The following is a 576,716-nucleotide window of genomic DNA, read 5'->3' on the forward strand; positions in this document are numbered from 1 at the left end:
CGCCGAGTGCTGCGCGGCGCGGAATCGATGACCGTGATTTGCACGAACGTCTGCGCGAAAAAAATATAATTAGATTGATTTACGCGAGAAAATTCCCCGTTTATATACATCTTCCTGAGTGTGGGAAGAATATTATGGTTTGAGACTTTTAAATACGTCTGTGAATATATTAGGAATCCTTTAAGTATACTTGTATTTGCTGATTTCACGTGGTAAATAAATTAATAGATGATTAAGTTGAGAAATGGATTTAGACACATGAAAACTAATTCCGTCACAACTTGAATTGGACACACACAGGTCGTTCCAAACTGTGTACAAAAATTAAAATTTGCTTAATAAAAAGCTTAAAAGTTGTTAATTAATAGCGTAATTAAGTAGTGTTCAATATTCATAAGTGTTCTAATTCAAAGCCGTGTTGTATTCCAATACAGCTCACACAGCAAACGGAATTCGAACACGTAGATGACGGCATTACGTATCAGTAGAATTTGAAGTGCGGACGGAATACGCCTCTTCACGTGCCGAATATTGCCACACACAGTGATGGAATATAGGGATTTGGTAGGTTTGCATTCTAAAGGCTTTTAAATAAATATGGCAACATTTTGTGACGTTTTGTTGTTGCTGACATGTAGTGCGGTGTTTTGAGAGTCACATAAAGCAAACAGAACTTGAGTAACGCATACGGTTATTTTATTATAGTTTTTCATTTCTCGATGCATCCTTAATGTGACCGAATATACCGCGTTTACCCTAATCAGAGCAAGTAAAAGTGAGTTAGAGAGTCAAAGATGTAAACAAACAATTTTGGCAAACTAAAATATTTAAACACTAATGAACAGGAACCATGAAATAATATTTTTACTTTATTCTATAATTTTTTATTGTAGCTCTGTGTATATTATAGGGAAATTAATCCTTTCTTATCTGTAACCCATGGTGCAGAGGGTGGATGCAGTGTCGCCAATATATGGGTTTTTAAGCCCTAAGTGTTGCCTGGTAATTTTAAGATGCATCGCCAGGTAATTTTAAGATGCGTCGCCGGGTAATTTTTAATGAAAAGCCATTTACGCTGAGTAATGGAAAACTATTTACAAGCCACAAACTTATTTACAAGGTTGCATGCATGTGTTACCCCAAATAACTAATTTTACCCTAAAAACAGTCCAATTGTACAGCAAGTGTCAACTGAACATGGGATAATGCAGTCTGACCGCTCTAATGTGACCGCAACTACATAATCGTGAACTTGATATTTACATTTTTTTGACAGGAACTCATCGCAACTGATTTCCGGACATGCTTCACTGCATACTGATCAATGCAACATACCGGAAACCTTACTTTTTTTAAATAGTTGGCCAAAGACTGACAAATATATTAAATGAAAGAATTTCAATCTAAATGTGTCGGCAAGATCTTCTGAAGGCATAAATTTCGCTACTGAAGCGTCGCCAAAGATCTTGCAATATTCATTCACTCTCTGCATAGTGGTCTGTAACTAGATTTTTTTTAACTGAACCAAATTCCAAAATACACAACTTTGTAAGTGCAAGATTTCCAATTCAATGAAGAAAAAGTGGTTTGGAATTATAGACCTAATATTTTAGAAAAAGGTAGGATTATTCTAAGTCTGCTTGTATTCCTCCTGAGCTCCTCTTCAGATAGGAATTATATATCCAATTTTTTCATAAAATTTAATATGAATTATCCTAAGGTGCCCTGGTGCAGAGAGTTAGTGAATATTTGAAGATCTAGCTGTACCTTAGCAGCACATAGTCTGGCCAAGATATGGTAGTTTTGCTAACATGTTTAAATATATACCTCTTTATCTGTACCGTAAACTGGGGTAACTTTGACCACTTTTTTTTCAAAATGATGCAATTTTTTTACTAGATAAGTTAAACTTAAATTGAAACATGCAAAATACAGGTCTATACTCTAGCTTTACTCACCATAAATTGCTGGCTCCTGCCTCTCATAGTTTTGATGTAATTTAAAAAAAAGTGATGGTCTTTGTTACTGCAGCTCTTGGGTTTTTTTTGACCGGGTGGTAAAATCAATTTTATTTTTTAGTAAAATAACTCCAAATAACTCCATGCATTGTAGTAGAACTCTTCTAGTTACATATGCAAAAGAAAATTTTAGGAAAGTGTCATAGTTTGCAAATGGGGGGCGCTGCCCCCAAATGGGCAAAATGTGACCATCTAATGGCAGCCATGACGGGGTAACATTGACCGGTTTGGAAATTAAGTTAAAATTACCATATATAAGACTCTGTAGAGTCTGAAACATGAAGAAAAAAACATTAATAGGTGTATCAAACATAAAATATGTTGTATAGATACCTATGGTAATTTTAACTTAATTTCCAAGCCGGTCAATGTTCCCCGTCAGGGCTGCCATTAGGTGGTCAAAGTTACCCCATTGGGGGGCGGCGCCCCCCATTTGCAAACTATGACACTTTTCTAAAATTTGTCTTTTGCATATGTAACTAGAAGAGTTCTACTACAATGCATCAAAACCTGGAGTTATTTTACCAAAAAATAAGAAAATTGGAGGGGGTACTCCGACAGGCTTTAAATAATAGCTCTTTTTCGTGGGTCACATTTTTAATTTTTTAACCTATTAGATATGCAAACTTTTCAAATCTTTCTATTGTGTTACGTAGCCTCAGTATTAGGCCTTTGATGGCCATTGACAAAATTTTTCTATGTTGAATCGTTTTTGAGTTTTGGGGGTGTTTGTTAAAAAAACAAAAAGTGGTCAAAGTTACCCCGTCGGTCAAAGTAACCCCAATTTACGGTATATTTTGCAAGAAATATTGATGATTTAGGTATCTCTGATTCTCTGGCAACAAATCCTAAATAATAGTCAAAATTTGGGTACCAAAACCCTGATCATGTTCATGGCTAAGTCCTGCAGTACTTCCTTGATTATCTCTCTTTAGCTTGGCATTCATTAGTTTTTGTAGGAAGTCTTCAAATTCATCCTCTGTGAAATGCACGAGATCCCTTAAGTTTGTAATCCTTCATTATTCATAGTTAGTTCCTATTTTTCAGGTACATATGGGACAGTTTTCAAGGCAAAGAATCGGGAAACCCAAGAAATTGTGGCTTTGAAAAGAGTACGCCTGAACACAGATGATACTGTAAGTTTACAATTAATATTTTTCTTATTGAATAGTTGAGTTTATTTCTATACCTCAAAAACTTGTCACATTTGTTTGTTATTAACCAGCAGATTTGTCTGGTAGTGCGTGGGTTTGATAATTCCTACAACTTTGCAATACCAATCCTATCATTCCTGTAATCCCTAATCCTTTCAAAAACAATAAAGCTTATATATGTATTTTAACTGAATAAAGACCCCTCCAAACACAAATTTTACTATAAAGACAGGACTTCCAATCATCTTTCATTTCAAAATATGGAAAAAACTGTTCATGTTTTTTTAACTTAATTTATATGTAGCAACTTAGAAAATCTATTTTCAAATTTTGATTTAATCCTTTCTTCCTTTTCCTCCAATCTTTTCCTATTCTCCCTCACAGATTGAAATTTCATATTCTGCTAATATCCCATCATAATTAGTACTATTGTGGATATGCACGTGAAAACTGTCTACATATTTGTGATAACTAGCTTGAAAAACACACAAAATTTGACAAATGTGTACATTTATGTCGTCTCTAAATATATACGTAGTATTAAATACAATTGGTTCTAGATATGTTTATAAAAAATTCCTATCTTAAAGCACATTTTTTATTAATAAACTGGCTCTTGTGAATTATGACTCTTTCTCCAGGTGGGTAGTAGTATTCAGTATAGAATTCAAAGTTAAAACCTGATATTTCTGCATCACCTTCATCATTTGTTAAAAATATCGGATCTGAAGCACTAGAAATCTCTCCCCGACTACTACTACTACAACTACTTGTTAAAAATATATGAAAATTTAGAACCTTGTGATCTATTTTCTTGAGTCACTCTAAATTGTTTTCATTACAGAATCTAATTTTTGATTGCTAAATAAATCTTTGAGATAATTATTTTGATTTTTTCAGCTGAGTTAAATATAATGCCTTAGCTTTAGCACCTGAATGCAATCCAGAAATCACTAGTCTCAAATTCAGTGACAATGGAAGTACCTATACTGCAACTTATCAGTGTGAAATTCAATTGCTAAATCAAACTCGTATTACCTCAGAATTAAAAATGTTCACATAATTTTCCAGGGCATCCCTGCCTCAGCATTAAGAGAAATTGGCTTCCTGAAAGAGCTTCATCACAAGAATATCATCTGCCTGATGGATGTCCTCTTGAATCCTAATGATCACCGTCTCACTCTGATCTTTGAGCATTGTGACCAGGACCTCAAGAAATACTTTGACTGTCTAAATGGGGAAATAGATCCTGATATTGTCAAGAGCTTTATGTGAGTTTTACGATTTCACTAGAAATGGTTTTGAATATTTTCGAGCCTAATTTTGAAATAGTTACTTTGATTCTCAATAGCTTATTTGTGGCTAAAAATGAATCTATATGACCCTTTAGGTTTCAACTGCTTCGTGGTCTTGACTTCTGCCACAGCCGCAACATCCTCCACAGAGACTTGAAACCTCAGAATCTCCTCATCAACAAAGTAATTTCTTGACTTATGTATTCTGTTGCCCATATTGCTTGGTATCTCTATGTTTATCATAAATAAGAGATCTTTGTCAAAAAACATTGCTGGATGTTAGAATTTCATTCCTACATTCCAGAATAACGAGCTGAAGTTAGCTGATTTTGGGCTGGCCCGTGCATTTGGCATCCCTGTGCGCTGCTACTCTTCAGAAATGGTCACGCTCTGGTACAGACCTCCAGATGTTCTATTTGGAGCCAATCTTTATAACACAAGCATTGACATGTGGAGTGCTGGCTGCATATTTGCTGAGCTCGCCAATGCTGGTGGGCTAGAGTTCCACTAATATTGAAAGTATGGACAAAATGAAAATAATTGAGTTATTAGAAGTGTGTTATGAAATTTCCTAATAATGATAATTTTGCATTGGTTCAAGGGTTATAAGGGTGAAATTTTATTATAACTTATGGACATTTTTAAAATGAACATTGATTACAAGTGTTCTGTTCTTCCTCTCATGTGAATAAATTGTCTCAAACGAATTCATTCATATCAATTTGGTGCGTTTCTATTTGTACTTCATGCAACCCTATGAGATCATGAATGCCAATTCTACTAATGTTAAAATTAGTGCTTCATCGATAGTTTTCTTTAACACTGTCCCATGTCTTCAGGCCGACCACTCTTTCCTGGTAATGATGAAGACGATCAACTGAAGCGAATATTTAAGCTGCTGGGGACACCCACGCCAGAGACGTGGCCAGGCATGAGCAGCCTACCCGACTACCGCCCCATGCCCCACTACCCCGTCACCATCAGCTTCAGTCAACTCTGTCCCAAGCTCAACGCTAAGGGCAGAGACGTACTACAGGTATACATCTGAGGTTACATGTGAGAAAATGACGTGCTGTGATGGTGGAAATTCTGATTGAGGGAGATGAGAATAATAGAGTGGGGTTATGAGTGAACAAGCAAAGAATGCATTGCTAAATTTGCTATCATCGTGGGTTTGTTTGTGGGAGCAACTTTGGATGTGATTAAGAGTGTAATGAGGTATTTGGAGATTTTGTGGAGCCTGAGAGAGACAAAGGAAACCGAGTTGATTAGGCCGAATGTTTGTACTGTTGTTCCGTTTTTTATGATGCTTATCGATGTTTATTATAGAACATATTTTAGTGTCTTAGGATATTGGTATGAATACATTTTTAAGCGAAATATTTTAGATTCCTTGGGAGACGGCAATTGCAGAATTTTTATTAAATGCAATTGTATTGCATAGGTGACCGTCCTAAAGGTCTGACAAGAGGTTGGCACGCCTCTCAGTTCCAATTCAAATACTGGCTTTATTTTTTTACGAGATACTAGTATTGCACCCTGAATTTAAAGCTTGCTTCTTGTCACATAACATTCTCTGTTTAATATCATATTTCCATTGCTTGGCAGCGACTCCTGGTGTGCTGTCCAGACCTGCGCATAAGCGCTGACGACGCCATGTGCTTCCCCTACTTTGCCGACGTGCCTGCCAGCGTTCGCAGTGCGGCGTAGCGACGCTAAATATTCTAGTTCACCTCAACACTGTTATTTATTCATACTCATGTCTTTATGTTATGCTCTTATTACGAAAATAGTAATTCGTGAGTTTACTATCTGTAATTTCGTAATTATAATGGCATGGCTGATTGCTCCATGAAACGAGTTCCTAATTTGTTCGTACTTTTAAATAGTTTCGAAAGTTCATCTAAGTTTATAAACTATTTCCAAGTACTTATGTCGGCTGTCAATGTTCTAAGAGCACTCTAGTTGCCATCAGTCTGAAGATGAAGAGCTTGTTGCCACTTGTCCTAAAACATCCATTAAAATATTTCCACGAAATTCTGATACTTGTTTCTTAAGTTTGTGTTAAAATTTCTGTTATAACACAGAAATAAGTTCGTTTTGAATTAATGGAAATTTCTAGTGGTTATTTATGACCATTTGTTTAATGCTATTCATAACATTTCAAATAAGGACTTGGAAGTGTACCTGATTATTGATAATTGTTTTGAAATTTTAAGCTAATAATTACCTGTACATTTTTTTTATCCTTGATGCCAAAGTACGTAATTACAGTGGTATTTTAATACCCTTGTTGACATGGCTAACAAAAAAGCTTCGTTGCTGCAGGGGTGAGAAGTTGGTTCTCATAGGGTGTCTGGACAAGCCCTCAGGTCCCCAGTCCTGGACACTAGATTCTTCATTCGTTATAGACCCTTCATTTGTTAAAATAATATTTTAGCTTTAAAAGTTTTTCATGGCCATGTTGAGCTTACGGTCGTACCTTCACTTAAAAAGTTTATTTGATTTTTACTGCGCTAGGTAGTTTGTGAAAAATATTTGTTAAATTAAAAAAAAGTTTGATAGTTTATTTTATTGGTGCGTATTAATTTTGAAAATGAATCAAAGTAGCAACGGATGAGTTAAGCTTGACTAAATTTTTATTTTATTCGTTACAAATTTGTATCGATTAAATGTGCCTGCATAAAACAACTGTTGTTATTTTTGTATCGAAACTACTTGATTAGCAACTTCCGACATCAAATGTTGAAGGTTGAAGGTAATTGTTTACAATTTATTCCTTCTTGAAAAGTGCTCCCACCGAAACTTATTTATATTATTTAGCAATCCCAAAATTTCTTATTTATTTACCTGAAAATTAAGATAAGTTATTTGTCAAAATGGGCTCAACTTGACGGCAATGCTCTTAACTGCTCAGCATTAAGACTGCTCTTCATGAACAAGAATCATCGGTGATTTTAATTACTTGTTGGTCACGACTCGCAGTCAGAAACGATGCAGCGGTACGAGAAGCTCGAAAAAATCGGCGAAGGTGAGAAGATAAACCTGTGTTATGAATGTCGTGCAGCAAAAATGGTTTTGCATGCCTTATTTTTCATGAATATGTTACTCAGGATAATTTCTAAAAAAAACAGTTTCCTAAGGAATATTAATTACAAGAATTTATATTTTTATGCTAGCACAACCATGTCATCACACTACGTCGCGGGCAGGTGCGCTTCCCTGATAACAAGAGTACATTGCGGTCCAAGCTTCAATCTCGGCCGATTGGCTTGAGTAAAAATTCCACACGAGCTGAGGTGGCACAACTGCTCTTTCTAGCGAAGGCAGAGTTATTTTTTTGCATTAGCCGGCCTACGAATTCTAACGTGCCTACGACGACCCGATACGCTCTCTGCCCATTAATTGTGATTATTTGATATCTGTAGTATTCCTGGGCAGACGAGATGCTGGCCGATCAAACACGGTGTTGCCCGTTTTGCAAAGTCGACCGAACCCACAACATGCCGTGAAAGCGACAATAAAAGCTATATCTGAGCGTACTAATGATACCGTAGGAACTAACGTGTCGAGGACGTCGTGTTCGGTGTCAGACGTGTTCGGTCAATCGTAGCTCTCCTGAGCAGTTGCATGAAACGTGCAAGTCACCACTAGGCAGCGATATGCCTTCGATTTCAAATGGCTTGCGTGTTCGTTTACAAAATATTGCAAAACAATTTCTTTATACAAAATTTTGTTGATAATATGACTATATTGTTGAGTTTCGATAATTATATATTTTTGCTTGCTGTGTCCGGGTGGTGTAAAATTCATTCTTGCCGTCTTGCGTAGGCTAACAGTGTTGGGCTATTCTACTCCCTGCTTCTTTTTGACCTTGTTCGATGAATGTGTTGTTTCTTAGGGCTAACTTGAGCAGCTGTGCTTGTGATTGAGAGTGTGAAGAGATATTTTGATATCCTGTGGAGGCGAGAGAGAGGAGGATAAAACAGTAGTGGAATTTTGTAGACTGGAGAAGGGACCGCGAGGCGAAGATCATGCATCCTGAGTTTGTAATGTTATTTCTCTATTTTTATAGGATGGGTTTCGATTTATAACTGAATAGAGTTTGTCTTTTTCGAATATTGTTGAAAAATTTTTAATTTAAAATATATTAGATGCCTAGGAAGTCACGAATTTTTATTTATGGATCTAGAATAAATGAATATGCCACCGTCCAGTACTGCTCTAACGACCTTAATAGAGGTCGGCGCGCGCCTATTTCCGATTACAACTCTTACACCGAATGGAACTCTTATCGGTAACGTTGTCATTATTATATGTACCGCAGCTTTTAGAACAGATTACCCATCATTATCTAGAATTGGGTGCTGAATCCTCACTCAATCTTCTCGGAACACATCTCACGCGTCAGTAGATAGTCTCTACATTTACCCATGTACCTAATGGTGTTTAATTTTATGTTCGAATAGCAATCAAATTTATTTCCATACTTATACAATCTTCTAAAGTTTACAGAATAGTGCCAAGAGTTTAAATTTAAAACCAACTGATGCGAGAGCCTGTAAAGCTCGTGTAAATACGAATTGCGAATAAGCATCGACACAATCTGTCAAGACAAAACTTCCCTCCACAAAACCACTCGACAGCAACGAAAAACTTGTTCCTGAATCACTAGGCTCCAAGCCATAAAAACGTGCGTGACTCGTATTAAGTGGCGGACGATAAAAAAAGTCAGCAGAAAGGTGTGAGGCTGAGGCCGACGGCACTAAGCATGAAGAAGGTTGACCCACGAGGATTTCCGTCTTTCAGTTCAGCAGCTTTCTTATTATGTCACTGAGATCCAGAAACGTAAACAATCCCGTCATTCCCATGATTGATTGGTTGACTTGTTTGAACGCATTTCGGTGATTGGTTAATGCCTGTGACGTTACTATGATCAGTGACGTCACAGGCGAACAACAACTACATCCGCAAAAATGAGCTTCTCATGGTTCTACCTTATACTAGTTCAACCATGGACTGAACCAACCCAACTTTCTATACTTCTTAGTTCTATGTGCCGTCATCCTAGTGGATGTCCTCCCGGAGGTACACTTCATTCTGTTCACGGACTTGGAGGCTAATTCAGGCCTGAAAATGCTATTAATGTCTCATCGTCGTGTAAATTCTAAGAAGAATGATGTGGCTAGAACAGCCACGAAAAACAATGTACATTATCTGGGGACCCGGGCATGTGGAGATACGTGGAAACGGACGAGGCGGCGGCAGACGAATAAATCAGGTGCATAGACTACTACTGCATCAGCGATCCAAGTGTCTGTAGTCTATGACACGAGCAGTGTTGAAGCGTGGGGAAAGCAATTTGAAATTCATTGCACTTGGAGTACAAGGACTAAAGTTCGTCACCGTCACACCCGCGGTCCTGGCACAGGAGAGTTTCACTGCTGACTGGATAATCCGCATTAGTCTCGACCACAGGAATCTGGCGTAGTAAGTTTCTGTGCTCTAGTGGGACGATAAACTGGTCACCTGATCACTGTTGCATGTCATCGTGTGATGCCTTGCCTGCAGAGAAGCCTAAATAAACTTTTTCCCGAATTAATCCTCGTTCCAATCCTAATCTATAAAATTTTTGGCTCAGATTATTTTTTCGCCCTTCAGTCTCATGTTACACAATAACATCATTGCACTGCAAATAAATCCGAATCAACGCGAATCGACTACCGTACAAAAAGCAGGAAAAGACTGTCCTACTCTGCCTTGGAAAATAGCCTCGTTGGAAATTCGTGTAAGCGGACCAATCTCAATTCGACGACACTCCAAAGAGCCGATGATTTCGTGACTACTTTTCTTAATATGAAAACTTCAAAACTGATTAAAGGATCGTCAGATCATTAATTCTAGTTTATTGCTTTCGTGAGAGAGTTTAATCCAATATTTTTCTGTTGTGTTTAAATACATAGATAGAGAAACATTGGAATGTTAATATTTTTGAAGCCAAGTTCACTCCTAACGCAGTCCTGATGCCCGGCAGGCACGTATGGCACGGTTTTCAAGGCCAAGGACCGCGACACGCAGGCTATCGTGGCGCTCAAACGCGTCCGTCTCGACGACGATGACGAGGTCAGTGTAGAGGAAGAATTCACATATGATGATGAAACTAGTCTTGGAAAATAGTTTTTCTTCTTTACAAATGTGTACATGAGTAATACAAATACCGGTAGTATTTATATTACTCATACATATGACATATGGGGCATCTGAAAAGATGCCCCAAGACATATGAAAGGGCATCTGTGCGTTCCATTGTAGATATCTCAGTATTTCTCTTGACTGTAATATATATAAATGACAATGATGGTGTGAATTCATAAGTTGATTGTATTCTAAATTTAGTGTGGTGCTGCATACGTTCACTCAGGGCGTTCCGTCGTCGGCGCTGCGGGAGATCTGTCTGCTGAAGGAGCTGCACCACAAGAACATCGTGCGGCTCATCGACGTGCTACACTCTGACCGCAAGCTCACCCTCGTGTTCGAACACTGCGACCAGGACCTCAAGAAATACTTCGACTGCCTCAATGGCGAGATCGATCCCGACGTTGTCAAGAGCTTCATGTGCGATCATCTGTATTTAGATTTAATTGTGAATATTAATGTGATATTGTTGTTCGTAGTGTGGTATTGAATATTATTCATTTTCGTAAGCATTTAATAACATTTTCTCTTTGAAGGATTAGTGAAAAAATGTTTGCACTTGCGTTTCTTCTATTAATGTGCCTCGATCAGGTTCCAGTTACTACGTGGGCTGGACTTCTGCCACAACAAAAACATCCTCCACAGAGACCTCAAACCTCAAAATCTGCTCATCAACAAAGTGAGTACCTCTAAAAGGAATTGTTAATCTAACTTTGTGGTTTTAATGACGTTATAACTTTTATTATTATTGCCTTGTGGACCTCTTCAACCCAATCGAATGTTTTTAGCAAACATCGAAGAATTTTTATAAATTTGCCGTTATTTTCAGCATCTAAATAAACCTTTGATTCAAATCACGTGTTGAGGCTTGCTTTAGAGTTTTATGATATAAAATTTATTACTCACATTGTGATCTAACTACTCATGAGCTTCTTAGTTTTCCCTTTGAATTGCGATTTGAAGTTCTTCGTTTCTCATGTACAGCAAAGTAGTTCACTCGCACTGACCATTTCTAAATGGATGAACCATATAAGGTTGACCCACGCTTCGAGAAATTTTGACATCGTACTGCACATCTCCGATGTGACATCGAAAGTATCAAAAACGTAAACAAATGACGTGAGTGTCGCCAAACACGCGTTAGAAGTGTCTGTTTTGAACTAATTAAAAAAATTTCCTTTTCAAATTTCGTAAAAATTCTCCCATAGTTGCAACAAGCCTTGTTCATATCCATAATAGCAAAATAAACTATTTCTGTCGTACGGGAAATAAATAAGTGGAAAATAAAATCTCCGGGGGCTGACCGATCAACTTAATTAGTGCTTTGATAATGGCTGCCATTTCTCTGATCATCCGTATGATGATGTAAAAATGGAAAGCGTCTTAAAACTAATTCCGTTTTTGTCGGGTGAATGGATTTTGCATCTCTTTGATTGATATTATTCACAGTTTTTACCCTTTGGATGCAACTTCTCTTTATTAACCCTCTACCGCCTGACACGAGTAACAAGAGCAATATTGTCATACAAGCCTACCCAAAAAAGATACGTTGGGGAAAGTAAACCAGCATTAGAGTGAAAACTTGAAACGGCAAAAATCACAGAGATGCAAGAATACAAGCTCGCCAAGAACGTGATATTTAGAGGGGTAGTTCACTTTTTATGACGTTCAGCCTAATGGCCGCCATTAACTTATTTAACAACCGTTAAAAAGCAGTTCACTCGGTTGGTTTATTTTCCATTTATTTCATTAACCGCACGTAATAATTGCATTTTGATACTGTCAATGTGTTTAGCAATACTAGATGATATTGTGAAGACTTTTCCAGAGGATTCGAGGAGGTCAGTTGTTCATAAAGTTAGTTCAAAGAAGCCACTCTTGAATATAGTTAGTGAGCAATATTTACGTTATGAGGTGCGTATGGCGTCACCTGCGGAACAATACTACACGACATCCGCAAGGCTAATCATTTCTGAGCTCTATGCAACAATAGAAACTGTATTCCCATGAGAAATGGGATGATAACAATCACTCTTTTTATTCTAAGAACGGAGAGTTGAAGTTGGCCGACTTCGGTTTAGCTCGCGCGTTTGGCATCCCAGTGCGGTGCTACTCTGCCGAGGTTGTCACGCTGTGGTACCGACCTCCTGATGTCCTCTTCGGAGCCAAGCTCTACAACACGAGCATCGACATGTGGAGCGCTGGCTGCATATTTGCTGAGCTCGCCAATGCTGGTATGATAATCCGGACACAAGAGACCAGGGGCCATACTTTCAAAACTCGCTAAGTTAACGCAAGTATTTACACTCTATTTTCTTGTCTATGATTGGTGGATTTTGCTTGAAAGGCCGTCAATGATTGGTTAATGAACTTACGATCTCTTAATTTTTTTGAAAGTATGGCCCCTGAAGCCTAAGCAACGTCAATTTTTAAAACCATTTCATTGCGTGGATATTAACTTTTTCTTCATAATTTTTATGGAGCTGATTTGTCGTTTGACTTTTATGCTTTCTCATAATAATGAGCCTTGTCTTACAATTTTATAATACAAACGTAGATTGAAATAATTTTTTCAAAGGTGCTTTGCATGGAATGGAAGTGATTCAAATTTACTTAATATTATAATACAAAACATAGCTTTCCGAGAAATCAGAAGTTGAGAATGGGTTTAAAAATTCTGAGCAGTTAGAAGCTGGATGCGGCTTTGCTGATATAATTTGAGGGACTGCATACCTTGAGAACGAGATTTTGTAGGCGCGTCGAGGCATGGAAACATTCTATTCGGTATGAAACGGGCCAGTCTAGTATTGAAGTAAGTCAAGGACGATTGCGGTCGAGTCAAGGACGGTTGAGTACATTGGCAGAATTTCAGCACTTGGAGTATGTAAGGCGATGCCGCCATGAATCTACAGCGCCTGGGGAATGTTGTTGAAGAAGGCACCTTTTGGTGGCAGCAATCAACTCGGTGCCACTACCTTGTTCGGTTGAGTGACGTGTAGCGACTAATTAGATGTAGTGAACAGGAGCAGCGAAGTTTGCTTTAGTGACAGTAAAATCAAGTTCAGACCAGTACCGAAGAGCAACAAATATTCTTTTAATGCTGGAAACCAAGCCAATGCCAAATCCATACCACATTCAAGGGCTACATCACAGATAAACGTGTTATGGTGAATAGGAAGATAGAAAGATGTTAAGAATCAAATATTGAACTTAGAATTTATTCGGATGTCTTTTTTCTATGCTAGTAAATTTGTTCATGTTAGGATGCGAACTTGTTTCCCCAGTACCTATAGTTTTATTACATTGTAAGATAAGAGATACATTTAAAGAAATGTTTCATTACAACGCTCTCTTTGTACTATTCTTGCCCTGGCCTGAGCATAGGAGTCGCTTGGGAAAGAATCAAATGCTGCCAGTAAGAAATAACGAACACTAGCAATAAAATAAAACTTTTAATTTTGAAAATTTTCATAGGCAATAAAATAAAACTTTTAACTTTTAAAATTTTCATAGGAATTTGTAAGACAACTATGCGTCATAATGATATTTGCATACTTGTTATTCTAGGCCGCCCCTTGCTGCCTGGTGGTGATGTGGACGATCAGCTGAAGCGAATATTCAAGCTGCTGGGGACACCAACGGAGGAGACTTGGCCAGGCATGAGCAGCCTGCCTGACTACCGCCCTCTGCCCCACTACCCCGTCACCATCAGCCTAAGTCAGCTCTGTCCCAAGCTCAACGCTAAGGGCAGAGACGTTCTGCAGGTATGAGCATCTTGAGGCCTAAGAAAAGTGACGTCCATCGGTACTTAATTTGTAAAATAAATTTACTCTTTACCCCTATTGTGAACTCGAGTGCAGCAACAATTCTTTATTGGAAATTTTAGTTTTGAATAATTATCAGGTACAAATTCAATTTTGGTTTTATTTCCATTAATAAAATCTGTTCACAAAAGACCTTACTTCGGAAATAAGTTGATTGTTTGGTAACATTTTGACTGTGTGCAGCGTTTGCTGGTGTGCAACCCGATGCAGCGCATGAACGCCGCCGACGCCATGAATCATCCATACTTCGACGACCTACCGTCCTGCGTCAGGAGTTGAGACAAACTCACCACTTATTTATTCTTTCCTATGCCTTAAAATATTTTTATGATGTTTTTATATTGGTCTATTACTTGTTCATGACACAATTAGAGAATCGAACGCCGTCTTGGGCTTGAACGTATCTATCAAAACATTATTTTATGGTAAACCTATTTCGTGGATTTGACGGTTCTATAATCTTGGAACAGCAACATTTATGAGGTGTCATCTGCAACATATTTTTTTCAAATGATATAGATTGAACTTTTCTAACGAAATTTGCTAAACATTGATGCATATTTTTCAGCAAAAAAAAAAAAAAACCAGCTCCACTCATGGAAAAGCCTTTGTGATGCAAAAAAACAATTGAATTAAAGATGAAATTAAGTACCTACTTTTCATGGCTGATAATGAAACTGGGGAAAAAAGGTCCATTTCGTATCATTTGATTTTCAATAAGTTGCAATACATCGAAAGATAGTTCAGTTTTTTCTAAAAGAAAACGGTAATTAGTATTGATGATTCGTGCACCTAATGCTTCAATGATAAATATTGTCTTTATTTTTTGTTAATAACTTATACCATTTCCAATCGGTCTCTGAGACAGTAAATTTGCAAATCCTGGAAGAACTCAAGAATTGCATAATATGGGATGGTCCAAAATGGGTCCCGAATTTTGCATCATAACAACAACAATCGATTGCCAAAGATATTTGATCTCTTTTATTTATTTACTTATCTAGTCTCTAAGGTTAAGATTTCACTATGGTTAAGGATCGATCTCTTATTTATTTAAGTATCTAGTCACTAAGGCTAAGGTTTTCACATCCAATGATAAATCTGACATACTCTTGCATTGTGTCCTCAGATTTTTAAGTAAAGAGTCAACGTTAATTAGGCCCGAGTTTAATTTACAGTCAACTCACCTCTTAAAGTATCGAATATTAGTCTAATCTCGATTCATTTTGCACTAAAACCTATGAGTAGACGACGCAGCATTTTTTTCGGTGAATCAGTCATGTACGAATGAAAAATTTCAGTCGAGAATAATTACAATCAAACTTGATATCAATTGTTCCTTGGATTGGAATACGATCTTTATCAAAAGAACAGTTATTCATACTTGGAGTACAAGTGTTCCAAAATTTTAATAACTCGCGGTTTTTCTTCTCATTCAATCCGTAGGAATATTTTGTTGAGAGTCTAAAGACATTGAAGATAAAATGATATAATCTAAAATTATCAAGTATGAACTGGCTGCAGACGTTGGCATGGAAACTATTTACGTCGCGGACTATTGAGCAGTTAATTCGGCATTTTGTTATTTAGAACAAATATAAGTTTTCTACTGAAAAAAAATTGAAAATTATTCCCTGGAATAAATTGATTACGGATGATAGTGAACTAAATGAAGTCCTGTTTTGTTCACAACTATCACAGTGCCACCTGGTGAATTGACGTGGCATTCTCGCAAGTAAACAAACTTCATTCTTCAATAAACGGATTATGCTCCGGAATTGATATTTAGTTCATAATCAATATGAGGAATGCTCTACACTTGCTAGCGTTTTTTTCATTATTTGTTTTATCCACCAGAGGAGATGAGCACACTCATACAGTAAGTTAGATCGAGAATACTTTGATAACTAATTTTAATTTTGCTTGTTACCTACTCGAATCAACAGTCACATGTTAGATTAGTCATAGATCTATTTAATCTTTTACCAGTAAGTACATTACTAATGATTACTTCATTCATGTTATCAAAGTAAATTTGATATTGTTGAGAAATTTTAGAGCATAGAAATAGAATAGAAAAATCTTATATTTTATTTTTATGATTTTGTACTGTTTTGATGAGGTGAAGCTGCTCTGCTCTGGCTCCCGCTCATTTCATGGTTATGGTATGTAGTAATTAGTATCATGTATGAACAGGCCAAATTGTAAAATTAATCAAAAGTCCATGACTCTATTCAACTTTGCACATTCATATTACCCTCAATCAGGATTAGAATTTTCCTTCTTAGTAATGGAATCTCATGCCCTGATTCCTGCCACTGTGCAGAGAGTGGATGAATATTGCAAGATCTTTGGCAACGCTTATCAGGATGGAATTCTAATTTCAAAGGTTCATATATCATTTTGATCCACCAAGACCACTTTTTCTATCCAACATCATTATTTGAGGCAAAAAATGAACTTCTTAAAGGCTTAAAACACGTACAGTACCTTGCTCAGTTTCTATAAAGTACCTAATCACTTGGAAGTTGTAAACCTGCACCATTCACTCAACAATTAAAATTAGACTTATAAAAAAGTATTAGTTAGTTGAAAATTTGTCTCTTAAGTTGACCGCAATGGACTAAACTTCATTAAGGAATTATAACTACGCTGCAAAGCAGAGTATTCCATCATGCACACTAAACATGCAATTCAGAGTTCAGACGAGCAAAACTACATATCACGTTGGCTAATGTGATACTGAATTAAATAGGTACCGTAAAATGGGGTTACTTTGACCGGCGGGGTAACTTTGACCACTTTTCGTTTTTTAACAAAAACCCTCAAAACTTCAATACGATTCGACATAGAAAAATTTTGTCAATGGCCATCAAAGGCCTAATACTGAGGCTACGTAACACAATAGAAAGATTTAAAAAGTTTGCATATCTAATAGGTTAAAAAATTAAAAATGTGACCCACGAAAAAGAGCTATTATTTAAAGCCTGTCGGAGTACCCTATCCAATTTTTTTATTTTTTGGTAAAATAACTCCAGTTTTTGATGCATTGTAGTAGAACTCTTCTAGTTACATATGCAAAAGACAAATTTTAGAAAAGTGTCATAGTTTGCAAATGGGGGGCGCCACCCCCCAATGGGGTAACTTTGACCACCTAATGGCAGCCGTGACGGGGTAACATTGACCGGCTTGGAAATTAAGTTAAAATTACCATAGGTACCTTTATAACATATTTTATGTTTGATACACCTATTAATGTTTTTTTCTTCATGTTTCAGACTCTACAGAGTCTTATATATGGTAATTTTAACTTAATTTCCAAACCGGTCAATGTTACCCCATCACGGCTGCCATTAGATGGTCACATTTTGCCCATTTGGGGGCAGCGCTCCCCATTTGCAAACTATGATACTTTCCTAAAATTTTTCTTTTGCATATGTAACTAGAAGAGTTCTACTACAATGCATGGAGTTATTTGGAGTTATTTTACCAAAAAATAAAATTGAATTTACCACCCGGTCAAAGAAACCCCAAGAGCTGGGGTAACATAGACCATCACTTTTTTTTAAATTACATTAAAACTATGAGAGGCAGGAGCCAGCAATTTATGGTGAGTAAAGCTTTTGAAAAGAATGTCGATAATATCACAATCAAAAATATGCACAAGGTCACAATCGAATCTATAATTTGCAAGCGAATATCACGCAGCAATTAGTTCATCACCACTAAATGCGGCGCCTCATGCAGTCATGCTGCACGCTAGCGTGCCTAGCGAGCGGAAGTAGAGCTAGGCGGATGGTTCTCCAATAGTTAAATTCGCGCGACGCGACACAAAAATTGTTACAAACGAGTGCCGTAACTTTGTAATTAACGAGAATAATGATCTATAAATACAGATTTAAATGAAAGAAATCATTGTCCATATTGGTGAAAAAAGATCATTCGGCATATATATGAATTTTATTTACGCAATAATTAGAGCATACACATATATGCAGTTTGCTGCGATCAGTGATGGCCTGTCCATCAGGTCAGTCTACGTCGAAGTGATGGCCAGTCCATCAGGTTAGTCTACATCGATGTGATGGCCTGTCCATCAGGTCAGTCTACATTATTCCTATGATGCTCATTTTTACCGGTTGAAGCTGTAGAATTAAAAAATTAAATTAAAAAAATAAATACAATTAAATTTCACTTAATCACATTTTATTATTTAATACACTAGATGGTAAATGCTGTAGAATAAAATTCTATTAGAAAAATATTGAATTAAAAATCTGATTATATTTTTTAAATTAAAAATTAATTTTTATTAAATTAAATTGTATTATTAATGCACTATATGGTACGTGCTGTATGTGTTATATAATGAAATAGTTTCCTATGTTAAACAACAAAAATTTTTGAAAAGACACAAAATGTTCAAAAACTGGGGATGGCAGACAAAATCATTCAGAATTTGAAGTGAATTTATTAAGATAAATTCAACATAATAGGGCAAAAAATGGAAAAAATTCAAATCTGGAACGTATAAATGGGTTTTTATAATTAAAAAAACTTTCAATCATTTAAATCTAATAATGGAATGTGAATCAAATCTATTTATTGTGAAATCAAACTAGACACAACCAAAACATTACTGTGTGTGACACCGTCTTGTAATACGTAAACGTAGAAACATACGCAATGGAAGAGTAGCAGTTTATCTCATAATTTCGTGTGAAATCGAAAACTTTGTTGGTGTTGTCCAATCGTGAGAATTTTTTACGAAGCTGGATGTGTTTTTTTTTATTTTAGAACGTATTTATTGCAGAAATGTATCCGCTAGCCTACAGATAAACGACTAGTTAACTTGATTAGTCGTTGGCAACACGGGATTGGATTTCAAACCACGCGCGATTTCGGAAGCACGGCAGTTTCTAATGAGCTCAGTTTATAAATTTTCATTGCAGTGGAAGGTGGTGTAATGCGGCAGTAGGGTTGGTATTTCGATACATTTTCTTATATTGACATGAGAATATATTACCTATGCAGAATTCCACACTGCGATGCTTCAGTAGCAAAATTTACGCCTTCAGAAGATCTTGCCGACACATTTAGATTGAAATTCTTGCATTTAATATATTTGTCAGTCTTTGGCCAACTATTTAAAAAAATAAGGTTTCCGGTATGTTGGATGGATCAGGATGCAGTGAAGCTTGTCTGGAAATCAGTTGCGATGAGTTCCCGCAGAATGGAATTCTAAAATTTACAGTTCATATATTATTCCCGATACACCTAGACCAGTTTTTCGATACAACATTATTTGAGGCAAAAACATTAACTTCTTATAGGCTTAAACATGTATAGGTAAAGGTATGCAAAGTTTCTATAAAGTAATCACTTGGAAATGTTGCGTGCCTGCAGCTTTCACTCAACAATTAAAATTATATAAAGTACTAGTTCGTTAAAGATTTGTCTCTTAATATGACAGCAAAGAACTAAACTTCATAAAGTAATTAGCTACAATTACCGTGACTACAATGTAAAGCAGACTTTTCCATGATGCACACACTAAACACGCAATTCATGGGAGCGAGACTACATAGAACAACGAAAGCCGGCCTCCGGCATGCAGATGACAAAAACGAATGACGATCGCGGCAGCGGCAGCACGATGCATAATGTTCATATGCTCAATGCAAGAGAATGATTAATTATGATATTTCTGATAGAGGTTTGAAATATTTTTGGAAGCCTAAAACTTGAAAAAATTATTGCAGTGGTATCGAGAGTCAAAGCCGTCAACCGATCATTGGATGGCCGCAAATATGTAGCATCGTTCTACCTAGTAGGCTATTGTGGTCAATAGAACCTAAATAAACTCTGTTTATCGAAAGGACAAAAAGCTTATATCAAGCTTACGTGGTAGTAACGGAGTCCAACTAATCATTCGTGATTCGTATACTTAGTGCAAGAGAATGAATAATTATGTTGTTTCTGATCAAACGAACAAAAACTTTTTCTGTTTCTGATCAAACAAATGAAAACTTCTGATCAAACGATCAAAAACTTCTGATCAAATGAACACAAACAAACTTTTTGAAGATAATTCTGAAATCGTAACGTCTATTGAATTATAATACGGATCATTAATTTTAGCATCGTATTTCCAAAAATCAAGTATTGCATTTCTTTTAATTGAAAAACATCCTTTTACATCGAAAACAACAAATTTTTTCTTACAGCTCCTAACGAATGACTAATGAATGTTCCTCATATTGACGAATGACAATCTCCCTCTGTCACTCATTTAGCTAAAAATTTTAAATTGAACAATTTTGTCATTTCAAAGACTCCATTGATTACAGAACTTGAGTTTTTGCAAGTGTATTCAAGAAAAGTTTCTGAAATTAGTGAAATAGTAGGAACATTTCCATTGTCATTCTGAAATAGAAGCGTCATTTACGTTCTTATATATAAACAGGATTAATAAAATACCTATCACATCCATCCAATGTCATTCAATTTGTGAACGACAGTTTTACTTTCATTCCTATGATGCTCATTTTTACCTGATGGCAGACAAAATCATTCAGAATTTGAAGTGAATTTATTAAGATAAATTCAACATAATAGGGCAAAAATGGAAAAAATTCAAATCTGGAACGTATAAATGGGTTTTTATAATTTAAAAAAAACTTTCGATCATTTAAATCTCAGAATGGAATGTGAATCAAATCTATTTATTGTGAAATCAAACAAGACACAAACGAAACAAATGCGTGTGTGATGGCGTCCTGTTGTACGTAAACATAGGAAGTATGCTGTGAATGTACGCAGTGAAAAAGTAGAAGTTTATCTCATAATTTTGTGTGAAATCAAAAACTTTGTTGGTCTTGTCCAATCGTGAGAATTTTTTACAAATGTGGATGTGTTTTTTTTTATTTTAGAACGTATTCATTGCAAAAATTTGTCTGCTACCCTACAGATAGACAACTAGTTAACTTGATTGAGGCGTTGCCAACACAGGATTGGATGCCAAACCACGCGCGATTTCGGAAGTGCGGCAGTTTCTAATGGGCTCAGTTTATCAATTTTCATTGCAGTGGAAGGTGGTGTAATGCGGTGGTAGCCTGGTATCCTGGTAGGGTTGGTTTTTCGATACGTTTTCTTATATTGACATGAGAATATATTACCTATACAGAATTCCACACTGAGTTCCCGCCAAAAAAAATGTAAACATCAAGTTTATGATTACATAGTTGCAGTCACATTAGAGCGGTCAGACTGCATTATCACATGTTCAGTTGACACTTGCTGTACAATCAGGCTGTTTTTAGGGTAAAATTAGTTATTTGGGGTAACACATGCATGCAACCTTGTAAATAAGTTCGTGGCGTGTAAACAGGGTTGGCAATGATTAAATCAAAATGATTAAATCATGTGATTAAATCACTTGATTTTTTTATAAAAAAATCATGATTTTTTTTATTTTTTCGATTTTTTTTGATTTTTTTATTTTTTCATATAATTGAATATATTGAGTGGCAGTCTTTAATTTATATTGAGGTATTGTTATTCATGGTTTAGTATAAATGTACTATGAATGACAAATTGGTATATAAACTTGCCTTTAGTGTGTATTAGGTTCCAAGAAATTGAATGTTTTTGGTACAGAGGCATCAAGTGTGCAATACATTGTATGTAGCTAGCAGCTTAGGTAATTCTTACAAGGCAATAAGAAGTCTTTACCTATTTGACTATTTGTTATATATTGATTACAATATACTATTTAAATGTGTTAGCTAGCTTATACAGGGTGGGGCAGAACTGATTGAACAGTTTTGAGCCAAAATAAAAGTGTAATGGAGGTACATAAAGAAGAAAGTTTCTTTTCCTCAAGATTAGCATAATATACCATTTAAAATACTTATGTTTTGAAAACAATATCAGGAAGATGGAGTTTGTTAGCTGCATCACACTGTTGGAGTTGTTCTTGGAAGTTTTCTACAGCACGTTCACACATATGGCGATGTATGGCCATAACCTCTGCTGCAATAATCCGTTCCCTTAGCTGTGGTAGGGTGTGAGGGCGACTTTTGAACACCCTTTCTTTTAGATGTCCCCAAAGAAAGAAATCGCAAATGCTCAAATCGGGTGACCTCGCAGGCCACTGTAAATTGCCCCTCAGAGTCTGGGAACATGCATTTCAAAACATTGAGTGACATTCGGGCTGTGTGAGCTGTAGCCCCATCCCGCTGAAACCAAACGTCTCCCAAAGCTTCATTTTCAACAATGTTTTCCATAATGGGCTGCAATAAATTTTGCAACATTGCAGCATAGCAATCGGAATTCACTGTTACGGTTACTCCCTCCTCCAAGAACGACTCCAACAGTGTGTTGCAGCTAACGGCCCTCCTCTTCCTGATATTGTTTTCAAAACATAAGTACGGTATTCTAAATGGTATGTTATGCTAACCTCTAGGATAATAAACTTTCTTCTTTATGCACCTCCATTACTCTTTTATTTTACCTCAAAACTGCTCAATTGGCTCTGCCCCACCCTGTATATTGAGAGGTTGAGATTGTATTGACCTTTTAGGCAATTAGAAAGATTTTCCACCCTAATATAAGTATTCTAATTAAAATATTTAATTTTAATCTTTAAGTTTGTGAATTTAAAACTAGAAACAAAAAAATTACAATCATAAGACTATTTATAAAATAATTAAATGCAGTGAATGGATATAAAATATTTGAATTGTGCACATGTTTATTTCAAAGTGTTAGCTTTCTCAGAGGGTAGAGTCTGGTAGATTTATAGGACATAAAACTAGTAGATCTATTGATAGTGCTGTGCACTGTGCTATCAGCTACCTATCTGTTATGTGACTCTTCAGTGTTTAGAAGATCTGCATTCCTGAAGTGTTTTTGTATATTGAAAACAGTTAAATGGTCAATATTTAGCTCATTACCTTGCTCCATACAAACTTTCCAAAGCTAATGAATAGACCTAGGTATCATTTATCAATAATCATTTACCCAAAAATCCTTAAGTGGTAAACACGACCTTGGCCTGTTGGCCTTTATTGAAGGCAATAAGTGCCCTTTTTAGCCATCCATTATGATCCATATGCTGTTATTGTTGATAGGCTAATTGCAACATAAAAAATTACACTTCAAAAAGACAAAAAAGCTGAAAAAATCAAAAAAATCAAATAAATCAAATAAATCATGAAAAAATAAAAAAAATCATTGATTTTTGATTTTTTTGATTTTAAAAAAAAATCAAAAAAATCGCCAACCCTGCGTGTAAATAGTTTTTCATTACTTAGCGTAAATGGCTTTTCATTAAAAATTACCTGGCGATGCATCTTAAAATTACCCGGGAACGCTTAGGGCTTACAAACCCGTATTTTGGCAATGCTGCATCCACCCTCTGCACCCTGGGATTCCTGAACTTGATTGAGCACTTTGGTCAAAAATTAGATTGGAGGTAATTCATTCAGCAAGAATTTCTTGTGTCCAAAAATGACAGGAAAGCTCCAGACCAGTCAGGGCTGCAATAATCCTATTTTTTCTAGAATTTTGTGGCTCTACTACTATCAAATGGGGTAATAAGGGACAGGCACATCGGGCAGGGTAAATGGGATTATCAGGACAGGCGTCCCACATTTTGTAGAAGTGTTGTAGCAGCTAAACTAATCAAAATATTGTAAAACTAAAAATAGTGGTATAAAGTTAAAAATTTTTAACTATCTAGGGTAAACACACCATATTCTGACACAGTGACACTGTGGGTTGAGTAATTCCAACACCTCTCAACTTTTTCCTTTATATTAAGCTTGGTCTTAGTTCTATGCATGCATAGATGGTTGAAATAGTGATGTCATACTATTGCACACAAGATTTCTGCAAAACACTAGGTCTAGCAGGAAAATGTAAGAGCCGTAGAGCGAAAGTCCTAGTCAGCTAGTGAGAACATCAAAACACATATGAAAGTTGATAGTTGACCTTGCTTTACTAAATAGTGATAAACTTTTTGTGTAGAAAGAATATTATGGTTTGAGACTTTTAAATAGTCTATGAATATATTAGGAATCCTTTAAGTATACCTACTTATATTTGCTGATTTTAAGTGGTAAATAAATTAATAGACGATTGATTTAAGAGATGGTTTTAGACACATAAAAACTATGTCATAATTCCGACACATGGTGTAGGAATTATGACACACAGGATGTTGTATTTCGACACAGGGTGTCGGAATTACGATTTTGAAGCGCTGTCAGAATTAGTCTCGCAACATGCCGCATTTAGTCACACACAGTGTTGGAATTCAGCGATTTTGTAGATTTGAATTCTAAAGGCTTTTAAATAAGTATGGCAACATTTTGTGGCGTTTCATCATTGCTGGCACATAGTATGGTGTTTTTAGAGTGACGTAAACCAATCAGAACTTGAGTTGCGCATACGGTGATCTATTTATGGCCATTTATTTCTTGCTACGTCCTTAAGGTGTTGGAATTTGGTGTGTTTACCCTATGTAGCATAAAACAAGGTAAGAAATCCTTCATTTACTACCTCTAAAAAATCCATGAAAAAAAGTAAAAAGTGTGATTTTTGAAAGTACCTCTGCTAAGGTCTGTAGCAAAAAATATTTGCTGTATTAAAAAATTTTACTTACATAAAAGTTGCACACAGCCCACAGGTGTTAGCTTAAAAATATGATTGACAGAATTTGTATACGGTATCTCATTAAAAAAATGGTGGCAATTTCTGCATGATGGGGCAATAAGGGACACCCCCCAGGGTAATAATGGACACCCCTAAAAATGCATTTACATTAGAACCTCAGCTAGCAAGGGTTCCAGTTAACCAAAAAATCAATAACCAACAAAAAAATTTTTGATTCCATTTATCTTGCTCAGTGAAAAAAATTTCATTTAACAAAGAATTAATTTGCATCATTGGTCATCACAAAATTGTTCATAGAATGTCATAGATAGAATTGTGCACCAGGCAACATAGAATGAAAAGGAATTAACCTAAATTATGATTTATTTCTCAAAAAAATATGGTTGTCATTAAAATATTCCTTTCTGTTTCAGGTATGTTTTTACATTTTTTTTTTTTTTTTGGTTATAGTGAATTCACTTGACCCAATGAAAATGGTGTTAAATTAAAAGCTGTCCTGTAAGCTTACAGATACAGATGAAATGATACATGGCTGCTGATATGAAGCTTGCAGTGGATAAGGTCGTTGTAAATGCTCAATTGACAATGGCATGTCCATGGGTACAGTAATATGACATCAATAATACATCAATGAATGGATTTGATAATATCATATCAATCAAGGAAAAACAAGTAAAAAACACAGAAAACGTCATTTATTCTACATCTACATCATCTACAAAGGAAGTGGAGGACTTCAGAGTACTGTTAGTAATGGATGAGTACACTTTGCATGCTTCAAACGTTTTAAAATTGAGTTTTATTTGAAGTGTCCCGGATTACCACGTTTCCAGGGGTAATTTGTGATGCTTTTATTTTGTGTCTGGCACCTTACAAATAATATATAGAATTTTTTGGAGATGTCATTTGATAGCCTTCACAAAGAGCTTTAAAATGAGCCTAAACTTGTTCATGAAATGTACCAGCATCATGGTAAGAAATTATTAATGAAAAATGCTCAAAACCATCCCTTATAACCCTGTTTGATGGTACTTAAGGTCCAGCATGGGAGGATGGCAGCCTGGAGCTTCTTTTGACTCAACAGTCAAGGCAAGGTTTTACTCTGAACATGCAAACAAGAAAAAGAAACACCACCCCCTATGGGCAGGACTATGAAGAAGAATAGGGATAGTCTGGTAAAGAGGAAAAAGTAGCATGCTTCATATTAGGCAGTGGCTGCCTAAATGATACTAGACTGTCTTAAATCTATTGAGACCGCATTGAGTGCTTTTTCTCCATTACAAGCAACACGTTTTTGTTGGAGAATTAGTTTTAATCTAGGTTGTTAATTTCACATGTGGTAGTTGCACTTAGTCTACTCATGGTTAGAAATATTACCTGGACCACCTGGACCATAATAAGATTGTCAAATCACATAGAGCATATTGTTGAGACTAAAAATGGGGCTACTGCTTCAACAATTCAATCCTGAATGATAACTTGAATATGGGCCTCCTCAAAGCAAGTTCTTTTAATCGACTTAATCACTAACCCAACATTGAGTTTGGTTAGTAAGCTAGTAAGGTTAGTACATGGAGGGGCATAAAAAATGGAATCAATCACAAAATAATGATCAATCTATCAACACTGCTTGGATTGCTATCTGGCATTCATTTTGATTGGTATCTACCACCTTTATTATGGAAAACTCTCCAAGCCACTAATGGATTTCTGGAGCCATGAATTTATGAACTTTTGACCTGTGAGTTAAAATTATATTGAAAGTATGCCTTCAAGAACTTCTGTATTTGAAAAAGTAGCAAAAGCATCAAGTTCTATTGCTTTTTCAGAGTCTTTGTGTCACCCTTGCAATGGGCAGCAATTCATCAAATTATTTATTGGTTTACTGTACATGAAGGGTTTCAAAAGTTCCTATAGGTATATGTTAAAATTGTTGAATACATAAAAAATATGTATATGATTATGTACTCTAGTCTGCCAAAAAAAGTTTTTTTTTTTTGCTCAAAAAAATGAAAATTAGTGTACCTATTTAGTTCACATCTGTCATCTTTTCTCAATTTAAGTAAGAAATAGGTACTGTAGATAAGAAATAAGAATAGATGCAAGTATTTACTAATACCTGGTTAATCCTGTGTGGCAGGGGAACCTAGCATTTTCAGTGAAAGTTTTTGAGAGACTTATGAGAAAAGGCAATTTTTAGTTACATAGGCACAATGCTTATGCATGACCAGAATAAATTGTGTAACAGGTTTCTTTTCTGTGCACCTTTTATATGAACGGTAAGCAAGTATTAGCCTAGGGATGGTTTGGTTGTAGCGTGATCCAAGGATATAGAGGAACAGTGTAAACAATTATAGAATATACTTTAGGATTATAGTGTGGCTTACAGTTTAGGATAATCAAGTTTATAAGTTGCAGCTTTAACATTGATGTCTTTGGCATCTAGTTGAAGGATGGATATGCCTGGAGTATAACATCGACTCTGACGTTAATTTAGGGTTACTGTCCTGATTGATATGGACAGGAGTAAGGGCTTACACACGACTGTTCTCGGCCCAAGACTGAGGTTTCTGCGTACGAGCAGAGCTCATATAGCTTCGCCATTTGACATCGCCAAGAGCATGACTTGATAAACAGGGAAGGCTACCACAAGGAAATGTTTATGAACATGTTGCAGTGAAGGAGATTATCTTTGAACAAGCAAGACATCAATGAGGAAATATCCAGGGACAAATGGTATCAACATTGTCACCTTGCTATTGCTTGAAAATTAACCTGTCACAAGAGTCAATGATTCTGAACATGGCTGAAATACACATTCTAAAGTGAATGTCAACATTATGTTTCGGCCTTTTAGCACATTATTATTGTAGCTTGAAGACTTTAAATTCCACTACATAGCTGAATAAATTGAATAAAATAATTGAAATTCAGTAAATTTACTAAATATTTGAATGTATAAATTGTATATTATTGTCTTTGTTTATAATCAATTTTCATATTTTTGGAAAGAGTTGAAGAGTTGAAACCTATCATTTAAAAAATTTTGAACATGAAAGAATTTGATTGATTTATGGCATATATTTTAATAATTGTTCAAAGCCAATTACATTGAATCTTGTACATTTCAGTATACAGAGCTGGAAGAAGTTGTTCTTTGGATGAACACAGTTGGGCCATACCACAATCGTCAAGAGACGTATGCCTACTTCTCCTTGCCATTCTGTGTTGGCCCTAAGGAAGAAATCAGCCACTACCATGAAACTCTGGGGGAAGCTCTTCAGGGAGTCGAGCTTGAATTCTCAGGACTTGACATTGATTTCAAAGGTAAGTAACTGGCTTATTTACGTAACTCACATGATTGTAAATACAAGTTTATACATACCTTCAATAAGCATGAAGGTATGGTGATGTTGCATAATTTTATATATCTGCCTTTGATAAAATTGATCATGCTACCTACTAAAAATCTTTTGTTCCTACTTGTTTTATATTTTCCAGGGATTAGAATTTGTTGCCAATTTGGCAGTGGTAATTATTCTCTCTCATCTGTTCACTCATATTTCTCAGCATCTCAGCAGCATTGTTACAGATGCAATTTGTCTTTGCTAGCCTAATTCTCTACTTCTGATCAATTTACATTCCTATGAGTGCAAGTGTCAAGTAACCTACCTAAGATACCATTATTGACTTGCAAGCTGCAATAAATCCTATTTTCAGCTCAGAAAACATTTAAAAATTCCTCTGCACCCATCTATTGCATAGAAAGTAGAGCAGCAATGATATTTATTTCCATTTCAGGGGACATATCCAAAACTGAATACTGTGAAATTGATCTCAATGAGGAGAGACTGCACACTTTCATCTATGCTGTCAAGAACCATTACTGGTACCAGATGTACATTGATGATCTGCCCATCTGGGGTAAGTGGTCTCACCAATGAGTGACAAGACATTTTTTTGTGCAGCATTAGAATAAGTACTTCTTGTAAAACTTTACATTTTGTTAGGAGAAATGCTGCACTGGTTTTGTGAAGATTGTAATTACTTACTCAGGCCTTGTCATATTTTAGCTTATAATTGGGAACACTGGCAAAAGGATATTGATGAGTTAACATGTAAAAAGGTATTGGTTTCAAAGAAAGAATAAAGGAGCTTAAAGAAAATACTGACAAATGAAGCTTTAATGAAACAAGAAATTACTGCGTTTAGCAAGTATCAACGTACATGAGAGGGTGATGATTTCTTCCACATTGTTTGCAAACCTTAGATAAGGGTGCAACTTTTGTCCCATGAGTGTGAACTTATCACATGGTAGCTTAGGCTCCTGTGTTTAAAGCTTTCTTTGAGTTAGTTTGCTCTTTAAAGATGAATTAAATAGTATTACAGTAGCTTCTTAAAATCAAGAAATTTGACAAGAATACAACTCACAAGAAAACACAGTAAGGTGCAAATAGTATGTACTTGTGGTTATAGCTAAATTCCAGAAACAACAGATCAAGAAAAACTTTTTCCCATAAGTAACCTGTAGTAATTATTATATGCTAAGAATTTGACAAAGATTGCAAAAATCACCTGCAGCCAAGATGATATGCAAATTATTCAATGAAAGGCTAATTCTAAGGGATTATGGTAGTTGAGATTCTCTTGGATAGCTGTGGTGAATATTCAGGTGAGAAAAATTATGTTCAAGATTCCTGATAAATTGTAATTTGATGCCATTTGAAGCATTTTACAAATCAACCCGTTCATGAGCTTGTCACTCATAAATGCTTATTAAAATTGATGGTGTAGTGCAATGCCCACCACCAATCATCTGCCTATTATATCATACTTAATGCCAACCCTTGCCCTACTCTGGAATTGGTATATGAGCATTTGCAGAGAAGTAGTGGTACGTATCCCACACATCAATGACCAACCCACTTATTTATGTGACAGAAGAATCAATAAAATGTTTCAAATAATTTTGACATTACTTCAACATAGGTTATTTTTATATCCAAATCTATTGTGTGCTTGAAGTCTGTTGCTGGAATTATATAAGAGTTATATGCACCCATATCCACAATAGTTTTCTTATCACGATACTGCTGGACCTGAAATTGTATTCTAAGTTAGGGTAGAGTAAAGCATTTCACAATGGAAGGAGGAGGGTTGGATCGGATATCATTATTTTAATTTTGAATCGGCATCTCTATTAAATTTGGAATTCCGATAAATTATTGTTTCAAAACAGAGTCAAAGGGGGAGTTTCATGTGAAATGCGGGTTTTAATAGATCATCTTTTCAAAATCAATCCCTTAATTTGCTAATTTTGTGAAAGGGATTTGTGTTTGCAGGATGGTTTCAATTCTCTGGGATTATGGTAATGAAAATTAATTCAACAAAATTTTTCTGAATTCCCTTTCTATTTCATATTAGGGAATAATAAAAGAAATAAAAAAATTTTTAAAAACCACGTTTTCTTAATGAACAAAAAAGAAAAACATTTACTCTTACATAGCATTTAAGTTATGTAAAACATTATGTAATGTTATGTAAGAGTAAATATTTTTCTTTTTTGTCTGTTAAGAAAATGTGGTTTTTAAAAATTTTTTATTTGTTTTATTTCATTATTTTTAGTTTTGTAAAAACCAGAAAAACTTGTTTTTTAAAAATGGTTTTTTATATTTATTTATTTTCCACTTTTTAGTTTAGCAATTTTAGCAATTCAAATCAATTTCCAGGGTTGGCAAGTCTGAATGTTCGAGAAAAAAACTCAATTCTGTAAAAAAAAAATTTTAAATTATTATTTCTGATGAACAAATCTTGAATTGTTAGGCAGCATAAGCATGCATACCAAATTTCAAGTTTTTAGGATCTTCAAAAGTGCTCTAAATTAAGGTTTGAATTTTTGATGACAGACAGACACGAAATGAAGCTAAGAAAAAAGTGGTAATAAAAACAGTGTGATTCTCTTTGGTTGTTTCAATAGTTCTATCTTCAATTGAACTCTTTAAGTTTTACAACTTTTAGTTGGATTTGGGATCACAAGATTAATTATGACATATTTCAGAATGTTGGGATCTAGCTTGATGTTTTTGGGATGAAGTTATTTGAGATTACATGATTTACATAGCTGGAATTTTCCATGCCAGGCAATGCCAGGTTCAGCTGCTAGTTCTCTAGTTATTGAAAATAGGATTTATCACCATTCGCACTTGCTCACCATAAACGATAACTGGTAGTGGTAGAACTTCCTGGTACAAGCACTAAATAATGAATTTATTATGTACTCGTAAAGCGATAACTTCTCACTAAGAAGAGATAATCCAACTCAAACATTTGAAAAGCACACTCAACTTGATAAATCCACATTGACCAAGAATCGTATGATATATTTCTGACACCAAGCTTATCAGGTATACCTTCAAACACTCAAATATATAAAATAAAGATGAAGCCAGTTCATCTATCACAATACAATGTAGAATATTGCCTGTGTGTGTCACAAATTCAAGGTTATTTTTCTATCTGTTTATTTATATATGTATGAAATGAATAGGTACACTCAATATTTTTACTACCGTATGTATAATTATTTTATCATGTTTAACTTTTCTAACTGTATTACCTACTTGTGATCAATTATTAGTATGGCTTGAAATTCTACTAAAATCATCATAATTGTTGATCTCCTTCAATGTTTAAAAAAAAAGATGCAAATTTCATCTTCAGGAAGCTTTCAAGCTTTGAAATTAAAAATGTCAGAAATGTCTTTTAAAGATTTTTATTTAAATTACAGGAATTGTTGGTGAGATCGGTGAAGGCCAGGAGAACTTCTACTTGTGGACTCACAAGAAGTTTGACATTGGTTACAATGGCAATAGAATCGTAGATGTCAACCTCACATCAGAAGCTAAGGCTGAACTCAAAGCAGGAACTAAGATCAAATTTACTTATGAAGTCAACTGGAAACCCTCAACTGTCAGCTTCGAGGACAGATTCAACAAATATCTTGACCCTAACTTCTTTCAGCACAGGGTAAGAACTGATACTATTTTAGTGATGGTTTTCGTTACCAAGTTCGTATTTAAGCCTTTCAAATTTCATTTTTTCCTACGTCTGACTAAGGAATTTAAAATATCTAAATGAATTTCCGTGCATCTGAACTACTGTTGAAAATATGCTATGCATTAAATTAGAAAAAAGGGTTAATGTAGGCTAATGTCCTCATCTTATGGACAAGCGTTACTTTTGCTGTAATCAAGTTGTGAACAGAAGTCTGTTCAAATATGCTATCTATGTAATTTCCACAGATTCACTGGTTCAGCATCTTCAACTCCTTCATGATGGTCATATTCCTTGTTGGTCTGGTCTTCATGATTCTAATGCGCACTTTGCGCAAAGATTATGCCCGCTATTCCAAAGATGAAGAAATGGATGACATGGTCAGTAGTTTGTCTCATATCTGTCTAATTGATTCTGATTAATATGCGAAGGAAATGCTCTATTTTGAAATACTGTGCCGACTCATTACGCCTTGTGATTTGCAGTGCATTATTTCTATCTGAATGAAACATAACTTAACTGTTTGACATGTGGTTCAATTTAAAATATGATTTCCCGTTGAAATATTGGCCTGTTTTTCTCATTAATAGGAACGTGACCTCGGCGACGAATACGGCTGGAAGCAAATACATGGCGACGTGTTCAGAAGCCCCGCCCACCCCCTGCTCTTCTCCGCCCTCATAGGCACCGGCCACCAGCTGTTCGTGGTCGCCCTCTTGGTCATCGGACTCGCCATCGTAGGAGAGCTCTACACAGAGTCAGTCAATAAATGCTATAGTTTAGTTTAATCTCCTTCCATTGACATTAATCAGACGATAGTCTTCATCAATCGAATACATGATAACTACTATGCTAATACAAAAACTGAAATATAATGGAATGGATGACTTGTATTTACTTCTCATGTTGCCGTTTTATTTCTCAGTCAAAATATTCATTTCATATTATTCTTGTTTTGAAACTACTCGCTCAATTTTTGGGAAAAATTTTACCTGCAACATTGGTATAAAACAGGCCAATTATTTCATAAAGTTTCATCATGAAAATTCTGTGTTGCTTCCTTCGATAAGGCGCGGTTCCATGGTCAGCATTGGCATCTTCATCTACGCTGCAACTAGTCCTCTCAACGGCTACTTTGGTGGCTCTCTTTATGCCAGAATGGGCGGTAAGTGATCATGGGTTAAATTAATCTCATGTGCTGCATATGGCCGCGGTAAAGACCATGGGACAAATTGGATTCTAAATTCAAAATCAGAGTTAGAAATTTTTCAATTAGAAAGACATTTTTTATTTTTTTATTTTAAGTCTCTGTATAAATATTTTCATATCACTAAAGAAAAGAATGATTTCCTTAAAATCCTGCTGATTTCTGCTGCCTAGTGACTTGTACTTTTCCCATCCTGAAGATGGAATCGCTAAACTTAATAAGTTAGGTTATCTATTTGTAAAGTGGTTAGAAATATTCATTATTCCAACTTTAGAGCAAAGATTTATTCATCCTGAAAATAACTGAGAGCATTTTTGCGAGAAGGTCGCCGATGGATCAGGCAGATGTTGGTGTCAGCGTTCCTACTGCCGGGGCTCGTGTGCACTACGGCCTTCTTTATCAACTTCATCGCTCTGTACTACCACGCTTCACGCGCCATTTCCTTCACAATCATGGTGCGCAAGTCATTTTTACAATCTAGAATATTGAATTTATTGTTCAGAGTTCTCTGAGGGTTTACTTTACTTCTACGAAGTGTATGCTTTCCATAGAATTACTTTTTATGATGATCTTGAAATATTTTCCACAAAATTTAAATGAGAAAATCCAAAACAATTCATAGAAGAATCAGTGCTCATATTCTTGTACAACTTTGTGAATATGAATGATTGAAAGTACCAGGATTCGATCAGTACCCCTTATTTGATGCGCAAAATGGCTCCATTATTTCCCCATAGCCTCTATCCAGGTAATTTTTGTTTCAGTTGTCAGTTTTATCGCTGTGCACGTTCGTGATCTTGCCGCTGACGCTGGTTGGCACGGTGTTGGGCCGGAACTTGGCAGGCCAGCCGAACTCGCCGTGCCGTGTGAACGCCGTGCCGCGCCCCATCCCTGAAAAGAAGTGGTTCATGGAACCCTGGGTCATAGTGCCCCTAGGAGGCGTCCTACCATTTGGCTCCATCTTCATAGAAATGTTCGTAGTTAGTTACTTAGGAACGCCCGTTGTTAAGTACTGGAAATATATCAATTACATTCGTTTGGTAATATCTCTTTTTAATGCAACTTGGATAGTTTTTGTGCTCTAAGTATTCTAGATGAACTCTTACTAAGTCGTCACTAAGCAATCATTTAAGTATCAGCTGCAGTTGGGTACCCTCTTAGAATAATGAACTTATTAGTGTTTTCGTTTTCAGCAAACTGCAGTTCATCTTGATTTTGAAGAAGACAAGTCAAAAATAAATACGCTCACTGTTTAGTAAATAACATCTTTCTTCGTCAATTAATGTATCTGCAATTAGAGCTAGTAACCTGCTTAACTATGAGCTGTACTAAACCATTTTTTTCTTCCATTTTACGGGAATTCGAAAATGTTTAGAAACTTTGTATCACTTAGAACCATGTAGGAAAATTTTGTAACTCGAGTAATCGATCGATTTTTCAGGTACTTTATCTTCACGTCATTTTGGGCATACAAGATATATTACGTGTACGGCTTCATGCTGCTGGTGGTGCTGCTGCTACTGGTGGTCGTTGTGTGCGTGACCATCGTGGCCGCGTACTTCCTGCTCAATGCTGAGGACTATCGCTGGCAGTGGACGTCCTTCTTGGCCGCCGCCTCCACTGCAGGATACGTCTACCTCTACGCCACTTACTACTTTTTCTTCAAGACCAAGTAGGAACTTCTATTAGCAACCGATCTATATTAATTTCCGCATTGTTGGCTGCATTTTTATCCCTGCAGAAATTTAGAAATAATTTAGCTAAATCAAGTCCTCAAATGAGCTGTGTTTTGTTTCTTGTTAACTCAACCTTAATATTCTGATTATTTAATTGCACCTTCGTACATCATTCACTGCGCGGCTTTGTTTTCTGTAGGTACTAAAAAACTAATTTGTTTTATGATTTTTAAAGATGCTGTGATTGAGATAAGGGGTCAACATTCTGATCATTTTCCTGTTGCAGCATCTAGTCAGGGACTTTCAAGGGATTTATTTCCTAGGACTTCTATCGTTGACTCGCTAAGAAACGAATGAATGAAAAAGCCCTCGACAATAATTGTTAATTATACCCATCAGTGCGATAAGTATTATAACTTAGCTTTTTTGCAACAATGTGATGTTGAAAGCTCAGCTTTTTAAGTTACTATAGAATAGTTCATAAAGTATGAATATAATTCCTGGTACAATTAATCTCATCAACTGCAATTTTACTAGTTTACAATAACTAAGGAAAAAGTATTAAATTATAATCAAGATTATATTAAACTCTTGGTATGAATTGCTGCGACGTCAGATTACAATGTGGTCATGCTTGTGCAGGATGTACGGCCTCTTCCAGACGTCCTTCTACTTCGGGTACATGGCGCTGTTCAGTGCAGCGTTGGGGCTGCTGTGCGGCACCGTGGGCTACGTCGGTTCCAAACACTTCGTCAACAGAATCTACTCTACAGTGAAAATTGATTAAAAACTTTGATGCATTTCTAGTATACTACCAGTTGCAATCGATTGGTGTCTCCTGGTAGAGCTGTCATTTTCCAAGTATTTTCCGATGTGTGTCTTGCTAGGGAATTTGGTCGTAATGAATTTTATGCTTGATCGAGTCCGTTTGGCACCAAAAGTGGCTAGTCCTTTTTATCTCTTCTAGTTGTGAATTTATTGTGGAAAATAGTTACTTTTCCAGCCAAAATTCAGTGTGGTCATGTTGTTTATTAACTCTTCACTTTATTTCTGTTCGCAAATCTAAGCAAAACGTATCTTAGTGTTATCCTACTGATCTGTGAATTTGTTTAACTTGGTTGTTGGAGGAGAGCAAATGCCGTTCTCCTTTACCTTGGTTTTAAATAGCGCTTAGTTCATAACTAGACTCGATGTTTGGTTGAAAGAGGTTTTCTTATACTGTCTGCACATTAAATTCTGACCAGGAAAGTTCAATAATGCCGTCAGAATTGTTGAAAGTTGCTGGCACTCGTTACAAGGAAACAGCATGTCTAACATGTTTGAATATCCAGTTTTATTAAGCCGGGAGCAGTGTTTCATTACTAGATTAAGTAAATACCTTCGCCGTCTTGGATTTGCTTCCAGGCTGGATAATGTTGGTGTGCGTTCAGTGCATCGAGTGTGAAATCGCTGAATAATCTATCCAATATTCTTCGAAGTTGTTGGTGATGAAGTTCATGTTACGAGGTGTACAGCCCAGTACGCTGCAGAGTACTAGAATTTTGAATTGCAACTTCGAAGCTAAACACGTCAGAACTACCATGTATTTTTACCGTTATTTTCAGCATTTATGAATGCCTTCTTTAAAACCAACCGTACAGCTTTCAAATCGTATTGCACCGGTATGTGTTTTTTTTACTAGTGCAGAACTTTCTCTACGGCTTCACAATCTACTGACAGGATCCAGTTGGCTGTACAGTTTTCTTTGAACTTGTTCGGCGGTGGATCTAATGATACAGCTTTGCATCGTCGTCGAGATACTTTATTCTTTCTTTATGCTTTGATTTGATTCAATTTAGGGAAGATTACCATGCATTGTTTCTTCCTGCAAGTCAAACTTTGGTATAGTCTGCTGCATTTGTGATACTTTATTCAGATCGAATGCTTATTTAGCGAGAAATTGTGTTTCTATGTGTCCTTTGGACATCAGTGTACGTGTAAATATTTGTTCACTATTATGATGGGTATTATTTTCGTTATGTTCATTATGTGTAGCCATAATGGAAATCAGTTGGAAGATTCCGAGAAGCATGTGTGTTATTTAAACTTCTATTACCAGGTAACGTGATCTTCAGTTTCCGCTACCAGTATTCCTGTATTTTCACGCTTTTTTGGTCCTTTAGCTTACACCTGTTTTTATACGAAAATATTCTGGTGAATTCTTATAGAATTGTACTTTTATGAAGCTATTAGCAGTTTTTTTGTGTCGTGCACGAGTGCTGCTATTCAATCTGGTGAACGCAGCTTATGTGACGGATTCGCCGTTAACGTTCCTGGAATTGTGATGGCACAATGCCCACAAGTTTCTGCTGTTATTAAAACATTTGAATTCAGCGTTGATTTTACTTCAGAAAGATTTTAAAAGCCTAGTAGACTTAAATTTCAGTTTTAATTATTCTAGAGTGAACAATTTTTTTTGAGCTTAGAATTTCCTTCTGTCCATAAATTCGGGCACAAGTGATTGTGTTGTGAATAAATTGATTGACCAAGAACTGCCGTGCTGTCTGATTTAATATTTATGTGCTTACATTAAGTTTAAAATAGTTTCTTCTGATTGCAAGATTTGTAGAGGCCGTAGTTACGTCGCATAAGCATTCTTATCGAGTGATGGTTACTTAACATGATATGAAACAAATAAGATATCAAGTACCTCTCGTACCGTTTTTCTTGGTTATCAGCGTACAATAGCACTCGGTATTACATGATTTCTATTAAATATTTTACCCGACACGACCTCCATGGCCCACATCAATTTTAATCCATTTAATTGGGATATTTTGACTTGAGCGGTATTAGAATTTGTGACACGCTGAACCAATTTATTGGGTAAGAGCGTTAGACTTGTGGAAACGGTAAATCTCAAGAGGGTAAAAAGATCATGGCGCAGGAACAGCCGTGAGTATACTTTGTTTACAATCGTGAGTCAAACATTTTATTGAGGCGGTAAATTGTCTTTATACTTTAGTACATCAATCACTACTAACTTGATTATATAATTAAAATAACTAAAATGATCATAGAATGAACATCAACGGTCGATAAATAGAAAGCGCTGTTCATAAGCAATCTTTTAACTAAAGATTTTCAGACTATTATGCGATTCTTTAAATTTCAAATTGACCAAAAATTTAAAACCGCAAAAAATGTCAAGTCGCTATTTTTCAACAATAAGGTGGATTTTCTTCCTTTCTAAAAATTTCTTCAAACCATATCTACAGGGATTCTGATTTATAATATCGCTCTCGTGAACGAACTGTCTGAAATTTTTTCGGTAGCTACGAGCGTATCAACGATACGATTTCAATATTTCATGAAATATCATGAGATTTGCTAGCCTTACATTTTAAACGTTCAACCATTATCAAGGGTTGCTCAACATCGTCATCAAGTTCTTAATGTATATATTCTACTGACATATGCCTGACGACAGTAAAAGCAAAAAAAAAAAAAAATTCGCTTACGAGATGCTGCGACGCAACGGGTTTCATTCATGGTGGATCCTGCAGTGCCCGTGGCTGATCATTTCTTGGTAGTTAACTTTCTGTTGTAGCGACGCCATTTTTTCCCTGCAAGGAAAGGCGCACCCTTCACAAGTTATACTATGTTCATACGACATGAAAAGTTCCTTCTCTCGCCATGCACTAAAGAGCTGGTCACACTGATCAAAACGAGGTCTTTCAACTTGGTAGTTAGCGCCCATGAAAGAATGATTCACGTTATGCTGCCAGTAATTGATTACTTGATGAATTCAATAGTTCATTTTGATTTTGTTTGGTCATAAGAAGTTTCACTCAAGGGTTCCAGTAACCTCGTGCGGCTCGAAATCGCGTTCTGTAGTCCCTTGTCGTAGTCAAGACTTTCACTTCTGCTAAAATTCCAAGTTTTCAAATAAAAAGGAACTTGTAGGTGACCGGTTGCACCTTGCCTGACGACTAAAATCTGGAACTCACTGTTTTCAATCAATACCTGCTTGAATATATTGTAAATAATTTGAATATTTGTTTCAACACAGGACTCGCACACATACTTCAGTGTGTTGAAGACCCCATGTACGCGACTTGACGCTATAGTGTCAAGACATCTCGAACAATGAGAATATAGGGCGACATGACGCAATATTTAACTTTACATGGTTATGTTAATTCAAATATCATGCTTAATACTGGTAAAAAGAAAAACGCATTTGACTATGTCGAGCACAAAGATAAGTATATTTGGGATGTCGGAGACCGCTTACTTACAAACGAAAAATCAGAACAATATTAGGAACGCACACCGCTAGCGAACAGTTCGGTTCAACTCGTCTTGCTACTTAGCTGAACTGCTGGAAACAGCCATACAATTAGCAGTAGATAAGAACAGTCACAGATGTAGATTAATTAAATTCAAGATATGCCAAAAAATTTGCCACTAGAAGCTTAGTTCAACTCTGCTCAACTCTTATCATAGTTGAGAGCATTCCTCGAGCTTCTAAGAAGCCGACAAATTGATGCCCAGACAACGGCTTACTTTTAAAGAAGTTATTGCAAAATCAGTAGGGTAAACAACTCGTTAAAATTCTCTCACTGCAATGCCAGAACATAAATTGCATTAAGAAGTAAATTGACTACATTCTAACAATAGCGTTGGAGAATCTTAGGTAATTTACTACTGAATATCCCATAATGACGTTACTTGGCAAAATATTATTTCAGAGTAACTAAGTTGTTGTTTACAGAGGCTACTCTTCACAAACCGAATATCGCAGGGTGTGAATTAGTTCTGTTCGAACTCTAATTCCACAATCTTCGGATTGTAATCAACGGCTTTGTGAAATTTGTGTCGGAGAAAGGCTCGTACCACCACGTCGCGTGTGTCTAAGACATAATCCAACACACGAGTCGACAAGAACAATACTTTCACGAAACGTCGTCATACTTTGAGAGCATGCCTATTCAGAAGATCTTAACACGATTATTAAAGAAGTCAAGCACCATTGCGAAACATCAAGTTGATGCACTCGAACCAGCTATGATTTCATGCATTTTAGAAATCATTAAGAATTAATTACCGGGATGGAAACTTCCGGGAACTGACTTCTAATCTATTGCAAAGAAACAAAAAAAAAATCCGAATTTGAGTAAATCAACACGTCAACGTTTTGAACTAATGAGGAATTTTCTCCTTTTAATTTAGCTAGTCAATCAACTTCAGTCTCTGAAGAGATTTTCTTAATTTTATTACACATCTAAATAAAAAAAAATAATTAGGTAGTAAACATCGGCAATTTCACGACACCGCCAATCTTTACAATTGCCGCTTCCATGCACTTAATCAGTTAGCTTTTTTTAACGAACATTCTCAATGGTATGGCAATAATATAATGGGAAATTCGAATGGCACAATGAATGGCCCAAATTCTAGAATATTTGTTGTAGATCTGAAATGCGACGTGCTGTATTTTTGAAGGTCTTAAGGGAAACAGATCAACAAAAAAAGCCAACACAGTTCACCTATCTGTGACACTACAATCCAAGAACAATTACTTTATAAGCAAACAGAGAAAACCAAATAGAAGAAGCAGTACCAAAAGTCAAACAACAATATAGACTCTGGAGCAAACCAGTAAAATAAAATAATTTTTTCACAATGACCCAGGTACAGCATATAAAATAAAGAAGTTTCTTGATACATACTTCAAAGATAGACTTAATTCAAGCATCATGGTTAACCTTGAACGTGAAATTAGAACTTTGCCATACACAGCAAGAGAAAAAGGAACATACACCACATCTTCTCTCAAATCCGTACTTAGCTGAAGATACAATTAATTCAACAACTTATTTCTAAAATTGAATAATACCCCAACAAAACATGTAGAAAAGGGTTACCATTCAGAAAAAAAAACAGTTCGTCAATAAACTTAGTAAGCATCAGATAAAAGCCAGACGTTAAACATTTATCGTCCAATGCACAATCAAGCACTAGAGATAAACAAGCAAGCCAGTGGCTATACTTCAGCAATTAGTTGTAGCAGCATCTACACCTACAAATTTTCAGTTACTTCTAAAGAGCTAGTGTGCCTTACCCCTCTCAATGACCCCTTTCAGAGGAGGTCCTCGATATTCCGCCTGGTCGCACCAAAAATCACTTGGAGAGGGTATGGGAGTCAGCCAGGTCTTACTCTCATCTAGATCACTTAAGAAATCCATAGTAGTGACATCCACTTCTCTAAAATAATGGCAATCACGCTCAAAACCCAAACGCCTGTCTTCGCCATATGGCGGTGATAAAATATCTAAAAAGGCAGCAGGCCCATCTACAGATACAATTTCATGAAGATTTTCTCTGTCTGGGCTGAGAGAGATAGGAGGGTGGAGATATGTGCGTTCTACAGGAGCATGCTTAAGAGCACAGTGCAGGTTGCGGGGGCCAGCCTCGCTGAGCAGTGTGTAGCTCTGCACCTTGATGCGGCCGTGCACCACCTGATTAATGTCAAAATAATTAATAGCAATTCTACCTCACAGGAGCTTAAATTATTAAGCATATTTAAGCTTAATATAAATATTAATCATAATATTTCTGTACTTGAAGTTGGGGTAGACAATTGAATTTGTACTTCAACTGTATGTTGAATAATTGTAATAATTGTAATTGTAAGTTGAACTAGGGATAGACATGAACCAGCAATAAAAATCAAGATGATTAAATTTCTTCTCCAATGTCCAAACTCACTAAACAGCAATGACAAAACATCAAAGCTCAACTAAATATAAATGTATATTCTATAGTATATACATATATATTCCTATCAATTGCATAGATAAGAATATGTGAAAACACCCTTTCAGATACCATAAAGTTTTCATTTAAAAAAGTGAACAAATTACAAATGCTTTTTAAACAATTATTTATATACTGCAAGCATTAAAATCCGTCAGATTTTTCCCCTTAACAGCACATTTCTTTGAAGAAAATTACAGCACAAGTATATTATCTATTCACTTTCTATACACCTGCATTAACCTTTAGTAATCCCTGCATGCCAGGATGATCATGCATGGGCATTCTGACGCCTCTACGTAAAATGAAGACACAAATGTTGACGTCAGAATCTTCATAGAGCTGCATGTAAATTACTGGGGCGCGCCCGTCAGCTCGGAAGCACCCTCTGTTGCTCTGCAATACAAATATCAATTATTGGAGGCAAGTAACAGAAGAAATATAGAATTTCAGAGACCATAATTGTTTCATGGATAGGTCCAAGAAGTATGACCCTGAATATGAACAAATTTTTAACATAAATTATTTGCTTTAAAATCAACTTTACAACCTGAAAAGTTATCTAATATTCATAAAAAAAGCTTGAAAGTCATAAACAAATAGGAATTAACTTTCAGTTTTGGGAATAGTTACTAAGGATTTTAGATATAGTGGACTGTAGAGTGAATGAGTGCTCTTGGCCACAATATGAGCCCATCTTCTTCATGTTCAAAAACAAAGGAATTTCAAATTTTACCAATTCCACCTTGTCAACTGTTTACCATTTTTCAACACTTTTAGTGTAAAAACATTCTATATGGTTTTTTTCTCATATGCCTACATATTTTTTCATTCAGATCATTTTTTGTTCATCCAAATTGTTATATAAAAACCTCTTAAGTCAAAACCTAAAAATCAAGGAAATGGTGTTTTCTGTTTTTTTATCTCATTTTGTAGGAAGAAATATTTCCAATCAAAAGCAAAAAATCCCAAGGCTCTAGCTTTCATGGTTTTTTGTGAGGTCAGTTAGAACTTTAATAAAAAGAACATTTTGAAACCATTGTTTATAAGGATTTTTTTAATTAAATACGGCATTTATAGATCATTATTTGCATTATTTGAACTGCTTTTTAGATTACTATGTAGGCATGTGCACAAACCACATGCATATCACAACAAAGCTACCAAAATGGTGGACAGTCAGTTTTGCTTCAGAGCGTGGGAGGCATATAGTTTACAAGTCCCACGAACTGGTAATTTAATTTGATTGATGTGTGTTTGGAAATGAATAAAAAAAACATCAATTATGACAACACCATCTTGTTTTTCAAGAAATTTCTATCATCCACTTGCTTGGATTGGGATTTGCAAAGGTGCAAAGGGTACCACTTAGTGGTTAGTGCTAAAAATAAACCTTGAACATGTACCAGGCCATTAAGGGAGCATCTACCTTAAAAATCAAAATTTTCGGCTTTTCTGGTTTTTAAGCTCATCTTAAAGCTTACTTTCTGCCACATTGAACGGTGCTAGAACCATCTCTGTACATTGATTTATGCGTACAGGACAGATCCCAAAAGGGGGGAGGGTGGTGGGGTCAGTTCACAAAAGTCTATGGGGATAATTACAGCCAAGCCATATAAAATGGCTTTCACTGGACCTGCAGCTCAGTTATCACTCAGCCATCATGCGGAAAGGTGGTGATGTAGTTGTCCTATGCACTGCTGACTGACTTTGAAGTGAGAACGCTTACTTCCGGTATCTAAGCTACGTTGCATGCCTTTACATAGCGCACCGCGGTTTTTCGCCTCTACTGAAAAGTTTGAAAACATGAAAACCTCACTCACAGCAAACCTATCTCCTCCTAGAGTTTTGAAGCTACATCAATGAGACATATATCGTTTGATTTGCAAAGAAAAGATCTACAAACTGGTAGTAGGCTTTTTACCAAGTTTGTTATAGTTTGGATTCTATTTTGCAAAAAGGGGGGGTAAGTGGAGGTAAAATAGAAAATTTCAAAAAATTTTGGACAAAATGCTCCCACACCCACAAAAATGAGAAATGCAAAAAACCTCCATGACCAGTTTGTAGATATGGTCTTTATGCATCGAATGATATGTGTCTCGATGTTGTAGCTTGAAAATCCTAGGAGGAGATAGGTTTTCTAAAGTTCCCCCTTTTGACCATTTTTCAAGAATTTCACATTTTCTTTCAATTTTTTGAAAAATTGACATGAATAAAACTGGAGTTTTTTAGGGTTTACACATTTGTACCAAATTTCAAATTGATCCCTCTATAAATTACCAAGATAAAATTTAGGGTAGATGCTCCCCTTAAGGGATCAGTTTTATATTGGTTTTTGTTAAGAATTTATCGGTTCAAATTTGGTGCATCTGATGGTGTTATTGGCATGTCTATGCCTGCATTAGTCCATTCACTAAGTTGATTTTAGTATGCAACAATTGGTTGAAAATTCCGTGATGTATACACAATTGACCAATTGTTCTGCAACTTTTGAGCGGACAATTATCCCACCTTGCCAATAAATTGCATCAATTTGAAGGTCTAAATCTCACGCATCCAATGGTGTGAGCCGCATGTCTATTTGTGAGTTAGTTTGTTCACAAGTTTGATTTGATGATCGCAATCTCTATCTGTACACCTTTTCAGTTTATCAAGACCATAGCCAGCGACTCTAGAAGCCTTTTTTTTGGATTTGTGCATGGTTTGACTTGTATATGGGAAGGAGTGGGGAAAAATGTGGAAGAATTGAAAAATGTGCCTAAGAAAAAAAATGAGGAAAATCTAAAATCAAACTTCATGAGCCGCTAGATAACCAATCATTTTATAAATAGAATGAAATGTGTCTCAATATTGTAACCGTAATTTGCAAAAGTTATAACATTTTCAAAGTACCCCCTTTTTTAAATTTATCAATTTCATGTTTTCTTCAAAAAAATGTTTTTATTATTATGTTTGATGTATATGTGTGAAATTTCAAGAAGATTCATAGATAAATGTAGAAGTTTTTCTAGAACCAAGCCTTTCCTCTTAACATGCTCTTATAGTAATGCCTGCTAATGTGCTACACTACAGTCTATGCCAACATGCTACCTAATGTACTAAGCTACAATTTTTAACCCATTCATGGTCTGGTTACTATATATGGTCACTTGAAATTGCCTCACAAAGAGACTCACCACAGCTTCCTGTTTGTTTTTGAGGCAAATTTTGACTTGGACAATGAAATCAACACTCTTTCTGCTTTTTAGCGCATTTTCTCATTTGTGGAATAAATGCACTATTGTGCTCACCATGTCCATCTGTCTGTCTGTCTGTCTGTCCGTCCATGACCTCAAATTTTCTTCGATGAGAAAATGCGCTCTCTGTCACTCACTGCAGTGAGTACCTAGTTATATTATTTTTAAAAGGTGGAAGTATCAATAGATATTCAATTATTTAAGGTACTAACTTGATTGAATTGAACGAAATTAAATTTTTATGTTTTAAATTTTTTCATCTGCATGAATACATTTTCATTATAAAGAGAATATTTCTTCTAGTGACTGCATTTAATAAATTATTTGAGTGTGATTTACACCTCCAATATGCATATTTTTTCAATTTACATACAAATAAGTATTTTGTATAATACTTCTTGCTTTCTGAAACTAGTTTATGAAATTTTAATTTCTGGATATTTCATTGCTTGTCACTATAGGGCTAACTAGTAATTATGCACTAGTAATCATCACCTAATTCATTGAAGTTCAATTTTGAAGTTCTGAATAACTTCATAATCAGCACGTTTTTCAGGTATAAAGATGCTCTTCCTTTTTTATGCATTTGTCCCTAGTATAGAGATATAGCTGTGCGCAGTGTGCATCAGCGCATGTTGGTATGGCATCTCGCAATTTTTACACTATGCTGTTGGAGCATAATGGCAGAAGTTTTAGAACGGGAACATTACTTGCGCATCCTCCGCATTCAGCTGTGCATGTCCATGCCAAGCAGGGCAATGTTCTGGTGTCCAATAGTGATTTTAGAGTTCTAGCTTACACAACCAGTGTTGCTGACCTACAGATTTTAGAATCCCTGTACATTTTCAAACAGAAACCTAGTTTAAATGCAGCCTTAAGCTCCTATCCCCTCGAAAATGGTAAATAGATAGGCCTGTCACCTTACGACTTATGAGTATTTGTTTTTACTTCGTCAATTTATGTTTTTATCTCTAATGTGAATCTAGTTTTCTAATTGATTCTGCTTTTCTTATGGGTTTTGAACTTTTGAACTGACAATGGAGCTGGACTCTTAAAACGTTTTCATTCTTAAGAAATGGTTTATATTCTGGCCGTTTTCTTTGCTTTTAAATTTCTGCTATGCATCAAGATTTGCCCTATTATGTCGACATTGTCTTAACACGTTGACTCCGATTGCTTGGATGCCAAACTTCCATAGCAGACGGTGACAAATTTCATTTCTCAAGTTAGTTTGACGCTGGCCGTTGCAGTGAAAGGAGGTGTGTAGCTCTATATGCATTAGACCGAATATGTTGGTGAGAGAAAACACATGGGACATACGAGTACCACAACGTACTACAGTCAGAAAAATCTTTGTGACAAACAAAGTGGGACACTATTGTACCATGGCTTTGTGGTATAGTCTAGAAAATAGAGAAACATGAAAATGTCTAGAAGTTGATGCAAATCATCAAATGATAAAGGAAATCTGACTGGTATTCCATAATTTTATTAATTTTAATTATTTTCGCTCACTTTATGTGATAAACTGGGATTTGAGGCCGTGACAGAATGCCGTATTTGCTTCACTTCTGTGCTATTAAAAATACGCGCATTTGAGATTTGTTATGCTTTTTCATTGACCCTATGCTTTCTATTACCGGAAAAAAATAATGTAACTAACTTTTTAACTTGTATGTTAAAATCTATTTTGAAATAATGTGCTTAAATAATTAAAATGGTACACATATGTACCACTCTGTACTGGAGCAATATACCTTGTGGTACAGATATGTACCACTTTGGAGTCAACGTGTTCATAACTTCAAATTCTGAATGTCTCGTGTCTTTCAGAAATTATTCGTACCGTCAATTGGGGTAATAAGGGACGGGCGGGGTAATAAGGGACAGTCCTCCAACATTTTGTAGAAATGTTGTAGCAGCTAAACTAATCAAAATATTGCAAAACTGAAAATAGAGGCATTAAGTTCAACATTTTTACTGTCTAGGCAGCATAAAGCAAGTTGAGAAATCATACATTTATTACCTCTAAAAAATCCCTGAAAAAAAGTGTGAAAAGTGAGATTTTTGAAAAGTATCTCTGCTAAGGTCTGTAGCAGAAAAAATATCTGTAGTGTTGAAAAATTTTACTTACATAAAAGTTGCACACAGGTGTTGGCTTAAAAACGTGATTGACAGAATTTGCATATCTCATTCCAAGAAAAAATGGCGGCCATTTCCGCAAAACGGGTTAATAAGGGACACACCCCCCGGGGAATAAGGGACACCCCTAAAATTGCATTTACAGTAGAACCTTGGTTAGCAAAAGCTCCAGTTAATGAAAAAATCGATTAACAACAAAGAATTTTGATTACATTTACCTCGCTCAGTGAAAAAAATTTCACTTAACAAAAAATTACTGCATCAGTCATCACAAAATTGTGCATAGAACGTCATAGATAGAAATGTCACTGGGCAACAAAGAATGAAAAGAAATTAACCTACAAAACAATGATTTATTTCTACCCAGAATATGATGGTTGTCACTAAAATATTCCTTCTTTTTTGCAGGAATATTTTTTACAATTTTTTTTGTTGAAGTGAAATCACTTGACTCGATTAAAATTGTGCAAAATTACAAGCCATCCTGTAAGCTTACAGATACAGAAGAAATGCTACATGGCTGCTGATATGAAGCTTGCAGTGGGCAAGGTCATTGTCAATGGTCACAATGCTCAATGGCATGTCCATGGATACAGTAATATCACATTAGTAATACAGTAATGAATGTATAAGGTTATATTGTCAAAATGTACAAGGTTATATGTCAAATAAAGAAAAACCTATTAAAATCCACAGAAAATGTCATTTATTCTACATTTACATCTACAAAGGAAGAGGAGGACTTCAGAGTACTGTTAGTAATGGATGAGTACACTCTGCAGCCTGCATGCTTCAAAAATTTTAGAATTGAGTTTTATTTCAAGTGTCCCTTATTACCTCGTTTCCAGATTAATTCAGGAGCTTTTTATATTGCCTCTAGCACCTTACAAATAGCACATGGAATTTTTTCAGAGCTGCCATATGATAGCCTTCACAATTTTTTGTCACAAAGACCTTTAAAATGGGCCCAAACTCATTTATGAAATGTTTCATGGTGAGAAGTTATTAACATGAAATGCTCAAAAACGTCCCTTATTACATACCCCATTTGACGGTAGTTTAGAAGGGGCAACTATTGCATTATATAAATCATCAAGCGCTTAGACCTGTACCACAAGGTTAATCCTGTTAAATAATTCAATTTAATAAAATTTCATTTTCAATTAAAATTTTTAAATAAAATTTTTAATTACACATTTTTTATATATGGTAAACGCACCATATTCCGACATCATGGGTAATTCTGATACTTCAACTTTTTCCTTTATATTAAGCTTTGTCTTAGTTCCACGCATGCGTAGATGGTTGAAATAGTGACATCATACTATTGCGCGCAAGATTTCTGCAAAACACTTGGTCTGGTGGGAAAATGTTAAGATCCTCAGCGCGAAGTCCACATCACCCAGTGAGAACATTGAAAAATGTGTCAAAGTTGATAGTTGACCTTGCTCTACCAAATAGTGATAAACTGTTTGTGTAGAAAGAATATTATGGTTTGAGACTTTTAAACAAGTCTGTGAATATATTAATAATCCTTTAAGTATACTTGTATTTGCTGATTTCAAGTGGTAAGTAAATAAATCAATATTTGATTGAGTTAAGAGAAGGTTTTAGGCGTTTAAAAACTAATTCCAATACAGCTTGGAATTAGACACACACAGCTCATTCCAAGCTGTATCGTATTCCGATACAGCTCACACATGGAGTTGAAATTACAAATTACGGTTTTGAAGCATTGTCAGAAATTGAAATTAGTCTCACAATATGCCTAATTTAGTCACACACAGCGTCGAAATTCAGCAATTTTGTAGATTTGAATTCTAAAGGTTTCTAAATAAATATGGCAACAGTTTGTAACATTTCATCGTTGCTGGCCCGTGGTACGTAGTTTGGTATTTTGAAAGTGACGTAAACCAATCAGAACTTGAGTTGCGCATATGGTGATCTCTTTATAGCCTTTCATTTCTTGCTATGTCCTTAACCCATTAATGCCGAGCGGTTCCATTTGGAACCAGCGGAAAAAAATGGATTCATAATAAAATTGTATGGTCAAATCAATATACTAGTGGATGCATAGGTTTGATACACATCTTGTCCATGTTCTGGCAATGTTTGGTTCTGCTGCTCCGACTACTACCTGCTCAGTTATCATTAAAAGATTGTAAGTAACGGGTGTCAGACAGGAGGGCTTGACATCATTGCAGAGAAAGGTAAGTAGTTCGTTCTAAGAATATATTACTTATAAGTTAGATGCAGAATTTTATTGATAAAGAGAGTACTTTTAATTCTGTATATGGTATTACGTGATATAATGTTTCTAAAGTCTTTTAGATCACAAAATATTTTGTCTTGTTCCAAATGGAACCGCTTGGCAGTAGTGTAAACATTCCGGTCATCTAGCTTTCCCAGTAATTTTTTTGTGATATAGTTACGCATTGTATTTCAAAAACTTGTTTGTACTTAGAAATTATTTATTTAGATCTTAGATCTAAGTTTTTCTGTTATTTATTAGTAAATCATTATCTTTAGAGCTGTTAGGAATATATATCCTGAAAGTTAAAATATTTGGAAGTAGGTACGTTGAACACTATACGATTGTTCATCCCGAGTCACTTTTTTTCTAATTGTATTTTGGCAAATCATCACATGAAATAATTGAGATTTCGAGAGAAGAATAACACGAAGATCAAATATTTGCTACTGAACCTTTCACAGAAGCAGCAACAAACAAAACCTACTGAGATTCAGATAACTCAGATGACGCAGCCACCAGCAATTCTGCTTGCCTATGGAGAATAGTCATTGCAGCAACAGTAATCACCAAATGTGAAAACAATGACTTTCGATAGGGAAGAAAGTCAACTGTGGTCATATACTACGACATATACGTGGCTAGCCCGTGAGATTTAGTTATAAACTTTGGGCAGCAGATAAATCAAATGATATATTTCTGCAATTGAAGCTAATCAGAGGATCTAATAGAAAAAGAAACTTATTCATGGGCTGGAACATGGATTGGTCTCATAAACATGATACAATTGGTCCCAAGCCAACATATTATATGTGATATCTATTCTGGTTTCATTTGGCTTCTCAAAAAACATTTGAAAAAAAGAATGGCTAGTGCAATAAATTTTCAAAAAGATCGGTTAGGAAATGCAATAATGCAGGAGACCCTAAATAAAACAATCAGGGTCTATAGTGCATCCTTCTACTTCGATCCTTGATGAAGTGCAATACAACAATCAACAACATTGGCCAGCAAAGAGACATCAGAAGCACTGCAAATGCAGTGCTTTGTAAACAATGTTAACAACGCACCCACAAACATTCGTAAAATGGGAAACCTTCCTATTCATTTTGAATGAATGGAAGCATTCTATGCTAAAAATTGAATTGTATCCTGCCATGATTGATTTATCATCAGTATTGTCCATTATGAATAAGTATTATCCATTATGAATAACCTTGCTTGATTTACTATCGGAAAAAGTGTTGTTTGAAGAAACGTTATGTTAATGCCGAGCGGTTCCATGTGGAACCAGGAATCAAGCTATAATTTTTCACATACAACGAAAAAAAAATATATGAACATATTTTTTGTTTATTACCATCACAAATGATATTCTCACAAGGAACCAAAAAAAAATTCAGTAAATAATTCTCGTCATTAATGGGTTAAAGTGTCACTGTGTCAGAATATGGTGTGTTTACCCTATACCTAATTTAATTCTACAGCATGTACCATGTTGTGTTTTAAATAGGGTAAACACGGTATATTCCGACATCGTGGGTAATTCCGTCACCTCTCTAGTTTTTTCTTTATATTAAGCTTTGTTTTAGTTCCATGCGTTCATTGATGGTTGAAATGGTGATGTCATACATTTGCGCATCAAACTACTGCCAAAACACTAGGTCTTGGCCATCTAGCGGGAAAATATTGAGATCCAAAGACAGACAATGCACACTACCCAGTGAGATCATCGAAAAATGTGTCAAATTTGACAGTTGACCTTGCTCTACCAAATAGTGAACAACTGTTTGTATTATTGTATAGGAAGAATATTATGGTTTGAGACTTTAAAATACGTCTGTGAATATATTAGGAATCCTTCAAGTATACTTGTATTCGCTGATTTCAAGTGGTAAATAAATTAATAGATGATTAAGTTGAGAAATGGATTTAGACACATGAAAACTAATTCCGTCACAACTTGAATTGGACACACACAGATCGTTTCAAGCTGTGTACAAAAATTAAAATTTGCTTAATTAAAAGCTTAATAGTTGTTAATTAAAAGCATAATTAAGTAGTGTTCAATATTCATTAGTGTTCTAATTCAAAGCCCTGTTGTATTCCAATACAGCTCACACAGCAAACGAAATTCAAACACGTGGATGACGGCATTACGTACCTAGTGACAAACCACAGATTTTTTAGAATCGGTTCATTTTTAATTTCCTCATTTACTCAAGAATTGAACCAATTTCTTATGTATGATAATGCTGGTATCTAGGATACTTTACTGGTCTACTTATAGGACTCAAAAATGAACTTGAGAAGTTGAGAGAGAGTCTAAAAAACTCTCTGCATTGCCACTATGATTATGTATCAGTAGAATTTGAAGTGCGGACGGAATACGCCTCACCACGTGCCAAATATAGCCACACACAGTGACGGAATATGGGGATTTGGTAGGTTTGCAGTCTAAAGGCTTTTGAATAAATATGGCAACATTTTGTGACGTTTTGTTGTTGCTGACTCGTAGTGCAGTGTTTTGAGAGTCACATAAAGCAAACGGAACTTGAGTAACGCATACGGTTATTTTTTTATAGTTTTTCATTTCTCGATGCATCCTTAATGTGAAGGAATATACCGCGTTTACCCTAATTAAATAAAATTTAGTAAAACTTAATTTAATTTATATATTCAAATTAGCCTAATTGAAATCTTCCACACAAAGTAGGTATTGCAACCTTCATTCTTGATTCATTCAAGTGTAACGTAACTTTAATCCACCTGCTTTTAGCTATTCTTTCTATCTTGACCAAAATTTTTGGAATGAAAGAATAGTGGAGGTGGACCAAAAATAAAACATGAACCCTAATTTTTAGAATTTCATCCTGCTTCCATTTCATTCAGAAATGGCATTTTCTCTAATTTTCCAGTTGGGCTCAGGATCAGATCATCAGAATGCAAGGCTCCAAAATTGACAATTTGACATACAGAAGAACAGAACAGAAAAAAGTTATTGTTCAGATATAAATGTTTGCTTCTGCAAAATAAATCAACTAGTAGCTTCTAAAATTCATATGCAGCTTTGAAAATTGAAATTTTCAACACCTAGATGGGGCTTGAAAGAATGTTTCAGCAGTTTGGATCAACTACCTATCTCAGTATCTGACATGTCTCTAAGCAAATTACAGTTCAGTTCTACTGAAGAGCAGCCAAGTCAAAAATTGCTAAATTTTGCAACTTATTCAGACTTGTTTCTCAACATCAAATCTAACGCATTAGTTACATAACAATTCTTACATTTTGTGAATGATCATCCTGCAGTAGGGCAGGATCAATGGCCAAATCTGCAGAGGTCACGGTCGAAACTAATTCTTCCAATTGCTTTATGCATGATCTTTTCATTTGAAGAGAAGTTGAAGAATCCCTATTGAAAGCTTGAACTGCCAAACGCCCAATTTTTTGAATCAGGGAAGCCATTATCTTCAAAATGAAAACTATTTCGTCCGTGAACTGCCAAATTTATTTATCATAGCCAGCAAACGTGACAAGGCTGGCTGGCTGATCACGTACGAGACTAAAAACCAATTCTAGCTCTGAGGAGGTAAGAAACTTCGGTGACCACACTCGGCCAATCTTTAATTAAATTGTTTGTCGTAGCTAAGTGAAAGTAGATTCCCATAGAGTGACATTTCCTCTGTGCACGTGTAGGTCAACCCTATACTAATATTATTCAACGATAAGCAAATTTATTGACTATATATATATATATGAATTACTTGAAGTCGAAGATTTACTTTTGAGGAAATGTGGACACATTTCTGTACGTTTACTATGAAAAGTGATACAAATATTTACTGTGGGTTGAAATGTACTTGACTTGCGTAACTTGAGATAGAAGTCCAAATTTATTACTTTCGAATTAAATAATGCGAATCGGAAATACAACTAGGACTTTAAAATCGACCACTGCAATTAGTGTTTATCACTTATCCTGCCGTTAAACTTGTAATTCACTCTAACAACGCACTATAGAATGAAATACAGCGCCTGATGAGTAGGTTCATTGCAGATTTGAAAAAGCGTTTACGTATTGACCGGCTAATGATTTTTAAAGCTATCTCACATAAGACGCAGGTGCAAGATGCACGAGAGGCCCAGTGTTTACAGTTCTAAAGCACCTGGAATGGAGCAACGAGTTTCGGTTTCGATCCCAGCTTCCTGCCAGTTTTGGTCAAAATCGGCGTGGTTGCCGTTCGCTTATACACTGTGGATACTGGAGCAGTGTGGTGAGAGTTCGAGACCCGTATCAAGCTGTGAAAAGTTTCGCGTTTAGACGCAATTATCGACGTTCACAATCGGCGATAGGCATAATTTATGGCCTAACCTTCTACGCTAACACCACTATTAGTATTATGCGTTTCCTTCTTGGTTCTAAATTCAACAACAATAATGGCTTGAATTTTCAACATTGGTAGAACAGCGTTGACAGGCAACTAACTGACTAAATTCCATTGATTACTAATCAATTCATCCGCGAGTTAACAAAGGATAAAAAAAAGATACATTGATGCAGAATTTATTGGCAGAAGTATCAAGTTCTGATAACGTTACGAACGTTTTTAAATGCCAGTGACTGTTTACGAACACTGTAAAGTCTTTAAACTATGGGATGCAGCTCTGTATTTAATTTCAGTTGAATCCCAATTACCTCCTAAAAAATTTAATTCAAGAAATGATCCATGACTAATTTGCCGACCTCTTCAGAACGTACCGCCAGTGTTTGACAAGACGCTGAAATGGAAGCGTGAAATAGGGACAACTCTATGTACACATATCAGCATAACAGTGAGGTGCCACTATTTTAAAATTTGTACTGGAACCTCAGGTGTTGCAGAGATTTGATTCAAGCTGATGAATTGATGAGTAGTTTATTCCATGCATTGCTCGAATTAAGACGGCGATGCAGAAGAGGGAGGGCAAAATAATTGGTCGAATTTCGGAAGCAGAAAACTTGCAAATTCAAAAAAATGTTAAAACAGATATGGAATCTAATTTTAAACTAAATGATTCGTGTTGGATAATATCCAACATAAAACCAAATTGAAAGTAATTATCAGACAGAAAAATCTTTGACGTTTACAATTTGGTGGTTGGAATTCGCATATGATGAGGCTATCTACTCCTTCATACACAGTCTTAAATATCATGAAGTATGTTTGCTTTTAAACAGTTAAACCCTTAATCATGAACATTTTCCGGAATGTGAGCTCCATGCGCTCGTTGGTAATCAAAGGCTCCTTTGGAATCTGAAACAAATAAAATATAATCGTAAGAAACTCGGATTTACTATCACTTTGATACAAATTCCATTAATATATTTGAGAATGAATGATAACGAGCTAATGTATGCAGAATTTTAAGGTCACATTCAACTCGGGCTAAGATGACCATTTGAATGGCAGTGACGAAATTTACATGCAATAGTACAAAGAACAGCGCTAACATTAATCAACAAATAGTTCCTCATTCAATCGGCTGTCTATGGAACGATATACTTTTCATGGCGAGTAGACTAGTCGCATGTGCCCTATGCAAAATCCAGCACAAATTGGTTAGTTTACGTAAATTGGATCAAAGTTAAAGTGAAATTCGTCTTTGTAAATCATGCATTTTGCGACTCTTTAGATATTAAATTGAGCTTTTTATAATAGCTGTAATTATTGTAGGATGAGAGTTCCATCGTATCTTTGTCAACGTATCTTTGAACGAGTATCAAGGAAACCAAGTTCATCACCTGCTGTAGCCAGTCGTCTTGAGTGGCGCCCTCCATGAGAAGCAACGAGCCAGAGAAGAGAGGGAAACGCAGGAAGCCTCGGCCGTCTTTGCGCTGCATCTCAAACAGACGCGTTTCACCTGAGCAGTAGAAATAATAGTTATGTGCGTAGAATGGTTGTCACTTGTCAAACACATGCAGCGCAATAATAACAAATTATCTATTTGAAAAATTTGTCAATATCAACACGCGCGGGAATTTTCCTCGCGAATAGCCTGATGCGCGCACACTTCTTTCTCATTTTATCAAAATGTGATCTCACCGAGAGACACTATAGCAACGACAGGGCGCTCTCGGAGCGCAGGATGATCATGGGAGTTCCAGGTGCTGCGGTCATTGCCGTTACGGTAGAGACTGATGTAGCAGCTGTTGTACTGGCACGAAGTGTACTGCATGAGGCGGTGCAGCAGGTCAACAATCTCGGGGCGCCACGAGTCGTTCTTATAAAGAGTCATACCGCGATAACTGTAGTCGCACGGACCAACCCAGGACAGAAGGTGAGGAACGTTCACGCCTTCTCCGTCAATTATCATTCGCCGTTGATGCCACTTGGTATTCTTACGAAGAACCTCAAACATTTTCTGAAATAAAATTATCAGTTTGATTTACCTATTAATAGTTTGGGATAGTTCAAAATAAAAACAGTGTAGTTCAAAATAGAAACGGCATTTTTATGACAAACGCCCGATTGATCGAACTGTGGACTTGAATGAATCCTACCTTCACAGTCATTAGAAAAAATATTTAAATACTTCCGTGAGCTATAACTATCGCTTGGTATAAAGAGAATAACTTTTCTCGTACAGATAAAGGAATGAAATAATATACTACACATAATTTTACAACAACAACAACACCAACTATACCTGACTACCCTCGACTGTCATATATGAGGGCCAGTAGCGTATAACGGAATTGCCGGCAGCCGTGGAAGAGAGTCGAAGCTCTCCGCCTTCCTTAATAAGCCACTCTGGTACGTTCACGCAAGGGTTTTGGTCGGGTAGGCTGAGGTGACGAGGGATGTCACCCATGCGGTTCTCTGCATAACGTCCAAAATTTAGTCAGTCAAATTAATCAAGTTGTTTCAGCAGATAAATGAGATTCCATGCTCAATTTCTTAAATGATTTTCTTTCAAAAGTCAATTTAAACTCTCGTAGAACGAGCACAAAGACAATATCGATGTTTTCTATAGTATAACCATAATCAATAAGTACTAACCTGGTATTTGTGGCTGAGTGTAGGGATTCCGTCCCTCGAAATCCATGGCCCCATTTTGTCGCGGGTCTTGCATATCTCCAGGGCCTCTCATCGACCCATGCATGCCATTGACCCCACTGGGACCATTCATTGGCCTGCCGTCACCAGGGCCCCGCAAGACATTGCTGAGGCCGCCTATCTTCGAGAAAGGCAAAGGAGGATCTCCATACGCTCCAAAGGTTGCTCTGTGACTGGGAGGGGCTGAGGGGCCAGGCTGGTCGGTGTAGTGAGGGTCGAACTGCGTCAGGTTGCCGTGAGGCCGCGACTCGGGACCATCACAACGCGCCTGCTTAGCGTCAGGACTGCCGCACTCACTAACACAAAAATCGTTGCTGGTCAGGCAAAATAGAATGGAAAAGTACCAATTGTTATCGCTAAACTAATGCGTATTTTTTCCATTTAACGGCGCAGTTCAAAGCAAAAAAAAAATACAAATTCAAACTCCTGGAAAAATATACAATAGGTAGTGGCAATGAATAATTAAATAGACAATGAATAGACGTTCTAAAATGGTCGAATTATGCTCTTGTTCAGCAGAATAAAAAATGTCTTGTTCAGCAGCTTAGGAGTAGCGATGTGATCGGTGCTCCTTACCTTGGGTCACCGGGAAAAGGGCGTTTGAAGCCTCCCATCATTGCACCGACATCGGGGCCACTGCAATAAGACAATGTGTCAGGTTAAATTTGATTGAATGACATATTAACGATGATGTATGAACTCGGAAGACCTATTAAAAGCTTAGCGTTTTTTCTCGCAACTCAATCTGGAAGATACTACGCACTTGATTGGTAAAAATTTTCGGTTCGACTCATATTTCCTTTAGCACGCCCATATCAGACATTATTGAGTGCCGTATCCCATTTAGCGGGCGTCAAATTGCCTGGCTAAGAAGTAGCAGCTATTGGCTCATTACATACAAATATATAGATCAGGATATTGGTTGTCGGCAGCGGTTCGCTGCAGACCATTTTGGGAAGGTCAAGCTAAAATACTAAATAAACTACTCAGTTACACAGCCACTTGCCCAGGGTTGACGGCGGGATGTGAAGAGAACCCAGGGAAGGGCGGCGGCGCGAGGGGAGGAGGATGGTTGGGTGCCATATGGGGAGGAGGGAGCAGTGGTCGCCCATCCATTCCAGACTGAATAGGAAACACAAACATAACACAAAATGACATTTTTCATTAGCAGCGTGCAAAACATTTCGCAGTAATTAGACTTAATTTTAATTACCATTTCAGACTCGGCTTTATCAACACAAGGAAGCCAATTCTTTTAAATTTATCCCAACTCGGTTCTCAAATGAAAATAATATCACTCAAGGATGGCGCTGCACAATTACAATAACCGTCTCACTGGGCGTCGATTTGAGAGAAGATAATTTTATGAACAATACTCACGGCGCCAGGACGAATGCCTGATCGCAGAAGGTCGTCGTACTGGACGTTTTTCATGTTCTCCACCTGCTTCGCCAGCTCCCGCTCATCGCGTGGTCTGCAAACGTCAATCAAATAAGTTGCCGTGTACCGTCTTGTACCGCATATATGCAGCGATAAAAAACGCCTTCATAGCAGGAAAAAATGTTGTTCTTTACGTTTATAAAAACATCGTTAAATCAGAAAGCTCCTAGTGTCGGGAATGTATGAAAATTTTTGCCGGAGTTGTGACAATTTTAATTATCAGCATGCTGAAGAAACAGTTACGTTTACTTCAAGACTAAAACGAAACGAAAACAGAATAGTAATTATGTCAACCAATCAACCTGAGAGCTTTTCAATTCGAAGGTCAAAGATAGTAGCCTCTAATAATGCCGATAATTTTTACTTCCTTAACTTCAGCTAAGATTTGGGATCGACTAAATGGAAGATCAACGAGTTAATAGCACCCATGATCCATCATAGTTACAAATCGTATTTCAAACAAAATATAAACCAACTTTTGAAATTCACGTCAAAATAGAGCAACACAGAAGTTATACCAATGTTATCAACGATCTCTCGTAATCTGTTTTACGCAATCTAGATAAGGTAATAATAATAAATAACTCACTTGTTGGCTTGGTCGACCTGATCAGACCAGGGCGGGACTTCAGAGAAGGAGTCGTGCATGCGGTGCCCGTCAGGCTGCTGGTTGCTCATGTCTTGTGCTGACGCCAGAGACTTGTTGTGGTCAACCTCACCGTAGCCGTAGCCCTCCATTGACGCATACGTGACGACGCCTGTGTGACATGTGATACGTGATGACGCCTGTGTGTATGTGATACGTGATGACGCCTGCGTGACATGTGATACGTGATGACGCCTGTGTGACATGTGATACGTGATGACGCCTGCGTGACATGTAATACGTGATGACGCCTGCGTGATATGTGATATGGAGTCATGAAATGCTGGTCCATAAATCACGTCAGTTTCTGAAGCCATTGCAATGACAAACACAGAACCACATAGCGACTAATGCCCCGCTGCAAATACTCGGTGACTTCCAGGCCAGTTTCCCATTGACTGCAGCAAAGCCTAAATAACGCAATTGGGGAAACTAAATTAAATTACTTGGCTACATGGCAAGGGTGAGTGAGACGTACGTTAAATGCTGTGAAAGTCTCTGGTTTGTATTGCTCACCATCCGCAGAGAAGCAGGGCAAGGGAAAATGCTGCTGTGGACCAGCGGGCGATGACGTTGGGAACTTTGGAGGAGGATTAATAACTGAAACTAAGGCGGCCGCAGCATTTGCCCTCTTTTCTTCTTCCTTCTTGGCTTCTTCTGCAGAGTGGAAAAAATCGGTAAACAATATATTAAGAGTCATTGATAGGAGGAAACCAAGATAATATATTTTTATCAACATAACAAAAAAAAATAAACAAGCAGCCAAGTTTCAGTCCTTGTTAACTTTCTTGACGGAGGCTATGCATTTTATAGGAACCGCTAATGGAGAAGTGGTTTATCGTTTCATATTCGTTTGCTGTTCCATACCTTTAACTGTTTTCTTCATGTCGTCGGCTTCTTTTTTCTTTCTTTGAGCTTCGTCTCTTTCTTCCTTCTCCTTCATATCTTTGATGCTTTGCTCTAGCAGCTGCTCATGCTTCTTAAGTTCTGCACGAGCTTCCACAAGCCTGTAAAACATCAGTCAGTGAGACACACACCCTAGCTAGAGTAATAAGTGCAATGCGACACAGGGTGAATTAGGCTTTCTATGGGAAACATATTCATGCATTCCATTCAATGGAGCTTCCACACAGCTATCTTCGTATAAATGATACAATTCAAATATCACACGTGAGACTTATGTATAATGTTTGCTTCATTTGATCGAAAATCTTCATAAAATCAATTAAAAAACACCGTAATGATAGCACATCAGTTTGGAGTTCATTTCCATAGTTGTTATACAGGTAGTGACGTTGATCATGAAGATATGTGACAAATACCGTAGCAGAAAATTAATAAATAGCAAGAATTTAAAAAATATTGATATTTTTAAATAATTAAATTACTCAAAAAGTTCATCAAAGCGTTTATTATCATTATTTATTGTAGAACTCACTGGCGATTTTCCCAACTTCATGAGCCAAGAAAACTAAACGATCCATTAAAACTAAAATAAAAAAGATCAACATCAATACATTCCATGCATACAAAGTTCGTTGATTAAGTAATCACATCCAATATCTTCAAGAAAGGACAAAAATTGGCTTAGTGAAAGTTGCTGATGCTTATTGATGTATGTTGAGTAGTAGTAGTAGGGAGAGGTTTCTAGCGCTTCAGATCAGGTAGTCTATTTCGCGCCGAAGGTCCGATATTCGTATTGCAGGGTCAGGCTTCTTCATTGGTTTCAGGCTCGTGGCCTGATCCATCTGGTCTAGGGTGTATGCTTTTCTATTTCCAAGGCGCGGGTTCTATCCGTCTTCTGCTATTTCATCTCAACCAGTAACATGATGACACGAGTATGGTGTTTAGTCAGGGGTATGGGTCTCTTCAGACCTATGTCATGGTGCCGTGCTAGATATCCGGTAGCAGGTTACACTCGATTATATATCGTCTGAGATTGTCAGTCCCAAAGATGCTTCGAGGAACTTCTCTTAGCATCCTGGACAGNTCGGCCATGATTGCATCTGAGACCGCACAGCCTCGGGTCTCATCGAGACACGCAAGCCCCCCCCCCCACGACAAGGGCGAGATGGCACGGGGGGGTGATGTATGTTGAATGCAGCTCTCAGCAACAGTGATGAATTAATGAGAAACTCACTCTTTGATAGTGCCGTGTTCGCGGAGGAAAGCAATCTTCTTCTTAGCAAACCAGCACTTGTCAGAGAGCGGCAGATCCTTGGCCTGGAGAGCCAGCATGACGGCAGCGAGAACGCCGCGCGAGTCCATCGGATGCCGTTCATAACACATGTCGAATACGTGCTGATACAGGTACACGTTACCGCGGTCCTTTCTGTTGGTACGAGACATATTAATTGTAAATAGAGTGTTAATACAGGTACACGTTCCCGCGGTCCTTCCTGTTGGTACGAGACATATTAATTGTAAATAGAGTAAACCATCTGCCGTTCATAACACATGTCGAATACGTGCTGATACAGATACACGTTACCGCGGTCCTTCCTGTTGGTACGAGACATTAATTGTAAATAGAGTGAAGTGCATCTGCCTTTCATAACACATGTCGAACACGTGCTGATACAGGTACACGTTCCCGCGGTCCTTCCTGTTGGTACGAGACATATTAATTGTAAATAGAGTAAAGTATCTGCCGTTCATAACAAATGTCGATCACGTACTGAATGCTGCAACATGTGCTCGTTACCCCGGTCTTTTTTGTTGTTAAGAGTGTAAGAAACTATTTGGATCTTAACTAAACATCAAACTGGAAAATTAGGAGCAGAAAATGCAATGTAAATGGAAGGATCATGCAAGCGAGGAACTAAAAAGTTCCACCTCTGCTCATTATGAGACTAAAAGACTAAGAATTCCGTTTCCAGACCAACTTTTGGCCAAAATATAAATCATAGGTACATTCTTATAGTATACATTCAATAAGTCTTAATACATAAATTATTTTGATTTAAATAATCTATGAGATCACTAGAGAAGCCGGAAACAAGTTGATATTATTTCAATGAAAAACGATACATATTGCAATAGTTGTTGAACAGTTTGCTATGTTTGGTAAATCCGTCAAAAAATCTCTCATTAAAACTGTAACGGCAAAAACACTAGCTTAGTTCAGTTTAGGAGAAATGTTGACATTTTAATGTCTCATGTCTGCTAGCTTACAACAGTAAAAAATTAAGATCTATCAGCATAAAAAAAGATTCCTGGAACACATGAAGAGCGATCGGTAATTATGACATTAAAAATTTATAAACCTAACACACGAACTTTTTTTGCACCACTACTCGAATTATTTTTATTTAAAGGGTATCTTACATTTGATGCAGTCCCTAGGCGCATATTGATAAATAACAATTCTAGGTACCAAACCTTAAGAAACAAGCACTCACTTGAGAGCCTTGCGTAGCAGAGCAAGTGCTGCGTCAAAATTGTCTCGCACCTGCACAACAGGAAAAATAATCACTAAACTGATTATGATCCTCGTCTTGTGGAATTATATTCAATAACAAAAAATAATACTGGGACCTTCCAATAATATTCAGTGCACGAGCGTCGATCACATGACTAATGTAGAGCTTACCGCACTTAACTCGATCATGGCTTAAAAACTTTATTTAAGGCAATAAATTATAATGTAGAAGCTAGCTTACCTTGTAGAAGAATCTTGCGCATTTGATTAATAACATTCAACGCACGACCGTCGATCACATGACTAATGTAGAGCTTTATTTTTTATAACTTTATTTGTATTATAACTTTATTTATATTATAACTTTATTTATATTATAACTTTATTTATGGAAATAAATTATAATGTAGATGCTAGCCTACCTTGTAGAGAAATCTTGCGTATTTGATTAATAACATTCAATACACGCGCGTCAATTAGATGACTAATGTAGAGCTTTATTTTTTATAACTTTATTTATATTATAACTTTATTTATATTATAACTTTATGGAAATAAATTATAATGTAGCCGCTAGCCTACCTTGTAGAGAAATCTTGCGTATTTGATGGCCAGGAAGGAGCGTTCTCTGGGCGCGACGACGGCGTTCATCGCGTCTTTGTAAGTCTGCTCGACGAGCACCTCGTTGTCAGCCCGGTGCTCCAGCTCTGCCTGCGCCACTCTGCACACACAACTCTACACATCAGATAAAACTTACCTCGTAAACTATAGAAGAATAACATTTTCCTGTTCTAAATGACAGGTTAATCCAGAAGCTTGGTAGATAACTTAGTCTCTCTGATGCAGTCAAATGTAATTTTGCTACAACTAACGAAATAAAAAATACCAATCATAAAATGTGTAGAGGTGCCTATTTTACGCAATTGTGCTACGTGCAATTCACTAATCTTACACATAATGTATCCGAGAAGACTGATCCAGATAAATGCCAAAATCACGTTTTTAAGAGCGAGGAAGTTTGATGAAGTAACAAGCCGAATTGAAGTAGCACTTTTCTGTCTAGTATATTTGTAGCCGTGTAAAGATCGCATGGTTATATATATTCATGAATCATGACCTCAACATACTTCAAAGACCCAAGGCCCACAGGGATCTAAAAGTGCCGATTTATTTAATCTTTCATAATTTTTTTAATATTATTGCTTTTAAAACTCCTGTTGAAGGAACATGTAACAAAAACCTTTTAATACTTGAATTAAATATGAAAAATCTCAATGAATTCACGATAGATTCCATAATTCCAAAAAACTATTCCCAGATCATTTTAGATTGACTAGACAAATAATACGAAATTACTATCCGAAATTTCACCCAGAGCAAGTCAGAAATTGAACACTACAATAAATTTATCAAGCATTGCTGCTCATCTCATAACACGTCAATCATAAAGCTTAAAATTCCTCAATGAATGCATTTATTGATAATGAAGACCAGTCACCGGACACAGTGCAGTAGAGACAGCTGACCTGGCAGTGAGCAGCGTAGGGTGCTTGGCGACCACGGTGCTCAGCAGCTCGCGCGCCGTGCTCACGTTGTCTGAACAAAACAAGTGCGCATCAGGCGTCGGGACACATGCATGGTTGGTGACTCTCTAAACCATTATGCATATTTTGATAAGAGTTTTTTAGACAGGAGAGGTAATACGTAGGGGAACATGCATGACTGTTGACGTTCGTCATAATAAATCTTTTGATGAATATAGTTTTTAGTGTGACTTAAGCTATCAACGGAAATGCAAAACAAGAGAGCTCTTTACAGATTACTGTATACGATACATCGATGAACCAAACACATCAATATTGTAACTTCAAGCTGTGAACCAAATATGCATGAAAGAAGAAAATAAAATGACACTCTCCCATAAATTTTTAGCGACGATTACTCCATTAGTCACATTACCAAACGCCATTACTAAAACATTTTCGACCTTAAAGCGAGGAATCAATTCCGAAAACGAAACCAATTGCATATGAGAAGTAATACATCACGATTCTCTGTATCTTGGCACATCATGCAGATAAGAAAACGGGGGACAAATTTTTCTGTTAACATAGGTAAGCAATTCAGGTATCTTCTATCTGCTGATAAAACTTTACCAACAACAAAAACATTATCAACGATTTATCAACAAAACATCGTTGATAGAACATGTACATAATCTCAAGACAAGTAAATGGTAACATCAAGAGTTAGTGCGAATCTCACCTGAGCAGCGGTTACGGGTCACATTTTACACGCAAAAGCCCAAAAACTTGAGCGCCCTTACGCGCACAGCAAACAATAATCATATATAAAGAGAGAGAACACCTGTCTGTAGAAATCTCTTACGAGATAGAAGTAAATTTTGCATACAAATATTTTCACTGCACTACAATATTTTACAAGAAATAAACTTCTGCTCAGACTTGTCATCAGTCTCCGCTTAATGAATAAATATTAACAATACATTTCTAACGCCACTCAAGTCTTTAATTTTCGATATCACTGCCTGCTAAGTTAACAACATATCAACAAAAAACAGTTAACATAACAAAAATAATTATGAGTCCATTTTCCCGAATAGCTTTTCTTTGAGGCACAAGTTTCAAGTTACAGAAAGACATCTTTGAGATATGCTAAACACGTTCAATACTTGGCAGCCTAAACCAAAAAAGCCTGCGCCTCTATACTCGAATAGGTAACATAACAGAAATCAATCTCTGAGGAGATTCCGTTCACAATTAGATCAGAATAAGTCATAGACAATGTACCATTAGGGTAATTACATCAGTTATATACATTATCACAACAAACATATAGCAAAGCACGTTCCGCGAACCTAGGTTCTAAAGATTGAGAAGAGAATCAAAGTACAAATTGAGAAATTGTAACCTCAATGAGAACAAGAACTCATCGGGCATGTTCAATTATCTGACACGTAGAACTAGTCAGGTTTATTGCATTTTAGTCTAAATAATTCTTAATCAACAGGTAACTCTAGTACACTCAGAATTATTCCGACATTCACTACCCCGGGAACTCCCATCGACCTTCCATTAATCATAATTAGAGCGTGAAATCAATGTGAGCTTTCATAAGTATATATACAAAATAACTTATTTCTTCCTGATGAAATACGTGAAATTGAAGAATTTGAATAAGGCTGACCATGGCACTGGGAATTGCGTAAACATTTCCGAGTTAGATAGTAGTCCCAGTTAATGCAATATTCGACAAAATGTTTCAAAGCCTCTAAAAAGATGCGTGACATAAAATATTCTCACTAACAACGAATCGTACTCAATTTTAAGCAACACCCAATAGTCAAAGAGCAGGTAAATTAGAATGAAGAAGACGATTCATACATCGACACAAGCCTTACCTTGGAGCTCCTCAAATTGCGCCCATTGCATGGCAATGAGAGGCTTGTTGGGACAATGTATCCATGAAGCTCTTCTGTAGATTTGACGTACATCTTCCCAGTCGGCTTGCTCATAGACCCATTGTCTAGTAAGGGTGGGGCACCTAAGCACACGACCCACCAAGCCCACACCTTCACATACGTAACCAACAACGTCTTCATAAGTCCAACAACTGCGACCAGTATTAATGAAAGCCCTATCTGTAATATGCTGAGAATTAGGCACAGAATTCATCTCGTTTAGGTAAACAACATCATCCTCCTCCTCATCTACAGGCTCACTTTTGATCTGGTCTTTACTGATGATAGCAGCATCACCTGCTACAGCCTTAGAACTAGCGTCTCTACTCAATACTTGAGTGTCTTCAGGAGTTTTATTAGCAGCACTGGATTGTTCGGAGCTATCAACACCACTGTCTTTGTTACCACTAACACCATCACTGTTGTTATTATCACTCTTAGCATCTAAAATAGCACTAGTGTTCTCCCTGCCTGTAGCAGACGTCTCGCTATCAGTAGCTGCGTCAGGGCCAGCAGCGCCAGGGGCAGCAGCAGTGGCAGTCTCACCACCACTGCTGCTGCCACCTTCCTTGTCAGCGCTCTCGGCCACACCGTCAGCTTCATCATCAACATTATCAGTTTTGACATCAGAGTTCTGGTCCTTTACAAACACTCCTGCCTTAACATTAGCCACATGCTGCTCCATGTAGCGCGCGTACCTGCACCAAAACTCTTCATACTGAGCGCATGCCACTAAGCAACGTTCAAACAATACGATCACTCGAAAAGCATCGCCTTCTTTTATCTCAAGGTCTAAATATTCATTCCAGTTCTTCAACTGGCGACGATCTAAAGCTTTGATGTGGAAATATGGCCGCTTTATCTGCAAGCAAACGAAAATTATAAATAAACAAATATAGACGTTTCAATTTACATTTACCAAGAAATAGGAATGACTCAAACCAAGATGACTTCTAAAACAATTATGTGAGCTTAAATCAAGCAATGTCAGATATCTTGTATTTAGAACACTTTAAATGTCCGCATCAAGAAGGCATGTTGGCTTCCATCAAAAGATTTATTTTTCAAATCCAGAGCAAATGCTGCCACGGCGCAGGATCTCTAAAAATCTTTCCAGGGGATGTGTGTTAACTGAATATTACAGAAAATTAAAGCACTCAGGTAGGCTAAGAGTATCATATGTACAATGACAAGGTGGGGTTGTTCCTAATGATGTGCATATGCCTCACCCGCTCCTCAAACTTCCAGCGCCTGTTGACAGCCTTCTCGTTGGCCTCGTGTACAGGCACCAGACTAGCCACGAGCTTCTCCTTGATAGCAGCCGACAACTTGTCTTCTGGCTGTTGTGTCTGCACATACTAACATCTCTAAATGAAGAAAACAAAATTCCACGTACATGTTAGTTGTGTTATTAATATTACTGATATATCAAGAATTTTGTATAATATAAAGTAGCAATTTCTTTACAATTAAATCAGGAATAAAAGAATAGGTGACAATGAAGCATCAGCAATGACATAATAATCTACTAGATTGAACAGAAATATTTCACTTAAGCGTGTCAAGGAACCTTCTTAGGCGCATTGGGAGGAAGCAGAGGACCAGGCGTGTACTTGAGGTTAAGTTGTTTGCAGCAAGCTTTTCTCGCTGCCTCATACTCTTCAGGCGGCAGCAGCGAGCGTGGGTGATAATCTCGCACCAGCTCCAGGAACCTGGGAACAAGATTTTACATAACTTGGGATACAATCCTAATAGACTTGTATCTAACTAGGATTAGTTATAATAAATGTGTATCTAACCAGGATTAGTTATAATAAACGTGTATCTAACCAGGATTAGTTATAATGAACTAGTATCTAACCAGGATTAGTTATTCCAAATACTAAAAAGCAATTTGAGGGGGTTTGACTCCACATGTTTGCCTTGCTAGGTGTAGTTTAATGCCAGTTAAAGCGACGCAAATTTTTTTCCAGAAATCATTCATTTTTAAATGTTACTTCAATGAACTTGTTGTTGAAAGAACACATGATCTGAAGTGACGTACATTGAACTGCTTGATAACAGCGTACAGCCATAGCACTCAAGATAAACAATACAAATATGGAGTGTTCATATTTCAGTGTTCATGACTGGGACAACTGATGGTATGTGGTGAAATGAGTATGAAAAGAATGGGTGTGAAGAAATTTGTTGTAATGCTGGGTACATTATATTCCAAGAATATAATAGTATATATATTATAATATGCAGTTTGATTGAAGATCAGAGAATGCTTTTTATTAATAATCTTCTTATTTGTTTTTTCAATGAGTCAAACAAAATTTTCAACGAGTCTCTGGTCTTCAATAAAACTTGCATAAAAGAAAAGCTTCTGCTGAACTACACCAATATTATAAATAGCGCACTACCTGTCCCAGTGTTTGTTGTACTGCTTGGTGGGAGTGCTGAGGAGCTTCTTGTAGACTTGCACAAGTTTGATGAAGTTCTCCTGCTGCGTGTAGTACTGGATGCAATAGTCCCATACCTCAACACTGCGGTACGAGGCTCCCACGCACTCCATGCAGTCTTCTATTGCTCTGAACACAAAAGCTTATTACTTTACAATTGCAGAGATGCAAAAAATTCATTGAGATAAAAGAGAAATCAATAAAAAATTTTGTGAAAAATAAATTATACAATATAATTTTAAAACATTTCCATAGGAGAGAAATACAGAGGACCATACGAGAAATACAGACAACCAAAAAATAAATGAAATTTATTTCTGTATTCGAGTTGATTACAAATTTTTAATTGATATATGCACATTTAATACATCTCATTAAAGCAATCAGGGAGAGTCTAACTCAGACTGTGTGATCCATCCTGTCAATATCAAAGATATGAAAGAGATAAGAGCACTGACTGTGTGATCCATCCTGTCAAGTGTCAACATCAAAGATATGAGAGATAAGAGCACTGACTGTGTGATCCACCCTGTCAATATCAAAGATATGAGAGAGATAAGAGCACTGACTGTGTGATCCACCCTGTCAATATCAAAGATATGAGAGAGATAAGAGCACTGACTGTGTGATCCACCCTATCAATATCAAAGATATGAGAGAGATAAGAGCACTGACTGTGTGATCCACCCTGTCAATATCAAAGATATGAGAGAGATAAGAGCACTGACTGTGTGATCCACCCTATCAATATCAAAGATATGAGAGAGATAAGAGCACTGACTGTGTGACGACGGATTTGTCGAGGTCGTTCTCGCTGGCATATTTCTGAAGAGCTTGCAAGGCGGCGGTCCAGAGCTCCGTGCACACGGGGATACAGCGAGCGCCTTCAAGCAGCAAACCAAGACTCCTGGAATATGACACAACTTATCAATTTATCATCAAGTTTGTCAGGAAGAAAAAGTAAAATAGAGGGTGAATCAATTGTAGGTCACTATAAGCAACAATTCATACAAGGATCTGAATTCTCTATCATAGTAACTACAGTAACAATTTAATCACAGCTATAGTGCATGATTGTGAATAATTTTACTAAAGCTTATTTATATGAGCTGTAATTGTGTGCACAAGAAGTATTTGCAAGTAAGTTAAAGAGACATTAGAAGATACAGACCGTTCTGGGCTGCCATGCTTAAGTTCCATGTCGCTGATTTTGCGCCAGTAAGCAAAGCAATATGGGTACAGGGGCAGGAACCCATCTAAAGCTGCTCGCGCTGCATCAATGTTATCCTGGAAGCAAAAATAAAGCAATATATTACTACTTTGAACTAAAAATCTGGCAGGACAAGCCAATCAAAAATACATTCATGTAATGTGTGTTTTTGATCAGTATTTACTCGATATTCATTTATTCTATCATTTTCCCAGAGTATATTTCTGCTAAAATATATTAACTAGAAGTTAATGCGATGCAACTAGAATATAGAAAGAAATAAAACATCTCAATTTCTAGTTAACCTTAACAGATATTATCAAAGATAAATTAGAATTTTATCCCAAAGTTAAATCTTATAAATGAAGGTCAAGGAGTCTCACCATGGCTTCTACATGACTAAGGAGGTAAGTCCAGCCATTAAAATCGTAGGGGTTGTCCTGTACAAACTGCCAGTACTGATGCAGCGTCTCCCAGGCAGCCTGAACCTCTGCCTCCTTACGCTGCTTGGCAGCAAACCTGTCCTCGGAGCTCGAGGCTCGGATCGCGTCTTTCTTGCTGTTGAAGGCGTTTGCGATACCAACCACCTGCAGGTATCAGTTGCTACGTTAGGCTTACATTTTATAATTGTAAAAATTAACACAAATTAATATTAATCCTCTATTGAGTTCTTGAATAAGCGCAAAAGGCTTCAGCCTACCTAAATGGCCATTAAAATGTCATACATAAATTAATTTCCATTAAAATAGTGTATTAAGTTAATGGTAAATACTGATGTATTTTTAGAGCAAAGTAGAAACTCGAAAAAGATGGATGTAAATGTTTTACGACACCAATTAATCACTCATAAATATTCAATGCAGCCATAAAGCTATAGAAACCATTTTGTGTTCTTCATTGACTCGAAGTTACCAAAAACGAAAGTTTGAACTCACTGCAGTAGCTGTGAGCTGCTCATGGGAAGACTCGTCCGAGGTAGCCGAGCACGTCGTGGCAGTAGTAGAAACAGTAGAGGTGCTAGCGTTGCCTGAACTAGCGCCAGCAGTTGCTGTTATTGGAGCTGCTGCATTGGAAGTCTCAATAGCAGAAGCAGCCACAGCAGAGGCCTGGGCAATTTCACTCGCTGCTGAAAGCATTCCTTGCTGTGACTCGAGAAATTGTTCAGCAGAACGTTGTTGCTGATAAATTTGCTGCTGGGAAACATTTGGTGCAGGGCCTGAAACTGTGCCAAAGCTCCAGTCACCGGAAGTCCGAGGACCACAACCTGCATTCATTTGCTGATTGCCCATGAAGTTTGGTGGTCCATTGGGACGGAAGGGAAATCCCCCCATTCCAGGGTGCTGGCCAAACTGAGGCATGGGTCCACTCAGGCCTTGTGGTGGACCCATCATGCCAACAGGAGGACCGTTCATGACCATCGGGGAACCCATCATACCTCCAGGGCTATTCATACCTTGGAATCCAGGTAGTCGACCACTGCCAACAAAACCATTTGGGCCTCCACCACCTCCCATGCCTTGTGGGGCTCTAGGCCCACCCATCCCATGAGGGCCTCCCAAGACACGGAGACCTCCTGGGCCACCCATGCCTTGAGGACCACAATGATTACCCATGCCTTGAGGACCACCAGGACCACACATGCCTTGTGGACCACCAGGGCCTCCAGGACCACCCATGCCTTGATGACCTCCGGGGCCACCCATGCCTTGACGGCCTCCAGGACCACCCATGCCTTGAGGGCCTCCAGGGCCGCCCATGCCTTGAGGGCCTCCAGGACCACCCATGCCCTGAGGTCCTCCAGGGCCGCCCATGCCTTGAGGGCCTCCAGGGCCACCCATGCCTTGAGGTCCTCCATGGCCACCCATCATTTGTGGTGGCCCACACATATTCATATGAGGTCCTCCCATAGAGTTTGGTGGTCCACCCATCCCCATATGAGGTCCTCCGATGCTGCTGTTAGGTGGCCCACCACAAGACATGGGAGGAAAAAAGTTGTTTGTCATGTTGTTGTCCTTTACAAATGAAGAATTCAAGTTGGGAATTGGCTTCATTAGGCCACCCCGGCCACGCCAACCCTGCCATGCCTGCCGTCCCCTGTTGCCTCTGCCAGACATCTCAAAGTAGCTTTGAGATCTTAGTAGTTGATTGAAAATCCTGAAATGTTCAGGAAAAATAAATTTCAGATTTGTTGAAACACCTTGCATACATACATAGACAGCTACATTTATTAAATATTAAGCAGCATAAATATGTTCAGCTATTTCTAGTTCCTGTTAACATAAGTTATTGCTCTCATTCAATTTAATATATAAATGCCATTATTTGCAGAAGAAAAAATTTAAAATGAAAGATACTTGCCAAGTAAGGTCATGTTCCAGAGAGCAGCACTTCAATGCAACTCCACAATGGAGCACCAACAGCTTATCTACTGCCTCCTACTACTGCAGTCAGCTTAAAAATGTTCTTCCCAACTGAAAAATAAATCACAGCATTAAATAGGTACATGTTTGAGAAAATCAAGTGTTTATGATCTATGAAGCAATAGTTTCAGATGTCATGTATACACAAAAAAGGAATTTTTCTTATTCAATATACTATTTATAATTATTCTATTCTTGAATATTTTTCACATAGGAAAGATAAAGATATATTTTTTTGCAAAGGAAAGAATGTAAATATAAAAGAACAAACTTTGAGTGGTTACATCTGATAACCAACAGATTACTTCAATTACACAGTAATTATAAGTAAAGAAGTGTTTAAAAATGAGCAAATGAGTACATACATTTATAATAAAAAAAATTAGAATTATACTGAAATTATGTATAAACAAGATTGAGTTAACTAACCTTATATTTAAAATAAAAATTGAAAGGCAATAACTTTGCCTAATTCTATGCATTAAGAATTTGCTTAGAGGATGTTTGTAAACCAATCAAGCTTTTCCTAACAACGTAAATTTATATTTATTCAAGGATAAAAAAGATTAGTAATTGTTCCTATAACTATCACTTGCAACTACTCTGAAAGAAATGTTCTACCTGACATATATATGATCTGGGAAGAAAAATTTTATTAAGGGTTAACAACACAGAATGAAGATAGTATACAAAGATTTAATTGTAAGTGATAGTGTACTTAAGATAGTGTACACTTGATTCAAAAAATGTTCCTTATCAAATCATGGATTTCTATGATACCGTAACAGTATCATGATAGCTCCAAAGATTTTTTAGATGTTTAGAAAAGAATGCAGAAATGGCTATGCTCACACTAACATTATCTCTATTGTGAAATAGAAGTAGGCAAACTCTTTAATTAATACAAACATTTTTCACATTAAAGCCCATATTAAAATGTCAACAACAAGAAAATGGAATATCTTTCAAACTTTGATATGAAAGATCCCTCAAATCCAAACCAAGCAATTGGCAAATAAAAATGAGCAAGCTAACAAAATTTGGCACTGGTTGATAAAAAAAAATTCATAAAAAACAGAAAAAAGGGGGTACTTTAAAGGGGGTACTTTATCTCCACCTACAAATATTGTGCTACAACATTGAGACACTTATCATTCAATTTGTAAAGACAACACTTCTAAAGAATCCAGTGTTTCCAATGTTACTGATGTAGGTAGTGGATGTACAATGAATTTCTTATTTTATTTTCAAATATTAACCAAATTAATTTTTCAATTTTTTTAATACATATATAAACATTTTTTTTTTTATTATTTATTCTGTCAATTGATTCATGCATTGCCTCCAACTTCACACAAGTGTGCAAAATTTCGGATCAATTGGAGAGATAAAAGTGTGTCAATATCAATTATAAGATTTGTTGCTGACAAAATTAATTTCTCAGTTTTTCAATATTGAAATTTTTTTTTAATTTTTAAAATCATTTATTCTGTCAATTGATTCATGCATTGTCTCCAACTTTATGCAAGTGTGCCAAATTTCAGATCGATTGGACATGTATTAGTGTGTCAAATATTGATTATAAGATTTGTAGCAGACAGACAGACAAACAAACAACAAGAAGTAACACTTCTCAGTTGTGGGGTAATTTTTTTTATTTTCCCCCCTCCGCCCTTTTTTACAAAATAAAATCCAAACTATATTGAAGTCAAAAAAACGTACAAACATAATTTTGTAGAGCTTTAATTTACAAATTGAACCATGTATCTCTCATTGCTGTAGCTTGAAAATTATAGGAGGAGATGGATTCCTAAGATGAAAATTGCAACTTTTCAGGAGAGCCAATACACCAGTGACTGGCGGCACGCTCGCTATGTAAAGGCATATAATGTAGCTTGGATACCAAAGGTAAGCATTATTTCACTCTTAAGTCACTCAGCAATGCAGAGAACGACTGCATGCACACCTTCCAGCATGACAGCTTGTGGCTGACTGAGCTGTGAGGCCACAGACTGCATATTTATAAACCCTGGACGGAATTATTCTCATAGGGTTTTGTTAAGGGGCTCCACCACCCCCACCCTTTGTGATCGGTCATGACAGCCTAACTCAACGTACAGAGATGGTTTTGGTACTGTTGGATAGGTCAGAATGTCAGCTTTAAGATGAGACTAAAAACCGGAAAAGCCAAAATCGTTGATTTTGGACAAGACGCCCCCCTTAAGTGAAGCAAAATGTTGGTTTTGCTGGTCAACTGTTTTAGGATAAAATTAGAGATTAGGGGTAATACATGCACGGACTTTGTTGATATGTTCACGGCTTGTTAATGGTTCTTCATGACCGAGATATGACAGTCACGGCTCGAAGAAATGGAATCCTGGCTGGCAAATCCATAAAACCTTGGCTCAAAAAATTCAGGCGTGGCTTGCCAAGTATATATAATTCATGCCTGTGCTGTGCATAGTGCAATTCTATAGGTTATACAGGGTGTCCCAAAAAAACGACTCAACTTTGAATGGCTGTGACTCAAAAAGTAAGTAATAGAGTTAAAAAAATTTAAAAGGTCAGAATTTGTTCCCTATGTTTTTCTCCATCTCTCTACCAAAAATCAGACAGATCGCTGTAGCCATAAGCGTTTGATAGAACTTTCAGTGACATGTGCTAAAATTGTGTTGCGCAAAGTTTTAGTACGATCATTTTGCATAATCATTACGTTGTCATGACAAGTTTTCTTTTCACGGTTTTATTTTTAGCGCATTTTCTCATTTATGAAAAAACGCATTATTGTACCTACTTGACATGTCTGTCTGTCCGTCCGTCCTTCTGCTGTCTGTCTGTCCGTCCGTGACTTCATGTTTTCGTCAATGAGAAAATGCGCTCTCTCAGTACTCACTGCAGAGAGTACTGAGTTCCATTTTTTGTATCTTTGGTGAGACAAAAACATGGCAATCTTTGGTTTTGAAATTCTCTCTCACCAAAGATTGCCATGATTGTCTCTCACCAAAGATTGCCATGATTGTGTCTCACTAAAGATTGCCATGATTGTCTCTCACCAAAGATTGCCATGATTGTCTCTCACCAAAGATTGCCATGATTGTGTCTCACCAAAGATTGCCATGATTGTCTCACCAAAGATTGCCATGATTGTGTCTCACCAAAGATTGTCATAATTGTGTCACCAAAGATTGTCATGATTGTGTCTCACCAAAGATTGTCATGATTGCCTCTCACCAAAGATCTCATGATTGCCTCTCACAAAGATTGCCATGTTTTTGTCTCACCAAAGATACAAAAAATGGAACTCAGTACTCACTGCAGTGAGTGACAGAGCGCGCAATTTCTCGTCGACGAAAACACGAAGTCAGGGACGGACAGACAGACAGATGGACGGACGGACAGATGGACATGGCAAGCACAATAGTGCATTTTTTTCATAAATGAGAAAGTGCGCTAAAAATAAAACAGTGAAAAGAAAACATGTCAAGACAACATAATGATTATTCAAAATGATCTTACTAAAATTTTGCGCAAGCACAATTTTAGCACATGTCACTGAAAGTTCTATCAAATGCTTATGGCTACATCGATCTGTCTGATTTTTGGTGGAGAGATGGAGAAAAACATAGGGAACAAATCCTGACCTTTCAAAATTTTCTAACTCTATTACTTTTCGAGTTACAGCCATTCAAAGTTGAGTATCGTTTTTTTGGGACACCCTGTATGAAAGAACCTTGTCTTATGGCATTTTGAACTGATCACTGCTTCTTTAGGGACATACTACCACACCACACAACACACTAGCTAGCACCTTCCCAAACAAAAGCTGGTTTAACACTGAATGAAGGGGCAGGGTCAGTCCTGTCAGCTGCTAGCTGCAGCAGCTGTTATGTTTGAATTTTTGAATGCTCAATTTAAAATCCAAAGCCCTGGTTTCAAGTCCTGAGGAGCCTAAATTTTCAATACCGTAAAATGGGGTTACTTTGACCGGCGGGGTAACTTTGACCACTTTTTGTTTTTTAACAAAAACCCCCAAAACTCAAAAACGATTTGACATAGAAAAATTTTGTCATTGGCCATCAAAGGCCTAATACTGAGGCTACGTAACACAATAGAAAGATTTAAAAAGTTTGCATATCTAATAGGTTAAAAAATTAATAATGTGACCCACGAAAAAGAGCTTTAACACAATAGAAAGATTTAAAAAGTTTGCATATCTAATAGGTTAAAAAATTAGTAATGTGACCCACGAAAAAGAGCTATTATTTAAAGCCTGTCGGAGTACCCGCTCCAATTTTTTTATTTTTTTGGTAAAATAACTCTAGGTTTTGATGCATTGTAGTAGAACTCTTCTAGTTACATATGCAAAATACAAATTTTAGGAAAGTGTCATAGTTTGCAAATGGGGGGCGCCACCCCCCAATGGGGGAACTTTGACCACCTGATGGCAGCCGTGACGGGGTAACATTGACTGGCTTGGAAATCAAGTTAAAATTACCATAGTTACCTATATAACATTATTTTATGTTTGATACACCTAATAATGTTTTTTTTTGTTTGTTTCAGACTCTGCAGAGTCTTATATATGGTAATTTTAACTTAATTTCCAAATCAGTCTATGTTACCCCATCACAGCTGCCATTAGGTGGTCACATTTCGCCAATTGCGCGGAGGCGCCCCCCATTTGCAAACTTTGACACTTTCCTAAAATCTGTCTTTTGCATATGTAACTAGAAGAGTTCTACTACAATGCACCACAACCTGGAGTTATTCGGAGTTACTTTACCCAAAAATAAAATTGATTTTACCACCCGGTCAAAGAAACCCCAAGAGCTGGGGTAACAAAGACCATCACTTTTTTTGAAATTACATCAAAACTATGAGAGGCAGGAGCCCGCAATTTATGGTGAGTAAAGCTAGAGTATTGACCTGTATTTTGCACGTTTCAATTTAAGTTTAACTTATCTAGTAAAAAAATGGCATCATTTTAAAAAAAAGTGGTCAAAGTTACCCCATTTTATGGTATGTCATATTAAAAATTCATGTTTCTGCATGAATTTTAATGCTGCTAACATTAAGAAACTTCAAATTATCTCTCCTGCAAGAAATACTTGGTTAAAAAATGTTAATTTCAATAAAACAGAAAACAGACTCAATCCAAAACCTGGGGTCCCAAAACCTAGATTGCATGATCACTCAGTAACTACAAGTGACATTCATTTCTATACTAAAATTTATCTAGCCAGTATTTCTTGCATGAGAGATACTTTGAAGTTTCTCAATGTTAACAGCGTTAAAATCCATACAGAAACGTAAATTTTTAATAGGTTTTGGCTGAAATTTACGCTCCTAAGGACTTGAAACCTGTCTTTTGATTTCAAATAAAAAATTCTCAACAAATCGCGCTGCTGCAACAGCTGGCTGCAGGATTAGAATTTTTCTGCTGGTTTCTGAAATCTCACGGCTTCAATGTGACAATTTGTGCATTTGTGCACAGATTGTGGCCGCAAAATTTGTGGAATCTTGCGGCCCGATTGTGCATTTTTGTTAACAATTATATAAGAGGTAATTCTTCTAGCAGAAATCTCCCGGTTCCAGAAATGGCGGGAAACCTCTAGTGGCAGCCCTAAGGTTAGAAGTTTTCCATGCTTGGCTGGCTGCTGATTGCAAGGGATGCCAATATGTATTTAATGCAGTGAAGTCTTCAGTGGATACAAAAGTACCTTGAATTATTGATTGCTAACTTCATGCATTAGGTGAATGTTCATAATTCAAATTCATCATAGAAGTTGTATCTGCATATTTCCATGTCTAATTAAAATTGCCCACAAAATGTTCTAATGACAATTGCTTTAGGAAACATGTGGTGGGTGAAAGAAAGAAAAAGATAAGAAGAAAGAAAAAGATAATATAAAAAGTAATTAGCAATATAGAATGAATTATATTTGTTGATATTCAATAATAAGTATCAATTATTTAATTTTACCAAATTAAACAAGCTGTCAAGCATATTTCAAGTCTAGAATAGCCTTCATACAGATGGCAGCAATGCAGCATCAGCAGCCAAGAGCAAATGAACTACTTTATATTTATAGTTTAGTATGTTAGACTAATAAGATAATAATATTCTATTCTGTTTAGGCACAGTCTTTAAAGTGTTCCAGCAACATATTTTCTATTACTAATTATTCAAATTTATTTATTTGTGGTGCAGTAAGATGTGGATTGTGTGACGTCAGTCACAATTCACGTCACAGCCAATGTATCACGTCATTCGCGAGTGCATGTGTGACGTCACTGCCAGGCGCCAGGTGCTCTGCCTGAGCGGCCCGATGGCCCAGCCAGCAGAAGGTAAACAAGGCATCAATATGAAAGCGGTCTTGCATTGTGGGGGATTGTGAAATGTGATTAACATTTTTGATTGTAATATTGTAATATATACTTCCAATTGTGACTGTGAATATTTTTTATTGTGATATTGACACTTGACAGTATTGACAACATTTCAAGTTTTGAACATCATAAGTTATGAGGTAAAAGAGAAACCAAGGAGTAAACTCAGGAGCTAGAAAGATGGCAGACTGGCTGAAAAACTGATGATCGTGAAAGTAAGTCATTGTAATTTTTTACATCATTGATATCATTTTGGAACCAACATAAGTAACTAAGGAATTTCCCAGTTCAAATCTTTACTGATTTAGGTATCTATATCAATTTAAAAACTCCACATATTTCTAGAGCCTAGAGGACTATGGGGTTGGACCATTGTGCTTACTGCTTAGACCATTCACGGCAGGCTGGAATTCTAAAATTCGTGGTTCACATAAAAAAGCGTTCTGCCTTAAAAAAACGTTCCAGGCAACTAGAAACAGGTTTGCAGGCAATCAGAAATCGGCTTCAGTTATGGTAGCTATGATCGTATGAACGTCAAGTCAGGCAACACAGAGAAGGTCCCATGCAAGATTGTTAATTGCACGCGTCACTCACAGATGAGCAAGAGGGATGGACCTACAGAAGGTAGTACTATTTACTCCCAACATAATAGTTTCAAATTAAATATAAAAAAACATTTATGGCACCTATTTGTTACCTCAGCTTTCAAATTGAGGAGAAACTCATCAGCAGTTGGAGAAACTTCTCGAAGAAAAGGCAATGCACAACAAACAGCATGACACTTCACAGTTGACTGACTAGAATAGACTTAATAGTCAATAGAGTACTCGAAAGTCAAAAATTTAGCATTCAAACCTTTAGATTCTGTGAACCTTGTGATTTCTTAATTATTAAATCTTTAGAAGGCTCACAATATATCACATAAAATTTTCACTCAATTATCACCTCGAAGTTCGGGAGCTTTATCTGCAGTAATGTTCTGTAGTTACCTCACACACCGATTGTGTAATGAGAACTAACCACTAACCATCATTAGATTCCCGCCACTGTTGCACACGATTGATTCTGCATCATGTATAATATTTACGAAGGTGATTAAACCATTCCAATTTCTGTTGAATGTCAGTTACTGATAAATTTTTAATATAGAAGAATTTGTATCTTTCATTTTTTCACATGACTATATTGATGTCAGTTTCACATTGGTTGCCGGTGCAGTTGGTATCCCTGCTACCTTCTTTGTTTACGTTTTTCATTTGGCTGATTGCAACGAAAGGAGATTGTATGTCTCAGCTGATTGCATTGGTGGTCAGTTTTGTATTTGTGGATTGAATCATAGGCAGTTTTTCATGTATTTGTGAGTGTACATAGTGAAGATGTTATTCTTTGCGATTTTTATCAATAATGACATAACTACACTATTGTATTACGCTTTTGAAATAAGAATTGTAGCATTATGCATCAAGTTAGCATCATTGCATTAACATTGTGTGCATTTGAGGCGGTCCCTTCTAGCTTTCTGTCGCTATTTGGATTCCAGTGGCTGTGACGTTGCACACATTCTAGCGATGATTGGATCCCTGTGACAGTACATTGGACGCGTTCAAGCATTGATTGGATTCTTGTGACTGTTACATTGGATGCGTACACGCATTCAAGCATTAATTGGATTCTTGTTACTGTGATGATGAAAGCGCTGTTTTTTTTAGTGAAACCGCTGTGGCATCTTGCAGAGACCCACTGTACAGAGAGTGGATGAATATTGCAAGATCTTTAACGACGCTTCAGTAGCAAAATTTACGCCTTCAGAAGATCTTGCCGACCCATTTAGATTGAAATTCTTGCATTTGATATATTTGTCAGTCTTTGGCCAACTATATAAAAAAGTAAGGTTTCCGGTATGTTGGATGGATCAAGATGCAGTGAAGCTTGTCCAGAAATCAGTTGTGATGAGTTCCCACCCATGGTCAGGAAGATGTGCCAGGTGCGCGGGAATTTATTTTGTCATTTTAACGACCTGCGCGGTGCGTCGTACTATGCTGGTAAAAAAATGCGCCGTGCGCCGTACTTTAGAAAGCTAAAATAGTTCTACTATTTTAGTCGACAATATACTCGAGTATATTGACTACGAGAGTCGAACTGACAATAATAAAATGTAAGACATGTCCGGCTTACTTCTGACTCTTCCGCTTGTCCGCCTTGTCGGATACGGAACGTACGGTAATCGTAAACTGCGGCTATTATACATACGAAAGGTAAACAGACGGTGTTCAGTGTTGCCATATGACTTTGGAGAAAATTTCTTCTAAAATAAAGTTCTAGATTTCTCATTCACCAAATTTCCGTATCAAGAAAAATCATATATTATTGAAAGGTAATTAAAGGCATACTGTACTGAGTAGTGTGAGTATTACGTCTGTTTCTCCACAAACTGCTTGTGCGCGGCAGCGTGACGTAGAATTGATGGCCAGGATTGCGCGAACACGTGCGCGAAGCGAATCAATTTTCATTACATTGCGCCAACTGTGCACAGCAATAGCTTAAAAAAAGTGAAAATGCGCGGGAAAATTCACCGAAAACATACATCATCCTGAGTGTGGGTTCCCGCCAAAAAATGTAAACATCAAGTTTACGATTATGTAGTTGCGGACTTGCGGTCACATTAGAGCGGTCAGACTGCATTATCACATGTTCAGTTGACAACTTGACACTTGCTGTACAATCAGACTGTTTTTAGGGTAAAATTAGTTATTTGGGGTAACATGTGCATGCAACCTTGTAAATAAGTTTGACAGTTTGTGGCTTGTAAATAGTTTTTCATTACTCAGCGTAAATGGCTTTTCATTAAAAATTACCTGGCAATGCATCTTAAAATTACCCGGCAATGCTTAGGGCTAAAAAACCCATATATTGGCAATGCTGCATCCACCTTCTGCAGTCTGCACTTTGACAGTGTGGAAATCCAGAGGGGTAATATATTAACTGGTAAACATAGCAAATCAGAAAGCAGGACCCAAAAATCTGGAACATCCAGCACACTTCCACTTTCAGCCCATCTTCATCACTGATGAGTCTCTGCAAGATGCCACAGCTGTTTCATTGAAAAAAAGTGCTTGCATCATCACAGTAACAAGAATCCAATCAACGCTTGAACGCGTCCAACGTAACAGTCACAAGAATCCAATCAACGCTTGAACGCATCCAACGTACTGTCACAGGGATCCAATCATTGCTAGAACATGTGCAACATCACAGCCACTGGAATCCAATCAGCGATAGAAAGCTAGAAGGGACCGCCTCAAATGCACACAATGTTAACACACTGATGCTAACTTAATGCGTAATGCTACAATTCTTATTTCAAGAGCATAATACAATAGTGTAGTTATGTCATTAATGATGGAAATCACAAAGAATAACATCTTCACTATGTACACTTACTCACAAATACATGAAAAACTGCCTATGATTCAATCCACAAATACAAAATTGACCACCGATGCAAGCAGCTGAGACATACAATCTCCTTTCGTTGCAATCAGCCAAACAAAAAAACGTAAACAAAGAAGGTAGCAGGGATACCAACCGCACTGGCAACCAATGTGAAACCGACATCAATATGGTCATGTGAAAAAATGAAAGATACGAATTCTTCTACATTAAAAATTTATCAGTAACTGACATTCAACAGAAATCAGAATGGTTTAATAATCTTCATAAATATTATACATGCATGCAGAATCAATCGTGTGCAACAGTGGCGGGAATGTAATGATGGTTAGTGTAGTGGTTAGTTCTCATTAAGCAATCGGTGGGCCACTGTGCAGAGAGTGGATGAATATTGCAATTTCTTTGGCGACGCTTCAGTAGCCAAATTTTCGCCTTCAGAAGATCTTGCTGACACATTTAGATTGAAATTCTTGCATTTAATATATTTCTCAGTCTTCGGCCAACTATTTAGAAAAAAAGTAAGGTTTCCGGTACGTTGGATGGATTACGGTGCAGCGAAGCTTGTCCGGAAATCAGTTGCGATGAGTTCCCGCAAAAAATGTAAACAACATTTTTTTTGATTGCGTAGTTTCGGTCACATTAGAGCAGTCAGACTGCTATATTTATTTATTACATGTTCAGTTGACACTTGCTGTACAATCGGACTGTTTTTAGGGGAAAATTAGTTATTTGGGGTAACACGTGCAAGCAACCTTGCAAATAAGTTTGTGGCTTGTACCTAAATAGTTCATCATTACTCAGCGTAAATGGCTTTTCATTAAAAATTACCCGGCGACGCATCTTTAAAATGGCCGGCAACGCTTTGGGCTTAAAAATCCATATATTGGCGATGCTGCATCCACCCTCTGCATAGTGGTCGGTGGGTAAAGTAACTACAGAACATTACTGCAGATAAAGCTCCCGAACTTCAAGACGATAATTGAGTGAAAACTTTACTTGATATATTGTGAGCCTTCTAAAGTACCGGTATTAATAATGAAGAAATCACAAGGTTTACAGAATCTAAAGGTTTGAATGCTAAATTTTTTACTTTCGAGTTCTACTAGTACTAGTAGTTGAGTACTACTTGAAAGTAGTACTCAAGGTACTACTTTCAAGTACTACTAGAATAGACTATTGAGTCTATTCTAGTCAGTCAACTGTGAAGTGTCATGTTGTTTGTTGTGCATTGCCTTTTCTTCGAGAAGTTTCTCCAACTGCCGATGAGTTTCTCCTCAATTTGAAAGCTGAGGTAATGAATAGGTGCCATAAATGTTTTTTTTATACTTAATTTGAAACTATTATGTTGGGAGTAAATAGTATTTCCTTCTGTAGATCCATCCCTCTTGCTCATCTGTGAGTGACGCGCATGGTGCAATTACATATCAATTTTAAATTACCTTGGTAATTTGAGTTTTGGGAACGCCGAACTTAAATTAGAGGAGTGGCGGCTCGCTGTTCGCAGCCCCCGCGCGCACGGCAGACAACCTTCCACGCTGACAGTCTAGATAACACTGCCTGGCTCACAGCAGTCGTTGTGCAAGCGGTTTTTCAATACAAAATAGTCTTAGAGTGCTAAAAAAGTCCTAACTTACTCACTAGTCGTCATTTTATGAGCATAGTAACTTTACTAACTTAGTAAATAATATTTATTCGTAAATCGTAATCATTCCTGAATAGTTGCATGATGCATCCAGTAATCTACTTTCATATCTCCTGTAAATGGCTCCAATCTCCATCGCGTAAGTCTCGTAGCAGTTCTCCCTTTCTTGGCTTAAGTTAGCTATAACTGTTGACTGATTTCTGCTTTCAGCGCACCATTCTGAAAAAAAATTAGATTAGGATCAGTTTGTTAATGAAAAACCTAGAAACCGAGTGGGAAGCAAAAAACCTGGATCTAGGTTTTTTCTGCTTCGGAGCGCCACTGCCTGCGGAGTGCCTGCTGGAGTCTGCTGGGGCTAAATGCCCAAGGATTTGCTAAAAAACCACCATGGTGACGCGTGCAATTAAAAATCTTGCATGGGACCTTCTCTGTGTTGCCTGACTTGACGTTCATATGATCATAGCTACCGCAACCAAAGCCTATTTCTGATGGCCTGCAAACCTGTTTCTAGTTGCATGGAACATTTTTTTAAGGCAGAACGCTTTTTTTTATGTGAACCACAAATTTTAGAATTCCAGCCTGCACCCTGCCCCTGGGCATAGACTCATCAGTGTCAGGACTCAGGATCAGTATGGAATTCTGTATAGGTAATATATTCTCATGTCCATATATGAAAACGTATCGAAAAACCAACCCTACGTTTCCTACCAGCTACCACCGCGTTGGACCACCTTCCACTGCAATGAAAATAGATCAACTGGAGCTCATTAGAAACAGTCCCGCTTCCGAAATCGCGCTGAAGAGGAGCATATTGCTCCTCTTGCTTAATCTTAGATTATTAGGTTCTTACTCTTCATTCCTGGCACTTTGGTGTATTTCTTACTTTAGGTTATGCTTCCTAATATGGTTTGCTCTTTCCATTTAATTTAGGGCTTTTGTGACTGTTATTATTAATGAATGTTTCCTTCCCTTGTATTTGTTTCAGGTGTTGTTTTCCATCAATAATTCACTAGTTAGAGCATGCAACTTTATGCAATGTCTGACAAGTTCAAGTGCTTCTGCCTTATCCTCATGTTTAAAGTGTAGCATGCACTATTAAAAGTCTTGGTTAAGCTTAGTAAGCATACCACTAATCACGCTTTGTTATCCTTGTCTGCAACTTATTGCTTGCCTCACCCGCACCCATTGCCTGAAGCTCATTTGAACTGGAAGTCATTGTCAACCCATTCCTGCTTGCTGAGCAACGTAGCTGCTCCCTAAGGGTGAGTTGCTAAGAATTGATCAACTCAAGAATAATAATATACCTTTCCTTTTCAAACTCATGCACTTAATTTACTGCAATAAAGCTTGCTTATTACTTTTTACCTGTTTAATGTCACCTTGTTCCTGTTTTGAATTGCTTTATTCACTTACCTGATTGCTTTTACATTGAATTTGATTTATTACAACTATTAGATCTTGTATCAAGTGTCTGCCTTGCCATACTGTGCTTGCTTTTCTTGTCTTGCCATGTTGCTTGGACATTTGTTCTGTGTTGTTGCTGATTTATGCGTTATTGCTTGTTTTAATCCAAACCAAAATACTCCTGATTTGAGGAACACATTCCCTTTAACTGCCATTAAAGACCATAGACTCTAGTCCCGTTATTTTGTTAACTTGGTAGGAGCAGTCGGTGTGGGACCCAGCTGGCACGCTGTTGAGAAGACCTGGAACCCAGACTTGCCTCGTCCTGACCTTCCTGTCCTGAGTCTTCTCATCTTCCAAACTGCAGCTCCTTGAAGATCACCTTGCTGAAGCTCATTGTTTAAATGTCAACCTAGGATTTGTTATCATTACTTAACTAAATGAGTCCTGCATATTAGTCCTGTTCATGAGCAAGTCTTTAACTATTTCATGATTTCATGTGGATATACTGGTTTTAAACCAATATTTGCGAGTTACTCGGGATATATGCTCTGATGTCGACTGTTTTAAGTACAGTGGGGCTTAGACTTTCAGACCACCAATGACTTAGTTAACCAGTTGTGCGCCCAACAAGTGATGTGATTGTAGTGATTTAATTATTGGCAGATAGTGTTAGTAGATGACTCATTCAAATGTGTGCCCATTATTAGCACCCGTCACCTTCAATTCCGGTATTGCAGACTAGGATTAGATATTAATATTGGTGCTTGTTTCTGTATTTTGCTAGCCAGTGACCATATTCAACCAAGGCTCCATTTTCATATGCTTGTTTAGCCAGATACTTTCTTACAGTTAGTTAGCAAACTTATTAATAGACTAATCTTGTGACCAAGTCGAATAAGAGCCTTAATCATTATTATTTAGCCAATGTAACCCTTGTGTCTTATTCTGTTGCCAATGTCTAGGTTTCATTAACTCACTTGGAGGCATAGTGAGTGTCCTGACAGTCCTTGCCTCTCTTGAGGTTCCTGGTTCCTGCTACTCAGTACGTTTCACCTGTGGTCAGTAACCTTCTGTGGAACCCTTCTACCAGACCGGTGAGTACCTGGGGTGTTGTTGTGAGGGGGAGTGCTTGGGTGTGCCTGTGGTGTCTATGAGAGTGATGCAACTACACTGCCTTAGTACTATACATCAGGGTGATCCGTGGACCAGGTAAAGAGTGCTCTTACTGTGCTAGTCTACTGTTGAGAAATCACCACAATTTATTAATGCTCTCCTTTCCAGGACCCTTTTTTTGTCTCCATGCCAACCAAGACTTCTAGGCTATTGCATATCGTACTGTAATTTTGATTCCCTTGTGTCACAGGTTAGGATGTTCTGTTGGACCATATTGTAAAATTCGGCTCTTGAACGTAATACTGCAGTCACCTCTCCGGGGTTTTCCTCTGGAGGGTGGTTGCCTAGCTTATCCTGTGAATGATATTTGGTGCCCTAGGAATTATCCTGTAACAATGTCTCTTGGTTTTGTTCTTAGTTTAAGTATAGTGTTGTTTGGGAATTACCTGTTTCATTGTCCCAAATTTGTTCTCAGGGTTGGAGGTAGGCTTAGCTAGGTATTGTATCTTAGGGTGATTGAGCTAATCTTCACATAGCTTTTGTGAACCCCTGTTGACCGGACCGCAACAACGGTACTTCCAAACATCCTAGTAAGTTGAAATTTGGCATGCATGTTTATGCTGCCTAACAATTCAAGATTTGGTCATCAGAAATGATAATTAAAAAATTGTTGTATATGAGAACGGAAATGACGCTTTTATTTCAGAATGATAATGGAAATTTTCCTACTATTTCAGAAACTTTTCTTGCGTACACTTGCAAAAACTAAAGTTCTGTAATCAATGGAGTCTTTGAAATGACAAAATCGATCAATTTAAAGTTTTTAGCTATATGAGTGAGATTGTCATTTGTCAATATGAGGAGCATTCATTAGTCATTCGTGAGGAGCTGTAACAAAAATTCATTGTTTTTGATGTAAAAGAATGTTTTTCAATGAAAAGAAATGCAATACTTGATTTTTGGAAATACGATGCTAAAATTAATGATCCGTATTAGAATTCAATAGATGTTACCATTTCAGAATTATCTTCAAAAAGTTTGTTTTTGTTTGTTTGATCAGAAGTTTTTGTTTGTTTGATCAGAAACAGAAAAATTTTTTGTTTGTTTGATCAGAAACAACATAATTATACATTCTCTTGCACTAAGTATACGAATTATTAGTCAGACTCGGTTACTGTTGCGAGCGAGCCGTTCATGTCATATGCTCTTTCGGGCAGTTAACTCGTATGGAGTAAAGAAGATGGATGGGGGTCTTCACTTTACTTGTAAACGTGTAAGCTGAAAACAAATTACCTATGAGACACTGATACAAAACCACTATGGAAATTACCTATGAAACACTAATACAAAATATCTATACACAAGAACCAGAAACAATGTTAACATGCTTTTACAATGAATGCTATTGTGTAGAAAACAATAAAGAAAGATTTTTAGTTACTATAGGTTACCTAGACTTACATAGTTTGTATAGGAGTACCGTGTAGTAAGTACCAGGTCACAAGTATGATTAACTTACGGCCTAACAGGTTCAACAAAAGATTGCATTGGCTACTTATTCTTTGTATGGGCAGAGACAGAGAAACGGGCGTATGAATGACGCCACAGTTACCGTCCGCATTGATCATCCCGCTAGATTATGCACTGGGAGCAGGATGCGGGAAAAAAGCTAGGTATTTAATTCAGTTGCACATTAGCCCACATGATATGTAGTTCTGCTCATCTGAACTCTGACTTGCATGTTTAGTGGGCATGATGGAAAACTTAATGGAATGATGGAAAACTTAAGTTATAATTACCTAATGAAGTTTAGTTCATTGCAGTCAACTTAAGAGACAAATTTTCAACTTACTAATACTTTTATAAGTCTAATTTTAATTGTTGAGTGAAAGGTGCAGGCACACAACTTCCAAGTGATTAGGTACTCTATAGAAACTGAGCAAGTTAGCGTACGTGATTTAAGCCTTTAAGAAGTTAATTTTTTGCCTCAAATAATGATGTTGGGTAGAAAAAGTGGTCTTGGTGGATCAAAATAATATATTAACCTTCGAAATTAGAATTCCATCTTGAAGAGTGGGCTTCTGACATGTGATATCTGAGTTTTGACTGGCACCGGCCCAAGTTAGGAATTTAAATAATTTTATTTTAGATCAAAGACACATAGTAACCTAAATTCTAATTTTCAATTTAATGTCTAAAAAATAATAAGAAGTTGGATTGATTTTTTAAATTTATATATAACAGTGCTGTGTTAAACAGTGTGTTGTTGAGTGTGTGTTGCAGCTAACGTCCCCCATCTTCCAGATATTGTTTTCAAAACATAAGTATTCTAAATGGCATGTTATGCTAACCTCTAGGAAAATAAACTTTTTCTACATGTACCTCCATTACTCTTTTATTTAACCTCAAAACTGCTCAATCGGTTCTGCCCCACTCTGTATATTGAGAGGTTTAGATTGTATTGACCTTTTAGGCAATTAGAAAGATTTTCCACCCTAATACAAGTATGGTATTCTAATTAAAATATTTAATTTCAATCTTTAAATATGGGAATTTAATACTAGGAACAAAACAATTACAATTATAAGACTATATATAAAATAATTAAATGCAGTGAACGGATATATAATATTTGAATTGTGCACATGTTTATTTCAAACAGTGTTAGACTTTCTCATAACTAAAGTCTCGTTTCACGTCATATGAGGTTTCTTTGGTTATCGTTCAGTTTATGTTTAGTATTGGTTTAGTGGTCTGAATTAAATGGGAACAGTGCAGTCAGTCACTCAGTCACTACTAGTTGGTGTGTATAGAGGGTAGAGTCTGGTAGATTTTATAGGACATGAAACTAGTAGATCTATTGATAGTGCTGCGCACTGTGCAATCAGCTATCTGTTATGTGACTCTTCAATGTTTAGAAGATCTGCATTCCTGAAGTGTTTGTGTATATTGAAGCCAGTTAAATGGTCAATATTTAGCTCATTACCTTGCTCCATTCAAACTACAAAGCTAATGAATAGACTTATCAATAATTGTTTACCCAAAAATCCCTAAGTGGTAAACGCCACCTTGGCCTGTTGGCCATTATTGAAGGTAATAAGTGCCATTTTTAGCCATCCATTATGATCCATATACTGTTATTGTTAGTAGACTAATTGCAACATAAAAAATAACACTTCAAAGAGACATAAAAGCTGAAAAAAATCAAATAATTGAAAAAAATCGTGAAAAAATTAAAAAATCATTTATTTTTTATTTATTTATTTTTTTTAAATAAAAAAAATCATTCTGAACTTCAGTGTGATTCATTGGCCTTTTGCTGCTTTGCAGAACACTGTGGCACACAGGATTGCAGTAAGTGATATTTTGTTGACTGTAGTATAAGTTAATACTGGCCGTAGTACTTACTAGCAGCAGCCGGCCATAGCAGCAGCAGCTGGCTGTAATACTTATTACAGGAAGGCAGTCAAGAACCGTGCCTCTGGCAACTGTACAAGGTAGCTGCGACCGGCAGCCAGGGCTGAGCAAGGAGTCAAAACGTTTAGGGCAGTACATGGTTTGACAACAAGCTCTTGACTCCTGACTCCTGTGTTGTGATATTTGCTTGCAAATTATAGATTCGATTGTGAGTGGCGTTGTGCATATTTTTGATTGTGATATTATTGACATTCTTTTCAATGGTGGTATGAACCATAAAGCTTGAAAGGGATGGAACTCATGCAGTGAACGGAGCCTGGGTCCTGAAAGATGACTCGCAGACTCAGCAACTGATCAGTACTGAGTAATTGTCATTTTTTCAATCATTGATGGAATTTGGCAACTGATGGAAGTCATTAAGCAATTTTACAGTTCAAATCTTATTTTATTATTAAAATAAATTTCGAAACTCCACTGGGAGAGACTTAGCTTGGTTTAGACCGAGCTGGGTTTAGACCGAGCTGGGTTTAGACCGAGCTGGGTTTAGACCATTGCAAGATGCCAATTGCCGGAGTGCTCGACCAAGAGGCAGAGCGCCATAAGTACCTCCCTTCCTAGAATTTCACTATGTTGGACACTAATTTTGATTCACAAAGTAAATTAAAAATGAAGAATAGATCAGTAAAATATTTTGCATACCATCAAACAGGGTAATAAGCTACAGGCAGGGTATATCAGGACAGTTGTCCCACATTTTGTAGAAATGTTGTAGGGTAAATGCACCATATTCCGACACTGTGGGTAATTCTGACACCCCTCAACTTTTTCCATATTATTAACCCTTTACGCCCTGAATTTCTGGGACAAAAATTGTAAAATTCACTTTTTCGGTTTTAAGTCTCACTTTGAAGCTGACATTCTGACCTATCCAATGGTACCAAAATCATCTCTGTACGTTGATTTATGCCTTGACAACAGTTCGTGAAAGTGTCAGGGGTGGGGGAGTTCTTTCACATTTAATATAGGCAAAAATTACTGGTTGGGCACATAAATATGCAACCTGAAGACGCTGATCTTTAGTTACCCGGCTGCTGTCATGTGGGATGGTGCTCATGCAGTCGTTCCCACTATCCTTGACTGAATTTCGGCTCCAGTCTTGCATCCATGTCACCTTGAATGCCTATTTTGATGCGCTCGGGACTTTGTCGCGCTCTACTGAACATTCACACTTATTGTCACTGCAAACCTATTTCCTCCCAGAGTTTTTAAGCTACAGCAATGAGTAATAAACCGTTCGATTTGCAAATAAAAGATCTAGAGATTGGTCGAAGCTTTTTTTTCAATTTCGTTAAAGTTTTGAAAATATTTTGAAAAAAGGGGAGGGGAAATTCGAAAGTGTGGGGGGAGAAATAATTTTTTTTTTAAATGCCCACCCCACCCACAGAAATTAGAATTTTGAAAAACAGCAAGGACCAATCGATAGATATGGTCCTTACGCATCAAATGATATGCGTCTCAATGTTGTAGCTTGAAAATCATAGGAGGAGATAGATTTCTACTGTACCCCTTTTTTGGCGGTTTTCTAAGGATTTCACGTTTTCTTTCACTTTTTTCGAAAAATTCCTACGAACAAAAAGTCTTGGATTTATCTTTTACATATGTGTACCAAGTTTCAAAGTTATCTGTTAGTAAATAACCAAAATAGAATTTCCATAAGAAATTGGACATTGCCATTGGAAATTGGAAATTATATTTCGGTTATGTACTGACAGATAACTTTGAAACTTGGTACACCTATGTAAAAAAGAAATCTAAGACTTTTTTTTCATGTAAAATTTTCAAAAAAATGACAGAAAATGTAAAATTGTTGGAAAAGGTAGCTAGTCCCTGGTGTAACGAATTCGTCACGCCAGGGCGTAAAGGGTTAAGCTTGGTCTTACTGCTTTACTAAATAGTGATGAACTGTTTGTGTAGAAAGAATATTATGGTTTGAGACTTTCAATTAAGTCTGTTAATATATTAGAATCCTTTAAGTATATAGTCAAATGGGGTAAGACAGGATCGCAGCCTTCATGGGGTAAGAAAGGACCAGCCCATGGTGTGCATTCTAATTGCACTAAATTTAATTTGACAAAAGAATATGTTAGAGCAATCATTGCCTGTCATTTCAGTGTTTGTTTCAACCCTCTTCTGCAAATATTGAATTTCTGGCTAATTTACAAAGAAAACCTATGTGAAGAAGGGTCACAAAATAGTTAACCCTGATTAGGAAATAAGCTCTGTCTAATGACAAAAAATTTTTTGGCCAGGTTTGTGGATGTAGGCAGGTAACCTCAAGTAATAAGCAACCTTTGAGACATACTAGGCATTCCTACCTGCTACCATCACTGCCTGACATGTATTCTAAAATGGGGTAAAAAAGGACTGGACATGGGGTAAGATGGGACCACTAAATGATCCTGTTTTACCCCACAAACAGTCCTATCTTACACCACATATGGTCCAGTCTTACCCCACAAATGGTCCTCTATTACCCTACAGTATATCAAAAATAGTTTTTAAATGAATATATTATTATGCAGTAACTGGAGTATTTTGGTCAAAATTTTTATCTTTTGCTCACTCTCACCAAATTTCTTTGAAAATTTCAATCTCGAATAAGGCATTATTGCTAAAATACTGGAGTTTCTTGCAACTTTCTTGGACTTCTTATTATTGCTAGCAAAAGTAAAGTATAAAATGATAATTAACTATGCCAGCTATGTAATATCATCCATATTTTTTGCTCATAAGACTAAATGGATCATATGGCTGCATTTAATGTCAACAAAGTTTTCTCGTGACAAAACCTCCAATGTGACTGATATTGGAGTTGACTTCCCACAACAAAGAACAGTAACAAGTGGTTGTTTAATCAAATAATGTGTTTCTAGTTGGATAATAGTGAATAGCAGAATTGTACTTTTATTAGAAACCTTGTAACATAAGAATTACCAGTTGGTCCTGTCTTACCCCAGCCTGGTCCCATCTTACCCCAATGGGGTAAGATGGGACCAGCTCACTTTTTTTAATCTGTACAGAAAACTATGTTAGATGCAAAACGTCTGAGTTGTAGCTTAGAAGCCCATTGCATAAATGCACCTTGTGATAGGTTTAGGGTTTTTTAGTTATTCATGGTATAGATGCTACAGGCTTGTTAGTGATTTCGGTCCTGTCTTACCCCATCTGACTATACTTGTATTTGCTGATTTTAAGTGGTAAATAAATTAATAGAGGATTGATTTAAGAGATGGGTTCAGACACATAAAAACGAATTCTGATACAGGGTGTCGGAATTACAACACACAGGATGTCGTATTCCGACACAGGGTGTTAGAATTACGAATTATGATTTTGAAGCGCTGTCAGAATTAGTCTTACAATACGCCGCATTTAGTCACACACAGTGTGAGAATTCAGCGATTTTGTAGATTTGAATTCTAAAGGCTTTTAAATAAATATGGCAACAGTTTGTGACGTTTCATCATTGCTGGCACATAGTGTTGTGTTTTGAGAGTGATGTAAACCAATCAGAACTTGAGTTGCACATACAGTGATCTATTTATAGCCATTTATTTCTTGCTACATCCTTAAGGTGTCAGAATATGGTGTGTTTACCCTAGCAGCTAAACTAATCAAAATATTGCAAAACTAAAAATAGTGGCATAAAGTTCAACATTTTTACCATCTATGTAGCACAAAGCAAATTAGGAAATCACACATTTACTACCTTTAAAAAATCCCTGAGAAAAAGTGTGAAAAGTGCAATTTTGGAAAAGTACCTCTGCTAAGGTTTGTAGCAAAAAAATATTTGTCCTATTAAAAATTTTAATTACGTAAAAGTTGCACACAGGTGTTGGCTTAAAAAGGTGATTGACGGAATTTGCTTATCTAATTGAAAAAAAATGGCAGCCATTTTTGCCAGACTTGGAAATAAGGGACACTCCTAAAAATGCATTTTCAGTAGAACCTCAATGAGCAAATGCTCAAGTTAACAAAAAATCAATTGACAACAAAATTTTTTTATTAAATTTACCTCACTCAGTGAAAGAAATTTCACTTGACAAAAAATAATGCATCATCAGTCATCACAAAATTGTGCATAGAATGCCATAGATAGAATTGTGCACTGGGCAACAGAGAATGAAAAATAATTAATCTAAACTATGATTTATTTCTCCAAAAGATATGATGCTTCTCACTAAAATATTATTTTCTGTTTCAGGTATCTTTATTATGATATTTTTTGTTTCTAGTGAATTCACTCAACACAATTAAAATGGAGTGAAATTACAAGACTTTCTGTAAACTTACAGATACAGAAGAAATGCTATATGGCTGCTGATATGAAGCTTGCAGTGGACATGGTCGTTGTAAAAGCTCAATTGCATGCTCATGGATACAATAATATTGCATCAATAATACGGTAATGAATGGATATGGTAATTTCATGTCAGTAAAGGAAAAATATGTAAAAATCACAGAATGTGTCATTCATTCTACATCTATGGTACATCATCTACAGAGGAAGAGGAGAACTTCATAGTACTGTTAGTTATGGATAAGTACAATTTGCATACTCCAAACATGTTAAAATTAAGTTTTATTTCAAGGTTCCCAGATTACCCCCATTTCCAGGGGTAATTTAGGACGCTTTTATTTTGCGTCTGGCACCTTATGAATAGCATATGGAATTTTTTGGCGATGCCATACGATAGCCTTCGCAAAGAGCTTTAAAATGAGCTCAAACATGTTTATGAAATGTTTCATGGTAAGAAGTTATCAACAACAAATACTCAAAACCATCCCTTATTACTTCATTTGATGGTATATATGCATGTAAAAATCAAGGAAGGTTCTTTTTGGTTGCATGCATGTAAATAGTTGTAAAACACATGTCAGTTTACAGTTAGTATACGTAGTTCACTGCTGCAAGTAATTCACTACTATATTAAAAGAAGACTTTTCTGCGATTGCATTAAAAAGCTGATATAATATTTGTTTCCAGCTCTTTCAGATCGACAACGAGAAATTGCTCAGGTGCTGGGCAGTCTTGAAAACTTGGACTTTGAACAGCCAGTGGAGTTCATTCCTGATGACCGAGAACTGCAGGCACAGCCCACAGTACGCAGGTTCATCATGGTCAGTTATATATATCATTTATGTTCACAGGTTTACAGCAAATTTTGCAGTTCAAAGTATATACCGTATAATTGTTGGAAGTGCCATATTTGATAATGAGGTGTTTTATTTATTTTTTTATTTGCAAAAGACTTGAGGTATTCTACTTTGGTGCACTTTTATAATTTTATGAACAAAACTGTCATTCCCTATGAACATAGTTTTGATAATACTTTTTTATTGATTGTGCATTTTGGTAGTTGATTTATGGTACATATCATAAGTAAATCATTTATTTATGGTACAAATCATAAGTAAATTTCCCCCTCCCCCAAAAAATTATTAATTTTAACTTAAATTTGCCTTGAAAAATGTTCTAACATGAATGAATTTATATTGTTTTATCCAATTTTTTTTGCAGAGGCCACTATCAATTCTAAATATTGAGCGTCATGATCGTGAGCTTAACCAGCTTATTGTTTCTGACAACATCAAGACTAACAATAACAAGACTAATAACGGTCCTGAATTTAACAATGGAATCAAAGTCCAAAAGTCAGCATTAATTTTGGACACAAGCAGTCATGGCATGTCCAAGGCATCCATGTTCCCAGTGCTTAAGCTCTTCAAGTTGAGGCCCATAGAACCTGTTGAAAATGTGACTGCAACTCTACCTGCTCTGAAAAAAATACCTAATGATGAAAATAGTGAAAAAACACAAATAAAATACAACAAAAGAAATAGAAAAATGAGTCACAAAAATAAATTCCAATCTGGTAGTTATACAGAAACTTTTATACAGGAAAACCCTTTGAACTTGCACAGAAATGATTTGCAAGCAGGTAATTTCATTATATCCTCCCCATTAAAAAATTCATATTCTGCCAATGCAAAAAGAAAAAAAATTTCCAACTATGCTGATTCTAATTTCATCGATTTAACTTCCAATGGCAAGGAATTAATACTAAGCAAGCAAAAACTTCCTTTAAATTTTTTAATACCGTTTGGTCATTTGGCCACAGAATCCATTCTGCAATCAAGTCAAATGAATTTGAAAAATCCAAATTATCAAGAAAGTATATTGGTTGATGATGTTGAAACTTCTAATGCAAACAAATTGTTTCCAAGCCAAAAAGTGGTTGCAATCAAATCTCCAACCTCTCATCTATCTAAAAAAATCAACAGTGAAAAATCAAGTCATAAGGAGTCTATTTCTAACCTCAGCTTTTCTTCAAGTCTTGCCATTGCTGAAGAAAAAAGTGCCATAATGGTTTCAAATCAAGAATCTCTGCCTAAAGTGCTTCTTGATAAATTAGGTACCTCAAGCATTGATGAAAGAAGAAACTTGGTTAAAATTATAATTTTTGGAACTGGTCCACTAAGTCGATACTTGTGGACTCAGTTACTCAAAGGATTTTTAGAAGAAGACATGACAACACCTGGAGTATTCCTGGGGAAAAAGACTGTTGGAGACTGGCTCTTCACTTACAAAGAAGGTGTGAATTCTCAAGTTACAGAAATTATAAAATTAGGACTGTAACTTCCAAATAAACATGTGCTCATATTTTCTATTGTTATATTCAAAAAGTTTTGAGCAATTATAAGCATTTATCATTATTTATTATTTAAAACTTTCCTTTGGTTATGGTTAGGGGTTTCGCGTTTTGCCTTGTGCATAAATTAGCCTTTTAACATGTTGACTTTCATTTTCAGGTGAGGGTTTGTCAGGCAATGGAACTGCGCTGTCCAATGGCTTATTGCCTGCATTTACATGTCGGGCGCTGGTATTGGTAGTCAGTGGTGAAGATGCTGGCTCAACAGCGCTTGCATGGCTCAACCTGCTCTCCAGGAGGAAAAATTTTCCAAATATTTTGCTCATACTTCAAGGCTCAAAAGTTAGTATATATTTGTTCTAGTATTCCAGTAGTTCTTTTTGCTTTGCTATATCTTTTTTTCATAAGTTGTTTACAAGTTCCTTCTGGAAGTTTTTAAAGAATATAAAATATCAGTACCTACATCATTTCTGTAGCTTTTTAAGCATCATAATTTCTATTTAATTATTTTGATGTGCAGAGTTGCAACAACTCTTGGGTCAAAAAGTATGTGGATTCTGGCTTGGTGCAGGCTGTATTCCTCACATTTGATGACCTCATCATAGATAATTTACGCTACTTTCAGTGGCCTCTTGGCCAGAGCATGTAAGTTATTGGAAGGACTTCTGTGAATTATCTATTAATTATTTATTTCAATAAGAATGTGAATTTTCTTTCTAATTCTAAAAAATGCTATAGCTTATATTATATAATGTCTGAAAATATCTCCAAGCTACCCAGCTTGCAATATAAACCCTATGAATATGTTACAGCCATAGAATTTGTTATGTACCTCCTAAACCTAAAGCATACCGGTATTATATTTTTATCCGTTTCATTTGACTAGGTTAACACAATGACCAATATTTGGACTGCTAGAAAATTCATATATTGTGGAAAATTGTTATAGTACTTTGTTCTGAGCATGTCAAAATTGCAATTTGAGATATCTTTTATTATGAGGATTAGATCAAAATGACATATTGTAACAAACAATCACGATGTAGTTGTGAGAACAGGCACTGATATGTATTTCAGTAAGTAGAGTGCATTTTGTTGCTGTGTATACACTTTACAGACAAAGCTTCAAATGCAGTAGTATCAATGCATGTAGATAAAATTTACTAGTGTTTCCAGTGATATGTACAACTAATACAAGATATATGTCGTTAAGTTTCATGAGTTACATGATTAATATTTCAATTCTTGCATAGCCCGTGAAATTGAAGTAAAATTGTGAAATGCATCCTTGTATTGTATTTGAACTTATTTGTGTTCAGACCTGTACCTCAAAATTAGTCCTAATCTGTATTTGGAGCGTAAGGCATTTATCACTTTATTGCTTTTTTATTACGAAATGATGCCATCAAATTTCGGGTGTGAATTTTGAATATATTACAACAATTTCTAGCTTTTTCTGGTTGAGGCTTTCTACAGGATCTCCAATTGCCTAGCTATTATGGTGAATATCCTCACGCTTGTTATCATTATTACAATATCCCGTCATCCGAAGACTATGAAACACTGCTTGCAACAACGCAGGCTCATGTACTAGAAGTCATACCAGTCATATTTGAGGATACCCCTATATGGCGCATCCCAATCAACACATTCTGCCCGGACCAAAACTACCCACTGAAGCAAAGCTCACACTCAACCGAGATGAGAAACCTCTTTCTCCACCATGCATCCACAGAGCATGCAAACTCTACACATATCTACACCGACGGCTCTAAGACGAACGGCGCAGTGGGATGTGCGGCTGTGGCCGGCGTGGCGGCGATGTCAAAACGACTCAGTTCAAGCTCGTCAATTTTCACCGCTGAGCTCGTCGGTGTCAGCTGCGCCCTTAGCCTCATAGACCAACTGCCCGGAGACGATTTTACAATATTTGTGGACTCCATGAGTGTGGTACAGGCTTTGAGAGCTTACAATAGCAGGCACCCCATTGTCTCGGAGATCCTAACCGGGCTGGTGCGCCTGGCGGAGGCTGGGAGAGCGGTGAGCGTCTGCTGGGTGCCCGGACACGTGGGGGTGCGAGGCAACGAGAGGGCGGATGAGGCGGCGGTAAACGCCGCCTCTTCGGACCAGGCGATCTACAGCGAGCAGGTCCCTTGCCGAGACCACTACCCTATCATCAAGGCAATCATCCGCCATATTTGGCAGGAACAGTGGCTGAACGTGAGAGAGAACAAACTCAGAACAATCAAGGATTGTGTACGAGCGTGGAGTTCATCATACCAGAAATCCCGGAAGTTGGAGGTAGCGATGTGCAGACTAAGGATCGGCCACACGCGCCTCACTCACAGCTACCTGATCGAACGCCGTCCGATGCCGTATTGCAATGATTGTTTGGTACCCCTGACGGTCTTGCACGTTATGGCGGAATGCCCGAGCCACAGTGATACTCGGCAAAACTACTACCCCAACACCACTGCTCTCAGCCCAAATGAAATGCTGTCCAGGATGCTAAGAGAAGTTCCTCGAAGCATCTTTGGGACTGACAATCTCAGACGATATATAATCGAGTGTAACCTGCTACCGGATATCTAGCACGGCACCATGACATAAGTCTGAAGAGACCCATACCCCTGACTAAACACCATACTCGTGTCATCATGTTACTGGTTGAGATGAAATAGCAGAAGACGGATAGAACCTGCGCCTTGGAAATAGAAAAGCATGTACCCTAGACCAGATGGATCAGGCCACGAGCCTGAAACCAACGAAGAAGCCTGACCCTGCAATACGAATATAGGACCTTCGGCGCGAAATAGACTACCTGATCTGAAGCGCTAGAAACCTCTCCCTACTACTACTACTACTTATCATTATTAATATCATTAATACGCTTGTTTTATCACCCATGGGCCAGGGCATATAACATAATAATCATTTCGGCAGATCTACCAATCTGCCTCATCACAATGATCCTGGGCAACGCAAGTATCGCTGCAGCTTGTGGACGAGTCACTCGTCATCCACCGGCCAGCTGCTTACGCTCATCCGTCCCTTCGTCAAACGCGGTGTTTGCTCACTCACACTCGTCGAGGATGTGTGAGTCAAAAGTGGTGTTTGTTCACGCACGACGAGGATGTGTGTTGTGTGATACTACTTCCCCATGTTTCCATTGAACATTGCCTCCCCATGTTCCCATTGAACATCACCTTCCTATGTTTTGAACATTGCCTTCCAAGGTCCTCATTGAATATCTTCGAAATTCACATTATAGTATTATAATAGTACTCTTGGATACCCTCTCGTTAGCTCATTTAGTTTAGATTGCTCACATTAGATGTTTTTAACTCAACAGCCAACAATTCTCATTTAGTGGTCTGTTATTATGCATTTATATTTATTTCCTGTATTAACTTTATCTAATTAAATTGGGTTATGTACGTGAATATTAAACCTCTACCACCTGACATGAGTAACCAGAGCAATATTGTCACAAGCCTACTTCCTAAAAAGAATATGTTCTAGTGAGTGCAAAATGACTTGCACTGATTGTTGCCGCCACGTACGACAACTTTAAAGTGCTCTCTGTTGCATACCAACGTCCTCAGGTTGCTACACTCGATAGTTTACTTTACATATAATTGCATGTTCCCGGAGAGTGACGAGGGTTATGAACATTTTTTTGTTTTTGTTTTGATCGTTAATTAATTTCCATATTCCCATATTTTTAGCTTTAACTTCCTTGTTTACACGCTCAAGTAATCCATCATTTTTCCATACACGTTATCTTTATTATGTGTTCAATATTACTAGTCGATGTTTTGGCAGGTTGAACGCTACCACCAAGTCTCTTTACTTGGATTCCCTGCGGTCCGCTGACCTGGTCATATGCCCCGTCGGAGACAATGCCGAGACGTCCGTGATCTACGACGCTGTTGCTGCCGGGGCGTTGCCTGTGTTGCTGAACTCGCCTCCTGACGGTGGTGGAGGTTGCGACTCGTTCACATTTAGGCTCCTGAAGGAAGCGGAGGCTCCCTTCATTTGGCTCTACTCATGGTTTGACTTACAAGATGTCCTCGAACGCGAAAAGACGTACGTCATTGTTCATAAATGAATAAAAATTTGCAAAAGTTTTTCTAGAGTTTTTTATTTTTTTATTGGTGCCAATAAAAAAACTGGCAACAATATGATATTTAATTTTGCTGAGCAAACTACACACAATCTACTTCCTTAAGTTTATAAGTCTTATAAGTTTTTATTATAAGTTTACAAATTTGTGAACAAATTTAAATCATTATATACATTAATTATGACTGAAACCACATTAATAAAATGACATGTTTCAGACTAAGTGAGGGGGCCAAAGATCGTCGCCGGCGCTCCATGCTGCGTTGGTACGACCACTTCCAGCAGGTCCTTGCAAAGAGATTCATTCAGGTGCTGCATCGGAGTCTGCTGAACATTTCTGAACCTAATTAATTAACATTTAACTTCATGAATTGTGCCACTATTCATGAGTTTAAAACTATAGTAAAAACAAAGCAAAATTGCTCGACGTGAAGTCCTTAACATGCTTTATGATTATATAGAAGTGGAGCATACAATCTCCCCTTTCTCATATTAAAGAAATATATATATCTTCACCCTCATTTTCAGTTCAAATTTCTTCGCCTTTAACAAAAAGAAAAATGATTAATCCGATCATAAAATGTTTCATTGTATTTTAGTCAATTTTTTCTTGAAAGATTTGTTGTTTTCCTACTTGATTTTGGTATTTTATCGCATTGAACTGAATTTAACTTCTTGCATTTGTTTGCATGTTGCTCAAATGATACTAAAATTTAAATCATAGAATAAACTCAACGTCCTGAATTGAGAGAACATGTTATCCTCTTCTAATTTCTTAGTCATCACCTGAATATCTTCCCACTTGGAGTAGGACTCTCTGTTGCAACCTAACTACCATCAAATTTTAATATTCGCTGGGTCAAGCATTAGGTTTATTTAGAGAATTAGAGACTTCTTCGATTTTATTTTTGTTGTATATTCAGATCGATGTTAACAAGAATTGTCACAGTCTGCCTCAATAAAGTTGAGGTGTTCGTGAATATGTAATTCATGTTCTGTTATTGCTTTATAATGCTAACATTTCTGATAAAGTGCAGTTCCTATTAGCCAAGTCCGGCATTACATATATCACTAGTTCATTTTATCGAATAAGTCTTGACGGGTTTTGAGAAACAATTGTAATTGAGAAGGAACTTGCGGGATTTTATTGGTAAAGAACGTGAAAATTTAAGCTTTGCCTTCATTGTTTAAAATGATGTATTCAAACACTATGTAAGGATTGGTTTGTGTGATGGTACCTGCATTTGCTCTTTTAGTGATTTTTTTTTCTGATTAAATAACTGATTTCATATTAAGATTCTCATAGAATTGGCGAATCATAGACTCAAGCCCTCGTGAGTTAATGTGAGCAAATCTAACCAAAGGTAAACAGCGGCTTTACCCCCTGGGCTCTCAAAATAACAGTGTGAGTTGAAGTACAAATCAGGTGCATTTTAACAAGGCGATAGTTACTTAATGAATCCTACATATTAGTCAGATGCATTCACTGAGAATGATTTCTGATCAATCAACTTGGGTTATAATTTTCAGTATCAGATTTTAAACATTTTCACTTCGATTTTCTTTTATCATGAACATTCTCCTCAATCGGTTTTGGGTGGTTTCTCCATTATTGAAGTAATTTCTTTTCAAACATTATCAGTATTTCTTTTCGTTGCTTTGAAATTTTTTCCGATTTCTTTATTGTGAAAAATTTAAGTGGAATTCACTTCTAAAGGTATTCCTTCCATTCCTTCCTTCTTGTAGTTTTATAACATAATGAATTTTTTTTAAATCCATATTCTAGATTGACATTTTTCATATCTTTTTCATAGTGCTATTGACCAAATTCTCAAATTTATTAAAAGTTCCACTCAAAATGTTAAGTTATAGCGTCTGCCTTGCTTTTAAAGAATTTATATTTTTCAGCCTCTTCTGCTCGGTAAATGAATATAAACTTAAGTATATTCTTTTCACTAGCGGCCTTAATCGTGATTTTATTAAAAGAATACCGCGTGCGAAAGTGACGATTTAAAATAAGAAATCACTATCAGGCCTATTTTGTGCCATCGTTTGTCTATTTACCTCCCCATGTATTTACCGTGCCTTGTTTAAATTGGTGGGTGTAGGGGCGGCTGTGCTCAATCGTGCTAGCCCCTGCGCTACTCATATCTCAAAATGAGTGACACCGCATGAATGACTTTTCAAAGGAGGTTAAGTAAGCCGAAATGGTTAATTGTTCCTTGACTATTCTTACCAGGTTCGTTGTTCCTAAACCATCCTCATCGAGCTCGTAGTATTTTACTGTAGGTTTTGCTCTCTAAATCGTGCGAGTAAAGACAAACAACATTAGCTATTATTGGTTGTGTACCTATTGTATCTTAATAGTTGCTCAGAGATGTTAACGTATCATCTTCCTTGCTATATTCTGTGCCCTGAACCTCTGACACTTCATCGTGATGACTTTTTTTAAATCAGAAATTGATAACACTCTAATATAGCAGTGTGCTACCCTTAGTAAGCTTTACTTGCATTTGACCATTATAGCCTTCATCACAAGAGGAAATAATTTATTGTTGTTTCCGCCATGTGACGTATGACTCGTAACACAGCGTCTTATAAGCATCGGCTGATTTAACATGAAATGACCAAAGTAAGTGTAAGAAATCTCTCATTGTTCTGATGTGTGATACGAATCAGACATTGATTGCTTACTTCTATTGACCAATTCATTGTTCTGAACGCAGGACAAAATTGAATCAGGATGCTGGTGTTGTATTAGTGATGTCTGTTGTTAGTTACGTGTATTACCGTAAGTTTATAATGCAATTTGATGAACGCTTTTATCGCAACTTACTGATCTCATCCTTATCTAGTAAAGAATCCACGTATCAGTTCTTGAGTTGTTATCGCTATCAAGTTGTACATGTTATTCTTTATGCCTTGATACGTTATAAGCTTTGACGTGAAGCAAATGATCGTTGTTTGTATAATTATAATAAATGCAATCGATCTGGATCTTACGTGTAGGTTTAAGATCCCACCGATTGATAAAATTGAGATGATCATAGACTGTCAAGTGATTTAAAAATGCATTTATTAAATGATAAATTTATAAAAGTTCTGCTTACTGCTTAACGGGCCTCGCTGGCCATCGTATTATGTTCTAGATATTCCAGTTGTTTTTTACTGATAATGAATTCATCCATATTTTTTTGACATTTATATATGTACCAGAGTTTTTATCTCATTTTATTTTGGAATGCATTACTGAAATTACTTCATTGATTTATTTATAATTACTACGAGCAGTTTGAGTTTCTAAGATGTATTTAATATCGCAGCGTGCTTGCCTAGTTGAGTGTAGTTATAAGCATGTCGCTTACTCGTGCATTTACAACTAGGATAAGATTACCCACCGTGTGGTCGTGTTCAAATGCTAGTCAAAGTGTAACTGCTGTGAATCTTAGTTGGTAGTTCAGGCTTTAGTGCCCTCTTAGTATTTAAACAATTATATGTAGAGTAGTGATGCGTGTACTCATTCATGTTTCAAATGATGTCACCTAGTGTTCTGTCTAAAGTTGCTCTTGAACATCAATCATTTTCGCCCAGCGTGCAAGGCAAATGGTGGAAGGTCTACTTGCAGTTGTATCGACTTCATTTGCCAATTACTGATTGCGGGGAAATTTTTGAACAATCTACAACTGAAATCTGCACTTGAACTTTGAAAATTTCCGGTCTAATGAGCGGTTGAATACCTCTCGAGTGTTCAAATAGGTGGAAAAACGAGTTTTTTCAACAACCACTTTTATTAAGAATTTTCATAGTCATACGCTGCTCATATACTACAATGTATGATAGAGGAAACTCGAGCGCCAACGACGCTCGCGTCTCATAAATATACCATTTCTTATACGAGTCATTTGCTGCCGTTATAATGTATGCAATTTGATTATATAATATCCACTCCCAGTATTTGCTAGATTCCACTTTGTCCTCATTGTTGCTTGAATGCGTCTGTCAAGTAAACGCATGAATTTATTTGTTTATCTTTTATGGAAATGATTAATCATTCGTTGCACTAACAAAGTAAGATCCACTACTCTTTTTTCATCAATTACTGTTGCCGACGATCTCTGGCATGAACACATTTGTTCATAATCAATTCTCTCCTATGTAAACTCTGCAATTATATTAAAGGCAATTACAACACGATTCCTGTAAAGTGAAATACAGAATTCTGGCGAATTTACTTCTCAGATCTACAAGTTACAATTGTTCGAAATTGAGCTAATAGTATGATCTCAAGCATTTTTCGGCGGGTTCATTAAAATACTCAAGCTTGTATATTTTACGATTTGAACGTCAACTGAACTGAATTGGAAATTGTGTGGTTTTATCACGTGATCTTCTCTTTATATTGGACATATTTAGCTTTTTTTTAATTAACATACAAACTGAATTTTCTGCAATTTGATTCCTTCGAGCATTCTAATTTTAAATAGCGAATAACAATTTTTGTACTGAAATTGAACAATTTCGTCTATTGCGTGTAGCAACGGTGACAGTCCCTGTAATGGAGTACGATGATGTCCAGTCAATTGCAAGCACAGCCATGGCACGCGGACTGCATTTTAATCCAAATACTGCAATGTAAAGTACGATGTATTGAAATAAAATTGCTGAATGTATTCTAAAATTGACAATGCAATCAACATGACGTTCAAAGTTCCCATCTTAATTTATGTATGGTTGGCCTGACATTCACATTTTAATTTATGTACGGTTTACTTGACTTTCAACATTCCAGCTGCACAGATACATGTGACCATGTTTAAATTATATCGAATATTTCATAAATTTCAGTTTCGAACCTTTCGAAATTTTGTTGTACATGCTGCTGCTCTGTCAGACAGAATCTATTCACGCGTATTGAAAGAATTTTAGACCGAAAATTAGGAAACGAAATTCAACTAAGTGCTCCAAGTTGTTCTGCACTTCCATGACCGATGATCATTAATTGAAAAAGATCAATTCGATTTTTGATCCATCAGCCTAGATGCAAATTTCAAGTCAACATTTAAACGAATTATATAAAATTTAATAAATGAATTGATCAACCAATGTTCGTATGATTTTAAAGCATAGGGAAGGCACACAATAGTTCGAGTAGTTCCAAGTGGTGTGAAGGTCATCGAATTGCGAATCTGTTGCCTGTACAGATGCAGTATCCAGCCTTCGCTGACATGTTTAACTTGGTTGAAAAATGAATCATGGAATTTGTTAGATTCGAAATCACAGAAAATTTCTGTGCAAAGGAACGAACTGCAACCAATATATTAGACGAGTCATTAATAACTAACTGATCCGAACAAAAGAAAATTACATTGAGGACCTTAAAAGTTCAAGTTTTGATTTTACAAGTCTAAATGAAAAAAAAAAATGATCTCAAAATTGTTGTCCTACATGGTAATGAAATGGATGCATAATTACAGAACTCATTCACTTAACGTTCCTCATCACCCGAATGCATGCCTGACATGCGAACGCTTCATGAATGCATTAAAGTCAATTACGCGCCTGAAAACGACAATGAAGTACCGTGGATGCATTTGATCAATAATTCTGTACAAAAAGTCTTAAAATCTCACCTAAAAAAGTAGTGATATGGGTTAGTAATGCATAGACCTCAGTTTCAGTATTCAGCAGAAGCGGGTCAGTTCTTGACGCGCTTCAACTTAAGTTAAATAATAACTAATCTTTTGAACTTCATTGAAAGAATCAGACCCGCGAATAAAAAAATAAGTGGAATGCTTCTTTATGATGAAACTCATAAGTAACAGCAGACGATATGACACGTGTGGGGAGAGAAGATCCGTTAAGACTGTTCAGATAAATCTACATAAAATTTTGTACGTAAGGCAGACGAGGTAATTTTTCTGGTAAAACCTGGAAATAAGTATTTCAACGACTACAGATAAACAAGTTTCTCTCAACATGTTTCCAGCTAGCGCATGGGATTCTTTCAGCATTAAACGAGTCTCAGAACAGATGGCGTGGGAGTACAATCTTGTTCCTGTTCTACGTGCAGCAGCGGTACCCGCAACTGAAGCAAGTAAGCCAGCATCGCAAACACCACGACTGCAACTTCGTCTTTCAACTTAGGAAGCTCCGTGCAAAAGCGGCAGATTTGAAAGTGTAGGAGAGCAGATGGGAGTAAGCAGATAACAGATGGAGTACGCGAGAGAGCTTAACGCTCAACAGGGAAATATCCTGTAGTCGACTACGAAGCTTTGCATCGAAGAAAGCTGGAGTGCGGCATGCATGCTCTTTGGTATTTTAAGTTTAAGGAATGCAAGACAGCATTAGAAGTAATAGTAGGTAGGTATAGAAGAAATAGTATATAGTACAGTTGGCTGTATATGAGGCGCTAAGAGTACAACGACGTATATAACTTCATCTCCTACAAAAGTTTAAATCATTACGTACGGTCAGTCATTTTTGGACAAACAAATCTTACACTCGTAAACATTGTTCAAGAAAATCATGATCGTCTTAGAAAGTCAGGAGGAGCTGAGAATACATACATCAGTTAATATTAATATACAAGAGACAATCATACGAGGACGCGCCTATACTTCCTTATCTTACGCATCCGTGTCTTGCACTTACTTTAGTGCATGGATGGTTCAAATTGTTTATATCTGCTATTATATAAATTATAGAGCATTCTTCGTCGCCACCAAACACCCACTGTAAACTTTATATCGACGAGCCATCACTTGTTATGGCAGCCAAATCGTATCAATACTCAATCGCATCGATGATGTGCAGTTTTAATAAAGCGGTAGAAATTTACCATCCGTCGCACTGGTCACACGGTTCAGAAACTTCACTTATTCTAAAAAAACGCGCTTCCACTTGACGTACGTAGCTTTCCAATTCTTAAATGAGAAAAAATGGCCTCAAAATTTAAATTTGAGTGGAGATTCAAGTCTTTTATCAATATTTTCACCATCACAAAACAAGAAAATGGTCATATAACAAAAGATAGATAATCACGAGCATTAATTACAAACTATTCACACTATCAGGGTTTTGATTCCAGTGTACAATACTGCCAAGTCGCTGCATTTGTGGACAACACCAATCGACTAGAGGGACCTCGCGGACTTTTTTCATAAGTCCAGAAGAATATTTTTGCAACGATAATTGATTGAGGTTATCAAATTTCATTCAAGGCTTGCTTTTGAACTTTTTGTTGAAAAAATTCATGACTAGGCAAGAGGAGTTTATTTTCTGTGCTTTATATTTAAGGGAATCATGGTCTAATTCACTTCCCAGCAATTCACAAGGACTCATTTTTCATTCATTTTCACTGGTTTCATTGAGGCGTTTTGCAAGTTTCCTGACAAGATGACGAGCCTCAATATGCGGAGCTCGATAAAAAAATACGCGTGGCGCAGAATATTTTCATTTGGAAAAGTAAGCAGAAATTTCCTAAAGACTTGCGAGTCTTGCGTTAGATGTACTGCGGCGTCTCCTGTCCAGTCAATAATCGGAATATGGAAGTTGGCATCGTCTTCATGCGGATCTGTAGGAGTAGAAAAATATTTGTTGTATTAGATATTAGCAAGCATTAGTCAAAATATTAATTGTTAACACACATCGAGTCCGCTGGCGATATCAGAATATGACAGCTAAAATTTTTAAATGAACAAGGAAACTAGTATGATATCAAGGCTTTCCATAAAAAAGTAATAACCTACTTTTACATATGATATTGTGCGATGTTCAATTTTAAACCAAACAAAACTCACCTCCCCAACTGAAGTGGCTAGGAGATTGACTATCTTCTCATGGGGCACGGCCACCACAGACTGCGAGTTGATGTCGATAATTCTGTGCCCAACCCGCACCCCGCCCCGCTCAGCGATCCCTCCGCGCAGCAGCGAACAGATCTGAAAAGCAGCAAAGTCTGTAGGCAGTCCAGGCGCATGCGCGACGCTATATCACTCAGAAAAAAGGACGAGTCTAACTGTTCGAATAGTGAGATACTTTGTTCGCGTTTCATTGATACGTCCTTTTTCCGGGCCAAACTGGGTCTGAATGACTCGCACAAGAGAATTGCTATTTTGACGGTCTCGTTTATTTTCTTGAATACATTCAAGAAACATACCTAGTTCGATGACGAACTTATCTTAACCTCTCAGTACTTGGCGTTGGAACTGAAATTTTGAGATATAACAACATTTTAAGTCGTGTTTGTCTTATCGGTGTAAGTGTAGATTTTTCTCCGATTTTTTTATGATTTCCACTCTTGCAATCCAAATATTTTCAATTCGTTCTAGTATTAGTGGTAACGAATTTTTTTATTCTCAGACAACACACAGTAATCTCAGTTTTCTGTAAGTGGAAGATCAAATGAAATACAATTCGATGTACTGGCAGAGAACTCTTAGTTAGCATACGAGTAAAATTTTTTAACTAGACAGATTCACATTTCTACATTATTATCTTCATCTCGCTCCAAACAGCACTCGAACAACCAATTATATCTATCAATAAATTTTAAATCAATACACAAGAATTAATATTCAATAGTACCAGTCAATTATTTGAAATTGTTACCATATTAACGTATTCGCTTCGACGATGCGCGTTACGCGCTTCTAAAATAGCGGGCACTCACGACTCCATTCTGCACGCTGAAGCCGAGCTGGTATTTCGTGTCCGGTCTTCTGATTTTAACTTCAACAACAGGAGGGCAGGGAACAACCGTCAGCTTCACTGCTGTGTTGTACTTGGTATTCTGCACGGCGAACACATTTACTCAAGGGTATAAAGTATAAAAAGAAACGGATGTAAAAATAAACGGGTGTAGAAGTAAACGGTTGTAAAAAGAAACAGGTATAAAAAAGTAAAGTAAGTGAATTTTTTTCCTAACCAAGAATGTAGTGTAGATAACTTTGGTTTTAGTTTAATTTTTATCTCTACAGACTATTTTCAAATTAAAACTGTATCTTATATTCAAAAGAATGTAGTGACTATTACTTACGCCTGCCAACTTTTGAACGGTTGATGTTCAAACATTTGACCATCTCTCAATGCACTAACCTTGATGTAATTCTGACACGTTGAGAGCGGCAGACCGACGAGCGACACTCCGTTGATGGCGATGATTTGATCGCCAACACTAACCTTGATGTAATTCTGACACGTTGAGAGCGGCAGGCCAACGAGCGACACGCCGTTGATGGCGATGATTTGATCGCCAATGTTGAGTTGGCCACATTTGGCAGCCGCACCGTAAGGGGAGAGGTTGGCTATGACGACCGTAGGTACCATAGAGCCCCAGCCTGACTCCACCACCACCACGCCTAGTATTTCACTCTTCATCTTTGGTACCACCACCTAGCACAAATTATCACATGGATATTTGATTGAGAGTAATTGTTATTATTTACCTAGATTAATTGAAGCAACCGAATAACTTAAGTTAAAAAAATAGTAATGAGTGTGGAAATTTAGAGGGAAATATTTAAATTCGCGTCGGAAAATTCACGTTTACAATGATACCGTATACTACTGTAGAGGTGATGAAAAATAGTTGCAGATGTTCCTCTGAAAACGAATTATTCAAGTTAGTATACATGAATTTTCAGACGACACAACTTACTCAACCAAGTTCATATTTTGGATAGGTATTTAGTTAAACATGACAACTTGCTAGAGGTAATTTAATTGAAACGTATCATATTTTCAGGATTGTTGATGGCAAGATGAATACAAACCGTGAAACTATATCAATTTGAACATGGATGAGCGTGATTTAATAATAACCTCTTTTTGCAGTTCCTTCTTGGCAAACATTTGAAGCTCGTCGCCGAATATTTCCTGGGAATTCAACACTTCTTGGTAATCCATTTCTTTAACAAAACTGTGATCTTCGATTCCATTTGCCTTGAGGAACTCCAGGTAAGCGACCTGGAAGGCCTGACCGATGCTCTGTGCGATGAACTGAGCCTGCAATACACAAGCAAACAATTTAGAACATTCAAATTTCTTAGAAATTCATATTTTCTTTTTTAATTTCTTCAGAAATTCGGGGTTAATAATTTCGCGCTATGTCAGCACATATTCATATCTGAAATTAAAAATTTTTAGTTTTAGGTGAGAAAATATTGCGTCGTGCCGTAACTTTCTGTTTCGTGTTCAAGATCGCAATAGAAAGAGTATATAAAGAATCAGTATAAAATTTTGTTGAAGTCAATCAGAATTGAGAATGACATCAATACAACATCTTATGCATACCGTACGTAATAATTTTTAATATATAAATAACATGGTTATTCCCAATGAACAAATAAAATCTTTATCCATAGCCGTCAGTGAAGAATTTATTTCGGAAATATCACGAGGCGATTGAAAGATTCATCAGTTTTTGTTACTCTTGCAATGAGATGAAATTGGGTGCGAACGAACCGTTATTAACTTTACATCGTTGCTTTATTTATCATCAGGCAGTTACGTGGCCACTAGTTGGCCACTTGACCATCTAATAGTTGCCACGCACTACTGGTACTAGAAGCAGCCTTCAGTAATTCTTTACACGAGGCCAGTAGCACGGTAATTAGTGGCGGTTAGTGTAGGCCGGTTATAGTGAGCGGCGCTACTGGCCCCGTGTACAGGGTCTATCGTTATATAAAAAATATAACTCAGTACTCACTGCAGTGAGTGACAGAGAGCTCGTTTTCTCGTCGACGAAAACGTGAAGTCACGGACGGACAAACAGACAGACGGACGGACGAATATGTCGAGCACAGTAGCGCCTTTTTTTTCCATAAATGAGAAAATGCGCTAAAAACTGAGGAGATGTTCTCCGATAAAATACTAATCAGATATTAAAAGGGCATAAAAATCCTCTGTAATTTCGAACACATAAATCACTAAGTATTGTTAATAATAAACCCCTCTGAGAACGTAAAATACCTCGTCGCTCTCGAAGACATGGCAGATCATCTTGGGCTGCTTCTGCAGAGAGTTGGTGTCGTCGGTGGGCAGCATGCGGCGGCGCGCCATCAGCACCACCAGGTCACCGATGTCCGCGATGTACGATATTGTTCTGAGAGCGTGATCCATCATGATCTCCTGCGAACAATTATCATTAATTGGATTATTTCAACTTGATCAATTTACCTTTGGCCAGAAGTACTTCGTTGTTGTTTAAATTTGATCCATTTATAATTAGCCAGTATTTATAATTAGCCACTTATAATTAGCCAGAATAACAATAATTGATTTTCCTAAGCGAAGGAATAACAAATAATTTTATGAATACAATGATTTGGCAATGATACAATGATTTTTCTATTTTTTCTTTGCATGCACATTATACTTACGCCATAGAAGTAACATATTAAGATAAAAATAATCGAGTGAAAAAATACACTCACTTTAAGGTCGGTGTTGAGAACCATAATTTTTTCGGTCGAAATGAAGAGATCAACTTCTGTGTTGGGCTGATTTTCACCATCGGGCGCCTGCACACACATGATTGCCGAAATTTTATTCATTAATTCGTTATTGCACAAACATAGTGGGCTTAAAAATGTTGGTAATTTCACTAATAAGTTCGAATAAAATGAGAAAAATGCGAAAAGAAATAGTTTCATCTGCCAGTTAAATTTTCAAAACATAAAGCAGTGTCTCTAATTTGCCAAATTCACATTTCTAGGAAGCTTTGTGGAAATGGAAAAAGTGATTCATTTTAAAGCAAGTGTAATGATTTGAAGTCATAGTCACAAAAAATTAGATCAAACTTGGTGGGAATATAACAGCAAAGAAGGTGATATAGTCACACAAAACAGGTGACACTTGATGGTAACAGAGCGACAATGGAGGATAATGTAGTCACACAAAACAGGTGACACTAGATGGTAACAGAGCGACAATGGAGGATAATGTAGTCACACAAAACAGGTGACACTAGATGGCAACAGAGCGACAATGGAGGATAATGTAGTCACACAAAACAGGTGACACTTGGTGGCAACAGAGCGACAATGGAGGATAATGTAGTCACACAAAACAGGTGACACTTGGTGGTAACAGAGCGACAAGGGGGGGCAGTGTAAATGGACAAGACAGTTGTTTTTGCTATATAGTCAAACGTGGATTTAAAAACTGAAAAGTGCATTATGTTTTCAAAGTCTTATGAATGCTGTTTTCTATTTGTATCCTCTGTGATGAAGATAGTTTATATTTTTAATGTAAGCAATAAAAGAAAACAATTATAAGGCGACATCGATTTTTTTTGTGATGGGTGTACGTGAAGCATTAGTCATTTAAATCGACAATACATTTGACACTCGTAAAAAATAACAAACTCTCAACACTGCATGACATCACTTAGTTACAGAAGAAAAAAAAACGAAAAAGAAGTTTTTCCCTGATTTTACCGCCATAGTCTGCCATAAGCTGATGTGTCTTAAAAAAATATAAATCGTAAACGCTATCTAACCGGAAAAAAATGTTAAACAGAGAAGAAACTTTGATTGGAACGTAAACATCAGTTACCGGTACTACTTCATATTATATATTACTTAGGTAAAATAAAATACGTTGTGCACTTAACGAGTTTCGACAAAAAATACTTCCGTCCCATTTTTTCCGCCCAAGAGAAACATACAGCGTGTAAATATTACATGGCTTGATTATATGTATGCGTATACGCTGTGCAAATGCCCATCACAGAGTTGAAATTTATGCCATCGATTTGGAAAAGATTTAAATGGCGTTTGATTTGTGATATCGAAACATCATAGTTAAGAGACAGCGAAGTATCCTTTTGCGCTGTTTTTATAAATTGTATGCTTTTCGCAGAGCATACTCATCTACGTAATACTCTAAACTTATTTTTCTGTTGTAAATTTAATTTGGTGCTTTTCCTGAAGCCAACGGGGTAACCACTTTTCTTATTTAAAAAAGGGAAATAATTTATAAAATAAGGAAATAACATTCACTTACCAAAGCCTTTATCCACCGATGGAATGCAAGAAAAAGTCGATATATTAGCCAATGTTCTCTCGTAGTGAACAAGAATTCACGATGATGAGAATTACAGTTACACAAAAAAACACTAAATGTAGATGACAGCGTAACAACGGAATAGCATAACCTCTCCTTATCAAGAACTACGAAACAAATAGACCACAAAATATGAATCAGTGCCATCATGACTGTTCTATGAACATCTAATGTCGTAGTACTTTAAGGGTGGCGGTAGCCATGCAATTTAGATTATTCAGTAAGAAGATAAACAAGGGCCAATCAGTGGGAAAACTGCATACAAGAAAAGGAAAAAATCTTAAATAAATATATAAACGCTATTTCGACTTCCGAATAGAGGACTATCAAAAGCGACCATCTTACACTTGTACCGAAAATTTGTGCAAGCTTAGCTAAGGTGTGCAAAAACAAGACAAAGTGCATCGAAAAAGTATTTGAACATTTTATCAACACACCTTTAGCTTCGACACAGCTTCCGTGACCATTTCCTTCCTAGGACGCTTGCCCGGATTAGCCGAGGCAGTCGTGGTGATGTTCTTACTACCCACCGACACATCGCAACGTTCTTCGGAAACCTCCACGGAACCAACAAGACGTAAGTGGAAGACCGTTCCTGTCGCCCCTATACCCCCCACACCATCTACAATCCACGCCACGTTCCCCACTGAGCCCTGGCGAATATTGGAACCTCGGGTCCGAGACTCCGGAGGGCGCACTTCATTGTCAGTTTTTTTCCCCACGTCGTTTCGAGAGTAAGAAACATCAGTCGCACTGTCATCATCTTTGTCGGTTTCGCAGTTGTCGCCAAGGTCACGGACGTTCTTAGTATCTTTGTTATTGCAATTGTCATCTTGTTCGCTAAAGTCGTTGTCATCAGAGCTTATATCAGTGTTAGGCGAATGTTGCAAAGCTTCAGAAGGACGCACTCCATTCCGACCGACAGAAGCGATGGCATCAGCTAGGTTTCCGTTTTCAGCATCTTCTGCCATGGCACGGCCAACATTAGCAGTAGTTCCATTGTCTTTACGGTCCTCTTCTTCTTCCTCCTCTTCCTCTTCAATGATATCATCGTCGAACTCTTGGAGTTTACGGTCCATGCCGTCATTGGAATCTTCCTCGTAGAGCATCACTCCATCTTCGTCGGGTTGAGGTTCAGTGAGCATTTGTAACTCATCCTGAGTTCCCGATCTCTCTTTCAAGTTTTTAATTTTCTTATCGGGTAAGAAATGTAAGAGATGTTTATGAAGTTTACTATTCGCTGCTGCATTTCTTTCCTCGATGAAATCAAGAAGCTGTCCATGAATATCCAATTTGTTCCGAGATGGTGAAATAGGCTCTTCAAGAACTCCAGGAGGTAAGGGAGACTTCAGAGGAGCCGATTTAACGCCCAGCAAATTAGCTTTGCCATCACAAGGAACCGTGATTACAGAAGTTCCTGCTATCCCGCCAGTGGATATTTTTGCTTGAGTTTTCCATAAGTGAGTAGTTTTAAAACGAGAATCGAGCATATATGGGTCAGCGTCGTAGACAAGAGGTTGTTTCGGAGACCTACGATACTCGCGAGGAATTGAAATGGATTTCTTTGAAGGAGAAGAACTGACCCTCGGCAATGCAGAGATGACCATGCTCTTGTTCTTAAATTCTTGAAGCTTTGAGAAGCGTTCGTGTAGTGTTTGCTTCTCTTCGCCTGGTAGAAGCTCTTCCTGAATACGTAAAATTTCTGGAATGTTGCGATTTTGAGGGTACTGCGATTTTGGCTTGTAAGTCGCTGAAGTATATTTAGGTGGATTGTATTGTTCGACAGGCTCTTGATGTTCCATCACATCATTTTCTGTTTTTTCCTCATTCTCTTCGTCAATCACTTCGTCTCTATCGTCATCGATATCATTTATATCATTTAACCCGTCGCGTAGCTCATTCGACGAGTTGGTAGTACAGTTTTCCTTGTCTTGATCCTCAGAGTTTCGAGTATCTCCGGCAGGGTCATCTTGCGGTAAATTAATGTTTGTTTCGTTTGGCTCAGCCTGCAGGATGCATGATTCAGACTCAAATGGTTCGCAAATAATTGCAGAAACTTCGCCGGACGGAAACATACCAACGCCTGATAATTCACGGATAGTAGTAGCAGTTCTGTCAGAAGATGCGTTTCTTGGGAGTAACGAAGGGGTTGTTTTAACTGTTGAGGACTCTGAGTCACTCTTGCGCATCGTCATATTTTCATCCGGATCTTCTGCCTCCTGACAAAACAATGTTATGTTTTGGTTGGTTCTGAAGCAACGAAATATTGAACAACAAAGATTGAAAGATCAACTATGTCCATAACTAACAGTTTTCATGACCTAATCATTAACCGTTAGTGGATTCTAAGATTATTTCCTTCAGAAAAAAAGAAACAAAAGAAAAAGCTAGACTGAAAATTTTCAAGGCTATCACAGTAACCGCTAGAAACTCATAAAATTCGAAGTAGAAAGAGATGAGAAGGGAAAATGATGCAGTTCACGACGAAAAGAGGTAGTATTTTTTTGTGGAACCGTCGATTTTCTTGGCAGAGAATATTAGAAAATGTATGTTGAGAGTAATTAGGAAAGGGGAGAAAGGTATTATCTTTTAGAAGACCTGTCAATTATTAGAGAAACATGGGGTGGGAGGGTAGAGTTGGAAAAATGTCTTTGGCGATGATTAGAAAAGATAGCGCGGACACTCATGCAACATATCAGCCATGAACACGAACAGGTACGAATTATAATCATTTCATGTCCATATGAACGACAGAGAGCTAACACAAAAAGAAAAAGATTGCGGGAGCAACGCAAGCATTATTTCTTGAAACAGCGTTGCTGGATTAAATGAGAAACGAATAAATCAGTTTCGGGGAGCAAATTCAGCGAGGAAAGGCAAGAAAGAAATCATGGAAGAGAAAGACTTCGTTCAGGCTACAAAATAAAGAGAACTTATTGACTACAAGATATGAATGAGAACGACCATGATAAAAAAGAAGGCAATTGCTATAATAGTAATAATAATAATAATGAAATTTATAACAAATATAACCAACCAAAACACAGAGCATTGGTCAAGTAAGCATGAAGGCAGCGTTCAACGGCGCACGCACTTGGTCTCAGGTGCCCCATCACCAAATTATTCAGTGAATTAACGCGCGTTAATTAGAGTCTTGATTAGCAAGCATGTCTTGCATCAAGACTGATCAGGCCACGTAACTCACCTCGGTTTGTAGTCTTCGATGTTACGAGAGTCGGTCGCAAGTTGGACGGGCATGCACATAAAATTGAAAGAAAAATGTTCGCAAAATGAAGAATACAATCCGAGAAAAAATGGCGAATAAATTCTTGTGGAAGAATATGAGGGTATAGTTGAACTCAAGAAATTTACTACTTACACTCACAGTTAAACACAAATTTATTTGAGGGTGATAAACAAGAGAAAATTTGACATGGAAAAACTTTCACTACGAAGGCAAAACAGACATAAAATAAGACAAATTATAACTAAAAGCATTAACTAAGCAAAATAATTCGATAAAAAATTCAAAATTGATAAGAAATGAACACATAGCAAGTGAGTACTAAAAAAGGATACGGCATAAATCGCTGAGAAATAACAGAGGTAAGGCTGAGTAAAAACAGTGGTAATAAATAACAAAACGATAGCAAAATGCGGACTGGTGAATATCATTGAGCAACAATTTACGGGAGTACAAAACTGATGGCACTTTAAAGGTAATGTCGAACTACGATTCTACATTCTACAACAGGAAGATATAAAAGAAATTAACGAGGCACGTGGAGGATCACCAAGAATCCAAATCAATGTTGCTGTTTCTGGTTTGAACGCAGGCTGAACTGCTTAGTTTGCATACATGAAATACTAACTTTCAGGTATGCATACGAGGCTTTCTTAGGTGAGTAACACATAACATAAAGATTAGAGCGGTTATTGAGCACGCTAAAGAGATTGAGAAAACAACTAAAGTCGAAAAATTTTACAACTAAGATGAATCTTCTTTATTATAATGGAATTTCCGCAGTAGGGCAGGACGCTATCACTCACTTTGGTGAAAATATCGAGACTCAGAACTCTCCATAACAAATTAAGAAAGTTTTTCCTCCAAACAATGATTCTTGTCCATTTTCAGCTGGTCTTACAGACGAAACATTAGGAGCTACCAAAGTGATGAACGCGGGAATTTAGTTCCTGGACCGTTAAAAACACATTTTTGAACAGGACGATGCATGCGTTCGAGTAGATAGACAGGCCACTTGATTGAATTGATTGAGGATCACTCTTCCAAAGCCAAGACTAGAAGATCATTCGAGTTTGCCGAGTGAATCAATGTACTTGATTTCTTTGAACTGATTAAAGAGTCCAGCTGAACTCGAAAAAAAGTCTCAACTCTTTAGCTTGATCGCCACCAAGCTAACTTCAGCGTGACAGTCAAAAGTGCAAATGTGAAAGTGCTAATCGCGCATTTTCTCGTTGGGTTATTAAATTAGTTTTAAACAAGTTTATGAGCAAAACCAACATCATTCTATATGCATTTAAGACGCCAATTCTTAATTTTTTCAAGCAACTCTTTAGAGATTTTCCATGCTAAATTTGCTGAAAATTGTGGAAAAAAACTTGTTTTAGAAGCATTTTAAAGCAGTCAATGCAAGTAGCAAGCACTATGAATAATCATGCACGTGCGTAAGCTAGTGAAAGTGATAGGAGGATGGAAGAAGAGAATAGAGGGAAGGAGAAACACAGTCAAGGAGAGAAGAAATTAACTGTGAACTATTTTAATCGTAAACTATCGCTCGGGATTTAGAGGAATTATCGAAGACGCCCTGGCTCTTAATTCCAGGAGCATTAAACAGTGCGCCGCCACCTCATTCATCATCATCCTAAAGCTATATATGAAATGATTTAAGTAATTCTTCGTGGATGTAAAATTTTCAAAATCTCATAATATAAGGGAAGCTAAAAATTTTATAGGAGAGATAATTCCGCTACAAAGCGCGTAAGATCCAAAAGATTATTAATGCCGCGGTGCTGAAACAAAGCTTTAGAGCTAATGAGAAGCACGTGTAGGAACAGCACGGTAGTGAGAAAATTATATTAATAAGTTTTTCAACGAGAATATTTGAACGATAATAGAGCTTAACTTAGTTGGGAAAATTTGCCACTTTTGAATTAACAGCCCATAAAATGAAAATATTTGTGTGCAGATGAATTGAGAATTGAAGGAAATTGAATAATAATAATAATAATCATTAGTTTCTAAGTGTTAGGATGGCGGCGCATGAGAGAATTTTCACAGCACACATAAAAAGTGCAGAAATTTGCAATTATTTCAATTAGTGAAGGTGTTATATAACTGAAAAAAACATTAACTCATAATTCTAGACTACTGATTAGTGTCGGTGTGAATAACTTTTAGAAATTGCCGGGTTAACGGCTATTGTGCATTAATAAACGAAACAACGTCTCCGTATTGATGGCATAGATAAAGAATCGCAAGTTAAAGTGATCAATACTAATTTGGTATTCTACACGTGCCACTTCTAAAGTATTGCGTAAACTAATCTATATCAACGACCAAAGATTTAAAAATAAATACGAACTTGTAATGAACATAAACTTGCAGTAACTGTACAATTAATATAGCGACTATTCAAAATATAACAGCACTTATGTTTAAGTTATTCTTAGCAACTCTCAAAAGTTTTGAATAGTTTTTAAATTGATAGCAATTGTGCTTTGGAATGTTATTCGAAGTAAAAATCAATCGATTCGGAGCTCATAAGTATAAAGTATTTGTAACAATTATACCAGATCCCACTCAGCAAACGAAATATTCTAAGAAAAATATTCCACCTTATCAGGCAAGGAAATTGAAGAAAATACGTCTCTACAGTAAATTAAATCTATTTCGCTCAGACTCCTGTAATTAGTTTTCTTGGAAACTTTTCACATTGCGATTCAATCAATTTGAATCTTCGTCAGGAATATTTCATTATAACCGATTATAATTAAAATTATAACTGACGTAATCTAATATTCGTGCATAACCATTAATGCACTAATTCTTCGCAAAAACTTGAAGCGATGCCAACATATTCCTATGGACAACTTCACTGACCACCGTAATCTCCGATCCGTAAACATGGCACGCATGGACACAATTTCCTTACCCAAACATTTTCAACATATGTGTATCAGCCTAGAACAGCTTCCACCATCAACACAACATCACGCTAAAAAATAATGCGTTTCAGAACTTGAATTCATTCTGAGACTTGGTTACGAATAGATGCTATATATGCCGCCATTCAACAGCCTTTGTCACCTATATATTGTCTACACAATTCCATTCAACAAGATGTCAATTTAAGAGGTCTTTGTCAAGATGATCTTACCATAATACTAAATAAACATTCTAATTTAACTATGAATGAAAATAACATGTTATTGCTCACGCTTAAGCCTTTTATTTGTAACATTTCGTTCACGTAGAAAGATTTTATAACTCCATCTTCCATTCACAAGTCCTCCACACAGCGTCTCGCGTACGAGTTCCTCAATGTGTGTATCTCGCGTAGACACATACAAGTTCGTCATTCAAGTCTCTCACCTACAAGTTTCTCATTCAAGTCTCTCACATACCAGTTCGTCATTCAAGTCTCTCACAAACAAGTCCCCAAGATGCAATAGTAACCCCCACAAGTGCGCCGTGCTCACCTTGATCCTGGTGACGGCCTCCTCAGCCTGCATCATGCGTGTAGTCTTGGTGGGTTGCCCCTCCGACACTAGCTGCGTACTGCCCAAGTACCGCGCCCGGAACAGCACGCCCTCGATCAGCACTGCAGGTTCGTGCACCACAACTGCAACAACCAAAACAAGCTGAAATTTCGTCCACGGTGATGCCAAGAATTGCGACAGCCTCAATAATGTGAGTTTTTGAGAGGCAGTGATGATGATAATTGCGACACGTGACTGCGTAACTGTAAGAATAACTGGGACCTTAGCAATTTCCGATACATGCCAATGAGGTATATATTTTGAATTACAATGATAATAAGAAGTGAAACAAGAAGTTTGACGAACAATTGCAACCTAATGCTAATCATATAGCGTCATCAAACTGAATTTCGTGAGTGATCCTAGTTCCGTTTTTGATGCGTATATTAGTAAGAAGTTTCTGATACATCATCGATAGTTTCTATGGTATGCAAAGTTCGATTACTTGTTGCAGAATGAATAATGTGCTGCAACGTCCTGAGCAACTGTAACAACATAAAGAGTTTAAACAACGTCATTAATTTCGGTTGCTAAACAACGCATACTATTTGTGTTGAGTGCCATAAAAATTTCCCACAGCTGCATCAATATCAGTGATTCTATTTTTGCTACAAGAACAAAAGAAAACTTGAGCCGCTACGACATTATGAAAGTCGCACGGCAATATTCGAATTTTTTATATATTATCTGTACATTGAAGCGAGTTGAATATTTTCATTTTCATCCTTTCACGTTGAAATAAACACAAAGTTTCAAATGCAATTTTACCGCAAATTTCTTTAATTTTTAAGGCTTTAAAAATATTCTACTGGCACAAATATCAAAGAGAAGTACTGAACAGGAAATATTTAGGTAGGCTTCGCGATTTTAAAGAAATGAGGCCAGTGAGAAAGATGATATTTATACGCGAAATTGTCAATCAAACAAAACTGAGTTCAACGGACAGAAATTGTATAATATTAATTTATGAAGATTTAATTAAGTATCATTCATTTAGTAGAATGGTACAAGAAGTACAAGGAAAATAACTCTAGACATATCATTGAGGAGCAATAGCGAAGAGAGGAATTTCGCGAAACTATTCGTCAAGAGGAGGCAATAAATTAAGAGACGATGTGTCGTTGTCAGCTTGACAGGCCAACTAATCCTGCCAAGAGACCATAACTCTAGTGGAACACATCATTCTCCCTCCAGCGAGCGGGCCCAAGCTAGTCCCATACATTACTAAAACCTTAAGTTTTAGAATGCCAATAACAGTGCGGAATTACTAAAAAAGGATACTAATCATTCATTATTTCGCCACATTAATACTTCTCAAGCCTCAATATTATCCAGAGTCTATAAGTAAAAAAATAACATCACAGTTTGAATATTAGGGCATAGGGGGACCTGCTAAAATAATGACGAGCGGACGACGAATGTAAGCGACATGCACTAATTCATATAAATTATACGTTTCAAATTAAGCAATGATGGGGAACTGCAAGCACGGCCATGTTTATAGAGATTGTTTAAACACATATTAACAATCTAAACGTGTCATTTGACTAAAATAGAAAAGTTGTGACAGCAGCTAATAATGTACAGGAAAGAAAATGAAATAACAGAAAAACGAATTCGGTCTTAGGTAAATTTTTAAAAGACAAATATTTAAGACAATCACTGTAGCGGCACATTTAAATGCAGAAGAGGAAAGTAGGGAACCTAGAATACATCAGCTGATTTTATTCTCTTACGCACACTATAATGGCACAGACGCAACCGAACTGAATTCTTGAAAGAACCTCAACATGCGTAGCAGTAAGCAATAGAAACTTGATAACAACGATACATTCAGTACAATGACGGGAAAAATAGCATACAAGTTAAATGAACACTTAGCACATCCTATTTCTTACATCACAATCAAACGCTAGCCAACACCATAAGACGTTATTTATATGTCGCTGCGATGAAGCCGCAGCACAGCTCAAAAGAATCACACACATATGTATATTTTTTGTCTCTTAGGTCGGTCAAATTTGAAATATAATATTACTGATAAGATCTGTCAACTGAGAGAGCTCATTTTATTGATCAGCTTTATCAACTTTGGAAACACATATTTTTGAAGTAGCTCAACAATAACGGTATGAGACTAGTTTTTCCACATCCCAAATGCATATGAAAACATAGTGATTGACTCGTGTTTAGGCTTGATTTAGAAATCATAAATAAAAAGTTTGTTTGCGTGATGTTTACAATTGTGACTCATATTAGCATTGCATTCTGCTTTGAAATTAAACTCACGGTCAAATAAAACTAATTAAAGAACTTAATGAGTTCGAGGTTCGTAAAATTTTGACGATTAATTCATCTATAGGTTTCGGGGGGGGTGCGTAGAATTTTTTCAAGTAAATTGATAAAGAAACAACAAAGCAGAGTTTACGATTACTGAAACATAACCCAGCAAACGATGTCACGTTGAATCAACGTTTAAAAAACGTACTAAGCGACGTTGAAATAACGTTGAATATTAGTCCAGAATGAAAAGTGAATCAACGTAATTTTTACAGCACCGACATTTCTACGTTGTTTCAACGCTGAAATCGCGTTGAATTCTAACGTTAAAACCGCATTTATAAAATGTTTCGTCAGGCTTTCACGTTCTATCGTGTATGTCACTTTATACGAGCACCGTACTACATTAAGCTGCATTTACGATATATAAAAATACTATTTGCTACCAATATATTAAATTAACTTTACTTCTCCCTTGAATAAATCAAATCAACCTTAGCTGAATTGGAACCCCGGACCTCTGGCTCACGTGCTTCGCCTTTGCCCACCAGATCACGGTGCACCTTGCATCGTAAGCGAGATTAAGAGCTATTTATTGACCCAATTTTCTACATCATAACTTATTAAAGTAACTTCTGTGCCTAACTTATATAGATATAATTAATTTCTTTTAATATTCATAGAAGGAACAATTGAAGATGTGGAATGTTTAAAATAACCAACACATACCGTCACCACCTGCCTGCAGCTAGGTAGCGTGCGCAGGGTACAATATTTATTGTACATATAGTAGCAAATAGTATTTATATATTTAATAAATGCAGCTCATTGTAATACGGTGCTCATATATTGCAGCATTCATGATAGAACGTGTAAACCTGATGAAACCTTTTATAAATGCGTTTTTAGCGTCAGAATTAAACGCGATTTCAACGTTGAAACAACGTCGAAATGTAGGAGGTTGAAAAAATGACGTTGTTTCACTTTTCATTCTTGACTAATATTCAACGTTATTACAACGTCGCGAAGTATGTTGTTTCAACGTTGATTCAACCTGACATCGCCTGCTGGGAAGTTTCAAGACTTTCCTTGTTCTAGAGCAATGATACAAATACTTCAACACCTCAATAAAAAGTAACCAGTTCAATTATCGAATTAAAGTCGATTAATTGGATTCAGAAATAGAATGCCAATATTTTTTCGACTTCAATGCTTGAAGGGGAAAAAATACTTAACCACAACAATGCACAGACTGGCAAAGCGATGTCACATTTCAGGATACAGGATTATAGGTAGGGCCACGGATATTACTTAATGCCAATTGTGGGGGAAACAAGAATGTCGAGGACGCGAGACAAAATACTTGATAAACTTGTTAACAAGAGACATTCTCAACAAGAAGATTGTAGAAGAACTTACCGCAGCACGAAGAGAAGAAGAAGGTGACCAGTGCAAGAACGGATTGAGGCAAAAGAAATCGAGCGTTAAACGCACCATTTGTGATTTGGGTAATAAAAAATATCGAATTTTCTATACAAATATTAAAAATACTTGTAAATGGCGTGAGAATAAAAAGTCTCAGACGAGGATATGATCGTGGTGATGACATATTTGCCGAGATAAGAAGTCATGTGAAAAGGCAATTTCATTCATTAAAAGTGATAGAAGTGAGTGGAACGCAATGATGCAGGTGAGGAAATTCTAATCCATTAACAAGAGAATGTTAGTGGGAACGCTTGGCGCAATCCAGGCCATTATAAGGACATAATTCGGACAGAAAACTTCCGCATTCTTCTATTCATCAATGTACATATAAAAAAATTTCAAACCGTTACGTGAACTAAGTTCAGAATTCTCCCTTTGCTGATGAGCAGTACAATTTTACTCGAATTTACAGGCGAAATTTCAAGTTAAAAACAGCAACATAAGAACATCTCCACAATTGAGAAAATATTAAGAGCTTATCGCTTAACATCAAGAATCACAGTTATTTAATAATAATTTACATTACTGTGTGTGAACCGCATAATCAATAATAATGAGGAGTTCATAACTCTGAGCTTTTCATGCAAAATCCACTAATAACAGACGAGAAGTCGGCCACTAAATGCACTTAAGCCGTTACGTGTAATTATGAGAGATTTGATAGTACGAATCCAGAGAAATATTCGAAAGCGCGTGATGTCAAAAAAATAAGAGCAGAGCACGAGGCATGAACAAGCCACCGTAGAGTGCAGAGCGTAAACGTGTGTTGGTGGAGGCCAAGAGCTCACAGGTGTTCCGAGTCTTTAGAGAAGAAACAACGTACGCATGTGCTGTATAGTGCGCAGCAGCTAAGAAGAACAAACTGTGAATTTCGATTTAAGCGAGTCTCTTTTAAAAAATTATGAGTTATTAGGTAGCACATCAGCTTTATATCCAGTATGAATAGTCAAGTGTTCATAATTTTTTTATTGATTAACGGCTTTATGGATCCAGATCAATGACCGGTCGGTTATACATAGCTTGAGGAATCGCAAAACTGCACATAGCAGAAGTGCACGTTAGCAACGTTTTCTAGCCTCTCTCCTAATTAGGATTAACATTTTGCCTTTTAATTTTACGATGGATGATAAGTTTTAGTGTTTAATTTAGAGACGAAAAAGCAATTTTCGGGTTCCATATCTAATTGTCATTTTAAATTAAAGATGCTGCTGCTTGTATGGAGCTTTTGGAGTTGAATGTGTTTTTACATTTACCGGTGCAAAACACGTGAAATAATTGAACTGGTGAAAAATGAAGGTAAATTCTTAGAAGCGTTATGTACATAATACTCATCGTACCTTCTTTGGAGCGTCCTTTCTTCTTCGCCGCTTCTTTTTCCTGGAAAATAAGAGTATATATTTAAAGGTTAAAAATTTACACACATAGTCAAATATAATTTTATAAGCGAAACAGATTTCATCAAACTCATCTTTAATGTGACACAAAGCCGCTTTAAAATAGAATATAATATTCTGTAAAATATGTGATGTCGAAGAACGCTGATGGAAAAAAATGTACTTCATATGCACCTCAACAAAACACTGCTTCAAAACATTCTGCGTCACTAAATACAATAATATAACAATCAATTTAGGAAACTGATCAATTCTATTAAGCATCACCGCATGCATCGTAACACGATGAATCTTTGACAGTACAAAAGTTCAATCACATTTAAAAGGGGATCAGCAGATTTTTATAATTCCCTCGGATGGAACATATACGTTGAATGTGACGTAAAGCGCTAACAAGCATCACAAACGAAGCACGGGTCATGGGGTAACTCAATAGAACGATATACATGCTCGCAACTAAGATTTTTTTCATATCCGAAATTGGTAAATTAAAATTCTTTAACTTAGATCAAAGAAATCTTGGATCTTTGAACTAGAACGATTCTACTCATGCAAGGCTCTAGGACAATCACACTAACAATTAGTACACTCAAATTTCATAGAAATTTTACCTTAACGCTCAACTTCGTAACATGAGCAAAATATCTCAAATTTGGAGCATAATAAACTACCTGTAATAATTCAAATTCAAATGGGTGGCAAAATTGAACAAAATTCCTTATAGGAATGCGGCGGGTCATCCTATTACGAGAGCAGGTCATGCGTGTGATGCTGGAGACGCAGGTTATATCAGGGATGCGTAGGCCACATAAATAATTTCGCATCAGGAATAATTGCTAAATATAATGTACGCAGCTCGTAACACAAAGCGCGAGTCACTATCAGGGGCAAAGAAAGAGGACGCTGACATTCATGAGCATGCCAGGAAAATTCCTGATATCACATCACATTTCAATGAGGGCATTGCGAGATGCATCTCATAGCAGAGGACGCTGGTTTTAATAGGTTGGAACAGGGCAGGACAAATGAGCAATGGTCAAAATTAATTGAAAACGGTAATAACAAATGAGGCAAGGTTATAAAGAATGGGCACGGTTTATAACCAATGCGAGCAGATAATAACAAATGGAAGGTCACAACAAATGGGAGGTTATAGCAAGCATGCCGGAGGTGATCACAATGAAGGCACCTCGCACCTTCTTGGCTTTGGTTTTGCCATTGACTGTGACTTCAGGCGAGGTGGCGCTAGGGGAAGACCCGTCCTGAGACTCCCCCTGCCCTAAAGGCGGCGTGGAATTTTCATCTTGAGACCCGCACGGGCCAGTGGGAGTAGATGTGCTGTCGTCTCTAGACCCACACTGGTTGATGGGTGTGGAGGGCGCCGTGCTGGGTGACTCTCCACGGCCGGAGCCACGCACTTGGCGGGGGCTCTTGCTGCTCTGGCTGCTGCCGTCGCTGTTGTCGCTCTCGTCGCGGTCGACGATACCTGCTCCGTTTTCTGCAGTCAGGCTACCGAGACTCGTGATTCCATTGGTGTTCGTGAGGTTGCTTACGTTCATCAAATTGCTGGTATTCGTGAGGTCACTGATGTTGGTGAGGGCACTGACGTTCGTCAAGTTACTGGCATTCGTGAGGCCACTGATGTTAGTAAGGCCACTGACGTTTGTGATTCCACTAACATTCGTGAGACTGCCGTTGTTGTTGCTGATTGTGCTACTACTGCTGCTACTACTGCTGTTCATGAGCTGCACGGATGCATTGGATGCAACCGAAGCAGCAGCTGCAGCATGGCTGTTGCTGCCATCAGCAACAATGGAGGGTGAGCAAGGCGGAGCCATGTTGCTGACACTGCTGTTGCTGCTGCTCGAGCTGTTGATGTTACTGAGGTTGCAGCTATTGGTTGGAGTACTGATATTGCAGCTGTTTGTGGTACTACTGTTGCTGATGACGCTGTTATTGGAAGAAGAGTTGATGATGTTGGCCAAGTTTCCACTACGAGGCAAAATACAGCGAGGCTTCGATCGTCGCCAGGCCTGTCAAGCAAGAAATTGTACGCAATCATTCCTACGTATCGATGCAGCCATTCCAGTTTCTTAATTTCTCGTTTCACAACTTTAATGATCGAAAAATTACAAAAATTCAACACTAAAATTTCCTGTGTTGCCGCCAGTCTGCCAAAGCATATGTGTCTTAAAAGTATTCAAAGTACTTTTCGTTCGAGACAGGCAGCTGGAAATTTCAAATAGTGCTTCCCAAAGTTGATGTTTAAAGTAAATATTGAAATGGCAAGACGGACTTTCGTTTTATACGAACAGTTCGAATGAAAATAAAAGGCCGTCGAGAGGTAACCGGTGACTTTTTAGAAAAATTTCATGAACAAAACGCTATTTAAAGCCAAGAAATTAACGAGTTTGTACAATGTGTTACAGAATGTAGATGTATTTATTTACCATGCGCAACAGCATATTATAAATGGTACTGGAATAGAATGACGATTGTTGAAAAATAAGTGAAAAAAGCGAATGGGCGAATTTTGAAGAGTGAAACTGGAACAATAAACAATAATAATTTTCGTTTTCTAAACACCGCAATGTCAGAACAATACGTTATTATGAGGCACAAGAACATCATTTCAACTACAAGGGTAACATTTCTGAAATGAAGCAGGAGTCATCGGTTTCAACGTTGCTTTTAAAGAGGCAAATTAGAATTGAAAATACAACAGAAATGAAACCAAAGAATAAAAATACAACAGCGAAGCGACTATTATAGGACAAAAATATTTTTTTTCAATATTATAGATGGGGAAATTTCGAGCTTCAACGTAATATAATCAAAAGAGCATCCGCAGCGCCGTGACTTCTTTCTTTGAAGCTAAAATGTCAAACTTAAATGATCATACATATTCTTCCGCCGAGTTTCTTTGTGATTGAAGGACTTTTGGAGGATTAAAAGCCCTACAGTGCATCTGAAAGTTCACCTAATTTTACTGTAGCTCATCTGGCAATGACATGAGCAAGGTTTCATGCATTGGCATGAAAATGGTTTGATGACGAAGAAATAGGAATGCAAGTATTAAAAATATAAATAGAGAAAATATGAATCTAATTCGACCAATTATTCAGATCACGCACGCAAGTATGAACAGAAACAAATAGTCTCAAGAGAACATGCGGGCTGTTGTGTGTCTCGTCGTAAGCTGATGGCGTCTTGGATAACTCATGCCCGCAGCTCCCTCCGTACGTGATACGCGCGTCTCTTGTCATGAATGAGGAACTAACAACATGTTTAAAATAACATAATGAATATCATTTCGCAAGTACAATAAATGTTTGTTCAACAGCACTCTTATTTACATATTGATAATTACACTTTCATCCCTCAATAAGAAAGTTTTACAGAAGATTAGCACACGTCCACACACACGGGAGGGGCGGTAATTAAGAATTATTATGATCAATAAGTCAAGAAGCTTCAGAATGCATCCATATAAAAAAGTTTTGATCGCAAGCAACTGAATAATTTTTTTATCGTGATCGACATTTGACATTTGTTTTAGGTTATAAACGGAGGGATATTCACTGATTCCTATATATTATTGATGGCGCACACGATACCTCACGTTAAAGAAAAAGCCCGAGGATATTTTCAGCAGTGAATTAATTAATATGACTCACCACAGACGGCATGATAGCACAAAGTTCAGTTAGTGTTGCAGACAACAAATGCTGTCTTCTTTTTTACTTGGATGTAAACAATTATTTCGTTCTTATCTCCCAGGTAAATAAAGATAATGATAAGGTTCATGTTTCACTCAGAGACCAAGTTAAGAGTTTTTGCTCGTAGCACTCAAGTGTTCTGAGCAGTGAACATCGATAAGGAAGAGTACGATCAAAAACACCGAGATATCGGTTTTATCTGCGATATCTTGTTTAATAATTAAGCCTTTATCGGGGCTGAATATCATCGACATCTGTTTGTATATGAGAAACGCATGGAATATTTTTAAGCTCATGCTTGAGTCTAATTCATCGTGTAAGGGACCAAAATTTAACACTTCCAAATTTCATTCACTTCATTCCAATACCGTACGTTCTAAAAACGCAACTAATCGACTGATCGATCCACTTAAAAGTCACGTCAATTCCGATCAACATCTGCGTTTCGGCGGTAAAATTTTAGTCTACTTGCGAAGCAGGAATTCCACACACGAAGAACTGATCCAAAACGAGCGTAGTGCTCGTGAGGAGCAGCAGCACGAGCACGCTTAGGAACACTGTCACGAACATGGCGAGCGGCGCGTGAGCACCCGCACCAACATGCAAGTGGCAACTGCCTTGTCACTGTTGTCAGTGCCGCTCACAATCCAGAGTTACTTAGGCAAGTGTGTTCAATTTCTTTAGATGAAAACTTTTTATTTGAGACAAACTCAAATTTAAAAGGATTTAAAAGGAAAATGCCAGAATTAAGATAAGACATGAGATACGCATACCAAACGTGGAAGAATATATTCTTATGTACATAGTGGAATTAATAGGAGAACTTATTGTGGAAAGTTATTTTAATTTATTAAATAGGAACTCACAATGCGTCCCTTAAGAGACTGGAAAAGATGGCTCAACAATATCTCTTGGTATAATCTGTACAATACACAGTAATTTCATGAGTAACACACAAATGCCAAAAAATTTCTGAATAGATGGCAGCAGCGTCACAGCTGTTGACGCAGCTGGCTTCAGCCTGGCCCAAGTGAGATCTGTTCGCTCGTACGTTTGGTGCACGTATTTTGTGAACAGGTGTTACAGTGTACGTGCGACTTGCGAGTATTAATTGTATCAACACAAATTGTATGTTCGCATGTGTTTCGAGTGCGAGGAAATATGTTCCTGCAAGGCTTTAATACACGCGCGATCTATAATCCCAACTCGCCATCCCCTATCACGCACTGAGCACAGCCGATCTTCGAGTTATATACTCTTCATTTGCTGCTCATAAACACACTAATAATAATGCGTCCCCTCACCGCAATAATTAAGGCAATGGTTAATTCGGGCTGGAATTTTATAAAAAGCCAGATAAGTTCAAGTCCCTATTCCACATTTATTACAATCTTTTCTTGTGTCTTACCATAGAACTATTAAATAGGCAACAGTTTTTCAGCACCTGATGTAGCAGGCCTTATTGGTTGATTGCAATTAACATGAATGAACGATGTCGGATACTATAATGCTGGAATGTCGTACTAGTAAATACCGTTGAAACGGTAAGAATTTCTAAAAGCAAATGATCTTTAAAAGCAAAGATGATCTCTGAAAGGCGCACTACGATATTTCAACAGTCATCTCATTTGGGAATAAGCAAAAAGATAATTAATGTATATAATTAAGATTATCATCTGGCATTGTCATAAGAAGTCAAACGGATGAATTCTCACAACGTCAAAACTTATGGCAGGAGCTGTAAGTCCAGAAAAAAATCAAACAAATTAGATTCTTTAATATGACTGTAGCATTAGGTGACATTGAACACTAAACTTGTTAGCGAACGATGCTCTTCTAGTGTTAAGACAAAATCATGAAAAATATAAATACAAAACCTTGACAAAAATTCACGAATAGGAATAGAAATTTGGGTTAGAAACATAGGAGTGAGCGGGGCAGGCAAGGCGTACTGGTCAAAATTCTCAGACAGTTTGCGTCCCTTCAAAGACTTCAAAGCTGGAACACGGACAGCCCGGACCCTCACACGCTGCAACCATTTTTCTATAGCTTTTCTGGGTTCAAATATTGATACGCAACGAAAGTTTCCTTTTTTACCAAACTAAATTTAAACTTGCTTTCGAATATCAGTGAGAGAACACTGTAATTTAAAAGTTATATTTATATGCATGGGCACATCATGAGAATCACAGACGCGTCTCTAACAAGACGGTGAAAAGGGATATTTTGACGGACAAAGTGCTAAATAAATCTATTGTAAATCGCGAGTGTAATTTAGTCCAGCTAACATTTAGTATAATGCTAGTGTTTTATATCTGTGCGATCTAATATATGATATCTGTGTGTCTGAATTAAGGTGTTGGAGAAGGAGAATTTTTGTATGTTAAAAACGTTTTGAAATTACATTTGTTCTGAAAATGTAGTGTTATTTTTCCTATTACATACTGTCAGCCTAATCTTAGGCTTCTGCAATAATTTTCGAGTTATTCAAGAAAATATTGAAAAGAAAGGGGTGTACGAATAATTTCGTATTTCGTCGCTTACATTCAACCTAATTCTTAATAAATACATTTAGACATGGAGTCATGAAAAACTTTGATGTTAAATTTTAGCGATGATAAAATTAAGTTTATTTTATTTCCGATACAGTTATAAAGTAAAGAGTTACCTCTAATCAGCCACTGTCATCTCATAAAAACAAAATAAATATGACACTAAATGCAAAAGAAGATATGTGTATCATAGCACGGGCAAATGATATGGGGGAAAATGCTTCAACACACACGCATCCGAGGTTGTGAAAAGAAACCCCTAAAATGAAGCTACTTTCTCTCCTTATTACCTAGCAAGATGCGAGGCTAATTAGACAAGTACGGGTTAAAGTGAGATACGCACACCGCCGCAGATACGCTCCCCATTACATAATCAGCGTACACTGAGCTAAGCAAAGTAAAAACTTGATAAAAGCACACGAACTTAGACCTTTGTTGTTCAACATCTAAGCTCTGCAAATGAGATAAGTTTTGCTACGAGCAACGATAATAATGAGAAGGATGTGCCATAAGTTTACTGTTATTTGCCATTTATGGGGAATGAATAAAAACACAGGTGCCTAAATAGCGGTCAGAAGATCGAATAATCTATGGAAAAGGTGTACTATTCGAGTCTAATGCAGGAATAATATTGATAAAGTGAATGCCTAAAATCAACACAAAGACACACTACGCCCCTTTTTTCTGCAGGAATACAAAAGCTAAAAAGAACGGTACCACCACGAAGCATTCCAAGACAATATAAGAATAAATATTAACGAAACTAGTGCGTAATTTTGTTGAAGCGGTATCAGCATCAGGCGATCGCTCCACTTGTTCACAGACATCGATAAATTAAAATAATATCATTGAGTAGTACCAAACGCAATCGTACAACCATTTATGAAAGAGGTAGAATAGAAACCAATGCTTAAGAGTCAACGCGAAGGGGTTTAGGTTTCATTTGTCTATTTATAATGTGAAGAAAGCGAATAAAAATTCGGAAGAAATATGCATGAAAGGAAGAGTGAGCTTCGGTCTACAGCAAAAGGTGACGTGACGTGCTAGCCAGACGCTGGCTGAACAAGAAGATGAGGCGAGGCTTCATTGCTATTCATGGAGAAGCGGGAGGCTGAGGCGCACATTTCTTTGTAAACGTTCGGGACAAGCGGACTGTAGAAGCAGGCACAAATATTGCCTCTGAATATCGTATTACAAGAGGAGCGGAGGAAACGTACCACTCACGCTCCAGGTTTTATTACCAGAAGCGTCCATGAATATTCATAAATCGAACCATGTGCAAATTTTGTGGATAATAAAATACTGAACAAATTATTGGGTTTCATGCCTTTAAAAAGCACGCTTTAAAAATACCATTCGGAAAGCTAGCGGCAATTTTTTCACGGATTATTAACTAAGCATTGCTTAATCATTTTTTATGTAAATATGACGCCCACAAACATGAATATGAAAAACCTGTGAAGTTATTTATTTATCAAGTAGAAATCATGCATTTTAAAGAAATTTACTTTCTTTGTTAATTCGTTTATCGAAGTCCCGAATTCGATGAATGTAGAAAGCGCAATTAAAACTTGGTGTGCGCTTATTGGAGGCAAAACAATTCTCGGTTACAATTCCGAAACGGCAATTCAAACTTGCCAGTTGCACCCAATGGAGCAATTCCGGCTTGGGGGATTAAGTTAGCAGAAGTAGCGTGTATATTGAGCCATGAATGGATTAGGCTAATGAGTTACTCAAGCAAGATTCACACAGACACGTGACTTTATACTAATGCTATGCGTCACAGATAATCACATTGACAAAAAATGGCGTAAGTTGATAAAGGGGAAATGTCGTAAGAAAAAATTCGCAGATATTATTTACGTGAAAATATGCGGCATTCGTGACACACAGAACAAGTTTGAAGGTAATAGCCCAACAAATGTACGGTAAGAGCACAATAAATGTACAAGTATATATACATCTCGGATAGGACCAGGCACAGACCTCTCAAGTCTGTTTGAATTGCTCGTTTGAAGTCCAGAGTACGAAGCTACAAGATTGCCAGCCTGAGTATGTTGCTTGATTAGGAACCAGCAACTCAAACAAGCTACTTGCACCTGAAACTACGGTAGACTAACAATATAACAGAATTCAACTATTATTTACTGGTAAAATCTATAACCACGCGTTGTGTTACAATATTATTCAATTGTTAATATCAAATAGCTTCATTATTGAGAATAACTAACTGAAACGTGATTGCACAACACCGTTAGTCGTCGTAAAATGATTTGCTAGCGCTCCAGCTATCAAACTATTTAGTACCGGAGGTCAACAGATAACATCGCCAGCGAGGCTGAAGGTCTAAATAATCTCTAATATCAAATTAATCATCACCCACAAGGGGCGGAAGATCTCAATAATTGTCCAGCTCGCAGAAGCTGGCTCGAAAGAAGCAGCGTTAGCATCTCAAAGAAACGAAGTGACGAAGGGGCAGGTGAAAAGCAACAGAAACGAAGACACTTGAACAAGAGGTCGCTTACACGAGGCGTCGGCCGCCCGCACGAGAGAGACAGAAAAGGGAAATGTAAGGAATCCTACCTGCATAATAACTCAATGTAAGGAATCCTACCTACATAATAACTTAACCCCACAACTGAGGCCTGCAGTCAGACACCGCGAGCTCAGCGGTGGGGCGCTCAGGAACAATCCCCCTAGGAGCGCGAAATCCCATAGGACTTCTGACGAGCACAGACACGCGTCAGAAGTCCTACCTGAAGGACAACACCGTTAGCATAATGAAGAACAGGTCCTTACGTAACAGTTCATGAATTCAAAAATGAAAAGAAAATTGATTTACACTCTACAATGAATGATTTAAAAATCATATTTGGAATAAATCGTCATTCAACTACAATGAACACATTTATAAGCAGTGACAGGTAATAATACAAGGATTTTATGAGCAAAAAAGCCCGAATTAAATCCATGATGTCTTTATGAAAACGTTTCAGAGACCAGCTCTATTTGCAGTTCAACAAATATAAATTTTCTAGAACACAAGTACAAGCGACATAGCAAATGAAAATATACGCGAAAGATATTAAAATTTATGTAAGGAGAAACTGACAACGGGACACAGTTTTTAGTATCTTTCGTGTATATTTAGATTTTCACTGCTGATTGTACTTTTATTCTATAAATGTTTTGGAACTGATGATGGGGCTCGTATCCGAAACGTTTTCAGTGAATAAAAATATCATGAATTTTTAGCGTTTTTGTTGTGTTAAAATTCTCGATGAACTTTACGATTTAAGCAAACTAATGATATAAGTATACTGGTAAAGTTATTGTTGCTTCTGGAGAAATATTTACTTAAAAAAATCTTGTCATGTGACGCACAGGAACTTGAAGAGCAATTGACGAAAATTTTAGTGGATTTTGGCAAGAGAAAAAAACCACACGACGTGCGCGTCTGGAGAGTCCATCAAAACTTGGGCATAAAAGAAAATCTTTAGCGAGCGAACACGGCCCCAGACGCATGTATTTGTGCAGCGTTCACAGATGAACTGGACTCTTTGTCAGGGATATGATCAGACCTGAAGACTTGGAACGGCCATTATATTCTCAGCGAACACGGCACTGAAGCAGCAACATGAGGCAGGTTTGAACATCAATACGTTTAATGCGTCACCTTCATTTGGTTATTTCCTCTGGTATAGTTCAGCGGCTTAACGTCGCATACGGATAGTAATTTATCAATGAAAATAATAAACAATGTTTCAAATTACATGCAATGATTGCGTCGCAGTTTCACACGACGCACGGCCGACTTCACTGGAGAAGATTTAATCCTACTAATTGGGAACAAATCTAATTTGCATTGAATTCTTCAATCGTGAAAGGCAATCGTCTGTGAAAGAGATCACAATTCCGCAGAGATGTACTCCTTTTTTAAAATGTACTTTATCGCCAATACCTGGCATTGCTGACATAAATCGTGTGTAAAAATGCGAAGCAGCCGCGGCACGTAATTACAAACTCGAATAATTATACAAATTTACAAGGAACTAGAAAACAATTTGCAAGCAAGGGCGAACTGTGAAATTATTAGAATGGCTGAGCCAACCGGTCTTCAGATCTTTAACCACACAGGGAGATGTTTAATACAATAATATAACTACACACAGACTTGCATAATTAATAACGTCGCGGTATAACTATGCCCTGACGCGAGAGAAGCGAACACATGCGATACTTCAGTGAAGTTCAAGCCACGGTAATGGACCAAGTTTGGTCGTTTCAAGAACCTAACATGAACGTTATCAAGCTGACAATTAAGTCTATAGCAATACGATACTAGCGCACGAGTAGAATCAAACTATGGAACTGTTAAAATGCAGTACGAGCTGTAAATACGTAATCTTGAATATTAAATTACTCCTATCACCAATTCTATAACTAAGTTTATAATGGAATATAAAGTGAGTAAGACTACAAACACCATTCATAATATACAATAAATCTGAATGAAGCTTGAACCTATAAATCCTGAAGTACAAGTTTAGAGTATGACTTGTCGGCGTCCAACCTTTAGGTCATGTGGGTCATAATTATTGTACCCTCCAATGAGCGGCTTGTTTTCGAGATAAAAAATCTATTTACGCCGAGTTTCGACGCAACGAAGAACAACATGATGCAGTTAGAGTTTCGAGAGTGCTTTCTGTAACTTCTCGAGGCTCAGTTCTACAAGCAAATACGTAAAGTGTAACTAAAATCCGTTAGAAATAGTTTTTACAATTAAAGAGTTATATAAAACATCGTGCTTTTGGTCAACCTTAGCAAAAGTACAATCAGCGGTGACAGATAGTATTAATGGAATGCCACTAGATTTCCATATCCAGATAATAAACTTGCGCGAGTACGTCAAGCGCATACCGGGAATTTTGCAAGCTATCGTCATCTTTCCTTTGTCCGTCGGCTCATGCAAAGCAGTAGAAAATTCGTCCTGGACTACGAGCTGCAGGATGCGATTCCTCACAAGGAAAATTTTCGGAAGTGCCACGGCAATGTTGGGAGAATTGAGCGAGTGCTTTTCTTTACCTCCTCACGGCCGATTTCGCATTTTCTACAGAGGTAGCGTGGCGTGCGGCGGAAAAATAAGTTCAACTTCACTTCAAATCATATTTTGTCGAGAAAAATATTCTAAATTGTGTCATAGGAAATAATTTCAAGATTCATATTATCATGAAATACAAAGACGGAGAAGACAGAGTTAGAAGATGCCATGAGTACCCTCGAGAAGACGGCTAGAAAGACGATACACCACTTATAGTCTACGACTGAAACTTGGCTGCGAGAAGTTCTTAGCAAACCTGCTGCTGAGTCTATAGTGGAATGGCTTCTCAGAGTTTGTTGGGAGCGTAGCTGTCCAGAGTTTACTGTTGACCGGCAACTCGGGGTTTGTTTAGAACAGAATGCCCGGATATCTTGAGACCAGGTTACCCAGATTTTGATCAGGAAGATATACTCAGAGTTTATTTTGGCACAAATCTGACTGGCGAGAGACGTGTTTGACCAAATATTTAAATTATAATTAACCACACGCATTTCAATTCGGTAATTTTTGCGTGATTCCTCATAGTGGTTCTTCACTGACAGAATGTTTGTTTCCACTCTTATAATTTTCCTCGATATTTGCTGCTGGCAAGTTATGTACCTACTTTAATTTAGACGTTTTATTTGTATCAAAATCCCAACAGACGTCAATATTCGGTTAAAACCAGCAAAGATTTTACGACCATTCATTTGACGGTCGACAAGCTCCATCGAAAGAAATGAACAAAATAAATATTTGAAGTGAATTCTTGTTTCTATCAGAAGCGTACAAACTCAATCATGTCAACAACAAATACTTCCTTCAAACTCTGATGGCAGAATATATTTCAGGGAAAAATCCCTTTCCCAGATTCTTCTCTTGAAATTAAACTGTCCACGGGCGAAACGGGTTGGAAATGTCAACAGAAAATCTTTTTCCTACGAATTGCATATACCGAGGAAATCATGAAGAACAATTCATGAGAAATTCGTTCCGGGCTGTCAAGAGAACTGGCAATCTTACTAATGTAAAAAAACCGTGATGGACGATTTGTTTGACATCGATTTTGAGTCTATATAGAATGAGTCATTTGAACTGATAATCCGAAGAATGATCAATTCTGTCGTGTGACAATTCTTTCATCACTATATTAAAAAAATCATTTCATCCGACAATGATTCCAATAGGCAACCGTGTCAATCTAATTGCCAAACAGAACTATCTATGCACCACATTTTGTTAACGGAATAAAAAGATATAATATAGCTTCAGCGTTATTGTACTGATCTCACCCAATCTCCAATATCCTTAACATTATGTCGAAGATCAATCTTGTTCGAGACAACCTTGTTGTCAAAAAGTTGCTGGATAGACTCACTTCAACAGTAAATTCTGTTAACAGTTGTTGCCGTCAAGCGGCGCTCATGTCAAGAGGCGCTCTCGATCATTAGAATTTATCACGAGCAATGATGCAGACTAAGCTAGGCTCGTTGCGCTCCCCAGAGGCCTTCATAGGAGTTTTTCGTGGTGCGGCATATTAGGCAGAATTGAAATATCGTGAAGCTAGGATTATAGCGTAGGACGCCGCCGCTCACTACTGCATTTACACATGATATTGGTCGGATTATTATTTAGAGTGAAATACATTGCCACATTAAGTCAAGTAAGAAGCGCATTTCAAATAATATGGCCATTTAAATGCTTCGAGGACACGGTACAAAATGTTTTTTTTTTTAGAAAATCAGAATGATTGTGTACATAATCCTTAACGTGTTACATAAATACAGTTCATATTTAAATTTGGACAATGCAAAGGGAAATCGATATTTTGCATTGGGTAAATTTCAGCTCCCACGTACGGTACTATACTTAAAACAGAAGAAAATCCACGGTAATGTTAACTAACATTTTGTTAACGGAATAAAAAGACATAAAATGACTTCAGCGTTACCCCAATTCCCAATTTCCAATATCATTCACCTGCAATAAATTGAAATGAGCGATAAATTAATTATAACCATAGCCAAATTGCTACATTTGGATTAATCTTACGGTATTACTATACTTGAAAAATATTCCGTTTTAATGTGAACGTTAAATAGAGATCAGGAGTTGTAAACTATGGTTGTAATACATCATCAGGTTTTAATCGTTCACCTTCTGTAATTGTGTAACTTATCATGAAATGCTCACCTTGTCAGGTGCACCGTAGCCATGGTCCTCAGCTCGCTGCTGGCCCAGCAGTCGGTCTGTTTCCTGGTCCGTGTCGCCATCGTCTGCACGCCACAACAAAAATTATTATCCTTTTGATACTCAAAGCTGGCGAACGAAAATATGCATCAAGGAAATAGAAATGATCAGTACAGTTAATGAAGGCCTACTTTTTATATCATCGATATCATTAACAGTCTCAATATCACTAGGATCAACAATACGAGTTATCGACCCCGCTCGTGCCGAGGGTAGAAAGCGCAAATTGTTATTCTAACAACAAGATGAATTTATAATTTATAGTGGTCCATGATAACATAAGAAATTATATCTGCATTAGCTTGTCGCAATAAATTTCTCCAGTGCATGAAAATTAGTAAATTGTGTAATTATATGATAGGTTCAGAATAGTAGTCTTAGAACGCTTGTCACATATGCCTTGCAATGAACTATAACTCCATAATAAAAAATATGGACCCGCTTGCATCCAGACAAGTCTAAACTCATCAGCTAGAACGGCGACCCGAGCGTCGCTGACATCAGGAGTTCTGCATGAGCAAATCCTGAATTGCTGACGCAGCTAAACTCGGTGATTTGTGAGCTAACAGACAACCTGAGATGCGGATACACACGAGCCGGTGCAGGAGACCACAGGGGCCATACTTTCAAAACTCGCTAAGTGAACGTAAGCACCTATATACGATCTATTTTTTGTCTATGACTGGTGGATTTTGCTTGAAAGGCCGTCAATAATTGGCGGATGAACTTAAGATCTCTTAACTTTTTTTGAAAGTATAGGGAAGTATGGTATAATATTGGCCAAGACACAAGGATAACATTTCGATACTGAATACAATTGGGTGCTGGGAATATATCAGTACTAGCGGCGCAAGAGAAGGTACTCTTAATAAATATTTATTTACAGCCATACATGCAGATTATAGGAAATTGCAAGAGACGAAGCAATTATAGGAAATGTAGCGCAGGAAGAAAAATGGTTCACTTGTGCGTAGCGGGAAAATTAGCAGCAGAATTTCTGATCAAAGATTAATCATAAAATCAAATCATGTTAAATACATAATGAAGAAAATTTAACATGCGCAATGTAGCCGCAATTAATAGAAATACAGCTGAGTTCTACACAGGCGAAAAAGTTAACTAAAAATGGGCAGCATTCATTTGAAAATTTCCATCGATGAGCCCTGACACATAATATTTAACGACGTCATTCGTTCGACACGCGAAGTGTGGGAAGGTCCAAAACAAACATCATTAGCAGGACATGCCCAGCTTTTATTATCGCGCTTGTCCAATAATTTCCCAACCAATTAGCGAGTTGCCTACGCAGTAATTAAAACGCTCGCGGCAATTCCCTGGATAAGGCGATAATTTGGGTGAATTTCACGACACGCATTGCGTGGTCCCAAAGAATTACTGGAAGTCGGTGGGTCAGATTACCCGAGTCGCTTAGACGGTGACGAGGAAACACTGTAACAGAAGAATGAGCTGTCGAGCCAAACAGAATCATGTCAATAAAGTCAAATTCAAAGAGCCACGTGCTCTTTTCTGATGAGATGTTTATTTCACTGCATGCAAATGAAAAATAAGTTACGTGAAGAACATATTATAGGAATATATAGCATCCGGCTATATCCTGCAATACAAATATACATATAGAACAAAATTAAATCTTTCGGCGCCGTGCCAGGAGAGGAAAGACTATCGTTCATTGGGTTTAACATCTCAAAAGTTAGCAATAAAAATGCTTTTTGAAACGAGTATGGTAAAGAAAGTACAGATTTCAAAGACATCAGATTGATTTAAAACTGGGGACAAGATGTGATAAATGTTGTACTTAATACCAGGAATAAAATATTTTCAAGGATACATAACTTAAAGATTTATAATGTCACCATCATCTTGGTAACACGTGTTCTGCGTTGATAACTGATATTTCAGGAAACTAATTTTGAAGCAACATATGCTTTTTCCAGATTACAGCGGCTGTCACAGCATTTCCATTAGAATCGCCACAACCTTGTGGCTACACTTTAATCACAGCCACATTAAGGAATGCAACATAATTCCACAATTCACTTTAATAATTAGACGAGTAATCATTAGACTTGTACTTTGTGATCAACCAGTGGCGATTTAATAAAGCTTCGTGTCATAGGAGTACAGGAGCATGCTGCTGCCCCAATACCGCTCAATAGAACAAAGCTATGGCACAAGACACTAATTTTTTTTATATTAAAATTCATACTAAATAATTCATATTCAATTAAATTATTCTAAAAATGCGGCTTTTAGCCATACTGACTAGTATATTCGATGCGCTTCCCTGCCACAAGATAGCCTACGCCGCTGTTTGACAGACAAAAATCTTGCCGAAGACAGCGTTAACTTCGCTAACTTGAGATGCAGCAAAAAGTCGGCGCAAGTTCGGTGGCGGCGGATCAAAAGTTTGCGGCAGTAACGTCACTTTTATTCTAGCCACAATGCACAGCTGGAATGGGTTTCTTGTGAGTCTATGAAACTGCGTGTGGTAATGGTGTGTGGACTTAGGAAACTGCCTGTGGTAATGGTGTGTGGACTTATGAAACTGCGTGTGGTAATGGTGTGTGGACTTAAGAAACTGCGTGTGATGCGGGGTGTAAAGTTGAGGTGAGTTTGAGCAGTTAGTGTGTGGGTTTTCCTGATATAGTCGTTAGTCTTGATCCACGTAATTAGGTTCAATTCTTTAACTACAGAAAAACAATTTTTGCACAAGCCTGAGTAAAAAAATACCAGAGTCTGCAGTATTAAAAAGTAAGCAAAACTTGAAACAACAACTGGGGAGGAAATGTCCGAAGGCGCCCTGAGAAAATAACCGCAGGAGACCTGAAGGACTACAAGATTTTCCACAAGAATTATTTCGCCTCAAAAGGAGGCCGTTCAAAAGACAAAAATCTTATTAGTTTTGTTTTCGTAGCAAGAAGTTAGAGCGCTCGGCCATCATAAAAGGAAGAGAAAATTTCTATATAAGTACACCTGTCCACCTCAAGTTGCTGGACGAATATTCGAAGTTAATTTACGTAAATAAATTTAGAAGTATCCTCAAATTTTCTTTAAATGCGTGTACTAAAAAGCTCTGGATGACCTGGAATAATATTTATTAACCGCCTTAAGAAAATAGCCACAAGGCAACTTAGAGGAAATAAAACTTTCTAAAACCCACGCATAATCACATAATTACGTCTGAACGGCGTCCAGAAATAAGGCGTTTTTAGACGCTATACCTACACCTCAATCTTAGCTAAGAGGACATTAGTGTGTAGGAGCCTTAGTCCCGGACCGAGCGCTGCCTGCTAATTTTTTAACAAGATCGAAGCGTCTTCAAAGCAGCCGCGCTGCGCCATGCCATAAAGAATGACGCGCAAAACTTCCCGTGATTAAAATGCGCTCGAGCGCGAGCGCTTGGCTTTAATCTCTCGCTAACTTATTTCTCGGAGGCGCGTCTTTGTTTTGCAGCGAATAGTGAAAACAAACTTTTCATCATATCAAGTTGAAAGGAGAATATGAAATAAGGTTATTACCATGGGAAGAACGGTTGTTTGGAGGCGAGCAGGCATAATTCTCTGTTCTTTCTCATCTAATGAATGGACATTGAAAGCTATAACATGAAGAAATGCATTCTTTTTCTATTATCCAATTTCATGAAAATGATGAGGGTTTTGAGCAATTGGAGAGTCAAGCACACTGCAAGAAATCCCACAATGATCAACAGCTCGAACCAGGACGACAATTTATGCAGATTGATTGAATTAATTGAGGCCCTACAGCGCACACGGCTGAAAGAACCTTAGACTCGGAATATCAATGACTTGAATCAACCTTTGAGCTGCTTTTTTATTTGCATTCAACATTTTCAAATATATAATTCGACATATTTTATCTGTACAGACGAATTTATTAAATTGATACACTTTCATAGGTTTAATTATTCATGATAGTTATAATATTTTCAACGGTTCAAGCTATGAAGACGTCGTCTTAGAATGAACACAATGCGAACAAGCAAAAAACAACATTACGGTAGTAGATCATTATTGATTTGAGATCATGGACATGAAGAAGCAAAGGCTTGTTTAAAATTATGTAACAAATGATTTATTGCATACAAATGAAAGAAGGCTTATGGATAGGGGGGCAAATTATACGCAATTAAGGAACCTCGATGCTCCCAATGCTCAGGGATCCCCTTGCTTTGCGTTACAAGGGAAAGGGGATATGGGGATTCTAAAATTAACGGTTGGTGACTATGCTAGTGCGACGGGAGGAGAAACACATTGATGCAATTCAAGCACTCAGAAAAAGTAGTGGGTCGCATTATCCTAATAGTAACATACTTTCCTATACGCAGCACGAACAGAGAGCGGAAGTAGAACTGACTCACTTTTTGCCCAGCCAAACTGGGTGAGGATGACCCATACAAAAGCAAAATATGAATCGATAATTACACATTATCCAAATAGACAACCCTGACAGGAACGTGTAGAGGAAATAAATAACAATTACCGTGACTAGCCGTAGTAAAATTAGGCTGGTTTGTTGCCACAAGCTGGCCTCACGAATTGAATGAATTCGCTCACGTTAGCAAGTCACTGAACAATCTTAATGAGAGATAGTAAAATTATTGAGCGAGTTTCACCACAACGTTACGCGATTGTTGAGTTTCACTATAATGATAGGCGTGCACTGTTTAGGTAAAAATATCTACCGCAGTGCTAGAGTAGTTTCCACGTAGTTATCTTAATAATAGTCGGCAATGAATGGCATAAATATCAAATAATATTTTCTATCAACGTTATGAGACTGTTCTTTATTGCTATGCAAGATTAATCGATAATAAATCGCTTAAAAGTGTAAATGGACTTTTACTTGATCATTTTATTTAACAACAATCATTTGATTTCAGCTACCAATATCTACTTCTAGAATGAATAATCTTTCCAAAATTCTTACATTGATATAACTAAATATTTTATACATCGACTTGCAACTATCACTATTGATGTTCATATAATTTTCCGTTCTATTGGTTACAAGTCATTCACTAATTATGATGCATAGTAACACTACAAAGAAAAATATTTTTTCCATATTCTAGTCCCTAGTAAATTGTTGAAAGATTTTGATTTTCACTTCCAATAAAATTGTTTTTCATTTTTAATGAAACATGTCAATAATATAAACAATTGTTGCGATATAAGCTCATACGTTAGGAGTGGAGACTGAAGTGGGCAATATGGATGACCGGATAATTGGACCCGCTGGGGCCCAGCTTGTACCGGGGAAACGGCCGTTGTAGGTTACGGGGGAACGGCCTCACACGTCGGTAATAACCATCGGGAACCGGGGCGAATCTCCGACCGAACGATCAGCGGCCATCGATAATTCGTTTGTTATAATCAATAATGTTTATAACCACAAAACAGAAGCAAAATTAGGTTCCCTTAAACCAAGAATTTTTGTTCAACAAGTCTTTCCGGCCACAAATTCAATCACGGATATGAATACTTAGCACAACTCAATATTGACTACTAATATATATTGAAATTTAATAATTTTTAAAACAAAGCAATTTCTTACTTTGAAATTGAAATAGTTGCATCTTCAATCTGATGTTACATATTCACGTTCATTCGCATCCCCAGTAAATGATTCATGGATCAATATCAGGCCGTCACTCGATTTGAGCAATCGACATCAATATTCTCAAAAGTTTCATGCAGCATTTTTAATAACTTAAAAATATCAAGACCATTCGACGCCTAAAATTCCTGCAATAACGAAACTCACTCTATGCGTTCGTTCGCCAAGATCAGTAAAAACTCTAGAGCCCATGAAATTTCAATTAGAGTCCAGCTGGGAATAAAAGGTCCGGGCGATAGTGAAAACAAAACGTGCCGATTCAATTTAAAGTTGAATCCTCTGAGCCCTGGTGAGATATTTGATCAGATGGCCCATGGCGCAGTCAACGGCGCTCTCGCTCCAATGAAAGGCCCGCTGAGCCGCGCTCACCTAACAATACTAATGGACTGCACGCCTCTTGTCGAGGCCCATTCACAATTCAGCAACAATTTTAAAATTACTTATCGAAAATGTCCGTGAAAATCAATATTTATTATATACAGTGTAGTCCGTTGGAATAAAAAAAAAGGAATTTGTTTTATTGTTTCGTGAATGAATAATTGTACCTAAAAATAAAGTACTTTATACAAGAAATTGTGAATGATCAGGGTTGAATCTGGTATTTTAGTGTACAATGATGATCTTAAATCGCAATAACCCTTCTTTGCGCGACAAAATTATCATTACAGCTGTGGATACGAGCACAATTCAAAAGAAAAAAATATTACAAACCAACATTAGAGTTACTTTGCTTCATACAAGATGGAAATATTACGAATCTTATATAACGAAGCTCCCTGCTGTCTCTCCAAATATTATATCCAATAACAGCGTTGTCGCGGACGTAGTACGAGCGTGTGAGGTTATAGACGTCAGCGCCCCGGTGTTAATGGGACGCTGAGAGCCGCACCACTTGGATCGAGTGCCTGATGCCCTAAAAGGAGGGGTGAGAGGAGCGACACTACAGCGGCACGGCGCAGATATGCTCTTATGGAGTGTACGGGGCCATTGTTCGGCATCGGGCGGCACTTGCACGTCCAAATAACATGGCTTCGGCAGATATAAGCGGTGATGGAAGCAATCGAACGGAAATAATGTCAAGAGAACATGTGAGTGCCGCTCCGAGGTGCATGCATGTGGAATCGAGGTGGATGTGTGCAGCATCGAGGAGGTTCGTGCAGCATCGAGGAGGTTCGTGCAGAATCGAGGAGGTTCGTGCAGCACCGAGGAGGTTCGTGCACGAATAGCATCGAGGATGTTCGTGCAGAATCCAGGAGGTTCGTGCAAAATCGAGGAGGTTCGTGCAGCACCGAGGAGGTTCGTGCAGCATCGAGGAGGTTCGTGCAGCATCAAGCCTCGTGAGGCACACGACAGCCGGCGTGAAAGGTCTGGGAGCGATGCATGTAACTGGGTCTCTAACAGAAAATATAACAAAGAGGTCTTAAGCATGTCCCTTAAATGAATTATACGTGACCCATGTATTAGAGACATGACACATGAAATAGGATACGTGCTTCATAAAAGAAGATGTGTGCATTATACAGCGCGGCGTTTTCGACAACAACAGATGTCTCACCCACCAAAACAATGAGCATAGGCGTCTGTGGTATCCCTCTACTAGGGCGTAAATTTACCATGTGGCAACACTGTGAAAAGATCGAACTCGTTAATGCTGAAGATGGATATTCTTGAGATAGAAATTTGACTTGCGGACAAGAAGCTTAATATTCGCGCGGTGAAGGTTAGCCACGCTAAAATATTGACAGCAATCACAGCGAAAGTGGGAGAAAAGCCCCCGAATGGAGAACAGCAACGCATCAGGTTTGACTACAGCCACAGCAGGGCTGGCCAATGACAGCAAGTTTGGACGGCAGTCATCTAAATAATGCAGGAGCTATCGCAGACGAGACCGCTCGTCCATGTTTACCATTTAGTCTGGTCTGTGCAGACCAGAAACAAAGGTGCGATGAGGTCGCCAGTCTATGCAGACCATGCAGTTGCCCAGTGCTCTATAGCTGTAACGTGAGATGCCATTCACTGTGAGCTGGCAGTGGCAGCGGACGTGGCGAGAATTGAGACATACAAGGCACTGTGAGCTGGCAGTGGCAGCAGAAGTGCCGAGAATTGAGACATGCAAGGCACTGTGAGCTGACACTGGCAGCAGAAGTGCCGAGAATTGAGACATGCAAGGCACTGTGAGCTGACACTGGCAGCAGAAGTGCCGAGAATTGAGACATACAATTAAGACACTGTGAACTGGCAGTGGCAGCGGACGTGGCTAGAATTGAGACATGCAAGGCACTCTTCGCTGGCAGTTTCCGCAGACGTTATTGGCGAAGTAATGTGTCACGTCATCACTGGTGACATCATGCAGCTCAGTTGGGCCGGGTAAGTCCTACACGAAAGCATTGAGTTTAGAAGTGGGATGAAGTATTTGAGGACAAAATCAAACATACCCGGGCAGAAGCAAAGTTCCGCGACGACGCGAGCAAATTTACCAAGTCGGCATGGAGTCCAGGCAAACACCGAACACCACAAAGCAAGAAACAATTTGACCAAGAAGCTGGTACAAAAGAATCGAAAGCCGTTTTAAATGCCAAATATTGGGGCAGATGGGAGTGCCCGAAGACAGGAGACTGCGCATGGGGGCAGAAGCAAGTACACGAGAGCAAGAGCAAGTCTACGAAAGCGGAAAGAATAAGAAGGCATGAGAACGGAATTCAGTCCACGAGGTCGGGGCAGCAATGGTCGCTGCAGGAATGGGCCTATACGAGCGAGTCAAGCGAGATCAAACCCTACAAATTCAAATTGGATATCGATTTCAGGCGACCATGTCAAAGAAAATATCCGCCAGTTCGGCGACAGCAAAGAAATCAAAAGCTGAGCGCTGGCCTCGCATCAGGTTTGCAGAGTAAGTGAGTTATGAGAGGCGAGGAGGATGATAACTTTATACTTGGCCGCAATGATTGGCAGTCAACAGATAACGTGGCTAATGATGTGGTAATTAGACTGATGGCACATAATGAAACTAGTTACACAAAGAGTCAATAATGATTTTAGCTATCAGGAACAATTTTCACGTCAAGAGCATTGAATCATTCGCCGTTAAATTATAATTTTGCTAGAGTTTTCGGTGGGGAGGAAGAAGCAGAGGAGGGCGAGCGTCCTGTAGTGCAGGCGACCAGCAAGCACAGCAGGACTGCGCTCAAGCCTCATCCATTATCCACGATTTGGCGGCTCAGGGGTGAGAGGAGTGGGTGAGGGGAGTGGGTGAGGGGAGCGAGTGAGGGGAGTGGGTGAGGGGAGTGGGTGAGGGGAGTGGGTGAGGGGAGTGGGTGAGGGGAGTGGGTGAGGGGAGTGGGGGAGGGGAGTGGGTGAGGGGAGTGGGTGAGGGGAGTGGGTGAGGGGAGTGGGTGAGGGGAGTATGTGAGGGGAGTGGGTGAGGGGAGTGGGTGAGTGGATGGTCGCGACGAGAGCCTAAGGGCAGTAAGCGAGGGGCCTTAAGAGTCCTCTCAACGGAGCAGCCAAGGCAGGTGCCCTGACAACCAGCAGACCTCTGCACAATGTGAGCTCGCTTGTTGGTGCGGCCGGCATCTTCTGGTGCCGTATTCATTTAAGTCTTAAACAAATCTGCTAAAATTATCGAAGGAAAAAAGTAACAAAAAGCAGATTTTCAAACATGATTTGTACGCTAAATTTCATTTGACAGGCGTTGATGGCGAACAAAGTTTGTTCTCACGCTTCGCTTACTCATTAAGCTAACAATTGAATAACACGGGAAAAAGTTTGGAAAAAATCTTCATCGAAAATAGTCTCAACAATGAGTAGCCATGAAAAGCTAGAAGCGCGAATTCGATTTTTGTTACGTTATGGCGGGACAAAATTTATATTCGTGAGAATCGTGTCGACCCATAAACTTCACGAAATGGTTAGGAGCAAGTAAGGCGAGATTCGTGAACATACTGAAACTAAGATCAGAATCTGGCAGATGCTTTTAACGCATAGGAACCTGCCTTGTCATAAAACGGATATCGAAACGCAGTCAGTAGTCAGCTGTAAAAAAATTCGGTTAATCAATAAAATATTTTTCGCTTCCTATTTAGTGAAAAAATATGTAACGTAATTTCTCCCGCGCTCGTACGTCATCTAGGCAATTTTGTACGTCCTCTAGGCAATTTTGTACGTCATCTAGGCAATTTTGTACGTCAAGGAGGCTAACGCGCCATGATAGTATGGCGGCATATTAGCCAGCAAAAATCTTAGACTCACGAAAAAATGAAGACTTACATATCAGCAAAATACAAACACCTACTCCAGTATGAAATGAGGCAAGAAAAAGTCACCACGAGTAAATACAGATGTTACAAAGGAAGAATCAGGACGGTGGACCTAATGAGCGTTGAAAACTCAAGATTATTTTGTACTCTAGCATGAATATAATTGTGTCGATATGATAAATTTAATCTTAAATTAATATTAAAAGGCAAATAAAAATATATCTAAAATAAATCTTAGTTATCATATTTTAACATTACAATTTATTTATAAAGTTTCCACAGATGAATGTTTAAATCGAAATTTGACAAGATCAACGAAATACAGCAGCTACGGCGAGCATCAAGACTACAGATGTATGTGGCACGATTCAACAGCAAGCCAGCAAGATGAATATCCCGCGCCACGGATACGGCCAAGATACGTAGATAAGCATACGTATCTACAAATGAATGGCCGTCAGAGCTGTGCTCCCCATAAAGGGCTTTGTGCCGAGCTATTGGTTCCCGCTATTCTGGACCAAACAATGCAGGCTGTTCAGGTAATACTAATATTGCTTCGGCGTTGAGCACTCATAGAGGAATGTTTTCCTCCTCTCACCGCTCCAATTCCCTGTTTCCTGTTCTCGAACGAAAGTAGGCAGAAAAAAAACTGAATCGTTGAAACAAAGACTTAATTTTAATAACCAAAAGTGTTTAGAAAAACTGTTTTCAAATATATTTGCTCAAGCCTCTGAAAATTTTTGTTCACTGCCATCGAAGGCTTGCGCATCGATCTCAATATCTAGGTGATCTGCAGGGCGTCTGCCCTGATAATTAAGTTATAGTCTCTCTCAATGATGGTAGCCCGATATCTAGGTTATTGAATAACCAATGACAAACGCAAATGATGATATTTCGGGGAGTCTTGTTCCCCCACTTCAAAATTTCCCGTAAAAGTTCACCTGGAAGTACCTTTTAAAACCGGAAAAAATATCAAAACTTTAATTTTAACAAACAATAACTGAACGCACGGCCGGACTTATTTTAATAAATGATGCGAGTGGAGTGGTAGTTTTAATCATTGAAAGCTTGGCGCTCGTAAATAAGATTGGGCGGTGGGAAGTGTAAGGCGGTCAGGAATGGCAGCTAAAGCGACGCCTGCGATAAATCGTGCAAGCGTCCGAGAGAAAATTTTCCTTAATTTCGATTTATTGAAGTCGGGCTTTGCACGCGGCAGCGGCCAACAAATCACGGCTGAAAATATGGCTTCGACAGCCCCTCAAGCAATGTCACAACGGACCACGTGTTTCAAGAGGAGTCATGTGCACTATAAATAAAATTAAGATTATCGCATAAGCAGTGCTTTTAATAAATAATATGGGAAATATAGATAATAATTAGAATCGGTCATTTAAATTCTGGGTAAAAAGAAGTCCCAGAATTGAATTTTAAAATTCTTTATCCTAATTAGATTAAGAAGAACTCGACTGAACATCGTCGACACGAGGCGTGGGCCACGTCAAACTATACGGCCGCCTCACAAGTAAGCCAAAGAGTATCACTATTGTATCATGTCATGCGTAGCCCGACGGATTTTTCACGTCAACAAATATTTAAGATGGCTTAATATAACAGACATGTACCAAAACATAAAGACAATAGACGCAAGTCTACGCTGGCAGTCATAAAGAGTGGACACGAACTGCTTTGAACGACTGGGGGCTCCATTATTGAGGCTAATAAGATCCGTGCCGGAGAATTACTTGAACGCTGTGTTATAGAAAATCGTGCGAATTTTTTTTTTTCACAGCGCACTCTCGGTAAGAAGGATCAGGAATGTTTAATGGTAAGATGATATTCTATGTCACGCTCCGGAGTAAATAGTTACAAGTGGATGAAATAAATTTACTAAGTGGTTTCTAATTTTTAATTCACAATACCGTTTAGATAAAAATGCACTGTTCCAGACATTTTTATAACTTATTGTCCAATTTTGTAATTTTTAGGAAGAACATAAGAACGGAGACCAGAACTACAAATCATCATCAACGTTTTGTACATACTGGCAAAGCAAAAGGTTCCTGAAGACAGAAGCTAGTTTCATCAGTGTGGTCAATGGTAGTATAGTCAGGAGGAGTACCTTTTGAAATGCTGTCCTTAAATATTAAAATAAATATAAAAGGCTAAGACTTATTTCCTGTGATTATAAGGAAAGTGTACACTATATTGTACTCAAGATATTGACTATTGGATGTATTAAACGACCTATTTTCTGCGCTGGCATGTATCAATGGTCTAAGTATATTGTCAACAATATAGGAGAATCTACATGGAGGGTTTATAGTCCAGGAAAAATAAGGTTTGACCCGGAACAAATTGCAAAAGAAATGATTTTTTCACCAATGCTCCAGAAGGGCAATAGAAACAACATACTAAAAATCCTCTAAAATGCAAGTAGTGGAAGGGTGTCAAATTTAAGATTTAAAAAAATGGCCGCCGAATGGCAATATAAGCCTAATAACACATTTTTAAAATATGACCGACAGTTATTTTTGTGACTGTATGTATGTTTTCATGAAGGGGGTATTCACTAATAATAACTAAATTTCATCCAAGGTGGTAGCAATCTAGTATTTGCAAAAACAGCCACCCATAAAGCGAAAAATTGTGATTATATAGCCATGTGGAATAATGCCTATAGTATATACGGACATGCACCCGGAGTGTGTGTGTGATGCAGGGTGAGTGTGTGTGTCTATATCATAAATGGTGTGTTAATTGTAGTAAGAAGTGTAAGTTTTAGAACATGACCAGCAAGAGAGGGTGGCGCAGTGGTTAAAGTTCAGACTACCAGGATTGGCGCAGAGAGGCGCGGGTTCGTTCCCAGCTCTGTGCACCAGTTTCTGGTCAGAATCGGCGAGGAGGCCGGGTGGTTAAAGCACAGCAGAATTGTAGCAGTGAGTTGCGAGTGCGAGACCGCAAAATGCTGTGAATGTTCCGCGATGTTAAGAATCGGCGACAGGCGTATGGCCTAATAAACGCTGAAACCACTATTATTATTATTAAGAGAGCAGCCCTATGAACAGACTTCAAGACAGGACACACCATATCGAGGTATTTTGTGATTATTACATGCTTATAGTCACTGTTACAGAATGTCTAGCTTGTACATAAGCTTGGTAGAGGGTGATCACATTATGTCTTACAGGTAGCACCAAGATACAGGGTACAGTTTGTGGCTGGAGAGATTGCACTAGTCTTTCTGTACAAGGGTGCTACCGGAGAGTCTCTGGACAAACTTCGATTCAATAACTTTCACAGAAAAGTTGTAGTTAGCAAAGCATTTGTATACCCCCAGGTGCTTCCACCTACATCAGCAGCTGCCCAGTTTCATAGTTTGAGGACATTTTGCCAAGTGCAAGAGTGGCTGGGCAACAGAATGAAACCTGATGAGTGGGGATGGGAAGTGAGAAATGGACAATGCATGCCTGTTCTCACAGATCGAGAAGTTGCCCCATCTAAGCTACTAGAAATGGTAAGATGCAATTGTTCAACAGATTGTTTAACAAGGAGATGTGCCTGTTGGAAACGGGATATGGAATGTTCACCCGCATGTGACCAGTGCCATGGTGTGTGCAGTAACACAAGTCAAGTATTTGACAGTGATTCTGACTCTTCCGATGAGTGACCTCAAGACAGTAATGGTGGTGGCATAACGGCGATACATAGGATAGGAGTGTTCAGCAGCATGTAGCCAATGCTGATACTCCTAATGGGTGACGTCATTCTATGTTGATATATTGTATAGAATAATCACAGTAGGTAACATGGGGCAGCGGCCCCCCCTTTTTTAAACTAAATTTTTGATGAAATTTTAATTGATACGAGGTGGTTCTTTGTTATGTTTAAAGGTAACTAATGAGAAATGTATGATGTGAATTAGACGCCGATAGAGTTATTCAATTTTTAATGAAACACTTTTATGAAAAGTGTCAAAATGGGCTCATTGCCCCACCCCTGGGGCAATGGGCCCATGGGCTTTGGGCAAGGTTCCCACCCTTTGTCCCTACCCCACAATTGCCTATTTTTCGTTTAAAAATGATAATACAACACTTTACAGTTAGAAATAAGAAAAATGTAATGAAAAATATGACATTCACTCATTTATTAACAACTTAAAAAATCATATCCTTAACTTGAAAAAAATATACTCGTGGCTTAAAAAATCTATCACTGACGTGAAGAAAAATATTTCATTGACATTAAAATGTACATATCCTTGACTGGAAAAATATACTCTTGCTATAAAAAATTCATCCTTGACATGAAAAAATGTATCGTTGACTAGAAAAAATATATTTAGTTGATCAGAAAAAACTTCGTTCCAGCTTCGTCCATAATCCAGATATTATGTGCAGAGAATTCGTACTAAATCGTGATTTCAGCCAACACCATAAAAACTCATCAACACATCAAAACTCATCATTGTAGTTGGCTGAAATCAACTTTTGGCAAGGCAAGAGTCAAAAACTCGATAAGGGGTCAAATACGCGCATAACTAGAAACTAGAACCTGTTTCCTAGAAGCAGCAAGTCAAAAAATCATGCAATATGAAGTGTAATTTGTAATTCAAAAAGCTAGTTATAGTTTAGAAAAGATCATTGAGACAATCTTATGATGTATAACACAAGACTTCACAGAGGTGTATTGAGCCCACCATTGGCGCTTTGCCCCGTGACACGCGTGGGCCCGTTGCCCCACTAGGTATCATTTCCATTTATATCGTGTCAACATTTTATTTTATAAGCTAATAGTCTAAACTTGAACTCAAAATTATCCCTATAAATATTACTTCAAAATATAATTCACAGTAATTTCAAAAGCTTCATCTACAGTAAGCGAAAACAGTTTTATTTAGCAGCAAAAAAAAATTATCTGGGCTAAAACAGTTATTCACAAATAACTTAAGAACGCAAACTCTTAGCAAAACATAAATCCGTACACTTTATCACAGTGAAACTGTAGATCGGCGGTAGAGAACACGGACCAATATCTGCCATACTTAGCGAGAAACCCGCTATGGGCCGGTAACCGCAGTGGTCCGTTTGCCCCACGTACTAGTTCTATAGCTTAAGCGTCATAACTAGTTTTTTAGTATAACTTCTTAATTATCACAGTATAATAATTTCTCATTTTTATTTTATGTCCAAAATAAGTAAAAAAATTGTGCAAGCTGAAATAAAAAAGGTTTTTCTATCCCGTTCATCATTCATACTGTATGTCTGATATTTTATCTTTTTGTCTACACAGCTGACGCTCTCTTATTTCATCTTAGAAATAGTTGACCATCATAATTAATGATTTTCTGAGCATAATGACTTCTTCCCTACTTATTTTACATCAGACAAACACATTTATGCCAAATTTTATCAGTAGAAGAAGAAAAAAAGAAACGCTGAGAATTCATCGGACTTTAAAAAGCATAAAATTATCGATAAAATGGTATTTTTATTACAAAATATTGCAATATTTCTTAGTTTATATAATTTAGCTCCTAATATAGATATAATTTCATTTATTAGCCTAAAAAAATTGGCTTTTGGCAGCAAAACTGTTCCAGTCTGCTAATTCAAACCGCTGCATATCAACATATACTTTACTTTGGCGGCCATTTTGAAAATCACTGATTTGAAGCCTTTCCACCAATTATATTTTAGAGGATTTTTTATATGTATTTTCTGAGGCCTTTCTGCATGTTATAGTGATGGAGAAAATTCTTTTGCAATTTCTTCTAGGTTGACCCCCTTTTTTCACTAGGTTTCCTGGACTATTATTGTAGATGCTCAGTTCCCTAGATATGGAATGTTTTTCAGATTTATGGACGTTGGTTTAAGAATGCCATCTTATTAGCTGGATATGCAGAGACATCTTAATAATAAATATTTTCGCAATATTTTACGTAAGAAACATAGCACTACCCCCAACTAAATGTATGATGCTTCAAAGCCCCAAGAATACAAGCGAAGCATCGTACTCAACAACTCTCATTCTCTAAACACTATCTAGTGAAGTAGCCTCTAAAAACGCTTTTCTAAATAGTTACATAAAAATTATAATAAAAAAGAAGAAATTTATGAAAGCGCTCTCTGCGAATTGTGATTTAGAAGCACGACTCAAAAATCTATCAGGACCGTGCGTGTGTATGAAATCAGCCTCAGGGCAGTCAAGCATGCAGTTCGTCTGGGCGTAAGAGCAATCAGAAGTGAATGACTAATTAACATAAGTTGTGTAAAGATGAATCCTTGGCAGGGTTCCTCGTTATGACGGAGAATTCAACGTGTTATGTACCAAATATTCTACCTAATTAGAGGTTAAAATTAACATTTAGGCTGAGACTAATTTATCTTTACCATCTAACTATACACACATTCCGTTTACTATCAAGAGTTGTCGCCTCCGATATAATTACAAAGTCTCTTTCGAGCAACACTGACTGAGACACTGTAGGTAGAAATTTTGATCGTTGCATACATATATTTTTTAACGGAGACATCGTCTACAGAATGAATTTATTCATCACAAACACGCTGGATTGAACCGAGAATTAAAACCTGCTTCATTCCTGTCAGATTTGCACCTGAAATCGTCTGGGACATGCGGGAGTGACCAGTGTCGTCGTTTGGTCCAGTATAAGTAACTAAGACAAGTTTGCGAATGCAACTTAAACATCTACAGTATATCTGAGCTAACGTCTACAAGGACAATGTCAAATTTTACGGATGCGTTTACCACAACAAATTACACGACTTTTTCTACCACGACAGCTTACATCTACCACTGCTATAATTTTATTATATTCTTCTAAAACGACAACTTCCGAGTCGACAGTTGGGTTCACGTCTACCACAGAAACCTCTCAGTCTATTGCCAAATACAGCTGTTGTAGTAAGCAGCAGCAACTCCTAAGTATTTCTTAAAACTCTTGATGTCACCAGTGGCTAGTAAGTAGACGGAAAGTCATACCTTCATACCGGCTTGTGTCGTCAGAAATTTTCTATCTTTCGGCCAATATTTCATTTTCTAGCAGCATTAATTCTCTTCAAGTCGAAAAAAATGTGGAATCGTGAAGGAGTTTGGGTAAAAAGTCACTTGATTATTTAGGCTGAGGAGTAGATTGTATAGCCAATGTTTCAGCATCATTCACTTTGACCGAAAAATCTTATAAACATATGAGAACGAAATATATGGCCGATTTTGTTTGCCTCCAATGCTTCAATAAGCGACGAGTTCATTTGGGATCGAAAGAAGCTACATGAATAGAGCGTGTAACAAAATAAACTTCACATCATCATGCAATATCGTTCGATCAGGACGTAGGGGTGAGCAGTGTTAATTATCACAGACGCGACTTAGATGGCACACGACGGCATTAAAGGGAGGATCGAGGGATGCAACAACCGAGCTGTCTGTGACGAACGGATCGCTGTTCGTCTGCCGAATACCAAAACTGGCAGAATTCCGTATAATCCAACTATTATAATCAGACAAAACTTGGGAATTTGGAATAAAAATACCATGAATGAAATGGAAACATGATTAATAGGCAATTAATGAGCGACTGCCCCAAGTTAAAGTGGCGCCAGTATGCGTTACATAACCTTATATGAACAAGGCGCCTGCAGTCGATTAGTATTTCTAATACAAGATAAGCTTGCGTCATAGATTTTTGCCGAAGATTTTTCCATTCACTTGCAGCATAAAAGCAAAAAATCAGTTGATGAACAATAGTTCAAATCAAGATCACATGTCGCATAGGGACGAGGAAATGTTTACGAAGCACCTAAGGACACCACCGAGCCTTAGGAGAAGATTCGGGACCAAATGGTATTCTCCAGAGACAAGCCAACTACTAATCCGGACGCGACAACAACAACATCAGAACTATCGCCAGCACCAGAACACAGAGAGCAGAGACATGGATGACAGGAACTGTTTCTGAAATTCCGAAATATTTCAGAGCAGCTTTAATGAAAGGAGCTGGGCGTTGGGAGTGAAGACACGTCTCGCTCATGCCCATTTTGCACGAGAGCCTAATTTGGAGCGAGAAATGTGTTTATCAAGGCTAGAAGTGTGCATAATCACAGGTGTTAGAGGAAAGAAAAGCAAGGAGCTCTGTAGGTTTAGGTATCTCAACTTCACTAATGAGATCTGCAGAAGTTAGTAGCTGTGTTAGCAGGTAAGATTGAAGTTGCAGAGGCAGAAGCATGCAACTGTATTTCCGCCGTGTCAACAATGTTTTGAAATGCTGCAAATCTGAAGTATTTGATGCGAATTGAGGAAAAAAACGCGAAATATTTACAGTCATGCAGACAGATCGTAGAGTTTGAATTTCGGTAAGTGAACAACTTCACGATGTTTACTTGTTGAAATCTAGATCAATTCGAACGTTCAATTCTTCAATTGAATTGAATTGAAAACTAGTTGAATAACGAGTTCAATTTTATGCAACTGAATTCGTCAAAAACTTGGGATTAGAGTGTCAGATATAAAATTAATCATAACAGTAGAGATGAGCGGACGATTTTCAGTTATGATAATTGTGTGAATAAAATTGAGAATACATTCATTAATTTATTTAGAAGAAGGCCAATATTCCGGCACGAATTTCTAGTTGTTCTTGGTTTTATGTTGAATTTCAAGTGTGTGAATACTTTGTCAGCATGCGTATAGACCGTTCACCCAATCTATCAATATCGACACAGCGAGTTTGAATTTTTCTCCTTCCATTTTCTCAACAAGGATTCAGCAACGGCTATTATCGATTGTAACGTCAACAGCTATAGTCAGAGAGATGTGCACGCAAGTCTCAGGAGATATATGCACAGGCAATTTATTGCTTGCTTGCTTCCCATATTTAAAATAAAGAAAACTCTTATGCAAGTATTGCCTAGCTCTAATCGTAATTGTCAATATTGTATAATGTGCAATAAATGTTGCAACTCTATAGAATGAACGGATAAAAGAAATTTATTTGGAGGCACCTATACGATGAGTTGAAATTGTATGCGCTGCACTCATAGTTCGAATGGGTTGCAGACGATCGAAAGTTCTTACATTCCCACAGAGCTCCAACACCAACATATATTCATTCGTGCATGCTGAGTCGTGTACATATTTTTTCTTTCGTGTTTTAGTTTCTATCTGTAAGATAATATATAATACAACTAACTTCCAAAATATATCTGGGCGACCATGCCGGAGATTTACGGTGTCAGCGTTTCCTTTGTTTAACAAAGTTTCTACCCGAATAAAAAGATCATAATAAACATATAATAGTGTGGTACACATTCTCTTATAAAACAAAAGTCCATCAAAATTATGACGGTTTTGACAAATTTCAATTCTTAAGCAAACTACCAATAATTTTCAGCTAACGCCGCATTGTTGATCATTTGTAGAATTTAATGAATATTAATATTTTCTTTGATAATGTTACCATTTTCATATGCGTTACATCTATTGAAAATCAACTGTGGAAATATTAATAGCAGAATAATGAACTAAATTAATCAGTTGTCAACAATATTTACTATAGCACAACTACACGCTACTACACGCTCCTGTGTATTATTGCTGTAACAGTATGCGGGGCACGGCTATACTTAAATTAGGACTGCGTACCTGGATAACATGGGTCGTTGGCAGAAGCTAGACGCTGATGGGTGGCATTTTCATATGAATAGTTTTTATCAAGTTCATTTCCTACACCTGTAGATGACGAGTCACCCAATCTTTCTACAATCACATCATTTAAATCACCACAATATTCACTTTTCGAAAACTTTAGATCACTTTTCACAGAGCGTTTACTTCTTTTCTTGGGTCTATCAGATTTCTTTGTTACTAGCTTCTCTTCTTTCGAGGTTAAAATTCCGTGACACGACTCGGAATTCTGTGCTGAAGTAGGTTTCAGATGCTCCCGAGAACTTGCAGATACTCCGTTTGACGCATCTGGAAGACCACAATGAATACTTCTGTCTGGAAGCACACAGGAAAACCCTGGACAGTCTTGAGCAAGCGGAACCGGAGTTGTGTCAACATTCTCCGATGGTCTCAAACTCTCGTGCAAGTCTGACAATTCGCTGGAGTTTCCGCAAGTAATGGATTGTGCAGAAGATTCGGAGAGCATTTCGAGGGAAAGAAGATTCATTTCAGAGCAAGATTTATCTTCAGTTTTTCTTCTGTCCAAGTCATCGCAGTCGTCCGCGCTAAGCGTCGCGTTTGCACTGATGAGAGTTAGGCGGCCTAAAATTTCATTTTCATTGCGGTCAAGCTTCCTCGGCTTATCCTGTACTTCGTTGACTATCAGCTCGAATTGATTCATAACACCATTAACATTGGCACAATTTTTTGCTTCGCTGGAATCGTCCAGCAGGGTGCTTGTGTCAAATGATCCTTCTGGGGTGAAGTGAACGCTTGTGGCCACGGGAGCAACATTGCAGTTAGAGGCAAATTTGGGGCCGTATGCTTGCCTCAACGGAAAGTTCTTATTTGAGCAACTATTTTCCATTGATCTATTAGCATTACAGGAATAATTGGAGGTTTGGCGACTCCTCCGCCAGTTATTGCGTCGAATTTCAGACCGAAGAGTAGAAGGTTCCTTGTCGAGAGACAGTCGCCGACAAGGTTGGTTGTGCTCGTTTTGGTGCGGCTCAGGGAAGATAATTTCGCTATTAGACACGATTTGGTTGCGACGATTAGTTTTCCTGTGCCTGCTGATGACGAGGGTTTTGGTCCCTGCTGATGCCGGGTCCTTGATGAGGTTCAGCTCAGCCAGTCGCTGAACCAGAATACCACTCATGCTCAACTTGGTGTCCTTTAAAGACCTTACTGAGAGAACATTTCCTTGTTATACCAACAACCTTATAGGAAGAGACCTTTTACATAGACAATCACATACTTATCTATAAACTCTCTAGCTTTCCAGACGCTGAACTATAACCTGATATTTTATCAACATTTTTCATTTTATTTGTAAACAAAACTTGGTTTCAATTTGCACGTGCACTCGACGTTCAAAATGTGGCCCATGTTAATGATGTTATCAATGCTGTCCCGGACCGCTAGGCCATAAATTAAGTCTACAGCGCGATATGGAAAATACTGCGACTACAAAAACGCGACTGAAACATCTTAAGATTTTTAATTTCATTCAACGGAAAGTTAATAGAGTTTTCACCATCAAGACTCATTTTCAAGATCACAAAAGGCTTTAAATTTTTCGTAAACATAAATATTTCGTGGATTTAATACCAGCATCAATTTCCGCAAAACTTAATCTGTGAATGGAACAATGACACTGATACACAACAGTTGAATTATTAATGTAGGACACGGTATTGCCGGGAACATTCAACTCAAGATAATGAATTACGATGCATAGATAATCTTATTTCTTTCCCCCAAAAGCCTTCTTCTAATTATTTTATACTCATAGTTAATATTTTATTTAAAGTAAGAATGGAATGATCGCCTAATCCCCTTAAGTAAGCTGATTTTCAATTTACACTGCATTAAAAAACATCAATACAAAGCAAAATAATTACGAACTTTTACTGTCCGAATAGATCATCTCGAGTGAAATAATCAGTCGGGTAGTACGTATAACTGTTCCAGACAAAATTATCAGGAACCCAGCAGACGAAGGGAAGGATGAAATGATTTTAAATGTGGAACATCGTAAGAAATTAGAACGTTGGTTTCTATAAACAAGTATCCCACAGCCAGATAATTCAAGGCGTTGTTATTTCATCTACAAGTTTACCACTTTAGACAGTAAATAACCAACATAAAAAAGTGAATACCTTGTCTATGAAATTTCCACACTCATTTAGGAAGCCACAAGTATCGGTGCAAGATACACCGAGAGACTTCATGCTACGAACGTTTCCAGACATAATTAGTGTGCACAATTACAACTTCATAAAGGTAACAAAATGAGTCGGCCAAAAAATGCCAGAGGGAAGCAAGGGCAATCATAAATTACTTGCAATTAAGAGTCGATGTACGAGGTGGAAATGATGAGGACACTTTTATCAAGTGCTTGTAAAAATGTAAATAGAGTAGATAAATTCAGTAACAAAGTAGACAATACAAGTAGGCGAGAATAAAAAATAGATTTTAGCAAAAGATAATGTGACTACAATATGAGTCATCAGGCATTCTAGATTTTCCCATCAAGCGAGAATGAGAAGATAGACAATTCAAGAGTGAGAGCTGGAGAGCGCGCGAGAGGTGAAGGAGGCATTGAGTAAAAAACTCGTCTCAGTTCGTCGTGCTCCAAACCTCGCTGTCGAGCCTTGAGTCATCGTCTGGTGGGACAATATACGAGACGGCATCTCGTGCGAATGCTTCGATGGTGTCTCAGGCTGCAATAGTTCAGTAGCAAAAGAAAAATATTAAAGGTTTAAGTTGCCTAATCCGTTATACTTTTAATTCCTGTGATGAGCGTGAATTGAAATTATTGATTATTTTAAGCTCATTCAAATACAGAAGTGAGTATTAACTTACTTAACTTGACCTAATTATAGGTTGATGAAATGCACGACATTGTGCTCATTGATGTCACTTCAATTACGAGATGAGCACTTTTAACACAATATTTCTTCCTTTCTTTATGATAAACAGCAAAATTTTACTGTTGGTGGGCCATGAATGAGCAAATACGTTCCCTATCACGATAATGATTTACGAAAATGTTACACGATGAGTTATGGTAGGAGCATAGAGTTGAGGGAAGCCTGAAACTGAGATGCAAGGTGATGAATTTAATCACCATCATTATCACGAGCAGGTAATGGCTGTCAATGGCGGAGTGATGAACGCAGCACAACCGATTGTTCTAACAACGAACATGAGTGACACAAGCAGCTGACGGTGGAGCAACCAAATCCATGACAACGTCTAAGTGTCTGGGTGGACAACCACAAAATTCAGTGAAAATTGCCAATTTTGAGCAGAAACCATAGCTAAAAACAACACAACAAGCGTCAAAACATAAGAAAATTTTCAAATGACAGTTAATCGCTCAAGTGGATTAATACTTTTAGGGACAACAACATTTTATTTAATTCTCTCAACATTTTATTTAATAATTGTCTAAAAAGTATTAATTACAAATAAAAAGATGACTAGTGGAAACCTGATGGCGGAAATAACTGCTAAACAATGGGGATAATTTGCGTTCTGTGACCAACGACCGGAGAGGCGAAGTTATAACGAGTCATAAGCAAACTCGCATAATTCATCTTACTAACAAGCATAAACTTTGATTACAATAAATTATGCAAGTTATATAATGGAGAATTAATGCTTTTCCAATGGTTACTACTTCCAATGGTTATGCGATCCTACTTCAACAGCTGTTATTTTTCAAATGGTTTGGAATTTGAGGATCCATATCAAGACCGTTCAATTAAATGAATTTTTAAAGCTTAAATAAATTAATGTTTATTGCAAATATAAAACGAGGAATTCACTGTTCCTTTAACAGCAGCTATTTAGTTAAAGGCAAAAACTTGAACTCATCTCAGTTTGGAACAACTTTACGATGCAAGCCCTTCAGCGATACAACTATGATACGAGGCGTGGCCAGAATCCAGCCACAGCTTCATTTGGGAACGCAATTCTCTGCAGCCGCTCCCATAACTCCGGCCGAGCCCGGCAACCTTCCATGGGTGCAGAATCACCCAAGAGATGCGAATTTCACGGAAATTTCACACGACCAAATTCACCACATGATTGTTGCACAACAATGAAAGTGAAAAAAAAACAAGTTCTCAACTTGCAGCTTCTGGCGTGCTTACGATAAAAAATATAAATATCCGATGCAAGGAATTTTCAAGAAGAAATTAATTAATTCAGGAATGATCAATTTTTTCAAAATCAGATTTCACTTGACCGTGAACCTCAAGGTAACAACGGGATATTAGTTGCTGCCTTGCATACCATACATTCTATCCATACAGCTGTCCTACACAGCAATACATACATTCCACACAGCACTGTGTGGTTTGGCTCTTTCGGTGTCCGCCACTCCTGTAATCGGAAGACTGTCAAGGTCACGACTGGTGCGAATGCACAACAGCGCCAGGGTGAGACTTTTTGTCCGGCACCTCGTAACGTTTGAATTCTTGCTTACATCGTACTAAAAATAAAAAAAGGCGGCAAAAAATCAATGTAAGAAAAGCTTACATACTCAATATCGACAGTAATATACGAGATCGTCTCGTAACCGATATATAGTAATTAATGTCAGTCCACCCTACTTGTCTACAGCAGTCATTACCTATAGGAGTCTCAGATACAGCAGTCATTGCCTATAGGACGCTCAGATACAGCAGTCATTACCTATAGGAGTCTCGTGAAGATACCGCAACCCAATTCAAGTCGCCTCATATTTATTGTTTTATCTGCCCATGATGTATTGCGTAAAATGTATGAATAGACTGTTCATGATCACCGTCGACTTCTATCTTTTGATCATCCGGCGTATAACATCTCTCAACAAAATTAACTGAAATATTAAAATAAAACACACTTGAAACCAAAAAAAATGTACGTCTCTCGTGAAAAGTCTAAAATGAACATTGATCCGAAATGAATCAAAAATTCGTTATGTTATCTTTATAAAGTGCGAACATTTTAAGGATCCGCAATCACAACAGCAGTAAAAAAAAGTATTAATAAAAATAAATGAGAGTAGACACAGGGCAATAGTTGACCGTCGCTATGGAGCAGCGAGGATGAAGCAAACAGTCAGCGACGTAGTGCACTGAGAGGGGCGTTAACCAACCGTCTATATATTGGCTCTCTCTATATAACTATTACAATGGTAATAATTTCAGATTTTGTCCCTAAAGAAGATTAGGGGCTAAAAACACTGCACCTGAACAAAAGCATAACAACAAATATGAAGCAACATGGAATAACACCAGGTCCAGTGGTCCACAAAAAACGCCACAATACAAATAACTATTTTACCGGAAAACATTAATATTGATTGACACGATCACTTGGAAAAACTTCATAAAGTGGTATTCCTTTCCACACTTCACAGAATTTTCCAACAGGAGCAAGAAAAGTCCGAGTGACATAAACAAAAGAAGTGTTGCGTGCGCAGCAAAGGCATGCGCGCGACACCGAGCACAGCACGGGAATGACGACGAACAGGCAGCGGACGAGGCTCGGTCGGTCCAAGGCACATAAGGTTAGGTTACCTTGCCCAGTGAAATGACCGCACACCTGGTCTTGTGTTACGGCCAGCTGCTGCGTGTGCTTGTGTTTGAGTGTGTGTGTTTGTATGTGTGTGCTTGTTTGGTGTGTGTGCTTTCGAATATTCGAGTCTTACTGTGAAATGCGGGCAGTGTTCATCTTGTGGTGTGGGCCTAATATATATTTCATCCTCAAGCGCAATATTTTAGCCTGAGCGCAACCTCGGACATGGGGCAATGGTCGCAAGCACGTATACGGACGGGTGCACCGAAACAATTTTAATTCGATATATGCGCTTAAATTGGCTTGTTTATGACAGTTTAGAGTTAGCATAAATTTAAAGTTTCGAGGTCGGCTTGAGTTTTAGTCGTTGGCTTTATGTACCGAATGATTAATTGACCTGAATTACATATAATGGTTGCTTCATTCTAATTATCAGTGGCAATAATAAGTATATTCGTAAATAATTTCTTTCTCTAATCAGCACGAGCAGGTGTTGAAGACGATACAAAATGTAAACAATAACCGTACATAAGTTCAAGCTTAAATTTACAATGAGAACTTCCGAATTTCTGATGAAAATTTTTATAGGAAAATGATTCCTTTTAAATTTCAATTTAACTTTATTGACGTCAATACGATTAATTTCAGTTCAAGCGACTAGTTTTACTTGGGTTCATACATCATTCTATAAATGCTCATGATGAAAATGAAGAAATCCTTCTCAAATTCAGAATTGAAGTTCCGGAGAACATTTTGGGGCGGCAAAAAACACGGCTCAGCGAGTGCCGTGAAGTTCCTCTTCTCCCGCGCTAAAATGAACCAACAAAACGCACTCATCACGCCACGCTCAGTGTTTACTCTCCCCACATTCTGCCCTCCAAATACAATCTAGACCAACATTCTAGAGAGTTCATCCAAGTTTTGAGCATTACCAATCTTCAAATAATACAAGTACTCACTTAATTGCGTAGATTCTTAGGATTAAACCACGGAAACTGAACAAATATATTAAATTTTTCAATACCACAATTTTCATTAAAAAATAATAAACCAACACCACCGAATAAATGTCATTCTGAACGGAAATAACCTCCCAAATGATATAAATTTGTACTGGCTAGCTTTCGTACGCACTCAATTCAATATTGCGACATTCTAAATAATTCTTATTCATCATATGTAGATCCAGACACCTGATAAAAAATGAATATACATGTTTCGGAAACAAAGCGCTAGAAACAGGCGAGGCCTGGAAAGACGTTTCACAAAATTTTCGCTCAATTGCCGCGACTCTCTAAAGAACACCCAGGAACATAAGATGAATTACTGGACTTGTGACTGCAACATTAGCTTTAGATTCGAAGCTTACTTACACGATGTTGCCTAACCTCTGTGTCGTGAATACATTTGCATTTGACTCGAGGTTTAGTTTCGCGAGGTCTTACCAAACCTTTGTTTTATTCTTCGTCTGTCAGCCGTTGAGTAGACAACTGAGCTAAGATCGTTAACGAATTATGGTGAGCTTCTTAGTTATCGTGTTCATAGATTTGACTATCTATAAATGTCCATTTTACTACTTTGAAATGTTCGTATCTATAAACATTGGTGTAAAATTGATACCTATATTGGGAAACTATGTGAGAATAAAAATAGATTTTAAAGAGAAAATGACTACAGTGAATGACTAAGAAGCCTTGTTCATCTGGAAATAAAAAAAAGAAAGGATCCCTTTGATGTACGAACATTCAATTATTCCTTGATCAGGTAAAAATTGCGCTTTGAAGCCTCAAATTTCCGCAACAACTGGTATTTGAAATTCTTAGCCAAAGTAAAAAAACTACTAGTTTCCTTCTACCGCAGTTGAGGAAGACAATGTGGCATTGCGTTCTAGTGAACCATCAATTTAGAGACCCTCTTTCTCTAGCCCATTCCTCTTCCTACCTCCCTTAACTGAAAAATTGTCAACACCATTGTCGACATTTTTCTCGAAGACTGAAGGCTTCGTCTCAGGTGACAAAAGATCCTCCCTGAAAAATATGCCACTCGGTGAGTGATTTACTGAGGAGCTCCAGACTTTGGGCATTGCAGAAGACCGATTAATTCAGCTGCTTCATGACACCTTTTGGCGAATACTCAAGTCGGTTTTATTAAGGTATGAACACTGGCATCTCCTGCATGAAGGCTCGAGCGACCACTTACACGACTTTTCTGAAGGTTCCAGTAATCGCTTACATAGGCTGTACGAAGGTTCAAGTAACCGCCTACAACTGTTTTATGAAGGTTCAAGCAATTACTTAATTACTTGTATCGGGTCTATGAAGGTTCAACCGATCACTTACATCAGTTGCGTGAAAGTTCAAACATTTACATCGCCCGTATGAAGGTTAGAGCGACAATTACAACGGTTTTATGCCTGTGCAAGTAATTAATGCTATCGGTTTTATGAAGGTTCAAGCGAGTTTACACGCAGATCTATTGTTCGGCTGCGTAAAATGTTCCTTAATGTCTCCTGTTTTAACTGTAAAGCTCGAAGATTCAGCGTTCGCACGACTCAATACATCAAGATTTAGCTCACAAGACGCTCACACTCCCAGCTAACGCTCAAGGATCCCATGGATTAAGCATTGCGCAATCAAGGAGAGAAGCGGTAACCCGGGATATCTTGCGTGAGGTTTACGGAGCCTCTGAGCGCTTATGTTATCGAGATGAAGATCTCGGGAGGCGCGAGTTTTAGCGCGTGATCGAGCTGGGCTGCAATCCTCGAACTATTTGAGCTGACATGCATAAACGGGGAAATCACAATCCATCAGTGGCAGTTGATCCGTTCATTAATTAATTTGTTTAGCAGGTTTTACCACTAATAATTTTCAGACAAGCTAATCACACATTTATTTTACATGCGTCAAATGTAACAAAAAAATCAGATGAACAGAATATTGAATGAATATTAATTAAAGTTTCGAGAAAGGCAATTCAAAAACACAGCAAGATAATTAGGAAGAAGTGGAAAGTAATTGGGAAGCAGATCAAGATAATTAGAAAGCAGAACAAGATAATTATTAAGCAGTGCAAGATAATTAGGAAGAAAAGTAAGACAATAAGGGAGCAAAGCAAGATAATTAGGAAGCAGAGCAAGACAATTATGAAGCAGAACATAACAATCATATAAGCAGTAAGGATGAGGAGGCCGGAGGTTCGTTTAGCGCATTACCGCCCCATTCCGGGGGAGTTCATTAGAAGCTGCCTCATAGAGCAGGCAGGAGGGCAGTTACGGCACACGCTGTGTCGCATGTAAGGGTATGGCTGTTGCAGTTGTAACTGCCGCAGTTACAGTTTATGCTGTCGAAGTTACAGTTTATGCTGTCGAAGTTACAGTTTAGGCTGGCGCAGTTACAGTTGAGGCTGGCGAAGTTACAGTTAAGGCTGTTGCAATTACGTTTCAGGCTGAGACAACAAAAGCTATAGCTTAATTACTCAGCTAAACTATTATCTAAAACAGTTACTGTAGAGATAAATTACTTTAAAGTTTACTTAAAACATTATTTGCTGACCTTATGTTATATTTTCAAGTGTTCCTATAATGCATCCCTGCGGCCGTCTCGGGGAAAAGGAAAATATGTGTAGGCAGAAATGAGTGTTCGGTCTTTAGAGAAAGGCAGCCAAAGTGCCACATGATTCTATTTATCTACTTTAGTGTCATGACAACAGAAGAGTGTTAATGCTGGTTAAAAGTTCTTAGGAAAAGAATGAAGTGAATGTCTCTACGTGAAGGTTCAGCGAGTTTAAAAGCGACGCAATATCGAATCTTGTTACGTGCCGGTAAATTGAGCGTCTTATATGATCGAGGAAATTATTACCATAAAATTGATTATGAATGTATTATGTAAGTATTTTCACATGCATAAATAATGAAGAAGCAAATTTCATTATGAGCTCCACTCACAATACCAATAATGAATGGACAAAATTCACTAAATATACAGATGTGATGCGGCTACAACGGAACTTGTTAGTAAACTTAACGTAAATAAAAAAATCGTCCATGACAGGACGAAGAAAAGCAACATGTCCCTTAATTAAGAACTTCGACATTAAGAAATTTTGACGTCGCGAAAAACTCTGTATTCACTCCATTGCGCCCGCTGGTCGGTCCTAATTATTTGAGCTCAACGAGGAAAGCCGGACAAAAATATTCGGACCCGAGAAGTTCGAGAGGAAAGTGGGTCCGGAGATCATGAGGAATTGCGGTTCTCAACGCGGTACCACCAGCACACGTTTTTGTTTGTAGAACCGTAGTTTGGGGCTCAGACGGAGGTTCTAAAAACTTGTGACACAAATGCGGGGTTTTTCAACTTGGCACATAAGTGCGGGTTCCGCTAACTTGGAACACAAACGTGCGTTTTGTTAACTTGTGATATAAATGAGCGGTTCATAAACTAGGGACATTAAATGTGCGTTTTATTGACGAAAAACTATTGCCCAGCATTTCGGCGAGTGCTTCGTACCACTGAAACAGGAGTTCCAATATGCACGCAAGCGAAAATTGTGATAGTCGTATGTTAGTCTTGTCAAAAACAATACTCGACGGCACACATGCACTCACGTACTGTATAAAAATTGTACTTCCAACAAAGCCAGAGTAACATAGCTGATACCAAGCGACAACTTTTATAATACCCACTGCATGATAGGCCATCTGAATGTCGAGTGATACTGACTAATTTAGCTGTAAGCAATGCTTAAATGCTTTATTACCTTCAATAGAAAAGTTCATGAGGAGGCTTGCATCAAACTCAAACGGTGCGAGCTGTCTTTCGTAAGTAACGCGCTTGTCTAAACCAAGATGCCCTGAGCTGCGCATACGTTTGCATAACGATTAATAATTATGAGAAACTAAAATATGCTGCACAAACCGTGTAAACAAAACTGCCTGAAAACGGCGCACGATCTCTGGGGATGAAATAAATACGCTTCCAAGCTAATCAGTTTTATGATGGTTATCAGCTTTTTGTCTTAACTCGACAAAATAAATACGTTTATCGAAAATTAAACACGGCGTGACGAATTCATCACTAGTGTACTAACTTTCTGCGATACTATGGAGCAACGCCGCAATGTACACCGTGGGGGAAGGCGAGGTCAAATGGGCAGCAATACAAGAGAAAAGCCCACCATCAGAGCCCCAACTTAATCAAAAGCAGCTCTGAATTAATGGAGGTAGCAATACAGCCAAGCCGTTAACCATTACTTGGTCTGATAAGCCGGAACGGCGGCACTCACAGCCGTTAAGAGGCCCCCGTTATCGGGCTCGTTCATCATGCCGATGTGGAGAGGCTGCGGCTGCAGTATGGCCTTCGTGCTTCACCGCGATACGAAGTGAGGGCAACCAACCAATCAACGCCCACAGCCCATAAGAACCCACGCTCACGTTTATATGAACCAAGTACCGAACTTGATATTTAACATTTCTTGGAGTTTATATTATCCTTGACGTAAAAAGAATAAAATATTCACAATAAAGCCAGCGAACGAAACAGCAAACAAACAAAATTGAAATTGACATGCATCGAGTCAGGTAGTCGAGAGTTACTTTACGAAAGTTTGATATTAAACCAGTGCAGAGCTTCGAGTCTGCCGGATGCATCAATATTTATTTTGTCTAATTTCCACAGAAAAATTGTTCATCGAAATTATAATGAAATGAAAAATATTAACAATTTGTTTTAAATTTTCACTTAATCTTTGGTTAATTGGTTTGGTAAATCTCCGTTGAGCCATGTGATTCACATTGCAGTTCATACAGCGTCATAAAATGTAAACACGATGAAGCAGTTAAACACATACCGAGAGATTGTACTGCTTCTGAACCAAACAAACGGAGACAAATTCTACAATTTGCAGAGACGGACTACCCCATCAATCTCTGACCTACGCACTTATCATGCAGAATCGTCGGTGTGTTTGCGTCAGACCCGCCGAGACTCAAAACCCATGCAGTGACTCTAGACCCGCTGAGTCAAAAGGCAGCCACCGCAAGGTCGGCCGAGACCCAAAGCCCATGCAGTGACTTAAGACCCGTTGAGCTGGATCGGAATCACCACAAGATCGGACGAGACCCAAAGTCCATGCAGTGACTCTAGCCCCGCTGAGTCAGAAGGCGGTTTGGTCAGATTCAGAAGGCGGTTCTATATAGCCCCGCTTGGCGGCAAGACCCGGCAAGAATCAAAGCCCGCGCAACGACTCTAGACCCGCTGAGTCGGAAGGCAGCCACTGCAAGACCCGCCGAGACCCAAAGCCCATGCAGTGACTAGACCCGCTGAGTCGGAAGGCAGCCACCGCAAGACCCGCCGAGACCCAAAGCCCATGCAGTGACTCTAGACCCGCTGAGTCGGAAGGCAGTCACCGCCAGACCCGCCGAGACCCAAAGCCCATGCAGTGACTAGACCTGCTGAATCGGAACGCAGCCACCGCCGCAAGACCCGCCGAGACCCAAAGCCTAGTAATCTGAAACCAGCCTTGTCCCAGGGCCCAAAGGGAGCTATAGCACAGGAGGCCTGAGATTCTCCGAAACAGCATGCCAAGGCCCGTAATGACCAATAACACAAAAAAAGACATTAAAGCGGTTAAAGCAAATTGGTCTGCCTGTGACAATGGCATTAAAAGAAGTAGTTTGTGCATTAAAACGCTCGCGGGAAGCCTGGCGGCACTTACATGAGCACTTATACTGGCTTCGCTCTACGATTAAGTCGGGGTTTGCACAGAAGTTCCGCGGAAGCACCGGCATTACGAGTACTCGGTTGGGCACAGGGAGAATGTAATCTAATTGTTTAATCGCAAGTTTATACACAAATAAGAATGTTATACTTAATGAAGAATGTAATACACAATGAAGAATGTCATACCGATGAAGACTCTGAAGACCAACTTGATGTCACTATCAGTGACAACTCCATTGACAGTAGTAGTTCACTGATTGATAAAGCATAGCTTACTTCGTTGACTTTAGTAGTTGTAGGCAGGTTAAAAGTGGATTATTATAGTAGTTTTTTTTCATTTTTGCTCGGAATAAATTACTTGAAACTTGAAATAATTTAAATAACTTAAACTTGACTTACTTACTTAAACTTGGAATAATTTAAATAACTAACATGCTTATACGACAGCTAATAATAAAAGAAGTGGCTTGGACGACTTGTTTAACACAAAAGGTTGTACGACAGTCTGCACAGAAGCCATGCACTGACCATTACGAGGCACGTCACAGCGACCGACGAAGCGCCGTCTGCACAACTATTGCTCGTAACAGCGTCGTGAAACTCGCTGTGGGACTTGCGCAGCCCTCGACTTGCACCACACTACCCCCGAGACACGCCAAGAAACCGTCAGCAGTAACCTGGAACTTTTCGGAAACCCATGGCAATCGTGTCAGGGGCCAGTAACGATCCAGGACCTATACTCTCAAAAAAAGTCAAGAGATCGTAAGTTCGTCAGCCAATCATTGACGGCCTTTCGAGCAAAATCCACCAATCATATACAAGAAAATAGAGCGTAATTACTTACGTTCACTTAGCGAGATTTGAAAGTATGGCCCCTGAAGCTTGCAACAATGCTGCCTTTCATATGGAACTTTCCATGAGTGGTAATAATGTTGCCAAGGAACAAGAAATTGTAGTAAACGACACGCTGCACCATACCTGCATGTGTATCACACATCTGCACACCACCATCAAATTTATCACTCAACACTCCTACGCGTCACTACCATATCCATGCCTCTCCATACCTTCGCCTGTACCCTATTCCCTTCCATGCCTTCTCACAAGAGCGCCTCGCCTGGCCATGAAGAGGCCATAAAGGCGCAGAAGGCAGCCGCCATCGGAGCTTTTACGAGGCTCGGGCCTGAGCGACGTCTTCGAATCTTCGCGTGGCACGCGCGTTGCAACGCCATCTATATTTATACGTGGCAGGTAGGCCAATATGACAGCCAAGTTTCCCGCTTTTATAATACGCACACAACAATTTATGAAACGAGGAAGACTTAGAAATCTTTTAACGTATGTTATGAATCTTGATTGATTAAATGAATAACGTGATTCATAACTGTCAGTCGGTCGACGTATTTCTCAGAGATTAAAACAACCGCGTGAAAATTTGATTATTTAATGCGAATTTCTATCATCGCAAATTACGCAGAACATTCTTTATCACGCCAGTCGAAGGTTTCCGTCTGTCTTCATGATAGAAAACCTCGCATCGCAACCGAAAGCGCGATTTTTTTCGCACAGATCTCGAAGAATACATATGAAAGATGCCTAGGAAATCACAAAAATTGAGAAAAGAACAAAATGTTTTCGATGCCTCATCGTCGGCCGGCACGCAAGTCGTTCTCGTAGTGTAGTGCAACGTTCCTCCGGCAGATACGATCTTTATGATTAATTATGAAGAAACGACAGATAAATTTCATTTTCATGCCCATAAAATCCCTTTTTCAACATAGAAAAGCTTTGCAATTTATTCATACGACCAGCCGCCGAGAATATCACGTCGATGCGAACAGGTAATGTTACATAATGACAAATAAAAATATTTATTAATCTTCTTTTAGGCATTGTGAAGAATGCAAAAATATCAGTGTTCACTGTTTACTCTCGAATAATTAATATACATGTCTATTAGACGACTGTTTATGACCGGACTATGATTTTCGAAAAATTGGTTAAACATTCTCAAGAAGAAGTGGAAAATTTGTGCATTTAAACAGCAACGAATGCTTTTGTAAACGCATATAGTTGAAATATTTATATCATAGAAAAACTTATACCAATTATGGTTGAATAAAAACACTTTGCGCTTGAAAAGCTGGAAACCATGGCAACGAAACTAGAGTTCAGTTCAGGAAGCTCTTACATAATTGAAAGCAGACCTGAACTCAGGGTGGAGAGCCCCGCTATTTTCGTTCTGACAGCCATGAGGGATGTGAGAGAAAAAATTACGGCAGTACAAAGAAAGAGAAGGAATGAAGAGAGAAGCTCGTTCCTACGTCCCACTTGGGCGCTCAACTTGAAGTCACTAATGATTCCATGAAAAGATTTACGAAATTATTTGAAAAATAATTGCCAGAAACGACTGCCTCTCGAAGCTTCTCATTAAAAGAGGCGCCACTAATTGTGCACAAATCCTGCCCCCTACGCCACTAGTCGAATTTAATTTTTCTTAATATTAGTGATGGATGAATCGATCAATGGAGAAAGTAATGAACGTGATATATTTATACTCCCACTTTTCCAGACTTTTCTAATATGATATCAATTAGATTTGTACAATTTCTGGTAATAAAATAACAAAAGTGATTTTAAATAGGCAGGCCACTATCACAAAATTACCAGGCACAATTTCTAGGTCATGATTGCTAAAAAATCGTCATTAATAAGATAAAATATAATTTTGACTAGATATAGCTATCTGTTCGCATTGCATCCTAACACGTTCAGAATAAACGAATATTGTCGCTCAAATAATTTACAAAACTGCATTCATAATTAAAGATGAGATTGCTCGATCGACGCCAAGTTTGCTTTATGGAATTCAGGAACAGCAAATGGAAATGTTATATAGAGGCAGAAAAGCAAACCCAGGTTAAGGTGATCATAAGAAAAGTCGGTCATCATAGTTATAGTAAACTGGTTTATATTCAATCAAGCTTGAATAAAGGATTGATGTCAGCAGAATAATATCAATGTACTGGTTTAGTATAGTGATATAGTATGCTGGTGTACAGTATACTGGTTTTCGTAACAGATCCGCCCCGTATCAACACGATGTTAGTATTTAATTATTCAACATATTGGTATTACAACTTCGGTTTTCATCACACCTTGAACAATAATTTTATTAAAAATATGTTGTACCTACATTTCTCTACATAAGTATTAGATCGTACGGCGTTTAGTTTTTTCTCAGAAATACAGTATGTCAAATATTATTTGTATTCACGTCAAGAACGTCACAGCGTTTAAAATATGCATGAGACGTCCGTCATAAGCAGAAAATATCCATTTCTGATTTAAATTCTGCGAATAAAATCATTTTTGACACGTTCCACAAACTGGCAGAAGAGATACAATCCCGGTCTATTTACATATAGAAATAAAAATGCATTTGTTGAGAGCAAAACCTGAATGGAAATAGAAAGTGGTGTCATATATATTATACTATGTAAAAAACAACAAGCGAAACCAAAAAATAAAACTTAGGCTTTGAAAATAAAAAAACGAATATTGCTAATCTAGGAGATCGAGATATAAGGGCTGAGTGCATGGTGACCCAATAATTGAATAGATTCATTCCCTTCCAGTACAGGAAAGTATTCTTGCATTCACTATCTTGTTGAGTATAAGATTGGTAATTGCTTTCCAAGAATTACAACAGAGATTGTGAGATCGATGGATTTTAAATCTCAGTTTTACTTTACAAATACGTGGACCTGAGTGATAACTGACAGAAAATATCATTTTCATCTTTGTGCATGTAGTCTTTGTCGAATATGCGGAATTTCGGAATTTATGGACCTAAATTTCTTGATCTAATCAATAAGCATTATAAAGCATCGCTATTATAAGAGAACATCGTTATTATGAGATCACCATCCTTTATACCTCCTCCTGGACTCCAACGCGATTATCCCGTTCAAGGAAACACAACCTAAGCAAAGCCAAAAACCACAATTCTAAAATACCGTAGTACGTACAAGAAGATTTGTCGACGCAACTCAAAAATTGCAAGCATATTTCACGATCAAGAAGCCCAGCCGACGAAGAAGCTCATTGGCAGATCTCCAGACCCCAGATGGTCTGAGAACAGCCGTCGTGGGCTTGCAGGAAGTCATTAATCATTCGAGCTCGCCTAGACCCAGCAGAGAGATTTGCCAAATTAATGAGAGCGCAAACAGTTCATTCAACCAATTCAACAGTCGGAATGAGGTAGGCTGCTCGAACCCACGCGAATGAGATCGCATACGCAAGCGAGCGCAAATCAACTTCAAAGTAAAACTTGCATAAAATTTAGAAGTGTCAGCCACATTACTACAGAGGACGACACTGACTGGAATTTCAATTTGAAATGCGTGTTTTGCAGATTTTAGTCATGAACGTGGTTTTCGTCATCAACTTTATACTTGTTGCTATATTGCATAATATAGTTATTAGTGTTTGTAACATTTAATACAATGTTTAGGTATCAGGCTTTAATTGTGAAGCTGCATGATTTCAATAAACTTTTACGTCTTTTGCATACTTTTGGTAAAGTTTTTGGAAAAAATCAGTTTTATCCTCAATGGCATTTGTTCGAAGTTCTCATCTTCTGTCGCTTATATAAAGGTAGTTCATGCTACTGTTGATGTGGGAAATATTAACAGATATACATAATCAACAATTTCGTTTCGAAAACCCGAAAAAGGTTATATATAATACTGATTACTCGGTAATGAAGACACAAGGATAACCAGTATTGGCAAGAACATCGACTTTTGAACCACCAATAATGAGAGATCCATTGACGCCGATATTGGCAAGAACATCAGCAATACTAATGATATCGTTTCCAATATATGGAGGCTTCGTCTCTACTCAGCTGCATCGTCAATACTCGTCTTAGCGTTTGCCAATACGTAGAAGAGGCCAGAACTGGTAGAACTACGCGAGCATTGCCAGACAGGCAACAGAACGCTGCCATTTTAACGAAGTGCAAAAATTAGAAGATGAGTATCGGTATCGCGGAGAACAAAGGCGCTGTCTCGACGCTTCCGGCTATTTTAGAGGAGTAGGGGAAAATTTTTTATAGGAAAAAAATTCTTTTCCGCGAATAGGATACCAGCTTCCAAAGAAGCAAAGATTTTAGAACTGTGAGAGACGTTCATGTTAGAACAATAATTAATCCGTAGGATGACAATAAATTATTAGTAAAAATTTAGCTTCTGCAATATCTGCGTCGAGTACAACGTTAGCTGCTGAATTCATATTGCAGCTGCGGATCAATAGTTGTTAATGACGACGAGTTAGTAATTTATATGCTTTGCAACCAGCAGAAGATATGAATAGGTCGATGAAATTTTAATGCGATATTGGTGGAAGAACTGCCCAGTAAAAGGTAAACACGAAGACGAGGAAGCGTCCAATGCTGTTATACCTCTTATATACACATGAAATATAGCGAACAATGGATCGTACTAGGTGAACTATTCATTACGAAGTATGCTATTGGACTACAAGCCATGAAAGTCCGAAATGCTGGAGTTAAGCATCAGGAACACGAGTGTTGAAAGACGTCAAAATGAACTCGGATGTTAAAACAATAAACCAGGGACGCGAGGTTGGAAGACTGCAACGCGCAAACGGATGTTGAAACAATGTATTTGGAACACGCGTGTTGAAGACTGCAAACGGATGTTGTCGAGAAGAACGGCGCTCGTTCGCTCGCTCCTTGCACAGAAAATAAGTCGAGGTGTGAGCTCTCCCCATGGAGCGCATAAAGCTCCGGCAATCTCAATTAAGAATGGCGGACTAAGAGGATTTCACTGTAATGCATTCCGAGGAAGCTCATGCATCTGAGATGACCGTGGTATTTATCACCAATGGATTATACCGCTCATACACTATGAATTATATCAGTCATTATTCACGTACACTAATGAACGTAGAAATAAGACAAATTGTCTTACTATCTGTGAAATCAACAGACCATTAACAGATAAGAAAAACGATTTATAAAAATTCTCAAAATTTAAAAGTGTCATCGATATACGTGTATGCAAAAAGTAAAAACTAACTTTCCCTTTATTTGAATAATAATGCGGAATCTTGAATTGTTGGCATAAATACATTAACTCCATTTTTAGTTTTGAAAAAGGACTTCTACGCATAACTGCATTATTTTTTTTACCACATCGATTAATTATTCAGCAATACTTACAATTTCTCCAAAATAATTTCGACATTTTATAGGCATGTAATTCAGTATATTTCATATTTTGAGTGAATCACAGGTCACCGAGGCAGAAACCCGCTCATCTTGAATTGTTTGTATAGACTATAGAAGCATCGCCTTAGAGTTAAAACGACACCACTTACATTAATGCCACCATCATTAAAATGAAAACAATCACAATATCAGAAAGAAAGCAATCCACACTCTCATTAAAATAACTTTATCAAATCGCCTTTTACATCTCAAGTTTTCTGCGGCATCCTCAAATTTTGTTCTATGGACTCGTATGTCCAAGGTGTAGGTTGCGGTCGGCGAGTGGCCGCGTGATAAAGTGTGCAGCTTCACCCTGGGCGCCACACTGTAGCGTGCGGCGGGCAATATTTCGCCGGGTCTTCTGGAGCTCAGTAGCCTCGCTTCATGATAGAAAACCACAATAATACTGATCATCGTAGCTATGAGATGGAACGTCAGCCGCGTGTTATATAGAGAACCAAATGGTGGAATTTAAATAATAAAGAAATGTGCACAATGTAGTGCAACTGATAAGCCTTCAACGGAGGAAAGTTCATTTCATTATAATTACCTAATGCAAGAGATCAATTGTTCTATAATTCGATACTTTCAAGAATAAAATGATTCTACGAAGAAAACGCTCTACAAATTCTCTCATGCAGCTCTCACAGGATTGAGAAATATGCCTATAATATTGCGTCCGATGAGCTTAATTGAGTGAAGACGGACTTTCCTACTTATCACTTTTCGCTTAGAGACAGGATGGTTAACTTCGTCGTGTTACTTGATTGAAGTTAAATATTTCAAAGTCTAAATCCAGACTGCCTTCAACGTCGCGTGCTATCAAGAATTTCTCTGAATATGCAATTACACGGAAATGAAGAATGGCAGACTTATTATTTCAGTATGCAAATGCTAGTTCTCAAGCACGCACTCAAACCGACAGAAGATTAAAATGTTTTTACAGATAAAAGAATGAATTTGCAACATTAACTTAACATTAACAGTTCATGGAACTTTATTTATGAGTTGCAAAAATCTTGCTACATAGCAGCACGGATCTTTACCGTTAATGTGAATATTGTCGGTAGGTTCTAATTATTTCCGAGATGTTCATTTAATTGACGCTGTCTTAGCGATAAATGTTGGAAAGTATAGTGTTTTGACGCTGTCCCAGCGATAAGATATAGAAATTTAAAGTTTATTGACGGTGTCGTAACGAAAGTATTTTGGAAAGTATAGTGTTTTGACGCTGTCCCAGCGATAAAATATCAAAATTTTTAGCTTATTGATGCTGTCTCAACCGAAAAATATCGGAATGTATAGTTTATTAACACTGTCCCAGCCTTATAATATCGAAATGTATAGTTTACTAACGCTGTGCTAGAGTTAAAAAAAATCGAACTGTATACTTTATTAATGCTATCTCAGCAAAAACGTAAAGTTTATTAACGCTGCCCAGCGTTAAAATATCGGAACGTATTGTTTATAAACGCTGTCCTTGCGTTAAAATATCGAAACGTTTAGTTTATTTATGATGTCCCAGCAAAAAATATCGGAACGTATAGTTTATTAAAGCTGTCCTTGCGTTAAAATATCGAAACGTTTAGTTTATTTATGATTTCTCAGCAAAAAATATCGAAACGTTTAGTTTATTGACGCTGTCCCAAGCGGAAAATGCGGGAACGTTACGCACGTCGTCGAACGACGATGACGTGACTTGCGTAATCCTAAACACGAACGCAAATGAGGCGCGCAGTAAATGGAACAGCCAGGGCGAGTCATCTCGACTATTTCATTAAGGAGCGCTGGAGGCGCAGAATAAGGACTCTGGAATGCAGTGAGGAGACGCCGCCTATATTTCATCGCGTATTATGGTAGGTTGGCAGTGGACACTTTGAGCTCATATGGATCTGGAGCGCATCCACGTAAAAGTACATGATATTAACACTGCATGGTCATACAGCGTAATTTTTACAATGTTACAATCGTAATTAGTGTAATTACACTTGAACCTATATGCAGTACGACATGGTATAAAATTAAGCGGATCCCTGATTATACTTGCGTGTGTATGGACGATGCGATCCATGATGCAAAAATATATTTTACAAAATTGATTGGAGTCAGACAATGGCGGCAGCTGTACAGCAAACAAATTAATAAAGGGTCATACAATGTAAAATGCACACAACATAACGTATTATTCAGCCGCTGCATAACAGTAAACCAAATATTTTCATGATGCAGTAGGGTAAAAAATTGCTGTGTCTGGAGGGACAAAGCCACTTTTGTGCACGCAGTTCCATGCACAAAATGAAACAATTTGCATAAGGTATGCGGACGCTGCTGTAAACCCAGTCCCTTGGGCAAAAATAAATAGAAGCCCTGTGATAAAGCTTGCTTTTTTGTGAGAATGACAACTCATGCGTAATTTCACGCGGAAATAACACAGCAACCGCCAATGCGTTGGTTAGCCTATGAGGAAGCCGCAATGCGACTCAGAATGTTTACTATGAAATTATTGAATCCGAGACAAAATGTTCAACCGAGTCAACCGACTGAGTCCTCTTTAGAAATATCCTGCCTTGCTGAAGGAGAATGCAGCCTCGCCACTCGTAGCGACATTGCACATTTCCAGCAGCCACTCTCGAGGGAGTCCCATAAACCCTGTTTCTCGTGACAAACTTCAGGTAACAACAGAAGCGATGGCGAATGCGGCGAGACTTTTTCTAAACACAGAGAGGGGAATAGAGAGGGAATTGTGGCAGGAAATAGTGAGGGAACACAAACTAGGAACAGAGAGAGGAATAGTGGGCGGAATTGTGGCATGAAATAGTGAGGGAACACACACTATAAGAACAGAGGGAGGAATAGTGGGCGGAATTGTGGCATGAAGTAGTAATTAAGGGAACACACACTAAACACAAATATAGGAATAGTTGGTGTATATTATATAGGATGAATTGCAGAGTTGTGTTGCTCCTCTCACGTAACTCTGAACCAAGCATGCAACGCCATGAACGAGTGACGCCAGACTTACTGAGAACCCCTCGTCTTGACGACCAAACATGGCAGCCCAGCATGATAAAGCGATTGAAATCATACATGAATCAATACTGGGATTACTGCATTTCCCATAGAATTGCGATCATTAACATGGAACGTTTATACCATTGGGAATTTCTATGTTTTAAAATAATGGTTTACAATGCGGAAATGGACACCGAAATCGTTGCGGAGAAAAATGCCTCAATAAACGCATGCCCCAATGAACGAGGAATGAGTTGAAAATACATTTAGAATCGAAGACAAACGAAGAGGTAACAAAAAACGCTAATATTGTACACTAACACCCAAACACAACAAAGTCCATGTAGCGACCATTACACTACGCCAATTTTGCGAGTAAAAAAACTCACGAATCTAGCCCAGTCAATACGGCTTGCTGAATGTATGACAGAGAAAATTCTGGGCATACTAAAGAGATCGCGTCCTACAGCCTTCAGGGAAATCACAAAAAAACGAGACAGGAACAATCGGCCGCCGCGATCTCCCTGAAGGGAAAAAGTTTCAGGCACCGCACGAGTTAGAGAAAACCAATTTCGTAGCAGTTGGCCTTATTGTATTTGTAGGAGCTGGCGAGACACGGGGAGTTGCTTCCTTTTCATCACAGACTGGATTACTGTTCAACGGTAATTTTCTGTTCTCTGTGTCACTCCGAATATTTACAATCCTGTATTTGACTGTTTCACTTGAAATTCCGTGAATCTGCGTCACTAGAGATTATTTCTCGAGTATTTAATTCCATTCTTAATTAGTTATCTAAATTATATCCAGGAATTATAAACCACTTTTAGAGCGTAGCATAACAGAAACAAAATACAAGCATATTCGATTGACAAAATGTTTATCTACAACAGCTCATCTAGCTTCTTCGTTCGTCGACATTTAAAACAGAGAATGAAATGAAACTCGCAAGTCGTTAATTTATAGCATTGTTATTTGTTAATTCTTTCGAAGAAGCTAGTGAAAATTCGAGAACACAAAGATAAATGCTCCATCGTAATCATATAGAGGCACGAATGTCGATAACGCGAGCGATTAAATGTGAACTCGAGACGAGCTGAGACAATCCAATCACCAAGCGCTCTAGAGCGCAAACTGGACCCTTGACGGGGAAAGGTTTGACGAATTTTGGGTGGATGAGTTAAATGAAATTTTTGGAAGATGAGCTGGCAAGTTCAGTGGGAGAATGAATGAATTTTTGGGGAAGATTTGGCAAATTCAGTAGGAGAATGAATGAATTTTTGGGGAAGAGTTGGCAAGTTCATTGGGATAATGAATGAATTTTGTAATAAAACCGCCAAGAAGTAGCAAAAGAAATCGTGCCAAACAAACTAATTTAAAATGATAAAAAATAAAAAGAGGAAAAAATATTGTGACAGAATTGGAGCACGACGCTACCGTAGCTTTTGAGCCGAAAACTAACACCACGAAGGAAACAAATGCCAAGAGAAGTTCTAAGAAAGGATCCTGAAGAGCAGCCATAAAGTCATCTGAAAAATACAAAAATATGAAAAAGTAGCGTCAATACCTGACATTATGTTGACGTTCGGAACACGAAATGTAGCGCTCTTGCATGACATGAGCAGGAAATATGGGGTTCTATAGCGCTGCTTATAAAATTTCAATATCTTTTCTCGAGTAAACAAGAAGGCAAACATGTTGACGCATGCCCCAATAACAGGCTTAGATACGAGCGTCTCTCGGGCTATCGAAAAAAGCTTGTCGAAGCCAGCGCAATATTCGAGAAGATTTGCAGTCGCAATAATCGACGCAAGATCAGCAGTTCAAAGGCGCGTCTTCGCATCAAGATCAGTGGTTAAGAGCCGTATTTTATAGATAAAACGTTTAAAGCGATGCATGTTCATACAGAAAATATTTTATGCAAGCACTATTGGCATGATGATGGCGTAATTTTACCGAAATATCAGCCGCATAATAAATATTTTTAATAAGAAATAAATGTTAAATAAAATCTTCCCAAGGATCATATTTCCAGAACAAATGGTTGTCTATATATCTGTAGTTTTAAGCACAATTCGGACAAAACAGCCGCGTCTGTAATATGCACCTTGGGCAATATTTAGATTGCATACACGAACGTACATCGGGCATGAGAAAAACACTGGAAAAGCTTGAGAGAACATGAACATATGGAAGAACATAACAGCTAGCCGGCATTGTGGACTGTATTGCCGATAAAACTATTGCCTTTCGTGACGTGTATCTGTGAGCGGTCTAGAGACGGCGGTAGATCACCGGAATACACGTCGTGACGACACACGCTGAGTTAAATAATTTACTATCTTCTTTACACTTTAAGGTAAGATCATCATGGCTGTAACAGGACTTTTAAGGTGGACTACCATATTTGAACAGGAATTATTATTGAATGCCACTTTCATTCATCAAGACATAATGAATTGTGACATGAAAAAAACTCAACACTTGAAAAACGAAAAAGCAAATAACTCTGTATTTGGGTCACTGAGCCCACCGACAGCGAAAAAAGAGGCAGAGATACTCTCGCAGAAGCGGCATTTTATCACCTCTGTACGAGGGACGTAAAATTAATGGCGGCTTCTCGACGAGCCTCTTGCGTGAGCAGCCCTCGGTCTGGGCTCGCCTCTGGAGCTGGTCTCTCTAATTGAGCAGTGCTACCAGAGGAGTGAACTTCGGGCACTTAAGGTACTTCCTTGCGGCAATTCTGAACTTCTTTTCCTTACCTTTGTTGCATTTCTGAACGACTCCCGTCCCTGTATTTTTTATGATAATATACATGAAACCGTTAAATATTCAATTTTGTTTTTGAAGATCTGTTTTTTTGTCACATGCACCAAAACTGGACTATAACCTCAATCTGTTTAAGATTTTATTTCAAGAGAATTTGAAACTTGAGAGCGTCCACTAGATGGGCATTTTTTTTAATTTGTTTCCAAGTAATCCTTTCAATCATACGAGTACAAACGCAATATAGAGTTTAGATAAAACTTATACAAATGAGGTCAATTAATAAAAACTAGCGACACTCGCATCAGGCTTATTGCACAAGTCATCTTCAACCACAATATTAACTTGCAAGTTCGGTTGAAGAATAACAAAATTCTATAGGGAAGTAGTGGGAGAGGGGGAGATCGACTGGAGTGTGTGGGAGATCGACTTCATTCTCCGACTGCATAAAATTAATCAGGAAAAAAATTAATAAACTTTCAACAAAATAAGGTGTCGTTTAACTTTCTGATTAATAAAACGGAGAATTACACTACTACCCTAAAAAAATTTAGAGTCGCCCCAGCTTCTGGTAATCCAAATCAGAAGCTGCTGCGTCTGTAAATTTTTACTGGGTATAGTCTGGGAGTTCCATTGTGGAAAATGATATTTGGTCATAACCTTGAGGCTCCATCCACTCAAATGTAGAGGTTTCTCATCATGAACAAAATAACAGGACAGGATTTAGAGATTTTGGTGAAAAGAAAAAACATTTTGCGAGATCAAAACAGGGTTTAACCTTCGTTATCGCAAAAACGCAACTAAGAAGAAAGTTATTTTCAGTGAGAACAATGAGAAATTTTGAGGAATTTTAGGTTACCAAAAATAATTTATACGAGTACCTTGCGCATCAGTGAAAAATACCTTAGTTCATTCATCAGAAACTTTGAGGCATTGGAAGCGTTCAACAGTGAAAACTTATTTATATATATACAGTCGTAAACATGGCAAGGATTGGCCATCCGGCAATTGCAGTATCCTGAATTGTGCCTTAAATTATTTAAGGTACGCAATGAAGCTCTAACATGGTTATGAGTAAATATCAAATTACTGGTGTCGGGTTGGCAGGACCAGGAATTTGTTCGTGCAGCAGCAGATGCAGAGTAAAAAAAGCTTCTAACCTGGATACGGCAGGTTAGAGCAGCACGGTGAAGCAAGCGCACATTACCATGCAAATTGGAATAAGTTGGGGACTCTGGCTGCCACTCTTATCGTGCCTCGTGAAATTAGGATTCCATTTATATTGAGCGAATGAGAGCCCAACTTGCTGATGTAAAGAAGAAGAAGTGCGAAAGATACGAGTTGTTCTCTGCGATGGAAGAATAAGAGCTTAAGATAAGCTTTACATCATGAAGAATGAGAAGCAAATGCTAATACGAAATATCGCATGCACGGACGGCGTTTTACGCAATTTTGAGGAAGTGAGGACAGAACAATATAGTTGTTTCGTGTGAAAAATTCATGTTAGCTCCCAATGACAAGAGCTGTTTGCGGAAGGTGGAGGAAAATCTCTTATAGGCTGACGCTCTTCAGTCTTCACTGTAGCAGGAAAAAGTCTGTCAATAACCATTGTTTTCACCCAGAGCTGCATTGAGATTTTTCCAAGACCGGAGGAATCGCCTTAAGATGGAGGAAATTTAAAAAAATGGCCTTTTTAATAAACTACAGCTGGAGGGAGCGGAATAATTCAGTATCAATGAGCGGAATAATTTAGTGCAGAAGGATGAAGATCTGTCAAAAATTCGAAGTCGAAGTTCTTCCTGCCTTCTGAAGAGCACTCAAACTCGTTCCTTGGCAGTGAATAATTGAATAGTTCCGGGATAGAAGACCTATGAAAATATGATATAATTAGGAAAAAACGAAGGATTGTGAATAAAATAATAAAGAAATTATGAAGTGGTGAAATGTGAATGATGCAACAGTGAATGTCATAAAACTGGAAAGCCTAACGAAGCAATTGGACATGACAACATAGGTTAAATTCAGAAGCGACATTATCGCGAAGAAGAGCGGAAAGGCTCTTCACAAAGACTGCAGCAGGTATACACGCTACCGTTAAATTAAGGAAGACTGTCGAAGTCAGGATGAAATATGAGGAAATTGTGAGAAGCCGCGCTTCATTTTGAGGGAAATGAGGCGCAGTGAATGGGACGCCAGTGAAATTATGTCGGCATTTATGGCACGGACGCTAATTCAGGGGAACTTTTATTGTGCCTAAGGAAAGTGCTAATAAAAGCGAAACAATCGGCAGAGCAATAAAGAGGATCCAAGCCCCAATACCTAAGGCTGGAACATGGGAAAACCCAGGCAGTTTTAGAGTAATTAGTAGCGATATTGAATAATCAATAATTAGTAGTGATGATGAATAGGAAAACTATTTTCCTTAACTTTGATTGTTTACACCAATAATTATGTCCTCTAGACGTCAATCAGGTTTGATGGTGATATGTATATTGCTGCTAAAGTTTACAATTTTTCTTCCCAAAACTTTTAACGGCTGAATTTTAAAGACTGAACTTTCATATAAGTTGATCATATGTTCAATAATAAATTTTCGCAATCGCTCATTTGAAGGCATATGAAAAAGCAACCAAAATTCCGGCGCTGATCTGATCATATTTTTGCAGCCCGATTCAGACAGAAAAACATGGAGACTGCGATCCCGATCAATGCAATCAGTTTAAATTGAAGCTCGCGGTCTTCATTGAGCTCTGAAACAAAGGAAAGCGGCTTAATGCCCGGCGACAATACAGCCTTCCAGTCCATACAACAAACGCAATGAGGCACAACTGGCGAGGAAAAAACTGCACCAACGACAGAGACACACGACGTCTCACGGCTACAGCTGACGAATGACAGAGACACACGGCGTCTCACGGCTACAGTTGATGAATGACAGAGACACACGGCGTCTCACGGCTACAACGAATGACAGAGACACACGGCGTCTCACGGCTCCAGCTGACGTATTACAGAGACACACGGCGTCTCACGGCTCCAGTTGACGTATGACAGAGACACACGGCGTCTCACGGCTACAGCTGACATATGACAGAGACACACGGCGTCTCACGGCTACAACTGACGTATGACAGAGACATATGGCGTCTCACGGTTCCAGCTGACGTATGACAGAGACACACGGCGTCTCACGGCTACAGCTGACATATGACAGAGACACACGGCGTCTCACGGCTACAGCTGGCATATGAGAGAGACACACGGCGTCTCACGGCTGCAGCTGACGTATGACAGAGACACACGGTGTCTCACGGCTACAGCTGACGTATGACAGAGACACACGGTGTCTCACGGCTACAGCTGACGTATGGCAGAGACACACGGCGTCTCACGGCTACAGCTGACGTATGACAGAGACACACGGCGTCTCACGGCTAAAGCTGACGTATGACAGAGACACACGGCGTCTCACGGCTGCAGTTGTCCATGTTGACGGCAAGATGCAGTGAGAACAATCTTAACCGTCCTCACTTAATACAGAAATAATCGTATTTTCAAAGCAGACGTAGACTTTTAGCTACAATAGAATATGCAGGCACGATGTGAATTTCATAACCCATTTTATACCTACAATGAACCTCGAAAATGGGGCAAATTTTACCAAGACAGACATTCTTAAATGTTTTTTCGTAAACATAATGAAACACCTGCAGTTGGTTACACAAAACCTGGCGAGATATTATCGAGACTTTTGAGACATCTCCTTTCTTTGAGAGATCACCGTAACACCGCTATATGACGTATTTCCTCGGCTAGGTTTTATAAGCCGTCAATCAATGGAGGGAGCGAGTCCAGCTCCCGTTCAAGCTATACAATTTTAGTGTAACTGCTCCGGCACTTACTGCCGTGCTGGTATTGTATTGCAAACCTTGACGATCTGATCTTTACTGATAAACTGTTGCCAATAATTATCTTGGTGTATTTTAGTGTTCTCGTTTCACCTAAACACATTATTTAGGACTATACAATCTCAACTCTGCCCATCAGTTTTATACTTTGATGCGGTTAATATAACTAGGGAAAATGATGATTGCCGACACATGCATGGATAAACAATTGCATCTGAAATAGAAAATAGCTTCAACAACTCAATTTATCTCTAATACAAAACATAGCCAATTCGAGCATGCTGGAGGTATTTAAATGCTATGTAACAAAATGTATTTAAATTAATCCGAGAAAAGATACTCAAATGCGTGGAATAAAATCCGTAGAGTTTACAACTTTCGACCACCAATACGCACCTGGCAATAACGCTAGAGATTCGGTCCCTATTTGGGTACTTCGACATCAAACGGGATCATAAGAAAAGTTCATCCAAATCCACTTAGATGAGATGCTTGAAAGAAAATTCCAGGCAAAATGAACATAACACTTTGATTTTTATTAGGGAAGCCAAGAAAAAGTTTTCTCATTTCCCGTGCGTCCAACTAAACTTCTAAAGCCAGACCCAATACCAAGCAATGGGGAACAGAATCGAGGTAATGTGGCATGAGCACAGTGAACATCCAAGATGGCGGATTATTGAGCTCACAACAATATCGTTAAAACGGAACAATATATGACAGGTGTCGCTCTCTCGCTATATTATCCCAACACACACGACTTACTGCAAGCTGAGGGAACGTTCTATTATACGCAAATAACTTTAAAATACTGCAGGTTGCTTCCCATGCATAGCATTGCGCAAGCCTGGGTTATCAGCAATTTTTCTCGAACGCTGACGGTCGGAAACTTGCTGATAATTCCTAATAGGGTTGCATCCTCTGCAATAGTTGAAGGAAACAGGTCAACTGAGGAGATAAATTCAGGGTAACGCGCTCTTCACAGCAGCTGTAGGCTGGGCTGCGTCGGCAGAACCACATTCAAATGCATGGAATTTGGACAGGAGAACACGCGTCGCTTTAGCGGGGAAAGACAACGCAGGCGGCAGCTGCGAAATTTCAGCTAGCGAGATATGACAAGGTTGGAGGGATCGTTTGCCTGTACATAGGCCGCTGAGTCTTCAAAATAAACGGACTAGTCCATGCAAAAAGGTTTATATTTTAGAGTTCAACGTCTGGCAATGTCATCAGTTAGTAAGTAAAAAAATCGAGGAAGTTTTTAAGGGGACCGACTACCCTCCGGAAAAACTTCTACAGTTATTATCCGATCATCATGAAACTTCACATTCATACGTAAAATGTAAAAATAAGAACATTTTGCTTGTATGAATTTTTCGAAAAAATTGATAGAAAACGTGAAATTCATAGAAAACGGACAAAAAATCTCCTCCTACAAATATCATCCTACAACATCGAGACACGTATCATTCGGTTCGTAAGGACCATACCTAAAAATTTGATGATCACTTTTCTCATTTTCCCCTTAGTTTTTTTTTATGCGCATTTTATCCCATTTTTCTCATTTTCCCCCCTCCCCCCCTTCTCCCCCATATAAAAAACGAACCAAACAGAAATTCAAAAAAATGATCATCAAATTTCTAGGTAATTTCCTTACGAATCGAATGGTGTATGTCTCATTGCTGTAGCTTGAAAACTGTAGGAGGAGATAGGTTTTCCGTGACAATAAGTTAAAAGCTCAGAATGTCAGCTTTAAGATGAGACTAAGCACGTAACTGCAGCACAACTCAAGTAGAAACTATATTCAAAGATTTCAGCAGCTAATTACTTTATATCTAATTAGTTAAAGAACTCTCCCACCCGCTTCCCTTTAAAGAGACGTCATGAACGTAAATATTGGCGTACAGCGATGGCAGTGGTACCATTGGAAAGAGCAGAATTCCAGCTGTCAGATGAGCACAAAAACCGGAAAACGCCAAAATTGAAAATTTTAGGGTAGTCGGTCCCCTTAAATGTTTGATTTTGACAGCGCTACCAATAAAAAAAATTTTTAGAAGTCATACTGAAGATAGGCCGATATTATACAATTTTTTCTTCCTATTTGTCTCACTAACTAATAGCATCACTCTCTAGGAGTGGTGAAACAAATATTTTATGTGTTTAAAAATATAAATCTATTCTAAATGACAGTCTCCATTATTCTAAAGTCTCCAAAATGACTTTAAGAGAACATTTTGTCTTCTACAAGTCCATTACAATGGCAGGTTTCTGGCGAGAAAATTTTCTGGAAAACTACTGTATTGCGTGAACAAAACAGAGAAATAAAGAATCAAGAAAACTAAACTGAATTAAAAGCAAGAAAATAACGCAATAAACATGGTCGGCTCAGCACTTCAGGCGCACAGAACAAACCTGAGTTTCAAGAGAAGACGTAAGCAGGGAGCCCACAACACACATTTTAACACACTCAAAGAAATAAGCGAGACTTTCTACAAATATCGCTTCATTTTTTGTTCCTATAGATGTCAACTTGATCTAATTTGGTCTGGAAAAAGTGCGTTTCAGTGCTCCGTTCAGTGTTGTTCACTAGTGCAGTTTGTAGGAAAGTGTGTCACTATTTGAACAATCTGACTCTTTCATATCAGTGAGTGCTGGAGAGGTTGGATCTACAAGCCATTACCCAGATTACGAAGCCGCAACTGCAGCGCCGACGGTCAATAAACACACGCGCGTTCCTGCAAGGCTCGAGTCTCGGGAACATCGAACATCAGGCGCAGCTGAGGCTTCAGCTTCTGGCTAATTAACGGACTTCGCTCGTTACCCCATACCAAAAAATAACACCACACTTGGTAACTAACATCATCACAAATTTGGCAATCATCAAAAATGACACGACCAGAAATTGCTGACAGCAATTTACTGAGAGAACAATGTCCAAGATTTCAGTTAATAATTAATTGAATTCGGTGCGTTACACGAAGATTCATAAGCATAAATAGACATGTACAGTATAGCTGGACAAGAAGTTAGTACCAGGTTTATATGTTAGTACAGTATTTCAGAAGCAATAAGTTAAAACAGTATTTCAGAAGTAAAATATGGCAACTAAAATGCAGCTATAATTTCAATGCCAGAACGAGGGAAGCATAAGTCGCTGAGCACCTTATTGTAATGCGAGAGTAAGCGGGCTATAGAAGCTCGCTCGGTGATCGTAAAATACAGAGGCATCGCCTACTTCACGGCGCTCGAGCCCCAACGCATTCCTGAGTTTCCGTTGCAAACAACAAAATGCCGACTGAAAATGAGCTATAAATAATGGGATAAATTATTGAAACGGCTTTTTCAAAGCACCAAGCTGGATGCGAGCCGAGCAGATGACTTTTGATAGCAAGGAATAAAGCGTGAGTAGAATACATTGGAATTGCTCACTTGTGTTGCGAAGTGGCTAGCATTGTTTAGGTGAGACATTTTACAGCTTCAGAGATATATCAAGTCGCGCGATCGAAGGAAACACCAATGTATACTTTTGTTGCAGACAGACTTGAATTATTGTGCACTGTTACATCACTAAAGCTGGCTTTTGACTGTAAATGAGCAAGAGGTATGAGCTCTTCGTAGGCAGTTTAACAATATAAATAAAGATAAAAGTATATACGAGTAAAAAATTAAAAAGCAATCGAGCGGATATTTTTGTACTCTATACATGAATGCATGCATTTAATGAGTCATTGGATTGAACTAACGACAGAGCTGTAGACTGTACTTAATAATACGTATAGAATCGCAACATTAATAAAAGCGAACAATTGATTATTAACAGAAAAAAGCAATCGAACAGCACCACGGAGCAGATGTGCTCCAGCCAATACTTCGCTTTGCTGCCCAATCACACACTGGCCGAGAATAACTCGTTGCGTCTATAGACGAAAAGCGGCCACTTCACGAACAATTTTTGCCCCAAACAACAAAACAACAGGCAAGACTCGGTAACAGATATAGCGGCCTTACAACTGCTGCTGAATTTTTATTCCTTTTTTTCTTAAGTTTTATTTTCGGCTAGCCGCCCTAGGTCCACTTCAATGATGAGCTTTCTTATTTCAAACGCATTCACGTCCACAAAACTCACCGCGTTCAGAACATTCAAATTTTAGTATGTAAGTAATTTTCTGCCAGTCCTTATTATGCCCCTCATGTCAAATTTTATGCATATTATGCTAGGCCTCTATCTCATTTGTTTCTTCAAGAATTTTTTATTTAGGCTGAGATAAAGAGGCTAAGCCGGCAGCTGGAGGGCGCTAAAAATAGCCACGTTAGTTGCAACAACACATCTCGCGGATGCTGTAGCTTTATTTGCTTTATACACTCGGGAAGATCAACTGCTGCGTTGCCAGTATATAAGAATTGATCAAAGTTATCAGGCTTGAAGCGAGCAATTCCCACGGCACTGACATCTTAAATCTATCTTTTAACTTCGGGCTTGAAAACTCGCGACTCGAGAGGCGAGTTTAATGCTGCGGATAAATTTCAAGGCTTCAAGTATGAACGCCTTTATTAGGGAACTTGAGAGTGCGTAGATCATCCTATTCGGTTTAAATTTCACCATAAGATACTCAATTTATAGAGATAAAAGTTGGATTAACTTCCCGGAGAGTTAAAAAGTCATTCACATTCGTATTTTGCTTTTAATTCCAGCAGGATAATTTCAACTGTTCAATCATCGATAGCCTTAAAGATAATGTTTTTCAAAGGGTTCCCATAATTAGTCCGCGTTGGCTTCGGAAACTTCAGTGGAAGCCTGGAATGCGGGTAAAGTCAACAACAAAATTTATATGATGCTCGCTCAACTCGCGCAATTTAACTGCAGACACAAAAACAAATACTTGAGTTTCTTACAAATTTTGCAGGACAAGGTCACTAGGATGAGATGGTTAATGCAAATCACTCGCCAGCTTATATTTGGTCGTAAATTTTAAGCCTGAGCTGTCATAAGGTTATTAGGAGGACAGTTAATGAAGCGCAAACTTTGGCAGCTATGAACTTCGCGCTTCTAATAAATTAGAGATGCCGCTGAGAAATTCATGCGCCTAAAATTGAAGGAATGGAAGAAGTAGAACAAACTGGCGAATGCGAGCAGAGAAAAATGGAACAATATACAGATCCGTGCAAACAGCGGAAGTCAGAGCCACGTGCGAACTTGGAGACTTGCAGGATATATTACCTACTAGATACAGGAGTGAAAAATTTCTTTTTACAGTAGAATTAATAAGTTGCGTAAACGCTGGTGGTAACCACAAATGCTCGATATACATACACCGATCAGATGATTACACGTTAAATGATATCTATGAAATAAATTACTATTTTACATGTAATGTATTTAGAGCTCGTAATGCTATAAAAATGATCAAAGCTGCGTTGATCAAAAATAAAGGAGTCTTTCTCGATAAGGAGATCGTTAATGAGAATCGGCGGAAATCGCATTAGTCACTCAACGGAAGAGCTCAGCGACTCAGACTCAGGAGACGGAGTGAAGTCCGCAGAAAGCAAGAGGGAAAAAGGAAGGAAGAACAACAGAGAGACGAAGTTTACGTGCGAAGAATAACGAAAAAATATAACTCAGTACACACTGCAGTGAGTGACAGAGAGCGCATTTTCTCGACGACGGACAGACAGACGGACGGACATGACGAGCACAATAGCGCCTTTTTTCCATAAATGAGAAAATGCGCTAAAAAGCGAGGGGTGATAGATAATAGGGCACCTGGCATACAAAAGCTTGCAGCGCATTAGCTCCCAGAATTGATGCAATGTTAACGAGGGGAGGAGCGCTCGCTACGCATGCATTAACGTTAGAGTCGCCAGTCTCGTGTGAACAGGCAACTGTGCTGGAACGGGTGTTGGCATAGCAACACGTCGACCCGGCGGAAAATACGCGCAGAACGGCACGAAACGTGAAATTTTGGACGATTGATAAAACATTCTACGTAGTTATTATGCATTTTCGAAAAGTTTGTTTGTTTGAAGCCTGGCTGGTGCTGTTAATGTATACAGGCTCTATATTAAAGTGCATATATCCACGATACCTACCGCGTCAGGAGGTGTTTTCTGGGACAAAAATTCCATCAGGGGTAGTTTAATTGTAAAATTTTGGACAGAATGGTAAGAGTTAGGTTAAAAAGTTGAAACAATTTTTTAAAAATGATTTAAAGTGACATTTCAGGGAATAATATTTTTCTTATTTCAAATCGGGAGTTAAATGTAAGTTTTATGTTAAATTTTGGTTAGAAAAGGTCTTCCACTAATTACCACTGATTCAGTTTTATCAGTTTAAAAATTTGTAACGGGAAAAGGATAACGGAGTTCACAAGCTCCAAAATTATCTATGCCGAGCAGCGATCGAGTAAAGCTGCTAGTTAATGAATAATTTAGGATCAAACGACTGAAGACGACGCATTTATTAACTCGAAAATTGAAGAGTCGATTACTGATGCCATAGCTCATTAAAATAACGAAGAAATGAACGCTGCAGATCAAATTGAATTTCTTAACAACAACTTACCAAGCGCAAAACTAATTCAACCTGAATATCCACCACGAAAACATGTGTAACTACTTACATGTCTAAATTAACGCGACTGAGAGTCTAATATATCAGATGAACGTAACATGTGTAACCACTTTCATGTCTCAATTAACGCTACTGAGAGTCTAATTTATCAGATGAACGTAACATGTATAACTACTTACAAGTCTCAATTAACGCTACTGAGAGTCTAATACATCAGATGAACGTAACATGTATAACTACTTACAAGTCTCAATTAACGCTACTTAGAGTCTAATATATCAGATGAACGTAATCAAGTAATTACGCGACATTTTCAAGCACCAGTTCAGCATATCAACGACGTGAGAGCAATACACAGACACCTATCTGTGGGTGACGCAAAACTGTCGCGACGACGAGCGTTGCTTCGAACGCAGAATTAATTTCCCTCATGCACAAGAAGAAGCTGAGGCTCAAAATATCGCCTCAAATGACGGCAATAGATGGAATTAATCTACCGGTTAACGCGATCATCAGCTACCAGCGATCGACGGGCAGAAGACACCAGCACTCAAACGTGCAGGACTGCGGAAATGATACGACTATCCAGACAATATTCATGGCAAGAAGAAAATGATGAAAAGTATTTTACTTTATTAATACACTAGTTTGGGGCTCGAGAAAACTATAGGTTTGGACATGAGGATAAAAATTACAAATTTACAGTTTTAATCCAGTATGAGAATGTCATTGAATATGCTCATCATTCATAATAATATCGGTGAGTAGGCCTACAATTCAATGAGATTACCTAAACACTGGAAGTACTATTTATAATAAAGAATCGATGACACTCGTATTAATTTCAGGAAATCGGCCTGGAAGAAGCCCTCTCAAGACTCCGCCTATATCATTGACGTTCTCAATTCAGCCACTCTTTCCCGATCCTCGACATGAAAAACACGCACAACATCGCGCCAGTTAGTGATTTTCTGAGAACTTCTCTAATCTGATCAGCCGACTAACGATCTCAAAGCCAGACGAGTGGAGGATATTTTGAGGACGCACGACTCCGTCCTGAGCTCCACGGCGCCATTCCTGGGCCTCATCACACAGAGAAATGATTGAGACTTTGTCCCTACAGCGATGCACTTTTTGACCTGGTGTGGGTCATCCAGACTCAGTTTAGACGGCTATAAAGAGCGTATCAGTGCGACGAGCAGGAATTGTATCCCTATTCGGACAATGTGACTCAAAAATTTTCAAGTGTACACTGTACAGGCACGCACAACTGCTTATGTCGCCGCTGATGTAAACGACCAGATTCTCACGAAAGTGTATACTGCCATTCATATTCCTTCATACGTTTAGTCACCTACGAGATGAGTAGTTTAAGATACAGTAAATGTGTAGAGCAAAACATTTAGAATGATCCAAAAGTTTCTTCAATTTGTTCACTTATGAAACATCAACACATGATATTAATCCAAGAACATTAGTGCGTATACAGGATACGTGTCAGAGAAAAAGATGTTTGAACATTGACATTTTACTGGTCAGCGGCGAAATAAATATTCAGAAAAAATGAGTTCGAAGATATAGAACCGTAGTAGAATTCGAAAAGAAAAAAAAATCAATAATAAGTTAGGCATAAATTTTAGCCTAGAGACAATACTTAAATAACAAAGCTAAATAAAAATGAGTGATTAATATCAATAATAATTAGGAAAAATAAGTACTTAAAATATTTGTTAGTTTTCACTAATATCAATATATAAGTAATATAAAATCTCAAATAATGAAATTGTAACTAACTATTATTATTATTATAATTATGATACAAAAGCAACAAACCGCTGTAACAATTTACACCTGGATAAGTTCTCCTGATCCCAACCAGTCTAATCACATTCTTTGATTAAAAAATGTTGAACTTTCCGGAATCCATAACGGGATGGAAAATGTGGTTGTTGCCCCAAATAATAAGAGGTCTCGTCGACATGTTGGAGCGAGGAGTCCATTATTATTAACATCCTTAAATACCACTTCTTTGCTAATTCCTTGACCGTTACTGATGTAGGCTCATAGAAAATTCAATATAATTCCTTTCAATCCGGCAATCTGTCTCCTTTCAAAGAAACAATATGATTAATTAAAAAAACACACATAGGCTTTGCCTTAAATGTTATTTGAAATCAAGAGTGATGCATCAGCAAGGATAGTACGAAGCAGGTTCAACATAAGTAAATATAATGGAGCGGCTTAAAACCATCGCATTTAATTTAAAATAACAAGTGATTTGATTCGTGACGTCAAAAGTAATTCAGTCAGAATAGCTCTTTGAGTTAACAATACAAATCATACAGAAACAGACAACTAAAAAATAACGTTCATCAGAGTCATGATACCTGAAGAGTCATATAACAGGAGATAAGCGAGAACAAATTAAGAGAGGGGACATGACGGCTCTCACATTCATTGGTCGGTGTCACAAGCACACAAACTAAAATGGGAGGAAAAACGGCATGCAGGCGATATTAATATTGTGGCTCGAGGGCACGTCAAGAACAATTACTCTTGACGGCTGATCGGCCGGCCAAGATTCGTCCATAGTCTAGTGTAGTGTAGAAGACAAGCACTCTTGGGATGAGAAGTAAAGTGAGCAGAGTAATTACATCGAAGCATCTCCTGGCTAGACAGGCTCCATACGCCCACCGAATGATAAATTGGGATCCACGAAAACGCGCTCGCCCCAAGAATTGAACAAAACAATCGAAAAGCGCAAACTTTGGCTGAATTACTCAGTTTTCAAGAGGAAGATAGATTGTAAAACAACTTCAAAATTTAGTAATGCTTATGAAATAGATAAGGCAAGTTAACTATTTTTTTTTGGTTTCTAAAAATAATGAGACATTCTAAGCCACTTAGGCGATTAGGAATACGAAAAAAATTCTTCATGATGATGTTATTCGATAATGAACCTGCCCATTGTTCGTAGTTACTGGAACAAATTTCGTTCATGAACGTCATCCAAACCTATTAGCGCATTTTCTCATTTATGGAAAAAAGCCCTATTGTGCTCGTTATATCCGTCCGTCCGTCTGTCCGTGACTTCACGTTTTCGTCGACGAGAATATGCGCTCTCTGTCACTCACTGCAGTGAGTACTGAGTTATATTATTGTTTTACAGGGACCGTTACATATTCATTTACTGTTGCATTTGCTGTTGCACAGCGAATACCAGGCAGTTTTCATTCATTGAATAGCCAGTGTCAGTTTTTTCTCGTAAATGCAGGAGTTAGTGTACAACGCTTAGCGCATTTTTCGCACACCGCAAAGAGACGAGAATTTTTCCGTCGCCGAGATTCTCAACGGAGGCAAAAGTCGGTGGCTGTGTTGGCACAAGCGGCTTTCACGGAGATGCGATTCGGATGTTCGGGTTTGACTTTCTTAAGCCGGGGATTGAGTAAGAGTTCTTATCAGAAAGTTTCGAGTCCCCAACCTCATTCCCTCGCTTCCCCACCATAATTGGGAATAAGAGGAGTCTTGTCCAAACCCCAGTCCCACATACATACATATATATCCCACCGGAAAATATATCGAGTATCAGTGAAAATAATACAATGCCATGAGATTGTATCGGTAATACTGTTTGCATATACATAAAAAACTATTAGCAAATAGATTATTACAATGTTATATAACAGATCATTGCAAAATATTGACAGACCATTGCAAAGTTGCAAAAATAAAAAAATTTATTTTTAAAGATCAGTAGCATGCAGCTTCCTTCATTCAAAAAAAAATGGTGCGATATCATTTCAAATGAACAATCAAAATATATCAAATCGTTCGTGCAAGACGGATCATCCGATTCCAGTAAACATTCAGAAACTGAATCACGCTCGGAAAAAAAGTTTTCATGAAGTTAGATTATTGTTGCGTTGAGTCGCCAACATTCAAGTCTGGTCAACGCTTCAGTCTTGCTGAGGAAATATAGTATCATAGAGAAGCCTCGCCTCACAGCCGCACAAATTGCAACAATGAGCGCCAAAGGGGCTTCTTCCAAACGCACTTCTGTTCACCTAAACAAATAAAAGGAGTAAAGGAAAGGTTCGAGTCACTCCTTAAGCTAAGGTCTACGCTGTGTTTCACTTCAGAAGATTGGGAGACGTCGGAAGATTCTCCTTTACTCCAGATGACGAGTTGAGAAAGAATTTATACTTTATACTGAAAGAAGTCCTGTTACTCCAGATGATCAGTTTAGAAGTGCCTTCTCCCGAGAGAAGTCCTGTTACTCCAGATGATCAGTTTAGAAGTGCCTTCTCCCGAGAGAAGTCCTGTTACTCCAGATGATAAGGTACAGCCTCGTCCCCCCACGATGAGGTGGGCAAAAGTTTGGACGTGACGACCCTTTGATGGATGGAAGCCTCATCCCATCGACCATGAATTCTGGCCGCTCTGCAAGATATGCGACGTCCCAAAAACCGGCAATAAACCATTGCGAGGAGCGGACCGCACGACAGTGAAAAGCGGGAGGTATTGAAATATCACGTTCTTAATAAAGTTGTAAGAAAGACTGAAGATTTTATCGTATTAATTCATTGGAAATGTTCAGAGGCCACCTAAATCTCCAAATTGTTCTGTTGCTCAATTCTGAAATGTACTATACAGCTTTGTGGCCAAACTTATAATTAAATTAGCTCTAATTTGTCCAAACAAAATCTTAAGAAATAATTTTCCAAAATTTATTAACGGATACTTTGTACTGGATTTTTAGACGAATTCAATCTACGAACGGTAGATGTGAAAGTCTTTTTGCATTCAAGATTTTAATTTTAGACAAGATGCAGTACAAGGAAGAAGGCACTTCAACTCACAGTAAAGCGTACACAAAAACATTAACAACAATTACAGCGGAAACGTAAAAATAAAAAACATTACAATTGATAGAACTCAGAGTAAAATTTGAAGTTATCGAAGCCACCCCGAGCTAAAAGTGACCGCGTAGAACCTTCTTCAACTTTCTTTTCATTTTTTATCCTTCCATAGAAACAATGCGTTTCCGGAATCAGAAATGATCGGTTTTATCATCGGGACGTAAGTTTAAGTAAACAAATTAGAAACTAAATAGAGCGGTAATTTTCTCATTCCTTTTAACATGTTGGCAATTATCTTCTGGAAAAACAACATAAATAATAAAACATTAATTTATTCTTCACAATATTAAACGACGAACTAGAATATGATATTTAATACTACAAGTACATTAATTTAAAAAATAATCAATCGATATTGATACACTGGCGCCATTACAAAGAAAATAAAGAGCGATTGCAGATCAGATTAGGTGGCTCCGGCGAGGCGGCGACCAGCGGCAAGAGGCAATGAAGCGATAAGACTCGGGGCCAAAAAATGGGAGAAGTTTTCGAGAAAGCCAGGCGTATTTATTAGCCGCCAAATTAATTCACATATCCTGAGAGATGGCGGCCTTCACAGCAATCACAAAGATACTCAGTCGAAATATCAAATATTGCGTCGGAGTTACTTCAACAGAGGAAACGATCGATTTTCAGGAGTTCGATGATGAATGGCCGTCTACTGACGATGTACTCATCGATCTCTGCATGAACAAGTCAAGGGGGATTGATAACTGCGCTCGCTGGGATGAGTTCGCTCAGAAGACAAGACGCGCGCAGAGAGCGGACACACCCTCACGTGATCACGCCTGCAGCAGCACTGAGGGTCACTGCGGACTGAACTTCGTTCTGCCCCAGAATGCGGCACAGTCTTTTGCCTGGGGCCGTACTATTAAAACTAGCTTAAGTACACGTAGCGACCTAAATACACATAGCGGCCGATTACACGTCTGTGACGACTAGGTATGGCTTGTGCGCAAAATTGCGGAACCTCAAAGCCCTGACAGAGCCAAAAAGTCAATGAAGCGCTAGCAATAATTGCAGCTAATCAACCAACAAAGTAATGTGCAAAGCATCGACAAATATCTTGATAATTCGAAGAAGTTTTCACTAAGATGACATAGACATAATGAACTTGCTCTGTCCTGAGCCACCATAAACAGACACGAGGCAGCTGACATTGGCACGAGGCAGCTGGCATTGGCATGAGGCAGCTGGCATTGGCACGAGGCAGCTGACATTGGCATGAGGCAGCTGGCATTGGCACGAGGCAGCTGGCATTGGCACGAGGCAGCTGGCATTAGCACGAGGCAGCTGACATTGACATGAGGCAGCTGGCATTAGCACGAGGCAGCTGACATTGACATGAGGCAGCTGACATTGGCACGAGGCAGCTGACATTGGCATGAGGCAGCTTACATTGACATGAGGCAGCTGGCATTAGCACAAGGCAGCTGACATTGGCATGAGGCAGCTGGAAAACAGGCATTTCTAAAGCTAAATGTGTTGGAATAAAGCAGTAATCAAGATCTCCCCCCAACACCGATCAGTTTAGAAGTGCCTTCTCCCGAGAGAAGTCCTGTTACTCCAGACGATCAGTTAGTAATTAGTAAGTTAGTAAATCATTAGTCTCCAAAGGAACACAAAAACCAGTCTTGGGACTTACCCTTCATTCCTCATGAGAGAAAAACATGAGTATGATTTGTGGGGTTCAGTTCAGAGCGCCTGCAGCGCACGAGAATGACGACTGCCTTCTCGAACGTACATAACAACAACCGGAAGGGTTCGTGAGGCCCAGTAATTTTAGGAACAATACAGGAGGTCGGAGGGGAAAATTATGCAAATAGTCGAGAGCGGAATGGACAGTCAACGTCAACACAGAGCGATGAAGCAGCGAGCTTCTCCTGTCAACACTCGAGCCTCAAGGAAAACATCATTCCGTATTCTTAAATCAAGCGCGGAGTTCTACATGAAAATGATGGTTAAAATTATGATGAAAATGATAGTTAAAAATGAAATTAAAGATGAAAATAATAGTTAAAAGTATGAGACTTTAAATTGTTTGTGCGTTCCTGCGAGGCTGCGAGTCGAGGTCACACCAATTGTTTATAGTAAAGCGGTGTCAGCGTTGATTAGGCCATTAAAATCGTCGCCGATTCTCAACATAGCAGAACTTCCACAGCTTATTGCAATCTTGAACACGTATTTCGCTGCTACAATTTTGCTGAGCTTAACCATCGGTCATGCAGACCAGAACCATGCCGATTCTGACCAGAAATTGTCGCAGGTAGCTGGGTTCGAACCCACAACTCTCTGCTACAATCTCGGTACTCAGAACTGTGAACACTGGGCCACCCTGAATAGTGAATAATAATGAAAGTGTAAGCCTTGCTTTTCTGGTATGTATGAAAATAGTTTAGAATAGTCGGTAATCAACGGATAATATAAATTTCAAATTATGTGACTCAGTCCGCAAAGAAAATTGTTGCCTCTTTTTTCTCTTCAAGTGTTGAATGAAGACATAAAATATTATTCTCAACAATCTTTATGCACCCTATTTATACCAAATTATTTTCATATCTTAGTCAAGATAAAAAGAATTTTCAGATATGAAAAACAAGAACATAAAAATTACAGGTATATGGAACAATGCCACGTCACAAGGCGCTACAAAAATTTTAGTATGACCTCCTCAGTTCAGTAACACGCAATCGCAAAGGTTATCAAAAGAGTTGTTGGAGTCCTCCTTAAATACTGTAGTTTTCTTCGCAGATTCGTAGAAAGCGCTAAGACTTGAAGGCTAACTTTTCTTATAACAATATTGAATTGGGTACCAGTGCGTACTACACGATTTCTTTTCATGAAGGAACCGAATCTGCCTATATTGGCAACTTTTCAAAATTGCAGAATATAGTTTTGATGCTTATTAGAGAACATAAAAATTTTAATCAACGATTTATTCCTGCAATGCACAAGTATCACAGCTAAAGCCACCGTCAACAGTTCAGCATTTTCTTCCATTTTAATATAGTTCCGTCCATGTCATGAATTCAGACTAAGAAATATCATGTAGAAGAAACGTCGTTTGTACAAGGAATGTGTTGCCTAATTTTAATTAGGCAACACATAATTTTAATTAGAAATCTCCGTACAACTATTTCAAAATTACGCTGCAAGTTCCGAAATCTTATCTTTAGAACCATTAGAACCAAATTTTAAATTCAAGCTTTACTAACTCAAGAATGCGATTTCACTCAATTTTAGCCGCTAAACGGAATTTTTCATGAATTTCCACACGAATATATCTTGCATGAGAATCACTTAATCGAGTATAATTGGGACCGGTTTTCATATATTATTCTACGTTTTACAATAGGTTTCAAAATATGAGGAAAATCTGCACGGCAAATAGACTGACATGCAGAATTTAATAATATACTATTTATATCTGGATTTATACAAGCAGTAATTTCTTATTTTTATGTCCAAAAACACATCATTCCGCATTCTTGAACCGAGCGCGGAGTTCTAGATGAAAATAATATTTAAAAGTACGAGACTTTAAATTGTTTGTGCGTTCCTGCGAGGCTGCGAGTCGAGGTCGCACCAATTGTATATAGTAAAGCGGTGTCACCGTTGATTAGGCCTTAAACCCGTCGCCGATTCTTAACATAGCAAAACCGTCACAGCTTATTGCGATCTCGAACAAGTAGTTCCCTGCTACAATTTTGATGTGCAAAATTGTAGTGCCTCCTAACCGATTCTGATCCCCTTGCCGATACGGTATTGATATTCAAACAAGTGTTTCGCCAGACTAACAACCCCTCATCTAAAAACTATTGCGCCCTTGGCGACAGAATGTGTGGAAATGTAGGTTAGATTCTCGCACCATAATTCCTAATTATAGGTACTAATTATAGCTAAGAGCGCCCAAACAAATTAACCATCACTGGTCAAATCCACTAAGTCCTCATTGTCTCTAAAACAAACTCCGCAGTTTTCATTAACAGCCGAAAGTTAATCGAGTTACAATTAAAAACCAAAAACTTACCTCAATTTCTTGCCGCTTTGAGGCGATGCGATTTCTAATGTTGAAAATGCGATAGGTACTTGCAAATTTTCGTCCATGTTTTCAATTCCAGTTGCGCGTTTAATGCAGGGTCTTTCAATTCATTATATATGATTTTAATGACGTATTCGCATAGAATGAAGAAGAAAAATATACGTCACTGGCTACACGAGAGAGCATTTCCAGATGGTCAGCAAGAAATAAGCTCGCAATGAAACCTTACCAAACAGCATCACTCACTCATGTTATCTCAATTCCAACAGCATCACTCATTCAATCTACGAAATTTCATTAATGTGAACTGGAGTCATTAAAATTTTTCAATTGCTTTCGTGTATATTGATTAAACTGATAAATCCATTATTACTTCATAAGACAAAATTTTATTGAGATGAACTGTATTGATAAACTGTGGGGATCACAAGAAGATTAAAGAGCACTCAAAGACACTTGAGCCTCCTAAATTTTGACATAAACAGCAACTTGACAATAAAGAAATTATTTTAATCAAATGTGAAGTGGTAATCATATTTATAAACTCATTAACACAACACGGATGATAAACAAAAGCCCATGATAATGATATTAAACGGTAAAGCAGGAAGTTTCAGAAGCGAATTAAAATATTAAAACGGTAAAATCAGGCTATTTCAGTCGAGGAGTACGAAAATAAAGTAACATCCCTTGAAATTACTGCATAAACGTTTTAAATTTCTATAGGACACTATATGACTTTGTGTTTATGCAATCATTTAATTAAGAGGCGTAAAATGTAAGCAGTAAAACGTTCACATTTTATAAACACAAGGAAAGTAAAAAGTAAAAAAAAGTATTTTGAAACGAAGACAACGTAAAATTGTAGTCATCTAGTAACTTGAGAGAAACTTAGTCCTCTGGAATTGCAAGCGCTGATCCCAACACTCAGAAAAAGCACCGCTAAAACTCTCAGTGATCAGAAGGTCGCTACAACAACCTAAGATGGAGTCATTTGGAGGCGCTATTTCAGCAGCGACGACGATATTTTTCTCCTACAAAATGAGAGGGTAGAGCGATCTCATTCGCCCGATTTTCGACATAAATTGAATCTAAATCCAATGGGCAAACGTCAATGGATCTAAAATGAGCCGTAGAGGCAGAAGCACTATCAGGAATGATCCCTTGATATAAGTAGGAGGCCCGAAAATGTCTCCTACATAACACAGACTCTTGCCATCGAACGCCACATAAAACCGAGGATATGACAGCACGCATTCTTACGGCCTCAACGATGAGCCAATCCCCTCAGAAAAGAAAGTCGGTGCCAATATTATAGACCGCAAAGTGGATTGCGGGGCCAGTGAAGAGATATTCATATTGAATAGTACACGTATTAATATTAGATTTCATATCGAAATTACTATTGGTGAACGCCATACTCGATTTTGAATCTTAATAAAAAACTCAGCATAACTTACAATAATAACAAATATTACAACCAATAACTTACAGTACGCTATGAATATACTATTCGCTGTGTTGTAACTGAAAAAATTTCGTGTATACTTACCAACAGGAATGCACAGGATACTCAGAGGTCATACCTGAAAGTAAAGATAAACCCGTAAATACGGTATAGCAGGTAACCAAAAATACGGAGTTCATAAATTTAAACCAATCCTATAATATTAAAAGTTCCTAACACCGCTTCTGTGCGCCTTTCCTCTCTGAATGAAATAGATTCTACTCCTGGTCTATTTGCAAGCTTGCCGAGAAAAAAATGTTGAAAGCCACTTACAGTTGAATATCCAGCGGCATCAACAATCTCTAAACAAGAAGAGCAAGAAGTAGTCGCGAATACTTACCTGATTTCTTGGACGGAGAAACATTTGAACTAGGAAAAAGCCCACCGACGTGTCGTTCAGCGAGTTCCAGGAGAGACGGCGTGGAAGGGGTTGTGGAGTCCGAGCTTGGAGACGCTATCGGGGCCGTTGACACTTCAGACATGGAAGATGTGCTACTTGTGCTGTTTGTGGCGGTGCGAAACGCAGGACAGTTTTTGATAGATGCCTTCTCATTTTTGACAAATAGTTCTGAGGAATTTTTGGAATGATCTGCAACACCCATATCATAGGGAACTTGCTTTATAGTTCCGGCAGTTGTAGGATAAACGAATTCGTAAGGTAATTTCCACCGATCCATAACCTGCTTACTCAGCACGATGTAATCGCCTCTTGTGTGAACGAATGTTTCATAGTGGCACAATGATGCCGCAGAACTTGTGTTGTCGGGCGTAGTTTTTAAATCATTTTTACCAGGTATACCTTGATAAGGTAACACGAATGATTTGTCAGTAAGCGTGGCAATGTCTCTAGAAGAATTAGTAAGTCGACATCCACCACGCAGCCCAGATGGTATTTTGTTAGTTGCTCTCAAAGAAGATGTTCTAGATATAGCAGGCTGAGGAGAAGTGTTTAGAGGAAGAGACCCACCAGTGTCATGAGAATTCTGGTCATGATCATCCGACGGCGGACATTGCAACGGGTTCAATCTAGATCTTTTGGTTTTGGATCTTTGGTGAGTACTGTGAAGGCATGGATCTCCGTTCTCCAATTTTTTGCTGCTTTGGTAAGAAGAACCTTCAAGAAATTTAATGAGGATATCGATTTCACGTTTTGATAATTTGTTTATTGACGCTTGAAGGCTTTCCCTTCGTTTCCTTTTCATTTCCTCGACATCTTCTAACCTTTGTGAGGTTGACAGCCGTGTCTGCCTGCGTGAAGTGGGATATTCATTTCCAGCATCGGTGAGGCCAGTTTTGTCTGAATCGGAATGATTTGTAGAAGAGTTTGGAACCACAGCTGACAAATTTTTGGATGAGCTTCGACACGACTTCTGGTCACTGCTATCAGTAGAGCGAAATCGTAGTGACGAACGACCGGGTAAGCTACCGGTCGAAAATTCACCTCTAAAAGGATCGCGGTTCAACCCGTCATGTGGGGCACACTCTGCAGCGGTTATTTTTGTACTACGCAAAATCTCGTTCAAAAGCATTTGCGCTTCTGAAGCAAAACTTACATTATTCAAGCTCTGTGAATGACCATGAGCATACGGTTGACTTTCTCGATGAAATGACGAACTTGCTTTTAGTCCTAGAGCATAAGAGCGGGCCTTGAATTCATCTTTCTGGTCAGGAGTGGACGCCGACTGTAGCTGTCTTACAGTTCTATTACACGGTGAGTTTAATGAACGTAAACTACCTGAAATATTTCGGCTACAATGAATAGACTGTCTATCGTATTGGTACAAATTAACCGAAGTGTGTGGTTTTGGTCGGTCGTTAACATTACTTGGTGACGAATACATCGATTTTATATGAAGTTCACTCAGAATGGCATGAGGGATTATTGATCCTGTCGACACGGAAGGCGTCGATCCAGCGGTCATGCTACTTGATTCTGACAAAGGAGACAAGGGAGGAACAGATCCTATGGGAGATGTGATATCATTCAAGATTGGAGACGGTAGTTCTTCCAGGCAAAACTGATTTATTTTTTTGCCTTCAGTTTCGACGTTCTCTTCGCTGGTTACTAAATTAGAGTCCGGTGGTCTGGAAATTCCATTATTTTTATGTCCAAAAGAAGTCCGCCGGTAGGACAAGTAACGTGACTTCGAATTTATTGTTGCGTAACGTACACTACTTTCAGGACTTGAATTGTTTTTCCGTTCCGTGCAACATGACACTCCAGCTACACTAACTTCTTCACCAAAACCACCAGTGTCGTCCGAGTCTCTGGTCCGGAAACTAGATGACCTGATAAGAGACGATACAACTTTATCGCGTAAAGTAGAGAGCTTTTCTTTCATTTTTCTGGCAGGAGAGGATACGGGCGTGATGGGCGAGGCAGGGACTGAATCACAAATTGTAATTTCGTTGCTGCCGGGGGAATTGGGACGAGAAACCTGCACGACATCGCCGTTGTGTGGTTCTTGAGAACTATGGCCAGACAGAGGGATTTCCGGGAATTCTTGATGACTTCTGGAAATTAAAGTGACTGGTGTCACCGTCGGTGATCCGTCTTGAAGACGGTGAACCAACACAGGTGACGACGCAATAGGCGAGGCTAATTTTCTCTTCGAGTTGGGAGAGTGGATAGGAGAAATAGATGTCGTAAAGCTCCGATGCGAGTGATGAAGTCTGATGAAATTCTGGCGATCCGTGCTCAAAATTGGAGCTTGATCGGGAGCATCGAGTAGGACAGCACGAATAGGTTTTCTTTTCAACTCTGGTTTATTTTTATCAAGTTGTGTGTCAGGACACGTGCATCTGGGCGGCGTACGGAATTGTGCGACTGCTGGAGATGGGCAGGTGCACTTCGGATGATCCACAGACGTCGCTGGCAAGTAAGACAAGTGCGGGGAAGAGTTGGACGACCTCTGGCTGGAGTGAGCGGTTCTTCGTAGAGGCATGGGGGAGGGAGGCTGAGAGTCGGCCGGAGAAGGAGGGAGAGAAGAAATCGGCGAAGGGCAAGTACATTTCGGATGTCTGGGAGAGGGTCCCGTCAAGTGAGTTATGGGTACTGGATTTGGCAGCGTCGGGAGGTGAGGAGGTGGTGGTACGGGACACGTACATCTTGGATGTCTGGGATAAGGCGGAGGAGTTTCACCACGTAGAAAAGCTGCATAGAGTTGTTGATAGTACGCACTCGAAGGCTTATAGCCTTCACAAGGGTCCCCTTCTTCGATGCTCTGCACTCCACCCGCCACCATACTCACTCGATGAGTCCGTTCGCTTCATCACATTCTACTTGTGAGTGTCACTGAATAGAAACTAACGAAACCTGTACACCATCGGTTCAATCACCGCACATGCACATATTTATGTTCAATTTTTTGCAGGATGAAATAATCAACGAATAATTAAGAAACCTTAAAGAATACTAGCCATGTGCGTCAACTAGCTCGTCATAACGTAGAATAAAGTAACTCATCCCCTAAATATTACCATAATGCCTGAAAAAAAACGCCACTGCAGTTCTCAATTTCAAATTTGCAATTCATTCTACATATCCATGTACTTCTTGGTTCACAGCGTAATAATCTCTGAGGCAGGCGAGATTATTTTCCTCTTTTAGGTCAAAAAATTTTGCAGTTTGAGGATTAAATGGTGTAAAATTAACGCCAGCACCGTTAAATAAAAAAAGGACGATGCTCCACCTAGAACCAATCTGAGGTAACAACAAAAAGCTTATATTCATTTCAGTTCAATGACACTTCACTTCGAATCTCGTTAAAAATTTGTAATATAAATCTTCGTTGAGCAAATTTGGCGTCCAAAGACATAAGTTGCAGGAATAATCTCAGGCCGATCACAGATTAAAGCTGCAGCACTAAAATAAAATTTCTATGAAATGCAAATTGGTTTGGCGAAATCATTCATAGATTTAAATTTAAAAAATTAAAAAGGTTTAGCTGTTCAAGTTTTGTTCAGAATTGAACAAAATTGATATGGCTACATGGTAGACAAGGGTATTTGTAAAGAATATTCCCACGCCAAAATGGTGTTAAATGACCACATTTTCACACATTCTTGAGACTAAAGAAAATACGTTCAAAGCAATCCTCAAACATCAAAGCTAAATAACTAAAACAAAATTCAAACGAAAATTACATATTTTGACGCTTATAGAAGACTCTACAGAATATAATTAAATAAGATTCTGGTGGAAATGAAATTTTATATTGAGAAGCTGGCCGAGTTAAGATGCACTGAACACAATGGCTGGCTGGTGTCGAGGGCAAAGCTGGCTCAGCAGATTTGGTTCGTGGAGGCTTGGACCTCGCTTAGATAAGGCCTGATAGGACAGATTTTCCAACTTCACAGTGGGGCCTCGGAATTTACAGGACCGACGTCCACGATAGCGTCTAATAATAGAGGTTTTCAGGGGACCGAGACTCAAAAATATCCTTCATAGAACGGGCTTCAACAGCCACCATTTCCGTTAGTAATTTGATAGTGCCCTTCAACATCTAAGAGGGAGTGACATCTTTCAACGTGGAAACTCAAAAGGTGCTTTAAACATAAGGGATAAAAGGGTGCCCATAAACTGCATTGTCTCAATTGCGCTCAATAATATCAAGAGTAACAAATAGTCGCAACAGGGCACATAGACTTCATAACTTGAAGACGTCTTGCAACATAAGGAGCATGATGGTGCTCTTCAACTCCATGGACTAATGGGCCTCATAACATAAGGAGCATGATGAAAGTCTTCAGCTCCATGGACTAATAATGCCTCATAACATGAGGAGCATGATGGCACTCTTCAGCTCCATGGACTAATGGTGCCTCATAACATAAGGAGCATGATGAGAGTCTTCAGCTCCATGGACTAATGGTGCCTCATAACATAAGAAACATGATGGCTCTCTTCAGCTCCATGGACTAATGGTGCCTCATAACATAAGAAACATGATGGCACTCTTCAGCTCCATGGACTAATGGTGCCTCATAACATGAGAAACATGATGGCACTCTTCAGCTCCATGGACTAATGGTGCCTCATAACACAAGGAGCACGATAGTGCTATTCAACTGCAGGTACTATGAAGTGTACTCCAGAGATCGAGGCTCAAATAACGGCACATCCTGAATAATTTAACTAAACTGACTTTGCACGCTGAAGGAAGAACACAATGTCGCATAAACTCAAGTCTTCAGGTAAGTAAGTAACGGAATTATTGATCTTTTTAACGAGTTGGCATTATGTATATTTAAGAGTGGCGTTACCGTCGCTTTTAAATAATTCATAGTGTTAACAGTGAAGAATTTATATACTTTATTAAGCTAACAAATAATGCAGCAACATCAAAAAAAGGTTTTCCTGAACATCGAGAAGCGATAATCTAACGAGATCGCGAGGTTCTTCCCTGCGCCTGCTATTTGCCTTTAATGACGTCATCATCTCAGACGAAGACGTCAATAAAAACACCAGCTGATGCCCTACGCTAAATCTCGCGCGGTCTGCTGTGAATTGCTAATATAGTGCGGACGGCTGAAAGCTCTCACAGCCGGTATAATAATGGTAAAAATACCGTTTTTTTTGTGCAGGGCAGCGAATAAAACGTGAGCAGTCATAATATTAGGAGTTGGGTAAAACGGCGGCAGCGATATATGTAGCTCTAAAAAACTCAACGAATACTTTAATTTCAAGCTCTCGAGTCAATCCTCTAATGGATACCAGAGAGTAATTAATAACGGGTAATGAATTTAGTTTGAACGGTTGTTAGGATAAAATCCTATTTACAGTGAAGATTCCAGATGAAATACTGTGTTATCAATCGTGGGCTCCAAAGCAGACATTGTTATCGTTCGGTCAATGACGACAGTGTTAGCGCTGAACATGAAGCGTTTTCCTGGATTGCTGATTAAAGACCACTTGCATTGTAACACAGCAAGTTCCAGTGAATAAAGCACGAACGAAATAACTGCAGCAGATGAAGGATGCGACATGAAGCAATAACAGCAGTCAGTCTGTGCAACGTAAGTCAAATTACGAAGCAGGGTTAAAAATACACAAGAAATAACGATGGGCGACGCATCATTATCGTAATCTCTTCTAAGCAGGATAATATAACGAGCAGATCATCAGAGCCTCACAGTCAATTATTGATCAGGTATCGGAATCTACTCATGGGCAGACGACCAAACTTCTTAGATCGATCCGTTGTTCTCAATAGGGCAGGCAATGCAGAGGCCCAGCATGTATATAGAGCGTTCATGATCGCTAATAAATGTTAATAGAACTCAAAAATGAAGCCTTTGACTTGGCCTCAAGAGTCACACTTAACTTTATCGGCAGCAGGCAATCCGGTTGGACTTTGATTTTTGCTGAGCTGGTATAGTACTAAATCTTAATAAGAAGTTTCAGGCGCATTATCATTTAAGTGCATAAAATTCGCCCTTAGTCGATATGGTATTCTATAATGTTTCGATGACCAAATTTTCATGCGCATCTTCTTTGACAGCACTACCACCATCAAAACGCCATCAAATCCTGCAGCCATGGCCAACGTAGATGTAATATCATCTTTCCATTGCAAACCATGAACAACTCACAAAACTAATATTCGATCCCTTTTTTGCGCAACCTCAACCAGGATTCCTGCGGATGCCATTAGACCAAATAGGGCTTCTGGACCCAATACAGAGCCGGCAATGACGCTCCAGCAAGACTGGAAATAACCTTGGGCTCATCTCCTCGGCGAAGCAAGTGCATGAAATTGCATTAAAAACTGCACAGCTTAAATTATTACCACTATATAAATTGCCAATGTTCTCAGGCATTAAAAAATCATACTGACTGATATTAGTTTTTTTCAATTTATACCAGTCGTATCTTGAATACGAAATAAAACAGAGAATAATGCAAGCAATGTCAGAACAATACATACGACTCCTTAATTGGTTCAGTCACGGCAGAGTGGCCGTTTTTGTGGCTTCATTTGAACTAAATACACGAAATTTTTAGTTCATAACGGCAGCAAGAGCAAACAAGAGCTAGTTAGACCCGATCTCAGGCGGCACTGTATTTACGAGAAAAGCCAGAAAAATACAATCCCTCGCTAATGAAGAACACACATCGTGATGGATTCTACACATCCTTTTGTGTTGTTTTGGTTGGGGTATTTGTTGAATTAAATTCCGCAGAGCATTTACATCCACGGAGCAAATACTGCCCGAAATTATTCGCAAACCCATTCAAATTCATCAATATATATGTAGTATCAAAAATTCTTATTAGTTTATTTATTATGAATAGCATAGACGCAAGACAATTCTAATTCTTATACATGGGTCAATTAATAATCAGTTATCAATCATCCTAAATACCTTAAAAATGAATGATTTCATCTAAATTCTTCATTTTAATTAAAATAAACAGGGATGAGATTTGATATTTGCAGCCTGTTACTCAATCCCTGTCTCGACACTAGCTCACGAGGCGCCAGATGGCTTCGGTGGCTATAGCGGCAGCTGGCACAATCTAACACACAGCGATTGAACACAATAAACAATTGCAGCTGCCGCCGACAGCTGGTACAAGCGGCGCCAAGCTGGCAGCTGCCGCTGACAGCTGGTACAAGCGGCGCCAAGCTGGCTGCTGCCGCCGACAGCTGGTACAAGCGGCGCCAAGCTGGCAGCGAGGAAAGCGATGGCAGGAAGTATCATGGAGAAACATGATGGAGAAGGCGAGTAAACAATGGTTAGATTGCAGTAGAAAAATGGGCTAAATTAACTAAAAAACTAACAAGCATAAATTTAATAAAACCAATAGTATCAGCAAAAAGATAATGCGAAAAGAAGGGCAAGAGAGAACAAGAACTTGGTAAAATAAACAAGAAAGAATTACACGAAGAAGGCGATTGGCCAGGCATGAGGCTAACTGAGACAGGAAGAGGGTAAATGAGGGAGGGGTCGGCGGTCTAGACCAACGATGGCAATAAATATAAACAAGCACGGCGCTCAGTACACGCACTACAGCGGCGGGGCATCCAGCCAACATTCACTGCGCTCACACCATCACCTCCATTGAGGGGACTATTGAAGAAATGTTCTGTTTAAACCCACATCAGTTCTGTATAAACCCTCATGAGTTCTGTATAAACCCTCATGAGTTCTGTATAAACCCTCATCAGTTCTGTATAAACCCACATCAGTTCTGTATAAACCCACATCAGTTCTGTATAAACCCAACCCAAACATTCTTCTAACAACGTCGATTGAGTTAAAGAGCTAAGGTCGAAACAAATAGTAGAACATTCTGATGAATTTAAAATAACAGAATTTAGTGGAGAAACCAGTCTAAACATTGTCAAAAAGGAATTATAATAAATAAAGATTGATAAGTGTGCTTACAAAAAATAACATTTCAAATACTCATCGAATGCTCTGTGATATCAAATGCTCTGTGATATCAATTATATTCACTAAAGACAGTCAAACAAGGTGGAAAGAGCTACATGAAATAATGAACTAAACCTAAGGGGTTCTACATAAATTCTTACCCAAGTTAATTTCAAGAGTTGCAATCGTAACAGAAAAATTCAAACACTAACACTAAACACTCATTCGTTGTTCGTTTCCCAAAACTTTCAAATATATTTGAAAAGTTTCTACTGAAGACAAAACAGAAATAGCAATACCTGTCAATAATAAGCAGTTACAGCTGCAAGTGCAAGGTATTCAGCTGCGGTGCGATAATTAATTCAAACTGTGAATTAAGCGTCGATGTTTCTGCCATTGCAACAAGGAATTTAAAGCTTTTACCACTGCACTATTTTCTCTATTGCTATTAGGTGTTAGGGATCTCTCATGGTATTAGGAATCAGCTTGAATACATTCAACTGGAATATAAATATATAATTAATAAATATTGGACTTGAGCCAATTGCTTCAGGTATAAGTTATTCATTGCAGTTTCTCGATTGCAATGTTTATTTAAAACAGAAGCTAACGCAGAAGCTATCGTACAAACTTCATGCAGAACACAGAGAGACTTTCACGACTTACGTGCATTTTTTACTGATAATTTAGGAACAACGTTGGCGTAGAATGAACTCAAATTTTTTTCCTTCAGTTAAGCAGTAATATGACACCGCAATTTCGGGCCAAAAAATTTATGGTTGCAATAGTTGCAGGAACCATCAGACGATTAAAATTTCCCCCCGAGTTCACTAATTCAACAATTAATACCATCAGATATAAAAAATATTCACCCAAGACCAATAATTTTCTAAATGCAACAACCGTACTGTAACAACCGATACTCAGGTGTGCACCAGTGCACAGATGCGCACGACTATCAATATCATCGCAAAATTAGCGACGGAATGAAAGCGTCGCTCGTACGTCCAGAGGTATGAGTAATGGTGCTGGGGCTCGCAATTAACACAGGTCCCAGTGCAGCAACAACCCTCGCGGGGCCGGGACACGACGTTCCATCACGCTGAGCAGCTGCAATTATTTCATCCTCTATTTGATCAACGCAAGACTGACATGCATTACCAGTAACCGGGAACCGTACTATAAAAAAAAGAAACGAGCTCGTTACTTTTTCAGCCAATCAATGAGGCTTTTCAAGCTAATCCCCTAATCACAGACGAGAAATCGGCCACTACGTGTACTTAGGCCGCTATAAGTAATCTAATATGCACGCTATGATAGTTAAGCCCATGGTCTGGATCTCATCCAATACATCACTCGCAAATGGTAAAGAGATTAACCAATAAAACATTCGTAGTCTGTAACTCAAACAATTTTGTTTACTCGTTATTCTAAAAATTAAAATTTTCCAGAAAACAAAGACTAGCTTTTATGAAATTTATTCGCCTTCAATATTTGTGCTCATTCATTCGTGAAAACAAATATTAAACGGACGTACGTATGCAAATTATTAAACGCACAAATATTAAACGCACACATTGCGTTTTTGCAAAAATATTCAAGGAATATCCGATAGGATTTAATCAATTTCGCAAGTAATAATAGACGGCCCTTGAGTGTACATAGCGATAGGATATTAAATTTCAATTTAAAGCTTTGGCTTATGTCGAGAGCGACTCTCATCATTCAAGTTTTAAATGATTTTCTTTTCGATGGCATCAAAAACACGATAAATTTTTTCAATTATTTATGATAAAGCGCGTTACCCTCCGTAATTTTAACCAATACACGTATTTATATATTTACATACACAGGACCTATACATTAAATTATTTATTTACAGGTAAAACCCCTAAAGTAATGAACCATACATGCACTACTCTACTGCAAACAAAATAAATTCCGCGTTTTACTAATTCAATCCCAATATTTAAGCTATAGACGTCACACCTTTTTATAATCAAGCATAAACTGTTACGATTATCGAACATGAATCACGATATATGCACGATGATATGGCAAGCTGATCATAATATCAGTATGCCTGACATAAATATTTGTAATAAACTTCAAGTTACTGGACTTTAATCGCAAGTTAACAAGATAATTGTACATGTATTAGCAATCATACTCTCTACTCGCGCGTAAAAAGGATAACGGCGACACGGAAGTAACGGACGCTCATAAAGCACGTGTGTCTGCAGGCACACAAACGGCCCAAACTTCAAACGCGGCGACAAGTCATTCAAACAACGCAAGTCGATCAAGCTTCCTTATGGTGACCGAAGTTTAGGACTGGGCTGGGTATCACCAGACCACATGGCACCCTTAAGACTGCTCTTCAGACCGCAACCTAAAAGTCTTTACGAAGTTAAGACCAGCGAACTTCTTTGCTTGTAATAACGAGCAATGTTCTGAACTCCATGAAGATCGTGCAGCTGCTTCTGATCAACATCGTCCAGCAGAACATTAGCCAAGACTCCTACAAATGAGGTCCTTGCGGGCCAGGCGTGGGGAAAATTGCATACTTTGTAATTTTTGTAATCGCATGCTCTGCTCTGATTCATAAAAGTTATTTAAGAAATAAATATAATCAGACGATAATCAGAACACCATGGCAAACTGAAGAAAATTAACGTAATGTTCGAGTCAAGTTTGTCGAGCTCATGCGACGATTTATTACAATCGCGGATGTAAACTCGACAAAGTTTTCATAGCTCGTCGCTCGGTGTGACGGAGTAGAGCAGGAGTCGTCGTTTCTTCTGGTCGTTAACAGGAGTAAGAAAAAGCGTTTTGAGTGCAATGTATTCAAGACATCAATGGTAACACCAAGAGGCTGACACGTTCATCAGTCATGAACCTGTAAGGATATAAGACAGCAAGCAGCTACTGCATCCTATGTGTTGCATTACAACGAATCGCATTTTTCATTTGAAGAGATGAAAAGCTTTGCGTGTTGAAACCGCCACGAGAATGTATTTACTTTTATGAATGTGATGCGTAGAGTTTATGCTTCATGTCACTTGTCGAGAAAGTGAATGCAATACGAATAACACGTTTGAGATGAATTGGCGAGATCGAGCATAGGATTTTATAACCATAAGAAATTATATAATAGAATGGTCAAACAATAATTGTTATTCATCAGGGTGTATGCGTGAATAGACAAAACGTCTGGTCGCAGAGATAAACCATAAGCATGCATTTCAGATCTTCGATAAAGCTGAAACCAGATTCAAAACTTTCACTAAAGAATCAGATAAATACAAGACTTTCAAATATAATTACGAATGTCATCACAAATAGTTACTAGTATGTTATGAATGCTACTAGTACTGTTATCACTTCAGAAATAGAAAACCATTAAATATTTTTCAACAAAACAAATGTCAGATGAAATTAACGTAAAAAGACCATGAATTCTCTCAGGAAGCGCAATAAACAAAACTCAATTGTGGCAATAACATTGTTCACGATAGCATAAATGAAGAAATTTGATGACACGCACGGCTTTAAGTCAAATATGCGTTAAGCACAGCAATACAAAAATGTCTGCTGGGCTCATGGATGAAAGTTCTGAGCGACAGGTTTCGGATCGTACAATACAACACTCAATCTCTGGTGAGAAGTGATGGTGGAAAGTGATGCTGAGAAGTGATGGTGTTGTTTTCCGTGTCTTTCGTTGCCTGTTTATTGTTAACAAATTTAACAGTCTGGGAGTTCATAATCTGATAGTTCATCAAAAACTTTAACCAAATATCTACCGCGAGCAGTTTAAAAATCATTATTATGTCTCTCTTGTAACGATTCAACATTCGTACTATGAACGAGCATTTTTACTTTCATTAAATGAACAACGGATTAAAAAAAAAATTATTCGTGACAATTTCTTCGTCGAGTTACATGACAACAAGAATTTAATTTAACCGTATGTTTTGAGAGCACTTCGGACGATGTTATTGGCGATTTTTCGTAAGTAAATAACGGAGTTGCTGAATAATAAAAATCGCACATGGTTACATTGCAGACCGCAAAAACGAAGCATTTTCATAATGCATTTATCTAATATAGTCTCCTTAGTCCTCGGCCATGTCCACCAGAATACTTTGGGCTAGTTATTAGGTTCATTCTTAAAGCTGTGCGCGCTTAACAAAGAAATATCACTATAGTTATTTTAGTAGAGATGATACTACATAAAAAGGTAAAAATTTTCGTTTTGACTTGATAAGTTGGTAATTCAGACGATATGTAAAGATGTCTGATCAAGATAAATCTTAGATAAAATTAAGAATTATCTAATTGTAAAAAAATTTTCAACTATATTCATATGTGAAAGGTAAATTCTGCATTGGAATGAATATTGCTCGAGGTGAAGTCATGACTCCGCCAAAGAACTGATCACTTATTAAAAATAGGTTCTCAATATTTCTGTTATTAGTTTCGCAAGCGTAAGCTCACAATGAAGCCGCTATATCAATTTTGCATCACAGCAAATTACCGGAGCTCTGACCCCACCTCCACTCAATCCTGATACTCGCCTAATGACGTATAGGCTGAGTACCCCACGACAGCGGGATCAGTCGAGCGAATAAAGCAAGTCGAGACAGGGAATCATTCACCGAGGCATTTTCAGTCCAAAGCTGCGATTGGCTGTAGAATTTTTAGTTCATTGTGGGAAGAATCACACTGATAGAGTGGCAGTGACGTTATCAATAGGAATATTTCTATCGTGTTATATCACTTTGAATGAATATAAATGTATTTATGCCCGAGGTTAGACATGTATGAATCAGATTCCTTTTTCCATATGAACGGTAATTTATGTGGGAAAGAAAATGTTAAAATCTGAAATGAGAGAAATTTCTAACCTTGAAATAAAGAATTCTATTCGGTTCATATGAATTCTGAATAAGAGGCAAGAGCAAAACAGTCAAGGTAGAGAACAAATCGTGATACAGAATATAAACATGAGACCAGGACTAAGTCGGACCGCAAACAAGCTGTCGTATTGACAGAAGCCTGACAATATCGGCACACCGGGTGCATCTCAGCAAATACGGGAACCCAACTGAAAACCGTGCCTTGTCTTCAATGGTAGCTAAAGACCAGTGATTGGTCGACGACAGTTGATCAACAATAATTAGCAGTGAAGAACATTGTTACTGGGATGCATCGCGCGAGCCTTCATCATCTGCAGAAACTTGTTACCTTCACGTTAGAGGGAATTTTTCATGTATCAAGTCTATATATAAAAGCGTTAATTGATCATTTCTGCAGCATCATGATTATCTAACATGTTCATGAGGATTAAAGAGACAAATTATTAAAAGGAGATTATTATATGGAATGGCGAGCATAACAAGGAGCTCAAAAATTTTGGGACTCGAACATGAGGCTAACAACTTTTGTTCGTGAGACAAGAAGCAAATGAGTGACCTGAATGCCAAGACTTCGAAGAAACATTTCAAATTGACATTTGAAAGAAAATTTTGAAAGAATACGTTTCTGAGACAAGTGCAATCAAGCGAGCAAAAAGAATGACAGAGAACAAATATTGACAAGAAACGAAACCCATTGTTAGATACGAGCAGTGTGATGAGGTCGATCTCGAGAAGCTCTAGGAAAAGAAAACATGGCTGTGTTGAGTAATCTGCCCCCTGAACCAGCCTTAATTGCGGCTTAGCTTTCTCCCAAACTTAATCCGAGCGTCGTTTTCTCTTCAACATGACGATCAATGACGAGGAATTTTACTGGCGGGATAAAATTGCTGAATGATTACAGGGACAGGGAAGAATTGGATGGCTTAGCTGCAATTGTCATGCTTCGGGGCGTTTGATCTCAGCATAAAGTGAAACACAATGAGCTGCGTTGATTGCGCGCAGTCAAGAGCTACATATTTTCCCCGATTTCCAGACTGGAAAAACTTAGATAACTGTGCAATTTCAGATTGAATTTCGCTAATCAGTGTAGTTTCCTTCACTATTAGTTACCCGAACAGTGAAAAACACAAAAGGAAATCAAACGTACAATTGGAAAGATATAGACCAGTAAAATTACTAAGCAAATACGTAAGTAAATAAAAGTTGCCATTTAAAAATTCAACACAGGAGGTTTTTCAGAAAGAAAACGGATATCATCGATGTCGGGTGCTCGAAATCGAAAAATAGCCGGTACTTCCTGGTAAACCAACAGTCGGGCTGCACATGACGACATAAGCATAAAAATTACTAGATTGCCTAGAAAAATGACTAGATTGAGACATACATACAGTATATATATTAGGTTTTTCGAGAAGTTATTGCGTTCTCTACTTAAAATGTTAATACAAAAAAAAACGCCACTGTCAAGGAAAACAAAATACTAGGCATAGCCAAGTCACGAGCGCAGGCAAGATATCAAGATTGATGGTGGGAGTCACGGCATGGGTGCCCATAAACTAATTCTGGCTACAATAAAACCCTAACAAGGTGAGTCCCAATTACCTGCTCTGCCCTTTAGGTGAGATGAAAGCATCTCATTCTCAGGAGCTGCTGCACGGATATTCAGCGCTATTAGGTAACGAGCTTAAGCAAAGGGTAAAGTATGTAGAGTACGATACGGATTTTGAGTGAGTTAAGTAATGAGTTTCATCAGCATATTCAGAAACGATAAAGTTACGGGATGGCTAATCTATTAGATGAAGATAATTTTAGCCAATAAGGAGTAATTATGACGACAAGGAACATTAATCATAACGGCAAACTTGTTGAGTGCATTCTACGCATCAAGTTTAATCTTCATTACATGAAAATAATCACTTCTTACCGCTCTCACTAAGATTAACTCCCATGAAAACAAACAACTAAATTGTTATGAAAAATCTCATCTAGTGCTCAGCGACTCAGTAAAGTTTTTCTTCTATTACATAAGACAGACAAATAAACGAGAAGGAAATAGAGTCCTGACAGAGGCAGGAGGCAGCATCTTGTGGAAGAAATGCTGGCCGTCTGGAATTTCCGGGATAGCAAGTTAATCTACTAGAGCTGGACCCCCAAGTTATCATCTTGCAGACATACCGTCGAGTCCTTCATTCTTACACCTCTATAGTGAGCGACGTTCAATCATTGAATTGTTTTCATTAAGTTGAAGGTTAAATCGTTCATTAACACAACGTACAATTAAGCAGTAGCTCGGCCATGATATTAATTTGAATTAAAATCAGAAAATTCTCATTATTTGCAAAGGTAGGTGATGGAATTCCGGATGCGCGAATACCTCGATCAGGACTATCTCGTGTAATTTCTTTTGTCACGCATAGGTAACTTTTAAATAACGGGCCAAGAAGCACAACTACATATAAGAAATTGAACGGCTCGACCAGAAACGAGAAGGGCCAAACCTAAATCGTTTATTTAACGTATCTTCTTGTGGCTCGTCATAGTTTAACCGTCGGCGATGATACCGAGAAAGCGTTCACAAGAATTTCTTCATATCATATATTCAAGATTATAGCAGCATCAATGGAAGACTCATGTGACAATAAACGTAAAAAACGTCAACATATATCAAAATATTATTTTCAGTGTAAAAAGCTTGGAAATAAGTAATTACAGACATACTAAATGTTTTCTAGAAGCCTCGCGTTTAAAACAGTAATTGATTTCCTATGGGATACGCAGAAAATGTTTCTTTGTAAGCAGCGGCGAGGCACAGAGCCATTAATTTACCAGTCAAGGGCAAGGCGCCATCAGGGAAAAAGATGCACGCTGCAAATTACCATAGAAATTGAGGGCAAGTTTGTCGCGAGATTCGCTCTTCAAGGAACAGTCGCGTTAGAAGCAGTCCACGAAGTTTCTGCGTCCGAGTCCACCAGTCTCAGAGGTGGTGAGTACATAAAAGGACTTTTGCCATAACGACGCAGAACGAGAAAGATATGCCATAAATTGCAAGCATTGCTGATATAATTTAAAAGTTTTAAAATGTCAGGAGAATATTTGAGAACAACTATCCCGTCTCCAAGAGAGGGTGGAAATTTTATCAAATTACATCAAATTCTCAAACAGACTATGGACTAGATACTCTAACAAGAGACTCTCAGACAAACTAGACAAACTATTTCACAGAACACGTAGTCTCTGAAAATTTCAATATATCTGCGTCAGAAGACTCCAATATTAACTTTGTTTTGTACTAAAAGCTCATCAACCGTTCTAGCGTTGGAACAGAAGAGCGTCGTGTAAGATTACTTTATTATCTAATGGTAAGATCAGGAAACAGGCAAAGCTTAGTGTCCAACTTCCGACAGTATAAGACGGTCGTTGGTGAAGGCGAAACATGAGGAAGCTGAGATACTCAAATTCTGGGAGTGAACCCCGTAGACTACAGCGAGACTGCATTAGGCAGACAGCAGGAGCTGCGCTCTGACCTCCACAACTCGAACACATAAACTACGTATAAATTCCCCATCTAAACGTAAACGTATAAATTCCCCATACACAGAGTCCTTTCAAGGAACTATTGATAAATAGGTTACATGAAATTCAGGCAAGAAGTGTTACACTGATAACTGTCATAAGCATAAATACGTATAATAAAAAAAAACGACTGTGATTGTGGTGAGAAATTCACCTTGCACGAAATTGTTAAATATTTTTATCCCACCAATTTTCATGCCACCTGTCGTCTGGACAATACATACAGTTTTGTAATTACAGTATTTCATGAAAGCAGAAATTCAGCGAAACAAACTTCTACTAGTGATAGCCAATTAATCAACGATCGACAACAATTATACAAACGAGTTGACATTGTTTGCAAAATTTCATGATTACGTTTCATTAAGATTCCAATACTTCAATAATGGTTGACGATAAACTAAGAGTTTGAAAGATCCTTATGGCTCAGAATAATCTGGTCATGAAGCAGCGTGGTCATCAAACAAAGCAACAAACAAAAAAAGTCCACTGGAACATCTTGGCACAGCAAAGTAACCAAAAATGCAACGGACAACAGCAAGAACAAGATCGACATGGAGACATGGGCAAAAACGCGGCTTGGCAGGAAGCATCAGCATCGCTGCCAGAGATCCATACTGAAGAGGTCAGCTGCTGATGCTCAGACTCTTGCGCTCCTACTCTTGTATGTGATGCCAGCTACAAAATTTCAATCCCTGCAAAGAATTCAGGGTTTCTGTTACCGCATATTTTATATCATTTATCATGTATTATTAGTCACGCACAGTCAACTTAGTCATCGTCGCTGCTTAAGCACATCTTGTTCTTACCGTTATACTTACTGTTTCTCATTTTCTTTAATACGTCTTGCTAAGAATGGTTTTATGAAAGGTTCACATTTATATTTAATATTTATTACATATATATTAATATTGTATTGTATAATAATATTGTTTATTATTACAATATTAAAAACAAATATCACTCTAGAACTTGTTCAGATCACCGTAGCTGATCTTACGCACATGATGGCTGCTGCTCATGCTCTTATCACGGCTGCTGCTCCTGGTTTTGTTACAGCTGCTGCTGTGGCCCCCAGCCTTGGCCGAGCAGGAATCAAAATCTGGGCCGACGCCCCGGAAGAAACTAACGCTCCTCAGCCTCCAGTGCCGGGGAGGCCGGGCAACTTGCCGAGCCTTGATGTGGCCCAGGGAAACATTACTGCGCATGATGAAAACGACAGTCCAAATGCATGTGCATGTAAGATGACACACCAACATGCGTGACGTCAACGATATTCAGTGAATGGTGGGACGGGCAGCACGACGCTTGCAATTGTACGCATTCTCGCACAAAATTCAAGACAGTTTCGGCCGAGACAAGAAAGGTGTCAGTGCTTAGTATCAAATATTAATGATTATTTCTTGCCATTCAGCATGATTAATTATTTATTCACTTCGGATGATTATACATGTAAACATGCATGGCACGAATTTAGGATGGAGAACAAATAGGTTGATTGCTGCACCCCACGGTCACACAAACCATTTTGAATGCTGCATGCGATGTAGATACTTTAATAAAATAAGAAATGAATAACTTTTATGAGAGTGAGCAAGCACCTGGCAATGCAGGAAGAAAGTGATAAGAGAAACGCTAGTCAAAGGAACATGTAACTGTAAACGTGACAAGAGGCTCTTACCAACACAAGATAGCATCAACAGAGCAAGTGAAGGTCTCCAGGACAAGCGTTTGTCAGTGGGGCAAGTGTTTATCAACAGGACGAGCATTCATCAACAGGGCAAGTGGCTGTCAACGGAGCAAGTGGCTGTCAACAGGACAAGCAGCCACCAGGGCAAATGGCTGTCAACATGACAAGCAGCACCACCAGGGCAAGTGGCTGTCAACAGGACAAGCAGCCAACAGGGCAAGTGGCTGTCAACAGGACAAGCAGCCAACAGGCCAAGCGGCTGTCAACAGGACAAGCAGCCAACAGGACAAGCAGCCAACAGGACAAGTAGCCAACAGGACAAGTGGCTGTCAACAGGACAAGCAGCCAACAGGGCAAGCGGCAGTCAACAGTACAAGCAGCCAACAGGGCAAGGGGCTGTCAACATGACAAGCAGCCAACAGGGCAAGCGGCTGTCAACGGGACAAGCAGCGAACAGGGCAAGCGGCTGTCAACAGGGCAAGCATCCAACAGGACAAGGGGCTGTCAACATGACAAGCAGCCAACAGAGCAAGCGGCTGTCAACAGGACAAGCAGCCAACAGGGCAAATGGTTGTCAACATGACAAGCAGCCAACAGGGCAAAGGGCTGTCAACAGGGCAGGCAGTCAACAGGGCAAGTGGCTGTCAACAAGACAAGCAGCCAACAGGGCAAGTGGCTGTCAACAGGGCAAGCAGCATCAACATGGCAGGATGGAGCAGCACAAGAAGCGACCCGGGATGTAAGCGGCTGCGAGGCCCACAATAGCAGGAGCAATAAAGCACGCCAGTCGCTCGTTATTCAAGTGGTCGCTTCATTTGCAGCCGTAATTGGGCCTCAAGCAGCGCGCTCCACATTCTTGGTAGGATGTCTTCCTTGCGCGCACTAGCAGACCCTAACGGCCCATGGCAGCTGAGCAGGAAATCTCAAGCCATTAATTGAATAAAATTGATAATCGAATCAGCGGGCATCGATAACATTGTTTTACAGTAGCCAAATATCTATTTTAAACGTTTGCATGGCCGGCAATCGACAGAGAATTGCGTATTTTTATCGCCTCGTTTGTGGAAATATTTTATGCGAAACGAGTACCATTTTTTTAATCAATGGAGTGCAGAAGCAGAAGCAAAATACTAGATATTGGAGCGTAGTATCGTGGCTTAGTAAGTTCATATAAACAGGTCCTCAGGTGAGTGTGACTCACCAATGTGAGATGGCGATTTCAAACGTTCACGGTCGCAACTATTGTGAAAATCAAAAATAATAGGTTTTCAATGATCGCTCTACACCGAAAATTTGAAGAAATAAAGATGGTGCATGACCTAAAATCGCTCATGCACTGATATCTAATTCACATTCACATGATTTATTTGCAACAGCTGATCAACATATCCCATCACACGAGTCACAATCGGCAGGAGTGATTTCACGTGTCAGTCGTTATGGAACCAAGCTTGCCATAGAGTATTTGCGCTGAATTTCCGACGTTAGGCATTTTTTTGCGACAAAATACGTTTTTTAAGGTGAAAAAGTCGGCTTTTTTTAGTCTTCTGGGACGGTAGATAGATGGGCAGCACTCGGTGAGATGTATTTTGCAATCTCTTAACAGATTTTTTGGCCTGGGAAGAGAGCAGGTGTGTAGCCTATAATGTTACAGAACGCGACGCTCACTAAATTTACAATGAACTCGGCTAACGCAATGAATATCATTAAGAATCTTTCGAAATTATCATTTGATTTATACTAGATTTGTAACATAGTAGACATCAATTGCTCCACTGAAGCGAAGCTTCATCGAACAACCCTATGAAAGAAATTGACTGGGAAATAAATTTTCAGAGAAACATACACTGTTAGAAAAAACGGTGAAAAAACGGTCCCACCGGCATCCTAGTGGCCGGTCGCCCCGTGAAAATAAACTGTTTCGCCGTTTTTATCAGATGTTTTACGGATTTCTGGTGTTAAATTGGAATAAAAACGGTGAAACGGTGTTTCTTTTCACGTGCCGACCGGCCACTGAAACGCCGGTATTACCGTTAACGGTCATTTTTCTAACAGTGTAATAACTAACCTTGGAGAATAGTAAAGAGCGGGCACAAAGAACTTCCGATGTATAAGGGTGAGAAAAAATTATGAATAAAAAGAGGGAGAGAGCAGAAACTAATGTACAAAAATATTTGAGCGAGAAAAATATCAAATGAGCGTGTTTTGCATCACTTGATTACCAGTGGCACCAGATAAGTCCGCAACGAGCGGTCCACGAGGAAATTGCAGCCTGGAACATCACTCCCACATTCGCAGATTAGCCAAGTTTTTATCTAACGATCAAAGTTAGATAGAGGAAGGGAAGTGCGACATGTTTTTTCTCATCCCCTCCCGACTTTGCGCATGGGGTTCCAGAAAGAAAAGTCAATCAAGGGGTGTTTTAAACCCATTTTTTTCCACCAGCCTCCGCGAACTTCGGCTAGCAAGATCTGGAAGATATGCGAAAAAGATGTGATCGCAACATTTAAATTTAAATACTAATATACCGCTAATACTAATACCGTAATATAATATTTAATGCAAATGAAGTAAATGAAAACGTTTACTAAGCAACACATCAGTCATTAAAATGAGCACTACTCCATCACATGAATAAATAATGAGGTTTTGCAACCACATCCTCTGTTTTAAGAACAGTGACAAGGTTTCTACTCAATTAAATTGTGCTTGCAAATGCTTTCACTGAATCGTGCATTTTTACAAGATACTTTGCAAGTCAGAAAAGCAATTCTTGCTTCATTATTACGGTAGATCTGATCACATTCTCGATGTTCTCAGACATTACTTATTAAATATAACTTATGATTTTCACTTAAATTCAAACATTCTCGTGGAAAATTATTTCCAGAAGCAATTTGTCCCTGAAAATGTTCCGTTATAACTATTTTATTAAAGCATGCATCGAGTGAATTGTAGAAAAATAATTGTTGAAATTAATTTCTGTTCATTTATTCATTATATGATATCGACATTAGTTTAGAACAGCGGGTAGGATTTAATAAAGTACAGCGGAAGTTTACCGCATAAAAATTCAACATAACCATAAGTCGCTGCAAAATCGTGCCTCAGAATTCGACGGAATCACGGAAGTCAACGTGCCCCCCATTTGTACACTCGTGCTAATGTGATTGTCAAGTGTACGGATTTCTTCCGCGAACACAGATGATTTGAGACACAGCAAAAGGCGAGGTGTTAGAGAACCATGAAATGGATGGAAACCTATGGAATGCAACGAAGCCAGCATTGCTCTCGACAATGGTTAGACGGAACGGCAACGCTTGGTAACGCAGCATATTACCCCACAGAAAAGCTACAATGTAGTTGGTAAGTTGCCAGCGACTGTGCAGTCTGAACCTTCGATCGCGGGACCAAACAATAGCTTGGGCAATGTCATTGCAGAACCTGTCGTCAGTTAAGTAACTGAAATTTTTTACAATGTTCAGTCAGGTCACACAGTTCAGTCAGATCACACTGCTCATTCAAGTTGCACTGCTCAGTCAGGTTGCACTGCTCAGTCGGGTCGCACTGCTCAGTCAGGTTGCACTGCTCAGTCGGGTCGCACTGCTCAGTCAGATCGCACTGCTCAGTGAGGTAATACCTCTCAGTCAGGCTACACTGCTCATTCAGGTCGCACTGCTCATTCAGGTCACACTGCTCAGTGAGGTCACACCTCTTAGCTAGGCCCCACTGCTCAGTGAGGTCACACCTCTTAGCTAGGCCCCACTGCTCAGTGAGGTCACACCTCTCAGTCAGGCTACACTGCTCATTCAGGTCGCACTGCTCATTCAGGTCACACTGCTCAGTGAGGTCACACCTCTTAGCTAGGCCCCACTGCTCAGTGAGGTCACACCTCTTAGCTAGGCCCCACTGCTCAGTGAGGTCACACCTCTCAGTCAGGCCCCACTGCTCAGTGAGGTCACACCTCTCAGTCAGGCCCCACTGCTCAGTGAGGTCACTGTCTCATTGCTATGCCGTGGCAGTGAACAGTTCGCTAGGGCAGAGATCAAGGATGCGGACGGAGCAGCAACGTGCGCTGCCAGTCCGGAATTCCAGAAGCAAAACATGTCCACCAAAAATAAATTCCCGATTGCTCCAAGCAAATAGCAAATTTAAAGGCGCGGACCAAGTCATGCTGGTTTTTGCCTGGAATTCTAATAAAACTACAAGAATTCCAGGTATAAAAAAATCTCTCACTGAAAGAGAACTCAATTTAGAATTTGAAGGAGAAAAATTTTACAAGTGCAGGTCAAAAACTCACGGGTTTAGGAAGAGAAAAATGTATTCGATTTAAAGTTGAGCTGAAGCTGAAGAGCATAATGCAAGAGCGCTCAACATTGAAGAATATCGTCTTGTATTGAGGGCTCGAGTTAACCCAGTCTACGTTCAGCTATTTCACGACATTAAAAATATAAATTAGGATAATAGTATTTTGATGGTAGATATAATATGTGGAGGTAGTATTTATCTATCATCTTTCAATGCTTTAAAATATAAGATAATCGAACAAAATTTAGATATAATGTGGAGCATGCTAAACGAGAAAATAAGACAAGCGTAGTTCCCAGGATTTGAATAGATTAAAACGGACGTAACAGGACGCCACGCATGCCCCTGCATCGGATGGTAAGAAGTCAGTGGGGAAATGGCGGAATTTCCTAAGCCAGATTAACCTTACTAAATAAGTCAAGAACAGGCTTGAGCGGTAGCACTGCTGCAGAAATATAATTCATGTCTTTACTGTTACTTCAAGAAAAGTGATGTGATTGCATGAGACGGTATGTTTATCAACTGCAACTTTTATTTGCTGAACAAAGCTAACGAGAACTGCCGTCAAAGAAGTCGAGTGAATAGTTATTGAAAATTACATTCAAAAATATTTTTCATTCGAGATGGATAAATTATGAAAATATTTTTTCTTATAACTTCAATTTTTTAGTACTAAAATGCAGAAACTTTCTGAACTTTTAGTGAATTATGTGCAGTTAAGAAAATGTACGGTACTGAAATTAACAACTCAACGGATCGCAATGGCATTCACAGAGATGCCTTGCGAAGTTCCAAAATAAAACTTTGCTTCATTCATAAAAAGTGAGAGCGCAACAAGCAAGATGTTGATCACTTGCGTCCCCAACGACTAACTCTCTTGTGGGAAAAGTTTACATTATAATAAACAGAAATTATTTAAATAATTCACCACTGCATGACAATGGCGGGAAAGCGAAAGACGCTGTGTCACTCCACAACGAGCGTTGACCTTTTCATCACAACCGCTGATCTCGGCATGCAAACCAGCAAGCCCCAACAACGCTGGGGGATAATAGGCGGCTTTCAAGGGGTGCTTCCCGATGCATTCAATGCTTTTCTAAAGGACAGCAAAGACTAATCAAGCTCATGCAAATGAGCCCAGCCAGCAAGCGAGAATGAATATGCAGTAGCGCCGAACAATTTCTATGATGTGCGTCATTTAAAGAACTCAAACCGCAGGCGAAATACCCTTTACTTTTTTGACGAGTGACGCGACCTTTTCGTACGCTGTCGTCGAGGAGCGCTTACCAATCCACAAAGAAAAGTTTTTTGCAATAAATTAATTTAGAACCAGCATGCGACATTGAAAAACATGAAAGGAATAAATTAGTGGAAAATTCAATTGAAAAGTTGTACTAAATATTCGGGAAAAATAATTCAAATGATGCCTTGACTGTTGGTTCTCGAAAACATGAGTTATTATGTAACAAAATAATATTATTTCATTTAGGCTTTTTGGGAATCATACACACCTAACATTGATTAAATAATCCGCCAAACAGCGAAAAACAGAAATAGAGCTTTGTGTGAAATTCAAGACCAAGACTTACAAGTAAGAGTAAGTGAGCTCTCGGCTCTTAGATCTTCTATGGAATTTAGAACTTGCGAACAAGGTGTAGGAAATCTCTCCGTCACGGCTGACTAATTCTAGCCGCAACGAACAACAAGCGCAGAATTTAATCTGCTTCGAGAGGCAAGAAACGTTCACGCGCCAGCGACCTTCTATAGGCGGGAGTGACTTGGGCTCGCAACGCGGCCGTCTCAAGTTTCAGGCACAAGAAACTGCTAATTTTTATTAATCGACTTCATACTCCTGCGAGAACGATTCAAAACCGTTAGCGCATGCAAAATTTGGCACGCAAATAACAGGAGTTAGAAACGCTAAGTAAAGTACTTTATAAGAAAGATGTGGGTACGTTTGGCTCCCTAAAAAAGCAGTTCATTAGGATAGTCCTTACGGAAGGCAGGAGTGCGTTATATAAGAGATAAGAGTATGCTAAGTTCATGTTGTTTTCCATAGGCAGAACAACAGTACGTTCATTCCCTATATCACAGCTTGCAGCTCATCCATGAGCTCAATGGAGGAACTGAAAATATTCTTCTTGACTATAGTTTTTTCCTCCATTCTTGACTATATATGCAGATTGCACCTCAAGACCGGTTTGTTTACATTATTTGCATGACTTTCACATGAACACATTTTAAGTTGAATTCATTTATTATTTTTGTTGATCTAGCAGCGAGCGCAGACATTTTTTTTGTGAGAAAACAAGTCGTCACGAGCACAGGTTCTGGCAGGAGCAAATCAAGCATCCTGCCCCACACGCTTCCCAATGGCAAACACTTGATCGAATTGAGCGGACCTGAAGCCAAATACTGCACCACCCCATGGAGGTAGCGAATAATACAGAAGATTACAGTTAGCATAAAGACGAGCGACAAGTTAGGAATAAGAGAAACCACACAGCTGCGACAATCCGTGGTTGCGGGGACACTTGTTGTGCTTGTGCTATCGTGAATCTCAAGTAAATGTGTGCTATTGAAAATTAGGGATATTATATATTATTGCGAGATAAATAGTTAAGAGAAGAGGAAGAGCCTAGAAGTACACAGGTGCAAATGCAAAAGCATGAAGATTATAATACTTCATCTTCATTTCAGTACCTATACAAATTCAGTATGGTTGTATAGCAATGAAGAGGCATGCGCGGTGGCTGAATTTGTCACCTAAATTTTCATGGAATGAAGATGGTTTCAGTTCTGCGGAAATTCTATAAACGGTTGCCAGAGAGAAGGTAATCATAACTGTAAGAGAAGGAAGTGAACTTTTATAAATTTGTAGTACAAAGAATTCAAATAAATTATTTTTAATTAAAAAATTTCAAAAGACTTAACATTGAAAACCAACTGTGAAGAACTGAACCGAACAATAGAATAGACGTTCTAGCCCAGGCAAACACTCGATGGGATTGGGCCTTTTCTGAAGGAGCTGCGGTCTTTACTGAAGAAAAAGCTGCGGCCTTTACTGTGAAGAACTGCGGTCTTTACTGAAAGAGGAGCTACGGCCTTTACTGAAGATCGAGCTGCAGCCTTTAGAGAAGAAATCGTGAAATTAATCTTTCAAATCTGATTGCTAAACAACACAGAGTTGAGACGGGTATCCTTTGCTTTCAAAATAATGTATCTCAACTTCAGTGCAGGGTAATTTGAGGAACATTGTTTTTAATGGAATAGCTGCAGCTCAGGAATGTTGCGAGGTCCAAATTAAAAGGAACAGCGGTAACGGCTTCAGCTCGGTAGTTTTGTCGGGGAGTAAAATGTAGATTCTGTGTACCTAGGAATCTCAAAGAAAATATAGACGTCTGTCGCATAATAACAGTTCAATGTAACACCATTTGTTTACGAATACAAAGGTTGAATATTTATTTGTAAAGTGAATGCTGATGCAATAACCGTTTATGGAAACTGATATATAAACACTAGATTAAAAGTCTCAGTTGCCTAAAATTGTATGTGATACCAAATAGAATGTTTCCCGCAGAACTGCATCATAGATCTAATATAGCAACGATAAAAGTTGTATGTTTTGTTCGTTTTTATAATTTTCTACAATTAGGCTGCAACTTGGCCATCCATATTTAAAATTATGCTGATCTTTATCTTAGGGATAGCTCATGCAAAATGTACATTGAAATGCATGAAACCTTGCATCATATGGAACAAAACATAAAATAGCAAGATACAAACTTAGTAATATAAGCTCTGCAAGATCGAGCCGTAATTCTATCTGAAGTGTTAGTCTTTTAAACGATTTCATATTTCATGTATAAATTTATTGGAATGTTTCAACTTAATTCTAGATTGAATTAAAACGTTCCTTCATTAGCCAAAAACTCCCTGCTTCCTTTTCTTCTCTGACGCATGTAATTCACGTTCGGATCCTTCCCAGTTTGCTTTGAGCCTATTCGAAGACTTGAAACATTGTTGTATCACGAGTGATAGCTTAGAGAACGTTGACGCCGTAACTACACACAATTAATTGAAATGTTAAGAATCGGGCACAATATCTAGAAGCAATACGTCGGATTTCAGTACGAATGTTCTTCACAACATTTAGTTTACCAAGATAAAGAATAAAATACGTATTCAATACGGAGACGATAATTCATTATTTCATGTAGCTCTAAAGTTTGACGTTTCATACTTTTTAATATTCTAGCATCAGCTACAGTAAAAACTCAACCAGAAATGCTTGTAGTGTTATTTTGGTTAAAATGCATCGCATGCATGCTCGCCTGTTGGAGAATTTTTCTGAAAGCTCCGTTTTGGGAAGGAGTTTCTAAAACTAAGAGACTCTATTGACAGTTGCCCGCGAAGCAGAAAAAGACGAATCAAGGGTTGAATTCATGCAGTAACGAGAATGCGAGTAAATTTTTCAATAAAAACTAGTCTTCCATGAGATAGAACGTTTTAAAATCTAGCGGTCTATTTTAGTTAAGCTATGTCTGATTTTTTATGGATAAATACAATGTAACATAAACAAGATTGTTAACTACGAGTAGTTTGAATTATGTAAAGTACGCTTCTCGGAAAATACCTATTTGGCAAATAAACTTCTCTGGATCTGATTCAAAGGCTTGCCTTAGAAGCTGAGGTCGATTCAGGCATTTAAATAAGAAAAGAGATGATACATTTTTATTTACTCTCGCTAATGTAGTGAATAAAAATACTGCGAATAAATTTGCCATGATGATAACACTCGGGCGAGATATCCGAATCTTGAATGGTGAAATGAAATGACTACTTTTCCGAAAACATGATCTAGGTACAGCGTTATTTCCTATGCTTTAGCGAGGTAAGTTTGGTAGAGCAGGAGAGAACACAGATTTCTTTCGAAGTACCGTACCAAAAGATTAAAAATTCAAAAAGTAGTAAAGAAATACAGATAAATTCAAAAGCTTTTGAGCTAAATAATTCGAAGAGTACGAAGAAAAAACCCCAGAGGGGAAGAAAGCCCTGAGAGTTCTTTTCGAAAGGTCCCATATGATGGGGTAAGAAAATGCCACCTTTGCTTGCCTTTCATTAAAGGCGAAGAAAAATCTCATCTTCAACTTTTATGGGGGACGGACGATAAAAGCGTCCATGAGAGGCCCTTCAAGGGCTCCCCTCAAACTTGCTTAATTCAATTCGAACAAAGAAAGCAACTGCAGGGCAGCGAGCTGATAGCGATCCAACAAATGCCCAATACTCCAAGTTTGCCCTCTGCCACAAAAATGTGATGGGAAACATACGGCCAGGAATACCGGCATCAAAAATACACGTATCAGATTAGAGTCCGCCGTACGTAGCCAAAATGTCGAAGATGTCAGCGGTTCTAACTATATAACAAGATATTATAATCCGTAGAGCCAATCAGCATTAGCTTAAATTCAGTTGGGCCTCAATAATGAAAATAATAAAAAATTTAGAAATTACGAATAAAATCAAAATTTTATAATCTGTTAACCATGTTAATAATTTTCAGCATTAAATTCGCAGCTAACATTATGAATTGAAGAAAGTAGAGAAAGAAATTGGACAAGCATGCCGGCCACGACTGGCCGACCAACTGAGCAGATTTGTGGTCGCCAAGAGTTGGTCAATGATTCAGATCAAATGAATGAATACCAAATAAACAATATCTTCACTACAAATGAGTTGAATTTTCGTACAGTTTGCTTTCTGTTGAATGAAAAGACAATTTTATTCTATTTCTGATATTTTTTCCTTTATTCTTTCAGTTATTTCGTCGTTTATTTACTTCTACTGATTTTGAGAGCATTTTTATAGTTTTCTACTTTCCGTGATCTTCTCATTAATTGGGGTTACTACTATAAATTTCTCAGAATGGGCTTCATCTATACGCGTCATACAGATAACATGTATTGTTTAAAAACCTATTTGAACACCCAGAAAACTGGTTACTGAATATAATAATCCATCTTCACAACTAAAACTTTCAAATGGCCTATCCATCACAATAACAATTCCGCGGTTATTAACTAAAAATGAGAAAAGCATGAATAAAAACCTCAATTGAGAAAATCAAATAACAGCACTTCGGGACTCAGTTCTATGAGACATTGAGTAAACTTCAGCTCAATTGTAAGTTTATTCTGGACAAAGCCGACGTAACAACTATATATAGCAGCTTAATTCCAACATATGTTTCAACCGAGTGTTATGTCTGAATCAAATATATGATTAGCATCAACGAGTCGAGGCTCACTTCACCATCTCTACCTCTATAACTGGACTTTCAAGAGCTCTCAGAGACGGAATGAAGCTTTCCAGAAAACCAATATGTGAAATGAAGACTCGCATGCAAGAAATAAAGGCACAATTTGGTCAAGGTTTGGACGCTCAAGCACACGACAGGTCGACATGACCTGCCAGAAATGCAGAGATCGGCCATCAGAGAGCACGGCAGGAATATAGCCCTTATGCAATCAAAGTTTAAATTCAAACCGTCTAACTGGCGGCAAACCATAGGGCTTTAAGAAACTACTGATTGCTCAAATATATATAGTATCCAATGAGGAAGCAGAGGGTGTGCAATATAAAAGCCAATGTTTTATTAAAAACGGTTTATATAGTTACCTGTCTTTCAGGGACTGATCGATGGTCACCGCATTGAGTCCAGTAATAGTTTCCAACAAGATTATGGAGTAATTAGCGAACACTTGGAGTAAGTATAGACTTCGGCATATAAAACAGCTAACTTCAGTGAAGCTTCTACCTACATATGTATCTCCGAACAACGAGCAAAATTTACCTACGTTTGACCTAGCTCGCAAGCCGGTATTTTCTTTCAGAAATACATCACGGTCAGAAACCGCAATCCCGTTCACATAAGCGACCACGCAGCAATTTATCGCCGTCAAACAAAAACAAAGCCTCTGCTGTCATATATTGGAGAGTGTCGACGGCACTCCAAGCGCCGGATCCTCAAAAATAATTGCGACATCGCAAATCCATCAACCAATCCCATCTTAAATTTGAAACTAAGCTCTTCTAATGCAGTCAGAATTCCGGGTTCGTAAGGAAATAAAGTGGCAGTCTTATGACATTTGATCGACGCAATAATTCATTTGAATGCCGTTCTGAGAGTTGCGTGCAGCGTCATTGCCTGACGACACCCGACGAGCGCATGCTATACTCTTCGTCCAGCACGCCATCGTCACGCCGGGGCACGCAACCCATCACCTCTAGTGAACCTAATGCACAAGTTTCACAATACACTCAATGGCTTGTGGCCGGAACATGTAATCGATTGGTTGTTTTCAGGCAAGTTATTGAAATTCAATTGAATTCAGTTACATAATCGCCATCCAATCCACATTCATCCCAAACTCAACCCCAAATTCATTCAACACAACTAATTATGCGTATAGGGCATTTTTCGTCACCATCATCTGACCAAGTACCAATTTAGATGTCTGGCTGCGCTCTGAGTAGGTAGAATTTTTACTGTGCTGCGTGTAGTCTATCAGACAACTTTTTAATGGTGTGTCTCGTACCTGACTGCACTGACTGCAAATGGTTGCCAAGTACGAGCATAATTTTCTCAGTCAAACACCAAATCACAATAACTGAATCTGTATGACTTACAGATTCAAAATTTCAAGGTTCGGTTCACTTAATAACAAAAGTTTAGGGAACCTTCGACCCTTAATATTATCTTCAATAATGTTGGAGTCAATTCAATAAATAAAAACGAGGTAACATTTGTGGTCATTAAATAGTAAAATAACAAATTTAAATTATTATTACGATACCTTACAGCACATATGCCGTACTTGAAAAGCATCTTGATTAATTTGTTTCTTGCCCTCCTATATTAGCTGCCATGGTCAAAGGAGGGCACTTGTGAGTTGAACATAACAAACATGGCATAGATGAATGCACTGCCGCAAATATAACCCAATTCTGTAGGTTGGTGAGTTATTGTCACATATAAGACCAAATATTTTGGAGATACGAATGCAATAAGACTAAATAATCACTGAATGTACATGCGTGGCAGAATAATTTTACCTGGGCTACTTTGTTCAGTATTATTTGGGAACCAGTTCTTGGGGCTCGTAAATTTCAGCATTAATCTAACCACTTGCCGACAGCTTTATACACCTTCATATGACCATCTTTACTAATGAATCATTAAATGCTTTGTGTCACGCGCTCGCGGAGCACGAGTCTGGTGAGGGCGCCATCAGAACTATTGATGACTGACCCTGTTAACTGATAACATTTTTGTACCAATATTCGCGGCTGTGGTGGTGAATCTGTATTAAAGGTTTAGGTTACGAATCTGTAACACTGCTAAGAGTTAGTACCGAATAAATTATTTTCTGCCCGACTCATTTGTGTTGTCGAAATTTATAGGAATTTATGCCATTTATGTTACTAATATTTTGATTAGAAAAATTATATAAAATTCATCATTTCTCAACGTCAATTTGTATACAGACTAGGCTTGTTTTCTCTACTAGAGCCACCTGTATTCATAAGAAACGTTTCACTAAATTCATCTGAACAATAAGTTTGTATCGAAGTCGGGAGTTTAATAGTCACATAATCAGTTTTTCGAGTCGTTTTGGGGCTAGTGAAAACCAATTTGTTGAAAGTGTAGTGCCTTAATGCATTTTTGAAGCTTTAAAAACAAATAAATTTCCATGATAAAAATTGTGATTCATTCTTTAAACATTCGAATCTTTCATTTGCGGTTGCCGTTACAAAACAGTGGGGCACCTGTTCTGCACGCCAATATTTACGCATTTCTGTCGTTTGATTTTCATATCGTGTACTTTTTGCACAACCGTGCAAATTCATTTCTATAACCGTAACAAGTAGGACTTAAGTCAAGACTTAACTTTTCGGAGCACGTTAAATTGGACGATTCAAAGTATCAGACGTCAATTCAATTGATTGAATCACAAATTATCAAATTGAGTGTTATTGGCTCTGATTGTGCGGTATTTCATTGCTGTACCTTCGAAGATCACTTCTAATGATCTTCATTGTCTATATTCGATTCTTATGTCTATCTCTTAAATACTAAAGCAGGAAAACCTTCTCCTCTTCTTACTATTTATTCCATTCAACTTCCCACCCATTAAACTTATTTCCACTAATTAAATTTCCTCTAATTATTCACTCTAGTCAACTAAAGTGTTCATCCCACTGCGCATTAAAATAACCTCAGGTGATTATTTTCCTGTACAAATAATTTTTGGTAATTTCATGATTAACATACTTAATTTACCGCATATTGACCGATGAATAATTCAATTTATTTTTTCTACATTATCCATTTATCGCGCTTAAACTTATAGACCGGCTTGACTTCAATTGCTTCTACGCCACGCATAGGTCACCCTGTGCTTTTCAAAACCCAACCCAAGACCTTCATCCTATTTTTGGACCTTATCTTGAGGATTCAATCGGCAAACTGCATATTGTGTGAAAGCGACAGAAAATTAACTTCAATGAGATACAGAAAAGAAAGTAACGTAATAGATCAGACTTAGAAGGAAACTTGAAATAGAATGTTGAAAGGTGCCAACTTATTGTTGCGATGCTCTCCGATAACTATGCAACAATTGATAATGAATTCCAGCAAGCGTTCAATAGCAACTCTTCTCGCAAGAAGCACCAAATACCCGGAAGCTAAGGTCAACGTGTGAGCAGTCACAGCAGAAGTGAAGGATCATATAAGCCTGTCACTTACAAGTGTCCTGCATGCTGGCAACGAGACGAGAGTTTTCTATTGCGATCTAATTTCTGCAAGTAATCCTACACGCAGCACAAATTCCTTGGTAGTGATCGTTGTCAGATAAATAGAAAAACAGAACAAGAGCCAGAGAGAAGAGATGGAAGATCCATTGACGTTTCGAGTAGCAGTCGATGTTTTGTCTTGTTGGTTGCGATTGCGCCTGAGGCTGCTGTTAAAAGTGGCGAAAACGCCAAAAATTGTTAGAAGTTCATCAATGGTTAATTCTGCTGATTATAATGGTACTTCAAGACGGATAGAAATAAATTATTATCGATTAATGCTAAGCGTCAAAATTAATCTTAAAAATCACGCGCTATAATACAACTTTCACTAATATCGAATATACACAAGTGATCTTCTGAAACCCACAACTCGAAGTCGGGTCCAAACTACAGAAGTGTCTTAGTCTCGACAAGTGATAAATGAAGACCTCGAAGAAGTGGAAGACTCCACAACTAAACAAGAGGTCAGATTGGTCTCAGAAAAGACACGAGGTTATAGGGTCGGTGCCTGCCGTCAATACCGGCTTGAATTGCCAGCTCAATGAAACGGATCAATGAGACACTCCAATACAGACACGTTCTGAAGAGCGTGCCTGCATCACGGTACAAGACATTAAAAACTTCGTAAGTGTTCATACAGGTTAATTTCGTCTTCAAAATCTTATTCATTCATTTATAATACGTGTTATTGAGTTCGGGAAGTTACTCTGAAGCAAAGAAAAAGGCCAACACCACTTCATTTTTGTGATCTACCAACTCATCGAAGCATCGAAGAAAGTTTTAAAATTATGTAAAAAATATTCTGGTGCAATTATCGGGATTTTCATTTCGATTAATCTTCATGGATAGTTGATATGCACAGATATTCAATTTGTATGTACCAGCATAGCATAAACTTCAGGTTCAGAGTATACAACCCACAGTTCTTCAAATCATTGATTAAAATTATGGCCTCGAAACAAGGAGCGTGCGATGTTCATGACAAGCTGAACTGTCCAAGTTGCCTAATATGATACTTTACAATTTTTATCGCGGAAAAAATTCCGTCACTTGAATGCAGGAAAATTCATTGATATGGTTATGTTGCGTTGTAGCAATTTCCTTTATTTCTTCATAATATTTTCGATCCTGAACTCTTTTCATCACTCATAAAACGAATGGGTATTATTTTTCACATATTGACACTCGTTCATTCATTGTCACCCACAGCACGAGCAGAGAGCGGACGTAGCACTGATACGCTCTTCCTCTGGGTTAAACTGGGTCAGGATGACCCACACATGGGCATAACGTGCATCTTTATTTTAACAAGTCTCACTCATTTCTATGAGTGAATACTACCAGAACTTGCTTCTACACAATAATTAGTTCGTGTACATTTTAATAAACCCCAACCAGCACTTGAGACCGACTCTCTATTTTATCACACTCGGTGTCGGTGCTGCTCTTCTCACGCCTGACAAATCAATTATTATTTGCATTCCAGAGCACAGAGTGGCAGTCTCAGCGGAAGGTAAATCATCCTGGAATCTGCAAATGAATTTTAATGAGAACTCAGTCGTGGATCCGGGCTGCATCGCACCATAGCAGTTAGGGTAATGATAATTGAAATGTAAATGATGTAATTGAATTGAAATGATAGGTAAATCATTAACAATTATGATTCAGGAGCAAAAAAACTGACATTCAGTTGACAGAACGACTGGCGGATTTCACAGGAGAAACCTTTATATATTTATATGACGCAGCGACCACAAAACAACCAAGACTATACGTCAGCACACGTGTTCCGTGTAGGGGAAAATACACGAGTTCCGTGTAGGGAAAAATACCCGTGTTCCGTGTAGCATTGTGCACCACACCCTGGAGTGTTGCAAGAACCACATCGGAAGCAACTCGGGCGCGAACAAAGGTGTTGCCCACGCAGCGGGGGCGCCGGCTTATCAGAGTAATGCTGCGGCCCAGCAGCCGTCACCCGCGATACAAAATAACATCCGCTGAAGGATACGGGTAGGTGTAGTGGTGAGGTAGGTTAATTGGTCTTGTGATGGTGAAGGTAAATGTGGCGCTGACGTGATACAGTGGCGCAGTGCGATGGTGAGTGAGTTCATAGAGAATGGAAGCACTTATGCAGAGGCGCGGTGATGAAAAGTCGAAGTGGTCCGATTGTGAGGTGATGCAAGGAAGATGCAGTGCGGGACCCAAAATAGTCCAGTAAATATTCAGTTCTCCCTACGTTCACGCGCTCGATATGGAAGCAGAAGCAAACAATGGACAAGATAAGCTTGTCAATTGGTCACGCGACAGCCAAGGAATGAGAACAAATCTAACACGAGATCTGACTGTCAGGCGAGGCCTCTGGGCTCATCTGCAGGCTTTACATGTTCTTTATCGGGTAAAGGTTAACTAGTTGCTGTCATATTAACTCAATCTGACCTATAAATGATCAAAACCTCACAGTATTAAATCAATACCAGTACTGATTTTTCAAACATTGCCATTATTTACAACATTATGATAACATTCCCACGATTCAAGGAACATCACAGCGATTTGAACAATCTCTTGTCTGGCTTTTAAGGAGGCAATAATAAATTTGTTATTAAATATAAAAGATGACTGTAGCCATCAAGGCATCAACGCATTGTGTCAAAGAAGCGGCCATTAGTCGTGGTAGCGCCAGGGGATTTTTCCAAGCAGGCAATTATTTACGCGTCCCTCGTACATCTCCTTTCAGCGTCTGAAAATATGGCCCGAATTAAGTTGATCCCTCTTGCTAAGAGAATACATGAAAACAGTAAACCAAGATCAAACACGCGGATAAAATTGAAAAATGCTGAAAATTTAACACGTGCTGTAACCTTAAATGGCGGCCTCGTGGAATTCTATCAACCGAGTTTATAAATCATCAAAAGTGTAACTGGGGAGATGACTGGGGCTATAATTCCTTCCAATCATAAATATAGTAATTATAAAATCTTTTAACTCTGAAACAACTATAAAGGTAACTTATGATGAGATAACCATGATGCAATGCGTTCATTCTATAACTCAAACGCCGCGTGCCGAGTCCCGCCGACTTATAATGCAGAATTTCATCCATGAACTCGAAGTGTGAGTGGCGCCTCAAGTAGCAAAAAAGTCAGCAAATGAAATCAAGACTTATTGTTGAACAATTAATTATGAATAAAGGCGCTTCCTTCTCCACGTGGTTTTATTAACATCAATATCAATTCAAACAGATGTATACGTTGATCTATAAGTTATGCATTCTGCAAAATCATATCAGCCAATAGCCATGATTACTCTAATGTTCCACTTCATTAACTCAAGCCTTCCCAGAGTGTTGACTCTAATTCAACCAGCTATTCGCAGCGGGCGTTCAATTAAGAAATTTTCTGTTCATGTAATGATTGGAGGTAAATACAGTCGGTAAAATTTACAACAAATTTGTGAATATCCTCATTCTTTGGACCCGCACATTCTATACGTACCAAAAGACAAACAGGTGATAAATTATAACTTAGATTGAAAAATAAAACTGATTAAAAGTAGAAAAGTTAAGTTTATTGAATATCTGCGTTTTTTAATCCACGCACTGAAAGAACAGAGCTTAAAAGAATCACGAGTTTCATCCATGTAATTTATGAAATGATAGCTGATCTCGGAATTACTTTTCAAATTCATTTTCAAGGAGAAAACAGAGGCTTATCAGCTCAAAGCTCTCTCTGCCTCAATAATTGATTAGTTAAGTTTTAAGTTTGAATTAACTCATTCAAAGAAGATTTTTGAATCACCATCATTAGGTCAATTTTTCACATGCGTAATATGCATGTATGATATTAATTTTTTTTAATTAGATCAAAAGAATAAATGTCATTCTTAACATTCATCGATTCCTTTCTTCCCTTAATCCTTCCATACTGGACATAATCAGTAACATGAACTAATACTTTGCAGTCATTTCTATCAAGTAATTATCTCAAGAATGATTTTTTTTTCATTTAATCTACTTTACCCCAAAGATAAGAGGAAACATAAATGAGCAAATGACACAAATGATATTCGTGGCTGCAGTATTGAGGACTCGTGCCTTCAGACTAAGCATTCCCCATTGAGTTTGGCCGTCAACGGCACATAAAACCTTGGCATTTAACAAGAAAGTCCAAACTTAAGTCTTTAATCAAGTCGAGACGCAAAGTCCGTAGTTTGCGAGCGACTTTTGAACGCTGCCAGTGACGCCAGAGTCTTCATGGTTCATGCGGCAAGCATGGACTATGCTTTGTGGATCATGTGTAAATGTGTTATTTGTATGCGAATATTTCTATGAGCATATTTTTACTTGTATAACTATGTGTTCAGACATTTGTTTGGAATTAATATTACTGATACACACATGAAGTATATTCAAAATAACTAAAAAATAGTGGGCTCAAATTTCTGACTTAACTGAGCGAAAGAAGAAATGAATGAATAATTCATTGAACGAACGTCCCACCAAGAAACAGAAACTTTTTCTCTTTAATTGTTACGAATGTTCTCAGCTACCATTTTTATCGATATTCAATGTTTCATACAGAGGCATTCTTTACTCTGATCGTAAATGATAGTGGCAGCGTAAAAATGATTAAAACATTTACTTTATATAATTCACTTCATGAAGTGGCGGTCTTGGAATGATGGTTATTAATAAATCAGATAATTGTTGCTAGAGAGTATATCGTCAACCCAGTGTATATTAGCCAAAGCCAATAAATGAGCCACTTTCTTCAATATGTCTTCATCTCGTCATCAAATTTTCACGTAGAAAATCCATTTAGATTTTCAGAGACGCGGCAACTGTAAATCCTGGATCATTCAACCGTAAAAAAAATTAGGTCAAGAGAAAAATAGTTTCAACTTCCTCGCTTAAGACGAATTATTTTTGCGAATAAATAATTATTTGTAAATATTAGTAAATAATTGCAATCATAATCAATTGGTTATAGTAAAAAATAAAATGCAAATATTACCGGCATCTCAATCAAAAATTCTTCTAAAAAATCTTGGGATTATCAAGCGCAATAATTAGTGTGATCGCCTACGACGGCTTAAAAAGCTGACTGTGCAAAAAATTTCTGAGTCTGGACCGGATTCATTTAAAAGAGAAACAGGAGCAGGAGAAATAACGGGTATATTTGCTGGCAGGTAATTAGAAGTTCATTAATGGCACAGACAGGGCAGGCTGGAGCGAGGCCTGATCTGCTGCTCGTATAATACTCACGCCTCGCCATAACTCCTGCAGTGAAATAGCCTGCATACAGTCACGTCTTTCATACGCTTAAGGAAATTAGTGAGACTTTGTATAAATAGCAATGCACTTTGTGTGCTTGTGTGAGTCATCATGTTATACTTTGGCTTGGAGAAAAGGCGTATCAGTGCTATGTCTGCTCTCTGCTCGTGTTGTGGGTACGAACATGAGTCACTATTTGGACAATATGACCCAGACATTTTTTTATATCGTCTAGCAAAAGTCAACATAATTATTAAAGATGCTTTATTCGCATCGAACATACTTTAAATCAATGAAAATTTGTATTCCAGCGAGAATTGAATTCATACTTTAATTTTTACTTTTGAATGAAGAATCAACTGTGACGCTAACATTTAAAAAACTATAGGTACCGCCAATCGATTACCCGATAGCGAACGAACATCTAAAAGCCACAGCGTGAGGTGATCAACATTCATTATAAGAAATTCCATTCGTAGAACTGATAATTATGGCTACATACGTGTGGATCAAATCGCATTAAACTAAATAAAATGAATTGTCATCCAAATCATAGTTGGCTCCATTAGATGCAGATAAAAAGGAGGAAAATTAAGCAGAGTGACATTTCCCGTACAATAAGAAATGTCTCAGAATAAGAGGAGTTTCTGACCGAGTCGAAGAAAAGATCTTTGTCTGGGCCTAGCCTCCGGAAAATTCGTCTAATTGCGAGCTAAGTTCTTTTGTCGAATGCTGAGTCTAGCGTTGGCTCTAAATCAACAACCATGATACAATTAACACTTGAGCAAACAAGCTTCCCAACCTGGAAGTCACCCGGCCTGCAGCGAACGTTCAAGATCTCATATTATCCAGTAGTGGTGAGTAATAATATTTTTAAAATTAAAAAGAAAAGGTCAATATCATTCCAAGCAGTCATGCACAGATAGCCGCGTTGTCATCTTCGTTAGTAAACATAATTATTTATGAAATCAGGATGATTTCAATGCCCAGAATATTAAACCTGCCACAAAGAAGTCATCGCGTGATGCCCGCGGTAGAAATACTTCATGAGCAGCACTCCACATGATTCTCTTGTACACCATAGACGAATTCATATCAATGCGACTTTCAAACACGCGTAATATTGAATGCAAACTCAACTCGGTATCCTACATTATTCAGCGTGCAAGCACGCAACATCACAAGAACTGCCAATAATCCAAGCTTGAATAACTACTAAAAAAATCATGAAGCAAAATACAAAAAATAAAAATCATTACAATAAAAAAGGTTTTGCTAAAACAGATAGATAGCAAAAATAAAAAAAAAATCCCTGAACTAATAAAATTCTACGGTAGAGAGAAGAAAAGTAAAAATCGGGCCAAATCAGTCCAATACTGATCCGAGTGTGGAAGAAAGGAACATGGAGTGGAACATTCCGACACTAAGTAAACTGTCGAATGTGACAAAGCGAGTCGTTACGACGCTTAAGACTTCCTTACGAGTTTTCTTATGTCTTAGGTAAGCACGCAAAGCTATAGTCCGGACGCGGTTTGAAGAAAAACACGCTCGTAAGCACGCAAAAGTTCGGCCCGATGTCTCTAACTAGAATATATGAAGCGAAGTGTGGCCAGAAAAAGTGTGGCGCGCAACGTTCAGACTTAAAATACATTCCTTTGTTGGAACTTCAATAATCAGAAAACATTTCGTGGCCGTGAAAGTGGTTACGGCCCAATAATTCGCTAGTGATTTTACAGCATTCAAAGTTGCAGGTGCGGTACCAGTGGCCGCTGAGTGCCGGAGGGTCAGTAGCTCTTACTCCATCTTGGATTTTTTTCCTAGTTTGGATTATGTGAAAGGGAAATTCGATTTATAACAAGATTGTACCTTTGAGCAAGAGGGAAATGTGTTTTACATTGCAGGTAATTTACTTGTTTTGTATCACGATAATGGCATTGGTGAAGACATTCTCAGCATGGCACGGCCAATATATTGAAAGAAATGGTCTTTGTTTATCTGACGGTTTTATTAGATTTTCCTGAGTCATTGAGACAATTAAGCCAGGTCCGCTGATTGGCAAATAGTCTGCTTCTAGAGAGCGAGCTGGAAAGATTCAATGTTTTGATGTTGAGTCAAACGATCAAACATGGCAAGCATGTCAAGGGAAGATAATAAATTAGCGACTGCAAAAATATGAATGAAATGACCGGTTCACAATCATGCATAAGAAAGTTTTCAAGTAAACTTGCGTAGCAAGAAAAAATTGTCATGCAATAACTCATTGAAGCGATCGATCGGTAAGTCAAATCGTATTATGTTCGACGAAAGTTTGCCAATGTAGGCTCAAACATCCCACGGAAATGAATTGAATTGCAACGAAACGGAAATAGAGATTCGGCTATAGATGTCCGGTGAGAATTCATCTATCAAATTCATTAGCAATTCATTTCCACAGGCGCGAAGATCGAATTTCAACATGAAATTCTATTTATTGCACTGCAGAGGAAAATTTCTTGGAGCTGCATTCATCACGGAATTTTAGCAAATATTGTTAAATTTAACAACACTGTCATTCTTCAGTGTAAAAATCGGTAGAAAAATGCTTAGAATAAGTCAAATAATTCAACGAGGTGTGGAAAAAAAACAGGGAAATACCTTGCCATGCTAGCCACGAAACCCGCAATTTTTAAGAGTGGTACCTGGTCGGTTACAAACCACCGTCCCCGTCCCATGGTGCCGGGTAAGCGTCCACTCTAACATGGGACGACTTCTGCACACACCATGGCTATAAGGCTTCAACAATAAGTTCGAATTAATGCCAGCCACAGCAACCCTTTATAGTGCAGACCTCGACATGAGGTTAATTCTCAATTGGAAATATATTTTTATATAGATGAATAGATGAGATAAGACAAAAATTAAATTTCACGTACCAAATTTCCAAATCAATTGAGTTTCGTATTAAATCAAAACACGTTTTCAGTAGCGTGATTGTATTTTAATAAGAAAATACCGACGACCAATATAGATTGTGATAAACACTTAATCAGCCGGAATTGTGAGAACAAAAATATTGCGTGCACAGCGCTCTAGTAGGCTTAATGTGATTTATTGAAGAAAACGCGATTACGGCTCTTAACAGAAAAAAGTATTATGTGACTAGCGCACAAACTGGTCAAATATTATAGAAGGCTAAATATTAAAAATATTTTTCATAAGAAAAAGTGAATATTGGGCGTTCACCTGTCCATTGTCCAGCATTTCTAGAATGGAGCATAAGGAATTGAAAACGTAATAAAAGCGCTTCAATGAATCCATCAAACGAAACCGAATTAATACGAAACAGCAGGAAACAAGAGCCTTTAATTTGGCGTCCTGCACAAGAGGCAAATGGCAGCCGCGACATCCGTCGATGGCGGCAGGAATTAGCGGCTAATTCCTATTCAAAGCTTCCTGTCACTCACCGCTCACATTTTCGCGACCATCGAGCCTGTGTGAAAGAAAATCCTTGATGGATGGCCCTCAGCCACGCTTAGCGCCGCACGAACCTGGCAACCATCGACCGAAATGCACAGGCAATACGACATCAACCATAAAAATACCACCAACGCGATGAACAGTTGCAGTGGCAGCCATAAAAACCGGCGAAGGCATGAGGGGCAGTTGCGATGTCAGTCATAAAGATCCAAGTAATGCAGCGGCCAGTTGCAGTGGCAGTGGTAAAAATTTTCAGCAACACGACGAACAGTTACAATGACAGAACTAAAATCAAAATTCAGTAACATTATAATCCCAATTAATCCCATTATAATCCCAATTAATCCCATAGAACCAGCGCAGATTCTGATTGTATGTGTGGCCCCATGATTATTATACAACGTTGATTTACAGCAATAGAACGCATCTATGATGATCGGCACGATAATGACCGTTCACTGAAAGGCTAACGCAGATATTCGACATATAATCACGTGCAACTATTCGTGCATGTGAAGTGCGTTAGCATAGTTATTGAATTTAACTTTAATAAAATAAAACAAATTCAGATAAATACTCTAGGGATTATTTTATCGTATAAAACCAAAATATTTTGAAAGCGCATTTTCGAAGCAGAATTGGTGCTGGAATGAATCCCGTCAATTGTTTCCACAGTCGCCTTCTGCCCGGACAACCTTTATTGGCAGACAGCCGCTGCCAACAAGACATCATCTAACAAATAAAGAGGAAAGACGATAAATAAATCAAGCGACCATTTGAACTTGACAAAGATTGGGAATGATTGGAAGAACCACAAAAAAATCATTTCTTCGGAAGATAGGAAAAAACGTAGGAAAAGAATTCGCAAATAAAATGGCAAGTTGATTGGGTGGCCACATTGGGTTATTTGCGAGTCAATTTGGCGAGCTTGGCGATGACGACATAACGTACAAAAAAAAAATAGCGGCCAGAGTCAACGGTGCTTCCAGCGACGCAATACAAACTGTACGAAAAGACGCAGTCAAAATTCTGTACACCACGACGCAATAATAATTGTGCTTAAAGCGACGCAATACAAACTGTACGAAAAGACGCAGTCAAAATTCTGTACACCACGACGCAATAATAATTGTGCGTGAAGCGCCGTAATACAAGCAGTACGTAAAGTCGCAGTCAAAATTCTGTACACCACGACACAATAATAATTGTGCAATGCAAACTGTACACAAAGAGGCAGTAGAAACTCTGAATACTACGACGCAATGGAAATCTTCTGTGCAGTGATGTCAAAGAAATTGTGAATGCAACTAATAGTGTTGACAAGACGCTGTAGAAATAGTAACCGCAATGACGCAGTATAAATTGTGTGTGCCACGACCCAACAGAAACCGTGTAAGGAGTTTGATGCTAAAGTCATCGTAAATATCTTATTATAAAAACTCTAGAATCAAGGCTAAAAAAAGTAAATTTCAATTTTCAGGAACGTTAACAGCGACTGAGAAGGCAATTTGAGATTACGAAGGTAAAGAAGACCCCCGTAGCACAGAGAGCCGCTTTGAAGAAGCCTGCCTGAGGGAATCCTCTAAAAGTTCCAAGGGATTATTCCAGCTTTATAAACACTGCTAATATATTCAACGGCACAATAAACTCCAGGCAAAATAATGCCGGGCCAACGGTACGAAAATCCTCTCGACTCCAAGTGCGGCAATTCTGCTGTGACAATCGCGTCACAGAAGTCGACAATCGTGACGTGGCAATAGAACTCGAGTGCATTGTTCTTGGAAGTGTTCAGCAGGAGTTGACAATATTGCTGTGTCAAGTGATTTTGGGCCTGGTGACCTAGAGGCGGTCTGAGTCAGGCAGGTGTTACAGTCACATTGCTACTGCAATAGGATTGTAAAACTCACACAATATTATGGCAATTACAGTTCATGTCTACAATATTGTTCTCGCAGTTGAAAATTTGTAGTCGATTATATTGTTATAACAAAATCTTCTGTTAACATTTTTCATGTTAAAATTGTGAAGATTATAATTTTATTGTTATAATCATGCAGTTTACCTTGACAACATTATTGTTCGAACCATCAAGGACATGCGGCTTCGGTTGACGCGACAGCAGAGGTTATCTTGGTGAAGTTTTCGAGAAGGAAATTCATTAAGCGTTACGTGAGCATTGTGATCAACAATCATCAATAAAAATTATCATCGAGGTTCCACAGATTATTCAAGACTATTAATCATCGAAACCATTCCACAGATTAATTAATCAATTATGTGCAGATTTTCAAAACTAATATGTGTAAAGCTATGGTAGCCACAACAAGCTACTTGGTAACATCACAGAGGCCGTTACAAAGGAGCGCGCTACATGAAGTGCTGATAAGACGATCGAGTGGCAGCGCGACGTCGGACGGACTGCAATCGCGCGCGTCTGCATGGAAACGCTTTTGTAGCCTGCATATGGAGTATATACATCGATATACATACATTAATATTAGATGCCAGAATTGTAGTATTAGATAACAGAATTAACTTGTTGAAAAACACGCGATTAATGACTAGAAAATTGTCCTGATTCATCAAATATAATGCAAGATGCATGAATTAATTCTAACATTTTATTTTTATTGTAATAAACAATTGGAGAATAATTCTGCCTTCGCGTCCATTAGACATAGAATTCATTCTGACAATCCAATTAAATCCAGACAACCGATTGAAATACAGTAGTTTGTGATACAGATTTTATGTCTGTGATTAGCGGAATTTCATTCATATTATATAAATTTACTATCACTTATTTCGAAGACAAAACGAAACACGAAAGAGAAGATTGTGAAAATGAACAAGATATAGCAGGTTAACAGAACAATGTTGTTTGAGTATTCCATCACATCCGGTGTACCTGCAAAATGGTATCATCTTCAACACGAAATGCAATCGGCACTCAAGTCAGATCTTGGCTTCAAATTATTTCCGGACACTGGAATTATTGTGAACTAGAACTGAACAGATGACAAACTTTGTCTAAAGTTCTAAAATGGGTTCTTTACTATAATGTAATGCTAGCTCCTTGAACGCGTACATCAATTCGAGGTCACAATTAACCAAGAAAGAAGGTTCCACGAAGACTGGTCTTTAGTTAATATTTCCCCGAAAACACATTTATGAAAAAACTGTGAATTAGCGTAACATTTCGGCATATTTAAAACAATAAATAAAGCGCTATTGCACAACAAACTTCAAGGAAGAAAATAAAAAATATAGCTCAGTACTCACTGCAGTGAGTGACCGAGAGCGCATTTTCTCGTCGACGAAAACGTGAAGTCACGGACGGACGGACAGACAGACGGACATGACGAGCACAAGAGGACATTTTTTCTATAAATGAGAAAATGCACTAAAAATAGAACAGCTTCCTGCTCTTAGAATTAAACCTCAAATCACATATAGCGCGAGCCACCGCGCGACAGCTCAGGAGTCGCAATAATTCTGATGACACGGACAGGTGTGAGGCTACAAGCCTACAACCAAATGTAGGAAGCGCTGTTGCCTGAGTGAGACTAACGGTCTTCTGTGACGGTCGCTGAGTTCAGCTGGTCAATGGCAAAAATATTCAGGGAAAATAATTCATTTTCTATTTCTGATTTAACGGACGGGGAGGAACGCATATGACTCCAAAAAGTTATACAGGCCATATTTTAGTTTACTCAGTAATTCTATTTTAATCAAATGCTGTGAATCAAACTGTCCATTCAAGAGTCACACAAATGAGTAGGCTTTTACACTCTATTCGCACATAATAGTGGACATGGGACAACTGGAGGCAACGGGCACAAATGAGGGTAAGAGGCACAATTAAATGAGGGCAGGAGGCATAAATGAGGGTAAGAGGCACAAATGAGGGTAAGAGGCACAAATGAGGGTAAGAGGCACAAATGAGGGCAGGAGGCATAAACGGGGAACATGAGAGGACGCGACTGAGGCAAGTTGGCACAAATGAGGGCAACATTACAGTAATGGCCGCGGTCTCAGAGCTCTGGCACCACAAACACAGCTGGTCTCTTCATCTCTGACATCACTGCCAGTGCACTGCATCACTGCCAGTGCACTGCATCACTGCCAGTGCACTGCATCACTGCCAGTGCACTGCATCACTGCCAGTGCACTGCATCCCTGCCAGTGCACTGCATCACTGCCAGTGCACTGCATCACGTTTGTGTTTACATTGCAGAAAGGTGTCCGCTGGGTACTACGACGAACACCACACATTTTCATTCTTGTGTACACTGAAATAACAAAATAAAGTCTTGGAAAAGCTCACTTAAGCCGGTTATATGCCCAACTATACGCACTCGCCCTATTGATACGCAAATGAATTCGTCTTAGTAAAGAGAGCAAAAATTTAAGCTCTCCATTGAAGGGCATGAGTGCCGAAAAATATTGCTCTTATGAATACGTTAACAGCAAAAATATCGAAGAGTTTTACCATGACCTGCTGAACATAATAAAAATGGAGCCCATTATTTAGAACACGGTTCAAAATTCGCGTAATTGGCACTGAAAAAAAACAGCTCAGTTCGCTAAATAATTTGCACGATTTTTGCCCCAATAGAAATAAAATATATTTTTTCTTTCCTATTCATGTTCAAGTACAACATTTAGCTAAGTAAAACATTGCTCTGCTAATATTGCTCTTGTTAAGCCGGTTAAACATTTATTAATGCCTATTGTAACCTGGCCAAACATTCATTAATGCCTATTGTAACCTGGCTAAACATCTATAGACCCTGTTAACCTGGATAAACATCTAAAGACCCTGTTAACCTGGATAAACATCTATAGACCCTGTTAACCTGGATAAACATCTATAGACCCTGTTAACCTGAATAAACATCTATAGACCCTGTTAACCTGAATAAACATCTACTGACCCTGATAACCTGGCCAAACATCTAGCACGGTTACCATGGTTACAGGTCGCCATTAACATGACAAGCAATAAATCTGGAGGATCCCACGGACTATCGAGCATCCCACTCTCTATATATATATATATAGTGGGTAATTTATTTGTCTTCCGAGCGGTATTTTTCGATTCAATGGATCGTTAAGCTGGAGTACCTCTCATAAGTTTATCCATATATATTTATTACCGAAAATTGTATCGATTCTGACGCTTCGAACTGGATTTATTCTCGCCCTCACATAATGCATGTCACACGCTCGTCCAGTGATCAGTAGAGAAGTCGATACCCAATTACCCAGCAGGTCGACGAGACTATCAATGGATCAAATAAATGAAAGTGAAACTAAGGCGTCTTGATTGTGATTTTTAATTTTTGTACATCTGCATGGGCCTGGTCGTTACAAATACTGAGTCAATGGTTTACCAATTTTGAGGCTATCGTGCACGTTCGAACGCAGTGCAGGCTTCAAAAGTTCGCTGAAAACAACGCAAGTACGCAAGCTTTCGCAGCCGCGGAACGTGGCCATCAGCCAATGGAATATTACGAGTTGCAGATCGTTTTTCCGAATCGACGGTTAAAGCAACTCGTCTGAATCAGGCTGAAATGAACGAGGCAGTTACGCTCATATGCGTTCTTCAATGCTGAAATATATGACGGTAATGGCCCAGTAGAAAACCTAAGGCTACCTATAGCCATTACGCGTCTTTTTGCCTACGAATAACCAATGTTAAACATGGACGATCACGCTGAGCTGATGGCTGGTAAATGTAAGGAAGGAGAGCCTGGCATATACTTGAGGGTGCAAAATATAGGCACATGCATGAGGCTGTACCAGGTGGTGTTCACTTTGCACAAGCGGGACTTTTATAATAAGTTATAAAGAAGCCAAGAGCTCAAACAATGTCGGAAACTCGAGACTTTGAATCGAATTCATTAGAGGGATTAATATAGGAATGTCATTATTTCATACTGTGGTAGGTATCAGAAAAAATTGGTCATTATGACTTAATTTGGAACCGCGATCCACTGCACCGATTGCAGACGGTAGGCAAGTTGCCTTCTGCGCTCAAAAAGATTTAATACAAATAGATAATCTAAAAAATGGCGGATTAATTTTTTAGAAAAATTATTCATAATCAGTCACTCGCTACAGCGGTAATCGAAAGTTTGGTAATAAAAACGCGGTATTGAAAAAATCTCCAAATAACCCACACGGTGACTTAGAGAGCCACTTCACATTCAATCAATTCAAAACTTCGGCTAATGTTCCCTGCGTTGGTCTTCCTTCATTCACTTCTTACTCCTGAAATTATTTGTGTTGTGAATAACAAACAAGATCCTAGCAAACGGACAAGCTCCGTTATAATACAATGCGTAGAGGGTGAGCGTACATCGTATATCCTGTAGCAGGTTTATTTTATAGGCCTAAGTAATTTATTGCACATTTTTATAGGCAAATAACATTGAATGAATCATCCTGTCATACCTATTAGTGCGTGAAATAAAATGCTGAATTTTAAGGACAAACATCCATTACTTGCTTAAATATAGAGTCAGCATTGTTAAAATACCAAACAATTGCTTTGCAGCAAAAGCTTATAATAGAGAGACTACGACTTAGGTGCGTTTGAGTGGAAGTGCTCAGAAAACCTTGCGGAAGGCCAAACATTAAGCTACTCTATTGACGACATTCATGGTAAATCAGGAATGAGCAAATATTAAATTGGTTAAACTCTATCGACAATCCTGCGTCCCCAGAGACGACCAGCCAGAGGCTATGGAGCGGGCAATCGTCTTAGGAGATCAATTTCCATGGATATTGTAAAGCAGCATTAATCTTTAGTTAAAAATTAAATTCTTATACTTACATATGCCGATCATTCATACTATTTATTTAGCATAGCCAATTACCACTCGTTAAGATAACATGAAAATTCAGCAAACGACTGTATTTAAATAATACTAAGGCCACCAAACAATAATATTTCTTTTCCAGAGGAGCAGTGTAGCTATAGCCCGTGCTTTGGAGCGGTAGCATTAGCGAGAATTTCTCCAATAGTTGGGCCGTATTTCGTGGGAGTTGAGGTAGGTCCGTTCACATAAGCTTTGTTATGTTAAGTGCACAGCGCGACTCACGATGTTGCTTCTGTGCACTGGTCTGCTTACCCTCTTACAAATGATATCCTATATGGGTTGGAAAAAATAAGGGAATCATATAACATTTTGAGATCATAATTTTTTGTTATAAATAAAAACTAGATACATTGTTTATTATTGCAGCTAATTGATATTTCATGCTTTTATGGATATTTTTCTAATTTTTTTTTTGTGTCTATAGCCATAGAAAAGTGGCAGCCCTCTTCGGCTTTCAAAGAGGCCAAATCTTTGATGCTCGTTTGGCAGGTGATATGCGTGACAGAAAATTAGCAATTTCTATGAATCAATATCTCGAAGAATTGAGGCTCATTTGTGGCAAAAGGTGGACCAAAAACGTACTAAACTGTATTTTGTGGATTTTAAGACGCTTTTCCTATTCTGTCCAACTCCTGCATATGAGTGGAGGATATTTGTGACCTATTAAGGCAAACAATGATGCCCCTAATGGTGCAGAATTCATGACCGTGACAGTCGCCCGCTTTATACAATCGAATATTATGATACGAGCACGCTACTCATGAACAATTAATTCTTTCACTAAAGCCCGTCTGTGTGCAATCATATAACAATTTATGGCCTACTCTTCATGCCCAAGGCCGTCGACGATGCGCCTATAATGTTCGCCAGGAAAGCATGGCGGGAACGCCAATGTTCTGCAGATATTGCGCGCAGTGCGCGTGCCGCGGGAACTTTATTGCGTCGCGCGCAATGGTTTCTTTTAACTCAGAAATTTCCCGCAGCGAGCGCCATTCCCATAAGCTCAACCGATTTATGGAGGCAGGCAAGAAACTGAAAACAAGCCATTCTATGCGCCAGCAATTTAAGCCCAGTAATACACATAAGATATAATAATACATAGAGGCAAACAACAATGTGGTACCTGCAAGGTGATGCTGCTGAGTTCAAATTTTAAAAGCCGCCTTAGCAGCTACATATAGTTAATCAGAAGGGAGGTATTTAATTAAGTAATCAGATGGGATGTATTTAACATATTTAACCACAAGTAACTTAATAAGAAAGTGCGCTTGACTAAGAGAACGAAATATAACTAAGGGTTCCACACGCGGTGAATGCATCAGAGTTTAGCTGCTGAAGTTCATTGCAATATCCTAGATCACAACGGAGCTAATCAATCCGTTGTGATACATTTGGGATTAAAAACTAAGTGAAGAGTAAACGTAGAATTTGAAAGGGACAGCACTAAATAAAGACATCGAATAATTGCATCGAGAATGCAAGTAAATGAACGAAATTAAACATTTAAGACGTTTCAAACATTAAAAATTCATTATTTATTGTATTCATTCATTTATGTATTTGCATTAAACATAACATGAGGGATACACGGTCAGTTCCGTGACACACATATTCAAGAATTGCAAAATATTATTAGCGAGTTGCAAGCAAACTCCAGCAAAGAGAGTTGCAAGCTTGATGCGCCAACAGCATGTTAATGATAACTAAATATTGTGCAGATAACTTCTTTCACGGTTACCTAATTAAGTGTTGGAAATGAATAAACAGCATAAATGAGTTTACATCAACAAAATTGTTTTTTTTTTAGTTAAAAATTTTATATTAAGTAACCCTTTGTGAAGAATATTCGGCCCATTAAATAAAAAAAAAAGACAAAAAACTAGACATTGAAAAAAAATGCAGGCAGAATTCACGCCCGCGCTGGTTCTGTTCCTACCAACACGGCCTTTGCCGTCGATAGGTAACGTCAATACTTCAACTTGAAAAATTACCGCCTGAAGTTTGAAGTCGAGCAGCCTTGCAATGTTGAAACCAAAAAGCCTGGTTCGCAAAGTTTTCGCTCATAAACAACAGCGAGCATCAGCAACCAATAGTAGGGAAGGATACATTGGTCTCGAGGCAGCAACAGCAATGACCGTGATGGATATGGATGTGCACATGCGAATTTCGGACAGCTTCTCTGCCTCGTGATCAATGCTGCAGCGTGGTGATCCCGTGGGGGCTAGAGTGGTATTAACGCAATTGTTTGATCTCGCCTCGACGTCAAATTCCTGATCTCAGAGTTACTGCTCTGCGCATTCCGACCACTAACTATTGGGTTCAAGACCATCAAACCGCCTCTGCCTCGAGTGCTTTAATTACATTCATTGTGACTCTAATGAATGTGAAAATATTGCTCAAGTTGAAGCTTTTGGAATACCCATATTCATGTGTAACCACGATACCAAAAAATATGAATGATTCACCAACTGGAATCGATAAGAATAAAATTACAGCACAGAAAAAACATAAGCACTGTGTTTGGCAACACATTATATAAACTGCCAAGGCCAGCACAGGGAGTACTGAGCGGAAAAGGATCGGTATGTTTCTCAGTAAAAGCATATATACTGAATATAGAAATTTTTGCCATTCAAAGGGAAGCCAATGTAAGGGGCTGCTCGGCAATGCCTCTCTGAAAAGGTTGCTGAAAACGGCCGAAAATTTTTCAGCAGTGTCGCGCGGCGCGAGCGTTCTCGCTGTACAACGATGACACGTCGCATTATTATCACTGCCAATAAATTTTAGTTATTGTAGGTACATTTGCAGCGTCGGCAATGCAGTTTTCAGGTAAATTTATAGCATGCTCCTGTAGAAAGAGTATTGAAATCAGCTACGACTCGGCATGAACCTATAACTCTTGCCTCGCCGCTTAACTATATTAGATGGAAAGCAACGTATGCATAAAGTACAAAAAAACCTGGCTCATGTTAGTTAAATGGTCGTGCTATTGTAATATGGTGAGTTGTGCTTGGACCACAGGCGTCATCGTTGCACTCGCGTGCAAGAAGAAAGTAACTTTTTTAATGAACAGAACAACAAAACTGGGATACGTTTTGTCAAAACTGGAAGAATTCCGATACGTTTTGTATCATTCTGACGAATTGATAATTTCGTCGCATCGAAAACGATATCAATAATCACGTCGCATTGATAACGATATTAATAATCACGTCGCATTGATAACGATATCAATAATCACGTCGCATTGATAACGATATCAATAATCACGTTGCATTGATAACGATATCAATAATCACGTCGCATTGATAACGATACCCACGATGCTCCAGCCATGCTCGGGTCAGACATGCGCACACCCAAACAAACTAACGATGGACCGATGAAGAAAAAACTTCAGTGATCCGCTTGCTTCTCCCTTCAAGTTCACAGGAATTATGCGGATCTTTGAGATCCCCAAACACAGAGAAATCCGCGTGCTTTCAAGGCGTATATGAACAGCTCAGCTGCGTGGGGCGAGACAAGAATTCAATATTTTTTAATGACTATAATTATTTAATTCAAAATTTTTTAGTGAAATACGGAATGCATGGAGATAATTCCCAGGAAAAGGACCATGACCTCATATTTATTATATATTGAAGCCTTATGAGTATCAAGTCTATCGTTTACGTAATGATCGAATTAATGGGCCTATTTTATTGCATATCGACGTAAATAAAGACTCAGCTTTAACGTACTATGATTATGAGCCTTTCTGGTTTCAGTGACCAATGATAATTGTGGCAAAATAGATATAATTTCGCCCAAAATACTGAGCAAAAAATTTAGTCTTATTTTGTGACTAACGAAACAAAGCTTCAATGAAACCAGATTTTAATCATTTCACATGCAATAAAATTTAGCTAACGGTTATTAGAAAAAAGCCTGATGCAATTATACTGAAGCGGAGCGCATCTGGTTACTGGAGGCAACGAGCATTTTGACTCTATAGCAAAATAAAGTGCATTGCCATCCCATGATGGAGTACAGCAACGCGTACAAACAGGAATATTTCGTTGTGTTGAGCACCAATAAAGTGGTTGAAAAAACAGCTCAGAATTAATCCTGCTGCAGTAAGTAACAACAGGTTTAAATCAGCAAGGTTTTTATTTTTGGATGGTTATACAGGAGCACAAGATGACATAAGAAAGCCGTACCTAGTTTGTAACTTATATTAAGAAAGGGAACGTCTACCCTGATGCTAACCTTCAATACGATATATGCTTTTAAGGACTAAATATCATTGAAACGCTTATGATGGTCATGAGTGTTGTTAAAACCTGTTCTCAAGAAAATCATATCACAAGACAAATTGCGCAGTCGCAACAAACTGCCAGAAGAATTAAAAAAACACGTTTTCCCTACTAAAATAGCCACTGGAAACACCTTGCATTTAGTATTAACCAGCCTATTTATGCGAGAGTATGCATTTGTTCACACGGATCGAGTGAAACAACTGCAATAGGTTCAGAATAAAATTATTTCCTTCACAACCCGCAAGATGGAGCGGCGACTAAGACCACATACACAGGGCAAGGAACTGCTGGTTGTTCTTACAAGATTAGGGCAGCAGACAGAGAGCAGAAGCGGCCAGACTCCTGCTTGAGTTGACTGGCGGCAGCAATAAGGCTTTACAGGGACGGCGCAGTGCGATTCCTCTAGCTTTCTCGCCTTGGATGATGGCCCAGCATTAGAATCGCTGGCCCTGGCTTAACGGATTCGTGTTGCAATGTTGCATGAAGCTAGTATACGCCGTACTACTCATGCCACAGCTGCACTGCTTGCATCGAGACTGCAGATAATTCAGACACGGTGATATGCCCACCAGCAACCTTATATTCTCGCCTGTTGCTCTGGTATTACCGTACTCCGGTTAACAAACAGGGGTCGGGTAATACCGGCCATGTGTGTCATGGTTACACTAACACCATGCATCTCTTACTACCAGCAAGAGGGCGTTCTGTAGCACCAGGTGCTGGTATCTTGAAACACCAGCAACTGAGCTCGACTAACACCTGCACGGTAAGCCAATGGCACCGAAACGTTTGGCGTTATTCCAGCATGATGAACCTTTTACACCAGCACGGTGAACTTGCTGTAAAAGTACGGTAAGTAACATTCACCAGCACGGTAGTCCTGTTGTTTGAGTTTAATTACATAGGTCCCATGATTATATAAACTCCTCCCGCTGCCCGGGAAGTCTAAGCGCTTTTGATAGAAGCCCAGCAAAAATGACGGAAACTAAAATTCCTGGAGACAGGGGAAGAAATTCTCTCCCTTCCTTAGGTTTCCACTTTCGTCTCTCCGTAGAAAGTTTTAGAGTCTGCACGACGAACTTGGAATCAAAATGCGTCCGCAAAATGGCCAGTTTCTGCAAAATGGCACATCATACGTCAAACGCCCGGCCAATCATCCCACGAGAAATGCTCTGCCATTCTGCGTAATTGAGAATGAATTTTGAATGAAGCTTCCAAAAACAGAAAAAAATGAGAGAGGACCACATCAAGGAAGCACTCTAAATCACCGACTTTTTCCTCCTGAATTTAGCACGGAATATTATAACAATCTCCAACTATAAAATAGGCAGACGCGGGATATGGGAAAATATTTGACATTATAACGACTCTTTCACGGGACTCGACCGCAACAGAAAACAATCTAAACAAACTTCGTGGGAAATGGTACCTCGACCCGGCGTTGAAAAATGGTAAAAAATAGTACAAATAAGATTAATTTCGTGGCAAACAGATGGTCGAGTCGATCACGCGTAGACCCTGAACTGTGATTCCCTAAAGCCAGCGCGAGTGAAGTCAGTGAACTCGCATAACGATGCAGGCGGAAGTGCCAACAAAGAAGGAGTGGCACGCAGGAAAAGAGTCGCGGCTCGACCCAATTTGTTGACACGGGCAGCAGCCAGAGACACAATGGACGTATAGTCTCAAGAAGTTACACAAGAAGTTCTTCAATGACGCCTGCGAAGAACAGTATGCAACTGTGCAGCCGAAGGCTTTATCCCCTATTATTCAAGAAATCGTAGGCAAGTTTGTTAGAGAATCTCTAATAAGTTTGGCTAAACCAAACAGGAAATCGGATGAATAGTCCTGTAACTAAGCCAAACAATGGGCGTTGAGAAGCAAACTTTAAAGACTTCGGATTGATACTTAAATTTGTTTCACTAGGCGTATTCATGCATTATTGGTCCCCGCATGACATATCGTATTAGGCCTCTGTAGAATCCATCAAATTCACATGCATGACGAATTAATTATTTTCTGTAAGTAAAAATCTGTGTACGAGTTTTCAATAGAATTTATTAAGTGAAAACATTTAAACGTAATGGCAGTGAGATCATCTGGTCTTCGAAGTCATCATTTTCGCTCGTGTGAGATTTTGAAGCATGAAACTTAATTTTGATGTGTTGTCAGAACGTCGTTATTTGAGATTAAAACGCATTGTGACATCATGAGATGAACAGACACAGAAGACCATTTCTGAAGGTGTATTCCTAAAATCTTTTTAAATATTTCAACGTTCTAGGTACACGGGCATAATTTGACAAAGAAATAGAAGGTAGGGACGAAATCACTTCAACTGCGGCCTGAATTGGGATGATTTCAGCCATGATACTGCCAAAGCAATGGAGATGGGCGCGTAAAATTGCTGCCAAACAGAGTCCAATCAGAGCCGTCACCAAAACAAAGCCTTTGTTGCTACACAGCACAACGCTTACCTCGGTCTCATTTAGCTCAGATCAGCTCGATAAATCACAGACACATGATATTATTTAAATCATCATTGATCGCTAGACTAACACTGCAATGTAGTTCTAAATGTGTTGTACGTCAGTTTACGCCAAATAAAGTGGTCTGATGTGCAAAATCGATCGGGTTAAAAGGTCAGAATGAATCATCAGTTAGGACAAGTACAGTGCTATTTATTTGACAAATGCTCCCCATGGTGAACGTATTTTTCTTTAAGATCAGTGATCCTAAAACGGTCGTAATGATGAAAATATAAAAAGCCAGCAATAGCATGAAGTTTCACAATTTTTAGTCAGAAAGCATCGTGTTCAGAAAAATTCGTCATGAATTGAGAACGAGTCAGTTTAACGTTCAATCTTCTTGACCACCTCTTAACGCACAAAGATGCGTATATATGTACATAACATAAGTGATGAATAATATCAAGCCCTCCACATTCATTATTCATGCACAAGCCAACGTGCACACCAGCACGCATGAAAGCAACACTCATGCACATTCATCATTCATGCGACATAATATTTTACTCGCAACTGAACATGACATACATCGCTCACAGTGCGCGTGATTTCGGGCCTTCTGCACGGAGCACCGTGAGTGAACGCGCTGTTCCGTGTGCTCCCTAACCAGTGTGTTCCCCACGCAGATGTTTATAATTTCCTTTCAAATGAGCCAAGTGGTAAAGAATTCAGTAAAAAATTCTATAGATTGATGATTTATTCTCATTAAAAAATGACGTCACGTGTCGATCTCAGGTTTGATTATCAACGCGTTACTCAGCCTCTGAGCAGCATGCCAGGGGATCGTGACTTGTCAGGAGACGCTCGAGACTTGACATGAGACGCTCGTGACTTGACATGAGGCGCCCGTGACTTGACATGAGGCGCTCGAGACTTGACATGAGACGCTCGTGACTTGACATGAGACGCTCGTGACGTGACACGAGGCGCCGGTAACTTGGCATAAGGCGCCGGTGACTTGACATGAGACGCTCGTGACTTGACATGAGGCGCTCGTGACTTGACATGAGGCGTTCGTGACTTGACACGAGGCGCTCGTGACTTGACATGAGAAGCTCGTGACTTGACATGAGGCGCTCGTGACTTGACATGAGGCGCTCGTGACGTGGCATGAGACGCTCGTGACTTGACATGAGACGCTCGTGACTTGACATGAGACGCTCGTGACTTGACAAGAGGCGCTCGTGACTTGACAAGAGGCGCTCATGACTTGACATGATATGTTCGTGACTTGACATGAGGCGCTCATGACTTGACATGAGAAGCTCGTGACTTGACATGAGAAGCTCGTGACTTGACATGAGGCGCTCGTGACTTGACATGAGACGTTCGTGACTTGACATGAGGCGCTCGTGACTTGACATGAGACGCTCGTGACTTGACATGAGACGCCAGTGACTTGGCATGAGACGCTCGGGACTTGACATGAGACGTTCGTGAGTTGACATGAGGCGCTCGTGACTTGACAAGAGGCGCTCATGACTTGACACGAGACGCTCGTGACTTGACATGAGAAGCTCGTGACTTGACATGAGAAGCTCGTGACTTGACATGAGGCGCCAGTGACTTGGCATGAGACGCTCGGGACTTGACATGAGACGTTCGTGACTTGACATGGGGCGCTCGTGACTTGACATGAGACGTTCGTGACTTGACATGAGACGCCGGTGACTTGGCGTGAGACGCTCGTGACTTGACATGAGGCGCTCGTGACTTGACATGAGACGTTCGTGACTTGACATGAGGCGCTCGTGACTTGACATGAGACGTTCGTGACTTGACATGAGACGCCGGTGACTTGGCATGAGGCGCCAGTGAATTGACAAGAGGCGCTCGTGACTTGACATGAGACACTCGTGACTTGACATGTATGTACCTATTTATCTCTTCCGTCGTACATACATAATTCACGGAACATGAACATAAATGTGGCTGGAGTAGAATTTTTGGGTCCTTCAGTTTGAAGCAATCGCGATCTGAGGCGAAAGAACTCTCCGAATTTTTCTTGCATGACTTAATGCAAAAAGACATGCGGGGTATATTGACAAATCGGATCCTAAATAAAATAGTGACTTCAGCGAGCTAACAAACGTTGTGCATCATGTGAATGAACGTTGATCGAAGCATTGGTTTAATAGAGTTGCGTTAAAAACTTAAAATTCATTGCGGTGTAATATATGGAGAGCTGCTTAATTATTTTGAGAACAAAATAACGAGGGGGTGATTTGCGAGCACGTGTTCATAATGATACACACTCAATTTGAAATGTCACAATAAATTAGAAACTAAGAGCTCACAAGTGCATTGTCAAACCTTTTAATGCAAATTAAGTCCGGGCTTCAAGGTAAAAATTTCAGAAAGGCGCATGGAAATTCTTCTGCATCTTATATAGTTAAAAACAACAAATTGGTACTATTGAAAGAATTCCTGGAATGCAAAATTGTCATGTCTGAAAAGATAAATTTTAAAATTTGGAAACCTGTTGCACCGACACTTGTTAGAAGTTAGTATAGTATAGAAAGGACACTTTCGTCAAAGTTCTGCACAATCACGCTAACTTGCAGCGCTCGAAGAGATAACAAGATTATTTACCAGGAAACCATCACCAGGCGCTGAGGGAAGTTAGATTCTCCCGTAGGCCTCTTCCGCGAACAGCGCCAGCTAAACGTATTCAGAATTTTTCGAATGTTTTGAGAAGCGGAGGCTCACTTTAGATTCTTGCTTAAGAAGTTGGCGCATAAGGCATGAGGTGGTCGTGATACGGGGACCTAGGCCAGCACATCGACGACCTGCCTCGGTCACGCCGCAACGAAGACTGGCGTAAAGCTCCCGTATACTACGTTATAACGGCGGTAGACCCACTGCCCTGACGCCGCGCTATTAAAAAAGTCATGACAAAATTTCTTACTACTAAAAATTGTAGAAAAATAATCAAATATGAGACGAATGCTTAACTTGTCACCAAATCACTGACAGCTGTTCAAGATAATTCCACCAATTAGAGACAAGGAATCGGTCGCCAAGTGTTATAATCAAGTTTCGATAGTACAGACCCTGAGCGCCAGCTCAAAACAAAATTGCGATGTAAACCGATTTCAATTCATCATACATGTATAGTTAAAATTTATTCAACAATTCAACACAGAGGAAAACGACAGTACCTTTACCTCACTGGGATTCAATTGATATTTTTAAGAGGTTCAATTGGAAAAATTTCTTCAAGCCAGAGGAGAATAAAATGTCAATCTAGCGCGATGTATATGTAATCAACCGTAATTTGGGGTCGGTATCAGAAACGGCTTCGGAATATAGACTATAACCGCCTGTTGGTGATTCTCGGCAATAAGGAGTGCTTTCATCAAAAATTGTCATTCTAATCTTGGCATTTACACATACGACAGAATTCAAATAACAATACATGAATAATTCCGAGCAATTCAGTGTGATTATAATTTCGCTATTCGATCACAACACTATTGAATAACTTCAGGGTATGAATAAAATTGGAAATTCTTTTTATTCATCAGCTAATGTACCAAAATTTCTTTACTTTTCAGTATATTTCATCTACCTACTTGCGTTAATTCTCGTTACTATAGGCCTTTTGATGCAATATAATTGATACCAGGTTCTTACGTTTAGAGTGGGTGCATTCCACAGCGATAGCACAATCAACTCATTAAGTGGTCAATAATAACGGAATTAGGAGGATTTTTCAAACCTTTCGTTGGCGACCGACAACCTAAAATCTGTTAACATCATCGTAGGGAACCTTAAAGTAAACACGCACAATGCGAGTCCCAGACAATATCCTCAGTATTGGCCTGCCGGGTGGAGAAAGTGTGAACAATATCTGGACAAAATTGTGCAGGCTGGCAGTGATGTTTTGTTGCGTTCAGATTGCGTGGCAATTACGAATGAGTCGTTCTGAACTATGAGCCAGTCGGCGTTGAAGCATCAATTGGCAACGCAGGACTCTGGCAAAAAATAGTGCCGTAAACCAGAGATAGAGACGCTCAGCTAGAGACGCCCATCTAGAGAAAGAGACGCTAAGCTAGAGAAAGAGGCACCCATCTAGAGAAAGAGGCGCCCATCTAGAGAAATAGACGCCCATTAGCAGCGTTGCTGTCAGGCTCGCCAATTTGTGACTTAATTGCCCCTACCTCTTGCGCCATCTCAGCAGCTCTGCTTTCTACTGCTTTCCAACTCTCCAGACATGAACTCTTCAACGCTTCAGCCATGACAGCTTTAAGTTGTTCAACTAGTTTGTAAGCCCTTCCAGGCACTTGATCGGCGCAATTTATTCTACAATTTCAATCTTCGAGTGTGCGACTGTATGCTGACAAGCGGGCTATAGATGCTTAGATGCTTTTACAAACCAATAGGACTTGAAGAAAAGCTGCACAGTTTTCCAGCCATCAAACTTCGAGGTTCTCAAAAGCATCTGAATGAACTTCAGAAGGTTCGAGTTGCAGGCAATTAAACTTGTTACCGTTTGCTATATTTCAACCTACCATTCAGCTTTTTCAGCCTTCACGGCTCTCAACGCCCTTCCCGTGGCAAAGCGCTTGTCTACCGTAACTTAAAATTCTTAACAAAAAAAATCCTAAGCAGAAGTTCACGGAAGCCGCGAATCGTCTACGAGATTTCAACACAAGGAATAATGTAATTGAGCAACTTCGTTCGGAAAAATTCCCCCAATAGGATGTAGGGAAAGTTCGCTCTATAAAAGACCGTCTGAAAAATGTACGAAAAGATCGACGAAAAACAAAGAGAATTCGACGCTCGAAGTGGACAGAAAAAAGCGCACCGAGTCCAAAGGCAGGGTCGACTTGGGGGTGCGACGAGGGGCGTGTCAATATAAGTAATTTTTTTGCTAATTGAATACTTTTGTGTTTGGCGTGAATAGCTGAAATATTTGGTCTACAATGCTGGGTAAAATCAACTCACTTAAAATACTTCAAAATTATGTACATATATCATAATGGAAGACTATCATAAATTAATTTGATCATGCTAACTGTGATCGGCAAGGCCGTATTTACGATACCAAACCCGGAATATTTCAAGAAAAAAATTAATTAATAAAAAGAATTCGAGAAACTAAATGAATTGCAATAAACTTTTTCCAAGACATCAACTCGAGTTCCCTATACAGCTGTTTCGGGAGGCAAAAGCTTTGAACAATTTCTTTTATATTCCAAATAACGTTACGATATCTGTGAGAATGAATCAAATTCGAGGCATCCCTCAACAAGAAGTTGGTAGAAATTGAGTTGAATAACCAACGATTTCATAAATCCTAATGTTGTTTATGACGACGCCCAAGATGAGAAGGGGTAGCATCATACCGAATAATTTAACGATTGAGAGTCACTCGCACTCGCAGCAGTGAAAATTTCTTACGATACTGAGCGAAGTGAACGCGTACTTTCTCTATTCAGCTATGTCTAGGAAAAATGAACAAACTGTAACTCACGCTGAATGATTTCATGCGTGTCGCAATGCATATGGAAAATATAATAGTTCCTAAAGTCGGTACGATTACAACGTAGTAAAATTAGGCAGTCCGACAAGGGGTAAGAACACTGATCGGAGCAAAACTCTGAAGCTCCTCAGGGTGGTTACTACAAAATTTCGTGATCTGTTTTCGTGTTTAATGTAAAAATAGATGAATATTTATTTATTGCAATTTATTTTCTACATATAATCAACTATCGAACTCCGAATACGAGCCAGCTAAATATAATGGATGCATTGTCAAGTCATTACGTGCCACAGCTGGTCAAAATTGAGGATTTTTTTATGGCATCTTAATTGACGGAATTGACGGACAGCTCAAGCGCGAAGACAACGCAGTCACACCACAACGACAGTGACATCACGCTCACAAGATCACAAAAATCAGGAGGGTGTGGAAAGCAGCAGTTAATTGAAGTGACAGGCAGCCAGATGCCGTCCTTCATAATTAAGATAACTCAAGCACGTCTTGAAGCCTCGAGACCGGCGCCCGCGCCACGGGAAGGTGTGGACAAGGTCGTCTTGCGTGTCACGTAATGACGTGTAATTGACGACACGAAGACTGAACCTTAAATGACAGGAAGACGCGAGCTGTAACGCAGTGATGCTCCTAATGTAGCCTTCAACAGCGCCTCCAATATAATTAATTATGTAGATGCCATCGTGTAACACAGTAATTCATTCAGACATGCAGCATTGCCTCTACAGTGCGCAGTAGAATATTCAGCAAAACAGTATTGTTACTTTCAACGCAAGTAAAAATTCAAACACGCAGCACCGACAAGGACAAAATGTTGTACAGTAAGCCACTGTAACCAAAAACAGTGTAATTATGCATGAAGGGTAACGTGTTACGGTAACGTTAGCGGTATATAGTAGGTATCGTTCTCACTCTCTCTTCTAGCAATTGATGTACATGATCAACATCAAATATTTGATCAAACTAAACAACATTCACCAAAAATATCTACAGTAATCGAGGTAACAATTGAAGATAATAACAGATATTACTTATAATTACAATTTGTGCATAGTGTAAATTATCGCACGATATTTCAAATCAAATTGATAAAATGCTTGAATACACGAGTTAACACACTTGAATAATCAAGATAAAAAATTTTAAAATAAAACTAAAATAAGCACTGAATTTTTAGCAATCATTTTAATCCAGATATATTAACAGCTGGAAATTATTCCATTAATATACTAAAGAAATCCAGAAATTGAGACAATTTAACAATTGTCGTTAGATTCGTATGAACTTCATGTAAATCCAGTTATGTCCTCGCAAAAATCGAATTAATGCGATGAAATAAAATTTCCGGGTAGCTTATTGTAGAGGTAACGTTATAAAGAGGAACTTTTCTAAGAGGAAAGTTGAAAAATGATTCAAAGAGCCAAATTTATTAACCGGGATATGATAAATGAGCTACATTAGGTACAACCTGATAGCATCGTTGAAGCTCCGAGTATGAACATCTTCAAAAGCAGACTAGACGAAGCTATGCAGGAGCATATGTTCAGTCTTAAAATGCCTAGCAAATTATGGACCAGGCAATAAGTCCAGACGAAGCTATGCAGGAGCATATGTTCAGTCTTAAAATGCCTAGCAAATTACGGAGCAGGCAATAAGTCCAGCAGCTATCTCAATCAATCGTCAGCTATGGAAATATGGAAAGATCGGGTTCCAAAGGCCGGATCCCTTGTGAATCAAGTCACGAAAAGTTCAAGAATCGGCAACAGGCCATGGGCCTATGTCTTCAACGCCGACACTTCTATTCTATTCTATTCTAAAACTCTCTAGAGAGGTAAAAAGAGCAGCTACTCACCTTATAGCCTCGGCCATATCGCACCCGTGCCAGGCTAACAGCTTCTTACCTGCGCAAGACACGCACAAATGAGAGGCTCGCTACACACACGTCTGAGACTCGTGAACTTATGAGTATAGTGTGGAAACTTATGAATATAGCGTAGAAACACGTGAGTATGGCATGGGAACATGTGAGTATATGCATGCATTACGTGGGCATGAATTTTGTTCGATGCCAGACTGAAAATTACATAAATTTCAACGGCAGAAATATTAAGAGTGGCACACAAATGAGAGGCTCGCTACACACGTCAGAGACTCGTGAGGCACACTTGCCGATCTGACTGTCTCGGACAGTCTGAGGCAAGAGTTCAGTCAGAATAAGACAGGATACGTGTTACGGACAGTCAGAAGTAAAATTAGGAGTCAGTCCAGTCAGTACGAAACTGAATACTAGTTATTGACAGTCAGATGCAAAATTGGCAGTCAAGTCAGTATGAGACGGACTACTAGTCACGGACAGTCAGAAGCCAGAGTTCAGTCTAGTCAGAATGAGACTGAATACTAATCATTGGCAGTCAGATGCAAAATTAGCAGTCAGTCCTGTCAGCTTGAGCAGACTAAGTCAAGGGAAGTCAAACACAAAAGTAGCAGTTATAGTAAGACAGCAACAGACAGTCGAGTAGAAAAGTAATATTCAGTACACTCATCACGAGTCAGCCAAAATCTTCAACTCTACTTATCCATAAAATAAAGGCTAGAAACGTACACATAAATAGCACGATTTATTGCATGTAGAAAATAACAAACTATAAAAATAGCGGTTAAACGGTTTACCCTGATCGCAACTAGTACAACTTCCACCACACACATAGAAATGTCTTCAACCGGCCAAGACTCCCTTAGCCGAACTATCGCACAAACAAAACGCCCCAATTTCATTAACCAAAAAGTAGCGTTTATTCAACTAAAAACAATAAACCTACAACGCGGTACAGCTATTTTTACACACGAAGCTTCGCATAATTAAAGCCGCAACAAAAACTGCAGCCACAGTACGCAGAACCACGACGCAAGGCGTCGCAGTCTAACGAGCTTCAAAGGAGAAGAGATAAAATTTTGGCAGTATTAGCATAATGCGCAGGTCTGTGAGGGAGGGACATGAGGGTCTAAATCAGCGTGCCCCTATTAGTCTCTGAAGGATTTATCGAATGGAATATTATATTACTTAGTCTCCAAATAAGAGTAAATTTGAGTATTTTCATGGCATTTATATAATTAAGGGCCTTAATACGGGTATTTTCTTTTTGTTGATTTATACTAAATTTTTGAAGGCAATGTGCTTACATATATTTAAACGGATGAAATGCATGGTTTGAAATTTTGATATACACGATTTTCAGAGGAACCTAATCAAAAAGCAACTATGAGGCCGATGTAAGGCACACAGCGCTTGATGACAGCAAACAAACTCGCTTAAGTTGCCGCGTCGAGCGCGTGTGGCCGTGACGCCACGAGGCCAATGTTTGCCCTTTTATGAAGAGGCGCGCGACATCAAAGCCTGGCAAGTTTGAGGGCTTCAGTACCTCATGATGAACAGGTCAAGGCAACAGACGTGCTCAGAAAGCAGCCAATATTGTGTTGTTATCGCAGCCAGATGAAGGGGGCTTATTAATATGCATGGTAGCTTGGGGTGCACATGGCTTCCTAATGAAATGCTATCAATCACGCGGGACTTGTGATCCATTACATGCTTAGCGCTACAAGCAAGAGGCTTCCATCACCTCACACAACGCAATCAATAGCAGCAGGAGGTGCCAGTATCAATGTATTAATTAGAGAACGTAATTGATGAGGTCAGAATTAACCTCAATGCTGGGACCCCATTTACTTCCACAGATAACACGCTTCCTATTACTACTACTACTACTCTTTAACAATAATCAGTTTAAACTTAGGCGCCGTTAGACTGAGTAGACCTCACGATGACGAAAGCAAAATTAAAGCTTGAATAGCTCATTGAAGAAACTATGGAAACGAAAATGTTCCATGCTTTCTGGCCGTCTGATCACTGATAAAACGAAATAAAATCTTAAATAATACAATAAATACTACACATTGATGATAAACATGAATAGAATTATTATACCAACTTATTTTTTCGTTAAATAAAGAGCAGAAGAATGAATACGAAGAAAGTTAAAAATTTAAAAGCATAAAAGCTTTCATCTTGAACGGAAATATATTATGCCACACAAACACAAAATCAATCTCTTCGTGGAATAAACACGAACAGGGAAATAGTTTTGGGCAACAAAATTTTTCACGGTACGTAACAAAAGAATTTAACAATTGGAAGCGGAAAAGGCTAAACGGAACGCAAGAAATTATTAAAACCAATGAAAAAAGATCAAAGAAATCATTGCAATTTCAAATCCGAAAATTAGAGACACGACAGATCCGAAGAAAGAATAAAAGGAGGGTTTGGTAGCCAGCTAAGATCAAGTGATTGATGGAATAGCTCACATTAGACAAAGGATTGATTGACGCGATTGATGATCGTGAGCTAACTTATCGTAACGGGGATGGGAATTTCGGGGGAAGCTTCAAGAGCTTCCGGCCAAAAAAGACATGAAGAAAATACAACGAACTTTTGTGTGATGAAACAAAACTTTCTGATGTGAAATGAAGGGAAGACCCGAAACGAATCTGTGAAACATTTTATGAACATTCATTAAGAGAGGAAAAATTGAAGAGGTTCGAAGAAAAATAAGTAAGATAACGATGCCGACTGTTGGAAAATAGCATTCAATACACGTGATGCTTACACGTGACTTGCGTCTATTCATCGGCCACAACAAAGACGACCAAGTGAACGAGAACAAAATAATTCTAAAAAAGTGAGCGAGGAGGCGGTGTCGGGAAGACAATCTATTGCGACGCGCAAGATTGCCTCTATAACTCAATACCCGCGCCCTGAAGTGATTGCCGACAACAGCGAGTGTGTGAGGGCACAAGTCTGGGTGTGGCGGTGTGTAGACGAGCCATGAGAAGGGTGTGTGGGCATGAGAAGGGTGTGTGGGCATGAGAAGGGTGTGTGGGCATGAGAAGGGTGTGTGGGCATGAGAAGGGTGTGTGGGCATGAGAAGGGTGTGTGAGCATGAGAAGGGTGTGTGGACCCTTCTCTGTGTGTGGATGAGAAGGGTGTGTATGAATATAGTGCACTTTATCTATGTGTAATGCAAAGCTGGGCGTGGTTACACTATAGACTGTTTAGAGGAGTGCTGAATGTGCACTGTACAGGCAAGGCTGCAGTGCCTCCACCGCACGATGATGTGCACTGAAGACACAAAGGCTGCACCGATGATGTGATGTGATCTATCAAGCAATTGAGCAGAGACGCGCACAATATACAGAGCAGAATATACGTCGCACGTCTGACGCTATATAATAAACCTGGAGCGCTGGCCTGCGAAGTAAAAGCAAGCTGTGCTAAAGAAGAGGCTCAAAAGTAAGCTTGCGTAAGCCCTCTCTAAAACTAACGATTTATATTCAAATTAATGCATTCATTTCGCTGCAGAAGCAGAGAAAAAAGTACCAACGCCAATGAACTAGAAGGGACTCTTATTTATAAAAGTACATGATGAGAAAAAACGACACCATTCACGATAAGGAAGGTTAAAAAAACTTGATGGTTCGTCACTCTTGATGGTCGTCACAAATCACGACAAGATCATCATCAAGTATCTTTGTTCATATAAAAGTGAATGAAAATATGGCACTTTTCAACTAATTACGCAGTTGTATATTCAAGGCAACCGAAATCAGCGCCGTCTGATGGAACACAGACCGGCATACAACTACACACTGAATAAGGGAAGCAGCCACACATCTTTGATCCACACCCGAGGTTTGTGTTCGATTCTATTGAATCAAGGCGTCCATTAAACTCGGCAGCACATCAAATGGATTACGAATTACTTCACTCATTTGATTTGTAAATCAATTGCCTTCACGTCGGGCGGTTCGCCTGTCCATATCGCAGTCAGACTCCGTACGGCAAGTAATAAAATACCATTGCAGATATTCACCATACCAATATTGAAATATTTCGTAAGTGATGGAGAATTTGTTCACTTTGTTTCACTCGTCCAACAATCATATATTCGGGTGTTAAAAACAATTGAAAATTGTTTCTATTGCCATCAGCAGAAACCATTTCACATAATTCAATCATCCAGCTAGAAATGAAATAAAAAGAAAAATTGAACTCCAGGAACCATGCAGAGATCTAAGATGATCATTGACATAAAATACTTCGAAACTCTCAATTCCTACGATATTTAAAAATAAAACGTGTCATGACGGCCGAAAATTTTGCAAACCTAAAAAATTAGCTAACAAAATCAAAAGACTGGCGAGCCTACGTGCTTTGTCTCCAGGCCGAGCGACTGTCGTGTCTGCAGACGAGATCGTCTCATTAAAATCTCGGGCAAAACTCTGGACACAAAAGATCCAGTCTAAATCCTGCCAGCAGATAGGATCCTGGCGAGCACAATAGCAGTGCACTTAGTACCGGCAGCCTGGCAGCATTCATACACTTCAGCGAGGCAAATCTAGGATCCATCCACTAAAATATCGTCATTGTTCTTCAGAAGCACGTGTGTTAGCTTTTACCTCGTCTTTGTTCTTCAGAAGCACGTGTGTTAGCTCTTACCTCGTCTTTGTTCTTCAGAAGCACGTGTGTTAGCTCTTACCTCGTCTTTGTTCTTCAGAAGCACGTGTGTTAGCTCTTACCTCGTCTTTGTTCTTCAGAAGCACGTGTGTTAGCTCTTACCTCGTCTTTGTTCTTCAGAAGCACGTGTGTAAGCTCTTACCTCGTCTTTGTTCTTCAGAAGCACGTGCGCGAGCTCTTACGTCTTTGTTCTTCAGAAGCACGTGCGTAAGCTCTTACCATTGCTTACCATGGCACAAGAATTTAGTCGGAGCAGATATGCGTACATAATTGTTCGTTTCGTAATTCGTTTTAGTTCATAAGAAAAAATCGTGAACATCAGTTCAAGATTACGGGTGTAATCTTCGAAAGCCGTATATATTGTTCCCGAACATTGTGATCCAGGAAATATTGGCGCTAATATATAGTCTCAGGGTACCACCAGAAACGAGTCGCGATGCGAATGCATACTATAAAATAGCCTAGCATGAGTCGGAAAACTAAATTTAGTCAATCGAGTACCAAATTTGATCGTGAGACATCACATACCTCATAATCTCAACAGTTTTGCCTCATTTCACTTTGTTTGATAATAATCAGAGAATTAAGTAATTGTATTGTTCAAAGTGAATAATGGGAGCAGGATTTCGGAGTATGGTAAATCATTGATAAATATCACGTGTTAAGCAGGAAACTTTATGACTGAGTTTACTTGCACGCTCTTTTTATTCATCCAACGATTGCAACAGCCATTTGCATCAACTAATGAATGCATTAAATTTTCCTCTCATATCATTCTTTGCTTGTGACGAAATAAAAATTTTGCTTTTGCTCGTAGCCATCATGATAAATGAAACGAGACGAAACTCTAGAAGCTGTGACTTGGAATGCGAAAGAATAAGCCTGCGGAAATATAGCTGCTGATTTACGTGCTTCCCGAGTCTTAGGGAGTCACCTATAAGGCTGAAGACATGACATTCTAATATTTTAGAATGTCAGGTTGTAAACTGGTTATTTTCAAGCCCATCTTAAGGATCCTGGATGCCAGGGTTTCAGGAGTGAGCAAACAAAGTCGCAAATCATTCGGAGCTCACGAACCAATAGTGTCCAAGCATTTGAATGAATTTTTCATTCATTTCCGTTCATCTGCCTTGGCTTTTTGTTAGTTTTAGTATAATTTTCCTGTATTAAAAAAAATCTCAAGCATTTCAAATTGTATTTTACATGAATAGTAAAATAAAAACGACTCGGAACAGAAATTTACATGAGCACACGTGCACTAAGTTTGCCTGGTAGAAAATGTCCCCAAATTGGAATTCCAAACAATGAAGTTCAAGCGACAGCTTCTCTCAACTTCCACGCTGCATGATAGTGAGAGGAACACGCCGAGCAGGTATTGCGGCTACGGCTGTCTGGTAGATTACGTTACGGCAGCGCATGGTAATGAAGACTGACACACAGCATACACAACACACAACGCTACACACGCAACAGTGCACACACAGCGCTGCTACAAACACAGCACTGCACACAGCTCACACAACACTGCACACACAGCACTGAAGGCACAGCGCTGCTCCAAACACAGCACTGCACACAACACTGAAGACACAGCGCTGCTCCAAACACAGCACTGCACACAGCTCACACAACACTGCACACACAGCACTGAAGGCACAGCGTTGCTCCAAACACAGCACTGCACACAGCTCACACAACACACTCAGCCCCGCACAGACTGCACAGCACACACAACACTGCACACCCAGTACTGTACACACAGCGCTGCCCCAAACACTGCACTGCACACAGCTCACACAATACTGCCTAACAACACAGACACTCAGCCGTGCGCAGACTGCACAGCACACACAGCACTGCACACACAGCACTGCACACACAGCACTGCACACACAGCACTGCACATCACTTCAGAGCACACAATGAGATGGGAAGACATAGCAAAACTATCATCCATTCCGCACCAGGTTCAGCAACACTAATCACGCACGATTTACATTCACCATCAAAATTCACGAGCGTTTACAAGCACTATTCATCCCTGCCATCATTCAGCCTCTCCATCGAGCACCATAATTCATTGTCAGCCTCAGCAGCTCCTCTGAGGCGGGGCGAGGCAGCCCCAAGAGAACGCCACTAATGGGACAACACAACCTCCCGCCTCCCCAGCCTCCGCCTCACTGCCTGCCACGCATCAAATTATTGCGCCTCACAGGCCGTGTGTTCGACCTGCCACGGTAACTACGCCACGACCTGGCCACGGTAACTACGCCACAACCTGCCACGGTAACTACGCCACGACCTGGCCACGGTAACTACGACGACCTGGCCACGGTAACTACCACGATCTGGCCACGGTAACTACCACGATCAGCCACGGTAACTACCACAACCTGGTCACGGTATCTACGCCAAGACCTGGCCACGGTATCTACGCCAAGACCTGGCCACGGTAACTACCACGACATGGCCACGGCAACTACCACGACCTGGCCACGATAACTACCACGACCTGGCCACGGTAACTACCACGACCTGGTCACGGTAACTACCACAACCTGGCCACGGTAACTACGCCAAGGCCTGGCCACGGTAACTAACAAGACCTGGCCACGGTAACTACCACGACCTGCCACGGTAACTACCACGACCTGCCACGGTAACTACCACGACCTGGCCACGGTAACTACCACGACCTGCCACGGTAACTACGCCACGACCTGGCCACGGTAACTACCACGACCTGGCCACGGTAACTACCACGACCTGGCCACGGTAACTGCGCCACGACCTGGCCACGGTAACTACCACGACCTAGCCACGCAACCACGGTAACAACACGGTACCTACAGTTGCTGCACGGTAATTATAAAATTGCTGCACGGTAGAGACAGTAGCTAGGTGTACGCACGGTAAGAAAGCACGGTAAGAGACACGGTAACGCACGGTAAGAAAGGCAACCGCGCGGTACCTGCGCCACCGCCACACGACGTCGTTGCCACCAACGCGCGTCGGCCATGACAGTTCGGTGCAGGATTCGCGATGCATCATTAAACCCTTGCAACTATCAACAAATTTTACTTCAGATCCATTAACCGCATTAAATAAATTTTACTTCAGATCAATTAACCGCATTAAATAAATTTTACTTCAGATCAATTAACCGCATTAAATAAATTTTACCTTAGATCAATTAACCGCGTTATAAAAATTGTACTTTAGATTAAATAACCGCGTTGAATAAATTTTACTTGAGATAAAATAACCACGTTAAATAAATTTTACTTAAGATTGATTAACCGCGTTAAATAAATTTTACCTTAGATCAATTAATAGCTTTAAATAAATTTTACTTTATATTAAATAACCACGCTAAATAACTTTCTCTTTAAATAAATCACGTAAATAAATTTTACTTTAGATTAATTAACCGCGTTGAATAAATTTTACTTGAGATTAAATAACCGCGTTAAATAAATGTTACTTTAGATTAATTAACCGCGTTGAATAAATTTTACTTGAGATTAAATAACCGCGTTAAATAAATGTTACTTTAGATTAATTAACCGCGTTAAATAAATTTTACTTTCGAATAATTAACTGCGTTAAATAAATCCCACTTTATATTAATTAACCGCGTTAATTCACCACTTGAAAACTGCAATCATCCATTTACTCGTATTTTCCACTTGCAGCTCCACGCCAGAAGCTCACTCATTCTTTGTAAGAAAATAATTCCTCACTTCACCCAGAAAAATATGCGAGTCTTATCTTCACAATAGTAACAGACTTTCTACGCCATTTTTGCCAGGCAAAACTGTGTCAGGTTGACCCACAGAAAGGCCAAAAGTGCATCGTGGTTTGGACAAGTCTCAGTCATATCTCTCAGTACATCCATAGTCAGGCTACAGCTAACGATAGTTAGGGGCACTTAATACAACTCCCAGAGATACACGCTAATAATAATAATAATAATTGAATTACACAATAATAATACATTTGTCAATAGTCAATCAACAAATTTATTACGGCCACGGTTATTTTATTAATAATCAAATTATTAATTAATATCAAAAATGATGATTGAAATGTACTAGAGTATATAAAATGCAAAACTTATAAATGTACTAAAGTACGTACTACAGCCCGACGCAAAAGGTTAGCCCCATCCCTTTAAAACATCATAAGACAACGAGTTTTGCCAGTTTCAACGTGCAAATGGTGACAAACGAATCGTCTTGGTCTCAGTAATCTATAGCAGGTGAAATTTGGTGAAAAAGTTAATTACTGGCGGAAAAATCAAGCGGTCTGTTTTTTGCACTGACGCAAAAGGCTAGCCCCACTTTGCAAGTTTGGCGCTCTTGCGGACAGGACGCAGCGTATAGACTCGCTGCAAAGGGTGCGTTCACAGCGTAGTAGTTGTGCACGGATCTTATGCTCACCTAGGCAAGAAATGGACGCAGGAAAGCCTCTAACTGAGTTTCAGAAAGGTGCCATTCAAGCCCTGATGGCGCTGCCTGAGGGCGAGCGTCCTAGCCAGCGTCAAATGGAGGCACAAGTGGGGTGTAGCCGCAAAGCCATCTTCAACTATCTCAAGGACCCCGTGAACTACGGAAAGCGGCACACCAAAGGCCGCCCAAAGAAGGTGTCGGCCCGTGACACGCGTCGCCTCTTCCGAGTTGCGGCGCCCGGCGACTTGACCGCGCCCAAACTAGTCCAAAAGTTGGAGCTCAATGTCTCCAAGTCTACCGTCTCTCGCACCCTCGCGTCCTCCGGAATCTTCCAATACGTGAAGATGAACAAGGCCCCCCAATTGACCGATGCTCACAAGCATGCAAGGGTCGCCTGGGGCACAAAGCATGCAAGTACTAGTGATGACACCTGGGCCAAAACCATCTTCTCTGATGAGAAGAAATGGAATTTGGATGGCCTAGATGGTCTGAAGTACTACTGGCATTGCCGCAGGAATGATCCAAAGGCAGCTTTTAGCCGCCAAAATGGCGGGGGCAGTGTAATGGTGTGGGGAGCCTTTCATGCAAACGGGACGAGCGAGCTCGTCTTCCTCAAAGGCAACCAGTGCTGTCTCTTATACACATCTAGATTAAAGCACGACCAGACCTTTGGTTGTTATACTCTCCTGCAGGCGCAGGCAATAAATCTTCTCTTCAAGGTAACCACTGTCTCTTATACACATCTAGATGTGTATAAGAGACAGGCACTAAAGAGACGCACTAAAGAGACGCACTAAAGAGATGCACTAAAGAGACGTACTAAAGAGACGCACTAAAGAGACGTACTAAAGAGACGCACTAAAGAGACGTACGTACCTTCATCGTGCCGCTGGTCGGGCCGGGCTGGCCCGTTCTCGACGTGGTTGCACGTCCCGCCCGAGGACGACGTCGGGGACAGCGGCACGGGCCCGTCGCTGGGGGACCCCAGGACCGGCCCGTCACTTCTCCTCGAGGCTCTGACGCAAATACTAATTATTGACAACATATTACGAAAAAATACAAATTCTCCATAAATCGTAAAAATAAATGAAATGAAACAGCAAGAATTTTTGCTTCCTTTGAATTTTGCATGAAAAACGTACGGTAACATATGACGGTGATAGGCAGCTTATTACTAGGTAGGTGATAGGAATATTTGGGAAGGCTATCAATACATTAATTAACACAATAATCTCGATTCGAGAACACATTCAAGCCATCAAAGAGACACATAATTGTAGAATACAGCTGAATCCTAATTGGGCAAATTATAATTAGATAGCTTCAAAGCCAATGATATGAAACTAGAAATAGAACTATTCATGTACATGTCGTGCCGAAATCGCGGAATTGCCGATTCTATGGAATTGGTAATTCTGCGATTTCGGCACGACATATACATGCATACGAACTATTAACACACATAGTAATTTATGCCTGAATTAGTCGTCACTCACATAGCATCTTGTCATGGAAATCTACGGACAATACACCCAACATTTAATTTACTACCCCCTTGTGTGCTTTGTGTAATCTCTGAATATCCTGTGTACTCTGTGAGATCTGTGTACCCCCCTATGTACTATGTGTAATCTGTGTACATCCTGTGTACTCTGTGTGATCTGTGTACCCCCCCGTGTACTATATGTAATCTGTGTACATCCTGTGTACTCTGTGAGATCTGTGTACTATGTGTAATCAGTGTACATACTGTGTACTCTGTGTGATCTGTGTACCCCCTGTGTACTATGTGTAATCTGTGTACATCCTGTGTACTCTGTGAGATCTGTGTACCCCCCCGTGTACTATGTGTAATCTGTGTACATCCTGTGTACTCTTTGAGATCTGTACACCCCTCTGTACTATGTGTAATCTGTGTACTCTGTGAGATCTGTGTACCCCCTGTGTGCTTTGTGTAATCTGTGTACATCCTGTGTACTCTTTGAGATCTGTATACCCCTGTGTACTCTGCTGTTTAATTTGTTTCTATTAATTTTTCCTAAAGGCAAATCTCCCCAAGAAATCGTGGATAAAACTGAAAACTTGACTCATTTATATGTAACATTGCTCTCAACACCAGAGATATGAGTGTGACTTTTTCCATAAATCGGTGATTTTTGACCTTGAGTGGATAAGAAGTAATGTAATTTTAATGTTAATTAATGTAGTAATGGTAATTTTAATCAGGTATAATAACGCAGTAATATTAATTTTAATCAGGTATAATAACGCAGTAATATTAATTTTAATCAGGTATTATAGCGCAGTAATGCTAATTTTGATCAGGTATTATAACGCAGTAATGCTAATTTTGATCAGGTATTATAACGCAGTAATGTTAATTTTGATCAGGTATTATAACGCAGTAATGTTAATTTTGATCAGGTATTATAGCGCAGTAATGTTAATTTAAATAATGTATTATGACGGAGTAAGAAGAGAAATGCAAGAGGGTGACAAAGTTTTCCAACAAAAGGCTGTACTGATAACCATATCATATGGCCATATGCCCATATCTTATATGGCCAAACATTATTGTGCACAAGTCAACTGCAAATACGAATGCATAAAATGTATATCAATAATGACAATAGTGTTTGAGTTTCTTTCAATTCACAATGCATTTTGAAATAATAATTAGACCAGTCATTAATATGGTAATGATATCTAACTGTTCAGAATTACCTTAACTGAAGTTAATTTTGTCAATAATGAGAGTTATGAAGACCATCAACTTGATTTACAGAACAGGCTGCTAAATGAAAATTAATGTGAAGTGAGTGCCGATCGAAATTTTACTGTTTGTGGAACCACTCGAAAATTTTTCATTTATAAATGAACAAATTGAATCTACATAGCATCCCAATAAGCGCGTGCGGCGCACAACATGCTAGCGTTCTGCCCTCGGGCCGCACACTCACAAAGATGAATGTGTCACATTGCCCAAATAGTGACACATTTACACACATTGGTGCCGCAGCCGTAATACTGTTAATTTTTCGGGTCCAACTGAGTCAGGATAATATACACAAGGGCAAACAGTGCATCGTTGTTTGAACAACGTCTCCCTCATTTCTCTGACTGAGGTTTGCCCAGCTCTGAAGTAAGGTTTAGTCATTAATCGGAAGGTTGGCAGTCAACAGATGAATAGAAAACACAGGTATCTTGTGATCTGTAACTGCCCTGTTGTGAGTGGGGAAAATGTAAAATTCGTAAAAAATGTACAAAAGTGAAAAAAAATATAAGAAGCAGCGGAGTTAGGCTTGATAGAAGGCAGGCAGCGTAAGCAGACGTAATTTCGAAGCACAACACCCGCGGGAGCGAGACAACAACATTCCAGGTAAGAGCAGCACAGGAGCTGCTCCCTGCACCAACACACTGAAGTTCCCCAGACGCCGACGCTGCCAATACTTCGACGAGCTGCGCAGGCAGCTTACTCTGTGCAGGCCGCTTACTCTGTGCAGGCCGCTTACTCTGTGCAGGCAGCTTACTCTGTGCAGGCCGCTTACTCTGTGCAGGCAGCTTACTCTGTGCAGGCCGCTTACTCTGTGCAGGCCGCTTACTCTGTGCAGGCCGCTTACTCTGTACAGGCCGCTTACTCTGTGCAGGCCGCTTACTCTGTGCAGGCCGCTTACTCTGTGCAGGCCGCTTACTCTGTACAGGCCGCTTACTCTGTACAGGCCGCTTACTCTGCGCAGGCCGCTTACTCTGTACAGGCCGCTTACTCTGTGCAGGCCGCTTAATCTGTACAGGCCGCTTACTCTGAGCAGGCTGCTTCAAGTCTGGGCACCCAGAAGACAAGTTCTACACACCTGGGCACACAGAAGACAAGTTCTACACACCTGGGCACCCAGACGACAAGTTCTACACACCTGGGCACCCAGACGACAAGTTCTTCACACCTGGGCACCCAGGAGACAAGTTCTACGCACCTGGGCACCCAGACGGGCGTGTCAGGGCCGACGTTGTTGCGGTCCGCGGCAGACTTGAGGGGCAGGTTCTTGGTCCGGCGGATGGCTTGCTTTATGTCCGCGATGGCCGCAGCTACGCTTTCTCTTTTGTGGCCTGCGCTTTCATTGACTACCAATGAGAAAAATTATTCATAAATAAACCATTCTTCAACAGTCAGACAATACTGTCAATTAAACACTTTTGTCAAGATAACTCTCCACACATTGACTCAAGTTAATCATTTTGAGTCGAGCGATCATACACAAAAATGTCATGAATCAATTATTTAGCTAATAGCACGACTGAGTATCAATTGTTTTATGAAGCGTAGTTCCAAAACAAAGCATGGAACTGCCCTGCAGAGCAAGAGGCTCTACAGACCTGCAGTGCAGGAGGAAGGGTCCTGCCCTGACGCAGGAGGAGCAGAAGAGCTGGGCAGGCCAGAGGGGGGCAGGCCGGGGCTGGTGATGGGCCCCAGGGAGCTCAGCAGCAGCGCCCCGTCGCACGCTGAACACCGAACACGTTTAGTACATGTCTGGCTATTATAAAACAAATATTGTCTTCCTAGTATTATTTGTCTATTATTCAACAAATTGCATGTGTTGTTCAGCATTAATGTATCACCATAGTATTTACATAATTTTATCATGCTACACTTGTTTCAGATACTGTCAGCTTAATCAGTGCAACTACTAATAATAATAGGTCACAGGAACTAAGGAGGATAGTGATGCAGCAAACGAGAAGCTGTACTGGAGCACCTCACTGACTGGTAACTTCCAGGAAATTTTTTTTCATTTAATGTAGTAGCAACTAGGAAGATTAAGTGTAGGTTTAGGTAGCTGAAATTAGGGAATAGAATAGGATTTGCGAGCACTTCGGAGTTGGTGACATTGAATGCATTGGTGACGACCTCGTCTTTATTGTGACGTCTTACCGCAAGCACCATTGAATTTATGAATGAAAATGACTCCTGTTAATTAGTTCGGCCCAACATATTGCAGTAGCTAGCAAAAGGGGTGTATCGTCACACTTTGCATAAACAGCTCAAATCATGGGTCACCACAACCATTTACCCCGAATCTTGTCTAACAAAATTAACCAATTACCCCTGAATAAAACCTATTCATTTACTCACAATCTTATTTCGAATATTACCCATCGTAACACTTTGCATAAACAGCTTAAATCATAGGTTTCCGATATTTTGTTAGACAAGATTCGGGGTAAATGGTTGTGGTGACCCATGATTTGAGCTGTTTATGCAAAGTGTGACGATACACCCCTTTTGCTAGCTACTTATTGCCTTTGGGTCGTTTATAGCTTGCTCCAAAGCTTGCCGGAAGGCCCTCAAGCCAGTATTCAATTCCGTCGGTCACGATATGAAAACTCAGATCCCTATATTGCATTAAACGTTTCACCATACGACCGTCCACTGGCCTCTTACTAACCACAATCTTCTTGAGGTTCGGCCGACCTTTTATTTATTACCCTAGCCTTAATTTAAACCGTCACTAAAAGGCATTACGCCACTACTTGATACAACCTACAGCAATATTTTAGAAGGCATTAAAATAATTAGGATTATAATCATATTCTGTGCATATTGTTTACAATTCAAATGTCAGACTCAAAAGATTGATCTAACAGTTTTATTACTCATCACTTTCAGTATAGTTCTGATTCTTGTACGTCTTACACTGCATGTACTTGCTGCCTACTTCGTTTGTGTGCATGCCATAAAATATTACCCGTGTACATTTCTGTGCCGTTCGAATTTAGAAAAATTTGACATATTTGTTTACTCACTGATATCAGAAGCTCATTGCGTTGATTTAGTTATACTGTCCGTTTTACATTTCGGCTCTAAATTTGAACGTCGCCCTGAGATCGTTGGAACTTCGGATAACTTTCCGCGGATTCAATATTGATATAATAATGAAATTATTTCCTTACAATAAAATTATTAGGAAATAGTTTGATTTGCGTTATGTCATTACAAACTTCCACCTGATAAGTAACTGCCCACAAGTAACTGATAAGTATACCTGTTTCATCCAACTTACGCTTCATCCAATCAAGTCGAACCAATTGAAGCGAACATTAAATAACACAGCGGCAAAAGTGACCAATTCGTCACATTTCAGTTTCTTCATATTCAAATGCTATTATAATTAGGCTACTATTTTTTCATATTGCCAGGTATTAGTGAAAAATTTTATATTGAACACTAACGGGCCAACGAACGACTAGTCTAGCTATGACTGGCCAGATCAAAATATGCAGTCAGCGAGTTTCTTCTACACAGATTCTCTTGCTCTGTACATGTGCATGAGTTCCTCTGATAACATCAATATTGCCTATGAATTGTACATTTGATTATCACTATCAATTAACCTCATATCAGGTCATCTCAGAAGCCATCAGATTTCCCGCAGAATTATAATATTATATATTATATTAGCTCATTATTCCCGCAGCCATCAGATTTCCCGCGATTATTGGGTAGAATATCGGCCTAATAATCGCCATCATAACATCACTATTCAATAATGTAATGATGTATATGATGATTCTTACTCGGCGTGTAGTGCGGACTGTGCAGTACACTGCTCTTGTGCTGCGGTAATGTGCCGTTCTCAAGGATAGCACCGCCCCCTCGGTGGGGGTGGGGGGCGGGGGGCGGGGGAGGTTCTCCCATCTTATCATCTGCACGTTAGAAATTCCTTAAAACCATGATATATTTTGAACATAGAAAGGAAATCACTAATATTCGGTTAATTTGTTCTATTTGTCTAGTGAAAAGCTTTATCCTGTAGGACGCAGGATGCATTTGACAAACTCTTATTGATAGTTCATCCTGCATTATAAAGAAGAACTATACGAGCATCTACTGTCAACAAAACATTAATTTAGTGTATAACTAAGAAATAAATAGACATAAATGCTTAAAAAATACCGTATTTAATATAAACATTTATTAACTCGAATAGCAAACATGTGAGTCATAATAGCAGACAAAATTCAAGATAAAAATGGCTAACACGTTTTGCTAAATATATGTATTTAAACGTTCAAAGTCGCGCTGAGTGGCAGGCAACCATCAGCAAATAAAGAAATTAAAATTTTAATTTAACATGAAACCTGAACTCTGGAAACTATAGATATCATAAAAGAAATTAAATACTTTGTACTACAACACGATGCAAAATATTTCACTCGTGCAAAAACGACGAATTCGATCAATTTTTACAAAGAAGAGTGGTTTGAAATTCTACGTACGTAAAAATTAGGTGGTACCAAATAAGGTGTGTGGTACAAAATAAGGTGTGTGGTACAAAATAAGGTGTGTGGTACAAAATAAGGTGTGTGGTACAAAATAAGGTGTGTGGTACAAAATAAGGTGTGTGGTACAAAATAAGGTGTGTGGTACAAAATAAGGTGTGAGGTACAAAATAAGACGTGTGGTACAAAATAAGGTGTGTGGTACAAAATAAGGTGTGAGGTACAAAATAAGACGTGTGGTACAAAATAAGGTGTGTGGTACAAATCAGGTAAATTGTACAGAATAGAGCACGAGGAGCGAAGTGACATTTCGTACCACTGATGCACAGAGCTAAGTCTAGTCACTTAGATATTAAAAAATTGGAAATGTGATTTCGTTGCAATAAAATAAGGGTACTGACAAATAAGCTGGCATTTTGGGACACAAAAAAACTATTTAGAAGACCATATTCTACTACAAACTAGCACAAAAGATTACATAAGTACATGCAGCACAAAATAGATGTTCTAATCTCAGTGGAATTCAAAATTCAACACAGATTTATTTATAGTTAGTAACGAAAGAGTATACAGCTTTCTTAAATGGAATAGTGATAAATGGAATAGTGATAACCTGACAGGCATAAGACGCCATGAATCTTGCAGCTCACGCCAGCTGAGCATGAAAAACACACGAACAAGGAACATTTGAAACTTATGAGAATTAATGGTAAACTACAACAAAGATTTCATGCCAAACAGTAATACGAACAGGCAAGGAAAACTACAGTCATATGAACACAATATTGTGAAGGAAACATGTTTAGATGCAATCCCAAATAAATTCCGGTTAGACGCTAATAAAGTAATAAAGATGGCATTAGTGCCATCTTTATTACCAGTAACTCCAGTAGACCAATTAAAATTCCTGGCGTGGCTTGGTCTTAAAAAGCCAGTCTATTTAACAAGTTGAAATGCAGCTAAATACGGCGGAGTGAACCACCCGGGAAGTATCTTCAAAAAATACGTAATGGTTTATTATCTGTCGAGAATTGCGAGATAAAAGCACTTCTCTTCAAGTCATGAGCAAGCTGAAAAATCTTTCGTCTCATCGATGGGTGATTTAATTAAAGTAAAATAAGGAAAACCTAATCTGGAAGTTCTGAAATTATTGAGGATGGAAAAAAGGACAAAGCTGAACTAGGAATACGAAATTTAATTCAAAGCTACACAAAGACACACAAATAATCTGACTTTAATTGAAAAATAGCGATACCATGAGCGAAACGTGCCGTCTACAACGTAAGAGGTTCTCTACCCTGGTACTGGTGGTGATAATTTCCACCGCAAAAATAACCACTACCTCATACTCAAAATTCAAGACAAAATACGAGGAGATCTCCTCACTGAGGGGGTCGAGGAGCTGCAGGTCGAGGGTAGAGCTGACAGGGCCCGCGGGCAGGTCCCCATGTCGCGAGGACCCGGCGACATACGAAGGGTCGGGTTTACGCAGGGCGATCTCGCGCTCGATCTCCGTGATCTGCTTCTTCATGAGGTTCAGCGTGGACGAGGACAGCGATGTCGCAGCCGAGCCGTTGGCTGACATCATGGGGTTGAGGTATGGCGGTGAGGGCAGCATATCGAAATGGCCTGCCGACCCGTAGCCACTTGTCGCAGGCACGTGGCTGTTGCTGCTGAACATCCGGGCGTTCGTACCGGGAATGTGCGAAAAGCTTCCAGTGATGAGACTATTTATACCTGAGGCGTAGGGAATGCCACCGGATGAGTAGGAAATGCCACTAGAGGTGTGGAAATTGCCACCGGATGTATAGGTATTACCAGCGATCACATGGGAACTCGCGTCTGGGGACTGGAAGTTGTTGGCAAAGCTATGGCCAGGCGTTGGGCGAGTCTGATGGTCAGGCTTGGGACGAGCCTGATGGTCAGACATGGAATGTGCCTGATGGTCAGACATTGGACGTATCTGATGGTCAGGCATGGGACGAGCCTGATGGTCAGACATGGGACGAGTCTGATGGTCAGATATGGAATGTGACTGATGGTCAGACATTGGACGAGTCTGATGGTCAGTCATGGGCCGCGTCTGATGGTCCGATATGGGACGTGTCTGACGGTCAAGCATGGGGCGCGTCTGATGGTCCGCCATGGGACGAGTCTGATGGTCAGGCATTGTCCGGGTCTCGTAGTAGGGATGTGGTGCACCTCTCGTGTAGAAGTTAGGACGAGTCGAGGGTATATGAGGCGAGGACCCGAGGGACTGCGACAAAGGGTACGCTGCGTGAGGGGAGCTGCCACACGACAGCGATCCGTTAGCGTACGACACGGGAGCGATCAGCGGCGAGCTTGTGGCGATGGGTGAAGCTGTCATAGCAACGCTCGTCGTGTCCATGTCGTAAGTAACGCTGGAGTTGGCAGATGCTTCTGATGAAACGTTACCAGACGTCCTCATTTGGTACTCACGCTCCTGACTTGAAGGGGCGTTATTGGATGCAGGCGCATCAACGTTGTGCTCGTGACTTAGTTTTTCACCAGGAGACGAGGGAGGAAGCTCTCCTCTGCAGAGCTTGTCTTCGAACGAACGCATTCTCTGTTGCTGAGCCAACATCTTCTGCTGCTGCTGCTCCTCCAGATGCTGCTGCATCGCACAACTCGGTAGGGGCGCTTCCTCCTGACATGTCTGCTCGTGCTGAAGCATCTGCTCCTTGAGGACCTGCTGCAGTTCCTGGCGCTTCTGCTGCATCTGCTCTTGATGATGGAGGACGAAGCCGTCTCTGGACTGAGGCTTGTCACTCTTCCTGTACCAATCGTCGTCTGCCATAGATTCTTCCTCAGGGGTGTTGCCGTTCTCGTCGTGCTTCTGAGGCTCGTGCATTTGTTCTGAACTAAACTGTGAAGCTTGTGTTACCTCAACTTGAGAGGAGGCGAACTGATGCGGCTGCGCTACTTCAGCATGCGTGGGTTGCAGCGTTACCTCTTCCTCGCGCGCGTCGCTCCAGCCGAGAGATTGTTTGTGTTGTGAGGTACGTCCCGACAGAGACGTGAACCCTGATGATTTTTCAGTCCCATCTTTTCGAGGCAACATCTGATTGGGCCCCATGACTTCTTGTAAGTTTTTTTGTTGCATTTGTTGTTCAAGGTGAGAAAAATCATCGGCTCTTGGTGCCAAGGTGGAAATATCAGACTCACTTCGTAGTACATCACAGGATGACTTATCCAACACAGGCGACCGATTGCTGCCAACTTGTTCATTATGTGGCGCCCAAACAGACTTTGTCTTCTGCTCAGAATCACCAATAGTCTGAACAGACAAGCCTGAATACGCGGCCTCGTCTATTTGCTTGTCATTGGTGGTGAACTCGTCGCCAGGTGCCGGCAGTTTAGACTTTGGCGCAACAGATTCATTGACGTCGCACGTCTCGCTGGAAAGAATTGAATTCTGCTGCTTGTGCTGTGGCTGCTCTTCTTGTTGCAGCTGCTGGTGTGTACGCAATTGTTGTTGTTGCAGCAATTTTTGCTGCTGTTGCTGGTGCTGATGTAACTTCAGCTGCTGTTGTTGTAGCTTAAGCTGCTGCTGCTGCTGCTTTTTCTCCAACTCCTTCTGTTTGATGTGCTTGTTATGCAGCTCTAGCTGTGCCTGTTTTTCAATGAGGCGCATCTGTTTGTAGTGCAGCTTACCTTCTGCCTCGACCTGCTGCATGATCTGCTTCTGCTCCCTGAGCTTCTCGTTCATCTGCTGCTGTTCGAAGGTGAGACTCTCTTCGGCTTGAGGTGTGGGGGGCACACCCACGGGTTCCTCCATGAGCTGCGTGGGAGGCTGCTGGTAGAGCTGCGGGTGCATAGCGTAGTGGTAGTGCGGGTGAACGTGTGCTGGCATCGACGGGGGAGCAATGGTCGCAAGGTGCTCACCCATCTCACTTTCGTCACCTGAAATACGAGCAAATCGTCATTTTCTCCCAGCAGAAAAAAAACATTGATACGTTATAAATACGTTGATAAAAGTACAGAATAGCGTGAGGGAAAAAATGAATGAAATATACAATCAAGAATACGATTTTAACAAATAATTCCTATAAAATTACTTAACTTGCCGACATCAACTCCAAAATATTTGTCTACTCGACGGCGCTAAAACACTCTGGCGGCAAGGAAATGCACGCTCCTTCTTCACACTTGGACCGACAAATGAAAGTTGTTGAGTTAAGCCAGGGCATATCTAGATAAAAGAAAACGCTGCGAGATACGTAGCTCTCAGTTCTGAACGTATATTATGTCGCGGCATAGTATGAATATTGCGTCACCTGTTCAAGTGCACTGGCGTTCTAGTGGCCGGTCGCCCCGTGAAAATAAACTGTTTCGCCGTTTTTATCAGATGTTTTGCGGATTTCTAGTGTTAAATTGAAATAAAAACGGCGACATGGCGTTTCTTTTCACGTGCCGACCAGCTACTGAAACGCCGGTAATACCGTTAACGGTCATTTTTCTAACAGTGTGGTAATAATTCTTTCACGCTAACAAAATCCTCGAGAAATTGATTGTTTGCGATTTCATTTAAAAAATTCATTTATTCCAATTTAAAATTAATGAATATTTCGTTTGATGTTGGCTGCCCTAAGATTAAGCACTGAGCATGTGTTTGATATTGACAATATTGCTCATTAAATGCGCATGTATGATATGCATTATACACAATAATAGCACATCGTGGCTTCTTATGCACACTATTAACAACAGCATTCAAGCCCCACGTTTTCATGCAAGCCTAGGCCTATGCCACGGACGCGAGAAATTACGTAAAACAGCGCGACACCCGTGGCGAATTTACAACAAAATTTACGACTTTGTGCAGGGAATAAATTTCTTTAAAATGCAACAAAAAGCATAGAGCGCATGGCCGAGTTGGGTGCGAAGGCCATTAATACGTCGGTGTTATAAGCTAAATTTCTCTCACCGTCCAGCCAGCAAAGCCAGGAGCTTAAGACAATCTTAATCAGCAACACCAGCGCAACAAATTACTTCTCAGTGCAGGAGCACAGCACCAAATTACTTCTCAGTACAAGAGTACAACACAAAGTTACTTCTCAGTGCAGGAGCACAGCACCAAATTACTTCTCAGTGCAAGAGNAGTTCGAGGCCAGCAGACCAAGTTAGACCTCCAGTTCGAGGCCAGCAGACCAAGTTAGACCTCCAGTTCGAGGCCAGCAGACCAAGTTAGACCTCCAGTTCGAGGCCAGCAGACCAAGTTAGACCTCCAGTTCGAGGCCAGCAGACCAAGTTAGACCTCCAGTTCGAGGCCAGCAGACCAAGTTAGACCTCCAGTTCGAGGCCAGCAGACCAAGTTAGACCTCCAGTTCGAGGCCAGCAGACCAAGTTAGACCTCCAGTTCGAGGCCAGCAGACCAAGTTAGACCTCCAGTTCGAGGCCAGCAGACCAAGTTAGACCTCCAGTTCGAGGCCAGCAGACCAAGTTAGACCTCCAGTTCGAGGCCAGCAGACCAAGTTAGACCTCCAGTTCGAGGCCAGCAGACCAAGTTAGACCTCCAGTTCGAGGCCAGCAGACCAAGTTAGACCTCCAGTTCGAGGCCAGCAGACCAAGTTAGACCTCCAGTTCGAGGCCAGCAGACCAAGTTAGACCTCCAGTTCGAGGCCAGCAGACCAAGTTAGACCTCCAGTTCGAGGCCAGCAGACCAAGTTAGACCTCCAGTTCGAGGCCAGCAGACCAAGTTAGACCTCCAGTTCGAGGCCAGCAGACCAAGTTAGACCTCCAGTTCGAGGCCAGCAGACCAAGTTAGACCTCCAGTTCGAGGCTAGCAGACCAAGTTAGATAAGTTCGCTCACATCAAACACTTGCTCACATCCAGGGCATCCAACCTCAAACGAATTATCCGCAAACTTTCAATTGAAATGATAACTTTAGTCGAAAAAATTAAATCGCAAACAATCAAAGGAAAGTTGGTTCAGTTCGCTCGGGCTTTCAGTTAGCGCGGCACAGAAAAATATTATTTACAAGGCTTCGATCCCTTTGATGCAATAAAAGATTAAGAAGAACCTCGGCAGGCAGAACTGCAAGTACTTCATGGAATGCCTGTGTAGTAGAGCCGTGAGTAAAATATCACTAGACAATTAATAAAAGTCAATTATATATTGAGTCGTACCAGATCTTCATTGTTATATATTGAGTTTTATTTGGAATGCTCAGGTTATGACGGACAGCATTTGCAAGAGTTAATAGAAATGTACACCATGTTTGCGAACTCAGTGAGCAAATTAGAAACTCCATTCTTCACACGAGACAGAATTTCAATAGAAATTCACAGTAAATGTACTACTATGCACAATAAATAAGGGAGCAGATAAAAATTCGTGGCCCGCAACGAATATGGCCAGTTCCTGGCAATGAGAACGTAATGTAAATTGGTTACCAAATCTGATATCAGACAAGAAAGCCTGAGAGTATTGTTGAAAAGGTCGTGAAATGAAAATACATGTAACTTCCACCGAAATGAACCTCGAAGCTCAGCTCAATTACTATATCAAGGAAAAACCAACAGAATCCTAACCGTAATTGCACAAGATCTTGAATTTGATACTAAGAATACCAGACACAAAATTGCCACAAACACTGAGAAGATGGTCAGCAAATTGCAGTTGTAACAGAATATTGAAGGAGAACAACCTAATCAAGGGAACTAATAAGGAACGTGTCGCTGGATCGAGTGTCAGGACAACATAGCGTGGTGATGGTTTAGTTGGAAGCATCGCTAAGACAAGAGATCGGATGGTCGTTATTACTGATGTGTTGACATACGTTCTAGACCAGCCAATTGTAAACAGAGATGATCTTGTTTAGAAATGGCCATTTGAATTAACTTAAAATCAGAGAATAAGAGCAGAGTTATCAATAAAATGCAGAGTTTTCATGGTTCAATAATGAAATAAATCGTTATATATTGTTTAAAAAATCGCCCTGCCTGCCCATTAATTTTTTGGGCCCAAAATGATGCAAAAAGGTAACAAAATATTCAGCTCATATTTCACTTTCGCCGCCTCTCGAGCACAACTGTAGTGATATCAGCCAGTGAAAATTCGCCTCCAAGCTCTCATATTTCAAGGGCCTAAGGGACAAAAAAGGATCAGACATGTACGATGGAAATCGGACTAGACCGAATATTGGACTTTATTGGACGAATTTCAGTCGCATTTGAAACGCCTGTTGGTATTAACTAAATTTATTAAATAGAAGCAGATTAAAATATAGATCATATCACGGATCGAGACACAAAACGACATATAGAATTGTTGTGGTGTCCATAGTCTGTATTACAGCTTATCACTTTCAAAGACTAAAGATTGTTCAAATAACAAAAATCAATTGTAAGCAGAGTTGGCGATTTTTTTTATTTTTTTTTAAATCAAAAAAATCAAAAATCGATGATTTTTTTTATTTTTTCATGATTTTTTTTATTTATTTGATTTTTTTGATTTTTTCAGCTTTTTTGTATTTTTGAGGAGTTATTTTTTATGTTGCAATTAGCCTACTAACAATAACAGTACATGGATCATAATGGATGGCTAATAAGGGCACTTATTGCCTTCAGTAATGGCCAACAGGCCAAGGTGGTGTTCACCACTTAGGGATTTTTGGGTAAACAATTATTGAAAAGTCTATTCATTAGCTTTGTAAAGTTTGTATGGAGCAAGGTAATGAGCTAAATATTGACCATTTAACTGGCTTCAAAAAGTTTATTTTCCTAGAGGTTATCATAACATACCATTTAGAATACTTATGTTTTGAAAACAATATCTGGAAGATGGGGCTGTTAGCTGCAACACACTGTTGGAGTTGTTCTCAGAGGAGGGAGTAACCGTAACAGTGAATTCCAATCGCTATGCGGCAAAATTTCTTACAGCCCATGATGGAAAACATTGTTGAAAATGAAGCATTGAGAGATGTGTGGTTCCAGCAGGATGGGGCTACAGCTCACACAGCTCGAATAACACTCAATGTTTTGAATCGCATGTTTCCCGTAGGTCTGGTGTCTCTGAGGGGTGATTTACAGTGGCCTGTAAGGTCACCTGATTTGAACATTTGCGATTACTTTCTTTGGGGACATCTAAAAGAAAGGGGTTCAGAAGTTGCCCTCACACCCTACCACAGCAAAGGGAACAGATTATTGTAGCAGAGGTTATGGCCATACCTCGCCATATGTGTAAACGTGCTGTAGGAAACTTCCGAGAACAACTCCAACAGTGTGATGCAGCTAACAAACCCCATCTTCCTGATATTGTTTTCAAAACATAAGTATTTTGAATGGTATGCTATGCTAATAATGAGAAAAATAAACTTTCTTCTTTATGTACCTCCATTACTCTTTTATTTTGCCTCAAAACTGTTCAATCAGTTCTGCTCCACCCTGTATAAGCTAGCTAACACATTTAAATTGTATATTGTTATCAATATATAACAAATAGTCAAATAGGTAAAGACTACTTATAGCCTTATAAGAATTAGCTAACCTGCTAGCTACGTACAATGTATTGCACTCTTGATGCCTCTGTACCAAAAACATTCCATTTATTGAAACCTAATACACACTAAAGGCAACAAGTTTATATACAATTTGTCATTCATAGTACATTTATACTAAAGCATGAATAACAATACCTCAATATAAATTAAAGACTGCCTCTCAATATTTTTATATATATGAAAAAATCAAAAAATCAAAAAAAAATCGAAAAAATAAAAAAAATCATGATTTTTTTATAAAAAATCAAGTGATTAAATCACATGATTTAATCATTTTGATTTAATCATTGCCAACCCTGATTGTAAGACTAACGTTGCGAGATTTGATTCGTTATCGGACGTTTCTATTGATCCTTTTTGCATATTCTTGTTGGAAAAGAGTTACACATTTTTAACTAAACAGAAACAATCTAAGAAATGTGTAATGTGACCACAGAATGTGGTCACAAGCTTCAATACAAATTAAATGAACAATAATAGCTGCAGGTACGAGCAGCGGTACTGACCAGAGGAGAGGCCGTCCTCTAGTACTGGCATGGCTGAGCCGTGGCCACCGCGTGAAGACGAGCGCGCCGACTCCTCGCCCTCGCCGCCGCTGAACTCGGAGCTCTCCACCTCTCCGCTGTCGCACGACGTCGAGTCCGGCGACAGCGTGAAGTTCCTCGAACTCTGAGGACGCCCGTCACGGGGCAGGGATGTTAGTGGGGTGAAGGGGAGGAGAGTGAGGGGATGAGAGGTGATGCGAGGAAGGAGGTAGCGATTGAGGGTAGGGGATCACGCGGGGATAGACGATTGAGGATGGGAGCAAGAGGAAATGAGGTGAGTCTGTTGGTGCTGAGGATACGGAAGTGGTGGGTAGGTCAGCTCGGTGAAGAGGAAAATGGTGTTCGAGTCATGGGGTTGAAAATGAGGTGACGAAAGGGGTTCAGAACAAAGTGGGAGGAATGAAGGAAGGGTTAAACGATCAAGATGGTGGATGGGAGAAAGGTGAGTGTAAAAACCGTGGATGGACGATGGTGTACGAAAGTCAACACAGTGGACGGAGGAAGGGTGAGTGAGTCAGGGCAGTGGGTAAGGGAAAAATTAGAGGCAGCACAGCGGATGGAGGAATAATGAGTGAGGCCGCACAGTGAATGGATGAAGGGTGAGAAGTGAACACGACAGGGTGAGTTAGTAGAAGAGGGAGTGTCGGCTGTAAGTGTGCTAGAATGAGTAGGTAAAAGTTACGATAACTATGTCAGATAAATAACTGAATTTATACGTCGATATATGTGACATACAAATCATTTGGGTGCAATTAATAAGATCGGTAATATCTGCATGCTAACTTGAGGAGGCTAAAAAAATTCTAAACGTTACAATATCACGTATAAACATGACCGCTAGATATCAGAGACATCAGAAAGTCTCACACGTCACAAGACTCTAAACTATTTCTATTAAGAGATGTTTAGTATGCATGAGAATAGATGCAAAGGATACAACTAATAACACTTGATTATATTTCAGTCATTCTTTGGAAAATTATTGCACAAGCATTGGAACTTCTAAAATAAAATTAAATAATTTAAGACATTTCTTCACTTAATATTAAACAAAGATTTCATAGACGGATTGTACAATGTGCATGATCTTGACAAGGTGGACAATCTCGCTGTTAAATTGACATTGAGGCTCAGGCTTGAGAACCAACTTCGTATCAGGCAAAAATACCCTACGGCACCTAAGTAAAAATTGTTTTGTTTTTATAGCTTTTTATTTTAGTTATAAATAGTGAAAAAAATTCAGAACATTATGAACACATTCAATACTGTCAAAGTATCGAGGCTGAACGATGAAGTACAAGAGATGATTCTTCGGATATTCTTGATTGATAATTATTAATCATTATAATAGTGCCGGTATATTATAATATTATAGTGATATTATAATATCAATTACGGTCGATTATAATTGTCCGTAACGCAATTGGCCGCAAAATGTTCTAGAGGGCACTTTGCCAAATTAAAAATGATGATTTTTACGAAACAACAATTATATTGTGGCACGGGCCCGACGAGTTTACGTAAAGAATAATAGAAACATATAAACTCACATCTATGCTAATTTTCTATCGTAAAAAATACAGAAAATTGTTAATGTTAAATAAACTCACCTTTAAGGAACTTTACCTAACTCAACTATGCTATCAATGGTAATTAACATGAGAATTTCACCCTCAAAAAATCTGACATACGGTGATCAAAGCTCCTCTGAAGTTGCTTAGTCTGCATCGTTGAGAACTTGGTTTTAAAACGCCGTATTTCTTAAAATCTTGTAAGACTAGAAACTTTGATGAAACAAAACAACAGTACGCAGAATGAGCAACAATTGCTGGAACATGGTTCACCGTTAACACTAGAAAATGCGTAAATTTTTAGTACAAGACCAAAAACAAATTACGAAAAATGTGAGGTAAAGGACTAAAATAAAAACAGTTCTAGTCTAGACCAAAGACTTAAACTAGAGATGTACACGACACATTACAAAAAACAAATGCAGAGGAAAATGGGATTGAATCCGTTTCAAATTAGTCAAATTTCCGTCAATAGGAGAAAATATCTTAAAAATCGTTACCTCGCAGTATTCATCGAAGATTGCTCCACACAGAGAATCGATAACACGTGTTTTAACATGCAAAGAATTAAAGATTAATAAGAAATAAATTGTTTACGAAAGTTGGAGTGCAGGGCAAGAATTATTCTGACAGAAAAATAACTAAGGCAAACAAGGAGATTCAAGTTTAGAGACCAGAGCTCATATATATAGGCAGCCAAGCTCTAGCGCCCACACAAATTTTCATGAGAATATGGATAATAAAGAGTTCTTGCAGCCCTCGTGCGTGCCAATAAAGGCTTGCAGCCGTTAGTTGAAATAATATTATTAGAATCTCGCGGAACACTAAAATAAGCAAATAAATAAGACGCACGTGCAATAAAAACTTGATTTGTAGCCACAGCTAATATAATAATAATCTTGCAGACCACTAAAAGAAGCCATACAAGTAATAAGACATGGCAGCCACTACAGAAATCAGAGTAATAAGATATAAAGAACTTGGAGTGTTAATTAAGCTCAAGCAAACCTATAGGAGAAGTTATTGTCGGCACGACTGGAGTGATCAATTAGCAAGTCCTTATAGAAACCGACGCCAAGGATCTTTTAGTCTTACATAACAAACGTGTTCATCAAGCAACCTTCCAATTAGACTTCCATGTCAAGGGCCAATAAAATTAACCGTTCCAAATTATAACTAGTGATAAAAAGTAACTTGATCCAAATGACGTTTGAATCTAGCACGGTCATTTGAATTCTAATTAAACTATAAATTACACATGTCGAGCTGTTGACGTTGCGTGGCTCATGATCAAATGATTTTATAATTCAGACTATTTTCAAATCGTAACACTCGTAACACTCAAATCGTAATTAATCGAGTAATTTGATAGGCTCAAAATAGTAGCTAAAATGTGGATAATTAAAATAAAAAACCTTTATGTTGTTTTAGTCTCAACGTTGAGGTATTCATAAGGATGAACAACAGGTATTCCATAAGTATGAACGCTCTCAAAAAGGTAGGATGTATCCTGGTAACGATAGTTACGTGTGTCGCAAGTACAGTGAGATTAACTTTAGCTGTTTCGAGAAATAATATCTCAGAGAGCTGGACAGATCGATATTTACTGACGGAGAATTAGTGAAGTTATTTAAAAACCAGAATTTTTTTTAAATACAAGAATATGGTACTTCGTTTTTCGTTCATAAAAATGTGAATTTCTTCGGTCGGTAAGCAAAAGAATGTAGGAGCTACAACATTCAGAATACTTACTACTTTTATGCTTTGACATAAATAGCCGCTAATCATAAAAAATTTTTACTGGAATATCGAATAGATCAAATATTTTAAATTTTTGAGTTAAGATTAATGAATTTTCATTATTAAACATAGAAAAACGCAAAACTCTGCTAAAATATCAAAACTTTTTCAGGGAAATCAATTTTGGCGCAGGAAATCAGGATGGCACAGGAGTTTTAAGGAGAGCCGGTACAGGCAAATGTTACCGACGTCGCCAGGCTGACCGAGCGAGTATCGGAGACGGGCATGCACTCGGCAACAGTGTCGCGTTGCGTGTAATAGAGAGGCCCATTTGCAGCCGTCCAAAAATCCCTCAGAGTAACAATTAAGAGCCGACACACGCAAGGAAAAGTTGTAGTCGGTAGAGACAGATGAAAGCCACAGCCATTTGAAAGCGAGAAAAAGACACTCCTGTGTGAACTCAATGCGGCCAAATGACTTCAACCAACTCCGGCAATTGTGACCAGGTGTAGGCTCTCTCGCGATCCTTGTGAATTTCGCACGAGTAATTGACATTAAAGTGAGGCCGAACTTCGCAAGTAACTTCGAAAAAAGAAAAAAAAATAAATGGAATTCTGGTGAATTCTATCCACCACGATTAAATAAAACAAGCATGCACGTTATTTTGAAGGGATACTTAGGTGATCACATGCTATACCGGAGTCAAAAATATATAACTCACCTGATTCGCTTTTGATAATACAAAACACAGTAGAAAATAATTCACACACAAGAAACAATGACTGATGCCAATGATTTAACGGCCAGATAAAAACATTTTCTAACCCGTTACTCCCCTTGAAGTAATTTAATAATCGTCATTTTTATTTTGATGTTCGTTGCGGAATATTGATTTGAGCTGGGAAGTAAAGGGCTAAAAACAACTAGGAGAGACTGATCTAACACTGAAACAATTCAGAGAACAACACCTAGATGCAACAGGAATGAAATATCATAGCCCAACAGGCAAGCCCATTCACAAAGAATACTATTTCAAAAATTTGAATTTTGAAGGACCAATAGCCAACAGCTAGTCGATGTCGAAAGTTCCCAACCGACAACTGCTATGAAGAAAAGTCTGCTGACATGTGTAGTGGCTTTCACACTAGTCTCTTGCCTTGCAACAACATACTAACACGATACTATCTAATGATTATTAAATCCACAATGCGATAATTTTTTAAACGAACCGGAGGAATACACGTGTTTAAAGGATTTTTTTAGAGGGAAGTTTATCACTTAAAGCGAAGGTCAGAGTTCACCAAAGCATGACAGACGGCAACTTTTTGGTTATGAACTGCAAGTATTCGTCACTGAAAATTCTGAGAATAAACTGCGTTCCGCCTTGAATAGCGGCGGCGAACCCCAGAATCGCTTGGTTAGGTTTCACCATATAGGAACGGATGTCTACAAGGTATAGAATGTGGAAAGTTCTTTCAGTATCGTTCTGATAAATCATATCAATCAAAAGTTTCACCAGGTTCTAGTTAAAGATACAAGACTCTACAGAGACTAGGGAGAGAAGGATGACGGATGCAGGCCTGAATAATGAAGAGGATGCACCACCATTTACCTGGTGCCCTGCTTCAGAAAGGAAAGCTTCCAAAGTTCCAGCGAGTTTCTCTTTCTGAGAGTTGGCTTTATCTACGGACGGGTCTTGCGGCCCGTCGTTCTGGTCAGGGCGATCATCTAAGAATGACTCGGGAGGCACAGACAAATCAGTGGTACATTCCAGTAAACTCGATAGAGGAACTAAATCATCAGACAATGAGAAATCGATTGGAAGGTCCAGGAGGTTATCAACCATTGGTAAATCGGGAGCAGCGGTACATTCAACGTCGGATTCATCGTCGTCTCTCTTCAGTGAAATTCTCAATTCTGCCTCTAAGTCAACAAGTTCTTCTTGTTCATCTTTTTCACTAGCCTCATTCTCACTTTCTAGACAACACGCCTGGGCGTTACGTTCGGCATTTACGTCTTTTCTAATCAAAGTTTCCACTTCGCATGAAACTTCGTCACAGCACAAAGGTGATGAAGAGGCAGACTCGCGCCTCCGACAGTTAGTAATCTGAAGTAAATCCTCTTGTAAAGCACAACACTCTTCGGAGAAGTTGGCGTGGTTGCACACGTGAGCTGATGAGATGAGACTGACGATGGTTTCGTTTTCGCCTCTTTTACCACAAGACAAAGTTTGTGTCGAATTGAATTGTTCGTGCAATGAAGATATGTTGGCAATCAAATTAGCCGATGAAACGAATGAATCACGACTCCCATCGACAGGAACAAAAGAGCAAACGTTATGAGAAGGGAGAACAGTATGGCAAGTTGAATACAGAGATGAAAGTTCTCTAGATTTGTGTGTAGGCGAATCAAGTGAGGTGGGTGTGCAAGCGGCATTGCAAATTTCGTTACAATTCCGCATTCTGTGCTGAGTCAAATTACAGCGATTAAAGCAAGGAGGATAGTGGCGGAACGTAGAATCCAATCTAGTGCTTACCTCTAAGTTGTCAATTTTAACAACTTGGCCGCCCTGACCCTCGCATCCACCACCCACAGCCAGTCCCTGGTCATCAGAAGCACAGTCAGATTTTCTGCGGACATTGTCCGGAAGACTGGCGCTCTCAGCTGACTCGTGGGCGACGTCTTTCAGGCGAACTGAAAAGTCGGCCTCGTATTCTTCAGCCAGACGCTGCCCCACGTAGCTATTGCCATGATGACGCTTTAAGTGATACTCTAAATCATAAAAAGCCTGTGTAGGAGTACGAGTAACACGAGAATCCTTAAAAAAATCTTGAAGTACCTTTTGGGTTTCGGAAACTTCGTAGTCGTAGATGGGTTCCTGATCCACGGGTGCGGAGGCTTTCTCAGATGCGGTCGTCGACGTTGTAGAATTTGTGTTCATAGTATCGTTCAGAGTGGAAGCGTAAACAGAGGTGAGAGTAGATATCATATGAGGCACTGGAGATTCTATTTTGTCCACATGAGAAACGCTACTAGGGACGCCATTATCTCCTACCCACTTATCTTTCTTTGGATGGTTCTCGGAATGAGGTAATCCCATTCCAGGTTTTTCTATCGTTATTTTTTTATCTTCTGGGAAAGTAGAGACTCGTCGTGGGAAGCCCGGCCTAGGCCTCATGGAATGATTTTGGCGGGGACTGATGCGTAAGTTGCCAGACCGTGGCCCATATCTGCGCGGAGAGCCTTCGTAGTCAGCGATGGGAACGTTGCCAATTTTCGTGACTCTCGACGGCGAGACTTCGGGCGACTCTGAGTCAGGGCCAGAAGTTGGCGTGGACGACGCGTGAGTTTGTCCGTCGACACCTCGCACGGTCAGCCCGCCGCTCCATTCCCCAATATCATCAAAAACCACTTCCGAAGATCCCGCAAGACGAGCTTCGTAAACAAGAGGAGAGTCTGGGGGCAGTCCGCTCTCACGGCTTGTTCTGCTGCAACTGCTGCTGGCGCTCGAGTGATCCAGCGGATTTTGCTTGTGCATCTGCTGTTCTACTTGGTTTACCGCATTAAGTGACTGAGGTCCTAACTGCTGGTTTTGTTGCTGCAGCTGGACCAACTGCTGCTGCTGTTGCTGTTTGGAATGTTGCTGACTGATAATCATCGAGTTACTGTGAGGTGTCACAAGGGAAGCACTGCCACCACGATGACGATGCATTCGACTTCTACTATGACTGTAAAGTTCGCGGCCTCCAGCAGCCTCAATACGAGAATCTCTAAGTCTAAAATGCTCTCGGCGCGATTGTTGAACCGACACGTCTTCGTAGGAAGAATCCAAACCAGTAGAGCGGCTATGGTCTACCTCGTGATACCCACTAATGACAGAGGCGTCAGCGCTGTTATTCATGGAAGTTTGCACTACACCGCCGGACGGCGAACAGTTCGAAGACGCTGTGTCCACTGACATTCTGCTGCTGCTGTTGCTTCCGATGCTGGTGTTGCTACTGCTACTACCGGTGCTCGACTCTTGCATGCGAGGCACTTCGTCCGTGTTTGATCTCTCGTAATTGTCGTTCGCATCAGACTCGGCTATAAAGTTGAAGTTATGTGGCTTGGAGTGCGCAGAAACGGAAGAGGGTTTTCCGTTGAACGGCAGGACGTGGGTGTTCGAAGTATACACAGTAGGATCGTAAGTCAAAGAGGAAATAATGCCCGAAGTGTTGGAAAGTGAGTGGACGGGAAGGCTGTTAGCTGAGTAGGTTATGGTGTTGGGGTTGATGTGAGGCGACCTGTTGAGTGCAGCGTGGATGATGGCGCTCGTAGAATGACTCGCCGAAAATTCTTCCGTCGAGTTAGAGTGAACGGGGTATGAAGAGAAGTCAGAAGGCGCTAGAGATGTTGAGAACGAATTGGGGATACTGGGTGGGTTGCTGGGGGAAGTGGGGGTGCTGCGAGGTCGGCATTTAGGAAATAACCGACTTATCTCCACCTCCGAGCTGTCCCTCTGCTCTGCCGCACTCTCGCTCATCGCACTAGGCTGCAAACAAGACAAGAACAAAAATCAATTCAAGTACAACTTCTTAATGCAGAGCAAATTTAATAAATAATTCAACTTTTCCGAGCCCAATTGTACACAGAGTACAGTCTCAAATTTTAAATACTATCTATATAAATACATTACGATAGAAAAGTGATTCGTAAAATTCATTTAAACTAAAGCATTACTCAGAGAAATGCTTGAAGTCTTTTCTGTATAGTGTGCACTTTGGACCTAGTGTCGGTCATCTTGACCCAGTTTAGCCCGGGGAAAAGGCATATCAATGGTACGTCTGCTCTCAGCTCGTGCTGTGAGTAAAAAAGTGAGTCACTATTTGGACAGTTAAAACTGATAGATTTCTGAATGCTGCAAGATTAAAATTAATCATCACTGAAATTACTTTAAAAAGTAAGCTTTAAAGTCATAGCACAGAACCATGTAAGGCATAAAAGAAAGGAAAAGTACACAAAGCGATCCGTCAGCATCAGAAATAAAGTCGCGTCGAAGGAAGGCGCTTAAGATTATGGCCCAGGCGTCACCGCCGGAGGCTTAAGAGCGCTGCTGATTGACAAGGCGTGTAGCTCTTAATGAGCGCTCTGGCACTCTGGAAATTCTTCATCTTAAAGCCTGGACATTGGAACCCTTCAAAAATAACGAAAACAAGTACAGAGATATAGTTTCCCTAACATTTTAGATTACAATAGAGGGCCAGAGAAAACATTTAAAAAGAAATTCTAACTTCAATTACCACTAAAAAGTTACTGCTTAGAAAGAAAGCAACAAAATTTTTGGTCTCAAAAATAAACATTGAAAATACTTCTGTAAACTTGCCAACTTGGAATCCAATAATTTAGTATCAAACCTTACGAATTCATTAGACCACTTCAAATTAAATTAGCACTAATAAATGAAAAGACTGATATAACTGGTACTACTATAAAATTGTAATTTCGTAAGGTAAAAAATCAACTTTAAATGTAATTTATGCAGTTAACTTATTGCAAAAATTATAGCACTTATAAAAGACTAACTGCAGGAACCGTTAAACACCTATGACATGTAGTCGCTATAAGCATGTCTAGCCTATATATATGCCTAAGCATGTCTGGTGGTATCCACACGAGAGTCATGGACGAATTACTGCCTGCTTTCCTATACACAGAAACTGGACTGGAGTCACTGAATCCTCCACTCCAGTCATTATTCGGTCCATTCAAATGGATTATGCCAGTCAGCATTTAAACGAGAAGTGACTTAGAAATTCCAGGCCTGTACCAAAAAGATTGGTAATTAAATTATGCACGAATTAGATGAGCTCGTATGAGCTAACGAGCGGCAGAACCGAGCTCACTAGAAATTCTGCCGGAGGGTTTCGATTAATCGTTAGTCATTTTTAGTTCTGGGGACGAAAGAATCACGATTTTAATTCACTAATTTATTCCAGAACCAGTTTACTAGCAGAAATTACGGCTAATAAAGGCAAGAAAACAACAATGGTGCTGCACAGTGAGTAATCGATAGGCAGGCATTTAAGGAGTTTCGCGTATTACGAGTTTGCTTGATCTAGATTCTAGAGTAATTCACCACAAATCCCAACTCTCCTAATCTAACAGCTCTAGCTGTTAAAGAGTTGAAATTCGACCGAGGTTATGGGGTAACCGTTTTATATCTGAGTATATAGACCTGCCATCGAAGCAGGACGCATGGCAAACAGCGGCCTCGAGCAGGAGGCTTCAAAGGCAAGCGCCGGTTATCGAACTGAATGAGCCTCAAAGGCAAATGAACGCAAACGGGAGGCTTCGAACTATGATATCTCGTGGGCTAGGGACAAGCCTTCTCCGAATCCGTATAGAGTGCTAAACTCCACCTTAAAATGAAACTGGATGAAATTCATCACGTTAATAATGAATTATGAATGAAAGTTTTTGTTCTTCAAGTATTTTTTAATCTAAATACTACTTGTATTTCAAAAACGAAAATCATTCATTAAATAAATGTACACAATGAATTGCTATAAAAGAACAGTTGAGAACATTTGCGGGCAAAAATAAATTTTCTTGTTTTCTGTCGTCAAGAGGCGAGTTTTGCGACGCTCGTTTCTGATTTTACATTTCCGGAACATTTCCGCGTAATTCAGACGGGCTCTGACCAGCATTCTAATAAAGGCCCGTTCACACTAGGGGCAATACACGAGAATCAAGTGCCTCAAAGCGCATGCAGAGGCGCTTTGCAGCCTCTGCATGCGCTTCTTGACCGATTGACAGGGGCCATGCCTCATGCAACACAAGCGCGGCGCTTAGTAGATAGCTATTAAAGAATTATACTTTGTTATCGAGTTTGATATGTTGGTAACAAAGCATTATGGTTAATATGCAATGATAGCATATTGCAGTGCCGAAAGAGAGCAACACTCGGAGACATTATGATACAAAACACTATTCGCAACTCAAAGGAAAGCTTCTTGCAGACAAGCTGGAAGCGCCGAGACACAACTTTGCAGAGCAACAATTTTTGTTCGAGAAAAAGAATGCCGAGAATGAAGCTGCAACAAGAGCAAGTTTCCGTGTGTTAAATCTTTTGGCAAAACGAGGAAAGCCCTTCACCGATTCTGAGTTAATTAAATTATGCATTATTGAAGCAGCCAACGAACTCTGTCCGGAAAAAGAAGACTTGCCTAAAACTATAAGCCCTTCGGCAAATACAGTTGCTCATCGAGTTGAAGATATTGGAATAAATATAGTGCCTCAACTCGAAGAAAAAGCCAGAGAATTCAAGTACTTTTCTCTCGCGTTTGATGAATCAACTGATGTCACTTTTACCTCGCAGTTGCTGTATGTTCGTGGGGTCAGAGAAGATTTTGAAGTGATTGAAGAGTTGGTCACGGTGCACGACATGCGCGGTACAATAACAGGCGAGGAAATTTTCGAAGAAGTCGAGAAATCTCTCCTGCATTACGGCCTGGAGTAGAAACGGTTCAAGCGCGTCACAACCGATGGTCAAGAAACATGTGCGGCTCTGGAAAAGGGTTAGTTGGACAAATTTTTAAAACTATTGCAATTGCGGGCTGTCCCAAGCGTTTGGTTTTTCACTGCATTATTCACCAGCAGGCACTGTGGCAAATATATGGATTTATCTTCTGTGATGGAACTTGTTGTTTCAATAGTAAACTGCATTCGTTCTCACGGACTTAACCATCGTTAGTTTTGTGCTTTCTTGGAGGAGATAGAAGCAGAATATCCAGATTTAACCTAAGTATCACACTTCCGTTCGTTTGCTTACCTGTGGCAAGGTATTCATGTGGTCACGATTTTTTTTAACTCCAGGCAGAAATTGAAATTTTTCAGAATGAACAGAATCGACCCCAGCCGCTACTCACATTGGAAATTAGCTTTTTCTGTGTATCTGCCCACACACATGAACGAGTTCAATCTTAGACTACAGGACAAAACAGTTCTCATTTGCGACATGTATACCCAATTGTGAAGGCGTTCCGACAAAAGCTATTTAATTTGTTTGACACCCAGTTGATGAGGAACTGTTTCAAGCAATTTCATGTTGCGAAAAGTTTGAGCGAGAAACTTCATTCCCAAGAAGATTTGCGCAAGGCATTATTTGCAATCTGAAATAGCAATTTCAAAAACGTCATGCATTTGCAGCAATTAAAGATTTTCCAAAATCCATTTGATTGTTCCATTGAAGATTTGCCATCTGAACTTCAATTGGAAGTAATTGATCAGCAAGCCAATGACGCATTGAAGGACAGATTCAGAGAAGGTAAACTGATTGACTTTTACAAGTGTCGACCAAGCGATGAATATGCAGTATGCTCATCTACAAGCCTTTGCTTGTGATTCTATTTCCGTTTTTGGCATAACCTATTTTTGCGAACAAACATTTTCTAAGATGAAGTATGTCAAGTCTAGCTACATGGCAGCCTTATCCGACGAACATTTACAATCCATTCTGATCATAGGAAGCAGTAATTTTGATCCATAACTCAATGCTATTTTGTATGAAAAGAAACAATTCTATGCCTCTCATTAATGCTGTTTCACGTTGAATATTCTTCAAGATTACACTCTAATAATTATAGCCATAATTATTATGTCCCCCATGTATTTAGGAGCAGTGCTTATCACGCCAATTAATGAGCGCCAATAATTAAGCGACGGAAGATAGTGTACAATTGCTCCGTAAGACGAATTGCAGAATAAAATAGTTATTCGTGCGCTAATTTTGACTATCGAATTTTATTCGTAATTTATGCTGCCCTTCCCTCCACCCACGAACTTCTCCGGCCCGCGAAGGTTTCAGTGAGCTTGATCTTGGCCCTTGGTGAAAAAAGTTTGGAGACCCCTGCTTTAGAGCATCGTCACGTGGCGGATGACACCGTGAGCTGAAATGGCAGCCTAGGTTGTCACCTTTACGCTGTTTCATAGGTATAGTTATCTATATAAAGATTTTATTATATACTTTAAAAGATTAGAATATAGAGGGCATTTGTTTTCAGTAAACATAATGACGACAATCAAGAATGATAATCAGCCTCCCATGCAAATAATAACTTTTCATTCTGCCCGCATTTGCGACCGGTGGACTAACCGGTCGCAAATGCGGTGGACTAACCGGTGGACTAACCGACTGACCATGTAACATCAAAATTCCTGTATATGTAGTATATAAGTGAATTTGTTCCCTACACGGCAAAATTGAAGGCAAGATTTAATTTGTCCAAGATTGGGAGGGAAATCAGTTACTAATTAAGCGTGTGGCACCTCCAGACTGCGGCATACTTGCTCAAACAGGACGTGGGGTCAGATCAGTGGACCAGCGGCGACGTTATGTGGGCATAGCTGAAATATCGAGCTGCCTTGCAATTGGTCTTATTTTGGTTGGTGCAACGAGGCTTTTTTCACTACCGCAGCTTTCTCTGTTATAATTCAAATGTGCTTAATTAAAAATGTAGGAAATGTTAGCAATCGTGATATTAAATTTAAAGTTTCATGTCCGTTGTTGGGAGCAGATCACGTAAAATTAATAGATCCTTTATGTATTATTCATGTAGGATAAGACAAAACATCATCCGTGAAAAGTAGCCAGATGCGGGCGAGCCTTCGTCCAGTGTCGGCCAAGAGACGGTTTTAGGAGCAAGGTAACGACAGCACAATGACCAGGAAATGAAGGCGTCAGGGCAGCAGCGACGTGTATAGGATGCCGTCCCTGGCTGGAGACCGCTACCCGCAGCACCATGGGCTGGTGCATTGCTCAAGTATTGGTCTTGTACGTATTTAATTTTGCTATTTTGACCAGACCATACAAAGTTATGTAATATAATAAGCAATACTAGCATGTTATGGAGACTTCAGACATTTGTAGGAATGTACAATAATATCATTAGGTACAGACAATATCATTATCAAAACAAACTATACTGAAAGCGTTATATGAAAATAAAATTAAAACTTTTCGTAACCCAAAATTAATCGGTACCTACACTATATACAGGGGTTGGACAAACACCCCTGATATATTAGGAGATAAGGGAAACACCGACATTTTAGTATCGTAATTTTTTAATGTGTTTAAATAAAGAAAATGTGAAATACTTTAATGTTTTATTGTCATTTTTGTTGCTAATTAATAGATTATCCTTGCACAGATGTTTTTAGTAAATTTTCTTGTCTATTACCTAACCTATAACCTATAAATGACGAACTTCTCTGACTTTTAAAGAGGCCAAATTGTTGGTGCCCGTTTGGCAGGTGCTAGTGTGACAGAAAATTCCCGAATAATTGACGTTTCTAGATGTATTGTCTCAAAAGTAATGAGTGTTTTTGAAAAAGAAGAAAAAACTTCCTCAGCAAATCACAGGTCTGACCAAAAGTCGAAGTTGTCTGAGAGAGAACGTCGGCCCCTAAATCGAATTGTGAGGGACAATCGAAAGACCACGGCTGTTAAAATTACTGCAGACCTCAATGTACACCTACAGAACCCAGTTTCCACAAAGACTGTCCGCAAAGAACTGCACATACCTGTATTCTATGGAAGAGTTGCAATTAGAAAACTTCTAGTTTCAAATATAAATATTTCAAAGCGTATAGAATGGTGTAAAAACCTCCAGAATTGGTCCCTCAAGCAGTGTAAAAATGTCATTTTCTTTGACGAATCACCATTTAACTTACTTCCAACCTCTGGCCGAATCTACGTTTGGGACAAAAGTCATTTAATCCTGACTGCCCCCTCCCAACCGTAAAACATGGCGGGGGATCTGTGATGATATGGGATGCTATTTCTTGGAAATCCGGCGGACCAATGATTTCTCTTCATGGAAGGATCAACAGTCCTGACTATTTAGAACTTTTGGAGAACTAAGTTTATACAATGGTGCTAACACTGTTTCCGGAGGGGAACACGATCTTTTAAGATGATAATGCCCCGATTCATGGATTTGATAAAAAATTGCCCCGATTCATGGATAAAAATGGCACGAGGAACAATCTTATGAAGTTGAGCATCCCATTTGCTACCACAATCACCAGACCTAAATACTCTGTGCGAGTATTTATGGTCGATTCAGAAATCGATTCCCGCCGCCATCGTTTTTGAAAGATATGGATGGAGTTTAACTGAAGAATGGGTTAAAATTCCTTTGGAAACAATTCAAAATTTGTTTGAATCAATACCAATACCTCAAAAGAAATATTACAAATTCTACAATATTTCCTGCGGCTTAAAAAGAAATAAAATGAGAACCAATTCACGGCAACAAGAATCAAAAACTCATTCTGAGAAATGCTGTCATTCTCAATAAGTTGATATAACGCAATTATAACATCGTATACCATGAAATAGCGAAATATTTGACCATTCTAGGGCGTTATTACTGAAAGAACATGTGCATCAGAACTAGAATTATTTTTCATCTATTTTTTCATTTAAATTCTTCCAAGATTAATTTAAAGAATTTCATAATCAAGTACAACTCAATTAATCAACTTTTTTAACAAATCACAGAGATAAATTGGCTACTGAAAGAATATAGGATTTCGTTTTTTGAGAATTTTTTTTTGTAAGAATTGTAAGCGTGATCTGGTCCGCGGTCCGGTAAACATATCAGAGTCGATTTTCAGCTGTCTATGAATCGCCGTTAACAGTTAGAACTTGCATATCATCAGAAAACTGAAGTCGGAATAACGTTGACTAAACGTTCTTCAACGGAATCCCCTCGAAAGCAAGGTTGTTTCGCCGTCATTTACCATAAGGGTTGGCTGTGACATGTAATAAGGAAAGGCATGTGCTACTTCGAACTAGGAACTCTGATATACTGACACACGGTGCAGGGAACTCTGATATACTGGCACACGGTGCAGCGAACTCTGATATACTGGCACACGGTGCAGGGAACTCTGATATACTGGCACACGGTGCAGGGAACTCTGATATACTGGCACACGGTGCAGGGAACTCTGATATACTGGCACACGTTGCAGAGAAATAAAGTGCCTTCACAAATCATGGTATACAAGGCTCTGCCTTGCAGCCCCATCACCTTCATTAAGTGATAATACTGCCTTCAGCTACGCACTTCAAGGCCCAATTTACAAATAAATGCTCGCTATAAATCAACGTGGAACACGAGAGGAATCAACGCAATATTATCAACGAGTTCGTAATGATTCTTTAGCCCTGTCGCCTGCAAAACTTTGTAAACATAACCGATCAATTCTACGATAAAGAATGAACTAGAGATTGATAATAAAAAAGAATACTAAAATTATGGGACAAATTTTTATTTCAAATCCGATAATAACCGGCTATTTATTTTGTAGCCGATAAATAAAGGCAAAATCATCAGCGATATCACTCCCTCTTAATGATATTACGTTTCAAGCTTATTTAATATGCAGGGAAAGGAGAATTATTGCTCTGAATTTCTCACCTCCAGCATTACACTTTACGTAATAGAATCGAGGCATGGAATAAAATATTTCAAATGAATATTTAATTAATCTCTTCAATCCAACATCCAATGTGATATGAAATTTGCACACACTCTTTGAGATGGTTTGCTCTAAAAATTTAGTATGTCCTGAGACATTTTCTACTACAATGAAACTAAATCAATTCATCGTCGAGTATGGATTAAAAGTAATCAGCATTTCAGTATGTTTGTATTGACCGCTGATGTGAAACGATAAGCAGCAAGAGATTATAGCTGCCATTCGTGTGTAAGAAATATGTTCAAATCACAGTGAACGTACGCGGGCAATGTGATGAAATTATTCTAGACGAATTATCATCTCGAAATGTCAATGCGGATATTTCAATGTTGTAACATATTGGATACATAAGTAAGTTATTTAAACGCGTGACAACTTCAGGTCCCAGTTTTTACGTAGAATCTTGGTACTTGTTTGGGACGTAGCAGTCCCAGGCCACGATGAATCGCCGCCTCTGATTATCGTTCATCCGCCCTCATTTGGGCCACCTGATGTACGATGCTGTTGCTTGCTTCTCGCAGCTGGTAGTGTTGCAGGGGAGGTCGATCTGGGATTGTGCCCAGGAAAACGTCCAGTTGTCTCTTGAAGGTCTCCAGGGTGAACTCCCCATCTTTTAGATCCTTTGGTAGGACGTTGAACAGCCTTGGCCCTGCCACGGAAAGTGATCCTTCCCTCAGGGATTGAAATCTGACTGCGGATCTGTTACGTAATGGGGCGATCTTGCACAGTCTCCCCCTTCTCTCGTTGTGATATGTCTCAATCCTGAAGGTCTCGCTCTCAAAGTTTAGCACCATTCCGGTTATCATTTTCCATGTGTACAGAATGACATACCTCTCCCGTCTCCTCTGCAGTGAGTACAGACCCAGGCGCCTCAACCTCTCCCAGTAGTTCAACTCTTCCATCCCTCTGATCCTGGAAGTGAAGGTTCGCTGGACACCTTCCAGTTGCCGCACTGCGCCGAGTGCGAACGGGGTCCAGAACTGGCAGCAGTATTCGAGAATTGGTATTACAAGGGCTCTAAATCATCGGTTCCGCTTCTCTTGTTCTGAACGTCCGCCAGATCCACCTCATCTGTCGCCTACCTCTTGCGGTTATTGCCGTTACGTGATCACCAAAATTGACCTGAGTATTCATCAACACTCCTAGATCACGAACAAGTTGTTTCTCTTCGATTTCCGAGTTGTCAGGTGCTAAGTAGCGGTGCTCCATACCAGCTCTTCCGCTACCTATGGCCAAACATAGTATCGGCCTCATATATGTTATGGGCCTCAGTTGCAGTTGAGTTCTGTGCGTGTCAGGTTTCTAAAAAGTAAAAACTGACACTAATTTATAATAAATTACAGGATAGAATGGCTCAATAATAAGTACATCAAAAATTCAGTTGGCAAAAACTAATGAACTAAAGAGCTAGAAAGGAAATGGAAACAAAAATATAAGAATTAGAATTGCAATTTTTTACAGAACCAAAGCCATGTTAAAAATGCAAAATTTGAACGGGAAGCTACGGCAACAAGTCTTCTCACGTCGAACCATAGAAATCACAATGGAGATATCGAACTCTTGAATAATGAAGATATCGCGATGAATAATACTAATAAAGATATCGAACTAATGAAGCGATGAAGATATCGAACAAATGAATAAGAAAAAATTTCAAGTTTGATTTCGAACATTTTAAATGAAATTAACTGTGCGAGATAAAGCGAGAAAAAACATAAATTACCGGCAGTTCGAAAATAAAAAGAAATTATTTTGAACATAAACAGTTAAATACATGGAATATTGTTACATGAAGACAAAGAAATAACAATTTTATTGGGGAAAACAGAGCTCACAATTCACTGTGACAAGGCCTACTCTTTCCGTTCGTCGGAACCAAAACTAAAGTGAAATAAATTAGGAAAGTTGAATAAGTAAAAAAAGGAACAGCAACGCCAAGTTTGGAGCTGGAATGGTCATGACGGGAAGGGATTTGGCGCGAGCGGCTCAGTTTTGCATGACAAGTTTGCTGATCTGGCGCTGTAGGACACGGTCACGGATTTATCAAGGATTTGGAGAGGCAACGTCAGCTCTCGATCAGGAATCAGTATATACTTCCAGCGGCAACGCAACCCACGCATATTTGCAGGCAAATCGCACATGACAGTCAGCCTCCCGAGACTTCTAAAAGATGTGCAGCTCACTGGGGAAAAATTTAGCGCAGTAATAAAGTTATTCTAAAGAAAATCGTAGTCGAGTCCAAAAATCGATATCAAAATGCGGATTATCTCCTTAAAATAACGAAAGCCATCGGCCTGCTATGAAATGTTATCGTAATCATTATATGGTAAAAATGTTCCAATCGTGAAAATAAATCTCAAACATTATATTATCGGCCACTGATAACATTCCAATGAAAGAACGTAATCTTAAACATTGCGACAGTCGACCAACGATATTTCCCCATTCAATTGGGTACCAGCAGTGATCATAAACGATGCAATCTGTTCTCCTATGATATACCTACGGGAGTAATTGCAGTCCATCGTCGAGAACTGCGACACGAGTTGGCTCGAATGCACACTCAAGAGTGGACCGCTTCAGGAAGAATTCAATCGAGCACAGGTCATTGTCGACAGCCGGCGCAGTTACGCATCGATTCCTGATAACATTTGCCTGCCCGACGCGGCGCAACCAAGAGATGTTCCGCGCTGAACCTGTTCGTTTTACGTGCGGCAACTCCAGCAGTGAGATCATTGGTCGCAAATTGCATGCCAACGATAAAAGAAGTGGGGCTTGAGCTATAAGAATATTTTGGTTTTGCAAAGCTACTTTATTTGCATAAAAATCTGGAAACTGAACGAACAAATCATTAAATGATCGATGGTCATCAATGAAAGAAGCAAGATACAATACACGGCACAAGGCAAGGCACAAGGCAATGCACAAGGCAAGGCACAAGACAAGGCACAAGGCAAGGCACAAGGCAAGGCACAAGGCAAGGCACAAGACAAGGCACAAGGCAAGGCACAAGGCAAGGCACAAGGCAAGGCACAAGACAAGGCACAAGACAAGGCACAAGGCAAGGCACAAGACAAGGCACAAGACAAGGCACAAGACAAGGCACAAGACAAGGCACAAGACAAGGCACAAAGCAAGGCACAAGACAAGGCACAAAGCAAGGCACAAGACAAGGCACAAAGCAAGGCACAAGACAAGGCACAAGACAAGGCACAAGACAAGGCACAAGACAAGGCACAAGACAAGGCACAAGACAAGGCACAAGACAAGGCACAAGGCAAGGCACAAGGCAAGCCGTCGACAGGTCAGGTGGCGGCGGTGGAGGCAATCATCAGAACGTCAGACAGTCGATGCCGCCATAGCGATCGACCAGCAGCCTGGCCCGCGTGAACACGCGCACGCTTACGAACACGAGCATGTCCTAAACTCACGCACATGCGAGTGTAGGTGTTCACAGTGAACAGACACAGACATGCCTGAACCCACGTACATGCGTTGACAAATACCGCCATGCAACCACGCACATGCGTTGACACGTACCACTAATCAACCACGCACTTGCTACTATATGAACTTGGCAAAGTTCTGGACAGCTTCAACCGCTGGTGAGCCATCGCTGTCTGAGTTGCCGAGCTACAGCGACAATGTTACGAAGCTGAAGCACGTCTGCCCAGCGTCGTGCAAGCTGATGAAAGGTGCCGTTAATTTGCTTCTTGCTGATACAGCGGGGCAGAGTCAGGCGATCAGGGATTGTGCTCAGGAACACGTTCCTCCTCCTCTAGAGAGATACTAGCGAAAACATACCTTCCATCAGTTAAAACGGCTAGCATTCAGCAGTCTTGTTTCAGCAGCGGGAAAGGAACACTCCCGCAAAGAATGGACTCCAACTGCAGCTTTGTTCGACAAAATTATATTCGAGACCGGTCCGGTATCGAGGATCAAAAATCTCGCATTCCGGTCTGACCTTCATCTTCATCAACACACTTTGATCGTCCGCCAACGACGACACAGATGGCGGCACAGTCCCGCGACCGTTAAAATACCGTAATATAGATGAGGAAGTTAATCCAGGAACTAAACATTGCGGCAAAAACTCTTAAACCTCACATGGCTCGGTTTGAGCCTGCGAATGCGGAAGCTTGTCTCTTTCTGAAATGTGTAGTCACCTCCAAACTGCTGCAGCTTGAGCTTCCAGAAAAGCACTTCATTGTCTACGTTATCGAAGACTTTTATCAAATCCAAGTACAGCAGAGCACCGCCAGATCCCCTTTCATCAAGTCACAACACATAGACTATGGTCAGCACTCCAGTTATTGACGAAAGATGACGGTTCTCTTCGCTTGATCTTTAAAGGAACCCAGTCGACAACATCAATATACAGTATACGGTGGCAAACCGATTATACAGTGGACAAACTCCGTTATACAGTAGGCAAACCGGTTTGTCTTAACTGACTTGGAACATGTTAGGCAATTACTCTTGAGGTCGTTGGCCTGTGAAATAACTTAAATGGTGGTCTGTACTAGTACATATTATAGTGATTAGTCTAATAGCACGAGAAACCTTTAGTACCACTACACAGTTGTCCAAAGACGCTGCGATGGATTTTATCCCGTCCTGGGGCTTAGTATTACCCTTCATTCCCGAATGATCCTTTCTGGGTCATTTGGTGTCGTACTATCAAAACTCTCTAAGGTACACGTAGCGGCCCAAGTACAAACGGCAACAAAGAAAGCACTTAGTGGCTGATTTCTCGTCCATGACTGGAAGGGTTTAGCCGCCAGGGATTGGCTGACTGAGTTACGAACTCGAGACTTTTTTTGATAATACGACCCCTTTTCCTGACCCCATGCCTCCTGGCAACTCGAAGGACTTGTTAAGTTCAGTCACGCAATCACACGCATAAGTAGACATTTTCCTGCACCCACTTATACAGAAATAATTGATTCATAGTAATTAAAGGGTATATAATTAGCAATTATTATAAGCCAATTCAAAGCAACCAATATCCAGCCAACGTTCTGGCGCAAGCCGTTGTTCATGATAAGCGGGTTATTGAAACGCCATGCAAATTGAATTCGGAATTATTATCGTATGACAGGTGGGGGCAACGTACGATGGGCAGCACGAGGTTTCCGAGACTCCAATACGGTTAAGCGGCCATCAAAATTCATGTCTATCCTAAAACGGGCCGATAGTCACTCATTGGTCGGCCGGCCGGGGGGCGGCCAAGATACCTCGACGTGTGGTCATCAGCAATGGGCCTGTGATCTCGGCCCAGGCGCCGCCATCTTGGGCCAATAAAGAAGCTAATTTCATGCAAATGCCTCCATTACGCTTCATAGAATTGCCAATTATACGCCATAGTGATGCCTTTCCACCCAATCCCCATTTCGATTTTATTGCTTCACTTTTTGAAATTGTTTAGACATGGCTTAAAAATCCTTGTCGGCCTCACAGCCTGCGCGTGTCTGCACGAGCCACGTACACATGTACGTCACGTGTGCCGTGCGCGTGTCTGCACGAGCCACGTACACATGTACGCCACGTGTGCCGTGTACGTGTCTGCACGAGCCACGTACACATGTACGCCACGTGTGCCGTGTACGTGTCTGCACGAGCCACGTACACATGTACGCCACGTGTGCCGTGCGCGTGTCTGCACGAGCCACGTACACATGTACGCCACGTGTGCCGTGCGCGTGTCTGCACGAGCCACNTGCGCTCAGTGAGGGTAATGACGCTCGTGTGGCGCTCAGTGAAGGTAATGACGCTCGTGTGGCGCTCAGTGAGGGTAATGACGCTCGAGCTGCGCTCTGTGAGGGTAATGACGCTCGTGTGGCGCTCAGTGAGGGTAATGACGCTCGAGCTACGCTCTGTGAGGGTAATGACGCTCGTGTGGCGCTCAGTGAGGTAATGACCGCGTTAGCATTTCGTTACAGATCTGTGATGTCGACAACGGAGATTAATGTCGCTCTGCATAAACTAATCTCTGAAATTCCTGCTTTAGCCTAAAATCACATAATAATGCTGAGTCAGAATATAATCCTATCATGCATTACGCCTCATATCGCAGTCAACGCAGAACGTATGCTTCAATCGTCCTCCAATTCGTCAAGGATGGACAAAATTTTTCAGGCGTTTCGCAATCATGATGGTAACTCAACTTGGTCACTCACGATCGTTCGTCCAATTTGAGCTTCAATGCGAAAATTGAGCGCGTCCATTACAACACTTACGGCACTTGGGCTTAATATTATTGCACCGGCAGCAATGAACACAAAAAATTCGTCACATTTGGGCCTAGTGACAATGATATGCGCACGTCATGCAGATGGTTTATGTCTGGGCGGCGGCTCTCGCGACGGAGAGTGAAAAGGATGCGCATTCCGCATTTACCACATGGCAGCAAGGAAATGTTGAGAAATTTTTCCTTCCTACCTGAAGAAAATTTTCAACAAAAAATATGCTCTGTATGACAAGTGCATCTGTTATGATAGATCAAGTATAAGAAGGGTTTCATTCCCGCAATAAGTAAAGACGAATATTGCAATGATAGGTGTTAGAAGCAACTCGCATTTCTGGTTACTAAATAAAAATCAACTATTCGTCACTTCCATTGAGCATAGGAGAATGATCCAGAAAATACCGTAAGTATGAACAAACGTTCGAAAAAAACGGATGTTCTCCTAGTTTTGTAGTGAGAGCAGAGTTTGGGGCTCGGTCGTTGATCGTTAACGGCGGTCATCAGGCGTAGTCAGCGGCTGACCTTTAATTTGGCCGCAGTAAATTTAGTTCCCGTATTTTTAGGGAGCCCAGGTTTTGCAGCGAGGCTATGGCCTGGCAGCCAAACTACAGCCTCTGGTATAGGGGGAGAAGGTCGTAAACTCAGTCCACTGCACGCCACGCTGTTGTGGTGCAGTGGCTGCAAACACTGCCCGTCTTGCTGCAGTGCCACACCACTGCACGCCACGCTGTTGTTGTGCAGTGGCTGACCACACCACTGCACGCCATGCTGTTGTGGTGCAGTGGCTGCAAACACTGCCCGTCTTGCTGCTGTGCCACACCACTGCACGCCACGCTGTTGTGGTGCAGTGGCTGCGAACACTGCCCATCTTTACTGCCACACCACTGCACGCTGTGCATCAGACAAACATCAAAGGATTTACTGCATTGATGTCCCTGTCGTACGAGATGCTGCTGGGCATGTAAATACGCCGCTCTCCCATAGGGACCGCACCACTTCATGGCATATTGCAGTGATGGTGAGGGAGCTCCACGGAACTCTACAACTTGCCTACATGACCGTGCAGGTTCAGTTGGTTAATGATAGATCATTACCAAACCACTTTATTGCATTACTGTCTAAATCGTAAATTGTTATCTTTTTTCCTTATAAATTAAAAAGTTATATAATCACGCGCTGTAAACTATAAAGAATAAACGATCAGACATCATGAATGTTAAATCCTTCAACTCAAGTTTCGTAGTTTACGACTTTCCCCCGCTCCGCCTCTTTCTAGTATTATTTCAATTCATATTATTCATTTATCTATTATTATCTCTATTATTATCATTATTATTATTATTATTTTCTGGAGGCTTTCCACGTGGCACCAAATAATTAAATAATCGTCTAACCTTAGCTTCCCGCACGTTCCGTTCGGTTAACCCTTTAAATAAAACGACGATAGACAATGTGAAAAAATGGAAAATTTCTAAGCAAATATTACCTCTTCAAAATGATACGTTAACAATTCCTAATGAATCCATTCCCTTATAACGGTTCAAGAAGTTGATATCTCTTTCATCCAGCCAACATGCAGAAGCTAAGTTCCTTCTTGTAGTGGTTGCTCAGTACACCACACGCAGTGACTATATGCAGGACCTCACCGCGATGCAGCAACGCAGATGCGAGAAGTCAGCTCATGCAAATGCATTTTATCTAAAAGATTTTTCTCCTTTTGCGGAGACATGCGACCAATCAAGACCAAGAACTGGTAGAAAAAACACTTAAATATTTTTACAAGGCTAGGTTTTCAGAAAGTATAAACGAAAATTCAAACACATCGCAAAAAAAATCCTCAAACCATTAGCCAAGAATCATTTTAGCCATGATGAACAAGCCGAGGATTCGTTGGAGGCCTAGGGAGTAGAGCGACCAACCCCTTCACCTGGTGAAATGAATGGCTCATATTGCCCAAATAGTGGCACACTTTCCGCACGTAGCACCGAAACGCACGTTTGCCGTGTCTAATTGTGTTAGGATGACCTAACAAATTAAGAACAAAAAAAATGTATCGCTATATATTCGGGCCGATAAAGTCTCAACATTTCCCGAGTGTGGTTCCGAGGGCAGTGACTCCACTTTCTGCACTCAATTACAATCTGCACTTATCTAAGGTTGTTCTGCACTTAATTACGTTGTGTAAAAAAGAAACTTTTTACGATTGTTAAAGCGCAACTGAAAAATTATCTTATTTAGGGGTACTTGACAGAGAGACAATATCTTCCAGTAAACAGCAATACTTTTCATTATATGGAGATGCTCATTAATGTAGTAAGCTGCGTGTAGTGTAAATCGTTTCTTGAGAAGCATTATATCTTTTTTCTGAGAATGATGACTCTGACACATATTTCTCGATAACAATTTTCATCATTTAATAGCTTCGAAATAACAACGGAACTTGGAAAATTCAACGCTCATTCGTACCCAGACAGCGAACAATTTAGGATATAAGAACGCGACTTAACTACAATAAAATTCTATGATAATATTAAACAAACACCAGGTATACTTAGCCGGCCTTAGTTTACCATCTTATTTCTACCAGACCTTCATGCAGGCATCATTTGTTTAAGTGAAAACAAATCTCCAAACTTTAACTAGGTGATGGCCAAGACGCATTTTATTCGTATAATTATATACAAACTGTTCATAAACTTCAGATGTATGATGGAGTAAAAATAGGCCCTTAGGAAACACAAACAAAGCTGGTGCAGCAGCACGGAACCTGCAATCTCGTTAGTGAAGCTTCAGTAGAGAATATTTTTATAGTGCACCTTAAATAATTGTAAATCTTGATTATACCGTCGCACGTAACTCTACTCGCGTCTCGTCACATAATGCCAGCTGGACAGAATATTTATACTTCATGCCGTTAAATTTGATAAGTGAAACCTTTCTCAGAAACGACAATATATATTAAGTAGTCATTAGTTGAGATACTCATCGGTTAAATAGAAATTAATTGTGATCATCGTTGAAATAATGCTGGAGGCGGATGAACTTAGCAAGATCATGAGCAGACCAAACGGAGGAAAATTAGCAGTAAGAAAAAAAAAGATTTTACACCCCGATGCAAAGCGAGAAAGAATGGCCATGAAATTTTGAATCTTAATTGGAGGCCTAACACCAAAATTTCTTAGAAAATAAAAATACTGGGTGCAATTATTTACAATAGACCACAGGACAGAATATTAGGTTGAGGCAGGAACTCAAAACTTGAATTGACAACGAATTTGTTTTATAAATTTATTAATTACTTAAGAATGAATGACAAGCGCAGGAATTATCGAACAGGAACGATTGGACCCAGGCTCACGGGAGACATGGCGACGCAGGCAAGTTATTCGTGGCGTAAATTGAAAGCAAACACGAGCTCGCCATGAGAGAATTCAGCGAACTTGAGCCTTCATTTCGTTCATTGAAGATCCCATTCAACTGCCCTGTTGAAAATCAGGGCTGAATAATCGTCGCACATTCTACGGTCGATGGGGAACCGGTGCTGCAACGCCGGAGTTTCTAATAGTTCATCAGGGTAAACCCCGACAAAAATATGAAGAGAGAACAAAATTGAATAGGAGTTGAAAAATAAAATTTCACAAATCTATACAAGAGTTGAACATTTTTAATAACTGAGTCGTATAGAAAAACAATGGTAGTTATCTAGTGCGCCAATCAAGCGAAGAATATATAGCACAGAGAATACAAAGCTACAGCAATATTATTTTAACTTCACTCCGATTCTGATCCGTATTTCATTTCTTAAAAACGATTTAATTGTATATTACTTAACATTAGTTGATTGTAATTAATCTTGTAAAGGCTGAAAACCAACCTAAATTATAGTTTAGGCCCAATAAAAAGTTCTGAAGTAATAATCAAGTATTTCGAGGGCAATCTATATACTAATAAGAGCACGTGCATGTTTATAGAATTCTAATTCTACGGAACTCACCATTTCAGTTTCACCATCGTACGAAAGTCACCACTCGGAACCTGGAAAATAGATAAACGTGTTCAGGACAAAAGATGTCTAATTCATTTTAAGAAATGAAGACAATATTAGGTCATGAATATAACTCACTTGGAATAACAACGACACTTGGACAGAATCACTATCCGTAAAAAATTATTAGGTGGGTCACAGTTATTCCGAAGTTGTTACATTTGTGATGTATTGTACATCAGCTGTCATATATTATGTGATCGTGAAAAGTCGTGAAGTCCTTGAGGGCGACGCATCACGTGTCCGTGCACTAGCAAGTCCCAAACTCGTCATAAGGCAAGGTCATGAGTACGGTAAAAAGTGGTAAGACCAGCCGTTGTGTCGTGAACGAGAAGAGTACATGAGTTAACACCCGCTGGTGTGATGTATACAACCTGAGTTCAATCAAACATGTACAAAGCTGGGTTCAATCCAACAAAAATGTACATGTACAAAGAACCATGTAGGAAGCTGGGTTCAATAAAAAAAAATGTACATGCACAAAGAACCATGTAGAAAGCTGGGTTCAATCAAAAAAAAAATGTACATGCACAAAGAACCATGTAGAAAGCTGGGTTTAATCAAAAAACATGTAATGTACAAAGACCCATGTACAAAGCTGGGTTCAATCAAACAAAAATGTACATGTACAAAGAACCATGTAGAAAGCTGGGTTTAATCAAAAAACATGTCCATGTACAAAGAACCATGTACACACCTAGGTTCAATCCAAGTTTGTACCGGTAAGCGCAATAGTTGGTCCGCACAGCGTTGCTCTCGCAGCCGGCAGCACGAAATGGTATAGGGACGATGGACGTCTAGTTTATTACACAGATGCCGTGAAGGGCATTAAAATACAGCTAAACGTATTTCTTTCCCAACTCTCTACAAGGGCTACAAAATAAAGAGGGAAACGTTTGCGAATGCGTATTTTAAAGAACCAAAAATAAAGCGTCTAACAAAGCACTATAATTTCTTTTCGTGAATGGCACAAAACTTAGACCACAGATATTTTATTTTATTTTTTTAGATAAATAATAGACTTATTTCATTATTTTTTTAGATAATATTTTACTTGTGCTTAAGGGAGCAAACCAGGCACTGATTATTCTTCCAACTTTATCAATTTCCCATTCTCAAAAAGGAATTCTTGAAAACTACCACCGAATAATCAAGGTCTTTTGTAGAATTCGTTGCGAACATATATCGTCAATAACAGCCTGATTACCTTTCAAGAATAACAGCATAGTAGATTTGATACTAACAAGACGCTTATTGACCCTGTAATACGACACAATATCAAATGCAAATATCCGACACACAGCGTAGTCCAATTAAGCAAATCAGGACGTTGCAATCGTCTGTCATTTACGAGCGCAATATCTAGGACAATCACGACGGAGGCAATAAATTCTGGGCCATTGCATGACGTCGTCTGGCATGCAATTTGCACCACGTGCGTCCCAGGCGGCTGAGCAAGACGCTGTGTCGGAGCGCGGCTGCTGTGAGGGCCTTAAGGCAAATATTGCACACGTCGGGGACGATATTGAGCGACACGCGACTGCACCATGCGTCTCTAGCAACGCCTTATGGGTTACTTGTCTGGTGGTGCTGGAGTGGTGAGTCTGGTAGTGCTGGGGGAGTGGTGAGTCTGGTGGTGCTGGGGGAGAGGTGAGTCTGGTGGTACTGGGGGAGAAGAGAGTCTGGTGGTGCTGAGGGAGAGGTGAGTCTGGTGGTGCTGAGGGAGAGGTGAGTCTGGTGGTGCTGGGGGTGAGGTGAGTCTGGTGGTGCTGGGGGAGAGGTGAGTCTGGTGGTGCTGGGGGAGAGGTGAGTCTGGTGGTGCTGGGGGAGAGGTGAGTCTGGTAGTGCTGGGGGAGAGGTGAGTCTGGTGGTGCTGGGGGAGAGGTGAGTCTGGTGATGCTGAGGGAGAGGTGAGTCTGGTGATGCTGGGGGAGAGGTAAGTCTGGTGGTGCTGGGGAAGAGGTGAGTCTGGTGGTGCTGGAAGAGTGGTGAGTCTGGTGGTGCTGGGGGAGAGATGAGTCTGGTGGTGCTGAGGGAGAGGTGAGTCTGGTGGTGCTGGAGGAGTGGTGAGTCTGGTGGTGCTAGGGGTGGTGAGTCTGGAAAGACTCACAAAACTTATCAAGTTCGGCTACCCAGATGTCCGTAAAATAAATGCACGACCATATGGAAGACACAGGCCACATGGCGTCATAGAATTAGGAATGACAAATGGCGGTGGAAGAAAGATGGCATAATAGACAAGGGAAGAATCGAGCGGCAAGTTCAGTTTATTTGTTTGTTTCTTCTTTTCGCGGCACATAAGCTTCGTTTTTAAACATCCCTAGTGATCATTCAAATTTTCTGCGATGTACAGGTGCACAATACTTTTATTTTAACCTAGAATCATTTAGTAAATATAACAAATACAGTTATTCCACAGTTCCTATACACTAAATAGATAAGTTTTCCAACCATACAATCAACTCATTTTCCCGATGAAGGAAAGCTGAACTTCACACACATCCTGCTGGTATGATCGAACGATATATGCTGATTGCAAGGAATGACAGGTAGGAATGATCTACGTGCTATGAGGATCAGTCGTCGTTAGCTCGTATCTCTCCACCAATATTGCCAGGAACTCCCGAGGCATCTCATTAATATTCACTCAACTCTAGGAATCAATTCCAAGTTTCTGCAAAGAAACAGCATCGCTGGACGTCAGTCGCCCAGAGCGCCAATTGATTGGTCTGTGTCTGTCATGTGACACAACTTTACGCTGCTTTGAGATCACATCCCTTTTCTCAATTGAATCAGGCGTGAGGTAATAAGGAAAATTGAGGCAATCAATTCAAGAAATAAGTTTCAATGTAATTTGTGAACACTTATAGTAACGTGGAAAATATAAACTCGAGGAATTAAAGTTAGAGTTGGTCAAAGATGGTGGCGTAGCTACAGGATATGTAAAATTTATTTGTTCATTACTCTCATAAGACTTCAGATTGACAAATTTCCTCGATCAAGAGCTACGAATTGTCAATAAATAATTATCTTAAATCGTCATTTATCATGCAGTTCTTTCAACTGAAATAATCAGCTGTATCCTCGACACTGCATAATGACTCAGCAGTATCCCTGACACTGCCAATTTAATAACTAAACATCAATTAACACACGATGGCCGCGACAAGCAACCCACTCAATCAATCTAATGAGGTGTTGGCTCGCCGCATTGACGAGCTCAAATAGAGCTGAAGCTACAGCCACGTTTTGTTGCGCTCAAATTGAGACAATTTTTTCGAGTTGATTATGCAGCGTTCACAATTGCCACAGCTCATGTCATTTGGCGCGCATTTGTATGCAAATTTGAAGAATTTAAAAACGGGGCACACTAATAGCTTCGGCGCGGCCGCTTTGCCGCGTCACATCACGAACCTCGCAGCAAAAACTCGTCCTGAGCCTTTCATCCGCTGCAGGAAATAAATTATCTACAACAAAATTCGACATATTCCTACAAGGAAGAATTTCGCATCATGATTTTACGACATTATATGATCAATGCGGGCGAGATCTCACATGCCATAATAATTCACAAGGATCAGCAAATAACACTTATATACCGTTCCCCACTATATTAATATACGCTTTCTTTGCTTATGTCAATATACATTAATGGTAGATTAAAATAATCTAACTTCAAATTAATCAACAAATTCAAATAAATTGACCACGAAATCATCCTGATACAAAAAGACACCTCATAATTGTTATAAAATTGTTCCGGTCTATGCATTAATACCCAACAAAAATAGGGGCTCGATGACTTTAGGTTGCCGTACATGGGTCACTTCTGCCAACACGCGGCGGCAAAAAATCAATAAACCGAGTTCATAATGAATGCAGATCAAATTTATCGTAGGCAGCCGATGATTCATAGGTCACCATTTATCGATTACATAATCAAGGCTTACAGCGAATCGAAATCTCTCAATAGCTGCTGGTAAAGAGTTTTCAGTGTATGCAAATTTGAAAACTTATTATTTCACGAGTTGTTTTATTTTTGAGGACATGGTCAAAATTAAAGTCTGAGATATATTTCGCACACTAAGTGATTTATTGAAGCCTATCAACTTATTGGGTTGTTACCCTATGGAATATTATCCCAAACTGAGGTCAATTTCAATGTAAAAGGTTTTTAAAATTAAGCCCACGTAAAGATTTAAACAAGAGGACAAATTTCATCAAACGTTTCAAACAATAAGATTAGTCACACACCGAATTTCTTCCTTACAAATTCAATGGACGAATATTGTCTCTGAACGAGTAGAGTAGCCGAGTAGATGCGAAGGACCATGTTACTAGGAATTATTTGTCAACTAATTGAGATGGCTTTCGATGGCACTCTGACGCGTCAATGTATAGGTTGTCGATGGAAGAATAATTTTACTCGAAGTGCGGCTTTCAGGACACACTATCTGTGCCCCATGGACAGAGTCATCCGATTATAACCTTTACGCCGTCGGTACACTAGCGCCATGGGTACTACCCTTTTAAAAATGATACTAACTACAGCCTCTGTGTCCGTGTGTCGTATAAAAGCCTTTACGCAATCAGTACACTAGCTTCCTGCATGGGTACTACCCTTGCTATACGAATAGGTACTAGCTACAGCCTCGGTACATCTACACGCTTGGTGTCCGCAACCATGGTATACCCGTCATCTAACTGATGCACAAAATCGTACGTGGCATTAAGTTGATCTAAATTGGTGTGCAGATTGACAATAATAATGGTGCAAATATTGCATGCCGAGAAATTTAATTCATCGCCAATACTACTGTAATTTCACCATAGCATCATGAAACTCAAGTACGCTCCCGCTGCATGGCTTTTTTCAATCAATTGATATTCTAGCTTAAACATGATCAATAGTAATTAATAGTTACAATCGTCTAATATTATTATTATTATTATCAATCTAATATTATTATTAGCATCAATCATTTCTAAATATATCATTTATTGTTTTGAAAAAAAAATATTCAACATTTAGCATCAATATCTCTTTTTTCGACAGCTTCAGCGAATGGGGAAATTGTACGCTAGGTTTTGATTCGTATTTCATATTATTCCCAAAGTTTCAACAGAATACTTGTATTTAGGAGCAATAAGCTTCATTGATGTATCGCTATCTGTCACCGTTCAATGTTGCTAAACAATTTCATACAAACCGAATTGGAGATTATTAATGTACAAAACATTAATTCCATCAATAGAACTGTACTCCCACGTGATATACCTCCCAGGAGCTATTTCAAACGGTTATCAGACATGGTTAGAGGCTGGCTAGGACGTGGCAGGCAGACTCTAAACTGCCCTTATATTATATAGAAGCCTACGCTGAAATTATAACTTTGGTATTTTCACCAGTAGCCGAGGCCGTTAAGAGCGCAACAAGTTTTCTTTGCGTTTAACTTTGACGGTTACGCGCACAACAAAATCTGTCATCACGACCTCGTTGTTGGAAATCTAGAGCCACCCAAACTTTTCTTCATGCACCATAATAACTCAATTCATTTGCAGAAATTTTGTCTCGTCATCATTGAATTTAATGTTAACCAAGCACGTATTTTCATACGTCGTATGATTTCATAACGAAGTTATAAAGTTGCTTCAATATCTGAGTTACACGATATCTTTTCCTGCCGCACATAAATGAAGGTTAGGAACGAATATTTGAATATCTTTAACTAATTATCACGTCACGCCTTAAATCGAAATAAAAAGTACGGAGTGAATGCCATTATATCATCCTTGAGCTACAACTAGCACACGATAGTTTAAGAAATTAAGACTTCCAGTCGTGGTTCCTAGCAAGAAATATTTGGTAGGAATGTTTATTGTTATCATCACAGGAAAGATGACATACTTAAACACGCGGTTCTTGATGAAATTGTAAGGAGTTACACAGCCGACATTGATCGACGGTCTATTTCTCTACTGTATGGTTTCATCGTAAAAACAGCTGGTTAGCAACATTCAAATAATTAGGTCTGCAAGAGACGTAAGTGATTTATGAAACATAATACGCAAGCGAATACGTCCCTAATTCTGCATTTGTTTTTTTTATTAAGTACCGCGTATATTCCAGTATTAATATAAATAAATTATCATCACGTTCATTAACGATTAACAGAAATACGCGTGAAACACTAATGTATTTCATATTAATGAGATGTTCTTGCTTTTCTTCTTGCTTTCGATACAACACTATCGTAAGCAATATTGTTCCATAATTAAAAATTTACAATTGACCTTAAGCCTTTCTAAAAGTTTCCTGTGAAGTCACAAATAATATTAAACGACCATTTTTCTAGCTGCTTGTTGGTGTAGTAATATAATTTCCAAATATTGTCTTGCACAGACACGTGCCGGGCTGAGATACCTAACACGGCAACCTAGCAAGGATAAAACACAACGTAATGATATTCCAGCCCGAGACAGGGAGGATTTGAAAAGGAATATCAATCAATTAAGGGACAGCTTTCCTCATGCGCTCACGAGGCGCCAGAGCAACGTGCTCCAGCTCAGACCCTTTGTTTCGAGCGTTCAACCGATTAAGGAAATGTCGTTTCCGGATAGGATTAAACTGCTGCGAAACCAGGTGCGTTCCTGGAAAGATTAAAATGCATCTTAAGATTTTGAACGATTAATGTTAAATGACAGTATTCAGGTGATCTCTCATAAAGTGACTAATTTGGTTGGTGAGTAATTGAGTTATCTGATTCCACATTTTTGGAATCTTCACAGACCAAGATCATCCCAGGGCCCATACTTTCAAAACTTGCTAAGTGAACGTAAGTACTTACGCTCTATTTTCTTGTCTATGATTGGTGGATTTTGCTTGAAAGGCCGTCAATGATTGGCTGATGAACTTACGATCTCTTAACTTTTTTTAAAGTATAGGCCCAGATCCTCTCTTGAAGAAGCTCCCGTGATACAGAGAAGAGCCTGCATTAGCGGGCACTGCTCAAAGACCCTTCGGTCACAGGCAAATTTTTGTGTTGTAGCGTAAAGTTCAACGTTATACATGACACTGAAACGTAGTACACGAGACAGTAATGTACAACGTGGTAAAGAAACGGTGGACATGGCACAGCAAGGAAATGATGCACATGGTACAGTAAAGTCCATCATAGCATTGCTACGTCCAGCTTGAGACAAGCATATCCAATTTGACACAGCATGTCCAAGATGGCACATCAATGTCAAGCATGGAACAGCAATTTTCAATATGATACAGCATTGTTAACAGTGTACCACATGTCACGGATGAAAATGCAGCTAATAGTAAAGCGTTCGGTCTTCCGGCATCAGCCTCCGCTCGGCCATTTCAATTGCAGAAGCTCAAAGCGATGAAATTCATCATTAGATCTATTTTTCAGAAGACTGCGACGTAACTCAATAAAGTTGCTATTACCTTCTAATGAGCTCCGGAGCAGTTTCCCGAAGTTGGAAGTAATACAGTTTCCTATCGTCGTTATGTGCTCCGATAAAGAAATTTTGCGCATCGCATCCAATTTCTACAGACAATCCAGACCAACAGGCCACAAATCTTCTTGAAAGATTTTCATCCTTAAATAATCATTCTGAAACTTATCACTGCGCTGAGTGTCAGTTTCTATAGCCAGTCAACTCTGTCTCAGATCACCTTCTTTGAGTTTCTGTCACTTTTATTTTCATCATGACCTCATCACAACTGATACATATCCGATGATGAATAACATTTACGAGAAGACTGGTGACCGTGAGGCCTGTCAATTTAAAATTAAGATTTGAGCATAATTTATTACATATTTGAATTTTCCCTGATTAAAACTGCCATTAACTAGATAATTATAGTGAACTATCATAAAGCCCTTTCGGTTATATGGTGCTAATTAATCTCATAATAATTTCGAAGCACTGGTAAACAATTCAATTTTACTAAAATGTTTACGGATAAGAGTACCATTGGTGCAATGCCAATTACATGTCCTGCTTCAAACAACCTACATGACCACGGAGATAACGATGTCTTACAGCAGCTACATTTGCTTGCCCTGTCTGACCTCGGCTCTAATCAGCTTGCTCTAGGCCAAGAAATTAAAAAATAATAAGAAAACTTGACTAGAGATCACAATTTCCTGCATGGTTTCCAGGAAACGCGAAGACTCAAATCTTAAGGATAAACGTGCCAAGCATCGGCAGTTTATTATTTTAAATAAATTATAGCTGGTAAAATCTTTGACATTTCTCGCAGAGAAATACCGAGGCCTCCGAGGGCAGGTGTTGTACATAAAGCGCGACGGGCATCAATATTTCCATGTAAGGAGGCGATGGTGTTTTTGATGGCACCGCGGCTGCGGAATCCAATAAGGGATGCAACAATTTACGACCGACGTCGATATTGAAGCCATTAACCCGACGGCGCTAGCAGGAAATAACGCCAGCTCACACCCAACAATAAGGAAGCGTTTCACGAATAAAGATGTCACTCTGGCGACGCAACGTGGCTCCAAAAACAACAAACAACGCGGCGCAGATGGCGCGCCAGGAGAGCATTACACTCAGAAAATTGAGGGAAACTTTGTCCTATTTCACCGTTTACCCTTGTGTCGGTCATCGCAACCTATAAAAGCCTAGAAAAATAGCGATTGATCTGATCTCTGCCAGTGACAGAGGTTTAGAAAGTGTGTCATACTTGGACAATATGACTCATGCGTTTACTGAGTGTGTGTTTTGACAAATGGCGCGCGCTTTCTTATAAGAAGAGAAGAGATCGAAAAGCTTTACTTGCAGCGGCCCATGTCAGGCACTGACAATATATTTGCCTACAAACGTCAAGATTCAAATCCCTTCAAATTTATTGGAATCGTGAAATATCGCAGGAAAGATTCATTTCGCGCCTGTTATTCGGTCCTCGCTTGAGAAGGTGTCATCTGCAAGCTGAATGTTGTACGATCATCGCATTCTGCTTCATATGGAACATATGAATACACTTCTTCGATACTAAGCTATCTCTACTTCATCAGAATGATCGCAATAAATGGCGTCTACAGCACATAGATCATGGCATTCAGCATAACATGGTATGCTTTTATTGAAATTCCAAGTCAGCAAGAGCGTCTAGAGAATTCAATTCAAAATGAATAGGGACCGAAAACTCAGCCCTGCCTCTTATCGTTGCGTTCCTGTGATAACAGAATTTTTTCTTTTTAGAATTTGTTTTCTTAAAATTCCTTAGTTTTGTCTCAAAGTAGTAATTTTTTCCACGCCATAATCCAATACAAATAAAAAGAATCACACAAAATTTTAACATATCGGAAATTGAAATCACACCAGGAATTAAATTTCATTTCAACGCTGGTCGTCAAATAAGATAACGTCGAAAAAGAGCTAAGAAAAATTATGGTGACAAGTGGTTTTGAAAATAATGTTATAAAACAACAAAATACATCGAATATAGAGATCGAAAGGTGATATTTTTGAAGAAATGACGTCCTTTGAAGTCACAGATTACATTATTGCAAACAACAGCCGATGTAAGGTGGGATCTCTGGCCGGCCTTTGAAACATTCTAGCAAAACTGTAAGGGTTCAGCAAGACGGAATGGCCACCCCTTAATAGAAGCCTAATATAAAGAAGCCTGTATAGTAAGCCCGCTCAAAGCGATGCGTTCACGACACAAAGGCGCTATTGAATTTTGAGCCGCATTATTCTTTCTTGGTCCGAAGTGGTCCAGCTCGATCATGATGAGATAGCGGAAATTCGAGTCTCGCCTACACATTTTTACGTTCCTTTTCTATTTGCTGATCACCGTTTCCAATCTAAGAGTTTGTTTCCTCACCGAATAAAAGGACTTATTGAACTTAGCCCTTGTGACGAAGCCCATCTTAACCGAAGCAAAATAACTGCCGCCAGTTCACCAGGAATGATGTCCTCAAGTTTAAAAACTGCACATTTATTTTCAGTCGCATATTACTACACAGTTCACGCGCTAAACAGTTTCATTTGGTCACTAAAGACAATGATGTCCATACTCAGTCTTAATGCTGAAGCCATTTCCGAAACGATAAGAAGGATAGGAGAAAAAAACGAGGTCTCACCCCGCTCACATATCCTTCACGGAGTATTTTTGAACAGCTCTAAGCAGCAAAGTTATGACCTCAGGTTGCAAGATAGCCCAAGATTTCTCAGCTCTCGCTTGTTTTCCCATGAGCCTTGGCTGGTTACCGTGGCAACCCCAGCTCTAGATCCACAATCAAAAATCCGTGCTGCAATATCAGCGGTTAAATTAAAATGTTGAAGTCTTTTGATGCCCTCACAGCGGAGTGCAATACTTACACGAACAACGGATCGCAGATTCTGTTGTATTTATTATTGTTGTTTTCAGCGGCCTAAAACAGGCTAATCACTTCACAAAGAAAGTGTCTTCAGTTCAACCTATACATTTTGCGTGATGAGAATGGATCTTTATAACCCACCAGACGAACAGATTGCCATATTTGATTAAAGGCATGATTGCAGTTAATAATTTTCTGAGGTAAAGTGCAACGATATTTACCTCATAAGAATTGTTTTTGTAATAAAATAGAAGGAAAGACTCGTACCTACTTCTAATTATGTAAATTACCTCCAATTATACTTCGTTTGTGATAGAATATACTAGAGAGCAATAAAAATTAATCTCTAAATTTTATAATATGTATGATTGATTTGATAATATGATCGATATGGAATTTTCAAAAACCTTGTCTGGAAACCAAAATATATTCGTCAGCGAGGACGCAATTTTCATTCAAAAACAAATTAAAAAGTTTCATCAGCAGTCGGGGAAATGGCTGCCAGCGTTAATTAAAAACAAGCGGGAGAAGTGGCCTCGATAATCAAGGCTGACATGAATTATTAAGGAATCGCGAACCCGAGTAGGAAAATCTCTTCCCTGCAGCGAACTCTCAGTTCCTGGTAAGGGAATTACGTCGCCCTTCACTCGCCTTTCAGGGGAAACCGTGCGCAGCAAAAGGGTGATCTGTCACGAGGCTACCTTGTATAGACCTCTGGAATAACGACGTCACGCAGCCTTAAAATAAACATCATCAAAACACCACCATCCAACACCATCTAAACACACCAACCAAGAATTTTCATTTATTGCCAGCATTTTCTTATATTCCGCCATTCTTACCTATCTGTGACAGATCCCAGTTTCATCCATTTAGTATTGACACATTGGAGTCGCGACGTTTCTGCTTTGCGTTGACGCTTAACAAGGAAATAACATTAGCACCACGTCAAAGTTTAGAGTTCTTGTCTTGCAACATCATAAGCGTAGGATTGAGATCAATTTCCATCAAATCTAGGATATTTTATCGTATCAGACCTTACTACTTGTAATCCTACTAACTTAAAAGGCGTTAAAATTCACAGGCACATCCACACTGCAACGCAGAGACTTCAGCGACGTAAGGCAAAGCTAAGTATACGACAAATCTGTGTACATTGCACCAATAAACTTGCATAAAAAAAACTAAAGCAGAACCAATCGCGAGAAAATGTAAACAATAGCGAGGTAGATAATATTTCTTATGTTTTGTGGTCCGAATACAGACATCCTGAATTCATAACAAGTAGATTAAAGGAACTATTTAATTGAATTGCAATCGAGTCATCAATGCAAGGATTTGTATGCAGTCATTACATTTTTTCTGTGAACGTCCAATTTACATTGCGGAACGAAACGCATAAATATAATTGACGCCGCTGATGACAGTAGAAATAAACTTGAAATAACATTCAAGTCAAACCTGTTGTCGATTCTCAATTCTGAATAATCTAATCAGATAGACGTGTTTGTTGACGTTGCGATGCAAGAGAGTAATTTAGTCAATGGTTCAGTAGAAAAATACGTTTTTGATGTGAATTTCTCTCGATAAATACAGCGACGTTTGTTGTACGTCTGGTGGGATTACCGCCAGGTGCTGTACACGCACGACCTTATCAAATGACTCGCGTATGATGCTCAAATATAAGTAAATATATAGAGCTGAAAATACCCACGAATTAAATAATAAATTCTCTGAACAAAGACTGTGATGATCATCAGTGAGCCAATGTTATATCATAACCCAGCATACAAAACATGAAAGCAAGAACGTCGTGTCGCCGAGCTGCTCACGTCCTCGTACTATATCATTACAAGTTCTTGAATGATGATCAGTCGAAGCTTCAAGAGGAAAGAAAGAGCAACAAAAAACACGAGCGAATATTGAGTATTCCTTAATGAGTTGCGCATCATTTGAAATGCAAATAGGAATGTCGAAGACAACTTAAGTCTTCAAACAGTCAAGAAAAATAATAACCGAAAAGCAGTACCTACCGAAAATTTACCCAAGCAACACGCAGTTCACGGATATGAAGTATACGATGAGAACGGGACTAATGCGCTAGTCGTAACTGCTAATTAATTTTCACAGACCGATGTGAATAACGTGAAAGCTTCATCATAAAGTGCTACATTAAATGCATAACTTACAATGTTATGCAAGCAATGTAATGTATGTTGTAGAACTTGCAATATTATGCTACATATACATTCTAAATGGAACATAAAGCACGACCAGGTAATGCAGATCATAAGTGTTTTTAAGGGGCTCAATTCTCCGAGTCAAAGGAAAATTTTATTGCCGATTACTTCATGTTTATTTCTCCAATATTCCTCGTAATGGGCAGCCACAGAGGCTCCGGCACACCACAATGGATGCGAAAAATTCTCCCCAACTCTAAGGATAACTTGAAGAAAACGCTGCCGCTCCAAGTGAGAGCCTCTCCAATTATCTGAAGAATGCACCAACAATTTCAATATAGGATTTAACGCAAGAAAACGAGCTAAGCGCCTACGTCCCAAGATATTCTACACCAGCTTGGCTAAAGAATTTCCTGCGCAGCGCGCATGTTAAAGACCAATCAATAAGTGGAACACCCGGAGCACGATTCAAGGCGGTGCACGATTCAACATAGGGTCAATATTTCCGCAAGGAATTTTGCGTCGATGCTGAAAACGGTGAACATAACAATTGACTCGGCGACCATAACGCATTTTGTGCAGATAAACTAAGCAATAGAAACAAATTATAAAATGGCTCGAAATGATATTCCGTGAGATGGCGGCAAAGAGTATCAGCGTTAGAGACGAACATAGCGTTTTCACACTGTGAAAACAAAGACACAACAATCCAATGAATTACAATTGTAGTTTGTACAGCCTAGGTCTGCGATACTAAGATAGCGAAGCGATGTCACTCAAACAACAGTTCCCCAAGCGCAGGGCCACACAACAGAACGATGAAACCCAGACAGAATGTTCGTAGTGAAATCCCTTGACTGCTTAGATCGCGAATTTGCTCAGAATTTAAAAGCAATGTGAATTTAATTTTCTAATTGATTCTGCTTGTCTTATATTACTTTGAACTGACGATGGAGCTGACTCTGAAACTTTTTCTCATATAAAAAATGGTAAATTTTGTGGCTATTTTCCTTGCTTTTGGATTCTTAGTAAATTTGCGATCTAGACGGAATTTTGTGATAGGCCCGACAATGTAGAAAGGGTTTAGAAGAAGCGAGAAAAAGATTGTACTACAGTAAACAGGGAGAGCAGAGCCCGATGCTAATCACTATAAGATGGACGATATAGCATGGACTAGTGATGGACGATAGCAGGAACTGGTGATGAATGATAGCATGGACTAGTGATGGACGATAGCAGGAACTGGTGATGAATGATAGCATGGACTAGTGATGGAAGAATCTGATGGACGAAGCTCAAATTGCCAATTAAGCGGCGCAGGAGCGCCTCAGTTAATGAAGCGCAGTGAGCAGACAAAAGCCACAATCGGGAGACCCGCATCCCCACCCTAGACGACGAATTTGTGCACGTTTTTGCCCATGAAATTGCATCAAATGCAGTATTTTCCTGAATTAGCATATCGGTCGAAATATCTAAGATCGTTTAAAAATTGAGCGGTAGGTTTGATACAAAGTAGAATGTTTCTAGTTTTTTAGATGCAGTGTGTCGGGTTAACGGATTGGTAAAAAGTGAAAATGGCAGTGACCAAACCAGGATGAGTCTATGAAGCAAACTTAATAGAGAGGTTGCTTAATAGACAACAAGATGTACGCGATACGTCATGTGCATGCTCTAAAATATGTGCCCATCAGCTCGCGCGTATATCAATCGTCCACTGTTAGATACCTTACAATACTTATAACCTTGAATATAATCGTATGATAAATTTTATAGGATTTATGTCTAAAACAGCTATTGTTGACATTATAGCCACAACTCAAAAATACGTTTAAAGCTCGAAAGAGCAGCCGCTAGAGAAGAGTGTTAACCACGCTATATCACCCTCATATCGCGTGATGATCGCCTCATATCGCGTCATATTACACCTCAAAATCCTATAAGGATTTTTAAAATCAAGAATCCGATTACCTGATCAGACAATCGCTTTTCACGAACTCGGTCACTCAAATCGAGATTTGTTTCGATGCCTGAGGTGCAGAATGAATTACATCAATAAACAAGATTCGATACCGCGCTTCCAAATCAAGTCCTTTAATTATAACTGGGATTCTTTATCAAATAAAATTTAAGATGCGTATACAAAGATTACCAAGGGATAATTATGAGTTTCATCCAAAACACTTACTTCACAGTTTTAAATAAAATGAAAAATAAACAAGAAACTTAACAAAAGTCACGCCATAAAAACTAGATAACTTTCACTTCAATCACGGAGTAAAATTATCAGCGATGATTCAGAGCGATGTTGAATCGTTGCTTTGAATTAAATATCACGCGAGTTTCTTGCACAAGTTTTAAACCGTTTGATCTCCAGCAAAGCCGGGAGATGAAAACTACTGCGCAAAACACGTCGTGAAAATGGCTGCGAGAGATAAAAATTAATTAGTGTCGTTCATAATTACTCATTTAAATATAAATGTTATCCAGTTTTTGATTATTGGTCTCAACTTAGCTGGACGTGAAAATTGTTCGGTATATTGCATACAAAATGCAAATTTTAGACGGAATTGCCGACAAATAGATGTATCTATGTATATAAAACGTCGTTCATCGATAAAAGCATCAAGAATCTCTAGATATTAAGTAATTAACCGTAAATAATTTGATATTATCGGCTTCAAAATACTTACAACGCAAAAATGAATGATAACAGCATCGTCTCGTATGAGCATCGTCAGCATTCCTAATGAGAAATCTTTGGCAGTGAATTTGATTCAGATAATAAAACTTACATGTAGAGTCTAAAATGAACACCAAACACACGTCAAAGAATTAGTAAACACAAGACAGAAATAGCATGCTAAGTTTACTAACCTTTCTAAAAATGATGGCTCAGTTCACGAAACCGTAACACTGCAAATTAAACATTTGCGTGCGAAAGATTATGATCATTACAATAAAATCCCAGGTTAAGTTCCCATACCAGATAATTGATCGACTTTAACAGAGCTGACATTATTAGTGCTTTCAATTGAAGGGCTCGACGATTGCCAACCGCACACCAAAACATACTGAAATGCTGCCAGTAGAGTCCGTAGACAAATTAAATTAAAGAAAAGTGAGCAAATTTAGGACCAGCTACTTACGGCAAGTCAGTCTAAAACTTATTAGATTTTTTCGACATTCTCGATAGTCAGTCAAATTCTTAACAGAACTAAATTCTTCTGAGCGTAGATGAATCTAATCGCATCATTTGACTGTGACTACAAGGAATTGGGGTCGCGGTTGAGCAGTGACTGCGAAGACCAAGCTGTATAGCAGAAGTTACTACGAACTCGTGCGATCAGAGGCCGTGAGTTGGGCGGTATAGTTTATGAAGTAATCAAAGGCTGCCGCTGGTAAAAATCGCCAGGTAGACGGAGGTCGTAGATGATTTTTCGGTGCCTGCTGCGTAAAAGATGGGCGCTTACAAGCAGTCAATGGAAGGCGTAGGCGCATTATCACTAACTGTTTATAAACGATATGTGAACACCAACAAGTAGATTTGTCGTAGGCATATATTATATCATTAGCTGCTTTATAGTACGGCCCTATCACCTCATCACGGTACTCCTGCAGACAACCACGGACTAGGCATATGAACAATAAATGAAAACAGTAACTGTAATTCAGTGGGCAGGCGATCATTGTGAGGGATCATTTCATTCATTCTCACTAAAGCCTCAAGTGACACTCAGAACCACCGCTTACTTGCGGTGTTCAAAATTAAGTGTATTAAGTAATTTGGAAATTATAACTTATTGCTATCTGAAAAATTTATATATTTACATTGTACATAATATCTGAGGACTTACACACATGGAACCATGAAACCGTAAATTGTCTAGCACTGGACGGAAGACGCTCAGACGAGAATTCCACAGACTAATAGCTGGAAAGCTACGTACCTTCGAAATCTTCAACATTTTCAAAAAGGCATTCGTAATATTCTCGGAATAATATGATGCTCATGGTAATTGGGGTTGCGTCACTAAAGCCAGGGCTAGAGAATACATTGACTGTGACTAAAAAAAGCGGAACATCTCGCGAAAGTTACAAGAATACCTGAAGTGAATTAAAGGGAATGGAGAATTGGAGAATTGAATGGAAAATATCCCGTCATGTGTATACGGGCCATTCTTTACGAAATTACTTACGCAAAAACTCAACATATAATGAATTGCCAATAGTGTCCGAGTGAATAATGTATCTGTAATAACGTCAGCATTTTATGGTACAATTTTTCCTGTACGTTTCTGTAATAAATAAATGAATTTGACCGTAATCGAGCAATCAATAATTTATATCGAAAGTCGCGTTTGTCAAGCAGCGGCGTACCGAGCGCCACGTTTGTCAAGCCAAGACGTAATGAGAGCCATGTTTGTCAAGAAGCTGCGTAGCGAGCGCCACGCTTGTCAAGCAGAGAAGTAGCGAGTGCCACGTTTGTCCAGCCAAGGCGTACCGAGCACCACGTTTGTCAAGCCAAGGCGTACCGAGCGCCACGTGTCAGGCAGCGGCGTACCGAGCGTCGGTGCAGGTCAATCAAGCATTGCTGGCAGCTGCCCCTCATCGCAAAGCTCCATTAGCGCGAATAATTGATCGCGATCCAGTAAAGCGGGCAAACTGCAAGGGCAGCGCTGCTCCAATACGACGTACTACACTAACTACATCAATGCCAGTAGCTACTCGGATAAGCACCGGCATGTCCAATGCAAAATACGTTGGGGGAGCAGTCTGGAGTGCCAGATCTATTCTGGCATCTTGTGGAAACGGATAGTCAGCTCACAAAGCGTTTAATAACAAAGACAAGCCTTGGCTGATCCTCAACACCACGTTATGTGAAGTAAATGGTTATTCTGCGAACGCCACATTCAGACCCGCAATCATGCTGCCATGATTCCATCAAAAAATCATCATAATTTTACAAAGCGTTTCTGTCTTCCAGTCGCGATAAAATCCGATTTCTCTCACAATAGAGCTGAAGATCATGGTAATTACTTTGGAAAATTCAGAGCCTGACGCTGCACGGTTGAGGAGTTTGACGGATATATATTGCCTGGCAGGCCAGGCGGCTGCTGAATAAGTCATAACTCACGAAGTATGCAAGCCAAGGCGCAGGCTCCCCTGCCCAGACATTCTTGCGCTGATGGATGGCCTTCTAATGGAGCCGCCACAGCACTGCCAACTCACACAGGGTTACGGACCCTCGCAATAGCTTCACTGTCATGAGGTGTCTTCAATTATAAATTGAATTCTTGCAAATTAATTAGGAATTTTATCACGATTATTGAGAGGGAAGGACAGAATATTTACACTGTCATGAGAGGTTTTCAATTTTAAACAGGTATTCTAGTGCAGGTATATATATGGCATTTAACGGTGATTATTGGGAGGGGAGGGGAATTCCGTACAGGCAGTAGCGGCCAAAATATTCCACTAATGTCATTAGTTTCGATATGTAATGAAGCAAGATGCAGAAACAATCAATATAGAAACCTAAAATTTAACGCAATGCATCATCATGAAGAACAAAATCTTTTTATTACATCCTGCCTAATAGCTTATGACGTGTTCAGGCAAATATTACAAAACTTATTTATTATTTCATACACAGTAGTATTGTAATTTTGAGCCTTTCATTGCTTGCCTTCTTTGAGCACATAAATTTCTCTTCATTCATGTCTTTAGATTTAATCTCACATTAGTTTCCTGCCATTTATTCCCATTAGTGTCATTAATGTTCATGCATTTGGCCCGAGTATTTCGCTCCAAGTCTCACCGAGCATTGGACTCGTGATGGACTTAAAGGGGAGGAGATGGCCGACGATGTCGTCTTGGCGGCCTGCACGGCCAGCCTCCTGTACCTGTTGCTCCGAGATCGCGACTCTCGCGCCGCTCGCTTGCTTATAGCAATAATTTGTTAAGTATACGGTTTGTTGTGTGCAATGACTGCACCAAATAATCCTCATGAATACTTTCTTGGCCTATAAAAGATGTCCAAATCCCGGCTCGTAAAGTGGATGGAACTTTAACCAAGAGACTAGTGATTTAATTTAGTTTAACAAACAAAAATGAACAACAGTAATACTCGCAGTTCCACGTAAACCCCTAGTCCCACTACCACCATCCCCAGCAGCCCATAAATCCCCAGCACCTCACCAAGTCCAATATGTGTGGGTTTCGAAAATTTTGTTTCAAGGGTTCGATGGCGGCGCGCGCTGCACGCTTGATCACCGCACGAACTTGTCCAGTGTACGGTATTAGTGAGTAGTTATCATGAATGTTGTATGAAGCGTGTGTCTCGACAAGTTTTGTTTCGAGGGTTTTATTCAGTTCGTTCATTTTGCATGCCATTATAAATGGACATTGAAGATGGTCATTCATAGCATATATACGTATTAGTGTGTCTAATTGTGCCTCTTTGTCGAAATTAATTATTATGCTGCAAGAAAACGCTGCGTATATGTGTTGTGTGCATTGTTTCAATAATTTGATGGGTGCTTTTTCGAGAAGTTCACACTAGTGAATGTACCTTACTACTGTATTTAGGGCACTGGTTCGATATGTGCGACATGCGAGTGTAAATAAAAATCGCCTAAATCACAATGAACGAAATATATACATGCGCTAAATGCATCTAAGATAAAAACTAAATTCTGGGGAATTCAAGTAAAACAAGTATTGTTGTTATGCGATCTTTGTGAATATCCAACTGAGTTAGGGTTTCCTGCTTATCTCACCGATTATGGCGCCAATATCTCAATGCTATGAATAGACAGCTGCGTCGCAGGGAACGAAGATTACCAGCAATTGTTCCCAATAATGCAACGTGGCTCCCAATAAGCATGCGCCATCAGTACGACGGTATATCAGTTAGAGAAAGTGGCTCTAATAATATGCTCAAGTTGCCAACACTTACAGAACTATTTGGGAAATAGATACAAATTATTTGCGAAACTTTTTTAAGCTCTGAACGTGCGATGAGTATCCTACACATATTGCCATTTTAACGTATATAAAATAACCGGCCCTTCTATGATAATGGAATAATAAGCCATGATCTTGAAATTACACTCGCCCATAACCAGGCATGGAATATATCTACTTTCTAAGTCATTAGAGCTTCCTCATCATTTAGGGAGATAGTTTATTCTAGCTAGATGAATTATCTCCATTTAATTTTTAAATAGGAGCATGATCAAATTTTGTTCATGGTTATATGAACTTCTTTTTCAATGTAATTTTTAAAATGCAGCAAACTTGAAAGCCAAAAATCAAACGTCTGTTCACTATATTAACTTATCAGAACGTTGGAATTGTTAGAATATTAGAACTGTCACTTAATTGAAATTTTAGTATGTATTCTTAAGTCGGTTGACTTACCCAAAACCAAATACACAGGTGGAGATCGAGCGTATAATGCCTCGAACAGAACTGAAGGAACCCCTCAGTGTAAGAATCCCGCCATGATCCCACATACATTGTATGTTATCCTAGCAGGAGGACAGAGACGTCCTCCGGGTCGTTTTGATAATATGTATCGCATTTTAAAATGAAATTAGAGCAAAATAAGAAGTTTTCAAGAATCCAAAGAAATTAATGCAGTAGAGCATCTTTCAATTTCGGACTAGCTACTAGCACTGCAACTTTTTCAGTTTCATATATTTCTGTGATTTGCTTCAATTTTACATGAAATTTTCTTTAATAAATTATTCTGACAATCTGCGGCCAAAATTAAACGAGAGCATTTTTCAAGTTGCTGACAGTCGTCCTTGATGCGCGGACTAGTTTTAAAATATTGCTCAAAGAAAAGCAACGTCAGCCACTTGTTATTTAAGAGAAATCCTCTGCAAAACCAAACTGACGGCGCACTGAACACTAGGGACAAATATTCCAGAAATTTCTTCTTTGCGTGTCCCCCAAAAAACACCGAAAAAATTATCCCGTTGCATTAAGATGTGGAGACACAGGAGATGAGTGCGACAATTTTGGACTGTTCGGTGAGGCAAGGAAGTCGGTTCTAGCGTGCGAAGGCGAGTTGCGACACGTGATAATGTAAAATTAATGCTTGAGGAAAATTAAATCAAAATTCTAAGAGTAAAAACTGGGGTCGTTAAGTATATCAAAATTTTATATAACGGGTCGTTATATCCTCTTGAATATTCATTATGGTCAATTTCTGTACTTTTAAATTTCCTACTAAAAATTATCCATCAGTGGAAGTATCGAATTATTGTAATGCACGTTTTCGTATGCTAGCAATAAGGCATTCCTGTATCAGAAAATACTATAAATCTCAGACCATGCCAATGACGAACGCAAATTTCCCTGACGAACCATAAGCCCACTCATTGCAGGCAAAATCCAGTGGAGGCAAATGAAATCCTCTCAGGAGATTGGAGCGGGAGAGGCTCGTCTGTCCCCCGCCCATTCCCCCACACCCTCCCATGTTCCTTACTCTTCCTTCTCTTCTACTCTTCCAAACAATCTTTCGTTTGAAATTCTAGGAGACAAACCAAAAGTAAATTCTATTCGATAGCAAAAACTCTATTCCATTGCTTCCGTGTTAAAATGATTACAATTCCGTGCTCATCAAGATTGGAAACGTCATTTTAACGCTGTAGTTAGCAAATACTAATTTTTTGCACGAGGTTGATTGTGTATGCAACGAATCAGTCATTTTCAAACGGTTTTATAGGTTATTACCTGTCCAATGTTAATGCGCACGAGGATACATGTATCTGCCTCGCATTGTTCTCGTCGACTCATTTGATTTATTCTAAACACAGACGAGTCCTGGTATTATAGGTTAATTATCGAGTTAAACAGGAAAAATAAGTAATAAATAAGAAAACACACAAATAGATGATAGCATTCATTCAAAGTGACAATTAATTATTACTGCAGCATTTCAATTGAAATATCCGTCTTTACGTTCAGAGGTTGCCTTCCAAGAAAATGCACACTAAGATCTACATCACGTGCAATCATAGAACAACTAATCGAAAAATCTCATACCAAAACCTTTTTCGTTAGGAATGCATGACAGGAGCATATTAAGTTATGGAAGTCGGTTTGAACACGAGGTTACTGCAGGATAAAAAGATAACGCGCCAGTAAACTGGTAAGCTCGTTAGCGCAGCAGTTTCAGGGGAGCGAAGTTAATTATCAGCGCGAGTATCGGACCATCGCGCGCCCACCAACACGGTGATGGCTATTGGGCGGCTACGAGCACAGCTCTCATGGCGCCGTTAGACCAACAACGATGTGTGCAGAGACCCCAGCGCTCAGCGGCAACTTCTAAATGAACAAATACAGAGATATTTACTCTAGTATCCAGCCACGTCACTCTTCTGCAGCGCTAGGCATGATCTCGCCTCCCATCATGACCTCATATCCCATCATGACCTCGCCTCCCATCATGACCTCGCCTCCCATCATGACCTCGCCTCCCATCATGATCTCGCCTCCCATCATGACCTCGTCTCCCATCATGACCTCGCCTCCCATCATGATCTCGCCTCCCATCATGACCTCGTCTCCCATCATGACCTCGCCTCCCATCATGACCTCGCCTCCCATCATGACCTCGCATCCCATCATGACCTCGCGTCCGATCATGACTACCTATTTCTCATCACATCCTCGTCCCCCACCAATCCTCAGTTCCACGCCACCTTCTAGTCCCACTCCTACCATCCCCAGCAGCCCACCAATCCCTAATGCCGTCCCCACAAATCCTCCCCAGGATACCCAGGCAGCACACGTCACTAAGCCCTGCTCATGTATCCGAGGCGTTCATCAGACAGCTCTCCATCAAAGGCGGTCAGGGCACCACAATTTCAATTGAAGTCGCGCGGCCGCTCGGCACATCACCTCCAACTCGCCCCTCAAGAACGCATTCCCAGTCAGAACGCGGCTTTATTTCAAATCAATAATTTGCGTTGAAATACTAAAGCGATTATTATTTTATTGATTTAATAGCTCAGTAAACAAATGCATCTACTGTAAAAATTTTCTGTCAGAATAAGAAATGAATTTTAAAAAATACATGATGAGGATCGAATTGAATTGAACCAAGTTACAAACCAACATAGTTTAACACAAATAAATCGGCCGGAAGTTCTATTCCAGCGAAGTTCCAATGCAAAGCTAAGAACAATTTAGGAACTAGGAACATTGCTTGCTACGCCAGATTGGCCTGAGGCCGATTGCCAGACGCGGTTTGCGACTGGCAATTCGGATCGTACAAATTAATCCCGGAATTTGTAGACGAACTAAAACCGCCCCAAAACATTTGCCAGTCTATTCAGGAATCTCAAGTGATAATGAAAGACAACGCACTTAATCAGTAGACAAATAAGTCTCTATCATAAGTCTATACGATTTTCTGATAGTACGAGGCATGTTTTCTAAGTGCAAAAAAGACGTGCAAATTCAAAAACTGGTGCCACGTTATGACAAGTGCCTCAATATTCACGGAAATTATGTAGAAAAGTAGATTAAGGTACAGGCTTTCGTGTAAATATAAAATTATTGCGATATCTTTGCACGTCTTTTTAATTCCAAACGGTCCTTACTTAAAAAACATGCCTCGTATCATTTTTCTATTTACTATATAGGGCAATTCTAAACGATGGACCCCTTTTCATAAATTCGTATTTATTAAAGTATAAATTCAAAATGAATAATTTATACACCAGTGGAAAGAAAAATATTCAATTTTTTAACCTATTCGGACGCGTTATTAGGCGGCATCGGCAGTGGTAGTTGCACAAACGGCCGCTAGAGTTCTCGCGCCAGCCACCCGCCTTTGTGTTACACTGTCACTTGCAAGTTCGATGGCAACTATTCAGCACAATGTTTTCTGCGTTTCTGAGTTTGCTGAAAATAATTCGCAAGTTTCAGTGCAGGGGGCATTTCGTCTAAAATTCGGAATTGAAACACCGACAAGATCTGAAGAACCGTATCACTACTACGGTGCACTCAGTAACAGAAGATATGCATTTTCATGTGTGGGCGAGTTTGGCTACCGTTTAGTTGTTTGTCATCCAGCAACATTTATGAATACGTTAGAAATGGAATCTCGATCTCTCTCTTTCCATTGCTGTATAAATTATTCCTATATGAATTAATACTCAAGTAAATACTGATAAATCAAAACTGGGTCCATCATTTAAATTTTAGAATAACCATGTTATGCGCTCAATCTGTAGGATGATTTTGAAGTCTAGTCTTAAATTCATATTCAAGTAATATTAATTCCAAGTGATTATTCATAATTTTTACTTGCAAAATTTGTTAAAAAGTGCATTTCAACGAATGCAATGTCCTCAAGGCAAATATTTTACAACGCCCGTTGAGCATAAAACTAAGCAAGAGTGCTTCTAAGTGAGTTTGTGCCAGCCTTGCACGGCAAATGCCTATACACACCCAAGAATAAGATCCCTTGGATTGAAAACAGAGGCGGAGCTTTTATGTTAAGAAAGTTTTAAGGAATTCCTTTTGAAGCGACGTCTGGGCATGAAAGAAAGAGTAGTGAAGAACTCTGTTCATTGAATCCCTTTTGTGACGACGACGAAGCGTCAAGCAAACTCGATGAATAAGAACAGCGGGTAAAGCAGCTCAGGACTCCAGGACCTTTGATTATGATTATTTCATCACAAGGCACCTTCAAACAATAAATTACACTACAATACATAACGTGTTCGACGACGTGCTTTACAGCCATGACAGTGCAGAGCCAAACAACAAATAACACAATAAATAACGTGTGCGATGTGTTTTCTATCCATAAAAGCGTTAGGCCAAGCAATAAATTTATTACCTTGAGTCATTTCGTCTTAAAATAGGTATTAGCGATTCCGTCATAAAATACCTAGGAGCTAAGGTATTCAAATTCGATAAACCCATACAGTTTTGCGACCCATATCAAAGGAATCACATTTTGCAAGACTTACATCAACAAAATCGCTGATAAAAACTACAGGCATGGCGGAATAATCGACCCGGACAATTTCTACAAGCAACTTCAAGGTGATAATAAGGCCGAATGGAACGGTCCAGAAACTTGGCCAGGGTCCAGAGAAATTCTCAGGAAGAAGTTTATTCCCGGACGCAGCCAAGCAGATAAGCGAGCGACGAAGCAACAAGCTGAATACAGACGACGCAATCCAAGAGAACGACTGCCGAAAAGACTACTTGCGCTCTAGCAATAAAATGACCAAGACGAGAATTTTCGCCAGTGCTGTAACCTCATTTCAGGCAGTATACAGGATGTGCGTTGTTCGCAGGAACCCTCTATAATAAAACAATATAATGATACAATCATGTCTAGCCTCAGCTCGCTATGAAGATTAAAAAGAGATCAATGCAAACTGTGGCTATCAACCACCCATTATCTATGATTCACTCTAGGGTAACACTGAATTCCAATTCGTAATTCTTCAGGTCTTATTCAACCAAAAATCCAAAATTGGCATCGATAGTGCATGCAAAAGTCCTGCGTGCTAGAAAAATAGTAGTTTTCACAGGCTCTAACAAAACAAGTGAATTACGTAAACAAAATTTGAGTATAAATGTACAAATAGGAAGGAAATATCGCACTGTTAACGCTATTCAGCGTGACGTAGGGCAGCGGAGCAATAATAGTGTCCGCGATCAATAAGAGGACGACGGAGGGTCAAAGTTCACCTCATTTCCTGCGAGCAGCTGAACGATTTTTGCCATCCAATGATGGAGAGTATAGACAATACGCAAGGCATTTAAACAACCTGGCTTTATCAATAGCTTATTTTATCGATCAAAACAATTGGCATGTCAAAACATGCCAATTCCCTTTGGAAACAAATAGAAAATAATTAGCAAGAAGAATAGACGTACATGAGCAGTTGGTGTAGCATTAACAGGACCGGTAGCCGTAATTTCAAAACTCGCGTAAGTAAGTACACGTAGCGCTCTTACTACACGTAATTTGCCATTTACACGTAGAGTTCAAAGGCCACGTAATTGGCCAAGTGCACGCAGCGGCCCAAGTACATGTAGCGGACCAAGTACACGTAGCGGCCCAAGTACACGTAGCGGTGGCCCAAGTACACGTAGCGGCGGCTTAAGTACACGTAGCGGCCTTCAAACACGTAGCGTCTGAAGCACACGTATAGCGGCCTGAGTGGGTTTAGTTTGAAAAGCCGTCATGCATTGGTTGGCACACACAGTTACGAACTCGTAACTATTTTTGGTAATACAGCCCGAGAAGCACAATAAGGAGCATTAATGGCATGTTCGCCAAGATGAAGCTGCATGGCAGGTTCACAAGAAGACGCAGGAGGCGGCGGCCAGCCAGGCACGTGGCGAAGCGATCAATATGGCCGGGGGTGAGCGATGAGCCAATCGATACGACTCGATACTCTGATGGTGAGCCATGAAAACTGCTGATACACGTGCAGCACGTCCCGTACACTTATTTGACTTGACCGCGCACACAATACGTACCCAAATCATGTATACTTCTACACAGAAAGTGAAGGTGTAAAGTAACCAAGGGAAGGACAATATATGTAAAATAAATGTGGGAGAATATATTTGCTTGATTTTGGTTTAATACCAGTATAAATTATAATAAATTTAATAAACATCCGAATGCAGGAATTAGCATCGACAGAAACGAGGCGTTTCCACTTCCTGGAACAAAGGTGAACGCATCTCGCTACTTCCATGCTAAACACGACTAGCTAGGGTAGTAGTACAATGAATTGCAACGGAAAATTATTAATTTAAACATTCTTCTCGAGAATAATAAAAAGGTTTACCGAATTCATTCTTTCAGGCCATAATTATTGCACATGGAACGAATTAACATCTAAAATGAGTGTAGTGAAGAAGAAGCTTCAGCCGTTAAACTTCAGAATTGCTGTCATGAGTATGCAGGCAATGGTTATAACGTGAAACTTCCGTAACTGCCGACAGAAAATTTTCTACTGAAGCTCGCAACCAAGCATGCAATATTTTGATAAATGTTGCGAAAAATAAATAATATCAGGAAAATAAATTGTCAACTATTACTAACTGTGAGGAGGAAAATAAACTGAAAATGACCCTACGAAATCTTTCGCAGAAACTCCCAGAACAGCCGGCATTCGTTAAAAGAATAATGTCAAAGAGCGATCGCAAGCGCCACCTTCGTCTAGAATCCAAAAGAAGTATTCTTTAAAAAATCTTCGCATTTCAGCAGAAAGACAAAATCTTACGAGGAAATTCCAGAGTTCTCAAAGTTGCCAGAACGTCGCGTTAGGGAAGAAAACGAGACAAAAAACTCATTTAAAGTTTCGGGTAAAAATTACACTCGAAAAATAAAGACAAGTCTTCGCGCTTGGCCAGGATTTTGGTTGGTGCGTACGTAACATAGCAGACGCCTCGTCCCAGAGGAGAGATATTTTACAGCGTTGCCAATTCAATAGAGCAATGGGGCACAGATTTGTGACTGTGCACGAGACGCATGGACGTAGGATGAACGCCACAACGTAATACGGAATAAGAGCTGACTCCCAGGGATACCGACTGCGATCGTGTCGACTAAGATCGTGAAGCAATAACAGGCAGGAAAATTTTAGTGAGTTTATACATATATAATGTAATTAATATCGGAAAAAATATTTAAATACAATAACAAATACTGACTGGGCAACCACTCAAAAGTTGGTAGTAGGCGACGCACAAAGTTGAATGGTTTTATACATCAGTAAAGTTGGGTAAACTTGAAATACAATTCTACTGGATATTGTGGCTGAATCGGTGGTTCAGTCTATGTAAGATATCAAGGAGCCCCATAATTTTTGCCGAAACCAATTTTCAATTTCATCACAACTAACCAAAGCGACCTAATCTACGCATTCATTAATTTACACGACGATATTAAATACATTAAAAATTTAAGTACACATTTTCAAACCATGTATTTCATCTATATAACTGGTAATCGACATGAAATGGGTATGAAAGGAACAGTGGGACTAGTCAAATATTTCATACATGGAAGGGTACAAAACCTTTCTGCCACGTCAATCGATGCATTGCTCTGTGTTCCGTTACTAACCTGAACTGTTGTTAAATATTAACCTCGGAAATAAAAAAAAACGGACGTGTCCCACTGTCCCACCCTACTGCCTCCTGTCCCACTGAACCCCCCTTTCCCCTACACTTTATTAATTATTAAGTATAGGTGCAGAACGCGTACGAAATAAGGAACTTGCGAGCACATTGAACTCAAGCACTTAAATACCGGGTAATCATCTTAATTTCTTAACCGTTGTGGTATAAATAAATAATCGCAATTCATTGATACTTTGAATTTTGTCACTCGATTGCATACACAAATACCCCTGTACAGACCAGAAGCGTTTAGTGTGACAGTTGCAGATACTGGAACAAAAACTTAACGTCGCCAAATCTCAATGAAATTCAAGATTTCGAACCCCGATGACCATCTTCGCCTTTTGCGAAATGACAGCGTATGAAGGCTGCCGAGCGGGGGCAGCTAGCATGAAGGCCTGCGTGTCCAGGTTATGGCTCAGTTACAGTGCCTCATCCTCAGCTGCATCCAAACCTGCCCAGCCTATAATTAGGCCCGCGGAAATGCGACCTGCTCACCACCTGACCTGCCAGTCCTTTGCATAACTTTTCAGCTTCCGTCATTTTTGTTCGTCTATTAGGAAAAGATAAGAACATTTAGATACCATAAGAACTCTTAACTGCGCTTGCGTGAGAAATGTTACAATATGAATGCAAATAATCCGTGAGAAGGCAATACCACCTTACCAAACGCTGCGTCAACTTTAGCCCAAGTTCACATCTTATGAATGTTAGGATAATTGGCACCGGTAAAAGGAAAAAATTTCATGGATGTCTTCGTGAAATTACGTATATTGTGCATCTTCTCAAAATCACTCTACTTTCAATCTCATAGAGCAAATATATATTTCATTTGTTTTAACCTCTCCAGCAAGAATTGGACCAAATATCCTCATGTGAATAAATATGGCTGCAAATAATTACACCTCGTTAGGTCATTCCTACAGAGAAATTCGTGACGTCTTCACCTGTGACACTGCAAGGTCCGTGCAACGAATGATCATTGCGTGCAGGTAATGGCTTCAGGGCCGGGCCAAGAACGACAATTTAATAGACATAAAAATGGCAGCATTAACGTCGTAGTTTGCATAGGCGACCGATTTTAAATCACACACTTTATGTAAAGTTGGCAATCTATTTTCTAATGGTTACGTACTCATTCAAGTTACGGTCGGGCTCAAATCGATCGACTGTGTATCTCAGCGAGTACTGAAGAACTTTTAATTCATTTGAGATTGGTGGTCCGGAGGCAGTTGCAAGGAACTCCTGGAAAGAAATTGCACTAGGCGGGCAAAAAGAGTAAAGAATAGCTCATATTCCAAGAAATTTAAAAAAATATATAAAAAGATAAAAACTTATTATTTCAAATCAAAGACTTAAGCTTTATTCAAAAATATCATAGTATAACGAGCAGACATTTTGAGAAGACTTGGTCTTAGTCTTACACCCGTGACATAGCACGCAGCTCGTGTAGCCGGCCTGGAAGTGAGCGAAGCGTGTCGAGACGGTCGACCGAGCAAGCGCTGTCTGCAGCAGTGATATCTAGGCAGGCCAGTGTGTCGCCTTCTGCCTGATAAGGAAGGCTCCAGATTTAATGGTGATGAGATGCCATTGAACTGCTCCCCGCTCCTTCGCCGGCTTCTCTATGTCGGCCTTCACTTGGTTCCTCGACAGCTCGCATACAAAGGGATTCGCGCAAGCCAGGGAAATTCGTTGGTGGCGTTAGGGTTTCGACTTAACATGATGAAAGCAAATATTACAATATTAAATATATTATTCTTCGCTGTGAAACTTCTGCGAATTCATTAGAATTCCGAATCAATATCAGATTGAGGAATATTATAGAGTTTGAATTGACTCTAAACGTCAATCATCATTGGAATTTATATACAAGTTAAAAATCTTTACCAAAGGGAAATTCTGCCGCAAATATGCAAGAATGCGAATGGGAGAACTTCGACGCGGCACTCACTCGGATGAAGCCACCTACATCGCCGCAACCCTCAATTGAATGCCCCATCACTGGAGAGTGCACAACAGATGATGAAATGGCTTCATTCCGGCGCGGTTTCGTCGATGATAAATTACAAAATTTTGCTTTAGGACTTTTTTCAACATGTACAAAAATTTTAGTAGAACATCCCACTTCAAGTGAAGCATAAATATGTCAACCAGACGCCACACAGCTTTGCCATGTTGCTAGTTTTTCCTTATTTTAGTAATTGAAGGCGGAACGGAGACAAATAATCAGGGTTCAAGTAAGAGACCGTCAGGCCAGCCACCGTATCTGCAGTTCGCAAAATTTTTCAGTGAGCGGTGAATTCCAGCGCAGACCGAGCATGCACGCAGATACGACCATACTACATGATATTCTATTTACTGGATGGAAGTTTCGCGCATCAAAATAAATTTGCACTGGAGTTTCCCACGATACACGAAAAGGGAAAAAATCTTCGGGGCTCACGAGTGGATGAAGCAGTGAGGTCGTGACCGTCGCAATTACCATAATGCAGTGGCTAAATCCGGACGCTCGGCGGTGCACAGGAAAATTTCTTGCTGTCGACCACGCGGACATTCTCGTACTCATTCGCCGCACTAAATAATACACCTCGCTCGCATTACGGGACTCTTGGGGGATTAACTTAAATTCTCGTAAGATTAAAGAAGACACTCAGGGAGCATTAAAATTCACCCTCTTGCGGCACTTGAAGCGCTCGGTTTTATTGTTAACAGAAATTCACCGACAATAACGGTCCATGCGATCTAGAAAACTGAGGGTATCTTCCTACCTTCATTTAGTTCTTGTAACTCAGCTATGAATAAAATTAACACCCCCAAACCATTTCTGACCGGACTTAAAATATGATAATTCTGATTGAATGTCTTTATTAAATAAAGCTTCAATTTTCTTTTATATAATTTCGAGCACACGGAGCAGTTTAGCAGCTGAGCCATCCTAATTTCTTTGATAACGACTCAAAAGACAAAACTTCCCTGCCCCTGTTCCGCGTCCTAGCAAGCAGTTCCACTCTAACGTTCCCACAGTCAGCACACAGGATTTATCATCTCTTCATCTTCTCCGTTGGTCGATGTCGAGATGTCGGACACTAACTTCTTGTATTTTAGTATCGTCTCTTTGAAGCAGTAGAGACCTGTGGAGCGATCGGGGCTTGGTGGGGGCTATACCATTCGGGCGCTAAAGAGGTCACGGTGGATCAAACTGGTACTGTGCTGATGCATCCGGGACTTATACGAATTGCTAGGACGTGGTATTAAACTATAATTCTTCTCACATTTCAAATTAAAACGAATATTCTCATTTCCTTTACGCAGCGCAAACTTCTATTAGCTAGTTATTCTAGTCGAATGCGGGCGAGTGTGGCCACTGCCATCCACTGCGGGCGAGTGTGGCTACTGCCATCCACTGCCATCCGAGGATGGCAGTGGCCGATGATGGCCACTGCCATCCTCGGCTCTCGATGCGGTAGTTCGTGCGGCGGTCAATTAATAAACGATTATTAATTTGATATTGCCTCATTTATCCCCCACTCGGCCGTGTTTTCAATATGCGATAATCTAGACGACATCGTCGGAGCCACACATTGCAAAACATTCTCTGAAACATTTTCGCGAGAATTATGCAAAAACTGACACTATTTCAGATAATTTGGAAAAATATAGCTTGCAAACCATTGAGTAATCTTCGGGGATGTAATAACCCAAGCAAGAGCGAACTAAATATGGTCATCAAGAGTCACCGGCTACAACTAGCTTATTTATAAGTCAACGCGTCAAGTTTAGTTTAGTGACCACACGTTTACTAGCGTTCCAGCTATTTAGCTATCTCTCACCGTAAGTCAAGATGAACATTACCAATGAGGAGGAAGGTCTCAGTTATCGATATATTCTTAAATCAAAAATCGTTCATAACCCACAAGTAGCGGAAGATCTCTATTTTCCAGCCCACTGAAGCTGGCTCGAAAGAAGCAGCGTTAGCATCTCAAAGAGACGAAGTGACAAGGAGAGACAGGTGAAAAGCAACAGCAACTATATAAGACACTCGAACAAGAGGTCGCTTACACGGGACGTCGGCTGCCCGCACGAGAGAGACAAAGAATGGAAATGAAAGGAATCCTACATACATAATAACTTAATGTAAGGAATCCTACCTACATAATAACTTAACCCCACAACAGATACCAACAGTCAGGCACCGCGAGCTCTGGGTGGGGCTCTCAGAAACAATGCACCTGGAAAATCAAAATCTCATTGCTTCAAGCCCCTAGAAAGCAAAATCCCAGTAGACACCATGAGCGGTCAACGGTTCAACAAGAATAATTTTTACAGTAAAATAAAAAATAAGTGTATTTTCTAGACAGAGTCGAGATAAATGAGTCAGCACAGGACTCAATGAGTCAAGTGACCAGGCTTTGACTCACCGCCTATGGCAGCGAGCCAATAGCAGAGGAACGTAGCAAGAATATTGCTTTCAGCGGCCCTGTTCCAGTCACGGACGAGGAATACGTGGGAGACGGAGAGGATGAGGGGAGCGATGGAGACGGACGGAGAAGAGGAGGGGAGACGTGGGAGACGTTGGACGAGGGAAGACGAGGGAGACAGAGAGGACGAGGGGAACGAGTGAGACAGAGAGGATGAGGGGGAACGATGGAGACGGAGAGGACGAGGGGATACGTGGGAGACGTTGGACGAGGGAAGACGAGGGAGACGGAGAGGAAAAGGGGATCAAGTGAGACAGAGGATGAGTGGAGAGAGGGAGACGGAGAGGACGAGGGGATCGAGTAAGACTGAGAGGAAGAGGGGAGCGAGGGAGACGGAGAGAACGAAGGATTAACCAACAACAGTACAGTAGAAGAACTAGACAAACTGTATCGACCATGTGGACGAAAAGAAAGAACGTTGTGAAACAAATGAAACAAAAGATGAGAGAAACTGACGAGTGAGGTGAAACAAAATGAAGACAAATAAGAGAAATGAAAAATAGAATTGGCCAACAAACCAGATGAAGTAAATTAATAACGGACGACATGAAAAAAGGAAAATTACACAATGAGTACAAGCATTCCTTAGACAATAAACGGTAGACGAGAGTGCAATAAACCATCGGCATAGTTAGCGATGTGATGATACAAATTGAAATGAATAATGAATAAATAGCTGAAAAATTAGAAATTCTGGAATGATTGTACCCGTAATCAACTCGGGGATTCTCGATTGTAGGCCGCTTGTTATTACTTCGAGGTTAACTTGTCATGCGATCAACATCACAAGTCCACATGTGGCTACAGCGTCTGATGGCACATGACCTTTATTTCAGAATCATATCAATTAATAAAAAAGAACTCATGGACGCAAGAAATTCTCTTCCGCGTCACTGATCAAAATGCGGCAAATGGACTGGCAGTAAAGCAGAGCAGTAAACCACAGCCGTCGATGCGCAGCTCATATAAAAAATGTCCTCTGGTTGAGCACACAGTCGAGATTGCCAGTGCTGCTCCACGCTCTCCTAAACAAACAGATTGGTGGCGCTGCCGGACTATCTAGGAGGGATAGGAGGACGACCACTACATACAGGGAACGTTATGGAAGAGCTTAGAGTGATATGGGTCTTGTTAATGAATTAACTCAAAAAGTTACGAGATCTACAATAGTTCAATAGCATGAGATATCCAGTATAACAGTAACATAAATACTTCAAGTGATGGGAATTAATAGGACAAATGGAGTAAAGAGTAAAACAAGATTCAACAACACAGACAAAAATTAAATATAAGTTAGGAATGAACATGTCTATGAACTTCAGTTTAATACGTAAGTTATAACTTGATTATACATCCACAAGCTATGATGACTCGGCGTCTGTCGAATCAGAACTCAAAATAATGTTAGTGTGATGTGAGCAACATATAATCAGCCAATTGCTTGCTTTCCTGTTCTAAATTTACAATGCAAGCACAAATGTCACTGTCAGTCAGCGCCCTTTGGCCGAACTAAAGACGGCCTTTTGACTTGCAACAAATGTCACTATGATGAAACGTTTCGTCATATGTGGCGTCTCGGACACATATTAGAAGTGAATTTTGGTAAATATAAATAAAGATGAATATTAGTAAATAAGGCATACACGAGCATAGCAAGCTTTGTAACTAACCAACCGATAATTAGACTGTGTGTACACTGCAGGAAAATGTCCCAGCAGCCACGAACTAAACTCATCATATTCAATTGATACAAGCTTATCATCTAACATGTGATAGCATTCGGTAAACACTGTAACCTCTTTTACCGACCAAAATCCAGCGTATAACAGTTTTGAATAGGTCATTTTCACCGAACATTACCTTCCAACAACGCGACCTGCAGACACAGCAGGAAGACAAATAGGCCGGATAATGCATGCATGCAAGCTTACACGGCAGCGCAACACGGCAAGATAGCTATACGGGGGGACGTTGCCACGGTACACACCTGCCAACTGAATACATAAGCGAGGTTTTCAGCACGACGTTAACTCCTCAGCGTGGACCAAAAAATTAACGATGCAACGAAGTTGGCGAAATTCTACCGAGCTAATTAATGTAAATTTAGTCCTGAAACTTGGGAATTATCAAGTATCATATTGAAGCTCGATGTCTTATTTGTTATTCTTTAGATTATTTGGCTTAGGTCCATTTCAGACTACTTGTGATAAAGAATTACGACAAACATTTATTTAGAAGTACCTAACAAATAGTGCCAACATATACCTTCTTATATGCTAATTCATTACGAAATCCAGGCTAACTTTCCATCGTAAAACAGGGAAGCAGAAGTGCAACCACGACATCCAATTATAAATGAGAGCAAATGTTCAGATATGACAAAGCAGGCATATCGGTCGCACCTATCCCATTTAACCTTTCATTTTCTCGCTATGCGTTCAAAGGAAAATGTTCCTTCATCTAAAATTCAACAATTTGCGACAAATGACTATGACTCTTTTACCGATAGAGAATTAACGCACGAAGTGTAGAATATATAAAATCGAATGCGATTGTTGCAGAATGCGGCATTGAACATTTTTCAAGAATTTACTTATTTATCTTCAACATTTTTGCTACACTAAATGTCAGTAAAATTTAATCTAGATTCAAGATTCATCCGTGCATGGTAAAAATATGCTCTGAAAGCATTCTAACCAAAGGAGATAAACACCGGCATGGTCGCATGATCCATTTATTTACCCTGCTCCGATCGATATGATAAAAAAGTTTAAAAGCAATTTCGCAGGATAAATTTGTCCCATGATGGAGTTAACATCATAACCCATCAGCATGCAATGTCACAGGCCATATGAACGTTGCCGGTGATGCATCCTGAAAAGTGTCACGGATATTGCAGAAAACAAAACACCCATCAGGTCTGGTGATATTCCATGAAATTGCTAGGCTTCCGAACACCGCTCGCTCCCCCAACACCATAAACAGCGCGCTACCATGAACAGAAAGATACTATTGAGCAGCAGTTCAAAAACTATCTGAAATCGAGTCACTTCGAGGTACTGTGCAGTCGTCAGTCAAGTCGTACTACCTGGTATCCCGTGCGTACAACCAACTAATCTCACGTATTTATTCATGAATAAGTATTATGTTTGCATTTTATTCCTTTACATACAATTATTATAAAAAAATCTAGTATAAATACGGCTTTTAATTGGGAGGTAGTCACTGGGAACAGGTGGCACGCGTGTGACTGTTGTAAATCGTTCTAAATGATGTGCTAATAAGCTAGGCTGCAAAACTTTTTTTGCGAAGCAAATAAAACACAATATTGTTCATGAGTTCACGAGTACACCATCTGTAATTAATTCGCGTACCACTAGCGGCACTAGTACCACAGTTTGAGAACTAATCACCAAGAGCTCTCGGCACCTCTTGGTTCAATTTAACTAGGAGATTCTCAGCATAATTATTCTTAACTAAATAAGATATTCTTGAATGAGTCAGATACTCCTAATTAAATCAGATATTCTTAATTAAATCACATACTCTTAACTACATAATACATCATTCAAATGGTCTACTCCAGCTCTCAACTGGATCTGATCCAGTAAGCGAATTCTTCCATTGTTTCAGTTCGGTCTCGACTGCGGACTCTGAAAAGAACTGCTTCTGCAGAAACTACTGCAGTTTTCCCTCTCATTTCAGATCCCATTCCAGTTCACTATATAGACTAACACTCGATGGTCCAGTGAGTGCATTTCTTTAATGATGTTCCGGGCAGGGGCATGCAAGCAGGCACACAATCGTCGCACTTGCCGCACTCCCAAGAACTTACGGCTAAACTTGTTCGCATTAGAATGGACCATCCGCATTCAAGCAGGATAGTAACGCGCATGGAAGTTCTACACGAACTTCCTATGCCGCTGCGGTTTCACCTGCGTCGTTACAACCGTGATTAATTACCAGCTGACGTACAGCAGGTAAGAGGGAACGATTACAAGGCAAACATGAAGCTAGGCCAAAATTCGCAAATATAACGAAGAATGAAGGCTACAATAACATTTTTTTAATTTTGATAGGGTCCAGTTATGAATTATGTTGTTATATGTTTGGATTTCGGTGCGCTTTAGAAATTTGTGCATTCATTTTAGAATTAAGCTATCACTTCTTGTTTCAAATTGAAACCTTCATTTATCAGTTCAATCAAATGATGTTTGTTTTGTGCTATTATCGTACGTATGCTACATCATACTGTTTAAATGTAGACATTTCCTTTTTTAACTAATCAGTAGTGTATGTCAAAATGTATCTCACTATACGCAGCAGAGCGTCAGGTTATTCGAGTAATGCAAATCAATGTCATTGTCTGAACAGGATAAAATTGATTTTTCAATAAAACATAAATGCAAAGCCCATACATATATCTCTGCTAAATGGTTATGCCGTGAACGACTGAGAGCCGCACAAGAAGACTGTCATCAGCACAGCATTTAAACCACAGTTAAGCCAGAACGCCGCATTAACGATAGTGCGTATCCTGGCTACAGAGCCGGCCATATTGGCACGGTCCTGAGATGTTCAAGCAAACTGTGCGCGTGATCCTCAGGAAGAGCTCAGCGGATATCGAAGAGTTTTCTTGCGAGAAGTTTGGAGGCTGTAAAAACTAGACAAATGATGCATCAAGAGAAGGTTAGCGCGCCGTTGCCACAAAGAACCTAATGCAGGATAGGCATAAAGAAACTAAATCTACGTTAAATGAAACAGCATATATGTATTTGTAGTTGTAAGCCACAGCACTGAACAGTCCGCGGAAAATGCTTCAAAAAACCATACTACAGAATTAATATCATTTTAACGATCTAGAATGCCACCATTCACCCAAAATGTTTTGAATAGAAAATTTGGCTGGCCATTGCTTGTCTACCAGTGAGAAATCCAAATTCGAACATCAACATTTTCCATGCAAGCTATTAAACGAGTCTACGGTTTTAGCCGCCAATATTTTAATACATTTATACAAGTATTAGTCCAGCTCGGGGGAAGAATAATTCGCGGCAATCAACAGAGCGCTTTTACGCTAACTCTCCTAAAATATCCCTTCTTTATAATGAGAATCGCATGGCCTGAACGACCGGTCCATTAGCGCTCGTTCTTCAAAACAAACCATTTTAGTGGCTTTACCATAAGCGATGTCAGACATGAAAGACACCGCGATATACCGGCCAATTCAGGACAACTCGTCGAAACCGTGCAATTAAATTGTGGTCGCGGTAGGCGCTTGATTGACAACAAATTCTGCACCCCGCAGTGCTCGCTAAAAACGCCCGGTCTGCACGCTAAAAAAACGGCACCAGAAAAATTTTAAAATATTAGTCGTGAGCAAATTAGTTCTGTGAGAGCCACGGAATTGACTGGTTTCAGCCAGTTTTTGTGCAGTTTATAGTTAACCATCTATTCACTGCAGAGCTTCAACGAGATAACGTTTAATGTCTCGCGCTGAAATGACAAATAATATGCGTTTAAAAAGTAGGTTTTAAATGTCACATTTTTAACGAGGCCGGTGTCTCTGATGTTACACATGTACAATGAATTTCTTGTTATTTTTTAAATATGTAGAATTTTTTCAATTAATTTTTTTATTTTGTAAATTGATTCATACATTGTCTCCGACTTTACGCAGGTGTGCAGAATTCCAGATCGACTGGACAGGTAGAAGAGAGTTAAATAGCGATTATAAGATTTGTAGAAGACAAACAACAAGAAGTGAAGTTAAATTAAAATTGAAGTGTGGTCACAAGAAAGTTTGAAGTGAATAAAATAAAAGAGTAAATAATGAAATGCATATTGGTATACATTGTTTATTGCGCCAAATATAATGCGGTATAAATATTCTAGAACACTCATAACGCGAGTCTCGCGTGTTTCCAAAGATTACTATAAGATTTCGTTGGCACGTTTCATCTGACAAATGTAATTCATGGAATATATCTTAACAATATAAAATATCTTATAAACAACTACATACCTACGCAATTAGGAATAGTTTTCCCTGATTTAAAGAACTATCTGATTCAAGGAAGGATTTGCCGACACGAAGGTGAAGGAATTCACTGACATTTTTCATGCAGTACCTCTGCAGATTCGTCTAAAAAACTAACATAAGTCGCTGCTGCTGTTGCCACAAGTTCTCAAAACTAACCTTTACACAACAACGCTAAATGTCGCTTTACCTGCAAGACGTTGGTGGTACGATCGTCTGCCGCATGGAACACAAGGCCCATATGAGGACCGGTGACACAAATCATTCTCAGAGCTGCGAGCTCAGGAGCCAAGCTTACCTTTGCAAACAAGCGAGCTCCGCCCGACTAGTCAACATGAGGCGGCATCTCTACGTGGTACTCTCAGCCATGCATACAGTCATACGAGACACGCTTACGCAACTGTCCCCGCACGAGTGCCAATAGGGTGCCGCCTCATGTGTAGCGGTGCTAATAGGTCCTTAGAATACGTGCGTTCCTTTCATGCTGGCCTCATTACATCCGCATAACTCTCATATACTGTATACCAAAAAATATTTGAGTGATAATGTAAAAACTGAAGTCTCGTTGCACACATAGGTTTCGCATGGGCCTAGAGGACAAAAGTAAGCGGAAAAGTTTCAAGTTTGCCACAGCAATGGCGCACGCAGGAACGGTTGAAAGGTCACAATATAGGCACTGCGAAGCATTTGATGTGAAGATGTGGACAACAAAGCCAAAGGTGGTGCGTATGGGAAGACAAGAAACGGCTGGAAAGACACACAAAAGAATGCTGCAAAACTAGGGCAATGACCGCGTAGGAACAGCGGCCATCAACAGGGCCATGAAGGGCACAAATTAATCATCAGATGACATCGTAGTGTTTGCTCTTATATTATGGCGTCTCTCAGACACATTCAACGCAGCCGTAATCACGTGCCGCATTTAGGCAACATCAAATTAATCGTCTGTTTCATTTTGCGTCCCACCCAGAATTCATGAGTTAGCGTTTAGAAATAATTTTCTTTTTTGCGACATTCACATAGTTTCATGTTATTGCAAACTCAATGCTATTGTGGATCATTAAAATTCGGAGTAAAACAAGATTAGAACCATCGATTACACGTTAGTAGTTGTCGATTCAACTATATAATCCTCTAATGACAATTAATCCTCCAGTCTCCAAAAAAACATCGTATATTCCCTCTATCCCCATTCTATATAACGAACACCTAATCATGATGAAGTTCTCCGCCCACAGTTCCTGTTCGAGGTCGAGATCCTCACATAACCACAGCAAGATCACAAATCTGGACCGAGGGTGAGGGGGCGATTCTCGCTCTCAACGCCCGCCATTACAGCTCAACACGGGCAATATCCTGTGGTCTGAACGCTACCTGAGCTCGCAGTAGTAATAACATGAAATGTAGCAACAACCCTCGTCTGTGCCACGGCTCTTTTCCTCGAGTTGGTCCGTATTCTGCAGACGCGCAACCCTCGCCATTACAGAGGCACTTTTGTGGGCCGCGCCAAAAAATTGCCTGCGTGCGAGACACGAACGCTCTTCACTCAACATTCCAGCGGAGCGTAAGAATGCGCAGAGCTCAATATTCTTCCGAGCAGCAGGGTTGCCAACCATCATAAGTGAATACCAGATTGACTCTCGGTGCAATTCTCTACCACTTTGAAACGTCGTAATTGCATTGAAAGAAGTGGTTTCCTTAGTGTCAACAAAATGTTTCAATGGGAAGTCTCGAGTTATTCAAGATCGGCAGAACTTTTCTAAATTGGATAGTAGTTTACAATTTTTTCTATCCGGACTAAATAGTTATCCGAATGAATAAATTTGCTATTCGAACGATAAACTTCCGATAGATTAAAGTCATTGGGAAAACTTGTTGGCTGTCAATTCATACATGAGGCTTCATTGCGTCCATATAGACTGGGAATCATTTCTTTCCTGCAACCCCTACTTCAAGCCTAATTTTATTGTAATATAACTAAAAACGTAGCTTAGGAACAAAAATTACAATGTTTTATAATGTTTTCATTAACAAAGGGTAACTTTCTTCATTAATTGAGGCAACTTGGAGCAATGGAGCATTTATTCAATGTTATATGGTACGGAGAGTTCGTAAGAACTCCGCATGAGCAAGTTTTCATGCAGGGTAAGTTGAGAAGGAAAATGCAGGGAAAGTTCGGCACAGTGTGCACAAGAGGCCCATGCAGAGAAGCCTATAAGAAGCTTAAAGACTGCGGCGAGGCCAAGACAGGGGAGAGCTTCGTAGCCTCTTAGGCACACAACGAACCGTGAGGTCTTTTTCTCGCTCCTAATATACGTCAGTGAGAAACTCGCGTCAGCGCCGAGTCCTTAAAAAGTTGACCTGCCACAACTTTGACAGCATCTGAACTCATTAAAAAATACACGTATGGAACAGATAAGTTGAATCTGAATAAGTGGGGGAAAAAATTATCTTTAAATTACAACTGGGACCCTTTAATTTTGTCGTTTATTAGAAATAATTCATGATGAAATAACTCAAAAAATACAACAATTAAATATTTAAAAAATGCACTATTCGTTTGGAAAATTTTGCAATTGTTAAATAATATTATACAAAAACTCAAAACTGTATAGCGATACTCATATAGGCATTTCAGTTGGATATTATAGTAGCTAGTCTAACGTGTGTTCAAGACTAACATGGATTTACCTTTACTCAACAACATAAGCAGAGCTTTTAATGTCCTAAAGTCTATATATTTCATTTTACAGTCTTCGACATCAACAAATAACCATATAAGCATGGGCGCCTGTCGGCATCTATCTTTTCACCTAGGATAACATTTCGGTTATTGACGATCTTTTTGTTAATAACTACATCGCATTTCTGATAACTTCATCCGTAATGCTCATCGCCTTATTTCCTTAGCAATTCTTCATATTCTTTCATCCATTCTTAATCTCGCCTGCCATGCATAATTTTCTTCTTTTTCCTTAAATCATCAGAGGTTAAATCCTCAGCATTCTCAACAAGCCTTTTTACATTGGCAAATGTAAATATCATACCAACTGTCTGAATGTCGACTAAATTTGTACTACTTGTACTTTCATTCATGATTTTTCGCTATATGAAAAGCTAACAATAATCATTTTCTCTAAAGTATTCTTTTTAATTGAAAAATATTACTTTTTACAAATCAAAAGGTTGCTTTACTATAGATTGAAAATCATAATCAGATTTTGCCCGTAATTAAAGAAATATCAAACGAGATGAATTTCCCAGCCGCGGCACAACGTAATTTGGAGGCTTGGATTTTCACTCATTTTTTCAGAGATGGTCACACTATTGAATCTTCTCATTACTGAAAGGAAATTTTTCACCATAAAAAAAATGAGTCACCTCAATGTGACTCCTAGAAAAAGAAGTTATCAGCCGTCCGTAAAAACGTACAATTTATAAGAAACTTTGAGTTCTTCAAAAGGAAAAGGCAATAAACAAGATAATTTTGTTGTCATATTTCCATTCGCCAAAAAATTTTGACGAAAGTAGTTTAACCATTAACGCCGGGTCTAAAATATCATTAGAATAAACTTTGAAGTTAAACGCACATATTATATTGATAAATTTCTTACCTTGAAAGATAGCTTTTAGTAAAAGTTTAAGAATTTTGTTAATATAACGACAAATAGTATCCAGTTCACGTGACAGCAGCTTTAAAAGGTTGGTACGGCTCATAAAAAACGTGCAAATTCAGGGAAGAGGGTCGGCAAGTCAACCACCATGCGTTGAACGAATAACTGTATTCACAGTTGGAGACAACTCCAGAGTAAACAAGTCATAAATAGAAACTATTGAACAAATTACCACAGAGACGTCGTACAGAAGTTACGCACCACTCAACTCATGATATGAACTTTTGTGGAGAGGCTTCATTAGATGAGAAACTTCAGAGCCTTCTGAACTGAGATATAAGAAATAAAGTATTTTGAAGTCTCACCGAGCCTGCAGGATTACCCATTGGAAATTTTCTTCAGAATTGTCGCCAACAGTTTAGTAGGTTTAAAGGTCAAAACAATCATGAGCAAGTAAAGACCAAATTAGTTGCCACACACAATTTCAGTTCTGACGGGTTTCGATCTATTCGAAAAATTAAACTGTGAAATTCAATTAATTAGATGATTTTTTCGGATCAATGTAGCAATTGCCTCCTCCTTCACAAAAAAAAAAATTAACTGAATCAAGAAGTGAATATTTCAAATCAACGACAACGCATTCTTTCAAGTATTTTCTGAGGGAACAAGTCAATATATAGTTCAGAATGCCGGTCTCGTCTCGAGCTGGAAACTTTTAGTTTCGTCTCGGTGGTCTCAAAGAGGGTAATAATTTTCGAATCGTGCTGTACGAGAAAAGGAAACTGAAGCTAGATGCAATTCACGAAAATCATCGACTCTCATCGGATATGTGGAATCAAAAACTAAATTCTGTACGCAGAAACTGAAAACGACGCTGAAATTGTGAAATAAACTAAATGTCAAGAGATATTGCGACGTTCCAAGCTCGGCCTTAATTTACACAGTCATTAAAACGCAGCGAATGGTGCAAAGGCGGACAGCACTACGATAGGGCGTCAGAGAATCACGAAGATAATCATTTTGAACATTCGAGCGGATGGTTGCCTAATGCAGTTCAAGGGCATCGATGATTATTTGGCTGAAAAATGTGCTTTTCTTAAAAAAATCAAGCGCAAATACGAAAAGATTGAATTTTGAGTGAAAATTAATGCAACCTACACAATTCCATTAATTTTGTCTAATTTCATTTGGAAATTCGTCAATTAACAGCGAGCTGAATAAAATAAAATATATACGCGACGAAATAACCCATAACAATAAACTTCATTAAGATCATTCAAGAATATATAATATGAATGAAACGTAGTTTTTGCAACAGACTTCTATATTATCATAAATTGCACGACAGGAAGGCTCCACAAGACAAGGTGTTTGCGTCACAAGTTCAAAGCCGACAAGAAGGCGTCTAACTTGAGCCGGACGCGCTGTTTACGACTTGTGTGCGGCTGATAAATAACAACAGGTCCTTGTCGGGGGACTACAACAGATACCCTGATTCTCGGGGATGCCAACCTTCTACTCTCGGGAGAAGGAAGCAGGTTTTCTCACCTATAAGGGAAATAAACTTTACCACCACGTGATGAAAGGAAAAATTTTCTGTTAATATAATGAACGCAAATTATCCCAGTAGAGAAGATCGAAAACTGTCTTTCTACAAATAATACAATTGTTTAACCATGCAAAAAAAGCATTTTCCTAATAAATGAGAACGGGCTTCTCATGAGATACTGCGGTCAATTTTCACTAATGGAAAATTAACGATTATTCGAGAGGAAAAGATGAACTGCTTCTTAGCGAAAAGTAAGACGGCTTCTCAAAGCAAAGCAGAATGCCTGATTAGTAGGCGATTATTCCTGGGAGAAAAGATATTCCTTACGCAGGCGACGTATCACCCCAACGGCTGGGACGCTTGCAGGGAGGAAGGGCTCCACCGAGGGGAAGACGGACTTATCTTCGCGGGGAGTAAGGATATAATTTCCTTTTGAGGCCTGGGGTAACTAACCCAAGCTTTCTTGACCGGAAATTAGATAAGAAATTTTTCATTTTGTCCAAAGCCTCTTTCTGAAACTTGAATGTGGCAGCATGATGTGAATAAATAATTCATTTTTTAAAACAGAGGGATCGAAGATTAGTGTAATCATAACGTCACTGCGCTTTAGTGTAAATTTCTAATTTGTTTAATTCGCTAAACAAATTTAACCACAATACCTGTTATATAAAGAGAAATTGCAAGAAGCCTGTCTCTCTTAAACGTGAGCTAATATTTTCAACGGTTACAGTGTTTAACCAAGTTACAAACTAGAGTAATAAAGTAATATAACGAACTAGGACAGTGCAAAAATTTAGAGTACGACTCCTGTTTGCCTTTTGCGCCGGCAAGTGCTTCGGCAATTGTCATATTGCACAGGGACTCCCAAAGAGCATTTGCCAAGTTGGGGGACAAACGCACGGCTCAGCCAAAGTAATGCCAAGAACGATTCAAAAGTCCAGGAATTTTTCAGGCCTTCATACTACAGTTTGCATTGCACCACTGATTTCACTTTTTACTTTTTGTTAAAGTTGTACGGCTGATCATTGACAGAACTGTATACATTGGATACTATATATAAGCAAATGCACTAAATGTTTTGTGTTTAAATGCTTGTTGATTCATTTTTTTTATTCAAATGTATACCTAAAAAAGAGGGCCACAAACATATGGTGCAAAATACACCTACGTTAACAATGCATATGCTGCAATAATTTTTCTCTGCATCTCTGACATGTAAATGGGAATAGCTTTCACGCGACGATTGTTGAATTACGCATTCTAAGCATGAATTACATACCAGTGTAATGAAAATACATACATATATGGTTTAGTACATTCACGATTTTGCAATTGTTGTACCGTACATTGACTTTCTAATTTACAAATGCGGTAGAAAGATATGTAAGTTTCCCATCAGATAATCGATTACGGTTTTTGAACCCATAGTGTTCTAGGTGAGTGTAGATTCATAAGCTTGGATACCCGTATGGATACCGAGTGAGTAAAAATAAATTCATACCAAGCCTTTTGTTGGGGTACTACACGAAAGAATACTTGATACGAGTAGACAACCTGCACGAGTGACCTCTGGATAATTGTTGCCATGACCATGGATCAACTGCATCTCGCTGCTGGGCTGGTACGTCTCTTCGGAGTGGTCCATCTCATCAGTGAGACAGGAGTAACTGTTGCTTTAGGGTAAAGGTTGCTGCTTCTGAAGTGTTTAGCTCTGACGTTACCTCCGTTAGACCAGAGTTTCCTACTTTAACGAACGTAATGTTCTGGGCTCGCGTCGTTGATGGTCGTCCGTCCTCATTGCCGTTCGAGCTGCGTGTGCGGTGAGGTTGTGTCGATGAGGTTGTTTCGACGAGGTTGTTTCGACGAGGTTGTTTCAACGATGTCTGCTGTGGAGCTGTGCGCACCTTGTTTGGACAATATAAAGTGGACAATATATTTTCTTTTAGAAATCGCAATGCTATTTCAGTAGCAGTTATATTTGCACATCAACTGAATTGCGTGACACAGCCTAATTGAGTCAACCCTTGGTTTCGATACGGCGGCGATGACCCAACAAAAAGAGAAACCTGGTGAAGGTACACCGGCGCGTTTGCGAAAGAAAACTCAACAATCGCTAAGCAAAAAAAAAGTAATAAATTTCTCTATGAAACCAGTAAGAAATTAGAATATTGAAGTGCATGAAACTGTATTAAAAAAGCAAGAAATGACAATTAAATACCGAAAAGTTGTTGGCCGGTCTAGGACGGCGAGCAAACTCAGGGACCGACACGGCCAAGCGCGCGGCGTTAGGCAGTAAGACGGCTGGGCAGCTGAGATAAGAGCTGCGGCTGCCATAAAGCAGCCGCGCACAAATCTAGCACAAGCCAACAAAATTCTTCATTTTTTTATTCAAAATGACCACAGTATCACGCAATATACCATAAATAAATCACAGACGCTTTTGACCGGACAAAGTATAGCGTGAGAGTGTGGGAAAATTGGGGGCAATGCTATTATTGTAAATTGTAACACGACTCATTTATACAGTAGCCAACAGAAATACAGTGTCGGTAAATTATAGCTAATTTAATGAAGATGATCGATAACAGTAAATGTGGAAGGAGAATGAATAAATTTCGGATTTGACAGCAATGAGAAGGGAGATTTTCTATTACGACAATTATGCTCTAATATAAAAAGCGATTATGATTACCATCAGAAATATTATAAAACATCATACCAGAAAGGGAAAAAGGAAAACGAATTTTCTCGTGAAGTTGAATAGCCTTTTGTTCCATGTTTCGTTAAGTAATATTAGCACACGCGGTTATTAGCAATAAAAAGTCTAATTATGTTCCCAGAAAACCTAACTTCATAAGGCCTATGCTCGTCAAAGTGAAAAACAAATCTAATCTCTGGAAGTTGAGCGAAAAACTCGGAAATTTTCATCGAACTAAGCGATTAGAAAAGCGAGCGCTCGCAGACGCCAATTCTGCTCAACAGAATGGCCACCAAAAAGGTACAGATTTGGAGAAAAAATGTGAAATTTAGCGTAATAATCTACAGCAAAGAGAACCTCTAATGAACTGCGAATCAAAGTCAGTTAAACAAGTTAACGAAAGATTTAAGATTCTTATGGTTCAGCCTAGAATTATATAAATTATTAATCAGTGGGCAAAGCTGAACTTTTCCCGAGTAATGATAATTCGAAATAGAATCCGCGAGTAAACTCGCGTTTCGTTGTAACGGAAGGCGGGAGCGAAACCTTTTTAGAAATTAAGCTCCTCGATTTTGAGAGCGAAAACTGAGCGAACGACCTCGTCGCCTTCACAGATATGGCACTAACTGACGTCCTCTGGCCGCTTGCAAGACTCCCAAAGCTCAACATATATAAAGCTTTAAGACATTTAAACATCCAAAGTTCTGATCGCATTGCCAGCGATACAGCCAAGCATAAATAAAGCAATACTCCTATCTATTGTATATTCGTGATGTTTGTGAGTTACATTAAAAAATTTGAATCTGGTTTTTACTTCGGTAGGAATAAATTTAATTCAATAACAAAAGTTCGAGCTTCCTCTTAAATTTGCAAAACAGATTAAGATGTCTCGGTTTGAGCGGGCCTCTCTTTAATTAGAAGTGCCTTAGTTCGATAGTTCGTTATGGACTTAGCGAAAACGAAATAATGGAGAACGGGATTCTCGGATGTTAATTTTTGTCTGCAACAAGCAATTCGGGGCTGAGCTGCTAGTATATCAAATAGAAACATTAGGCCTGATTTAATTCGCCGGCTCCGTATGTGGGTTACCTGTTACCTATACGAGTAAAAGACACGCCAAGATGACTAGCAAGCAATAAACAAGAAGCCTTTATGACCTACTACTTATAAATTGAAATTCACCCTGGAATGTAGAATAAGTTTATCCTGGCCTACCGATAATTCAGGAGATGGTTCAAATGAATCTCAGTGCAAGATACAAAATATTCGTTAAAGAAAGAAAAATACAAAATATCAGGGATAAAAATTAGAGCAGTTTTTCTGCCCTAGCCTTGCTCGTATCAAGTTTTTATTCCTTGAGATGATATTCAAAATTGTATACTTCACACCCACGTACCGAAATTGGACGATATGAAGTTAAGCGCACTAATAGCCAACAGACAGGAGCTAGAAAACAACCGAAACCAGATTCATCAGTAGCGCAAAATAACTAAATGCACGAAATGCAAAATACAAAAATCATTGTAAGTAATTTTCTTTCAGTTAACATCCCATAAACCCTACATCATGAATAAATTAGGATTCATTCAAATAAAATTCTAAGAAGAAGGTTAACGGCATTGGTAAAGGATTGGACTTTAAAATCAGAAAATCAAGCACTAAATCGAAAGCTCAATAACTTCACTTTGATTATATTTGCTTGGTATACTTGCAATCTCCAGAAAATATAACAGTTCCAACAACTCGGAAAATAATATTGGATGCGCAACACGGTAATAATTTCTACGAGGCAAAATCTGCATGGTCACACACGGCAAACGCAAAAAAAAAATGGGTAACATGAGAAGCAGCGGCGCACATCCTGCAGTACGGCATCTGCAGGCTAATGACCCGAGTCGTCTGTCATGGAATACATTAGGCGCTCAAGAAATAAGCAGCCTCCCTGAAAAATATTTACAACAGAAAACTCGGAGACAGCAGCAAAACAAACACAGGAGCTCCGCCTGCTTTCTTCTCCACGCAAACTTTGCTGCCGATGCCGCATTGGAACACTTCACGTCTCACGCATGCCCTGTTCCTGCTAACTCAGTTGCAGAAAATTCAGCCTTATAAGGTCCATACATGGATTGATGAATAAATTTACATCAACAAATTTAACCATTTAAAGAAGTGAAATTGTAAAATTAACGATTTATTACTCGTGTTAATAAACAAAATTGACATAAAACGACGAAACTACGATTTGATTTAACTTTATTCACTCGCCAGCATCTATGTTATCTTAATTTCTAACAAATAACAACGAGCGAGTTAGGAAGAACAGCAGGCAATGCAGAGAGGTACAACTAGCAATTCATCTTCATTACTGAACTAGGAACCTCCAATCTGCGGCAAATTTGACGAGATCGTCCGACACTGAAGGCAAGCCAGCTCAGCATGTAGCGCCACAAGTGACAAGCCGAGCTTATGTGTCGGACTGGCTCTTCTATTTCCAGCGTCTGTACGCACGTCTCCATGACACAACACGCTTTTATCTTTGCGTGTTGGTTTTCAAATAATATCGCGGCCACCATTTGACAATGGATATTAAAATATTGTCGCGGCAAACATCGAATAAGGAGCTGAAAATGAAAAATCTCAACGAATATCGACTGAGTAAAAATCTAACAGATTCGTCTGATAATTTCTATTCTGAGCAACAATCGAGCTTCTTCTTTATCAGTGATACCCCGATATAATAAAAAAGACCATACGACCAGTTAAGAAATCTCTAACCAATTTACTACATAAATAAACGCTTCTTAATTGGTATGAGAATCAGGCCAATTGCAACGAACATTTTAACGTGCGGTACGTAGCTATTATAGTCCAGCTAATAGGAGCAAATGCAGAAAAGGAAAACTGGATCAACTAAACTTAGATTCAACAGCAGGGTGAGTAAGATAGGAATGCAACAGAGGCAGGAAACAATACAGACGATCCCGATGCGGTCCAGATGCCTCTACCAAAATAGAAGCATACAATTTTAAGCCCCACAATTATTCGCATGATTGGTTCCAGGTCGACAGGGCTAAACTTACCATAAGCCTGCAATTTGTTCCGAGAATGCGGTTACTGAACCCAATGAATCGCTGTCAAAACAATGCAAAAGTTGCAATTAGTTCTACAAATCCAGCTTCAGCTGAAACCCCAAAGAGGAAAACACATAACGGTAGCCAGCATAAATGATTCAGCCGAGTCCAGTTTGAGAACCTCGGGTGGAAGGAGCAGGCAAAACAGTTGGCATTTGCTAGAGTAGAAGCAGCACTCATTAGGCCTGCAACAGCAGAGCGCCCGCTGCAATATCATGTGCGGCGCGCAAGAAAAATAACACAATTAGGTCGTGAGTCTGTGAAGCGAGGCCAGTAAATTGGACTCTTTACAGGCAAGTAAAGACATAAAAATGAGCGCGCTTTGCACTTTTAGGGTCTGGGCTTTGAGTTCAACCCTAGGATTTGCCGTGCAATGATTCATGCCCTTTTAAAATTGAAAACAAACTTGCGAAATGATGAAGTGGGTAAAGTGAGCAATTGGAGGAGTAGCACAAGCGAGTGAAAAGGGGAGGTTCACCGAAATACATAGATGAATGCAATCGTGATAAATGCAATAATGATGGAAACAATCATGATTGAAATTGAAATGTATATACCGTACTTATTGTCTTATGGAATAATGAACCATTCAGAAACTTACCACTTTACATGCCACATCGTTTTACGAAGATACTACCAGAAAATTTGCATTGCGTTACTAACTATCACGGTCAACATTATACCACAATGAGCATATAGCAGCATGGATGCCGCTCATTACTTCGTAGCATGGATGCCGCTCATTACTTCGTAGCATGGATGCCGCTCATTATTTCGTAGCATGGATGCCGCTCATTACTTCGCAGTATGGATACCACTCATTACTTCGTAGTATGGATACAACTTATTATTTCGTGCCATATTTCTTACTACGCACCGGTGATGATCGTCAATGAGGTGGCCGCAATGAAGCCCGCAATGGTTCCTGGTTCCTCAAGAAGCTCCAGCAAATCATGGCGGGCGAGTAACGCGATGCCGTCCAGGAAGCGACCAGCCCTCAGCACAAGCCAACCCTGATCACTGGAGAGCAGTCCAAGATACTGGCTAAAGCACGTCATAGTTCTGCTGCCAGTACGTCATAGTTCTGCTGTCAGCACGGCAAAGTTCTGCTGTCAGCACGGCATAGTTCTGCTGCCAGCACGGCATAGTTCTGCTGCCAGCACGGCATAGTTCTGCTGCCAGCACGGCATAGTTCTGCTGTCAGCACGGCATAGTTATGCTGCCAGTACGTCATAGTTCTGCTGTCAGCACGGCATAGTTCTGCTACCAGCACGGCATAGTTCTGCTGCCAACACGGCATAGTTCTGCTGCCAGCACGGCATAGTTCTGCTGCCAGCACGGCATAGTTCTGCTGCCAGCACGGCATAGTTCTGCTGCCAGCACGGCATAGTTCTGCTAAGCCAGCACGGCAGGGTTCTTCTACCAACACGTCGTGTCTGTCTCCAGCACGGCGCAAGGCCATCTGCCCCTCTTACCAACAAAACAAATATTTCGGAACCATTGTTAATTAATCTATTCAGATTAGGTTACACATTTAAGGGTTGAAATAATAACGTCTTTACTCCCCTTGGAATACAGGCTGTGCTCGCTATGCTCTATTTTGAGAAGCAAAATACTTTTCAGTTAAATATTTTATTATTTGTCGATAGGCCAGAGTTTCTCGAGTAACGGACCAAGAACTGCTTGATCCCGCTGATTACTGGCTAATTTTAATCTAAAATTGACAATTATAACAATGCAGTTGCCGTCACGTAAGTACAGAAATTTCAAGTAGAAAAATATCATCTGAAATGTCATTAAGAATGTCCGTCTTTCGTAACATACATTCAAAACTAATACATCAAACGTATAATATACACAAAAACCTATACTGATAGAACTCGAAGAGCTTCAGCTAGAAATTTAGTGGGAATAATCCCCAATTAAGCGTCGAATTTAGGAGCGCCTGAGCGAAACAGTTTCAGAGATTCTCATTCAAATTAAGTACCTATATTGTAAGTGTATTGCATTGAGTGTACATTGTATTGAGTGATAAACTAGTGTGCGTAACGTAATTCTCACAAGTAACGAACTCTCACTCATAATGAATTTATCATGGTCTGGATAACTTACCGAGTTACTTCTAGAAACTTCTAGAAATTAAAATTTCAAGTTGTATTTCTTCAACTCTGGGGGTTAAGCTCCTGTACAAATCGATTTAAAGAAATATCACTCAAGACTTTACGTGACTTCCCTACTAATCCAATCGATTGAACAAGATTCATTAATTATCAAGCAATTAAATTTTAGCTTCAACCTCTAGAATGGATTTAAGGATGAGAAAAGATATACAACACCTACCTTACGTAGAGATCTTGGCGATGTGAGCTCGGAATATCTTCATGCTCGAGGAAGAGCTAAACAAAAACTAGCTTCTTGGTAATTATGATACATAGAACCTCTATCGAACACACACTTTTACAGCTAGGCAAAAAAGATGTCAGGATATGACGGCTTGGTAAGGACAACATGAAATTTTCTACAAAAATAAAACACGGACAAAATTAGATCAGGTTATTAAAAATACAATACGACACTACGTCACTGCCTGACTGATCCAATTTATTGATCAAAAATAGAGGCCTGGGCTTAGAGAAAAATTTTGCCCGGCAGGCACACCCTTTTGAAGTTCGTGCAACACCACGCACTCGCTCACTTGCGATGCATAGCGCAATGCAAGCACACAATGCTTAAACGGTAAAGAACAATTATTTATAAACCGACACATTCATCGGTGTAGTGGCTCCAGGGAGAGCAATGGAGTAGAGCAATTGTGGAGCAGAAGACGTGAGAATAGGAGACGAAGGAACCAGCACATCAGCCAATGACCGTCGCCTGGAACACGGTCGACACAACTGAGGGCAGGCAGCCGCCCTCACCCCTCACATGTGGCCAGCCCTACTCTCTCACTCTCTCCATGTCACCGCGCTCTCTTTCTCAACACCTGCTCTCTACCTCCACTCTGAACTCTCTCTAAAACATCTTCTCTCATAATTGCATTCATCATTCTCTTCAGTTCCTGCCCCTCCTCAATTAATACATTCTTCGTTATCCTTCTTCCGCCTTTCCCTTATTTATCACTCTCATCACCACTCATTCTTCAAATCTCAATTTCTTAAGCCTATTTTCCTTTCCAGCTCATTTCTGAGCACACTACGTTCGTCCCATATCTAGCTTTTACTTTATAACTCAATTATTCCACCTTTACTATACTCACAAGACTCCAACTATTCGACCAAGAGAGTCGAAACAAAAAGCGTCATCGCTCCAAATGATCGGAACTGAAAACATGGCGAGAGTTTTTATCTCATCAAAACCTAAGTGGCGATTTGCACAAATGAGAGCCATTGACACGAGTAACGCCTCGTTAACGCGCCAATGCGGTGCAAAAAAACGCGGTCATTTATTCGCAAGCTTCGATCTCTTGCTGCAGCAGTGAAGGATGCGCTTAGAAACACGGCCTTCTATGCAACGAATATACTTACCTCCATCTGCTTAACTGCCTTTACCCAACTGCCTCTACTCAACTGCCTCTACTCAACTGCCTCTACTCAACTGCCTCTACTCAACTGCCTCCACTCAACTGCCTCTACTCAACTGCCTCCACTCAACTGCCTCTACTCAACTGCCTCTACTCAACTGCCTCTACTCAACTGCCTCTATTCAACTGCCTCTACTCAACTGCCTCCACTCAACTGCCTCTACTCCTGTCTCTTATACACATCTCTAGATGTGTATAAGAGACAGCAACTGCCTCTACTCAACTGCCTCTACTCAACTTGCTCTATTTAACTGCACTACTCAATTACATCTACTTACATGCATCTTATTACATGCATCTACTCACCTGCATCTATTTATCTACTTGTTGTACGATGTACGGAGAAAAAAAAGTACGCGAAAAATTGCAGGATTTCACAGAAGCTGCAGCTATGGTATGTCTTCATCGACAATTTTTAAAGTCAATGTCTTAATTTGACTTTTGAACACAAATTTGTTATCTTATCTGAAAACCCAATTTCGAAATCATTGAAAATATCCCCCTTGAAAATTTGACTGAAACAAAATAGTAAAATAATATCTGTAACTTGAAAAAAGTGGATAATTTAACGTTTACAGAATTTATGGTTCGCACTACGAGAAGCTTCAGTGGCAATGAAGCGTTGCCCATGAGTGTGGTATACTTACTTGCAATACCGAACCGTTCTTCAGTATCGCGCAGTAACTGTACACATGGAAATGACATATGTACGCCTTATATGCGATTATAACAAACTTATAACTTATAAGTTTTAAGTACACTTAATATCAGGCAAACTAAATGCGCCTTATCATCATGAAAATTCATTATTCAATGTTCATATTTCTTGAATAATTAATAATTCACGAAATTTCGACTTACTGATCATCTAATTAATCATGAACAGGGGAACAAGAAAAATCACTTATACACCAAGTGATATCAAACTTAATTGATACCCAAATGTATTCAAAGTAACAATCAAGCAGCACAGCGGTCCAGAGGAGTAGATATATAAGAATGTGCAACTTGCAGAGGCTTGGCTATACGAATGCAGCACGACGAGCACCGCCTCTGGGACCGCACTATCAAAAATTCTCATAAGTTTGTACCTCCGTCTAGCTGCCAATCCCTGACGAGTGAACCCACCAATCACAGACGAGAAATCGGCCGCTGCGTGTACTGGACTTTTGATATAATAAGGCCTCAGGTCGTCGCTGATAATTACCGTACTGCGCCTGCCCCTCGATCGCAGAGAAAGAAATACGGCAGAAACGCCGTCAACAAACCCGACGGCAATAAAATTATAGCGCCAGAGTCTCCTGAGCTTCACTTGCCGATGGCCGCCGAAGTCCATAAAGACTTGGCCGGCTACGGTAGGCATATTATCGACCATCCGCAAGACAACAATTGCGCCAATAATTCTCGACAGGTTCAGCAGGTCCACAATTTGCACCAGGATCAGCACGTCAACTGACTAAGAATACACAAAGAAATAAACGAGGCTAAGGGGAAATAATAAAAAATAAAATTAAATGATGATATGATCATCAACATTAACATTAAATGTTATCAACAAATGATGATATTTATATGAGACGAACATGATCGAATGAAAAATGAAACAACAGCCCTCAGAACAGGTTCGATAATATTCAATCTGCCTCGGCGAGTTTCGACTGTAGCCTTGAAGCTAAGAGCATCGGCACGGCTGTAACAGCAGTAAACCCAGCAGCAGTATAAGGTAGTAACTGCTCGGAAGTGTGGCAGCAATCACGACGCAATAAGCAGAAACTGCAGTATAGCGGACCCAGCTGCATCAAGGTAGTAACTACAACTGTTGCTGCAGCAAGACAGTAACTGCAACTGTTCATGCAGCAAGGCAGTAACTGCAGCGGTGGCAGACGCCGCAACTCTGAAGGATCGATAGTCGTCGTGCGTGTTGACGGCTCATCTATTCGTGGTGAACTGGACTCAACCACTGCACCACGCGGCCACAACCACCGCACTACGCGGCCACAACCACCGCACCACGCGGCCACAACCACTGCACCACGCGGCCACAACCACTGCACCACGCGGCCACAACCACTGCACCACGTTGCCACAACCACTGCACCACGCGCCCACAACCACTGCACCACGTGGCCACAACCACTGCACCACGCGGCCACAACCACTGCACCATACGGCCACAACACTGCACCATACGGACACCACTAGGCAATGTTGAACTTATTCAGGTTATTTCATCAGCCACTGATAATCCTTGGTAAATGACAACATGTAATCGACTAACGAAGTCCTACCATCGGCCAATAAATTCATATCAACAGCCAAAGAAGCCATATCATCGTCCGGGATAGTCTTAGCATCAGCCAGTGAAGACCTATTTTTCTTAGATCATCTTATATCATCCAAAACTAATATCTCATCATCACCCAATGAAGTCTTATCTGTGGCAAATCATTTCATATCATCCAATGATAGCCCGCCATATTTCGTATAGACCAATGATAGCCCGCGATCTGCCGAGACACGTCCAAGGGTAATCCATGCAAAGCTGCGCGGCGACACAGGAACCAAATTTTCCTGCACTCAGAGAAATCAGAGAGACTTCGTCCAAATATTGATGCATTCTTCATCTTCAGTCATCCTGACCCACTGGCCCCGGCAAGGGAGCGTTCAGAGCGACGTTCGCTGCATGACCCATTCAATTTTGCGTGTGTCGGAATGCAAACAACACGCGAGCTCATCACGCGGTGCTGGTAAAGAGTGAAGCCCGCAGCAGGGAGGGAGATTTTCCCGCGCTGAATAAAAATCAGATCTGACAGCTTCAATTTAACGACGCATCAAATACACGCAGTTATCCAGTTCAAAAATGATATACCGAATAATGTCTATAAACGCGAGGAGGAAGCGTGGAAAATTCTCGCGAGAAATAAAGTGTGTCTGAGTGACAGGTCCCAACAGGGGGCAAGATTAACGCTATCGTCGCATGAGATATTCGCACGCATAATGATAATAAAGCGTATTATTATTAGAGAGCTTAGGGCGATAATGATTAATATAATGATGATACAGCAGATCCCTTAGAATATACAGCAGACCTTTTAGAATATACAGACGACTCAATGATTATAGAGCAGACCCTTTAGAATGTATATTAGACCTACAATAGATCTTTTAGAATATACAGCAGACCTTTTAGAATACCGGTATACAGCAGACTAAATGGTTATAGAGCAGACCCTTTAGAACATACAGTAGGCTCCTTAGCATACACAGCAGACCCCTTAGCTTCCACAGCAGACCCCTAAGAATTACCAGCAGACCCCTCAAGATTTACAGTAAACCCCATAGCACAGAGAGCAGACCTCGCAGGTCTGCGGAGGCGGGTCTAACAAATGAGCGGCGGCGGCACCTAAGACGGTTGGGACACTGGCAGTTTGCTGAGACGGTCCCGGCTTAGCGCAGGACACGTTTCTTGCTAGCATCGTAACGAACTAAAACTGAACTGAAAACTTCATTCAAACGATTTTTTTTGTAAGGATCTAGTGCCAAGTTAGCAAACACTGTGTAATGTTTTGAATGGTTTGCATCTTTTGGCATTATAATAAATTTCAACATAAAATAACATCAACTGGACATCGAATGAGAAATCTTCAACTGTTAATTCCAAATATCTCGAAATCGGAAAGAGGAACCTTCCGATTTTCCGATCAGAAGTGCACACCAACGATGATATATATTTTTGGCCTAGTGTTTACTTATATATAAATTATTAGAATGGGGAAGAATTATATCCTGTGTCAATTTTCAGAAAATTCATTTGCCATGTTGGGGACGGGGTTTGGTTCAGGACCGATGAAGCGCGGTGGCATCTCGTCAACAGCAGGCGAGTTCGAAATGAACAATTAGTACACGCGCCTTCCTCTTTCATAAAAAAAATCGAGTTACTAAACTTCGTCAGCAATGAAAGAAATTTTTCCTGTTGGTTCATGAATGGTCATACATGGAGATTTCGATTATTTTCATAGCTTTTATAGATTTCAAAGTAAGGGAAATCAACTTAATAAATTTGAATCTATTGAAACTTTCGGGACATGACGTCTTCCGCTAAACGTGTGTTCAGGACAAGTCTCCTCCCATCCAGAAGACTAGTAACGACCGCAAATCTCGACATTTATTTCACGGCGAGTTAATTCGAGCGGATCTGTTAGATTTATACCAAATAGGATCAAAAAATTCACAGGTAGGCATGATATCACAGCTTATATGCAAGATTCATTTTCATAGTTGATTGGATAGTGATGATAAATTATTTATCTTTGACCTGCCGTGTGATGATCGGTAGGTCAAAAAAAATTTAAACGTTCATTGTATAAAGTAAACCAAGCTCAAGCATCTAATGAAATAATTACCAATAAAAATTAGACGAAAGAGAGCGTCTTCAGTCAATGCCATAAAGATGAAGATTTTACCTTCTCTATGACCACTTAATATTCCTGTAGATTTCCAGAAAAATTTGCAACTGTTTCAAAGTTCTCAGTTGGATTTGTACTGACAAACACAATTATTTAATTAACCCCAAAACAGCTTAGTTAAAATAAGCTAAGTCAACTGCTACCTGCTAGCTGAATAACCTTACTCTAGGAGTAATATTATTATTTAGTTGAACTTCGTTCCATTGGTATTATCCTTCAGTAGGTACATTTTTGACATTAATATCAGAAGAAATATGAATCTAAAATGTAATTCCATTTCTTTCCTTTTTGGACACCCGCTCGCGACTTGCACATGCAATAAAATATCAGTGACCGCAGACGAGCAGCAAGTCTTGTGAGGCCAGCAGACGGCACGAGCGACGTACCGGCCGCAGGTAATCTCGAGGCCTAAGCCTGTTTTATTGAGGCTCACACCAAACTGAGATTAAAGTGCCATCTAGTGAGCAGATCCTGGCACTCGTTTGATTGAAACTTCTGAGAACGCCGCGGTAGCCGCCAGCTGCTGCCTGTTGGCGTCTTGGTGTGCGTTTGTTGGTTCGAGTCAGGACGTGTGTGTCGTGGGCGTGTGTGTCGTGGGCGTGTGTGTCGTGGGCGTGTGTCGTGGGCGTGTGTCGTGGGCGTGTGTGTCGTGGACGTGTGTGTCGTGGGCGTGTGTCGTGGGCGTGTGTCGTGGACGTGTGTGTCGTGGACGTGTGTGTCGTGGGCGTGTGTGTCGTGGGCGTGTGTCGTGGGCGTGTGTGTCGTGGGCGTGTGTCGTGGGCGTGTGTGTCGTGGGCGTGTGTGTCATGTGCGTTTGTATAGACGGAACACGTCCAACGTTACATCCGACGACGACTCGGAGACGGAGGACGACGAAGGCATCAGCGTGACCGTGGACTGCGACGTCCTAAACTCATCATAAGGTCATAAGGTTTGTGTCATCTGCGCGTGAGTCGTGGACGTATGTCGTGTGCGTGTGTGCTGAGCGTGTGTGTCGTGTGCGCGTGTGTCGTGTGCGCGTGTGTCGTGGGCGTGTGTGTCGTGTGCGTGTGTGCTGAGCTTGTGTGTCGTGTGCGCGTGTGCGCTGGACGTGTGAATCGTGTTGGTGTGCGCGTGTAGTAGGCACAGCTGGTCAGAGAGCAGTAGCATCCCCTGCAGCGATATTGTAACGACCATCCCAGAAAATTGCCTACAAGATATATGATTCTGAATATAAAATTCACTTCGTGGGGAAATGAAAGACTGTACTTGTAATTTTTTCATCAGTTTGCAAACAGATATTATTGAGTAATGCTATTTTGGAGGCTATTAAAATAGAGATATATAATTGAAATGTAACTTTTTCAAATCTATTGGAGTCATTCATTCCTAAGATAAGGTTTTTAACAAAATAAATGAACAGAGATAAGTACGTCTTTAGCTGATAGGGGTAACAAAATTAAAAACTGCTAGGTCTTCTACTATAACTTGTAAGATACGTAGTTTAAATGTAGGTACATATACTATGGTATAGGTATGTATATTTAATCATGTAAGTAACAAGTATTGCATGCACAATAATAGAGCTAAATATCTAAGTTAATTTTTAATGAACATTTTTGATCAAGTTAAGATGTCTTTCAGGAGATGATTTCAGCACATAGAAGACAAAAAAATAGTTTTTGATAAAGAAGGCAATTTACAGGTTTCAGCCTACACAGCAATTTTAAGCTATCGTGTTAAATTTTGAAGGATCTTGAAAGTTGGTATGCACCTAGAAAAAAAATCTAACAGAGAACAACTAATTAAATATTCATTATTATGTAGAAAGATACTATAGTAAAGTTGAAACAATGATGGTGTTAATTTACAATATTCCTCTTGTCAATAAATCAATTGCCACAGTTCAGACATGACATGACAACATAGATCACAATGAGAAATTTTCCTAGTTATGCCTAATTATTATGGATCTATTATAAGACTGCAACCAATCTTATATTTTCTCAAATAATTTCAAAATACTGAACTGTGAACATGCACATGAGAACAAGGGTCCAGAATAGCAACAGAAGAACCAAGCAAAAATTCAAGTTAAGGACCTACTAAGACATTTTGATCAGGAAGTTTAATTCATCAATAAAATTAATTTCATGTTAAATGGCAAAGTTGTTAATTGCCTTGACCTCCAATAAAAAAATTATGCCTCACAAAATAGATTTGATAATAATCTTCCATAACACTTAAATTATTGCCTTTTCACAAACTCAACAAATTTTACCTCTCCCAGTGCTATATTATGTATTTTCAATGAAGATGGGCAAGTTGAATGCAGTGACAAATAATATGCCATTTACAGTGCTGTCAACATGACATAAGTCAATGTCTTTCATAATAAATTAAATTTAAATAAACTTTATAGTAATATCTAAACAGATTTGAAACATACATCAACAAATTGAACAACAATAAATTATTTTCTGATCAGCAAAGTTTTTGCAGTTGTTTTCATTCTATATGCTTTTTTTCAAGTTCTTCTACAAATAAACCATATATATTCAATGGTGGATATAAGTCACCTAGAAAAATTAAATTATGAAGGAACTACTAAGCAAAACTGGATTATTTTTAATGAATTGGTTATTGTATAGGTATGTATACAAAGTAATAACCAAGATATTTATATAACTACATACTCTTTGACAATGTAGGATTTTAGGCTTTTAAATTATTAGTGAAGCAATGGAAATTGAAATGCCTTTTTTTCTGTTTTAATATGGATTAATTCATCAATTTTTATGAGCTGCAAGTTATATACAGTAGAGCTGCAATTGTAAATTATGTGCCATTGATTGTTGTGACACTCAAAAGCTTGGATGTAATTTCCAATTACCCAGCCATAAGCAACAAAATGCATCAGCAATCAATTTTATAGTCACTAGATTGACAACCAGCAAATTTAATGCATTGGGGAGTGACTGGTGAGCAAGTGCCATGTCACTTTCAATCTTTCCTAAACACTATGCATTTCATCATTATCAACACTATGACCATGTGTCACTGACACTGAGTGACACTGTGACAGAAGCTACTCTGAACAAAATGGGAAACGCATTTAAAATCAATCATTCATACAAAAAAATTTCCCGGATTTGACACAAATATCACTATCATGTAAAACTTAAGGCTAAGATAAACTTACCGGTAATCTATAATAAGATAAACTTAATCTATAATATTTGTCACTTAAAATGTTTTTGCAAGGCAAACACATCATTAAAATCTTCTGAAGACTCAGTATTAAAAGCCAATGATTTGCTGTTTGCAATATCCTTTTTAAATGTTAACATTTGGCTTCAGTCTACAACAGTACAACTTACAAGTTACAGATACCTACAGTCTACAGAATACAGATACAGTTAATGTGTTAATGGAACACAGCATAATTTCATAAATAATGTTACCCAAACAATATATCACAAATTTTTTATATTAGAAATAAAAATCAACAACAAAATATTTTTCTAAGTTGAAAAATAACAAAATTAATTAGACATTTAATTTAACCCTTTAATAATATTTTGTGCACTATCTACTAGCTTGATGGCATCTGGCAAGGCCCGGCTTTTATAAATGCTCTATTACTGTATTACACAAGAAAAATATAATCAAAAGTTGAGTGCAAAATGTAAATCCCTGACGTGTACAGTACCTAATTTGACGGCAGGGGCAATGATTCCTATTGATGAAAAAATTAATAGGCTACTGCTCACTTAGTGTGTTAGTAGTGAAATGATTTTATTTAGTTTACAGCGTGAAATTAAAAGTAAAAAATCTTAGAAATGAACAAAATAATTTCCTTCACATTGATAGCATGAGAATGCAAGGCTCCAACATCTTAAATTCGTTCGGTCACAGCTCTAAGACAACTGTCAATTGTCAAAGCCTAAGGCCAAAGGGAGTGTCAGGTGGCCTGTTCAAAACACCGCTATAATCAAAAAATTTTAATACTTTACTTACCTTTCACAAGATAAACAATAACATGCTGCAAGTATGCGATAAAAACTAAGTATAAATGGATCCACCGCTCTCTGTTACACTGTCAGCCTGGAAAAGCACTAAACAAACAGCTGGAATGAAATTTTCAGCTCCAACAGATGGCACTCAGCCACTCACTACGAAGCTTCAAACGTGCAGACGACACATCCAGACCAATACTGATCGAAGAAAACTGCCCAACATATTTATGGGTAACTGTTTTAATCATCAACATGCAGTGGCGAGCGGCGACCATCAGAATAGAAACTAGGTACTTCGCTAGATAGATTCCGTCTGCTACAGATCTAGCGATTGATTGAATTTGCGGTCAGTGCATGACATTAAAAAACAAAAGTAGCTTGCAGTTTAATGCTGACTTCAGTCTTGTGAATGCTGAGATAATTTGGAAAAATCCTTTCATGGTGCCGTCCCCTTGCCGATGGTGGCTTATACGCCAATGCAATGGCCATGAGTCCATCATTCAGTCCATGGGATCTCAAATTTCGTCTTCAGTTCATATCTGGATTAATGATAATATGCATTAATGCATATTATCAATTAAATATTATTATGCATATTATTATATTGCATTAATGCATATTATTATTAAATATCTGGGTTAATATGCATTAATGATCGTATGGCCTCATAATTTCCCAATGCCTTGCTTCAAGCATAATTCTCGAGAACGAAGGATGAGACAATTTAAAATTATTAATAATGTTTGGAGAAAAATTGGAAATTGTCGCGAACTGAGTAAATACATTGCACGGTCACAGCATTTAAAATTATTAGAAAACTAATGAAAGATTTCGAAATCCCCGATCATGCGAAATAAATCCCTGATAATGCGGAGATATATAAGGCAAATCAATATAAATGCAAGTAAATTTCTAAAAAAATAATAGATCAGAACTGGGAAATTTTTTTTATCCAAGGATGTTGCTACTAATGAGCGAGTTTAGTATTAGTGCATGGAAAGTAAACTGCTAATGTGAGCAGAATTTGTGGAACGGGTACGGAAAATACGTGAAATAAATGAATCTACTAGTAATTGAGAAACCATTGTTTTAAGAAAGAAAATAATCAGAAGAAATATGTCTGAAATTCATTCAAAATACTAACAAAATATCTAAAAATTGCATTCGAACGAATAACTTCATTCATAAACCGATTTATTTTCGTTTGAGAAGTATATTCTGCCGGTTGGGCTCAGAAATTCTTTTGTGACCTGGTCATTGCCTACGTATAAGGTCTAATTTTCCACAAAACAAATAACCATTATTTATTCAGTCAATGCGATATTAGTGCTCCATTGCACACACATGTTAAAAATTAATTGTATTAGAGGACGACTGTCGCTCTCACTCATTCAATGGTTTCAGAAGCACCAATGAAGAAAAAAATATTAAAAGTGCTACTGAAAAATGCTATTTCTGAGCATCATATTTTGTGATAAAGCAGATAACCGATAGACTGTAGCTTCAATTAAAATTTCTTTTGATAAATAATTCATAATTGCTTGATTACCGAAGTAAACAAAGAACTAGTATTCAAAAAGGTAATGCGACGCAAACTAAGTACGTCGAAAACTAATTTTATTGGTTGCCTAATATACAAAGTTTCACTCTGAAATGAAAGTCCCTGCCGCAAAATAGGTTATATATCTGACATATGTAAGTTATTTTATTTTAGTAATCAGATATTCTTATCCGAATAGACTTTACCAAAAAATGCAAGTTGCTATGTGAATTTGAATTGAAAAATACTAAATAATAAATAAATAAAATAATAAATAAATGTAACAAAAACAATGAAAACCGGGCAAATTTTGGAAATAAATATATGAGCAATTCTAAAGCACACGGAGGGCCATGATATCTTTACTTCATTCACGCATTCACTACTTACTATAGATAAGACCACGGTATTAAGTTATCATAGTTAACAACTAGGACGAATCTTAATTTTCAGACGATATCTTCAGGAAAGTTTTTAGTCGCTAGGAGAAAATATAAGTACCTTCTAATAAATTTCATATTGCAATTAGAACTGTTAATGCAAAACTACTAAAATTTAATGCAAATTATGTACGTGTTAGCTTTTCATCAATAGTGATTTAAAACGATAGAGAATTGATCCAATGCACGCTGTTCTTCGTTTTTTCATCATAACGCGCGAACTTTTGATGTACAAATTGTAAGTATTATCGGACAGTAATTTTCCTTGTAATAATCTATCACCGAAAATACTGACCATTTTCACTCTGCTATTACAATGGTATTAAAATTATACTCTGTTACTTAACTGTGTCATTAAAATGATTAAAAATATTACAATTTTACTATGTTACTAAAATGTTATTTATATTTTACTGTGTTAATTATTGGTAGAATTTAGTGAGTTTAATCGAAGTTCAATGTAAGAACCAATCAATTGTTTGATTGTTTTCCAATAAGTGTCATGATGATACAGCGCAAGTTTTATAAGTGTCATGATGATACAGCGCAAGTTTTATAAGTGTCATGATGATACAGCGCAAGTTTTATACGTGTCATGATGATACAGCGCAAATATTATTAAACAAACAAAATTCATCTAACAATTACAAATTTTCCTTTTCGCAACACTCAAAGTCACACAAAGTGAGACCAGATAATTAGTAACAGATTAATATTAATTTTAGTTGATAATCGTGGTATGATTCGCGTATGTGTCATTTTGAGATAATTGATACTGTTGTATGTATGGCATGCGTATCAGGCAAGTTGTTATGCATTAAATAATATATAATAATGGATATATTTTTATGATTATATCAACGTCCTGGCAGTGTGGTCTGAACCTGCATTAAATAAGTGGGTCATTCTGTCCAAATAGTGCCGTACGCCGTCATATACCCTATCAAAATTTTTAGTTGGTGGTGACCCTGAATTAGGGACCGCCTAGGACTCGGCCCTGTACGTAAATCAGCTTCTCTATGTCCGCTTTTTGGTCTACATTCCGGTCCCCGAATCAGACAGCTACAAGCGCCTGGTGAGGGGACAGGGGATTCTGTCAACTCTTGCCCTACTCTCAGGAGACCATAAAGTCGGCCAGGAGGTTCTGACTAGTCGCTGATTGCGATCAGGGGCCGTATTATCAAAACTTCGTAACTTTTTGTACTTCTGACAAAAAAGTTACGTGTTACGTAAGTAAACCCTAATTTTGGCATTTTCAAAACATTCGTACGTAAGACTTAGCTAAAAGCGTACTATCAAAACCATCTGGCCAACTGACCAATCAGAGGCTTTGGATTTGTTTACATTCTGTGAACTTCGATGGCGGGAATCGATGCCTTCGATGGTATCGACTATCGAATGCTGTCTGTCGTTATTGCTCCTTGTTGGCCCAGAAAAAGCCGTTCTAAAATAGTTGTGAACTCTTTTTAATAAACAGCGTGAGTTGAAGAAGAAATCTGCGTACGGAGCTAAAAATTATGGTTGGCAGAGATATAAAGTACCGACTAGAAGGAATGAATGAAGAGAGAGTTGGGCTTGTAAAATATAACGTAATATGCATTTGCTTGTAAAATATAACGTAAAAGGAAAACAAAATCAGTTTTTGGCATTAACTAAATTGAATTTTTTCCAATATTTTTTTTCACATATTTTGATCGTGCAAATGTTGCACGATCAAGTAGTGGAGATATCACAAGTAGAACCATCATTCTATGCGTGTATAATCCGCGCTGTCGGATTATTGACAAAATTCTATCACAAGTCATAGTGTTGCTACTTGCTAGTAAATTAATAGTTTCCTATCGCTTAAACGCATGGGACGATCATAACATCGATGCGCCTTTTTGCCAGGCCAAACTGGGTCAGAATGACTCACGCTGGGGCAGATAGTGCATAGGTTATTCGGACAATGCCTCACTCATTTTTCCGAGTATGATGGGGCCTGCAAGGCCGTGTTAAATTTTTTTTTTTTCAATCGATGTTTCAGAAGCACTATCTCCATAATAATGTTAACCAGTTATTTGTTAATATATAATTACCCGTATTTTCCTTATCTCCTTAGAAATTGTCAGGAGTAGCACGCACCGCGGTGTATATAGTGCCTAATTGCTAATAATTTAGTGCCTAAATAATTGTACTTAGATCCTAATTAATTGTAACGTATACAGCATTCACATTTTTAATGCTAAATTTTCAAATTATTTAGCTTCCTAAGTTTCATAATGAAAACGTATACGATTAACGTTATAATTTATAAGATAGCGTGAACTAATCACCTCGGAGAGTGAATCATGCATGCCAGCCTGGCATTTGTTTCTAGACACCCGCCCTTTGGTGGCAGCTGCCGCCGATGCAGCTGCAGAAATACGGAACAAGTGTTCTGCTGGCTAGCAGGTGTCAGTGTTAGCGCGGTGGTGGTGGTGTAAGGGTGTGTGTGTGTTGGACTACAATGAAAGTTATAATGCAGGTGTTTCATTTGTGATTGAGCGATGAATCTCACTTACTTTTTCTCATCGTTACTAAATTATTTATTATGCACGTGGCAAATTAGAAATTTTCTTCAAATCACTAAGCACTTATTGGAGCTTAATATTGTAATCGGCACCACGCGTATGAATATTATGTTTTTAACCATACGTTCGAATCTATACTCGTGAAAACCAAAATTATTGAGGATTATAGAAAAAAAACTGCCTAAAGTTAATCAATAGTCTCGTTATGAATTACTAAGTCTAGCTCGAATACATGAAATCTAAACTTGGAAGTATTTCTCAGAGGCACAATCTCAATGATTTTGATTTCAATTTTGGGAACATAAAAAAAATTTTGAAGTAGAATTCTGAAAAAAAACTCGTTTTAGGGAAGAACGTCAATGTTAAACTTTTCTCCGCTCTAGATGCTCTTTAAAGATACACATATATCAAGATTTACGATACAACGATATTATTTTTCCTAGTACATGCGAAATTATAAAAAAATACAAACATGACTTTGGGCTTGACATTCACAAGGCATTCCAATACTATACTTAATCATATAGCAATATAATGCAGATACAGCAAGCATAACTTGAAATGATTTAAAAATAGTTGCAAGGAATCTGACTCATAAAATATAATATAAATGCGCATCACACAATGTAGGTAGAATTAACATAACCACTTAACTAAAAAAATGCGCGCTCGTCTCACTTACTGATTATTCGATAAGTTATTATACCTTGTAGTAAATATATAGGTAAATTATTATACCTTATAGTTAATGTATAGGTAAATTATCATACCTTATAGTAAACTTTTCCCTGTCATTACACGCGTCAATTACAAATTATTAATTAGCGCAGTTGTGTTGCGTTACTATCAAACATTGATGTGTTGGAGACGCTACACCGAGACACAGCCTGAGTGCCGTTATCGGCGGCGGAGACACGAGCATCCGTCACAGATGTGCCGTGCAGTGCATGTCAGGCAGGTGTATTTGTGCAGTCTCTTATTACGTCTTCATCGTAGAGCATTTCAATTATTTCACTTTTATATACAGCTGAAATAGACTTACCAGAGACGGAACAAGGTGAAAATGAAGTCAAATTTCAATTGGAGCGGCTATGAAAATTTGTGGGTGATGATAAGATATGCTTAAGGCTCATTAGAAATAATGAAGATGCTGATGTTTCGAAAGGATTTAATAAACTAGATATAAACAGTAAATATGTAAATTATTTGTAATAGATGTGAATTCCAAGGATTTCTTGATCGTTTGTACCCCTGAAGGCCAAAAAGCTAAATACGCAGAGTGGTTTTTGTCAACGGGTGAATGAATAGTTCGTAAGTGTGCTTCAAACTATCGTCCTCAAAATAAGAATTCAGGCATCATTACTCGCAAATTTTTTCCATATGTTCATGACATCAAAAATGACGCCTGACTGGCGGCAAATAATTTGGATATATCATCAGAATTAGTATTAGCTTATACTGGTATTCAAAACAGTTTAGCCTACGACTATGTACGCATGCAAGCAAAGCGCTTTGAACATATTAACTAGCATAGTTTTCCATTCCAAATTATTTACACGTTTTTAACACGTTTTTCTTAGCTTAGCTTCGCGTTTGTTTGTTTGTTTGTTTGTTCTTAGCTTAGCTTCGCGTTTGTTTGTTTGTTTGTTTGTTTGTTTGTTTGTTTGTTTGTTTGTTGTTAATATTGACAACGAAAATTAGCCTACTTCTGATTGCTCTAGAGATCTGAAATTCGGCATGCAGGCTATTTTCGCCTAACAATTTCAGATACAATCATAAAAACTAGCAATTAGAGACCTAAATTAGCTTAATTGAGTAAAGTATATTTATATAGTATATATAAATGACGTGCGGGCGCTGACGTTATAGACGAGCATGCGCTGACGCTTCGTATCATCGATACGTACGTCAAGTCATACTTAATCAAGTCTTAATCGTTTTTCTTGTGGACTAAAAAGTAGAAAATAAAATACTTTAAAAAACTTTTTAAAAAACACGTTTTTCTTGTGGGCTAAAAAGTAGAAAATAAATTATGGCTCGCCCCAAAAAACGTGGGTCGGGCTGTACGTTCACAGGGCGAGCCATAATTTATTTTCTACTTTTTAGTCCACAAGAAAAACGTGGTTTTTTAAAAAGTTTTTTTTTTAAGTATTTTATTTTACAGTTGTCTTAGTAATACAGAACTTCTAGTCGAAAGTTCATGTTTAAAACAGGGTGATTCACAGAAACTACCTGATTCTAAAGCTCAATAAAAAAAATGATTAGCAAAGATGTTATCACAATATAAATTTATTGAGAAGGACTGAATTTTTGTATCACCTAGTTTAAAATTGACATCGGACAAAGGACGATCCCCATTGTCAATTCATATCACTCCGCTATTTGAAATCCCCAGAATAGGAATGTATAAACATGCTGAACGGTTTGGAGAACGCAGAAATTCTTCTTTAACTCTCTCGACGTTTTCAGGTGTTGTGGCAGTCGCCTGATTTCCAGACCCTATTGCATTCACACTTCCACTTGCCCAATATAAGTTCACCTACGTAAAAATCGATTTCCAATCAGGAATCTGACCTGAAGAACGAATACGGAACCGAGTGCGGAATGATCGTTGAGTAGCAATAATGGAACGGCCTTTAGAAATGTACGCCTCGACAGCAAACGCACGCTTCTCACTTGTCCAATGCATAGTGGCAACTAACTAGAAAGGACATAAAACTTTACGGCCTGGCATTTCATATGAAATATTCCCCGTCTTTTTACTACAACATCTAGCGGCTTGACGTGAAATACAAAACAGAAAGTTTTCTTGAATCACCCTGGAAACAATAGGCTGCTCAAGGATGTGGTAAGAAAGTGGAAATCTTTCAATTATATGCACATCCAATTTACCAACGATGATTTATGACCTCTAATTTCTGCTCCTTCTCAGGCATATTATTTATTGAATTGCTAAGTCATTATAACAGAAAAATTATTTTGCATGACTTTTATGAGCATAGAGCCTCATTACATTATTAAAACATTTTCAAATAAAACCTGCTTTGAAAATAATCAACGATAGTTCAATGCTTATCTGGAATCCTGTGCTCGAATATTTCTGACCGCGGGCAGAGCTACTATCATGAATTTTCTTCAACGCAGTGATCAACTATTTATTCCTTCAGCGAACTTGGTCAGGATAGTTGGGAAGTAAGCAGGCAACCTCTATTACATTTATAGAGGCAACGGCAGGATGGGTATTGGTTGGATTATGGATCCCAGATCCGGTATCAAGAAGGATCCGGTGGATCAAGTGGTTGGTCGCTGGAAAGTAAACATTTTCTTTCTGTTGCTGGTGAGCTCCCAGGAGTTGATCCTACCGTGGTTACCCGCCGTTCTCCAGGCTTCAGGGCTCACGGGTATGGGGGTTGGTTTAGTCATGACTCTCATCACCCTCTCAGGAGTCGTGAGCGTAAAGGTTGTTCTTGTGTTGATTACAGCTACGAAAAGTGGTGCGCTAAGAAGGTTCCTTCTGTTCTTCCTATTGTTTTCAGCTTTCATCATGTATGTGGTAGCGATAGCTGCTCTTCCAAAAGAAAACTCCTATAGTCGCTGTTCCTCCAATTCATTGGACAAATTTCCCCTGGAGGCTAACTCTACGCCGACTAGTTCAGAAAATCTCAATGCAACCACAATGACTGCACAAATTGCCACTTCAACTTCCTCGAATTTTAATAATGTTCAAACTACAACCGACACATCTCTCAATCTCGAAAATATCGCTCACGAAAAAACTGATCCAATCCAACTATCAACAACCATCAAAATCACCGCATTTTTCACAACAGAAGCACCAAAGCAATTCACTTCTCTAAAAAGTACATTTTTATTAGATAAATCAACAGAATCGGGAGTTTTTGGTTCTCAGAAACCACGTAACTGGTCAGCCTTGACCACAACGACTACAAGTTACGAAATTATTGGTAATGAAAATATCCTAGAATCGTCCAAGACTAACGACTATAATAAAGGTGGTCATGAAGGTACAATTGTGTTGAATGATGATATAAATGGAATCCAGAATGATATAAATTCGAACACGCGAGAGCAAGCGGCGTGGAAACCAGGAGCTAAATTTTCATCTACTTTCGTAGGGAGCAATGTTGGGCTCCCTTCGAGCAGATTCTTACATAGGAAAAAATCATCAAAACTATTGCACCAAAATGTAAACTATCATATCCCCTTGGAGCCTTCATCGGAACGCAACGATGAGAAGTTATACGAAAACGTGAACAACAATATAAATTCATTTGGCGATTCTTCTGCTAACAAAAATAATTCAGAGCAAATAGATTACCATTTTAAAAACCATAACTTTGGATTAGATAACAAACTTTACAGTCAACATGTTTCGCATACCATCGTCAAGCGCAATCTAAATAAAAAATCAATATTCAACGCAAATGACATAGGAGGTCAGCTGGGTTCACAAAGGCCACAGCACGAAGAAACAGATCCAGACCAACAATCCAGTGCCACCAAGTCTTTTGACCTAGACGAAGAAAAAATTGAGAAATTGAAAGAAATCCTAGAGGAGGTTGAAGCTCAGGTCGACTCTGAAACTCCGTCGGCGTCATCATCAAACTCAAGAACGTGGTTGTGGGTGTCAATCCTGCTGGTTAGTGCCACACTGATGTCAGGTGGCTTGGAGGCGGGGGTGACACGTTTATGGCACTGCTACAGCCACTGCTATCACCTCTTCCACCACAGACCCAGGCAAGATATCAACAGCGATGACTTGCTGGAGCGAACCCTCACGGACACTTTCGAGCTCAGCGCCAACGGCGAACACTACGGCTGGACAAGAGTCATTTCCAGCGGGGTGGTCGTCGCGTCTGCGGTTCTGCTGGCTTTTGGGTGCCAGGTGAGGCCGACTGCTAATATAGTGAGTCTTGAAAACATTTCCAGTTGATTACTAAGCCGATTTTTAAGGTTCAATGAACATAATATTTAATTAATACTGGCAGTGTGAACCAAGTTGTGGTTCGTTATTATGCGTAGCAAAATTGCAATTCAAACGATTTTGAATTCATTTTACTCTATTTAAAATCATTTGAGAGCATTCCAGCATCCGTTTTCAAACACAGATTATTCCAGTATTGGAACATCCTAGCAATATCCTTCAATAATCTACCAAAATCGTATTTCATATAATATAATTCGTGCTAATTCTCTTTGCTATTATATGCACTTCAATTATTAGTTGATGATCAAATTTATGAATTATGCGGCAGGTGGGTCTGCCCCCAGGCTGGTCGCTGGCGGGCCAGGCGGGACTGTTCACCGTCGGTAGTGTGCTCGCTCTGGCGGCCCTCCTCCTGCTGCTGCCTGTCCCCTGGGGGTCCATCAAACCCCCCAAGTAGGTCATAACAAGAACTGCGATTATTAATTGTCTTCACGTTCTATTAATTATATTACTAAAATTTTATTAGAATAGCCGGAAAACGAATTTTATTATTATTATTATTGACATCAATCACAAACGATGATTTATAGCATAAATGTAAAAGAAATTTACACTTTAACGCAAATAAACCCTTACTTAATAGATTCATGTAAAATAGATGAGAGCGAATTTCCTACGAGTCTTTCATTATTTTCCTCTGATAACCGATCCGAACACCTTGGGTTGACGAGTTTATGTAGGTTAAGGTCAACTGCAGAACTTCAAAAAGCCACCACTAATTTTCATGTCAATGCACAAAATAGCTTATATTGTCAACACATAATAGATCAATTAAAGTGCAAAACCAAAGCAAATCATCTCATGAATAAAATATACATCCGTTACTGGATGTCGAGGTCACGAAGTGCGCACATTTGCAACCATGTACTCGATTTTAACTGTTTGATATAATTATTTAAATACAAATATTTACCATACACATAATGTATTGTTTTCTATCAGGATGTCGAGGCCCTTGAGTTTGTACCTGGACGACGAGGTGTTATGGGAAGGTCTGCGTCGTATAGCCTGTCCTCTCGGCACCGCAGTGCACGGCCTCCTCAGCTCCCTGCCCTCCGTGTACGTCGTGCTGATGCTCTCCAGCCGCAGTCAACAGGTATGATGATGACTTGCTCCGGACTAAATTTGTCAAGAACTTATATCATAAGGCTACTTAAATCACACGTTTTCCGGGAGTTCAGAGAACCGGCGAGGTGGGTTAAAAACTTAAGATTCCAAATTGGAGTTATTGTTTTTATTTTTATTTTCGCTGAGTGCTTGCTTATGTTTTTAAAGCAAGCCTTGCCTTGAAAACATTTAGAGTTCTTACCTGTTTGAAATTTTTGAACAATTGACTTTTATGTACCTTATTTCGTTTTTTATTGTTAGATTCAGGAAGTATCATATTATAAAAGAAATTCAATTGCCTCAATATAAATTTTAGAATCTATTTTACAAAGAAATTTAGAACTCGTTAGTGTTTGTTTAGAACAGATCAAGAACGTTATTTTCTCATTTCTTCGGCTGCATGACTACCGTAAAATGGAAGGACCTGTAAATTGAGACCAAATTATATTCACAGCTGAGTTTCGGTTCGGCCCTGGCTGTGGTGGGCGTCTCCTTCTCGCTGCTGGGCGAAGGCTTGGCGCTCTGCTGCCGTCAGCGATTCACATTCCTGCTGGACTCTCCTGGGCTAGTTGGCTTTTCACTGGGCAGCCTTGCCGCCCAGATGATCTTTACGTACGTCCTGGACCAAAACTCGTGGGTCCAGTGGCTGGTGGCTGCGTCCTGGATCGTCGTTGGAGTCGGGCACTCGCTCATCACGATCTCAGTGCGACAGAACGCCCTCATGCTGGCCACTATCCGTGAGCGCAACTTCTTGACTGTTTATGGTGCCAGCTTTTTAGTTCTGTATCTCGTGTTGTCAACTCGTGTTGCTAGCTTTGGATTCGAGTTCAAGAGTCTCGTGTTGGCAGCCGCGTAGTTTTTTTTCATCTGTTCCCATGCCCCCCATTCGTTCTTATGTGCACAGTCTTCCCTATGTCACTATCCGTTCTTCTGCTCCCCATTCGTTCATATGCCTCCCACCCGTTCTTAACCCCCCATTCGTTCATATGACTCCTATTCGTTCCTACTCCCCCAGGGGATCAAGAGCGGGAGGCGTGGGTGTCATGGGTGAGCAGCAAAGTGGGCACCGCAGTGGGCTCGTTCATATGGCCTTTCATTGCGGTGCTCAAGTGGGGCAGCCTGACTCACTTGGACCAACTCCTGCTGCCGCTGTCCATCACCGCAGTTCTACTGGCCGTCGCCGTGGCTGTCGTGGCCTTACTCACGAGGTATAGAAATCTTGAAGACCTTGGCTTCAGAAAGACATCAGGATATTAACATAAAACAATCGTAAAGATCTTGGCGTAGAAAATTTTTGCGTTAAGATCTTTACGCAGAGAAGACGTCAAGATCTTGGCGCAAAAAAGAAATCGTAAAGATATTGGCATAAAAAAATTACAAAGATCTTTTCGCAAGGAAATCATTAAGATTTTGGCGTAATGAAATCGTAACGATTTTTTCATAATGAAATCGTTAAGATCCTGGCGTAAAGAAGTAATAAAATCTCGGGGTAGGGAAATCGTAAAGATCTTGGCGTAAAGAAATCGTGAAGATTTTATGTGTGCACGGTATTTGTATAGCGACAAAACTCCAGTAAATATAATAATTTCTGGTATATTCTGCTAACTGTAGGCTACTTGTTGTACTAAAAACACTTATATAACTCAGAAAGTTGTGTACAGCTGAGATTAGTTGAGACATACAAGTAGCTTTTTGCGAGAGCACTTGCATCATCAATTGAGAAGTAGCATCACAGGAAAGTATTCAGTTAACCCACGAACAATAATTCCTTGATCAAATGTGTATAGTGTTAATGTGCTATGCCTGCTTCAGCCACATCAATTCACCAAAATTGTATTTCCAAGCCACAATTATCAACGGTATTCTGTAATCGTATTTTAAAGCTGCCTATTTAAGTCGTAATGCATAAATGTACTATAAAGCTTCTGTCAGCAATTGTATTGTGTACTTGTACTGTAATTCTTCCAATTCTGTCGTCATAAATTGTATAGTGTGTAATGTTATTATAAATCTGCCGTCATGCCATGTACTTGTACTGTGCCGCCACGTGCAGGTCGCGACGAGCGGCCCGCAGACGTGTCTACCACACGCTCGACCTGCACACCGCGGGCGACGCAGACGACGAAGAGTCAGATGAAGAGGAAGATTGGCTCGTCCGAGGCGCCCGCAAAGAGGGCATGCTTCTCTAGGTTTTTGTTTATATTATTATTCTTACAGCAGGTTTATCTTCTTTTATAGGGGTGCTTGCAGTTCATTTTATTACGGTAGTTTATATTTTTCATGCGTTTCACTTTAATTCACCTTGAAAATCATCCTTTTGACAATAATGAAAGTATATGCTTTCAAGTAGTATTGCAAATCCAAAAAGAATAAGCGGTCAGGTTTTCATAAAGGCCTGATCATGCGGTATGCGATGCTCACGCACTCCTGTCGGAGTGGTGTCTGGGTAGGTAGCTGGATTGGTTAGTTCATTCTCCGACCCATAGTTATGTGAATAGTGATGAACAACATGTGTGTACAAATTACGAAGCTTTCTCTATGCACATATAACAGTTGAATTTTTGTCCTTGCATTAGAACAGTGGTTCCCAAAGTGGGCAGTACTGCCCCCTGGGGGCGGTGGAAAGAACTTGGGGGGCGATGAGGAAGAAGGGGGCAGTAGGGGGGCATCAGTCCCCGAACTCGAGGTCAAAAGTTCGAACGTTTGTTTGACGATTTGTACACAACACGAGCAGCACACTGATCCCAACAATGGGTATTTCTACCCATATCTGTTTTTTTTATCCTCTGGGTCTTGGTTTCTAGTGTAAAATTTTGAAAATATTTTAAACCTGGATTTTTGTGTATCTGAGGGGCGGGGGGGGGGGGCTATGTGAATATTATGTGTCAGGCCGCTAGGAATTCACCGGGGAGCCAAGGGGGCGCCAGCCTGAAAAAGTTTGGGAACCACTGCATTAGAATATAAATTTTTGGTCCTAATAAAGTATGTTGGCATTCAGACTATCATTATGTCATTGAATGTATTGAAAATTATGTATTATTTCATTAAATGTATTGAAAATTAGAAGATCAGAGAGATGAATGCTTTTTTATTGCTGTTTAGAAAAAAATCATAAAATTAGATGTTTTTGATGCAAGAAAACAGTCTTCAGAATTGTAGTTTTAAAGTATTTTATACAATTTGTTCATTCCTGTCAACTTGATAATTACGAAGAGCCGACTTGTTATGTTACAACTATTTTAGCCACAGGGTGTTTTATTAATTTTATAAATGGAACAAGTAAATGTTCTCATACGGTCTTTGTATTTTTCCCACAAATTTGCTTAGTCTTTTAAATATTTTTGGCCCACACAAAAACTTGGAATTTCAGTAAATTTCCGTACATAAGGATATATCTGCTGGTGCCTGGTTGGACAAAAATACAACAACGAAGAAGTGAAGACGCTTATCGCGGCTTATGCAGTGATTTCTCGCATTTGTCAGAAGCTTTGGAGATGTGTGGACGCGTCATGCCATCACCAATGCTCTAATAACCACCAAATAAGAATATGGATACGGGAGAGATGAATGATAAAGAAATAATTTAATTTTTTTCGTACTCTGTAGCCTGTAGGTACCTAGGTGACTAGGTCTACTCTACTCCTAGGCTGTGTCTGTCAGTAGGCTATGTGAAGTGCAAACTCTGAAGTCTCTGAGTCTGATCCCTAGTCCGGTTACTCCGGTAGTCCCTACGAGGCTACGCCCTGCGGCCCTATGCCCTGTGGTAGGTACTCCCTCCACTACAGAATTCTACACACATTATTTCAGAAATTCAGAGTATTAGCTACCATGAATCCTATAATTCGTAAATTCATAGTGGCAAAGGAGAACATTTGTTTAGGAAATTATGCAAAATTTAGTATCTGATGAGATTGAAATTGAATTGTTATTAATTATTATTAGGTTTATTTTTTGAAAAATTTGCATATTGCTAAAATCTAAATGCTTGAAAACAGTAAAAACTTAAAAGCAAAGAAAATTCCACAGAAAGTCATAGGTACTATCTTTAAATAAAATGTCTTGGTCAGGAGTCCAGCTCCATCATCAGTTTGAAAATTCTAGAACACAGACAAATCTGTAATTAGCCTAGATCAGTCAAAATTACAAAAAAAACTTAAGTGGTACTGTCTACTGTGGTAAAAACTCTGTTTACAATTTCAAGCAGGTATGAGCTAAAATCTAAATTTTAACTTGGCCTCTTGCAGCTCGCCCTCTCCCTCTCTGGCCTCAGTCAGAGTGGAAAACAGGATTTGGAGATTTGTTGTTAATCAACTTGTTATTTCCATTTTTTGGTGGCCTTTCCCAATTTTTCCATTCATGATTTTCCCTTTAATATTGTTGATCTGAGAATTGATTTTATTTATAGTGATTCTTGGAAAATTCTGTTCCATATTCCAGATTGGGAGTCTGGAGAGTAGAGACTGTTTCAGTGTTTGGGATTTGTAGCTAAGTAGCTTCAAGGTAGAGACTAGAGATGGGTGTAAATTTTTGCATGCATTAATTGCTTGATTATAAATATAAAACTACTTTTAATCAGACTGATTTCATGATACTTGAAATTTTAAAATAAATTTCAGCACATGAAACAGAGTGGGCAGTATGCATTACCATCAATGTAACTTGAGTTCTCATAGCACTTTTGTTGCTGGCCTAATGAGTGGCAAGTTAAGTTCAGTACTATATATATAAACCTGCTGAGATCATGAGATGCAACTCATGGAGCAATGAAAGTAATCATTGAGACTCAAAAGCCGTTTTGGTAAGGAAAGGTTCAGATATAAATATCTGAATAATCTGACCTCTTGATCACCAGGCATCCAGGCCCATGCCAGGTTTCTGTGTTATTGTTATTCATTTATCTTTTTTTTGCAGGGACAAATATTGTTATTAAGAACATATTTCATAAATAAAATGTTGCCTGTAAGGTGGCTACCTCGACTTCAGAAAAGACGAGTCTTGTTTACCTGCATATTTTTTGCGCTCTTATTTCTAATGTATCAACTAATGTTTTTTGTAGTATTGAATAATGAAACCAACAGACGACCTCAAAATCATCCTAAAGACATTAACAGACTGAAACCAGTTAACTCAAGAAAAGATGAGTCTGTGATGAAATCATACAAGTTCAATAAAAATTACGCTTCTGAAAATGGAAATCATCCAGAATTTGTTGACAACAAATTCAACAGAGGTGGACTGCTAAAGCATCAATCACATTCCAAGCATGAGCTCAGCACTTCTGAGAAGAATCATATGATCAGAATAGGAGTTTCTAAAGATCTGGAAGTGATGAATGATAAAACAATTTTCCGTTGTTTCAAGTCAGGAATGATTATCTCTGCAAAGCAAGTTAATGACAACTACTGTGACTGCCCTGAGGATGGTTCAGATGAACCACTCACTAATGCCTGTGAAAACTCAATATTTTATTGCAGGAAGCACAGCAATGGCTTTCCAAAGTCAGTGCCTTCAAGTTTTACCAATGATGGAGTGTGCGACTGTTGTGATGGCTCAGATGAATGGCTCGATGGCACCTTGCCATTGAAATTCTCCCAAGAGAGACAGAACCAGATTGCTGTCCATCAAACTCCATGCCAGGATATTTGCGCAGTAAGATGAGCAGCAATGGCAAGGCTGGTTTCCAGCAAGGTCATAAGTCTCCTTCAGTTACTGGTAAGTTCAAAGAAATATATTTTTAATTTTAAATCTCAATGATTCAAATGTCTCAGTTGACTTTAGAATTGGATAGGTAGGTACCTCTGCTTTAACAATAGTTTGCCTTTTAAATTTATATCCAATCCATGTGCAATTGTTCATTTTCAAATATTCATGCCAAATTATATGCATGCTCATAAAATAAATCTGCAATATTTCAATAATAAATTCCTGACAAATAACCACTGTCTGATTCTCAGGATGCTGTTTTTGCTGCTAGTCAAGACTTGCTGCTGTGAAAACTAAGAAGGCAAGGCGCCTGGCATGATATCCAGTCGACGCCACACACTCGCATGTTGACACTTTTTATAACAATTAAAAATTATATTATCCTCATTTGATTTAAAAGTATTAGTCAGCAGTATTAAAAGCCTATGACAGTTCTCTCAATTTTCTCAAGTTGATAGGCATCAACTTGCAAATATTTTACTATGGCAGGTTTGCAAATGTTTGATTATTTTAGGACAATTTCTCAATTTGTTTGTAAAGAAGTGAATACTTCACTGTGTCATCATCCACACTTTGCGTTACATTTGTTTCTCATTTATGCTTATTTTTAGCTTCAGTTTCATTCTGAAAAAAAAATAATGACAACCAAAGTTGGTTAGAGCGTTCAATTCATCCATAGAAATCACGATTCATAGTCCACGTTGTACGTTTCTTTGATTCTTGGATATTGTATTTGTATGGGCTTTATAACCTGTGTTCAGTTTGCTACCGTTTCGTTGCAATGACTTTTATTTCAATGTATTTATGCGACATCGTATTAATGAAATAAAAACCTGGAATAGGTTCATTAGAGTAGTAGCTAAACTTAGTCGTTCTGTGTGCTGCGGGGACATACCGTAGCAGAATCTAATAACTAGTTCATAAATAGGATAAAAATCAAAACTAGTTATTTACAGAAGACTATGTTGTTGAATCAGTTGAAAATCTGCGTGAAAATATAACATTTTAATGTTCAAGTTTTTTTTAGACCGTATGCTTCAACAACGATGATGCAGTTCATGTACATGCCTTCAACTTCTATTATCATAACACGCCATGAGCGAAGTCTTTCAGCCACGTACATGCTTCAACCTCAATCATTCGAATACGTCATGAGCGTAGTCCTGCTTCTGTACAAATAATTTCTTTCAATAAGATAGAAGTTTGATTATTAATATGTCAAAAAGATTCAACAATGTAATAAAATTCCATTTATCGACGTATTTGTAAGTAATCACGTTGAAATGATTAGTATTAACTATGAAATGTTTATAAAACGAACACAAATTCTTATCAAATAGTGTCAACAAATTCGAGTGAAGTAATGGAAGGACCTGGTTTATATAAATCTAATGAACAGATTAGCGAAGGTCAATGCCCTTCATATTCTTGTTGTTACCACAATCTGAGTTCTAGGTTTTAGAAGTTGAAAATTAAGAAGAATGTGAAAAATCAGAATTCGCATAGAGATTGGAAGCAGTCATTCGTCCATTCAACGACAAAGGAAGTATATTGTTTAACTTTGCAATGTTAGCCAGATAAATCATTCGCTGGTCGGCACAGAAACCTTTCTTAATCAGGTTGAATTGCATTTCGACGTGGACATAAAATCAATTAAATACTGGCGCTTGACAGAAGCACGGTCATTTTCATAAGATACAGAAAAAAACAGGGGAAATCATCAAAAATGATTGTATTGGAAATATGGTAGGTCAATCAAATTGCGGTGTTACTTCATTGAAACTAATTGGCATTGTGCCATCTTGCTTCCATCTGCGAGGTATAGCGCACGCCAACCGCACGCTCCTCGCCAATGGTGGAAAATTGACGTGTTTGGAATATGATTGTTCAAAAAGCCCTTGCTTCTGCTCTCTAGATGCTGGCATAAGAAAATTGTGAACGACGAAGATCGTTTTGTTGCGAGAAATAATAATATATAATAACGAGCCAACAGGCGATTAACGTACGCTTAAAGAAAGTAATGAGATTGCGATTGCATTTTAACAAGTAATAGTATATGATGGTAACGAAATTGCCATTCCACTGCCACGAGGACTTTTTGTGACATCAACATGGGTTTTAGCCACATGTTCACGAGCTGCTCGGACAACTCGACTTACTATATACAAATGATTATCCTGATGGAAAAAAGCGTACAAAAATTAGAGATAAAAAAATATAGCTATGCGCATTATTGCTGAGTCAAGCCCACGTTCGCTTTACACAATTATGAACACATATGGCCATGATATGGAACGTGTGCCTGAACGTTTATACAAACATTGGATGTATATAATGATTTGCCTGCAGAAGTACCTCCCTCGTAAATAAATAACGATAAACAATCTATGCAACAATGAATAACCAGCAGCAAAAAGCAACCAGGTTAGAGAGCAATGCAGCAGAAGTGGGGCTAAAACTGAATGCCAAGAAATGCAAGATATTGAAGGTCGGCAGCAGGAGCAACAACAGGCTGAGGGCTGGAGAGAGCGAGGTGGAGGAAGTGGAGAGCTTCACATATCTGGGTGCAAACGTCACTAAGGATGGTGGGAGCACAGTGGATGTGAGGAGGCGAGTGGCAATGGCAAGCGCGCAATTCAAAAGACTAACAAACATCTGGCAAGCCAGAAACATCAGCAGAAAGACCAAAACCTCCCTGTTCAAGAGCTTGGTTCTTTCAGTTTTGTTATACGTATGCGAGAACTGGAAACTAACCAAGGGAGAAGAGAGAAAACTAGATATCTTCCAGATCAAAAGCTTACGGAAGATTTTCAAGATTCGATGGCATCAACACGTCTCAAACAAGTCAGTTCTTGATCTATGCACAATTAGATATTGCCAAGAACCATGAAATTTTATGTTCTTGGATGAATATTTTGATCGATAACTCCTGGCAGATTCGTCTCAAATACAGCCATAAAACTAACAATGAAGTTCCGGAGTCTCAGGTTCTCATGGATCAAGTGAAGCACAACGTCTCGTCTATGCTATCACGTATATAATTCGTTCTAGCAAAGCCATTTATAAGCATTAAGCTCCTTGAGGCTTGTATCATATATAGCCTTCTCGGAATTCAAATGGTTAAAACTTAATTGGAATTTAATTCTCATAATAGCATATGCTCGAAATTGAACATCACAATGGACGGCAGGTAAATTATTATTTCAACATCCAATCAACAGGCGCTATGAAAGAAAATTTCTGACATCATTGAATTTTCATTTCTTCTATGCTCACGGGCTCCGGTACAAGAATCAGGCATATCGCAAAGGACCAATATGTCTTGTGAAATCTTAACACAACTAATATTAAAAAAAATTAGTCTCACAAACGAAAGCATAGCTTCAATAAAAGCCAAATCTACAACAAAACTCACGGCTGACGGATAAGGGTTTACTGAGACAAAATAAACGAGTTTGCACTGTTTTGGGACACGACTTAACTTCATTAATGTTTCCAGTGCAACAACAAATGTAGCAAAACACAGCAGCAATGAAGCATTTTTCATACATCGATCCCGATATCTGTTTGTCTTCCAAGCTGACGAAGTCGAACTTCATCCTTGAGGTTCGGGTTTACGGCGTTCATATGCCACACCAATACCTGAAAAGTAATTTTATGTAAATTCCTTCAAAGACCACATTCAGCATTTTTATCTCGTTATTCTCAATACTAGAGAAACAATGGACACAAGGAATAGCACGTCGGCGATGACGGATTTCCTGCCGGAACAAACAAATCTTTACAAAATAGAAATTTTAGATCATAAATTTTCAAAGTCGATAATCATTCCTTATTCGCACGGGGCAGATTGCTGTGGAATGGAACAGCTTAGCATTATCACGGAGACAGATCAAATATTAGACAGGCGAAGAACAATTGAAACAATGGTCGCTCGATCCGAGAGGTCGCCTACGTGACACATTAGTAAATCGTTGCGAAGACATTTGAAATACTACGAGAAATCAAACTACACAACCCTACAACTGGTACTTAGAAGTAGTGAGCTCTTTGGTTTGGCGCTAAGTACACATCTCTGCACTCAATGGAATTCAAGATACGACGCGACTGAACATCCCTTGTTAGAATCCTCGGCCTGAGTAGGTGTGGGTGGTGACTTTAACACACAAAGTATTTATAACTATGAGTTGGGATCGCCTGATGGAGCCGCATCTCGGATATGTTCAGTAGCTCAAGCTGCGCCCCGACAAAAGCACACTTAACTCGGACCACGGCTAAATGGTGAATGTAGCGTGAATGTGTGTTCTGCACGGTATCGTAAATGGGCCATAATGGTCAAATAAATGTTTTATCACACATGAAAAGTATTTTCATGTGTGACTTAATATTAGTGTATTTTTAAATACTCTATCATTTGAAATATCCAGCATAGAAAATTGAGACTAAGCTTACTCCAACTAATTCAAACTGTAGAAAATAAACAAAAGTCATCAACAATCATGCTTGAGGCTCAACCGAAAATAAGCTACTGAATTTGCTACATTGAACGAGTGAAATCGTTGAATTGTTGAACAGCAGACGAGGTTAAGAATATTCCACCTCCATTAAAGTTAGCCCGGAATAAGATAACTTATTTACCGATACAAAGTTCTGCTTTGAAAAGAGAAACCCAAAATTAAAAACTAAGCTATGGAGTAAAAATTATTTATTTCTACTGTGTGAAAAAAACTTTGAAATTCACCTGCAATAACTAGGTAAAAAAGTTTTTTAATGAGAAATTATTCAGCCAACACAAAAATAGTTGTGATTCAATAATTTTCAATAATATCTGACACACATATACATATTAATATCTGAAATTTCATTAAATTAAGGTAAATATTTTTAGCGAATAATTGCGGCTCATTAATTCACAATATCTTACATACATAACGAAAATTTCAGTAAATTAAGATACACAAACAAAAAGGGTGATCGTTAGCGTGTCTTCATATAAACACCAATATTTGGCATAGAAACAAACCTTGGTACAACATTCCGCTTTGGGCTCAAGCTCCTCTTTGGTGACGATGCGACTGAGAAAGTCAGTCTCCATGAAGCCAATCTCGCTCTCGAGTGAGAAGCTGGCATCAGGATTGTCAAGTAGCAGACGTAAATTAACAGCAAAGCCTGCCATGTCGGTGGGAAAAGGCCGTTCAGGTTTCCAGCCGACCAGCCACCCCGTGACCATGGGTCTGGCCTGATCAGGCTCGACACCTTGGCGACAGAGACACAGAGGGCGCTCTACCATCACGCCCCCCACCAGCCCCACCGGCCACACCGACACTTGCGACGTCCACCGCATCTGTGTGAATCAATATAATCATTAATCATTGAATGAGCTACATAAAGTGAACTTTTATTAATGGCCTTATGGTATGCTTTAATACAAAAATTTGTCCACAAATCATGCAAAAAGGAAATACCACTTGAAAAATAAAATTGAAGGTATATATTAACTTTTTCGCATTGTTTCGTTGAAATTATTGTTATGTTTCTCTGAATATCAACGATTTACAGAAAATGTAATAAGAAAGCATGAATAAAGTAGGTAATATTGAACATGTATTATGCGTAGGTGTTAAGAATGCAAGGAATGCGGGTCGAAGCGATATAGCAAGTGTGTAAGGCGCGGTTGGTTCGAGACCGTGGGAGAAGGAGTTAGTTTACATTGAACGTTGGCGAGCTCAGCACGAGGGACATTCCTTTCGAGGAATGTTGCGTCACTTCGAGGGCATATGCTTAACTGCGCGCGACACTAGCGTATATAAGGACCTTAAAAATCGCGCCAAAGGTTGGTTATACGGAGGTGACCGTCACGCAAGCACGGTCTGCAGTCAGCGGACTGTATTTAACGGCCGCGGCCGTGAGGCCGATGGTATACCCGTTTTCGAACATTGACGGTCGCGAGAAACCTGGACTTATCGAAGCAGCCAAGAGTCCGGTGAGCACGTCAAGAAAATCAACATCGGCACTACGGCTGCGACTCAGCCGTGAGACAATGCGAGAGGGCCACGAGTTGTACAACGATTATAACGCACGTCATCAGAAGATTTAAATTCGAGTTCTACACCGGGAGTTATCATCGGTACGGTCATCAGTACGATACGGTCACAATTTCCATCAAGAAGAAGCGGTACGGTCACAGTCATGTTCAACCGCAGTACGGCAACGAGCTTGGAATAATATCAACGACGAGTAAGACTACGCCACTATTCCGAAGTACGGTCGTTGTAAAACAACCGACGGCAAGACTGACCGTGAGGCATCTGTGGCAGCGAGACACGACGGTTATGAAGAACAGCGATCGCGAGGACGCGCGGCTACAGCGGCAGTACGACCACTTGGATTACGGCTGCAAATGCGCCGCTACAGCTGCGGTACGGTCGCTGAACATACGGCCATAAACGTATGCGCGAGTTACGGTCGTACGGCTCAACGGAACTGCAATGTATCAACATTTTCCGGTAAAATTAGATGATTTTTATGATGTAAACTGATAGAATTTGGACTTTTGACTGTGTTCAGATTACTTATGTCAAGTACTAGAGATTTTTGTTAACGTAGGATGTGAACTTGAATTTTCCAATTCAATGTGAAATGTATCAGTGTTTCATTACAACCCTCTCTTTGTACTATTTTGCCGTAACCTATTCATACGAGAACTTAGTCACGTGCCTATCAAGTGCCACTCGGCGAAAACCTGACAAAATGATAAGTAATGAATACCGGTATTTTGAACCTGAACCTGAACGTAAAGTAAAATTGTTGGAGTAATCAATCCGAGTGTCCAACTTCAAAATTTATGACATGATAGAAACTACTTTTTTTCTTATTTTAATCAATCAATTTGGTAATAAAATGTCAAACTTACAACATACCTCCTGGAAGAGCTCGATGCTGTAGGAATTGTCATCATCAGCAAAGTAAACCACGGCAGGGAGATGAGGATCAGCATTTTTGCGCAGCCAGTCAAGGGCAGCATTGCGTTGCAGCACACCTCGTGGCTTTGTCCAGCGAGGAGACTGGCAAAAAATATAATGTTCAATTCATCCACTGTGAGTGTAATACAAAAAAATGTGTTAGAAAATTCACCGATTTTTGCCATATGTAAACATTTTCCAGCCTGTAACACTAAGCTTTAAGCAATAGTTTATATCAATATTGATTTGTGCAGTTAATTTACATGATAATGAGTCAATATGACAAATTTTTGAAAAATCCGTGACAACATACCTTGTCCTTGACCTTCCACTCAGGTGGAGTCGGCTGGTGGAGGTGTGTGTGTGGGACTCCTGAATGCGTCAGGAAATTTTTTACAAGCTCACTTTTCTCCTCCCTGTCTTCTACCAACAGCCACCAAACTTGAGGTATGTGCAGCAGCACATTGCGCAACCTGGTAGTAGATATCGGTGTTTTTAGAGCATTTTCTCAATTATGGAAAAAATGCACTATTGTGCTCGCCATGTCCGTCTGTCTGTCCGTCCATCCGTGATCTCAAGTTTTCGTCGACGAGAAAATGCGCTCTCTGTCACTCACTGCAGTGAGTACTGAGCTATAATTTTTGATAATTTTTCACAACTGACCTCAATTAAATACAACCCAATGCTTTAGATTGAAGTTTGCTTAAATTATATTATTGAAGGTTTGTTTTTACACGCTTCTGGATGAAAAATATTAAATGAAAACCTACATATATTCCCTAAATAGATGTAGGGAATTCTTTCTTTGGCTACCTGTTCAACTCGGCCAGCTGGTTGGGTCGAGCGTAGGTTGGTGTGATGACGAAAATGGTGGGAAGGTTAGAGGTATCAGGAACAGATAACCCATTTGTTAGCAGCTGTGCCTTCAGCTCCCGAATCTGAAATTTAGAACTGAATGATTTGAAAGTTTAAAGCAACTCGAAGAAAAAATATCATGTTCATATGAACAACAAATGACAGATAACATAGTTATTTAATAAATGTGGGAAATAATCCAAATAAATGGGATTTATAATGGTACAAATTTATTAACTTCCATTTAGCAAGTTGAAGCTGATAAATTTGCCAAAGAAAATCTAATTAAGACATTTCAATACGTAATTTAAGAATTTAATAACAAATATTTAATAATTTGATCACACTACTAGTGGTGAGATTGAAGTTTATGGTTTAATTGATGGTTTGAAAATTTTGAACCTAAATTCATGTCAAAATTAATTATAGGTACACATTTGCTTACTTTGTGTTTAGTATGTTTAATACATAATAAAAAAATAAAATCTGTCACACCTGCAAGTGAAGGGACTGAATATTTTGGTTGCAAAGGCCTGGATCCTTGGCATATAAGGCTTCAACGGACTCATCTTCTCCTTCTCTCAACCAACCTGTTGATAGACAATAAATTCTTATTTGTCCAGGAACCATTTTTAATCATATTAAATCTAAAAAACTTGATCAATATTAAAGCATAACAGTTCAACTTAAGACAGTTTGTATGAGTAAGGCATTACTTATATACCTATATTAAAACAAAATTTTACCAATTAAATGATACAATAAAATGAGCCTTCAAGCTAGTGGTGCAACAACCTAAAACATATCATAAATGTACCTATAGTATAAATTATATAATGCTGGGGCTTACAATCACATGATTTTTATTCCTTACTAACATCAAATAACAAAAATTCTGAAAGAAAACCCTAAGAAATTAAATTTTGCTGAAAAAATATTGTACTATAGAATACGTGTGTTGTAGATTTTATTCAAATTTGAAAATTTCTAATTATTTATTGAATGACACTAAATTCAACAAATTTCAGTCTCTTATACTAATTGTCTGAAACAAGCTTACCTTTTAACATAATGAAAACAAATAATATTGCAAGAATTGTCAAGCAACAATTAATTCTTTTCATAAAATAATTTTGATATATAAACCTCTTTAGTGAACTAGCCATTATTAGAAGCAATATAATTGATTTATAGTTAGAGGGTACATAAGTAAATATACTTCCTGAAAAAAATATGGAGAAAGAAAAACTATTCACATTGGCATCATAATGATATGATTGTATATATAAATTTAAAATTTATAAGTTATATGTTAATCTTATAAAAAATTAACTCAAAGCCCTGAACAGACTATTTTGAGAATGATCTGTAGCTAATATAAACACAGGGCAGCTAGTAGTAGTGGCTACAAATCACCATCTCCAGTTTTGCCAGCAACTAGGCTCGTATAAAAGGCAATGAATAGTTTCCAGTATTTCTTATTTATGGCTACCATTCTGTGTCTGATTCTGAAGAGGTCACTGGCTGTCTTGAACTGGATTTACTGCAAATTCACTAGAGGACTGGTATGGTAACAATTTCAGTGCCAAGCGCCCTTATTAGACCAGCTCCCAAGTTTCATGATTCAGTCCATAAGCTCACTTATCAATCAAAATCAGAGTAAAAGAACTCTTCCTAAGAATAAGTTGTTCTATTCAATTGCAATGTAAATTGATACAAATGAAAGTTGAAAACTCATTGTCTTGAACCAGTGACACTCTGTTCTCCATTGAACTCTTCAATTTTAGATAGAATGATGTTTTTATAATAATAATAATAATAGCAGTTTCAGCTTTTATTAGGCCGTAGGCCTGTCGCCGATTTTTAACATCGCAGAACATTCACAGCTTGATGTGGTCTCGAAGTCAAACACACAACTCGCTGCTTCAAATCTGCTGTGCTTGACCACCCGGCCTTCTCACCTATCCTGACCAGAAACTGGCGCACAGAGCTGGGATCAAACCTGCACCTCTCTGCTTCAATCTTGGTACTCTGAACTGTAACCACTGGGCCACCTTGCCCAGCTTTCATTGGTAGTAGTATCTTGAGGCTCTGTTAGTGAGTTACCATACCAATATTACTGTACTAGTACACAATGACCATAGGTACAAATTTTAATGAAAGATCTAAACTAGAAATACCTAGATTAGACATGAAATATTTTAGAAACCAATTAAAAAACAGACATTGACCAGTCCACCAGACCCAGACAAAGTGACTAAGACTTGGATGCAGACCAGTCTGTCAGACCAGGATAACAAAAATTAAAAGGATGCAAATCATCTGAAATGTTGAAATGTTTTAAATGTTGCATATCAAATTCTCGAAATTACTTGGAAAAATTGTCTTCTCCCAGCACATCAGGGTTTCAGAAAGGGACATTTAGTTATGGATAGAGAATACTGTAAAATCTCCAGAAACAGGACATTTCTAAAAATGTTTTTTTAATTTACATGTAAAATTCATGTCCAGCAGACAGCTGCAGACACCAAAACAGGTAACTACAAGCTGGACCTGGACAGTTTTTTAGGGTCACAGGGTCAATTTGGGCATATAGTCAGTTTTTGTGAAGAACCATATAGGTTTTTTGTTAAGGGGGGTCTACTCTAAAATTTTTGGATTTTGGCTTTTCCAGTTTTCAATCTCATCTTAAAGCTGACATTCTGCCCTATCAAACGGTACCATTACCATACCTGTACGCTGATTTATGAATTCCAGACAGGTTGTGAAAGGGAGGAAGGTTGTGGAGTTCTTTACATAGCATAGATGGTAATTAGCTCCCTAGTTTTTTTAAATAGAGTGTCTGCTGGCGCTGCGCTTCAGTTATCCGTTTAGTCTCATCTTAAAGCTGACATTCTCAGCTATCCAACGGTACCATTACCATCTTGGTACGTTGTATTATGCATTCACTACAGATAATAAAAGGGGGGAAGGTGGGGCGGTTCCTTTAAGAAATAGCATAGGTGGTAATTAGCTCCATAGCCCTTTAAAAAGTGTTTGCTGGCGCTGGAACTAAGTCACCCGCCTGGCTTTGATAGAGGAGGTGTGCATGCAGTTGCTCCCACCATCCTTGAGTGGAATCAAGCTCCAGTAACATTTAGTTTCGTATCCTTGCTTCATTGAGTGCCTATTGCAATGCGCGCAGGACTTTGTCACGCTCTCCTCAACATTCACACTTATTGTCATGGCAAACCTATCTCCTCCTAGAGTTTTGAAGCTACAGCAATGAGACATATACCATTCGATTCGTAAAAACCATACCTATCAAGTAACGAAGCCCTTTTTTTAGATTTGTGCATAGTTTGGATTAGAGATGCGACGTAAAAAAAACACTCATGTTTTTTTTAATTAAGAACAAATTTTTTCAATAAAAAACAATTTTTTTAATAAAAAACATCAGCCTAAAAAAACATGTTTTTTATTGTTTTTTTTTAGAGAAACATAAATAAATGCAAATAAATCCAAAATCACTTTACCTGAGGGCCACAGGATGATAGGTGACAGGTCTATGCTGTATCTTAAAATTCCTAATATCATTGAATGACAGCGAAGTCATTTGTATTGCATCATAGCTACTTGCCTATTGCATCATCTTTCAATAAACGTAGCAGGTGCAGACTGCCAGGCGGCGCCGCGTCCCGCGCGGCTTGTTAAATCGTCCTTGCATATTGCATCATCTTTTATTTAACATTGTTCCAGCCTTCCAGGCCGCCAGTCAGTAAGCTGCGCGGGTTATTGCGTCATCCATGTATATTGCATCTTCTTTTAGTTAACATTGTTGCAGGCCGCCAGTCAGTGAACCGCGCCACGCGCGGGTTATTCCATAATCCTCGTATATTGCATCATCTTTTTATTAGCAAGCGCTGACCCCAAGGTCCAAGGCAGCAAGGCCTCAGTTACTGCTGAGCTGTTTTCGTGTATGGTGGTGACAGGTGACGGTCGTGTGCAGCTCTTAAAGTGATTCAGTGTTTTTACTGCTCAACATAACCACGGTTGACTTAATGCATACTGCAGAACTGTGTTTGCCAGCTTCACGGTGACAAACTAATCAAGTGATATGTTTCCCAACAGTCTATTTTATGAGTTATTTTAGCAGTGATCATTTAATAAGCTGGTGAGCTGGACACCATCTTGATACAGGCAAACACTATCCACTGAACTATCAAAAATCGCCAGTCAGATACTGAACTTGCCTCCCACAAGTGCAGCTGTTGAACGCTCGTTCAGCAGGCACTCGCACGTGCACTCAGCGAAGCGGAATAGATTGACAGCAGAGAGGGCGGGCAAATTGGTGTATATAGGGCATAACCTACAATTGATCGACAATGCCGATAATGAACCTGCTGCATTGCCATCAGCCTCAGAAAAATGGCCGCGATTGTTAACAACTGCAGGCTTAAACCAAGAGCATCAAAACGAGTCAGACAGTGACACTGACAGCCATATGGACATGGATGATGTTCATGACCCTGATGGAGATCAACAAGAAGATACTCTTCCAAGTCTTGGTGATACAGTGATAAGTGATAGTGACTCTGAGTGAATCATGCCTCACGAGTCATGGTGAGTGATGCCGACTCGATGAGGCACGTGACCCATGTCACATACCACACGTGACTTCAATATGTTTACTTGAAATGGACTACTTTTTTTAGATGCTTTTATTTTTTCTACAGATTTTGATATCAGAGTCTGGTATCTGGTTGGGAGGGACTGAGTCATAGTCTTAGACTCATAGGTCATGGTGAGTGACTGAAAATGGAATGCTTTGAAAATATTTATTTTTTGTATTTTTTGCATACTTTGATTTTTGAGTACAATAAGCAATGAAAAATTTGTTTATTTACCCTTTTAAGCTAGGCAGAACTAGAAGTATTAGGCTTGATAAATTATAAATCACACATGAGATATGTTAAATAAGATTTAAAAACACATCATTTCAATGTATATTAAGGGTATAGATATATTGATCCCAAATAAATACACGAAAGAAAAAAACAATAAAAAAAACACATAAAAAACATTTTTTTTACTGAAAAAAACACTCTGGAAAAAAACATTTTTTTGCATCTCTAGTTTGGATTCAAAATGGGAGGGAGGGGGGAAAATTTGAAGAAAATAAAAAAAAAACGAAAAAATGCACATAAAAAAACTAAGGCAAAAAATAAAAAATCAGGCTTTGTTACTCGATTGGTATGGTCTTCATGCAACATGCATCAAATAATAAATAATATGCGTCTCAATGTTGTACCTTGAAAACCCTAGCAGATAGATTTTTTCAGTACTCCCTTTTTTTCCGTTTTCTATGAATTTCACGTTTTCCATTAATTTTTCCGAAAAAAGCATACAAACAAAATCTGTTTTTTTTTTTTGGTTTTACACATATGTCTGAAGTTTCAGAAAGATCCCTTAGTAACTGTGGAAGTTTTCCCGGAGGATAGACCCCCCCCTTAAAGCGGTAGGCAGTAACTGATGTGGACTTAATTAATCTTGGAATGAATTATATGGATGAAGTTGAAGAAAAATACACACACACACACAAATATTCATTAGTTTGCGCTTTGTTACATAGGGCAAAAGCTATCACCAATCATTGTTTTTCACTGTCAACTCGTCATGTGCTGTACCTACACAAAAATTGTCTTGGAAGCATGAGCTGTTGAAAAAGGGTATAGTCAGATGGGGTAAGACAGGACCGAAATCACTAGCAAGCCTGTAGCATCTATACCATGAATAACTAAAAAACCCTAAACCTATCACAAGGTGTAGTTATGCAATGGGCTTCTAAGCTACAACTCAGACATTTTGCATCTAACATAGTTTTCTGTACAGATTTAAAAAAGTGAGCCGGTCCCATCTTACCCCATTGGGGTAAGATGGGACCAGGCTGGGGTAAGACAGGACCAACTGGTAATTCATATGTTACAAGGTTTTTAATAAAAGTACAAATCTAATATTCAATATTATCCATCTAGAAACACATTGCTTGATTAAACACCCACTTGTTACTGTTTGATGTTGCAGGAAGTTAACTCTAATATTAGTCACATTGAAGTTTTTGTCACAAGAAAACTTTGTTAAGCATAGTAATAGTGGTTGGCTTTGGTTCATTGTAGAGCACTGCTAAATGCTTCATGTATATTCCATTAGTGTCATTGTCTGAAAAATGTATCAAATTGGTAATAAAAATAAGTGTCAGATGTCAGTAATAAAGTGTCAGTAATAAAAAGTGTCAGATGTCATGTGTTTTCTTGCTAACTGCATTTGTGGTGCACTTCTTCAAACATAGCTCATGCCCTGTCACAGAGTTGTGATCATAATTATTTTTCATGTTTCACACAGTGATGTTTCCCCCAGCCAATCTTGCACATAGTTCTGCAGCTCACTAATGGGAATAGACATCCCTATTTTCTATATCCCTCTGGTGCAATTTAAAATAGTGCACTAAATTTCTCTAATTAAAAAAGTTAACAAGTTATAATGAAGTTTGAGCAAAAGATAAAAATTTTGACCAAAACACTCCATGTACTACACAATAATATACTCATTTAAAAACTATTTTTGATAAACTGTAGGGTAATAGAGGACCATTTGTGGGGTAAGACAGGACCACTTGTGTGGTAAAACAGGATCATTTAGTGGTCCCGTCTTACCCCATGGCCAGTCCTTTTTTACCCCATTTTGGAATACATGTCAGGCAGTGATGGTAGCAGGTAGGAAGGCCTAGTATGTTTCAAATGTTGCTTATTACTTGAGGTTACCTGCCTACATCCACAAATCTGGCCAAAAATTTTTTTGTCATTTGACAGAGCTTATTTCCCAAACAGGGTTAACCATTTTGAGACCCTTCCTTACATAGGTTTTCTTTAAAAATTAGCCAGAAATTCATTATTTGCAGAAGAGGGTTGCCACAAACACTGAAATGACAGGCAATGATTGCTCTAACATATTCTTTTGTCAAATTAAATTCAGTGCAATTAGAATGCACGCCATGGGCTGGTCCTTTCTTACCCCATGAAGGCTGCGATCCTGTCTTACCCCATTTGACTATACATGTTAAACTCTGCGAAGCAGTGAATATTTTGAAATTTCGATTGTATTAAGAGCATGAATATGCCTGAATCACAGTCATTTCTCACGGACACAGTTATGTCTGCAGTCGGTGCATGGCCTGGGTTCCTCAGACTCAGATTAAGCTTGGTGAAGTAAAAAAAAACTTAGTGGATGAATAGTACAGTCCTGGCTAAGCTAATGATAAAAAAGTAAAGTAAGCAGTTTAACAAGTTTTTTAAAACAAGAAGATTTTAAATCAAAAGTCTAGTGACCCTGACTCCCAATTGCCAACAATTCATGTGGATCTGACAACTTCCCCCCAGATTACCCAAAGAATCAGCAACAGTCCTAGCTGACTCTCTAACTGTATTGTTCCAAAAATAACCCTATATGAAGGGATTATGCTGGCTGTTTGGAAAGAAGCTCATGTGACACCTTTGTTCAAAGAGGTGATGAGCAGTCACATTAGTGACGTCACTGACGTGACTGCTAATAATCTATTATCAGACTGTCAACATGGCTATATTGCTGGTAGATCTTGCACCACTAACCTCTTATCTACTTTGAATGATTGGACTTGCATGCTATTGCTGAATGAAAGGGAGCCAGTGGTTTCAGTGTACCTCAATTTTGCTAAAACATTTCACAGTTTTTTGCATGAGCAGGTGTTGGGAAAAGTCTTTGGAAATAGAGGAAAATGTACTGCAATGAGCCAGGGATTTTCTAGTTCATGACAACAGGTCAATTATCAATATTAAATTTAAAGGGACAGGGAGTGGGACCGTATTGGACTCTGCAACAGTGCGTAGCGCTGGTAGCAGCGTGCCACAAGGAAGAGTTCTTGGGCCTGTTTTATTTGTTGCCTGTAGAAGCAGTGTGGAATTCTAGAGGGATATTAAATTAACCAGTACACATAGCATATTGGAAAGCATGACCTGAAAGCTTGGAAAGGCCAGGAACTTTGCACTTTCAGTCCATCATATCATATACATAACCTATCACTTTCCAGCTGTGATTGGTTGATGGGATTGTGATTTTAGCCCCTTCCAGCTTTCCAGCTGTGATTGGTTAATGGAATTGTAATGTTATCTGCTTTCTAGCTGTGATTGGTTGATGGGGATGCTTTCAAGCTATGATTGGTTGATGGAGATGCTTTCAAGCTGTGATTGGTTGTGCCCATAAGCCCCTCCCCCAAATATGGTATATGTCTACAGTACTGGTTAACTAAATACTCAACTTAAACTTGATCATTACAAACAAAAAGCCTGGATAATTTTCAAAAAATCCATTAAATAAAAGAAAGATAGAAAATATCTATCAAACAATTTTACAACAAATCTGAGGTACTGTACAATTGAAACAGTTTGTCCACTTTTGATCCTCTTTTTCATTTATAGTCAGTCACCTGGCACTTGGTTTTGGTAGAGCACTGTATCTAAGGAAAGCATTCCACCTTGGGTGGAAAGCTTTTTTATAAGTGAACTTCCATTTCTAGAATTCCACCCTGTGTAGAAGCGATCTGCCAGAAGGCCGCTGAAGGTGCAGAAGCAGTGCCCAAGTTGCCCAACATCATGGGCAACATGTTGTGCTTGATGTATGCTATGTGAAGTTAACAATAAGCTATACAGTTGAGCATAGTGGCCACTGTGCAGAGAGTGGATGAATATTGCAAGATCTTTGGCGATGCTTCAGTAGCAAAATTTACGTCTTCAGAAGATATTGCTGACACATTTAGATTGAAATTCTTGCATTTAATATATTTGTCAGTCTTCGGCCAACTATATAAAAAAAAGTGAGGTTTCCGGTATGTTGGATGGATCAGGATGCAGTGAAGCTTGTCCGGAAATCAATTGTGATGAGTTTCCGCAAAAAAAATGTAAACATCAAGTTTACAATTACGTAGTTGCGGTCACATTAGAGCGGTCAGACTGCATTATCACATGTTCAGTTCACACTTGCTGTACAATTGGACTGTTTTTATTGTAAAATTAGTTGTTTGGGGTAACACGTGCATGCAACCTTGTAAATAAGTTCGTGGCTTGTAAATAGTTTTTCATTACTCAGCGTAAATGGCTTTTCACTAAAAATTACCCGGCAACGCATCCTAAAATTACCCGGCAATGATTAGGGCTTAAAAACCCATATATTGGTGATGCTGCATCTACCCTCGGCACCATGGCATAGTGCCAACCCCCAATCTCTGCCGCGTCTACGTCATGGGTCGTGGGGGTACCGGTCCCTGACCTGCACGTCAGCCAGAATGCCAGATGTTGTGAACTTCAGAACTTGTGGGTCAGGCCAAACAGCAGAGGATGCCTGCCGGACAGCGGGACAGGGGCTCCTTTCTTCATTTTTTTTGCCTAAGGGAGGGGAACCTTGGCCTTTTCTTTGCTTCCCCCTACCCACATCTTTGGCCACCTATTTTTCCAGGGGCACCTTATGCCCTTTTCTCCTCCCAAGTTAGATCCATACACAACACCAACATCAATGAAAATAATACTTCCTAACTTCATATTAACACATTTTATCAGTTTATCAACATGGATTCACTTGTCCATCAATTAAAAATTTTTAATTATATTATTTTACTTACAGTGTATGTATACTGACTACCGAGTAAATAGGTAGTAAATTGTCTGTAAATAAACACAATAAATAATAGTAGTAGACTAGTAGGCCTACTGGCCTAGTACTAATAGTAGTAGCATTTGTGAAACCAGAAACAGGCTATGATACGGTTTGATACCTATCTAAATTTATAGACCAAAAACCAGACATGGTTAAAAATTGTGACATATTTATTACATTTAATTTTCTCGATACATTAAATGATTAAAGGTATAATAAGATAATGCTGTTTCTTAATCCCTTGGTGAATGCATGTTATTACACGGAAAAAGAAAAAACTATGTTAATGATAAGTTTGAGACCATTTTTGCGTTTCATAACTGCTATTAGGTAAATAGGTAGATCTGTCCCCAGACGGTCAGTCTGGGTAAATAGACCCAGACGGTCAGTCTCAGTCCCAGCACACGCGCGTAGTGGAAACGCGCACGCCAGTTTTGAGGCTCAGCCATGTGTCTTATTGGTCTCAGGCCAATCTCAATCCTTCAGAATCAGTCCCACAGTGGAAACTGGGGGTGCGCAGCCGTGCACCACCAATTTTGTGCACCAATAAGCCCTGAATCGAACGTCTTGGATCTCTCCGCAGTCTCCGGACATACACCAATCAGGCGTGAACCGCTCGGCTTTGTCTTCCTCCGGCCTCGCATAGAGCCTGCCGTGCAGTGTGCACCACCACGCCGCGGATCGAATATGACTTCCGGCTCCGGGCATCGTTAAATTACGTAATTTTACGTTTACCGCATCTGAGGTTAGGTTTCAGATAGCATAGTTCTGTTCCAAAATTTATCGTCTTTCGACGAGTGGCCGTAAGGCCGTTCGACCGAGGGCTGGTTCGACCCACGGCCTAGATACGGACGGCTTGAAGTGTTGAAGGCTACGTTCCGGAAGGCAGGAATCATGATGGTCCATTACATCCAGGGCAGTGGTGGTCTTCGGCAGGCGACCCGAAACGGGCCTTAATTGTATGTACTGTAATTGTATCCGCGGAGCAGCCGGAGCTTCTGGCAGTTCTGCTGCTGCATAACACTAAACCGGCACTCTGCCCGCACTCACGCAACACTGAGCGCGTAATTCAGTGTTGCCAGTTTTTTCTCGGCGAGAATACCAGATTGCATTGCTCAAAATACCAGAAATATACCTTAAATTCTATGGTTCAAAAACAGACTATTACCTCCAAATTTAATGAAATTATTCATCAGAAACGTTGGTTAGAAAAAGTGTACTGTACTGTGCATTTATCTAGCTTGATCTTATGCATCAAGCCAGATAAATCTGTGCTTCGTATGATCTGTGCATTTATTTGGCTTAATCTTATGTACTGTGCATTTATCTGGCTTGACGATAATTAGCCAAATTGAACACGTTATATTTTTTTCCCTCTGTTAGGAACATTTTGACACTTTCTTTTCCTGTGTTTGATTACATTGTCACTTTTTCCTTTATATATCAGTGTCGCACTTCTCCCCCTTCGCTCAAGATGAGCAAGCCACGGAAACAGGTCATCTTCCTTTTGCTTATTTTCGCACAGGCTTTCATATTGCATTTATCTAACTTTCGGGTTTGATCACTTGTTGCGGTTGAGCCGATAGCTTTGGGTCCGAATAACGGACTCCAGTACCTTAGTGGAAATTTTATTTCATTGCTTGTTTTTCACATAGGTGACGTGAAAACATTCTCTCCACGACAGCATTGGAGACAGGTCAATGTATACAGTAGTGATGCAGTAAGCAGCAAGTTCTATGAATGGAGGATGATTTTCAAGATCAGTGAAATATTGAATGGCACCCCAGAATTCAAGTGGCACTCCAATAAGTGGCACACTAGAATTCAAAACCACAAAACAAAAATTATGGAGCTTGCGGGGCGAGATCGGTTCGACAACCTAACTCGTCCTAGGCCATATCATCACTAATCAGTAATCAATCAAGGATCATCACTCTCGTGCTTATATTGTACTAAACACTGTTGTTAAATGTTAACAATTAGATTGGGGTTATTTCATCAAGCGGTAAACTTGCGGGTCCAAAAATGGCGGGAAGCTAGTCGCGCCGCTCTGAAGGTAATCTATATGATCCACGCGGACCACGCCTACGCTGGAGGAAGTTCAAACTTCTGAGGTGGAACTTAATGCATTAAATTTGCAGCAAGCCAGAAAATACCAGATTTAGGCAAATATACCAATATACCACATGTAAAATATTCATACCAGACGCCTTCTGAAAATACCAGATTTGTGAAATTTGGCATAGAAATTTACAATCTGGCAACGCTGAGCTGCTGCGTTTTTGGAACGTGATCCTCAAAGACTTGGAAGCACTCGACATTAGCGCTTGTTGTTCATGAAATATTCATCATTTCGTACGCACGGATTGCATTATTACGCGGATTTCGCGTGTATTACACGCTTGATTTGTGACCGCTCTAGGTAGGGATAAAGAGCGAGTCTAGTGAAAAAATAATACCGATCATGGAGCTTTTCAGTCTTTGCAATCAAGGTCTGCATTACAACCTCATCGAAGTATTCAAGTCTCCATACTCATGGTTTATACAAAATTCCAGAAGGATTAATGGAATATGCAACAAAAACCAACATCAGGGACAATGGCTATAATAAAAAAATTACCGTGCACCTCAAACATTCGACAACACTTCTTTTCGCTCTCCTTTATTCTATGCAGGAGTGTAGATCTCGACTATAAGTGCCCCCAACTTCACGAATTAGTGGATGTTTAGCAGTTATTTAGCTTCTACGTCAGTGTCGGGACTCGGGTGAATCTGGTGAAGGCCAGTCCTCATATCTCCAAGTACAAGTCAGGAGCATTACCAGAATCGGCGACATGCCAACTTTGCCTTTTCTTCAAGGGCGGTATTTCTATGCTGATAATTGAATAAATCATTGCACTGAGATATATCACAAATTTTTGTACCTATATATATACTATTAGCGTTTAGCAATACTATGGCAGTTGTTTGAATTTTTTTTTACAATAGAAAACTATTTCATTTTTTTAATGTTCGATCAAGATGACAGGATCTGCACTGCGTTTACATTTATGCTCCATCGAACACTAAATAAGTTGGTGCCGCTATTGCCGCAATAAGCTTACATATTGGCATAGGCTGTCCTCATGCAGGAGGAGATAACACAATTACTAGCAATAAGTGAGTATAAACGCTACGTTAGTGCAGTTCAAAATTAAACTAACTCGAGTTGCTAACAGACGAGACTACATTGAGTATGGACATTAATCCATTTTATCCGAAAATTTGTCCTTCTAATTATGAGATTATTAAAAATTTTATTTTACGATTAGAATGTAGTATGGAGTATATTTAAGAAACCTATAGTTTTCGGCGGACCTATTGCTAATTTATGATAACTATGTATGAGGTTTTCAAAATAAACTTCACAATAAAACTTTTAGGGTTTAGCCTGATGGAAGAGAGCTATGATGGATGTTTTCTGTACCGTGACTGAACCGGTCAGACAAGCGACATCAGTTCATTTCCGACTGCCTGTCATAGTCCAGCTCTGACACGACCACCGCTTCCCAGATATTGCCGTGGACATCGCAACTTGACGGGCACTATTTTTTCTGAGGCCTTTATTCCATAGATAGAAAAGAAATATTTCAACCGAAAACCTTTTGAAAATGTCATCACAAAATGTCGTGTGTCGTTTTGTAGCTGACTCGTTCCACGAAACTATCTTGCTTTTTTAAACTTATTGTTCATTGTAGATAGAACCGAACGAATTTATTAGAAAATTGTAAGGAACGCAGAAGAATATTTTCCTTTTTCATCTAAACGACTTTTGTTGTAAAAAGCGTGAACTGATTTTAGCAGAATAATCTATTATGTTTGGGAGCGTATCCGTGATAATTATCGTGTCGGTAGATTACTTCGGATTAATATTCTATATTCGAAGGACATCGACGATGGAGGCGGAGACTTTGATGAGAAGCGAGTTTGTCGGGAGGGAGGGGCGTAGAGTTAAACTGTGAAATTTGTAGTCGAAAATAAAATAGTTTACTTTATGTTTAACTGGGAGTTGTATGTTAAATGTGCTTTGAATCGTTCAATAATTACCAAAGTCATGTCTCCAACCTATATATTGACTGTATTCGGGGTGGCGGTACACGAGATGACAGTATTCTAGATAACATGATGAGGACTCTCGTGGATCCATTATTCTGAGCAACGTTGGATTCCTTGAATGTTTCTAATTAATTAAGAAAGAATTAAGCTCTAGTCTTTTATAAACGTATTTAATACGATGAACTACATATTATCTTGAACGTGAAGTAAAACTAAACGATGCAAATCCATATCCTGTATGCACACGACGACCACATACGGCGGCCACGTCACTGCGTGGAGGCCTCTTTTGTGGGATCATGGCAACGGCATCAAATAATCTTCGTAAGTTGCGGAAGGATTTTACGAGGCCATCTATTTTCTTGAAATTCATGAATTTGAAAAAATTATGCTCTGTCTTTCATCCATACTCTGAAGGAACCACTCCGCACAAAATTCTTGAATTTTATTACAGTTGAACTTTCCCCACTTAATATTTTTGAGGCCTAGTGGCACAGAAAACGTAAATATTTTCTTGAGCATAATTCGTTTGTAGAGAATCCTTACGGCCTGTTTCTGAATACGAGCATGGGAATTTATAAGCCGGTGCTTGCTCGCTAAGCTCCGTTGTATGTTGCTTCATAAACCCTAACTTCTTATTTGTAAGGCAGTCGAATATTTCAGACGAAGAAGAAGCGGCGGCTTCAATAAAGACAGGATGTTGAAGGGCTTATGTAGGCTCAGTGGGCGGCCACGCTCCAGAAATGAGCCCAAATTCGCGGGTTACGCTTGAATAGAAACAAGAGACCCGATGAATTTTCCAAAGATTATGCTGAAAACCTGCGATATGACAAGGAAGCGAACCCATGAAAACACGTGAGATAAAAGTGCATTATGAAACCGAGATTTATGAGGGATGAAACCAAATTTTGTTCGGGTGAAGTAAAAAAACTAATTGATATAATATCTTAATGCACATAATAAGTGCACACTCCTTTGAAAAGATAATCGCAAGTTTGGTATTCATAAATAAACACGTGGTTAATTTATTTATGCAAGTAAACTTACATAGAGGTTACTTGGGTAGAAAGAAGGAAATGATTGTGAATGTATCGAGAGTGGAAAAACACTCGCAATACAGGGAATTTTATGTAAAAATTAAATTTTAATATCAACGATTAAATTAATTGATCTTAATTTAAATTGAACCGACATATCACACGCCCTGCTGAACATGTAACAACTAGGTTAATTAGTAGTTTAGCGTTTAAAATCTCTAATTCAGGAATTATAATTAAATTAACTATCAAATCAAATAAACACATTGATTAATATCTAAAATTGAATAGCAATTATATTAAATATCATCTCTCCCAAGTGAACTTCAACATTGAACGTTACCTTAGTTGGTTTCGTTCTGCCTTTAAGTATTTTAAATTCGCTGCATCAGAATCTCTTAGACTTATTGGAGTAAATAGTGAATCTTAGGAATTGCAATTATGATCTTGATTAATTAAGTGAATTTAACATGAATATTTACATTTATTTATTGTATGTATATTTATACTAGTTACAATGTATGGCTTGTCCAAATATCCATCCTGTGTTCAATGCTGGATGAAATACAAGAGTGAATAAAAAGAGTATTATTTCCCAACCCTCATAAAAATACCGCCTTGTAATTTGGCCATACGCTCTAAAAATCTCAGGTGCAGTGTTGACATGTTACAATTCTGCATATTCTCGGAGGCTATCACATCACCGTTCACTATTAATCACTGTAAACTAATACCCACTGTCCACTAATAGTCTAAACAATATTACTCACTCTACACTAATTATTACTGTTGGTATTCCTCGCATTCAAGTCTCCAGTCTCAGTCCAGCGTTCTTAGTTGAATTAAACTTTACCGGTAATCCTTGATATTTTTCCTGTAATCCCCCGCACTATAAAAGCTGTGTAATTTAGAAACCAACAAAATGCGCAATAATTGCTCTGCAGATACTTGCTTTTATTGCAAGTAGATCCTTAATATCAGAATTGTATAGGATGGCAGTATATCTTTTGCATACGTGTGCGAGGGAAGATATTATGTAAATGTTTTTATGTCCGTTTAAAGTAGAAAAATGAAAAAATGTCAATAAAATTCATTCTCGGGTATTCAATCGAACTTGAATGAAATGATAGAATTTAAGATGTTTTTAAGGCAATGACTTATAACATGCAGCTATTATCTTGGAGAAAAAAATGGAAAGGAATTTTCTTCATGAGTTCAATCGCCTGAAACTCTCTCCTTTTGAATGGTTTGTACGATTTATCGTCGTAAAGTTTAGTACACGGATACGATAACGTCATGAAATTCAAACGGTGCTGGCACGATTGCGCGTGAATGATTCCTGTGATTTGGAGTGAATAAGCGATTCGTGCGGTTGATTTTGTACATATATGTCGATTTTGTACATATATGTCGATTTTGTACATATATGTAACTGCTCCACAAAAATTTTAATGTGAAGAGCCGTGACATAAAAATCATCAGGCTGTCTTTTGATGTCTTTAGATTTGCCTTTTATCTCGTCATAAAATTTAGACGAGTTTTTGAACTGATATAAGCTGTTAAAAGCTCGAGGCAGGCCGTTTTGCGAGGCTAATGCCTAAAATTGCTGATTTTGAGCTGCGGCGAAGATCATCAAAGGATGAAGGTAGGTGCGCTGATGCTTGTAAGGAAGGCTGCTGGTCGGGCATTGCTGTAGGAAATTGCATTTCAAAATGTAGCAGCTTTGCCTTGCGTGAGACGGGCTCAAGATGGGATAATTTAGGAGAAAGTCAAAAACAATATTTTTTCAAAAGGACTTTCCAATTTTAGGTTTGTGATACTTTTAGGAAAGAAAAAAAATCATCATCTAATGATTAAACGTAGAACTTACTTCATATTGAACGCAAGTGATATTGCAAAAAATTTATGACCTATGAATAACAGTTGAACAGAATATCTGGGTAATGGATAAAAAAAAGAAACTGCATAAGGCTGGATAACGAGGATGCAGATAGAAGAAAATAGAAAATGAAAGTGATTCTTCTGAATCTTTCAGCATTGATAGAAGATCAAGTTGGTTATCACCTGATCGAAACATGTTCAAGGACTCAAGCTTACGGAACAGCATAATACTCTTTCAAGTAAGAAATCTAGTCAAAAATAAAGCACACAGCCAGTATCTTCAAGATTTGACCATCCTGTCTTGGAAACTTTGTCCTGCCATTGGAAATGTCTTGCAACCTAAGTCTTGTAACTTTCTCCGCTCAAAAAGTTATCCACGAAGAAATGCAAGTCCTTCCAGAAAACTAAAAAGGAAGATTTTTCACAACTGGAAATAATTTTTTTTTCACGTAAAATCAAACGTCAAGTTTAGATCCCAAGCTCGCCATTTTTTTGATCATCAGACTATCTAACAGCTACTCGTTGAGAACTTAAATACCGCATAAATTATTGAAAAAAGTTATGAAAACCACACATTACTTTGTAGACAGACTAGTCAAGTTCCTGTGGAAGCCGAAAGAACGTAAACGAATAAAATATAAAACAAAATCGCCAAATAACATTTTGATTTTTCTCGCATTTTCATTTCATTCACTTGATATTAAAAGTTTTGATCTGCTGTGCAATTCAGTTATCTCGTCGTAAATTTTTACTGCATGAAGTGAAAATGTTCAAAGGAATGGATTCCGTTTCATTGACATATTGCAATTGCAATCATGGCAATTTTTTACAACACTTCTCTTTAACTTCACTTAATTCTTGTTGTTTGCCTGCTACAAATCTTATAATCGATATATAACACACTTCTACCTGTACAATTGATCTAAAAATTTGAACACTTGCGTGAAGTCAGAGACAATGCTGGAATCAACGTGCAGAAGAAATAATTTATAAAATGTAAAAAATTAATATTGAAAAATGTTGAAATACTTTCTCAGAAAATATTTCAAAATAATATAATAAAATCTTTGTAAATGTGTGTAACATTGGAGTCACTGGCATCTTCAGAAGTGTTTTCTTTAAAGAGTAATTTTTAAACGCATATTGTTAACGACTGATCACGTTATAATCTCATTAAGTTACAAAACTCACACGCGAAGTCTGCATGATTGATTTTTTACACACGAGTAATCTACGTTTGTTAGTACAACTTATGAAATAATATTTTTTGGCAATAAATTATATTTTATAATTCTGCTTTCTCTTCGTTAAAAACACTGCGTAGAATTTTTCATGGGATACAATGACAGAGTTTCACAGTGAGGAATATTATTCTTGTATGAATTTGCATTTTCTGCATTGAACTTCGGCGTTCTTTATATTAACTTGATTCAAATTGAAAAGAGTTATATTTTATCGGTAGAGATAAGAATAGACCTCGCAGATATGTCGTCTGATGTGATTAAAAAATGTATAATAATATTTGTTCAAAGGAAATTAATAAAAATTTATGCGAAGGCAAAATAAATGCAACTTTCTAAAAGAGAGAATTGCAGTTTGACCTGAAATTTAAAGCAAAAAAAAAAAAACACTAGAAATGGATACATTTAAGTAGAGAATCAATCCTTGGCTGTCCTTTAAAATTTTCGAACCATTTTAGGAAGTTTCATTGTTAAAGGCTTTCAATTTACGAAATGGATACCAAGACCTTAATAAAATGCACAGATCATAAGATGCTTAGTGAAGGCATGAATGTGAACAAATATTAGGTGTTCAAAATATATAATCTGAACTGAAAATGAGCGAAAATTTTTCTACGGTGTGCCCCGTTGAAAACTTGATTGTTATTAAACGGCTTTAAGTATGAACTTTATAAAATTTGATCACAATTTGCAGCAAACCTATATCTTAATTACAGGAGATAACGTAAGTGAACAAGTGAACAAAATGTCTGGTGGGCACAGTTTACGTTTTTTTTAATTTCAACCAAAATTTGTAAGTATATTGAAACATTAAACGAATCAATAAAAATAGCACATTAAACTATGTATTTGATTGTAACGTTTTCACTAATTTGGGCCCCTAAAAAATGAAGAATTTTTGTCGTCTTTTGCCCGCCCCTGATCTAAACGAAAATAATTCTGGGGCTCGCGGGATAAGTTTGGAGTTGACGCTGGTCAATTAGCTGAGTTTATAGGGGAGCTGATGGGAGGAATTTTAATTTCTTGCCAGATACAAATTGAGACCTGGACAAAAAAAATAAGTAAGTGTTATGGTTGGTGTACCTCTTTCAAGAATAACTGTATTGATAAAGTATCAACATTTAATAAAAAACATATATTTTGAGTTATCTTCCTCATATTACGTATACTGACAAATTATTCTCAAGAAAACTTTATTTACGACTTCACACGCGAATACCAAGTACGTGACCTAAAGTCTTCGTTGTCAAACAGGATGTCAAATACTTGATGTTATAATGCAGTAATGAGATTTAAAAATTTCCGTATTATGATTGTGACCCCCAAAATATAGTTGCATTCGGTTTCCTTTGCGTTTCACGGTGAAGAACGTATGAACATAAAATTTTTTCCACTTTGCACGCAAAAAATACGACTTCGGTCCGTTTTTATTTTTCGGAAGCCGCTTTGAAATCGCACTAGGAAAAGACTTATAAGTTGTACAAATTTAAAATTTCAACATCAGGGTCTGAAAATAATAATCACACGATACAATTTTATTCTGAATGGAGAAAAATTTTCGTGTATTAGTACGAATATACATTCTGCAATTAAGAAAAAAAACTTCTTCTGGGAGTTAAAACTATTAAGTTGCTCACTTGCCTATACATATACTGTACTTATTGTTAAACTATAAACATATGTTTGGTAAAATATACACTAAGAAAAGCTAAAAAAAGTCATACATGACAAGAGGTTCAACCCTACTAGATTTTGCGCCTTTATACATTAAAACTAGTATGTTTTGATTTGATCAAAAGCTCGACGAGCAAGTGGCATCGAACAAACCAAATACGTCACATATATATATATGAAAGAGTGGCCGCATCCCTTTCATGTCGCATCCTAGCTGGTAATTCAATAGCAAGTGCATTGTATGAGAATAACAAGGATAGTTCGATCTCATCACTATAAGCGACTTATGTAATAAAATTGATCATATGCCTCCGTTGACCAGCATTGCTTCAAACTGAATTCAGTTATTTCTTCATTCTATCACCAAAATAAATCTTACAAATCGGCGATGAGACCCGACTTATATGCCTCTGCATTTCTGCTAAAAATCGCATTGGAGAAATTTGGAACCAAACTCGACTCCATCTAAAATTTTATCTCGATTACTTTCGTTGTTAAGTTACTCTTTCATGGCCGAATTTTCTTGTAAGAGAAATCAATATTGGACGTGACTAAAAATTTCACAAAAGCTTTTCTATAGCAAATCAATTGACCTGTGGCTGTTTTCAATAACATTTTCGTTTAATGGCTTCACGACAAGCGAATTTAGTGATAACTATCACTCATTATCACTCGCACCTCCATGTGGGAACTTTGTTAATATTTTCTCTAGTATAGCCTTTGCTTTGCTCAGCACAATGTCTACTGTTATTTTTCCTAATGAATTATAAGTATTGCTTTGACCAACACAGTTTAACTCTGTCTATAACTAATAATATTCAGTTCAGTCTAACAATTTTTTTATTGAAAGAACCGTTTCCGTTAATTGTTAGGTAAATAAAATAAAATAATTTTTCAAATACAATAATTAGCGTGCAGCGATTTTTGTCTCGACTTGCACTCTAGGCCAATTATAATAATTGTCTGCAGAACATAGTCACGTGTAAAGCATCATCACGTCAACGTTGTAATATAGCTTCCAGGTGTTGTGAGCGAAACTCTTGTGACTCTGTCATTGCTTTAATGAAAAAAAGTAAACTTCTCGAATAGATCTGCCCTACTACAGAAACATTGCAATATTTTCACATATGATATGTAATATAAATTATACATGGATAATAACAAACAATCACGTTAGTTGTGATTTTGAAACAAACGTATTGTTTGAAGTAGAGTATTGGAATTGACTACGGTACCGAATGTGATGCACATATAAAGATCAATCAATTGTGTTTCCATGACACCTGCAATAAATGTTTAAGCCAATTTCATATTATTATTGAAATCTTAGTATATTTCACTCTCAATTAGTTTTTTTGAATAGAGTACGCAGATTATCACATAACTAAAGAAATGTGCAAGGCGGCAACCGGCAATGCGAGGTCATCGGAGCCACCAGCGTTTGTACAGCGTGTGGCTCGTCATCGGCGACGGTCTGGAGACTGGAGGCAACGCACGTATAATTCACATATTTGTTGCTTATGATTTCAAAGAAGATCAGAGGCTGTGCCGAAGGAAGCAAAAAATGAACGGGCCGCCAGCACCAACTTAGCCTCATTTTTCCTTTACCATTAACCTCAATGTCAACAGGTGCAGTGGCCTGCATGGCTACCCCAATGTCAACACGTCGAGCCGCACTCGAGCATCAATAACCATACATGAACAATCGCAGCCGATATAAAGCAACCATATGTTCAATTGAAGAACTGTTTTATCGTCTTATAACAACGAGCGTTCACTGCAGTGCAAATCCCTGCGCTGTCAGATGCCATTTAGGTCATCGAGGCTTTGGGAGTAAATCTTATCGCGAGCAAACAGAAAGCGAAGGCACGAAACAAACGCCTGCGAAACTGCCTTCTGTACTCAGGAGTTCTATAAATAAAGCGCAGGCAATCACATCTGCAATGGCTATCTCAAGCCTCGGGTATCCAAAAAAATTCGTCTGCGAAGAACTCTAAAAATTACCGCGCCTGTCCTCCCAATACCAATATCTTCAATCTTCATTTCGCCCATAAAATAATCCCTTGCTATATCGCACTACGCCTACCGCGGCTTTGCCTCAGCGCGGGTTTTCAAGAAATATTTTCATCACACTTCATCTCGTAAATCAGTCGTGGATCTTCCCCGGTCCGCGGATTTCTGAGGAAGTGAATCCGCAGATTTCAACAGCCCACAGAACTCGATCAGCAGTAGGGTAACATGGGGCAGCGGGCCCTTTTTTTAAACTAAATTTATGATGAAGTTTTAATTGATACGAGGTAGTTATTTATTTTGTTTAAAGGTACAACTAATGAGGATTGTATGGTATGAATTAGACTCCTATCGAGTTATTCAATTTTTAATGAAACGCTATTCTGTAAAAAGTGTCAAAATGGGCCCATTGCCCCACCCCTGGGGCAATGGGCCCATGGGCTTGGGGCAAGGCGCCCACCTCTGGTCCCTTAACCACAATTGCATAGTTTTTGTTTGAAAATTATAAAACAACACTTCTCAGTTCAAGATAAGAAAAATGTTATAAAAAAATATTACATGCATTCATTTAGTAACAACTTAAAAAATCATATCCTTAACTTGAAAAAAATATATTCTTGGCTTAAAAATCTATCGCTGACGTGAAAAAAAAAGAAAAAATACATATCCTTGTCCTGAAAAATATATCATTGCCATAAAAAATTAATCCATGACATGAAAGAATGTATTCTTAACTAGAAAAAATATATTAACTTGATCAGAAAAAAATTCGTTCCAGTTTCGTCCCGAATCCAGATATTATGTGCAGGAATTTCGTACTTAATCGTGATTTCAGCCAACATCATAAAAACTCATCAACTTTTGACTCGTTGGTGTTGACTGAAATCAATTTTTGGCATGGTATGAGTCGGGGTCATAAGTACTCACACGGGGTCATAAATACTCACAACTATATATAAACTATAACCTACTGCCTTGAGGCGGCAAATAAAAAAGTCATACAATATGATGTGTAATTTGTAATTTAAAAAGCTAGTCATAGTTTTGAAGAGCTCATTGAGACAAATTTAATGATGTATAACACAAGACTTCACCACGAGCGCTTTGCCCCGTGACACGCGTGGGCCCGTTGCCCCACTAGGTAGCATTTCAATTGATATCGTGTCAGCATTTTAGTTTAAAAGCTGATAGTCTAAACTTGAACTCAAACTTATCCTTATAAATAATACTTTCAAAATACAATTCACAGTAATTTCAAAAGCTCCATATACAATAATCGAAAACAGTTTTATTAAGCAAAAAAAAAAAAACTTTTATCAGGGCTAAAACAGTTATTTGCGAGTAACTTACCAACGCAAACTCTTAGCAAAACGTAAATCCGTACACTTCATCCCTGTGAAACTGTCGACCGGCGGTAGAGAACACGGACCAATATCTGCCATACTTAGCGAGAAACCCGCTATGGGCCCGTGACCGGCAGTGGTCCCGTTGCCCCATGTAACCCTAGGAGTGTGGGAGGGATTTGTAAACACCTAAAACAACGAAAACTTACCAAACAATTACAATATAAATACTTAAATAAGTACTGTCGGTCAATAAATTTCCCATCTCGTATTTCACGTCTAGAACGTTGCAGCGTAGCACTTGCAATAGGTGAGGGATTATTATACTAATATTTTCATAATTACAGTTTCACCGTTATTCTGTTGTCTGACTGAAACTATACCATTGAGACATCGAAAACACTTATTCTTAAACTCTTGACCTTTTTCTTCCTTTATCGTTATAATATATATTTTATATTTGGTTCACGATGGAATTTCGCGGTATTGTGATGAACTGGGTATCGGTTTGACCATCTCATTGCATTTCTCCAATTAGTGATATTTCCCCCCTTCATAACGACTTACTTTTCCTCAATTCGGGTCAGTTTGCATTATTGTTCTCTTGTTTATTCAGAGGAGCCAGAGTTTTGGTCACTTAACACCGTGTATAATTATTCATTTTCTTAGTACTCGTATTCCAGCGGTTGTGTATGTGAATGTGAGCTCCACTTGTGGCGCTTGAAGTGTGCCTCGTTAATTCAGGAGAGAACTTCTAGTCATTCACCCAGCTCGGTGCACAGTAATTAGACTAGCGTATTTAATCTCGTTTCTTCTACGAGGCAGACTTCCGCGTGCTGTCCCTGTTGGCATTGCGATGCATATTATAAATAGCTCTGCTAGAGATTGGACTTGGCATACATTTTTGAGTGAATATATAGAAACTTTGAATTTTTAGCAAAAAAAGTCGAAGTTAGAGAGACGATAAAAAAATAAACATTGAATTTTTCAGTAAAAATTCAATGTTTCTATATTTTCCCTCAAAAATTTTACTACTCCTCAAGTATGCACGTATTTTCTCCTCAGAAAAATGTCTTTTTAATAAACAAAATATTTATTCCATGAAAGGACTAGTTCAACTGTTGAAATTAATTATTTCGATGTAAGCAATCTTGAACTGAATTTGCAGAAAAGATGTTTTCTCACTGAACACTTATTTCCTAAATGACTCTTTCGAAATATTGCTTAAAATAGTTTGCTTGCTTCCATCCTCTACGAGTCAATGAACAAAATACCGACCATTAAACAAATAAACAAGCCAGTGAGGATTAGCTGAAACTAAATAGGAAATAAAAACCATATAGAGTGCGAAAAAAGTACCTTCCGGAACAAGAATATGAATAATGGGGAATAGAAGCAGAAAAAGAGATAAATATGTGATGAATTTTGCAAATATAATAAACATAATTGATAAGAGATATGTTTTATTAGTATCAAAATGCATTAAATGTACCGTTGTAGCTCTGTCAAATCGGTAACACTGCTATATATCTTTCCTTGCAACTATACATAAGTTTTTTACCTAATCTAGCAGGTAAAGAATAAATAATATAAACTATAAATAAGTAGGTTCTCGGTAGTATTGAACGACTATAAGAGGCAACAAAAAACCTTCCCGCACTTTTTTTTTGTAGTGAACGCGACTGATCGAATTTTTGTGAGTTTATGTGTGTTGTGCAACTAATTTTTATTTTTATTTTTCACTTTGTATCAGTCTGAATCTTTGGTTAGTATTAGCAGGAATAAAGACTGAAAATTTTTTACGCGCCTGACTTTATTGGAATTAAAATTATTATTACAAAGACCGCGAACCATTTCATAGATTTCTAGATTTCGAATGGAAGTGGCTTACACTGGAAAGCTACATCAAGGAAACATTGCGGGATAGTTAAAAATTTACTTGCAGTTTCTCATATTAATACACCGGGTGAAAAAATGAACACAAACGTACGTTTTGTGTTTTACGCAATCCATGACTATTAAACGTGATTAGTACAAAACAAATAACGCATGAACATATATTTTGTTATAAATTTTGCTTGATCAAATGCATCGATACTACTAAAATATGTTGCAAATGCAGGTCCAAATATGCATGCAGGTCCACAATTTAATTTATTTATATAAATTTAGTTTAGTCCATACGTTAATTTACGTTATTTGAGATAAAGGCGTTAGTTATGCATATTATAACGCGCATAGAATCGAAGTTTTAATCGCATCACTGTTCAAGTTGGCCGATGTCTGCGTCGATCAACTTTCACGAGCAGCTTGATAACTCAAGTTGAAGCTCAAAGAGCACTTCGCAAAGCTTCATTGATTCTAACCTCTGAAATTCACGTCCGTACTTTATTATTAAAGAAAGTTTCTATGCAGTGAAGAGTCGTTCATTTTTTCTCATTAATTCACTTGCCGAGGGATTACTGCATGTCTCAACTAAAGATAAATATTATCAAAAATTTAATTTGCTAAATTGCAAAATGTTCATTCATTGCAACTTAATTTTTTGACTTTGAGGTTACAAATTCATTCAATTATTTCTGTCTGGAAATAAAGTTGGAAATAATCAAGTCTCAAATCATGTAATTAAGAAACTCTAAAGATCATCATTAATGTTTCGAACAATCGATGGAGTTCATGATATTATTATAATGTATCGATATTGATTTCGCGGTTTAAATCAAATTATAATTTAAATCAACTCAACCTCATTTACCTGAGAAGATTATGCCGATCTTTCAAGATGAAATAACTCCCAAGTTGAGGCAGCAGGGCAAATTATCACAGAAAATCACTATAAGAAATAATATTAGTTTCCCCCTGGCCGGCGGTCAATTATCCAGCTCTCAATTTTCATCAGAGAATACGGCTCTAGGCAAGAGTTAAAACGGTAGATTTCGGAAGAGCAGCCGTTGACTTCGCATAATCCATCCTGGGTTTTAAGAAGAAAATAGTGAGCCTGGAGCAGCTTTGGTCACATGGACCTGACAGAATAATTTCTGGCTGGGATATGAGGTGCCGATGCTACTCGATCGTTTTATACGCGGTCACCGTGCGCTTCTCTTGGTGAACGCCACGTTTCCTTTGATTCTAGTAAGAAATGTTCGTTTTACATCCAATTTAGATGAGGATCATATGTTATATAGCATCTCTGCTGTATCGGACGAGCAGGATTTGAGGCGCAGACTATTTTTGATTTCTAAAATTTCATGTGTAGTTTGCACGGTTTAGTCCATGAATAAACTTGTGAATAACTTTCGGTTCCGCTAACCGTCATTTGAGCACCTTTACTAAAATAATACGCATAATCTTTTAATTTAATGCTATAACCAGCCTTATTTTGATAACCCTCAAACATGAACTTATTTTTCTGAAATTGGAAAGTTCGTCAAAATTTCGAGAACGCTTGAGTTTTTCCCTCGATGAAAAAGCACCGAACTTTCTTTTCCATAAGTTGGTCTTTGTTAACAGAACTGAAGGGCATGCATGAACAGGTATCGTACAAGGCACGCGACCTCAACTCACATTCCACATGCATCTCGTGTGCTCAGTAACGCGTTTACTATACGCCATATTCCAGGGTAAACTGCCGTGCTCAGTAACGCGTTGACTATACGCCATATTCCAGGGTAAACTGTCGTGCTCAGTAACGCGTTTACTATACACCATATTCCAGGGTAAACTGTCGTGCTCAGTAACGCGTTTACTATACGCCATATTCCGGGGTAAACTGTCGTGCTCAGTAACGCGTTTACTATACGCCATATTCCAGGGTAAACTGACGACGTTAGTCGAGGTTTCCTTCTGTCGCTTCACAAACCAATGTAATGTTTGTGTGCTGCTTCTGCTGTTAATCCTGATTTAGTTTGTATTATTTTAAGTGTAATGTTTGAACTTCTTAGCAAATGAAACACCAGAGATTTCCTGTACCATTACCATAGCTAAATATGCAGAAAATTCGATATTTAACTCCAGGGTGTACTTGAACCAATGTGAAAATCGCACCTACTGGTTGATAAGTTTTATAATACTTGTATATATAATAGAATGTTTAAAATCCAAATGCAGTTTACTTAGATGGCGCTCAAAAATGTTTAACAAAACTTGGAAACGCCAATTAAGCCGTATTCAATATTATTCATTTGATTTTAATTTGGCCGTTTCAGAATGTTTTAATCTTTGAAAACTTTGAGACGCCATCATCAACAAACTAATTTCAATTAGAAGTGAGGGTTTAGAAGACGTCGAACTCGAAAATTAATTGAGAAGTCAATCTATCGAGGAACTTTCGTTGCTGTCTTAAAACGAAATTGATATTGGAACAGTGAAGGATGCCTGGTTTCTCATCTAGAATATTTACAAGAGGAAAGGAAAATATGATCTCAAAAATATGAACGGGAAAATTAAAAGCAGTCACCCGCGAAAATCTTCTATAGTAAGGCAGATGAGGTTCTAAGAGTAACGTGTTCATATCGAATTCATCAGTGTTTAGACAGTCAGTAAAAATTTAATTATGGCTTACTTCAGAACGGTTGAAAGAGGACTCCATTCCATTGTAGTTTTTGGGGAAAGTTTCCGATTGAATTTATAACTAAATAATGTTCTAAAAAGATACTGAGCCGCTGCTCGTGTCTGCTCCATAGACGTGGTACCTCATACCTTGCACGAATTATTGTAATATATAATGTTACTAATGCTGTTTCACTATTCCGACAGCCCTTACACAGTCAAAACGAAAGCAACAGCTAAGAGTGTTGCGGACGAGTGTCGTGCTCAATCACGAGTTCACTGGAAGGTCTAACTATTAAATGAACTTTATTCCACGTTTCGGTTGGCGGTCTTTAGGCTGGTGAAATTTACAATACATTACATGCATTCTTTTGTATTCTGCCCGTCAAATTCGCTTGCCAAATTTTAGGCGAGATCTCCCGCACAGTGCACGTTCATCCTCCTCACACCTCCGTCATGGTAGGCATCTGGTGATGCAAAATTGAATAAGCACAAATGTTTCATTCCTCTACGATTTTAAAACAGTTTTTCATGTACAAATTTGGCGTTTTAGGACAGATTTTGATAGATTTTAATTTAAAACATTTATTATGAAATTAATACTTCAACAGAGGTTCATGAAATAGTTGTCAGAGCCTTTATAGAACTCGCTGATAACAGAGGCGTTGAAGGTCAAGTTTAGCCAATACAAGTTCGAGAAATGGGCCAGCTTCAGTGGAATCAATTTTTGAATTCTTCTCCCTGAATTTCATCCACTAACTATGCAACCGGACGACTGTTCAATTTTTTGCTAAGCCAGGAAAACCGACAGCAAAACCGCCAGCTGCTGTTGAGCAGCAGTATCAAGCCTGCAAGAATTACCAAAATACTGCAAAATTTCTGTGGTATGCGGAGGTTGACGAGACCGCGGCGCAGATTCACTGCAGACGGCTATATGTCGGTCAGTTTGAATTATGATCCTCAATTTTGGGGCTCCCACAATTCAAATGACGTCTTTTATATATGTATCACCATATGTTTGTGGTAGAACACAATTTTTAAGATGTTTGATCGTTTTGATGATGTTGTGCAGTTGAAATTCTCCTGCTGCCTGTGTCTTAACATGGCGAAAAGTACTCGAAAACTCGATTAAAAGTTCAACTTTTGTCCTATTTCACACTTGAAAGGACGCCCATGAAGGCTGGAAATCTAACAATTTCATATACTTACGTATCGCGTGAAAGGTCCTGTATAGTTATGATCCGCGATCTTCCTATTTATTCATTTAAAAAAAGTGACAAATAAAATTTCTATTTGGGCATAAATACGAATTGGCACGAAATGTTTTTCGCCGATTTTCTGGTACATTAATCATGTGATTAACCGTTGAAAAGCGGAAAATTTTCAACTTTTCTGTTATGAAAATAGCAGGACGTGTTGAGTGTCTTTTAATTTTCATTGAACAATAATTCATATTTTCTTTGCTCATTGAATGTCGCACTAAATTTTTGAACGCACCTCCACTGTTTATCGTAAGTTATCGTTCTTCGTACATATGGATGACCTGCAGGCAATTAGTGGGCCATGTCGGTTCCTAATTCTGGGCGTAGGCTAAGTTGAAGGCCACAATTTTAGGGCCAGATGGACATACCCAATCGATTGTGTCCGGTATCAAAATCTTCGCTGACATCACAGAGCAAAGAATAAACTCCGGTACGATTAAGCCAGCAATGATATTGAGCCTGCGAATTTAGACGAAGCTCTATTGACGATTGGGTAAGAGCAGAATGTGACAGTGAATGTTTCTATTAATGAATAATAATTCTTTCATCATGTTGCCATTATTCAGTGTTGTAACATCACCCTTTTCTTGAGACAATTTAAACCCTTTGATAGGTTTGTCAAGTTTTTATTCGTATGCTGATAGAAAGGAAAACATACTATGTGGCTCATTAATTCATTAACGACTAAAAAAATGATTTTCCATGTTTCCGGATAAGTTGCATACATGAAATTTGACGATCCTTGATGTGCGGTTCATATAAGTTCAAAAGCAATAATGAATTGATATTTGCTATTCTTTTCCTGCTCAGTGTAACTGAGGAATTGTGTCATGTCCAAAAAGTAAAGCTAGAAAGAAACCGTTGCTTAAGGAACAAAAACAGCAAAGACCATTTACAAGCGGCTGCTTTTCCTCTCCTAAATTGCTAGAGCGATTATTAAAATCCCTGCCGCCACCACCACAACAATGTGCGAGGCAGGTTATAATCAGCGCCCGCACTGCGCAGGGCAGGATTATAATCAGCGCCCGCACTGCGCAGGGCAGGATTATAATCAGCGCCCGCACTGCGCAGGGCAGGATTATAATCAGCGCCCGCACTGCGCAGGGCAGGATTATAATCAGCGCCCGCACTGCGTAGGGCAGGATTATAATCAGCGCCCGCACTGCGCAGGGCAGGATTATAATCAGCGCCCGCACTGCGTAGGGCAGGATTATAATCAGCGCCCGCGCTGCGGTAGGCAGGATTATAATCAGCGCCCGCGCTTCGTGAGGCTGAATAATTTAATGCAGCAAAGTTCAGCCCTCCCTATGATTCCTGGCGTCAATATAATCGAACATTTGATCTCGGAGCTTTAGATAGTTTATAGAGCTGGTAGTCCTACTTAAAAGATCTTGTCTTTCATAAGCACTTCTCAGATTATAAACACGAGTAATTTCGAAATTGCCAATTAAAACGAGCTATAAAATGACATTGCTGTGTATGGGCTGCCATTCACAAATAAATAATTGTTCAGATCCTGGATGATTATTTCCCAATCAATATCTAGTATCTCACAATATCTACATGAATATTAGCACACAAATCGCCGTATAAAGTTCAAAATGGCAGTAATGATCGGTGCAGTGATATTACAGCAAAATAGTGGCCTTACCTTTTCCCTTTCAACTTCTTCATCTCCATGATAGATATTTATTTTAAAACTATAAGGGAGGAATTGTGACAGATTTTCAATAAGCTAAAGTTTTCCTTCACGAGGACAGACAAAATTAATTATTCATTAATTCACAATTGATGTCGTTTTTTCCATTTGTTTTTTGCATGCAAACTTCTTACTGCGCGTTCAGGTTTTCATTTATTTTTGATTTAATCTAAGCAGGAGTTCATCGAATACGTAAAGGAATTGTGAGTGAAAACATTATTAACATTATTTCAAGCTTCTAAAAATTGTGCAGTGTACCAATCACTACAATGTGGGCAATGAAAAATAATTTTCCTCATCTTACAACGACTGTCATAAAGAAGTTTAACTTGCATTTTCCACAAAAGTTACAGACCAACAACGGACAAAAACCAATCACGCTGTATCAGTTGGACCCTAAAAATTCCCCCTTCTCGTGCAATTAAGTTGGTATTCAGATCGGTGAATGGTATTGCGTCGGACGTCTGTGTCGTCAAGGCGTTTCCTGCGATCGCAGTTGGGAGGATGCGAAATGAAAACGATACGAGGATTCTTTCTGAAGTCGGACAAGTTTTCATTGTGTTTCCTGGAGCTGTTTTAGCAATTCAATGGGGCTCGCATGTGAAGAAGCTCGCCATTGTGCACCCAAACTGAAGTCCTGCAGAGAATTTCATTTTCGTACCCCGACAATAAAGAATTGAACTGCCCTTGGCATGTGCTGGACTCCACACACGAAATTCTTGTCAATTATTTACATATGCACGTAGGGTACTACAGGTCGGGTGTTTGGAGAACAAACAGTTTAAAATGGAGATGAGTTGAAATAAAATTAAATTGAATTCAATGTTTTTGATTTGCTTGCATTAAATCAATTTTCATTGAAACTTGACAGATATAATATGTGTTTAAAAATTAATTTATAAAAAACAACACTTCTAAAGAGGCCAGTGTCTCCGATGTTACTAATCTACAATGAATTTCTTTTTTGTTATTTTTAAATATATAAAACTAATTATTTTTTACATTTTTTTCTAGTATATAATTTTTTAATTTTTAAAATTACTTTTTCTCTCAATTGATTCATGCATTGTCTCCGCCTTAACGCAAGAGTGCAAAATTTCAGATCGATTGGACAGGTAGAAGTGTGTTAAATATCGATTATCAGATTTGTAGCAGACAAACCAACAAGAAGTGAAGTTAAAGAGAAGGTTGTTAATAAAATATACAATTTTTAAGGAAAATGTCTTAGCGTGCATTACAATAGTCAGTTTTAATTTCGGAAATTTTGTCCATAATGTCTCTGTTCATAACGAAAAAAAAAACTACGCACAGATGTTTTTCATTCGTGCATTTTCCATCGAGTCTCTACATCGCTTACTGTTTGCAACTCTATTTAATAAAGACCAACAAACATTGCAATAAATCAGGCATCTACGCTTCCCGGTTGAATACCCAACACAAATATAGCTACAGCTCCATGATTAGATGGACAATATGAAGCCTGTTGACTCCAGCCTGCATTGCAACGATAGAGTTATGCTGGTATGAACATTGCGGTCGGGTAGCCACTAGTTCCTTTGTCAGAGCAGTCTCAATTGAGAGCAGTCTTAATTAGGTGATAAACGAAATTATAAATAAAATTCTTATGATAATATTTTGACCCATTTTTGACTACTGCCGTTTGATATTTACGTTAGTTGGAAATGGATAACGAGTAAGTAATGTCGCTCAAGATCATTGCAGTAAAGGTTACTTTAATAAGACTCATTGAATTTTTGTTTGTAAAGGCTGATACATCACCACAATTTTGTCAATGAAACCACTAGAAAATTGGTCATTCCAACGTTTGTGTCATATTCAAGAGACAAGCTTTTCATCTGCCACAGTGCTTACTGAACACCACAAACAAAGTTTAAAGACAAGTTTTTCGGGTGATAGAATAGTGTTACTGCAATATCAAATGATAGCCAAATAACAATTTTTATAAAATTTGAAATTCAAAATAAGATGAAAATCTCATTTTTTGAAACGAAAATAAGTTTATCGGATCTCATGAACCTTATAAACAACTGCATAAATTCCTTATTTTCATTCAGTTGGAACATCCACGACTACAGGTATAAATAGTTGAAAAACACTTTGAAGTCTAGTTTTTTTTTGAGGAAATACAGCAGCCGTGTTTTCTCAGTCGGGCATAATTTAATTCATTCGAACAAAGTGTGTAACCTTGTTTTGACACTGTTGTTTTGACGCGCTGCGTCTACGTAAAACAGAAAAACGCGTTGTTCTCTCTGATCGAGCGTGTATTGATGAAGTCTTCTTCAGTCGGAGATCTGTTAAGGTGCTCGAAAAGAGCATTCACTTCGATTTTAAATGAGGAATTGGGAATCGATTTGATACGTCTTCGAGATGTGGTAGGAGTGGCAATTGATTGCAGCTGCCATGGGTTCATCAGTTCGGGGCTGTGGCCAGTTTTGTCCGTTTAGGATGTTTCTGGAATATCTGTTGTTTGTGGTGTCAGTTTATAGTGTTACTAGTAGTGTCAGTTTATGGTATTGGAAGTATTGGTTTGTTGAGGTAATTTTGGTATGGTTTGAAAAGTCGATTTGTGGCGGAGGCTAGAGTCTCGGATTATAACAGCAGCAGGAATGGCAGTTTCGGTCATGGTGATGGGTATAAATGTGGTGGCAACATGAAAAAAAGTTAGTGGTTGTGTCATAAGTCAGCATCTGGCTGTAAGCAATCAATTTAGGAATGAAGATGGCAGGATGTTTTAACGGGCAGGAAAAGATTATTGTTGGTGCAGTGTCAGTGTTCGTGGCAGAGTTAGTGTTCGTGGCAGTGACAGAGTTAGTGTTCGTGGCAGTGACAGAGTTAGTGTTGTCTCTTATACACATCTAGATGTGTATAAGAGACAGGCGCAGGGCAGGATTATAATCAGCGCCCGCACTGCGCAGGGCAGGATTATAATCAGCGCCCGCACTGCGCAGGGCAGGANACAGAGTCAGTTTTCGTGGCAGTGACAGAGTTAGTGTTCGTGGCAATGACAGAGTTAGTGTTCGCGGCAGCGACAGAGTCAGTGTTCATGGCAGTGACAGTCAGTGTTCGCGGCAGCGACAGAATCAGTGTTCATGGCAGTGGCAGAGTCAGTGTTCGCGGCAGCCACACAGTCATTGACCGAGGCAGTGGCAGAGTCAGTTTAGGGTTATGACAGAAGTCAATTTATGGCGTGCACGTTGGCAGCTGCTGTAAAATTCAGTGCGCGTTTGTAGCGTGAATTTATTTATTCGCCTTCAATGCAGTTAGATAAAGACCGTGAAAGCGATCCTTATTATAGTGGCAGTAAGGAGTGTCGGCAGTGTCATATATGTGGCAGTTGAGACCAGTTTCCAATTAATATAGAAGTTTGCTTTTCATAGAAATCAACTCGGCAGTTTTGAAAACTTTTTCAAGTTTTTAATTTAAAGTTGACAAGTGCACCACATTTTGCTATGAGTCATAAATTACATCTTATACGCCATAGCATGATAAATAATAGTATTTAGAAAAATGTCCTGCATACCGTTCATCTCAAGTACATTTATTAAAAAACTTTCATAATTTCTTTTATATCTGAAAGTTGACGACGCAATTTTATTGCATATTCGATTCAATCCTATTAAAATCTCAACCTTTTATCATCCTCTTTCTCACTTATCTTGTCTCGCAGTAAAGAAGTCTCAATTTATGACCAGGCATCTATCCAAGTCTTCGCTGTGTTTTTCCAAAGGTTACAAAGACTCGGCGGTCATAGGAACTTTAATTGACCGAGAATTGCTCGTGACATTCCTTTAGAACCAAAATTATCCAACAAACAATGGATAAATTTGGATTATACACAATTTTTGCGTCCTTTAATTTAATTCCGTTTTCTTGGGTATTTCCGTTTTCCGTTTCCGGATATTTACATTTTTTGGTACTTTAAATTGATCGAAATGAACTTGAAGAATTCTTAGCAATGCATCAAATGAATTATCGATCACAATTTTGTATGGAAGGTGCTTGAATGTTATAGCTTGTATGGGAAATCCTGAGCCTCCTTCAACCTCAATGGCTCTCAAGACGCTGGTTTGCGTTCCCTACGTTCATTTAATGAAGGGCGTTCACCAACTTCATTGAATGAAGGGCGTTCACCAACTTCATTGAATGAAGGGCGTTCACCAACTTCATTTAATGAGGTGCGTTCACCAACTTTACTGAATGAGAGAACGTTCACCAACTTCATTGAATGAAGGGCGTTCACCAACTTCATTGAATGAAGGGCGTTCACCAACTTCATTGAATGAAGGGCGTTCACCAACTTTACTGAATGAGAGAACGTTCACCAACTTCATTTCATAATCAGGAGATGTTCAGCAATTTCAGTGAATAAAAAAGCATTCAGCACTGATCGCTCTGTTCACCATTCACAAATGAATGAGGGAGCGTTCTCCAACCTCAATGGATTAGGAAGCATTCAAAGCGTTTCTTCAGATGAAAGACGTCCCAGGGAACGCCTGAACTACTCCCACCTTCCCTCGCCGGCCCCTCAAAGACTTGAAGAAGAGGGCAATTCATTCAAGTTTTAATGATCACTAAACTTGCCTTTGTTCCCTATGATCTTGAGCGATAGTTTCGCCCATCGTCCCTAAACTTCCTGACAGACACAATCAACGATTGTGTCTAACGGCTGCAAATAACTCTCAAGAGCTGCCGAAAGTTGTACTGGAATGTATATTATGTATATTATTTGAATATAAATTACGAAAATAAGCGATATGAAATGTAATTTAGGGGTACTATTGAATAGGTGATAGAAAAGTTGTAGAGGTCATGGATTAAAACTTATTTTATTGTTCAAATATTAGGAGTTTACCAAGTATATATGCCCTGAATATTTATTATTAGGAATTGAATTGGAGGAATGTTATATAGAACGTTATAATTAAGATTATAGATTGCGGATAGGAAAGGAGCGGATAGGAATGGGGTATGAGTGAGGATCGCAGCCCAGCGACACGTGTTATTTGATGTCGCTGACGAGCAGGCAGCTTGACTGCTGCCTGCTCGTCAAGTTCCACAACTTGGGCCTGTTTTATGTCCCCTCGGATGAAGAGCAGTTTTATGTGATAGTTCGTACAATGAAGCGTTTTAATGTAACCGTGCTTTTCCTTAATCACTGAACATACACTATGCCCATGGCAAAGTAGGTAGTCTCTAGTAATAAATAACAAAAATTAAACGTGAGATCAGAAAAATAATTGATATATTTTTTAATCTTGACAGTAAAAGTTCTTCGATCCGAAAAACAACAAAATCCACATTCGCGAGCTTAGTTTAAATTATGCGACACTTCCAATTTTCATTGTTGAGTGACATGACAACTCTCGTGCCGCGACAAAACCATTTTAAATTTATAAGTGTGTCACTAGAAAAAATTAAAACCAAAATATGAGGCTGAACATTTTTATTATGGCGCGTTACGCATGAATGTGTGGAGGAGACGAAGCAGGAGTAAACGTCACGAATATTTGTTTGAATATTATACAGTTATTAGTGCCGTTCCTGTGTAGAAAAATCGGTAAATCAAATGACATTATGAGGGGTTTTTACCTAACTAATGAAGCGTAAATAACTTGAATAAAAAATGAACTTTATTTCGAACACGCACTCATAAAAATATTGTAAACTGAAATTTCTTTCTTAAAATAAAATTACATTCAAAATGTGTTTATCAACCATAGCGTCATCCGTTGACAAAAATCTAAAACAAAATGATGGCGTTCGGCGAAATTGTCTGCGATATGCACCCAAAAAATTTTTCCGAAAAACCTTTTAAGCTAGACCAGCATGCAAAATTTATGGGCTTTAATTGGTTATCACATTAAGTAGTCCGACTTTCTTGTATCCATTACTGTATAAAAACAACGCTTTTGAAGTTCTTGGAGGGTCAAATGTGCGACGAATAAATTTGGGAGCACTAAAAAACTGAAGGAATAAGGACATTTTTGCTATTTTGGTGATTTGCTATTTTGGTGGAGCTTGGATTTTTTTATCCACTCTAATTTAGATTTATTTAACACAAAATCATGAAATTTCGCGTGCCAGCGCTTGCATTTATCTGACGTTATTTAATCGCTTGACCTCGAGCGCTAAAAGTCAGCTTTCGCTCAGAGTTTATAAAATTTATTATTCGCTCCTGAATTTCAATAAAGATCTCTTCTGAAAAATAAATTCAGATTTGCGTGGCTGGTATATAAGACACTGTGATTTTTTCGCAATTATTTATGAACTCTCAATTTGTCCAATCTGCCTTATAAATCGCGGCATTATTGCCTTTCTTTGTTTTTTTCTTTTGCTGCAACAGAATCTCTCAATATCTCAGTTGCAAAACATGCTGTCGAAAGCTCTATTGTTCGTCTTATTTTCCCTGCTGCAGAGATACTTGTTTGAGCGACCTTGGCCGGAGGCATGTTTTGACAGCAACATTCACTTTAGTGCAGGACGAACGAAAATATCTGCCTGAAAGTCTTCTTGGAGAAGAGAGTACAATGCTTTTTTTTAGGAAAGCCTGATAGAAAAATGAAGTGCATTGTTTAATAACATAGAGCTGCTAAAGAAATACTCTCCAGCTGAATGTTACACAAAATTTCATCCTTCACATAGTAGTATTCTGCGTTGCTCTCTGGCAGTGAACTCTCTCGGTCTTCAAATGCAGAACGCGAACCGAGCGCGGCTTTCGCTCTTTGATGAAAACGAGATTTATAGTTGAGTTTTAGGGCGACAATTAATCTCTGGCTGTGCATTTAATGACCCACTCGGTGAAGTGAACAGCCCGCGTGCCCTTGCTCAGCGCACCGACTCTACATTTCATGCTTCAAGGCCCCTAAAAATTTCAAGAACGACACAATAAAAATTTGCTACAGAGGTGTATGAATCTCGTTCTGACGCAGTGGATGTAAAGAACCTCACGATTATCAAAAATTGAATGACCAAATGATAGATTAGCACCAACGTACTGCGCTCAAAGCTACATAAGTTGAGCATTATTCAGATGGTGGTAATTTTGAATAGTGCTTCCAGAAGTACCGTGAAAGACATAAAAATTACTCCTGAAAAGGGTCCTTCAGTTCAGTATTCAGTTCAGCAACCTTTCTCGCACCTCAAATGAACGGGTATAGGAAAATAGACTAGGAAGCATTGCATGAGTTTATAAACATTAATGATGTGTACAATTACACATAGAGTTTAGCTAATACAAATATCTCATCTGTGGCGCAGGCATAGCAGTGGAACTATCTCCCTAATTATGAAGTTATTCTTATTGTACGAGAATAATGTTATTAAAATATGCCATAAAGTTTATGAAGAGAAATTTGCTCATTCAGCTTAAGGCTTTTCCCCATGAAGTTTAATTAAAACGTAAAATTTTAATTAAAAGCCTGACAAGGATGGGTTTTATAATTAACCTGACAAGGTAGGGAAGCAAAAGCCACAAATAATTTAATGAAGTTGAGATTTGAGGCCAGAATCATCAAGAGAAAATTGTTACATATTTGCATATACGATAGAAATCTTTTTAATGTTACGGAACATGAAACGTGTACGTTTTTAATTAAGGAAAAAATTCATCATCGCATGCAACGGATTGTGGCGTAAAAAGTATATATAATACAGTGAAGCAGAGTTGCAGCTGAGTAGTTTAGAGTTTCGGTAATCGTTTGAATGTTAATAATATGCATTGTAAGAGTTAAAATACAGCTTATGGAGGCCCTCGAGGCTCGAATAATCTAACAATACTGTGCATATATAGATTATAATGTTAAATAGTTGCTCATAGTTTAATGATTGCGTTAAGCTGATTATACATGATAATTAAGGGACTCAATGGCTTCTGCCGATTTATTCATTGAAAAAACTGCAATGAATACACTACAATAATTATTTATGACATAATAATCCCGGCTTAAAATATGATATAACTTTCCGTGTTTATTAAGAAGAAGCCAAATTCGTTCGAAATCTTCTAGGAACCGCACGGCACCCGCTGCTGTGTTTTCAAGCTTGATAAAAAGTTTATTCATTGCAGAAAAAGTTTATTTTGTTTTCTTTGCAGAAAAAGCGGACCAACGCAAGATTTGCTGAACTTCTCGTGTTTCTGCCGTGCTTGCTGGTCGATTGCAATGCATACTGAATGAGGATGAACTTTCTTGCATAAAAAAATGTTGCAAACTTGCACTGTTTGACCTTTTTAGAAACGTTTCATCTAGTGTTCAATTCTATTTACATGTTTTCAATAGATTTTCCGTTGAAAATCACACGATTATTTTGATCAATTCTAATATTTTGTTTCATGTTTAGAGACATCGTGAGGCCAATAACACAACAAGAATTATTTCTGTATTTGCTGGTTTCAATTATGATTATATTATGAAGATAAAACTTACATCTTGTTTTCATCAGGACGATAAGCAATAACGTAAGATTAAAAAGTTGGTGTATTGAAACTATAATTGCTTTTAATTTCGTAATAAAATAATCACATGTTTCTTAATGCAAGTTAAACCGGATTTTTCCATTTTTAATGCATCAAAACTTCTTTCAAGCCGGTTGGCGACTCAATGTATGTGACAGTTGTTTAAAGATGAGGCAATCAGCATCATGATTTAAAATTGAGAAAAACAGCTATACAGTACCATAATTTTCAAAATGAGGCATTCAGCCCCAACGGAAATGTCCAATGCGGTTTTTCTTCGTTTCATAAGAGAGTGGGAACGTCAGAAAACTAGTTAACTCTCACTCCGCCAACACCGTGAGTAGATAACATAATATCATCCAGCTCTGTGTTGTGCGGTGCAATTAATTAAAAATTGCTACCGTTCATCGCGACAGTGGAAGATTGCAACAAATATTTCTAAACTAAATCTCTCACGTTACCGTGCACTTTCTCAATGCGAATACAGTTATTGTTAGGTTACTCGTGTGCTGAAGAGAAAATAATGAGAAGTACGGAGTTTTTACGAAAAAACTCCATTATTTCCTAATCCTGTGCATTGGGAGTTACAATGCTGTTTTTAACGCCTAGTATTGTAATTTCATTAGTCACTTCGGTCATTGTACGTATCTGGAACACATAACGACGCGCTCGTAACTGAAAATTATTTCAGAAACTAAAACCTGTGAATTGGCAGTAAAATCAGTAACAAATAGGCTACTTTACAGATTCGACAGATACTTTGTTTTCCTATTAAACATAGAAAAGTATCGGTTTGAAATGCCATAAATATCAACACTTTTTATCAAAGTGAATAAACTCACTAATTAAGCTTTGATCTTTACGACTTGCATGTTGCATTTAGCCTAAAAATTTATTAATGGGGCGGTTTTCTAACGATTACATGTTTCAATAATAAAAAAGGCATGCAAGAAGTCCGCCAATTCTCAGGTGAAATCCTAATAATATTTCGTTCATTTACATGCATTTCCTGAAATATGCGCCGACAAAAAACTGGTCCGAGATAGCTACGCATCTGGACAGGCCGGTGAAGTGTTGTAATAAAGCAACGATATTGCGTCGAGCTCTCCAGACTTGTAGTTCATGAAAGTCATTTGCATGCATTGTTCGAGCCATCAATTAACACTACATCAATTTTATCTGTGCTTCGCTTGAAGTTAACGTATGAATGGCCAAATTAGTCTAAATTTATTCTCTTGCAGCGTCTTAATTACGTTTTTAATTATCAAATCAGTTCGATTAACTCGCAAGCGACATGTATTCGAAGTATTTTGTACATATCACGAACTGAAAGCATGAATTTCAAAGAAATAAATTTGCTCATTTTTCTTGAATTACTTGGTTAAAGAATTTACGCCGACGCTTTTTTTAATCATTGTTGTTATCGAAATAGAAATTAAACGAGAAATTGCATTCTATAACATTAAACCGCGCATCATTCATGCAGGTGAATTTCATATTTTCCTTTCGTTCATCATCAGGTATAACCGAATGCCTACAATTAATTTTGTAAATTTGAACCCGAAAATTTTCAACATGATTTTTCTTGCACATCGTCAATGGAGACATCGTATGAAACCGTGAGTATATGCCCATCGCCTCGACCCACCATCGCCACATTTACAAAAAGTTCATTTTCAACAATCCGCAAGTTTTCACACCCTCGAAACACTCACATCCCCAGCCGCGTCCCCAGAATTTCATAATTCAGCAGGGGATTTACTACAAGCCCCTTCCTCAGATCTTCACAGCCCACTGGTCTTCCGGGGGCAGACCCTTGAAAATAACGCCCCTACTCCCCGCGCCAGGGTCTGATTTACCAGAATGGCAGGTTTTCGGTCTCATTTTTATCCCGGGCGCCTTTCTTGTGGCTTTGCAATTGGCGGATCAGAGGAAGATTCTTCTCTGCTTTATTTCAAGTTTTTTTATGCAAGATTCAGATGCTTCCTGTGATTCGTACAACTGATGTACGCGAGCCGCGAAATGTTCGCCTCAGTTTTGCGGTTTTCTGCTTTTTGCGATAACTCGCTTGAGGCTTGAGCTGAGTCAAGGAAAAAAAGAGATATGTTAAATTTTTCTAGCTACGCTAACAGCAGCGATTTTCAAGTATTCAGTAGAAAATGTCGGCTTATCCTCTGTAGCCAACAATTTGAAATTAAAATAACTGCAAAATTTTAAATGCTTTCGGTCAGGATTGGTCAGGATTGGTCTTCCGGTCTATATTGCCAAAGAATTTTTTTTGTTACAAGTCAACAGGAAATGGCTGGAGTTTGATATTGAATCGAGAGTTAAGTTTTGATTGTTTACAATTTTAATGTCATAATATTTTTCATTTTTTGTCAATGTTTGTTTTTTGTTTCTGAAAAAAAGGCGTTGATAGATTGCTATGCTACCAACAACATTAGCGCCACCGATTGATTAATTCAGCAACATTTTCTTCCTCTTTGATTGATCTAATATGAACTTGCATACGATTTACCTATTAGAGTCATAAGTAGATTTCTCGAAACTCATCCACTGAAAACGGCTTGAAAAGCGAAAATGCGATTCGACTATCGCAGAGAATGTCATTGAGTATTCGCAGAGCGGCGCAGGGAATTGGATTTTTTATTTAAATTAGAGCGCAATGGGAGTTCTGTTTAATAATTATCCACGCAATGCACGTGCAGAATCGTCTGCATTTCCACGCTGACATAAAATCTAGTCGTGCGCTTCATTTCGTCTGACGCACATTTCTACTCAGAGAACTTTTCGCTCGCACATATAGTGTTACGACATGAAATTTCAGTTCATGAGGGAGAACAGTAGAATCCGCATTGCAATAAGGAGTGGTAGATTTCGACCAAAAATAGGAGGTTAATCTTTATATTGGGACTTTATATGCATATGAGTGAAATGCTATTTTTATGCTTCTTGTCAAAAAAACGGCATTCTTTTTCTAAATTTGTTAGCTAAAATTATGTGGTTTTGGCTATTTTGCGTGTTCGTCAATGTTCTGTGTAAGATGCGAAATCTGGCTTCTAACAGAACTCTATACAAATGCGAAGTTAAAAATTCCACGCAAGTGATCCCAATTTTAAGGTTAAAAATATTCTAGTCCGAACGTTCCGATATTCATCTCTCGCCTGGCACGGGTGGCAAAGAATTGCTTGTTTCTCTTCCCGTATTCCTATATATTTGCACTAAATTCCTAAAGGAAGGTGAACCGTTACTGATTTACTGCAGTAAAATCTGTCAGCATACAATTTTTTTGTTATATTCAGTCCTAAATTATTGGAATTTGTTTGTATTTGACTTAACCGATATTTTGACCCTGCCTGAAAGAGATCACCGTTTTTTTTAGACACGAGTGATATTCTTATAGAAAAATTCTATAAACGTAAAAACTTGACAAACATTTCAACGTTTCTCTTTTTCATCAGTAGGTGCCTTTGGTTGTTCTAATAAACTTACACCACCCTGGAATAAATTTACAACATAATTAAAAAAATAAAATTAATTAATGCAAACGAAAAGCCAATTAATCGAATGAATAAGTCGCTTCTGCAGTGTTTCTAAACACAGCAAAAATCTTCAGTTGGCGCGCGGCGCGTCCTCTGCTCCGGATGGAAATACGTGACTAGAATGCACCGGCCTATACTGCCACGTGTACTACCTACGCTTAGTAATATTGGAGGATTAAACCCTCTTTGGCAATACTATCAAAAATAGTTACGAATTTGTAACCCCTTTAGCCATTCACTGACGGCTTTTCAAGAATAATTCTGCAATCACAGACAAGAAATCAGTCAGTAAGTGTAAATCGAGTTTTAATAGTACGGCACGCGAATTAACTTGGTCCTATTCAGATTTGTTGAACAAAGTTGAAGCTTTACAATTTATTACTTTAAGTATCAGGTTTTATTCTTCAAACGCTCAGCTAGGCATTTTATTAATAATAATGAAGGCACACAGGCTACATACGATTCGATGCATCCAAGTTCGATATAGATTGTAATCATATTAATTTTCTCGTATGCAATTGACTTTGGTCTGGCAGTAAGTCTCCTCGAACATTTTCTATTTGCATCTGGACTTAAGATCGCACTCAATGTCGCATGGAGCTTAGCGGATGCTACAGTTTCTGAAATGTACATCGCGAGTCCGCAATTCGACTCCACTTCAATTTCCTTGATGGAGCTTCCTTCGTAACTTCTTGGCTGCATGTCTTACGAGCTTTTTGACGAAAGGTGGTCACCACATGAATTCCTGCGTGTGCATATTGCTACCGTTGACTTGCTATACACCTGTGGCGTAGGCTTTCAAGTAATTTCAACCTATAGAACAAAAACACTTTTTATGATATCGTGAGCACTAGAATACTAAAAACCGATCGAATTTTACTTTCAGTTATAAGCAAAAACTTAAAAAAAGGTCATGAATCATGTTCCAATTCCACCGGCATAAAAGTAATTCCTCTGCTCACAGACGATCATCAAAAAGAATTCGGAGCTTTTTTCGAAGTTGGATGGGTAAGGCATTTAATTATTCCAGAACGCCGGAAAAAAATATGCCCGGCGTTTGATCACTTCTTTTACTCTGTTGTGTTCGCCACCCCATGCATGTTAGAATTACTTGTTGATGTGAATATATTTATGTACTTGATGAATTTATGGAATTATAAGTGGGTGAGCGCCGACCACCGGTCAAGACCTTTAGAGCGGTCTTCCACGCGGCATGAATTTATTTTACTAACGAAAAAAGAAATATGTAAAAGTTTCGGCGCACTCAGCAGATATTATAACATTCAATTAACAAGTATTCAGTACAACCCTAATAGGCTAGAGAATCCAGTTATACATGTCAATATCATTGAAAAGAGATACAATGGACCAAAACATTCAGCTCGGTCACCTCTGCATTCCGATCCTCCCCTCTCTCAACCCTCCAATCATCAAGACCCCCTCTTATAATCCTCCTCCTCTCCCTCATCCTCCACACGCTTTCCAAATATCTCTTCACACTTTCAAACATAGCTAGAGTTGCTCCCTCAGACAGACCCACAATCATTGCCATCCACTCTCCTCTTGTTCTCTCATGCCCCACCTCGTTAATCTCACCTCCCTCATTCAGAATCGCCTCCATCATTGACTGTCGCTCTCTCATACGTCGTCCGCACATTACATCAAAAAGTGCTCCACAGTTTCCTTCTCATCCCCATCACACATAAAACATTTGTCTTCCCTCCTCTCATTCAACCTTCATTTACGTCTATTCACACGAAGCGCCTCTTCCCTCACACAAGACAGAAGGTCCCCCAACTCTACTACAGTTTTACATACATTCATATTTTGTCATCGCTTTCATCCGATACAGTTTTAGAGTGTCCTTTCCCCCAATCCATGCTTCGACACCTTCAGCCTTTTACGCATTTATTTATTTCTATTTTCCACTCTTTTTCATCCCACTCTATCACAGCCGTACCTCGACCTGTCACCACCCGTTCGTCCTTTGGCCCAGCGGGTCCATGGCGCACCCATGTTTCATACACTGCACCCTTACGCACCACTGCTCGACTTCTATGTCATTATCTTTCCTTCCTCGTCAATCTTTGCATCCGCTCGTTCATAACCGCATAGAAAATTTTGCCACTAGTGTCAGCAGGAGCAATCGATCTGTAAGTTCTTTCTTGCTCGTGTAGCCTCCTTGTGTAGCAAGGCTACTCGACTTTCATTCGCGGCATCAGGTACACACTCCTTTGTACGTACAACATTAAATAGATAAGTCAGTCTTCTCATTGCACTCTCATCTCCATACTTATACAATACATCTCATATGGTATCTCTTCCATTCCTGCTGCCTAATTATTCATCAGCCTTTCCGCCACTTGTTTCACTTCCTCATTGTAATTTCCTTATCTATGCCGCTCAGATCTTCGAGTTTTAATGAAACAACATTTTTGTAAATAATAAATAAATTTTGGCGTAAATAAGACATTTGTCCCACTAATGTCTTCCCAGAGTTCTTTCAAAGCCTCAGCCAGGTTTGTTCTCTCAGTCATATACTCTAGCTCTGTGTTATAAGACCATTTATCTTTGGCCACCTTATCTTATCTTCACCCTAAAGAATGCATACCGTTCCTGTCCACGTTCTTGACAATTCACTTTGAATGCATTCAGTTCCTAACGATATCTTTTGTCCTCTTCCGTTGGTCTAAGTACCTTGTCCCTGCGCTACCTGATACTCCTACTCATGTTCTTCACACTCATTCCTCTTTTTCGAACTTGTCTGCATCCTGGATTGCATTTCTCTTGTACAAAATTTCTTTGCATTCGTCCAAAATTTTTCATTTTTTTTCTGATTTTTGCCTCCATTCTTTTTTCTCCCAAAATTGTTTTCCTGGCAAACTTCCTTCATACAAATCATGATATGCTCATTCATAACATTTGTATGAATTACATAACAATTACATCATTTGTACCTCTCCAGGGCATGGCAGCCAATTCCACCTTGAAGTTTGCCCAGTGAGCACCTCTCATTTTCCATCTACATTTTAGTTCAAGCTCCTGCTGCTCTTTCACTCCATTTACCTCATATTCCATAAACAATATGTTACTCTTTCACTCCATTTACCTCATATTCCATAATCAACATGTGAGCAGTTGATTCCATAATCAACTACCGGTACTCTCATTTCTATAATCGCCTATAACTTTCTTAACACATTCATATTTTACTTTGTTCTCTCGCTCAGCCCATTCTCCTTACACTGTCTAGTCTCTGAATAAATAGTAACGCTTTTTGTGAAGGAAGGTAATGGTTCTTTGTAAAACACTCATCGTTATGTTGGACTCTGATACAAAAGTAGTCGAATTCACGCTGTGCAAGGTTTCTCTGTTTAGGCTCGTCAGAATACTGGGGCCTTTTTCATCCTTCGCTTAGTACTCAAGAATAAACGATAACATAGGCTTCTGAGGAGTGGTCGCTGAGCAGGAATTACGGTTGCGCGTGCGCCAAACCTTTAACTCTAAATATTAATGAAATTTCCTGTTCATACCTAGGCCGTCACTGCACTGAGGTAGAGGGCAACGTTTAGTCAACTATAACATAGAGCTGGAGGGAAAATTTGCGCAATATCGATTTTGTGGCGACTGAATCGGGAAAACTTATTTTTTCGTTGTAGAGTTTTCTCGACTGCACTGAGAAGTATAAGAAGCAGAGGACAATATTGTTGTTCCTTACATTTTTTCGCAATTGAAAAGCAAAAAACGCATAAAAATTAAACACTAATGGATACAAAGAAATGCAGTGCTGTCGAATTAGGAAGCTGAATTTATTTTTTACGTATTGCCTTGTTATATAAACGCTCGCCTTGTACATAGTCTATACCGAGTTAAAAAATTGTTCCTTGTAATTAAATATTGATTGTATTAATAACATTTGAATATGGCAATAACACGGAAGGTGGCTCAACCTTCCTTTGCATCAGTTTAATTAACTTGTTAGCTGGTCGCAGAATTTCGAGGAAATTTGGGTAAAATAAACTGATCTAAATTTAATTTCACTTCATTCGGAAGAGGATGAGATGAGAGTTATTCGTCAATGGTAAGAAAATTGAAACTTTGAAGTAGTATTATCGTTCATTTCTCGTATGTAACACGTGTTTCATAGAAACTAGGCTTGAGGTAAATTGAGTGGAATTAGTCGCTTTATGTTGGCACTTGTAAACCTAAATAGAACCCGGGCCTTTGTTAGAAATAAACAAATGAATCATCTAGAATAATTATACGCTAAGAGAACAAGGGCATGTGACGCCATCCTCCTAAGATTGCTTTGCTCTTGGCTGTGTCAACGCTCTCATAAATTTTATTTTATTGCCGTCTACGTTTCTCGCTCTCATGAACTTTGCCGAGAGACCTGAAATACGAGTACGTGTATGCCGCATGTACTAGAATTTAAGACAGCGTATCTCTCGACGATGGACATGAGCTTTGCGTAGTGCAAAGCACGGTGGGCTTAGAGTTGTGAAGAGTCAAATCTTAGATATTTTAAAGAAACCTAGTTAGACACTTCTCTGATTATAATTACATCTTCACTATTATAATTGAAGAATTAAAATAAGGAAGGAAAATTTCAATTAAGGCAAAGCAATACAGCTGATAGGCAGGCCTAGTTCAAGTTTAGGGCAGTCGTTGCCATCAACAATGTTCCTCTTGACAGCTTTACTCACTGACTTTGGCAAGCTGCGTCAACGCAGCACCAACGCAAATAAATAACGTTAAATCCCTTATTAGGTGAGTAGCTGTTTAATATACCTAGCATTTTATTGAATACCGTAACAACATTGAGCGATCGGTGTAACGGGCAATTAATTGTGTGAGTAAAAAAAAACTTTTGCCAGATGAGAAACTTGCTTCAAAAATATATTTGGAGACCCGTGAAGCATTTGATTAGTCATGTAGCATGGTCCAGAAGTCAAATTTGAACTGATTAACTATGATTTATGTTCAGTATTTTTTTCTGAATCGCTTGAGATTATTGTCATGAGCTCAGAAATGCTCTACTTGAGAGTGACTGTACAAAGAATTGACTATCAATTAAATGGGAGCCTTTAAAAGTATCAGTTTTCTATCATGTCAGTGTTTGCTTGATTGATCAATTGATGTCTTTTTAATAAAAAATTTTAATCGTATTGGTCAGGGTTCCCTAAACCTTTTGTGATCGCGCATCATCGTGCTACACGAGATGCCCACCGTGTGAATAAAAGACATTCTTCGCTAATATATATCAATAGTTACATTTAATTTTACTTATACAATTATACAATGTATAATTGTAATGTAATATACAATTATAATGTATATGTGACGAACTAATCTTGTATAATAGCTAATTAATCGCGTCACCTCAAAGTTCGGATGGTCTAATTGTCACGTCCACCAATGACCGGAAATTAAATGCAACTTCCCTATTGGTTTTATCAGCAAGAGCTTGGACTGAGCGGATAGTTACTCGAACAAACTTTCTTAAATTTTATTTATTATATACGACAATTAAATATAAACAAATAACACTAATGATTTACAGAGGTGCGGCATATGAAACGAACTAACAAGTTAAATGCGGAGGAAGTTAAATTGCGATGAGAGCAAAATGCGAGGAGAGAGCTAGAGCATTGAGATCTGAGAAAACGCAACTCACCCTGGCGTCTGAGTCAAAATCCTATAAGAGAGGAACCAGGACGCAAGTCGGGATCGGCATAGTATCTGTCCTACTTAAACGGTCGGTCCTACTTAAACTTCGTAGTCTGACATACAGTAGTGGGAAATTTGCAGCAACACTTCATTACAGTATACAATTTTACTTATACAATTATAAATTATTATAATTTATAATTATTATAATTATTATAATGAACTTATAATTAATGAGGAAGCTACTGCTTTAATGAGGCGGTAAGCATCGAACATAAGGAGAGCAAGCATCATTTTGATTTTTGTTTAACTGTACTCAAAAATATAAATAAGGAACCACCAACCTCCTATCACCTCTGTAAACTTTACAAAGCCCTGACGGGTTCACCCATTTCTCCACACCCCAACATATCCCCACACGCCTATAATCAACCCAATCATACGCTATGTGGATTTCGATTTGTTCTTCCTCTTCCTCTTCCACTCTCTCATAGTGGCACCACACCACCACGACCAGTTGGGCTTGGTGGGTCTGTGCTGAGACCAAGTGATCTGCTTTAGGTTCGTCTCAATCTGCATTTTTCATCACGGTGAATAAGTTATAGTTCCGCCCTCTGCGATGAAGGGACTCAGTTATTTCATAAGGTTCTTAGTTTCCGGAAGCAGAAAAAGAGAGCGGACAAAGCAACGTTTGCGGATCAAAGCCTTGCTTCTCGGAATGCTTATGCTTGCCTCTGTCTCGGTAATATTTGAGCAGAATACATTAGTATCTGTGTTATCAGAGAAGATACATAGTATTATACATTATAATATTAGAGGAGATACACAGGTTATTACTTCTGATGGAAGGAATTTTTTTGGGGAATAACATATCTGCACCACTATGGCCCCACATTGACCAATGAAAGATATTGGTTTTTAAAGGGTATTTAAAATCGTTATTTTCATATATACATATATTTTTCCAGATGAAGTGATCCCATCCAAACCAGGCAGCAAATAATTTGCGTTCAATTCAGAGAATTATTCCATCTTCATTCGCTAATCAGCGATGTAATCTAATTTCAGACTTGATTCAGATCGACTGCAACGACCAACTCCAAAGACATGAAGACTAATAGTTTTGACTTTCGCAAACAAGCGCCTCATTTTGCAGCATTTATCACAACCTAAAGCTTTTATGGGACGCCGGCAACCACACAAACAAAATCAGTCGCTCATTATAGGATGGTTTGCTCAGGGCGCCGAGTCCGCGATGTTATGACCAGCTTTTGTTTTGCTCATCACCAGGACATGATTGGATCAACACAGATCGTGTTCAGATCCTGCCAGACTTTCTTCATTTACGATGATTGAGGTCGCTTGGGGTAAGGCCTTCTGCTGGCTCTGCCGGGTCAATGGGATAGAAACTATAGAAGTTTATCCTGCAATAAATTGAAACTGAGCAACTCGAAAACAATTGGAAATCGAAGCCGGCAGAAAAATGTATTCATTTCTTTTAATCTTTTGGTCACACGTTTCAAATATCTTCGTGAAAAAAATTATTTTACGTGCACCTACAGACTTTAATTGCATTTTATCAGAGACTTTTTATTTCTTTTCTCATCCTAAATATATATTTTATTTATTTACAATAGCACAAAAAAGTTATAATTTTGATTCTTCAGTCTTATCTATAAAGAAGTAATTTGTGTAAATTTAATAGATAATTCTTTGAAAACACGAAAATAACTATTTATTAGATAACCAACATTAGGTAAGCTTGGTAGATTATCTATACTATAAAACCCGCCGGTCAAGAACAATATTCTGGATCTCAGGCTGCTGCTTCAGGCTGCTGCAAGTCGGAATTTTTTTCCTTATCTTCCGCATGGATGTGCAGCCACGCCCGACAAATGGATGGTGTCTGCCGTTAATCCAGCTCGCTGATTGGAAACGATATTTCTGGACTGCCGGGAGATGCTGTGTGATCATAGTGTCCTCTATTCATACCAAGAATGTTCCCCATCAATACGCAGGATCCCTTTTGATATACGAAATATTTTTAGTCACGTCTGAAAGAACATTCCATTGGCGTTAGCAATGCTCTTTGTCTGTATAGATTTTAGGTTAGGTCAGGTTGTATAGATTTTAGGTTAGGTCAGGGACGTTGAAAAATGTACAGAGATATACGAAAGTATATCTTTTATATTAGTTTCAATGAAGACCCGAAAAGGAGTTTTATTATTCAATTTTCTTGTTCGTTTTTTCCCATAACTTAATAATTATTTTTCATTGGCGTTGGTCCGTCAAAAATCTGTTTACCGAAAGACATTTTATTTTAAAAATTCTGGAAGTTTTTTAAGCTCTACGTTAAACTTATGGGCTTACACAAAATGCAGCAACATAACGCAAAAAAGAGTTCTCCCTGAGCTCAATATAAATTTGGCGATAAAGAAGGTTGTAGAAATTTTAATGACTTAAAATGCATTGGAAAGATTTGACAAATAACCACGACATTGAGTAGCCGCATCACCTGCCTCCTGCAGTCTGTAAGGCAGATGAACTTCCTGAGGTAAGCTTGCAGTGAGACCGTCGCTCGCAGTGAGACCGTTGCTCGCAGTGTGCCGGAGTAAACCACCAGCATCATGCAGTGACCAGCATCGTCACACAGTGACCAACATCGTCAGACAGTGACCAGCATCGTCACACAGTGACCAGCATCGTCAGACAGTGACCAGCATCGTCATGCAGTGATCAGCATCGTCACACAGTGACCAGCATCGTCATGTTGTGACCAGCATCGTCATGTAGTGACCACATCGTAATGCAGTGACCAGCATCGTCACACAGTGACCAGCATCGTCATGTTGTGACCAGCATCGTCATGTAGTGACCACATCGTAATGCAGTGACCAGCATCGTCACACAGTAATCAGCATCGTCATGTAGTTACCAACATCGTCATGTTGTGGCCTGACGTCATGCGACCGAATCATGACGTCATGCTCGAGCCCTCATCTCTGAGAATTTGACTTCAGCTGTTTATCTCCAAACTATCGAATTTCCCAGAACTTAGAGAGTTATTAAAAGTAATTTATAATTTAAGGTGGCGGCTGCTGCCCAACGGCTTCTCAAAGTGGTAGTTATTAGTTCAGTGTTGTCCAAAGAATGAATCTACCACCTTCTTTACTGCAAAATTTATAGATGCATATCACGACATTCGAACATTTTGAATGGCCCTAAATGACTTAACAGGTTCATGCATCGGTATGTTTGCGTCTAAGGTAACTCATTTCGACAAATAAAAAAAAATTGATTTACAAAGTTATTACTTTATCGGTTACTAGAATTACTTCATTCAAAATTTCACGTCATCAAAACTAACTTAATTAAGAGTCAATAAATTGGATATTCAATAAATTATTAGTTACTAATCTAAGCTATGAGTATTTTCTAGAGCTTTACACGCGTTGTTTTGGTCATGTTTAAGGCAGTTTAACTTCATCGCATGATACAAATATCGTTGTAATGATATTATTCATTTTTATTATATGTAGTCTTCGTTACTACTATCGCCAGCACTTAATTTCTGGGCTATTCAGCGATACGTTAGTACATGAATATATCTCTAGAAGTTATTTTTTCGGTTTCATTATCATACAGTTTTTATTATTATTTACTGAGAAAAATTAAATCATCATAGTTCATAATAAAGTTCATTCCTAGTAGTCATAATTTCGATGCATCTTTTGGCACTATTTTGCAAATTGATAGCATCGAAAAATTCATAGAAATCAAAATGCCCTCAGGACTTCAGGTTCTGAAGCATCAATCACTGAGATCATCAAAGCGGCACGAGGCTCACTTGGAGGTAAGTTCTGCATTCACCGTGAATGCAAGATTTGCCCGAAGATACATTCCCCTTGATAAAGTTCAAGGCCGTAAAACGAATTCAATTTCACCAACACAATTTTTCTCGCCCTGTGGCAGTGGTCGTTTTTTACAGGAATGCGTACACACCTCAGTTAATTATTTATATGATCCGAGGTTGGTTCGGTAAGTGGTAGTGATACGAGGATTAATGGGGTACAAGCTACGGTTTATAGGGTATTAGTTGAAGATAATATGAGGCCTATAGTTTTTGGAAATGAAGGCTTATATGTCGGAGTATAAACACTACTGTCATCGGTTCACCTAGCGTTCACTACTCACGACTCTAGTTGACATTACTATCCTTCTAACATGGATAGGAGTAAGGGCTTACATAAGACTGTTCACGCTCAAAACTGCAGTTCCTGTTTGAGTACAGCCTTATATGGCTTATTCTTAGCTGACGTCACAAGGACGTGAGTCGCTACCGGGGAAAAAGAAAGGGATATAGACAGGGGAGATTTCATGGACATATCCCAATCAAGAAAGTTACCCTTCAACAAGGAAGGTATTAATTAGGAAATATTCAAGGTCCAATGACAGTAACATTATCACCTTACAGTTCGCCGGGTTTGTCTCGAAAGAGGAATTTTCAGCGTCTCGTGCAATGCATTTTTGCTTACCAAATGATGATGGGAGGAAGCCTCCAGTCTCTTTTAAGCCTCCAGTTTCCTCAAGTTGTGAATTACACCACATATAGTGAGGTGTAATTTTCAAGTTGGCAGTAATTTTGAAGAGAGGTTCAATTTTGAACTTAATTGTTATTTTGTTGTGAGGAGGGATTTTGTAGATAGGTTCAGTTATGCCAATTTGGTGCATAGACATCTATGTGTTTGATGTCATGAATCAAATTGAAGGCTAGCGAAGATTTGTTTTGACTCAGTGGCGGAAGTTGATATTAAAAGGTTGTGAATTTATTTAAATAAAAAGTGAAACTAATTATAAAACTAAATTATTTCAATATAATAATGTTGATTTTTAAATGTAAGTATAAATACTATTTTTCTGAATTTAGGTTTTTCATTTGGAAATTTAGTGCTGAGTTCTGTACTTTGCCCGTTCCCTACATTCATTACCATTGAGAACCCACAGTGTCAAAGTGCTCCTTTAACGTAATAGAGTTTTGTTCTTTGTGCTTGTCATTAGTCATGTTATGTATTCCAGTCATTCGGATGATGTGCAATTTGTGTTGGAATTGATAATTCATTCACAAACAAATTGAATTTATTAGCTACTCTGCAATATTTATTTCCCTCTAAATCACTTGAAGAGAGAGAGAGTGCATATATTACAAAAAGTTATAGTTGAGGACTCCACACAAATTTCGAGCTCATTGAAAGAGAGTATCGAAGGCCCTCGTTGGGCCCAACACTTCTGTGGCGTTGTATGAGCTGATATGAGATATAGAAATAATCTGCCCTTATCGTTGTCATAAATGAACTCACAACGAAACTCAGAGCAAAAAATGTTAGCGAAGATATGGTAGTCATTTCAGCCTTCCGCACGCGTAAAAAGCTAGTGTTCTTGTGATGACAAACATCTCGTTCGTTAGAATATATTTTTAAAATTTCTCTGATGAAAAGATAAACGCTAGGAAGTAGGTTCCGGAAATACTATTGGAAACTTTTTCCGCAGCTCTGAGGAGCAGACTTGGGAGTTGAAAAACTCTTCTTTAAGTTGTATTTGAGAACTCGATACTCGGTGTTTGGATGGTTACTGAGTTTCGGCTGGGCTAACGTTGAGAGGACTTCCATCGTTTTTTGTCCGGAAAAAGTACATAAACTAATTGCCGCCAATATACTTATGGCATCTTTCATAACTTCTTGGTCCGGCCCTACATTTTGAAATTGCTCAAACGCATGCGTTTTATCACTTCTTGATTGGCTACAATGTTTGTCTTCGTGGCAAAATTGCCACTTTGAATAGACTCGCATGTTTCACTTAAATATTTCAAATGAGAGCAAATGGAACGTTTCCTAACCATGTGAAATATTGCGGTGAGTTCAAAATAGTAGAAAACATTTCATTCACACAATGGGAGGTGAATGAAATGTGAACTGAGAACCACATCGGATTGAGGATCCTACTCGAGCACCAATCTATACTTCAACATAAATAATTTCCAGAGGTCGCGCAGAACTTGATTCACCTTGAGCAATGAGGGCTTTTTAGAGGTCTAACTCATCGTAATAAAGCGAACCTCTAAAAGGCTTTCAGGCAACTTCTATGCTAATAGACTGTGACATCACGTTAGATGCTTGGTAATGATAAATATATTAATTCAGTCAGAATGTGTTGATAACAACATGTTCAGATCATGAAAGGTTCAGAAGGGTTCAAGTCGAAGCTTACGACTTTTTTATTGCAGGCTACAACATCTCAAGTGTTTTCCAGTTTCAGAGATTCGAGGTACCGTCATAGGATTAATGCGTGTTTTACGGTGTTTATTTCTAAACCAATCAAACAGGTGATGTTGAATATAATTGGCTCATTGGTACTACATGGAAATTTAACTTGAATAATTTTGGTTAGCTTGGCCCGTTTTTCGTTCAAGTTGTTTCTGACCTTTTAACTATCTTTTCTCAAAGAAATTTGCGGAATACAACCATTGAACTTGAAAATTTACACTATTTTGTATTTGTTTTATTTTATTCAAACTATGCAACGACAAGATTATGCTAATCGAGAGATCAAATTGTTTAACGCAGTTCATCAATTATAACCTATTTAAATCCATTGCTGATAATTAGTTGGGAAGTGCAAAGGAGTATGATGTCTAGGACGTACGTATAATAATTTTGAGGAAAAGGTTAAACTAACCCGTCATTTACAAATGAATTTAAATTTTGAAAACTTTTATAATCCCTTTAATTTTATTGGCTAAAATTTTCTTTGGAACTTCCTTTTTGTGGATCGAATATTTGATCTTTTTTCACTGCAAAACAATATTAAAGAGATGTCGTCTCAGTCTTCTCGACCAACTATTTTTTTAAGGCAATTCAGATCAGCCAACAGTAATCATAAGATATTTGTTCATTCCAATCGCCGCTGGCAATGCATTAGGCGGTTAGATTAGAGGTCAGCGAATTCAATTTCCTCCTGCCTTTTCTTGTCTCAGCTTCTGCTGAGGCGTGAAAGCTGACAACTTTTAGAAATTTCTGTAAATCTCGTAGGAAGTTACAACTTTGCGGTGAGCGTCTCTTTCGAGAAAAATATGTACAAAAGTCGTCGAGAGAAGCTCCAAACTCCAGCAAGCTCCGGAAGACGCGGCTTGGAGTTGGAGCCAAAGTCTTGAGCTGAAGGGTAACTGCAATAACACAGTAAATAGCACAGCCCCTCGTCAAGTTTTTCGATTCTTTTACAATGATATTTCAGTTAAAGATAATTCTATGAATACACTGAATACTTTAATAAATAAATCTTTTCGATGATAATAATACAAAAACTAAGTACTAATGAAGATATTGTAACGATAAAACTTCGTTGCATCATCTCTTTTGGAAGCATTTCCTTAATTCGCTTATATTTCGCTCCTAGTTAAATTGAAAGTCCAAGGAAGCGAAATAAAAGTGCAAATGTAGAACAAAATCGTTCAATACAATAGCAAAATTTAATTAAAATTCGGTTATCTCTAGATTGTTTTTACTAAAATCGAAAGTACCACAAGAAATTATAATCGAATTTATTTCTAACTGTACACTAGGTGCAGCAGACAGAACTCTCAACTCAGCTTTCGCTGGTCGCAGAGATACAAGCGGTATATTAGAGATTTATGTTAAAAATACTCATAAGTCTATCCTATTATTATCATAGAAATGTACTATAATTGAACTTGATGTGAAGAAAAGGTGGAATAAAATAGTTATGACAGAATCTATAATCTGCGGATAATTTACTGGGAGACTGTTTACATTTACGATTTCATGAACGTGATATTTAATGTGTCTGTAAATGATGAACGAATGTCAATGCCGCGAAACATTATTGAGCGCTGAATCTACATGATAGCTGCACGTTACTTACACCCAACTGTCTTCTTTTTATATTCAACCTGTTATAAATTATATCAAAATTACTGCCTTCCGAGCATCAGCCAATCATTGGTTCACTACCTCAACGTTCTTGTAATTTTTAACTGAAAATAACCGTCAAAATACGTTAAAAACGGGGGAAATTAATGACACTTGAGGTCGTAAATGCCATTATTCATGCAAACCAAAGCACCATAATTCGTGCAAAGCACCTCTCGTGCGAATGCTTCACAATCTCAAAGATTATGATTTGTAGATGCGCTGCTTACTCATTTCGCCATTGAGCAGGAGATTTACGCCTCGTTTGCAATTCGCATTTGCCATTAAATCTGCTCACGGGAGGAAGTCGTATATTCCTCTCGGTTCGATGGCATGAGTAGTGGCGTGCGCGTGTGCCACTTTCGTCTAACTCATGACAAAATTTTGGGTATAAATAGCCTCGTTGAAACGGTTTGCCACCTCAATCATGTATCAAAAGACAAAAAATCAAGTGTATTTTATAAGCATATACGATTGAAAAATCCATTACCTTGGCAAGTGAATAAATCCGAAACTTCTTGTATATTTACATTAGCATGCTCTCATCGATAGATTGTCATAGGAAATATTCAATAACGATTCCTTAATACTTGACCTATCACTTTAGGATATTTTACTTTAGGTCAGCTTCTTATTCTAGTTTTCTCACAAAGATTCAATTTTAATTCTGTTCATACAGCGATACATTTACGCAAACGATGAAGGTTAGCAAGCGATTAGAGAAGTAACTCAATAATTGTGTATATGTAAGTGCCTTTTAACTAGACTACTTTTTCAAAATAAATTGAATAATCTGAATATTTTGAGATTCGGAACATAGCGTCTTGCAAAAAGGACTGTCGTCCGTATTTAAAGAAGAGTCGTTTGATTCTAGCGTTCCCTGGACGGCATTGTTTTACCAACACTGCAGGAAAAACAGAGTAAAAATCCATTAGACTCCTCGACGGCCATCTATGTTTTGACGGCATTGAATACCCTGAAATATTTTAAATTATTTTCTAATATATTTTAGTATCATACCAAAGTAGTACCAGTAGAATGTTTACTACTAATTAAGACATCTCACAAGAGAAGGGTACTGTTAGGCAAAGGAATAATTTTCCTATTTCTGCTCAGCAGCTTCGCTCACAATCTGTGTGAAGAAACTGTAAGCATTAGGAAAGTTATTTGTTGCAATCACAGTGTCAGTTTAGATAGACTAATGGCATTGAAAGTTACTGCTGCCAAAGCAAAGCGTGCTCAGCCGCAATTATTTTGTGTGCTCCTCTGGACACATTTTATATTTGTAAGAGGCCAAGCGCTTAGAGGCTGAGGTGGGATGGTTGCGCAGCACGCTACTCTCAAGTAAAGCAGTTTTGATATGTTACCTTCTTTCTTGGGCGTGTGTAAGCAGAAGATACGAAGTTGTTATAATCCTGCTCTGTAAACAATGTTTCGACCCCTTATAGGTCTCACCAAGTGAACAATTTAGGCGCGGTTCTCCCTCGTGTTAAGGGCGTTACAGGCTATCGAGCGCGTTTGATAGGTGTCAGTCTTCGATAATATTGATGTAGCAAAAATTAAAACCAACGAGGTGCATGCATCAAAACCTATATGTATATATATGTATATATAGTATATGACTGTACGGTATATGAGTATTTTTATGAGTATATGACTTATGAGTATTATTCTCAAGAATAATTTCAATGAGGATGACGACTATCAAACTAAAAAAATGTATTGGGATTTTATCTTTTTGTATCAGTAAATTGAACAATTTAATTATTGTTTATAAATTATTATGTATCAATTATTATTCAGTGACTGAAGTGAAGCTCTTCTTCGGTAGCGTACAGTCTTTGCTTCACATTTATTCCGTTAGAACAAGCAAACCCTCCACTTAGGGGATCTCGTCAGAAGCGATAACTTTTTTTAATCATGACGGAAATTTCAACGTTAAACGCCTGCCTTTAGGCAAAGCTTTTTTCCCTAAAGATGTTCACAAATGGGATCCGCGTCGGGGGCAGGAGAATGGGTCTTAAATTTATGCAGAGATCAAACAAGCTTTGAAGCTTTAGTTAATATTTTTAGAATATTTAGGCTTCTGTTGTCTTCTGTTTGTTTCTGTCTCCCGTTGAAAAAATTGATAATAAGAGCATCTTCCGTGCATGAGCGTGTGTTCTGTGGATATCTAGGCATATCTATAGCTTACCTGAGCGTTTCTTACATTAATGTTAGCTGAGCAATCGGTTTACGCTTGGTCAATTTATTTAGTAAATAATTTGGGTTTGAAATCAATTCAACGGGAAGAATGCAAGTATGAATTGTTCAGGGATAATATGATATTCTAAAATTGTTTTTTTAGGTGCTATGAATTTTTCATTTTGCGTTAAAATCATCTAGCTGTTTCTCCCAAAAATTTTGGAAAACTGCTGTTCCTGACGTGAGTCATTCATACCTTGAATAATTTTTTAGATAAATTTACAGCTAATTTATTTTCATATAATACCTGATATTCATAATACGTATTCTCCGGACGTCTCAATTGGAATTTATATGTAAATGCACATTGCATTTCTGGAGAGAAAAGCGAGCAGGCGGAAATTTGCTCTCAGTATGACCATATTATATAAACATAATCTGTATACCCGAGGTTGTCGCTTTACCAAAATATAATATTATATATTAAAGTTACAAATGTTTTCGTCTCTACAGGAAATTATTTGGTTCGTAACAAGTCACTAGTGAGAATAGGGCGAAAATAAATTATTATTTTTTTTTGCATTGAAGTCGTATCATATTCCAATGGTCTAGAAATTTTGCAACTATTCGCTTCGTTCGATTTATAATTTCACTTATTATTAAAATAATAATATTATTTATAATTATGTTTTTATGATTTACTAATCATAGTAACATTATTCATTTATTTATGAGTCATTTTAACTTCTCCAATTCAGGTGAGAAATACCCGTAACAAGAATCAACTAAATAGAAAACTGAGAATAAATGCAATTAATGGGCGGAACTGATTTCAGTCCAAATTATATCACCCGTGTTCTCAATACACGACTAATATTTTCGGGCCGAATTTCTGCCTGTAAATATCTTCTCGTTGTCGAACACCATAAATAACTCTTTTGACGTCCTAATATAATTGCAAAATTGCGTATCTCATGCGACGACCACTCCCATCGTGGGAAGTTCAAAGCAAAATTCACTCCGTAAGGAAACAAAACGTGAACTTTTAAACACGATGGGTTTTAACTTCGTTATCAAGTCTATCGAACGCCTACGAGTGAGGGTAACAAAACAGGACGAAAAATAGCTTCTGCTCTTAGCTGCGAACTAGAACGCGGGGTGACGTTGTTTGCAGGTGGATCGTGAGTTGGCAAAATGAAACCTTTGTTCTCTAAACTGATTTTCTAGGCATTGTTCCCCGCCTGACAATGTAGGTTGGTGGAGCTATCCATGACTCTATCATGTATTCAAAAGAATTTCAAGATTTTTCGGTTAAAAATCAAGTATTTTGACGAGATACTTTATTAAACGTTTTATTTAATTTCATTTAATTTTCATCATATATGATTGACGTTGTCTAACTGATGGATTACTTAAGTAAATATCAGTAATTAATGAACTTGTCTAAATTTCAAGAAATTCAAAGGGTATCGCTATCAGTATTAAACCTCTGATCAAGCACTTAATTTAAAGCTTTCACCAATCATATTCATAAAATTTTAGCCTCCATTAAAATCTGTCCACGAATCCGAATTAAATGTTCCATTTAATTTATTTATTTAATTAAATGTTCCATTTAATTTAATTTAATTCCATTTGTTCTCACCGACCGACAAACTCTTGCACATGTCTGCCGTGTTGCATAAAAGAAAATGGCGACGTTAGTGTGATCCACATTCTGAATTATTGAGCAGCTTGCCTTTATAATAAGATCAAAGTGGCAAGGCCGGGCAGGTCTCATGTATTATTCCCGTACAATAACATGCGGGGTCATACCTGCGAGTCTCACTCAAATCGCTAGCAATACGCACTCAATTCAAACATTTCGGCAAATAACAGAAACAATAAACAGTGATAACGCAATGTAAAAAAATGTTATAGTGGTTAAAAAACAAAGAAATAGAGATCAATTGGGGTAAATAATTGAATTGCATAATTTAGGTTCAATTAATTACATTCCATAATTGTGCTTAGGTTTACGATGACATAATTGCGGATTCTCTGAACAAACGTTAATGTATACAACGAAAATTTAATTTTGAGGTTATTGAATAATGAATAATATTTCTTGATAAGAAGTGAAAGTATAATTCTCTGAAAATTTCATTGTGATTGCGAAAGTTCGATATTTTAACACGCATGTGTTTGTCCCAAGAGTTTATTTTGAATTGCCATATGACATACTATGTAGCCATTACCTTACTACATAGCCATATAAGATACATTATCTTAGATCACAGCGACCATATGGCATGTTCAAGTAGACTTTTTCTTAAATTTCAGGTTCCATATGCTATGTTTAAATAAACTTTATATTCGATTGCAGCGACCATATTTCATGCATAGTATAATAGACTTTATACATAGACTTTATCTAAGATTGAAGTTCAGTGTATGAAAGATTAATTAATAGAGACTGACCAGAAACGATTTGAGGAGACTTCAGGCAACATTTAATAACATACTTATTTAAAATAACATATTTAAATTGACTCAATATAAATGTACAAGTTGTTCGCGTGCCAGTCACCAGATTTCGTATTCACAGTCAATTTTTCAGCGTATGTTGACGGCCTTCTGAATAACTAAAAGCTTGTCTATCTGCATGTTTTATATTCATTCGAAATATTTTATTATCCATATCATAGTTCCTAGTTTAAATTTAAATTTTTAGGTATGTCTGTCAGCATGTTCCTTGCCACTTTTAAAAATACAATGTAGTAAGTAAAACATTCCATTTCAAACGTTCAATATTTATGTGTAATTCACATTTTTCCTCATTGTTTTCTGAGTAAATTATTTCTTAAGGCACTGACTGGCCAGGGGGCGGGGCGTGAGAGTATGGCTGTCAGATGTCATCTCCAGAAGAGCTTTGATACGCCGCTACAAAACTGACGTTCCGTGGAGAACTGTGGAGCCTTTGCTCGCTAGCCTCTTGCTACTTCAGTTCCCATTACTGTCAGTAAGTTAACCTAATTTTATTTTACTAAGAATTACATACATTTACCATGCTCTCATGTGATTCAATATATACATATATAAACCTTTGTTTTTTGTATTTTCCTTCTCTAATTTATGGTTTTTATGTTGGTTTCCGCAACAGCAGTGATCAGTTGTGTTACAAATAATTCAATCAGTCCAAATTTGAATTACCTTTTCAAACTTGCATCATATCTTCCTTGTGGCTAAATATAACTGTAACTCTCATTTTCTAAAAGCATTTTTGTCCCTTTCTTCGTGCAGCTCTTTGTTCTTTTAGCGCCTTATGTCGTCCTTTGATCAATAGAAGAACAGACTTTTGGTTGTAATATGATAACATTACGACGAAAAAATGTCCTACTAATGCCGCATTATTTTACAATATTTGCTATGAGTATTCGCATAACACGTTTTCACGATCTTGAAGATTTCAATGAGAAATTTTCAGCGAATAAAAACCTGCGCATTTATGAATTATTAGTATTCTTTCAATTGATTTGAATTGCTCTTTCCTCTCTACCGATCCCGGACTCGATAAAAATCGTCGTTGAACGGCCGTTTTAACGCATCACTCACAATTATCCAGCGCAAAATGGAGCACTTTCTCCTCGTTCTCAGAAGTCGTATTTCGTTCGACACATTCACCCCTCGCCTGCAACTTCAATTTTCGAGGCATTCGAACCCCCACAGCGAGTCAGGCGTTTCGAATCATCTGCGTTTTGTGTTGGGAGTTCCGGTTGATATTTGCAACATATTGGCAACAGTTTGCAGATGGTGGCGCTGATTTGTAAGACATTTCAAAAAAGTTTGAACCCTTTTTCGGGACAGAAATATCTATTGCATGTTTGTCTGAGTTTTCGGGTCTTTGTGTTTGAAGCCAGGTGCAGTAAACGTAAATATCTGAAGGCTGCTTGGAGAAGTTAGATTTTATGCCTTGCTTTTACACCTTTCCTCTGCAGGATAAATCGGGCACGTATCATGGACATGTGCCTGAAAATGCGCGGGAATAATATATTATTTTTAGGGGAAGAATCGTGAGACATTGAATAATGGGACGGGAGAGCTAGATTATATAATTTTTCAAAGGTATTAATAAAAAATCTTATTTGACTTAAAATGAGGAGTAAAAATTTGAATAAAAATAACTATGTTTAAATTTTTTTGCGTTAAACTGAAAAACTTGACCTAAATGGGAATTTAAAGCTAAATTTAAATTAAAATGTCGGTACTTCGAAAAACTAAGCTTGTTGGAACCCTTGATGGTCGTCAGGGGAATCCCTCCCCAGTTTTCCAGTTGATTTTCCTCTCCCGTTGTTGCCGTTCGTTAACGTAATTGTGTTCCTCCTGGAAGCGTGGCCATAAATACGATATTTCCCTCTTCTTTCTGATCATGTGAGTCTCCTCTTTTTGCATGATAATAATGATATAAATGGAAATATATAACAATGATGTATATGGAAATTTATATTAATTCAACTGCAATAATTAACAAAAATTGCCGGATATAATACTGAAGATCGATTTTCCTCCCATAAGGGAAGGAGGAGAAGCAAAACACTAAATCAGACAATATCATTGAATTTATCTTCTTAAAAAATACATTTTGATAACAGTTAACTCGTAATAACTTTTTCAAATGAGTCATTTTTTCTTAAATCTTGAAAATAATTGAAACATGACTATGAGGGTGAAATGCTCAATAAAGTTCTGAAAAAATATCATATTACTCGGAACATTATTGAAGTGTCCTGCAGAACAACACTTAGTTGTTGCGTCTGTCATTTTTCTCTCCAGAACGAAGGTCTGCAGAGCTCAGCTGGCCTCATAAGGGTCTACAAATATTAGCTAAGGGGCTGTGGACGACAAAACTGCTAGTCTCGGCGGCGTGGAAGGCCCTCTCACCGCAAACTGCTTCTGTGTTACTAAAATATATGTTATATTTTTTAGCGCATTTTCTCATTTATGAAAAAAGGCGCTATTGTGCTCGTCATGACCGTCCGTCTGTCTGTCCGTCTGTCTGTCCGTCTATCCGTCCGTCTGTCTGTCTGCGACTTCGCGTTGCCGAGTATCAATGATACTCGGCAACGAGAAAATGCGCTCTCTGTCACTCACTTCAGTGGCTACTGATATATTTTTTGTTTATGACGGCAATTAAAAACCGCAATTATTTTTGGTTGTGAACATCAGTGATTTTCCTGTAAAAGATCGGTCTAGCTGTGAGTTTTGTCTGACTAAAGTTTTTTTATTAATGTGAAAATAATCTCATATTTGAGGAGTGTGAAAATGTACAAGTTTAAATAATCACATGCACGAAGACCACGATTTTCCGTAGGTTGATGCCGTTTAGTAGCAGCGGTTTGGAGCAACAATATAAAATGTTATAGTTATTTTTTATTATAAGGAATGTAATTATTTCATTAACAATTATGCCCTAAATTAGAAGATTAAATAATTAGAGGAAGGTAGTCCGTCAAATTTCATAACCCCTTGTGCACCGGTTCGGAAATATTAGAGTGTCATTGAGGGACGCAATCAAACTCCCAAGGCCGCAAAACTCGCTTAAAAATTCATGTTTTACAGAGTGAAGCTAATTGCCCCAGCAAATTCAGCTGCTCACATTTTCCTGCGCTAAATTGGTCACTTGGATCATTCCGCTTTAGGTCTTTGGAAATTTTATGTGTTTCCACGAGCCATTTAAAATATCTGTCTAAAAAATAGGCCTGTAAGAGATGGCCTCCGACTGATGACGTGCGAGTGGTTGCATGGTGGCATTCCATATACGAAACCTTAAGCTCAACACGGCCATGAAATGCCACACTTCAGCTCCCAGGCGATAAAATTGTTTTAAATGCCTGTCTGGGCATAAATAAACCCTCAAAATTTTATTAATTGTAGAAGCTTAATATTGATCGTTGAAACAGAAAAAAATTTTGGGTCGTGGATTTGGGTGGGCATGAGTAAGAGTAAAGTTAGAAAGAATGCTGCAGATTCAAGTCGCTTAAATCCTTGCACCTTGCAGTCAAATTAAAAACATCTTTGTTATGTTTGTTTGCAGCGCGCTCGAGCAAACATAATACATTTTGAGACTAGATTTTTTCGCCTTAGATTCCAGACGAAAGAAAATATTCTCATTCTGCCTGGCGTTTATTGGAACATTCCATACGAACAAATTGTATCTCGGGCTTCCGTCGCTTTAGAAGGGGTCAGCGCGCAAGGAAACGAGTTATTTCTCAAAGAACCGGAAGAGGAACGGGCAAAAATGCTGGAATAACGAGACAAAAATTCTGCCCGTTAATGTCTAGGACTCAGAACCGGGCAGTGATGACATTCATGATTCCTTTACAAACAGTAAGTCTTTCAGGAAATTTGTTCAAGACAGGCCCGACTGTCGAGAAAAGCAGAAGCTTTACCTGCCTCAGTTTTTTGACAGATGTATTAACATAAATAAACTACCATACTAGATGCCAGGAACCTGCATTGTCTCTTCTTATGTGCAGAACATCGTCATACACGTGTGATTGGCGAAGCTTTCTCCTGGCACGCTGCATTTTTTCTGGCGATTTCATTGCACTTCAGTTAGAAAAATGTTATCGTACTTTGGCAAATTATTTCAATATAGTTGAGATAAAACTAATATATTGTTTTTTTTTTTCTATTGAACAAGATTGAAATTGTTTATAATGTCCGATCTTTACTTTCTATATACATTCAAAATGACAAATACTACTTAACTCTCATTGTCGTTGCGTATTGTAAACAATGACGAGGTTCTTTCTCTCACTGCTGTGTCTAATTATGTACTTTATTCTTCTTAAATAATGTCCAATAATGCATGCATGAGAACTAATCTCATGTCCTCAACAATTGAACTGGTGCTCGAACGCGTGTCTGTTTAAACGTTATTTCCTTTTTAGGTTCTATTCAGTTCTAGAATGAAATCCAGCTAGCGTCAGCGTAACAATACGGCGGACTGAACATGAGATATATTCCTCTTTGCACGGAGTTTTGCTCGGTACTGTTTTAAATTCTATAAGGTATTTTTTTGCTTGCTTGAGGATATAATAAATTTTACGTCTTAATAATCTCAACTTTTTGCTCTTACCTCCAACATTAAACTTTTTTCATCACAGGTATATTTAAGATTCTTCATTCCGAGCTCGAACTCTCAAAGTTAATCTCATGTTAGGCAAATAAAAATCCTCCGTTTCTAAAAAAATCCGAGGCGGATCGTAATCAGCAGGCATGATATTATTCAGGTTGACGAGCTAACATATTATTCTGCACCATGTAACTAGATTTTCTGTCAGTGCTATTTACTTTTGTTCCACGTAATCTTATCTTGCATGAGTGCTATTTCGATTTGCTCCTTGTATTAAAATGTTCGGTCAGTTTTATTTTAAATTACTCCATGTAACCATACCTTACATCGTTATTTTACTTTCCCCTGATATCTATATATTCAGTCACTTTTAATTTATTTTGCATAATTTTACTATATATTACATAGGTGTTATATAACTTCGGCCCATGTAACTATATATTCTGTCAAAGCTCTTTTATTAAGACGTTTGATGATCAATTTGAAGGTTTGTTCGTCACACAGAACCAAAATATTTTAGAAAATATTATATCGGGTAGAGGCAGTTTCGAGGTTTTTTCAGCGTCAGCTGTTCAATTTAGATTCCGCTCGTTCGAGGACCTTGAAGTTCCTTCAAAGTGAGCTCGATGAAAAAGGAACTTTCATTCAATTAAGCCTGAATTGTTGTGTACGGAAAGTTGCTAACAAAGAAAAAAAAAACAAATAAATTGAGTTTAGCGATCCAACCTGTAGCAATTACTGAGTGTCAATGGTTACCAAAAACCAAATTTTCACTGTTAAGCTGGCATAGTTGAGCGATTTCTTCATAAAAAACCACTTCATTTTATTTCGACGTGAAAAGTATAAATATTCTTTTTCTCAGTTAAATTTTGACGCTTCAGTAGTTTTTGTTTATTATCGACAGCTGATATATTTCTAATTATGGAAAGTTCTTTAAACTACAGAACGATTATTATCATGAATTAACAATCAGGACTCCTCACTTCAATTAAGCAAAAATTACAAACTTCAAAATGTGTAGAAAAAAATAAGAATTTCAGCAGGACGACGGGAATAATTTAAAAGAAAAGACTCTCATTAATCATTTCGCAATAATCAAACTCCCCAGATAACGAAGGAAATTACTGGGAAATATGACGGCGAATTGCTGCAGTGGCGTGGTAATCGCGCATCAATATGGAAATGAACTGGCATGCATATTATTCCGATACGTATGCTGTTTATGTCGACAGCGCAAATATTTTGAAAAAATGCCAGCTTTTGTTTCATACTCTGATGAAAACTGCAACAATCATCGGCGTCAGACCGTCGGCCAGCAATAAAGAGCTCAAGAGTCGCCTGTCATATATGGTTCGGCTTACTAGGATATATCATGGTCGGCAGCTGAGGTGTCATTTGTGCTTCTATGTTTATAAATCAGACGCTTTAAAAATGCTACGTAAGGGCTCCGAATCGAGACTAGGATAATCAGAGAGTGCAGCGATGGCAGATTTCGCCAGCATTTGCTGTACAGATTTCCGTTCTGCGCTGGGATTACACAATGTCAATGTCCTCTGAACTGTTGTAGCGGGCCAGCCATGGCCGCGCTATTAGTTTTCTCCAGTCGCAGCACCTCTCTAACAGAGACTGAAGAGAAAAAGTATGCGTAGGTAGTTATCGCGAGAAGCAGCGGATTGCTAGTAGCCAGCCTACTTTTGCCTGACTTACCACACTTTGTAATGACTGTAAATATCTGTAATTATTGTCCATATAATGTCTGTATTCGTAAACCTATATGCATTCATTGAGAGTCCTGTGTCGTGGATGCCGGTTTTCCATGAAATTTAAGTAAACCTTATTGCCTTGGTAAATTTGATGAACCAGTTTTCATTCATCCTCGTACGTTAGGGCCCCCTTGCAGAGACGCAGTAACTTTGTATATAGAGCATAGTTGTCCCGCAACACTGTCACTGACAGCCCGATGAGCGTCTTGCTACAAGAGTGTTTCAATCGTGAAAGAAACACTGGAATTGTAAATTGAATTCTCAGCTCGGACCAATCTATTTTGATATTTTATAATTAATTTCTGTACTTCTAATACAATTATCATGAAATCTTTATTAACTTGTACACATTTTTTACAAATTTCTGATTGGAATTGTACAAAGCTTTATTTTCAATTAACCTTACGGAGGCGTTCAATTCTTCAAAGGAAATAACAATTAGAAGAGCCTGGAAGTTTTGAAAGCAATCTTTTAGTCGTCTATCGCCCTCTCAAAGACCAAAATAATTAAAATTCTCCATCGAATCCATCGCGGTCCCTTAAAAAGTTATTTAATTACGTCGTGATTTCCGAGCGGCGCTCCCCTCAAAGGTTGAAATGCGAACAATGGGTCTTATCGCGATGATGGATGCATATTTTCTTCTTAACTATAATGAGATGAACGAAGAAGAGATAAATTCCTGTCAATCTATTCCTCGTAGCCCTAAACAAAATTTAATAATGATTCCCACTTTTTGAATGGAGGGAATTGGCCCGCTGCGAGCCGCTATTGCCTTCTTAAGGATTATTAATAGCAGTAATTATTGCGAGTGGAAATATTCGTCGCGGAAATTACAAATTTATAACAGAAATCCAAATGTTTCCCAAGAAGAGTGAGCGTTCCGAGATAATAACGCTTCTTCTGTGGTGAAGCAAAGCAGGACATTCCACTCACGCCATTCAGTTTTATCAAAAATTTGAAATGAAATAAAAATTTCCAATACTTATATGAGTAAAAATGTAAGCTTTCTGATGGGTAGCTGAAAGGTACTAGGACTTCGTCTTGCGTAGGTTGCTTTTATAAATCTAATTGATTTCGCTTAGCGGAATTCGGGGAGTACATTCATTCTGATCGCCTGCTTCATTTGAGATGCCCTGGACAAATGAATAACAGCAAGCGAATTACCGGCACGCTCGAAATTATCGGGTTATTACTTCAAACATGAAACTTTTGATGTAAAACTTTAAATCTCTGGTTAAAACTTAGCTTGCTCGATCCCAGAGTAGAATACAAGGAATTTAATTATAAGAAACATTGCTAAAGTAAATTTTAATATAACGAGGCCCTTCCACGGCTTCGGTCGCAGAGCCTGAAATGTAAACTAAGCTTTTGTAATTTTAAGTTTAAAGCTGCAATCAGATTGTTTCCTGAGAAGAATTAACGTGTTGTCCGGACAAGCTATGTAGTAAGGCTGCAGGTCAACATTATTCTATTAAATTGAGCACCTGGCCGTTGTAATAAATTAAAAGCCTCAGAAGGCTCAACCACAATGGCTTGGAGGCCTATAAATTGACCGCGGCAGCGTAGTTAGTCAGAGCTGCATCAACTGGCTGCAGTAACTGCTAATTGCCATGACATGGCAAACGCGGTTACGTAACAAGGACAAACGCAGCTACACGACAAACGAAACGCCGCTACACGACAAACGCAGTTACACGACAAACCCAGCTACACGACAAACGCAGCTAGAGGACAAACGCAGCTACACGACAAACGCAGCTAGAGGACAAACGCAGCTACACGACAAACGCAGCTACACGACAAACGCAGCTACACGACAAACGCAGCTACACGACAAACGCAGCTAGATGACAAACGCAGTTACACGACAAACGCAGCTACATGACAAACCCAGCTACACGACAATCACAGCTACATGGTGAAATCCGTTATGTGAAAAACGTCGCTATATACATAACCTACAAGAGGCAGATCATGCATTACCAGTTTCTTAGGTGTCTGTTGAGAATATAATCAAACTAATTTTCCTCGATGACAAGCCATGGTAAAGCCTGGAGCATTTTAAACAAATTATTGCAGTGTTGGAGTGGTTTAAGAAAGTTATTTTTTGGACTAGGCAATGTAGAGATACGAAGCTGGACGAAGAATTTCCAAACTTGGATTTCGCGGAAGGTTTCTGAAATGCCTCTTCTAAGGACCTATCCGAACACATCTGATATAACAATATATTTTTCGCAAGATAACCTCGAGGTGCAAACTGAGATATTGAATTCTATGCAGCTATTCCTACTATCTATATTTCGAAACGGAATAAAATATTCATAAATGTGAGGCCATAAAAAAATCTAGTCACGGCAGCGTTGGGTTTTGACGCCTGTCGAGCATTTCCCTTCATATGAGAACAAAACTTGAGCACAAATTCTTGCAACTTTCGGATAAGTCCGAAAAAATTTAATTCGTAATCTTTCTAGACAAGTAACGATTATTTAACCGATTTCAACATTCTGTATGAATTTATTCACAATAAATTTTTATCAGAAATTCTTAGATTTTTTTTTTTATTTCTGTATGCGGCAAAATTCCAGCCAGCAAATCTTCTGTAAAAATACATAGCACTTAAGCGTTAGACTCCTGCGTCTCGAAATAATTTTCTCGAAATGAACCGGGACAGACGAAACGAGACGGGAAAATTCCGGGAAAAAAATAACGGGACAGAGGGTAAAATTTGTCCCGGAATAAACGTATGAACCGAGACAAGACTTCTGTCCCGGACTTTAAAACTTGTGTCCCGGTAAATTATGTACCGGGACGAGACAGACAGATTTGAAACGAGACATAACGAGACGAGACGAGATTTGTCTTAATTATTTGAGGCAAGTTTTTCGATTACGATACGAATTATTTCGAAAACACGGGTTGAAGAATGACAAATTAGCCCTTTATTGCCAATAGGGACATAGTAGACAGTTACAAGTTAAATTGAGTTAATTGCAGATTTAACATAACATAACATAGTGATCTCGGCGCTGAAGTGTTGGCCTGATGTGACATGTCGCCGATTCTTTTCCTTTTCGTGCCTTGTTCACAGAAGATCTAAAATCTTGTCATTTGACCGGATCTTTTCATGACTGACGATAGTTTGAAATAACTGCTAGACTTCCACCGGGTTCGATATGGTGCCAGGTATTTCAAATCTGAACATATATTTTTCCATAGCTTTATCTAGTCTGTTCTTGAACGCGGTCATACTTGGAGCGCCAACGATGTCATCGGGGAGGCTGCTCCACATGTCGGTGATTCGAAGCGAGAAGAAATTTTGTTGCGTAGAGAAGTTGCAGCGCAGTTTTTTTAGCTTATTGCCGTGGCCCCTGGTGTTGGTTCTTGTTTCAAATTCTAGTAATCCTTCGGGGACCTTGTATAGACCATGAGTATACTTATATACTTCAATGAGGTCCCCACGCAGACGTCGATAACTGAGGCTTGGAAGCTTCATAATCTTCAATCTTTCTTCATAGGACTTGCCTTTCATGCCTGGAATTATCCTTGTTGCACGTCTTTAGCAAAATTTGTCTGACTAACTGACATGGCAGTTAATTAGTGGTCCGACAAACACCGCAAACCTGTCGATGTATGCATGGCTGAGTATTGAGTCAAAAATGTTACTTTTAAGTCTTAACTAAGGCTTCGATGGCACTTATGGGAACCGTATGAATATGAGTCGAGTTTATTATGCGTTCGGAACGAGTTCAGGTGCCGTGGAGCGCATAGGGAGTAGGGACGCAGTGTCTAGATTAGTCGGCCAATCAGTAGAGAGTGGAGTGGAGTCCTGGTAAGATATTCCTAATAATACTAAAGCTAGTATTAGATTATCTCTGCTTTTAGTAAAATTTTGTGCTACGCCTCCAGGAAATCTTCACAATTGCGCAGTTTCCTGAATTGTTATTAATCACTTGGGCTTGTTTAACGTTATTTAGAAAGGATACACATAGATATTTCAAGTTTTTTTTGGAGATCAAGCTATTATATTTTTTCCAACTAATATTTTGTTGTATTTTAAAATGTTGTTGCTATTTCTTTCCAAATTTTTTTTGTTGAAGGAGATTGCTTAAGGCAAGATCGATGAATCTGATTCTGTGATTGAGCTGGAGGCAAATCAAAGTCTGTCCAGCCAGCCGATGTCACCAGCTACAGCTAGTATGGCCTCCTCCAAGCCATCATAGAACACAATTTTTCAAAAAAACGTGTTTTTCCATTTTTATTTGCCTGTCAAGATTAAGTACCATATTAAACCGCAACATGTATTCGTAGCAAAAGTCATTTCAATTGCCGAGCTCCAATCAAAATAGTAAAAGAATACGTCTCAAGTTATTATATAAATGCAGAGGTAGGCAGTGGCGCGCTACATGTAGCGGCCGCTACATTTTCAGTAGCGGTAGTGGTAGTGTCGGCGCTACATTTAAGCAATTGTAGCGGTAGCGGTAGCGCCCGCTACATATTAAAGTAACGATACGAGGTTTTGCCGCTACAGCGCTACCGCTACATTTATAGATAAAGCCTTTAGATTTTACTCAATAGTATTAAATATTATTTAAAAATCAGCATGATACATACATAATATAAATTACAGAATAAAACTGTACCGTTACGAAAGATTTCGGTGTAATGTTGTCAACCTCAGCCTGTTAATAAAGTCAATATGTTTGTTGTTACCAAAGGTGGGCAGTAGCGCGCTACTAGTAGCGGCCGCTACATTTTCGGTAGCGGTAGCGGCGCTACATTTTAGCCATTGTAGCGGTAGCGGTAGCGCCCGCTACATTTAGAGCATGTAGCGGTAGCGGCCGCTACATATCAAAGTAGCGCTGCCCAGCTCTGTATAAATGTATGACGGTAAGCCAAAATTTACACCACATCAATAATTGATTAGTCTCGTTATGTCTCGTTAAAATGGCTGTAAATTCCGGGAAATTTTAAGGCACCTATTTTAACCGGGATGTATAGTCTCGTCTCGGTATCGTCCCGGAATTCCTACGGAGGGCTGAAAATTGTCCCGGTTTTTATTTCGAACCGGGACAGAGCCTGTTGTCTCGTCTCGTCTCGGATTAAAAAAAATACCGAACGCAGGAGTCTAGTAAGCGTATAAAAAAACGGACGATGACTGTCGCAGTCAATGTACTCGTAAAATATAATTTAATTTAAAATCTCAAAGAATTGCTAGCCCACGCATTGCTGAAGCAAAATCAGAAAAATAATATTCCTGAAAATATGATGTAGCGGTCGAGCTGAAAGCTGAAGTATTGGCCTAGTCGTAAGATCGATCCCTCATGACCCTTTGTTTGAAGCCTAATTGAAATTAAGACTGAAAAGGCGCCCGTTCGGCTCAAAATAAATAGTGAATTGATTCCACTATTATTCTTGATGTTCTTGAAATAAAAGCTTATTACAAAATTTACTATTTTCATTATAACTCTTTCAGATTTGAAATATGTTTGAAAAATTAAGTTATCTATGGATGCTTATAACGGCGTCTTCACTGGTAACCACCACTAAGAAATCATTCTAAGTTATTTAAAGTACACATAACATTGCTTGCTAGTTGCATCCTACGCGTTTCAACTTGCGCGTGAATTTAGAACGGCAAAGAGCTTTGATATATTACTAGTAGTTACTGGTATTATATATATTTTGTACAGAGGGATCTCATCCAACATTTTTTACGAGCTTGAATTGACAAATAAGCCTCGTCGGGTTACCATTAATTGTTATTATATTCAAATGCTGATCGGTCGTGTGTGATCTTGATGCCTCAGTCATGTGATTCAAATAATAATGGTAGTTTTGGCAATAATAATATGATATAATAATAAAAATGATATTAATAATAATAATAATAATAATGATAATAATAATATTATTAATTATTATTATTATTATTATTGATAATAAATGTTAATAATTTATATTCGTTAAAATATTTCTATGATTTTGAATGAATTGGACAATTTTACAGCGAAAATTTGCGACATGATTACCGAGGTTTTAGATCATTTCCTGCACCAAAAACCTACTAGCCGTGGCTCACTTGAAATTATAGAAAACGACAAGTTGTATGATTGCTTGTAATTCTTTTATTGTTTGGCCATCTGATAGTCAAAAGTGCCTAAAACTGCGCTAATAAACCCGAGCAAAACTCGGGGATAAAATGCCCACATAAAGCAAACCCCAGCACAAATTGGGAGTAGGAGAATATGTCAGCATAAATGTCAACGAATAAAGAGCTCGAGCCTCTTACCAGCCAAGTTTCTCCGTAGTCAGCATGATTGCTGCGGTGATTGAACCAAGCCTAAGAGGTCGTAGATGTTTACGAGGGCTGTGTAAACTTTCAGAAGGTGAAAACGTAAGCGTGTAAAGACTCGCGCGGCACTCGGCAGGTTACGAGTGACCATGAGTGCACACACTCGTCAGGACTCGCGCTGCAAGCGAATCTTCTTAAGCCACTCCAACGATCTGCAAGCGGCAAGCTTTCAAATTCCATGCCGGAATATACAAACGCTTAAACAGGGCAAATTTTGTGTGAACATCCAGGAGAGGAAGTGCTGCTTCCTGTAACTCATGACAATAGTTTAAAGTGGTTTTCTTTATTTGTCTACGAATTATTTCGAAAAAAGTTTCCGATTTCAGATTCGAATGATTGAATATTGAGGTTGTGTTCACTATACTTATAAACAAAGCCTGCATCGCCAGGCAATCTACGTACACAGGACGTTGGCTCGAAGTCATGTAATTTATTGTATTACAACAATCTTACCATCTTGAGAGTTGAAATCTTGAGTTCTTATAAACTCGTCGTCGCACCATCACTGCGAACTTTAAGTCGCGTTATCGACCCTAATTCCGAACAGCGCATCATAATTCGGGACGTTCGTGCGAAGTCACAAGACGTGCACGGTTGTGATGCTATCAAGGTCAGCATGAAATATTGCCTTGACGCGTCTCAAGGCTGATAGGCTGTGATGCTAGTGATGCAAAAACTGACAGGCAACGATGCCTTGTTTTTATACAGGCTGAAAGCTCCTGTTTGAAAGTAATTCATTCTGCGTTAATGAACGACAGCGCAAGCAAGAAATGTTTTCGATCCACTCAATTTCTTTTGCGTTTTTATTTAATTAATGAGAAACTTCGGCTTATTATGACAGTACTGAAGCAAGTTATGTCACGGCTTGTTAGATTTGAAAAAATAAGTTTTTATTAAATAAAGTAGACGGCGCTTCTGATCCTTCACTCGTGTTATTGAACGCGCGTGTCTGACTAAAGCAGAGCAAAAAATATACACAAATTCAGCTTATTTTTACGGCAGAAAGCTCTGGTCTTAAACACAATTTATAGCTTAGGGGCGTCGTATTTTGAAAACAGCCTTTGCGAGGATCACCACGGTGATTCCGGGTATTTTCTTGAATAACGCAATTGATTTTTGTCAGGGATTTATCATTTTTCGAAAAAAGTCGTTCGACCAATAATCATCGCATCGCTGCCATTGAATAAATGTTTAGTTCCCAGAACATTTTTTGAAAAATTTAATAGACGTCATTATAAAATAAGCCTTTTCTTATTGAAACGTAACAGCAAGTGCTAAAATTTTTACCTGCAGACTGGAAGTCGGATTTTACGTTATCGTTAATACATCGATGCCATTCATTGTAAAAAAAAATAATCTGCAATCACATCGTGGAATTATTAAAAACTTTCACCAATATTTAGGCCATAGATGCAGAGGTGCAGAATTTCAAAAAGCATATCTATTGCACAGAAGGTCTTTCGGGTGCGTATATTTGTGATACGTTTCAGCTAAAAGAAACTTTCGTTCGCGTGAATTTTCTTGCAAGTTGACTAATGTAGATTGTTATCACAATTTAGGTCTATGAATAAAGGTACATGTTGCCTACACATTTCCTCTGAAGCATAGGATGCAACGAATTCTACTTCTTCGTCGGATGCAGCAAAAAACTGTATTTCGTCCGCAAAGATCCTTGATGTAGTGAAAATATGTCGACTGCATCTAAGTGAGCAATAAATACAGGTCCAAAATGTTATGATACCATTATACCATTAACTGCCTTCGTAAACAAATATCGCTCGAGTTTGTAACAAAAGAGCTTTAAATTTCGAGGAAATTATTATGGGGGAATGAGGATAGGAAGCAGCGGTAGCGTTACATGCACCGCGTTCTTTAGCTGACATCAGCATAAAAATCTAGTGGGTCTTGAGGTTAAATTGTGGTGATTATAGTGGCAGGTTCATTGCTCAGGTAAAAACACGGTTACATTAAAACACTTTAATACAAAATCTCATTACGGCTTTTCTCCAACAAATGAGATACTTAGTGTATGTTCTCATTCAAGAGATTGATACGACAATCAACAGTCTTTCGTTCAGAGAGCGGCGTTCCACAGGACATATGACGCTGTTTTCTAGTCTACGTTTACTACGTTTATATTACTGGTTCTTTTCTACCTGCAAAGTCCTAATCTCAATTCCAGCACTTTCTAAAACATTCTTACAATTATAACACACATTAATATTAATAACAGATCACAACACATATATATTTGGCAAAAACCTAAAATTTCAACATTAAAATATTCTTTCAACCCAGACTTCCACAAAATTATCGTTGCCGGCATATCAAATGTTGGTGATATGACAACGTTTTTGCTTTAAACTGCGGCATCTCATCATTTTTACCGCTGGGCCTTTAAAATGATCGACTGGTCTATCGGGAAACGCTAGAAGTCGATTTATGAAAAGCATCAATCACGACAGTAAATAATATTTTCACTTTAGTTTCTTGATCGAATGCAAACGAACGTCACAAACAATAGTTAGAGCAGTTTTGAAAATGAATTCTGAAGGCCGAGTGTCTAGTATTAATACGGAATTGTTGAAAGATTCCATAGAGGGAATGGCGGCTTTGTAAATAGTTTGTTTTTCGTGTGGGTTTGAGACTCTGATTGGTAGGCACGTTTTCAGAATCCATTCTCATACAGCACTCTCGTGCAACACTCTCCTACAACACTCTTAAACACCACTCTCATGTAGCACTCTCATACAGCACTCTCATGCAGCACTCTCATACAGTACTTTCCTACAGCACTGTCATACATCTCTCTCATACATTGCTCATTCTTAGTTTCTTTCAATCACGCTCATCACTTTACCAGATTTTCCCTTCAGATAAATTCCCATTTCGAATCAACAACTTCGTTCAGGTTATAAGCAAGTGGATGCATTCGTGTCAGTGCGCTGGAAGTTATATACCAAAATAAATCGCATCATTTGTTAGTATGTATTGACGTTTTGTCGATTTTGAAATAAAGATTAGCTTTACAACCTAGAAAGTGTTCAAAAACTGAGTTCTAACCGCAGTCCAGTAAATCCGTGTTTTCTGAGCAACATTTTAGTAACCTTATATTTTTTGAGCGATATTTTAGTAACCTTTTTTCGAATTTTAGTAACCTTATAAGTTCAGCAGACCCAGAATACTCAGAAATTCCTACTCTGGGGAGCTACTGAGCACCTGTGAGGGAGCAGCAAATCGCCTACGAGGATCAGCGGTCAAGATTTTGTGAGGTAACCGACCGCATTTTACTGAGACGCCGTGATGCAATACTTGGGCCGTCGTCGAAACCCACCTGCTGGCACTTGATGCTGAGTTTCTCATAAGTAAAAATATATTTTTTATTTTCTATCGGTGCCTAGTTTGTGTGTCAAATTTGTTTTCCATGTCTGAAGGAAAATTATTAATAATATTATTATTATCCAAATCATTATTTGGAGAAAATATTCCTCGGTAAACGCATGCTAGGCATTTTCAATGTATTAACTATGTCCATGACCGTACTTAATAGAATTATTTGCAGTGTGCTGTATACTTTACTGTATAGTAGAGTTCGAATGAATTGAGCATGCAAAAATTTAGGTAAATTCTGCTTCACCGCAAAATTTCATGAAAAGCAAGAAAATTATTTGATCACTACTTAATGATCCAATCGAGAGAGAACCCATTAGAAATCATGTATTCAGTAGCAAACAATTCATAATAGATCTAACTATTATTTCAGACATAATGTCAGCGAATATAAGATGTGATAAACGAAGGAAATTTTGGATGTAATCATCGTAAATACCTACGCACAAGATGAGATAAAATTGATAATAAAAAAAACTAGAGTTTTGTATTCAGAGCACAAATAGTGGAAGCTGAGAGTGGAAGCAAGAACTATATTCAGCCGTGTCACTATTGAGGTCAACGTATTGAGGGACCTTTTCTCTAAGGGTAGTTTTACTTTAAAGAATATTGAATCCTAATCAATGGGTCAAACGGTCACTCGCAATCTGTTAACGTTCTTCACGTAACTTTTGATCTTAATCACCAGGTTGAAGAAGAATCTTTAGTCTCCAGGTTTCGTGGTTCAGAAAGTGAAATTAGTGCTTCGATGTTAAAATTCTGAATTTAATGATACGAAACTTATCGACGAAATTACAATTACGCACTATAGGATTTATAACTAATGCATTTTATTTTTTTTTTCATTAGATAAATATTATCCAACTGCTATTTAATTTATGAGTTCCTCTGAATTGTAATGATAATTGAAATACAACCAAATAATTTTCATACTGTTGCAATATCAATGTAAGAGCAATAATAAATGATAGCTCATGTATAATGATATCAGTCAGTCAAATTAGCCTCTCGAACAGACACATTTTTTCCCATGCATCATTAAACAAAAAAATTTACTAATTAGCTCCAACTCTGGTCATAACTGAGGAGAGAGAGCCTGCGAAGCGGCACATTTTGTCGAATTTTTTTTTATGTTGGTGCAAAACTGTCAATCCGAGTGTCAAGGGAGAAAATGCTTGGATTGTTGATTGCGAAAAATATTTGATATATTGGCCATTTGATATTTTTGCCTCCATATTTTATATAAACTCTGTGAAGCATAAAAATCAGGACCAAATGCCACTCGTGCCTTTGGTTTTATGTTTTCAATAATACGCTCGTGTGGAAACAACAGGGCCAATGCTGGCTAAATACAGACATTTGCTCGAAATTGGAGAAACTTTTGTCTGTAGAGCGAGATTCAAAGAGAAAGAACTAGAAGGAATTGTCTGTTTGTAGGCTATAGGTGGATCCAATGCGCGGTGATGTTTACCATACTTTCTAGGAGTTAAATTTTTGTGATGAACTTCTTTTGCACAATAAAATAAAAATTGACTTAAGAGTTTCTTGCAGATCCTCTAGAGTCCCGTATTAGAGAAGTTAATTATTATTGTAAGTGTGTTAAAACAGGGCGCTGCCGGGCATGTAAAAGAAACCTAAGCTGGAGCGCACTCTACGGAAAGAACTCTAAATATTTTATTTAACATATAAAACTGATATAATTTTGACCAATATCTATACAAGCTTTTCCATGCCATTTGCCACGTTCTCCATACTCTATTCCAAAACTTTGAGGATGATCGGAAAAGGAATGCCTTAAGAAATCAACCCTAATAAAACCAAGGAAGGATTTTCTTCGTGTAAGTTTGTTTCTTGTCGTTTATATTTGAATCGATATGTTTTAGGGCTAATAGTTGTCTGTACTCATTGTTATTTGTTGTTGCCTATTATTTAATACAGTATTGCCTACTCGCGTTGTCATCATGCGACGTTCATTAAAAATAAACACAATGACGTGCAAGAATTTGATGTGAAGAAATGAAGAAATCACAGGCCGCGTCAGCGTGACCTGCGCTCTAATTCGAGCTAAACCGGCGCGAGCAAAATTATATATATTTATTTAATTCAATACTGACTATTATACTGTAAATTGCATACATTTATTTCATACACTACTGTATATTGCATACATTTATTTCATCTACTACTGTATATTGCATGCATTTATTTCATACAGAAGATTCGATCCTCAACCCAAGTCAATCGTTATTAACTATTACTTATTAAATATTACAGTTAATTATTAGCGATTTCAAAGCCAACTAAGGCTGTAAATGAAATATCATGATGAAATTTATTATATATGCGTAAAATATGTTTGTAATTAAAGCGTAATGATATGATTTGCGATGTTTTGTAATATGATTTACGTAAAATATATCCAAATAACAAAAAGGTACATCAATGCATGTTATAAATTGAGAAAAATAATTAAGTTTTTTTTTATATTCACGAAAGAAAGCACCACACATAATTCCCGTTACAACAAAAACGGATTCAGCTCATAAGAAAACTTGTGTCTTGAGCCAACGCAAAAGTAATTCATGTGGCAGGTTTTTGTGCCTCAAGAGCTCGCTTGATGCAAGAAGTTCGATAAGGCAGACGACTTCTTGTCTCATGGGTAATCAAATACAGTCTCGCCATAAAGGCTCGAGAGAGGATCGCTCTCTCAATAATTCGTGGTTGTAAACACGTTGCACAACCCAAAGAAAAAGAGTCGAGATCGATAGCTCCTTTCTGTTCATTGACATATGCAAACAGTTGATTTTAATGTTATGTTGTTAACTGTAATTTGTAAATTCGGAAGTTTGAACTGTAGAAGCCGAAGTTTTCTATGACCACTTTCTAAGACAACATGCACATTTAAAAGACCAATTGGGGAACAATTGGGCTTGAATGACGTAGCAGGAAAAGCTGTTCTAAATGTTAATTTGTGTCCCGTTTATCTGTGAACCAAATATATTTGAAAGACCCGTATGCAAATGTCATTTGTAGCTATATGTGTAATATAGATGAACTTAAGCTATAGCTTCATTCGTACCTGTTTTAAATTAAATAAGTAGATTAAGAACTCGTGTTGGCGTCAATCTCCTATTTTTGAACATAAGTGTAAATTGTGCCGTTAACAGCAACGCTATAGACGTCCTATGGTGAGATCCTACTCAGTCGTCCGGTCATGTATACCCAACGGTCGGTATTGCCGTGGTGACACTGACACCAGTGTATTCGAGGGAGATATCTTACTTTTTAGTGTAATGAGATAATTATGAGAATTAGAAAATCGAAGCATATTGTTGAACAAAGTTTGATATTATACGCCCTCTGAAACATCAGAATTATTTGCTAACTTTGCCGTCTATTTATAATGGTATAATACGAGAATTAAATTAACTGAAGTAATTAATTTGACATTTAATTCAACAATAATATTATTGCTGGTCGCACGTGGTAATACTACAATAAGTATGCGGCTTAACGCAAAACTTTCGAAGACTTTCAACTCAAGCACAGCTTTTTTCGCACGAAGAAAGCCAGGAGTCTCTACACGCAGGCGCCACCAGGGAACCTCGGCAGGTTTGGTAAGAATTTATTTTCTGCAAATTCCGTGAAAATGCTTCAGTAATTCAAAGAAAAAATTAGCAGATAAAAATATTTGGAATTGCTGCACAATTCTTTTCCAATAACAAAAATTCATTGTAGTCAGTAAAACATGCACATAATTTAGTTACAGATAAATGGCCTTAAATTTGTGCACTAGATCACAACATAAGGCGTCAGTTAAACTTTTCGACTTCTTAGAGCTTAATTATTCAACATTTTGAGTTTCACAATTGTTAACTGTTCTATAAATTAATTTTCATACATTTGACAAAGCATTTGTGAAATATTTCAAATTTCACTTTGTATAAGTAATAGAATCGAGCAAGAGAAGTGCTGCAAATATTTAATACTGCTCTGAGTTTTTGGTCGGAGATATGCTCTCGGGAGCTCAGACTCTTTGAAATTCATGAAAGATAAGCGTGAAGATGTGCTTCAATGCAATGTTGAGTTCAAGGTCGCAGTGCATGACAATTGACTGATTTGCAGGCATACTTTAGGGTTTCGTTCAATTACATTTAATCAACATAAATTGGAAGGATACGTTTCATTTCTGAAATTTATTAACACTGATCAACTGGAGCTGACGTGACTGGATATGAACTGACGAATCATGGCTCAAAATCTCATTCATGAATAAGGTTTCGCCGATATGATGAATAGTTTAATCGCTATAAGTGACTAGACGGGAACGATCGTTTGGAATGCTTGCATCGTGGCTTGATGAAAATTAAAAATAATGCTAATAACGATTCTCTCTTTTTAAATTAATAATTTTCAAATAATTTAGATTTTTACTGACAAAAGCTCATAATATTTCTAAAAGTCAACTTTGGCTCAAATGCCGTAATTGAATCCCGTCGGTAGAGGCGACAGTCATTTTCATCAACACAGTGTCAGATTATAGTGGTAAGGTAGTCAAACAAGAACTGAGTAACTTTGATAGCCGAATAAGGATAACAAATCAATGAATAAAATTATTGAATTCACGGAGATACTAGTAAATCGTGGGAATAATGAATCGATTAAATAAACTTGTACATCAAAGCTTTCGCTCTGCACGATCCTCTAATGCTCAAGCTGAAACTGATATCAAATCGATCATGCAAAAAATCAGTGACCGACAGAAATTCCCTTAAGCTCATACTGTAATACGGTAAGCACGTTTTTATGGGAAAATAAATATCTTCGCGACATAATTTTTCTTCGGGTTTCCCTGATTAGACAAGATAAATGCAATATCTTGTTATGCTTGAATTCAAGTTTCATTTTACCAAAGTTTTTGAGAGCGAAGCTTATTAATTAAAGAAGTGATTACTACTATTATTTTTTTATGGCAGTTGCTTCCCTATGAGTGTACGAAAAGGCTTGTTGATTTATTTTCCTCATTTATGCCGCAACCGTTAATCATTACAATTCAGTTCAAATATTTATATATAGGACATTGTTTCCATCCATTTCCATATATAGGACATTGTTTCCATCCATTTGCCTCAAAAACTGCATTATGTAAGACTCGGACAGTGAAGAGCTGCATTCCAAATTCACTAGCCGAAGTAAAATCCTTTTATGTACGGTAAGCGCGTTTCTTTGCAGCGCAGTGAACGTCTGCCATCAATCAACGTCAGATGGGGCGCAACGCAAGCAGTTCAGCCATGAAGATAAACTTTGTTCTCGAGCAGCAAAATGACCGAAAACAACATATTTTCAACCAAGGCACAAATTGGGCTTTGATGTATAGTCGCTGCAGGGAACTACTGTGTTCACGATAAATTGATTTTGATCTCGATAAATTACTCAGGATTTGTGGACTGAATAAATTCGTCGACTGCGTTAATCTTCATGAAAACGTTTAACTGTTGACTGCATTGACGCTATTCTGTGAACATGCCGACTCGCATTCGATATTACGCTGCTCTTGCAGTTGAACTTCAAGCAGAGGGCAGACAATGGATGAAGATCCATTAATGGACCTGCAGCAGAATAACATTTTCGAGCAGCAGAATAACAGTAATGCTTGTCAGAGGCACGCGAGAGTTCTTAATGCCTCTTATGGATTTCTGGAACGCAATATTCGTTCATTCGTCCCATAGATTTAACGCGCACGATAGAATCTTCTTTACATCGCGTATCAATTATTTTATGTTACATTATAAACATGCAATTACATATAGTTTGATGCGTGTTAATCAACTAACCTACGTAAAAAATCGATGCGTAAAAAACGCATTAATTCTCTTCGTTTACTTGAATCTTCTCACCCTTTAATACTGTGTGAAAAAAATTACCCCGGAATACTTTCACTGGTTCATTTTACAAGCGGTTTAAGCATTGAAATTTCCAAACGATGATGCACCACTAAACAGGTGCAAGGTTCACTTGCATCGGCTTAGTGAGCCTCTATGGCGTGTTTTAATCGATTTCGAAGCCGGCTCAATAAATATAATCGGCGAAGTATTTATTTCTATAATTTGACCATCCTTATCGTCAAGAAAAATTAGGTTAGCTGGCTGAAGAATTGAATTACTTCTTAATTTCAAGGTTTCTATCGGACGGCTTCATATATGACAATGAAACAGGTTTATTTCAAGATCAGAGAATTTGTTTTATTGACAATTTTCTTGTTCGTTTTTTTTTCAATAATACTGAAAACATTTCATTCCTCAAAAACCTGCTTAAAGAAACAGAATCTGCCATCCTGTACTAACATTTTATATTGTGAACGAATAAACCTTCTAAAGAAGATTTATTAATTTATCATGTATAATACGTAATTGTGGTTCTTTTACCAAGGAGCAACGATTTTTTTTCTTTACTTTCGAATGTTCACGCTTCGAATAACGAAGCATTGTTCATTTGATCGCTAGATAATATAATAATCATATCATATATTCAATCACATATTAATTAATTTTTCTGATACGTCTGACCGAATTCAGTGGAAACCGCAATTAACGTCTAATTAAGAATTGCTCCAACAATGCCAGCCCCTACAACAATGCGAGGCTCAGAAATGTTCTCTCATATTAGCAGCGCTTAAATAAATCTAGATCCTTTGTTGTGTTAATTTCCATTCCATGACCACAAATAATAATGGTTCACTGTGTTTTATGTGGTCTTTCGCTGTAATGGTTAAAATTAAAATGTTTCTTTCAGATGCGTTGTCTGCATTAGCTATGTATATATCAATAAATTTTGACAACATGACCGTGTGCAAAACGTTCGTACTAATTAGAAGAAATAACAACGACTCATAAAAATGCAAGACCTGCCATGAATTAATTTACGTTGTGCTAATAGAAAATGGGTGCCTTTATTTAGTTGATCAATATATTTCGTTGAAAATAAGATAAATCGTATATTCACCCGTTATTGAATTTTAGTTATTTTTGGTTGAAAATAGTGTTTCCCAGTTGGGATGAAAATGGAAACGATGACTTCGACATCACGGACGTCCGTTTTGATAGACATGAAATATCCGCACTTATTTCTTCCAACAAGTTTGATATCCTGGCACATTGTCGGCGCATCCCGCACGCATCAATCATTCAAGTTGGACATCTGCGGTAAGCAATTTGTTAGAACTTCGTGCGAAGTCATATTCATTTCAGAGGGTGCTTATAACGCTTCTTACTCGATCATATACATTTGTTCGCAGATTTTGTTATGAATAACATTTCTGGAAGGTATTTGCCAATATTGAAGCCATTCAGCAAATAGCATCCTGATATCTGCTTGCTTCAGATTAACGAGATATTCCTATGTTTATGATTTATCAGAGATTGTATATTGAGAATCGAATTTTCAATATAACTTCAGTAGACACTGCAATAAACCAAATTACCTTGTAGAAATGGAGATCCGTAAACAACTCGTGCACATGCACGATTTTCCAGGTTAGAGAAATCGACAAATTCTATGTAGGGACCGCTTCTCATGGTTATTTTCCTTCATGACAATTGAACACGTTTTTACATCCCTATTTATTATTCTTTGTGATAACCTTCCATCCAGTAGCAGCGATCGAAGTTTCCATTGTGAAGCGTCACTGTTATACTACTGCCGTTTCAATAGATTGGCACATTCAATTCGGTTCTTCTTCCAGCCGTTATAAGGTTTTACGTTTCCCTTTAAATAACATCATAAATTATTTAATTGTATTCTCAGATTTGTTGAGGCATCACTAGCTGCTATGCAATCGTCATTTCAATGTCTGAGCTCGTTACATTAGATTGAATTGCGATCTTCGATCTCAACTGGAAATAATAACATAGACTGGAATCACCTCAAGCGCTGTGCTCAGCTGCCAGCACTGCAAAGGTCTCGCGTGAAATTCTATCAATTTTGCTGAACGACTTCTAACGTACGTCGGTAATGGAAGATTCAGATTAAATTTCTTGAACTAAAACGATGAGTGATAACACAAATGCATTACAAATTTGAGTCTAGGATTTGAATTACTCGGTGTCATTTAGAATGCAATGGACAAAAGTAAATTCCTCAATTTAAATGCCAGGTAAGAGTTTTCGAAAGATATTATTTTACATTTTTATTTTATAAATTATTATGAGGCTATATGAAAAAATGTACATCACCTAAACGGCTGGGCGTTGCCACCTGGGTAATCTTAAACTTTATGAAAAAACCTAACGCATCGACGGACTCCTTGAAAAGTCGGCAACTGCGCGACGCTGTTCCCAAGAGGGACTTTCAGATTGCCATCACGCTTCGCAGAGCTTCAAAGGAAACTTCTTTGCATGCAACTTTTGAGCAAAAAGAAGCAGAAGTTGACAAGACTCCAATGTACTTTACAGTGCTGCTAATTCGTCATTAGAGGCAGCTGAGAATGCCGCCAATTCGATTGCATCGCCTCAACTAGCTTCCCTTAAAGGGACATTTGCACTTCCTTTCATGCGTCAGGATAATTTCAGGAATTCTACCAGGACGATTTGCACTGAAATTATTTTCTCGTGAAAATGGATTTTATTCGTTTGCATATCAAACGTCGAGAGGGGATTCTATCAGTCCGAGCTTCTACTTTCCTTCTCCTCGAACCATGAAGACTCTTGGGCCATTACGGATACTTGGCAAAAATGACCACGAATTACATGAGAGCCAGGGTCTTTTGAAGTCCATATAGACATGATTTTCATTCGAAATAATTTTGTATGATACGTCTTGAAGCTGGTACCTTCGTTCAGGTCCGTATATGGGCAATAACATATCACATTTGAAGTCGGAGATTTTCTTATTAGTTCCCTTCAGCTGTTCTGCCTTGTTTAATATTGGAAGGGCTAAAAGGGGTGCAGTTTCACTTTCCAAGACCGAAATACTGTCGGAAAAAGTTTAAAGTACTGTTCCGAGTACCAAAATAATACCAAGTACTAAAATGTAGAACATCGTGCAGTAATTGGGCTAGTTTCTGACGATAATTTAAATTTGCATTTATATTGTTAAATATTTTTATATAGTGGCTGACATTTAACCGCTGCAACTATACGCTCATAGCATTTATTTTCATAACATGAATGTGTGGTTTGAATTCACTGTGAAAGTTTTTCTGTCCGTTATAGACAGGTGTCTATGTTTTTGTGTTTTTTTTGTACCCCAATTACATAAATTTCTTGATGTGATACTTTCTCATCGAAAGGTCGCCAAATAATGTCTTAATTGCATATGTTCATTTTACTTCTCTAAAGAGTACAAAGAATCAAAGGTGACAAATCACTGGTGAACCATTGATTATCGATAATTCGTATTGATTTACATTAATGAAATGAACTGGGCATCCCTAGACCAGTATCGGACATTGGTGTCATCACTCACCGCTGCCAATAGCACCCAGGTCGGTTTTTTAGAGTTAGTCGTATATATTCCATCATTCATTCTAACATCAAACTTTAAACCAGATATACTTAACTATGGTTACAGAAATTTTATTTCCGGATAAATTGACAATTCGTGGCGGCCATGGCGGCCATCGCTCGGTCAGTTTAATGTTGCCGCTGCCCTCAAGATTCCCCTGTCCAACAAAATTAAATGGGGCATCTTTTATTTGTTGTCGGCGAGCCTGATAGTGGCCGCTTCTGCTAGCACCTGACATTAAAAGATCTATAAATTGCGAGGGTGGTGAGTGCGCTTGAAGGGTATCGATTACTTATGGGCGATTTACATGAGTGACCTATTGTAGGCAAATGCGAGTGAAAGTTCCTCGATTCTCGTAAGTAATCTCCCGAGTATAAATGAATCCGAAAAACTACAAAGACTATGAATAATACGATTACTAATAACGTACGGTAACCGCAACCTCCTCAACTGCAGAGTGTTGCATAGTGCTTTAGGGAAATGCCACAGGAATTTTTCCGATACAGAACTTTCTAGGTTACGGACGTGCAATATGAGCACGAAACAAAGACTTCCATTGTTGTGCTTGGTTTCAAAGAAGAATAGTCGATTGAATTTCTGGCAAGTTGAATTATCGATTCATGGCTCAGTCTTACGATGAGCGTTCACAATTCATATCTGGAAAAAACATAAGGGTAATGCAAATAAACGCTTGAAATGATGAACAAACATCACAAACATGCATGTTTAATGCTATGTGTTATGACTTGGCAAATTTAATGTGTGTGTTCCTTCAAAAGTTTCTTCAACCTGCGCTAAATTCTCAATGCAATTTTCGCGCAGTTCATCCCGTGAGCGGAGAGCGCAGGTGCGTGACCTGTCGGCGATCTGAGCTATTGTTCCCCAAATCTGGCCTCATTCTTGCTTGGAATGTGCCTTCATTTTGAGGACTTTTGAGTGACACATGCCCGTACTTACTGCAGAAAAATGATCCTCTTAATGCCTGGACTTTTTTTATGAACAAATTCAGTTCTCTTTCGAGGAATTCAATAGATGAACATGCCTACTCATAAGCAATTTTTTTATCCGCTCGGCATTTTTTTAAGTATAATTTACCTCATTCATAAATTATAATTAGGCGTTCTAGGTATGTATTGTACTGGAAATATAATAAGGATAAAATTTAAAGCACTTAAAAAGTATTAAAGAATTAAAAAAATTAAAATTAATTAAAAAAAAAAAAAAATTAATTAAAATAAAGATACGGCCAAGGTAAAACGGCATTCTAATCGTTTTCGTTATACCAGTCGCATGCTTGAAATATTCATTACTTCAATTAAAGTGTTATTCGTTCAAAAACGATAAAATTATTAGTGTCAGGAACGTCAAAATTTACATTTGCCCGAAGCTGAGGCTGAGTTGAAAGGCCTGAGCTGAAGTAATGACTTGTAACGTTATTGCATTATTGCTATTAGTGCTTGTTGATTTAAACATGGTCGCCTGTTCCAGGAACCATTGACTAACGGTACATCATCTCGATAAGATTAGGTTAAGTTTGGCTTACGTCGAGTGCTTAATAGCACCAGTTGAATTCTCCCCCCCCCCCCACAGGTGCTGACATGACAGGAACTAAAAATTCATGATATAGGTTAACTTGCAGAATATGTAATATGTTTATAGGATATAATCAAGGAAACAATAGCTCCTGCTATTTCTTGGGGAAAAAATGAATGCAATATTATCATCAAATGACTGGAAATGACTGATTCTTCAATAGCGCAACGCTAAATAATTTATGCGGTGCATCCGAACTTCTCTGGTTCTAGACCTGTCCAATTAGTAGAATTTCTTTAAGGGGACCGACTACCCTCCGGAAAAACTTCTACAGTTATTATCCGATCATCATGAAACTTCACATACATACGTAAAATGTAAAAAAATAACATTTTGCTCCTATATATTTTTTGAAAAAATTGATAGAAAACGTGAAATTCATAGAAAACGGCTAAAAAGGGGTACTTTAGAAAATCTATCTCCTCCTACAAATATCATCCTACAACATCGAGACACATATCATTCGGTTCGTAAGGACCATACCTATAGAACACCGGATAATGCCATGATTGGCCGCTTTACGTCAGACGTTCCTTTTTAGTGTGTCCACCCTTCTAATTAATCCCATAGGCTTTACTGAAGGGCTCTAAAAACTCCCTCCCTTCGGGGGGCTGTTACGAAATCATTTTTCGACGTAGAGGGATGATTCTGGTACGGTTGGATGCGTCAAAAATTAAGCTTTAAGATGAGCACAAAAACCGGAAAACGCCAAAATTGAAAATTTTAGGGTAGTCGGTCCCCTTAACAGTGTTTTTTGCGCAATAAGAGCTTGAATCTCTGTTGATACCAGTATGTTCTTGGAGATTTTTCCCACAACGTTTCTTACATTTTTATGCTGCTGCGTAATCATATCAATGTGGCTTCTCTATGTAATCGTGTGAAAATAAACAGGAATAGTTTAGCAGCGCCGAGACGTTTTCCTCAGCTCTAACGGAAAAATTTTATTTCAGTTTGCCTAGAGAGGGTGACCACCAATGACACTCCAATACGCCAGCGATGGCGAGAGCTGGTGATTGATTGAAGTAAGATTCGCAGGATGAGTGGTCTTTTGTAGTTTCCATGTATTGTATTGGCTGGTCTTGTGAGCCATTGGAAAACATTAAATTAATGTTCTACCAATATTTGGGCTTAGAAAGAGTCTTTCGGCAAACACAACTCATTATTTCTCCACTAGCAACTCACTAACATTTTGCACTGCTCAGTCTTAGCTCACTAAAACACTACGCTCAAGTTGTTTAGTAACACACAGTTAATATAAATACAGGTCATTATTTACTCATTAATAAACTTACTACCTGATCAATAACTGTGCCCACTAACACACACTGTCCACCAGCAAATAATTCACTAACACAGACCATTACTAACACAACTAACTCAGTTCACTATCACAGCTCACCAATACATGGTGAACAGCCGCGTGTCCGGACAGGCGTTCAGGAGCGATATTCGCGCGCTGGTCACAGCAGTCCCGACGACATTCAGGAGCCGATGATGCCGCAGCAAAGAATTAAGTGGGCTACGTGCCTCATTGCAGATGATGGGAGAATTGGTTAGCAGGTTTACCTGTAACATTTTTTGATGGTTCTCTTGAGATGAAATTATTTGAAAGATATCTATAATTAGCAACATCAGGTTCAACGTGAACACAGAGTGAAAATTTTAAGACAATTACATGGAATCGTACCTCTTAATTCCTCCGAGTCATGACTCATTTTCATAGTCTTTTACCGCATTTAAAATTTATCTGCCGTCTCCAAGTCGAAATGATATTAATTTCATTGGAATGTCTGAGTTTCAGAGGTGAAAGCTAGTGGAACGATTTAAGCAGGCTTCTTTCGGCAACAAAGATTAAAAACCTTGAGACAATATTGAATTTTGTCAAGAGAATTAAACGATAACATCTGCTGTTTGCTTTGCATACGACGTAATTTCTTAGGAACTCATTCCATTAAAGTCACTCCTGTTGAATAAGTTTCTCTCATCCAGCAAGCGGGATATCGTTTAGGAAATCGGCGGAAATTTGCCTGCACAGGGAAAAAAATTAAATTTCTATCCTCAAGATTCCCTTAATTTTTATTGAAGCTAAGGCTGTATACTTGCCAGCAAAAGTGTTACAAGACAAGAATGGGATGCCATAAAGTATCCTCCAGCCGTCCTCAGACACACACTCGTCTACATCAAGCGCTCAACATAGGATTTTGAAAGCTGTCAGTAGTGCATTGAAAAAAATGCCTGTGCAAATTAGGGCTGAAAAAAATTTCAAAATTTTATCGACTTGTGTCCTGTTTTGCTTACTATAACTTATAACAGTAACATTTTTGTTTTACTTAAACGCACTACTTCAGTATTATTCAGAAATGATACAGTTACGATTATGAGTTGAATTCTAATAATGATACATTGAATTCAAATCACGCTGATAATCATTTTCGCTGATAATCCTGTATCAAAAGATGTGTTGACTGGACCATCCTTTGAGACTGCAGTGATTTTTGCTGCATCCTTAGTGTCTTCAACGTGCTTCGAACTATCATCTACATATTGAGTCATCAATGTGCTTCAGTCCATCATGAACACATTGAGTTTTCAATGTGTTTCAGCCCATCATGTACACATTGTAATATCAATATGTGCTTCGGTCCATCATACACCTCAATCCATCAAATCTTGCGGTAGCTCATAAGATGACCAGGCGTAAATGCTTTACGACTCTGTGTTTTCAGCTTAAACTAACGCAAGCATAAACCATTTGACAACAATAACTGTCTTATATAATTTTGAATGATGTAGGTCTCAATAGGGACTTTGAAAGAGGACCAACATTGCAAAGATGAGGATGCAGTTTCGAAACTATCCAAGCTGTCTAACGTACAATGCACAATCATCTTCAAATTTCGTCTCGCATTTCACTAACCAAAACAATTCGAAGACTATGCCTCATTCGACACAACGAAGTGTTAGAAGTCAGCAACAGCAATTTAACGGCAATAAAAACATTTGCACTAAGCAGAATTAACCCTAAAAACGTTCAATTGTCATAAAGACAATAAGCTATAACTAAGAAATAACTCATGCAATAACCTCTACTTCAATATTTATTCCATATTTCGACAAAATCTTTAATTAATTGATTACGACCCAAAAATGTCGATAACCTCTGGTACGCACTCCTGAAACCGAATCTGCCAAGCAAGCACTCAGACCTGAGAGCGCCATGCATATTGATTCTTGGCTGCTGTAATTACCGTTTTGCTTTCACTGCCCAATATTGAGTCAGCAATCTCTAGGGCTATTGGCTTGCGGAGGGTTGAGATGCAAATCAGTGATTCCGATGAAAACGTCGTAGATAATTTTGTAAACACGTAAACATTGCCATTATTATGTTTAAATTTTACATTTTTAATATTTCTGCCTTAAAGTGCTGTATTGAATGTGATTTTTGAAGTGAAGAAAGTTCCTAGCTTAGAAGTTCAAAAAAAACTTGGGCTACTGCTGGCGACAGAGAGCCCTAATTAATCGGACGACCGCTGGCCCAGGACTTAATTAATCGCGGAATGTTGTTTCTGGCAAACATATTTTCCAGTTATAAAGCTAGCAATGACGTTGAAAACTACAGCGATGTGTAAATATGATTTGGCCTACAATTTAATGATATCTCAAAGTAATAGACATAGATTCGGTAAGTTAATCCGAATACGCGCAACACTATATCTAGAAATACACCGAAGTTCCACAGAAACCACTGTCAACTGTCTAATGTTTGTCAACAATATATGAATTCCTGACAAACTTTCTAAACTTCTGCGATTTCAGTCGATTTTCAGACTGTATAAAATGTAACAGAGAACCGAAATTATTTGTTATCGCTTTCAGGAGACTTCCTCTCGATCAGGTGTCGGTGTAGAGAGAAAAGCCCTGCAGACTCAGCAAAATGTCCCGCCGGCTCTCCAGCACGATTTCCTGAGTGGCTGGAGATGAGAAAAGCTCCGACAAGCCGCCAAGAAATGCGCTGCTATGCATCGCTTCAACAAAGATGTCGAATATTGTCCCAGGCTCGTATGAAGTGTGCGAGAAAGCTGATGAAAATGTTTTATTTGTATAACAAGATTTTCCTATTGGAGTAATATGTATCGTGATTTTATAATGGCTGATCGCATTTTCATGCAAACATGTATGCATAAGTACAAAAAAGGAACAATTAATTTCTCTTTAATTGTGAAATTCAATAAAAATTTGTATACCTACATATTTTTTCTACTCGGAGCCCTCGCTCCTCGTGAACCAAAGTGCTCAATCATTCGAGGCGCATCAAACTTAACCCCAAAAAATTGCATGTCCGACGCTGATCGAAGCACTATTTATTGAAATACATTTATTCAAATCAGAGAAAGTGTAGAGCGATGGTAAATTCTCTCAACATGATTCCAGCTCATAAAAGTTAGGCCTATCATGATTTCTCCCGATCTCGAGAACAATGATGGACATGAGCCTTGAAGTCATCGTTTAACTTGGCAAGACTAGCTAGTTCGTTTCTAAACTGCTTAAGAATTCTTCCCTGTAATTAAGGCCTCTTCAAGGACGTGTACAAAGCTGCAGTACAAAGTCGAAATGTTATTTATTTGCACGAATGCTATCATTCGTGCTGCATTGGATCGGCTAATGTGAGTAATTATTTGAAAATTATAGCTAGAAGCCTTCATCTGGAATGATCCTAGACAGAAATTATTGCCAAAGCTACAATCTAAAAAAATGATTCAAATAATAATTCAATGTGATTTAGGTATTTTTAGCACATTTTCGTATTTATGGAAAAAAATGCACCATTGTGCTCGCCATGTCCGTCTGCCTGTCTGTCCCTCTGTCCGTCCGTGACCTCAAGTTTTCGTCGACGAGAAAATGAGCTCTCTGTCACTCACTGCAGTGAGTACTGAGTTATATTTTTTTCTGAATATCTTCCTGAACTCTGCTAACATCACTTCATTCGCTTCTGTTTAGATTTTCTTTGCTCTTATATTATCAACAGAGCTTGCGCTCAAAACAATCACTATTTATTGCTTCCAAGCATTTATGCAAAACCTGAGAATTGAGTTCATAGGAGCTGCATGTATACAGACAATACCTTCAGATGTCTCCTCCAAAACAATCAGTCGTTTGATCGAAAAGCATGATCCCACGAGAACGGCAGCCTCATACTTCACTTTTCTCTCAATTACGCCTCCTTGGCCCAGTGAAATTCAGTTCAGAATACGCTTGAACGATCAACAAATTTTTGTCGGCAATTTAGGTGTACCTTTACTGTGGAACTTTTTCATTTTAACTATGAAAAGGTATTTCCTTTAGCACAATGACAAGATTATCATAGTTACTTATTAGCTTGAAGTAGCTTTCTTTTGTTGGAGGATTTGTGTCTTCAAAGTTCTTATTTGTTGCACCTCGTTTTCTTAGATATAAATACTTGCACATAAATGAACCTATATATACAACCTAGCTAGAAAATATTTACGGATCATTTACCTGATGGAGGTTAAAATTATTCCTTGCGTACAATAGAAATACACTGAATAATTAACTAAATATCTAAATTAACAATCTTTATTTAAAATAACTGATTCAAAGAATTAATATTTACATTAAAAATTAAATGAAACCTACACTAAACTAAAAGATTTGATTGATTTTATTTGTTCCAGTGGTTAAATGTCATATACTCATATCAAAAGACTGCATGAACGATGTCATGAAATTTTGCCGTAAAAATCGTTTTATTTTTGGCTTCGTCGAAGTGGCGTATGATTGACATCTAAATTATGGAAGAGATTGCTATTGTTGTCTCAAAAAACAGCCATACCGCCAAGCAATGCCATCAAAGTTAGGTATTGGAAAGTAAGAAGTTCGTTTATTGTAAAAAAATTGCGGCATATAAAATTACCAGTTTCGTATCGAAGCTAACTGACTTATCAGAGGTATATTCTAACTTGGAACGGTATTAATTTTTAATTCATGAAAACTGTTATGTCATTAATGGAAAAAAATCAAATTAATTGCCATAATTATACATTTTCTTAGTCAGACTTTGTCAGCTCTTTTGATACTGATGCGCTCAGCAATTTGATTCGAATTATGCATTTAATCATGATAAGCTACTTCTGAGAAGTAGCGATTTCTGTGATACGCATGACTATTGTTCCATTTAACAATGAAACTAATCAAGTAAATAATTTTGATGTAAAAACTCCATGAAGCTGTATTAGCGCATGACCAATTAAAATGCTTTGAGTGCCCAAAGAATGAAGAAGATTCATGATGTTTCCACACATGCTGACTACTGAATTTTAGATCTAGCAGGAATTCATACATTTGTATCATTGCTGGAATATAATTCCTAAACTAATAAAGAAAAGCTGTAGACAGACAACCCTGGCATTCTTTGATTGTGATCTACATTTGATGAAATGTTATTGGGAAGGCACAATTCTGAATTATAACTAATAGAACGTCAGAGATGCTAATAGATGAAATGAGTCTCAAATACTCGCCCTCATTCAGCAGGTTACTCGTGAAAACTTCAAATTATCACCAATAAAAAGCCCGAGAAGTCAAGATTTTACCGGGACAGAGGAGCTTGCTCTTGTAGCCGTCGAATGGCTTCGCAATTAGTTGAGGTTGTGATCACATTTGCTTCTCTTAAAAAGCCGTCATTGTAATCGCTCTCTTCTATAATGTCCATTAAGGGGAAGAAGTTTAATGATCATTTAGTCGAAACTTGGAGCAAACATTCAAAAATACACTCGAGGTTAAGTGTTCATTAGAAACTTGCATACAAATGCCTCATTCGCGGTCAATGATTGGCCGCTCATGGACGCTGATAAAACGACCAGAAGTTTTACATTAGGTGACATGCCCATGGACGCTTCAGTCGATGCTTTTTCTCCGTTAACGTAGAACTGCAATCTTCCTAAATTACAAGAAATTTTGCTAGATTAGAATTAAAGAAAGGAAAAATGGTCAGCTATAATATCTAATTTGATACGGTTTGACTGAAATGAATTCTGGAATTGGAAAATGTTATGCGAAACTCACACTGCGCACTCTATATAAAAAGAGCAGGATTTGAATGTTAGATATTAATTTTTCTGTAAGTAAGAAAGTTAGATCTAGATATATTACGCAGAAGATAAATATTTGTAATAATAAAATATTGGATTTCCTACATGAAGAACTATGCTTTCCGGTGCAGTACGAACAATTTCCCTTGCAAGCGCTCTATAGAGGCTATAAACTGTCCTATGAATTATAACCACACGTACAGCTGTCATGTTTTCTCTTCCGAAGCCCAGACAGATACGCGTGTGAAATTTATAGCTCTGTTCAAATTAAATAGGATGATTTGAGGCGAGCGATGACACATTCATACGTATTCCTCGCAGGATGATATCTTTAGGAAGGACGCAGTGTGTGGCTGCATATGAGAATCTGGACTTCAATGCACTAGCGTTTTGAAATTTTCGCAATTCTGAGCTGGATTAGAAATTTTGCCCACTACAAAATGCTTCGTTTAGTATTCATAGAAAGGTGAGTGCACTTCTCACGTCCAATTTGTATCGGACAGAGCGATGTCAGATCTGCAACATCGTGATGGGATGTGATGCTTCTGCTCTATGGTACGTGAAATATCACTTAAAATCTTTGATAAAAATGGTTTTACCGCCACTATATTCAGTTCGGTCGTTTATTGCATGCTTCCCCAAAATCCTTAACTTTAAAACAAATTTGATCCGAGCTCCAGCTATAGTGGCGCGATTAATGACTTGTTAGTGATCAAATATCACGATGACGCAGGGATTGCATAAGAATTGCTATCATTAGAAGTAACATGTATAAATGGCATTACTCGAATAAATTTTGAAGATTATGTCACTCATGTGAATGAATTAGAGAGACGTTTCCATTTCTAAACCAGCATTTAATGCAATCGAGCTTGTCCAGCAGAACACTTATTCAAGTAGTGAGATGCGTCGATGAAACCTGAGTTTAACAACAAGTTCAGGTTTCAAGCCCTCTGTCATTGCTGAAAGTGAAAATGACGAAATAAAGACGTATCTCTGTTTTAAATTGATAAATCCTGCTTTCAAAATACGCTGAAATGCAGCTCTACGCGATCAGGTCAAGAAATTAAATTATCAAATTATTTAGCCCATGGCAAATCCAGCTATATAAAGTCAATAATCCACTAAATCAGTGGAGCTCAACGGATACGAAATTTGATGCAAGCTTGTGAGAAATTCGGCACCCGTTGCCGTCAATTTGTATATAGAAGGTTTTTTGTATTTGTATTTTATTGAGGTTTTCTTTGCTAGATTTGTCTATATTTAGGTGTTCCACTCTAAAAAGTTCATCTGAAAGAAAAGTATGCAACTCAACTCAACTCAGTCGTATGTTTCTCCGTCCTTTTTCTGTATTTTTCTCCGTTCACTGTATTTTTCTCCGTTCAAGAGATCTAGTTCGTGCATTTAATAATGGCTGGACAGAAAATAAAAAAGATAGTCGAAAAGCCCTCAACGGCCTCTACTGTGGAAGTTCTGCTATGTTGAGAATCGGCGACAGGCCACATCAGGCCTACACTTCAGAGCCGACATCACCATGTTATGTTATGTTATGTTATGCATTCAAATTTGCTGATTATAAGGAAAAGTTACGATGTCAGTTGGCTGAAATTATATTTGCGTCAAGTGGAAACCTGGGTGGGTCTGTCTTTGTGAATTTTTCAAACTCTAAAGCCCCATGATTCCTTAGTTCAAATTATCATTTAATCTTGAAAACAATCAAACGTATCACCTGAGATTTTCGTTACCAAATAGTTCTGCAGCTACTCTGCACGCCATCATTTTGGTATTAACATATTATTGCCTGTTGCTAAAGCATTAACATTTTTTTCTATTCTTTGTTTCAAATGAATGCCACTGAAATATGGTACTCTTTATTTTTGCAATATTAAATTCATTCGTACATCGGTGGGAAAAAATTAGGATTAACGCATAACTCTTAAAGTTATCGTAGTGAAATTCAAGAGTTATAAGTTAAACCTGAAATGAGTTTAATCGAATCAAGTCATTGAGTTAATAACTGTTTAGTGCCCTTCGCTCCAAAAAGTGCTGTACAATAATATTGTAACCGTGAGGATCATCACAATTAATATGTTTATCTCAAATTTATTTCTTACTTCATGAAGCAGTAAACCCTTCTACTGCTCTTCCTATTTTTACCCTCAAACTGATTTCCAGATTTCCAGCAATATTATTCAATTATTATTCCTACAAAAGGTGTTCTTCTCACTGAGTACTAAAACCTTAGGTTGGTGTTTATTTTTACGGAAAATAGTTGAAACATGCATCGCAGCGCGAGGAGCGCTGACCTGATGTATTGTTTTTAAAGCAAATCCCGGCTGGTCAATATTTTTGACCAGCTCATTGAGAAAAAATTTGAGAATTGAGAGAATAATTCTCATTGAGAATCAATTTTTTTATTGATCGAATGGTGATGCGTAAACGGAAGGGTGGCGTCCGAACATATAGAATCCAAGCAGCAAGTGCTCCGACAGCGCGCCAATATTTCACCCGCTGCATCACTTCCACCAAATAAAACATTGAAGTGCGCAATCTTGACGCCCAATGGATCGTTTTTGGAATATGGAAACAGATTTTCAATATTTTTCTAGTGCGCAACAGTAATTGCATTTCTCTTGTGTTACGTTGCTCTAGTTTTTGAAATCCTGAATACTTTACGGCTATTCATGAAATTTCGAAAGATTCATCTATCGCGCATAAATTATTAATTGTGAGGTAAGGGACAATATGCTAATGATTAATATGAATGAAGCCACGTAGAGCTCGTAGTTACCATCGTCAATCGATGTCTGGTGAGACCATTAACAAGCTTTAGAGCTTCAAGCGATCCAGGATGCCACTGAATCGGGCCAATACAAGTCAGGTATTTTATATGCCTCCGGAACTGTATTGGAAAGCACCTGCAGTCATGCAATGGCTTCCAACGCATGGGCAGCATCCATATATTGCCGCCTCTTTTGAACAACACTGAAATAATACAAATAAAAATAAACGTATAAGAATTCACTTTATTGCCACAAAATAAGCAATCTTAAATTTTTTTATCTTCACATATGTATCTGGCAAATAAATGAGTGGAGGCTAAAAATTTGTATTAAAAATGCTTACGAGTGAGTTTAGTGAAATTAGTGATATGAATCGAATACAAAGATGATCACACTATAAAATAGATGTTACATAAACTTCAAAAATACATAAAATAGACTTGTCAAAACAGGAATTCATCTAAAATGTTCAGTTGGTTCAGCTCGAAAATATTTTTACTTCTTTGAGACTCTGGAGGGCCGAGCAAAGTCTGGTAGTCTCTGCCACGAGAAACGCTCGTGTGGCTCACAAATCCACTTGCCTTGTTATGTTTGTGGTCCGTGCAAATGTGTGTGCGAGGCCTGTGCGAAGATTATAATACTTCGTGGCGCTTAAGTTTTCCAACGGGACCAGTTACAGCCAAGAGTTAATTTTTTGGAAGAAAAATTGCATCATATTCCAAGACTGTAGTTCTTGTTCGCCGGCGAAGATGAATGCTGAAACTTTGCGTACGAATATTTTTTTTTCAGTATCATACGAGTACGAGGCAAGATGTAAGGGGTGATAGACAGTAGCAGAAGACTTAGAATTTTTTGATTACCTCAAACCAAAAAAAAAAATCAAGTGAATGACAGCGACTCCTCTATCGCTAATGTAGGCTAATAAGAAGTTTGTGTTGTCAGTGGAGAAGAATAATTGATCAATATAATGTACGACGTAATTCAGAGTGATCACTCTGTTGAGTGTCACGCAAGTTCCCACACCTTGAAAATATTTGTTGAAAAAAACACTTAAAAACATAGTCTGAAATAGATTTTCACAATTTTTTGTAAGTACAGCAAGAATCACAAATTAGTTCCTTCACTAGCGCTTCACAAATAATTGACTGGCACGACGTGCGTGGTCGGAAATTTTATGAAGAGTAAGAAGGCAGGTGAGTGGTGAGCGAGGAGTGGTGACAGCACATGAGTGGAGAGCGAGGAGTGGTGACAGCACATGAGTGGAGAGCAGAGCGTGATGACAGCACATGAGTGGAGAGCAGAGCGTGGTGACAGCACATGAGTGGTGAGCAGAGCGTGATGACCTATTCGGACACAATCACAATCCTGAGCTCCCCATGATTGCCTGAGATTGGCGATGAAAAAACTATCTCTTCGGCGTTGATTGACGCACCGGATTTATATATAGCGAACAATCATTGTGCAGACCGTCTTCTTTTGTGCCTGAGCTTCAACTGGAAGATTTTTTCCTTTTGTTTTCCTGTTGTTTAACACGGGCCAGCCTCCAGCAGCGAACTTTTGTCTGCAAAAACTAGAAGCACATTTTGTTTCTTTTTTCACTGTTCTCTGAAAAAACAGTTTGATCGGAAAATTTTACAGGCATCTGTTGTTCTGTTACTTGCTTTACGTTCTTTGAGGGCCCAGCTCCAGCAAAAAATTTTTATCGTACATTTTTTCCTTTATCTTAGCTTAATGGTGCTAAGATAAAGTTAAATTATACTCGTATATCACACAAGATCCACACAAATTATAAAGATCGTTAATTTCAAGCTTTTTTCATCGTGTCCACTTTATTATATGTATTTTAGGACAATGTATTAGATTTATCCAATTTAATGTGGAGCGTTTCGTCAACTTTTTAAAGCTCGGTTGCACAATAGTGCAGGAAAGTTGCGGAAGTGTACCGAAAAGATGTTTGAAAAACTATAAACCCCTAGGCTGATTCTTTTACGATTCGTGAATCATTCGATATTTTATTATATATGAAAAATAATATATAAATGAAAACTTTACCACAAACCTCTATAGCATTTTTAGAGATCATAATGGGCAAAAAGCGCCATAATGCGAGTTTAGATTACACGTTCCAGGCTTCAATAATGAGAGTAAATTGAGAGTATATGAGATTAAATTGAGTAAAACATATATTTTAAATGTTCCCTAAAATAATTTCGGTATTTTAATTGCTATTTTCAATAGAAGGTCCCTTTTACATTATGCTTTCTATTTCTAGCGATCTACATCATCATCTCTACATCATCATCTCGAACTACATCATCATCTCTATACCAAAAATGGCTAATACTCCAAATATATAGTGTATTACAAATTACACTGTATATTTTACACTGCAAACTGTATATTTATATTTTACACAAATTACAAGCTGTATATTATAACTTATATAAATTAAAAACTGTATATTTTACAAATTACATTGTATTACACAAAATATTACAGTGTTTCTATTTCAATTTGAATACATTCAGTTTTAAGGTGGTACTTGCACACATTTTGCCTGCAACCATCTCGCCGATCAGTTATCGAATGAAGATGTTAACTAAGCAAAATAATAAACATAATAAACTAACGCCAAGATATATATAAATATATGTAGCACTTGAGTGTCACGAGTGTCGAATGGCCATGACTTAACTGAGTAAAAAATTTAAGAAAATTAGTTATTTTTAGAGTGACCCGCTGACCATGAGTATTATAATATAAAGCTCTAAAAAGTAAAACATGAATAGTCGGGTTTCTTCAACAATGCTTTTTACCTATTATGACCCTCGAGATACCTGAATTTATTTGGGGTTGAATTTTCATGTAATTGCTTCAATTTCATATTTTTAATCTTTTTTACTACCGTCTAATAATGAAGATAATAGGTTTAAAAAATTGCTCTGCAACTTATAACATACTCACATATTACAAAGCAATTTCAGTGGTGATTTTTCGGAAAATTTTCTTATCTACAATACTATTTCATATTTTGTACATTTTCAGACGAACCGTGAATCATCAAGAAATCAAACTGGTGGTCTAAAATTTCGCACACATCGTTTTTCTGCATTTCCACACGAAAAGGTAAAAATAACGCTCCACCTCACTATGCATGGCTTACGGGACGGCAAGAAAAACTCCGTAATGCACAGTGGCTGCCGTCAGAGCAACGCGGCAAAATTGGCAGTTGTGGGGTTAATTCTCAATTACGCTGCTGGAATATTCATAAGTTTAATGAAGCCTTCACATGTAAAGGTGCAGTTAGCAGCGCAAAAACACCCCGTAAAAGTGACTTAGAAAGTTTCAAGCGCTGACTATATAATCTCCGGGAATTGTGCAGCGAGTTTCGACTAATTGCAGGACTTATTCACCGTTGGGAAACCTCCAAAGAACTGCGAAGAACGATCGCGTACTGAGAACACTGAGCTTATAGTTTTGTATCGTACTCTGAATTTCAGCGAAATATTTATGCGTGTGCTGACATTTTAATTCGATAGGAATTACGATGGAACTAAATCTTGAGATGGCTCGTAAAAATTTTAAATAAAAACTTGCGTAAAATGTAATGCACATTGTGGACGCAATTATTGTTCAACATGATATAGATTTTTAAAAGTTCAATACTCGTGCACCACACAAAAAAAATTCTTGTAGCACAAATTTAAAATAATTGGACAAGCTAATTAACAAATAAAAGTTGTGTCGTAAATAATATAATTAATATACTCTTGTAATACTTGTCAAGAATCGACTCCACTCTGGCCCTGGCAGTCGGACAGGGTCCAATTAGAGAGATCTAATTGATTTCAGACGCGCCTCATTGGCCCTAAATTTCAGGCTTAAGCTGGAGTTGTGGCGCGTGCTGTGCAGCTGTTGCAGTTGTGGCTGCATCGGCTGTGGCTGCATCGCCTGAGGCTGCATCGCCTGTGGCTACATCGCCTGTGGCTACATCGCCTGTGGCTGCATCGCCTGTGGCTGCATCGCCTGTGGCTACATCGCCTGTGGCTACATCGCCTGTGGCTGCATCGCCTGTGGCTGCATCGCCTGTGGCTGTATCGCCTGTGGCTGCATCGCCTGTGGCTGCATCGCCTGTGGCTGCATCGCATGTGGCTGCATCGCCTGTGGCTGCATCGCCTGTGGCTGCATCGCCTGTGGCAGCATCGCCTGTGGCTGCATCGCCTGTGGCTGCATCGCCTGTGGCTGCATCGCCTGTGGCTGCATCATCTGAGTTATTTCCTGCTAACACGCTGCTAAGGCGGCCTGTACACGACCAGACAATACAAATTGAAAAATATATATAATTCTGATTCTTAATTTTATGTGTCTTTCACCAGCTTTTTGTTGGCATTCAAGCAAATTTCAATTCAAATACTCAGCTTCGATGCGTTAAAGTATTACAAAATCAAAAATGATAAAACATTGAAGTTAGTCATTTTCATAAATGGCCTAAACTTTTTAAACTATTTACAACCTTGAATTTCTTTTATGTACAACAACGCCAGTAATTTCTTGCATCTGGTCCAGGTTCCACTTGACCTTGCAAAAGAAAAGAATATGCTATGGACTTATTAAGACAGTAAAACTTTTTAATCTGTGACCAAGCCGGTCGAACAGCAGCTTTTTATAAAAATTATTGTCACGAACTTTTTCTCTTAACAGAGAACTTGAACGCCGAGATTCCAATTGAAGTCAAGAATTATATACCTGTTGTTTTTCTAGAAAAACGAAGTAAAGTCGTGTTACTTACCTCGCCCTTGGTAATTCCCCGCCCACATGCATGCTTTGGAACATATGGTCTCGTTCTTCCTCTTGATCGAGAGTCGCTCTCAGGGAAATGCATGGACCAAACAAAACAGAAACTCTTGGCACAGAAGCTCTTTTTGAGCAGACAATACGAATCGACCTTCTAAAGCGTTATGTTTACGATATGAGATTGCAGAGAACTTCGATCATTGTTGTAAGGGAAGCGTGGCTATTTGTTCTTTTTTTGTGGAGCTGTGAAGGGGGCGTGAATAAAGTGTCGGCTATAATATTTGAAGATAAATTTTTGTATATTGTTTGCTTTTACATAGTTCGATATGTTGTATTTGTGGCCAGATTTTGGATCACTATATGTTTTTTTTTCGGCTCAGATTAAGATTTAATCAGTTTAGTAACTATCCATAAATTCGTGACAAAAAATCTGAACTTCGGACCTCAATCTCAATTCAATAAACTAGAAAGAAACTTCCTTCGTGACCAGGAGAGGGAACTGCATGGCACAGACACGCGAGCACCAACCACACCATGCAGCTTAAGGGAGCGTGCGTGGGCCCTGGAGATGGCATTGGTGAAATATTGGTGGGGCATTGCTGGAGTATTGCTGGAACATTGCTGGGGTAATGGTGGGCATTGGTGAGTCATTGGTGGGGTATTAGCGGGGAGCCAACACCCTGCCAACAACTGACGATGAACACGCTCGTGCTTCACTAACCGAACTTGCGCCCTTCATCAGGAATTTATTCACTTTTTTGTTCGTCTCAGAATACTTGAATCCGCGTCGAATTGCATAAGTAGTACGGTTTTGAGTACAATTGTGACAGAAGAAGCTGTACTGTTCTTTTTAGCTCAACCTCTTGCTGCCGTGTTTCTAATTAAACCAATATGATCATTTTTCAAAATATGTTTCACCGATACACAAAAAAGGTTACTCTAGTCCAGACATGCCAGTGAAGCGACTAATTGTATAAATTCTAGAGGAGTAAAAATAGAATGAACATGAAACTTCTAATTTTTATGATCCGCAATTGCAGCAGCCAAATTGGCAATTGTTCTGTATTCACAAGTATTTAGCTGTTTATATCGCATATTTTTAAAAAAATTTCCCAATTTATTTGAGTTTGATTGAAGAAGGTTCATTGATTTAGCTTCTCGTAATTAGTGCCTATCAATAGTGCTCAGTGTACCTTATACAGATTAATTCAAGGAAACTTCCTTATTTGAAAGTTCAATAAAAAATAACTAGTAAAGATATATTTACAATATAAATTTATTGAAAGAAACATTATCTAAATTAATGTACTATTTTTTTTTAATTACTTCGGACAAATGACGGCCCCCACTGTCAATGCATTCAGTTAGTCGATTTTTGAAGTTCCGTTAATATCGATCAAACATATTGACGGGTATGTTGGCGAAGGCTTGGCTTATTTTGTTCTTCAAATGAGGTAAGTCATGTTTCTTGGACAGACATTGCAAACAATTGATTTAAGAAAACCCTATAACAAATCACACGGAGCCAAATCGGGGATTGAGCTGGCCAGAGAAAGTCGCCTCTCGAGGAGATGAGGCGCTCTGCAAAATGCTGTCGCAGAAGATCCATTGAACATCGCGCTGTTCCTCTCTAACTTTCTCTAGGTTTTCGGGTGTTGTGGCAGTCCGCTGACCTCTAGACCCTCTTGCATCACACTTCCACTTGCCCTATATATGTTCACCCACGTAACAATCGATTTCCGACCAAGAACCCGACCTGAAGGACGAATAAGGAACCGAGTACGGAATGTTAGTTGAGTAGCGATAACTGAATTGTCATTAGAATATTACGCCTCGATAGCAAACGCACGCTGCTTACTTGTCTAATGCATAGTGGCAATTGACTAGGCGTGACACAAAACTTCATGACCTTGCCTTTCACATGAAATAGTTTTTGCTCTTTTCCTACAATATCTGGCTGCTTTGCACGAAGTACGAAAGAGGAGGTTTCTTGTAAATCATCCGGTATATGTAAGTTATATTTCTGGTATGACCGTTTATGGAACAACTGCACAAAATGAATGTATATTGCGTATTTTGACTAGAAAATTTACCAAAAGTTAAAAAGTCTAATAAATGGAGCGAAATACAATGGGCATCATCTGAAAATATGGGTTGTAATAAATGCAACCAGGTAAAACGTTGCCAGGAATCGATAACCCCTGCAATTTTAGAATCACGTTATCCTGAATCCCGTCATATTGAATCCCGTTATTCTTGGAGGTTCGTTGAACAACTGTATCGCCTTGTTCCAAAGATTTTCCAAGATTTATCTGAATTCTGTCCGAATTTCAAACTTTATCCGGTTTTTGCCAGAACTTTGCCAGAACTGTGGCCGAACTTTTCATAAGCTTCGTCATGACATGGCATGAGACATGCCAAAACTAGCGGAAATTATGTTTGACTCACAGATCATCCAAGAATAGCGTAGATAGCGTTATGATTTCAAGCAGTGGCTCCATAATCAATAGTTCTCATCGTCCTATTGAATAACAATGATCATTAGGAGTGAAGCTTGGTGCAGTCTTGTACAAAATTCTCTTTTGAATTTCATTCAAAAATAATGCTTTTTTGAATGAACGATTCAAACGCTAACGACCACTTGATGATTCGTGGAATGATTGGGGATTAGCTAATTTTTTTTATGTTTACATCATCGGTATGACTGAGTCTTCATTACATTTTACATCTGGTCGATGAAGAACCTGATAACTTCGTGTTTTTGGCTCAATTATTTCTATTAAAGATATAATCGTGAATAACATTTCAGGCTTCTATTTGGCTCCTACAATAGCTGTTTTGTTTTAGATTTGAAAATATGGAAACAACATTGCGCTAAAAACTGAAGAAAATATTGCAATGGGGTGAGGGAGAGAAAGCATTAGGACCGTTTGAATACTGTATGGATGTCATGGCCGCTTACAGTAGTGACTCGCACTGTTATTATATGAAACTCACTGCCTTAAAAATCGAGTAAAAATTAACCTCTGCGTGATTAATTTTACCTGTGACATAGGCCGGGTTATGTCATTATATAAAAATAATGACGGAACAAGGCCAATGAAATAAATTAAGTGTGATTGCATGCGAGCTACAGCTATGAACTCGACACATGAGGCCTTCCTCGCCTCATTAAGAGTAACATGAGAGTGATGACGAGCAAATTAAACGCACAAGAGTGCTCCTCTCTAGTCATATGAAGCCAGAATTGCGCCATCATTCCCTCCATGATGACGACTAATGCTGACTGGTCATGGTAATGTTTTTCTTGCTTACTTCCTTAGTTGCTGTTGTAGCGGCGTTAAACCTGCGCCATCACGAAACACAAGAGTTAAAAATTTTTTAATGCAAGGGATAGTATTACCTTTTTTAGAATAATTCGGTATTTTCATTGTTATTGGTGACGTTATGTCAAAAATTGCAGACGACGTGTTTGGGTTCTTAAGCTCGTTGCAAATAAGTTGTTCGTTCGAACTCGGATTTTTACGATTAAGATTTATGATTGGTAAATTTTATGCGTTTTGCGAAAATGTTCAGAGTGTTGTGGTAAAATGTTGTGGGAGTTGCGGTGGGGTTTGCATTCAATTTTCTGGGCGTGACGCAACTCCAAACTTATAATCCAATCGCCGGCCAATTTAAGGCTTGAAACTTCCCAATAATTGACTGTAGCCCGAAGTTAATACAGTTTTCGCAAAGTTGAACGACCGACTCTTAGAAATAGGTCAATTCCATTAATTATGCGGCCTTAATTAAGTTACTTCGTTGTAATGCAAGGCTACAAACTCGGCTCACTTATCAGCCTTTATGTAGTTCGTTGAGCCGAATAATGTCAGGTTGATGTTATTTGACCACTACAGAAAGACTGGCTTGAATGAATGACGCGTCCAGCTAGCCTCCTTTTTTTATATATCCTAGCAGGCATCCTCTATGACATTAGCTGGATAACTTTACCTTAAGCTCTACATTAAAGTTTATCCCTACCACCGACTACTTCTATCTGGTGCCTTCAAAACTATTTTCAATAACAAACATTCACATAGTTTACGTATTTTTCGAGATATTATTTTGAAATTTTGAACACAAGTTTTTGAAGATTGTACCCAAATTAGAATTTTTCTAAGGGCAAAAATTTAATTCGTTATCCACTTAGTTTTGTTGGCTCAATGAAATAAAATCTGTCCAACTTTTGTTGAGATACAGTACAGGTTTGGCTCATCATCCCTTTGCCTCATTTAAAAGCCATATCCAATTACTATAAATATTTTAGTTTCATAACTTTTTGGCGTATGCGCCTCAGTATATTTGACTTTAAATAGACACTTTAAAAATATCTCCTCCGTCGAGTTTTCAATAAAATTGGCACATTATCATACAGTGTGTAATAGCATTGTTATGTTGTTGTCAAGCGAGGGAATTTCTTGAGTTAGGGAGATATTTTGAATTTAATTACTCAATTTATTGGAAGTAAATATAATTTACAAACGACAGAACTTACACAACTGAAATTTTGGAATTTGAAACGGGCTTTCTGCTGTTGTCCAGTGGATTTCTTTCTACTGCTAGCGGAAATTTAGAATTGAATTACCACAGTTATTGTAGTAAAATAGAATTTAGAAACAACTTATCTGATGCTAGTGAAATTCAAGCAACATATTTACGGTTGTCAAGTAATTGCATATCTTGGGTTGGAGAGTTACTTAATGATTATCCGGTAAGTTAAATCAATATAATCACTAAAGATAATCTAAGGCAATATAATTCGTTAATTAATTTACGCAAATTCAGAAGAAAGTGCTGAACATTCGAGAAACTAATTAAGTGCCTAAATTGAGTGAATTTATTGACTCGTGTTCAATCTTTCTGTCAAACTCCAGCCAATCCAACACGACTTCATTGGCCGTCGCGTGGCGATAACTTTTACCGAAGTCGAGGTCCTCCGGCAATTACTTAAGTGAAGGCGGGAAATTTCCGCGTTTCCCTTTGCGGCCTTCGCAAGAGAAAGTTTTTCACTGAATCACTTTTAATTAGCAGCTTTTGGTGCCATCAGATCTAATTCAAAGCCTAATATTTAATTATAATTCACTTCAAATCTTGTCTTCTTTCAATGAGTTTATTAACTAGAAAATTTAATTTAATTAACAAAATCTACCTGTACGAGTGTTATTTTAATAGAAGTTAAATTAAAATGGAAATATATTTTACAAGCTTATGAAGTGCAAGCAAAAAAATGTGCTCAACTTTTCTCTCTTAATTTTGTTAAACTGAACATTTATTAGTCGTAAATACGTGCCTTTTATCGAAAAATATATTGTGTCCGTCTAACCAGTAAACACTAAGTTCTTCGAGCCATAAATTAACTCACATATCTACATGGGATTTATCCTAAGAATATTCTGTATCCAAGCGTAATAACCTGTGGTTGTTTGAATGCCGTTTCAATTTAGCAGCTCGATTAAGATCGAAATTTTTGCCAATTGATTTATTTTAAACGGGACTTGTGACGCTCAAAATATTCAGCGGCGTTAATTTCCTTCCAAGGCGCTAATGAGCTGAAAAATTTTGATCATCGCGGCAGACGTGATTGCCGAACACCCGCCGTAATATCGGCCTGTGCTCCGGATATAGAAAGACCGGGAAGTGAACGTCAGAATTGCCTATGGAAAAATCCGTAAATATGGCAAGCCGAATGCTTACAATTTAAATACGATTAGGAAATTCACGGATACTACGATTTTGTTTATTTACTGAATGAATAAAAGATATATTACCCAAGCGATACACTTTTATAATTGCTAAGAACAGCAGTACAAGCAATTATTATTGAAAATTAAAGTACAGGAGACTAAAATATTCAATAATGTAATAAAAAATATACCTAGTTTTTTCTTTCAAATTTATAGCAAGTTTGAAATGAGCGATTCACCCACAAAAAAGTGGTCGGTGAGGTGCCTCATGGTCTTGTATAAAAAACCTTGGTGGTGTAATTATTATCGTCGATGTTGCGTCCATTGCGAGTGCAGCACTGAGCGTCAGGCAGGCAATCGATTGGCTTCGTTCGTCGTATTTCGTTGTTTGGGTTGCTGATCAACCACGGAAACATGCAATGAAGTTTCTATATAATAAATTTGTGCACCTGAAACATTAAAACATTACAGTCTCGTGCCAAATTCCTCAAACAAATCAATGTTGCATACACCCGTTTAAATAAAGTAATTAAATCAGATTAATTCATCTATTTCTATATAAATAGATGAATTAAATATTGTAAGGAAGCTTCTTTAATTACATATTCATTGTCTTAAGATTACTTTTTGGTTGATGATTTTTCATACAATTGTAAAATTTTCCAAACTATAAGGTTGCAAAAGAGTATTTTTTATAAAATTGGTGAAGTTTTTACGCACAACTTAGTAAATGTTACACCCAAATATTCTTTGTCCAGATATTGCTGACGCAGAAAAATTAGGTTAATTTTAGGAGAGCACTGTTTATGTTTGATGTTATAAGAGTGATTGTTGTAAATATTATAAAGTCGGCATATTTTTGTACGGGTAAAAATTGTCAACGCGGCGTCCAGGCTTTCCGTGCAAGCGGAAATAAATCATGATCGAGGCGGACGTGAGCTGCAGCTCAGCCTTACATTAAAAGATTCCCGCAAAAAATTTCTTGTGTTGCAAGGAAGAATCCGCTGATCTAGAATCATCTTGACGCAAGTATTTTCAGCAAGTCTAAACATTTTTTAGACGTATGTCTAAAATTTTCGGCGGCACATTTCTGCGTTGTCATTCACTTTGAACTATCTTCTTGATTTCAGTAAAGAAGTTTGAACACACTTCCATATTATTTTTAGAAAATTGTTAATATTCCTTTTATAGAACTTTTTGAATATACGTTTCGGTTGACGGTCTAAATTAAGTGGATGAAATCTCATTCAATTACCTTTAGTCGTGCAGTGCAGAAATCCCTTATTTTTTTTTTTAGTCCTTTAAGTTCCTTGTGTACAGACTCACTTGACCTAGTGCAGTGACCCATGTGGTTCAATTTAAAGAATGAAATTCAGCGGACGTGTAGGAAGGCCTCTATTATTTGGAATTTAACTTTAACATTGATTTAACTTGTAACATGTTTTAAACATTGAAGCGCAGATTAACTATGGAGAATATTCGAAGTTCTAAAACTAGGTCTTCACTTCTCAGTTTTATAAAAGAAATAACTTAGGACGTACTTTATTGAGGGTAAACTACATCAATAATAAGTTCAACCAGTGAATTATAGCTATAAAATATTAAGTGTATTATACGGATGAACAGGACGATTTCAATCCAGCTATTATCATTTGTAATTGAGTCTGAGTAATTGTACCCTTAAACTGTCAGTTTTCTCATGATGAATTTGTTTGAATTAGCGAAATTTTCTTATTTTAGCATATAAATAATTCAAAGTTTCAATGAACACGGAAACTAGACGAAGTGGACATCGACACGACGGGATGCTCTGGAAAGTCTACGGAATTCGATGCAAACATTTAAGTATATATTCCTGAGCATACCTTCTGCATAAATAAAACGGACAAATTACCAGTATATGACTGAAATACTTGAATTAAAAGGCGTGAATTATTATAGGATCTACATTATTGAATAATTGATGCACGTTTATCCTCGATCTGCGTTGTTGATACACCACAATACTTGATTCATTTGTTTCAATATTTTTTGTCTCCAAGACCCTTGATTGCCTGGCTGGCCATGAACATCACAGGGTTCACACTTGCCGGTAAACAAACCCAAACTTGAGAATTGGTTGAATATAGTACATGGCTAATCAATATCAGTGTTCAATAAAAAATCGGTGGAATTCACAAATTAATAACGGTCCAAATCCTAAAGGATCATACAATTTTTAACAATTGGCTAGGAGCGAGGTAAGCAGGTTCTGGCCAAGAATCAAGCCTCACCTTTGACGTCTCCGAAGCTTCAAGGAGTGTAGCTTCCGGGAGAGTAGCACCACCGTGACTACAGCTGCTGAGCAGAACGTCTGAGCTCCAGGTAGGGGAACCACGCTCTCGTCGAGCCACCACAACGCCAGATCAAGAGGAGAGCAGGACCGCGGCCGAGGTAAGATGCTGAAGATATGCCTTCCAAAAACTGCTAGGCAAACACAGGTGAAGCGGGAACACCGTGCGGTTAGGCTGGTGTAGGAAATCTGACTATTCTTGCTGCAACAACTCTTCTTTGGGTTCGGCTTGACACTGGCCAGAAAAGCGGATTATTTATGACTACCAAAATATGAACTCCACCAGATTTTTGTACAGTAATGCAGTTATTCATGGCTCAGATGACGCAGTAATGCTGTTATTCATGGCCCAGGTTACGAGTGAACGCAAATCTATTATGGCCCTAATGAAGCATCGTTTCTCAACCACTGGTCAGTACCGAGGTTCATAGTTTCTTCTAATTTAAAATTTCGAGAATACAATTGTAGACATTTTTTGAAGTTGCGTGTCTTTAACGTAGCGTTGACATTTCTCAATTCTCGTTCGTCAAAAATTGAAATCAAAGAAAACGCCATGTAAATTCTCAATTTTTTCATGAAAAAGTTTTCCAACTTCAATATTTCACGCTCTTCGTTGCTCCATCCGTGACTGGTGAAATGATAAACCAAAAATGATGGAGATAATAAAACTAGTAAATTTATTTCCATATATTTATATTCATGCACCTACAAATATGTTCAAGCAAGTAATAACTTTCATGTCTTAACTTCAGCTTGTCTTTCCAGAAGACTTGACTTGACGTGCCGTGCAATGACCTCACAAAGTAGATGTATTTCATTCACAATCACTTGCAAAAAATGTATGATTTTACTATTTACGGAAAATTTAGTTCATTAAAGGAATTTTTACCACAAATTAAAGAAACAATATTCTCCGCGTTGAATATGATGGAATAGTTCAATCGCACGAATTTTGAGTTCGTTATTCACTCTGATTTGACAAAAGATTGAAAAATATTCAACATCGTACAGGGTGAAGATCTAGGAACGATATTAATTATAAAATCGAAAAAAAGTTGTCTAAAAAATTATAAATATATATATGTAAAATTATAATTATATAAAAACACGTACATATAAATTATAGAAACATGTATATAAATAATAATTATATAAAAATTATGCTTAATTATAAAACTAAAAAAATATAAAAATAAAAAATACAAGAGCAGCAAATAAGCTTAAATCAGCAGGTGTTTACAAGCTACAAAGTGCTTGTGGAAAACCTTCCTGGAATATTGGTACAAAATTTTTTCAATGTCATAACAAATTGTATTAATAAACTGCAATGCATCAATAATTTCTCATTTGAAATGATATTTGAACTTACAACAAAACAAATTCGCGACATTCCAGAGACCCTAGCCATGTGAAAGTGAAAATTTGAATTCAATTTAAGTATTTTCTTTGCAAGAAGACCATATTAAGGATTTTTTGTAGTGATATCTCAGTGTTGAAACATGCATACTTGGTGAGATGAGAGCACAGACAAGCTACGCGGCATGAGACTGGGACTAGCAGATGAGCTGGGCTCGTGCCCATCTGCTCGGCGAGTCTCAAATGCTTTCACGAACACGAATTTTCCTTAACAAAAAAGCACGCATTGTTTCACAGCATTCTAAGCTCTACCTGCCACTCGATATCCTGTAGGAATATTGGTAAAAATTTTAGTATTTACCGTTGATAACTTTAAGGATGTGTTTTTGGAGGAGTCGTCACTTCGAAACGGATAAGACTAAAGTTCACCAAATCTCAGAATGTAAAATTTTTTTACATGTAGAGGAGAACAGTTTATAAAATTGATGCAATCATTTATTCTCGAGAACGCCTTGCGGATTTTCTTATAAAACTGTGATAGATTACCTGATCTAAATGCCTTATGTGAGGATCTTAATTTTTTTGCTGTTGAAAGAACTGAGCTCACCAAACATTCAAATATGTTATTAATGAAAGTACACGGAATTTTTTCTATGAAATTTCAAAAATTACGCAATTAATAATAATAATAATAATAAATAATTGTGTCAAATTAGCAAGACTTTTTGAAGTTTGCCAGAAGTATAATATATGGCGGAATACAAATTCCGTTCAATGGTTTCTTCGTTTAAAGCTTGCATACTTTTTCTAGTTTTTCTAATCGCTCATCCGACTGCATTCAATGAGTCAGCAATCAACAAATTCGGAGGAAGATTGATTGTCGGACATGAATGGAAATGTTCACTTTTTTTTAATATATTGATCAATTAATGTTGACCTCAGTCAAAGTGACTCCTTTTCAAGTTTTTTTAAGCTTCGATCAAAATATATCGTTTTATTTGACTTTGCCTCTTAAAACTAAATCGTACAATGATTCCAGTTACTTTTTTTCGGGTAGTGGGAAAATATTTTTCTCATAAATTCTAATCAGGTTTCCAAGCGAAAGTAAACTTTTCATGTATATGAAAGCTATTTTGAATCTAAATTATGTCTCTAGTTTAAACATGGCATGGCTCCAAAAATGAATAGTAGTACATTCAATCAAAATTCAGAATGCTAATCTAAAGGGCTGAACATTTGTGCCTAGTGAAGACGCTTAATGAACCATGAGTTGACGACAATTAAACACTTGCATAAAGGGTCAAATAAACTTCGCATATTCACGGTGAACAAACGGTGGTCACTAGTTCCAAGGGAGGGACGGCTATAATTTTTGCTAACGCTTAAAATTAATGAAGATTTTTTATCCCATGTAGAACCATTATTAATAGTTACAAATCATCAGTTTGTCATCACTTTAACTGGACAATTTGTTTTTCCATTCACCAGTATTGAAAATTTGCTTGCGTTTCCATTGTGCAATGAAATAATTTCGTTAACCTTTTCGATGACTCGCAAAACCTTGCCCACATCCAATTTCTTTCAACCGCGTTGTGTAAATGTAAATCGATACAATTTAACTACTCGTATTGATGAAATATGATTGCTGTCAATGACATGAATCTTAATTGAACATAGATCGTCTTTTTAATTTTTGAATTTGAAATAAGATCATTACAAAAAATAGGCATGTTCTGTGAAAACTATTTGATGTTAATATACATGTCAATGTAGACACATTTGAGACAAGCTACAGACAGAACTATGAGTTTGGTTTGATGTTGAACTCCGACTAATTGGCCAGTCTTTGCAGCTCTGCAGTTAGCGCAGTTAACTTCACACTCGTAAGACTCAAGCATTCACTGTGCACTCATGCTCTCGAGCGTCTCATTAGTTTCTGAATTTTCCGTCCATGGATCCTTGAATAACATTGAATAGCAACGGCTAGAGAACGTTCACTTAAGCACTGGTAGAACTTATTTTAAACACAAAAACATTCACAAATATCGTCACACAAATCACATTGATTTATTAGTCGCCGTGCGGTTTCAACACAAAGTACGACTACAAAAATATGCTTATAAAAGGTTAAACCATGCACAGCTTCAGCAAATAGATAGCATTAATGTAGAGAGTCAGTAATACTTTTTGGAAGTTGTTGTTCTAACTATATTAGGTTAGTAAAACATGGTCAACATTTTAACAACGGAAAATGATCGACGATCAGGAAATGTTAGCATGGTTAAGACTTTATATAAAGTAAATGTCCGTCAGGATCCAAAACTTTTAGTACGTTTGAGCGTAAAACATCAGACTTTACGTACGAATCTCTGACGAAAAATTCACTAAGTGTCAAATGATAACAACTTAGTGAGCAATGAACGCACGTGAGCAATTTACTGTCAAGCAACAGTTTGTGCACTTCCGCAATGTTCACTTTGCCATTTGTCTGAGCTAACAAAGAGGATCACAAACTGGAGCACAATAATGGCGTCTTCAACCTAACTAAATCATAACCGGCTTGGCAAGCTTGCACTCGCTCGTGGCTTGAGCAAAAGGAAACACTGATGCTAATTGCGATCAACATTAGCTGCAAACTTGGGAATAGAATGTAATGTATGAAAACTAGATTACATATGTACAGGATATTAATATTTTTTTATTCAAGATAAATATTCGTTCCCAACTGACAAACAACGTTGGGAACTTATTTCAGGTGATATACTTTAGTTTAGTTTGTGCATGATAAATTACGAGTACGTGCCATAAAATCCCGTCATTACAAATCTCGAAAATTGAAATATGAAAACACAATTAGGGAGCAATCAGGTACATGAGGACACGTCCAGTCGTTTTATGATGGTTTCGAAGCACTCACTTTTACAGAGCATAGATTTTTTCTTATTTAACCATTTAAACTATGACTTCATCACTTACACTATGAAGGAATTTCATCTATTTTTTTAGGCTCACACAAGAGAGAAGTCTTCAGCAATTGTCGTGTGGACTCGCTCGAATTAATTTCCCTGCTATCCTGTTCAATTTTTTTATTTTCTTGATCTTTTTCTGATTTTAAGAGAGAAAACTCTGAATTTTGTTCGATGGACTCAGATGATTTGTGAGCATTGAGCTTCTTCGGGCCTCGAGGCGGAACTGCAGGTGGAACTTTCTGCTTCACTCCACGCCCGATATGCGGCATCGAACCCGAGGCAGGTTTCTCGCCGTGAAGTTCCTCAAGATCATTAGAACTATTGATGGCTTCCTGAGTACAAAGTGTGCCGTTGCTGCGCTGCGTGGTGCCATTGTTATTGTTCATGTTTGGTGTCGCGTCATTTTCAGGGACCGGCGTTAGCGGGACGTCGTAAAGTTTCAGTTGCCGCATACGATCATCGTCGACTCTGGGAGGTGGCGTGTAGTGCGTTGGTCCGCAATAAACCATTTCACTTAAATTACTCACGTCCGTGTCGTTTTGGTTGGATTCATGAAATATTGTGCTCTTTAGTTCAGTGAGTTCGTTGATGCAAGCGGTTGTGGATTGCTTTCTTTTACGTTCTCTAGAGTTGCGCTTAAGCGACATGAGTTTGATCAGTTTCGTAGACGTTGGTCCGTTCTCATCAACGACGCCGAGATCGCAATGGTCTGATCCTCTGCTGCAGCAGCGAGGATTGAAGTATATCACTTTCCTGAACGCTTTTCTGGAATCAAAGCAGCACAAATAAATATCAGAAACTTAGAATATTTCGGAACTCTAACACTATTTTTATAAGTTAAATATTCATTATTAAGATTATGTCTAATCCATGACTAATAACAGAGTTAATGACGAGTTTGTTTTCAGAATGATAGAATTTCACTCGATACAAAAAATCCCTGCGCCCTTGCCTGCCACTCACCTAAAAGGATCAGATAGGAATGCGTAGAGAATAGGATTCAAGCAAGAGTTGATGTAAGCCAGAACTTGAGCCCCAACTTGGAACACGATCCCAACGGCGTTCATTTCGTACACCCCCAAAGACTTCAGTAGCAGCACAATCTGAAGGCGGGATTGTAAAGTATACACTTACCAAACAGAAAATAAGAAAAGTTATAATAATACAGTATAAATGAAGAAAATTATAGGAAAATTTTATACGCAACCTTGTCTGTATGCAAGAATCTTTGTATTAACAGATGCATCAAGGCCGGGTCAGTGATTACAATACCCTATATTTTTGATTAATTTTGTGCCATTAGCTTTTGCTGTCAAAATAGAGGTTGACGTGATGATCCTTTTATGTATGAAGTTGATTACGAGTTTCTTTTTGATTAATGCCTATATAGCTATCACTCGTACTTGTAGAGCTATTCCCCTTGCTTGTAAAGCTATTTCACGTGCTTTTAAAGCTATTCCTCGTGCTTGTAGAGCTATTCCCCTTGCTTGTAAAGCTATTCCTCGTGCTTGTAAAGCTATTCCTCTAGCTTGTAAAGCTATTCCTCGTGCTTGTAAAGCTATTCCTCGAGCTTGTAAAGCTATTCCTCGAGCTTGTAGAGCTATTCCTCGTGCTTGTAAAGCTATTCCTCGTGCTAGTAAAGCTATTCCTCGTGCTTGTAAAGCTATTCCTCGTGCTTATAGAGCTATTCCTCTTGCTAGTAAAGCTATTCCTCTTGCTAGTAAAGCTATTCCTCGTGTTTGTTAAGCTATTCCTCGAGCTTGTAAAGCTATTCCTTGAGCTTGCAAAGCTGTTCCTCGTGCTTGTAAAGCTATTCCTCGTGCTTGTAGAGCTATTCTTCGTGCTTGTATAGCTATTCCTCGTGCTTGTAAAGCTATTTCTCTTGCTAGTAAAGCTATGGTAAATAAGAATGAGGATTTGTTTCTTCTTCCACAAATGAAATTAACTGATCTCACGTATAAGATTTTCACAAAATATTGCGCGCTCTAAACAGAAGTCAGAACAATAAGAAAAGAATATTCGGTCACATTTTTTCCTTGGTTTGCTGAAGCGATCGAGGAAATTCAAACAAATAATCTAACACATTCACCAACGACAACCTAAATTGATTTTACCCGAAGGTTTCTATGAGACACTATTCATGTCCTTAGAGGCGACATGCATACAATACATCTATTGATATTTTAAAACTTTTTGTACGCACAAATATATAAAATATACCCGTATAAGCTTCTAAAAGATGCATCTATTTACGTCGCAATTAAGTGATATCAGATCGACAACTGTTTGAAGTTACATTCTTATGTATGAAAATAGAATTGATGAGGATCTTCAATTAACTCCCCCATCCAATATAGGTTTCAGCTCAAAGAACCTGTCACAGACATCACAGAACAATCGTAATTTTAGATTAATGGTTTCATTTAATAAGTCTTTGAGGCAGAAAATAAAACATCTAAAATCGTACCGCTGAACATCGAAACGTGCATGGGATTTAAAAATCTCATATATAATTCAAAGTTAAATATATTTTTCAAATTTCAAATACATGATTTGATGCGTAGTTTAACCAACCAATTTTAATTCGGAAGAATTTGTAATGTACCTGCATAGGAAATTATTTATCTACATTTTATCGGGAGGGATCTTTCTTGAACTCGGAATAATGCGGCGTACAGTTTTGTATAGCATACTTCGGCAGCCGCATGTAAAAGTTTTTTGTGTATATAGAAAAGGCTGCGGAACGTGCCAGTCAAGGAGATAAATGACTAGCAGATGAGATCCTGCGGGAACGATTGCTCAATAAATTGTTCCCTCACTGAATTTCCGGACTGAAGAAGAGGAGGTGTAAACAATGGAGCTCATATTTGTATGAGTGAGAATAACCAATAGAAATAAAGGGAACAACTACTGAATTTTAAACCTGAATAATTTAAATTGAGTGCTGCAACTCATAACACAGCCAGACGTCTTGAAGTCACATTTATAGTTCTGGTGCTTGCTAAGCTTTTGGTGTTGAAATATTAATGTTAAAAATAAATAATGTCTAGGACGGTTATTGAAAGCAAAAACGAGTATGACTGAGCTCTAGTCCACCAAATTTAGCTTTTCTTAATTTCGATAGTTTACTTATAGAAGTAAAGTTAGTTTACATGAGTAATAAATCAGATACAACATAATATTGATAAAATATAGCGGTAATATAATACGAAGGATTCCCCGGATTTTTCAATATAAGTAGATAATTATTCCTTTTATGTTAGGCAGACTGAAGGGTTAATTAACGATGTATTAAATTTAGAAACAGAATGAAGAAGAAATTACAGCGGGTGAAGGGGTATTACCTGTATCGGCATCCAGCAAACAACGAACGTCACCACCACGATGATGACCATTTGAGTGACGCGTTTTTTGTTCCGTAGACTTTCAGCGCTCGCTGGTCCCCCCGGCCTGTCTCTCTTCCAGAGACGGTGTAAAATTTTCACGTACAGAAACACCATCACAATTACGGGGATGAAGTACATCGTGCAGATGAAGCCGATCTGCATGATGGGAAAGATTTCCCGAGTAATGGGACAATTATTTACAGTTGATATGCACGTCTGAAGTGAAGCCTATTTGTCAAGAGATAAATGAAAATAATTCTGATGGAATTAAATTGAAAAGAGTATTTATGAGCTGATTAATCCAATCATCTTTCCCAAATAACAGACTTCACAAATCATTTTATTCATCGAAAAACAGGAAAACAATAATTATCCACATTCATCAGGACAATTTTTTGTAAATACTGTCACGTGATGAAAATACTTTATTATATTCATTCAAGTCCATGATTAAACCTGAACATATTAATTAAGAATGATTTATGAAATAACGGAAGTAAATGTTCACCCTGAAGGCGGCGTCACTGTACTCAGGCGTGAGGAAGGTACAGTACGCGTACTGCTGGTCCTTCCACTCGCTCGTCTTGATGCCGTGCGCGATGTAGATGGGCACGCAGCTCGTCAGGATCACCGTCCACGTGAACACGATCGCGTACACAGCGTTCTTCTCCGTCCGTACTGCCGTGTGCAACGATACAATCATGTATAGTACGATTAGTTGGACAGTATTATCAATATCATTACATCCGTACACGTGAACACGATCGCGTACACGGCATTCTTCTCCGTCCGTACTGCCGTGGGCAACGATACAATAATGTATAGCATGATTAGTTGGACAGTATTATCAATATCATTACATCAGTCCACGTGAACACGATCGCGTACACGGCATTCTTCTCCGTCCGTACTGCCGTGGTCAACTATCCATGAATATATAATATTATTAGTTGGACAGTTTTTATCGATATTAAAACATCTGTACACGTGAATACAATCGCGTACACGACATTCTTCTCCGTCCACAATGCAGTGTGCAGTGATACAATAATGTATAACATGGATCGAAGGACAGTATATATAGCTATAAATCAATCATTTGATGTCCTCATTTTGACCAACTAAATGAAAACCAGCGTTCAATTCAGTTCAGATGGGCTGATTGCTGAGTCGACCTCAGCAAATTTTACTATTAGTGTCCGCATCGTGCAAAACTCCCACGGTAAATTAACTGGAACTTTACAGAGTTCTACTGGAATTTATATTCCGTTTTGTGCGCACAGAAATTTGAAATTAAATTCTGTATTATTTAAAATTTCAAACAATTAGATATTTTCATTCATCTAGCTCAAACAAATCAACTAAAAATAACAGTAAGTTCAGTGCTCTGGGGATAAAGCGTTAAACCAACCACTCCGGAAGTGCATTATAAATGAGACCATGCAAGCTATATGCACACCTATAGGCACCCGTTCAACAATGAACTTTCTACGATCCATTCGAGATTTTTATGACATATAATTCCGCAATAATTGATAATCATAACAAAATGCACTTCCTTTTGTATAGGAAACGCTTAGAAACAGATTCACAGATTCATGTCTATACGTAAATTTATTCAGTACATTAATTGTAAGTGATTGCTACATTATCATCATTAATAATAGTTCCAGGGGCTTAAGTCAGATCATCAATTAAAGAATATCGATTATTCCGAGCCTAAAAACATGTAATCGTTTAATTATTAATTCGTATTTTAGAATGGAGGGCCACTCAATAATTGCTTCAAGTTTTAAGTTCGTTTCAGAAGCAATCAAGGATACCCCGCATTCCTTTGAGGGATCAAAGGCCAGCAAATCTAGAGAATTATCTTGGAAATAATTAGCATGCTAATGGGCATTCACCGACCTGAAATTTGTAAATTAATGTCCCTAAAATTGCAGGATTATAAAGTATTATTGTTATTCATTTCGTTTTGTTATTTTGGGTCATGTTACGTTCGAGTTCAATAAGTCAAACGAAAAAATATCAAATATGTGTGCGGATATTATTTCTTCTGAGTATAACTGAAAGCAAGTGACTTGAACTTTAGCAAAATAAAGTACATTTAGTAAGCAGTTAACAGCTTCCATTAATACGTATTCGCAATCATGTCCTTAACAACAAGTATGCAATTGAAAATAATTTTTGAAGCGCTGTCAAACGCATATATTTAGTTATCGACATTTGACTCGTCTTCGCTGATTTCAAGGAAAAAATATGAATAAGAATACGGAAAGTTAACTGATAATAAATAATGTATTCCTGAAAAAAAATCGTAGCAATGGCAAGCGGATATATCCGTTCTCATTTTGTTGCAGAGAAACGGGTTTAGAAACCAGAGTGATTTCACTCGATTTGCATTATGCCAAAAAATGTTCATATTATTAATTTTTATTGGCAGCGGCTCGAGACCTTACCAGTCAACTCAGATAAAATAGGCCTTTTGTTCTAATAGCAAATTCTCTTCTAAAATTGGTAGTAACAATCTTCGCTAATCTGTTCCAGGGCAATATCTAAATTGTTACAATAACGTATTCGCTGGCAATTATGATCGAAAGGCTCTTTAGTTTGAATTCGAATAAAATACTTGGATCGGTGCATCTTAATCGCCTAATATGAAACACAAGTTAACAATATTGACCTTAAATGATTTTTCGTTCCAAGCCAATTCATGATTGGCATCATGTATAATATATCACGTAACTACATACTTTGATCATTCATGATAAATTTTCGTTTGCCATCTCTCAATTCCCTGCAAACTGAGATCATTTGTAAACCAGCCCGCTTTGCCACCAGCGATCTCAATGTCGGATTCAGCAAAAAGTGACTTCGACGAACAACATTTGAACGGCATCGAGTTTCTAAGTCGACTTCCTACGTCGAGTTTCTAAGTCGAGTTCTTACGTCGAATTCCTACGTCGAGCTCTTGTGTCGGAGTTTCTAAGTCGAGTTCTTACGTTGACTTCCTACGTCGAGCTCTTATGCCGAGTTTCTAAGTGGAGTTCTTACGTCAAGTTCATACGTCGAGTTGCTCTAGAGCTTTTCAACGTCTGCATGCCAGCTCAATAAGTTCAGGATATTGAGCGTGAATTTAAATAAATTTGTAGTCTTTATTTTCCTTGTTTTATATGTAAGATAAAGCAGCAGTTAACAATCATCAATTAATTGAACTAGTGAGAAGCAGACACGCGGTGGCACAAAACTGTCAGTTCAAATTGATGATAGATGTTGACCTGAATGCAAGCGCTGTGGCAGGTTTGTGGGCCATAAAATCATCATAATTACTGGTGAATAACTTGGATGAATCAATAAAGTTGATGGCCCTGGAATTCATCATATATACTACCTTGTAATAAAGTTTAATTTCTTGAATTAGTCGCAGTTAATAGTAACGAAAATTCTTTACTATTGTAATTTTATGATTAAAAATATTATTTATTATTTTTATTATTATTATTTTTATTAGTATTATGCAATATTTGGCAATATTATTAGTAGTATTGAAAGTTATTGTTGAGATACGGTGGCAAAACCTGAATTTTTCAATTTTCTTACATTTCGACCCTCTTCTTTTCCAAACATTTGATCCCTGTAGCTACTATACAGATATGTGCCAATGCTCTGCAACTTGCTTGATATAACCATTATTCTTTCAAGTCGCTATCCTAAACAATTAGACTTTAAAGAGGAAGCTTTTAAGAATTAAAAAAAAACTAGCAGTAGAAATGAAGGAATGTTGTTCGTGGCCACCGAGTCCGAGAACTGTTGAGAACCAAGCGATGTATCTTCAAGAAACACAACAAGACGCGGAAGGCGCAGTGAATATGTCGGAGCAGTGAGGCGCAGGCACCTGACAGGCGCAGTGAATATGTCGGGGCAGTGAGGCGCAGGCACTTGACAGGCGCAGTGAATATGTCGGAGCAGTGAGGCGCAGGCACCTGACAGGCGCAGTGAATATGTCGGGGCAGTGAGGCGCAGGCACCTGGCAGGCGCAGTGAATATGTCGGGGCAGTGAGGCGCAGGCCACCGTGAGGCCCTGCAATGTCATTAGCTAGGCACAAAATACCTACGCGCATGAATCATCTTATAATAATTGTCTTGCGTTTCGTGAATATAAAAAATAGTAAGCTGACTTGCAGATTTAAATGTATTTAATGAATGAAAATTTCTCTAACCGAGGTAAGGTTCTCATTAATCGAACAGTTGAATCTAACAGGTGTGGTCATAAATTTCCCGGGCTCGAAATTACAGCAAGTGTGTTCCGGGTTGAATAATTTCACGTTTTAAATCTCACATCATGACATTAATGACCGACATGGGTAAAAGAGTTCATGCTCATTTTGGGAATTTGATTTTAAACCATGTCAGGTTTCGATAACTAATGCTTCATAAATAACAGCTTTACGTTTAGTTACATGTGAATATACATAATGTATGTTTGATCATTAAAGTTCGATCAAAAACCATAATACACTACACACAGAGTAGAATACTATTAAAATTAAGCAAAATATATCCACAGAGTGAATAATGTGACTGAATGATCTTAGAATCTGAATGATTATTAGAAGACGTGCAAAAATCAAAATTATCGTCATAACACTCAAGAAAATCGTTGCATTGCTCGGTGAAGAGGAATTTTATGCCTAGGGACACAAGTTAAACAATGTTGCCTGCTAAAGGCTTTTTTTTTCGTCGATACATGGATGTACAGTTGAATGCACATAGTTCTGTCAAAGTATAATAATATTATACACATTTACATTGAATATAAATGTATGGCATTTACGTTTGAGTTAAATTTGGCTGAATAGCTCTCAGTCAAATACTTATAAGACCCTTAGCACGTGGAAGCTGATGGTGCAGACCAAGTGTGATAGTGCAATGTCTCGGCTGCTGGAATGGATGCTTAAGATGAAGACGTACAGCGAAGACGGATTATCTGACACCAATAATATTGTCATGAGCTTCCATTACATGTCGGCAGAGACGCTGAAGCTAAAAGATAGAGACCAACGACCTGCAACTTACTCGATGAAAATCTCATGCTTTCAAGTCGTTATCTTATATAATTTCATTTCACGGGAGATGTAGAAAAATGTTAGTGAATTAAAGTATGAGAAAGACGGACAATAACTTTAAAGCTTGGAATATAATGCTAAAAATGAAACTCGTGTTTAATTTGTAGGATTGATTGCGTTATTTTATCTGTGGCGAATCAGATTTTCTTAGCATTTATTTGAAAACTAATTTTATGCATTCAAACAATGAGGCAAGACATTCGTGAAGGGCTAATGAGACTTAATTCTATGTGTTAATTGACACTGTCTGAAACACTTCAAATGCACACGCTACTAGGTAGCCGAAAACAGTTAATTTTCCATGGTGTCCTGTTTTTCGAAAGATGACGACTTTTAATGCATAACTTAAATGTTACAATCCTAAAATTAACCTTCACAATCAAAGCCATAAAAAGCATCACCGAATAATTACCTAGACACCGTATCCTGTCTACCAGCATCAACTGCAAGTAATTACGATACGATTCCTTCAAGCTAAGAACGCATGTAGGTAATAGACATGGCGAGTTTTAATGACTCCGCGTGCTTGTCAAGATAAGGTGAGTTTGTAAAGCAGATCAGCCTTGCAAGGCAGGCACAATTATTCTATGTCACCCCATGCAGGTGTGCAGGATGACCAGTAAATAATCGTTTCTCCTATCTATTAATGATCCAGAAGGCAAATAACAAAATTAATAATAAAAACATTCTCATATTTTCAATAAAACTTGTATGAAAAAGGGCTTCTGCCTAACTTTATCAAAACCGATTTAGAAGCAAAAAATTTTGAATTAAAATCTCATGAGAATTTGGTTACGTATTGAGAAATTCATGAGTTAGTCGTACAATAAATAACAAAAACCAAGCGATCGAAGGTCAAGAAGTCGAAAAGACAAACACGGAGGTGAGTTTCCGGATAATCATTGCAAGCTTGTTTTTGTCACGTCCTAAGTTGCAACCCTAGAGTCGTTACAATTAATCTTTGCGGCCGTTAAATCGATACTTGAAACGATTACGATAGCAAAACAAGACCGGTTTTGGCTGCAAACATGTCGGGCGGAAAGTTATTAGAGATACGTTCGCGATCGTTCGCCCTCTCTTGCGTTATCTATAAATATTTATTGGGCTAAGCATCCACGTTTCACTCGCACGTTAACGCGCAATTTGAAAAAAAAATTGCGAGAGTAAGAGAAGATGTTATCGCTTAACTTCACTTGTTCAGTCAATGAAGATTTGTTCAGTCAATGAAATTTCCCGTCAACAACAAGAGTAGCCTCGAGGTCGAGGATATGTATATTGTCAATGAAATAGGTGTTGTCGAGAATTTCTTATGGAGGCCCTGTGCTTCTAAATGAGGTAGCTTAACACACGTTTAATAAATTATTACGATATTGGCCTAATATTTGGTTTGAATAATTTTTGAATCCCGTTTCCGTTATCAAGTCGATTTTACTTCTATCGAAATGAGTTTTAAAAACAATGTATGCTAAATAAGGAAAGACTCACTCTATCTTATCCCCTTTATCTCCAGATTTGAATTTTTTTTATTTGTGGAAAATGTTTCGCTGGGATCAATTTAGAGTGAAGTGAATTTTTTTTAATCCAGATACCGCTTTGCGATGCCCATTGATTAGGCCTCTGATCAGAAATTTCATTCTCTGGTACACGGTTGGCATTAATTGCTCCTACGCCCTCACATAGCCCTTATATATTTCCAGCGCCAGGCTTCAAACATAACCACAAGCAAACTTAAGAACATATATAATTCACGATTCATTTTCTACACCATCATTTAACGACTGCTCATTATGTGGCGGGTAAATGAACCGACCTGACAGCGCGTGTATTGGATAGACGACAGCGAAGTATCGGTCGATTGAGAGCAGCAGCAGTGTGAAGGCTGACGCGTAGGCGCTCACGTAGTTCAGATACTGAACCATCTTGCAGCAGATGTCCCCGAACGGCCACGACGGCAGAATGTAGTCCGTGGCCGTGAACGGCACGCAGAACACGATGAAGAGTAGGTCCGCTACGGCCAGGCTGAGGGACAAGGAGTGGTATTATTGACTGCAGGACACGATGAAGAGTAGGTCCGCTACGGCCAGGCTGCGGGACGAGGTGTGGTATTATTGACTGCAGGACATGATGAAGAGTAGGTCCGCTACGGCCAGGCTGCGGGACAAGGTGTGGTATTATTGACTGCAGGACACGATTAAGAGAAGGTCAGCTACGGCCAGGCTGCGGGACAAGGTGTGGTATTATTGACTGCAGAACACGATGAAGAGAAGTTCTGCTGTGAAAATTCAATATGAATTGATCATGCAATGTCATGTGCTACTGAAGGAGTAAATGTATCTTAAACCCACACGAGATAAACTTTATTCTTAATAAACCATCAAAAATGTACAACCCCATGAAATGACAGGCCTGATGTTATTGAACATCCTGATGAAAACTGGAAAGATTATTCAAAGTGTTCTGATGTTTTAATCCACATGCAGTAATTTAATTGAAAAATAAAGAAGAACGTGGCAATTGCGGCAACACAGAGATCAAGTACTGATGTATGTTCTACGGTTGAAAATTTAAGAATATAAGAATTCTTCTTAGAAGTTCTGTTACAAATGTTAAAAATTTTATTACAAATGTTGTTACAAATGTTGCAAATGTTGTTACAAATGTTGCAAATGTTATTACAAATGTCACGAATTCGGGAAACTATAAGTTAATAATGAATATGAATCGCACGGATGAAGTTTACGTAGGAGTTAGTTCACATTAACTTGTTCTTAACAAGAACTGCGCTAGAAGGCGTTCGATGCTGCACGACTTCCTGCGCGTTCGAAACGTGTTATTAATATGCAAGATATCGGTAGCAAAATATCAATGTGTCTTCTAAGTTAAAATTCTAAAATTTTTATTACATTCTTAAGACAAATTTTCTCTTTAGCCGTGAACATTCAAGTGCAAATTTGAAAAAAAAACGATTCACTATTATACTTATGTCGTTACGAACTCACGGTTCGTGAATTGATCAAAACTGAAAATGGTCAATGAGATGTTGCTAAAATCATTATTCCGCTGGAATTTTTTATCAACCGTAATCGAATTTGAAGCTGGATCACCTGTATGAAGAATTCAACTGTCAGTCTATGGTTATCGAGCATAGTATATTAAATTGATGGCCTAGATCTAATCTATGAAAATCGTAAAATAAAGCTCGGCACCCCTTAATTACTTGGGCATATCTAACGAATAAAGTTTTTGATTAATTATTGAATATCTGGACCGTGTCAGGTTCTCACTTAAACCTATATGGATATAAAAAAACGGAAAAATTAGTTAAATAACCCACTAAAATTTAAATGGATATGCACGTATTATATGTAAGTCACTCGACACAGCATAAATGATTTATTAAGCCTTTTCCATCCGGTCAGCTCTAGCGTGAGTCGATTTCGAAGTATCCTACGAAAATGGCCTGCCAATCAGACCTTTCATTTATATTTTATATTGCTCTCGACTCTTGACTTCATTCGCAATTATTTACGAACCATTTAATTACAGCTGAACTATAATCTACGAAATTTAGTGGGAGATCATCAGTGTTCCACACAAGATGTGCGTGGGTGGACGAGTCTTTCAATATGAACTTTTTGTCACATTAATACTCGACTGATTACGTGAACATCGACAACTTAACGCCCAAACACAAAAATGTTGTATCGAGTTTTCTTTTCATCAACGTTCCTCCGGATGCGTCGTGATTCTACATCACGCATGTGTCGTGTAAGAATGTGAATAAGGTTTATACATTTAAGGGTCATAACTCATAATAACATGCCTCTTTAACGGACGTAATTCATGAGACATGAACGTTTCACAATTTTGCTTTCAGTAGCTCAAGTAAATGCAGAAATGCGTTCAAACTGAAGGTTACTCCACGTTAAACTAATTACCCATAACTTACCTGAAGATAAGATAGTTTGTGGTGGACCGCATCTGACGGTTGGCAATGATGACGATGACGACGAGGGTGTTACCGAAGAGACCGACGAGGACGACCAGCCCGAAGATAATTGGCACGACGATGTTGATGATGAACGCGTAGCTGGGTTCCTCAGCGTCCTGGACGGTAGGTCGTGAATTTCACTCAACAGATATTATTGTCGAGGCTAAATGCGTATTGCAATAGTGACATATTATAATTTCAAATTTTCATTCTATCATACACAAGCAATATGCCTTGTAATAGCCATGGCACACGGGGCTATTTGCGCGAGAGCTACTCACACACACGCAAATAAATACACGCAAATATATACACGAATACACATACACATGAATACACAAACACGCGAATAAGTACACACCTATTCGCGCAAAAACACACACACACACACAGCGCTACTCACCTCGTCGCCGCCAGGATAAGAGTCGTTGCAGAAAGGCAAGGCTGGGAACTGGTCACACGCAGCGTATTTGTCGCTGTTGTTGAAAATTTCGGATCCATTAGGAAAGACAGCAAGAGAAAGATTGCCGAGTAAAATTTCAAAATTCGGTAGTCCTGTGGTGCCATTGGCTTTTGGACTCGAAGTAGCAGGAGTGGGCGGTTGCAAGGGACCAGAAGATGGTATTTGCCCATTGAAACTCGTGTCGGAGTACTGAGACAGCATCACAATGGTGTCCTCTTGTAAAGTTTCAAACGTCCAACAATTTTAGTTCGCATGAAAGATTTCAAACTTCTGTGTAAGCCATCGCGTGTGATGTCTTCTCCGTCCAAGTCTCGCTGCTTTTAATGCAGTTCCATAAAATCGACTAAATAAATGAAGACATTTATTGTTGTCGCTTTTGATAGTATTCACTATAATGATAATTAGGATCTTGATCTTGATGATTAGAATCCATGATAATTAGCATCTATCTGACTAACTACGAGTATATACATATATTAAACTAAGAGCCATGACATGAGAAGTCCACTTTAACACTAATATTTGTGTTTTGCATCACTCATGTCTTAATGAGACGAAATAATTTTAACACTGTGATCTGTTCTGTGCGGCTTCCAGCTGTGATCTATTCTGGCACTTACCACTGCACACAAAAAATATAATTTGCATCATACGTAAGCAAACACACATTTAGAACCTGTTATCTCAATTGCGATGGAATAATATCATTTGATAGAAATAAGTTCGCAAAGAGTTAAATACCAATTTCTTGCAGAAGCTGAACACGAGCCCATAGCTATAGTCCGGGCGGCAGGTTTCTTAGAGTAGAGTCAGCGATGCGCAGTCTAATATCCCTCTGATCGAGTTCCTCAGGGCGGCGCAAATAAATAGAAACTGCCTCAGGCAGGCGCTCGTTAATTTATCCGATTTACGGGAATTTTTTCGCTTCAGGCCATTCGATTCCGCACAGGAATTGATTATGGATGCAACCAATTATGGCCACTGCCATTAGACGAAAAGTTTCATCGTTAAGGATTTACTGAACATAGTTTACAGCATAAAATTTCCAATAACAAATTATAAAACAACTTATTCAATAACTGAAAAATAATAAAACGCAAAAATATGAAGATATCATATGGTTCATCAACTATCAAACATATCACGTAAATAAAATTTTACTTGTCATTTCATGCGGCGAAACTGTTAATAGAAATTCTTTCATATACGTAGATGGGAATACATGGATTTACGAATTTGAATATCCTCGATCGAAAATATAACAACTAATAGAAATAATATGTTTGAAAGAAAATCCTCCGAGATAATGTTTGTCATCTGCGAAGCTCAGTCGGTCTCTTTTCCGAGCCATCTTTACGTCTTGAGGACACCGAAAAATGCTCAATTCTCACATATGTGGAGTAGGAGCGGAGTGCATGCAGTGAGTAATCTTATCTTTACAGAGATGAAGCCTCAGCCATTCATTCTTCAGCGCTGGGAAGGACATTATCAGGATCCCGAATATTACCTTCCGCTTCCCCTCCTACCTTCCTCACAGCGTCCCACGGATCATTCATGTCACCATTTCTGTCACCTTTAATATCGCCCATGGAGCACACAAGAGAACAGGCTTTCCAACGCATGATCACTTAGGCATGAGGTCGATATAACATCCCTTAATAGCGCAGTGCGGTTCAGTAATGAGCCACGCTGCCGTGAATGATAGGCTCGAGATAATTCCGGCCTTCACATTTCAACGTCTTAGCGCCCAGCGTCGAGGATTGTGCTAGGGAGACATGCAGGTCTCAGCCGTTGGACTAACCTGCTGAGGTCCTAAAATGACATTGTTGGGACTATATTATATATTTAAAATCTATTTATCATTGATGCTTGAAGAAAATAAATTCACACATCCATTAGTAATTAAATTCTCATATTATTTTTTTTATAAATTTGAGATGTAGGCAGGCATATTATAGAACTTTAACGCCAGAAGATACAGACGAGTTTGTTTACATTAACTGGGCGTGTTGCCACGCAATGAAGCTACGATCACACTTTGGAAGCGATTATCATTAGATCGACGACGTTTGCCCGTGACGAGAATCGATACCTTGACTTACGCGAGTCACGGCGTCTCTTAGCTGCTATGCTTACGGCGTCTGCTATGCTTACGGCGCCTGCTATGCTTACGGTGCCTGCTATGCTTACGGTGCCTGCTATGCTTACGGCGCATGCTATGCTTACGGCGTCTGCTATGCTTACGGCGCATGCTATGCTTACGGTGCCTGCTATGCTTACGGTGCCTGCTATGCTTACGGCGCCTGCTATGCTTACGGCGCCCGCTATGCTTACGGCGCCTGCTATGCTTACGGTGCCTCGTGCCTGCTATGCTTACGGTGCCTGCTATGCTTACGGCACCTGCTATGCTTACGGCGCCCGCTATGCTTACGGTGCCTCGTGCCTGCTATGCTTACGGTGCCTGCTATGCTTACGGCGCCCGCTATGCTTACGGCACCTGCTATGCTTACGGCGCCTCGTGCCTGCTATGCTTACGGCGCCATGTTAAACTGCTGAGTGCCATAAGGCACTTGCCACGTTGTTGGAAGCATTGCATTGAGTCGTATTCATTGAGTAAATAATCAAACTGAAACTGAACAATGGTACAAACTACAATAAGCAAGAATGAGCAGAAAACGGAAATTTGTGCAAGAATAAATTTGGAAGGAATATTGGTGTTATGTAAATACAGCCTCAAGTGGGACGACAAGTTATAATCATGCAAGTTTTTCTCTTCTATACAAAATATGAATGTTTTAATGTCCTTAGCGTTTTATTCTCCATGTCATCTCCTGACGTTTCCGATGTGAACGGAAGCGCGTGAGACTGTAAGCGTTACCCCAAAAGGGGATGGATAGAAAAAAATTGTTTTTCTCACTAATTAGTTATTCAAATAATGAAGTTAAATTACACATTTATCACCATTTTAAGGTGCATAGAAGATAATATGACCCAAATTACATTCTATGCCGCGAACTTTCACCTTTGCCTGCAATCAATTGATATTGAATTTAATATTTTGTTATTAATTTTAATTCTGAATTTTAATTACGCTTGTGTCGGGTACCTAAAACGAAATTCTTCCACTACGTGATTGACTATACTGAAGGCCAAAAAACGATAGGACACAAAATTTTGATCGAATATCAGCACTTTCTGTTGATTCAATCATACCGATGGTGTAAAGGTGGAATGATACACAAGCTATGGAATGAAGGATACTTCTATGGAATGATAGAAGAAAAATGAGCAGCAAAATATATGAACTTGCATTCTTTACTCTGTACGTGTGGACTTGTTAGAATGTCAATTGGATCCTACCGAGTAATGAATGCCGTTCCATGCACTTTATGCACGGATGACTTATCACCAAAAAAAACACAAAATTTTACCCACATGCTGATTCCTTACTGAATATAAATTAATTGCATTTCACTGGCGCTAAATGATGTTCAAACTAACGAGTCTGTTCAAATTAGCGGAAGATCTGGATTGTAAATCAGAACATGAAAGGAGAACGACAGATGTTCGAACAGGTGCGAAAGAAAGAATGTGAACAGTAATTGCTCTCCCCACAACCACTTTTACACCAATCAGCTGCGTCACATTCAATCGTTTTTCTTTTACATTTTTTCGCCTCATTTTTAGTCTATATGTAAGCTATGCGTATGAGGGCATTTACTTTATAGTTATAGTCGACAAAAATCGGTTATAAGTTTGTTCTATTTATAAATCTGACAGTAAACTAGAGTAAGTATCCTGATGCAGCATCATCACCTTGCTTATAGTCACATGCTCCTCAACCTGATCTTGTTTACCTGCAGTTACGCTTCATCGGGAGCCAAGTGCCCAGCAGCAGCAGGTCGCTGGTGAAATTCTTACTAGCATTTCAAGAGCTTCAAATTGCTCCGTGTAATTAGCAGCATGTATTAAACAAGCCGTGTAGATGCCGTATGGGACACGCCGTATACGCCGTATAAATACGCATAGAAACACACGGGAGTAGGCTATGTGTTAAACATGCCACATAAAGTGTTGCTACGGGAGAAGGCTCAGTGTTAAACACGCCGTATAGGAGTACACACGGGAGAAGGCTCTGAGTTCGAATGGCAAGCGAATGCGCAGAGCACGAACTTGTAATACACAACAAATGAACCCTAAAATTTTCTCAGATACTTGACACAAAATCTTAAAAGTGAACGTGATCTATTACTCTTACTTTAAAAAAGGAGTTTCCATGAGTTATTCGGGCGTTTAGATGGTTGAAGTACCGAATTCAGTTAACGATATCACTGAACCTTTTGCCGAAATAAGATTATCAAAATCTTTAATAGTACACGATCCAAATAGGATCATTATGATAAATTTTGTGAATCCAGTCGCCACTGAGAAGTATAATGAAATTGGATTGAATTAAAAAGTATTCTTGGCCAAATCGTGCAGAAATATTCGACCATCTTGAATTCTCTCCGCCACGAGAAATAATTGATGAGAATTCAGCCGTCAGATTAGAGATCACATATGTGAAGCACGCTCAATAATTCATCACGATTGATTGCTGGATCACGCGATGCGTCGGATGAGCAACGCATCCAATAAATCTCAATCCAACGTCCCGTATAAACCGCATGAAGATTAAATCGAATTTAGTAAGAATTTGCAGTCATGCAATAATGATTACTGATAAAAGCCATGGACAATGGTACCATGTAGCTAGACAAAAATTAGTCATTAATGAATTAAAATAATTTTGTATCATTAATTAAAAAGGAAAGCCTCAGCTGCGTTAACTTTTTATATCCCAATTAAGGTTTAATATGTCTCTCTTGACTTCTTGTCTCGAAGTCACGTGGCAACGTAGCCCCGCGCTGCCTGCACCACAACCAAGTCTGCCGTGGCACGCGCTCTGAGCAGCGACGTCTCGACAAACCTGGCAGTCTTGTAGTTTATTTTTTAAAATGAATGTTTTTTTATATCAATTCAGTTCGAGGTCAAATTTTGAACCGCGATTTTTGAAGTGTTGAGCCTAGAGTTAGGACGACTTACATTCTTGCTTCGACGACAGAAATAAAGGCATGAAAGGAAATCACGATCCGAATTGTGAAAAAAAAAAACTTCGAGAAGAGTATCATTGTAGAAAAAAGCTAGCAATTTGAATAATTTCAGCATTTTTAGTATTTAATCCCTAATATTATATCAAATGCTTAAACATTATATAAGTAAGCGACACGGAGCAATAACTAATCGTGATCTGCACTCAACGTAAGTAAACTCTAATCATGAAGTGCTTTAAGGTCCTTGAAGCACCTGCTTGATTAAAAAGAAATAAGTAGATTTTAATATTTTGCCATCAACTCATTAAAAATAATAAATCCAGAAATGTTCAAGATAAGTTAAACGCAATGTAGAAAGTCAGCTCGACTTATATGCTCTGCTAATGTTTCGGGGAACATATATAAAAATTCTGTGCGAGCTCTGCGACGTTTGCAGAGTACACGCTGCAGAGTACACGCTGCAGAGTACACGCTGCAGAGTACACGCTGCAGAGTACACACTGCAGAGTACACGCTGCAGAGTACACTCTGCAGAGTACACGCTGCAGAGTATACCACGTAGAGCGGGTTCATTGAGCGCACAATGCATTTAACGATATGAAGAATTGATTTAAGTGGAATTAATTTAATCTACATATAAATACACACCGTAATTGCTTATACATTTTAAATAATTAAGAGCGCGAAACCAGGGCAAAGATATTCAATAAATTAATTCGATATCTTAATTAAGAAGCTACTATAGTTTTGTAGACCGCTTCATTTAAACAAAGTGTTAGCCAAATGTATATATTTTGATGATGAAAATGCGGATGCTACATAAATATTTTATGCAGTTACCGATTGAGAAACACGCGTTTTTTGGTGCCCAATATGCACGCGAAATCTTTTTTCAAGGAAAATATGTACGTAGAATTAATCGTAGGTCTCCTTAGTCTGTTATTTTCAACAACTAGCCTTAAACAAATAAATGTACCTATATTAGATCTACTGAAAATAATTTCAGTTGAACAGTTTTGCTTCTGAGGTTTTTACACGATTATGCAAAAAAGGCCCTATGCCAACAAACAGAGGCAAATTCTTTTGGGCTGATATCGTTGACACGCACGAAAATCAAACAGGTGCATATGCACCTAATCCTTGAATCATTGCGAGGTAAATGCATAAACTAAGCTGATATTAACCCAAATAAGTGAGGCCATTAACCTTTCACAAATGCACCAGCAATTTCTTTATGACTAACAGAGGCAAACTCATTGAGGCTTTCAGATGATTTATGGGGATTAAAGAAGATCAGGCCGGAGCACAAATAGAGAGGCGAGAATTTATTAGTTCGATGGATACAAATTGCAAGCAGACTGTTAAAGAGGAAATGAATAATTCGGTTTTGATTATGCATTGCGAAAAGTGTCCTCGGTACCATATAAAATTTCTGTTCTAGTTTTGTACCACTGAACCCGTTATATAGAATATATAGAAATTAGGCTACTCAGAAGAAACTTGTGTCCACTCGGTAAAAAACATCGAAAGCTATAATCATTGTAAATATATTAGGTAAATAGGCTTACTTCATCAAGACTTATGCTATGACAAGGCTGTATGTTGTAGGAATTCAACCTCTCATGTGATGTAACTTCATTGTTTGAATCGACGCCGACAGTATAAACCGGAAACTGAAGAGTCTATGCCTTTCATGGTCTTGTCACGTCTGTTAAATTATTTTATTTAAGGTAATTGTAAATTTTGAAGACTTTTGGCTACAGTATGCGCACGCTGCTAGGATCTTTTTGGAACTTCCAGAAGAAGAAAAATCAGACATGCAACGTCAACTTTCCGCGTCTCCAAACTGTGCCTAGCTCACTGAATTAAAAAAAACAGATAGCATGATACTTTTAATGGTTATGTACAGTATTTTCTCAAAATTTTATTATTAAAACTTGAAAAAATTGAATCGCCAGGCAAAATATTTAGAAAAAAAACTCTAAACAAATCCACAGTATCTTCAATGAAAACTTTTCAGTGATAAGCTCCATATTCGATTCGGAAACGTGAAAATAACATTATAATCAATAGAGAAATCTAAATTTAAATGGCAGCAAAACTCCGTGGCGTGGCAATTTTCGTTCTAGAATTCTGTTAGCCGACCCGCCCCATTCAGCCGTGGGCCTTAAACGCGGAACAGTGCGACGTGCCTTCGACCGAGACGTTTTTAAAGTTTAAGGATCCACCTAGATTTCAATTTGAGATTTAACTTAAAATTTTTTAATTAAATTAATATCAAATTCAAGTTTGAAATCTAAAAGGTCACCTAGATTTAAATATATATGAATCGCTGCCTGTTTTTAAACGGAAACCTTGTTTTGCAATGCTTATTCGCTTGAAATCGTCAATCCTTAATTAATCCACATATTCGTAATTTAAGTTCTATTCTCTTTTGTGTAAATTTGTTTTATTTTTCTTTGTCTCATATCACTTCAAATTTTTAGATTATGTTGGAGCTGGTCTCCAAAAAGTTGTCAATGAAGATATAATGGATGTACTTGGTGTTTAATTTGCTTTGAAATTCATGGTTAGCTTGGAATTTGAAAAAATAATTAATAAATTATAAAAATTTCTCACGTAAATTAATAAAATTTCTCACGTACGCATCGCGCTTACGATATTAATTACATATTGGATGCTCGAAAATATTATGTGTATTTCTGGCATAAAAATTAAAAATCCCTCCTATTTCCAGAGGAGAGTGTATTCAACACAGCTCCTGCGAGCGATATTTTTTACAGCCTGAACAATACACTAGTGACAAAAACCAATATTCAGTAGATGGCGACATTTTGTTTCCTTCCATTGAGTTGCGTGTTTGGCCAACGTGACTTTTTTATGTTTAAATAAAAATAAAGGCATGTGTGCCTGAAAGACGGTTTTTGTAGAAATAAGCCATGTAAAAATTTGAATTTTCACTGGAATTTTACAAGTTAATGAACCCATGCAACCGTAGACATGAAGCAACATTTATCAAGTCCTCACTCTGAAAACGCCAGTATATATTAAAAATATGTTGAACAATGGGTTGCAGAATGAGATCAATTTTTTCCAATCACTGAGCCAAAAATTCTATATCACATAATTTTACGGGAGTGCCTACAGGAACGTTCAAATTCCACATTGCCGGTTTGCATCGGCAACAGTATTAAGTTGAAATTGGATACGTGTGTCTGCAAACTCTGATAAACAATTGTCAGTGAAATTTGAACTTGCCTAAATTTTCTTTCAACATTGTTAGCCCCTTTATACAGAACTCTGCCGACAGCTTGATATACCCATTCATGCTCCGCTTACTTGGCGCCATTGCGTTTAATCAATAAAATGGCCAAATTTACATAGCTTTATGTTTCCACGCATCATTTAAATACCACAGAAAATAGACTATGCGAGCTCTAATTGAAATTTTATCGCCACATCGACAACTTTGTTTTTTATTGCTGTACTTGATTGATGAGAATCATCTCAATGCACAGACACAATCAATGCGTGGTGTGTTCTAGCATGCAGTGGTGCCCAGCAAAGTTGACGTGCTATTACTACAGTAAAGCGACATCGGGACACCACATTCGAATATTGCAAATTTCGAATATTGTGTGAATTTTTGCTTAATTCCTTTGCGAGAAAAATTTTGTCCAACATTGCTCTTTAGCAGATATCAAGAAACGATCTGGAAAGATCGAACTCTAAAATTTTTCGTAGGGCATTCGCTCTAATTGGTTCAATCATTGCATGATTAAATCTTACCAATTATTTCATCAATAATATTTAAAACATTGGCATAACTTTAATCTGAAAATCCTACTACTTGAAATATAGACAAATATGCTAGAGATACACATATATGAAAAGGGTGAATCAAAACTTATCAGGATTTGATCGAATACTCCCAATATATACGAAGTATATGAAAAGCTTTATTATTATCATGTTGATGCATCCAGGAATTAACGAGCGAATATTTCTTATTAATTTTACGAATACAGTTAAAGTTAAGTATTTAAATACTATAAATTGGTTCATCTCACATTGCACTTTAATAAATGAAAGCCCTATATAGTGTCCAATGATGGGAATAAAGTGAATATAATTGGCACAGTTATGTACGGCGTAACGTTAAGGCTGATATATACGACGCTTGAAATTTTAGGTCGCGCTCAAAACAAAAGAAAAGAATTTGTGTGAATTTTTGCACAACAGCTCCTGATGGTACCAGACACATCTGCCACCTGATAGTGCCAGACACATCTGCCACCTGATAGAGGCAGACACATCTGCCACCTGATAGTGCCAGACACATCTGCCACCTGATAGTACCAGACACATCTGCCACCTGATAGTGCCAGACAACCTGATAGTGGCAGACACATCTGCCACCTGATAGTGGCAGACATCAATGCGTTGCAACAAATCGAACTCATTTGACGTGAAACGATGAGGGGTTTACCAAGAGAGACCTGATGTTTAAAATTATTTGCAAACGCTCCAATTCGCGAACTGGAAACAAATGATTTCAGGCAGACGGCACGAGCTGAAGTTAGTAAGGTTCACTTAATGCACGTACGTACCTTCTTCAGCGTGAATGCAACAAAAATAAACTCGAAAACTTTGGTAATCCTTCAGTTAAATTATCTTTTCATCGCATTTCTTCTTCATTTAAGATGAACATGTATTAAAATTTGTATTTTTAATAGAATCGTTTTAAATTGCAAAGTATGAGAAAGTTCTCAATTTCGCAGGTGGCGAGAATTACACCTGAGCTCTACGTCTGACACGTGCCATATCACCCTCGCAAGTGACGCACAAATGTGACATGTACATCATTAAAATCTTTTTGAATATTGCAGAATAAGCCATCGGCAACGTGGACTTCAATTCCCTACTATTCGCACACATTAAAACGTTATCGTAATCTAAATCTTTGGTTACAATAAAGTGTGTCAGATATCGACACAATTTAACAACGAAATTAATTTCAATCGAGTAAGTGAGGCTGAATAGGCTCATAAGTGTCATGTCAAATTGCCTCGAGCATGATTTCTGCTTCATTGTTGCGTATTATATCCACATCTTAGGCACATTGATTGTCACAACCGCTGTTTACATCTCAGAATGTCAGAAATGCCCCGTTCTTCCAATGTCCCTTTGATTGTTATCAATCAACGATACGTGCTTTCTTATTCGAACTCAAAGTCCGCCGAACGACATCAATTTATTATTGTTCATTTCTTCAACTGATACTGAATTTATTCGTAAAAATATAGATTCAACAATGAATATTTTGAAACATTATTAGAACCGTTTATTGACATATTCCAGTGGAGAGTGTCAAATACTAGTCAATGAATTCCTAGCTGTTTTTTTTTTTTGTTGTAGAATAATAGTCCGACGCCGGTTGCGACAACGATGGCAATATTATTGGTTTTACGTTGACGAAGCCCCATGCGATGGCTGAACATGACAAAATCAACGAGTTTTTGCTAGTGCCATTTTTTATTTGCTAACGCTTAAATGTTTAGTTCACTATAGAAATTCTTACCAAGCTCAAAGAGTTGAATGTAACCAAAAATATCAGGCAGGAATTAGGCAAAAAGGGCTATTGAGTTCATGGAACATTGAATTGTTAAATTTAATTATTCATTATAATCTTGATATGAGCGCAATTAGTCGCAAGTGGTAAATGAAATGCTCTTCATATCTTTGTCAAATGGCCAGAGTTACAGAAAGAAAAATTCACTAGAATTTTAACATCTCTAACCAAATTTCGTATCGGTGAAATTCCGAATGTTTTATTACTGGGAACTTGAAATTATATCAAAGTGATTAGATAAATTTTACTGGCATTACTTCCAGCTGTATCTCATTCTTTAGCGAGTTCATTCAATGTGGCACGCTCGAGTGAAATTTTAAATTTTCATATTAAGAGAACTGAGAGTTTTACTAGAGAAATTAAATACTAATTACGATGCTCTCAGTAGGATCTTGTCAGAAGATATTATTTCAATGATTCGAGTGCTGTTATAATCTCCTGCAGTTTATCACTAACTAATAAAATTTCAAATGTTGTTTTATTTAGCTTGAAATTCGCGAAGGGATGGATTAATAGCACGTTTCAAATCATTTTTTTACGAATTTGGTAAAATTCATGGATCACATGCGGCGGCAACAAAAATTCCTTTTTTTACCGATATTCTGATGTGACAACATAAACATGGAGGAGTGGTGCCTGAGAGAGGGATAGAAAGGGGGATTGAGAAGGGGATTGAAAGGGGGATGTGGTGCATCTAGCTCCCCAAACATTCAACCACATCCCTCAATAGTCAACCCTCTGAGGGATGGGCAATGCACCACAATGATGTTGAAACAAGTTGAAGAAATAAGGTTGCATACAAATGCATATGCACAGCATTGGATTTAATCAGAAATAACTAGACCTCAAAAATATCACGAGGTAGATTTTAGTTCAAATCTTTTGACACCGGAATTATCATATTGTAAAAGCACGGAATTTGACGAACTGTAGGGTAACATTGGGCAGCGCGCAAACCTCCCCCCCCCCCCCAACTAAATTTTTGATGACATTTTTATTGATAGGAGGTAGCTATTAGTTTTGTTTAAAGTTAAAACTAATAAGGAATGTATGATGTGAATTAGACGCCTATAGAGTTATTCAATTTTTAATGAAACACTATTTTGTAAAAAAAGTGTCAAAATGGGCCCATTGCCCTACCCCTGGGGCAATGGGCCCATGGACTTGGGGCAAGGCGCCCGCCTCTGGTCCCTTTATCACAATTGCATATTTCTCGTTTAAAAATGACAAAACAACTCATTACAGTTAAAAATAAGAAAAATATAATAAAAAATATTACATTCATTCATTTATTAACAACTTAAAAATAATATCCTTACCTTGAAAAAAATATATTCTTGGTATAAAAAATCTAACACTGCGGGAAAAAATTTTTCCTTGACATAAAAATATATATCTTTGACTTGAAAAATGTCTTGCCACGAAAAATTCTTCCTTGACATGAAAAAATGTATCCTTCACTAGAAAAAATATATTTACTTGATCAAGAAAAACTTCGTTCCAGTTTCGTCCATAATCCAGATATTATGTGCAGAGATTTTGTACCTAATCGTGATTTCAGCCAACACCATAAAAACTCTCATCAACTTTTGGCTCATTGGTGTTGGCTGAAATTAACTTTTGGCAAGGCAAGAGTCAATAACTCGAAAAGTGGTCATAAATACTCATAACTAGAAACTAGAACCTGCTGCCTTGAGGCCGCAAATAAAAAAAAATCATGCTATATAAAGTGTAATTTGTAATTCAAAAAGCTAGTCATAGTTTTGAAAAGCTCATTGAGACAAATTTAATGATGTATAATATAAGATTTTACTGAGGGGCGTTGAGCCCACCATGGGCGCTTTGCCCCGTGACACGCATGGGCCCGTTGCCCCATTAGGTATCATTTCAGTTTATATCGTGCTAACATATTATTTTAAAAGCTATAATTGTCTAAACTTAAACTCAAAATTATCCCGATAAATAATACTCTCAAAATATAATTCACAGCAATTTCAAAAGCTTCATATGAAGTAATCGAAAACAGTTTTATTTGGCAGCAAATAAACTTTTATCTGGGCTAAAACAGTTATTTGCAAGTAATTTATCAACGCAAACTTTTAGCAAAACGTGAATCCGTATACTTCATCCCAGTGAAACTGTCGACTGGCGGTATAGAGAACACGGGCCAATATCTGCCATACATAGCGAGAAACCCGCTATGGGCCCATGACCCGCAGTGGTCTCGTTGCTCCATGTACCCTAAATGATAGATGGTATTGAATGAGAGCAAATGCAATAATATAGTGAATATTATTATTACTGTTTGCCTATGCCGAATATCGTGGATTCGATTGCGAGCATCCTAATTATAAAATAATACTGATTGGTGAGATAGTGCTGGATGGGGTAAGATGGGGCTGGATGGTGTTGGATAGGGCTGGATAGGGTTGAAACCTCACAATTTGTTCCACAAATGTTTATATCCGGTCAATGCAGTACAATACGGTCATCTATAAAATGATACTCATTAATTTTATTCAACATTAATTAAAAATGAGCTCAAACAATGAAAAATTCAACATGATTCATATATTAGACTAACAAATAATGACTGCCGAGAATCACCAATCAAACTCTTGCTCGGACACATTATCACATATAACATGCGACGATGAATTCAGTAAAATATCTCCGGAATGAAATGAAAAGCGTTTACCTTACAAGACTCAATTTATATTCTGATCACAACATAATCTCGACGCTTCTCCGTGACCTTTACCCCAAATGTCATCCACAAACAGCAATCATGTTCAGTATTTCCTCATTAATATTGTACAGAAATTCTCTGAAATTATAGATCAGTCAATGAAGTTGCTGTGAGAGATATGCATTTAGTCATTCGAATTTTGAAACAGAACGCAGCATTATCACACCGTTTATAAACACAAATCTTGGGAGTTTTTTGAATTTTCTTAGATTGTTCCTCAAGCACTATTTATATTGTTTAAGTCAGTGTCTCCTCAATTTAATATTATTAAAAATATTTGCAAACGTATAAAATTTTATTATTCCTGTTCTTAGCATACCTGATACGTTGCAAGCAAACTTTCAGATTCACTGAACAATTTCGACACCTGAATGTATATTTTGTGCTGCAGAACTGAACACACCGGACCTGTTGCCAGGACACAGCGGGAGAAGATCGCACCTCCTCCCATCACAGCCACTCTCACACTGACCAGCCGCCGAGGGTAATTGTATAACTCCTCTGCATCACCTAATAATTTCTGAATTAAAGCGCTTCGACTTAGCAATTCAAACGTACGCAATTAAAGGAACAATTCCTATTATATTTTTTACAGGCCACCAAGTAGTCACTTGGCTGTGAATTTTATCTTTAAATATTTTCGAAAGGTTGGGTTGATATAAAAAAAGCGTAAGTGAGCGGCTCACATGCAGCAGGTGCACCCCGAAGATAAGTGAACCTCGTAGCCTCTAGTGAGCGCTGCCATGTCCAGCGTGGCATGCACACATGTGCTGCTACCTACACATGTGCAGGTTGTAATTTACTGGCATCTGTTTGCTTTTAGATGTCACGCGACTCTGAATATTGATGAATTATAACCAGAGCAAATCGAGAAAGTTTATCTTGGTGTCGTATTGGTCTCGTATTAGTCATACACTGCATGGTAAATACCCCAGTTCGAAATTCTCGCAGTCATTGCGGCCGTTCGCCGCAGAGACGTTCGCAAACGCGCAAATCTAGGCCGTTGTTGCCGACTTTACCTCGTACACAGGAAAAGATAAGCAGCATTCCGTGCTAGTTATTGCATGTCTCTCCCGCCGCGATATTTTTTAATAACGTTCAAGTTTATTTATTATGACACACCGCGTGGTGAAGCCGTCTCGCCCGGTACGTTTTATGATTCGTCGTACACTCACATGTCTCAAATCTCCATTCATAAAACTACACGTCAGTTTACTATTCCAAGGGCTTTAACAAATGTTTTGTAATCGATCAGAAAGTATAATAAAAATGCATGCACTGAACCTACATGGTATTAATAAGCGTAACCAAAAGTGTAACGACAATACATTCATGGTTGCACTTTATTGGCCCGACCTAACAAAGTTGTGACGTCTGCATCTATAACTTGGGTAGCTGTTATTAGCTTTATCCTTGGGACATGAGGCGAGTGATGTATGAACGACTAGCGATTTCTACTTACTGTAACTAGCAAAAGTCAGGATCATCCGCTAAAAAAGAGACGTGAATGCATTGAGAATTCATTCAGTGAATCTGAATTAATATAATTAGTCCATGCATCGTTCATATATAAGAGAACTTTCATAAATGGTAAAACTTTCTTCCAGGTAATCACAAGTTATCTTGATTATTGATAGGCATGGTGGCGACAGGATGATTAATGAGCAATGATCAAGTAGAGGAGCAAACGATGAGGTAAAGTCATGCATGGGAGAAATGATGAGGGTCGAGAGGAGAAATAGAAAGTGCAGATAAGCAGCGAATGTCGAGTTGAAATAAGGGATACAGCAATGAGGTAAGGAAGTGTAAAATTTGCATCGGTGATCTATGACCGATAATCTAATAACAATATTTAATAAATTTACCAGATTTATGGTGTTGGCAGGTATGTGTGTTTTAATTAAGCCTAGCACCAAGGGCTGTTCGGGCGCGTATCCAGGATACTTATCGCGTCATGATATTGATTGACTGGAACTGGAATTTTATTCCTGATGGCAGAATAGGAAAGAATTGCAAAAAATTGAGGAAAAGATTGGGGTGAAAATTGAAATTCGATTTCGCAGTTCACATTTATTAATTTTATTTTCAAAGACGCTCAATAGTTATTTCCGCATTTTGTGGCGTTAGTCAGATGGACATCTTATATTCTATGTATATTATATGTATAATGAGGGATTTCAAGGGTATTCATGTATTAGGACTAATTAAGCTTTAATTATATTCCCTAGATTAGAAGACGTTGTAATGACGGGATTTGGGTTAACAAGATTCCAAAATTGACAGAAGTTTTTCAAGCCCGTGGAGTACCAGTCTAACCTGCTGGATAATTCGTAAAATAGATCAGTAACTGCTCGTAATGTCATCAAATATTAAGCAATTTTTCTGTAATTAAGCAGCACGTCAAGGCAGGACACGGCTCACTAACTTGGTGTTATAGCGTGACACGCAGTATATCCATCATGCTGCTGACGTGTTATAGCGTGACACGCAGTATATCCATCATGCAGCTGACGTGTTATAGCGCGACACGCAGTATATCCATCATGCAGCTGACGTGTTATAGCGCGACACGCAGTATATCCGTCATGCAGCTGGCATGCGTCACCAAACTTCCCTCGTGTCGCCCTCGCCGCGACATCTTCATGGCGGAGGCTGCCTCTCGAGCTCCGTGCCCTCACTTTACCCTTACTTCTTTCTCTCTAATTTCTTCATTTAATCTTCACTCACGCATCCAGCAATTAATTTTGTCATCCTTTTTTTTGCTACTTCCTCTGCTTGCTTTAACCTAAATTGTAGTTTCAGCTTCATTAAGCCTCCTGATATTTTTATTATTTTTTGTTTCTAAATTTCCTGTCCAATATCTGTTTCAGAATAATTCACGAACTTGACTCAAGTTGCAAAAGTCATAAATTTATATTTCTTAATATTTTCCATGCTTCTGTCATCCTTTTAATTATACCTTTGTATCTGCTTTACTGCCATTATTTTTCGGATCACAATCCCTGAAAAGCTTCCGTTAATTTATATATGTTCATACACATTGTATAAGTTATATTAAATGTCGTCCCTCAACATCAGTTGCAAGCGTTTAACGTTAGGAAGTGTAAAAGAATTACTATTCATGATAAGAAAAACACATTAAAACTAAATATCAATCGATAAACATAGAAAAATAATTTAATAAAAGTGACGAGAATTCAAATAATTTCAGAAGTCTTGTAATAAAGAAAAGGCCAAAAAAATTGTTCACTAAGTTTTCAATTCAAACCTTTCATGCGCTCTGATTATTAGCGTTGAATAATTACCTAATTTGGTTTGAAATTATCATCGTATTTTAAGCAAATATTTTCGTAATTATTTTGAATATGACTGCATTACGGAAATAGAGCTTTGTACATTATATTACTTATGATCGCTCTCTTGCAATCTAAAAAGCAAATAGATATTATCTACCCGTCGGTCTTAGATACTGAAAGTCAATCTTGTTTGCCAAGTATTTCGGGCACGGTGAGGGTGTCATGGATGGTTTTTTCACCATTGTACATTAAAGTTGTAAACAAAAGCAATAAGTGAGACTAAAAGATACATGAGCATTGAACAAAAATATGGATAATATAACAATCTAACATACTATGTCTAGGCTCGACCTTGACAAGGTTCTTTTTGGATGCGCTAGATTGACTTTTTCAACGTACAGATTGCGCTCAATGGCATAAATAATATTAGATAAACTAATGACACATGACCTGGCTTATTGTATCAATGTGTGGCAAAAATGTGGATACGATCAAATGTATTTCGTTTCTATTTAATTTAGCTGGCATAATCGCTCTAAAATATACGACAGAAAGTAATAACCCGCATGTAGAATGGTTTCATAAAACCACAGTTTCAGAGAATTTTGACTATCGCTTGGCAAACACAAATAATTAAAGCGATAACGAGTACATAATTTATTTTCTCAGTGGGCTTAACTCAAATCCATTTTGCTCATTTCTTGCTTCTAAGCTTGTACGCTCGAATCGAAGTTTTATTCAGTGAAGCTTCCATGCTACTACACCTCAAATCCTCTACTATCAAAATAAAAACACATATACTCTCTTATACACTCACATTCTAGCTCTCTTGTTCCTTAACCCATCCGGGCAGAGCATAAAAGTGTCAGGTTCTGAGCTGATTTATTTTGGCATTGTTGACGGAGTTTTCAAGGGAGAATCGCGGCAGAAACAGGGAGCTAAGTTCATGTGAAATTTTTGAAAGAAAGCGATCTGCTTTTCTTTTAACTTTGATCCTTCAAGTGTAGCGGCATCTCAGATTTTCGAATCAAATTTGACATTCACATTATCCTCTTAGTTCTAAATTGATATGATAAAATCTCACACGTTTTCAGTTGCTGCCAGGAGTTCTACGTTACATAACAACGGAAACATGTGAGTTAACCATATTTGCTGGAGTAATTGAAAAAAATTCCAACTTACGACTTAAGAATGTTCAATCTAGTCGAATATATGCCATAGCTCATTTGGCTTCGCTCCGTTCAATGTAATTGCGGGAAAATATCATCGCGTCACGAGCGCGCTGCGGTGGCACTTGAGCAGACATTTTCAGCCAGCGCGCGTTAATAGCGACGAGAATATTTCTGTTATACCCTTATAAGTTACGAGTAAGTGGTTCGTGTGGGATGTAAAAACCCCGAATATTACGAGTTAAAAATCGTTTGAATGTGGAATAATTGAAAAATTGCGTGGCTTTTCCGTAGATTATTTCCGCAATTCTATGTGAATACTAATCATACTGTATACATGCATGTACGCTGTGAAGCACATGTATGTATATGCATGCTTTTATTATTCCTAGGGGGAATTTTGTCTGTGCTCTCAGGATAAATAATCTACATGTTTTCATTGTACTTCCGCATTTTACCACTAAACGCGAGTAGGAAAAAATTCTCCACTGATTTCACAGGCAGCGTCGGCACATGGGCACGCATACGTCCAGACGAGGCTCCCACCTCATGCATACACTCAGAAATAGATCGGTGTATATTGTCCAAATCATGACTCTCTCTGCACGTTGCAGTGATGCCCCAATTCGGCGTTCCGAACTAGACCAGGATAATCCACGCACAGGTTGGAATGACTCCTACATTTTACCCACAAATGAAATATGCATCGTAATTTAGACGAAGTTACACCCTTTGCTCTGAGTGGACGCTGACGACATTGCAGAATAGCAAGCAGCCCGCACACCAGGGACAGGCTCTGCTAGCCACCTAATGCAGTCCAAACAGACGACGAGGTTCCTCTTGCCCTCACTAATGGCCTCACTGAGTTTCCTAATTGAAACTGGAGAGATTAATGAACCCCTTCAAATTTTGATAGTCCCTTCGAAATGGGTTTGATTTATTAACTTCAGTTTGGAATGCTTAAAATTGCAAATCATGAAATTACATTGAAAATCTCTAGGGAAAAGTTAAATATTATCAATATTTTAGTTCTGACTTCCTGCATGTAATCCCGCAGGCAAGGACACTAATCGATGTCCCTTCTACGGGGTTGAGCTTTGATTTAAGCTTTGAGATTAATGACGTAGAACGCTGCCGTCTGAACTGCTTTGTCTGAGCCTAACGAACTCGATCGTCTTCATGTTGATCTCGGCATCAGTAATCAACAGAATTCGAAACCTTCAGATTCGCTCTGCTTGTGGACGTTTACTCCCATTTACAGCGTCGCTAGTCACGGCAAGTTCATGATATAACTGCTTTTCGGTTTTGTATCCCATAATTAGAGCTTGGGGCTGCACGATTAAAATTGAATTAAAGCTTATTTTTCAGCGTGGTGATATTTCAATTAATCGAGCCAATGGGCTCACAGAAGAGGCTGGACTGACGCTCCAAGTGCATGGAGAGGGCAGCAGTTGGGGAGCGAGGGCTCGATCAGCGATTGATGTCCCTATCCTAGCTCCAGGTTCGTCCAATAATTGCTTATAGAAAGAGCCGATCTACCATATATTTTATAAGGAAGTTTTAGAGACATTTTAATTTACAGTTCGACTTCTTTATCCCGCTAAATAAATCTTAAACTTTATTTTTAAAACTGTACTGCTATGTTTAGATGAAAATTTACAGCCAATTTTGAACACTACTGATCTTCACCACTAATTTTTAGCGACTTACGAGCGGCCAAATTACGCCAGGAAATTGCCACGAATAATGATGGAGATATAAAAATTTCGCCGCTTCCATCGACCGGAAATTAAAGAATCCGTCAGTAGGGCTAAATAAAAACCTAAAAATGTCAAATAAGCCCAAAGGGAGCAACATTTCGTGAGGTTAAATATCGTGCAAACGCCTTCCAGAAATGTAAAGTCAGGAAATTCAACAGGATCTGCCCCTTAGACTATGGAAGGCTTTTGTCACGCTCGAGTGATGCTTGATTCTGAAACCCTATGTTGATAATGCCTGACATCCGAGGAGGATAAGCCTGATGCGCGATATTGCGGGACTTAGAAGGCCTTTCAATTATAGGAGCATCGCAGGCAAGGAGCGGAGTCTAGGTATACCTAGGCAGCGCCCCTACGGCAGGAATTGGCTTAGCAATCGATTTACCCCTCATTCCGGGGCCTTGACAAGAACCAAAATTATGGAAAGGCAAAGGCTCACCCCTTCACCATGACAACGAATGCTGGAGTTTTCGTCGTTTCAGAGCATTTTTGGCCACGTATCTGCACTGCACGAGGGTGGAAAGTTCTAGTGACGGAGTCATATGTGTCAGCGGAGTTCAAATTAAAACTAAGCCGCATGAGCATCATGCGACCTCGATCAATGATATTAAAATATCCTATGATGATGTGGAGCAAATATTGAGCAAATAAGTCAATTGTATTTTACGAGTAATTTATCTAAATAAGAAATTAATAATTAATAACATCTGTAATCATGATAAAATTATTGTCATAAACAGAAATAGATAATCTACAAGATCTGTTCGCCTGCACGCACAATATGTTAATTGTTTTCCATCAAATGAATTGGGGCGATCTTTGTGAATAAAATCAAGTGAAGCCACTACACTACAGTGATGAATAGAACACTGATGAGTCACTGAGTAGCAATTCAATATCGTCGCTTATATCAGATATTTAAATTAAAAGGCAGTAAATAAACCCCACTGATAATAATATTAATTAGTATTTGTAGGGATTCTTGAGTCGCAATCTTGAAGGTATAGCTTCTGCCTGATATAATTGGCTGACGATTAATCTGGAATACATCGTCGTCTTTTCGCCGGTGGCGAATTCACCTTTTAATTGATTTACATTTGAGGTAATTTAACCTGAAGTTAGTGCGTTAATAAGCGGCGTGCACTCTACTAGGTTATAAGGCATTTAAATATTTATTACTCGTAGTGCATTGTATTTTACTATGTTTGAGAAAAGCGCGATACAAAAATACAGTACAAAAACACACCTACGCGTCCAATGCGTAACCAAGTAACCTAAAAAGAAACTCCTTTCAAAATGGCGTGTACGATAACGTTAGGATCAGCGTTCGGCTTCTGTTTTTCTCTTGGAAAATAACAAGAAACTCAAATAGCCCATTTAGCAAACTCCTCTGGTGTATCAACACCACGTAAACAGACGTTCGTGCAACTCCTGTTATGCTTCAGGAAACCTCGTAGGATCTTTTAACTCCTATAATGCGGTGAGCAAGTAAGCAGGTGAGCAAGTAAGCAGGTGAAATGCTCGAGCAACAGTCATGACATGCATGCAATTGTCATGGCGGCCTTGAAATGAAAACCTCTACTTATTATCATAACTCGATTGCTGCGAGCGTCACTGCAACTGCTAGATCTTCCGGAGCCTCCATTATTGCTAGCCTCGAACATGACTGGAATTTTAAATTTGATGCAGCAACAGCGAATATTTTTTCACAATGGATGGAAAAACAACGTAAGAATATAATCTGTAACGCAAACAACGTAAATGTTTGAACGATTGGCTTAGGCTTCATCTTTATGTACTCGAACAATTGTTTTTTATTCACTGTTTCAAGTAGCATGGTTCATATACGGAAATATTACTACATTTTTCACAACAGTGAATAATCCAACATTAATTGGTTCATTAAACAGTTCAACTTTCCTGGCAATTCAAAACAAGTTCAAATTTACATGTAAATGTAAATATGTTTCTAGAGTGTTTCACGATCACTACAATCGTTAAAAAAATTACGTAAATAATGTTTATCTTAAATGTTTTATTGAAGCTATAGGGGAGTATTTACGAGAGCTTTTTTAAAACTATTATTGACTCGTCGTCAAAGTACCTGTGAGAATGTCGCTCATCAGTTGGTGTGAGTAGATCATCATTGATCGTAGCTCAGAAGATCAGGCAAGTAAGAAACCAATAATTTTTCAAGTAAAATTCTCTTTGCTGATTACTTCATTAGCCGCGTGCTTACGCGACCTAATCTTTCTCAGTGATACTTGGGGCGTGATACTTTCTCCTCAGATGATGAGCATCGTCAGAGTCTAGAAGATGAGGTGAAGTGTTCGCTGGATAATGCCTGGCAAATAAATAAATGCCTTCTTCTGCACATAACTGATGCCACAGTCAAAGGATTGAAGCAACATGTCTCCGAAATCCTTTTCTTGAGAATGAATTAAATTTTACAAACGATATGATTACTTAATTTCTGAAGGTTTTCCGATCCATTTATTTTTCTCACAGTCTCGTGGAAAACTGCCTCACTAGCTCAAGTTCTCACATTTACCAGGTACCTTTTACCGTAATGACGAGCGCATTTGCGCTTGATTTTTCAGCTTTAGAACGCCAGTCATTGTAGCATCAATTAGTCGAGGTCCAGTCGCATGAGTGGCAGAACCCGTGCCTGGTCACGCAATTTTTTATGCGTCTGGCAGCCACTCAGAGTTACGGTAGCATGAGTGGCAGAATCCTTGCGTTGCAGCGCCCCAGATGCCACGTCTGGCAGCCCGTCGGCGTTACAGTAGCATGCATAATTACATGCTCAATTCATCAGAGTGCACCGCGGAGCTTGACATATTAGCATGATTTGTCTCGGGGGATGAAGACTCGGACAGCTGATGTGTTTTTACGGCGCTGGCGGCCATTGTGCGCCTCAAATGGCTGGAGGCAATTCATCAAATTTTGATATACTGCCGCCGTTGCAAGTCGGTTGAGAGACGTCCAGGACATTCATGCAGGGAAGTTGGCCAATCAATGCATGCACGATAACTCGCCTGGGACAACAACATGCAAGTCTTCACAAGCGGATTAAAACAAAGTGAGCTCAATAATAACTCGTGATGAATTGTCTGGACGTTGCGAGCGTCATTAGTTTCCTACCATGCATTAAGTGCGACAAAGTTGTCGAGCTGATGTCAGCCATTTACCGCCCACAACGAATTGTTGTGCATTTGCCTGCGCTGTAATGCTTTCATGCTTCGGTTGCATTTTGTTCAGGTTGGACAAGAATAAAAAATATGTATCAAAACAATGGTCTTACACTCAACTTGCGCCACAGAATTGAAAAACTCCCTTAATACACGGTTTAGGCTGATAATTACATACCCAGTATAGATGAAACTGGAAAGAATGTTCATGTCCCACTGCATGAATTACAGTTCCTTCAGGACTGCTTCTGAACGAAAATGAAGTTACTAATTCTCTCGGTTACACACATTCATTCTGCATTAAAGGATAAAGTTAAATTTATTTCATTTGAAAACATTTTCTTTATGTTGTTAGATCCAAATTTATTAATAGTTATTGAATTATGATGTCCTGGCTATAATCAAACGATGCACACTTACCGTTCATTGGCGAGAGATGAGTTGCATGCATAAAAATGCGATTTTAATTATGTTGAAATAATATTCATTTTTCATCAAGAAAAACTTATCAATAACTGCAGACATTTATAAACTTTACAGCAAAGACAAACATAACAATGAGGTTACCAACCAGTATATTAAGTGACTCTAATTTTCCTAACTTCATATTTTGTAGCTGAAGCAAAATTCGCTGGAATTTTATCCGGCGCGGCTGCTCCAATATTCTGCGTATGGCTCGCGACTTAATTCTATATTCATGATCTCGTAATCCAAGCGTTTTTAGATTGCACAAGATTATGCCGGGGGCGAAATGCCCCTGAATGTCGCTAGGGTATTTCAAATATTGGGGCAAAGTAAGCATACAAGAGTACGCTCATTTCCTCACGACCAAAAAAAACGGTTCTTGTGCTCAAACAAGTTCAGACCTTTTATGAATTTTACCGCGTTCTACTCTCTTGTTTTGTTTCGCTATCTGCGTTCAACGACTGATCCAATTCAATTGTTTCATGAATCCACCCTTGAAGCCAATGACCAGTTCTAACCTTCCTCCTATCGAGGCGCATGGTTTCCTCCTGATCTCCTTGGGTGCCTTGTTAAAGACGACCTTGATCCTGCAGATCTGACCAGTCTCCCTCATATGTTGGGGAGATTAACCCCCTCTTACATGTGGTGCGACCTGCCCCCTCCCATGTGTTGGAGGCAGCGTACCCAGTTCCAATTTGGGAGGGTTTCCATTCCTACACGGAGTTCCAAATCACAAGAAGTGTGACTTTGTTATTGGGTTTGCTGGAGGTTTTACAGGCAAGCAATGCCACATGCCAATAGCAAGGTGCCCCATGGTTGGGCTTCCTGTAAGTTTTACAAGCTAGCAGTGCGCTGTAATAGTAAGATGCAACATGGATAGACTAAAATCCTTGTCCTTTATGGCATGCACAGTTCAACCATTTTGTAGTACTAAAAAAGGCAGTAAGCGACAATCGTCTAAGCTAATCTTCGTGATCACGTCAGAGCGGTCAACATGGCCGCTCATGGCAAAAAATTCACCCACAGTAAACATTTCTGCAGTATCGCAAGTAAGTGAAATAATTAACGCTCTCACCAAAATGATATTTTTGCTTAAGCTGCGCTAAAAATGAAATCATTAATTAATCAGTTAGAATAAAAGACCGTGAAAGTCAAGTGGATCATATGAAAGATATATGTCAATAATATCATTACGGGTTCAACGGATGGATTTGTCGTTTGAGTACCGATTATATAACTGGTATGTTAAATGTAACCATGATTCGTTGAGTTACCGTCCTTTAACCTGCTACGAGTTGAAATTAAGTTAACTTTAGCAAACACGATCACGTAAAACTCCTCCACTTGAGGAAGTCTAACTAATGTCGTTACGACTTAAGTTGAGCGCTCTAATATCTGACCCAGGAAATTACATCTGAAGTCTAAGTTTCTCCATTTATCCGCCCACCTCTAGCATACTAAAAACATTGAAGAATATGCCACAGATAATGTCCTTATCAATTTCTTTAAAAAATTTAAGAAGTTGTAGTCATTCAAACGACAAAGATATTTCCCCCATCTGATGTTCATCAGTAATGCAAGATGTGAAGGTTTTTCCACTGATATTCCATCGTGGAATAATCCCACCAAAATAATCTATCGAGCTCCAAAAAATTATATACTTCATAAACTACACAGACTGTTGAAGTATTTGGCCATTACTAAAAAATCTCCGATATTCTTACAAAAATATATGAGGCAATGTCGGTTCACAGATTACCCTCAATCATCGACCATAATCATGTTGCATGGCTATTAGGTAATTAATAATTTCTTCCAAAGATTACTTGCATTTTCGGCACATTGCATCTATCATTCATCTGCATCATCTATTTGAAGAAAAGAACATTAGAGGCATGGAATAAAGGCTAGCAATATCACCCCGATATTTTTAGTATTATTAGTCAAAAAGAAATATGTCAGACCGGCGTTGTCAAGTATATAATCAATGTTTGTAAAGTATTGCTCTCGCAAGGAATAAGCGATCTACGTTCCGCAAGTGCCGCTCGCCACTCTGGGTTCCATAATTTGAAAAAGGCGAACAATTAGAGTATGTAAACCGGGTGTAGTGAGAGTCAACCGGGTGAAGTGAGAGTCAACCGGGTGTGGTGAGAGTCAACTGGGTGAAGTGAGAGTCAACCGAGTGTAGTGAGAGTCAACCGGGTGTGGTGAGAGTCAACTGGGTGAAGTGAGAGTCAACCGAGTGTAGTGAGAGATAGATCTATTCTCGTTTCAAATGGAAACTGCTAGTCAACCAATTTCAATTGATTTTCAATCGGTACTTATTCGTACTTGATTTGCATTCCGTACGAATCCGTTAAAAGTGACTGATTCCTGGGAATTATTGAACAAAATCAGTAACGCTAATCTAAATTCAAACTTATCTCTTAATCTTAGTGGTTTATGTTTTAATCATCATCTCAACCTCCGGAGAACCGAATATTAATCGTATTTTTAAATTATGTGTAAGACTTGTGGTTAGCAAAGCACCTCCCAAGCTGCTCTCTACCAAAAGATTAATAATTATTGTATACAGTATTTCAAAACTCTGGATTGATTTAAAGATTTAACATTTGCACAGCACCTGATTATCTTTTCTCTGTGCAGTAATATTGTTCGTGCAAAATTTGGAAGCATTTCTGCACCATTTTAAGTCGTATAGACGTATACTATATCCTTTTAAGGGTAAAAAGAACTTTTCGCTGCTCCAACTTACCCTATATTTCTGAACGAAAGTTACTGAATTCATCGAAGACATAAACTTTAGTTAAATAAATACGAACACTTTAATTCACAAACAAGCCGTTGACTCCTGGCAACGAATAGTGCACTCATCCAAGATTCACACATTACTCTGAAGTTCACATAACAGCCAATTCTCTTCGTAAAATCTCAAGTCGAGGGAGAAGTTTGGCACTCGGAAAATGCTGCCAAAATAACATAATATTGTTGTCGTAGTAACCATCGTATAGATGGATGGCAGCGCTCGATAACTCATGAGAAAATGCTGCCATAAATACAACGCGCTTACCGCTTCGTGTGGCAAGAATAAACTAATGAGGAACATCAGAAGATCGTGTCAGCAAGCCTGTGCTCCCTCGTACATACAGGATTGTTGGAAGAGAAACGGTACAATTATAATAATGTACCGTATTATTGAATAGAATTAATGAAATTCTACGCATAATATTAGGAATTATTTCGGTTTACCTCAATTTAAATGTTTTCGCATATGAATCCTAAAGCATTAATCTATATTTTTGCTCCTAACATCGATTGCGATCACATTGTTTGCTGCCGAAAAGCATTATTTTACAATATATTCTCTGACTTCAGTACACACTGTCTCATACGTGTAGCACGCGAAATAACTAAAAGTCAAAGAGAACGACAGCGCTGATGAGCTGGTCTCAGCAAACAAGGATTGCCAACAAAAATCCTGCAATATATCACCGGCGCCGGCGCAATTTCAACAGCAAATCAGGCCGGTCTCTAATATTTGCTAATAACAGCAAAGCTGGAGCGCTTGGCTTCTCTTCGTTTAATATGATTTGCATGCGTTTGCATGTCAATAGGAGGATCTTGAATATGAAGCTAAAATTCATGAATGATGCATGAATATCGATGAAATATACACGAGCTGAACGGAAGATGTACGGAGATTTGAGTGCGGCATGCAAACTTCAATACACATTCAATCGCGGAAAAATCAATCAACGTACCATCTTCGAGCCTTGATTGCTTTTGTTCAATGTTGATGATGTCTGAATATGTTTTACTTCAATTGATGAGTGACGTCAGGCATGTGGTGCACACTCTTTCCTTCTAGTTTGCCAGAGCAATTGATGTACGACATCAGTCAAATAGTGTACACTCCTTGCTTCGAGTGTTACTAAAGCAATAATTAATGTATGACATGCGGCATGTGGTGCACAACTACGCAAGCAGTCAGCCTTCGTGAGCTGCGTGAGAAAAAATCAGGCCAATCGACGTAGCTATCATGGCGGCTGGGGATGCTTGACAATATCGTAAAGTTAATCGGCGTCGAACGAAGGTCTTGATAATTTCTCCCAGATACTTATGAAAATTATCAAATATTACATTAATTATGTCCATATTCGCATCATTCATATAACTGGATTTCGAGTCTATACCCTTCCCTTTTCCATCACAAATTATTTCTCCATTACTATTCCTAAAAATTTGGTATAACATTCTCATAAAAGTAATGACTCTAATGAGCGATTTATGCCGTTCGTGATTTCTTTCGCGTTTCCATGAAGCCCAGCATTGCTGGAAATAAGACGACAGATGAGTCGAAAAAGCTAATCATTAATGTCCAAAAACTTTGCCCGTCCTTCATATCTTCTAGCGGCAGAAATATATTTTCACAGCGTAGCTGTTTTTAGCAGTCGGTCGATTGAGTCCTAGAATCCTTTTAATTTAAATTGTAATGTAATTCAAATAATATATCGAAATATATTTGTAAAAAAGCTTCTCCAGCTTAAATGTGAGCCAGTCAGCTTCACTCGACGAGAGCACTTCGCCGCTATTTAGTCGATCTGTTATTCTTCAAGTTGTAATCCCGGCTTCTGTGTGCAGTTCTAGATCTTCCTGTTTATAGCAGCAATAATCGTGAAAATTTCCCAGCAAGTCATCGACCAAACCTTTGAACGGAAAGTGAAATTCCACTATTTTTTGATGCATTGTTCTGTTGAGTTGCGCTCCATTTTCCAGTGAAAATCTGATGGCTTGGAAAACAATGGCCAAGGATTTCTGATTAGACGCTTTAGACATGAAAGCACCGATATGATGTCAACGCTGAATAGCACCTCATTTATTGCTAGAAAAATAATCGCATGTTTTATTGTATCAAAGAGATTTGCTGGTGGACTAAACTCTTATCACCTTCACTTATTAACAGCGAGTGGAAAATAGCGTAGGAAACTATAGCGAAGGATGAAAAATTATGAAGGTAATTTTAACATCAATTTATGATGAGCCCTTGTAGCGTAGCGTGCTTGGATGAAAATATTTACAGGCCAGTCGATGACAAATGAGACTTCACAACTCAGACCGACGTAATCATTGACGAGCTTGATGGTAAAAATTACTTACCGCTCTCAAAATATGAGATAATCGCGTGGGATCTGCTTGGGACTCCACAATACCATGCACTCGTATATCTCACTATTTTGAAATCTACCGGCTAATTTGGGTTGGAATGGAGATCGCTGAGCAGCCGAGGGAGAAACTTTATTTAAAGATTGCATTCTTTACTTTCAAAAACTTTGTTTGAGTAGTATAGAAAATGAATGTTAGTAAAATATTACTGGATACTACTAGTCAGTGAATAAATTGAGAATTTACATTTACATATTTTTAAATTTTGATTTCAAAATTTATAATGCACAATTAAGCTTTCGTTATCGGTATTAAATTGACCGAACTTAGTGCAATGAATTTTCTAATAGCAAGGTCGAATAATATATTAATATCATAGATCGTAATTGTTGACATTTTAGTACGTGTGCTGAGTTGCATTACTTTCTCACCCAATTTATACGCCAATTTATTAATTTTATAATTTATTTTAATTTGCATTACAATTTCAGCCATCATCAACACAACCGTTATATCTCCTTTACACATTATCTTGAGTCGTCTGACAATAATTATTTTACTCATCAGTGAATTATTTTCATCAATGAATTTTCCACACCTTAACCTTGAGGGCAACATTGATCGTTTCATTGTGCCAGCTTATTTGGTGCGCTTGCTTCCATATTCTCTTTGTTGGCAAGACGAGCTCGATAGCTCGTTTGCTGCACTCCCGTCACTTTTATCCCCGCAATTATTGTTGTCCACGCCACACAAACAGACTCTGGGAGTGACGTGCCACGGAGCGGCCGCAACAAAACGACCTAGCAATAACATCCAGTTCAAGCAACACTCAATGTCCCATTACGGGCCTCGTTAACCGACAAATTGATGAACATCTAAAGTGCAGCGCACAAGTTTTAATCCAACACGAGATGCTATGAAGAACTACGACAGCTAAAGACAGCGCTACACTCAAGCTTTGGATCTTCATTTGCATGGATAACAGAGCAGTTTAGCGGCCGGCTGTGTCTGTCGTGTACTGAATGAGAGTTTGGCCTCGTCGTGATATGTCAGCTTCACCTGACTCTGAGAGTGCAATCAGCATCATGGTTTTCGTTACTGTTAGTTACGCTTACCATATATGTTACCTCGAGTGTGCTTAGTTTATAATATTAAACGTAATAATTATATACTTTCAAACATATTTGCAATTCTTCAAAATTCAATTATTTCCTGTGGTAACTCGATACGCATTACTCCTCGCCGCAACTTGTCCGTTGATGACAGCAGAGAAATTTCTCGACATAACAATTGACCGCAGTAACGGAGCTACAGCATATGCCCGCTAATTGATAGAGTTTTAAGCACTTTAAAATTTAATAACAATTTGCAGAAGCACACATGCAGTCTGCCGAGCTCCGTTGGGCTCTAAGGGAGAATGTAAACAAAGTTGATAACAACCGATATAGTGGACTGGCACTCTGGAATTGTTGTTGTCGATTAACTTCATTAATTAAAAAATGCACTCGTGCTTAATAATCTGTGAATTAGAGCACAGTTAGTTAAATTGGCAGTTTGTTTAGTTAAATTGGTAGCTCCTTTTAGGTTTTATTTTACTAACGAAATTAGTTAGTTAAATTGGTAGCTGTTTTTACAGCCCTGGGTTTCAGATCTCGCAGTAGCAATAAAATAACATTTACACTCAACCATGAATCGCTGATCGATATAGGTATTTTTGATCAATTGTTTTCGGCTCGAGCTCACTCAATCTGTAAATAATGAAACGATTCAGACTTACGGATTAAAACTATAGTAACGCAGTGAATCAGCGAAAAAGAAGAACGCAACAGTCGTTCTAGTTCGAACTTATGTGTGAATATCGGAGAATATTCAGCAATATTCAGAATATATTCAAGACTGCAAGCACACAAGAGGTTTAACCCTAAAAAACTTAACACTATTATGAAACAAAATTAATTCTTTCTCCCAACTTTTATTATACTTTTTTAAATTCCTCAAATTGAATTCGAAAATCTTTCAAATAAATAGGTTAATAGTAAAAGTATTTAAATTTGCAATTTATGAAACTCTACTAGATTTATAAAATAAACAATGCCTTAAATAATTTTTGCCTCTCCTCCTCCAACGAGAAAATAACACGAAAATACGTCCTCCACTTGAAAACCCTTCAGCACAATGGAGCTGCAACGGCTATTTTGTGTTGCTTGAATGCAGTTTGCTGAACTCTTTTTAGATTCAAGCCTGAGGCGATCAATTTGACCGTTACCTATCCAGAATAAAAAAGTTAACAAACGAAGAGTCGGTTTTGTTCTACACCAGTAAAAATCGTACTAACTAAATGGCTACCACTTATGTCCATCAGAGCGGTACGCCACCAATCAGACGATGGCAATCAAGGCAACAACAATTAATTAAGGCAACATGCGCTACTTATGTCAATCACAGCAATCCACCACCAATCAGACATTGGAAATTGAGGAAACAAGCACTCCTTACGTCCATCACAGCAATGCATCATCAATCAGACGCGAGAAATTAAAGCATTTCTTAAAATAAAAGGTATGAAGCCACAGTGCCGGATCCATTCGTCTCCCAGACAGCCGGCAATCCCGCAATACAGGCCGCCAATCTCTCCCGCCTTCCGACGCTCCGGAAACTCGTCTCGTCTCAGGAGAAGAAACTGCGGCGGGAGCTCCGCAAGAAACTATTACAATGGCACATAAGTTCGGATTTTAATGGAATTTCCAAGTTAGCCGCAAATTAGAGATCCGTGGATGGATTTTTAGAGTGAGGTGATTAAATTAAACATGATTTAGTTATCGTATCTTGGTAACTATAGACTCTTTTTAGCGCATTTTCTCATTTATGAAAAAAGCTCTATTGTGCTCACCATGTCCGTCTGTCCGTCCGTCTGTCTGTCCATCCATCTGTCTGGCCGTCCGTGACCTCAAGTTTTCGTCGACGATAAAATGCGCTCTCTGTCACTCACTGCAGTGAGTACTGAGTTATATTTTTTCCTTTCATTGTTTTTGCGATCGTGAGTTTTACAGTGATATTGGGAGTATGATTATGCAGCTGCATGCTGTTGCAATAAAGTTGAGTAATATTATTATGATCAAGTTGTTAATTAATAATACTGCGTTGATTATTGTGCACCTGACTCTGATGGTTGTTAGAGATCAATAGTTCTTCTCCTGTGGATTTTAATTTTATTAAAAGTGTAATCATGGCGGAACACCAGACCTCGTACGTATTCGTTTCTAAGGGGGCCATACTTTCAAAACTCGCTAAGTGAACGTATATATATAAGTACTTACGCACTATTTTCTTGTCTATGATTTGTGGATTTTGCTTGAAAGGCCGTCAATGAGTAGCTGATGAACTTACGATCTCTTAACTTTTTTTTTAAAGTATATGCCCAGGTATTTATTTGTCATGGTTGAATTAATGTATTAATTCAACCATGTATATATGTGCTGAGCAACATTTTTTATTTCAAATTGTCAGCAGCTCGATTCGTCACTGAAATATTTCCTGCAAAATGTTTACCTTTCCCAGTCGATTTGTAAGTCACAAGAGTGGTACTTTTTTATTGACGCTTCAACTAACGGTTGGCCGAATTTTTCTGCATGTTATTTCAGTAAAATATGGACAAATATTTGCGTTAAATTTGACACATCGATGTTCAGAACTAAAAATAAAGAGATTTATCGACGACCATTTCCGCGTTCATAAAATCAAACCCTAGTTTTTGATTCAGAACGGACTGAACGTGAGCTGAATGATTAAAATTTAATACAATAACATTGACATAAGTCATTAAGTGCATCTAGCACCATTGTTCCTTATCTGCCAGTCATCAGTGAACGATATAGAGTGCATTGTCGGTATTTATGAATAATGAAAGTAAAAGTCTACTAAAATCAGAATAAGAATATTCCAAGTTTTGATACTCAATTCAGTGTTATAGAGACGCAAGTTTGAGTGTGAAAACCTCGTAGTGTGTCTTTATTAAACATGCTTTTTATCATGCTGTGCACTCAGAAAAATAATGGGTAATTTTAAACAAAACGTGCGGATGCAATCTGGTTCAGGATGGCCCATACAATGAGAAAAATTGCCATCGGACAATAATGTCACAGGTACTCTGATCATTCGTAGTATTAAAATTGTATAATGTTGCATTTGGGGTGGGTTATAATAGTTTATTATTTTTAATTATTTGTAAATTTCATTATTTATAAGCGAGCACAAGTTTCTTTAAAATTAATGCAGTTTTTCGGCCTAATACAATGAATACATAATCTATAATGTTTTAGGTTCGCATGTTTAGTATTTAAAATCGAACTAAATTGATATATGGTGATCTTTCAGCCACACCCAGTCAATTATCACCACACCACCTACCGTGCACCACTTCCATCATGCAGATTCTCGCACGGTAGAAAGTAGTTTACTTGAAACTAAATTGTATGCTTAAACTATCTCGATCTTTATGATCATTGATATCTGAAACTTGCTTCATTACATCTCTCTCCATCTCGCTTTAATTCCCCATTCGCATTCTTCACTCTTACTACGGTGTAACGGTTGCCATGACAACAGCTCCGCAAGCTCAGCCGCATTGAGCTCAAACGTAAACACGCTGCCTCTGCAATACGGTTCTGGTGCGAATTCCGATGCTGCTTATTGAATATTTTATTCATGAATGAGACCTTAGGTAATGATAATCAGTGCACGGCATGTTTCTCGTAAATAATTTCTGAATAAAATTCTTTAATAAAGGGTTTAGCGCAGCAATGAGACAGGTTGAACTTCAGAAGGTACTGAAGTGCGCGGCTAAGCTGGCTTAATTCTCGTATTAGAAAGCAGAGCGTGTCTCATTAGTAGGGAACTTTTCAAATTTAACTCTGCAGTGCTATTTAAAGAATGCTACTTAAACAACATTTTTTTCATTCATAAAAGAGAACAGAAATTATCTTAATAGTATATGACTCAAGTTACATTGAAGGATGATTTTGCACATTGTTATTCATGACGCGTGATGCTTTTCCTTTTTGTCCCACCAAAAGTTTTATTTTACTCTATGTTTCCACTAATTGGGACAACACACATTTCACTAGGAAAATCCTCATCGAAAATATTTATGACCAATGACCTGATGAAAACAATTCAGCCTAAATGGTCTGTGCAAGTTCCATGCAGTTAAGACAGTTCATGTCTTTCCTGAATACTTAGGAATGGTCGTACATTGCCCGTCAATACAATAAACGATATTCTTACCTGACACGATGATTATAAGATTTCTGTAGTTATTATCTCTGAAGTATTAAAGTTGACAATAGTGAGAGCCTCTTCCAGCTCGTCCACCATCTTAATCATTCAGTATCATTTGCACTAGCATCTCTTTTTGTACTTGCAGGGTTCGATATATATACAATATATACAATAATATACAAGTACAATATCGAACCCTGCATATTATACAGGGTTCGATATTGTACTTGACCCCAACATGCCATCAAGGAGACGTCCAATGCAATTTTAGAATAGGTGAAGTAAAATTCAAATTACTCTACAAATCCAGGTACATACATGAAGAAGCTGGACAAAATTGAACTGTATTGTAAGAAATTTTAGTTTCCCACACAATAGGTCAAGTAAAGATTTTAATTAAGCTACGCAAAGTTTATTCAAGGTTTCGTTTTAGTTTTCATTCTTTATCAATCTTCGTTAGTAACGAGGTAGTCCAAGTGCGAGATTAAGTTTTGGTTGGTAGGAATTGAACAGGAGGCGAAACCCAAGTCTTCCTTCAAGTAACTTCTCGCGTCAAAAAGAACGAAATCGACTGGACCGGCGGCAGACAAAGCAATGGGCGTGGGTGTACTTTATACTGTACAAGAGAGAATTGTTAGAATAGTCGCATCGTAAAACTGGCGTCAGAAAGTTATATAACTTGAAAATACATCATTATTTATCAATTAATGCAAGAAATTGGCACACACCTAAATCTTATTGAGAGTTAGTGTGTAACCGTGGTTACAGCTTTCAGGCTAAGAAATGAAATTCTATCAAAGAGGAGGGTAAAGTAGGAGGAAGGCTCACCAGTAAGGACAGGCAGGACAGTAATAGGTTCAAATGCTCAGGAAAAGGTGAGAAGAAGGAAACCCTAAACCTCCATCTACCTATATTAGCCCCTGAACAAATGATCTAAGTAAAGTTTAATCCACCTTTAGCGTCCCAATGGAGGTTAACCCCAACGTAAACTATGGTGAGCCTCAGTTTAATCCTACCTAGTTATAACACAATAAATAAATATTAAGTAAATCCTGCTAGTTCCACATTCACACAAAATTATAAGACAGTAGAAATAAAGACTTAGCAAGGATTAGGAGCCTGAGGTTTCACGAAGATATTTGGCCAGGTATCGGTAGTCAGGCTGGTACGGGAGATGTTGCTGCCACGGCTGCCGGTTCAAATCTAAATAAAATTATAAGCGCGCCTCCTCGTCACCTGGCAGCAAGTGAAGAAGGAGATGCGCAAAAGAGTGGTAATTTCTTTCAGTATATCTTTTGATGATATTCCAACGCTCCTTCGATCGCTAGTTACCTTCAGCCATTTCGACCTGCTGTAATAAGTTAAGCATATACCTATATGTAGGTTTTCAGTATATGCCTGTATGAAAATGATAGAACGCGTGTGTTAATCATAGCTAAACCATACGTACATCATGCATGTACTTTGCATTTGAACGAAGGGCATCATAAAACTTGACCTGCACCATAACTACAACTGTATCGCCGTTAGTGTAGTGATTTAATATGCTTATGCCGCGTAAAAACCATCGCCAGAGACATAAATTACAAATTTTTTAGGTTAACTTTGTTTTTTACTTCAATTTTTCAGTCTGATCTGCCGTCCAGTTGAGTCTTCCGGGAACTTTGTTCATATCGAGTCCTGCAACCCAACTAAAAACTTCCCCCAAGTTTCTTGTGCTCCAAAACTAGGCTCGGGACGAAGAGAAATGAGATTATGATGTCCACAAATTCCATTAAGAAACGCGAAGTCGAAATCTAAATTTTTAAAATAAAAATTAAATTGTATAAGTTACCACAAATACCGAAATATCATTTGAACATATGGAAAGAAAAATCTAGCCTCACGTGAATGGAGATTTGATCGTCAACAGGGGCCAGAAATCCCGAAAAACTTGTAATAAAATGATCAAATATTTATATGAAGATATCCAGAGAGCCTGATTTGATTAAGTCTCTGAACCGCAATAATATTTTGAGTTCCACAATTTATATCGCAGTCTTATAAATAGATCGAGTCAACACGTATGAGTGTAGTGTGAAAATACACGGAGATCTCTTCAAAAACTGAGTCCATTTTATGACGAGGAGCTCAAATTTTTTAATGATGGATAGTCATGGCCCAAGTTTCAAACTCTATTAATTTTAGTTGTGTCACAATCTCCTATCACATGAAATATATCTGATCTGCTTTAACGAGCACTGCATGCCAGACCCAACTGCCTGTCACGTGCATTGGAATTTCGCTTTCAAATAATGTCCCATATAACCTAATAAATAAGCTATAGATTCTTTCATTCAAAATCTAATATTTTTCCCGTCCGACCATATATTGGTGCTTTTAATTGTTAGCTTAACAACTTGAATTTATACTTCAAACTTTGTCCTGCCTCTGAAGTATCAATAATATCTATTCAACTGGACCAAAATTAATCCTGCAGAAGAGGATTAATTATTTTCATTTTAATTTCACACATAATTTATACTGCAGCTTGAATATCAATAATTTTATTTTAACTTAGTATAAATGACGCTAATAAATTTTGCTTAATTTACGTATTTTTTGCGCCACATACGTATTATATATATATAGATAAATAATATATATAGATAACATTATTTTTCACTATTATCTCCATGCATCGAATCCGGAAATATGCGTGAGATCCTTGGTGAGCCAAGCTGTTTAATTACATCTCATGAGGTGACCAAAGGAGCCTGAAGTGGTCGGCTTCATAAAAATTATGTCAATTCATACACATACAGTCACATCACGTTTTTTATCGTTGAAAATTTTAATGTGATGATATTAGCATAATATTGGCACAGTCTTTCGTTGAATAATTCATTGATACAATGTTCCGTTTTCTAGGAAGCTTGCATATTGAATTTATTCTCGATAAGAAATCTAGTTAAAACCAATTCAGATTGAACCTACTCAGAAGTATCGAGTGAATGGAGAACTCCATAGAAACGATCGAATAGAGCATCTTACGGGCAACAGCAAACTTTGAATAATATAAAGGTAAAGATTTTGAACTTAATCAGGGTTAATTAAGTTCATCAATGCAGTTATAGGTTCATGTATCACTTCAGATATAAACAGACATGAATATTCCTCAACAGAGACATTACAAATACCGAGGCTTCACTGCAAACTCCAACGGCAATTATAAGGAAGATATCAGCGTCATATGATCCTCAATGGCGGCCACTGCAGCATAGCTTAGCTTATTCCGTTGATCTCGGGGCACTTAAATCAGAGTAAATGAACCTGCACGAGCAGTTCCTGCACCAGCAGTTCCTGCACGAGCAGTTCCTGCACGAGCAGTTCCTGCACCAGCAGTTCCTGCACGAGCAGTTCCTGCACCAGCAGTTCCTGCAATAGTCCGGCCACGATTACCAGTAACTCTGCCAGCGACTGGGCATTGATGCCCTGGCGTTGGCAAGCGAGGCAGCGTTTGTCGGTAGGTTGCATCAAAGTTTTGAACTTAGTGTCAGATAAGTTATGTTGTAATTCTGCGTGGAATTTGCCGTGATGTTGGTGGTCTTGATCAAATATTTGATTTGGAGCATTAAAATGAAATGATTTTATGTTATTGTGCAAAAATGGTGTTGTATCTATCAAAAGTCGATTTATTTTAGTGTCGTAATAAATTAAAAGACTTAAAATTTCCCTCTTCAGTTCGCTTCACATGTGCGTTTCCTCCTTAGGACCTCCACGCCGTAAGACATCTTAAAGACCTCTTGAAGGTTTCTTGATTACCTCGTGAATATCGTCATTCTGGCCATAATTTCCATACCTCACACAACTTTTCTAATCGATGGGATCAGTCGTGCTTGCGCACTACCAGCATCTGAAGTGTTCTGATTGCCTGCACGCTCCGGCAGGCGATATCTCGCCGGTCTCAGGTAGCTACTTCATTAATCCGCCGAGTCATAAATGAGATCAAAAGCATCCGTCGATGAGACTCATCGACTAGCAGATGAGCTGCAGTGAGAGGCCGCAGTGTCTTAGGCTTACACCTTAACGTATGGACGCTTTTTAAGCATTAATCTTAACCGAAACACTTGCGTTCAAATCCTGTGGGTTCAGTTGACGATTTGTTTACATTGAGTTCACTCAAACGCCCGTAAGTCTGGTATGCATCGTAGCTGCGTATCTCTCTATCGATGACATAAAGCAATGTTCAAATGCGGAAAGCAAGACAAGAAAATGGAATTGGGTTAGGTTCACTGAAATTTTGATAAGTTAAGAAATTAATATTCATATTATGCTAATTCTGATTAATTACATAAACATTCATAACCCCGAGATTGAAGGCGCATCCCAGAAGCGGCCTTCAAAGCTATAATATATTTGTTAAATTAGACTATACTACATAGTAATACTATCCATACTCGAAGTCTAGCCTTCAATTTCCTCGTGTAAGTGCGACATATAATGAGCCATCGCCGAAGTCTCATTACCTCTCGCCTGAGGCTAATTTCCCGACTGCGTGCCTGATTCCACAGAGCGGGAATTACGGAGAATCTCTGCAAAAATCCGTAGGAATTGAGCCGGCAAAAGAGCGAACAGTGATCACTGCAGCCTCGACCATCGATCCTCCGCTAAATTGCCAGGGGTGTTGATTTAACTGAAAAATCTTCGCTTTTTCTCATTTTCGTTTGCTTGCCCTATTTTCTGAAGTGGTTCGAACTTAAAATGAGTCCTATGTTATCGAAAAAGTTATGAGCACTTTTCCTCGGTTTTAATTCTGAAGTAGTAACTTTTCCACAAGGCTTCGTGCTTTGATGGCAACATGCAAGCTTTTGGTGAGCTTTCGATTGGCCAGTAAAAATTAGACTGAAATCTTTACTACATCTCTGTAGAGTACCTGGCCGTACAGCCTGTGCATACATTCATCGGGAGTTGATTGTAAAAATGAGTTATGAAGGTACATATAAATATACATATAAATACTGGTATGATAAGTTTTTCCGTGTCCTACTTTAATCTGACATTTAACGTTTTGTTCGAACGATCAGATGTAAACATCGCCAACTTTGGCTTCTTGCGGCTGCGGTGAGAAGTGAATAGTTGCGCCACACAGCCGTCATTTATGGTAAGCTAGTGTTGAAAGCGCTTTAAATTCTGTCTAATAAATACAGAGAATATTTTGTACTCAAAACTTTTTTTTAATTGTGTGATATCATGTGAAATCCGTTGCCCTTCTTTAAAAATTATGGCATTCATGTTTAACAATTTACCGGCCGAGCATATCATCTAAAGACTTAATTAATTGTAAGCAACTCGTCACGGGGTAAAGTACATTGGCTTCCCAGTGACCGTGGTATCAAAACTCACTCAAGTGCACGTAGTAACCGATTTCTTCTCTGTGATTGGCGGGTAACAGTGATTGACAGACGGAGTTTAAAAACTCGCAGCTATTTCTTCGAGCCTGTCTTTGCTGCTCTTCGTAAAGAATTGCTGACGGTTGCTACTCCCAATAACAATGATAAACATAAATTCCGTCACAGTAAATCATCCAACGTATATCAAATTAAATTTAGTGGATTAAAATTAAATATAACACTTACCTAATTTTGTAATTTGTGTGTTGTTAATACTGTGAATCTAAGTACTAAGTAAATTTTGTCGGATTTTCATTTTTTAAATGTTGTTTTGTTAAAGTGGAGTATTTACACAATCAAAAAAATCTTGCTGAATATATTGCAAACTCAAATTGACGTATTTTTTAGGTGAATTTAGCCGTTCTGGCGACGCTCGCTTTAATTCCGCGCCGAAGCATTTAGTTTCTTTTCCTTCAGAAGTACATTGGCTCGCGTTTGTAATCATTAACTTTTTTCTTCAACTCCACAGGAGCTTTTCAAATTTGCCCGCTGTCAAGCGAACACTGATCGAAAGCCAAATAATATCTGCCAGAGCTCCTTGACGCTTCCGGGTCCTTTGAATTTTGTTCTGAATATTCGGGAAGATTGGGTCGTCCATTCAACCTTGAAGGACTTAAAAGGCTAAATAGCGATTTACATCCTGTTATTTCGAATAGTTTGCCATACACTTGGATTGGATGATATTTGTGCTGCCATCAACTTGAGGACTCCTACGTCTGGCACGCAATTAACTCAAGTTGTCGTGGCCATCACTGGAGCTGAGTTGGACGCGGCCGAGCTTCCCAGGAGCAGCTGAGAGCGCGGCTGCATGTACGAGGCGAATGAAGAGCCGTCGAGTGATTAACTGGCAGAAACGCTGTGCCTACGTTGGCAAATTCGAGGTTGAATTTTCAAACAGAGTCTAAAGCTTTTATTCCTCTCCCTGTGTGTGCCAAAGTCTGAAGCTGTTCTTCTTCTCTTCTCGTAAGTCCAAGTATGAATAAAATGAGCTAAAATAACTAGTTATCACCTTATTTATTTTTTCATCATTTTATCTAAAATTGTTGCTGGCTGGTTTGTGATTTTAAACGATTTCTTGAATAGATCAATTTAAAAGAGCTTCAAGTAAATTCCAGTAAATCAAGTATTTCAAGTAAATTTATCGTGTACACGCCAAATTCTCATTTCAATGAGTTGCTGCTGCAATTGTTCTTAAAAGTTCGATGAACCGATATTTTAGCCGAGACAAAATTCGTTCCCATGTTTTCTCATCGGTTTGCTCCGGGTAGCTGCAGTACTGACCTCAAGTCGTTGGCTGTAATAATTTAATTGAATTATCTTGCCGAAATTTTGGAAATAATATTTATATTGGAGACCATTATTCATCTCTAATTCCCATTATTCGTCATTGATCATTTTCGATGGAAGAAGAAAAATAAATTGCAAAAAATACATGTTGTTTTGTAACAAGGTTTTTGAGGCTCCTAGCAGGAGCCTCACTTGTTTTTGAGGACGAAGGGGGGTTAAGCACTTTAAGATTAAAAATATTTAAGCTAATAAAAACAGTTGTATAATTATTAATATAAACTTATATTCAGGCTACATTATACGGAATTTGTCCGCATTTTTTGGAGAATAGTATATTTTATGTAAATAATAATAATTTTAATAATTGAACGTAAACTTATTCACGGAGGCTTAAGAATATTTTAGGGGCTGGAGCCCCCTTAAAATAGGTCTAATGACGCCGCTACTGACGCTAACTATTAAATATATGAAGCTTTCGCGGAAACAACTATCCATCAATCATCAATATTAGCATCCCAATAAATTTGCAAACCAACAAAAATATTTGTTTCGGAAAATTCGAGAAATTTTAAAGGTCAGAGAGAAAGTGATTCGCTGAAATTTAATTGCGTTCTCTTCGGGCTATGTTTCGCACTTGATCAGCTTCAACTTTGTGAAAAGTTGATTAAGCTCTAGATTGTTTCAAGTCTTTCTCCTTGAGTCCATTAATTATTTTACTTCAATTTTCGCTCGAATTCAGCGCTTTATTCCGTTAAAAATTCAGCGTGGGATGAAAACTTTTTCTGCTGCAACAACTTGCAGCGTCTCGGCACCTGCTGCTTAACTGAAGGAAAACCATCGAGCCGTTAACTGCATTCCGCAATTAATTGATTATGGCCATGATTTGAATTTATGGTAGCTGTTGAAATGATAATTACGAACTGGCCTCCAACTTTGCGAGTGAGTTAAGAAGCTTATGAGTACACTCGTGTATTGTTTGGTGTATCGTCCAAAAAAGAAATGATTACTCGGCAGCAGAATTGCCATCAAGCCACGCCCACCAAGTGACGAAAAATTCCGAGTACCTAACAAGAAAATTTTCAAAAGGCAAGACTTCAGGAAGACATGGAAGAATACAAAAAAATAGCCACTGCAGAACGAAGGCAAGGCATCAAGTAAACTACCCAGAATAGCTAAATGTTATAGCAAAAACTGAGAGAAAAAAATCATTGTGATTCCAGAGAAGCTGCACGAAACGCAAAGAAGCTCAGCGAAAGCCTCTAGCTGTCATGCTTTTGGTGTGAAATTTAAGAGCCTCTAGTCTAGAGGGACGGGTTACAGCTTTAAGGTTAACTACATTATAATTTAATCGCTTAACTCCCATTCTCGGCTCATACTCTCCTTGCTGCTCGTAAAATAAAGCTGCCTCAACGATAGTGGCGGAACCTAAGGCCACACGGAATTTTAAACAATCGGTAGGTCAGGAAGCGGGACGATATTGAGTATTCCGAGCAGCATGGCGGACTAGGCAGTTGTGGTGAAAAAGCTTTCGGCAGTGGTGCGGATGAACGATTTCTGCGGCTGAGAAATGACGCTGGGCTAAGAAAAGCAATTTGTGGGATTTCTCTTCAGTGCGTTTTCGGCAGCAGTTTTTTGAGAAGGAAAATGTTTTCTTTTTTGAGAAAGAAATTGTGTTCTTTTTTTAGAAGGAATATGTAATACATGTGGAATGAGTTTACACGCGTGATGTTATTTAAGTGCCTTATAATGTTATAACGAGATAACCTTCACGCATTGAGGTATTTTCACCTTAGCTTGTTCAGCTGCAGGATGAAAGGACAGGCATGCATTAGCCCCTGTGATTCTGATCAAACCATCGCCTAATGAGAAGATGTTTAGCACAATTTACAGGATGCTAAATCTATCTAAGAAACACACAAGGCAACATTGTCGGTCTTGGACTAAAAGATCTCTGATGAAGTAAGCTATACACTGTGAAGGTGACAGTCATTGGTCGAATAATCTACTGTAAATAGCCAGTTATGTCGCAGCTAGCCGCCGTTAGAGAGACAATCTAATAAATTAAGCCATATGGCATAGCAGGTTTCGTTAACGCAACTGGCGCAGGAAGCCGTCTTGCCACACCAGTCAGCCCAGTGGGCCGCCATAACAATAAATGCAATTTTACAGGTTAATGGACTAGTGGGCAGATTTACGAGCTTTCGGCTTTGTCGGGACCGCGTGTTGTGTGTACAAAGTGGGAGACTTATAATGGAGGCTGAAATGCTGCGCACGAGCCGCCAAGAATGTCTTGCTGGTCGTAAGTGAAAAGATGTCCACGAATCCCGATCTTGTTACTGAACATTTAATGTATTATTAAACGTAAAGGGAAAACGCAGGCGGATTTTAAACATTAATAGAAATGAAGGTCGAACAAGTTTTTGTATTTTTTATGTTTCACAAGTTCCTATTTTCTGCTAACAGAAAATATGTTTCTTCGCATCGGTTTTCAAGGCCTTTCTTTACAAATATTTCTCATCTTTTTGCTTTAATTCGAGCTAGCGCTGTTCGATTTGATCTTAAAATTCTCACCGATTGTCTTGTTACATTTGTTACATTCGATAACATTCTTGTTGCTTCAGTCTACTCCTTTCTCTCCTGAAGTTCAATGTTTGTAATTTATAACTCATTTGTTCTTCTGGCTTCTTTCCTTTTTACTTCATTCGTATTAATCTGCATCGACAAATATTTACTAATTATATTTTTACAGAAATGTGACAGAAATTTTTCCTATAAACTATTATTATGTTGCTACAATATTTTTATATGTATAAAACTTGCAATAATAATTTAAATAGAAGCTCGGTCTTTCTATCTGCGAGGAAATAATGCTGCTCCGCTTCCCTTCATTGATCCTGCCACCTGAATAGCTGACGTTCGTCGTTTAATTCCTGACTCATTCAGTATGAATCTTTCTTTTGTCTTCGCTTCCAACTCCAGCCCATCGATGAAGGACCACGCCATCATCTCCCGATGAAGGACCACGCCATCATCTCTCGATGAAGGACCACGCCATCATCTCCCGATGAAGGACCACGCCATCACCTCTCGATGAAGAGCTCTCCAGCAAATCGTCCTCGCTTCAAATGAGACTCTCGTTTGTCGCGTAATATTGCAGGTTCTGATTCATCAGTGATGGCTTCATAAGTTCTAAGACCATTTTATATACTCGGAAATTTGATTGCCTCGTTGAGCCGTGGACTCTCAACACGCCTGCCGATGGCCTTTTCAGCAGCTGGTCTGACATTTTATTAACTAGCAGTTCTTTGGGTGCCTGAGGCAGAGGTTCTTATTCTGGCTCATGTTTGTGGTTTCGTTCAATTATACCACCTTTCTGAAGCGTGTGAAAATTATTCAATAACATGAGGAGAGCTTGCAAGAATATAGTATATTAGGTTGTTAGGACATTCATTTAAATTTAATATCTTTTTATAATGTTTCATGAGCAAATTATTGTTTCTTCCAAACTAGTTCGCGCTTTTCTAAATTCTTGCTTTGATGACTTGAGAAATAACACAATTAAAAAGACTCTTTTTTAATTAAATCTTTGCTCTCATCTACGTTCCAGTCTATTTTTGTCAATATCACGGAATCGACTTCTATAATTTTCTTGTTTTTAGGAACCTCACGTCTGTTGATTCTGCCCAAAATCTGTTGAAATCTATTTCTGTAAGCAAAATTTTTCCTTCGCATGAACTTTCCAATTCATTAACGGTTGTAAACAAATTGGTAAAAAAAGTCAGCAGAATTCTTCAAAATATGCCTCTCACTACCACTGAAAATTCAATTTAAATTTAAAAGCCCAAATGTAAAATTCAAATTTCTTTGATTGCTTTGGACGGCCAATGAAAGTAATATACTGGCCGCAAGCGCACAAGCAAGACTGTCTGCATGAATGACTGTTGATATTACAAGGTCTCGCGTGCAAATTGATTGGCACAGTTCAATTCGTCACTTAATTGAAACACAACACACAAGACCAATGTCAAACATGTCACTGGCGTAAATTCTACTTTAAATGCAGAACTTACTTGTTAGCTGGAATAGAGCCAACCAAATTCATTGCGCTTACGCGACCGAAAATGCGACTTTGAAACTGAACATTTTTTTTTTAAAGGCCAAGAGTGAAGTTGAAATTATCATATCATTGATCTATGATGTATTGAATGTAGGATACCATTCATCAACAGCTCGTTTGAAATGGCAATTATATGGACGAGCTAAATTTGCGCATTTGCATCGCAAAGCGGCGATGCCTTAATTCTATTGAGAGTTTTTTAATTGCTTTGTTTCATTACTGAGTCGTCATGCACGCTTTAGCCCTCGAACGAACGGACATATTGGCTTCCCCTACGAATCTCTATTCCTGATTGAGGCTTCAAATCCGCTTTATAGCTTACGCTGGCGATGGACAAAGCATGAGGGTTTAATGGTGTCCTAGACTTTTTCGAATGTTTGCCACGCCATGTCAATCAAATGACGTTTATGTGGAAGTGAGAATCATTTTAAAATTAGACGAGTTATAAGAGACATACTTCAAATTCATAAACAAACTGAAGGACATTCAATATCTGCAGGACAATCTGCAGGACAAATAACAATCTGTTATTTTCGTGCAATATAGCATTCGCATTGCATCGACATGAACTGCACTGATATTTATTTATTCTATTGAACAGTTTTACGAAATTGTCACTGAATAAACCTTTCGAGCCTAAAAGTAAGAATTTAAAATGCGAAGCGACTAGTGTTCAATTTGCTGAAAAATTATGTTGGCAGTTTGATTAGACACATAACGTCGTCCTCAAATGAACTCTGAACTTATTCTTAGGATAATTGTTCATTGGAAAGCACTGAAAATATTCCACTGTCACGCTTAGTTTTGTGCACTAGTGTTGGCCAAATAACGACTGTTACCGACCGTTCAATTGTTCCCGAATTAAGGTCTGTAAAACTCTTTGTTTACTAGAACTGTCTTAACTGACTT

At 38.5% G+C, this 576,716-nt stretch overlaps 12 protein-coding genes and 1 long non-coding RNA gene across 19 annotated transcripts; 7 read left to right on the plus strand and 6 right to left on the minus strand.

The window, feature by feature from the left end:
• Nucleotides 1-3,065: 3,065 nt before the first annotated feature.
• Nucleotides 3,066-6,982, plus strand: LOC108674537 (cyclin-dependent-like kinase 5; the record flags this gene model as incomplete). The annotated part of the gene is given in 6 exon segments (XM_018162499.2): nucleotides 3,066-3,154; nucleotides 4,244-4,443; nucleotides 4,563-4,650; nucleotides 4,772-4,958; nucleotides 5,307-5,503; nucleotides 6,076-6,982. Coding segments are annotated over 6 exon segments (863 nt in total), but the record flags the coding sequence as incomplete, so codon positions are not given.
• An 82-nt stretch (nucleotides 6,983-7,064) lies between these two features.
• On the plus strand, nucleotides 7,065-15,641 carry LOC108674536 (cyclin-dependent-like kinase 5). The gene is made up of 7 exons (XM_018162498.2): nucleotides 7,065-7,498; nucleotides 10,502-10,590; nucleotides 10,889-11,082; nucleotides 11,254-11,341; nucleotides 12,710-12,896; nucleotides 14,230-14,426; nucleotides 14,670-15,641. The coding sequence occupies exons 1-7, from the start codon at nucleotides 7,462-7,464 to the stop codon at nucleotides 14,763-14,765; spliced, it is 888 nt and encodes a 295-aa protein (XP_018017987.1). The 5' UTR covers nucleotides 7,065-7,461; the 3' UTR covers nucleotides 14,766-15,641.
• A 517-nt stretch (nucleotides 15,642-16,158) lies between these two features.
• Nucleotides 16,159-37,475, plus strand: LOC108674542 (transmembrane 9 superfamily member 3). The gene is made up of 11 exons (XM_018162503.2): nucleotides 16,159-16,365; nucleotides 28,298-28,493; nucleotides 28,968-29,090; nucleotides 31,954-32,192; nucleotides 32,468-32,599; nucleotides 32,810-32,976; nucleotides 33,290-33,384; nucleotides 33,751-33,881; nucleotides 34,191-34,399; nucleotides 34,868-35,098; nucleotides 35,745-37,475. The coding sequence occupies exons 1-11, from the start codon at nucleotides 16,288-16,290 to the stop codon at nucleotides 35,887-35,889; spliced, it is 1,746 nt and encodes a 581-aa protein (XP_018017992.1). The 5' UTR covers nucleotides 16,159-16,287; the 3' UTR covers nucleotides 35,890-37,475.
• Nucleotides 37,476-38,580: 1,105 nt separating this feature from the next.
• On the minus strand, nucleotides 38,581-53,244 carry LOC108674529 (2-aminoethanethiol dioxygenase). The gene is made up of 4 exons (XM_047882702.1): nucleotides 52,818-53,244; nucleotides 42,147-42,299; nucleotides 41,209-41,605; nucleotides 38,581-38,707 (listed from the first exon to the last, which is right to left on the minus strand). The coding sequence occupies exons 1-4, from the start codon at nucleotides 52,995-52,997 to the stop codon at nucleotides 38,661-38,663; spliced, it is 777 nt and encodes a 258-aa protein (XP_047738658.1). The 5' UTR covers nucleotides 52,998-53,244; the 3' UTR covers nucleotides 38,581-38,660.
• An 840-nt stretch (nucleotides 53,245-54,084) lies between these two features.
• Nucleotides 54,085-72,311, minus strand: LOC108674549. Of its 3 annotated transcripts, XM_047882695.1 has the most exons (26): nucleotides 72,124-72,311; nucleotides 71,633-71,745; nucleotides 70,210-71,428; nucleotides 69,658-69,861; nucleotides 69,236-69,351; nucleotides 68,846-68,971; nucleotides 68,026-68,193; nucleotides 67,188-67,329; nucleotides 66,847-66,966; nucleotides 66,195-66,479; nucleotides 65,558-66,146; nucleotides 63,663-63,732; nucleotides 62,719-62,857; nucleotides 62,117-62,166; nucleotides 60,856-61,047; nucleotides 59,583-59,722; nucleotides 59,232-59,372; nucleotides 58,659-58,827; nucleotides 58,010-58,103; nucleotides 57,624-57,751; nucleotides 57,206-57,265; nucleotides 56,573-56,925; nucleotides 56,220-56,392; nucleotides 55,616-55,934; nucleotides 55,315-55,433; nucleotides 54,085-54,826 (listed from the first exon to the last, which is right to left on the minus strand). In XM_047882695.1, exons 3-26 carry the CDS (start codon nucleotides 71,386-71,388, stop codon nucleotides 54,743-54,745), a joined length of 5,160 nt encoding a protein of 1,719 aa, XP_047738651.1. In that variant the 5' UTR covers nucleotides 71,389-71,428; nucleotides 71,633-71,745; nucleotides 72,124-72,311; the 3' UTR covers nucleotides 54,085-54,742. The 3 variants fall into 3 exon arrangements, with proteins under 3 accessions (XP_047738651.1, XP_018018000.1, XP_018017999.1); XM_018162511.2 differs by having other exon boundaries at nucleotides 57,636-57,751; nucleotides 65,558-66,479; XM_018162510.2 differs by having other exon boundaries at nucleotides 65,558-66,479.
• Nucleotides 72,312-84,341: 12,030 nt separating this feature from the next.
• Nucleotides 84,342-86,138, plus strand: LOC108674538. The gene is made up of 2 exons (XR_001931046.2): nucleotides 84,342-84,438; nucleotides 84,840-86,138. It is a non-coding gene; the product is annotated as an uncharacterized LOC108674538 (long non-coding RNA).
• Nucleotides 86,139-93,581: 7,443 nt separating this feature from the next.
• LOC108674530 (ribitol-5-phosphate xylosyltransferase 1) lies at nucleotides 93,582-100,488 on the plus strand. The gene is made up of 8 exons (XM_018162491.2): nucleotides 93,582-93,594; nucleotides 94,161-94,294; nucleotides 94,695-94,931; nucleotides 95,707-95,769; nucleotides 96,347-96,471; nucleotides 98,770-98,922; nucleotides 99,652-99,915; nucleotides 100,170-100,488. Exons 1-8 carry the CDS (start codon nucleotides 93,582-93,584, stop codon nucleotides 100,300-100,302), a joined length of 1,122 nt encoding a protein of 373 aa, XP_018017980.1. The 3' UTR covers nucleotides 100,303-100,488.
• Nucleotides 100,489-105,363: 4,875 nt separating this feature from the next.
• On the minus strand, nucleotides 105,364-285,924 carry LOC108674539. Of its 5 annotated transcripts, XM_047882703.1 has the most exons (18): nucleotides 283,801-285,924; nucleotides 281,710-281,838; nucleotides 279,511-279,636; nucleotides 279,111-279,258; nucleotides 276,016-276,155; nucleotides 138,503-138,585; nucleotides 126,155-126,991; nucleotides 124,902-124,941; nucleotides 119,740-119,882; nucleotides 113,457-115,238; nucleotides 112,960-112,965; nucleotides 111,387-111,473; nucleotides 110,923-111,081; nucleotides 109,774-109,956; nucleotides 109,132-109,344; nucleotides 108,623-108,742; nucleotides 107,751-107,891; nucleotides 105,364-107,524 (listed from the first exon to the last, which is right to left on the minus strand). In XM_047882703.1, the coding sequence occupies exons 1-18, from the start codon at nucleotides 285,536-285,538 to the stop codon at nucleotides 107,453-107,455; spliced, it is 6,147 nt and encodes a 2,048-aa protein (XP_047738659.1). In that variant the 5' UTR covers nucleotides 285,539-285,924; the 3' UTR covers nucleotides 105,364-107,452. The 5 variants fall into 5 exon arrangements, with proteins under 5 accessions (XP_047738659.1, XP_047738660.1, XP_047738662.1 ...); XM_047882704.1 differs by lacking the exon at nucleotides 126,155-126,991; XM_047882706.1 differs by lacking the exon at nucleotides 113,457-115,238.
• LOC108674532 lies at nucleotides 285,561-369,372 on the minus strand. Its single transcript, XM_047882694.1, has 6 exons — nucleotides 369,200-369,372; nucleotides 317,569-317,609; nucleotides 297,333-299,327; nucleotides 291,447-291,609; nucleotides 285,684-286,338; nucleotides 285,561-285,567 (listed from the first exon to the last, which is right to left on the minus strand). The coding sequence occupies exons 2-6, from the start codon at nucleotides 317,569-317,571 to the stop codon at nucleotides 285,561-285,563; spliced, it is 2,823 nt and encodes a 940-aa protein (XP_047738650.1). The 5' UTR covers nucleotides 317,572-317,609; nucleotides 369,200-369,372.
• A 16,496-nt stretch (nucleotides 369,373-385,868) lies between these two features.
• LOC108674544 lies at nucleotides 385,869-392,849 on the plus strand. Its single transcript, XM_018162504.2, has 6 exons — nucleotides 385,869-388,341; nucleotides 388,712-388,836; nucleotides 389,386-389,539; nucleotides 390,005-390,287; nucleotides 390,566-390,758; nucleotides 391,604-392,849. Exons 1-6 carry the CDS (start codon nucleotides 386,671-386,673, stop codon nucleotides 391,737-391,739), a joined length of 2,562 nt encoding a protein of 853 aa, XP_018017993.1. The 5' UTR covers nucleotides 385,869-386,670; the 3' UTR covers nucleotides 391,740-392,849.
• Nucleotides 392,850-394,459: 1,610 nt separating this feature from the next.
• Nucleotides 394,460-396,266, plus strand: LOC108674546. The gene is made up of 2 exons (XM_018162506.2): nucleotides 394,460-395,262; nucleotides 395,505-396,266. The coding sequence occupies exon 1, from the start codon at nucleotides 394,501-394,503 to the stop codon at nucleotides 395,206-395,208; it is 708 nt and encodes a 235-aa protein (XP_018017995.1). The 5' UTR covers nucleotides 394,460-394,500; the 3' UTR covers nucleotides 395,209-395,262; nucleotides 395,505-396,266.
• Nucleotides 396,200-404,361, minus strand: LOC108674545 (galactosylgalactosylxylosylprotein 3-beta-glucuronosyltransferase I). The gene is made up of 7 exons (XM_018162505.2): nucleotides 404,131-404,361; nucleotides 403,566-403,660; nucleotides 403,029-403,153; nucleotides 402,529-402,688; nucleotides 402,174-402,317; nucleotides 400,277-400,597; nucleotides 396,200-398,895 (listed from the first exon to the last, which is right to left on the minus strand). Exons 1-7 carry the CDS (start codon nucleotides 404,234-404,236, stop codon nucleotides 398,797-398,799), a joined length of 1,050 nt encoding a protein of 349 aa, XP_018017994.1. The 5' UTR covers nucleotides 404,237-404,361; the 3' UTR covers nucleotides 396,200-398,796.
• Nucleotides 404,362-515,217: 110,856 nt separating this feature from the next.
• On the minus strand, nucleotides 515,218-531,776 carry LOC108674559 (kappa-type opioid receptor). The gene is made up of 7 exons (XM_018162523.2): nucleotides 531,120-531,776; nucleotides 530,675-530,832; nucleotides 528,536-528,744; nucleotides 522,108-522,277; nucleotides 521,558-521,755; nucleotides 519,177-519,316; nucleotides 515,218-518,978 (listed from the first exon to the last, which is right to left on the minus strand). Exons 1-7 carry the CDS (start codon nucleotides 531,378-531,380, stop codon nucleotides 518,222-518,224), a joined length of 1,893 nt encoding a protein of 630 aa, XP_018018012.1. The 5' UTR covers nucleotides 531,381-531,776; the 3' UTR covers nucleotides 515,218-518,221.
• Between the last annotated feature and the right edge of the window lie 44,940 nt (nucleotides 531,777-576,716).

The sequence above is a fragment of the Hyalella azteca genome, unplaced genomic scaffold, assembly GCF_000764305.2.
Source record: "Hyalella azteca isolate HAZT.00-mixed unplaced genomic scaffold, Hazt_2.0.2 contig11104, whole genome shotgun sequence".
Taxonomy (NCBI): domain Eukaryota; kingdom Metazoa; phylum Arthropoda; class Malacostraca; order Amphipoda; family Hyalellidae; genus Hyalella; species Hyalella azteca.

Excerpts from the sequence above, each read along its gene's own strand:
- LOC108674536 (XM_018162498.2), top strand. The coding sequence starts at position 7,462 with ATGCAGCGGTACGAGAAGCTCGAAAAAATCGGCGAAG. Across the intron at positions 11,342-12,709 it reads AAAATCTGCTCATCAACAAA|AACGGAGAGTTGAAGTTGGC; the intron begins GTGAGTACCTCT and ends TTTTATTCTAAG. Across the intron at positions 12,897-14,229 it reads TGCTGAGCTCGCCAATGCTG|GCCGCCCCTTGCTGCCTGGT; the intron begins GTATGATAATCC and ends TTGTTATTCTAG.
- LOC108674559 (XM_018162523.2), bottom strand. The coding sequence starts at position 531,380 with ATGCTGTCTCAGTACTCCGACACGAGTTTCAATGGGCAAATACCATCT. Across the intron at positions 530,833-531,119 it reads CTTATCCTGGCGGCGACGAG|GACGCTGAGGAACCCAGCTA; the intron begins GTGAGTAGCGCT and ends CCTACCGTCCAG. Across the intron at positions 522,278-528,535 it reads TCCAATACACGCGCTGTCAG|TACGGACGGAGAAGAACGCT; the intron begins GTCGGTTCATTT and ends TGCACACGGCAG.
- LOC108674545 (XM_018162505.2), bottom strand. The coding sequence starts at position 404,236 with ATGGCTAGTTCACTAAAGAGGTTTATATATCAAAATTATTTTATGAAA. Across the intron at positions 403,154-403,565 it reads TTCAGTCCCTTCACTTGCAG|ATTCGGGAGCTGAAGGCACA; the intron begins GTGTGACAGATT and ends TCTAAATTTCAG. Across the intron at positions 402,689-403,028 it reads CAGCTGGCCGAGTTGAACAG|GTTGCGCAATGTGCTGCTGC; the intron begins GTAGCCAAAGAA and ends ATCTACTACCAG.
- LOC108674549 (XM_018162510.2), bottom strand. The coding sequence starts at position 71,388 with ATGTCTGGCAGAGGCAACAGGGGACGGCAGGCATGGCAGGGTTGGCGT. Across the intron at positions 62,858-63,662 it reads CCTACGCTGCTCACTGCCAG|AGTGGCGCAGGCAGAGCTGG; the intron begins GTCAGCTGTCTC and ends TTGTGTGTGCAG. Across the intron at positions 54,827-55,314 it reads AAGACGACTGGCTACAGCAG|ATTCCAAAGGAGCCTTTGAT; the intron begins GTGATGAACTTG and ends TATTTGTTTCAG.
- LOC108674530 (XM_018162491.2), top strand. Across the intron at positions 94,295-94,694 it reads CAGTACGCAGGTTCATCATG|AGGCCACTATCAATTCTAAA; the intron begins GTCAGTTATATA and ends TTTTTTTTGCAG. Across the intron at positions 96,472-98,769 it reads TGGCCTCTTGGCCAGAGCAT|ATCTACCAATCTGCCTCATC; the intron begins GTAAGTTATTGG and ends TCATTTCGGCAG.
- LOC108674539 (XM_047882703.1), bottom strand. The coding sequence starts at position 285,538 with ATGCAACAAAAAAACTTACAAGAAGTCATGGGGCCCAATCAGATGTTG. Across the intron at positions 119,883-124,901 it reads GAAAGGACGCTCCAAAGAAG|TTGTGGTGCACGAACCTGCA; the intron begins GTACGATGAGTA and ends TGGTTGTTGCAG. Across the intron at positions 108,743-109,131 it reads CGTGTCAGAATTACATCAAG|AATACCAAGTACAACACAGC; the intron begins GTTAGTGTTGGC and ends TTCGCCGTGCAG.
- LOC108674542 (XM_018162503.2), top strand. The coding sequence starts at position 16,288 with ATGAGGAATGCTCTACACTTGCTAGCGTTTTTTTCATTATTTGTTTTA. Across the intron at positions 28,494-28,967 it reads ACTTGACATTGATTTCAAAG|GGGACATATCCAAAACTGAA; the intron begins GTAAGTAACTGG and ends TTTCCATTTCAG. Across the intron at positions 32,600-32,809 it reads ATGAAGAAATGGATGACATG|GAACGTGACCTCGGCGACGA; the intron begins GTCAGTAGTTTG and ends TCTCATTAATAG.
- LOC108674546 (XM_018162506.2), top strand. The coding sequence starts at position 394,501 with ATGTTGCCTGTAAGGTGGCTACCTCGACTTCAGAAAAGACGAGTCTTG.
- LOC108674532 (XM_047882694.1), bottom strand. Across the intron at positions 291,610-297,332 it reads TTAAAATTGACAACTTAGAG|AGTTCGAGGAACTTCACGCT; the intron begins GTAAGCACTAGA and ends GGGCGTCCTCAG. Across the intron at positions 286,339-291,446 it reads AGAGGACGGCCTCTCCTCTG|GTGACGAAAGTGAGATGGGT; the intron begins GTCAGTACCGCT and ends CTCGTATTTCAG.
- LOC108674544 (XM_018162504.2), top strand. The coding sequence starts at position 386,671 with ATGGGTATTGGTTGGATTATGGATCCCAGATCCGGTATCAAGAAGGAT. Across the intron at positions 389,540-390,004 it reads TCTCCAGCCGCAGTCAACAG|CTGAGTTTCGGTTCGGCCCT; the intron begins GTATGATGATGA and ends TTATATTCACAG. Across the intron at positions 390,759-391,603 it reads GTCGTGGCCTTACTCACGAG|GTCGCGACGAGCGGCCCGCA; the intron begins GTATAGAAATCT and ends CGCCACGTGCAG.
- LOC108674529 (XM_047882702.1), bottom strand. The coding sequence starts at position 52,997 with ATGGCTTCCCTGATTCAAAAAATTGGGCGTTTGGCAGTTCAAGCTTTC. Across the intron at positions 42,300-52,817 it reads AGGATGATCATTCACAAAAT|AGCAACAGAGGGTGCTTCCG; the intron begins GTAAGAATTGTT and ends TTTGTATTGCAG. Across the intron at positions 38,708-41,208 it reads GAAAGGGGTCATTGAGAGGG|GGAAAAAATGGCGTCGCTAC; the intron begins GTAAGGCACACT and ends CTTTCCTTGCAG.